The 576,716-nt window shown below is 42.9% G+C and overlaps 7 protein-coding genes and 2 long non-coding RNA genes across 52 annotated transcripts in view; 6 read left to right on the forward strand and 3 right to left on the reverse strand.

The window, feature by feature from the left end:
- The window catches only part of LOC110530398 (pre-B-cell leukemia transcription factor 1), a 65,268-nt gene extending 41,804 nt beyond the window's left edge, over positions 1-23,464 (forward strand). Inside the window, exons 3-9 of one of the 3 annotated variants that reach the window (XM_036986017.2) lie at positions 14,162-14,415; positions 15,637-15,827; positions 16,107-16,242; positions 16,536-16,695; positions 17,892-18,004; positions 18,954-19,043; positions 21,049-23,464. In XM_036986017.2, the coding sequence (XP_036841912.2) occupies positions 14,162-14,415; positions 15,637-15,827; positions 16,107-16,242; positions 16,536-16,695; positions 17,892-18,004; positions 18,954-19,043; positions 21,049-21,141 (1,037 nt within the window). In that variant the 3' untranslated portion in view covers positions 21,142-23,464. Of the gene's footprint in view, positions 1-14,161; positions 14,416-15,636; positions 15,828-16,106; positions 16,243-16,535; positions 16,696-17,891; positions 18,026-18,953; positions 19,044-21,048 lie in introns of all 3 variants that reach the window. The other 2 variants (XM_036986016.2, XM_036986018.2) reach the window with 2 other exon arrangements.
- A 10,948-nt stretch (positions 23,465-34,412) lies between these two features.
- LOC110530399 (hypoxanthine-guanine phosphoribosyltransferase) lies at positions 34,413-59,662 on the forward strand. 4 transcript variants are annotated; one of them, XM_021613417.3, is made up of 10 exons: positions 34,413-34,727; positions 34,832-35,031; positions 35,231-35,337; positions 37,501-37,684; positions 37,982-38,047; positions 51,839-51,856; positions 57,903-57,985; positions 58,164-58,210; positions 58,430-58,506; positions 58,887-59,662. In XM_021613417.3, the coding sequence occupies exons 2-10, from the start codon at positions 34,981-34,983 to the stop codon at positions 58,932-58,934; spliced, it is 681 nt and encodes a 226-aa protein (XP_021469092.1). In that variant the 5' UTR covers positions 34,413-34,727; positions 34,832-34,980; the 3' UTR covers positions 58,935-59,662. The 4 variants fall into 4 exon arrangements, 2 of the variants coding, with proteins under 2 accessions (XP_021469092.1, XP_021469093.1); XR_016482564.1 differs by lacking the exon at positions 58,164-58,210; XM_021613418.3 differs by lacking the exon at positions 51,839-51,856.
- On the reverse strand, positions 41,084-55,882 carry LOC149982091 (uncharacterized). The gene is made up of 3 exons (XR_016482566.1): positions 55,749-55,882; positions 55,319-55,380; positions 41,084-41,210 (listed from the first exon to the last, which is right to left on the reverse strand). It is a non-coding gene; the product is annotated as an uncharacterized LOC149982091 (long non-coding RNA).
- A 2,214-nt stretch (positions 59,663-61,876) lies between the features above and the next one.
- Positions 61,877-141,142, forward strand: arhgap21b (Rho GTPase activating protein 21b). 10 transcript variants are annotated; one of them, XR_016482568.1, is made up of 26 exons: positions 61,877-62,427; positions 63,320-63,542; positions 76,652-76,846; positions 79,736-79,757; positions 99,460-99,552; positions 100,129-100,207; positions 100,310-100,364; positions 106,153-107,830; positions 117,345-117,488; positions 120,914-121,016; positions 121,129-121,174; positions 121,645-121,770; positions 121,980-122,285; positions 123,281-123,345; positions 123,491-123,615; positions 123,910-124,052; positions 124,259-124,420; positions 126,326-126,404; positions 128,161-128,234; positions 128,358-128,447; positions 128,554-128,721; positions 128,969-129,080; positions 130,130-130,406; positions 130,527-130,550; positions 133,294-133,325; positions 138,015-141,142. XR_016482568.1 is itself a non-coding variant. In XM_036986019.2 (24 exons), exons 2-24 carry the CDS (start codon positions 63,474-63,476, stop codon positions 139,662-139,664), a joined length of 5,616 nt encoding a protein of 1,871 aa, XP_036841914.2. In that variant the 5' UTR covers positions 61,877-62,427; positions 63,320-63,473; the 3' UTR covers positions 139,665-141,142. The 10 variants fall into 10 exon arrangements, 7 of the variants coding, with proteins under 7 accessions (XP_036841914.2, XP_036841917.2, XP_036841916.2 ...); XR_016482567.1 differs by having other exon boundaries at positions 130,130-130,550; positions 138,018-141,142; XM_036986019.2 differs by lacking the exons at positions 130,130-130,406; positions 130,527-130,550.
- Positions 141,143-141,325: 183 nt separating this feature from the next.
- Positions 141,326-310,470, reverse strand: LOC110530968 (A-type potassium channel modulatory protein DPP6). Of its 3 annotated transcripts, XM_090182396.1 has the most exons (27): positions 310,244-310,470; positions 310,037-310,116; positions 181,676-181,790; positions 180,059-180,157; positions 173,703-173,797; positions 173,519-173,593; positions 173,356-173,408; positions 169,685-169,766; positions 167,636-167,756; positions 160,061-160,215; positions 159,692-159,789; positions 153,916-154,042; positions 153,756-153,794; positions 153,477-153,584; positions 150,778-150,869; positions 150,548-150,595; positions 149,714-149,826; positions 148,744-148,791; positions 148,450-148,548; positions 146,252-146,321; positions 145,875-146,069; positions 145,592-145,646; positions 143,527-143,626; positions 143,338-143,396; positions 143,168-143,240; positions 142,896-142,969; positions 141,326-142,785 (listed from the first exon to the last, which is right to left on the reverse strand). In XM_090182396.1, exons 2-27 carry the CDS (start codon positions 310,091-310,093, stop codon positions 142,636-142,638), a joined length of 2,400 nt encoding a protein of 799 aa, XP_090038522.1. In that variant the 5' UTR covers positions 310,094-310,116; positions 310,244-310,470; the 3' UTR covers positions 141,326-142,635. The 3 variants fall into 3 exon arrangements, with proteins under 3 accessions (XP_090038522.1, XP_090038521.1, XP_036841922.2); XM_090182395.1 differs by lacking the exons at positions 310,037-310,116; positions 310,244-310,470 and adding an exon at positions 288,532-288,734; XM_036986027.2 differs by lacking the exons at positions 310,037-310,116; positions 310,244-310,470 and adding an exon at positions 262,112-263,105.
- On the forward strand, positions 251,212-252,482 carry LOC149982092 (uncharacterized). The gene is made up of 2 exons (XR_016482570.1): positions 251,212-251,263; positions 252,061-252,482. It is a non-coding gene; the product is annotated as an uncharacterized LOC149982092 (long non-coding RNA).
- Positions 310,471-375,699: 65,229 nt separating the features above from the next.
- Positions 375,700-514,974, forward strand: LOC110530401 (histone-lysine N-methyltransferase 2C). 7 transcript variants are annotated; one of them, XM_036986029.2, is made up of 60 exons: positions 375,700-376,706; positions 385,258-385,449; positions 392,725-392,822; positions 417,029-417,188; positions 420,309-420,545; positions 423,787-424,015; positions 436,194-436,356; positions 437,112-437,283; positions 437,695-437,809; positions 439,278-439,453; positions 439,581-439,993; positions 465,472-465,558; positions 465,838-466,610; positions 468,377-468,511; positions 470,044-470,160; positions 470,620-470,724; positions 470,860-470,964; positions 471,364-471,545; positions 471,850-472,014; positions 473,221-473,327; positions 473,442-473,516; positions 473,931-474,143; positions 474,695-474,817; positions 475,263-475,388; positions 475,610-475,740; positions 477,561-477,774; positions 477,926-478,018; positions 478,290-478,337; positions 479,344-479,490; positions 479,638-479,670; positions 479,814-479,930; positions 480,175-480,325; positions 482,006-482,253; positions 482,412-482,485; positions 482,885-483,127; positions 483,384-485,360; positions 485,605-485,915; positions 486,064-487,673; positions 487,846-488,024; positions 488,137-488,200; positions 488,418-488,650; positions 488,943-490,880; positions 491,422-491,625; positions 495,511-495,675; positions 496,010-496,139; positions 496,910-497,057; positions 498,603-498,778; positions 505,203-505,342; positions 505,646-505,973; positions 507,430-507,569; positions 508,342-508,473; positions 509,726-510,268; positions 510,403-511,006; positions 511,272-511,408; positions 511,604-511,746; positions 511,903-512,077; positions 512,229-512,345; positions 512,493-512,566; positions 512,914-513,022; positions 513,115-514,974. In XM_036986029.2, the coding sequence occupies exons 2-60, from the start codon at positions 385,259-385,261 to the stop codon at positions 513,205-513,207; spliced, it is 15,636 nt and encodes a 5,211-aa protein (XP_036841924.2). In that variant the 5' UTR covers positions 375,700-376,706; position 385,258; the 3' UTR covers positions 513,208-514,974. The 7 variants fall into 7 exon arrangements, with proteins under 7 accessions (XP_036841924.2, XP_036841925.2, XP_090038523.1 ...); XM_036986030.2 differs by having other exon boundaries at positions 496,013-496,139; XM_090182397.1 differs by having other exon boundaries at positions 495,514-495,675.
- Positions 514,975-515,701: 727 nt separating this feature from the next.
- Positions 515,702-553,977, forward strand: LOC110530403 (5'-AMP-activated protein kinase subunit gamma-2). Of its 22 annotated transcripts, none has more exons than XR_016482573.1 (17): positions 515,742-516,040; positions 517,876-517,954; positions 526,460-526,739; positions 542,177-542,403; positions 544,418-544,478; positions 545,267-545,373; positions 545,793-545,874; positions 546,512-546,570; positions 546,685-546,730; positions 546,805-546,859; positions 546,986-547,112; positions 550,011-550,176; positions 550,290-550,327; positions 550,445-550,591; positions 550,993-551,086; positions 551,882-551,978; positions 552,460-553,977. XR_016482573.1 is itself a non-coding variant. In XM_090182403.1 (17 exons), exons 3-17 carry the CDS (start codon positions 523,878-523,880, stop codon positions 551,911-551,913), a joined length of 1,524 nt encoding a protein of 507 aa, XP_090038529.1. In that variant the 5' UTR covers positions 515,841-516,040; positions 517,876-517,947; positions 523,759-523,877; the 3' UTR covers positions 551,914-553,977. The 22 variants fall into 22 exon arrangements, 11 of the variants coding, with proteins under 11 accessions (XP_090038528.1, XP_021469099.2, XP_021469100.2 ...); XR_005052936.2 differs by having other exon boundaries at positions 515,745-516,040; positions 517,876-517,947; positions 550,993-551,190; XR_002474523.3 differs by having other exon boundaries at positions 515,745-516,040; positions 517,876-517,947.
- A 3,422-nt stretch (positions 553,978-557,399) lies between these two features.
- LOC110530404 (apoptosis regulator Bcl-2) overlaps positions 557,400-576,716 on the reverse strand; it is a 57,398-nt gene continuing 38,081 nt past the window's right edge. The window contains exon 2 of the mRNA XM_021613428.3: positions 557,400-561,153. Coding sequence (XP_021469103.2) covers positions 561,019-561,153 — 135 coding nt within the window. The 3' untranslated portion in view covers positions 557,400-561,018. The remainder of the gene's footprint in view (positions 561,154-576,716) is intronic.

Genomic DNA, 576,716 nt, shown 5'->3' on the forward strand with positions numbered 1-576,716 from the left:
CATTGTTTTTGATATGACCCAGATGCAAACACAGGAAGTGGATAGTACAGTTCTCAATAATGTATTATAGCACGGGGCAAAGGGCAGATCGAGGACAGGCAGAGGTTTGTAATCAGATCAGAGTCATGCAGGTACAGGATGACAGGCAGGCTCGGGGTCAGGGCAGGCAAAATGGTCAGAACCGGGAAAACTAGGAAACAAACACTTGAGAAACAGGAAAATGGGAAAGCACGCTGGTAAGAACCTGACAAGAAAAGATGAACTGGCAACAGACAAACAGAGAACACAGGTATAAATGCTCAGGGGATAATGTTGAAGATGGGTGACACCTGGAGGAGGGTGGAGACAAGCACAAAGACAGGTGAAACCGATCAGGGTGTGACATGCATATCGTATCGGCACCCTAAGTACCGTGATAATATCGTATCGTGAGGTCCCTGGCAATTCCCAGCCCTACCCACAACATCAGCCTATACTGTACATTATCCAGCATACATACCGTATATCAATAACATCACAGTCTCATTCCTGGTAGGAGAGTGAGGATGAGAATAAGTTACTGCATCAGCAAAGTGCATTTTCATTCAGATGCATTATTCCAGAGAGGGTGAGGGAGAGAGAGCGAAGGAAAGAGCGAGAGGAGAGAGAGGGAGAGATACAGCCCGACTGTGACAACTCTCCCTCTCCGCAGGTGTGGGAATCAAACGGGAGCTAAAAATAAGCCTGGCAGCTGGGAGTTATTCACAGTGACGGGAGGGGGAGGAGAGGGGTTGTGGTGGGGAATCAGGGGGTCCAGCTGGGGAGGCAGGTGTGTACGGGCTGACCGACAGAATACACCTTATATCCCACTGTGACTTAAAGACATCTTCACTCGGATTCTGATATGTAGTTGGTGGTCTTTCTGTAGCCTTGACCTAGCCTGGTCCCAAATCTATTTTGTGCTGTCTTGTCAATTCCTATGGTTATTGTCACACCAAGACAGCAGATCTGAGTCTGGGCTAATGTTGACTAGGGCTGTTTTTATCGAACACAACATACATGTATTGTGAAACATGAAGTCGTATGAGTGACTTCTGATGAAGATCATCAAAGGTTAGTGATTCATTTTATCTCTATTTCTGCTTTTTTGTGACTCCTCTCTTTGGCTGGAAAATGGCTGTATGTTTTTTATCCTCAGATAATTGCAATGTATGCTTTCGCTGTAAAGCCTTTTTGAAATTGGACACTGTGGTTGGATTAACAACAAGTTTATCTTTAAAATGGTGTATAATACTTGTATGTTTGAGGTTTTTAATTATGAGATTTCTGTTTTTTTTATTGGGCACCTTGCAATTTCACTGGCTGTTGTCGAGGTGGGACGCTAGCCCACATATCCCAGAGAAGTTAAGCACATTGCTCAATGAAAATAAACCATGGGGAAAAGCGTCCTCCATTTGCTATTTAAGTGCATAGATGACATGTATTTTTTCCGTCTGCCCCTGTTAGGTGCATGATAATGGTCCATTCTACATCAAAATCAAGAATAGCATGATGGGTGAAAATATTACCCTATCACTTGTGAATTATATATTATCACTTGTGAATGATGCCCAGCAATAGAAACAATGCCTTTTTTGCGTAAAACAGTTTTTGTGATGCTTGTATTGGTTGTATTCATTTGGGATCTGTAGCATCCCACAACAGTCCCAGACTATGTTTGGAATATTTATTTATCGCACAGAATAGAATAGGTTAACCTTTGTACTATGGGGGAGAGTAGATTGACATAGCCTAGTGCTTTCGCTGTTCGTTAGGCTTACTCATCTTGTTGGCTGACGAAAAGTAAATATGGACAGTTCTTCCAATATCTTCAATGTGCACCTCGGAATTGGATAAGGACGCAGAATGTGTCTGTCTTCACTTGTAGCCTGTGAGAAAGACCCTATCACCTGATGGAGAGCCATGTGAGTGAAAAGGTGATTCGGAGCGCTCAGCACTTAGGGAGAAGGGAACAACGGCCACTGGCTGCAAAAGGCATGGAGATACCACCGTGAAATTTTAGGCATTATCAAGTGCTTGTCGAATTGTGAATGAGTGACTGATGTAGTGTGTACAGCCTGGGGAAAAGGCAAAGCAGAAGTCATGCCTTTTAAGAAACTTTTTTCAATTCATCATTAGAGTTGCATCTTGCAGGCTTACAATGTATTAAAAATCAAAACACATAGCCCAACGTTTGTAGAACAACTAAATAATAACTCTAAATTAAGCATATAGAAATACCTATTGCTTTGTTAACCGCTCAACACAGAATAGTATGTGCTCAAATCGTTTGGAGAAAATATTCTTTCTACTTTATTCAGCTTTGTTCAAATGTATTCTTCCTACTCTAAAATGATGCCATGGAATCAAATCTTGTCTGCTAAATGAACTAGTGTAGCCCACAGCCATTTGCCATGGCCAGATCAGGACCAACATAAGAACAACTCAGAGTATGCTATTCTGTTCTTCTGAAATAGACTACATTTTCTTCATTTCATGTTTCTTTAGACCTGTCTAAAATAAATAATACATTTATTGTGAAGGTGTAGGCTATATTACATGGATTTATTAGACTTTTTAAAATGTAGATGTTCCAAAGGTCTGCATCAGTGTGTGGAAGCCAGAAGATGCTAAATGTGTTTATGTTAATTAACGGTAAATTACCGTGAGACCGACAGTTATTTGCTTGACAATCACCGGCTGACGAAATGTTGTGACCGCCACAGCCCTAGTATTGACCTGTCTATAATATGTTCTATTAACAGAGTTATCACCCTCTTGGGGTTAGAGCGTTGGGGCCGTAACGAAAGTTGCTGGGTCAAATCCCCAAGCTGACAAGGTAAAAATCTGTCAATCTTCCCCTGAACAAGGCAGTTAACCCACTGTTCCCTGGTAGGCTGTCATTGTAAATAAGCATTTTTCTTTTTCATTTTTCTTAACTGACTTGCCTAGTTAAATAAAGATTAAATATATACTGTATATATATTTAAATATACAGGACCAGGTCCCCTCTATTTGTGTGATGTTCAGGCATGACAGTCCCTTGTCTGCATGGTGTTGCTAGTACTCCTTTTTGGTGATTGCCCCAGGGCCAGCAGTACTGTAGATTGGAGACTTGACCCTTCCCTGACAGTTAAAGAAAAATATTTAGACTATGTTTTTCAAAAGGGATGACTTGGCAATTGGCTTTTGGTGCAAAAATGCAGTTTTCTTTCATCTCATCGACTTGATCTGTCTCTCATGCAAATGACATTTAATATCTCTGTTTTGCATTAGAACTTTTCGCTCCCGTTAGCCTGTACCCTCGCCATGGCTGGAGGCTAATCCCATGACCCTACTGCCAAACACACACACACACTGATGATTGACAGCAGGGGCTCCCTATGACCCACTATTCTTGCATCAATTCAACCCCCCAACGGCCTGTGGCTATGATTAATGACTATCTGGGTCTGCTACATTGGCGGTAGTTTTGGGCAGGGTGTGGGGTGTGTGAGGGGCCTGTGCCAGTGCCACTGTCTGCTAGGCATGGCCATAGATTGCCTGTCATATCCAGTATCTTCCTCTCCAGTCCTATAGGGACCTCCCCCCTCTCCCTCTCCCTCTCCCTCTCCCTCTCCCTCTCCCTCTCCCTCTCCCTCTCCCTCTCCCTCGCCCTCTCTGGATGATGATCCATGCAGCTAATTACTGTGATTAGGCTGATTGCTAATCCTTTCTATTGAAGGCAATAGTGGTTGACTAATGAGAAGAAGAAACTTTGCGATTGAAGTCTGAACGAAGGGTCAGGGGGTAGTGCGCTCTTAGTCAAAGCTCAAATGTAATAATTTCACAGCGTTGTGTCATATTTCTGCTTTATATTATGTAAGCGGACTAAAATTAGGGTTAGGATGTAAAATAGACAGTCAACACTCTGAAGGAAGGAGATTATTGGACGTTATTAAATACTTGTTTCTTTTCTCCTGGTTAAATATTGGCCCTGTCCAAGCTGACCCCTTGTAATACAGTGTGATGGCTCACATTGTTTTCCTCCTGTGACTGCCAAGAGCAGAGTAAGAGTTAGCAGCAGCAGGACTCAGCCGCAAGAACAGTTACCCTCCTGGGGATCTCAGGCAGCTAGTGACAGCCTCTAAACAAATCTCACTCTCCAGACGGACTTCAGCCTTGATGGCATTGGAGCCTCCCTGATAAATGCAATGAGGCCATATTTACACCCAGAGCAGCTATAGCTCTCAAGATTTACAATATTAATGGTCCTCACCCTCTATCACTCTATACTCTGTAGTGTTCAGTCAGAGAACAGACAGTCATGGTATCACATGTACAGTACATACATTCATTGAGGATCCTTTCCTCTTTTTCTTTGCTTTCTGTGGATCTGCTAAATTCTTGTTACCAACCAGCTATACTGTAAAATAACATTAAACAACAACAGTGTGTGGGAAAATCAGTGTTCTTCCATCCCCTTAATATCTCATATTTATATATATATATATATATAAGAGAGAGAGAGAGAGAGAGAGAGAGAGACCACCACCACCACAGGCAATAGTGTGGTTGTTTACGAGTGGCCATATGGTGGATGTCCTCTGCCTGGTAGCTGCAGGGAGACTTTCCCCTGGAGATGAGATGATTCTGAAAATATATCTATTTCCCACCAACCCATCCTCACCTGTTCCTTGTTCCAGGACCCTTATCTCCCTCACAGAGGGAGACAGCAGAGGAAACTCAGGAACGTCCCAGGTAGGCCTAACCAAACGCTGTCAGATGGAGTCAGTGTCTCCCCCAACTCAAAAATAAATCCGCCCGCCCTGGCTTGTACAGCCTCGTTCCTTGCCTGCCTCCAGATGTGGCTTAATTTACTGCGACTCGGGCTAATTACTGTAATTAAGGATTAATTACTGTTAATTACCTTCGCATAAACTCATCACCAGTCAAAGAGTGGAGCCTTATGAAATGTGCCATGCACACGAACACATACCACGGGCCCCAGAAGGAGCATGTTGTTGGCTTCTCGTTGGATGCCTGATTGGTGTGTTGCTGAGAGGCCTTGTGTAGAGCCACAGTAAAGGGCAGGACTCCAGCTACTCATGGACAGTCACCTCTGAGCTCCATACGGTCCTACTTCTAACTATCCATCGCTTCCCCAACTCCTGGATCACTGGGTCTGTCTCTGGCATCTGCTGTCATTTGCTGCATGACTTGCAGGCTAACAAGTCTTTGCCGAAAGTTAGGAAAACCATTCAGTGCATATTGATAAGGCCTTGAGTTTTTTGTGACCTCACCAAGAAAAAAACTCATGGCCCTACTTATGACTAATTCTGACTACCCACCCATATTTTGGGGGTAATCTAATGGGGGAACCCTAAAACAATCAGGTGTGCTCCCGAGTCTAAGGCACTGCTTCTCAGTGCTAGAGGCTTCCCAACAGACCCTGGTTCAATTCCCGGCTGTATCACAACCGGCCGTGATTGGGAGTCCAATAGGGCGGCGCACAATTGGCCCAGCGTCGTCTGGGGTAGGCCGTCATTGTAAATAAGAGTTTGTTCTTAACTGACTTGCCTAGGTAAATAAAGGTTCAATAAAAAATAAAAATTCCCATTTCCTTGCAGACAGTAAGTCAGTCAGTGTGTCGTGTCGGTTATAATTAGTTAAAGCTAGGATAGGTAGATGGTAGACGCCAGAGGCAGCTATTTTAATGAGCGTACCCCCCACTGATTCCCCCCTTAGGAATGGAGATTAAGTCACAAGCAGCCGGTCCCTATGGTACACCAGTGACACACACACACAGAATTAACAACATTTTTAAAAGGGACTCATCCTGTCAATGTTATTTGATTGATCATCTAGAATTGGGAGGAATGTTGATAATTAAATGTGATTTAAATCTCTATGGTCTTCCTCAGATGAATAAGTCCTAGGCCCTATAGTATATGTGTCACATACACCATGTAACAGAACACATCAAATATATGACATTTCAACACAGGTCAACACAAACAGATAGTAAGATAACAGGTCACTGTAGTAATTCACCAGCTCGGTGACTCACTACACTCAAGAGCACAACTTGTTTCATCTCTCTTAGATGAGAGACCATTAGTAAACTAAGCATTATTCACTTGTTTTTAATAGACCAGCAAAGCTACCAGTCACTGTGTTGCTGTGTTGTACTCTATGTTGTCAGCTTACATAGGGTACATGATACTTCATATAGAGGCCTTTGTCTCTCTCATAGTCGACTGACTACACAGCTCCCTGCTCAGGAACACTCGTGACTGATCAAGAATGAGATATTCAGCCACCATGATTTCCACTGCCGCCCCGGGCAGATTAAAACTGCATGGGCCAAGCATGGGATTAATTAGATCAAGACGATATATATTTGAAGACACCTTAAGAATGGACCGATGATTGCTGGGGGGCTAATGTATTGCCTATTTTAAATAATGAATAATTTTAATGAAGGGGCCTTTAGAATGCTTGGTGGGGGTGGGGGGGTGTTCTGAATGGTCTTTCCTCCTCTGGCGGGAGGGAAGCGTTGGCTGCTGCTGCCTCGTTATCGGGACCGGCCCCTCAGGCCTCAGCCTGGCCTGCGTAAGCCTCAGATGACCACCATAATTACTGTTATTATGAGTAGCTGGAGGGGGAACTTGTCCTGAAAAACACCCACTAAGCTGAGTGCCCTACGTGGACTGTGTCTTGCCCTGCCATGCTCCCTTTACCCTGCCTTGCCTTTCTTCGCCTGGCCTGTCTCATGAGGAACCACTGGTCGCAGAGGGGGGTGAGAGGGTAAAGGAAGGAATGAAGGGGGAAGAGAGGGAGAAGGAACGGCCACCAATCCGCCTAATGTGACGCCTGTCAGCTCGTCTCTTACCAGCTGTCACCTCCCAAATGCACTGGGGTTCATTATTTTAATTGACACCTCACTTTCCTATTCTATTTAAATTTTTCGCATTTCCTCTATCTCTCCATCCATCCATCCCTCCCAATCTTCCTTCTTCCTCCTCTCTTTCTTGTTCCCTTCTTTTTCATTGTCCTTGTCGTCGTCTGCCCGGGCCTCTGTCAGCTGCTATAACACTCTGGGTTCTGCCCACTTTTGAACATGACACTGGAGATGGCAGATAAAGCATAAAGCAAGTGTTTTAGAGGGTCTTTATGGCTTTACCCTTGTGTACCGGAGTTGTTCTAGTCCCCATTATCTGATGATAGAGTGGACATTTTGGGCCATGGAGACTTTCCTGTGAACACAGTGAGGAGTAAACCTTTCTAAGGACAAAACTGCTTTGTGATTTTTTTAAAGGAACAGAACATGCTTGTTGACTGACTTTAATAGGTACTGTGCCACCGATGTCGGTAGACACCCATGCATTTAGTAACTATTGCTGAGCATCAGTAGCTTACGCGTCTATCAGACGAACCACATTGAAATGAATAGAATTCAGTGTTTCTATGCTAACAGAGTATTCATACCATGCTGCCATCACATGCAGAGCAGTGGATTATGTTGATGGCTTGAACAATGAATCCTTAAGGACCAGGGAAGTCAGTTGACACTTTGTTTTAGTTGTGATACTCGTCATGTCCATTGTAAATCATCACACTGCTTCCTCAGGATTCCGGATTGTTGTTTTTTCTGTCCCAGAATGCTGTGTGGCAGGGATGAATGGTGGTGATGTTCGATTATCATGTGTCTGTCACTACCATTCCCGCTGACTGGCCTGTGGCAGGCCCACACACACACTCACACTCACACACACACTCACACACACACACTCACACACACACACATACACACACACACACACACACACACACACACACACACACACACACACACACACACACACACACACACACACACACACACACACACACACACACACACACACACACACACACACACACACACACACACAGGGTTTGTGATAGGCCCACACAGACAGGCACTGCGCGCCTGCGTCAGGAACACGGCTGATTTATGAACTGCTGAAACCCTGGATGACGTGTGCCCACAGAATCAATACAGACTGTGCTTATAGGCCTGGCCTGACGCTGTGACGTGGTCCAGAGATATGCACACACACACACACACACACAAACAGATACACACACGCAGACATACACACACACCCACAGAAACACACACACGCACACACAGCACTGCGGAGGAGTGTATTGCTTTACTGTATCGACATGAAATGGATCCGATCCAGCATTGGTTGCTAGCTGCCAGTCAAAGGCGAGGAGGGTAAACTTTCATCATGGCTGTCAGGGACATCAGTGCTGCCTTGTTTGGCCGTTCATCTTCCTAATTGTGACAGAATACTTCAACATCATTAATTAAACATGCTTTCATTTGAAAGCGCTCACTGGGAGCCAGGGCTGGAGGCTGAGAGAGAGGGGAAAAGTCTGCCAATGTGCAGAGAAGGCTGTTTTGTGTATGGGCATTTTCTCTGTGTGTGTGTTTGTGTGGTTGGCTATGTGGTAGGTTTGTGTTTGTGTACATACTAGTGCTTTGCAAACATCTTGCAGCCCAGTAAGACAGAAAGGTATGACTATGAGCCATCATTTAAACAAACAATAATCTTAATTCAGAACATTAAATTATTTCAGTTATTTCATCAGATGGACGGTTACTTCACCATTTTTATTTTTCATATTGCTGCTCTGTGGGGGAAAGAGAGAGGTTGAATTAAACATGAGTACAGAGGGAGGGAGAGGGGGATTGGGAGTCCTCTCACTGTTCAATTAAAGTCTGTCTGTAACGGTCAAGATGAAATGATCGCAGTCTTTTTATAGAGACACACTGCTAGTCTAAGAATACTGGCCTGAGGGACCTATCAATGAAAACAGTAGGACCAATGGGAAACAGAAGGAGACATTCTAACAATAGTACAGTATATTAAAGGGGCAATCTGGGATTGGTACATCAATTTTTGGACATTTAAATGATTATATAAAGCCATTGTTTCTTGAAGAATCCGCCTCCTATTGCCAGATGATTATGATGTAGTGTTTTAGGGTGGCAGAGTTCACTCTATGATGCTGGACTGGTGTTGAGGACTTTCATCTAATTCATGGCCATTACTGAACAGGAATAAGTCAATCTGATGGCTATGGTTAGAGTAATTATGCCACAGCACAGTGAATTGTATCATTATCTTTATTCATTGTATTTATTTAATCAATTTCATGCTTTTAGTGTTGCACTGGAGGATACTGTGAAGGAATAAATCACCGTTTGCCTCATTAGGTTTCCTCTCCAGTTGGAGGTGGTCTACATGTTGTTGTCAGAAAAACCTCACAGTGTTCTAGTTTTCCTACTCTGCAAGAAATAGCAAGGCAATATTTGATATGTTGCTCTCTATCTCGTCTCAGTCTTTTAGATTCAGAGTGGACAATTAGGTTAGAGACAGTGACATTGACTGAGAGATTGTTGTTTGGTCGGTTGGGAGGGTTCTACAGCTGATGAACGAGAGATTAGTTAGGAGATGACTGACTGAGGTGAAATAGCTTTAGGGCTTTTTAAGTTTGAAGGAACGCAAGCAGGAGAAATATTGCAAGTGGACAGTAGTCAACACCCACAACGCATGCAAGCAAACACACCCACACACATACACACGCATACACACGCACGCACACACGCACGTACACACACACACACACGCACGCACACACACACACACACACACACACACACACACACACACACACACACACACACACACACACACACACACACACACACACACACACACACACACACACACACACACACACACACACACTCTCCTTTCTGAAACCCTGACCTTTCCAGTCTTCTGATAACCATTGACATTTTCCGTTTTCCCTCCTGAGTCTGCATGCTCAGATGGTGAAGCTGATCGGGTGTGGATGGGGGGGGTAGAGGCTTCATGGGAGAGACAGGTTTTCCGTGAGGGCTTGGGAATCCATCTTGACCCCACTCTCACTTGAGAGGTCAGCAGGCAGACAGCATATCTCTGTGGACATAGCCACAGACAAAAGCATAGAGCAACATACAGTAACATGGGCCAGACAGACAGTGTACTCCAGCACATCTCTCTCAGCAAGCCACCTCTTTCATTTACTGTCATTCTGTCGAATTGTCACTCTTAGCAATTGTAAATACGGTATGTTTAAAGGTAGTGATTTACCCCTTATAGTAGGTATGCATATATATTAATTGATGCAGACATGTACTATGTCCAGGCAGTGTAGTGTATGCTGCCAGTCTGTGTAAAGATGGTGGATGAAATGAACAGGCAGTGTAGTGGTGGATGTACTATGTCCAGGCAGTGTAGTGTATGCTGCCAGTCTGTGTAAAGATGGTGGATGAAATGAACAGGCTACACCTGGTTGTTTTTACCACCTCTGAGAGGAGACAGATAGCTCTGCTCCTTTACTTAGGGAGCCTTCTAGTGGCAGACAGAGGAAGAGCAGTGTGGTCCATGTTCACACACCACTCACAGTCCTGCTAGTACCATAGTGAAACACAGTCCTGCTGGTACCATGGTGAAACACAGTCCTGCTAGTACCATAGTGAAACACAGTCCTGCTAGTACCATAGTGAAACACAGTCCTGCTAGTACCATAGTGAAACACAGTCCTGCTAGTACCATAGTGAAACACAGTCCTGCTAGTACCATAGTGAAACACAGTCCTGCTAGTACCATAGTGAAACACAGTCATGTTGGTACCATAGTGCAACACAGTCCTGTTGGTACCATAGTGCAACACAGTCCTGTTGGTACCATAGTGCAACACAGCCCTGCTGGTACCATAGTGAAACACAGCCCTGTTGGTACCATAGTGAAACACAATCCTGTTGGTACCATAGTGAAACACAGCCCTGCTAGTACCATAGTGAAACACAGCCCTGCTGGTACCATGGTGAAACACAGCCCTGCTAGTACCATAGTGAAACACAGCCCTGCTGGTACCATAGTAAAACACAGTCCTGCTGGTACCATAGTGAAACACAGCCCTGCTGGTACCATAATGAAACACAGCCCTGCTGGTACCATAGTGAAACACAATCATGTTGGTACCATAGTGAAACACAGCCCTGCTAGTACCATAGTGAAACACAGCCCTGCTGGTACCATAGTGAAACACAGCCCTGCTAGTACCATAGTGAAACACAGCCCTGCTGGTACCATAGTGAAACACAGCCCTGCTGGTACCATAGTGAAACACAGCCCTGCTGGTACCATAGTGAAACACAGTCCTGCTGGTACCATAGTGAAACACAGCCCTGCTAGTACCATAGTGAAACCCAGCCCTGCTGGTACCATAGTGAAACACAGCCCTGCTGGTACCATAGTGAAACAGAGCCCTGCTGGTACCATAGTGATACAGAGCCCTGCTGGTACCATAGTGAAACAGAGCCCTGCTGGTACCATAGTGAAAAAGAGCCCTGCTGGTACCATAGTGAAATAGAGCCTTGCTGGTACCATAGTGAAACAGAGCCCTGCTGGTACCATAGTGAAACAGAGCCCTGCTGGTACCATACTGAAACACAGCCCTGCTGGTACCATAGTGAAACAGAGCCCTGCTGGTACCATACTGAAACACAGCCCTGCTGGTACCATACTGAAACACAGCCCTGCTGGTACCATAGTGAAACACAGCCCTGCTGGTACCATAGTGAAACACAGCCCTGCTGGTACCATAGTGAAACAGAGCCCTGCTAGTACCATAGTGAAACACAGCCCTGTTGGTACCATAGTGAAACACAGTCCTGCTGGTACCATAGTGAAACACAGCCCTGCTAGTACCATAGTGAAACACAGCCCTGCTGGTACCATAGTGAAACAGAGCCCTGCTGGTACCATAGTGAAACACAGCCCTGCTGGTACCATAGTGAAACACAGCCCTGTTGGTACCATAGTGAAACACAGCCCTGCTGGTACCATAGTGAAACACAGCCCTGCTAGTACCATAGTGAAACACAGCCCTGCTGGTACCATAGTGAAACAGAGCCCTGCTGGTACCATAGTGAAACACAGCCCTGCTGGTACCATAGTGAAACACAGCTCTGCTGGTACCATAGTGAAACACAGCCCTGCTGGTACCATAGTGAAACACAGCTCTGCTGGTACCATAGTGAAACACAGCTCTGCTGGTACCATAGTGAAACACAGCCCTGCTGGTACCATAGTGAAACACAGTCCTGCTGGTACCATAGTGAAACACAGCCCTGCTGGTACCATAGTGAAACACAGCCCTGTTGGTACCATAGTGAAACACAGCCCTGCTGGTACCATAGTGAAACACAGCCCTGCTGGTACCATAGTGAAACACAGTCCTGCTGGTACCATAGTGAAACACAGCCCTGCTGGTACCATAGTGAAACACAGCCCTGCTGGTACCATAGTGAAACACAGCTCTGCTGGTACCATAGTGAAACACAGCTCTGCTGGTACCATAGTGAAACACAGCCCTGCTGGTACCATAGTGAAACACAGTCCTGCTGGTACCATAGTGAAACACAGCCCTGCTGGTACCATAGTGAAACACAGCCCTGTTGGTACCATAGTGAAACACAGCCCTGCTGGTACCATAGTGAAACACAGCCCTGCTGGTACCATAGTGAAACACAGCTCTGTTGGTACCATAGTGAAACACAGCCCTGCTGGTACCATAGTGAAACACAATCCAAAATATACAGTGTTGTCCTCACTAGATCACACTATTGGCTGAAAGGGGCTGTAGTGGACATGTTTCTCTCTCAAAGATGCTCCACTTCACCGTTTGTCAGACATGATAGACATGATTTCACTGTGGAGCACACACGACAGGAGGTTGGTATCACCTTAATTGGGGAGGAAGGGCTCGTGTTAATGGTCAGAGTGGAATCAGTGGAACGGTATCAAATGCCATTCCATTTACTCTATTCAAGCCATTATTATGAGCCGTCCTCCCCTCAGCAGCCTCCACTGATACGCACACCATTTAACTGTATATACCACAGGAGGAACAGATGAAGGAATGTTATCTTCAAACAACCTTTGGTGTTTGTGTTTGTAGATGGGTGTGTGGATTTGTATGTGTGTCTGGGTAAGCGTGTATCTGTGAATGTACGGGGGTGACAGGTGTTGCTTATATGTTCCTCTGAGTGCATATACCATGGAACATCATTTTGCACTCTGTGGTGCTGGCTGATGTTGGTGTGTGGCATGTCACAGCCACCTCTCCAGTGGAGCAGCGGGCGAGGGGGGAGGTAGCAGAGAGCTAAGTGCCTATGGGGGTGTGGCCACCACTCCTATCACTGAGACTGGACACCCCAAACTGTGTGACCAGGACCAGAAGTGGGCCGGTAGCCTAAATAGGACTGACAGCTACCTTGTTAGCACCCTTTCAGCAGCCGTTAGGGGAGTCTTTCAATTTTGCTGCTTGTTTGCTAACTGTTATTCAAAATCTACCGTAGCATTGATTTAGTAAGTTAGAAACGATGGTTGTGGTGTGACAGTAACCCATAAATAAGACTATACCGGCATAGCTTGTCTGGTGTTAATAAATCAGTTTTGTTCCTTATCACTGAGATGATCCACATTGATATTAGACATCATTTTATTGCTCTTCAGCTGGAGTAGATCATTATTGTACCATTTTTCCCCCGGTAAGGTTGTGATGATAGTATTAGTTTGCCTGACCAGGAAGATTATTATATTTTTATGAAAATGTGTTATTGTTTTAGCCACTAAGTAAACATCATAATCTGCTCTTCAGGAGTGCAAAGAAAAATGAACTCTCTTGGAAGTCTGTGTTAATTATTTCCCTGAAATGATATTCAAAATCAATGAGATGATAGTTTTATTATCGTGGGTGCTGCCAGGCTCAGTAAGATCCAGGTTTTTATGGCACAGACGTGGGCTATTAAAGAGACGGTCATATTTCAGATGGAACAGGTTGAAGACTGTAGAAAGAAGAAAGTACAGTGGTAGACTGCAGTCACTTCACTTCTCATCCAAATAGTATTTGTTTTATCACAGCGCTGTCCACTAATGTTAACTTTGCCTCTTTCCTTTGCAGTGCCACTGCTAACAATCAGATGTTGTGCTAGCGTCAGTATCAGTAGTTTGTTACTAACTGTTATTTTTCTTCTCTATTGTCTCTACAGTGCTCAGTATCCGTGGTTCCCAGGAGGAGGAGCCTCCAGATGCCCAACTCATGCGATTGGACAACATGCTTCTGGCGGAAGGTGTGTCCGGACCGGAGAAAGGGGGCGGGTCTGCGGTGGCGGCGGCTGCAGCAGCAGCTGCAGCAGGAGGAGGAGTGGGCTCAGACACCAACTCGGCAGAACACTCAGACTACCGGGCCAAGCTGACTCAGATCCGCGGGATCTACCACACAGAACTGGAGAAGTATGAACAGGTGAGGACAGACCACGCCCCCCATAACCGCTCTCTCCCTTCCCATAAACCCCTTCGGCTCTAAGAAGACCCTCACAACTCCTCTCACTTCGTATAGGCAACCCCTCTCTCCCTTAAATCCTGTCTGCTCTGAGTTCTGCCATCTCTCTACATACTGACGACCAAGCCACTTGTAACTGTCCTCTCTCCGCTCCAATAGACAACCCCACCGCCGTCTCACTACACTCACACTACACACACGTTTTGTTATACGCAGATAATTCTTCTCAAATCAAACCCCCCAAAGCACCTCCTGAGTAACCACGCTTTCAGAAATCACTTTTCAGCTGGCAAACATTTTATCAGTCACACACTCATCCTTCGCCAAAGAGAGCATCCTGTCATATATATTACCGCCTGTCATCATCTCAAGCAGACTCGTCATCACTACCTGTCACAGTGTTACTTATGCACCTGAGTATACCCATGTCACCACTATGTGTACTACTGATACAGTGTGTAAGGGCGGAACGGCTGTTGCACTGAACTGTGTCTCGTTTCAACTGACGCGACCCCGGTGCTGACAGTCAACAGACTCCCCTGTCCCCAAACACAGCAGACACTTCCCAGTGACTGATTCTGACAGAGAGAGAGAGAGAGAGAACGAGAGAGACACAGTGAAAAGACAGAGAGAGAAGTGAAGAGAGAGAAACAGAACGATAGTTCAAACCTGGTGAACAGGAAAGAAAGCCTCCTGTCATTTTAGACATCTTCATTTTTTTCTTAACTGTTGAAGAAAAGTCTCCTCAATATACAAAGAAAGTCTCAGCTTAGTTGTATAACTAATCCACTACTTTTGTGTCTGCCACAAACAACACTGCAATACGTGTATTACTACTACTACTCTTTAGTACTTGTAGTACAACTACTAGATTTCGTCATTGTCGAATGAGAACCTATTTTCTCCAAAACAGAAACTTTTCAGGAAATGGAAAAAACAGATTTCTTCCCCCATTAACGAACATACAATTATGAAGCTATTTTGAATCGATTTTCTATAGTCTCAAAATCTTCAATATTATAATCATTCAAATTGACAAAAGTGTTGTTTTCCAACAGCGACATACTACTACTTATGAAACTAACATTACTTACAATGCTTGCAGTGTCTTACTTCTCTGCTGTGTTCAAGTCAGTGAGATTGCTATCTGCCTCATATGAGTGCGCCTGTCTGTCTCTTTAGGCATGTAATGAGTTTACCACCCATGTGATGAACCTGCTGAGGGAGCAGAGCCGCACACGGCCCATCTCGCCCAAAGAGATAGAACGCATGGTGGGGATCATCCACCGCAAGTTCAGCTCCATTCAGATGCAGCTCAAACAGAGCACCTGCGAGGCCGTCATGATCCTACGCTCACGCTTCCTCGATGCCAGGTCTGTGTGTGTGTGTGTGTGTGTGTGTGTGTGTGTGTGTGTGTGTGTGTGTGTGTGTGTGTGTGTGTGTGTGTGTGTGTGTGTGTGTGTGCGTGCGTGCGTGCGTGCGCGTGTGTGTGTGTGTGTCTTTCTCTAACTTATTGTTATGAAAACAGGCAAAACCTTTGTTATGATGCAGTTACATTATTATTATACCTCTCTCTCTCTCTCTCTCTCTCTCTCTCTCTCTCTCTCTCTCTCTCTCTGTCTCCCTCTCTCTGCCTCTCTCTCTCTCTGCAGACGAAAGAGGAGGAACTTCAACAAGCAGGCAACAGAGATCCTAAATGAGTATTTCTACTCCCACTTGTCCAACCCCTATCCCAGTGAAGAGGCCAAGGAAGAGCTGGCCAAGAAGTGCTCCATCACAATGTCACAGGTATGTGCCGCCAGTCGCAAGCCTCGTATCCATCCTGTGTGTGATGAAGCAAACTCTAATCTTCTGTTGTGCGTGTACATGTATGGAAAACACAGTATGGCTCCTATCATGCCACAGGAAGTCAGCTAGCATGGGGTCATACAGCTCCAATGTTTAATTCTGCATTCTGTAATGGAATAGGCTGTCTTATGATAGCATGTGATAGCTTTCTCAAACAATTGTTTCAACAAAACAAAAGGCGATTTACTATAGACATTTCTTCTCACATAATTTGTACTTTAAATGTTTCACAGGTATCGAACTGGTTTGGAAACAAGAGAATCCGATACAAGAAAAACATTGGCAAGTTCCAAGAGGAAGCAAACATGTACGCCGCGAAGACCGCCGTCAGTGCAACCAGTGTATCAGCCCATGGCAGCCAGGCCAACTCCCCCTCCACCCCCAACTCTGCAGGTCAGTATCAATACCAGCCAGCCAGAGTGGATGTGACCAGTATGGTACCAAGTCAGTACTGTTAATGTTAGTTTGCCTGCGTACCCCCAATTCAACATGAGCACAGATCATCATTATCAAGAGCTGAAGCATTATATATGTTACATTGGGAGGGATCCACATTACAGTAGTATGGACAAATCAATTCAGAAATACAATATTTTTGGGCAGAAAGGTGTAGAGCACTGTCATCTCAACCCTGGGCCCCAACTCAAGAATACAGTTGCTGTCTCTGTTCCTTTTGACTAACAAAATGCTGTCTGTACCCCCCCCTCCCCCTTTTCTGAACTAACCCAATAACTTCTGGCCCAGTGGTACGGTCCGTCTCTCTCTCTCTCTCTCTCTCTCTCTCTCTCTCTCTCTCTCTCTCTCTCTCTCTGGGGTTTGTCTGGTTAACACACCATTTCGGACTCAGTCTTGGTTAGAGAAATAGTTCATCCATCCTGTGACTTGTCTGGTTGACCTCTTGTGTGTCATTAAGCTATTGACGGGGCGCTCCAGCCTAGTCCTTTGTCATCATGGTGACCCTTCAGCTGTATTGGATTATGGCCTTGTCTTGTGTTTTTTTTCTGCCTTCAAATCAAGTTAGGCTGCGTTCTCTTTTAACATCTGTGGAGTTTGGCTCCATTAAAAGGACAAAGAGGATTCTTTCAGTCTTCCTGTCGATCAATTAGCACTTCCTTAATGATCCAACCAGTCCGGTAGCAAGGAACTTAAACAACAAGACAATCCATCTATTCTGTTTCAGTTTCATCCCGGTTTTAACCCCTAACCTTATTCTTAGTAATATGATTGGCATCTCCAATTACCACAGGAGTAACAGTTGGTGTAATGTTGATCAATAGTACAGTATAGTTTTCTAAGAATACCCCGTAACCAGATTTTTCAATTACATTTCCATAGGTACATACAGTATAGTAGACGGTGGCTGGTCACTGATGTGGTTCTCTGTTCACTACACCATATTTTGCTTTCAACCCTCTCCTACTAACCCAACTGACTGCACTTTTTCTGCTGCATGATCGTGTTAACCCCTCTTTCCTTTTCTTCTCTTCTCTCCCTTCCTCCCTTCCCCCTCTATCTCTTCCTCCCTTACCCCTCTCTCTTCCTCCCTTCCCCCTCTCTCTCTTTCTCTCTTTCACTCTCTGGCCTCCCAGGTTCTGCTGGCTCTTTTAACATGTCAAACTCCGGAGACTTGTTTATGAGTGTGCAGGCTCTGAATGGGGACTCATACCAGGGGGCCGGGGTTGGGGCCAATGTTCAGTTCCAGGTAGGACCCTCGCAGAGACTAGTACGTTATCTACGTAATCCAGACATTAGTACACTAGTTGTCATGTAGATAGATACCTAGCTAGCAGTCATACACTAGTAGCCTACTAGTGGCCTGTTGAAGACAGTCATTAAGCACATTAAACTACAAGGTTTCATTGAAATCTGAATCCCAATCTCTTGACCTAGTCCGTGAGACAGAGGTCATTTGTGATTTTAGCCGTACACTGATATGGCGGCCATTATCAGGCTCATGAATGAATAGACGACTGCAGACAGATTTGGAAACAATACAAGACTCGTCAACACTGCTGACAACAGTTGTCATAGCCACTGGTGTACAACAGTCCTCTGACCTTGCCCTGTTGGACAACGATGACTAGCACAGAGTTTTTTTTTAGTTTTGTGATTGGGAGAAAGTCTCATTCACCATAGGTTGGAAGAGGACTGAAGAGTCAGCACCTGCTTCGTCTCTCCATCCATCCCGTCTTTATTTTTAAATCAACTCTCCAAATGCTTGAGGTGTTTCATGAATATGCATAGTATTAACCCCTGGGGTGGACAAGAGATCTCCTGGGTTGACCTTGTCAGGAGGTCATTTGGCTGCACACTCATTCCGAGCCACTGAGGAGAGGAATTTTGAGTCGTAGAAGCAATTTGATTTGTTTAATTTTCATTCCTTTTTGAATTGTAATAGGATATTCATATGCGTTCCCTTGTGATGATATTTGTGGTTGTTTGTCGTTGTTCTGTTGTGATATCTATTGTGTTGAACCTGTTTTACAGGCCAAATCATTCTAAACTGTTGCTGTGGTAACCTTTCCCAGTGCATGATACCCTTTTGCTATCAGACTGACCTTTCTTATGCATGAAGGTCTTTTTCATCTAGAGCTTTTGTCTGTCTGACCCGCCCTTTTCTCTACGTGTGTCTGTGTGTGCGTTCGTTCCAGGTGGATACTCTTCGCCATGTTATCAGCCAGACAGGAGGATACAGTGACAGCATCGCCGCCAGTCAGATGTACAGTCCACAGGGCATCAACGTAAGAACACCACCAAACAACAACTTTCTTTAATTTCATCACAATATTGCCTAGTCTTACTTTGGTCTCTTTGAAAGAAAAATAACTATTTCTATACTATACTTCTATAGCTATTCTTCTTTTGTTCCAATGCAATGTGTTCATACATTTAACCAACAATTCCATAGAAAGCTGCCTTTATTAGGGTTTCAGTTTTTCCCCTTGCCCAATTATTTGGAAGCCAATGTGTGTGGGATGCCACTTAGTTAGCAGTGGCCTGTTGGTGGCTGGGCTGTTGTCCAGGCGACAGCCCTTGTGTACTGGTAATGCCCCGGGCGCCAGGTGAAGAGGCAGGAGTCAGACGGAACGAGAGGCGGCCGGCCAGGCGTACGGACACGCTCAGAGCCTGCCTGTCTGGGGACATTAGTGTTAGCGAGGCACCTGCAGCCGACAGGAACAAGGCCACAGGTGACACCCTGCCTGTCCAACACTCAGCTCACGTGGCACCAGATGAAAAGAAACACAGACCTAATTTCTTCCCCATTCCAAGAGCCCCCCCAAAAATAATCGCCCCAGAGTACAAGCTTCAGTCAAATCTATCTACCACCCTAAAAAAGAATGCCATGTTCTGATGGGGTTTTGGCAGGGCAAGGCTGGGAACACTGGAGGGTGTGTGTGTAGTGTTAAGATCTACTGTGACAGGCTGTGTTGTAGAGAGGGGAATCAATAAGGCAGTCACAGCAGGGTGAGAGGGGGTCTGGGCCAGCAGTCTGAGTGCATCGGTCGCGTCATTCGTCCAACAACCACAATGACACTGACAGCAGCGAGCCCTGTAATGTCCAACCCAAGATGCTAAAAAAGGAAGTGATGGTGGACTGAAGACGTTCTACTGAGCTTCCTCAGTAAACTATGCTGTAACTAAGCTACGTGAGGGCTGATGAAAATGTGCATTGTTAAGATCACTGTCTGTTATTCAGTGGATACATAGTAGGTGGTTTCTGTGAGGCAGCCTTTGACAAACCAATACGGGCATTCACATTTGCAGCACATCAGTCGTCAACACCTAACTGTGTGTAGATATTATGACCCTCTGCCCCCATACCTCAAAATCTGAGCCGAATCCAAATGAACTTTTTATGCAATTATGTTTTCAAACTATGTATTCAAATATCAAAATATGATGTCCTTGTAAGACACTTCATTTATATTGTAGAATCATATTATTATTTTGATGTTTAGACTTTTCTATAGAAGCTTTTTATCTTGGATGGATCTTTTATTGTGCAGCTAAACAATTTCCACTCAATCTGAGGTTTCTAATGACTGAGCTGAGGCAGTGAGCAGCCTTCACATGCCGGAGCTCTAACAGTAATTACGGCTGTGAAATAGGCGAAAGGTGTCACCAAAGCTGAAGATTTTAAAAGTGTTTTTTGCCCTCCTCGGTTCTAAATGTGATGAAAGACTTGCTCTATGTGAAATAACAGGGTTTGAAAATAAGAGGGTGCCAAAGCCCATCTCCAACAGCTTTCACTGATGGCATGGAAATTGCTATTAATGTCCCAAATGCTCTTTAAATCGACCTATCTTCCCGGGATTGGAAATTGCCTCCTATTTTACGCACCCATTCTATTTTCATCCCAATAGCCGATGTGATAATCTGCTATAATTGATTCTCCCATCAACCATCTTGTAGGTTTTGTGTGTGAGAGGTCTGTGCGTTCTCAATAACATTCTCTATTGTCTCTACATGAGGCCATTTTGAGACAGATGGGAGATGAAGTCTTGATAGAGGAATTGTACTATAGTGTATTTTGAAGATGCGCAATCCGGCTGAGTGCAAAAGGGTACATTTCAGTTAAAGAGTTTCATGTTAGCTACCGATGCAGCTAAGAAAATATACATATGTGTTGTTATTTCCGTATCTTTTAGGACATTTGACCTGAGGCATACAACAAATTGTCTCACAATTGAATCTCTAGATTGAAAAATATATATTTTTGAAGGACTTTTGTCTTTGACTCCACAGACAAACGGTGGCTGGCAGGATGCTCCGACCCCCTCGTCAGTGAACTCGCTCACAGAAGGACCCGGAAGTGTTCACTCGGATACCTCCAACTGATTATTTTATCCTCCACACCTTCCATTCCCACAACCCATCGATGAACTGGCAGAGCCAATCACAGTATTAAACATAGAGGCATACTACCCAGTGTCCTGTAGATTTCAGGGGTGCATAACTAAAACAACCTTTCCTAAGCTACAGTACTATGGGACATTTGAGATACATACAGTAATAGGAATGTCAGAACAAAAATCTAAACAATGCAAAAAGGATGAATACAAATGTTTGTTCAGATTTCACAGGATATTTAGAGGGCTCCGGTTGCTTACTCACCTGTGATGGTTTCACTCATATTGATGATATTCAGTGATAAGATCAATTCAGACAACCCAATCTGTGTACTTCAATTTAAATGCCTCATTCTACCTCTCGGCAACTAAAAAGTAAAACAAATCATATGAAAGAACATTCATTTGTTTTCTGACTAAAACATGAACTTTGTCATTGTATGAAAGAAGCACTTCGTCATGCTTTTGTTTTGTGGTCCCTCACCCATTCTATGGTACGACATTTAGGCTTTTACTGTTGCTCCCTTGTTTACAGTGTGTGCTTTAGAAACGGTGTTCGCTTTCCCCTCTCCCACAGAGAAATAACCAAGACGACTTAGAACTTGATTTACTACATCTTTTTCTATTCGTTTCTCCATAGAAGACTTGTTGGGAAAGCAGGTCAGCCTAGTGAACTCTGAGGACCCTTCACCCTGACTAGCAGGTCTTCAATCTGGGTGGAAGGCGTTAGAAAAGTAAAACACGCTGGTATGAGAATGCACATTGGCTGATCTAAGGGCTTTAATGGAAATTGAGTAGACAATTTAATATACATTGTAGATGTGTGTCTTCCTGGTTTATAAACTTATGCCCCACGACCCCTTTGATATCTTATCAGAATGTGGGAGCGCTGTGGGCCCACAAGCACTCACAGGGCTCTGTTCCAATATCCATACTAGTGTACCACTTAGAATGCATGCCCAATACATGCTTTATTCGAAGTATGCTAGTGTCGATATTGGAACAGGGGAACAGAGTGTGTGCTATTGATTGTCTGAGGGCCTGTGAACAAGAGGAGCGCCCTCCTTTTTAACAACCACCTCATTGAGTATCCATATGTCTCATCAGAGGTAATCGTGTGAAGTTACAGTTATGTCGTGTAAAAAATAAATCATAAATACAATAAACACCTGTCATCAAAAACCCATACGAGCTTGATTCACATTAGTCACCTAATGTTACTGTTAACCAAAACCTTTATACTTATTGATCTATTGTTGACATTTTATGTGTACTTTCAAGAGGTCCTAACCCATCTAGCTATATTCACTCATGTACTTACATGTTGGATTTTTTTACTGTACCTTTTGCTAATTTTCCCAATTCTGGTGGAGGATGATAACCAACTGAACAATGCTGCCTAATTGAAAAACAATGTTGTTGATACAGTCCAATTCAGAAGAAACCATTTCTGTTGAAAAATCTTTCAAGGATCTGTGTAGTAACTGAGTTTGTTTTTACGTACATTGCATCAGAATCCAGTTAAACAGGGAAGTCGTTACGTTAATAGGATTTAAAACATAAATCTGCGGATGCAGGTAACACCAGGACTGAACTTACAGTAGCCATGATGCACAGGTCATGCATGAGATGCTTTGTACTCCATGATTATGTTGAACAGACACAATGTTTTCAAGTCAGTGTTCAATACTGTTCAATGCTGTTCAATACTGTTCAATGCTGTTCAATACTGTTCAATGCTGTTCAATACTGTTCAATGCCCTCTCATACAATGGAACTGTACTGTTCTTTAAACCCAGAGTTGATTTCTGTTTCTCTTTCCAGGCATTTTTGGGGCAGTTTAATATGTATTACAGTATATGACAGCATTCTTTCTTCCACTGTATTAAGAACCAAAAACCTACATTATAATGTCACCTGTATCCTTGCTTTTCACTTCTTCAACTGACTTTTATGAATCCTCAGAATTCATAAGCATATTGAATGTTGATGTGCTGAAAGGTCTAATGTCCATAGCAAAACTAGAGGTGGGAAAATTCTTTCAGACAAACAAAGATGATATTTGGACATTTGATATACTGTATAATACTTGTCCTTTTGTTGTGTGGACTATATAGTTATTCTTTAGTATTTGGTTATTTACTTTTTATGGTATGCTATTGTATGTCATGGTTCCCATATTCTTGTCAATTAGCTCTCTCATGATGTGATTATGTGAACATTGCCACATTGTACTTGACTTGCTTTGTTGAACAATAATTTATGCAGTTTCAACATTAAACTTATTATACTATGTAATACACCAAGACAAATCAGTGGCATTTTATTATTGAACATTTGAGTGAGAAAACAAGAATAATACACTGTTGGTTGCCAGTTGGCAAAATTGTATATATTTTAACATGTGATATAGATTGAATGCACATATTGTAAATTCAGCTAAACAAACAATGTAAGTTCAAGTTTTTAAAAAAAGCTCACTTTTCATTTCCCCTCTAATTCATTGTTTTGTTGTGCCGAAGTAGAAGTATTCATAATTTATTCATTTTGAATAACTCTCAATAAAACTGTCTGTAACTCCCCTATGAAATACAAGTGAATCTCAACTACTTGATAGTCTGTACAGGGGCCCTGAGCTCAACAACCCATTTGCTCCACATCCAGATTTAAAAATATGCTTGTTTGCCAATAAATGCAATATGATAATGACGCATATAAAATAGCTTTTTAGTTTTGATAGCTGAAAAAAGAGGTTCAGGATTCAGTCATTTGTAAAAAATAAAATAAAATGTTTCCTTTGTTGCATGTAATGTGTTCTTTAATAAAATACTGCAGTGTTTTTTAACCATTTGTCATACATTTACATATTTTTTCCGATAGTAGTCTGGTTCACTTGGTCTTGTAAAAGTCATAACAGGAGACAGGTATACTGATAACAAAACCATATTTGTATTCTATTTATAACATTCTATCTGATATGTACAGTCAGACATAGGCATGGTCCTGGAACGACCAGTCCACCTGGCCGTGCTGCTGCTCCAGTTTCAACTGTTCTGCCTGCGGTTATGGAACCCTGACCTGTTCACCGGATGTGCTACCTGTCCCAGACCTGCTGTTTTCGACTCTCTAGAGACAGCAGGAGCGGTAGAGATACTCTGAATGATCGGCTATGAAAAGCCAACTGACATTTCCTCCTGAGGTGCTGACCTGTTGCACCCTCGACAACCACTGTGATTATTATTATTTGACCCTGCTGGTCATCTGTGAACATTTGAACATCTTGGCCATGTTCTGTTATAATCTCCACCCGGCACAGCCAGAAGAGGACTGGCCACCCCTCATAGCCTGGTTCCTCTCTAGGTTTCTTCCTAGGTTCTGGCCTTTCTAGGGAGTTTTTCCTAGCCACCGGTGCTTCTACACCTGCATTGCTTGCTGTTTGGGGTTTTAGGCTGGGTTTCTGTACAGCACGTTGTGACATCAGCTGATGTAAGAAGGGCTTTATAAATACATTTGATTGATTAATTGAAACACGTACAGGTAACTAACTGCCTGCTTAAAGGAGTCACCGACAGAAAGTGTCTTAATAGGGCATTGGTCCACCGCGTGCTCCCAGAACAGCTTCAATGCTCCTTGGCATAGGTTTTACAACTGTCTGGAACTCTATTGGAGGGATGCGACACCATTCTGCAACGAGAAATTCCATTATGTGATGTTTTGTTGAGGGTGGTGGAAAGTGCTATCTCAGGCACCGCTCCAGAATCTGCCATAAGTGTTCACACACACCCTTAATTAAAAAAAACCTAAGGTCGATGTCTGCAGAAATCCAGTTAGCATCATAAAATAATCTCCATATCGGTCTCCTCGCAAAATCGTCGGTAGCGTCTATGGAATGATGAGACTCTCATGATGGTGTTCTCCGTTTTGCTCAAAGACCTCCACAAGTGTCAGGAGACTTGTCTGAATTCGGTACAGCCGATCTGTCAACTTCTGTCTGTACCGTTCTAACAGTTTGGGTTACACACTAATATGAGCCTCTCACGGACATGTACAGTACAAGTCAAAAGTTTGGACACACTTGTTTTTTTATTTTTTTATTTCACCTTTATTTAACCAGGTAGGCTAGTTCAGAACAAGTTCTCATTTACAACTGTGACCTGGCCAAGATAATGCAAAGCAGTGCGACACAAACAACAACACAGAGTTACACATGGAATAAACAAACATACAATCAGTAAAACAATAGAAAAAGTCTATATACAGTGTGTGCAAATAAGGTAGGATAAGGGAGATAAGGCAATAAATAGGCCATAGTGGCGAAATAATTACAATATAGCAATTAAACACTGGAATGGTAGGATGTGCAGAAGATGAATGTGCAAGTAGAGATACTGGGGTGCAAAGGAGCAACATAAATAAATAAATAAATAAATACAGTATGGTGATGAGGTAGATTGGATGGGCTATTTACAGATGAGCTATGTACAGGTGCAGTGATCTGTGAGCTGCTCTGACAGCTGGTGCTTAAAGCTAGTGAGGGAGATATGAGTCTCCAGCTTCAGTGATTTTTGTAGTTTGTTCCAGTCATTGGCAGCAGAGAACTGAAAGGAAAGGCGGCCAAAGGAGGAATTGGCTTTAGGCGTAACCAGTGAAATATACCTGCTGGAGCGCGTGCTATAGGTGGGTTCTGCTATGGTGACCAGTAAGCTGAGATAAGGCGGGGCTATCTAGCAGAGACTTATAGATGACCTTGAGCCAGTGGGTTTGGCGATGAATATGAAGCGAGGGCTAGCCAACGAGAGCATACAGGTCGCAGTGGTGGGTAGTATATGGGGCTTTGGTGACGAAACTGATGGCACTGTGATAGACTGCATCCAATTTGCTGAGTAGAGTGTTGGAGGCTATTTTGTAAATGACATCGCCGAAGTCAAGGATCGGTAGGATAGTCAGTTTTACGAGGATGTGTTTGGCAGCATGAGCGAAGGATGGTTTTATGCAAAATAGGAAGCCGATTCTAGATTTAATTTTGGATTGGAGATGCTTAATGTGAGTCTGGGAGGAGAGTTTACAGTCTAACCAGACACCTAGGTATTTGTAGTTGTCCACATATTCTAAGTCAGAACCGTCCAAAGTAGTGATGCTGGATGGGCGGGCAGGTGTGGGCAGCGATCGGTTGAAGAGCATGCATTTAGTTTTACTTGCATTTAAGAGCAGTTAGAGGCCACGGAAGGAGAGTTGGAGGTTAGTTACTACAGTGTCCAATGTAGTATACAGAGTATACAGAGAAGAGAGTCGGCCCGAGAATTGAACCCTGTGGCACCCCCATAGAGACTGCCAGAGGTCCGGACAACATGCCCTCCAATTTGACACACTGAACTCTGTCTGAGAAATAGTTGGTGAGCCAGGCGAGGCAGTCATTTGAGGAACCAAGGCTGTTAAGTCTGCCGATAAGAATGTGGTGATTGACAGAGTTGAAAGCCTTGGCCAGGTCGATGAATACAGTTGCACAGTATTGTCTCTTATCGATGGCGGTTATGATATCTTGGCTTGGGAATGTTGCTGTGGGGGGTGAAGGGCTGTTGACTGGGGTAGGGGTAGCCAGGTGGAAAGCATGGCCAGCCGTAAAAAAATGCTTATTGAAATCCTCAATCATCGTGGATTTATCGGCGGTGACATTGTGTCCTAGCCTCAGTGCAGTGGGCAGCTGAGACGAGGTGCTCTTATTCTCAATGGACTTTACAGTGTCCCAGAACATTGTGTAATTTGTGCTACAGGATTCAAATTTCTGTTTGAAAAAGCTAACCTTTGCTTTCCTATCTTCCTGTGTATATTGGTTCCTAACTTCCCTGAAAAGTTGCGTATCGCGGGGGCTATTCGATACTAATGCAGTATGCCACAGGATGTTTTTGTGCTGGTCAAGGGCAGTCAGGTCTGGAGTGAACCACGGGCTATATCTGTTCCTGGTTCTAGATTTTTTACATTTAAGATAGTGAGGAAAGCACTTTTAAAGAATAATCAGGCATCCTCTACTGACACACCTACTCTACACCTACTCATTCAAGGGTTTTTCTTAATTTTTTACTAATTTCTACATTGTAGAATAATATTGAAGACATCAAAACTATGAAATAACACATATGGAATCATGTAGTAACCAAAAAAGTGTTAAACAAATCAAAATATATTTTATATTTGAGATTCTTCAAAGTAGCCACCCTTTGCTTTGATGACAGCTTTGCACACTCTTGGCATTCTCTCAACTAGCTTCACCTAGAATGCTTTTCCAACAGTCTTGAAGGAATTCCACATATGCTGAGCACTTGTTGCCTGACTTTCCTTCCCTCTGCGGTCCAAATCGTCCCAAACTATCTCAATTGAGTTGAGGTCGGGTGATTGTGAAGGCCAGGTCATCTGATGCAGCACTCCACCACTCTCCTTCTTGGTCAAATAGCCTTTACACAGCCTGGAGGTGTGTTGGGTCATTGTCCTGTTGAAAAACAAATGATTCTCCCACTAAGTGCAAACCAGATGGGAGGGCGTATCGCTGCAAAATGCTGTGGTAGCCATGCTGGTTCAGTGTGCCTTGAATTCTAAATAAATGACTGACAGTGTCACAAGCAAAGCACCCCCACACCATCACACCTCCTCCTCCATGCTTCACGGTGGGAACTACACATGCAGGGATCATCCGTTCACCTGCTCCGTGTCTCACAAAGACATGGGGGTTGGAACCAAAAGTCTCAAATTTGGACTCATTAGCCCAAAGGACAGATTTCCACCGGTCTAATGTCCATTGCTCGTGTTTCTCGGCCCAAGCAATTCTCTTCTTCTTATTGGTGTCCTTTAGTAGTGGTTTATTTGCAACAATTCAACAATGAAGGCCTGATTCACACCTGATTCATTCTTCTCTGAACAGTTGATGTTCAGATGTGTCTGTTACTTGAACTCTGTGAAGCATTTATTTGGGCTGCAATCTGAGGTGCACTTAACTGTAATGAAATGATCTTCTGGTAATGATGGACTGTCATTTCTCTTTGCTTATTTGAGCTGTTCTTGCCATAATATGGATTTGTTCTTTTACCAAATAGGGCTTGTATACCACCTCTACCTTGTCACAACACAACTGATTGGGTCAAACACATTAAGAAGGAAAGAAATTGCACAAATGATCTTAACAAGGCACACCTTGTTACATGCATTCCATGTGACTACCTCATGAAGCTGGTTGAGGCAATGCCAAGAGTGTACAATGCTGTCATCAAGGCAAAGGGTGGCTACTTTGAAGAATCTTTGGTTACTACACGTGTGCTATTTCATAGTTTTGATTTCTTCACTATTATTCTACAATGTAGATAGAAGAAAAACCCTTGAATGAATAGGTGTGTCCAAACTTTGACTGGTAATGTGCATGCCCACAGGCCTCACAAGACTCATCTGAAGGACCCCCGGTACCAGTTGACATTTTTTTAGGGAAGTACAGTGCATTCGGGAAAGTATTCAGACCCCTTGACTTTTTCCCTATTTTGTTACGTTACGGCCTTATTCTAAAATGTATTAAATACTCCAGAGTAGCGCAGCGGTCTAAGGCACTGCGTTGCAGTGCTAGCTGTTTCACTAGCGATCCTGGTTCGAGTCCAGGCTGTCGCAACCGACACAATTGGCCCAGTGTCGTCCGGGTTAGGGGAGGGTTTGGCCGGCAGGGATGTCCTTGTCCTATCGTGCTCTAGCGACTTCTGTGTCGGGCCAGGCGCATGCATGCTGACACGGTCGCCAGGTGTACAGTGTTTCCTCTGACACATTGATGTGGCTGGCTTCTGGGTTAAGCGAGCATTGTGTCAAGATGCAGTGCAGCTTGAATGTGTTGTGTTTCGGAGGATGCACGGCTCTCGACCTTCGCCTGTCCCGAGTCTGTACGGGAGTTGCAGCGATGAGAAAAGACTGTCACTGCCAATTGGATACAACGAAATTGGGGAGAAAAATGGGTAAAAGTAAGAAAAATAATAATGGAAAAAAATTATTACATTTTTTAAAAATCCTCATCAATCTACACACAATGCCACATAATGACAAAGTGAAAACAGGTTTTAGAAATGTTTGCAAATGTATTACAAATAAGAAACTGAAATACCTTATTTACTGTACATAAGTATTCAAACACTTGCTATTAGACTCGAAATTGAGATCAAGTGCATCCTGTTTCCATTGATCATCCTTGAGATGATTCTACAACTTGGTTGGAGTCCACCTGTGGTAAATTCAATTAATTGGACATGATTTGGAAAGGCACACACCTGTCAATATAAGGTCCCACAGTTAACAGTGCATGTCAAAGCAAAAACTAAGCCATGAGGTCAAAGGAATTTCCTGTAGGGCTCCGAGACAGGATTGTGTCAAGGCACAGATCTGGGGAAGGGTACCAAAACATTTCTGCAACATTGTGGCTGTAATCGCTGCCAAAGGTGCTTCAGCAAAGTATTGAGTAAAGGGTCTGAATGCCTATGTAAATGTTTCCTTTTTTTAAAATAAATTACAAAAGAATTCTACAAACCTGTTTTTGCTTTGTCATCAAGGGGTATTATGTGTCAATTGATGAGGTCGAATAAAAAACATGATTCAATGTGGAGGTGCTGACTAATGGCAAATAAACTATAAACTATAAACATAAAGAGAGCCGCACACTCCATATATAAACTCCCAGTAATTTATTGGGTAAATCACCAACGTTTCGGCATCACTGTGCCTTCTTCAGGGTGAAAAACAACAATTTAATTAATTTTAGAATAAGGCTGTAACGTAACAAAATGTGGAATAAGTCAAGAGGTCTGAATAGCTTCCGAATGCACTGTATATGATCATAGGAGTCACATCTGAGAAGGAGAGCATTGTGAAGGGTTTGGGCTCTCACAGTTTATATGCTAAAATACCCTTTAGTTATGGAAATGTTGAATCCTGGAGTGTTTGGTTACACTTCACATGAAGCACATTCAATTTCAGTGTCTTCCAAGAGCTTTTGTGTCAATAAAATCCCCACAACGTTTAGACAAACCAATGGTCCCCCTTTACCACATGTTATCTGACATTTCCACAGCTCTTTCAGTAGAAATAAACAGGGCCACGGTACAAAGTGTCTAGCCAGATGTGCTCTTCAGAGAGCATCCCTGGTAAGGTCTGGTATGGCCTTCTTCACACAGAGGGAAGAAGGCCATTGCCATCCAAAGCAGTGATATTTCACATAGTTTATCTGAATTGGATGATATTGGACATATTGAAAAATACAATAAAAAACCATGGCTATGGATATGTCTGTGCTATGCATACCACTACTATGGTGTGGTGGTTTAAAGATTGTGAGGAGTTTCTTCTCTCCACAGGGTTGATTGGATAAGGACTGGCAGATGGAGGACTGCAACATCTCACAAGTTATGTCTAATACTGTATGTAGGTCCTCCAAGAACCCAATCACCTCCTCTTATTGTCTAGTACCTTGAAATGAGATCTGAATGAAACAGGCAGCGGAGCCGGATTGGCCATGTCGTTGTTGGGTTTCACCCTATACTACCAACAACGACATTGACATTATTTGGCTGGACAGTGGCATGTCTGGCAGAATTACTTTCACAACTGCTACATATTCATAATTACCTAAATATAGTGTGTGATGGTGGGGGAGAAAGGGATATTGGGCAGAGAGGGCTGTAGAATAGATGGACACTAGGCTTGACTGCTGAGCGATGGTGAAATGCCAGCACTGGACTGCCCACCGGCCCCAGGGCTGCGAGGAAACAAAACCCTTTCTCTCAGAGCAGAGACAACATCAAAACAATTTGACCACACATACTTGATCAGTGTCCAAACCTTGATCCCTCTCAGCTCAGGCTAAATTAGAATGCTGAAAACTAAAGGAGAGCATTGCACGTCACTTGATGTTCATACTATGGTATACGGTTTGTGACATGATCAAAGTCTGATGTCCATTCCACAGAACCATACTTGACAGCTTGTTGACACTTCCAAATGTTTAATGTACCACAAGAACCTTATCATTTAATTCAGGACATTCAATGACAATGGCCTGCAATGAACGTCAAAACTCATTATTTCCATATTTAAGAACTGAACTCACATGGACAAATCAAATCAAATGTTATTTGTCACATGCATCAGAAACAACAGGTGTAGACTAGCAGTGAAATGCTTACTTACGGGTCATTTTCCAACAATGCAGAGTTAAAGACAATAATAATACAAATAAAAATAGAAATAGTGACACGAGGAATAAATACACAGTGAATAACGAATAACAATAAAGAGTAAAAATAACATGTATATACTGTATACAGGGAGTACCAGTACCGAGTTGATGTACAGGGGTATGGGGTAATTGAGGTAGCTATGTAAATATACTGTAGGTAGGGGTAAAGTGACTAGGCAACAGGATAGATAATAGACTGAGCTGTAGCAGCGGTGTATGTGGAGCCGTAGCAGCAGCGTACATGTGTGAGTGTGTGTGTGACATCAGTATGCGTGTGTGCTCATATTGTGTGTGGGTGAAAGCCAGTAGTCCGGTTAGCCATTTGATTAACTATTTAGCAGACTTGTTTAACAGTCTTATGGCTTGGGGTAGAAGCTGTTCAGGGTCCTGTTGGTTCCAGACTTCCAGGTGCACTGGTACCGCTTAAAATGAAGTAGCAGAGAGAACAGCCTATGGCTTGGGTGGCTGGAGACTTTGACGATTTTTTGGGCCTTCCTCTGACATCGCCTGGTATAGTGGTCCTGGAAGGCAAGCCTGGTCTCATAGACTAGACGTAACATAGTAGATGTAAATCCGGGACATTCAAAAGAGTATGTGTTACACTTGGTATGGTTACATAAAACAGATGGTTACTTAAGGAAAAAAATGTAAGTAGAGTGTGTGGTCGGGCATATAACGGGAATGTCTAGCAACCCAAATGTCTAGCAACCCTCTCATCAAGGACAACTTTAGCATTTTAATAATTAGCAAATACTTAGCATGTTAGCTAACCCTAACATGTTAGCTAACTACTTATTACTAATTTTTAGCTACTTTGCAACTACTTAGCATGTTCAGCTAACCCTTTCCCTAACGTTAACCCTTTTAACTAACCCTAACCCTAGCCTGAACCCTTTAACCTAACTCATAAACTTAACCCTAAACTCTAGCCTAGCTAACATTAGCCACCTAGCTAGAATTCCTAACACATCATACGTTTTTGTACACATTTGTAACATATTGTACGTTTGGCAAATGTGTTACATATTGTACATTTTTCAAATTCGTAACATGTAATCCAAATTGTAATTTGTAAAATATCATACGAAATGAGTGATGGATATTCACAAATTAATACATACCATAAAAACATAACATAGGCTAAATAGAGTCTCTCAGATTATCCTACAGAATAATGCGAAATGCTCTGAGACCAGGTTGGGATGGCAGGGAGCTCGGCCCCAGTGAAGTACTAGGCCCTACTCACCACCCTCTGTAGTGCCTTGCGGTTGGGTGCCTTGCAGTTGCCGTACCAAACAGTGATGCAGCCAATCAAGATGCTCTCAAATCTTTTCAGCCTTCTGAGGTGGAAGAGGTGCTGTCGTGCCCTCTTCACAGCTGTGTGGATGTGTATGGACCATGTTACTTCCTTAGTAATGTGGACCCGGAGGAACTTGAAGCTCTCGACTACAGATCTTTGAATTATTTTTAGAAACCCTGGGTTAGTGTTAAACTACCATTCCTTAGAGGTGACACATCAAACTGGCTGATCAAAATCAAATGTTTCTCTCTGTTGACATCTGGCTCTCCAGCTGTTATTACACCCTTGTTTAATAATTACAGCTGCTGTGGATGTGGATGGGCCCGCTCTGTGAAGCATGGCGAAAGAGGGTGGCCCAGACACCTTCTCCAACCATCTTAAACAACCCCCAGCAGCCACCACTAATGTGGAGCGACAGAGCTATTCCACAACAGACCTCCTGGTGTAAAACAAAATAAACAAAAAGGATCCTGTCTGGTTTTATAAAATGGGAGAGGAGAGGGGTCTCGGATTCTTGGCCATGACCTCTCAGAGGAAGTTGGGATATACAAAAAACAAATTTCCAATTCACACATGAATATAATATGCACGTGTATGTGTGTGAAATAGGACAAATATAAGCATCCACCTTATTACATTAACTTATATGGTTAAATGTTTCAGTGGAACATTAGTGTTTGGTACATGTGTGGGGCCAGTGGACCTCTGAGCAGAGGCCAGCTCTGCAGTGTGGTGTGTGTCTGTGTGTGGGGAGTGGCCCTTAATCTTTTAACAGACGGCCCTCTTGTGGTGAATGGATATACTACATGGATGTACTCACCACCACATCAGTAGCTCTATGCAAAAACAAATTCATACCGCAAGATGGCAACGTTAATCCATTTCCCTCAGTATAATGAGAAAAATTCACATGGGAGTTTAGACTGATTTTGAAGGTTGAAATACGAGCAATTAGATGGACTATGTATACATGATTTAAATAAATGTTTTACTTTTGTGATCTTTTAAAAGTGTATCCATGCACGTATTTACCTATGACTTTCTCTAACGCTTGGATAGGGGTTTCATCCATTATAAGGTGTTTCATGCATTGCCTGGAAACCAGGAATTAGAATTTTACATTGGGCAGCTTGAATCAGGAAGGTTTCCTGTCATGACATCTACAAGCCAGAAAGTTCAATACGATTTTATTTTAACGTACTTTACCATGCAGCTGTTCATTTTGGCGGTAGGAATGTAAGACAATATATCCAAAGGAGAGTATAATTACATCAGCTTTTGAAAGCACTGGTAGTGCATTCAGAAATACAGTTGAAGTCGGAAGTTAACATACACTTAGTCATTAAAACTAATTTGTGTGTGCTGGGATGTAAGGGAAAAGGGTGTATTCTTATTCATCAGGATGCCTACACCTCTGCTGTTGCTACATTAAGTGGCAGCATAGGCCTCTCCAACCCAGCTCCTCTTTAAATATTCCATTTCAATTTTTTTGCCCACCCAAGCCAAGCTGGTCAACCTCCCATCCTTGCCCACCCAAGCCAATCGTGTCAAAACCTCCCGTCTTTTCCCGCCCCCCCTTTTTCGACACATTTACACCCATCCTTACATCAATTTACTAGTCCATTTTCCTTCATTCACATACAACATATTCATTCTCTACCGCCCTCCTACACATATTCACTCTCCCTCACAGTCCCATTCATTTGCAGTCACACACACCTCCCTCCATAGAACAGTTGACATACACGCTATATTTCCCCCTTTGTATTGTCTTTGTCAGAAATTGTGAAAAACTTATTTTAAATGTATTTGGCCACGGTGTATGTAAACTTCTGCCTTCCACTGTGTATCACTACGTGCGCGAGCTCGATGCATGCATCTCTTGCATGTATTTATTTTTTTTATCTTAGAAGCATGCTTCAGGGGAGCACTACCAGCATCTTGTAAAGTTGACAATAATATTGTTTGGGGATATTGTCTCACATTCCTACCGCCAAAAGGACCAACTGTATAGACAAACTGTAAAGTAAGTTAAAATATAATTGTATTCAACATTCTGGCATGTAGAGGTCGTGAGAGGAAACGTTCCTGATTCAAAAGCAAATTTCAATTCAACTTTGTGTTTCCAAGCAATTTCACGCATTGCTTGTTAAGGCGAGAAGAGGACATTCTTTCACAGTGGCGCTCCTCCTCCCTCGTGATTCGACACTCCGCCACGATCTTCGACTGACTTGTGAGTACTGCGGCTCTGAAAACGAGTTCGGGTTCAAGAAAACAACATGGCAGACGATTTGACCATTCAAACTGGTGGAAAAGACGGAGGAATTGTGGTAATTACAATGAAATTGGTTGGGAAAGTGATAGCCTACCGAACTGATGTGATAGAGGTCGACATAAAATGAGTGCATGATGTGTAAACCTCATGTGCAACAAAGTATCTAAAGTTGTAGTCTACTGTGTTCTTGCATGCATTGAACTTAAACAGTATATAAATAATATTTGTAATGAATACTATATTTTCCCTCCTAGATCAACGATGACTGGCCAGGTTACAGTTTAGAGCTTTTTAACTATCCAAAACACTATTCTGGAGATCTAGAGTGTGTTTACATCCCACATGGTGTCATCATGGACAGGTAAACTATATAGCATGAATGCAGTAACGTTAGGCCTATATACGAATTCACTTGCATATTTCTTTCTGTGTGATCACTGACATTGGGAAACTACAAGACTATCAGTCGCCCACTCCTCAGTAGTTAAACGGAACAAGGCACAAGGAAGGGCAGTAATTAAAATCCATTATCAGGATGTTATCAGAGTGTGTGAGAATGTAAAGCCAATAGCCTACCTACAGCATATAGAGATGGAGGTTAGTCACTTGAATGTCTGTGACTATCATAATCACTTAAAATCCTTTCCTGCAGTCAAATGACCAAATCGCCCTCTAGTGGTCTCATGGGTGGAAGGTTATTCATATTACCCACAGAAAAAAGTGTTCCTATGTCATACGGTTTTATTATATTTCAGTCTTTTGAGATGTATATAAAGTGTAATATTGGGATACAAACTCAAAATGGAATACATTTAAATTATATCTGACATGGTACAGGTGTCTTCTTTTTTTAAAGTCTTTAACCATGTGTATATTTCTGTTTTAAAGTACATTTGTTTAAGACTACCAAGAAACACTCTGTCCCTGATTTAGCCCACTGCAGTAAAAGGTTAAAAGACCTTCGCTCTGAAAAAGAAAAAAGCCAAATGGGCCAATTGTGCACTGCCTCGCTCGTCTCCCGGTCACGGCCGGCTGTGACACCACCTGGGATCAAACCCGGGTCTGTAGTGCCGCCTCCAGCACTGCGATGTAGTGCCTTAAACCACTGCGACACCCGGGAGGCCAGAGATTCCGTTTTTAGTTCAAATGATTTGTTTGCAGTATGTGAACTATAAGCTAAGACAGCTTTATAAGCTGTTTATTCACTTGTGGGGTTTGAAGACGTGTGAGAAGACAACATATTTGGTGAGAATTACAGCAGGGTATAAAATCGATTCTAGCTCTTAAAGGGGCAGTAGCCTAAATTGGGTGTACAGTTTTCCATTCCAGAATTATTTAATCTATAGTTATTCTTATGCTATTTATTCTGTTACTATTGACATGTAAACATTATTGGTATCTTCTCATCTTTTAACTAAATGGAATCTATTCGCTTCCAAAATGTAAGTAGGTGTATATAAAGCTTTCTCATAACTCCGTACTGATGGAATGGCTTGGCCGGCACTTTGTAAAAACCCAGAGTGCATTGAGTGAATGTTGGAAAAGGTTACTTTATGAACCTAGCAATGTGAATGCAAAGAGGACTTGGATCACAAAATAGGTGAACTGAACTGGCAAAAGAGCTGAGTCCTCATTCAAAGGCAAGGGCAGTGTGAAGACATAGAGAACGTAGTTATTTAGCTTTTTTCTACCCCGGAGTTCACTTTAAAGAGGACTGAGATTGGTTATTTTAAAGAGAACTAAATGTAAAAACACCCTTATAAGCTGACCAAACTGCCCACATTGCAAAATAAATGTACACATACATGTTATTCAATAATTTCATACAAACTGTTTCAGCGTGTCAACGGGCGTGTGCGTAGCCAGTCACTAAAATAAACTATTCTAAAATAGAACTAGGTTCTATAAGTAGAGCACACATGATTTTGTGACTTAAAATGGGTCAAAATTCTACAAAGATCCAGCAAAAAAAAGGACCATATGCATCTCCGGTAAAATAGCAATCCTATTTTTTACTCCCAAATTAGCAAGCAACCGCAGCAAGCAAGCTAAATGTCAATGAAAGGTTTCACGTGTGTTTCGACCTGACCCCAAATGAATATAGTTGGTTCATAGTAGGTTTTGGTTATTTTAACCTGCGTGTCATGAACGCGCTTGGTGGGGATAGACAAAGTCAAAATGCGGACGCACTTACCGAGGCTGTTTAGTCAGCATGTGAGTCACACAATTTTACATCTAACTAAGATGTTTGGTAAAGTATTTCTTAAGTGAAAAAATGTGCAAGTCTCGTTGAATGACAACAAACACATTATTGAAAAATCCTAACCGTATTTCCCACTCCTACTATGAGTTGTACTGTTGACTTCGGCTACCGAACTACCGACTTTTAAAATGTGCTCGAAGAGCAGGATAAAAAGCTGCCAACCATCAAAATGAACAAAAACGTCACAGAATTGCCATAACTGTTTTTACTGGAAAGCATGTGACATGCTTTACTCCTTTCCTTCACATACTTGTGTTTCAGGACAGAACGGCTTGCCCGTAACATAATGGGTGACCTGGGCGACCATGACATTGTGGTGCTATGTGTTCTGAAAGCCGGGTACCAGTTCTGTGCTGACTTGGTGGAGAGGATCAAAGCACTGAGTCGTAACTCAGACCACACTCTACCCATGAGTGTCAACTTCATCCGCCTCAAGAGTTATGTGGTAAGGACCTACATAACACTTTTTTTTAGTGCTGGACAAGTGGAAAATTCCTCCATGATCCAATCCAATCCAAGACCCTGTGAAATCAGATACATTTTTCTTGAGGTAAAATTGTCACAGCTTGAATTGTAGTGTTTCTTTCTCCGGTCCTTGTATGCCTGGTATGGGCTTCAGTCATGGCTGTTGTCATTTACAGCTGGCATTAATATACTTTTTATGTTATGACAGTATTATTAATGTTCTATATTACTGTAAGCTTTTACACCAAACTTGACCAAATCTTTCACTTTCTTGTAGAATGATCAGTCCACAGAGGATCTCCACATCGTTGGAGCAGAAGACCTCTCTTTCCTGACTGGAAAGGTAAGTAGCCCTGCTGTACACAAGAAATATAACATAAATAAATACTATTTCAAATATACTACTGTTCAAAAGTTTGGCATACTTAGAAATGTCCGTGTTTTTTAAAGAAAAGCAACTTTTTTGTCCATTAAAATGACATCAAATTGACCAGAAATACAGTGTAGACATTGTTAATATTGCAAATTACAATTGTAGCTGGAAACGGATGATTTTTAATGGAATATCTACATAGGTGTACACAGGCCCATTATCAGCAACCATCATTCCTATTTTCCAATGGCACATTGTGTTAGCTAATCCAAGTTTATAATTTTAAAAGGCTACTTGATCATTAGAAAACCCTTTTGCAATTATGATAGCACAGCTGAAAACTGTTGTTCTGATTAAAAAAGCAATAAAACTGGCCTTTAGACTAGTTGAGTATCTGGAGCATCAGCATTTGTGGGTTCAATTACAGGCACAAAATGGCCAGAAACAAATAACTTTCTTCTGAAACTCATCAGTCTATTCATGTCCTAAGAAATGAAGGCTATTCAATGCAAGAAATTGCCAAGAAACTGAAGATCTGGTACAACGCTATGTACAACTCCCTTCACAGAACAGCGCAAACTGGCTCTAACCAGAATAGAAAGAGGAGTGGGAGGCCCTGGTGCACAACTGAGCAAGAGGACAAGTAAATTAGAGTGTCTAGTTTGAGAAACAGAGTCCTCAACTGGCAGCTTCATTAAATAGTACCCGCAAACACCAGTCTCAACAGTGGAGAGGTGACTCTGGGATGCTGGCCTTCTAGACAGAGTTGCACTGTTGCAAAGAAAAATACATATCTCAGACCTGCCAATAAAAAGAAAAGGCTATGATGGGAAAAAGAACACAGACACAGGACAGAGGATGATTGGAAAAAAGTATTATGGACAGACGAATCGAAGGTTGAGGTGTTTGGATCAAAAAGAAGAACATTTGTGAGACTGAAGAAAATGAAAAGATGCTGGAAGAGTACTTGACGCTATCTGTCAAGCATGGTGGAGGCAATCTGGGGTGCTTTGGTGGTGGTAAAGTGGGAGATTTGTTGTGGGAGCAGCTTGACCGTAAGCCGTATGGTACGTAAGAAGTGCCCATCAAACCAATCCAACTGCTGAGAGATGGGGTGAAATCTCTTCAGATTACCTCAACAAATTAACAACTAGAATGCCAAAGGTCTGCAAGGCTGCAAATGGAGGTATCTGTGATGAAAGCAAAGTTTGAAGGACACAATTATTATTTCAATTAAAAATAATGTTTATAACCTTGTCAACGTTTTGACTATATTTCCTATTCATCTTGCTACTTATTTAATATATATTTTCATGGAAAACAAGAACATTTCTAAGTGACCCCAAACTTTTCAACGGTAGTGTATGTATATAAACTCATCATAAATAGAAACGTCCTCGCACTGTCAACTGCGTTTATTTTCAACAAACTTAACATGTGTAAATATTTGTATGAACATAACAAGATTCAACAACTGAGACATAAACTGAACAAGTTCCACAGACATGGGACTAACAGAAATTGAATAATGTGTCCCTGAACAACCTGGGGAACAAAACCAAAAGTAACAGTCAGTATCTGGTGTGGCCACCAGCTGCATTAAGTACTGTAGTGCATCTCCTCCTCATGGACTGCACCAGATTTGCCAGTTCTTGCTGTGAGATGTTACCCAATTTTTCCACCAAGGCACCTGCAAGTTCCCGGACAGGATTGGCCCTAGCCTTCACCCTCTGATCCAACAGGTCCCAGATGTGCTCAATGGAATTGAGATCCGGGCTCTTTGCTGGCTATGGCAGAATACTGACATTCCTGTCAGGAATGCAGTATGGCTGGTGGCATTGTCATGCTGGAGGGTGATGTCAGGATGAGTTTGCAGGAAGGGTACCACATGAGGGAGGAGGATATCTTCCCTGTAATGCACAGTGTTGAGATTTCCTGCAATGACAACAAGCTCAGTCCAATGATGCTGTGACACACCGCCCCAGACCATGACCCACCCTCCACCTCCAAATCGATCCCGCTCCAGAGTAAAAGCCTCGGTGTAACATTCATTCCTTCGTCAATAAACACAAATCCGACCATCACCCCTGTTGAGCCAAACCGCAACTTGTCAGTGAAGATAACTCTTTGCCAGTCCTGTCTGGTCCAGTGACGATGGGTTTGTGCCTATCTTACAACAGGCCTACAAGCCCTCAGTCCAGCCTCTCTCAGCCTATTGCGGACAGTCTGAGCACTGATGGAGGGATTGTGCATTCCTGGTGTAACCCGGGCAGTTGGTGCCATCCTGTACCTGTCCCGTAGGTGTGATGTTCAGATGTACCGATCCTGTGCAGGTGTTGTTACACGTGGTCTGTCACTGCGAGGACGGTCAGCTGTCCGTCCTGTCTCCCTGTAGCGCTGTCTTACAGGAGAGGACAATCTCTGCCATGGCTTGCGGGGCTATCAGGATGAGGGTAGACCATTTGCTCTCACCCTCTCCAGAGTATGGGGGGGGGATCAGGCCCACTGGAGGGAAAGTGTACAGAAGCACGTATAGCCACTTGTGGGTCAGCGGGTCCACACTTAGAGGAGCGTTGTGATCTCTCATCGCGAAGAACAAGCGTTAAGATCGACGGAAGCCCTGCCATAACGCCACTACACCACCTCGACAACTTCGGGATGAATTTGCCACTCCCCGGATTGTGGGTTCCACCGCGACAGTAAATCCTCAACTGGGTTTAGTATGCCTGGCACATCAAATCAAATCAAATTTATTTATATAGCCCTTCGTACATCAGCTGATATCTCAAATTGCTGTACAGAAACTCAGCCTAAAACCCCAAACAGCAAGCAATGCAGGTGTAGAATCACGGTGGCTAGGAAAAACTCCCTAGAAAGGCCAAAACCTAGGAAGAAACCTAGAGAGGAACCAGGCTATGTGGGGTGGCCAGTCCTCTTCTGGCTGTGCCGGGTGGAGATTACAACAGAACATGGCCAAGATGTTCAAATGTTCATAAATGACCAGCATGGTCAAATAATAATAATCACAGGCAGAATAGTTGAAACTGGAGCAGCAGCACAGCCAGGTGGACTGAGGACAGCAAAGGAGTCATCATGTCAGGTAGTCCTGGGACATGGTCCTAGGGCTCAGGTCCTCCGAGAGAGAGAAAGAAAGAGAGAAAGAGAGAATTAGAGAGAGCATACTTAAATTCACACAGGACACCGGATTGGACAGGAGAAGTACTCCAGATATAACAAACTGACCCTAGCCCCTCGACACATAAACTACTGCAGCATAAATACTGGAGGCTGAGACAGGAGGGGTCAGGAGACACTGTGGCCCTATCCGAGGACACCCCCGGACAGGGCCAAACAGGAAGGATATAACCCCAAGCACAGCCCCCACACCACTAGAGGGATATCTTCAACCACCAACTTACCATCCTGAGACAAGGCTGAGTATAGCCCACAAAGATCTCCGCCACGGCACAACCCAAGGGGGGGCGCCAACACAGACAGGAAGATCACATCAGTGACTCAACCCACTACATGAGCACGCCCATGTAATGCTTTGTAGGTTAGCAGTAAAACCTTGAAATCAGCCCTTGCCTTGACAGGAAGCCAGTGTAGGGAGGCTAGCACTAGAGTAATATGATCAATGTCTTTTGTTCTAGTCAGGATTCTAGCAGCCGTATTTAGCACTAACTGAAGTTTATTTAGTGCTTTATCCGGGTAGCCGGAAAGTAGAGCATTGCAGTAGTCTAACCTAGAAGTGACAAAAGCGTGGATGAATTTTTCTGCATCATTTTTGGACAGAAAGTTTCTGATTTTTGCAATGTTACGTAGATGGAAAAAAGCTGTCCTTGAAACAGTCTTGATATGTTCTTCAAAAGAGAGATCAGGGTCCAGAGTAACGCCGAGGTCCTTCACAGTTTTATTTGAGACAACTGTACAACCATTAAGATTAATTGTCAGATTCAACAGAAGATCTCTTTGTTTCTTGGGACCTAGAACAAGCATCTCTGTTTTGTCCGAGTTTAAAAGTATAAAGTTTGCAGCCATCCACTTCCTTATGTCTGAAACACATGCTTCTAGCGAGGGCAATTTTGGGACTTCACCATGTTTCATTTGCTCTGAGAGACAACAGATCTTCTCTGCTCTATAGCAAGATCTCTCTCGCCAGAGAGTGTTGTTGATTAGACCGCATTCTTCCTTGGCTGTTGATATAAGCCACCATAGACTTATTGTCTGACCTGACCAGGACATGTTGGCCCTGTAGGAATGGACGGAAGTGCCTGAGGGCTAGAAACACAGTGTAGAGCTCGAGAACGTTGATATGGGCTGTACTAATAGATTATGACCATATGCCGTTCACTGTACACCCTTCGCCTTTCTCCCGTAGAGTGCTAAGGCGGCTTCGGCACACTTTGTGAATGTCCATGGGGCAAGGGAACAGACCGTCTGATAAAGTGAGATATTCGTAGGCTATGCCCTCGAAGCCGAACCTTAGATATCTCCTGTGTGCAGGATAAACTCAAATGTGGAAATAAGCATCCCTAAGTTCTACTGTGGTGAACCACTCATCAGAGTTGAATCAAACAGCATACCATGCGTTAGCATTCGAAATCTGTAGACTCTCAGATGCTTGTTGAGGTGCCATAAATCCAGAATGGATAATGGCTGAAGAAGCCCCGGTGAGCTTCCTCCTTTGGTACCACGTGTACGGCTCCCTTGGTCAACAGAGACTGAATCTCGTCTCTGAGGACTCGGATCGCTTCCCTGTGTGCAGTGAACTGCACTGTTACCATGAAACGCGGGGGACCCCTGCAATTTGTAGTCTGCACACTTGGTCTACTGGATGTAAGACCCATGGGGAGACTGCACATGCGCACCACTGCTCTCTGTGAGGGGCAAAGGAACCCGCCTGTCCCCTGGGGGCAACACTGCATGTGGGCAACCTGTCCCATGGAAGGGACCGGGGCCTGCCGGGCCTGGTGGCCCAGACAAGGACGCCTTCGAGACTTGGGGAACATTGGTGTTGACCTGCCCCAACAAGGAGATGAGAATGTGTCTTATGGTGTAGGGCTCCTGTGCTACACTTCTGCCGTGTGTAAATGAGCTTGTGTGTCCCGAGGAGACTCTGTTTGTCGAGGCCAGAGGAGCTCTGCCAGCTTTTCGAGCCCCGGCCTTGCGCTAGGTGTGCCGCTTCTTCCCATTCCCTCCGGGTGGAGCCGAGGGGGTCTCCGCTGCTCATTGCTTGGAGTGACACCTGTGCCCTGAGGCAGCGCGTTGCTGATGAGCGGACTATGTTTGTCCCTGGGTCGGCGTGGCCGGAGAAAGCTGCTGAGGCTTCTTAGGGATCCTTCTGTTCTGGGAGGGAGGCCTCATGGTTTCGACCTGGGAGAACGTGGGCTTAGGGGCTTGTTTCCGTGGTAACTTGAACCTGGTCTGTATCTCCGATATGGCTGGTCCAAACAGTCTGGTGGAATTGATCTGTACACTCAGGATCTTTCCCTTCTCCCTCTGACACCCTTGCGTTGTTCAGCTAGAGGACTTTCTGGCCAAAGGTCAGACCCTCCCAGAAGCGTCAGCGGTACACTTGAGGGTCCGGGTGGTATGGTCGGCAAGGTGACTTAGCTCCATTAGCTTGGAAGGTGGGGGAGGCGTAGGATACTCAACATCAAGTTAGGTGGCAGCGGGTCTGATTGCCTCGAAGATGTGGAGGTCAGTTATTGACTCCTGGCCCACCTCTTCAGTCAGTCTGGCTAGGTAGCACAAACTGAGCAGAGGGGAGAAATTCTTCAGGGGCGTAATCCATCTCCTGGTCAGAGAGGGCGCTGCCTGATGCGGCTAGAGACATGCCCTCGTCCGCACTTCTGGATTTCGTCGGAATCAAGGTCCACGCCCTGGGAAAGGTGGGGGTTCTCCGAATCATCCTGAAGCAGGAGATGCCTGAGTAGCTTCTCCTTCCTCTGAGAATTTGTTATCAACAGAGTCATCCTCGAGCAAGGACGAGGCCTGGGCAATACTTTCTATGTACTTCGCTCTACGTCTAAGGACACCGGAGCCCAGCTGAGCGCAATGCACAGAACTAGCGAGGTCAATGAGGGATGCGGATGGGAATCCATTCCGGATATGCAATGACCACAATTGCCATGGCAAGCTTTGCTAGGCTTGCGCTGCTTTTTCTCCTCCTTCCCTGACAACTTGGCCGATAAGCCTGTTGATATCTCGTTTCGACCGGACGAACAGATCAAATGGAATTGCCGGGGGGCTAGCTAGCCACGCGCTACCACTACAACGTGAAGTTGGGAGAGACACGGGGTAATTTGAGCTTGAGCCGGGTAAGTAGAAACAGAAATCTATATTTACCAGGGTGGTGGGAAATAAATCCTGTCTTTATACTTTTGGTGTATTGAAAGTAGTGCCAACAGTGATGCTAGCTAATTATCTGGCTATCTTCACCTGAGTGATGATAGCCAGCTAGCCGAGCCGTTGCGTGCGATACCAAGTGCCAACTCGGTGTGTAAACCAAGTAACTTGAGGTAGAACAAACGGCTGGGGTTATCTTTCACAGGGGAATGTAAAAAGTATGGTGCTTCAATGGTGGGGTAACACACTGAATAAATAGCACCGCACATTCCTAGCTAAACAACCTAAATGGGATTTTAGCCCAGAGGTTGCTAGCTAAAACACCAGTGGTGCCGTTAGCCCACTAACTAGTCAAGACATTCAAAAGTTCAGCTAGCTAACTCCGAACGGTGGGAACTGACTGAGAGCTAGAGACCCTGGGTAGAATGTGTGGGAACCTGCTATTAGCGGGATGCTAAAGCAGTGGAGCTAGCTAGCTTACAACGGCAATTGTGTGTAGGCAACAGGTGTACTGTAGCTAGCCAACAACTGAGGTAACTTCACTTGGTAAAGCAGAATTCCTGAAAATAGAAAATAAGCCACTCAACGCTCCGTGGTGGGGTGGTAACCGACACCGAAAGGAACAGTTAAGTTCAGAGCTAGGTTTCTGGAGAAAGCTGCTTAACGAGTTAGTAACCAAATAGACTTGTGAAGAGGCGGAGAATGAGGAAACCAGAGCAGTGCAGGGTGTTATATAGACACGGGGCATACACCCACAAAGCTCTGATTGGCCTGTTAGGCGTGATTGAATAAGGCTTCAACCAATGACCCACAAAAGAAGACGTGTCCCATAGTGAGATGTCGATACTGAGTCGACTGAAATAGAACCTTTATTAGCAGATATATTTATGAGCCAATACCGGTACTGATTTAAAAAAAACTAAAATGTGTCTTGAAAGCAGTGGATATGATCATGATCATGTGTTTCTCAGTAGTAGTTGTTGTTAATCTGAACTGGGTGAGATTTGGGCAGTGTCTCTCAGCAACCACAATGGGGCAGTCTTCCCCATGTCTCTTCTCAGAAGAAGTGTCACAGAAGCTTTGGAGCTCAAATCAACGGCTGTGGTTAGTAATGGCCTTGATCAGAGCTATGACCACATTTTTCCTTTTCTGCCAAGACTAGAATTTATCACTATTTCTGTCACTGCTGCGACCAATAGTCCTGCTACTTATATAGATTATATTAGCAGCATGCTGTACATTTTGTTTAAATATCTGCTGATGTCATACTAGAAATGTCACTATTGCTCATTGTCTCTGAAGAACAAGACAATGGCTTAGTCTAATCTGTTTGTGTGCATACAGCCATTAATGGGATCAAAGGTCAGCGAGGGAGATGCTGCTGGCATATAAATCAAAACACACACACACACACACACACACAAGCTGTACACACACTGGTACACCCTGTAGTGAGGCGTGGCCCGGATGTCAGTGTGTAGGAACATGCTGAACCACTGAATTATGGGGTGGTGAGTTTAACTCATTGCTCTATTGCTTTTCTTCACAGAGAATATTTGGACTGTGTGAAATATTTTAGATTAAGTAATTGCGGCCTAGGGAAAGTTGCCACTTTTTATTAATGATGTACTGTAGACACTAGCTAGAGATTATGCTAATTGATCATTAATGTTATTATGTCACACCTTCCAGTTTGTATCCATGTAGTTAACACTGTCTGGATTGAGGATTAAGGTTAATAATTCTTTACTGTCTGGAAGGAATTAATGACACTACTGAGCCCCAGACAGACAAAGCATCAACTCAGCATGGCTTCATTTCTGCTTGACTGCATCCTTTGTTTCACGTGAAATGACAGCACTACTACTGTATGTAGCTAAGTTTGTTTTCACACATCATGTTTGGGATGTCTTCTCTTGAGAATGCCTTGGTTCATATTAAGCAGATAAGCAAGGCATCCTTTAGACATGCCTTGTGTAATCACTAATATCATGTAGTAAGTCACACTGCTAGCATTAATAATCAGGAGGAGTATGATCATGCCCCTGGATGACGGGGTAGGAAGCCGTTGTTTTGCCCAGATGCCAATATTTTGTCCCCAACATGTGGTGTCTGGTATTGGCTGGCTGTCCCTTCCTGAGTGGGTCAACAGTGTGAAGCATGCCTCTGATTTTAATTTTGCAATATCAGGAATGTTCTGTTCTTCTGTAACTGGAAAACAAGTCTTTTAATCATAATGAATCACTTTGTCTACAGGGAAAACACCAATTGAGTAGCTAGTATTATGAAGCCATTAGTCACTTGTATGTTACTGACTTCACAATATCTTTGTGTGAGCATAGGGGCAAGTCCAGAGTTATGGTAAAATCTCCCACAGTTACTTATACGACCACATTTTCCCCGAACTGTTAAATATCTGCTCCACATTACGATTCAAAGATGTTTGCAGAAAGAATGGGGTGTCAGCTTTGACATGACTCCTTGAGTTTAAAAACAAATATTTTGGTTATTGAACTAGAGTAGATGAAGTGGGTCTGGGCGAGACCAAATCTGAAACAATCATAGACGTCTATGTTTCACAAATTTGGACATCACAGTAAAGTTCGGTAGAGTACAGGAAGGTAGATATGTACAGTACAATAAAGTACATTATACTGTATTCTACTCTACTGTTCTGTACTATCCAAACTTGTGAAACATAGACATCTATGATTGGTTCAGACTTATGAGGCGCATTCGCGTACCGAAGGGACGCATAGGGTGTGAGTAGCTCCGTTCTGTACCGACAGAACTGATTATATGTAGAAACCAGACAGAGTTTAAATTAATCCTCTAATGGGGCCTCACAAGTGGCTCAGCGGTCTAAGGACTACACTACAGCCTCGTGTTCGATCCCAGGCTGTGTCACAGCCCGCCATGACCGGGAGTCCCATGAAGCGGCGCCCAATTGGCCTAGTGTCATCCGGGTTAGGGGAGGGTTTGGCCGGCCAGGATTCCCTTGCTTTCCTTGTCTCATCGTGCTCCTGCGACTCCTTGTGGCGAGCCGGGCTCCTACAAGCTGACAACGGTAGTCAGTTGGACGGTGTTTCCTCCGACACATTGGTGCGGCTGGCTTCCGGGTTAAGTGTGTCAAAAAGCGGAGCGGTTTGGCAGGGTCGTATTTTGGAGGGTTAAGTGTGTCAAAAAGTGGAGCGGTTTGGCAGGGTCGTATTTTGGAGGGTTAAGTGTGTCAAAAAGCGGGGCGGTTTAGCAGGGTCGTATTTTGGAGGGTTAAGTGTGTCAAAAAGCGGGGCGATTTGGCAGGGTCGTATTTTGGAGGACGCAGGGCTCTCGACCTTTGCCTCTGTCGAGTCCGCAGGGGAGTTGCAGTGATGAGACAAGATTGTAAATATCAATTGGATACCACGAAATTGGGGAGAAAAAAGGGGTAAAAATAAATAAATCCTTAAGCCTCTAAAATCAATAGATAAATATATCCCCAAGCAACTGGGAGAGAGTGAGTGGTCAGTTGTGTACAACAGCGAACCAATCAGTTGGTAACGCAACGCAGTGACACAAACGCAACAAGCCATGGCTTCCCCCAGAGGAAAAGGAGCAACAAACGAGAGTAATGAACAACTAAAGGGTATCCAGGAAAACATAGCTAAATTGCTCTCAATGCCCACCAAAACAAATGAACTGAAAATAGAATGAAATGAAAGTAGATTCACTTGAAAAGAAAGTAGAGGCTATCGTGTCAGATACGCACAAACAAGGTGTGCGCATGAATGAACAAGACAACAAAACGTTATTTTTTGGAAACACTGTTTCAAACTTTAGAAGATGAATTGGACCGGCAAGAAAATAGAATGAGATGAAACATGAGAATATTGTCCTGACTGGAAGATGAGGAATAAGGAGACCTTTCCAGCTACGTGGTCAAACTGATATCAGAAGAACTTCACGTGAGTATATCACCAGAAGATCTGGAAAAAATGCCATAGGAGCGGCATGAAACAGAAGAACGTTAAATACCCTTGCATGGTAATCTTCAAGCCATGCAACTTTCAGACCAAAATCAACATTTGAAGGGTTAAGGGGGAAGGAGATCAAAATCCACAGCCAGTCCATTCAATTCATCCAGGACATGTCTGCTAGGCTGAGAAAAAAATGCAAGAAATACATTCTGATCAGACAGTCACTAGAAGGAAAGGGATCAAATCTCAGCTTCCCGACAGTGCTGTGGATATGGAAGGGAACTCAAAGGATGGATTTCACAAGCACTGATAAAGCCCTAAACAAGCTGCAAGAAACGTTTCCAATTGAAGGAGTAGAGCCCCTTGCACTGAGGAGAGGATGAAGAGGAAGAAAATCGATAAGCACACTAGGCTACATACAGTGATGCCTAAGACCAGCTTATCGTAAATTGAGACAATATTCTTTCCCCCTCCCCCAATACAATCTATACTCTACTTTCCCCAAGTAACTATTCTTCTCTATGAAGTAACCGTAGAAGTAGCCAATGCTAATGGGCTACATAAACACTGAAAAGACAATACAAAGGGGGAAATATAGCATGTATGTCAACTGTTCTATGGAGGGAGGTGTGTGTGACTGCAAATGAATGGGACTGTGAGGGAGAGTGAATATGTGTAGGAGGGCGGTAGAGAATGAATATGTTGTATGTGAATGAAGGAAAATGGACTAGTAAATTGATGTAAGGATGGGTGTAAATGTGTCGAAAAAGGGGGGGCGGGAAAAGATGGGAGGTTTTGACACGTTTTGCTTGGGTGGGCAAGGATGGGAGGTTGACCAGCTTGGCTTGGGTGGGCAAAAAAATTGAAATGGAATATTTAAAGAGGAGCTGGGTTGGAGAGGCCTATGCTGCCACTTAATGTAATAACAGCAGAGGTGTAGGCATCCTGATGTAGACACCCTTTTCCCTTACATCCCAGCACACGGACCAAGGAGGAAGTTTTTCTAATTTTGAATTGTATTTTACATGGGGAAAAATACACAAAAGTGGTGTTTTTACAGTTGAAGTCGGAAGTTTACATACACCTTAGCCAAATACATTTAAACTCAGTTTTTCACAATTGCTGGAATGTAATCCTAGTAAAAATTCCCTGTTTTAGGTCAGTTAGGATCACCACTTTATTTTAAGGATTTGAAATGTCAGAATAATAGTCGAGAGAATGATTTATTTCAGCTTTTATTTCTTTCATCACATTTCCAATGGGTCATACGTTTACATACACTCAATTAGTATTTGGTAGCATTGCCGTTAAATTGTTTAACATGGGTCAAACGTTTTGGATAGCCTACCACAAGCTTCCCAGAATAAGTTGGGTGAATTTTGGCCCATTCCTCCTGACAGAGCTGGTGTAACTGAGTCAGGTTTGAAAGCCTCCTTGCTCACACACGATTTTTCAGTTCTGCCCACAAATTTTCTATAGGATTGAGGTCAGGGCTTTGTGATGGCCACTCCAACACCTTGACTTTGTTGTCCTTAAGCCATTTTGCCACAACTTTGGAAGTATGCTTGGAGTCATTGTCCATTTGGAAGACCCATTTGCGACCAAGCTTTAACTGGTGTCTTAAGATGTTGCTTCAATGTATCCACATAATTTTCCTGCCTCATGATTTGCCACATCTTAAATTTAAGCCTACTAGAGAGTGTGTGCCGTCAGGCCTGGAGGGAAGCTAAAGTCATTCCACTAACCAAGAAGAGTAAAGCCCCATTTACTGGCTCAAATAGCCGACCAATCAGCCTCTTACCAACCCTTAGTAAACGTATGAAAAAAATGGTGTTTGACCAGATACAATACTATTTCACAGTAAACAAATTGACAACAGAATTTCAGCATGGTTATATGAAAGGACACTCAGCAAGCACAGCACTTACACAAATTACTGATGATTGGCTGAGAGAAATGAATGATAAAATGTCTGTGGGAGCTGTCTTGTTAGACTTCAGTGCAGCTTTTGACATTATCGATCAAAGTCTGCTGCTGGAAATGTGTTATGGCTTTACACTCCCTGCTATAATGTGGATAAAGAGTTACTTGTCTAACAGAACACTGAAGGTGTTCTTTAATAGAAGCCTCTCAAATATAATCCAGTTCGAATCAGGAATTCCCCAGGGTAGCTGTTTGCTTTTTCCCATTTTTACTAATGGCATGCCACTAACTTTGGGTAAAGCCATGCTGATGATGCAACACTATACAGGTCAGCTACTACAGCGACTGAAATGACTGCAACACTCAACACTCAACTCAACAAAGAGCTGCAGTTAGTTTCAGAGTGGGTGGCAAGGAATAAATTAGCCCTAAATATTTATAAAACTAAAAGCATTGTATGTGGAACAAAACACTCACTAAACCCTAAACCTAAACTAAATCTTGTAATAAATAATGTGGTCAATTTAGTAAATTGAGATGACTAAACTGCTTGGAGTGACCCTGGATTGTAAACTGTCATGGTCAAAACATATTGATGCAGTAGTCGCTAAAATGGGGAGAAGTGTGTCCATAATAAAGTGCTGCTCTGCCTTCTTAACAACACTATCAACAAGGCAGGCCCTAGTTTTGTCGCACCTAGACTACTGTTCAGTAGTGTGGTCAGGTGCCACAAAAAATAACTTAGAAAAATTGCAATTGGCTCAGAACAGGGTAGCACGGCTGGACCTTGGATGTACACAGAGCTAATATTATATTAATATATTAATAATATTAATAATATTAATACCTCTCCTGGCTCAAAGTGGAGGAGAGATTGACTTCATCGCTACTTTTATTTATGAGAGGTATTGAGATGTTGAATGCACCAAACTGTCTGTATAAACTACTGGCACACAGCTCGGACACCCATGCATACCCCACAAGACATGCCACAAGAGGTCTCTTCACAGTCCCTAAGTCCAGAATAGACTATGGGAGGCACACAGTACTACATAGACTACATGGAATTCTATTCCACATCAAGTAACTCATGCCAGCAGTAAAATTAGATTTAAAAACAGATTTATGGAACAGCAGGGACTGTGAAGCAACACAAACAATGGCACAGAGACATGCATACACACACAATGACACGCACTATACGTACACATGGATTTAGTACTGCAGATATGTGGTAGTGGTGGAGTAGGGGCCTGAGGGCACACAGTGTGTTGTGAAATCTGTGAATGTATTGTAATGTTTTAAAAATGGTATAAACTGACTTAATTTAGCTGGACTCCAGGAAGAGTAGCTGCTGCTTTGGGATCCATAATAAATACAAATACAAATGTTGTCTTGGGATGCATGCGCATCCACAAGTACAGTGAAATGCCTTTCTTGCAAACTAAAAGATTGGTAGATAAGTCGTTATGTATTCCTACCCATGCATAACTGCTTCCTTTCTCTTTTTTCTATGACATGCTCACAAAAGAACGTCCTAATCGTAGAGGTGAGTCAACATGCTTTTCCCCCCCTTCCTCTTCTCTATTTAAGTCTGAGTGCATCCATCAAATACTCCATCACTTTCTCCATATGTTTATCCAGGCCATGGGGGAGCAGAGGACATTGCCTCATGGCTTTCATTCTCTGTATGTAGGTCTAGGTTCTACCAGACCAGGGTCATATTCATTGGGCACCAAACTGAAGAAAACAGACAAACAGGGAAGGACTATACAAACTTATCCAATAAGAAACGCTTGTTTTCGTTATAAGTTGAAAAACATTATGGTGTGCTCTAATGAATACGACCCTGAATTGGACATAGTAAAAACTTTTTTAATTGACTATCTCTGTCCATTAGGGAAGTTTGATTGTCCCTTCTCAGAATTGATTCAAGAAACTTTCCTCTCAGCAGCACAGTAATTGGGAGCCTATTATAGGGACCTCTACTTTGGGAAGGATTCTCTTTGAAATGACTGAAAGCATTACTGTCATACAATGAGTGCTTACATTAAGCAGAGATCTTTAGAACTAGCATATGAATACAGCTGTGTTCATTAGTAGTCTATACAGAAACATGGATAAAATGTACAGAATCAAAGTAAATTGCATTTATAATGGGGGAGGGGCAGTAATTGGAAGTTGGGTATGCGGTCTATCAAAATAAGCCCTCATCAAGTCCATACCCCTTCCATTTTCAATTACCCTCTTTATAGTTTGTGCAGCCCTGTTCTTTGTATTACAGAGTAGGTCTTCATATTAAAAGGACATAGTCTCTAATTTCTAGTTTCATCCTCATTATTATTATAGGGAAATGTGTTCTATGTCATCCCCCTTACAATCTCCCACCTACACACACCAGTCCTGGGTTAAGCTACTATTTCAGTTATTTCAACTTTACTTTTCAATACATTGCAAAACAAGTATTCAAATAAGCTTTATTTGAAAAAAACAAGTAGTTTCATATTTTAATTTGGGAGAATCTCTTAGACAATTGGTTAAAGTTATGTATACTAACCTTTAGGTATAAAATAGTAAAGAATGGCTACTTCTCAGAAAGTATTAATCTGTCGAGGAGCAAAACAAGGCTGTCTGCTATCGCTATATCTATTTATTATGGCCATCGAAATGTTAGCTATTAACGTCAGATCCAACAATAATATGAAGGGGCTAGAAATCCAGGGCTTAAACACAAACTTGTCATTGTATGCTGAGGATTCATGTTTTCTTTTAAATCCACATTTTGGATCAATCCACAATTTGGATCCCTCCACAGCCTCAGAGGATCTAGATAATTTTTCTTACCTCTGGGTTACAATGAAATTATGATAAGTATTACGTATTACGTAATTACGTATTGGATCACAAAAAAATACATATTTTATACATATACATATACATATACATATTATTGCCATTCTTTAAGCAAGCCATAGAAAGTTGCTTGATATTTCAGTTTAATTGACTTGGAAAAGACTGAACAAATATTACAACAAATTGTAAATTAGATCATAAATAGGACTGGTGGTGTTACTGTAGTTGGGAAGAGATTTTCGATGTACCGATTCCATGGCACATGGTTTATGAACTGATACACAAAATTACGCCGGATTCAAAACTGGTTTTAAATGTAAAATGACTAAATACAATTTTTGCAACAAATAGAATGTTATATGGAGGATACAACCATACCAGCTCTGCAGATTTTGCTGCGAAGTGACAATCATTAGATCACTTGTTTTGGTACTGCCCATGCAGTGGGGCAAAAAAGTATTTAGTCAGCCACCAATTGTGCAAGTTCTCCCACTTAAAAAGATGAGAGAGGGCTGAAATTTTCATCATAGGTTTTGGTTACCCTTTCCCAGATCTGTGCCGTGACACAGTCGTGTCTCGGAGCTCTCCGGACATTTCCTTTGACCTCATGGCTTGGTTTTTGCTCTGACATGCACTGTCAACTGTTGGACCTTATATAGACAGGTGTCTGCCCTTTTCAAATAATGTCCAATCAATTGAATTTACCACAGGTGGACACCAAGTTGTAGAAACATCTCAAGTATGATCAATGGAAACAGGATGCACCTGAGCTCAATTTCGAGTCTCATAGCAATGGGTCTGAATACTTATGTAAATAAGGTATCTGTTTTTTATTTTATATAAAAATAAAAAATAAATTATATAAACCAGTTTTCGCTTTGTCAATATGGGGTATTGTGTGTAGATTGATGAGGGAAAAAATAATTGAATCCATTTTAGCATAAGGCTGTAGCGGAACAAAATGTGGAAAAGGGGAACTTGTCTGAATACTTTCCGCATGCGCACGGTAGCTTGTTTTTGGTCACAGGTTTAGGAATGGCTGAAGAATTACAACATTTACCTTGAGCTAACTGCAAATATCACTGCTGAGTGATATGAAAAGTCTATAAAAAGTCATAGTTAATTGATCGAATAGTATAATAATACTCTTAGGAAAACATTTTATCTTTAATTTACAATCTGTAGAAACGTTTTGAATAGAAAGGTTCAGAACTTTTGTGAAACATCACAGCACACTTGAACTATATATGGTAATAGAAGAAATCAAAACTGAAGGTGTTCAGAGATGAGGGAGGGGCTGAAGGGAAATGTAGGGTGCGAACAAAAAACAAGATGACTAATGTAAAATATAGTGTGTCCGTAAAATGTATATAGTATATATAAGGTGGAAGTAGAAGCCTAAGTATTGTTGTCCATTTAGTTTACTCCAATTAGGGGGAGGGATGATGTGGTTAAGGAAAATAATAAAAGTTGTGTAAAAGTTGTAGGACACCTACTCATTCAAGGGTTTTTCTTTATTTGTAATATTTTCTACATTGTAGAATAATAGTGAAGATATCAAAACTATGAAATAACACATATGGAATCATGTAGTAACAAAAAGGTGTTAAACAAATCAAAATATATTTTATATTTTAGTTTCTTCAAATAGCCACTCTTTGCCTTGATGACAGCTTTGCACACTCTTGGCATTCTCTTAACCATCTTCACCTGGAATGCTTTTCCAACAGTGTTGAAGGAGTTCTCACATATGCTGAGCACTTGTTGCCTGCTTTTCCTTCACTCTGCGGTTCAACTCATCACAAACCATCTCAATTGGGTTGAGGTCGGGTGATTGTGGAGGCCAGGTCATCTGTTAACCTTTCTGATCTCCCCATCCCGGATCCGGGATCGTGAATACAGACTCAAGCTCATTACCATAACGCAACGTTAACTATTCATGAAAATCGCAAATGAAATGAAATAAATATGCTAGCTCTCAAGCTTAGCCTTTTTGTTAACAACACTGTCATCTCAGATTTTCAAAATATGCTTCTCAACCATTGCAAAACAAGCATTTGTGTAACAGTATTGATGGCTAACGTAGCATTTAGCATTAGCATTCAGCTGGCAACATTTACACAAAAAAACAGAAAAGCATTCAAATAAAATCATTTACCTTTGAAGAACTTCAGATGTTTTCAATGAGGAGACTCTCAGATAGCAAATGTTCAGTTTTTCCTGAAAGATTATTTGTTTAGGACAAATCGCTCCGTTTTCTGCGTCACGTTTAGCTATGAAAAAACCCCTGTATCCAGGATTGTGTAAATCTATCAGCAAGCTCATTAGCATAACACAACGTTAACTATTTATGAAAATCGCAAATGAAATGAAATAAATATGCCATCTCTCAAGCTTAGCCTTTTGTAAACAACACTGTCATCTCAGATTTTCAAAATATGCTTCTCAACCATAGGAAAACAATCATTTGTGTAAAAGTAGCTAGCTAGCGTTAGCATTTCGCGTTAGCATTTAGCGTTAGCATTAGCGTTAGCATCCAGCACGCAACATTAACAAAAACATAAAAGCCTTCAAATAAAATCATTTACCTTTGAAGAACTTCTGATGTTTTCAATGAGGATACTCTCAGTTAGATAGCAGATGCTCAGTTTTTCCAAAAAGATTCCTTGTGTATTAGAAATAGCTCCGTTTTATACATCACATTTGGCTACCAAAAAAAATCCGAAAATTCAGTCCTCAAAACGCGAACTTTTTTCCAAATTAACTCCATAATATCGACTGAAAACATGGCAAACGTTGTTTAGAATCAATCATCAAGGTGTTTTTCACATATCTCTTCATTAATACATCGTTCTTGGACACATGCTTTCTCCCCTGAATCAAATGGTAAAGTAGAAGCAGCTGGCAATTGCGCACCGAATTCGACGCAGGACACCAGGCGGACACTTGGAAAATGTAGTCTCTTATGGTCAATCTTCCAATGATATGCCTACAAATACGTCACAATGCTGCTAAGACCTTGGGCGAACGACAGAAAGTGTAGGCTCATTCGTTGCGCAATCACAGCCATATAAGGAGAGAATGGAAAACAGAGCTTCAGAAATTCTGCTAATTCCTGGGTGATGCATCATCTTGGTTTCGCCTGTAGAATGAGTTCTGGGGCACTTACAGACAAAATCTTTGCAGATTCTGAAACTTCAGAGTGTTTTCTTTCCAAAACTGTCAAGAATATGCATAGTCGAGCATCTTTTCGTGACAAAATATCGCGCTTAAAACGGGAACGTTTTTTATCCAAAAATGAAATAGCGCCCCTAGAGCTCTAACAGGTTGAGTACTCCATCACTCTCTTTCTTGGTCAAATAGCCCTTACACAGCCTGGAGGTGTGTTGGGTCATTGTCCTGTTGGAAAACAAATGATAGTCCCACTAAGCACAAACCAGCTGGGATGGTGTATCGCTGCAGAATGCTGTGGTAGCCATGCTGGTTAAGTGTGCCTTAATTCTAAATTAATCACAGACAGTGTCACCAGCAAAGCACCCCCACACCATAACACCACCTCTTCCATGCTTTACGGTGGGAAATACACATGCAGAGATGATCCGTTCACCCACACGTCTCACAAAGACACGGTGATTGGAACCAAAAATCGCGAATTTGCGACTCCAAACCAAAGGACAGATTTCCAAGGGTGGCTGTATGAATCTCAAATCTCAAATATATTTGGGGTTTTTTTCACACTTTTTTGATTACTACATGATTCCATATGTGTTATTTCATAGTTTTGATTTCTTCTATATCTTATATATATTCGACAATGTAGACTATAGTAATAAATAAATAAAAACCATTGAATGAGTAGGTGTTCTAAAACTTTTGATGGTAGTGCATATATTTAACAGAAAATATATGGGGGGTTGAAAATGATGCAGACATTTATATTGATAGAAGCCACAATCTATCTGCAATATTAAGATTGATCTACCCCTAAAAAATATTTGGAAGGTATTGGAAGGTGTAAGAAACATGGTGTAAGAAACAATTGGAAGGTATTTGGAAATACACAAATACATTGACTCAAATACAAGGGAGTGGTTTTGAAAATAGTATTCTAAATAAGTATTTGAAAATACTTTCAAATACAATTTGGGCGACTATTTGGTTTTTAGAAAATAACATGAAATTCTGAAATAAAAGTAAGTGTTTTGGGTTGTTTATTTGAACCTAGATCAGACATGCACACACACACACACAGAACAATGAAGAAGGGTGGCTATGTGTCAGATTATGAATAGAGGGACCACACAATAGAGCAGTTATCAGCTGACATAAACAAAGTCAGACAACAAGACATCAGAGTGGATCCGTGCCACAACTCTGGGAACCATAACAGCCTACCCCTCCACCCCAAACCGATGACTGAAACCACCAGTTTCACTAGATGTGTTCCCGGGTGAGATGGGTTTCAGTCTAACCCTGGGTCACACTTTGGTTGTCCTCCATTTCACTGTGAGCTCAGACTGCTCAGTGGGAGCGGGGCTACACACTCAGTGTACACACACACTCTTGCACGCATGCACACACACACACACACACACACATGGATTTTTTAAAGCACTCTTATTTGTTTTGTTAGTGTGAAATACCAGTGAGCTCTCAGCTTGGTGTATATTTGACTTTGAGTGTTGACAGCTAGTCACATAGTCCTGCTGCTACAGTTTTTTTGTGTTTGTTGTCCTCCGCAGGCAATTGTAGACACAGGCAAGACAATGAAGACTCTCCTAAAACACGTGGAGGCCTTCAGGCCCAAGATGATCAAAGTAGCAGGGTGAGTCCTGTTATAAAACCACTAACACCACAACAGACCAGGTGACCTTCGCTTAGTCACTCAATTCCATCTTTCCAGTCTAGACAGAAGAAATGAGCAGAGTGTCAGTGTGCTACAGGTAGGGATATTGGGGATGTTACATGCTTGTGTTGCGTGTGCCTCCTGTGTTCTGTTTCAGTTTGCTGGTGAAGAGAGTGCCAAACAGTTCAGGATGTCTCCCAGATTGTATGTAGCAGTTCTATCCATTTTGCTTTTATGTTTTCATTATTATATGTTATATGTCCATGTAAGAATGATTTACTTGTCTTATATTACCTGTAACATGACCAGTTACAGGGAATAGCTCAGTTTTAAATGGTCTGTTCACAAACAGAGTGTTTGTTTGTTGTGTTTTGGGAACATTGCTGCAGTGCTAATCCTTCTGCCACATCTCTTCCATTTCAGATGTTGGTTTTGAGATACCCAATCGTTTTGTAGTTGGATATGCCTTGGACTACAATGAGTATTTCAGAGACCTCAATGTAAGTTTTTCTTCATTCAAAACTGATTTTAATTTCACTGATGTACTTCACTGGGTCCTCATTCACCGCCCTGATTGGCTGATGGGATGTCTAGAGCACAACCCTCTTACCCAGATGAACAGTCTATTATAATCAGATCGCATTCTGACTTCATCATGTGGGCCAAAAGTTCCATCCCACCTGAAAAGGCTGAAATTCCAGAATTTTGTTTTAAACAGCTCTTACAGAAAAGGGGCATTATCATAATTTTCACAATTTCAGAGTGTTATTTCGACCTCAAAGTGTGGAAATATCATCATAAAAAAACAGGAATCTATTTTTAACTGCACTGCTCCTTTAAAGCGCAGTGATATTTGTCATATGACTTCCTTTTCCCTCAGCATATCTGTGTGATCAGTGAAAGCGGGAAGCTGAAATACAAGGTCTAAGAAGTGATGTTTATAGGATTCTGCAGAGGAAATGTTTCCACAAGAAGCTTGGACACTTACCATGAGAGGCCATGCAGTAACAACGGTTATCAAACCCAAAGACCCTCACTCTCGCTCTTTGCTGGTTGACACACCTCAGGGCCTACCCATAGACCATTGGACTCGTTGCATAATAATTAGAACCTCCATAGTTATTTTTATAACAAAGCTGTGAACCTGTGATGTACTGTTACAATGTTCATGAAACCTGTCTGTGTTGATGAAAAATATATAATGAACAGACATTGCTATGTAGAATTTGTAGCCATCAATGTTTCAGTTTAGTGACATTTGTTTATCTCAACTTACTGCTACTGTATTTTGTGGGACACATTTGGCCCATGTAAAGGTGGGCACCGTCCGGTAGATTGAATAAAAAAAATACAATAATAATTATAATGTTTTATCGTCACATACATCGGATAGGGGCAGAGAAAGGTGTTGTTTTACAGGGTCAGCCATAGTACTGCGCCCCTGGTGCAAATTAGGGTTAAGTTCCTTGCTGAAGGGCACATTGACCGATGCCATTTGTTCTTATGAATTCCTACTGTCCTTTTAATTCAAATTCAGCTGCTTTTCTGATAAAAGGGAATTGCACTGTATTGTGAGTAGAATGTATTTCAGCCTCCATTGGTCATCTCATTAATTATTGAATAAATGTAAATGAACCTATGCTGTATAACAGGGTATGAGACATTGCAATGAGGTTTGTTCTTTCTGCATAGTAAATAGTGTCTTTTTGCTTTTGATACTTTACTGTAGAGGTTCTCACAAGATAGAAACCCACTGTACACGTCTCTCCCTGAGGCCTAGTTTTTATTTTATTTTTTACATTAAGTTCTGAAGTCTTACTTTATTCAACCAAAATGATCTTGTGATGAGCATTAATGTAGTATACCATAGTCATGGCATATTTAATATCCCTGAGATACTATTACATGACAACACAACTCTAAAATTGTTGTCCTCATTTTCTGTTCCTGGACAAACAAGGAGTCATTCTACAGTGAGTATAGCAAACATTAGGAACACCTTCCTAATATTGAGTTGCATGGACTACAATGTGTCAAAAGTGTTCTACAGGGATGCTGGCCCATGTTGACTTCAATGCATTACAAACCAGTGTGCCTGGCACCTACCATTCCCCATTCAAAGGCCCTTATATTTTTCCTCCCCTTCATCTTCACTGATAGACTGAGGTGAAAGCTTCAATCTCATGAAAAGAGCAGGGGTTCTTTATTTTTTTCGCCCAATTTCAATTATGATCTTGTCTCATCGCTGCAACTCCCCAACGGGCTTGGGAGAGGCAAAGGTCGAGTCATGCGTCCTCCGAAACATGACCCGCCAAATCACGTTTCTTAACACCCATCCACTTAACCTGGAAGCCAGCTGCACCAATGTGTCGGAGGAAATAACTTTCAACTGACGACCAGAGTCAGCCTGCAGGAGCCCGGCCCGCCACAAGGAGTCACTAGAGTACGTTGAGCCAAGTAAAGTCCTCCCGCCCAAACCCTCAACTAACCTGGACGACGCTGGGCCAATTGTGAGCCGCCCTATGGGACTCCCGGTTACAGCCAGTTGTGACACAGCCTGGGATCAAACCCAGGTCTGTAGTGACGCCTCAAGCACTGCGCCACTCGGGAGGCCCAGAGCAGGTGTTCTTAATGTTTTGTATACTCAGTGTATTTTCCCAGTTCTTTGGTCATAAGTACCTGGCCCTCCTGGAAGCCTTTTAGAGTTCTGGTTTCTCACCTTGTAGTGGTGAAGTGGGTCAAAGAGACATCTTTACAAGATTTGAACTTTGAACTCACCTCAGTATACTTTGACCAGGTAAATGCACTGAAAAACTAGGTTAGTGACAGAAAGACTAAATACCCAAAGGACCAAAAGTGAGCAAGTTGTGTGTGAACTGCGGGGCCCTTTGTATACACCTGACACATGATTCCACTGTGTTTGAGAAGCAAGACAAGCATCGTTATAAAAACAAAAAGGTTTGGTCTGTTTACCTGTTAGTGAACTAACTCTTATTGTATTCGATAAGGGATGGCCTCTCCATATAAAACTGAGCCATCTGAGATTACTCTAGGCCTACCTCTTCCAGATGTTTATTATTTTGATTATATCATGTTTCTTACACCTCTAAAATACAGCCGACATGCACTGTGTATTCACTATTTAGCTATATAAGAATGCTTTCTAACCACCCCTGCCCCTGGCAGAACAGTTGGAAGTAGAACTCACAGCCGTTGGAAGTAGAACTGGCCAGGGCAACATTATGAAAGTCCCCTGGCCAGGATGACCTCCTTGACAAAGGTCACCAATCCCAGGAACAGGTGGCCCCTTCTGTTGGGAGGAATGAATGGGACATTTGTCTTGGCCCTGAAAACACAGCAGTTTTTAGTCCCTCCTTTCTGGTTTATGTGTGTACGTGTGTGCAAGTGTGTGAGTATGCGTAAAATGTAACAAACCACAACACAGACCATGTCATTTGAATTCCACACTGATCTAACCAAACAGATCGAAGTATTAAATGTTAAACTAGCGCCAATGTCAAATTACCAAAAAAAAAAGCAAAACAGCAAAACCTTAACCTAAAATGCTGTAATTCCAGTATAATTCAGTCGGCGAGCCCAGCCAGTGTATGCCAGATTTTACTGTGGAGGAAAACCAGAGGGTCATGATGATTGTGTTGATGATTATGGTGTGTAGGGGGAACTGTGCATGCCTCTCTCATTCGCTCTCTTTCTCTCATACAGTGGGAATACACATTCCACGCCACTGCCATACACATGCCAAACCCTTCTCACCCCACTTTGAACCAGCCACCATGTGACTCTTGTAATCTAGCCAAGCAGTTGCTGTTGTTGTATGGGTGTTTGTGTGTGATAGAGAGAGATTCCGACAGACACAGGGTGGCTCACAGTTGAGTAGTTTGACCAGCATTGATGTCTGATACAAGCAGCACAAACTGGGAAGTTGTCTTGAGGTTTTATAAAAACATTTAAAATCAAACTTTTCAAAGTGATCATGTTGCAACAGGCAGATTTCAGAACTATTTTATCCCCGTTATTTTTTATTTTCTGAAAGTCCAAAAAGTTTCTGCCTCATTGGAATAACAAAAACACAACCTTTGTGGACGAGTTTCTCTTGCGACTTTGTAATGAGTTATACGATTGGTCAAGTTTGAAAGCGGAAGTTACTACATTGATTGTGATTGGCGCTGGCGAAAGGAGGATGATCTTTGGGATTCGGGAACGGTGGAAGCAACTTCCAACTTCCAGCAGCCGCGTGTGTCTCCCTGGAGTTGGGCTGGGATACTTTGCAAACAACTGTGTATTTCGTGAGGATATTGAAATATGATCGAAACACATACAGGACCAAAATATTTTTGTAATTTTTTTTATTGGAAATAAATACGTTCCAACACAGTATGTAACGTCGCTTTTCACAACAGGTAGGTTGTCCCATTATTAGCACGCTAGCTAGTAGTTAACCTCAAATTGCATCGATAGGCAGTTTTTTATTATTATTATCACCAACGACAAGCTACTGAAGAATAGCTAGCTAAACAGGTTCCACATAAGGTTGGAAAGTTTCTTAGTTACATTACAAAGTTACACTTACGAGAACCCTGGTGTATCGTGTCATGTAATTTTAACGTTCACTCACCCCACAACGAAGTTGTTTGTTGAAGAAAACTTCGTTTGATTTAGTATTGATCAGAGCCAGCTAACGTTAGCAGGTTAGCTGCTTCAAGTTAGCCGGACACTGTTTGAGGGCAGGAGGAACATCGGCGTGCCTGTCTTTTGTTTGCCACTTGACATATTTTATACTTGATCTGATTAGAAAATAAGTTCACAGTTAGCAAGTTGACCAGTGAAATACGTTAGTTAGCCAGCTAGTAAATCTATTTTCGTTCTCGTTCCATTATTAACCGAATACGAGAACAAACTACTACTTTTGTATAAATTCTGTAAAAACCTGGTTGCATCGAAGCTAGAGATCAACAGGGTGGCGCGTTTTGCCTCACTCCGCTAGCGAGTCTCATCGATCGCCTTCTCCTGCCCACTTGTTGCTTCTGGTAGTAACGTTAATCATTCATACGGTAGTTTTGCTGAAAGTTAATACTGATACTTGATACTTCAAACATTAGCTTGCTATCATGTTCACATGTTTATCAATGTTGTGATCATATAATAAAAAAACTATTGATAAAAACAGTTGGTGCCCCCTAAAATGGGATTATACAGTAATGACATAGCTAAACAAAACAAGTGTATTTTGTGTTTTCATACAGCAGTAACTAGCTAACGCAATTCGTTGAAATAATCTTGTTTCACATTCAGCTCAACCATTTGGACCAAAGACTAGATAAAGGATGGCTGTGTGAACTGTAGAGACAAACTCTACTTGGAGGACTCTACTGCTGTCTATTTGGTGGGATCTATAGCTTTCGATGTGGACACTAAATGATTGTCACCTCTTGTGTGAAGTGAAGTGATGGCGTCACATTGGAAAGGTCCATGCGATGAAGAGGACGAGGGACTGACCAGATCCTCTTTGTGCGAGGTACATAAGCCCCACACACATTCATGCTCTAAATTCCAACAGCTTACCCCCTCCCCACACACACACACATTAAAGGTTGTTTTTGGGTGACCCTAAACTCTTGTCATGGAAATTGGGGTCCTGGAGATTATTCATTAGATGTAAGCTCTGTGCCCTCTAAAACACAAACCATTTGCAAATCTGTTTCTTGGTGTTATCTCTTTGAGGACAATACACCAATCCATAATATGTGTTGTGAATTGCATGCCATTTTTATTTGGAGTTTGTATTGACCCTCAATTGGGAAATCAATAGAAAAGGCTGGGAGAATTGTTTCTGGCAGATTTTCTGTCCATGTTGGACACATTGTTGCGAAGGCTTTTCTAAACTGTCTGAGAATATGCCTACCTCATCCGCCCATACAGTGGGCCTCATATTTTAACATTAATCTCCAGGTGTTCATGTCACATCCGCTCTTTTATTATCTCTCTGGTCTGTTCCTCATCAATGTTTTTCCTTGGCCAATCCCCCCCACACTTTCCCCCCTCTAGTTCTCTACAATCCTATATTCTCCAATTCTCCTCATCATGTCCCACTCTCGCTGTCATCTAGTCTCCCTCTGTTTCTTATTCTCTCCCATTCACAACTCTTTCTTCAGATTTTCATTATATTTTGACTTGAATTGGCCCCATTCACTAGCATGAGAGCAGTATTATAGCATACCTGTATTGTTGTGTGTGATTAGGCAACAACCTTTACACTCACTCCTTCCTGTTTGGTGTGGGAGACTTTCCTGAAAGGTTTGACACTTTAGCACAGCTGCTTCTAGTTGTTGTTATTGCACCCCTCTGCGTTGTTTGGCCCTGGGAAGTGAGAAGGCCCTCCATTGGTGCTTGGTAATAAATGTAGAGGGCACTCATTGCTGGTGATGCCAAGGGTGTTTTTCTGAGACCTTTCACTCAGAACAAATGATCATCAAAGCACAAAGATAGTTGAAGCTAAAAGTGAGCCTGCCCATCCATCCTCTGTTCCTTACTGTACATAGGGGTGTGACGGTCATGGAATTTTGGATGACGGTAATTGGCGAGCCGAAGTTGTTTGTAAAAATGTTTGCCCACATTTTCTCCTCCCCTCCTGACTGCATGTGCTGCCATAGAAATATAATGAAATAATTATATGTCTATGTGTGCTGCTGCTGCACCTTGCGTTCACCTTTCTGTGTGCTCGTTTGCTACAACACCTTGCTTGTTTCAGCAAGGAGCAACAACGTTTCATCCCATTAAGAGTCCATGTTATCACAGAAACTCACTCAACAAATGCACAGCCGTACTGTCTTCAGTTAGCTGTTCGTTCCAAGCGATAGATATCTATCTATATATATATATATTTTTTTACAGTTGTGACAGTTATTTTATTGTCATGATAGTCTGCATCATAACCATCGGTTTATACGGTAATTGTGCCTGCCTTTTAATTGTAGTAATTGGAAAGGTCAACATTTTGTTTCATGGGCTGTTACTTCTGAAGTAGACTCAGACACCTCAAGTTTCATCCTCAATAGTTTGACTGTTCTCCTTTTTAGTTTGAGGTCTCCTTTTACACTGTAGGTTGTCTGTCATCTGAATGAAGACCTTTGTCTAAACGTCTTCAGCCCACGCTCCTTTCGAGTGGAAGGTCACCTATTTATAGGATCTGCAGAATTCGGGACACATCATTGGCATGGCCCCTTCCCCTTTAATCTAATATTCAACCCTCCACTTCAGCCTTTTCCTCTCTCTGTTGAGTAGAATCTGAGGGAGAGTGGGGTTAAAATGGGTAAAACCAATAGAACAGTGAAAAGCTATAGGTTAGTTAATCATACATAAACTATTCCCACATTATAATTACACATGAATGCCTTAATAGTTTCAGTTTAGGTAGAAAATCCACAGCTGAAGTCTTCTAGACTTTCAATATTACGCAAACTGTTTTCGAAATGTTATCATTGAATCTTTGTAAAGATTTGTATCCCTGTAATCAGACTACCTCTCAGTCCCACACTAGGTTACTAATTAATGTGCTTTTTTGGAGCTGGAAACCCCCTGGAGGGTGTCTACAGGACTTACTGGAAAGGATGACAGGAAGTTGACAGGCTTTGATTCATTGATTTAAGAACAAACTCCTGAGTGTGTTACAGTGCCTTCAGAAATTATTCTTACCCCTTTACCTTTTCCACGTTTGTTGTGTTACATCCTGAATTTAAAATAGATTCAATTGAGATTTTGTGTCACTGTCCTACATATAATATCTCATAATGTCAGAGTGAACTTGTTTTCAGAAATGTTTACTAATTCATTAATGAAATTAAATGCTGAAATGTCTCAAGGCAATAAGTATTCCACTCCTTTGTTATGGCAAGCCTAAAATATGTTCAGGACTAAAAATTATCTTAACAAGTCACATAGGTTGCATGGACTCTGTGTGCAATATAGTGTTTAACATGATTTTAGAATTACTACCTCATCTCTGTACCACACACAAACAATTATCTGTAAGGTCCCTCAGTTGAGCAGTGCATTTCAACCACAAAGACCAGGGAGATTTTCCAATGCCTCACAAAGGAGGACACCTATTGGTAGATGGGTAAAATAATAAAGAAGACATCGAATATCCCTTTTAAGCATGGTAAAGTTATTAATTACACTTTGGATGGTGTATCAATACACCCAGTCACTACAAAGATACAGACGTCCTTCCTAACTCTGTTGCTGGAGAGGAAGGAAGCCGCTCAGGGATTTGACCGTGAGGCCAATGTTGATTTTAAAATAATTAGAGATTAATGGCTGTGATAGGGGATAACTGAGGATGGATCAACAACATAAATGAAAGACGCATGTACAGAATAAATAGTATTCTAAAACATGCATTCTTTTTGCAATAAGGCACGAAGTAAAACTGCTGAAAATTGTGGCAAAGAAATGAACTTTATGTCCTGAATACAAAGCGTTATGTTTGGGGCAAATACAACACATCACTGAGGACCACTCTTCATATTTTCAAGCATAGCGGAGGGGTGCATCATGTTATGGGTATGCTTGTCATTGGCATGGACTAGGGAGTTTTTTAATACACAAAGAAATGGAATAGAGCTAAGCACCGGCAAAGTCCTAGAGGAAAACTTGGTTCAGTCTTCTTTCTAACAGACACTGGGAGACATTCACTTTTCAGCAGGACAATAACCTAAAATACAAGGCCAAATATGCACTGGAGATGCTTACCAAGATGATATTGAATGTTCCTGAGTGGTCTAGTTACAGTTTTGACTTTAAATTGGCTTAAATCTATGGCAAGACGGATCAACAACCAACTTGAGGGCTTAAAGATCCAATCCAGGTGTGCAAAGCTCGTTGGAGATATACCCAGAAAGGTAATCGCAGCCAAAGGTGATTCTAACATGTATTGACTCAGGGGTGTGAATACTTATGTAAATTAGTTTTCTGTATTTAGTTTAATACATTTTCTAAGAATTCTAAAATATGTTTTCACTTTCTCATTATGGGGTGTTGTGTGTAGATTTAATTGAATCCAGTTTGAGTTCAGGCTGTAACACAACAATGTGGAATAAGTCGAGGGGGTATGAATATCTTCTGAAGGAACTGTTTTGATTTTTTTCCTCTGTGGCGGTACAGTGCTTTAACCTCAGGTCAGGCTCACTTTATCTCATAGAGGACGCCCGAGTCTTACTACAGCTTGATGACACATCCCTGACTTTCAATTGACGGAAACATATTTTTCATGATTGGCAGCACTACTACAAGCCTACTACAATATACGTAGCCCCTTTTTCTTATAGGCCTAGAAAAAATGTGACTTTGCTTGACATTGTCAAAAAGAAGCGAGTGGGCGGAAAACAAGCCGGTTCCCCAGTCACAGTCAAAGTAGGTTCTGCTCTTCACAAGCACTTCTTCCAGGGCATATAATTCACTTTCTGATCCACCAGCCAACTTTTTTTTCCCGGCTAAAATTTCACCAACAATACACAAAAAAACGAATGAGCGTTCTTTTAATGTTTCTAAAACAATAAATGTATCACTAGTAATAAGTAATGTGGTATTTAATAAAAAAAATTGTGACCTGTGTCTTTTAAAATATCACAGAGGAGACCCAGAGGAAATCACTTGTCATGTTTGTTCCTGTGAAGTCTGTTTAATCTATTATATAGAAATCTATTTTTATCAAGTTGCCCCTCACAGATATTTGAGAGAAAACCGTTGTGTAGCTAAAACAAAAGAGACATAGTATAGTGATGCATCCAGTCTAGCTATTCTCCATGGTAAGTAGTGTGTCATTATTGAATGGGATGTTTTTCTCTGAGGAGCCCTGACCATTAAAGGCTCTACTAGGCATATCCTCCTCTCCTGTGATCTGTACCTCATTAAAGCCCATGGCTTAACTAGTTTAGCAGCCATTTACAGAGCATCATATGGCTGTCTGATGGATAACGGAAGGGAAAATTGATCTTCAATTGGATAGAGGGTGGCTCTTACTTCCTGTAGCCTTTGGGTTGTCTGTTACATTCAGTCTCTGGTAAATATAGGGTTAGCTTAGGCTATCTTTTTTCCCCTTCTCCATTCCACTTTAAGGCTGGACACTGAGAAATGTGTAAATTTTAACACTGTAAAGTCTATATTGCATAATTAACCCCGCCTTTTTAGATGGCACTCCTAATCAACAAGTCAGTCAGACTACTATTTCAATGAACTGAATGAGTTCATTGATGGTGGCTGTAAAACCTAATATGTTTCTATTAGACTCCCATCACATTACAAAGCCAGATGGCCAGTGTAATGTCTCAAGAGTGAGGAGTTTGGGTGTGCATGTTTACTCTACTGCTGGTTGTGTATATATTTTTTGAAGGCTTAATACTTCTGCATGGCGTAAAACAATTGTTTTGACATTGTCTATTTGCGCCAGCCAACCTTTGTTCAATCTATTTCAGCACTGCGATAGTGGAGAGCACTGTGCAGTGGGCACGCCCAGCCCTCATTAAGAGATGTGACACCTGTGTGGAGAGAAATGTTTTTCAGGAGCAGACCTGCAGGGTGAACAAATGCCATTTTCATTTGTTTATTGTTCCCATTCCCCTTTCCCTGAAGTTTAGGGAATTGTAAAACAATAGGGCACAAAACCTGAACTGCAAGTACTGCTTCGGGACATTCTGATTATACACCACAACCTTCAGCCAGGAAGTGGAAGCATGACTGGCTCACAGAAGATCTGAAGGGGCTGCCGTTCCCATGCTTGGAACAACCACTCACTCATAGTTAAGGCAAGAGGGGCTTGGCTGAGAAGTCACGCCAAGCTCAACCCCAATTGTCCCAGAAGTGTTCCTTCCTCTAGGCTGTCAAATATCTCATGTTCCTTTCAAACGATCTTTCGGCACATGTGGTAGGTCCTAATCATCTTAAAAGGCCAGAAATTACAGAATAGGGCAACTCCCTTCTGCACCAAGATTACAGGTACTGTAAAATTGTATTACATATTAGGCTACATAACACGTACAAGGTATGTGGGTAACTAATGATACTCAAGCTAGTTAGCGCCAGCATTGCTAGACTGAAACATCCCAGGCAAACTCACACCAGAGGCCCTCTGCAGCATCATCTCAGGCTTTTCACAGTGAAGTGCTTGGTTTAGACTGGATGTGGTGTAGAATTTGGCAGCCCACAGAGAGATTTCCTTTTTCACACTGAGGTCTGATGTATTTAGGCCTGATGTCTTGTGGTCTGTGCAGTGTGTCATGGTGTGATATCATCGGAGTCTCTAAACATAGGGGCCATGCGTCAGTGTTTTCTCATACTTGTGAAAGACTAACGAGATAATTGCCTTCATCCCTTCTTTGTTTGAAGAAAAAAAATACTTGGAGAACAGTCGTTGTCCAGGCTTAGCTTAGTACCAAAGTGTGTGTGTGTGTGTTGTAGTTTTTGTGGCATGGAGGGATGGGCCACAGCCTCAACCTTAAAAATGACCATAACCACTCCGTCGCATGTTACCTAATATGCCAGTACATGTATGCCAGAGGCATTGTTGGATAACGATGCCAGATAATGTTTTAAACCACATTATGGCTGTCTCCAACTAAAAAATAAAATATCATATTAAAAAAGTAATCTGTTCTTTAGACCAATCGATTGGTCTACATTTTTAATGGTGTCTTCTTCCATATGTTGACACATTCTATTTGTTTTAATCAAATCAACTATATTCGCTGAACTTGTCTGATGCTTTAAGCAAACTGTTTGATTAAATAAATAAGACACACAAATGACTAGAGGAAGTCCGACCGGCAATTGATTTGATTCTGCAGGGCCGGGATCAGACTTTGCCCTGTGTTAAAAAAATCAAAAAGACAGCAGTGTCTCTCTCTCTCTCCTCCCTGCTGCAGCGACCGCCACAGAACATCAGTGTTTATCGCGTTGTCCGTGTTGCGGAAGCTGCAACATAATTACAGCCGTCTCTGACTGAAAAGTTATGTTACCGAAATCCCTCATTTGTTTAGGAAAAACATTCCCTAGCTCTCTTTACGTGACACAAGTATGCATCGCATACACGTGACCAAATACCTATTCTCACAGGACTAGTATTACTAGAGAACATTGGTTATGGACTCCAGAATGTCCGTTATTCCAGAGGACGATTCGGGCAGGATTCGTTTTTTCCTAAACTGCCTCCTGTAAATCTTTTTTTTTTTTTTCAAGAAATTGACAGTTACGATGTAAGCCTGGAGGTTTTTATTCTAGGCATGAAGATGTAGTAAGTATTTTAGCATGTCCAGGTGGTAGGGCCACACACAACTCGAGCTTGGTTCCCAAGTTTATGAACCATACCAAACCATCTTTGGTATATTGTCGCCATAATATTTGAATTGAGGAAGTGTGATATTAATCGTTAGGATATTTTAGCAGTCCGCAGTAGACATCCTAAATGCCCCTCAGCTTTCAGATGTGAGCTAAACAGTGCAATTTCACTTGAGACGAGTTTTAAAGCTTTGGATGAGAAAGTGAACTTATCCTTTCTGAACGTTTAGGTTAGTTGTATGCTGGTGCTTTGTGAGCTATTAACAGCAAGGTTTGCTTTAAATAAATTTTTCTGATGCATTTGGCAATATTCAATTCATACGCACAAAAGCATTCACTGTGAAAGATGATAGGCTACATGTAGGCCATTCATATATAGCTTAAATGCAGAATTTATTTCAATCTATCAAATCAGTTATTGTTTTCTTGTGTAAACCGCTAGCAACACCTGTCAAACTCAGACATTACTTTCAAAACATAGGGATGTCGATTTGCACGGGACTCATATTATCAGAGGACCTTGGAGTTCACCAAAAAACAGGTTATTCTGTCTGGAATTGTTACTCTTCTGTCATGTAAAAATGACTGCCATGGCAGATCCAGACAGGACTAAAATGAGATGTAGTGTTTTGTGCTCTTGCACAACATTTCATTACCCGATCTCCCCCAGTAAAACAAATCCTTTCAGAATAGTGAACTATAAGGCCTGACCTATCGCATATCAATAAATTGGTTATAACTAACTCTAAACACTGTAACGTGATAGAAAAATGGATGCAGAGAACATGACAAATAAACTAGAAATGGGGGAAAGTTTACTGGTGGCTCATGAGGTAAATGGAAAGTCAGATGTGTGGAATAAATTTGACTAGTTGTGGAAAATACTGGAGATCAAGAAAAATAATGTAAGGAGAAGGCTCTGCTTGCATATTATGTGTGCCAAACAGATGCTGTATAGAATACAATCCCATTTTTCTGACCGTTTGGAACAATGTAAACACAAAATAAATTATAAGTGTAGCAGGTTCTGTAACGTTTTTGTTGAGCCTTTATTACAGCAAAGACTAAAAACAGTTGCCTTCATTCGTGAATGCAATTTCCGAAATGGAACGTTTTATTTGTTTAAGCTAATTATTCAAGGCTCGCTTTATTTGACATTAAACCTAAAATGCTTGATTGCATTTCAAATCATGAATGACTCGTATGCTGTGTGATGACTTGAAGGAATGAGTGATGGATTGATACAGTAGCCTAAAAAGTATTGAAATGTAGACCTCAGTAAGTTACGGTATTAGCATTTCGCCTCACTCGCATTAACATCTGCTAACCGCGTGTGTGTGTGACTAGTAAAATTTGATTTATTAAGACCAAACAGAATGCGGTCTTAGGCCTACAGCTCAATGGTGGTTATACAAGGCTGCTATAATAAGCCTACGAATGATAATGACATGACTTATAATAACAAAGATTAAAAAAAACGGAGCATTTACTATTAATATTATATCTTTTTTGGACAGTTTGGAACAGCTTAAACAACACTACATACATTATAAATAGTACCAGACATGTTGTTCTAATGAAGAAAAAAGTGTAAGTCCTAAACCACATTCAAAGTCATGTTATGTCTCATGTTGTCCTTAAACATTTACTTATGTAACCTAAGAGTCATGTTTTCCCCTATATGCTCGACAGCACATTCAGTAAGTGGTGACCATGGCACAGGCTAGGAATCCATTGAGGTCCTAAGCTCCAAAAGACTGATGTATGACTTCTGATGCTCTGATCTGCTCTCTTTTCCACAGTCTGATATGAAATGAACTAGATCTTTATTAAGTTCAGTCAGTGCTTCACACACCCTGTTCCCACTGCCACACCCAATGCAAACTCTAGACTCTGCCATTCTGGTAGTGATTCATACACTGAAAGGCATGTGTGATTATTTGTGTGTTTCTCTGTAATGTGCTTGTATTTTGTAGTTGCTGTGTGATACATGAAGTTAGTGTTTGCACTGAACTGATAGTAACCCATGTTCTCATTTTGTCTCAATAGCCAGAGGCAATAGATGCATCACATTTTATTCATCCTCCCCATTTAGGTTTCCATTGTAACCATCAAACTTGCCCCAGTCAGAATCCGTGTTTAACTGGAGAGGCAGTGCCTCTGTTTGGTTGTCTAGTCCTGCTGCTTTCAGCATGCAACTGGCACATTGACTCAGCTGAGAGGGAGGAAGGCGAGAGCCGGTCGGACTATCAGGGAATGTTTGCATGTCATTTATTGGCTGGGGGTCGGTCACAACAGCGTTAACTATGTGAGGGGCAATGACAGCCCTGCTAGGCATGCGTCTGTTTCTCAGGACTGAATAGCGGACAGCCAACAACCCCCAGCCATCCTCTCTCCACAACTGAGGACTGGAGATGTCTGGAATGAGATCCACGGCTAAATTAGATCCGGTGAACTAGGGTTGGCATGCCCGAGGGATCGGAAGGCATTTGAGGCCTGCACAGTCCTTCTCCAGTGACTTTCACCTCATTTATCACCTGATTTTTACAGGGCCCTCCATAATTACTGGCTACCTGTGATGCTTATCTGATGTTACATAACAGCACAACATACAGGGCCCTCCATAATTACTGGCTACCTATGGTGCTTATCTGATGTTACATAACAGCACAACATACAGGGCCCTCCATAATTACTGGCTACCTATGGTGCTTATCTGGTGTTACATAACAGCACAACATACAGTGCCACCTGTAATTGTTGGGACAGTGAGGTATTTTTGTTCTTCTTTTGGCTCTGAAATCGATGACCGAGGTTGAAGTGCTGACTGTCAGCTTTAATTTGAGGGTATTTTCATCCATATCAGGTGAATCGTTTAGACATGACAGCACATTTTGTACATAGTCTTCCCATTTTAGGGGACCAAAAGTATTGAGACAAATTCACTAAAGTGGCTGATTTTAATAGGAATACAGATGAAAATCTGTTTCCCTTTCATTTGGGACTTTTTATTGTACTGATAAACACATTTTTTATTTTTAAGTGCGTGCTCTCTCTAACCAGTAATGATGTCATTCACGAGTCAAGATGGTGGCAGCCCAGTCAGTTCCCTGAGGCAATAGATCATATTTGGTAGAGATGTGAGAGACCATTTAAAAAAAAAAGTGAACTAATACAGTTTTGGTGGCAACCTGCTTTGAAAACCGTATATTTAGCATTAGCACAAAGTACTAGGGTAGTGAATTGATGATACCTTCAGCTGTAAGCTAGCAAGAAAAATTAGCCTACAAAGCTGGAAGCTACCGGTATCATCTTGCATCGTAAAGTGTTCTAGCCTGTAAGGAAATTGTTTTGCGAACAGTAATAAGTTTAAACATTTCTACATGCCGTGTGGCATTCTTCAAGTGTGTTAATCTTCTGTGCATCGTGAGTGGGGAGCTAACATGATGTAGCCCAGACTTCCAGTGCAGGCCACGTGCTTTTGTGCTGTAAGGGGGGCATCCGCTGTGCTGATACAGTTGAGCCGTGCGGCACATTTGACAGAACTACCGAAAGTAACACATTCTAGTACCAAACGGGTTTTCATGTTCTAGTATTTCCGGCAGTGGCGTAAAACTACTTTACAGTACTAATAAGTCGTTTTGGGGGGTATCTGTACTTTACTATTTATGTTTTTAACTTTTACTACACTACATTCCTAAAGAAAATAATGTACTTTTTACTCCATACATTTTCCCGTACACCTAAAAGTACTAATTACATGATAACAGGAAAATGGTCCAATTCACACACTTATCAAGAGAACATCCCTGGTCATCCCTACTGCCTCTGATCTGGCGGACTCACTAAACACAAATGCTTTGTTTGTAAATTATGTCTGTGTTGGAATGTGCCCCTGGCTATCCGCCAATTTAAAAAATAATAATAACCTTTTGTGCCGTTTGATTAATATAAGGAATTTGAAATGGTTTATACTTTTACTCAAGTAGAATTTTACTGGGTGACTTTTACTTGAGTCATTTTCTATTAAGGTATCTTTACCTTTACTCAAGTATGACAATTGAGTACTTTTTCCACTACTGATTTTCAGTATACCATGCAACACTACATTAGACTAACTCCTTGAATACCCCATTCCTTGAAGTTTGCTGTTGTCTAAAAAACACAATTTTGCTCAAACTGTATTGTTTTACCATTTTAGTGTGTGTATTTTACTGTGTTTATACTCCGGATATCACTTTTCAACAGTAAAAGTCATTTAAAAAAAATTGCTGGTGGAAGTCGACGTACTGTTGTCATTCATAAACTCTTCAGCTGTCTGATTCAAAGATGGCTTTTTACTGAATAGCATACATATTTTTACAGGTAGGTGCGGATCAGCATAGTTGGGCCTAACTTACAGAAAGACCTGCATACTACATAGCCTAATTATTCTGAAACATTCCATGGATTTGAGTGTAGGAAAAACACCTACACACAAACGGGGAAGTCGTGCTGGAGCCAGGGAACAACAGTTACAGCTGGGGAAGACACGCAGTCAGAAACCTGTTTGGCCAGTTAACTTCCCACCCAACCAAACTGACTCGGGTGTCACACAGCTGCACCTGCAGCTCGGTTTCACAGCAGCCATTCTGCCATTGGCTCGTACTCCCATGATAAGGTTGAGCCCCCCGATGTCTTTTGTACCTCTGCTCTGTTCAACATGTGTTTTGTTGACCACAGAGCTGGAAAAGATCCCAAAGGGTTCTGTTGTTCCGTTGACATAGCCTACGTGTTTAGCCCCAGTAGATCTAATTCAACTGATTTTACCAACAGAAAGATGTAGCAAAATACCAGTCTCAACATGGTAGAACCCTTGAGGCTGTTGATTTGCATAACTTATAAGCTGTTAAACTAAAAGTTGTTAAATGTAACGAACGTTCTTCCTGTATAATGTTTTGCTGACTGAGTGTTTAGAAATCAGAGGGTTTGAATGTTTGTGAAAAGTAAACTGTCTCCCGCTTTGCTTCTGCAATGTGTTTTGAGTCCATCAAATGTATTGCTTTGATCCACAAAACAACCATGAAATGAATGTCCTAATCAAAATGACCTGTGTTTTTTTTTTTTTTCTGTGGATATGATGTTGTCATGTCAGAGCGGAGGCAGTTTGCTGAAATATATACATTTAGCCATTGAATTTGTTGGCCCAGGTTGGCTTTGGTTAGCATGTAGCTGAATCCATTTTCTGACATCTACTACACAGGGTTTGTGTGAATGCAAGCTCATCACATTCCTCTTATTGTGGGTGAAGCGCAGGGCCAGGAGGAGGGACGTTAAGGGGGTCGGAGGGGGTGTGTGTAGTTTTTGGTGAGTGCTGTGCTGGAGAGGGTTGCAAAATTCAGGGAAATTTCAATACATTCCCTTGTTTCCCAAAAATCCTGGTTGGAGTATTCTGGATTTTCTGCTTCCCTTCTGATTCCGGGAATCCTACAACTGGAATTTCGGGAAAACCCAGGGAATTTATTAAAAGTTCCCATAATTTTGCAACCCTTGTGCTGCATGAGGCCAGGGAGAGGGGGAGGTTTGAGGTTGAGTCAGAGAGCAAGCAAAGCAGGCAGGGATTGACTGTTTGAACAGTGAGTTTCCTGAAAGTTGTTCTTTGACTGGAAATTTGAGCTTGGGGACTAGGAGGGAGAGGATGGGAGCTGCACCACAAAGGTGTGAGGCTATAAATAACCACTAAACACAGGGGTGGGTGTTTGAGACCCCAGGCTCTGCCCTACTCTACAGTAACACTGGAAATGTGACACCAGCACTATGGCACGATGACTCTGTTACAATTACTCACTTAGATGAGCTAGCACAGATGAGGTAGCTGTAACTCCTTGGTCGAAGTACTGGAGGCGTTTCTGTGAATTTCCTCTAGATCCCATGTTTTTGTTGACCTAGCTAGTCTAGACACATGATGTCAATTTAACTTTGTTATTATTACTGTTGTTTATGAACCATTATTCAGCAGGATACGGAACATAGACAAGACACTGAGTCGTTGCCAGACTCGTGATTTATTTTCCCCGAAGGAATAAATGTATTTATACAGCATGTGTCGATTTTAGTCTCTGCATTAACTTGGTACTACTTTCATGCAATCCTTACCTTTCTCAGTGAAATATGAGTAGCTTAACGCTGAACCACCTGCAGTAGATCTTATTTCAGTCTGTCATACAGTTGTGTTCAGTATAATAATAGCATCTCTCTCCCTGTCTCCCGCCTGCCTTTCCTTGCTCCCCTCTCTCTTTCTCCTTCTCCCACCAGAATAACGTGCCAGAGTGGCGTGTGCAGGGTGATTCCCCTGCAGGCCTGTTCAACCTGCAGGGAGAGGAGGAACCCTTCTCGTGGCCAGGGCCTAAGACACTCCGTCTTCGACGCACCTCTCAAGGCTTTGGCTTCACTCTGCGCCACTTCATTGTCTACCCACCCGAGTCAGCCGTGCACCCGTACCCCTTCCCGGTAAGCACCACATTCAGGGTTGCATGAATATCCCAAAGCCCTTCCATTTAGTTTATTGAATTTTGCTGTAGCATTTTGTATGATGTCATTAGCTAGGTTTCCATCCACTTGGCAATCAGATTTTCATGTGCATAATGAAAAATCTGCATAAAATCAATATGTGCATTTTCCCACCTTACGTGTTTCTATCAAATTGACCTGTTGCGGCTCAAAGGCTGTGCTTGATGACCTAGTGCACATGAAACCAACTTTTGCTGTTAAATTCCCATGTACCAAATAAAAAATAAATAATACAAGTTTAAATGTGTTTCCATCACATTTTCAAATGTGCGTTATATTGAGAATGTGCCCACTCTGGTCTTGGCTAGAGGTCAACAGATTAATCGGAATGGCCGATTTAATTAGGGCCGATTTCAGGTTTTCATAACAATCGTAAATCGGTATTTTTGGACACCGATTTGGCCGAATTTATTATTATTTATTTTTTTACACCTTTATTTAAATATGCAAGTCAGTTAAGAACACATTCTTATTTTCAATGACGGTCTAGGAACGGTGGGTTAACTGCCTTGTTCAGGGGCAGAACGACAGATTTTTACCTTGACAGCTCGGCGATTCAATCTTGCATCCTTACGGTCAACTAGTCCAGCGCTCTAACCACCTGCTTTACATTGCACTCCACGAGGAGCCTGCCTGTTACGCAAATGCAGTAAGAAGCCAAGGTAAGTTGCCAGCTAGCATTAAACTTATCTTATAAAAAACAATCAATCAATCAATCATAATCACTAGTTATACATGGTTGATGATATTACTAGTTTATCTAGCGTGTCCTGCGTTGCATATAATCGATGCGGTGCGCATTCGTGAAAAAGGACTGTCGTTGCTCCAACGTGTACCTAACCATAAACATCAATGCCTTTCTCAAAATCAATACACAAGTATATATTTTTAAACCTGCATATTTAGTTAGTATTGCCTGCTAACATAAATTTATTTTAACTAGGGAAAATGTGTCACTTCTCTTGCAACAGAGTCAAGGTATATGCAGCAGTTTGGGCCGCCTGGCTTATTGCGAACTGTGTGAAGACTATTTCTTCCTAACAAAGACAGCAAACTTCGCCAAACGGGGGATTATTTAACAAAAGCGCATTTACGAAAAAAGCACAATCGTTGCACGACTGTACCTAACCATAACCATCAATGCCTTTCTTAAAATCAATACACAAGTATATATTTTTAAACCTGCATATTTAGCTAAAAGAAATCCAGGTTAGCAAACAATATTAACCAGGTGAAATTGTGTCACTTCTCTTGCGTTCATTGCACGCAGAGTCAGGATAAATGCAACAGCTTGGGCCGCCTGGCTCGTTGCGAACTAATTTGCCAGAATTTTATGTAATTATGACATAACATTGAAGGCTGTGCAATGTAACAGGACTATTTAGACTTATTGATGCCACCCGTTAGATAAAATACGGAACGGTTCCGTATTTCACTGAAAGAATAAACGTTTTGTTTATTATGATGTTCCTAGTTCGAGCCCAGGTAGGAGTGAGGAGAGGGACGGAAGCTATACTGTTACACTGGCAAGAACATCCAATAGTCAAAGGTATATGAAATACAAATCGTATAGAGAGAAATAGTCCTAGAATTCCTATAATAACTACAACCTAAAACTTCTTACCTGGGAATATTGAAGACTCATGTTAAAAGGAAAATTCAGCTTTCATATGTTCTCATTTTCTGAGCAAGGAACTTAAATGTTAGCTTTCTTACATGGCACATATTGCACTTTTACTTTCTTCTCCAACACTTTGTTGTTGCATTATTTAAACCCAAATTTAACATGTTTCATTATTAATTTGAGGCTAAATTGATTTCATTGATGTATTATATTAAGTTCAAATAAGTGTTCAATCAGTATTGTTGTAATTGTCATTATTACAAATACATTTTAAAAAGTCGGCCGATTTAATCTGTATTTTTGGTCCTCCAATAATCAGTATCGGCGTTGAAAAATCATACTCGGTCGACCTCTAGTCTTGGCACATGCTCTCTAGCCAACAGCTCGCAGATACAGTGTGGATAGGATATCCCTCAAACTCAGCTCGGGACCTCGAAGCTAGTTCCACTGCATATTTCTCATTGTTTCCCTTTAATCAGGGACTGATTTAGACCTGAACACCAGGTGTGTGTACAGTTAACTATCAGGTAGAAAAGAAAACAAGCAGGCTCCGGACCTCTTAGGGTAAGAGTTGAATACCCCTTACCCCACATGAGATTATTATGGACAAAATAGCGAGATTATTTAGATTTGTCAAAAGGCAGACAGGCATCAATCGTCTTGTAACCAGAATGAGATCCTCAATATTTATAGGAAAGGAGTATCAGGCTCATCACCGTGCACTTTCACCACCCTGTGAAGTTCATAATTGATTTAATCTGTGGCCTAATAATCGGCATGCTTTCCCGAGCCGTAGTGGGAGGACCACACAACATGTCATCGCGTGACTCCAAGTTTACTTCGATATGATGATTTTTATATCAATATTTGTGCATTAAGGCATTTCCATTGTCATTTCTTGCATAATATATTTTACAGACACAAGATCCCACCTTGTCTTGCATATTTTGTTTAGTCAACATTTGTCAAGTTTACTGACAAATTAGCTGTTTCCATCAGGCCTGTCGTGACACTTTATAACCAACATGTATTTTATCACGTAAAAAGGTTGGATGGAAACATGGTTAATGTGGAAGAAGTTGCAACAAAAGAGAGTGTAATTCCCCAACCAGAATTTCCATTGAGTAAAACGAATGAATCCCTCTAAGCAACTTTATGACCCATCATTGCTGGTGGCAAATAACATTTATCTTGTCTTTTTACAGGAGGAAGAGCATGGCCGCAGAGGTAAGCTGAATGACTCTACCTTGCACACTGTTCCTTCCTCCTCTTTCTGTCCTTCAGTACTGCATCGTCAATCTGCCTCCCACTTTGTATGATTTTTCCATCTGTTGACGTAGCTCTTTTACTTCCTTGTTATGCACATGGAACAGGGTAGCTGTTGTGTTAAGGTGACCTTTGTAGAGGCCTGACTGAAACGGTTTGGCCAGCATCACCACCTGTTACTGTCCTCAACTGACCTTTATCCAACTGCACTTTGTTGTCACCGCACAACAAAAAGTTGCCCAAAGCCCTTGTTTTTAGGTTTGTGCATTTTTCCTGTATGTTTGTAGGTATGTGCACTTGTGCATTGGTGTTTTTGTTACTTTTAGGAAAATAGTCCTGTTGAAAAAAAATGTGTAACCCCTAATCCATTTCACCACACATCAGTTACCCAAGTTTTTTTTTGTGTGTGTGGCAGCATGCAAGTGTTTGTTTTTATAGCACACTACTTCTGTAAAAATAAAGCTCGCCATCTCAAATGCTCAAATGTTTTGCATGTTTTTATCCAATCATGTCCACACTGAGGAATCAGTTTGGCCTGTGGTTTGCTGTTCCACTGTGTCTCCTCCTCTAAACACTGCTGTGGTAGTAGGAGTGTGTTTTAGATCTCCTCGTGGATTGTTTGTGTGTTTGGTAACACTTTACTTGACACCCAGCGTCGTAACACATTGTGACACGGTCTTAATCATGTCATGTCTTAACAGCTGACATAACTTGTCATAATATGGTCAGAACCAATGTTCCCTCTAAGCTGGGGGCGCGCAGTAGACCCTCACAGCTCTCCCAGGACTGCCATACAGAAATATCAGCCTACGGAGCGAAGGACGAGATTGAACTTCACTCAACTTTCTAGAGCAGTGTTTTTTTTAACCGTTTCATGTGTCTGAAGTAGGGATGCACGCTATATCGGTGAACATATCGGAATCAGCCGATATTAGCTAAATATGGCAACATCGGTATCGGCCCAATGTCTAGTTTAACACCGATGTGCAAAACCGGTGTCAAAGCTGACGTACATATCTATATAATGTAGGTACATGACGTAATGACGCCACGTAAAATGTTGCGCTACACGTGCAACACAGCATTCCTAACCTAGCCCACAATGTCTGCTGTGTGGATTGAGCAGTCAACAAGTCAAGCAGTCATTTGAGAGACTAAGAAGATTTCAGCTAGACAACTTCAAGGCGAAATCCATTAACTCCAAGATAATGGAATTCATTGTCCTTGACAATCAACCGTTCTCTGTCGTGGGGGATGTTGGCTTTCGCGACTGGTCGAGCACTGGTACACACTACCGGGTGTGCTATTTTTCAGATATTGCCCTACCGGTATTAACTTCAAGACATAATATGGAACGCTGATATGGTCTTTGCCTGTCTCAAAAGATGCACATCAAATAACACTATTTGACGCGTTAAATAAGCTTTTAATTTGACACGTCAAATAACACAGTTCTCTTATAAAAATGTTGTGTGTTCTGAATTTGCACATGCAAGCCAAGCACCACCACTACTATCAGTAGCACTGTCAAACCTGTGCAAAAAAGTCTGAACCCCACGAACGATGTGTTTACAATGCCGCGTTCGTAAGAAAGCATTATTTGTTCAACCACAACTTCTGGGGTAGCTAGCTAGCATCAATACAATCAGCCTGAAAACAATGATCAGAAGCAACTGAAATCATTTTCATTATTCTTAGCAATGATTTAGGAGTCCTTGTGAGTAAGTATTGTTGTTCGCCTATTGAAATTTAATTATTCATGAGAATAAATAGCTAGCCAGCTACTTAACTCTGTTGCCCAAAGCTAACCTTATAAGCAGCCAGCTAGCTTCATCTGGCTAGTGAGGCTCGACCGCACTGGGTTATGTGATGTGAAGCTAGCCACAATAAGGATTAGGCACAATTGTGGAATTTGCGGTTTGCCTTCAAAATAAAAGTACCCCTTTGAAAGTGATGCAGAAGGTTACAATTGGTGGAATCATGCCACATTTAAACTAGATAATGTTAAACAAGGTTGGAATGTGAAGCAACGAAATGGGGTATCAATCTACTCGGTGACACACAGAACACAACTGTGAAGAGTTTACGCAAATATTAGCGTTGTAGCTCTTATTGCAGGACTGTGACTTTGTGAAATCACCTCCCCAGTCAGCCTGTTGTGTGTATTAACATTCATATTGCACTGTACAGCTTTACCTAAGGATTGGGGATCAATGAATTGGGGTATCAGTCTACTCAATACCCAATATATTTTTTCACAACATCCTCCTCAAGAGTTATCATACTCCAAGACATCCAAGCAGTATTGTTTTTCCTCAAGAATAGTGTTCAATACACATAGGTTGACAATAAATGTGGCTCAATTCAGTTGTTTCAGAGTCCCGCAATAAGAGTTACGATGCTAATGTTCTCTGGGTTTCACTGAGTAGACTGATACCCCATGTCATTGATCTACAATCCATAGGTAAGGCTGTACAGTGAAATAAGTATACCCACAATGCAGTTCTAAAGTATAATACACCCAGTGTGATTTCAACAGGTTTTTGTCAAATTAACAAATTGCCTTTTGTTGAATTTTATATAACATTCCAACCTCGTTTAGCATGATCTATTCATTTATGGAATAATTTTCTCTACCATTTGTATTAGTTTGCGTCACTGTCATTGACATGCTTTTATTTTGAAGGCTAACCACAAAGTCCACTATTGTGGCTAATTCTTATTGTGGTTAGCTTCACATAGATGAGTCCGACCACAATTAATCAAATAAGAACTGTCTTGTAAATTAGGGTCATTTTAGATGACGCATAGCTATATAGTTAGCTGGCTAACAACTATAGCTACTGAAAAAGATTGTCGTTTTGGGGGAAGAACATTGTTTGCATCCATGGGCTAGCTAGCTTTTTTTTATGTCCAGCTCTGTAGGTGCGTGAGAACTTTACCAGCATCATAGCATACGTATCGATGAATCGTTGTGACATGAAATACGAGTGATTGGTCTCACTAATGTGTAATAACTACGTAAAAAATGTATGAACGCGTTATATTATTTTGTGATGTGCCGTCATATTCAGGTTCTGATTGGTCAACAAGCTTATTTGGCATGTCAAATAGTGTTATTTGAGACATCTTTTTTGACACGCAAAGACCCAAACGGCGTTCCATAGAAATCCTGGTTGAGGATGAAACGACTTAACAAATGAACAACAAGATAGCACAGCAAGTAAGTGAAAGAAAATAGGTTTTACTGGTAATTGGGGACATATGTAAATGCAAACAAAATCACTTTTTTTTTTGTTTGTGTGTGTGTGTAACCTTTTTTAACTAGGCAAGTCAGTTAAAAACAAATTCTTATTTACAATGACTACCCAGGCCAAACCCGGTCGACACTGGGCCAATTGTGGGCCGCCCTATGGGACTCCCAATCATGGCCGGATGTGATACAGCCTGTATTCGACCAGGGACCGTAGTGACGCCTCTTGCACTGAGATGAGGTGCCTTAGACTGCTGCTAGTGTGTGTGTGTGTGTGTGTGTGTGTGTGTTAACTATTTAACTGTACTTTAATGCTTAAAAGGCCACAATTTTTTTTTTTGTTATATCAGGTATCAGGTTTTTTTTTTGGCAAGGGAAATATTGGTATCGGCCACATGTCACATCCGTTGCATTACTAGTTTGAAGGCACAAACTCTGTCATTCCACCATACCCAGAGAGCAAATCAAGTGCACAATAGGCCTACCGCTGGCCAATCGAATGGCTCGGGTGACAGTGTCTGCAGTAACATAGCAGGCATAACAGAAAGCTTCAGCGAAGTTGATATTGAGAAACGGTCAATGAATATGGCAGAGAGATGCTGTTTTTATGAGTGAGTTCATGTTTATTCTACACTTTTTCCACCCAGCGCTACAACCAAGCACTGAATGAGTAGGAAAGTATATCTATAGGCTTGTGTTATTGATAGCGGCTTGGGTCTTTTTTAATATTGAGGAATATTTCACTTTCTCTGTTCATAGGAGTAACAAATAGGCAGAAATAATGTGGTGCGACATGAGTTTCGCCATCAGTTGGAAAACTATCCCTTTTTTGACAGTGTCAGCGTACCCTCAGTCTGCTGCTCACTCCCTCCACTGAGACTGACCATCAGATGCAGACACCATCAGCCCAGTAAAATATAAAGCTTTTAAATGATTTTAAATGCTCACTCATCCGTGCCTCACAATTAATACACCAACGGATCTATTATCAGGTGTGATCAAATAGCCAACCTCAATTATTATTTTTTTTTACAAAAACAAACTATGCAACAGATTTTGTTATATATAGGCAGAACGCATCGGAGTAGGATTCTATTCCATTGACACGCACTACTGTACTCTACACAGACCGGTGCAGCATAAACAAACAGAGCGTCAGTAGGCCTATATGTAAATAGACTATTGCCATATATGGATCTGTGCCATTTACTTGGACCTGGACTGTGTTTACAGCAGGAGATGCGTTTGTTTTGAGATCAAAGTGAGAGCTGCATGTAGCCACGTGTACACATATTTGTTCATATCCTTTGCTACTTGGTGAGTTATTAGCCCAGTTATAGATCATTTGTAGTCTGGGGAGTGATTGCTTCCTTCAAGAGCACAACATATCCATCCTTGAAAAGCAAGTCAGGTAAAGAGCTTTTTTTTTGTCTTAAAGGGGTAATGTTGTAGTTTTAAGGCAAGCTTGAATAAGCTAAATAGCCAATAGGCATACTTTTCCCATTCTCTGTAATAAAGTTATGGGAATAATAATGCATTTTCTATTTTGTGAAGTGGTTTCTGGCATCAAACAACTTTTTCAGTCACCTCCTTGTCTGAAGGACAAGTGGATAACCAGGTTAATGTCAAGCTCTGCATGTCATTTAAAAAGAATGGATGCTACTGTGATATAACAGCTATTTCCATGTTAAAATGTTATGGGAGGCATTTTCTCCATAGTTTTTGATGGTAGGCCACTCTGATAGGCCTACATTATGATCACATGGCCACAGTAGCCTACTTGGCCACTGTTAACACTAAATTTAAAGCGGCCACAGCCTCGGTGTTCGCTGTAAACGCCCGCTGTAAGTTGCACAGAATTATCACAACGTTCAAGTTTACACTCAGCAGATCTGCAATGTTCTCGGTGCTGAATTAGTTTTGAGGGAACATTGGTCATGACCATATATTTACACCTATTATTGGTACATACAGTATATACAAAAGTATGTGGACATCACTTCAAATTAGTGGAATCGGCTATTTCAGCCTCATCCGTTGCTGACGGGTGTATAAAATCGAGCACACAGCCATTCAATCTCCGTAGACAAACATTGTCAGTAGAATGGCCTTACTGAAGAGCTCAGTGACTTTCAAAGTGGCACCGTCATAGGATGCCACCTTTCCAACCAGTCAGTTTGTCAAATTTCTGCCTTGCTAGATGCTCTTGTCAAATCACATTTTATTGGTCACATACACATGATTAGCAGATGTTATTGCGGGTGTAGCGAAATGCTTTGTGGCTGAACGGAAGCAAGTCCCCCCAGCAATGTTCCAACGTCTAGTCAAAAGCCTTCCCAGAAGAGTGGAGGTTGTTATAGCAGCAGAAGGGGTGACCAACTTCATATTAATGCCCATGATTTTGGAATGAGGTGTTCGACGAGCAGGTCCCCACATACTTTTGATCATCTAGTGTATAGTATGTTATTTTATGGCTAGTTATGATGCCTGCATAAGTGTCAACTCACATTTATTCAAATGTTTTTTTTCCCCCTGCCAAGAAGTTATTTCGTTTTGAAAGTTTGTTTCTTAAGTCCTTTTGTTGTTGTAATTAATTATAATGATTTTTTTTTTCTTCATATTTTAAATAACTTAAATACACTTTGATACTATCATGAAGCATTATGACCCTCCTCAGTACCTGACAAAGAAAATGCACTCTGACACTCAAGAAGCATTAGACTGTTATAATCATAGGCCCGTCACATACAGTGCCTTCGGAAAGTATTCAGACCCCTTGACTTTTTCCACATTTTGTTAGGTTATAGCCTTATTCTAACATGTGTTAAATTGTGTTTTCCCCTCATCAATCTACCCACAATACCCCTTAATGACAAAGCAAAAAACAGTTTTTTAGAAATGTCAGCTAATTTAAATTTTAAATAAACTGAAATCACATTTACCTAAGTATTCAGACCCTTTACTCAGTACTTTGTTGAAGCACCTTTGGCAGCGATTACAGCCTAGAGTCTTCTTGGGTATGATGCCACAAGCTTGGCACACTTGTATTTGTGGAGGTTCTCCCATTCTTCTCTGCAGATCCTCTCAAACTCTGTCAGGTTGGATGTGGAGCGTCGGTGCACAGCTATTTTCAGGTTTCTCCAGAGATGTTCAATCAGGTTCAAGTCTGGCTGGGCCGCTCAAGGACATTCAGAGACTTGTCCCGAAGCCACTCCTGCGTTGACTTGGCTGTGTGCTTAGGGTCATTGTCCTGTTGGAAGGTGAACCTTCGCCCCAGTCTGAGGTCCTGAGTGCTCTTTAGCAGGTTTTCATCAAGGATCTCTCGGTACTTTGCTCTGTTCATCTTTGCCCCGATCCTGGCTAGTCTCCCAGTTCCTGCCCCTGAAAACATCCCCACAGCATGATGCTCCCCCGACCTGGCACCACTGTAGAGATGGTGACAGGTTTCCTCCAGACTTTACGTTTGGCATTCAGGCCAAGGAGTTTAATCTTGGTTTCACCAGACCAGATAATCTTGTTTCTCAAGGTCTGAGAGGCTTTAGGTGCCTTTTGGCCAACTCCAAGCGGGCTGTCATGTGCGTTTTACTGAGGAGTGGCTTCCATCTGGCCACTCTACCATAAAGACCTGATTTGGTGCAGTGCTGCAGCTATGGTTGTCCTTCTGGAATGTTCTCCCATCTCCAATGAGGAACTCTGGAGCCCTGTCAATATACCATCAGGTTCTAGGTCACCTCCCTGACCAAGGCCTTTCTCCCCCGATTGCTCAGTTTTGGCCGGGAGGCCAGCTCTAGGAAGAGCGGTTCCAAACTTCTTCCATTTAAGAATGATGGAGGCCTTCTTGGGGACCTTCAATGCTGCAGACATTCTTTGGTACCTTTCCCCAGATCTATGCCTTGACACAATCCTGTCTCTGAGCTCTACAGGCAATTCCTTCGACCTCGTGGCTTGTTTTTTGCTCTGCCATGCACTGTCAACTGTGGGACCTTAAAATAGACAGGTGTTTGCCTTTCCAAATCATGTCCAATCAATTGAATTTACCACAGGTGGACTCCAAGTTGTAGAAACATCTCTATGATGATCAATGGAAACAGGATGCACCTTATTTCGAGTCTCATAGCAAAGGGTCTGAAGACTTATGTAACATAAGGTCTTTCTGTGTTTTTTATTTTTAAATTAGCAAACATGTCTAAAACCTTGTCATTCTGGGGTGTTGTGTATAGATTGCGGATTTCTTTAATCCATTTTAGAGTAAGTCTGTAACATAACAAAATGTGGAAAATGTCTAGGGGTCTGAGTCCTCTTCGAAGGCACTGTACATGCCCTTATGTCAGTCATCAGTCATAGAGGTTGCTTTGCTCCTGAAATCTGCTCCTGCGTTCATCCCAGTCATCAACATTTTGGTAGGTGCATATCTGACGTCAATTTGTGCGCAATTACAATGATTTAATATTGTCAATTTTTTTTAATTGTACTAAACGTAAACATACTGTTGACAAGTAGGAATGTGGAATGTTTTGTCTTGTGTGGTAGGTTTTGTACACTTTGATTAGTCTTATGTAGGTTTCATGATCAGTTTTCATAACCTGCCTAATTATAGGTCACAACAGGTTCAAATGTGTCAAGACGGTGTTATGACATGGTTATGACCGTGTCTTAACATGTTATGATGCTGGGTGTAAAGTGTTACCGTGCAGAGGAAGGGGAGGAGACAGGTTAAAGAAGGATTTTTAAGCAATTGAGACATGGATTTACTATGTGTGCCATTCAGAGAGTGAATAGGCAAGACAAAAGATGTAAGTCCCTTTGAACAGGCGAGTAGTAATTGTCAGGCGCACCGGTTTGTGTCAAGGACTGCAGCACTGCTGGGTTTTTCGCACTCAAGTTTCCCTCGTATATCAAGAATGGTCCACCACCCAAAGAACATCCAGACTGCTTCCCACAGTTTTGTCAAGTTTTGGCGTTAAAATGGGCCAGCATCCCTGTGAAATGCTGTCGACTGCTTGTATAGTCCATGCTCCTACACATTGAGGCTGTTTTGAGGACAAAGGGGGTGAAACTCAATATTAGCTAGTTGTTCTTAGTGTTTTGAACACACGTACGTACAATCCTGTTCAGAAATATTAAAGTAACTTTTTATCTATGTGCATATAGACTAAGGTTATTATTATTTATTTTTTCAGTGGAAATATCTTGAAATAAATTAGAAACACACACACTGCTCTTGCTAGTATCACTTATTTACATTAAAGCTTTTGTATCGGCCTCTTGGTCTTCCTCAAAAGCTCTGTGGAAATATGCTAGGATTTCTTTCGACTTAAGACATTCAGCAAAGAAATATGGAGGAATGTCTAAATTCTCCTCTGAAGGATTGGATGATGTAGGAAGATATTTTCTGTCTGAACATACTGTAATGGAGAAATACAATGAGCTCTTTGACAGCCACTAGGATTATCCAGAGAGGGAGACCATAACTTCCATGACTGGGTCTCATGCGTCTGGCCCTCAATAAGGGCAGGGGGAAATATGAAGAAATCCCGGCCTTGCGTTTTGTAATGCTAGACCCTGGAAAGACTGACTGAGGACAGGCATGGGGACCTATTGGCTTGCCCTGCTGTGACCCAGAGTAGTGAACACGGCCTAAAATGAACACCGCCCACTAGCCAAATGTGGGTAGATTTGGCATTGGCAGGTAAAGATGTCCATTTCACCAGCCACATTGGTGGGTGGTCAGGGCTCCACAGTGCGAGCATTTCAATCGCATTTGTGAATAAAAATAGTCAAATATGATCACATGTATAGTAAAATAAATGCTGCAGTAGCTGTTTCAAAGTATTTCTGCCATTTTGTTTCATTGCTGGTAAATTGAATCGCACTGTCAAAGAACTATGAATCCTATATTGCCTGTTCCACCTCGTACTGCAACACTGCCTGGCTGGGGGTTGTGTGCATGTGAAGAGCTGCGCACAGGCATACAAGTTGGTATAATTTACTTGAAACCGAAGTGAGACTTTGTCCTTGTGTTTTGGCTATTTACATTGTTTTGTTTACAAGCTAGGTTGTTTTTCTATGTTTGAGTTTCAACTGCTAGAGAAGACTGCTTCTACTAGTCAGACTCAATCTCACAGACGCATGCATGACTCGAGTCATGTTACCATGGTAACCTCCAGCCCTTAAAGGGGCAGGTGAAAATTTCTCATCTGTGATATTTTGGTTAAAACACTCATGTCACAAAAACAATTAAACAATATACCACATTACTTCTTACGAGTAATACATTTGTTTTAGAAACATTACAAAGCATACTCGGCTGTTTTCTTTTTTTTTTTGTGTGTAATTTAAAACATATTTTGGCTAGCAGTGTTTTCCTCTGGAAACTTTTCCCACACAGCTAACAAATGTATCTGTGGGGGGGGTTCTGGAGTCCTCTCCCTAAACAAAATATGTTTAAGTACTAAAAGGCTTGGTTCTAGTGACTTTTTAAAAGGAAAAAACTCAAACCATCTAAAATATAATTTCCACCCCCAGAAATGAGCTCAATAACCTATTGGTAAAATTATTATAGTATGCAGGATGCAATTTAAGGTTGAGTGCTGCAACGATCTAAAGAAACACATCGACTGATCAGTAAAAGTTATCTTGACAAAGTTAACAGGAACATTTAACTGAACATGAATTAGAGCCCACTTAATTCATGTTCATCACAAAAGGAAGGCTTGGAAATCTCTGTTCTGACAAAAACCTAGTTCTGACATTGTTTACAGCCTTTGTCAGAGCAATTTATTCTTCTGGGCTTTTGGAAAAAGATTTCCAACGCCCTCCTGTAATTGAGCTCCTTATTAACGGGAGGGCCGTTGATGGAGAGCCACATGCAGTCGGCTAGATGCTCTCCCTGCAGTCTGTTCCTCAAGTCTGTTTTGACCTGCAATAACAGAAGGACTAATAAGAGAAGGGAGAGGGACAAAGGATCTACTTTCCGTTTAAATGATTTTAAATCTAAATCAAATCAAATTTATTTCTATAGCCCTTCGTACATCAGCTGATATCTCAAAGTGCTGTACAGAAACCCAGCCTAAAACCTCAAACAGCAAGCAATGCAGGTGTAGAAGCACGGTGGCTAGGAAAAACTCCCTAGAAAGGCCAAAACCTAGGAAGAAACCTAGAGAGGAACCAGGCTATTGTGGGGTGTCCAGTCGTCTTCTGGCTGTGCCGGGTGTAGATTATAACAGAACATGGCCAAGATGTTAAAATGTTCATAAATGACCAGCATGGTCCAATAATAATAAGGCAGAACAGTTGAAACTGGAGCAGCAGCACGGCCAGGTGGACTGGGGACAGCAAGGAGTCATCATGTCAGGTAGTCCTGAGGCATGGTCCTAGGGCTCAGGTCCTCCGAGAGAGAAAGAGAGAATTAGAGAGAGCACACTTAAATTCACACAGGACACCGAATAGGACAGGAGAAGTACTCCAGATATAACAAACTGACCCTAGCCCCCCCGACACAAACTACTGCAGCATAAATACTGGAGGCTGAGACAGGAGGTGTCAGGAGACACTGTGGCCCCATCTGAGGACACCCCCGGACAGGGCCAAACAGGAAGGATATAACCCCACCCACTTTGCCAGAACACAGCCCCCACACCACTAGAGGGATATCTTCAACCACCAACCTACCATCCTGAGACAAGGCCGAGTATAGCCCACAAAGATCTTTGTCTTCTCCTCCTTGATGTTGAATGCCCCCAGACCCACTGGGCCATCGAGGTCCTGGTGGAGTTGGCTCAGAAATTACCCCAGGGGCTGAGAATCACCAGAATGTTTTTAATGGTGTGGAGTGATTTGTCACAGGGACCTACAACACAATAGTTGTTTTGTTTGAAGTTATGAAGTGTCAGTAGTTCTTAAATATTTCATTGCTAAGTGCTGTCCTGTGACTCTGTTAAACTGACACATTTGCACATGTTTGAACATGAAGATAATGTACCTGCTCTTTTATGGCCTGGAAGTTGACATCCTCCTTTTGCAATAGGTTTGAAAGCCGCGTCAGGTGGGGCAGCACATCCGCCTGCAGGTAAATTGCTGCCACAAATCTGTAGAGTTGGGAAAAGTGTTTCACTCCACAACGATACATCAATTGACAATACAAAACAGGTTTTAAAAGCCACATTGCGGACCATTCAAATAGTCTTGAGACACTGAAAGCAGTAATCGCAACATAGTACATTATTTAATTTGGAGTCCACTATAATCTATAATACATGTAGTCTTACCTTTACGTGGCACAGGAAGCATAGCGGCCCTAGGTAAGAAAGATGAGCAGAGTAGCCAAGTGAAGAAATGTGATGCATAATCTCACCTTTATTTTTAATTACCCAAGGCCCAGGGTTGCTGAAGCAGCTTTCAAAACTTCTGTCTTGTTACTGCTTTTGGCTAAGTTACTATGGAGCTGCTGCAGGTGCTCCTTGAAAGTGTCCATATTAGCCTCCCGGGTGGGGCAGTGATTACTGTACTGCAGCGCCAGCTGTTCCACCAGAGACCCTGGGTTCGCGCCCAGGCTCTGTCGCAACCGGCCGCGACGGGGAGGTCCGTGCAGTGCCTCCTTGATGGCTGCAAAGATGGTGTCTGCCTTGCCATCAGGGACTGACACCAGGTCCAGGAACTGGTTGTAAAGGTGTCTCTCTTGGTCCATGTATCTGGAAAACATACAAAAATCCATACACAATTTCATTATTACTCATGATACACAATTTTGTTATTACTCATGGATGCAGTGACTGTAGAATATCAATATTAAAAATAAATTATACCTGACATGTAAATCCAGCTGCTTATTAGTTGCCACGTCTGTAGTTTCATCAGCCAATGACTACAGATGACAATGACTACAGATGGCATGTCGGATAGGCTCCTCCACAACTTGAGTCAGAATCTTCAACATTACCTCCACTATTATGTGTGACCTACAGTTTGTGTTCTTGCCAATGTGAAATAAGTCTGGTGACATTTAAATATCAAGTGAAGAAAATATGAACAAAAACACAGAATTATTGAGCACTGATTCATCTTGAGCTTTGTGAAATGGTCACAACCCAGCAATTCAGCAAGGTCCAGCAGTTGTGGGAAGTTTGTATGATGGGCCTGCTCCCACTTTGTTAGATGGTACAGACATTTCAAACCCGGCCTCGTACTCAAGCTCTGTAATTGGCTTGAACGCGACCATGACTGAAGAGCCTGTGAACAGCAACAGGCATAATGCGTTATTATTGAGCCTCGGTTAGTGCACAGTCTGAGACATCTTTTACATTAGAAGACATTTTGAGAAATGGAAGAAGTCTTTACCTTTTTGCCAGCATTGCATGAGCCCTCATACTTTCCAGGTGGTGCTCTGTCCCTGGGTGCCGGTTAATGTAGTCCAGCCGATGACTCTGGGGCCCCTATTTCAATAAAAGGGCGCTTTGGCAGACCCCTCTTAGCAGCCTGCCTATGTCGACGGCACAGACGGCAGAACATTCCTTGATGGGATGTAAAGTGTATATTAGTGGAATTACTGGTGTCTGGGGCAATATCTATTACAGATAGCAAGCGTTACAACAATACACATAATGCTGTAGACTAGTACAGAGTAAATATGCACAAACATTTCTAGCCCTTAGCCTAATTAACGGAAATTTGACTAACCATGTGGCATATTCTATAGCCACGGCTTCAGTCTGTCTGTTAAACCACTTTTGGCCCCATCTGGATTGCTGGTGGTGCGCCCTTGGCCTTGCTCCTCTCTCCTCCTCTCCTTTAATCTTCTCCTATTTTTTTTATCCTCTCTGCTCTCCTCTGCTCCACTCTCCCTCAGGCATCCCTACCTCACTCCCGGGATTCTGCCTCTTTTCTGTCCAGTAAAGCAAGCCATACACTTGTAATAAAAATGATAGCTGAAGCTTTTAAAGAGTTAACTAACTAAAACAAGTGTAATTTAGTTTGGGCTGATTTGACGTTAGCAATCTAAGTTAACATCACCTGACACTCTTGTCCCTGCTCCCCCTTTCTCTTTCGCTGCTCTGGCTGGAAATATTTCAATAAACTCAAACTTCTATAAATAAATCAAAGTCGAAGACTGATAAATATAGCCATCTTGCTTGCACTTGCTAGACTAGTAACGTTAGTTAGCCATGTTTCTATCAACAACATAGTTGTGGATATTGGATAGCTAATTGCCGTTACAATTGTGGCAGCAATATTATAGATCTAAATGACATTAGTAGAGTTTTTAGGTTATAGCTAGCTAATGTAGTTAAGTAGTTGGTTAGCTAACGTTAATCAAGCAAACAAACTGATGTACCTTTCTTGCAGTTTCTCATGCAGGTGCACTCTGAAGTGATTGAAGTGAATTGTGTTTCGCGCTGCAGTGTCTGTCTGTATCGAGCACTGGTCACAGGCGCACTGTGTTTTTTGAGTTGCAGGCTGCCTGCCACAGCTCACAGAGCTAAATAACCTTCAGAACGGTGTTGAACCCAGACAGATCATCTATTTACCAATAAAAGCAAATGTGATTTACAGAACTTTTTTTGAAACTATGTTTGGTAGAAATGAGATGTTTTCTTTTTGTGTGGCGCCAATGATTCTGCCGTGGTGCAGCGCCACACGTAAATGAACGCAGAGGAAACTCTGTTGGTAGTTTTTAAATCTACCTGCCACAGTGGCTGGTGGACTTTAAAAGTACATTTTATGCCCTGGTAGTGAAAACAACCTGAGATACTCACAAACTGGCTTGGCTGTGCTACCACTCAGGGGGTGCAATTTCACAATTGGAATGTGATACATCTCCAGCACATCTAAAACCAAAGTTGCGCCCCTGCTACCACTACAGGTTAGCTATAAACAATGTTACTGCATTAAAAATCATGTAGCTCAGAGAGGGAGAGGGGCAGATCTTAAATCGCTACTTTCAGTTTTGCATTCGTCTGTGTGCTCGTTTCTGATGTCACGTAGGTTACGTCTTCAATCTCTGTCATATTACAGTATAATGTATAGGTGGCATATAATATTCCCAGATATGTGAATGTGTGGTGTGACTGTCTATGGAGACTAGTTTGCTGACTCTGGGTTATCCCAGGACTGGCATTGTGAATGAGAGGGAATCTCTTTGTTTACCATGTGGAGGCTGAAACAGGGCGCGTTCGGCATTGTAGCCGAATTTAAAGGCGAGTCGAGACTGACTAGCCTTGCATCATAAATAACTACTCTATATTATTTGTAGTTCAGTCACTCACAATTTACCCATGATACATTGCGATTTTGATGCTCTCAAACACAGCCAAAGCCTTCATGAACATGCCTACTGCTGTGAACCCGGTGTTGCATCATTGGAGTCTCCCTCCCCTGACTGACTGGTGGATAACACATGTCTCTGGTGCACCCTCTACTGGCTATTCCATTTCATTTGTCTTAATGCATTCCATGATTCCCTGCTGGGAACAACTTGAGATTGTTCTAATAAAAAACTGTATGAAGAGGAAATGAAATGAAAAGGACTGGGGTCAAGATGATTTACAAATGATTTACACTGTCTGGGACTGACTGAGCTCATGTTAGTGTTGGAAATAGTCTCATCAGCAGTCACTGAGTTACTGCTAGTATCAAATCACTTTATACTTTTATTATCAAGCAGTAGGGTTGTTATGGTATGCTGTGGTTCTACCACTTGCCACAAGAGGGAGCCTGGTAACACTGTTGTTGTTGGGAGGTGAGGCTCCTGTTGCGTCATACATAACACATTCATATGTGATTGTGAGCAACAATAGGTTGTGTTTGTTTTAACACGCTGTCCAGGTGATGGTGGTGCAGGTATAGCATGCATAGCCTTGTCTTGCATAGCTCTTCTAAGAAAGGTTCAGTGGCTCAACTCTAAGGTGAGGAAAATCAGATATGTGAACCTGTTATAACTGTTTACAGATGTGTCCCTCTCAATCTGTCAAACACCCACAGGGAGAAGGAGAGAGCAGTGAGTGGGTGCTCCGTGGCGTATCAAACACCCACTCCCATCTTTTTCAATCACTTTTTTCTCTCTCTCGTTCTCCCTATCAATCTCTTGCTTCTCTCAATCGCTATCAAACACAAAACCTGTATGGCAAATGATGTTGCTGCCACCGTCAGTGCTTACCAATGATACTTCATGCTTACCATTTGAGTATGGTTACATGCACACAATAATACGATTATTGTGAATAGTCAGATTAATATAATAGTTCCCTTAAAGTGTTTACATGCTTTGCAAGAATAACGATTTCCCTAATAATTTTGTTTACATAGCCTTAGGGCTGTCCCCGACAAAAACAAAATATTGGTCGACCAAGAGTCATCTGTTCTTTTAGACCAATCGATTAGTCCAAATTGATTAAAACACATAGGATATACAGACACGTCCTATGTGTTTTAATAAAATCAACTTTATGCACTGAGCTTGCCTGATGCTTTAAGCTCACTGTTTGATGAAATAATTAAGACACACAAATGACAAGAGGGAGTCCAAACGTAATTGATTTGATTGTACCTGGCAGGGCTCAGACTTGCTGCGCTGTTTTTAAAAAAGAAAATGGCAGCGAGTGGCGGTGTGACTAGCACCTGTTGTCTCGCTCTCCTCCCTGCTGCCGTGACCACCACAGAACATCAACAGTGTTTATCGCGCTGTCCGTGTTGCTGAAGCTGCATCATAATTACAGGCATTTCTGACTGAAAAGTTGTTACCGAAGTACCTCATTAGTTTAGGAATAACATTCCCTATTCCCTGAAATACAGCATATCATACTCGCATCAATAAATTGGTTATAACAAACTCTGGACACCATAACAGGAAAATGGATGCAGAGGGTGTGACAAACTAAAAACTGAGGAATCTTTACTGGTTGCTCAGGAGGTAAAGAGAAAGTCCAATGTGTGAAATCAGTTTGACTAGTTGTGAAAAATACGGGAGCTCAAGAAAGTTGCTTCCATCTGGCCACTACCATGAAAGCCTGATTTGGGGGAGTCCTGCAAAGATGGTTGTCCTTGTGGAAGGTTCTCTCATCTCCACAGGACCTCTGGAGATCTGTCAGAATGACCATCAGGTTCAAAGGGTCTGAATACTTTCCGAATGAGCTGTAGATAAGTGTGCCTTTCCAAATAATGTCCAATCAATTGAATTTACCACAGGTGGACTCCAATCAGGTTGTAGAAACATCTTAAGGATGATCAATGGAAACAAGATGCACCTGAGCTCAATTTAATTTGCAAATATTTCTAAAAACCCTGTTTTCACTTTGTCCTTTATGGGGTATTGTGTGTAGATTGATGAGGGGAATAAAACATTTAAAACATTTTAGAATAAGGCTGTAAATAACAAAATGTGGGAAAAGGGAAGGGGTCTATATACTTTCCGAATGCACTAAATAGTATTTAAATCTAGGCTTAAGTTAAGGTAGTAAGACTAAACAGGATACGCTCTTAGACTTACAGCTCGAAGGCAGCTATACTAAGACTACAAATGATAATGACATGACTTATTATAATGATGATCGTAATAATGAGATCACGAAAAAGGAAGGTTATTATCATATGATTTTTCAGAAAATCTGGAACAGTGTAAACAACACTAAATAAATGATACATAATACCAGAGAGGCTGTTCTAACAAAGTTTTTCAAAAGTGTGAAGCCTTTTATTACAGCGTAGCAAAGATTGAAAACAGCCAAATGTGTGAACATGTAGTTGCATGTGGCTTGGTGCTCACGGAATCAGTAGGCTGTTAAACAAACCGGCAACAGAAGCAGGACATGCCGTATTTCTGTAGATATACAGTATATGGATTATTCATAAAGCCATTCCCATTAAGCAGTTAGGCTATTGATTATAGACCTAATAAAATGAGTTTCTTAGACAATTAAGTCAAGGGCTGTTTTCTCGTCTCCTAACTCCACCGCTGCCATATTGTTCTCAACACCAATATGCTGGTTAACTTTGCTATTATTCACATAGCAACATGGTCTAGGAAAAGGTGCCAATTCAGCAGCGCCCTGATGTTTCATAACCGCGGACAGCGACCACTATCGCGGGATAAATAATATTGTTATTATTTTATTGTTATAAAATATTATTTTTATTATGGTTGCACCTGTTCCTATGTAATATAACCATTTTCAGTAGCGAATGTATTTTTTTAATGTGTTTTTATTGAATATTATAACATACAATCTACTTGCAGTGAAGCCGCTCAACATTTCCATCACATTAGTCATCTAACAGACTCCCATCCAGAGAGACACACAGAAGCAACCAGGGTCAACGTCTTGCCCCCCCCCCCCCACACACACACACACACGGTCGAAAACAGGGACCTGAACCAGAGAATTATCACCCCCCGACTAAGCTCCCAACCGCCAGGCCACCAGCCCTCCAAGAGCACCCCCCCCCCCCCCACAATTCCCCAAGAGCTGCCCCTCAACCATCTGACACCGCCCCCCAAGCCCCCGCCCCCCAAATGCACCAACAAAATTAAAAAGAGAAAGAAAGGAAAACCGAAAACATCAATGCAAAAAAAAATAAAGACAACAAAAGTCATAACAGCAAGGCCAACTGAATATGTTTGAGTGCATGTATGGCACTATTTATGTGTGTGTGTCTGGGTATGTACACGTGTGTGCATTTGAATGAGTGTATGTGTGTATGCATGTGTAGAAACACCTGTGTGGTATCGGCCTCAGGCAAACGGGTGTTAGCTGTAACAACACTGTCCCTCGGTGTCATTCAAACTTACGTTTGTTTTGTTTTAGCACGTCTTAGTCATGGCCTGTGCCACCCCTACGGCCTCCACGATGGATTAGTCCACTCAGAAAGCCGCAAATCAGCCTGGTGTTTTGTAGGCTACACCATGACATTTTTTGTTGTTGTTGTTGTTGTTTCTGGTCAACTAAAGAAATATCGGTCGACCAACAGCCGATCGACCAAATAATCGACCAGTCGACAATTTATTTCACCTTTATTTAACCAGGTAGGCTAGTTGAGAACAAGTTCTCATTTACAACTGCAACCTGGCAGTTGTACTAAATGGGGTCAGCCCTACGTGACCACTAATGAAATCAGGCTACATGATGGGACTTTGATAAATGCAGAAATTCGGCTATAAATGTTTTATCACAGTGACCATGTTATCTTTATGGAGCATATTTGATTCTGAGTTCGGACATAAAGTTTGTATGTGAAATATTGTCAGTTTTTCCAAACTCATGCTAGCACATGCACATATCAGATCTATAACTCTAAGACGTTTACATGTCCTAATAATTTTTTTTAAACACTCAGAAAACCAGGTGTTTTAATCGGCGTATGTTTACTTCGAGTATGACTGTACGTCGATTTAAGATAAAGAGAGTAGTGTGTTTACATGACTAATGCCGTACTCTGCCTACTGCCATAACCAGTTTAATATCAAATGTACTCACTGAGACTTCCACATAAGATACAACATTCCTATTCAATAATAATTCACCAACTTACACAGTGATAAGTAGTTGGACAGAGCTTTGTGTCTAGTGAGCCTGGAGCTGTGTTTGTTTATTGGGAAGGAGTGGGAGTTGTGCAGCTGAGCTCACTCTCTGTCTGCTCCTCCCTCCCTCTTACTCCCTCACTCTCCTTTGCTTTCCTCTCCTATGCAGCTGCTAGGAGACGGGGTAAGAATGAGCAAACAGGTTCTCCAACTAAACTCAGATGTATTCATTTCCCTTCCCCAAATCCCCACCAGCTCACCCACCATATTAGGAGGCTTTCTTCCGTTGAATTCCTTCATTATCATTCTCATTTAGTCTTGTTGTATGAGGAACAGCCAATGTGACACACAGAGAAACCAAACCACTCTGTTATTCTGCTGTTACTGCTTTAATTCACATGCTTCTGAATGTTGTGACAGTTCCTCCTTATCTATTGCTCTATATATCACTTTCTCTGTCTCATCCTGTTGCTCTTGCTCACACTCACTCTTTCTCCCCTTAGTAAATGTCTACAATTTAGGGTTGTGTCTGGTAGCTGTTCATGGGGTGTCTTGTTAGGCTGGCTGCTTTGAGTGCGTCTCAGTCTGGGTGGTGTTTAACTGAGAGTTGTGGGTGGGTGGTGCATTCTAGTTTGGGTCCTCTGCTCTTAGTGTATTGTAGGTCTGCTGAGGTCAACAATGTGTCTTTCTAAAGGGAAATTAATCTGACTACTACCCTTCTAGACACTTCATGGTAACATCCTATTGTACCTAATCTGGGCAGATACGTAGTATGACTGGGATTATTCATTTAATGACTACTGTGTCACTGTTATGAGCAGATCTGGTATGTCACCACCATGTGACCTCCAGAGGAATGTGTTTAATGGTTGCTGATGATGACACTTTGTCTTTGTTGTCAGGGAGACAACGGAACAGGCTGGAGCCAATGGACACCATCTTTGTGAAGCAAGTGAAGGAGGGAGGTCCTGCCAACGAAGCTGGACTCTGCACAGGTAACTGATTAACGGCAACGCACTGAAATTGTACCTTCCTATGTTCTCTGGTTTCTGTCTTTATCATTGCTAGGTGACGTCATAGAAGTAATTATATTATAGAATCAATATATTAAAGCAATTTTGTGATTTTCCCCTACAATAAAGCAGGACTACAATACTTATGGTGCACTATTGGACATAGTGTTGGTCCAATCCCATAGATCTGAAAATTATGATTTCAGTCCACCCTATGCTGGGCAGTTTGCTCAGAGATTCTCAGTAGTTTGCTCAGAGATCCTCAGTAGTCTTCTCAGATTTGTTCATTCGTTTTCTGTTTGTGAAGTTGTTAGTAGAGGCAGACAGCTCAGCTTCCTCAGGCACTGAATTATAGTAAACACACATCAGATGACTGATCAGTTTCCTTTCCTCATTCCCCTCTGACTGTCAGCCTAGTTGGGAAGCTGCCTCTTACTAAGGGACTACTACCCTACAACAACCTCTCTTCAAAGACACACATAGACCTGCCATTAATGCTGTGTCACTCACATATTACCAGGATAACTTCTAACCCTCTCTCCTTCTAATTGTCAACAGGAGACAGGATAGTAAAGGTGAATGGAGCGAGTATCATTGGGAAAACCTACTCTCAGGTCATAGCCTTGATCCAAAACAGGTGAGGGCTCAAAATAAAAATACCTTTATTGTTCTCAGTGACTGATTTCCCGCTTGTCTTTTGTTATTGTTTACCTTTTATGTCTTTGTGTTTCTATTACAGTGATGCCTTTCTTGAACTCTGTGTTATGCCAAAAGATGAAGACATACTGCAGCTGGTAAGTTTGTAAAGATCATTACTGCAGTGATTTAGTCTCTTCCTATATTTAGCCACTGTAAAACAGAAGTTCTTCTGTCTGCGTCTCTTTCCACTTCTAAATCATCAACTCAGTCGCTATTATTGTGATCAAGCATTAGATCAGTGAAGCAGTTCTAGTTTCTCTGTGAAGGGTGTATGTGGGGAGACTAGTCCTGCTCCAGAGGGGACGGGCAGTACCCTAATGAACCCCCCCCCCCCCCTTCAGAGTGCTCTATCTGGGCCTCATAACCAGGCCACCACAGCCTGTCCTCTCCACTGACTGCTGCTGGAGCTCCAAGTGCTGCTAATGCTTCTCTGCTGCAGGGCTGACCTCATTCTGGGAGCTGGAAGGGTCACTTTGAGACATAAACACTCTCACACACTTCATAAACTCACACACTTCATAAACTCACACACACTTAATAAACAAACAAACACACCACACAAACACACACGCAGAAACTCTTAAGTCTCGACTTTTGACATGGAGAAGAGTTGCATGTCAGTAGGTCTGAGGCAAGATGATTTTTTTCTACTCAGGGGAGAAATGATTTAGAATCTAGGCAGCTGGGTACTGGCATAAATGCATATGTAAACTAAAGCATGCTACAGACTCCCTGCTGGTTTCTGTTTCTCGCCCACTATGTTCTTACGCAACAGGGATCAGCATCAGACATGCTCTCCAGAGCATGTGACAGGCAGTACTCCAGGTTTGCGCCTTCACAGCCAATCACCCACAGCCAAGAGTTGATCCTTACCTTTTGGAAAAATGTTGTGCACAAATGTTTTTCCTCTTGCAAATAATCACGTTGTATGAAAGCATTTTCAGACATTCGTCTTCTGGCTGATCAACACATTTTGCCATGGGGCTGAGAGAAAATTAGCAGTTTAATTTCCTGTAATAAAAAAAAAAAAAGAATAGCAATAATTGTTTTATTGCAGCGGACTTGATTTAGTAGAGGCGGTGCAACGCTGCTAAATGCATATAGGGGAAACACTGGCACTCGTAAAGTATTGACTATCTCTAAACCTTTGAGTCTCGCATGGGTGAGATCAAAATAATAAGTCAAATATAGAACATTTTGGAGAAAGGAAAGAATGCCGTTCCTTACTAATTGTGTACTCCACACGCACTAATAAAAGTTGTTCATCTTAATGCATACCATCTCTCTTAGTACAGTTCTATTCAGAGAGGTTGGCTGTGTCAACACAGGTTCCACCCTTTTGCACCACACTAGCTGACCTGTCACACCTAGCCTGTTGTCAACTGTAGCACAAACTGTCCCCATCAGCTTAATGACTCCAACTCCCTATTGTCTAACAGCTGAGCCTATTAACACTGTGTTGGAATGTTTACCTTACCAAAGGCTCTGTGGCCACTCATTGACACGTGCTCCCCGTCGCACAGAATAGCTAGAGAGAGGTTACAAAGGAATTGGCCATGGAGGCATTGCTGCGTGAAATCGGTGTCCGGTATAAATAGTTGAGTAGAGAGGCTAAGAGGTTCAGCTTGCCTTCTGCAGACATTTCATTTTAGATTAGCACAGGGGGCAGGCAGAGATGGGCAGATGTCAAATGGAGCTCAATTGATGCCGGAATAGCAGGGAAATTTAGGTTGTAGGATGCATTCTCAAATTTGCACATCTGAAACGGAGAAAAACAACATCTACTGAGATTGTGGGAGTTTAGTGCTCTTGGCAGCCAGTTCATTCTCTTCACCTCCCTCCCTCCATCTCTCTCCGTCTCTCTCTCCTCCCACAGACTAGTCTTGCATGTCTCTGTACTGTAGCAGTGAATTGAGTGCGGTTGAAGGAAGCCCACATGACGTTACCTTCTCAGAAAGTAACGTGCCTGTGCCTCCACTCTCATCATTAACTTTTCATGCACAATAGCTACTGGCAACTAGAGGTGCCTGATTAGCATTCTGCTGCAGGTTCAGTAGGAAGGTAAACTCAGTTCGCTGTGCTGCTACATATCTGTGTGTAATGAGTATATGTTTATAAGTAACAGAAAGAGGAGTACTCGCACAGTAGTATTGTCATTTAAATAAACACTGTGGAATCATCTTATTAAGAGCCTTCATTGTCTCCCTTACTCCTCAAGTCTCACTGTTGGCTTGCCACAGGTGACACCATTTAGGAATGAGGGTGGGTTGGATCATACACTGGGTAACAGTCCTATTAAGATATTTCACAGAAGCCTGAATTAAAACAAAGCAAGCTTCAGTACCTGAGCCCCTCAAGCTGGCATACATCATCATAGAAGAGTAGAGCCTGTAAACATCCATCTATTCCCTCTGCTTCCTCTCCCTACCCTCTTTCCTTCTCTCCCTTCTTATTGGCTCAGCCACCTCCCCCTCTCCCTTCTCTTTTCCCATCCCCCACTTCTCTACTCTCTCCCTCTCTCCTCCCCTTCACTGGGCTGTGTTGCACATCTGTTGCTTTAGCTAGCGGCCGCTGGTCCACAGTGCTAGGATAGCGGGGCGTATGAAAAGGCTAGCCACTGCTGAGGCAGAGTGTCACGCTACTGATGCAGCTGTGCCTGGGTTGGAGGATTAACATCGCGGCTCGCTGGGTGGCTGACATTATTAACTAGAGGAGGAGGAGAGAGACTCCAGTACACACACAGAAAACCAGCTACAGCGGAACACGTCAACAGCAGTAAAATCAGTGGCTTAGCAAGATAGAGACGCTGAGTGAGGGAGTGGGATGGAAGATCATCAAACCAGCTGTAGTCAGCTGACAGCCCCTTAGTTGTGAACAGGTTGATGCTGCTGAGAAGGAGGGAGAGCAGAAGAGGATGGGAAGCAGGATCATCTGAGCTGAATGTAGAATCAAGCAGCTGCTTCCGTCATGTGAGCGATACCAGATAGAGTGGATGGAGAGTGTGAGTGATACCAGATAGAGTGGAGGCAGGGATGGAGAGTGTGAGCGATACCAGATAGAGTGGATGGAGAGTGTGAGCGATACCAGATAGAGTGGAGGCAGGGATGGAGAGTGTGAGCGATACCAGATAGAGTGGAGGCAGGGATGGAGAGTGTGAGCGATACCAGATAGAGTGGATGGAGAGTGTGAGCGATACCAGAGAGTGGAGGCAGGGATGGAGAGTGTGAGCGATACCAGATAGAGTGGAGGCAGGGATGGAGAGTGTGAGCGATACCAGATAGAGTGCAGGCAGGGATAGAGAGTGTGAGCGATACCAGATAGAGTGGATGCAGGGATGGAGAGTGTGAGCGATACCAGATAGAGTGGAGGCAGGGATAGAGAGTGTGAGCGATAACAGATAGAGTGGAGGCAGGGATAGAGAGTGTGAGCGATACCAGATAGAGTGGATGCAGGGATGGAGAGTGTGAGCGATACCAGATAGAGTGGAGGCAGGGATGGAGAGTGTGAGCGATACCAGATAGAGTGGAGGCAGGGATAGAGAGTGTGAGCGATACCAGATAGAGTGGAGGCAGGGATAGAGAGTGTGAGCGATACCAGGCAGCAACTCATCCAGTAAGTGCAGTAACCTGGCTGCTGCAGTCGGCTGGAGGGAGCAACAGCGAGATGGAGAGCTCGGTGTTGTCGGAGGCAGCAGGCTACCTCTGCTCCTGCCACCTACACCTCGCCCAGGTCAGACTGGAACACACAGCTGGCATCGCTAATATGACAGTCCTGCCACGGCCAACGTCCGTTCCCCGTTTTCGCTTTCCCTCGATGTGACTGCAGCTCTGATGGATTTTTAGTGCTTTGACTCCAGGGCCCCGGCATCAGTGATCAAGACTACCACTGTTCTCTTTTCTTTTTTATAGTGTGTGTGTGTGATTTGCTGCTAGCCGTTTCCCTATTCTTCTTCTCCTCTCACTGCTCTCGTTTTCTCCTGCTGTAACGGTAGCCTTTTTCACGGAGACCACTGATCTGGTAAGCTAGCTGCAGCAGGGATGATGACAACCACTTGACCACACATGTTGATGTTGTGCTCCCCCTGTCTAATTTTCTCTTTGTAATGCATGTTGTCATGTTTTTGTTTGAGAATGGGTTGAGGTAATGTACTGTAATGTTCTCACTTAGCTGCTTTGCTAGTTAGTAGTGTCATTCATTCGATTGCCATGTTAGTAGGCTAATTCCAGGCTACTTCTGAAATGGAAAGCTATTCCCTATTTAGTGCACTAGTTTTGGTCCGCATATAGGGAATAGGTTTCTATGGCTTTGGTCAAAGTAGTGCACTACATAGGGAATAGGGTGCCATTTCAGACGCAGACATTGATAAAGGCCCTTGACCCGTGAACTCTCCACTAGTGCCCTATTGGTGAAGGGAGGGTCTAGTGATTGCCTGTAAAACACTGATTGTGGATACAGTTGAGGCTTACGTAACAATCGTAATACAATGCCAGGTGCTGGGGTTTAAAGTCCACCTGATTCTGATGTGTCACTTTTTGGGCTTGCTAGTTGCAAGACAAACAGAGAAAAGTAATATGGAAAGGCATTTGACAAATGGACGAAGGCTGCACAGCCAGCTATACGGAATCTACCATTGATGGAATCTATGTGTGTGATCATCGTTGTCTGCTGGCGTTTCGCTGGAAGGAGTGTTGAGGTATCATTGCTGGAGTGTTGACAATCTGCCTGGGAGTATGATAACGGAGGTTAAGTTTAGCGCTGTGAGGACAGTTGTGGGTTCTGGGCGTCTTCCGCCCCCCTCTATCTCTGTGAGTCTCAGGTCTCGCTCTAACAGTGCCAGTGCTGTCAGCCAGAAGGTGGGTAAACCAAACAGATAGGCTACCTTCCTGTATATCACTGTTTGGTCTTGCATTCCAGTCTTGTCTCTTTCCTTCTTTCTTCCAACACATCTGTTGCTTCTTGTCCACTCTATTCAATCACAGATCACCTGACTAGCTATGCCTGCTGGCTGGCTGGCTACTCAGTAGTGTTTCTGTTTGCTCTTTCATATCTTGTATAACAGAAATCAGTGGGGGGAAAAAGTTCCCGAAAAACATTTCCATCATTGGATCATTTGCTCATGTTGCGGCAGCACAGCATGCTCTCGTTGCATAGTGAACAGTTAGCTAGTTCTCTGGCTACTGTTATCTAAATATGGAGAGAGCAGATGAACAGTACCCAGAGAACTAGCTATCGAAATATGAAGAGAGCAGATGAACACCAGTGACTCTCCTGACCTGCTAACCGCCTTCGCACTCACACTACAACATTCAGCTCCCTGCCTGCCTACCCACACACACAGCAGCTATCATTAGTAAATGTTCACTGCTCCAGTTCTTTACCAGATGTATTAGAAATGCAATGTTGAATATTACACACATTGCTGATTCCATTTAGCTCCCTACCCCATTTTGCTCCTGTTCGCCCTATATTTTCAGATCTGAAGAGTCTAGTCTAGATAGATCGAGGCAGTGTAGAGTAGCGCTTCCACCATATTGCTTCCACCCTACAAATCTGCCAACTTTGAAGGGTTAGGGCCAAGGGGAAGGGTTAGGGCCAAGGGGAAGGGTTAGGGCCAAGGGGAAGGGTTAGGGCCAAGGGGAAGGGTTAGGGCCAAGGGGAAGGGTTAGGGCCAAGGGGAAGGGTTAGGGCCAAGGGGAAGGGTTAGGGCCAAGGGGAAGGGTTAGGGCCAAGGGGAAGGGTTAGGGCCAATGGGAAGGGTTAGGGCCAAGGGGAAGGGTTAGGGCCAAGGGGAAGGGTTAGGGCCAAGGGAAGAAGCGGTAGGGAGTGAATTGGGACCAGTGGACACTGTTATTGTATCTTACCCTCTCATCTTTCTCTCGCCAGGCCTATTCCCAGGATGCGTACCTCCGAAGTCGCAGTACCTACAGTGGAAACGCCCGTCACATCCCCGAGCCGCCCCCCATATGTTACCCTCGTGTAGACTGTAAGCCCCCAGGGATGGCCCAGGCTACAGAGACCCCCTCCCCAGTTGGAGTGGGGTTACAGGGAGCATGCCGGGGGGCAACACCACCAGCCACGGGGTACCGCATGGAGATTCCCGTGCCCCCCTCCCCTCCTCATCCTGCACACCCGTACCCCAAATCCCAGACCGCGGCGTGCATGCGCAACGACAGCGTGAGGACTGTGGTAGTTCCTCCAGAGCTGGGCCGTATAGGACCAGCCCACAGAATAGACTATAGCCTGGTTGGGTCCCCTGACCCTGGCCTCATCAGAGTGCGTCCTGGGTCTGTGTCCCACTACCCCCTGCCACGGAAAACAGACGTCTACCCCTCTGGGGCGAGCCTCCTCAATTACAGTGCCCCGCTACACCAGTACTCCCCCAACCCTGTCTCTCACCAAAACATAGACTGGCGGACGTACCAGACCTACAGGGAGTACATCGATAACAAGAGTATACACGCCTATGGCAGCCGGACCATCCAGGAGAGACTAGAATGCCTGCGAGCCGCCAGCCAGAACACCTTCAACTCCTCCCACCACATCCCCCGGGGCGGCTGGGGCCCCAACCCTAAGGGTCTCCGGCGCAGGAGCACCTCCCACGATCGCGCCTACCATGGACCTCCGCCCCCCTTCCCCCACATGCCCCCCCGCAGCTCTTCCCAGGACCGTATGAGTATGGCGGAGCGGGGGGTCCACCCCAGGAACTGGCCTCCTCGTAGTGTGTCCCAGGATGGGTTAACACACAAGGCCCGGGCTCGCTCCTCTGACTGTGACTATGTGGACTCTGTGGAGCTGGGCCGGCCCATGGTGGATAGACGGGGCTACGCTAGCAGGCCGGACCAGGGTACACGCCCCAGCAGGCAGAGCCTCTCCAAACAGGCTGTCCATCACCGACCCCCTGCAGGGTATGGAAGGGACAGCCTCCGGGGAACGCCAATACCCAACCCTACCCGATATGCTAAAGGACAAGAGCAGCTCCAGAACCAGCCTCACGGCGTTCCTAATATGACCCAAGACAGACCCTCTCACCTGGGGAATATTATCAGCTTGGAGCCCTCCCCAACCGACCAAAGAGCTGGGGTCAAAGATGTGAACCATGTGAGCCAGAGCAGGGGGCGGGCGGAGACCATGCAGCCAGCAGGGGAGGTGCAAGGGAGAGAGGTGGCAGCGGTGGTGGGCCATAGGTCCTTGTCCTTAACCGCCTCCCATCAGAGACCACAGAGGCTTGGGATTCTCAAAACCTCCCACCACCACCCACCTCGCACAGAGCCCCAGGCCCAGGTGAACGGTCGCGGCCCTTCGGCCTCAGAATTGGGCGTAGTCCTCAGGGAAAAGCCTCCTGGGTCGGTGAAGAACCCCAGCCCCCTGCGCCACCCTTCCTACATCCTGGCGGTGAACGAGGAGGACGGTTCGGAGCCAGCAGCGGACTCGGTGTGCTGGCTGCCCAACGATGCGCGGCGGGAGATGCACATGCGGCGGCTGAGCAAGAAGCAGGAGAAGGACCAGACCTCATGCTCCTCCAGCAACCAGGAAGAGTCCCTCGACTCAATCCCCTTTATCGGTAAGAGGCCGAACACTAACTTCACAGTTGCGTCCAAAATTGCTTCCTATTCTCTATTTGGTACACCACTATACTTCAAAAGTAGTACATTTTTATAGGGAATAGAGTACCATTTGGGAAATGACTCTATCCATTTCATCAGTACGAGAGCTCTAACATCATAGCACTGTGCAGTCTCCATGGCACCAGAAGCACCAGGCATGTAAGGCAGGGAAAAGAGTAGACTAGGGGGCCAGTAGCAGCAGCAGTTCGTCAGTACAGATAAGAATGGGAGGGGAAATTGCTGGGGAGAAATGACAAATCATTAGATTTAGAAACATGGTTTTATAGTGTTTTTTACATTTCATACTGGGCCCATGTTTACCACCTGATCAATCCTTGACTAGATGTACAGTATGTTGTTAAGAAGCTTTGGTGGCAGGCAGTGAGTGTACAGGGTTTTTTCTGCCATTGAAATCCTTTGGCAGGCCACCTAAGAGTTTTTTTTTCTCTCTCTTAGTTCGCCGAAGTCCAAACTATGTAATAAAAAAAACTGTTGCATATACCCTGACTCTGCGTGCAATGAACGCAAGAGAAGTGACACAATTTCACTTGGTTAATATTGCCTGCTAACCTGGATTTCTTTTAGCTAAATATGCAGGTTTAAAAATATATACTTGTGTATTGATTTTAAGAAAGGCATTGATGTTTATGGTTAAGTACACATTGGAGCAACGACAGTCGTTGATTGATTGTTTTTTATAAGATAAGTTTAATGCTAGCTAGCAACTTCCCTTGGCTTACTGCATTCGCATAACAGGCAGTCTCCTTGTGGAGTGCAACGAGAGAGAGGCAGGTTGTTATTGCGTTGGACTAATTAACTTTACGGTTGCAAGATTGGATCCCCCGAGCTGACAAGGTAAAAATCTGTCGTTCTGCCTCGTTCCTAGGCCGTCATTGAAAATAAGAATGTGTTCTTAACTGACTTGCCTAGTTAAATAAAGATTAAATAAAGGAGTAAAAAATAAAAAAATAAATATAAAAAGAATCAACAAAATCGGCGCCCAAAAATACAGATTTCCGATTGTTATGAAAACTTTAAATCGGCCCTAATTAATCGGCCATTCCGATTAATCGGTATTCTAGGACCTCTAGTTGTTACACGTGGTCTGCCACTGTGAGGACGACCAGCTGTCCGTCCTGTCTCCCTGTAGCGCTGTCTTAGGCGTCTCGCAGTACGGACATTGCAGTTTTTTGCCCTGGCCACATCTGCAGTCCTCATGCCTCCTTGCAGCATGCCTAAGGCACGTTCACGCAGATGAGCATGGACCCTGGGCATCTTTCTTTTGCAGTGTTTTTCAGAGTCAATAAAAAGGCCTCTTTAGTGTCCTAAGTTTTCACAACTGTGACCTTAATTGCCTACCGTCTGTAAGCTGTTAGTGTCTTAACGTCCGTTCCACAGGTGCATGTTCATTAATTGTTTATGGTTAATTGAACAAGCATGGCAAACTGTGTTTAAACCCTTTACAATGGTTCTTACGAATTATCTTTGAAAGATAGGGTCCTGAAAAAGGGACTTTTTTTGTTTGTTGCTGATCTTATATACAGTACCAGTCAAACGTTTTTACTTTTTTCTACATTGTAGAACAATGGTTCTGTTGGGTCATTGTCCTGTTGGAAAACAAATGATAGTCCCACTAGGCACAAACCAGATGGAATGGCTGTGCTGGTTAAGTGTGCCTTGATTTCTAAATACATCACTGACAGTGTCACCAGCAAAGCACCCCCACACCATCACACCTCTTTCTCCATACTGTTACCAGATGTAAAGTATGTAGAAAAGGTAACAGACCTATGTATTTTAAAATATACAGTGGGGCAAAAAAGTATTTAGTCAGCCTCCAATTGTGCAAGTTCTCCCACTTAAAAAGATGAGAGAGGCCTGTAATTTTCATCATAGGTACACTTCAACTATGACAGACAAAACAAGAAAAAAAATCCAGAAAATCACATTGTAGGATTTTTTATGAATTTATTTGCAAATTATGGTGGAAAATAAGTATTTGGTCAATAACAAAAGTTTATCTCAATACTTTGTTATATACCCTTTGTTGGCAATGACAGAGGTCAAACGTTTTCTGTAAGTCTTCACAAGGTTTTCACACACTGTTGCTGGTATTTTGGCCCATTCCTCCATGCAGATCTCCTCTAGAGCAGTGATGTTTTGGGGCTGTTGTTGGGCAACACAGACTTTCAACTCCCTCCAAAGATTTTCTATGGGGTTGAGATCTGGAGACTGGCTAGGCCACTCCGGGACCTTGAAATGCTTCGTTGCCCAGGCGGTGTGTTTGGGATCATTGTCATGCTGAAAGACCCAGCCACGTTTCATCTTCAATGCCCTTGCTGATGGTAGGCTTTGTTACTTTGGTCCCAACTCTCTGCAGGTCATTCACTAGGTCCCCCCGTGTGGTTCTGGGATTTTTGCTCACCGTTCTTGTGATTATTTTGACCCCACGGGGTGAGATCTTGCGTGGAGCCCCTGATCGAGGGAGTTTATCAGTGGTCTTGTATGTCTTCCATTTCCTAATAATTGCTCCCACAGTTTATTTCTTCAAACCAAGCTGCTTACCTATTGCAGATTCAGTCTTCCCAGCCTGGTGCAGGTCTACAATTTTGTTTCTGGTGTCCTTTGACAGCTCTTTGGTCTTGGCCATAGTGGAGTTTGGAGTGTGACTGTTTGAGGTTGTGGACAGGTGTCTTTTATACTGATAACAAGTTCAAACAGGTAACGAGTAACGAATGGAGGTAACGAGTGGAGGACAGAGGAGCTTCTTAAAGAAGTTGTTACAGGTCTGCGAGAGCCAGAACTCTTGCTTGTTTGTAGGTGACCAAATACTTATTTTCCACCATAATTTGCAAATAAATTCATCAAAAATCCTACAATGTGATTTTCTGGATTTTTTTTCTCATTTTGTCTGTCATAGTTGAAGTGTACCTATGATGAAAATTACAGGCCTCTCTCATCTTTTTAAGTGAGAGAACTTGCACAATTGGTGGCTGACTAAATACTTTTTTGCCCCGCTGTATATATAATCTTTGAGATCTAACAATCCCCAAAATAAAAGCTAGGCAGTCAGGGAGAGTTTACCCTTCACTAAGCCCCTTTCCAGATTTTCGTGCAACCAATCGCAGCGCTCCAATGGATAGCAACTCTCATCGAGTCCAACATCTCAGACAAGCTCACATTTGAAACGCATGAAAGCAGGGGGTGCAGTGGGAAAAACAGATTTTTATTTAAAACATTTTGTTTAAATGGCTAAATACTTTAAAAGTGCACCAGGGGTACTTGCTACTGTGATTGTTGAAATGCAGAGCCTTATGATGGAGTATTGTTTTTAACCCAAAATGTTACATTGTTTGCTAGCGCAGCTGTTTAGCTAGCTCTGTCTCATTGACCACCAAACGTTGCTAATGCTAGTTAACCACTTAATATAACTTGTTTTCTCTCATCTGCTGTCAAAATCAGGATACGATTGAGAGCACTAGTTAGCTCCAAAAGTGGTTATAGCTTTGACTGCATGTTGATTGTTAATTCAGAGCTATTCAGGGGCCAGCTACACTACAAACATCATTTTACCGGGTTCCTGTGAAGGAATTGTAGTGGCAGTCCACCACAATATAACCAATAGTTTCCTGATTAGCAAGGGGTAGTCTGTTTTAATGTCATTGTGTATTAGGAACACAGTTTTAGATCATTGTGAAGGGATCTCGCCAGTGGTTGAATGTGGAATTGGGCTTCCTGGGAAAATTTTGTCCAAGGTTGCAATAGTAACCTTAGCAAATGGTCAATGGAATTAAAAAAAACAAACATTGTATTTAGCAGTATAGATTTTGTTATTATGTATGAGCAAAAGAACATGGCAAAATTCATAGAATTGCAGGAAATTAGATTTAAAACTGCAACATGCGGTCTACACCACCAAGATGGGGGGGGCCTCTAAACATTTTTCTCTCCCCCTGCCACGCCCACAACCTAATCTATGATGTTGATGGTGATATGAACACTTGTCCTCATAAGAAGTGCTCTAAATGTCACTCTGGATAAAGCCAGTGTCTAAAATTATTTTTTGCATTTGTGCATTTTCCTTTTATCTCCTCTTCATTTTGCTGATAAAGCTTTCAGCATTTTTAGCATTTCATAAACAGCTGAATTTGACAACTTTTCCTTAAAGGGACAGTGGGATGAACATGTAGCCTGTTTTGACTATCCAGTCATTACACTGAGCTCACAACCTGCAATATTCAAGTTGTTTTGTTTCAGGAGTCAGTCATACTTGTTTTTCTTCAATCTTGTGGACAGCTAAGACATGGATGTATTATTACTGATTTGAAAAGTTGGGTCAGGGTGTACTCTAGCTAAAATACATCATATTTTACTGGGCCACTCAGTAAGTGCGATCAGTAAGGTAGGACACGCCTGTTTGCTGATCCACTTACAGTGTTCTGGAAGGACGCTGAAGAACATTGTGCATTCTACAGGTGTGTGTTCTCTGGAACTGGGTCACAGTGAGGCAGCAGAGATGAGGCATGGTGATTTTTAGTATGGCCCATGGGACAGAAGTTAGCTAGAGTTTGGTCGTAGAGCCAGCCAAGCCTGTTGTATTGTACCACTGGGATACGGGGGCAGCAACTACCACTAAGCAATTCATCATCAGACATTCAGATCTAATTTGCGCTTCAAATCACATTTTATTTGTTACATGCGCCGAATACAACCGAATACAAATTGAGTAGACCTTACCGTGAAATGCTTACTTACAAGCCCTTAACCATCAATGTAGTTTATGAAAAACAAGAGTAAATATTTACTAAATAAACTAAAGTAAAAAATAAAATAACAATAATAAGGCTATATACAGGGTTACTGGTACCGAGTCAATGTGCAGGGGTACAGGTTAGTTGAGGTAATATGTACATGTAGGTGGAGTTAAATTGACTATGCATAGATAATAAACAGAGTAGCAGCAGCATTCATACAGTCATTCCTATTGATGGCACAGAGGATTATTAGCAATAGTGTGTTTTAAATATGTGATATTTACAGTAAATCAACTCTGTCATGGTTTATACCGGGACTTGTTTTACTGAGGCCTGTGTGTGTCAGTCATGATGAACCCGTATGTAGCCTGGGCTTATTGTGTTAGCGTGATGTACGCTGAGGCTTGTCATATCTCATTTAGGTGTTGGTTGAGGTGCTGCTCAGCTGACAGGAGTCTTTAAGGCGTCTGCATGTTTCCCACCCGAAACAGTTCGGTAGAGTTTGTGCGTATATTATTTTTCGGCTGTTCGGGCATACCATTTTTTTTCTGGAGGCAAGCTAAAGTTATGAGCCGAAGTCTAGGCCCCTTCAGTGATTGGTCAACAGTAGGGATTCTTCAATAAAATATTTGTCATTCAACGAGGGACGACTCGTTTTGATGCAAATTATTTTGAGAAATACTGCACCAAACATCTTAATTTGATGTAAAATCTCTTGCAAAAACTTCAAAATGTATGACAGAGTTCTTCTTGATTTATCTTAGATTAATTCTGACTATTTTGATAAAGTGTATACTGGCTACAGCTTCTCAAAATGGACAAATAGTACTATTGTGCTTTTTCAAGCGACAATCTTTTTTTTTGTTGCCTAAAATGAGCTACCCAAATCTAACTGCCTGTAGCTCAGAACCTGAAGAAAGGATATGCATATTTGAACATAAAAATGTATTTTACCAAACAAAACTATGCTACATTTTATCTCTGGGACCCTCAGGATGACAAACACAGAGCAAGATTACTGAATGGAAGTACATTATTTAATAGACGATTTGCCTATTAGAGACAATATAATTTTATCATTCACATTTCTTGTGAACGCCCCTCCACACAGCACTTATGACCCCATCATCTCTGTTATACCAGCCTGCCTTACTGGTGATGAAGACCTTAATTTAACCAGTTAGAAATGTATTTTTGTGTCATCCAGCATGTAGCGGTTACATATCTACCTGTCATGGTACTTCCATACTGCTACTGCTGGTAGTAGAACAGGCAGGGCCAAGCCAGGTGCAGACAAAGCAGACAGTGAGGATGATGGGGCAGCCACAGCACCACAACTCTGGGCCTGGTGCCCGTGATGTGATTCAGAGAACAGAGGTCTGATTGAGCCGCTCTAACCAGCCCTCTGGCTCCCATCAATGAGCCATTTGAAAGACCAGCAGGCCACTGTCTGTACGGTTGGAGCCCTCCTCGTCATGTGAGGTCAGATTCCATTCCAGTGGCCCAGAGTGGCAAAGCCGGTCGCTCACTAGTCTTCTTTAGCCAAGGCTCTGGTCAAGGTTACATTCTTTACCCTCTTGGATCTAACAGCTGACAGTCTCAGTCTGGGTTTTATTGGGATTTAAAACATGTGGGGTGTTATTAGAATAAGGTCATCCATCTTCCATTGAATTTTAGTTTAAAGAGTTCAAATGTGGATTTAACTTCGACTGTCTCAACTAATATTGTTATGAGGGTCTTCAAATGTGATCCCTCGTTGAGGATTTATCTTGCAATGTTCACCTTTGAGCTTTGCATGGAACTCCAGGACTTTTATGGGAGTACAACCACTGCCAGAGAATCTGGAATGTTGTTTCCATCCCAGAGTGAGGAGGTCTGGTACTGGGTCAGTCTGATTCTGACCAGGCCAGGTGCGGTGACGGTCCTCTCCCAGCATGCTGCTGGTGGACAGGCTGGGGTCCTGGGCTTGGCTGGGCCAGTGGGCCTGGTGCAGGGCTGGCCAGAAGTGTGAGCTTCGCTATCTGACGCTGGAGGAACCAGACGGCGTGTTGAGTTCCACAGACGGGAAGGGGGCCGTGTGTAACCTAGAAGAAGTACAGTTTCTTGTATGCAGTTATTTTCCATCTCAAAAGGTTGAGTGGGTGGTGTATATACCTCCTTTGTATGCTCTTTGATGTAGACACCATCAATGGGGTTGTTGTACATTTGGCCCATGTTGTTGTCTAGCTGTATTTAATTTAACACTAGATCTAAAGATATCAGGGGGTGTTTGTCTCTACAGAGAGGGTGAAACTGCCTATGGGGTAGGCCTATATTGGTGACAGATACCTATGGGGGTAGGCCTATAATAGTGACAGATGCCTATGGGGTAGGCCTATATTAGTGACATATGCCTATGGGGTAGGCCTATAATATTGACAGATGCCTATGGAGTAGGCCTATAATAGTGACAGATGCCTATGGGGGTAGGCCTATATTGGTGACATATGCCTATGGGGTAGGCCTATAATAGTGACAGATGCCTATGGGGGTAGGCCTATATTAGTGACATATGCCTATGGGGTAGGCCTATAATAGTGACAGATGCTTATGGGGTAGGTCTATATTGGTGACAGATACCTATGGGGTAGGCCTTTATTAGTGACAGATGCCTAATAGGTTAGGCCTTTATTAGTGACAGATGCCTAATAGGTTAGGCCTATATTAGTGACAGATGCCTAATAGGTTAGGCCTATATTAGTGACAGATGCCTAATAGGTTAGGCCTATATTAATGACAGATGCCTATAGTTTAGGCCTATATTAGTGACAGATGCCTATAGTTTAGGCCTATATTAGTGACAGATGCCTATATTAGTGACAGATGCCTATAGTTTAGGCCTATATTAGTGACAGATGCCTATATTAGTGACAGATGCCTATAGTTTAGGCCTATATTAGTGACAGATGCCTATAGTTTAGGCCTATATTAGTGACAGATGCCTATATTAGTGACAGATGCCTATAGTTTAGGCCTATATTAGTGACAGATGCCTATATTAGTGACAGATGCCTATATTAGTGACAGATGCCTATGGGGTAGGCCTATATTAGTGACAGATGCCTATATTAGTGACAGATGCCTATAGTTTAGGCCTATATTAGTGACAGATGCCTATATTAGTGACAGATGCCTATATTAGTGACAGATGCCTATGGGGTAGGCCTATATTAGTGACAGATGCCTATATTAGTGACAGATGCCTATATTAGTGACAGATGCCTATAGTTTAGGCCTATATTAGTGACAGATGCCTATATTAGTGACAGATGCCTATATTAGTGACAGATGCCTATGGGGTAGGCCTATATTAGTGACAGATGCCTATATTAGTGACAGATGCCTATGGGGTAGGCCTATATTAGTGACAGATGCCTATATTAGTGACAGATGCCTATGGGGTAGGCCTATATTAGTGACAGATGCCTATATTAGTGACAGATGCCTATGGGGTAGGCCTATATTAGTGACAGATGCCTATATTAGTGACAGATGCCTATAGTTTAGGCCTATATTAGTGACAGATGCCTATAGTTTAGGCCTATATTAGTGACAGATGCCTATATTAGTGACAGATGCCTATGGGGTAGGCCTATATTAGTGACAGATGCCTATAGTTTAGGCCTATATTAGTGACAGATGCCTATAGTTTAGGCCTATATTAGTGACAGATGCCTATATTAGTGACAGATGCCTATGGGGTAGGCCTATATTAGTGACAGATGCCTATATTAGTGACAGATGCCTATAGTTTAGGCCTATATTAGTGACAGATGCCTATAGTTTAGGCCTATATTAGTGACAGATGCCTATATTAGTGACAGATGCCTATGGGGTAGGCCTATATTAGTGACAGATGCCTATATTAGTGACAGATGCCTATAGTTTAGGCCTATATTAGTGACAGATGCCTATATTAGTGACAGATGCCTATGGGGTAGGCCTATATTAGTGACAGATGCCTATATTAGTGACAGATGCCTATAGTTTAGGCCTATATTAGTGACAGATGCCTATAGTTTAGGCCTATATTAGTGACAGATGCCTATATTAGTGACAGATGCCTATGGGGTAGGCCTATATTAGTGACAGATGCCTATAGTTTAGGCCTATATTAGTGACAGATGCCTATAGTTTAGGCCTATATTAGTGACAGATGCCTATGGGGTTACATTGCCGCTGCTCCTTTACAACCCTTCTCCTTGGCCCTGGTTGAGGTGAGAGATGGGTGCAGCCTGGGAGGCTGGAAAGAAGAAACTGGGGCAGTGGCTTTTAAATTTAGCTCCACATGCCCCACGGCTGCAGGTAGAGAGCAGCTTTGTACTCTGAGCTGTTTTGGGCTTGGAGCACCAGGGGTGGGCGTAGTCGGAGATGCTGCACTACTCAGCAGTTAAGTTTCACACTTAAAAAAAAAAGAAAGGGGGATATGTCAGAGAGGGGAAGAGAGCCGGAGAGATCCTCATTTCTAGCAGCCGTGTTGTTGGTGTAGTGCCATGCAAGGGTTACATTGGGACTCTTCTTAATGCTGCAGTGGTCTACTTGCTGAAGATGCAAAACTGAAATATCTCAGGAAGCTGAATATTTTTTTTTAATCCATTATGATGAGGAAGTTCATGGGGTTGTCCATGATGATGTTTGTCCATCATGTAATACCGAAGTGTGTGTTGTGTGATTGCAGACGAGCCGGCTAGCCCTAGTGTTGACCATGAGGCCACGTCCATTCCTGCTTCCGCCGTGATATCTGGCGTTCCAGCCGTACTCCCCCTGAACCCAAGCTCCTCCCCATGCCCTTTCATTCGGCGACAGATGTCACATGACCAAGGTAAGAGGCACTCTGGGGGTGGGGCTCCTGGTTGTCATAGTTATGGTGCAGATACAGGTCTGTCTGTTGCTGTGTTGTTAATGCCGTTGTCTGTTTCAGTCATTAGTGGCATCTGAAACATGGTACCCTATTCCGTATGTAGTGCACTAATGTTAACCACATCCCCATGGGCAAAAGTACTGCACTATATAGGAAATACTACCGTTCCGTTTCAGCCACCTCCAATGTGTTGTTTTCTGAGAATGCATGACATTGACCCAGTTCTTTGTACAGGCTTGAAAGCAGCGAGGATGTCACCTTCATCAGTGCTGAATCACTTGGAAGTAAAATTTGCAGTTTGACATTGCTTAGAAATCCCATTCACTTTGGGCTGTGCATTTCAACACAATTCTGTCCTGAAAAAACTTTTGACCGGTCATGCTTATCGGTCTGTAGGTTAATTTGCATAATGTTTGTGGAATTAAATGGCCCTGTGTGTTTTTGTTAGTCTTTGTGCATTTTATTTATCCCACGCACAGCTTACAGAGCCTAGTTTGAGGAGTGGAATAGCCTACCACCTGTCAGACAGGATACAGAGACTAGTTTGAGGAGAGGAATAGCCTACCACCTGTCAGACAGCTTACAGAGACTAGTTTGAGGAGAGGAATAGTCTACCACCTGTCAGACAGCTTACAGAGACTAGTTTGAGGAGAGGAATAGCCTACCACCTGTCAGTCAGCTTACAGAGACTAGTTTGAGGAGCGGAATAGCCTACCACCTGTCAGACAGCTTACAGAGACTAGTTTGAGGAGAGGAATAGCCTACCACCTGTCAGACAGGATACAGAGCCTAGTTTGAGGAGCGGAATAGCCTACCACCTGTCAGACAGGATACAGAGACTAGTTTGAGGAGAGGAATAGCCTACCACCTGTCAGACAGCTTACAGAGACTAGTTTGAGGAGAGGAATAGTCTACCACCTGTCAGACAGGATAAGGAGACTAGTTTGAGGAGAGGAATAGCCTACCACCTGTCAGACAGGATACAGAGACTAGTTTGAGGAGAGGAATAGCCTACCACCTGTCAGACAGCTTACAGAGACTAGTTTGAGGAGAGGAATAGTCTACCACCTGTCAGACAGCTTACAGAGACTAGTTTGAGGAGAGGAATAGCCTACCACCTGTCAGACAGGATACAGAGACTAGTTTGAGGAGAGGAATAGCCTACCACCTGTCAGACAGCTTACAGAGACTAGTTTGAGGAGCGGAATAGCCTACCACCTGTCAGACAGCTTACAGAGACTAGTTTGAGGAGAGGAATAGCCTACCACCTGTCAAACAGGATACAGAGACTAGTTTGAGGAGCGGAATAGCCTACCACCTGTCAGACAGGATACAGAGCCTAGTTTGAGGAGAGGAATAGCCTACCACCTGTCAGACAGGATACAGAGACTAGTTTGAGGAGAGGAATAGCCTACCACCTGTCAGACAGCTTACAGAGACTAGTTTGAGGAGAGGAAAAGTCTACCACCTGTCAGACAGCTTACAGAGACTAGTTTGAGGAGAGGAATAGCCTACCACCTGTCAGACAGGATACAGAGCCTAGTTTGAGGAGCGGAATAGCCTACCACCTGTCAGACAGGATACAGAGCCTAGTTTGAGGAGCGGAATAGCCTACCACCTGTCAGACAGGATACAGAGACTAGTTTGAGGAGCGGAATAGCCTACCACCTGTCAGACAGGATACAGAGCCTAGTTTGAGGAGAGGAAAAGTCTACCACCTGTCAGACAGCTTACAGAGCCTAGTTTGAGGAGCGGAATAGCCTACCACCTGTCAGACAGCTTACAGAGCCTAGTTTGAGGAGCGGAATAGCCTACCACCTGTCAGACAGCTTACAGAGCCTAGTTTGAGGAGAGGAATAGCCTACCACCTGTCAGACAGCTTACAGAGCCTAGTTTGAGGAGAGGAATAGCCTACCACCTGTCAGACAGGATACAGAGCCTAGTTTGAGGAGAGGAAAAGTCTACCACCTGTCAGACAGCTTACAGAGCCTAGTTTGAGGAGCGGAATAGCCTACCACCTGTCAGACAGCTTACAGAGCCTAGTTTGAGGAGCGGAATAGCCTACCACCTGTCAGACAGGATACAGAGCCTAGTTTGAGGAGCGGAATAGCCTACCACCTGTCAGACAGGATACAGAGCCTAGTTTGAGGAGCGGAATAGCCTACCACCTGTCAGACAGGATACAGAGCCTAGTTTGAGGAGCGGAATAGCCTACCACCTGTCAGACAGCACCAGAGTAGCTCCTCAAGGCTACTGGAGTGAAGCCTGCTTTTGGAAGCTCAGTCACTGCACAACATGTAACATCTCTATATGCGATCGCATGGTACACTTTGGTGGCCACAATTAAAAAGCTATTTTTATTTCCCAATCTCAACTTGTAAAGTGTGTCTCCCATTCGCCATTAGGAGGCATAAACTATAGCCTGCCTACTGTCAGTGGTCACCACCACTTTGCAATGTGAGCTTGAGGCAGTAGACCTGTTTGAAACCTGATCGTTTTACTTCAAAAAATGAGGCATATCTTACCTTGTTCAAAGTAGCCTAGTGAAAATCCATCCATAGAGACGTGGAGGCAATTATTTAATAAAGTCTTCCTCTAGCCATTAACCAGCATTTCTCTCCTGTTCTATTGGTTTTCATATCAACTTTCTTTCATTGTCCAGAAAGCCAAAGGCACAGTCCTAGTCATATAGCAACCCATCATGGTAGTTACTCTTTCTAAGTTTCTAACAGCGATGTTCATCCCTGTCACGTGTGGAACTGCTCACATTAGGTCTGCTGTTTACAACGGTGTTTTCCGCTAATTGTATTTGGGTAAATGTTTGAAAATGATGTTTTATCTGCTTAATTACAGGAGTTGCATGTTCAATAACAGGCTATTGTTGCATGTTTTCATTAAGCTCATAATGAAAAATGTCCTGTCCTTGTATGCATGCATAGTATCAGAGAGGAAGAGTCAACGCGAGAAGTTTCACTCTCGACAAAATCTGTCCAAAGTAAGCCCAATGAGTTTCAATGGACTTATTTTGGGCCTAAGCTTGTCGACTGCCTTCCCGCCGACACCTCCCATTGTTAGGGCGGAAACATACACATCTCGTCATTATATACAGATATCTGATAGTATTTTCTGTTGGTCAAGTCATTTTACCATTGGGGATTTTTTTTACTCTTTGTTGACTGGTTAATGAGGGTCAGTTAGTCGGCAGAAAAATGGGCCGAATTTGAATCTCTAGTCCTGTGATATTGAGCTCTAATACCACCACTGACCCTCACCAATAACACCCAGCTGGAACATCACTCTGCCCTGACTCCTTAAAACACTTATGTACCCCTGTTGCCATGACACAGCCCTTCACACTGTCGTTGTATACATCTTCCGTTCTCAAGAGTCTCTCAGAAATGCTATCCTGGAGTCTGATGCTTCGACCAAACAAGAGCGGTCCAAATCCTGTGACGAGGGTCTGGATAACTACAGAGAGGAAGGCAGAGGGTAAGTCCCTTTTGAAATTTGGTCTGATTTCTCATGATACACTTTTCCAATGGTTCTCTGTTCATCCTCCTAATATCTGCCATTTTGTCCCCCTCCTTCTCTCGGTCTCCAGCCGGTCCAACAGTAAACACATGCCTGGACTGAGAGGCCTAAGAAAGGTGAGGACACGGATCTATCCAGGGTTAATTAACCACAACATGTCGGCTGTGTTTATAACAACTGTAAAGGGTTATAACAGCTCTATAAAGGTTTATCGATGACATGTTGGCTGTGTTTATAATGTCTGTTAAATTGCTAGGGACTATTATGATTAAGGTCTTCTGCTTTTCCCCACATTGAGTGCCCAACGGCGTGACTAGCTGCTACTTTTATTAAATTAGTTTTTAATTCAGTCTTTCTACTCTCCCTGTGCCTTTGAAATGTTTTCTAATCACATTGACAGGATGTGTTGTGTGGTTTTTGGCTCATCTTGATTTCCTCAGCCATAATGAACTCGCCTGTCTGTGATTTTCCTGCGGTAGTCAGGCTTTGATGCTCCCGAGACTCCTGGGGATTGACGCTCTTTAAGAGTACAGGCTCGCTGTTTCTGCTGATACTCCTATTGGTGTGTGTGTGTGTGTGTGTGTAGGCGCTGGATGGACACAAGTCGTCTGATGACTCTGGTTCCAGAAGGGACTCCTCTTCAGATATCTTCAGTGACTCTTCTAAAGAAGGCTGGCTCAACTTCAGGCAGCTCAACACTGAGAAGAGCAAGGTATGTGTTTTTATATTGTCAAATCATGTGGCGGTCTACTGTGCTGGTCTGGTTACAATCCACCATAGATGCTGGAAAGGACCATGTGAAACAAAAATATCCACAATAGTGTGAAAAAGAAAACATGCACGCCCACCCCCACAATGCAAACAATTTTGATCTTCACACAGAGCCTTATCTCGTTTCTTTCTCTCCCCAACTCTCTGTAGCGTGTAAGTGGGGGTTCGAGGTCGTGGAAGCAGATGTACGCTGTGCTGCGAGGCCACGCCCTCACGCTCTACAAGGACAAGAAGGACGGCGTCTCTCACGCCTCCTCCCACTCCCAGTCCGACGACGACCCACAGCCAATCAGCATCAAGGCCTGCCTGATTGACATCTCCTACAGCGACACAAAACGCAAGAACGTGCTGCGGCTGACCACGTCCCACTGCGGGTACCTGTTCCAGGCGGAGGGCAGGGATGACATGCTGTCCTGGATCAGAGTCATCCAGGAGAATAGTAATCTGGATGATGAGGTGGGTTCTTCTGGGAAAGATGCTACGCTCTAATCGACTGCATTACTAATCTAATCATAATCACATGATGTCATTGTAGTGCATTTCAGTTCTTTGGTGACCAATCTTAGATTGAATCATTCTTTGCTGAGCACATGTTTTTATCCAAAGTGACTTGCATACAGTAGCTAGCATGTATACCAAGATTCAGGTGCCCAGGTCATAACCTTACCTCAAGGCAGTTGTTTGAAATGCCTGTGTCCTTTTTTTGAAGCAGTCACTTGTGAGTAGCCTGCATTTGCACTTCTTGGATCTCATTTACACCAGTCATTGTCACTGTCCTTGGTCACTAGAAGAAACAATAGATTTTGGACAGGGAGACTAAACCATCTTCGTTCACTGCTCCTCCCCTTGGGTTAACTGCTATGAAGAGTTTGTCCGGGTGCCTTGGTGTTCCTGTTCTGTGGGTAGACTGACTACTGCTGCCTTAAAGTAACAATGTCAAACCATTTTAACACTAGGGACAGTTTCCCTAACATAGATTAAGTCTATTCCTGAAAAAGCATTGAACATGTATTTTAATCCAGAATTATGCTTAAAACTGTCTGGGGAAACTACCCCTCGACTACTAATGCTTACTGTATGCATGATATCACTAGGCTACAGAAAATACAAAAACATCCCCTGCTGGACTCTAACAAGAATGTTTTACTGTTGCTGTTCTATCACCTCGTCTGTTGGCCTGTGAAATGAGCTAACAGTTCACTTGCTTGTTCAGCGGTTTGCCCCTTCTCAGTTAGCCTTCCTTGGGTCTTTGTCTGTGGTCTCATTCTCCCACAGAGTCTCACTACTGGGGACCAGCCCATTACTTCTAAATAGCACAAACAGGATTCAGTGTGGTAAACTACTAAATCATGTTAACTTTAAACTCTCTGCACAAACGGTAGATCAGTGATTAACCCTTTTAGGTTTGATTCTTTACATGGACTGACTTTGTTGTCTGTGATGTGTTTCAGAGTGCTGGTATAACCAGCCAGGACCTGATCAGCAGAAAGATCAGAGAGTACAACACCATGATGAGGTATGCAGCCTGACACACGCCCTCTTTATTTCACCCACAATGAAATGTCCCTTTAGACACACTCCTATGCACAAGCCATTCAAGTCACACATAGTATTATTGAATGTACTAGAATATCATATTTGTGTCTCTGTGTTGGATCCAGTGCCCCCAGCACCAAGACTGAGCCTTCCCCCAAAACCTCCCGGCAGTCCCTCAGTATCAGACACACCTTCCTGGGGGGGAAGGGAGAAGGCAAGAGCCCACACTCACCCAAAACAGGAGAGAGGGGTAAGATTACAAAAGAGGGCTTAAAGCCAGTGATTACATTTACCACCAGTAGACATGCTGTGTCCTTTACAAACAGCTGAAAAGGAGTGCATAGTGCCGAAGGTATAGCTGTTCTACACAGTAAAGGTGCACAGTAAATATGGTAGGCCTTCATGTGGAAATATGTTATTGAAAATGTTTATCTTTGGCCGCCTGCAGAAGCAGCTGTTGACCCTCCAGTAGCTAGTGTGGTTTGAGTGTGTACCTTTAGTGTGGATTAGCTCTGACACGGCTGCTTTGTGTGTGTTCTGTCAGATGACTCCAGTCCTCCACGGGATAAGGCTGCCTGGAGGAGGGGCATCCCCGGGATCATGAGGAAGCCCTTTGAGAAGAAGGCCACAGCTGGGGTCACCTTTGGGGTGCGCCTCGATGACTGCCCATCTGCACAGACCAACAGGGTAAGTGAGAGAGTGTGTGTGTGTTCACATGTGAGAAAGACATGGTGGAAATGATGTTGAATGAATTGAGCATGTGTTTTGTTCCCCTTTGATGGTCTTACATTTGCGAGGTTTAAGTTCTATGTTATGTTTATGAAAGTGGTATCTATTTATTTGTTTCTTGATTCATCCAATATGTATAATGCTAAAGGCTTAATGCCGTGTAGTTTGTTCCCCTCATCGTGGAGGTGTGCTGTAAGCTGGTAGAGGAGAGGGGGCTGGAGTACACTGGGATCTACAGAGTACCAGGGAACAACGCTGCCATCTCCAGCATGCAGGAGGAGCTGGACAATAAAGGACTGATGAGTGACATCGACATCCAAGAAGATGTGAGTGACACACACAGACACACACCAACCTCTCCTTGTTCCAGTCTGTAATCCCCACATGTTTTAAGCTAACAACCATCATTCCTATTCCCAAGAACTCTAATGCGTCATGCCACAATGACTACCACCCTGTAGCGCTCACATCTGTAATCATGAAGTGCTTTGAGAAGCTGTTTATGGCACACATTAACTCCACCATCCCAGCCACCCTAGACCCACTCCAATTTGCATACCACCCCAACAGATCCATAGATGACGCAATCTCAATTGCTCTCCACACTGCCATAACCCACCTAGATAAGAGGAATACCTATGTGAGAATGCTGCTCATTGACTACAGCTCAACGTTCAACACTATTGTCCCACCCAAGTTCGTCACCAAGCTTAGGACTCTGGGTCTGAACACCTCCATCTGCAACTGGATCCTGGACCTCCTGACGGGCTGACCCCAGGTGGTGAGGGTAGGCAACGTCATCTCCGCCGCGCTGACCCTCAACACAGGGGCCCCACAGGGATGTGTGCTTAGTCCCCTCCTGTACTCTCCGTTTACCCACGACTGAGTGGCCAAGCACGACTTCAACACACTCAAGTTTGCTGACAACGCAACGGTGGTAGGCCTGATCACCGACGACGATGAGGCAGACTACAGGGAGGAGGTCAGTGCCCTGGCAGTGTGGTCCCAGAACAACAACCTCTCCCTCAACGTCAGTAAGACCAAGGAGCTGATGGTGGTCTACAGGAAACGTCATGGGGGGGGGGCGATCATGCCCACATTGACAGGACTGTAGTGGAGCAGGTCGAGAGCTTCAAGTTCCTCGGTGTACAAATCACTAAAGTCTTAAAATGGTCCAAACACACATGCACAGACGGGAAGAAGCCGCGACAGCTCCTCCTCCCTCCCAGGACGTTGAAAAGGTTTGGCATTGGTCCTCAAATCCTCAAAGTTCTACAGCTCTACCGTTGAGAGCATTTTGACTGGCTGCATCACTGCCTGGTCTTGCAATCGCGCCGCCATCGATCGCATGGCTCTACAGAGGCTGGTGCGGACAGCCCAGCACATCACTGGGGCCGAGCTCCCTGCCATCCAGGACCTCTGTATCAGGCGGTGTGAAAGGAAGGCCCGGAAAATTGACTCCAACCACCGAAGCCATAGACTATTCTCTCTGCTTCCGCATGGCAAGCGGTACCAGTGCATCAAGTCTGGTACCAACAGGCTCTTGAATATTTTCTATCCCCAAGCAATAAGACTGTTAAATAGCTAACAGAATAGCTACACGGACTATCTGAGTCTACCTTGTATCTTTATTGACCTTTATTTTTGCACTGTCTCTATGCACACTCACAGGGCCCTACACACATACACACACACACACACACACACACACACACACACACACACACACACACACACACACACACACACACACACACACACACACACAGACACACACACACACAATTCAATCTGCTCATAGACACGTAATATTACATATTACAGTACATTTATACTGACTCTACACATACAAACACACCCACTCACATACAAGCTGCTGCGACTCTGTTTCTTATATCCTGTTGCCAAGTCACCTTACCCCTATACATATCTACCTCCATCACTCCAATATCCCTGCACATTGTAAATATGCTATTGGAACTGACCCTGTATATAGTATGCTTGCTTGCTTACTTACTGTGTTCTTCATGCTTCTTATTTTTTGCTCTGTGTTACTGTTTTCTTTAAGTATTACATTCTTATTGATTTATTGCATTGTTGGGTTTTGAGTTTGCAAGAAAGGCACTTGTCTGTACTTGTGCATGTGACATTAAAACTTGAAACATACATATATATCTCCCATACCTCACAAGAACTCCTTTAATGGTTTTCTCACTTGTTTTCCTTGACAGAAATGGAGGGACCTAAATGTGATCAGTAGTTTACTGAAATCCTTCTTCCGGAAACTTCCAGAACCCCTTTTTACAAATGGTGAGATACTGAACACATACAGTGCCTTGCGAAAGTATTCGGCCCCCTTGAACTTTGCGACCTTTTGCCACATTTCAGGCTTCAAACATAAAGATATAAAACTGTATTTTTTTGTGAAGAATCAACAACAAGTGGGACACAATCATGAAGTGAAACAACATTTATTGGATATTTCAAACTTTTTTAACAAATCAAAAACTGAAAAATTGGGCATGCAAAATTATTCAGCCCCTTTACTTTCAGTGCAGCAAACTCTCTCCAGAAGTTCAGTGAGGATCTCTGAATGATCCAATGTTGACCTAAATGACTAAGGAGGATAAATACAATCCACCTGTGTGTAATCAAGTCTCCGTATAAATGCACCTGCACTGTGATAGTCTCAGAGGTCCGTTAAAAGCGCAGAGAGCATCATGAAGAACAAGGAACACACCAGGCAGGTCCGAGATACTTTTGTGAAGAAGTTTAAAGCCGCATTTGGATACAAAAAGATTTCCCAAGCTTTAAACATCCCAAGGAGCACTGTGCAAGCGATAATATTGAAATGGAAGGAGTATCAGACCACTGCAAATCTACCAAGACCTGGCCGTCCCTCTAAACTTTCAGCTCATACAAGGAGAAGACTGATCAGAGATGCAGCCAAGAGGCCCATGATCACTCTGGATGAACTGCAGAGATCTACAGCTGAGGTGGGAGACTCTGTCCATAGGACAACAATCAGTCGTATATTGCACAAATCTGGCCTTTATGGAAGAGTGGCAAGAAGAAAGCCATTTCTTAAAGATATCCATAAAAAGTGTCTTTTAAAGTTTGCCACAAGCCACCTGGGAGACACACCAAACATGTGGAAGAAGGTGCTCTGGTCAGATGAAACCAAAATTGAACTTTTTGGCAACAATGCAAAACGTTATGTTTGGCGTAAAAGCAACACAGCTGAACACACCATCCCCACTGTCAAACATGGTGGTGGCAGCATCATGGTTTGGGCCTGCTTTTCTTCAGCAGGGACAGGGAAGATGGTTAAAATTGATGGGAAGATGGATGGAGCCAAATACAGGACCATTCTGGAAGAAAACCTGATGGAGTCTGCAAAAGACCTGAGACTGGGACGGAGATTTGTCTTCCAACAAGACAATGATCCAAAACATAAAGCAAAATCTACAATGGAATGGTTCAAAAATAAACATATCCAGGTGTTAGAATGGCCAAGTCAAAGTCCAGACCTGAATCCAATCGAGAATCTGTGGAAAGAACTGAAAACTGCTGTTCACAAATACTCTCCATCCAACCTCACTGAGCTCGAGCTGTTTTGCAAGGAGGAATGGGAAAAAATTCAGTCTCTCGATGTGCAAAACTGATAGAGACATACCCCAAGCGACTTACAGCTGTAATCGCAGCAAAAGGTGGCGCTACAAAGTATTAACTTAAGGGGGCTGAATAATATTGCACGCCCAATTTTTCAGTTTTTGATTTGTTAAAAAAGTTTGAAATATCCAATAAATGTCGTTCCACTTCATGATTGTGTCCCGCTTGTTGTTGATTCTTCACAAACAAATACAGTTTTATATCTTTATGTTTGAAGCCTGAAATGTGGCAAAAGGTCGCAAAGTTCAAGGGGGCCGAATACTTTCGCAAGGCACTGTAGTAAATGCATGCATATAAAGGAAAGACAATTGGTTAAGAAAGCATTGTTAATTAATCATATTTATTTAGTCATGGTTGTTAAAGGAACTAAGTGGTCCTTGTATTCTATTTACAGAAAAATATGCAGATTTTATTGAAGCCAATCGAACAGAAGACGCAGTGGAGAGGTTGAAAGAGCTCAAGAGGCTGGTAAGTTACAGTTCATTCTATGAGGGTTTTATAGATCTATAGGAATAAGAGCGTCATGTAGTCTAGTGGTAGGTTTTAATTGTTGCATTCAAGCATTGAAGGTTGGTTCTCTTCTCTTCGCAGATCCTTGAATTGCCTGAGCATCACTATGAAACCCTCAAATTTCTCTCTGGACACCTTAAGTTGGTCTCTGAAAACTGTGAGAAAAATAAGGTATGTCCGTGTGAGGGATAAAATGTTTTTTAAATGGAGCCTTTTAATAGAGAGGCCTTGTGTATGGACTTGACTGAATGCCACTCACGTCTCCCCCTCCCCCCAGATGGAGCCTCGTAACCTGGCCATCGTGTTTGGTCCGACTCTGGTCAGGACCTCAGAGGACAACATGACCAATATGGTCAACCACATGCCAGACCAGTGCAAGATAGTGGAGAACCTCATTCAGCAGTTTGACTGGTTCTTCACTGAGGAGGGGGACGATGACCCTGTTGTACGTAGCATCTCTCTCGCCATCTCGCTACTGCGTTCTCACCCCGCCCACACACCTATCTAAACACACTCGGTCATGCTACTCTCAGCTGGTAATAACACACAATGTTCAGTGTGTGATGTAGTGGATGTTTGTTAATCTTGCTGGTTGGCTAAAGTGTTGTATGAGGTGAACATTTTTCTCTCTGCATCCCTCGTTGACTTCTTTCCTCTACGTTCCTCTCCCTCATTGGATCTCACTCCTGCAGACCTCAGTGGAACAGGAGAGTACAGTGCAGTCTCAGCCTGTGCCAAACATCGACCACCTGCTGTCCAACATCGGCCGGACCACAACAACCACCTCAGCTGCGGAAGTCTCAGGTAACTCACCTTTTTTTCATTGTTACCACGCCTGGCGTGGCTCTAATGCAACACTCCTGTGACCGTTTTACCAGTATACTAATGAGCCTCAGAAAAAGGGACACACGCATTTCCTGGGTATGTTCAGAATGTACCTGTTAGTCCTAAAATAAGAGGCTTCTTGTTTGCTTTCCATCAGATGATCTAAAGCTAAGCAAGTCTACTGAAAAGTCTCGTGCTTTTGTAAAGGCAAGCTATTTTAGCAATTCTTCAATGGAAGGATTTTCGGTTATCCAATTGGAAATTGCTGAAAAGAATTTGCAAATGTTGTTACGGTCTGTTTCGTTGTCATTCTTTTTTCATTTGCCCAAGACGATGAATTGTCTTTTACGTTAGATCATTTTCCCAGTTCTCTCTTTTTGCTTTTTTATGTTTATTTTTTCCTTTGCTCATGTCATCTCTCCCTGTGCTTTGCTCATGTCATCTCTCCCTGTGCTTTGCTCATGTCATCTCTCCCTGTGCTTTGCTCATGTCATCTCTCCCTGTGCTTTGCTCATGTCATCTCTCCCTGTGCTTTGCTCATGTCATCTCTCCCTGTGCTTTGCTCATGTCATCTCTCCCTGTGCTTTGCTCATGTCATCTCTCCCTGTGCTTTGCTCATGTCATCTCTCCCTGTGCTTTGCTCATGTCATCTCTCCCTGTGCTTTGCTCATGTCATCTCTCCCTGTGCTTTGCTCATGTCATCTCTCCCTGTGCTTTGCTCATGTCATCTCTCCCTGTGCTTTGCTCATGTCATCTCTCCCTGTGCTTTGCTCATGTCATCTCTCCCTGTGCTTTGCTCATGTCATCTCTCCCTGTGCTTTGCTCATGTCATCTCTCCCTGTGCTTTGCTCATGTCATCTCTCCCTGTGCTTTGCTCTTTATGTTGAGATGAAGACTCCTTTTCTTTCAGTTCTTTTCTTCCCCTCCCATATAAACCCGGCATGTTCTTTCCCCCAAAACAACAAACAAACAAAACAACAGAGTGGAAGTATTAACCCTTCTGACCCCTACCCTTGGTTTGTGTGTAGTGTGTTTTTTTCTCCCCTGTACCTGTCCAGCACTCACACATTGACCCAATCTGACACCGGCCAAGTGGGTGGCGTCTTTCACTCGCTGATGTCACTGGTGGACTCTGTAATGTCAGTGGTGGACAGCTGGGACTGTAGGAAGAAGGACGATGAGTGTTGTCCCCAGTATAGCTGCCTAGTCTGCAGAAACCCTCAGCTCTGTTAACTTGGGGGGAAACATGAAGGAGCGGAGAAAAACAGAAAGAAAGAGACGTCGATGTTTTGTCATTTCCTGTTGGTGTGCACGTTTTTCACATTTCTCTAAAATGAAAATACCTTATAACCTAATGGGTACATACAGAGCAGTGCCTGCAGTAGTTTCTTCTGAAAGCCTGTCTGCTGTCTCTTGTCTCTAAAGCTGATCGCGAGGACAAGTAGCATGGTACGGTCACGGTTTCACTACCGCCTGCTCATGTGGCATTACTGTCATGGTGTCTGGGGGGGGTTGTAGTGGTGGGGGGCTGAGCTGGCTGTTCTCTAACACACTCAAAAGACATCTAGGAGAGATCAGAACATAGTTACACACACACACACATTGACTAGGGAGGTTAGAAGGATGCGGGTGAGATAGTAAGTAAAGTTGCTCTGGTTGCTTTTGTCCCTCTCTGCCCTCCTGTCACATTTGACTCTCAATCATACATTTGAGATGGACATCATAGGGTGAATCTCGAAGGTATTGTACTATTTATTGCGTGCAGTCTACTCAAAACGTTAGATGGAAGCAAGGACAGCATTGGGGGAGACGGTCTGAGGAGATCTTTCCTTGCTTCCCTCTGATGTTATGTGAAAGAGGTGAGGAGATGATTCAAGGAATCAGGAAAAGACTTCTGAGATTCACCCCTAGTCTTCTCAATGAACCACTTTTTTTCTCAGCATCAGAAACACCAACTACAGCCGAACACTGGCACCTAGCTCCTCCCTCACTGCTACGTACTTCTACCACAACACACCGACCATCCACGTCTATCAAACACCCACCTTTCCCATCAGAATCCTTGTGTAGCACACTGATATACACAACAGATTTGGGGTCAGTTCCACCTATATTCCAAATGATTACGGTAAATAGCATTTCCTATATGGAGATATTCCATGTCCAATACAGCTGACAAGAATTTAAATGGAATTGACCCCAACTCGGACACACACAACTCGGAAATCAAGCAAACACACTTAAAGGAAAATTCCGTTGTTTCATTAGTATATTATTGTTGATATAGTCCCAAACTGTTTTGCATGTCAGCGATCAAGTTTTGAAGATATAGAATTTTCTAAATATAGAAATAGAGCCGTTATGATGCATTTTTCATCATACAGTGCATTCAGAAAGTATTCAGACCTTTTGACTTTTCCCACATTTTGTTACGTGACAGCCTTATTCTAAAATGGATTACGTTGTTGTTGAGGGAAAAAACAACAATCTACACACAATACCCCATAATGACAAAAGCAAAAAACAGGTTTTTATCAAAATAAATATGGAAATGTTACATTTACATAAGTATTCAGACCCTTTACTCGGTACTGTGTTGAAGCACCTTTGGCAGCGATTACAGTCTGGAGTCTTCTTGGGTATGATGCTACAAGCTTGGCACACCTGTATCTGGGGAGTTTCTCCCATTCTTCTCTGCAGATCCTCTCAAGCTTTGTCAGGTTGGATGGGGAGCGTTGCTGCACAGCTATTTTCAGATCTCTCTAGAGATGTTCAAGTCTGGGCTCTGGCTGGGCCACTCAAGGACATTCAGAGACTTGTCCGGAAGCCACTCCTGCGTTGTCTTGGCTGTGTGTTTCGGGTAGTTCTCTTGGAAGGTGAACCATCACACCAGTCTCAGAACCTGCCTCAGAACCTGCCAGGTTTTTCTCCAGACCTGAAGCTTGGCATTCAGGCCAAAAAGTTAAATCTTGGTTTCATCAGACCAGAGAATCTTGTTTCTCATGGTCTGAGAGTCTTTAAGTGCCTTTTGGCAGACTCCAAGCGGGCTTTCATGTGCCTTTTACTGAGGAGTGGCTTCCGTCTGGCCACTCTACCATAACGCCCTGATTTGGTGGAGTGCTGCAAAGATGGTCGTCTTTCTGGAGGGTTCTCCCATCTCCACAGAGGAACTCTGGAGTCTGAGTGACCTCCCTGACTAAGGCCCTTCTCCCCCGATTGCTCAGTTTGACCGGGTGGCCAGCTCTCGGAAGCGTCTTGGTGGTTCCAAATTTCATCCATTTAAGAATGAAGGAGGCCACTGTGTGTAGATTGAGGATTGTGTTAATCAACTTGAGAATAAGGCTGTAACTTAACATGCACTGTATGATTCTGTGTTTTGCATCATATGTATCATACTGGCTGTATGATGCATCAAATACCAGCAGATGGTTTTTGCATGGAGTTTTCCTTTAAGCCGTACCCCCCCCCCCCCCCCACACCCCACCCAACACACACTATTCTGGCTTGATAGTTGCAATATTTATGTAGGGAATGATTTCTTTGATAAGGTTTTTGTACGGACCCTGTTTTGTAGTGTTTTTGGTTGTCAATCATATTCAATTGACCTAACCCAGAATGTTCACGAGTGCTACAGGGATTATAGAATAGAGTTCGAGACATATTGCACAACCTGCCCATTTTAACGTGGCTAGCCTGCATGGGTGGAACAACTACAACACACAGAGACGTGTTGTCATCCCTTCCTATGTGATTGATGTCTCTGAGATGAGAACAAATGCCCTATTGCTGGTGGCTGACTGTGTATTGTAATCGTTTGTGACTGATGTAATCTGTGGTCCGTGATGTGTTGATGTACCCTTTGGGTACGTCCTGTTATGAGCATGAGCTGCTTCCTGTCCTAGTGCACACTGCCGGGTTTCATCTTGTTCCTGTCATCCCTCCATTCCTGGCCACCTCCTCTCTTCCTCCTCTCTCATGGACAGTGCCTTTCTTCTGTTTCCTTCCTTCATCTCTGTGAGCTACAAATCCCCTCTGTTGAATCTCCTGCCCCCTCACAGTGCAGGTTTCTGTCGGTCTCTTCACTCTACCCTGTGATCTGCCTACAGTCTGTCCTCTCTCCCTGACTTGATAATTGTGTTCAGCAGATTGTAAATGCTTTAAAGATGGTTTCTCATGCCTTCTCCTCTCCCAGATTCAGCATGCAGTGACTCCTCCAAATCAAAGGTAAGTGGCACCAAGTTTTCTGTCCGTCTTTTACCTCCTATTTTCTCTTTTTTGTTGCCATTTAGCAGATGGTCTTATCCAGATTGATTAGCAATTGACCATTCAGTTTCAGAGCAGAATTTGAATTTATGTAACCAGGTAGGCCAGTTGAGAACAAGTTGTCATTTACAACTGCGAGCTGGCAAAGATAAAGCAAAGCAGTGCAACAAAAACAACAACAGAGTTACACATAAACAAACGGACAGTCAATAACACAATAGAAAAATCTATGTACAGTGTGTACAAATGTAAAAGAGTAGGGAGGTAAGGCAATAAATAGGCCATAGAGGTGAAATAATTACAATTTAGCATTAACACTGGAGTGATAGATGTGCAAGTCGAGATACTGGGGTGCAAAAGAGCAAGAGGATAAATAACAATATGGAGATGAGGTATTTGGATGTGCACAGGTACAGTGATTGGTAAGCTGCTCTGACAGCTGATGCTTAAAGTTAGAGAGGGAGATATAAGACTCCAGCTTCAGTGATTTTTGCTATTTGTTCCAGTCATTGGCAGCAGAGAACTGGAAGGAAAGGTGGCCAAATGGGGAGTTGGCTTTGGGAATGACCAGTGAAATATACCTGCTGGAGCACGTGCTACGGGTGGGTGTTGCTATGGTGACCAGTGAGCTGAGATAAGGCGGGGCTTTACCTATAAAATACTTGTAGATGACCTGGAGCCAGTGGGTATGGCGACGAATATGTAGTGAGGGCCAGCAAACGAGAGCATAGACGTCGCAGTGGTGGGTAGTATATGGGGCTTTGGTGACAAAACGGATGGCACTGTGATAGACTACATCCAGTTTGCTGAGTAGAGTGTTGGAGGCTATTTTGTAAATTACATCGCCGAAGTCAAGGATCTGTAGGATAGTCAATTTTACGAGGGTATGTTTGGCAGCATGAGTGAAGGAGGCTTTGTTGCGAAATAGGAAGCCGATTCTAGATTTAATTTTGTATTGGAGATGCTTAAAACCTCTCTGGGATATGTGGGACGGTAGCGTCCCACTTGGCCAAAAGCCAGGGAAAATGCAGAGTGCCAAATTCAAATAAATTCCTATAAAAATCAAACTTTCATGAAATCACACATGTAAGATACCAAATTAAAGCTACACGTGTTGTGAATCCAGCCAACATGTCAGATTTCAAAAAGGCTTTTCGGCGAAAGCAAACGATGCTATTATCTCCGTAAACAAAAGAGAGAAAATATATATCAACCCTGCAGGCGCGACACAAAACGCAGAAATAAAAATATAAATCATGCCTTACCTTTGACGATCTTCTTCTGTTGGCACTCCAAAATGTCCCATAAACATCACAAATGTATCATATATCCAAAATGTGGAGCTTGTTTGGAGCTTATTTGGAGCTTTTGATCCAGAAAAACACTGGTTCCAACTTGCGCAACGTGACTACAAAATATCTCAAGTAAATAATCAATGAAATTGAAGACGGGATGATCTGTGTTCAATACAGGAAGAAAACAAACTGACGCTAGCTTTCTAGTCATGCGCCTCTATCAAACAGTACACATGAAGTGACCCTCGTTTTGAACAGGGCTACTTCTTCATTACACAAAGGAAAAACCTCAACAATTTTTAAAGACTGGTGACATCCAGTGGAAGCGGTAGGAACTGCAAGAAGGTCCCTTAGAAATCTGGATTCCCAATGAAAACCCATTGAAAAGAGACTGACTTAAAAACAAATCTGAATGGTTTGTCCTCTGGGTTTTGCCTGCAACATAAGTTCTGTTATACTCACAGACATGATTCAAACAGTTTTAAAAAGTTCAGAGTGTTTTCTATCCAAATACTAATAATATGCATATCTTACCTTCTGGGGATGAGTAGCAGGCAGTTGAATTTGGGCATGCTTTTCATCCAAAATTCCAAATGCTGCCCCCTATCCTAGAGAAGTTCATGTGAGTCTGGGAGGAGAGTTTACACTCGAACAAGACACATAGGTATTTGTAGTTGTCCACATATTCTAAGTCAGAACTGCCCAGAGTAGTGATGCCACCCGGACAGGTGGGTGCGGGCAACAATCGGTTGAAGAGCATGCATTTAGTTTTACTAGCATTTAAAAGCAGTTGGAGGCCACTGAAGGAGTGTTGTATGGCATTGAAGCTCATTTGGAGGTTTGATAAGTGTCCAAAGAAGGGCCAGTTGTATACAGAATGGTGTCGTCTGCATAGAGGTGGCTCAGAGAATCACCAGCAGCAATATCATGATATATATCATTGATATATACAGAGAAGAGAGTAGGCCTGAGAATTTAACCCTGTGGCACCCCCATAGAGACTGCCAGAGGTCCGGACAACATGCCCTCCAATTTGACACACTGAACTCTGAGAAGTAGCTGGTGAACCAGACGAGGCAGTCCTTTGAGAAACCAAGGCTATCGAGTCTGCCGATAAGAATACAGTGATTGACGGAGTCGAAAGCCTAGGCCAGGTCGATGAAGACGGCTGAAAGAGAGGTTGAACAGGCTAGTAATGGAGGTTGCAACAGTTTGGGCTGATCATTTTAGAAAGATAAGGTCCAGATTGTCTAGTCCAGCTGATTTGTAGTGATCCAGATCTTGCAGCTCTTTCAGAACATCAGCTGTCTGGATTTGGGGGGGGGTAGGCAAGTTGCTGCAGGGGGGGCTGAGCTGGGGTAGGAGTAGCCAGGTGGAAAGCATGGCCAGCTGTAGAAAAATGCTTATCGAAATGATCGATTATCGAAGATTTATCGGTGGTGACAGTGTTTCCGAGCCTCCGTTCAGTGGGCAGCTGGGAGGAAGTGCTCTTATTCTCCATGGACTTTAGTGTCCCAAAACTGTTTGGTATTAGTGCTGCAGAATGCAAATTTCTGTTTGAAAACGCTGGCATTAGCTTTCCTAACTGACTATTGGTTCCTGACTTCCCTGAAAAGTTGCATATTGCGGGGGCTATTCGATGCTAACGCAGAACTCCACAGGATGTTTTTGTGCTGGTCAAGTCTGGGGTGAACCAAGGACTATATCTGTTCTTAGTTCCACATTTATTGAATGGGGCATGTTTATTTAAGATGCGAGGAAAGCACTTTTAAAGAGCAACCAGGCATCCTCAACTGATGGGATGAGATCAATATCCTTCCAGAATACCCAGACCAGGTCGATTAGAAAGGCCTGCTCGCTGAAGTGTTTAAGGGAGCGTTTGACAGTGATGATGGGGTGGTCGTTTGACCACGGACCCATCGCGCACGCAGGCAATGAGGCAGTGATCGCTGAGATCCTGGTTGAAGACAGCAGAGGTGTATTTAGAGGGCAAGTTGGTCAGGATGATATCTAAGAGGGAGCCCATGGTTACCTATTTAGGGTTGTACCTGGTAGGTTCCTTAATAATTTGTGTGAGATTGAGGGTATCTATCTTAGATTGTTGGATGGCCGGGATGTTAACCTGTTATGGCTGCAATCCTCCTATCGGGATAAGTGTCATCATCAACACCCGCTGAATAGCATAGCGCTACATACAATAAATATTACAATACATTTTTTGTATTCATGAAATCACAAGTGCAATATAGGAAAACACAGTTTAGCCTTTTGTTAATCCACCTGTCTTGTCAGATTTTGAAATTATGCTTTACAGCGAAAGCAATCCAAGCGTTTGTGTAAGTTTATCGATCGCATGACAAAACATTAAGTACACTTAGCATCAGGTAGCTTGGTCACGAAAATCAGAAAAGCAATCAAATTAATCGTTTACCTTTGATCTTCGTATGTTTTCACTCACGAGACTCCCTGTTACACAACAAATTTGTTGTTTGCCGCGTTATGTTCAGAAATCCACAGGAAAGAGCGGTCACGACAACGCAGACGAAAATTCCAAATAGTTTCCATTATGTCCACAGAAACATGTCAAACGTTTTTTAAAATCAATCCTCAGGTTGTTTTTAAAATATATAATCGATAATATATCAACCGCAAATGTCTTTCACAGTAGGAGAGGGGAAAACAATGGCTGTCCAAAATCTGTTGAGCAAGCAAAACTCATGTGACCACTTGACGCGATGTTATCGTTCTGGCTCATTTTTCAAAATAAAAGCCTGAAACTATGTCTGAAGACTGACACCTTGAGGAAGCGATAGGAAAAGGAATCTGGTTCATATCCCTTTAAATGGAGAAAAGGGAGGCTATGGAACATGGAGTTTTTCAAAATAGAAGCCACTTCCTGCTTTGATTTTCCTCAGGGTTTCGCCTGCAATATCAGTTATGTTATTCTCACAGACAATATTTTGACAGTTTTGGAAACTTTAGAGTGTTTTCTATCCAATACTAATAATAATATGCATATATTAGCAACTGAGACCGAGGAGCTGGCCGTTTACAATGGGCACCTTTTCATCCAAGCTACTCAATACTGCCCCTGCAGCCATATGAAGTTAAGCATATCCCAGTTTAGGTCACCTAACAGTATGAATATCCCAGTTTAGGTGACCTAACAGTACGAACTCTGAAGATAGATGGGGGGCAACCAATTCACATATGGTGCCCAGGGCACAGCTGGGGGCTGAAGGGGGTCTATAACAAGCGGCAACAGTGAGAGACTTGTTTCTGGAAAGGTGGATTTTTTTAGAAGTAGACATTAGTGATTGGTGTGTGTGACTGACGTCCTGGTGTTTTGTCCCAGCAGGGCTTGTGGGGCTCTGGGAAGGACCAGTGTAGCAGGGAGATGCTTCGCTCCTCCTTCTTTGTCAGCCGCAAGCGTAAGAAGCCCAAGGACAAGGCTCAGCCCAGCAGCTCTGACGACGACCTGGACGCCGTGTTTGCTAAGAAGGAGCAGCCAGAACAACAGAGCATGAGCCACCAGGACCTCCACCCAACCTGGTCCCCAGACAGCCAGACGGATGTGGAGAGGGAGGCCAGCGAGAGAGGGGAACAGCCAGGGGACAGGGTCCAAACCAACGGGAAAGAGTCCCGTTCAGACGGCCTCATGTCTCAGCCCTCTCCATCCCCCTCTCCCAAACACACCCCATCCCCCTGCCTCCATACCTCCTCCACACGCTCGCCCTACACCTCCCAGTCCCCCCGTCTCGGCCACCGCAGGCAGGTGGCCCACCAGTCATCTCTGTCGGACCCACCCTCCAACTACGATGAGGTCTCAGACCTGGGCACCATGAACAGCACCAGCTCTCAGGCATCTGTGACGGGACCCAGGGTGAGGCATGGCAGGACAGGGGCCCTGGGACCAGAAACTGGGGCCAGTGGCCTGGGGGCCGAGGTCAGCTCCATCACCTCAGATTACTCCACCACCTCCTCCATGACCTTCCTCACCGGGGCCGAGCTGAGCACGCTCTGTCCAGAGGTACACTCGGTGGCCGAGAGCAGGGGAGGAGATGACGCTGATGATGAGCGTAGTGAGCTGATTAGTGAGGGCCGGCCCATGGAGACGGACAGCGAGAGCGACCTATCGGTATTTATTGGGAGCGTGAAGGAGACCCGGCCGGGGAAAGATTTCTGCCAATCAGACGTGCCGGATGCGCCCAGGCCCCTCCCCTCCCACAGACTCATCGAGTGTGATACTCTCTCCAGGAAGAAATCTGCTGAGCGTCAGAAGACTGACAGCGATTCCTCTTTGGACGGAGGGCAGAGCGACAAGGATTCCAATAGGCTGTCTCGCTTTCTGGGGGTGGTTAAGGGGCGTTCCACCAGCAGCCTTAGCTCCTCCTCCCGCAGCGAGTCAGAGAAGGGGATTGAGCCTGCATGGCGTCTCAAGATCACAGACCGGCTGAAGTTCCGTCTGCGGACGTCTGTAGACGACATGTTCGGGGTGGGTACCCAGCAGAGCCGCTCTCCAGAGGGACGCAGGGACAAGAAGAAGAACATCAGACGCAGACACACCATGGGAGGCCAGAGGGACTTTGCTGAGCTGTCTGTGATGGAGGACTGGCAGGGGGGGATGGGCGGGGGCTCGCGGGCAGAGCTCTCGGCCGTGGACCGGCTGAAGCCCAAGTGTTCTTCCCAGGACTTCTCCATCCGGGAGTGGATTGCCCGCGAGCGCCACCGCACCTCCAACCCCGAGGTAAGCCTGGACTTCTCTGAACACCAGGGGGCACTGCTCCTCCTACGCAACCCCGACCCCCAGAACCCCAACCACCAGGACCAGGAGGCCCCGTCGTCGTCCCTCTCAGAAGCCCTCTCACCACGCCCAACTCCAGCTGAGCTGCTGAACGGAGATACAGGTCCCCAGAGTAAAAGCCTGAATCTGTCGGCCACCGCACACCCACACAAACTCTCTGGTGCTCAGGTGGTCCAGTCTCGCTTCTACCAGTACCTGTGAGAGGTGGTGTCTGTCTGTGAGATGTGTATGTGTTTGAGAGTCTGTGAGTGGATGTGAGTGATGTTTGTAAATGACCAGTGAGCATGTACAGGTACTGTGAAGTGACGTTAGTGTTTACTCAGTCTTTTTGGTGGTGTGTGTTTGTACGCTTAAAGTAATAAGGGTTACTGCACAGGGGTGGTTTATCTGACTGACACAACAAGGCATGGAACAAAACATTCAATTCATGTTGATACATTTTCTCCTTTTTCATGACAAATGACAGACTTTGGGATGGGCGTTGGGGTAGAGATATCCTCACAGAAATCCCTGTTATGCTGAAGATTGCGACTCGAGGGCCTCTTGCTCATGGATGAACTGATGAGTCAGAAAGTTGATTGGTGTAAGGAAGTGTAAACATGGCTGGTGTTTCAAGTTAAAGATTGTGAAAAGGTTGGTAAGTGACTTGTAGGCTACAGTAGTGAAAAAAATAGATTTTTTTTTAAAGTATTGCAGATGAACTATATTTGTTGTATGAGGGTCTCGGTTGGTTAAAAGTGAGTCCTTCAGTAACCAAATTTTAAGAATGTATGACGTGCTTGCTGTAATACTGACTAAAGCTTTAGTTGCTTGTTCACATTTTAAATTGTACAGATTCCACTCCCTTTCTCTCTACTTGAAGTGTGTTTTTATTTTCGGGATAGCCTGTGTTTTGGACTGCCATATGTGCTCTGTGACCGCTGTCGAGTGACCTCTTCCAAGGTGCATTGTGACAAGACTCTGGACTAACGGCGTCATGAAAATACAAAAAAAACTGTTTTTATTCCACCCTGTTAAGAAAAAAGCAGTGAACTACTTCACTCTAATTCAATATGCTGTGTGCTTGTGGTTTCATGCTTTGGTAAATTAAGGGCATCAGATGGGGGGGGGGGGGGGTCAAAAGGGAGAAAAATATGAATAATCAAATCAGAAATCATGTTTCTTTCGCAATAGGAAGTGCCTCATAATGAAATGTAAAGGGTGCCAAATCGTCTTTGTTGAGATGCATAAAGATTTTACTGTGAATGACATTATCGTGGACTCACACTGTCATTCTACAGGTTCTATCTTAAACAGAGGAACGCCGAGCTTCCATTTCCTAGGCATTCCACTTTGGTCTTCACCTTTTTTATACTTTTGTTTTTTCATTTTGGATTAGCAGAACTTGAATTTAAAATATTTCTGTATAAAGTACCATAAATGCCATGTTTTAGCTGCCTTTGTTTCATTTCCATCAAATTTCCAAGTAAAAAGTACAGTATTGAGATGTTGCTGATGGTAGGCTGGGTGTTAGATTACAGACTGGTGATAGTTCTCTGGGGAGCGATGAGAGATTCCTCCCTGCATGTGAAAAGGCTTCATTGAGCTGCTGGACCGTTTGTATCAGTATGGCATGTTCTCTCTGAGTGGAGGGACATGGGCTCCTAAACACTGGAAATAAATCTTATCAATGGCTACAAGCATATGGCTGGTGTTTTTACAATCTACTGCACTACCTTCCCTGGTTAGTTCCTACTAAACAGTATTATTCTATAACTATCATGCCCTAATGTCTACCTCAACATCCGTTATGGTAAACTTCCTTCTTTAGCTGGGCAGTGTCCAATGAAAACAAAGCCACCAAGAACAAAATGTACAAGTAAATTTGAAAATGCTTTATGTACAAGTCACACACACACACAGATCTAGTTAGACTTTTCAACATTTTGTAAAACAGCTGACAACTTTCACTGACTACTAACTGAAGTGAGGTCATGGGGACAGTGTCAAGCCACTGAACACTTCATTTAAATGAGCTGATAGAGAACCAAACATTAACTCACCAACAAAAAAAACATTCTAAAACCTACACTGAATATGCCTCATGAACCTTTTGATGTAGTTACAACAGCCAGAACTGCCATGTTTGTGTCTATTATACAAGAATAATAGTACACTTTTATAATGGGAGTTATAAAATCGCAGTACATTTTCAACCATATGGACTAGTCTGAGCAATGATTCAACTCAAGTAAATTATGTCCAAATCTTTCTTAGATGAAAAATTAAATGTTACAAAAGTGTTATAGTCCTTGACATGAATATGTTTACCCCCAGTAGTAAGGCACAGTGACTAAGCGCTCGACTCAATCAGTAGCACTGAAGAACCTGCACTACAAATTTTAAAGCAATGTTACCTTTACATTTCAATTGCGCTATAGCACAGATCTTCAGCGCTACGGATTGAATTGTGCCCTTCCATAACACTAGAGCAACCACTCCAAATGTATTACTTTAACTTTGGGATCATAACATTGTACCCTCAGTCATTTGGAAAGGAAATCATGGGCCGATGTGACCACCATACATTAACTCAAAGCCACATTACTTACTGAAGGACATATTGAACATTACAAACAGCAATTAAGAGAAATACATTGTTCTGTGTGCTGCTGTTTTAACATCAGAATCATGGACACAAACTCTGCTGGAGTCAACCGGTAGCTCTTCCATGTTTACTGCAATGAAAATGACCCTTGATGTTCGTTGCCCACTATAGATTTACTTGTGTGTGGTGGGAGAGGAAATGCAGTCAGACAAGTTGGAGTGGTGGTTCACTACTTTAGCTGTCCACAAGGGGGGTTACTAGAGGGCTCTTCAATTACCAGATTATTTGTTCACTGCTAACCAAAAGTGATGAAGAATAAAGAGTGAGGTGTGAGGTCCTTGGTACATGCAGGTACTGTGCTCTAAAGAGGAGCCCAAATTATACAGAGGGTGGAGTAGGTTGGCCTGCTCATAGATCTGGCGTGCCAATGCCAACACTAAATGAGCATTGTCACAGCTGACCATCAGAGTTGGCAAGACAGCACAAACCGATCTGGGCCAAGATAGGGGTGGGGGTAATGAGTTGAGAAGGATTTGTTGCATATTGTGCTGTGGTAGCTGGAGTGTTAACCACGTGTCAGCTGGTTTAAACATCTCCCTCATCCTCCTTGTCCTTCTTCTCCTCGCTTGGTAAGTCCGGCAGTCGGAAACACTCCTCAAAGAAGTTAACTAGTGATTGGCTCAGGTGTTGCTGTGTGCCATCGCTATGCAGGAAGTGTCCCTCATCTGGGTAGATCTACAGTACAGAGACATTACAAAATAAAAGGCACGTAGGTAGGTAATAATATTTGACACACTGCTCATAATGCCTTCATAACAATGTCCTAAACATATTGTCAAGCTTACCTGTAGAGAGTAATTTGCCTTCTCATTGATTAAATGGTTGATGAATTTTGCAGAGTGCTGGAAATGGACTTTCTCTTTAGGGAAGGAGAGAGAGTAACATGACATGTAAGATGTGTATATTCAGTCACAGTACTTCAACATTCAGCCTCAGAGTTAATCAGTTAATAAGACTACTTTGACAGTAACTTAGCCAATGCCCAAATAGCAGTTGGCAAGACAGCACAAACCGATAGATCTAGGAAAGGCTAACTTATCGATAGTAATGACTGTACCATCAGCAGTTGGATGGATGATCATGTACTTCCTGTCCATTAGGTGAGCTGCCCGGTGTGCTAAACTTGCCACCTGAAGGAAAGAGGACAGCGAACGGCAGCATGAAATACAGATGATTTAACACCTTGTCTGACTAGCGGATAAAGTGTACAAAGTGATGGATCTTTACCGAGTATACTCGAGAGTCTGTCTTTGGTGATCCAAGGTATCTCTCTGAAAATGCTGAAGCTGGTGTATAAAGAAGGAACACACAATAGCATGTTATAAGGCACTGTTCAAACTAAAATGCATTGTTTGTGGTGAGAAATTATTCATGCAGCAAGAAATGATGCTGCAAAAGCAAATCATTACGTTATACCATATAACTTGAAATCTGTGATGGGCGAGACGGCTGCTCCACATTTAAGCAGGGAGTCTTCAGAACTTAAAAGCAGGGTGGCTAAATATCCTCCATAAACCTATATAAACAGATAAGGTACAGTTAGTGAGGGACACTTAATAGTATCGTGTTCCTTGAACAAACAGTGTAGAAATACATTGTTGAAATATCAAGGCTCGAGCCTTCACATACACCACTCCAAAGACAAACTGCATACAAATTCTAACTTTCTATAGACAAATGAGGACTGAGTTCCAAACTGAAACCTGATTGAAATATTTGTTGTTGCTGGGCCGTAGTGTGTAGTTGCTCTCGTAGTTATGAATCCCAAATGGGACCCTATTCCTTTTATAGTGCAGCATAGAGCAGAAGCTCACCACATATCTAAACTCAGCAAAAAAAGAAACCCTCTCACTGTCAACTGTGTTTACTTTCAGCAAACGTAACATGTGTAAATATTTGTATGAACTTAAGATTCAACAAATGAGACATACATTGAACAAGATCCACAGACATGTGACTAACAGTAATGGAATAATGTGTCCCTAAACAAAGGGGGGGTCAAAATCAAAAGTAACAGTCAGTATCTGGTGTGGCCACCAGCTGCATTAAGTACTGCAGTGCCTCTCCTCCTCATGGACTGCACCAGATTTGCCAGTTCTTGCTGTGAGATGTTACCCCACTCTTCCACCAAGGTACCTGCAAGTTCCTGGACATTTCTGGGGGGAATGGCCCTAGCCCTCACCCTCCGATCCAACAGGTCCCAGATGTGCTCAATGGGATTGAGATCCAGGCTCTTCGCTGGCCATGGCAGAACACTGACATTTTTGTCTTGCAGGAAATCACGCACAGAACGAGCAGTATGGCTGGTGGCATTGTCATGCTGGAGGGTCATGTCAGGATGAGTCTGCAGGAAGTGTACCACATGAGGGAGGAGGATGTCTTCCCTGTAACGCACAGCGTTGAGATTGCCTGCAATGACAACAATCTCAGTCCAATGATGCTGTGACACACCGCCCCAGACCATGACAGACCCTCCACCTCCAAATCCCGCTCCAGAGTACAGGCCTCGGTGTAACGCTCATTCCATCGACGATAAACGCGAATCCGACCATCACCCCTGGTGAGACAAACCGCGTCAGTGAAGAGCACTCTTTGCCAGTCCTGTCTGATCCACAACTGTGGGTTTGTGCCCATAGGCGACGCTGTTTTCGGTGATGTCTGGTGGGGACCTGCCTTACAACAGGCCTACAAGCCCTCAGACCAGCCTCTCTCAGCCTATTGCGGTCAGTCTGAGCACTGATGGCGGGAATGTGCGTTCCTGGTGTAACTCGGGAAGTTGTTGTTGCAATCCTGTATCTGTCCCGCAGGTGTGATGTTCAGATGTACCGATCCTGTGCAGGTGTTGTTACACGTGGTCTGCCACTGCGCGGACGATCAGCTGTCTGTCTGTCTCCCTGTAGCGCTGTCTTAGGCGTCTCAAAGTACGGACATTGCAATTTATTGCCCTGGCCACATCTGCAGTCCTCATGCCTCCTTGCAGCATGCCTAAGGCACGATCACGCAGATGAGCAGGGACCCTGGGCATCTTTTCAGAGTCAGTAGAAAGGCCTCTTTAGTGTCGTAAGTTTCCATAAATGTGACCTTAATTGCCTACCGTCTGTCTGTAAGCGGTTAGTGTCTTAACGACCGTTCCACAGGTGCATGTTCATTAATTGTTTATGGTTCATTGAACAAGCATGGAAAACAGTGTTTAAACACTTTACAATGAAGATCTGTGAAGTTATTTGGATTTTTACGAATTATCTTTGAAAGACAGGGTCCTGAAAAAGGGACAATTCTTCTTTTTGCTGAGTTTAGATATGTGGGAGTGAGCTTCTGCTCTATGTTCCAAACAGAGTAAAACCCTCGCCTACTCTTTCTTCAGCTCAGATACTGTACTTGAATTGACAAGAAGAGGAGTAAAGGGAACTTTTTTTTCTTTTTTTTTACATGGTTTGAATAAGTAGCTAGCTTCTTTTCTTCAAGCATTGATTCTCCCTACCTTTCCATATACTCCAATTCGACTTTTGTCGATGTACATTTCTTTCGATATCAGTCTAGAATAAAGAAGAATAAACAATCAATGCTTTGTTGGTGTTAGATTTCAACAACCCAGTAACGTACTATTATGAAAAATCAGTTTTTCCCACTGTAGTTAAACTGTACCTGCAAATAGCAACTGTAAGATGTGTTAACATGGTGTTAGCATATAAAGAGGGAGCAATTATTTGAATTCTCAAAGAAGATTATACTGTGTCCAGGTGTGTCTCTCCCTCCGTTCCCACCTGAGGGCCTCCATCTGGTCCCTCTCCTCGATCACGCCCAGTTTCCTCCTGATGCGGTGGAGGAGGTTGGTGCCCTGGAACCCGGACCCGTGGCCGTCAAAGCGGATCACAATGGTGCTATAACTGCTCACCAGCACCGTGGCCCAGTCCACACGGAACTGCTCTGTCACCATCTGTCCGCCAGGCGTTCCGTCCCTGGGGGAAACAGGACAGGCGGAATCAATGATCCATTATAGCGCTCTGTGATGGTCCAATGTCAAAACAGAATATGCTATAATTATAATATAATCTCTACTGGGGATTGTATGATATTTTTTATCTAGATTAACATAGTAACTGTATTGTGTGTGTGCGGGGTTAGTTGTTGCCATACTTACACTAGTAGCAGGAGGGGGTAGTGAGCTGTGTCTATGAAACCAGCTGGCTTCAGAATCTGCATCGTCAGAGCTGCAAGAAACAAGACTAAATCAAATGTGGTTCTTCTTAAATGATCATATCAAATCTCATAACTAATGCCATTGTTAGAGTGCAGCCCAGTAGTGCATATCAGCATTTATGAAGACATACAAAGGGTGAGTCTAATCTTGAATGCTGTGTCATGACTGTCCTGTGAGGATACAAATAGGTCAGATCAGCTTGGCAATGGATGACTTCAACCAGGCCCTCTCTCACCGACAGAGAGGGGAGAAGGTAACTGGTGGGGGTTGACACCTCATGCCCGGTTTTAAATTGGAGGAGATCCAGGGTCTCCCTCTCCAAATTCACCAAGGAATGTGCTTTGTCTCCAGAGATGTTTTCCCGCCGAAACTCAAACACATTCTAAAGCGAATACTAGAACATTATTTGTAACATAGAATGTGGGGAATTGTCAGAGGCGATCTAAAGAATAATAATGTCATATGGGTTGTTATTTTGTGATGTAATTAAAAATGTTAAAAAGGAAATACTGTAACTTAAACTATATATACACTACATGTACAAAGTCTACATCCTTAACGTTGTGTATGAAATATGAAAAATTATGAAATTATTTTTGTTAAGATAAGAATGGGATTTTAGGAGCCATTAGAGATCATTTGTTTCCTATAAACTTTGCACAGTAAGTAGCCACGCCTAAGTGAGGTCAGAGCGCGTGTCAGCCTGACGGAACCACCCCTTTCGACCAGAGTGCATAAAGGACTGGTAAAGAAATTAACTTTCAGACCAGAGAGGCGTGTAGCTGCAGCTCACATCCAAAGTGGTTCGAACTCTGAATATCAACATAAGGTAGAGGTGAGAAGCTCACCTCCCGGACAATCATTGGTAAGGCTGATTAGCTGTCCTAAGTAAAGTATCTAGAAAAGTGAATTTAAGTGGGACCATTCTCCTACTCTTCTCAAATCACTGTAGTATGCTACTCTCACCCCCCAATGGGAACCATCGACAGGCTGGCTAGCCTATCTTCAAAGAGGCAGTTTCAGGAGCGATTGGAAGGTTTGTGTGATTACTGTGAGAGTACAGTGGCAAGAAAATGTATGTGGACTCTTTGGAATTACCTGGATTTCTGCATACATTGGTCATAAAATTTGATCTGATCTTCATCTAAGTCCCAACAATAGACAAACACAGTCTGCTTAAACTAATAACACACAAACAATTAGACGTTTTCATGTCTTTATTGAACACTGTGTTAACATTCAGAGCGCAGGGTGGAAAAAGTATGTGAACCCTTGGATTTATAACTGGTTGACCCGCCTTTGGCAGCAGTAACCTAAAACAAAATGTTTTCTGTAGTTGTGGATCAGAGCTGCACAACGGTCAGGAGGAATTTTGGACAATTCCTCTTTACAAAACTGTTTCAGTTCAGCAATATTCTTGGGATGTCTGGTGTGAACCGCTCTCAAGGTCATGCCACAGCATCTCAAATCGGGTTTAGTTCAGGACTCTAACTGGGCCACTCCAGAAGGCGTATTTTCTTCCATTCTTTTGTTGATTTATACTTCTGTGTTTTGGGTTGTTGTCCTGTTGCATCACCCAACTTCTGTTGAGCTTCCATTGGCGGACAGAGAGTCCTGCAAACTGTGTTGATAAACTTGGGAATTCATTTTTCCGTCGATGATAGCAAGCTTTCCAGGCACTGAGGCAGCAAAGCAGCCCCAAACCAGAATGCTTCCTCCACCATACTTTACAGTTGGGATGAGGTTTTGATGTTAGTGTGCTGTGCCTTTTTTCTCCACACAGTGTTGTGTTTTCCTTCCAAACAACTCAACTTTTGTTTAATCTGTCCACAGAATATTTTGCCAGTAGCTCTGTGGAACATCCAGGTGCTCTTTCGCGAACTTCAGACGTGCAGCAATGTTTTCTTTTGGACAGCAGTGGCTTCTTCCGTGGTGTCCTACCATGAATATCATTCTTGTTTAGTGTTTTACATATCGTAGACTCGTCAACAGAGATGTTAGCATGTTCCAGAGATTTCTGTAAGTCTTTAGCTGACACTCTAGGATTCTTCTTAACCTCATTGAGCATTCTTTTCATTTAGATGAAAAGGGCATTGTCTAGCTTCCTATGCATAGTTGCACCATGGAGGGATACCTACTGTAATCGTCTATGGTGATGGTCTCGTACTCCACTTTGGGCATCTGCATGCTGTGGTACGTGTTATTCACTCCCTCGTTAGTCTCCAGGTCCAGGACCTCTGCAGTGACATGGAAGAAACAGTCTCATTGTTCACTTACAGTATAGTCTGAGTGGCAGCTTCATGAAGCATCAAACACATTTTTCCCATTGAATTTTCTGTGATGTGATATTAAAGACACTATACTGAATAAAATGCCCCTCTGCTTCAGTGCCCTTTATGGTACAGGCCAGGGCCAGGCTTCATAGCACTCACTCTGTCTGTCTTTTGTGCTGTAGATGGCAACACTGGGTACATCGGGGCCTGGATGGGTATACATGGTGGTTGGGTGGGGGGCAGAGAAAGAGAGAGAGAGGTGGAGGTTATTATAGGAATAAACACTTGAAGGTTCATATAAATGGCCTCTAATGGAAAAGCCAACAAAATACACATTTCACTGTATTTAAAAAACAGCGATTGTAAAAAAAATGCCTCTCACTCTCTTTCCATCTTTAGTAATGCAAGTCTAGAAATAACCCTTCTCAGCCAGCCATGTGTCATTACTGAGAAGCCACTGTCTGTCTGTAGCACCCTGGGGAGCAGCTGAATGAATACCTGGGTGTTATTATTACTCCTAACAGACCAGGGCTGCTCTCCACTCACAAGATCGAATTAATGAAAAGGTTGTTGCCCTTTTTCCTCTCCAAAGCGGACCCTCTAAACAAATCAGCTGCCATGACAACTGCACCGGTAGGAGAGAACGATGATTAACGTTCTCAGAGAGAATGAGAACACAAACATAAAAAAGGCCATGCAGCGCTGAGCCCGTCCTCATCTGTCCCTCCCTGGGCCCTGCTCTCATTTCAGACAGAACCTGTCTGACACACAGGAAGCATAGGCAGGACATACTATGCCAACTACTGTATGTTTGATAGAGCAGGAACACTATAGGATGCAGACTGGCAGTTCACATTGAGCTACATCTGATTGGCAAGTAGAAACAGTGGTTAGTGGTGTACTGCAGTCAGATTCAATACAACCTTTTGCCATAGCATTGAACATTAATTCAATTTAATATTTTGACTCAGATGTTTTATTTATTTTATATATTTGACACTAAACACCCCACTAAAACCTCAGCAGCATAGCCAAAGACTTTTTATTTATGTATCACAAAAATCTACTGATTCAGGAAAGTACAACATATACTGCTTAGTGTTCAGGATTCAAGGTCAGGAGCACTCACCTTTACAGTTAAGCAGGAAGTACTGAATGTTGTGGCTGAAGGAGCCCTCCACATAGCCACACTTGAACTCACATGACAGACAGCGGCGGTTGAACGGGCCTTTAGTGTCCGCACTGATATAGGATAGATACAGTAAACCACGCTATTAGCATTATCTGGAGTATTTCTGCTGTCTTATCTGGTGTCCTATGTGAATTTAAGTTCTCTCTCTCCCTCCCTCCCTCCTTGAGCCCTGGGACCATGCCTCAGGACTACCTGGACTGATGACTCCTTGCTGTCCCCAGTCCACCTGCTGCTGCTCCAGTTTCAACTCTTCTGCCTGCGGCTGTCCTGTTCACCGGACATGCTACCTTGTCCCGGACCTGCTGTTTTCGACTCCCTCTCTCTACCTCACCTGCTGTCTCTAACTCTGAATGATCGGCTATGAAAAGCCAACTGACATTTACTCCTGAGGTACTGACCTGTTGCACCCTCTACAACCACTGTGATTATTATTATTTGACCCTGCTGGTCATCTATGAACATCTTGGCCATGTACTGTTATAATCACCACCAGCACAGCCAGAAGAGGACTGGACACCCCTCAGAGCCTGGTTCTAGGTTTCTTTCTAGGTTTCTTCCTAGGTTCCTGCCTTTCCAGGGAGTTTTTCCTAGCAACCGTGCTTCTAGATCGGCATTGCTTGCTGTTTGGGGTTTTATGTTGGGTTTCTGTATAGCACTTTGTGACATCGGCTGATGTAAAAAGGGCTTTATAAATACATTTGATTGATTATACCCTGTTAGATAAAAACAATTACATAGTGATCTCTCACAGAATAAACCCTCTAACTCTACCTGTAGAGGTGTCGTCGTTTTGGATCATCCTCTGTGCTCAAAAAGTATCTGTAAAACATTGTGATGAAAATCAGTTTGGAGTTCGATGACTATTACCTGAACAAGAGAAGGTAAGTCAAGTTCCCATGGTAACATTTGATCAACTATAAGTGATAACAAATTATATGTATTTAGAATCATAGTGGTACTATTTGGTCACGTTACTGTAATGTATGGGTGGAGAGACTTACATGAGCTGCTTGTCTTGGCTGTAAGCTAGTATCTGAGTAACGTCCCAGTCTCCTGATGTCAGGGACTGCAGCGTGTCTGTGCTGGTGTTGGGCTGGAATGGAACAATACATGTCAACATGACAACTACAGGTTAAAGAACAGTTGGCTACAGTTGGCTCTGGCAAACAAACAGCAGAGACCTGAGGACACCATCCAACCTGGAACTGAAACAGACCAGATACAACTTCAATAATCACTGAGGTGTCGAAGCCTTTGAGCCCAACAAATGGCAGGAATCTCGCAGGCTACCCCACCCAAATCCAGAGGCTTTTGAAGCCCTCTCCCACTGTTCAGAGACCACCCACTGGCATTTTCCACAAGAAATCTGCCTCCAGAAATAAAAGCTTCTCCCAAGTGTGTGTAATACCTACTCCTGTTGCCTGCTGCTGGGGTTCCACCTGGCGATCTGTTCACCGCCTTCCCTGTCTTGTCTCTCCCTGTCTGGTACAGGTACCCCCACCACACTCCCCCCTCTCTCCCGAGCTTTCGTTCACCTCCAGCACACAGGCACCGTTGGGGAGACTGACTGAACTTACAATGGCTAGCCCCAAGTCATTATGTATTTTTTATTGTGCATTGTACTATTTGCCTCATGACTCCTGTATGCTTTGTTGACTATGAGCTTTCTTGTTTACCCAACCATGCTACATACTATGTTTGTTCCCACACTCAGGACTGACACTATTGGTTACACAGACTTTTGGCCTCCTTATAACCACCTCTCGCTGGCTTTGTATTCATGTTACCTGATGAAATTGCTGTACAATATGATCTTGTTGCCATCTAATGCACATTAAAATGTTATTAATCAACACTGCAGAGCTCTCCCTGTCCTCTGCCGTGCCTTGATTGTATTACTGTTGATGATATCGGGAAATGTGCATGTTCACCCTGGCCCATCTACTATTGCTAGCTCCAATTCTGACTTGTGCTCTGATATCTGCTTCACTGATTTCTGCTCTCGTAAAAGCCTGGGTTTTCTTCACTTCAACACTAGAAGCTTATTACCTAAAATGGATCAATTGAAAGTGTGGATTCACAGTTCCAATCCAGATGTGTTGGTCATTACTGAGATGTGGTTAAGGTAGACTGTTTTGAATACTGATGGTAACTCTTCTGGCTATAACCTTTTTTGACAAGACAGATCTTCCAAAGGTGGGGGAGTGGCAATCTTTACCAACGATCACCTTTAGTGCTCGGTTGTCTCCACCAAACAAATTGATTTGCTGGCTTTAAGCAATTAACTTTCTAATAGCTCTTTGTTGACTGTCGCTGGGTGTTATCGTTCTCCATCAGCACCGGCCTGTACCCTACCTGCCCTTAGCTCTTTCCTGGCCCCTTACACTAAGTCAGAATTTTTCCTGCTAGGTGACCTAAACTGGGACATGTTTAAACCACCTGACCAAGTCCTAAAGCAACGGGACTCCCTAAATCTTTCTCAGATTATTACCAATCCCACAAGGTATGACTCCAAACACCCAGAAAAGGCTACTTTCCTCGATGTTATCCTCACAAATAATCCTGATAGGTATCAGTCTGGTGTTTTCAGTCTGGTGTTTTCTGTAATGACCTTAGTGATCACTGTTTTACAGCCTGTGTTCGTAATGGCTGCTCAGTGAAATTACATATCCTGATTTGACGCTCGGCAAAAAAACTTTAATGAGCAAACCTTCCTTCATGATTTGGCCTCTGTAAATTGGTACAGAATCAGCTTGATCCCTCTGTCGAAGACGCTTGGACCTTCTTTTTTTTATTTTCAGTGGTATTGTTAACAAACAAGGCCCCATAAAGAAAACGAGAATTAAAAACAAGTTCAGCCCCTGGTTCAACCGTGATCTTGCATCTGTGTTCTTTTGCCCATCTTAATATTTTATTTTTATTTACCAGTCTGAGATACAGCTTTTTCTTTGCAACTCTGCCGAGAAGACCAGCATCATGGAGTCGCAACTTCACTGTTGACGGTGAGACGGGTGTTTTGAGGGTACTATTTAATGAAGCTGCCAGTTGAGGACTTGTGAGGTGTCTGTTTCTCAAACTAGACACTCTAATGTACTTATCCTCTTGCTCAGTTTCTATTCTGGTTAGAGCCAGTTTGCACTGTTCTGTGAAGGGAGTAGTACCCAGCATTGTACAAAATCTTCAGTTTCTTGGCAATGTCTCACAATGAATAGCCTTCATTTCTCAGAACAAGAATAGACTGACGAGTTTCAGAAGAAAGGTCTTTGTTTCTAGCCATTTTGAGCCTGTAATCGAACCCACAAATGCTGATGCTCTAGATACTCAACTACTTTAAAGAAGGACAGTTTTATTGCTTCTTTAAATCAGAACAACAGTTTTCAGCTGCTAACATAATTGTGAAAGGGTTTTCTAATGATCAATTAGCCTTTTAAAATTATAAACTTGGATTAGCTAACACAATGTGCCATTGGAACACAGCAGTGATGGTTGCTGATAATGGGCCTCTGTACGCCTATGTAGATATTCCATAAAAAATCTGCCGTTTCCAGCTACAATAGTCATTTACAACATTTCTGATCAATTTTATGTTATTTGGACAAGAACTTAGCTATTCTTTCAAAAACAAGGACATTTCTAAGTGACCCCAAACATTTGAATGGTAGTGGACATAACTCCAGGAAGGAGGACAGTGTTGTTCTACCTGGGAGGTTGACATGGAGATATGGAAGAACTTGCCCCTCCCACCCTGAGGTATAGCTCTGGTAAAGAAGAACTTGTATCCATCATGGGAGAAGAGTGGCGCTTCGTTCTACAGTAGGGAGAGAAAGGAGGAGTGAGTCTGAGTACATGAGACAACTAAATCGGTAAAATGCACTTCTGTCCCTTCTTCTGTAAGTGTTGACTGTAATGTATGGGTTGTTTTTTTGTGTGTTGTGAGTGATAAATGTTATAAAATGCTTTTACTGTTCATATCACTTACCTGTTTGTGTAGCCAGCTATCACTTTCATCCTCATGTTTCTGGAAAAGTATGAGATAGCAAGTAAGGGCTAGGGCCAGTGTAAGAGGGTGGCAATGTGTGCATGCATGCATGTTTGTGTGTGTTCTTGTGTGTGTGTGTGTGTGAGAGAGAGAGTTCCACCTTAGTGCAGACTCCTGTGGTGGCCTCACACAGTGTCAATATGGAGTTGTTCTGGGCTCTGTTCAACCAGTTGACTGCCAGCTTGGTAGTGGTGGCCCACATAACCATTGTGATGTAATATTCCATTCTACAAAAAGAACACAATGGGATGAGTTACAAGTTTAGGTAAATTCATTTCCTATCGTTTCAGAATTGCCATGGTTAATGCGGTATACATTATGATGCAAGCTTATTCCATGATGAATATGGCCAAATTTAGCCAGCAGGTGATTTTATATGCCCCCACCAAGTAAAAAAAAAATGTTTATACACATGTATACATATACTCCATGCATACACATACACACACACATATACAGTGCCTTGCGAAAGTATTCGGCCCCCTTGAACTTTGCGACCTTTTGCCACATTTCAGGCTTCAAACATAAAGATATAAAACTGTATTTTTTTTGTGAAGAATCAACAACAAGTGGGACACAATCATGAAGTGGAACGACATTTATTGGATATTTCAAACTTTTTTAACAAATCAAAAACTGAAAAATTGGGCGTGCAAAATTATTCAGCCCCCTTAAGTTAATACTTTGTAGCGCCACCTTTTGCTGCGATTACAGCTGTAAGTCGCTTGGGGTATGTCTCTATCAGTTTTGCACATCGAGAGACTCAGTGAGGTTGGATGGAGAGCATTTGTGAACAGCAATTTTCAGTTCTTTCCACAGATTCTCGATTGGATTCAGGTCTGGACTTTGACTTGGCCATTCTAACACCTGGATATGTTTATTTTTGAACCATTCCATTGTAGATTTTGCTTCATGTTTTGGATCATTGTCTTGTTGGAAGACAAATCTCCGTCCCAGTCTCAGGTCTTTTGCAGACTCCATCAGGTTTTCTTCCAGAATGGTCTTGTATTTGGCTCCATCCATCTTCCCATCAATTTTAACCATCTTCCCTGTCCCTGCTGAAGAAAAGCAGGCCCAAACCATGATGCTGCCACCACCATGTTTGACAGTGGGCATGGTGTGTTCAGGGTGATGAGCTGTGTTGCTTTTACGTCAAACATAACGTTTTGCATTGTTGCCAAAAAGTTCAATTTTGGTTTCATCTGACCAGAGCACCTTCTTCCACATGTTTGGTGTGTCTCCCAGGTGGCTTGTGCCAAACTTTAAACAACACTTTTTATGGATATCTTTAAGAAATGGCTTTCTTCTTGCCACTCTTCCATAAAGGCCAGATTTGTGCAATATACGACTGATTGTTGTCCTATGGACAGAGTCTCCCACCTCAGCTGTAGATCTCTGCAGTTCATCCAGAGTGATCATGGGCCTCTTGGCTGCATCTCTGATCAGTCTTCTCCTTGTTTGAGCGGAAAGTTTAGAGGGACGGCCAGGTCTTGGTAGATTTGCAGTGGTCTGATACTCCTTCCATTTCAATATTATCGCTTGCACAGTGCTCCTTGGGATGTTTAAAGCTTGGGAAATCTTTTTGTATCCAAATCCGGCTTTAAACTTCTTCACAACAGTATCTCGGACCTGCCTGGTGTGTTCCTTGTTCTTCATGATGCTCTGCGCTTTTGACGGACCTCTGAGACTATCACAGTGCAGGTGCATTCATACGGAGACTTGATTACACACAGGTGGATTGTATTTATCATCATTAGTCATTTAGGTCAACATTGGATCATTCAGAGATCCTCACTGAACTTCTGGAGAGAGTTTGCTGCACTGAAAGTAAAGGGGCTGAATAATTTTGCACGCCCAATTTTTCAGTTTTTGATTTGTTAAAAAAGTTTGAAATATCCAATAAATGTCGTTCCACTTCATGATTGTGTCCCACTTGTTGATTCTTCACAAAAAAATACAGTTTTATATCTTTATGTTTGAAGCCTGAAATGTGGCAAAAGGTCGCAAAGTTCAAGGGGGCCGAATACTTTCGCAAGGCACTGTATATATAGACACACATAAATACACATATATACACATACAGTGGGGCAAAAAAGTATTTAGTCAGCTACCAATTGTGCAAGTTCTCCCACTTAAAAAGGTGAGAGGCCTGTAATTTTCATCATAGGTACACTTCAACTATGACAGACAAAATGAGAAAAAAACCTGCACCAGGCTGGGAAGACGGAATCTGCAATAGGTAAGCAGCTTGGTTTGAAGAAATCAACTGTGGGAGCAATTATTAGGAAATGGAAGACATACAAGACCACTGATAATCTCCCTCGATCTGGGGCTCCACGCAAGATCTCACCCCGTGGGGTCAAAATGATCACAAGAACGGTGAGCAAAAATCCCAGAACCACACGGAGGAACTAGTGAATGACCTGCAGAGAGCTGGGACCAAAGTAACAAAGTCTACCATCAGTAACACACTACGCCGCCAGGGACTCAAATCCTGCAGTGCCAGACGTGTCCCCCTGCTTAAGCCAGTACATGTCCAGGCCCGTCTGAAGTTTGCTAGAGAGCATTTGGATGATCCAGAAGAATATTGGGAGAATGTCATATGGTCAGATAAAACCAAAATATAACTTTTTGGTAAAAACTCAACTCGTCGTGTTTGGAGGACAAAGAATGCTGAGTTGCATCCAAAGAACACCATACCTACTGTGAAGCGTGTTTTTCTGCAAAGGGACCAGGACGACTGATCCGTGTAAAGGAAAGAATGAATGGGGCCATGTATCGTGAGATTTTGAGTGAAAACGTCCTTCCATCAGCAAGGGCATTGAAGATGAAACGTGACTGGGTCTTTCAGGGCAACGAAGGAGTGGCTTCGTAAGAAGCATTTCAAGGTCCTGGAGTGGCCTAGCCAGTCGCCAGATCTCAACCCCATAGAAAATCTTTGGAGGGAGTTCAAAGTCCGTGTTGCCCAGCAACAGCCCCAAAACATCACTGCTCTAGAGGAGATCTGCATGGAGGAATGCGCCAAAATACCAGCAACAGTGTGTGAAAACCTTGTGAAGACTTACAGAAAACGTTTGACATCTGTCATTGCCAACAAAGGGTATATAACAAAGTATTGAGATACACTTTTGTTATTGACCAAATACTTATTTTCCACCATAATTTGCAAATAAATTCATAAAAAATCCTACAATGTGATTTTCTGGATTTCTTTTCTCATTTTGTCTGTCATAGTTGAAGTGTACCTATGATGAAAATTACAGGCCTCTCTCATATTTTTAAGTGGGAGAACTTGCACAATTGGTGGCTGACTAAATACTTTTTTGCCCCAGTTTATATAGACACACATACTCATTTAAAAACAAGAATCTTTATCTTTACTATTTTCTACTATGAAATAACACTTATGGAATCATGTAGTAGCCAAAAAAGTGTTAAATCAAAATAGATTTTTATATTTGTGATTCTTCAAAGTAGCCACCCTTTGACTTGTTGACAGCTTTGCACACTCTTGGCAATCTCTCTTTCCATCACTCTGCAGTCCAACTCATTCCGAACCATCTCAACTGGGTTGAGGTTGGGTGATTGTGGAGGCCAGGTCACCTTCTTATTTTTTTATTTAACCTTTATTTAACCAGGCAAGTCAGTTAAAATAACAAATTCTTACTTACAATGACAGCCTAGGAACAGTGGGTTAACTGCCTTGTTCAGGGGCAGAACAACAGATTTTTACCTTGTCAGCTCAGGGATTCGATCCACCAACCTTTCGGTTACTGGCCCAACGCTCTAACCACTAGGTTACCTGCTGCCCCATCTGATGCAGCACACCATCACTCTTCTTGGTCAAATAGCACAACACCCTGGAGGTGTGTTTTGGGTCATTGTCCTGTTGAAAAACAAATGATAGTCCCACTAAGCGCAAACCAGATGCGATGGCGTATTGCTGCAGAATGTTGTGGTAGCCATGCTGGTTAGGTGTGCATTGAATTCTAAATAAATCAGACACTGTCACCAGCAAAGCACCCCCACACCTCGTCCTGCATGCTTCACGGTGGGAACCACACATGCGGAGATCATTCGTTCATCTACTGGAAACAAAAATTGCAAATTTGGACTCATCAGACCAAAGGACAGATTTCAAACGGTCTAATGTCCATTGCTCATGTTTCTTGGCCCAAGCAAGTCTCTTCTTATTATTGGTGTCCATTATGTGTCTGATACGTGAACTCTATGAAGCATTTATTTGTGCTGCAATTTGAGGTGCAGTTAACTCTAATGAATTTATCCTCTGCAGCAGAGGTAACTCTGGGTCTTCCTTTCCTGTGGCGGTCCTCATGAGAGCAAGTTTCATCATTGCGCTTGATGGTTTTTGCATCTGCACTTGAAGAAACTTTCAAAGTTCTTGAAATTTTCCTGATTGACTGACCTTCATGTCTTACAGTAATAATGGACTGTCGTTTCTCTTTGATTATTTGAGCTGTTCTTGCCATAATACGGACTTGGTATTTTACCAAATAGGGCTATCTTCTGTATACCTGTCACGTTCGTTGTATGGATGAGACCAAGGCGCAGCGTGAGATGAATACATCTTCTTATTTAATGAAACAAAGGACACTTAAACAAACTTACAAAACAACAAAACGAATATGACGCTACATATGATAAGTGCAGACACAGGCAACTAACACATAGACAATAACCCACGAAATACCCAAGGAATATGGCTGCCTAAATATGGTTCCCAATCAGAGACAATGATAAACAGCTGCCTCTAATTGAGAACCAATCTAGGCAACCATAGACATACATAAAACCTAGATTAGTGAACACCCATAGACATACAAAACCCCTAGACAGGTACAAAAACAACGATAAACAGCTGCCTCTAATTGAGAACCAATCTAGGAAACCATAGACATACATAAAAACCTAGATTAGTGAACACCCATAGACATACAAAACCCCTAGACAGGTACAAAAACAACGATAAACAGCTGCCTCTAATTGAGAACCAATCTAGGCAACCATAGACAAACATAAAACCTAGACTAGTGAACACCCATAGACATACAACACCCCTAGACAGGGGCAAAAACACATACATCACCCATGTCACACCCTGACCTAACCAAAATAATAAAGAAAACAAAGAATACTAAGGTCAGGGCGTGACAATACCACTCCTACCTTGTCACAACACAACTAATTGACTCAAACGCATTAAGGGAAGAGAAGAAATTTCACAAATTAACTTTTAACAAGGTACACCTGTTAATTGAAATGAGAGGATGAGAGAATGCCAAGAATGTGCCAAGGGTGGCTACTTTGAAGAATCTCAAATATAAAATTGATTTTGATTTGTTTAACACTTTTTGGGTTACTACATGATTCCATATGTGTTATTTTATAGTTTTGATGTCTTCACTATTATTCTACAATGTAGAAAATAGTAAAATAAAAAAGAAAGAAAAACCCTTGAATGAGTAAGTGTGTCCAAACTTTTGACTGGTACTGTGTGTATATATAGTTGGATATAAAAGACTGTAAAAACACCAGGAAATCATCTCCAAGTGATTTTAATTTTGGAAATGTGTTCCAAAGTATTCCCACGCATAATAGAGAGATACTGTATATGTGATCGTATAAAAATGTAAGCAAGATTTGAAATGATTATGTTTTAGTCAAAAGTTATTTCTGTGCTTCTTGCGGTCAATTTGCAATCTACAAATGATTTGTAATTTTGTTCCGGCTCCTGACCATGCGCTAAAGAAAATAATTGTCCCGCGGCTGAATCTAGTTGATGATCCCTGCCCTATGGGACAATAAAGATTATCTTGAACCGTGCAACTGTGTCATTCAGTCAGTGAGACACTTACCCTATCCTGGGGTCGTCAGGTTTCTTCATCTCCACCGTGTGAAGGGGGCCGTTCAAACTCACTACAGACAGGTGTACTACAGGGTTCTCCTCCCCAGCCTGCAGGGGAAAAGACAGGTCAGAAATCATATAATTCAGTGGGTTATACGGTATCTATATGGATCCTTTTTGTCTGTGTGAAGTCAACTGTCAGATCCACACAACTCTGTAGAAGAGTTTATCCCTTTTCTGTTCTGACCTGGGTTTGAACCAGAGACGATCTGCACAACAACAATTGGTACTCATTCAATACCACTCACCCAAAAATGTCAGGGCAGTGTAGGGCAAAGAGGACAGAGAATATAGACAAGAGGCTGTCTCTGGGATTTACCTTGGGGTAATGGTACTCCAGCCCTATTGGATACGGGGCGCCAGTGAAAATAGGGACCTCCATCTTGGGCACCAGGGTGTCGTTGATGGTGGCGTAGGACAGTCTGAGACCATCTGGAGACCACCAATGGGCTATGTGGGTCTGAAGGATCTCCTCTGAAACAACAAATCCCATAAACAATGAACTACTGTATCACACTGTATAAAAAATATGGTGATAAATAACATCCATTCATCTTCAAGGCAGGCTTTAAGACTATAAGGTTTCCAAGATTAATAATAAAGCTAATAGTCTGTTGTTTACTGATACGATGTACACTGAACAAAAAGTTCAAAGTTTCAAAGATTTTAGTTACAGTTCATATAAGGAAATCAGTCAATTGAAATGGATTCATTAGGCCCTAATCTATGGATTTCACATGACTGGGAATATAGATATGCATCTGTAGGTCACAGAATACCTTTAAAAAAAGGTAGGGGTGTGGATCGGAAAACCAGTCAATATCTGGTGTGACTACCATTCACCTCATGCAGCGCGACACATCTCCTTACATAGAGTTGATCAGGCTGTTGAATGTGGCCTGTGGAATGTTGTCCCACTCCTCTTCAATGGCTGTGCAAAGTTGCTGGATATTGGCGGGAACTGGAACACACTGTCGTACACTGTCGTACACGTCAACACAGAGCATCCCAAATGTGCTGAATGGGTGACATGTCTGGTGAGTATGCAGGCCATGGAAGAACTGGGACATTTTCAGATTCCAGGAATTGTGTACAGATCCTTGTGACATGGGGCCGTGCATTGGGCCTCAGGTTCTCATCACGGTATCTCTGTGCATTCAAATTGCCATCGTTGGTCCCCCCCTAAAATGCAATTGTGTTTGTTGTCCGTAGCTTATGCCTGCCCATACCATAACCCCACCACCACCATGGTGCACTCTGTTCACATCAGCAAACCACTTGCCCACACAACGCCATCTGCCCGGTACAGTTGAAACCGGGACTCATCGGTGAAGAGCACACTTCTCCAGTATGCCAGTGGCCATCAAAGGTGAGCATTTTACCACCGAAGTTAGTTACGACGTCGAACTTCAGTTACGACGTCAAGACCCTGGTGAGACCCTGGTGAGGACATGTTAGATAAATATGCTTTTTGTGCGTATGGAACATTTCTGGGATCTTTTATTTCACCTCATGAAACATGAGAACAACACTTTACATGTTGCATTTATATTTTTGCTCAGTATATACAGTTGAAGTCGGATGTTTACATACACTTAGGTTGGAGTCATTAAAACTCGTCTTTCAACCACTCCACAATCTTCTTGTTAACAAACTATAGTTTTGGCAAGTCGGTTAGAACATCTACTTTGTGTATGACACAAGTCATTTTTCCAACAATTGTTTAAAGACCGAAGAACAACATTTCAACCATGAAGCACAGGGGTGGCAGCATCATGTTGTGGGGGTGCTTTGCTGCAGGAGGGACTGGTACACTTCACAAAATAGATGACATCATGTGGAAGGAAAAGTATGTGGATATATTGAAGCAACATCTCAAGACATCAGTCAGGAAGTTAAAGCTTGGTCGCAAATGGGTCTTCCAAATGGACAATGACCCCAAGCATACATCCAAAGTTGTAGCAAAATGGCTTAAGGACAACAAAGTCAAGGTATTGGAGTGGCCATCACAAAGCCCTGACCTCAATCCTATAAAACATTTGTGGGCAGAACTGAAAAAGCCTGTGCGAGCAAGGAGGCCTACTAACCTGATTCAGTTACACCAGCTCTGTCAGGGGGAATGGGCCAAAATTCACCCAACTTATTGTGGGAAGCTTGTGGAAGGCTACCCTAAACGTTTGACCCAAGTTAAACAATTTAAAGGCAATGCTACCAAATACTAATTAAGTGTATGGAAACTTCTGACCCACTGGGAATGTGATGAAAGAAATACAAGCTGAAATAAATTATTCTCTCTACTGTTATTCTGATATTTCAAATTCTTAAAATAAAGTAGTGATCCTAACTGACCTAATACAGGTAATTTGTACTAGGATTAAATATCAGGAATTGTGAAAAACTGAGTTTAAATGTATTTGGCTAAGATATGATATGTACATTTCCGACTTCAACTGTATGTCGTCATATCCCAAAGTCACTTCATTAGCTGTGTGTGCTGATAAAGGTTATTTCCACCACACAACACAGTAAACAGATGCTGATGGAGCAGATGTGTTGTGGCCTGTCTCTGATTTATGGCACCCATTTACTGTACTGTCACTGGAGTGGAGGTCCATTACTCATAGCTATTGATGAAATATGTTGCAGGGTTACCGACAGAGATACAGAGGGATGTAGAATGTCAGATTATGTTCTGGGTCAATTTATTTCTTTATCATCCATCAGGTGTGGAGGGTGCATGTCAGAAGGTCATTTGAAAACAGAGGTAAAGAAAAGGACAAGATAAGTAATTAAATTAATGGAGTAATTTGCCCAGTCAAATATAATCCACAAAAGCCCACCAGGTGGAAGCACAGACCTTCCAGGAAAGCTTCCTATCAAAGGAATCGTACAAACAGCAGCCTTTCCCTGAGACAAACACAATATGACTCAACTTCGGTTGACAGAGGATGAGGATGGTCTATGAAGGACGACGAAGACCAGCATACAGAGATTGTGTGGGAGAGCGGTGTACGATGATTTGACAAACATGTTGACTCGTCGTTCCCCTCTCTAGGGATGAGATATGGATAATTAAATAACTAAATGAATGCTCTCAAGGACAATGTTCAACGCAATCTTCAGTACAGTATGACAGCATATATCCAACATAATCTATTGATGCATAGCAAAATACCATCTGTATGAGGAGTCGAAGCAGGGTATAGGTGATCTGAAAGAGCTGTGCTCTCTGCTGACCCACTGATAATCAATGGGAGAAGATATTGCTGAAACTGGCCTGGCATTTCAGAGTTTTGGTGAAGGAGTTCCGAGTTCAGTGGGTCTGGTTACTTACTGTATTATATCAGTCTCAGTGTGGTCATGGTGACAGCATGAGGACCATGACCCAGATCTCCACAGCCCTCAAGGAGACACAGATGGTCTACTAGAAAAATGTCTATATGTTTTCTTCCACTTTGAAAATGTGGAGCACCAAAAAATAAGATGTTTTTCATTGAAATACAGCCTATATTGGGCCTATATGAATTCGAGCTACTTTTGAAGCACATTTTGTGCCCTAGAAACTAATAAGTAAACTGTAAAGACATTAGTTTATTATAAAAGCTAAAGTGTTATATGAATACCTGTCATTGTGTGTGTAGGCACTGTATATACTGAATGTGAAAATACAGTATTATGCTTACTATGCACAGTAGCCTAATGCCCATCAAAGGAAGTGTTGCTTCGATCCAGTGCACATATCTCCACATCACCAATCAATAACACACTTCCTATTCCAATACATAACCCCATAGACAGACAGACAGCTTCTCATTTCCTGTCGCGACACGTCTGGGGTGATAAATCGGCACTGGGGTGTTGAAAAGAGATCCACGCCCTGCGCTGTCAGTTTTGTGTGACACTCTCTCTGCTCTGACACTCTCTCTGCTCTGACACGCTCTCTGCTCTGACACTCTCTCTGCTCTGACACTCTCTCTGCTCTGACACTCTCTCTGCTCTGACACTCTCTCTGCTCTGACACTCTCTCTGCTCTGACACTCTCTCTGCTCTGACACTCTCTCTGCTCTGACACTCTCTCTGCTCTGACACTCTCTCTGCTCTGACACTCTCTGCTCTGCATGACAATCACTCCTGTCCTGCATGGCTGGAAGATAAACCTGTCTCATTACTATACTACACCACACTCACACCAATCATTCTGCTCTGGTAAGACAGGGAGAGGGACACACACTCACACGCACACACCAGTCTGATGATGTTGCTCTGAGATTTTATTTTACTTGATTTATTTCATCTTTATTTTAGCAGGGAGTCCCATTGAGACCAATGCCTCTTTGTCAAGGTAGCACTGCATGAACACAATTTATCAAATGTACAACATTCAAACATAAATCAGGTTCTGCAGTTCAAGAGTCACTGTATAACACCTAGTGGCGTACAAATATTATGCAACTACACTACATGCATACAAAAGTATGTGGACACCTGCTCGTCGAACATCTCATTCCAAAGGTTGGCTCTGTGCAGGCCAGTCAAGTTTCCACACCGATCGACAAACCATTTCTGTATGGACCTCGCTTTGTGCACGGTTGCATTGTCAAGCTGAAACAGGAAAGGGCCTTCCCCAAACTGTTAAAACAAAGCTGGAAGCACAGAATCATCTAGAATGTCAATGTATGCTGTAGTGTTAAGATTTCCCTTCACTGGAACTAAGGGGCCTAGCCCGAACCAGACCATTATTCCTCCTGCACCAAACTTTACAGTTGGCCCTATGCATCTAGAGATGAATTTGGTGCAAAAAGTGCAAATCAATCCCAGAACAACAGCAAAGGACCTTGTGAAGATGCTGGAGGAAACAGGTACAAGTATCTACATCCACAGTAAAACGAGTCCTACATCGACATAACCTGAAAGGCCGCTCAGCAAGGAAGAAGCCACTGCTCCAAAACCACCATAAGAAAGCCAGACTATGGTTTTCAACTGCACATGGGGACAAAGCTTGTACTTTTTGGAGAAATGTCCTCTGGTCTGATGAAACAAAAATAGAACTGGTCATAATGACCATCGTTATGTTTGGAGGAAAAAGGGGGAGGCTTGCAAGCCGAAGAACATCATCCCAACCGTGAAGCACGGGGTTGGCAGCATCATGTTGTGGGGGTGCTTTGCTGCAGGAGGGACTGGTGCACTTCAAAAAATAGATGGCTACATGAGGAAGGAAAATGATGTGGATATATTGAAGCAACATTTCAAGACATCAGTCAGGAAGTTAAAGCTTGGTTGCAAATGGGTCTTCCAAATGGACAATGACCCAAAGCATACTTCCAAAGTTGTGGCAAAATGGCTTAAGGACAACAAAGTTAAGGTATTGGAGAGGCCATCACAAAGCCCTGACCTCAATTCCATAGAAAATGTGTGGTGGGTAGAACTGAAAAAGCCTGTGCGAGCAAGGAGGCCTACAAACCTGACTCAGTTACACCAGCTTTGTCAGGAGGAATGGGCCAAAATTAACCCAATTTATTGTGGGAAGCTTATTGAAGGCTACCCGAAACATTTGACCAAAGTTAAACAATTTGAAGGCAATGCTACCAAATGTGTCAACTTCTGACCCACTGGGAATGTGATGAAATAAATAAAAGCTTAAATAAATAATTCTCTCTGCTATTATTCTGACATTTCACATTCTTAAAATGAGGTGGTGATGCTAACTGACCTAAAACAGGGCATTTTTACTGGGATTAAATGTTAGGAATGGGGGGTCAAAACCAAAAGTAACAGTCAGTATCTGGTGTGGCCACCAACTGCATTAAGTATTGCAGTGCATCTCCTCCTCATAGACTGCACCAGATTTGAGATCCGGGCTCTTCCCTGGCCATGGCACAGAATGAGCAGTATAGCTCGTGGCATTGTCATGCTGCAGGGTCATGTCAGGATGAGCCTGCAGGAAGGGTACTACATGAGGGAGGAGGATGTCCTCCCTGTAATGCACAGCGTCGAGATTGCCTGCAATGACAACAAGCTCAGTCCAATGATGCTGTGACCCAGACCATGACGGACCCTCCACCTCCAAATCGATCCCGCTCCAGAGTACAGGCCTCGTGTAACGCTCATTCCTCCGATGGTCGGATTCGCGTTTACCATCACCATCGGTGAGACAAAACCGCGACTTGTCAGTGACTGCACTTTTTGCCAGTCCTGTCTGGTCCAGCAATGTTGGGTTTGTGCCCATAGGCAATTTTGTTGCCGGTGATGCCTGGTGAGGACCAGTCTTACAACAGGTCTACAAGCCCTCAGTCCAGCCTCTCTTAGCCTATTGCGGACAGTCTGAGCCCTGATGGAGGGATTGTGCGTTCCTGGTGTAACTGAGTCAGTAGAAAGTCCTCTTCAGTGTCCTACGTTTTCAGAACTGTGACCTTATTAATTGCCTACTGTGTGTAGCTGTAACCTTAATTGCCTAACGTCTTAACGACCGTTCCACAGGTGCATGTTCCTTAATTGTTTATGGTTCATTGAACAAGCATGGGAAACAGTGTTTAAACCCTTTACAATGAAGATCTTTGAAGTTATTTGGATTATTTATGAATTATCTTTAAAAGACAGGGTCCTGGGTCTTTTTTTGCTGATTTTACATTTAGCTAACATTAGATAGTTAATCCAGAGATTCTTATTTTGCCTCGATTTGGTAGTCTCGTCCAGATCATCATGGCATTTGTAGTTATTTATGATAGCCACATTGCCAGCTAATTAGCATTTCATTTTTAGGGGGTAAATACAGGCGAATATAATGATAAAAGTCACATTGTCCTCGAGATATTTACAAAGTGAATGGTGAAAAAATGATTGGAACCATTTCCCTGTTTGAGCTTTATGTTTTATGGGTATTATGGCTCATAATGTGGTACTCTATGGGCCTACATAGTGATAGAGTGACCTTAGGGTAAACAAGTGTGTTATAATGATTTTATAATCCTCTCAAAAACTGATTTGGGATCAAGAATGCCCTGTGGTTGAACTGCAGCGACTAGCAGAGAGAGGAGGTACTACCTTCACCTTAAACCTAAGCCTGCTGTTATGAAACTCAGTCAAAACACTATAAAACCTACACATCCCATCCAGTAATGAAGTTATATAACGGGTTACATCGAAAGTTTTAAAACCATCAGCAAGCCAACAAAACAAATCAAAATGGGGGAAAATGTTAAAGAAATGAATGAAAAAAGGAATACAGTAGGTAGATCTATAGAAAGCTCACATACAATATTGAGCAGGAAATATTTAATATCACATTACAAATGGAGGCAGAGTAGTGTAGATGACAGCCAGCTGCAGATTGCAGCGATGCAGACATGAATTAATGAATACTGCCTAAACACAGAGACAAGCTAGGGGAGCTCTGGGGACAAAGATAGTGAAATGCAACCAGATGTTTGTCTTTAAAAGGAAATAATTTACAAACACAACCCATAGATAGCCTGCTGTCTTGGAGGAGAGGGAAAAACTAATCTTAAAAACAGCAGGTAGTTTAGCAGTTATGAGCTTTGGGCCAGAAAGCAAAAGGTCACTGGTTTGAATCTCGGAGCTGACTAGGTGAAAATGTGTCGATGCGCCCTTGAGCAAGGCACTTAACCCTAATTGCTCCTGTAAATCGCACTGGATTAGAGCGTCTCCTAAATGACTAAAATGGAAACAAAATGGCCTCTATTCTTTGTTATGATTGTATTATTCCTTATCCTTGTTTGAAACATTGTACAGCATAGATGGAGGGGTTTCTTTGTGATTCCATGCCCTGTGTTTCAATACCGCTGCAATACTGGGGTGTAACTAACAAGCGTTCTCTATCCAGCTAGTATTTGTAGTTCTGTATGCAGTAGTGATGATGTATTTGTAGTTCTCCTACCCTCATACAGCCAGTCACTCAGGCCGTTGAAGATGACTCCCTCCTTCCCTGTGGACACCAGGCGAATGGTCCTGCTCTCCACCGTTGCTCTGTAGTAGATGTTGTTCTCAAAGATAAAGATCTGGGTAAAAAAGGGACATGACGCTGGAGTGAATACTGCATCGTACCATTACATTTCAGAGATTTTGCTTTTGCTTCTTGCCAGGCTTTCAAATGCGTTCTTTTCAGCTTTACACTATGGCTGCCTTATAATTACTACAGTAGATAAAACATAATTACTACCTTATAATAATAAAACTGTATAACCCTTAATGAATTACTAGATAAAGAAAAAAGACTGACACTCCTTCTGGGCAATTTTCATCACAGTGGGACATTCACTCAGTACTAAAAACACCCATCCATCCTTCAGCCTGGAGACATTTCCACTCACACAAATAGACACGTCAACCCAATCTGGACTGAGTGACAAAACATGCCTTAAAGCATTGAATACAGCAGATATAAAAGGAAGCAGATTTCATTAGAGGTCATATTCCACTCCATCTACAAATAGAGTAGTAAGCAAAACACCCCTCTGCTTCGAATTAAGGTACTGTAGCTGTCTGAATCACTGAAGGGGCACACACACACACATCCATGCACACACATACACCTACAAACACACAACCATGCACACACACACACATTCTGGGTGATTGAGAACTGGTTCAGACAGGGGTGGGGAGGTTGTGGGGAGTGGGGAGGTTGGCATTACTGTGTTAAGCTGCTGATGCTATGTTGGACTGCTGGTGTATGCCCACTGTGCCCATGGTACCATAGTGAGTAGTAGGGATTAAGAAGACTACTGCTGGGGAGTGGATTGACAGACTACTGCTGTCAATCCACTCTCCTCTCCTGTCCTTCAGCTTCACCCTGTGTCAGTGGGAGGGGGTTATATCTGAGCTGTGTCCGTCAGACAAACTCTCAAACATTGATTTACTCTCTTCATTTTCTATACCCTTTGTACATGGGGCTTGGCTGTGTGTGTGTGTGTGTGTGTGTGTGTGTGTGTGTGTGTGTGTGTGTGTGTGTGTGTGTGTGTGTGTGTGTGTGTGTGAGTGATGTGGAACCAGGGGACAGAGAAGCATCCTGCTGTGATCATTAAGCCATGGGAAATTACTCTACATGACAGAGGAATCAGCACCACTGGATCCAAACACACGTTTCATATGCAATGTCATATAATGGACAATCTGACAATTGTGACAGGTTTTAATATGCAAAATCATTACGTCCAGAAATGGGAGAAGAATAACTATCTGGTATTATCAGGTGAGAGTAAACACATCGGCTCAGACAGTTCACCCATACAGCTCTAGCTCTTCATTAACCAAACACGCAGATAAACATCAAAACAAAAATAAACCAATCAGGTACTATATTACCATATGCAAATGTAGCCGCTTTCTCACTTGGCAGACGACGAAATCTCACATTGTAGTAGCTTCAAATATTAATATTTTCTCCCTCTAAATGTGTCTGTAGCCTAATGTAGACAAATGATATGATAAGAGCAATTACAAAACCTACAGATTTGCAATAAAAGGTGGAGAAACACAAGGGAATACAGCCCATTAATGTTGTTCTGTAATTAGTCCTGTCTAAAGTGCTGTGTGTTATGAGGTGAATGAGGAAGTGTGTATTAATGAGGGAAAACAACAAAGATATTGTAGCTGTGAGAGACACTGCTCTTTTTAAAAGACCTCTCTCCTTTCCCACAAAAACAACAATGTTGTTGTTTTAACCATAGTAACAGCATTTTGACATCACATCCAAAGTGGTGCTGTGGAGAAAGGGAAAGCATAGAGGGGCTTATCATGGTGTCTGTCAACTCTCTCCCTTTGTCATACCTTCAAAATGCTGGAACAACATTTTTTTCAAGTTCAAGGCTGGAGCATATCGGTAATTGAGGTGTGTGTGTGTGTGTGTGTGAGCGCGTTTGTGTGCATGTGTGTTTTTTTTTCAGTGAGACAGTGAGGGTGTAGACATGTGTGTGGGGTCTCTTACCAGCTGTTGGCCCTTAGGTCCCCATCCAGCATACTGCAGCGGGGCATTCCGTACCTCAGGAGGATTCAGACTCCATGTCTCCCTGTGGAGATAAAACACACACTCTGTCATGGTGTCTGAGTGTGTATGTGTTTCAGGGTGTGTGCCTCAGACTGTGCACAAAAATACATGGAATCTTCCAGTGAGTTATCTAGGTTGCTTCTGTAATGGTAAAATCAATCATCCAAAGCTAAATTTAGCACTAGAAAAGTTTCCTTAACTTTAATACTAAGTATAAATATGGAACAAAAAGCAGGCCAGACAGAGTGTGTGACAATACAACCCAGCAAACCAGGAATATTCCCAAAACAATTAAGTTCAAGTTAGGCTTTTTTTAAATTTAATATTAGGATGATAACATCCCAAAAACATTCGGAGAACATTTTTGATCAAATATATTTATTTAACAAAAATGTTTTAGATGAAATATCATTGGAAGGTTCTAACATTCACTAAAATGTAACAACCACCACAGAAACTTTCCCCAAAAGTTTGTTTGAAAAAATTGACTGATGTCCTATAAAAGGTTCCCAGAATGTTTCATTATGGTGTGGGAAACAGTCTGGTGGGAACATCACAAAATATATGTTCCCAAAACATAAAAACTGTCCAGTTGTGCAGATGATTCTACAATGTTTCTTTTAGGGTGCAAAAAACTATCACCTGATGTTGCAAGAAGGTTCCCAGAACACTGTTCTGTTCTTAACAAGGTTCCCAGAATGTTTCATTAGGTTGTGTTAACATTGTTAGGACATGACAAGATATACAGTTGACGTCGGAAGTTTACATACACCTTAGCCAAATACATTTAAACTCAGATTTCACAACAGTCAATTTAGTGTATGTTAACTTCTGACTCACTGGAATTGTGATACAGTGAGTTATAAGTGAAATATTCTGTCTTTAAACAATTGTTGGAAAAATGACTAGTATCATGCACAAAGTAGATGTCCTAACAAACTTGCCAAAACTATAGTTTGTTAACAAGAAATGTGTGGGGTGGTTGAAAAACTAGTTTTAGTGACTCCAACCTAGGTGTATGTAAACTTCTGACTTCAACTGTAACTAACTCAGGGAAAAATTGGTAACTGGGTTGTTCACCATTACTTTACTCATCCTCTTTATATAAAGTACCAGTCAAAAGTTTGGACACACCTACTCATTCAAGGGTTTTCTTTATTTTTACTATTATCTACATTGTAGAATAATAGTGAAGACATCAAAACTATGAAATATCACATGGAATCATGTAGTAACCAACAAAGTGTTAAAAAAAAATCTAAATTTATTTTATATTTGAGATTCTTCAAAATAGCCACCCTTTGCCTTGATTACAAGTTTTCACTCTTGGAATTCTCTCAAACAGCTTCATGAGGTAGTCACCTGGAATGCATTTCAATTAACAGGTGTGCCTTGTTAAAAGTTGATTTGTGGAATTTCTTTCCTTCTTAATGCGTCTGAGCCAATCAGTTATGTTGTGACAAGGTAAGATGGGTATACAGAAGATAGCCCCAGCTCAAATAAGCATAGAGAAATGACAGCCCATCATTAGTAGAATACATGAAGGTCAGTCAATCCGGAAAATTTCTAGAACTTTGAACGTTTCTTCAAGTGCAGTCGCAAAAACTATCAAGCACTATGATGAAGCTGGCTCTCACGAGGACCGCCACAGGAAAGGAAGACCCAGAGTTACCACTGCTGCAGAGGATAAGTTCATTAGAGTTGACTGCATCTCAGATTCCAGCCCAAATAAATAAGAGTTCAACATCAGCTGTTCAGAGGAGACTGCGTGAATCAGGCCTTCATGGTCAAATTGCTGCAAAGAAACCACTACTAAAGGACACCAATAAGAAGAAGAGACATTAGACCGGTGGAAATCTGTCCTTTGGACTAATGGGTCCAAATTTGAGATTTTTGGTTCCAACCGTCGTCTCTTTGTGAGATGCAGAGGAGGTGATCGAATGATCTCTGCATGTGTGGTTCCCACCATTAAGCATAGAGGAGGAGGTGTGATGGTGTGCTTTGGTGGTGACACTGTCTGTGATTAAACTAGACTTAACCAGCATGGCTACCACAGCATTCTGCAGCGATTCGCCATCCCATCTGGTTTGCACTTTGTGGGACAAGCATTTGTTTTTCAACAGGACAATGACCCAACACACCTCCAGGCTGTGTAAGGGCTATTTGATCAAGAAAGAGAGTGATGGAGTGCTGCATCAGATGACCTGTCTTCCACAATCATCCGACCTCAACCCAATTGAGATGGTTTGGGATGAGTTGGACTGCAGAGTGAAGGAAAAGCAGCCAACAAGTGCTCAGCATATGTGGGAACTCCTTCCACTGTTGGAAAAGCATTTCCGGTGAAGCTGGTTGAGAGAATGCCCAAGTGTGTGCATAGCTGTCATCAAAGCAAATGGTGTCTAATTTGAAGAATCAAAAATATAAAATTATTTAGATTTTAGATAGAACACTATGTTGTTTACTACAAGATTCCATGTGTTATTTCATAGTTTTGATGTCTTAACTACTATTCTACAATGTAGAAAATAGTAAAAATAAAGAAAAACTAAGTAGGTGTGTCCAAACTTTTGACTGGAACTGTACATTTCATACTTTTCCTCCTCCGTACTGGTCCCCCGTGGGAATCGAACCCACAACCCTGGAGTTGCAAGAGCTACAAACTGAGCCACACAGGACTGATTATGTGCTGATTCTCACAATGTCTCTATTAGCTTGCAAAAAAACATTTGCCTAATGTTCTTTAAAAGTTCCTAAAACATTTATTTAGGTTGTTGGAACTTTGTGGGGATATGACAGGAGATGGTTCCCATAACACTAAAACTGTCCAGTTGTGCTGACCTTCAAAACAATCCTTTGATATTGCAAGAATGTTGACAGAACAGCCTTTGAGTTCTTTAAAGGCTCCCAGAACATTTAATTAAGTCGTGGGAACAGTGTGGTTACATCACAAGAGATAGGTTCCATGTTGGCTGGATGTCCTTTCAGTGGTGGACCATCCTTGATACACACTGGAAACTGTTGAGCAAGAAAAATCCAGTAGTGTTTTGGGGCATATTTTGTCTGTACGCAACATTTATAAATGAGGCCCCAGGTGAGTGTTTTTGGTACCCTAAAATAAACATTGGTTGATTCATCCCCACAACTGGACAGTTTTTGTGTTTTGGGAACAGATTAAATATGTTTTAGGAATGTTCTTGCACCATCTGGCATATGTTTTATGCACACACTCTATAATCATCACCACGACTAGGCAGTTTTTGTGTTAAGAGAACATTTGCCGTGACCTAACAAATGTTCTGGGAACTCAATTTTGGTTTGCTGGGAAGAGACTTTTACATTGGCTGATATTGGGGATGGGGTTTTAACTTCATCCACCAGTTGGCAGCACAACCAACCAGGTGCACAGATGTGACCACCGACACTAAGCACTTATGTAGCAGAAGGTCAAGCTGTCCCCGAAAACATTCAACAGTTTCCTGTTTCATCTAATACTTAGACTCTCATCATTTTTGAAAGAAAGAAAGAAAGAAAGAAAGAAAGAAAGAAAGAAAGAAAGAAAGAAAGAAAGAAAGAAAGAAAGAAAGGAGAGAAACAGAGACAGACAGACTTACGGGGTGATGAGACTACAGATGATGTAGAAGGCCATGTAGGAGTGCTGGTAGACCTGCAGAGACAAACACAACTTCAGCATCCAGCATTCAACCTCGCATGGCAGAAGCAACCCATAAACTCTGCATCTGACACAAAATAAGAAGTGTGGTCCTTTCTACTTACTGGAGCCACGTTGTAGGCCAACAACACATGTTCCAGGTCTGGAGATATGTGGTACTTGGTGGCTTTGAACATTTCCTGGATAACAAAGAAACATGTTTGAGGCATATTTATTACAAAAGGTCATCATACATTTTTCAATACCATATCACCTACATGTTCGGGAATAAAATTAGCTAATACTCACAAACTTCCTGTTCTCCACCAAAATGACCCTCTCCTGTGTTTCGATGTTGAGTTTGACCACGTCCCCTTCTCGTGTTCGATACAGCAGTACATTGTCTGGAAATAATAAACAGCATAGAAGAGAGAGCATTACATTGTGGAATACGCATCCAGCTGTTTCAAACAGTACTTACAGTGCTGGATCAGGCATTCTAACCTCCGGCCATAGTGGGGCCATGAGGGGCCAGCCTTCCACACCAGACTGAGAGCAGATATCTTTTAGGGGGGCACCAAGGTACAACTGGAGCAGGCCTTGCTGGCATCCTGTTACCTCTGCAGCATATACAGGAGCTGTAAGGTGTGGATACATACAGTGTGATCCCACTGGGCACAGACGTCAATTCAACGTCTATTCCAGGTTGGTTTAACGTATTTTCATTAATATGACGTGGAAACAATGTTGATTCAACCAGTGTCTGCCGAGTGGGATGGTCCAAGTGGTAGACCATTTTCACATTATTGTGCCGACCCAAAACATATTAAGCTGGCTCAGGTATTTGGTTCCTATGGTGGATGCATAAAAAGGCATGGACAGTACAGCTTGGCTTGGTTCCACTCAGCTCTGCTCCACTCAGCTCTGCTCAGTAGTGTGACACTGGTAGTGTTGTCCTCTAGACCAGAACCGATTCCTCAGTCTCACTGTGTCCTGTTCGGATAAACCCCTCTACCAAGAGAAGTGCAGAGAAAAGGTTCTTGCTGCTCTCTCCAATGTTTGAACCCTTCAAATAAAGGTTGATTGAATAGCCATCTCATCTCCCTTACTTACTATTTGCCACAGCAATAGCAGTAATACTGGAAGGACTTCATATTGCTAGACATAATGGAGATTATTTGGATTTTGTGGTAGTGTGTTTTTCTACTAAATTAACTTCAAGTTTGTTTGCTTTTGTATTCTGTTTTGAAAACCTTTTCCTGCTCTAGTCCAAATGTTTTCTCAGTCATGACAGTTCTGCTCACAAAACGATCAAAATGGATGCATTAGGAATAATGGAAAGTGTATGAGTATCCTCGGTGGCAGGTAGACTAGTGGTTAGAGCATTGGGCCAGTAACCGAAAGGTTGCTAGATCAAATCCCTGAGCTGACAAGGTAAAAAAATCTGTTGTTCTCCCCCTGAACAAGGTAGTTAACCCACTGTTCCCCAGTAGGCTGTCATTGTAAATAAAAATGTGTTCTTACCAGACTTGCCTAGTTAAAAAAAATGCTGAAGGCCTGACATCTTTAACAAAAGCCATTCATTAAATTGCTTTAATCAATGAAAATGAATGAGAGCAGAGTACAGTACACAGTGTCCCTATAAGACCACAGACAGAGTGAAGGCAAAGTGACTGAGTCTCCTTCCTGTTTCTGTGTCTTAAAGGCAGGGCTCGAAATTAACAATGTCCCGTTGTCCTGAGGACAAAATATGTCTGGAGAGTCTTCAAAACAGACTCTGGGACAGTTCTGTGACAATAGATCCAAAATTCATACAACCACTGCACATCAAAAACATTTAAAAAGCAATGAGGCTGATGCAACAGATCAGAATGTTTAGCTTAAAATGATGATAAACTATTATTTCTTCACATTATAAACGCAGCAATGTGCACACAGCAGTAAGCTATGCGCGAATATTTTTTTTAAATGTAGCAGGAACACAATGTTCTAAAAAGTGCATCACACATGCGAGCGGTTTCACGTGACAGATGAAAATATCCATGCGAAATGTTGAAAGAGGGGAGATCTACAGATGCAACAACTAGCATGGGTTGCTAATATGTCTAAGATTGTGTCTGGCTGCTGGACAATAAAAGAAAGCTGGTTTCAATGGCATAAGGAAGTGTTTATCAAATAATTCCCTAAAAATGTCTATGGTCTGATATTGGCTAGGCTACTTGAATCATGCCCCATGACCTACAGGTTTTAAATGCTGACTGCCTCCACTAAGATTGCAAGCTGGGTGATACTTGGTGCAAAACAGATACGGGTCTTTCTCTCCGGTCTTGTAATTGCTGAATGAAACATTCCTCAAGTAGGCCTTCTCCAACAGAATCGAGCCTTTAGATGTTAATGTTAATTATCCTACATTATATTTGTCAAACATGACTGGAGATTGTCCTATATTAATGTAAATAAAAAGTCTCATTCAAGTTTGACTACATTTTCTGGCACCTCCCTCGTGTCAAAATTGATGTGGACACATCACCTAAGCTACACTGAGATGTATGCTAATTTTATATGTACAGGTAACTGCAAAAATAATGGACAATTCAACATAAAGGATCTTAATAGTATCTTGGCACAAGGCGAGACCCAGATGCAGACACAGGAGGCAGATGGTCGCAGTCATTATGTTTATTAATCCAAAGGAGTAGGCAAGAGTAAGGTCATGGACAGGCAAAAAGGTCAAGACCAGAGTCCAGGAAGTACAGAGTGGCAGACAGGCTCGTGGTCAAGGCAGGCAGAGTGGACTTTGTACCCGCCTGCCTGACCAGAAACGGGCAAGAATCAAAACCAGGAGCACTAAAAGAAGGCGAATGCAAAAAGCAGGAGAACGGGGAAACCGCTGGTTGACTTGGAGACATACAAGACGAACTGGCACAGAGTGACAGGAAACACAGGGATAAATACACTGGGAAAATCAGCGACACCTGGAGGGGGTGGAGACAATCACAAGGACAGGTGAAACAGATCAGGGCGTGACAAATAGGGCATTGGGCCACCAAGAGATGCCAGAACAGAATTTGGCATAGATTCTACAAGTGTCTGGAACTCCATTCTACTGGAGGAATGTGACACAACACCATTCTTCCACGAGAAATTCCATAATTGTTTTTTTGTTGATGGTGGTGGAAAACGCAGACTGTGGCGCCGCTCCAGAATCTCCCATAACTGTTAAATTGGGTCGAGATCTGGTGACTGAGAGACACACACACGCTTTAAACTCCCTATGCTCCTTTGAAACCCCTCTTTTAAAGTCACTGAGAACTCTTCTTCTAGCCATGGTAGCGAAAATAATGGACAACTGGGGATTTTTATACATGACCCTAAGCATGATGGGATGTTAAATTGCTTAATTAACTCAGGAAACACACCTGTGTGGAAGCACCTGCTTTCAATATACTTTGTATACCTCAAGTGTTTCTATTATTTTGTCAGTTACCTGTACATTCATGTAAAATAAATGTGAATATTATTCCAACGTTGGCCATTTTAGAGGCAAATTATTTCATGTGAATTTCTGGCTCAGTTGACAGACCCATTTATCCATTTCAGTAGTAGACCTACTTTTATTAGCGTTTTAAATCACTGTGAATGACCTACAGTTGAAGTCGGAAGTTTACATACACCGTCGCCAAATACATTTAAACTCAGTTTTTCACCATTCCTGACATTTAATCCTAGTAAAATTATCTGTTTTAGGTCAATTAGGATCACCACTTTATTTTAAGAATGTGAAATTGTTTAACTTGAGTCAAATGTTTTGGGTAGCCTTCCACAAGCTTCCCACAATAAGTTGGGTGAATTTTGGCCCATTGCTCCTGACAGAGCTGGTGTAACTGAGTTAGGTTTGTAGGCCTCCTTGCTTGCACAGGCTTTTTCAGTTCTGCCCACACATTTTCTATAGGGTTTTGTGATGGCCACTCCAATACCTGGACTTTGTTGTCCTTAAGCCATTTTGCCACAACTTTGGAAGTATGCTTGGGTCATTGTCCATTTGGAAGACCCATTTGCCACCAAGACCCATTTGCGACCATTCCTGACTGATGTCTTGAGATGTTGCTTCAATACAACCACATAATTTTACGTCCTCATTATGCCATCTATTTTGTGAAGTGCACCAGTCTCTCCAGCAGCAAAGCACCCCCACAACATGATGCTGCCACCCCCGTGCTTCACGTTTGGGATGGTGTTATTTTGCTTGCAAGCCTCCCCCTTTTTCCTCCAAACATAACGATGGTCATTATGGCCAAACAGTTCTATTTTTGTTTCATCAGACCAGAGGACATTTCTCCAAAAAGTACGATATTTGTCCCCATGTGCAGTAGCAAACCGTAGTCTGGCTTTTTTTAATGTCGGTTTTGGAGAAGTGGCTTCTTCCTTGCTGAGCGGCCCTTCAGGTTATGTCAATATAGAACTCGATTTACTGTGGATATAGATACTTTTGTACCCGTTTCCTCCAGCATCTTCACAAGGTCCTTTGCTGTTGTTCTGGGATTGATTTGCACTTCTCACACCAAAGAACGCGTCTCCTTCCTGAGCGGTATGACGGCTGCGTGGTCCCATGGTGTTTATACTTGCGTACTATTGTTTGTACAGATGAACGTGGTACCTTCAGGAGTTTGGAAATTGTTCCCAAGGATGAACCAGACTTGTGGAGGACTACAATTGTTTTTCTGAGGTCTTGGCTGATTTCCTTTGATTTTCCCATGATGTCAAGCAAAGAGGAACTGAGTTTGAAGGTAGGCCTTGAAATACATCCACAGGTACACCTCCAATTGCCTCAAATTATGTCAATTAGCCTATCAGAAACTTCTAAAGCCATTACATAATTTTCTCAACTTTTCCAAGCTGTTTAAAGGCACAGTCAACTTAGTGTATTTAAACTTCTGACTCACTGGAATTGTGATACAGTGAATTATAAGTGAAATAATCTGTCTGTAAACAATTGTTGGAAAAATGTATTGTGTCATGCACAAAGTAGACGTCCTAACCAACTTCCCAAAACTATAGTTTGTTAATAAGAAATTTGTGTAGCGGTAGAAAAACATGTTTTAATGACTCCAACCTAAGTGTATGTAAACTTCCGACTTCAACTGTAGGTCCTACAGTAAACCTATGTTGGCATATCAAAACATATAAAAAATAAACAAAGTATTTTAGCATTTAGGATGGTTCATCTTCAGTTTGGAACGGTTGAAATTGCACTTCGGGACAATTCTGGGACGGTGATTTAAAAAGTTGGTCTTAAGCCCTGCTCAAAGGAGAGGTTCAAAGAGACCGGGGACAAGCGGTGGTCAAAGAGCAACGCTTAATCAATTATGCATCACTCTGAATGAAACCAACGCACCACATATTGATGAGGACTACAAGGTTGCACGATCCTACGCATTATCACTGCTCATCAGAACCAAATGTTGAGCTGATTGCATTAACTTAACTTTGACACGGAGGAATGTCAGACAATGAATCACTAAGATTTTATCGGAGAAGAATGAGAGAGAACATTCCAATGTTGCGTTAGAAAAATACACACTTTGAAGTGTGTGTGTATTTCTGCTGGTGAGGTTAATTATCATGGTCCATTTGATGAGGGAAAAGCCCTTTAGCCTGCTGTTTAACTTCTCTGCAGACACCATTTCCCTGCATTGTCCTTTGACTGTCTTTTACACAAAACACTGGACATCAGCATGTTGCCAAAGTCATGGCAGGGCCGACTGGGCCAAAATATTTTCAATTCAGTTTAAATTCTCTTCCGAGATATCAGACTGAGTGAGTAATTATATTATATTGTGAAAATGTTACTTTCTGGAGAAGAAGATAAGCTATGTTACTGCTGCATACAGTGGATAAAGTTGTATATAAATCAGTATGTAAAAGTATGTGGAAATAAAATAAATTCTGGCACTACTTTTGTGCTTAATGGAGAGTCAATGAAAAAACAAAGTAGTTTGAGTCTCTAACACTAGAGGGCGAGCAGTAGCTTGATCCAACATTCATGTGTTCTGCAGCTTGCTTTCCACATTACGTTGTCAAGGTTAAAAAAGGTCATATCAGACCAGCCTTACATCTGTTTAATTTGGGCCTGTCCTGTACATGCTCTGCATACATTATAGCTACAATACTGTATGGTGCATAACGGCATAAACGGGCACATTTCAAGGTTTCACTGGATTACATGGCTCTGTCTCTCTGTAGGCTGTCTGTCTCTGTTGTGTTGGAATAACCATGAGACTATAACCATGTAATCCTTGAGGGCTTGATAATAAGCATTCACAGTAAACACATTGGCTGAGTGATCCATTATGCCTTTAAATCAGGATTTGGGTTTCTATGATTATGTTTAAATTCAATAGGCAATGGAAGTGCTAGTTAGGTTTCAATATGTTTTATGTGTGGTCCTCTTGTTTGATAGTAATGGCTGTCTAATGGGAAAAGTAATACGGCTTGGAATGCATACGGAGATAGAGTCATTGCCTTAGCGACCGCCGTCTACAATATGTAAATGTGGTGCTCTAATAATGTCAACTGACACGTAACAGTTCCTGGTTGGTGGGTGCTGTGTTAGCTTCAGTTTCTATTGGCAGATGAAAGGGCAGGGCGTAGCTATAACAACTCACCACTGAGCCATGTAGCGTCGGGGTCGTGCACGTGAAGATCTCCTCCGAAGACGTCCTCAATGGTGACTTTCTTCTTGAGGGCAAGGCTATCATCTGCAACTGCCAGTGGAATATATCAACAAAACAAAAGTGGAATAAGTCATAGAATTAATCAGGTACAAGAATATGATACTGTTATGTTTCAATTCTCTTTCACATAAAAAAAGGGACCTGGCCACCTTTGTTACCTTGTGACTGTCACTTTTCCTGCAAAAAGTTGCAGGGGGTCATAAAAATAGGGTAGGAGACATCTGTCAGAGTCTGACTATTATGCACTGTCTCTGGAGATAGTAGGACTGTAATTCCCATATCACAGGCACAGCGATTAAGGAAATGTTACAAAGAAGAAAGCGACACTTGAGACACTCCATTGATCCGCCAGCATCAACTCACAACAGCATGGCCAGTTTTTCCAGGCAGCCGTAACTCCCTCTAGCTGCACTGGGTAAACAGCTGAGACCGGTCAAGGTAGACAGCAGCGCTAGAGGGTTGAGTTACATAGAGACTGTGTGTGTGTGTGTGTGTGTGTGTGTGTGTGTGTATGTGTGTATGTATGTGTGTGTATGTGTGTGTGTGTGCCCCTTCAACCCCATATGGGAGCTTTACATATTTATCTTCTACATTCACCTGTCAGTTTATTCAGGAAAATACATTAGAGTACCATCAGTAAGAGATTCTAGAAGGGATGTATGTGATGCATGTATGTAGAGTACCATCAGTAAGAGATTCTAGAAGGGATGTATGTGATGTATGTGTGTAGAGTACCATCAGTAAGAGATTCTAGAAGGGATTTATGTGATGTATGTATGTCAGTGCCAGTAAGTAGCTTTTGCAGAGAATTGAGAGAACTAAAAATAACACATTTAAAAATGTAACTACATATATACATAACCTGTGCAAGTCTCTGAATTTGCAAATTATCTTCATCTGCTGGTAAAATACCATTGAGAGGGATTCCCAACATGAGGCAAACAGCACCTCTGATGCACTGACAATTGTAAAAATGACTAGAGCTATTACTGCATAATAATCTTCATTAAACAAGACTGAATGACATTTTACATTAAAGCCCCATTACCTAGTGAGAGGATGACCTCACTTCGTCCTTCTGAAAAACCAATATGCAATCTCCAAGCTGACACATCTCAACATCTCTACTCCTGTCTGTCTTTGAATGAATGGGTTTAGGAAATTAAATTACCTACTGGGCTGTCTGCTAGCAAGGCCAATTGCAATCTCTAACTAGAAGTTTTCTTTTGGTGGCCTGACTCAGGTACTTATGTACTGTAGGATCTTAATTTGACCAGTTTCTCACAGCAGGACAATAATCCAGCAGCAACAGGAAATGTGAATTATTATGTGGATTATAATGAATGGAAATATTTGTGGGGATTGATACATCTTTAGTTAGGCAAATCAAGTCAGACATTTTAAAGTGGAAATTACAAACTTAGAAGCCTTTTTTTTAACCTTGTCTACACCACAAATGAGCATTTTCTGCTATGCAGTGTAATAGGTGTTAATAAATGTAATGTAATAAGTGTAATGTAGTGTGATGCAGCATTGTGTGTTACATACTTGGGGTGAGCAGGATGACAGAGGTGACGATCAGAGACAAGATGATGCAGATGACCAGCAGGGCGATGACTATCCCCTTCCAGTTCCTCTGTGGAGGGGCACTGCCCACCAGGTCCTGCAACACAAACACACACAAAAGTTAATAGAGGTCAATGGGGGAGAATGAAGGGGAGGCGATGAGTACGGTTACATACACACAATACAGTGATTATTGTGGATAATCAGATTAACATAGTTCTATTAAAACGTTGACATGCTTTGCAAGAATAACGATTTCCCTAATAATCCCATTTACATGGACACATCTGAAATCAGGCTACCTGATGGCACTAAATACAGACCCGTTTACATGGACACATCTGAAATCAGGCTACCTAATGGCACTAAATACAGACCCGTTTGCATGGACACATCTGAAATCAGGCTACCTAATGGCACTAAATACAGACCCGTTTACATGGACACATCTGAAATCAGGCTACCTAATGGCACTAAATACAGACCCGTTTGCATGGACACATCTGAAATCAGGCTACCTAATGGCACTAAATACAGACCCGTTTACATGGATACACATCTGAAATCAGGCTACCTGATGGCACTAAATACAGACCCGTTTACATGGATACACATCTGAAATCAGGCTACCTGATGGCACTAAATACAGACCCGTTTACATGGATACACATCTGAAATCAGGCTACCTGATGGCACTAAATACAGACCCGTTTACATGGACACATCTGAAATCAGGCTACCTGATGGCACTAAATACAGACCCGTTTACATGGATACACATCTGAAATCAGGCTACCTGATGGCACTAAATACAGACCCGTTTACATGGATACACATCTGAAATCAGGCTACCTAATGGCACTAAATACAGACCCGTTTACATGGATACACATCTGAAATCAGGCTACCTGATGGCACTAAATACAGACCCGTTTACATGGATACACATCTGAAATCAGGCTACCTAATGGCACTAAATACAGACCCGTTTACATGGATACACATCTGAAATCAGGCTACCTGATGGCACTAAATACAGACCCGTTTACATGGATACACATCTGAAATCAGGCTACCTAATGGCACTAAATACAGACCCGTTTACATGGATACACATCTGAAATCAGGCTACCTGATGGCACTAAATACAGACCCGTTTACATGGATACACATCTGAAATCAGGCTACCTGATGGCACTAAATACAGACCCGTTTACATGGATACACATCTGAAATCAGGCTACCTAATGGCACTAAATACAGACCCGTTTACATGGATACACATCTGAAATCAGGCTACCTAATGGCACTAAATACAGACCCGTTTACATGGATACACATCTGAAATCAGGCTACCTGATGGCACTAAATACAGACCCGTTTACATGGATACACATCTGAAATCAGGCTACCTGATGGCACTAAATACAGACCCGTTTACATGGATACACATCTGAAATCAGGCTACCTGATGGCACTAAATACAGACCCGTTTACATGGATACACATCTGAAATCAGGCTACCTGATGGCACTAAATACAGACCCGTTTACATGGATACACATCTGAAATCAGGCTACCTAATGGCACTAAATACAGACCCGTTTACATGGATACACATCTGAAATCAGGCTACCTGATGGCACTAAATACAGACCCGTTTACATGGATACACATCTGAAATCAGGCTACCTGATGGCACTAAATACAGACCCGTTTACATGGATACACATCTGAAATCAGGCTACCTAATGGCACTAAATACAGACCCGTTTACATGGATACACATCTGAAATCAGGCTACCTGATGGCACTAAATACAGACCCGTTTACATGGATACACATCTGAAATCAGGCTACCTGATGGCACTAAATACAGACCCGTTTACATGGACACATCTGAAATCAGGCTACCTGATGGCACTAAATACAGAACAGTTTACATGGATACACATCTGAAATCAGGCTACCTGATGGCACTAAATACAGAACATTGCCAATCAAAATAAATGTTCTACCACAGCGAACATATTATTTTTGGGAAGCATATTTGATTTTTAATTTGTATAAAGTTTGTATGTGAAAACTACTTCTAAGACGCATCCATTCAGTCGTTCCGAACTCACTTCACTCACGATAAAGAGGGAGGCTCGCTCGGCTGGTGCTTGCACATGCGCAGATCATATACGATTAAGGTGTTTACATGTCCTAATAATTCTAAAGATTGCTCAGAAAACAAGTTGTTTTAATCTGCGTATGTTTACTTCGATGTTGACCTTACACCGATTAAGGTAAGCAGAGTAAGGTGTTTACATGACTATTGCATAATCTGCCTACTGCCATAATTAGTTTAATGTCAAATTATTACTGTGCATGTAAATGTACTCACTGACTGCGTTTGTGCTACTACTGTAACACTCCTGTGATAGGCTCCTAGCCACACAGCTGTTGAAAGAACCTAGAGGGAATCTAAGTTACAGAATAAGCTCTGATGGGGGAATTGACAGGAAAAACCAGGAATACGCTGAAGACAGTTCCTTATGTTAAAATGTGCTGCGTTGGGAGATCCAGAACACCTGAGCATATCCCCAGAGTCTTTCACACCTTTACACCGTTCCCTTCCCTTCCCACTCTTTCTGTAGGACAGATCACAATCCTGCAGCTTCTACAGTCATTCTACCTCCTCTAGTATTGTATTACAGTACTCCATGGTCCTAGTGCTCAGGATGAGTCTCTTTGCAGCCTCTTTGCCTGGGTTGAGTGGCGTATGTACTATGTGCTCTTGCTCCATGCAGAACGAGAGAGAAATGATGAGCCTCTCCTGTCCTTTCCTCAGAGACTAACAAATGGTAGACAGTCTATCAACCCTAATACTATACACACATACAATCAATTGCACATGACATACAAAACCTAACTATATCCCTATGGAGGTGCAGTGGCTGTATTGGTTACCCGATAAGACTGACAATCGAATGTAAACTGAGGCAGATAATTCACTGCACACCATCTCAGTTCAGAGTGTAGAGGGATGAGTGTCCTATAGGTGAATCAGGGTTAAGACTTTGCTCTATCTGTTGGTATCCCAGGCTGATTCTAGCCTGGTTCCAGTCTAGACTACTTCCAGAGGCATGACAACCGACAACACTTAAGAGGTCTGGAAGTAGGCTAAACTGATTAATGCAAAGATCTCTGTATGGTGTCTCCTCATTAGGGTCTATGTCCCTCTCCCCTCCACTGAGCTCTGAGCAGTGGCTGGAGCACAGCATGTCACTGTGGGCACATAGAGATCAGGCTTAATTGGCAACAAGGTAATCAACAGCTCTGCATTAATATGGATCAGTGTTGCTCTATATCTTTCTGTTGAGGGCGTGGTGCGTGGTAGTGGTGCGTAGTACGTGGTGGTGGTGCATGGTGGTGGTGGTGCGTGGTGACTCATGCGTGTGTGTGTGTCAACACCAGTAGGTGCATATATTATTGCAATAGAGGCATCTCCCTCATATTAAACTGATAATGAGATAAGGGTCTGAGATAGAGGAAATGAATATTCCTGTGTTATCACCTCCTAATGGAAAAACCCCAACACTGTGGGTTCATCGGGAAATCACTGTCTGCTGCCCTCTGACCTCCACAAGGAATAAACCATTTTAGTCTATTGAAAGACCAAATTTCAGAGAAAACAAGCACTCATTAAGATCAGGTGAAGCGAATTAGTGTGCGCGGCCAACTCACCTGAACACACTTAACAGGACAGCGGATAGAGAGAGTTTTGTTGATGCTGAGAACGGAATGTATATGTTTGTAAATAACAATCTTAGAACATTCTCAGAATGTTGAAGTTTTAATGAAACATGTTCTTCATGTTCTGAGAACGGAATGTATGGTTTTTTTTCTTCTTTATTACTTTCCCCTAACCATTCTACCCTAATTGGAGTAAACTAATGGACAACAATACTTCTACTTCCAGCTTATACATTTTACATTAGTTATCTTTTTTAGGTTCACCCTTCACCTACCCATCCATCTCTGAAAACCATCCAGTTTGTATTTCTACTTGCCATATATTTTTAAAATGTGCTGAACCTTTCTTTTCTGATAGTTTCTACAGATTATAAATAAAGATGAGAATTTTTACTAAGACCATTATTATATAATTGATCGATTAACTCGTTTTGGGTAAATGTGATTTTTTTTATCCATTCCTGAACCTGTGACCAAAAACAAGCTACATATGGCAGTACCAAAACAAGTCATCTAATGACTCGGTCTCTTTGAAGCAAAATTTGTAGAGATGGGGTGTTTGTATCCCCCTTATACAGTGGGGCAAAAAAGTATTTAGTCAGTCACCAATTGTGCAAGTTCTCCCACTTAAAAAGATGAGAGAGGCCTGTAATTTTCATCATAGGTACACTTTAACTATGACAGACAAAATGAGGAAAACAAATCCAGAAAATCACATTGTAGGATTTTTAATGAATTTATTTGCAAATGATGGTGGAAAATAAGTATTTGGTAACCTACAAACAAGCAAGATTTCTGGCTCTCACGGACCTGTAACTTCATCTTTAAGATGCTCCTCTGTCCTCCACTTGTTACCTGTATTAATGGCACCTGTTTGAACTTGTTATCAGTATAAAAGACACCTGTCCACAACCTCCACAAAACTTGAGTGTTTTCTATCCAAATCGACTAATTATATGCATATCCTACCTTCCTAGCTTCATATCCTAGCTTCTATCCTAGTTTACTTTGGGCACACATTTAATCCGGACATGAAAATACTGCCCCCTATCCCGAAGAGGTTTTAAGAGGGATAGGCTCTTTAAGAAGAGCTCTCCAATAGTTGTACCAAAACATTCAAAGGCCATTTTCTCAAAAGTGAGGTTACAAGTTTGTCAACTTTCAAAGCAGAATTACTTTCTCATTGTTCCTCAACTGTAGTGTATGATATACCATTTTCTAGTTTTGAGCCTCTACTTTAATCCAATGTAAAGAACACAATTTCAAATGTTGCTACATATGACTGAATCGAGCGGGTCGGTCACATATAAGGTCCCACAGCTGACAGTGCATGTCAGATCAAAAACCAAGCCATGATGTCGAAGGAATTGTCCGTAGAGCTCTGAGACAGGATTGTGTCGAGGCACAGATCTGGAGAAGGGTACCAAAGAATGTCTGCAGCATTGAAGGTCCCCAAGAACACAGTGGCCTCCATTATTCTTAAATGGAAGAAGTTTGAAACCACCAAGACTCTTCCTAGAGCTGGCCACCCGGCCAAACTGAGCAATCGGGGGAGAAGGGCCTTGGTCAGGGAGATGACCAAGAACACGATGGTCATTCTGACAGAGCTCCCAAGTTCCTCTGTGTAGATGGGAGAACCTTCCAGAAGGACAACCATCTCTGCAGCTCTCCACCAATCAGGGCATTATGGTAGAGTGACAGAAGCTACTCTTCAGTTAAAGGCACATAGCAGCCCGCTTGGAGTTTGCCAAAAGGCACCTAAAGGACACTCAGACCATGAGAAACAAGATTATCTGGTCTGATGAAACCAAGATTGAACTCTTTGGCCTGAATGCCAAGTGTCACGTCTGGAGGAAACCAGGCACCGCTCATCACCTGGCCAATACCATCCCTACAGTGAAGCATGGTGGTGACAGCATCATGCTGTGGGGATGTTTTTCAGCGGCAAGAACTGGGAAACTAGATTGAGGGAAATATGAACAGAGCAAAGTAGAGAGACATCCTTGATGAAAACCAGCTCCTGAGTACTCAGGACCTCAGGGCGAAGGTTCACCTTCCAACAGGACAACAACCCTAAGCACACAGCCAAGACAGCGCAGGAGTGGCTTTGGGACAAGTTCTGGAGAGACCTGAAAATAGCTATGCAGCGATGCTCCCCATCCAATCTGACAGAGCTTGAGAGGATCTGCAGAGAAGAATGGGAGAAACTCGCCAAATATACTGTAGGTGTGCCAAGCTTCAATAAAGTACTGAGTAAAGGGTCTGAATACTTGTGTAAAAGTGATATTTCAGTTTGAAATGTTTTATACATTTTCAAAAATGTCTAAAAAACTGTTTTTTCTTTGTCATAATTGGGTATTGTGTGTAGATAGGGGGGAAACGATTCAGTCTATTTTAGAATAAGGCTGTATGGAGAGAAACAAAATGGTGCAGTTTGAGGCCTTGTGCCCCGCGTAACTCAGTTGGTCGAGCATGGCGCTTGGAGCGGCAGGGTTATGGGTTTGATTCCCACAGGGTACCAGTATGATAATATATGCAGTCACTACTGTAAGTCGCTGTGGATAAGAGAGTCTGCTAAATGACTAAAATGTAAAGGAAATGTGGTGGAGAGTGAGATGTGGGTCTGGGCAGGTGTGATGTAGTTGTATGTTTGTATGTGTATGTTTGTATTGTCAAAAAAAATACAAAATAATCTTACAAAAAAATTAAAAAAGGAAAAATGAAAGCTTGCAACAACCATGTGATTATTCATTATGAGTAGGAATTATTTTATTTATTTTGTTTCCATTGTTCATTGTAACCACAATGTCACAAATAATTGAACACACCCACACACACACACACACACACACACACACACGAGCAGATTATTAAAGACATTTTCAACCTGTTAAAAAGACAATCAGAAAGAAAGTTGGTACTTATTTATTTTGATCCAAAGCCATGAATGAGTGAATCACTCAGCTTTATGCTGACAAATATAGTTTTATGCTATATGATAGCCTACTAAATAGGCTAAGCCTAACTAATATATTAAAGTGCCTAAATAAACTAAAACATTTCATAAATAAAATAAATAAATTAAGTAGCTCAGGTCTTGAAAACATGGTCAACCTTTTTCCGCTTCCTATCCTCGCTGGACTCTTTCATTCAGTTACTTCTTCACATCAGCAAAGAAGGACTCTGTGTTTCAGAAATTCACTTTATATAGAGGGGCAATCAAGCCAGTTTGCTATTTAGAATTCTTTCTTTCTGTTTTTAGAGGGAGAGAAACCAAAAGCCCACCGTGCCTGGTAACAGGGTTGCAGCTGGCTTCTCTCTGAAACCACAAATCCATCTGTAGGTGACGCCACACAATTACCAGGTGGATAGTAGGCCTCTTGAAGCGATAGAGGAAATCAACAAGATCCACAAGTATTCTTTCACAATAACTAGTCTTACTGTATGTTATCTGCAGTTTTGAGCTGCACTGTCCCACTCCATGGTGGATAACACCCACTCTTCGTTTATGTAATGGGCTTCAAGGCACAAGTATCCAAATTTTCGAAAATTGTCAGTCCACATGTCAAGTGTAATTGCACATTCTATTTACCCAAGCTCTCTCAACTACGGGACCACCCACCAGCTATTTTTTTGTTGTTGCCTGATGCAGGACTCTAGTGCCAGAGGAGAGAGATTCTCGGACTGATACATTCACATCTTAATTTATTTACAAAAGGATAGTCTAATAGGTGTGAAAAATCCCCCAATTTGTACCACAGTTTAGACTACTGATAGATCAGCGTTCTAACTCCCACTTGTGACAGTGTTGCACAATGAAAGAATGGCGTAATTTACCACCATCTACAACAAACTGCTGCAGCATGAGCTCAAAACTTTAAATTGAGAAACCACTGTATACTATCCCTAACATCAGTACCTCGTAGCAACGGATGTGGGATGCATACACGCACACACCCTACCCCCACAAACACCTCTACCCCTCACACACACACACACACACACACACACACACACACACACACACACACACACACACACACACACACACACACACACACACACACACACACACACACGTCCCCCATTGACCCTTCTTCCCAGGTACCTCTGTGCAGTCAAATTTGACTTGTCACTTAAAACTGTCACAAATTTGTACTGATGCACAATTGAAAGCATCCTGTCGGGTTGTATCACCACCTGGTATGGCAACTGCACCGCCTGCAACAGCAAGGCTCTCCAGAGGATGGTGCGGTCTGCCCAACGCATTACCGGGGCCAAACTACAGCTTCTATCTCAAGGCCATCAGACTGTTAAAACAGCCATCACTAGCACATTAGAGGCTGCTGCCTATAGGCATAGACTAGGAATCCCTGGCCACTTTAAGGAATGGAACACTAGTCACTTTAAAAATGTTTACATATCTGGCATTACTCATCTCATGTGTATATACTGTTTTCTATACTATTCTAATGTATCTTATTCAGTTCCGCTCTGACATCACTTGTCCATATGTAAACTTCCTCTCACTGTCAACTGCGTTTACTTACAGCAAACTTAACGTGTAAATATGTGTATGAACATAACAAGATTCAACAACGGAGACAAACTGAACAAGATCCACAGACATGTGACTAACAGAAATGGAATAGTGTGTCCCTGAACAAAGCGAGGGGTCAAAATCAAAAGTAACAGTCAGTATCTGGTGTGGCCACCAGCTGCATTAAGTAAGACAGTGCATCGCCCCCTCATGGACTGCACCAGATTTGCCAGTTCTTGCTGTGAGATGTTACCCCACTCTTCCACCAAGGCACCTGCAAGTTCCCGGACATTTCTGGGGGGGAATGGCCCTAGCCCTCACCCTCCGATCCAACAGGTCCCAGATGTGCTCAATGGGATTGAGATCCGGGCTCTTCGCTGGCCATGGCAGAACACTGACATTCCTGTCTTGCAGGAAATCATGCACAGAACGAGCAGTATGGCTAGTGGCTTTGTCATGCTGGAGGGACATGTCAGGATGAGCCTGCAGGAAGGGTACCACATGAGGGAGGAAGATATCTTCCCTGTAACGCACAGCGTTGAGATTGCCTGCAATGCCAAGAAGCTCAGTCCAATGATGCTTTGACACACCGCCCCAGACCATGGCGAACCCTCCACCTCCAAATCGATCCCGCTCCAGAGTATCACACTTGGTGAGACAAAACCGCGACTTGTCAGTGAAGAGCACCTTTTGGCAGTCCTGTCTGGTCCAGCGACGGTGGGTTTGTGCCCATAGGCGACGTTGTTGCCGGTGATGTCTGGTGAGGACCTGCCTTACAACAGGCCTACAAGCCCCCCTCTCTCAGCCTCTTGTGGAGAGTCTGAGCACTGATGGAATTATTGTGCATTCCTGGTGTAACTCGGGCAGTTGTTGTTGCCATCCTGTACCTGTCCCGCCACTGCAAGGACGATCGGCTGTCCATCCTGTCTCCCTGTAGCACTGTCTTCGGCGTCTCACAGTAGGTACATTGCAACATCTGGCCACATCTGCAGTCCTCATGCCTCCTTGCAGCATGTCTAAGGCACGTTCCCGCAGATGAGCAGGGACCCTGGCCATCTTTCTTTTGGTGTTTTTCAGAGTCAGTAGAAAGGCCTCTTTGGTGTCCTAAGTTTTCATAACTGAGACCTTAATTGTTTAAGCCCTTTACAATGTTTAAACCCTTTACAATGAAGATCTGTGAAGTTATTTAGATTTTTATCAATTATCTTTGAAAGACAGGGTCCTGAAAAAGGGACGTTTCTTTTTTTGCTGCGTTTATATAGTCTTAATTAATTCCTACTTAGATTTGTGTGTATTTGGTATATTTTTATTTTACCTTTATTTAACTAGGCGAGTCAGTTAAGAACAAATTCTTATTTTCAATGACAGCAGTTTTATATCTTTATGTTTGAAGCCTGAAATGTGGCAAAAGGTTGCAAAGTTCAAAGGGGCCGAATACTTTCGCAAGGCACTGTAGGTCATCTGTGTCTGGTTCTCAATGTTTTCCGTGGTTGGCTACTCTCCGACATGTTTTGGCGTTGACTGCATTGGTAGTATTTGTCAATAAACTTCTCTAGCCTTGTTGTTTTGAGTTGTTATCCAGCTTGGATATTATTGCCCAGGAGTGAGTGAGCTGATCAGCGTTGGCATAATGTGCTACTATTTAGTTGGTTTTGGGGACATCGTATCCTACGTTTTCTTCACAAGGCATTCAGCACTGCCATCTTCAGTTCGCCATTAATGTTTTTAAATAATCTTCTCTGAACGTTACAAAAGTTATCTTAACGCTCTCGTAAACATTTTGAAAACACGTTATGCTGAAGTACTGAAATTTCCACAGAAGAACATTGTTTCTTAATATTCTTGGGACAATTTGGTAACATGAATTTAAATAGAACCATGAGGAAACATTATGCTGAAGTTCTTCCCACAGAAGAACGTTGTTTGTCAACATTCTCTGAAATATTTGAGAACATTCCCATTGTTAAACCAGTTGGAGAACGATCCTAAAACAATACCAAAATTAAATTAAAATTAAATGTAACCATGTTTGAACTTTTAGGAAACGTTCTGATAAAGCAATGAAATAGGTACCAAGAAAATAATGTTTTTTTGTCAAGTTCCTTAAATGTGCTGAGAATGATCCAAAGCCAAGCAACTATCCTGCATCATTCCCAGAAGGTTGTATGCAAAATAACCATAGGACAACCACACTCTCACCAAGCTCTAAGAAACATTTGGTTCTCAGAATGTTATGTGCTAGCTGGGGAGTCTTCTCCTCCTTTCCAGTCTATTCCTTCGCTTTATGTTATCAACATGCTCACAGTAGGGCTGTTCAACATGGGTTTGGGGCGGGATGCTCACAGTAGGGCTGTTCAACATGGGTTTGGGGCGGGATGCTCACAGTAGGGCTGTTCAACATAGGTTTGGGGCGGGATGCTCACAGTAGGGCTGTTCAACATAGGTTTGGGGCGGGATGCTCACAGTAGGGCTGTTCAACATGGGTTTGGGGCGGGCCTGTATGAGCCTTTGAGAAGTAAACAAAGTAAGTTGCAAGTATTTCAGAAACATCCCTACACCTTACTTCCTAATGAAAATACACAGTTATATTTATACAAGTTGCCAACACTACATCACCTTAGAACAGAGACTATTTATATCTCTTTTGTTTGTTTGTGTGTTTCTCAGTTCCTGTAGCAACTTGTGTGTCGGCCAAAAGTTCCTTAGTTCATCGTTTCACCAACACCTGCCAGCTGCTGGTGTTATCTGAACCACCCACCTGGTTACTGCTAGCTACTGTCAGTCCCCTCCATATCTCATCCTCTAGCAACAATAGAACAAACGCTGCTGTGACAATAGGTGAATTTAGGCCCATTGCCTCCACATAAAACATACCAGGTTGTTTGTGTTTGTAGCCTGCAGACACACAGTACCTGTACTGAATATAAAGGACCAAATGATTTGTGTTCATACTCCTTCATGCACTGAAAGAGTCAAATTGGATGGAAAAACATAAATGAATAATATATGCCATTTAGCAGTCACTTTTATCCAAAGTGACTTACAGTCAATTGTGCATACATTTTTCATATGGGAAGCCCCAGCATTAATCAAAGCCACAATCCTTGGCATTGCGAGCCCTATGCTCAACCAACCGAGACACACAGTACCACACAGAACCACAAGCACTTTGCCATTCATAAACATGCACTCTAATCAACATAAATTCACTAAATTAGTTTGTACAATATTCTTCTATTGTTGTTTACCATCTCAACAAAGAGAATAATTCTGAGCTAACAAAGACTGAAAATACTCTACTGAAGTTTTTTTTAAATTATGTACCAACCAACAACCCTCCCCACGGAATAATAGAGGCAGACAAAACTCAGATGTTATTTTTGTCCTATCTGCCAACAAACAAGCCATACTGATGTAGGATCTTAAATTTGAGCCAATTTGCTACAACAGGAATATAATACTGCAGCAACAGGACATTTGAATTATTATGTAGATTATAATTAATTGACATTTTTGTAGAGGTTGATACATTTTTCATTAGGGCAAATGTCGAAATTAAAGTGGAAATTAAAAACTTTAGAAGCCTTTTTAAAACTCAAACACACTAAACGTTTGCATTTCCTGCTCTACAGGAACATTCTCAGCAACACAAGAGTGATCAAATTAAGATCTGTTTGCTCCAGCTCTACATTACACAGACATCTGCACAAACATCTGCACAAACATCTGCACAAACATCTGCACAAACATCGGCACAAACATCGGCACAAACATCTGCACAAACATCGGCACAAACATCTGCACAAACATCGGCACAAACATCTGTACAAACATCTGTACAAACTCCAACTTTGGCTTTTCTCCAGAAGGTAGACTCATCCACCCTCACCAAAAGGGGTCATGAGCCCACAAAGAGTCAAGAATACTTTCTCTGAACACAAGACGAAGTGCAGAACTCTTGAGAGCGCTTACTTGGGCATGGGAAGGGAAGTATCATGAATGCAGCTGTCCTCGTGTGTTAGCCTGTGTGAAAATCAAGCCAGCATGCACCGAGTTTGATAACAATAAGAGGCTCCATAAATAAATGAGGACCAGAGCCATTTTCACCTCCGCTGTTCTCATCAGACAAACACCACACCAAAACAAAGCCCCTGTAGTGCATCTCTCCCTCTCTCTCTAGTTCTCTCCTAGCTCTCCCCCAAATGACTAAACAAAAAGAGTAGGAAACCACCAAGAGAAAATAACCAATTCTGTCTTTCCATTTGTCGTTTTATGCATTCTATTTTCAGGTGTGGACTGTAAAAGTTAGCCATCCACCTAGTCCCTGCACCTCTACATGAGTGGCTTTACTTCTCAAAATGTCTCTCTCTGTCTCTCAGTCTCTCTCTCCATCTCTACCCCTCTCTGCTGTGTAGTGTAAAATGGATGTTCCACAGGAACCAGGTGAGTCTTGGAAGTCAGGGGGGCAGAAGCAGAGTGGGGGTACTGTATCTCTGACAGGTGGATAGGGAACAGATACATATGGGGTTGAAGAAAATTATTGGAGAGTGGAGAGACTTGAAGTCATGGTTCTGAAACACAGGCGTAAACACTTGAACAGGTGACCATGCAGTTCCAGACAGGTTAGTCTGGTAATCTTCTGACACCTGTCACATGATCTATCACTCAACTATCACATTGCCATAGCGATGGCCTGAGAGGGGTCAAGCCCTTCCCTGTGAGTGGGGGTAAACTTCTCCCCTGAAACGCCATCATCAATAAGTCACGGGCGTTAACTAGTGAGATTAAGAATGCATGCCAGCCCAGCAGGGCATTGAGTTTACATATCAAATCAAATGTTATTGGTCACATGCTTGTATACCACAGGTGTAGACTAACAGTGAAATGCTTACTTACGGGTCCTTTTCCAACAATGCAGAGAGAAAGCTAGGGCATCTGTCTGAGGCTATTCAGTGTGCCACCGGCACCGTCCGCTGCTCCATTCGGAAAAACTTGAACGCTTCTGTCCTCCTGCAGTCAATCAAGGTCTGAATAGGGCCAATTAAGTCTATTGTCTGAGGACAATGGGCACCAACTGCTCTTTGAATCAAATACCTGCTGTGGACATTATGATAAAGAGGTCAATTCTGATTGGAGCGTATAATATTTATGTTGAAAGATGGGTAGGCCTACAAATCAAGGTGTACCCTTTCCATACAATATAGAGTACTGTACTCAGCCAAAGAAAAACATGTTTGATAACTTCAAAAAAGTGAAGGTACACATAGCCTAAACTCCAGAAATTCAGAAATCCTCACAACTTATTAGTGTTGATCAGTTGAGCGGAGTTCACTGAAATGACTCATACAAGTGTCCTTTCACTGTGTTGAAATACAATGGTGAAATACACAAGAATAAAACAAGTGCATTGTGTTGTCCTCTTTTAGAATCCAGACAAAATCGATTAAATTATTTATACCTCAGCCTTTGCTCCTGTCTGTGATTTATTGTTTTCTCTATCAGAAAGAAAGGAGGACCAAGGCACTCCATTTGTATAGCATGTTCAATGGAACAAGACGTTATAACTCTGATACGTTTCGGCTGCATGGCATTCGTCAGTGAGTACAAAGACACATGGAGAGTGCCTTGGTCCTCCATTCTTTTTGATGACCAATTTACCCCTTTCACAAAAGCGCATCTTCTATCGACAAAGACCTAGTATTGTTTACCCTAGCAGCGCTTCCCTTCTTTTTTTCTATTTCATATCCATGTTCTCTCATGAGCTACACCTAGAGAACGTTCTGTTTTGCTACAGTGAACACTGTGGTAACCTCCTAAAATACCTTGCCATGGACAAATGGTGAGATCACTAACAATTCATACATGTAGACTAAGAATCCATCACTGACAATGTCACACAGAAAAGTAATCAGAAACCAAACAAATACAAAAAGACAGAAATTAGTCCTTCGCTTCCTTCTTTTGAGTGAGTGTGTGTGTTTGTGTGTGCCTGTGTGTGTGTGTGCGTGCCTGTGCGCATGCGTACATGCGTGCGTGTGTGTGTCAGTGTGTGCCTGCATGCGTGCCTTCCTACCTCCTCTTCAGTTACCATCAGTAAATTGATATCTGACATTGAGCACAAAGGGACAGACTGTGTACTGTTTATAAGACTAACTGCAGGAGGTCTTTCAGCATGTGTTATTGACAGGAAAGTGAACCCAACCTCAATGCAATAAAGTTCATCTCTATCTGTCCACAGCTGTGCCACCAAGGACCATGCACTGACTGCAATAACTATAACACAAACATCAATCTCTTATTTGTCACTTCTCAACAACTGAACAACTGAAAAACACTTCCTGAACACACAGAAACAGTTTTAATCATGAGTCTTTTCGGAAATGCATTATTTTCAGAGCAGTTCAAGAAGCAGAAACGCTCAAGGCGACAAGACGAAAGAGAAAGTTTATGTATATTCAACTGTTTGAATGAATTTCCAATTGCAGAACTCAACACCCCAGAGAAAGCCCCTGATACAATTATCTATATTATGATTTAAATCTTTTTTTACCTTTATTTAACCAGGCAAGTCAATTAAGAACATACTGTTATTTACAATGAAGGCCTCCTGTGGAGACGGGGGCTGAACACCCCCCCAAAAAACCCAATGAAAGACAAGACGAACAACAGATAGAAAACACTGGCAACAGCACAAATACAACAGCAAACAAACAGTGGATGTCTGTGTGTGTGCGTGCAAGCATGTGTGTGGTATGTGTGAAGTAAAACACGTTCAGTTGTGTAAAGTACTTAATAAAAAATACTTTGAAGTGCTACTTAAGTCGTTTTTTTACGGTATCTGTACTTTACTTTACTATTTATATTTTTGACTATTTTTACTTCACTACATTCCTATAGAAAATAAATTTAAAAAAATTCAAATACTGTATATTTTTAATCTCACTTTCCACCTACGATCTAAATATACTTTCCTGCAACCCGCCTCACCCAATGTGGTACGGATCTGCTATTTTTAGACGTTATAACTGGAACCTCCATCAGAAGCTAGCCAGCTAACTAGCTACTAGCTACTAGTCACTGTTAGCCACAGCTGGCGGTCTTCACCTTTAGCGGTCTTCACCTTTAGCTCGGACACCAGCCAGCTTTAGCTCGGTCAATACCTGCCAGTCTGCACAGCGCGATATCAACCCAGAGCACATCGGACTGCTTTTCTCCACCACATCGCCGGATTCCTGCCGCAAGCTCTGGGCCAGCTCAGCTCAGGCTCTAGCCTCGAGCTAGGTCAACAGGCTTTTCCGTTGAGATGTCGCCGTAGACCCATCTGCTATCCCCGGCCCGCTAGCTTTCTGAATGCCGTGCCTCCCACTCGCTAGCATAGTAGCGACTAACAAACAGCTCCCTGACTCACCTATTGCTGCTCATTGGACCCTACGATCACTCACATGCCTCTCTCTAATGTCAATATGCTTTGTCTTCTGCTGTTTCAGTTATTTATTGTTTTATTTCACTGTAGAGACCCTAGTCCAGCTCAACATGCCTTAGATAGCCCTTTTGTCACACACCCCACACATGGGTAGACCTCACCTGGCTTAACTGGTGTCTCCAGAGATACAAGCTCTCTCCGTCACTCAATGCCGAATTTTACCCCCACTGTATTCACATCCTTTCATACCCTTGTCTGTACATTTTGCCCTGAATACCCTATACTACCATGCCCAGAATTCAGCTCCTTTAATTTTCTGTTCCCAACGCACTAGACGACCAATTCTTATAGCCTTCCTCCGTACCCTTATCCTACTCCTCCTCTGGTGATGTAGAGGTTAACCCAGGTCCTGTAGCCCTCAGCTTTACACCTACCTACACTTCTGTAAACATAAAAGCCTTGGTTTCATGCATGTTAACATCAGAAGCCTCCTCCCTACAATTGTTTTATTCACTGCTATAGCACACTCTGCCAACCCTGATGTCCTAGCCATTTCTGAATCCTGGCTTAGGAAGACCACCAAAAACCCTGACATTTCCATCCCTAACTATAACATTTTCTGACAAGATAGAACTGCCAAAGGGGGAGAAGTTGAAATCTACTGCATACTATCCAGGTCTGTGCCCAAAAAGTTTGAGCTTCTACTTTTAAAAATCCACCTATCCAGGAATAAGTCTTTCACTGCTGCTGCTTGAAATAGACCCCCTTCAGCCCCCAGCTGTGCCCTTGACACCATATGTGAATTGATTGCCCCCCATCTAGGTGACCTAAACTGGGATATGCTTAGCACCCCGGCCGTCCTACAATCTAAGCTAGACGCCCTCAATCTCACACAAATTATCAAGGAACCTACCAGGTACAAACTTAAATCCGTAAACATGGGCACCCTCATAGATATCATCCTGACCAACTTGCCCTCTAAATACACCTCTGTATTTCAACCAGGATCTCAGCGATCACTGCCTCATTGCCTGCATCCGTAATGGGCCCGCGTCTGTAATGACCACTGTCAAACGCTCCCTAAAACACTATAGCGAGCAGGCCTTCCTAATTGACATGGCCCGGGTATCCTGGAAGGATCCCATCAGTAGAGGATGCCTGGTTGTTCTTTCAAAGTGCTTTCCTCAACATCTTAAATATGTATGCCCCATTCAAAAAATGTAGAACTAAGAACAGATATAGTCCTTGGTTCACTCCAGACTTGACTGCCCTTGACCAGCACAAAAACATCCTGTGGCATACTGCATTAGCATCGAATTGCCCCCGCGATATGCAACTTTTCAGGGAAATCAGGAACTAATATACAGTCAGTTAGGAAAGCTAAGCCTAGCTTTGCAAACAGAAATTTGCATCCTGCAGCACTAATCCGAAAAAGTTTTGGGACACCGTAAAGTCCATGGAGAATAAGAGCACCTCTTCCCAGCTGCTTACTGCGCTGAGGCTAGGAAACACTGTCATCACCGATAAATCTACGATAATCGATCATTTCAATAACCATTTTTCTACGGCTGGCCATGCTTTCCACCTGGCTACCCCTACCCCGGCCAACAGCTCTGCACCCACCGCAGCAACTTGCCCAACTTGTTCAATCTCTCTTTCGTATCGTATGAGATTCCCATAGATTGGAAAGCTGCCGCGGTCATCCACATCTTCAAAGGGGGAGACACTCTAGACCCAAACTGTTATAGACCAATATCCATCCTGCCCTGCTTTTCCAGCCTTCGAAGTTAACAAACAGATCACCGACCATTTCGAATCCCACCATTTCTCCACTCTGCAATCTGGTTTCCGAGCTGGTCATGGGTGCACCTCAGCCACACTCAAGGTCCTAAACTATATCATAACTGCCACCTCCAAACAAGTTTCAATGCCATGCAACTCTCCTTCCGTGGCCTCCAACTGCTCTTAAATGCTAGTAAAACTAAATGCATGCTATTCAACCGATTGCTGCCCGCACCTGGCCGCCCGCCCTCCTGCCTAGCATCACAACGTTGGACGGTTCTGACAGAATATGTGGACAACTACAAATAGCTAGGTGTCTGGTTAGACTGTAAACTTCCAGACTCACATTTAGCATCTCCAATCCAAAATGAAATCTAGGATCGGCTTCCTATTTCGCAACAAAGCCATCTTCACGCATGCTGCCAAACATACCCTTGTAAAACTGACTATCCAACCGATCCTTGACTTCGGCGATGTCATTTACAAAATAGCCTCCAACACTCTACTCAGCCAATTGGATGCAGTCTATCACAGTGCCATCCGTTTTGTCACCAAAGCCCCATATACTACCCACCACTGCGACCTGTATGCTCTCGTTGGCTGGGCCTCGCTTCATATTCGTCACCAAACCCACACTGCGGGTCATCTATAAGTCTTTGCTAGGTAAAGCCCCGCCTTATCTCAGCTCACTGGTCACCATAGCTACACCCACCCATAGCACACGCTCCAGCAGGTTATTTCACTGGTCATCCCCAAAGCCAACACACCCTCCTTTGACCTCCTTTACCTCCAGTTCTCTGCTGCCAATGACTGGAACGAATTGCAAAAATCACTGAAGCTGGAGTCTTATCTCCCTCTCTAACTTTAAGCATCAGCTGTCTGAGCAGCTTACCGATCACTGTACCTGTACACAGCCCGTCTGTAAATAGCACAACAAACTACCTCATCCCCATATTGTAATTTATTTTTTTGCTCTTTTTAACCCCAGTATCTCTAATTGCGTATCATCATCATCATCTGCACATCTATCACTCCAGTGTTTAATTGCTAAAATGTCATTATTTCACCACTATGACCTATTTATTGCCTTACCCTCCCTAATCTTACTACATTTGCACAGACTGTACATAGATTTTTCTATTGTGTTACTGACTGTACGTTTGCTTATCCCATGTGTAACTCTGTGTAACTCTGTGTTGTTGTCTCACTGCTTTGTTCTATCTTGGCCAGGTCGCAGTTGTAAACGAGAACTTGTTCTTAACTGGCCTACCTGGTTAAATAAAGGTGAAATAAAATAAAATAAAATATTTTTTTAAATTTACTTTTTACTCCATACATTTTCCCTGACACCCAAAAGTATGGGTGGTTAGCAGGACAGGAAAGTTGGCAAATTCACGCACTTACAGTGGCTTGCGAAAGTATTCACCCACCTTGGCATTTCCCCTATTTTGTTGCCTTACAACCTGGAAATAAAATAGATTTTTGTGTTGGGGGGGGGGGGGGGGGGTATCATTTGTATCACAACATGCCTACCACTTTCAAGACACTAAATATTTTTTAAGACCAAGAAATAAAACAAAAAAAACAGAAAACTTGAGCATGCATAACTATTCACCCTCCCAAAGTCAATACTTTGCAGCAATTACAGCTGCAAGTCTCTTGGGGTATGTCTCTATAAGCTTGGCATATCTAGCCACTGGGATTTTTGCCCATTCTTCAAGGCAAAACTGCTCCAGCTCCTACAAGTTGGATGGGTTCGCTGGTATACAGCAATCTTTAAGTCATACCACAGATTCTCAATTGGATCGAGGTCTGGGCTTTGACTAGACCATTCCAAGACATTTAAATGTTTCCCCTTAAACCACTCGAGGGTTTCTTTAGCAGTATGTTTTGGGTCATTGTCCTGCTGGAAGGTGAACCTCTGTCCCAGTCTCAAATCTCTGGAAGACTGAAACAGGTTTCCCTCAAGAATTTCCCTGTATTTAGGGCCATCCATCATTCCTTCAATTCTGACCAGTTTCCCAGTCCCTGCCGATGAAACACATCCCCACAGCCTGATGCTGCCACCACCATGCTTCACTGTGGGGATGGTGTTCTCGGGGTGATGAGAGATGCTGGGTTTGCGCCAGACATAGCATTTTCCTTGATGGCCAAAAAGCTACATTTTAGTCTCATCTGGCCAGAGTACCTTCTTCCATATGTTTGGGGAGTCTCCCACATGCCTAATGGCGAACACCAAAAGTGTTTGCTTATTTTTTTCTTTAAGCAATGGCTTTTTTCTGGCCACTCTTCCATAAAGCACAGCTCTGTGGAGTGTACTTAAAGTGGTTCAATTGACAGATACTCCAATCTCCGCTATGGAGCTTTACAGCTCCTTCAGGGTTATCTTTGGTCTCTTTGTTGCCTCTCTGATTAATGCCCTCCTTGCCTGGTCCGTGAGTTTTGGTTGGCAGCCCTCTCTTGGCAGGTTTGTTGTGGTGCCACATTCTTTCCATTTTATGATTATGGATTTAATGGTGCTCCGTGGGATGTTCAAAGTTTTTGATATTTTTTTATAACCCAACCCTGATCTGTACTTCTCCACAACTTTGTCCCTGACCTGTTTGGAGAGCTCCTTGGTCTTCATGGTACCGCTTGTTGGTGATGCCCCTTGCTTAGCGGTGTTGCAGACTCTGGGCCCTTTCAGAACAGGTGTATAAATACTGAGATCATGCGACACTTAGTTAAATAATGTCTACCTGTGTGCAATCTAAATATGTGACCTCTGAAGGTAATTGGTTGCACCAGATCTTATTTAGGGGCTTCATTGCAAAGGGGGTGAATACATATGCACGCACCACTTTTCTTATTTTTCTATTTTTCATTTCACTTCACCAATTTGGACTATTTTGTGTATGTCCATTACATAAAATCCAAATAAAAATCCATTTACATTACAGGTTGTAATGCAACAAAATAGGTTAAAATGCCAAGGGGGATGAACACTTTTGCAAGGCATTCTATCAAAAGAACATCCCTATTCATCCCTACTACCTCTGATCTGGCAGACTCACTACACTTTATGTCTGAGTGTTGGCGTGTGACCCTGGCTATCCGTCAATAAAAACAAAACAAGAAAATGGTGCCTTCTGGTTTGCTTAATATAAGGAATTTGAACTGATTTTTACTTTGATACTTAAGTATATTTTAGCAATTACATTTACTCTTTGATTTACTTTTGATAATTATATTTAAAACCAAATACTTTTAATCAAGTAGTATTTTACTGGGTGACTTTCATTTTTACTTGAGTCATTTTCTATCAAGGTACTTTTTCCACCACTGAACATGATTTCTTACATAAGGCAATGCAAACCAATAACATTTGGTGACAAATAGAAACAACTACATGCCCAAACAACCTGTTAATCTATTTGTCCCTTGAACTTTGAACACCAGGTTCTAGAGTTTTGGGTTGGCTTGGAGGGAATTCTGGGGGCTGAATAATGAAATGACCTTATCTGTGCTCTGTAAACATTTCTGGGACTGTTAGCACAACACAAGGTTGAGATCTGAACTTGAATGTGTTTTGAGCTAGAACAGAGGATAGACAAAATGGCAGTTTTCCTAAAATGGCCTTATAAATAAGAATCTAACAGTGCTTGAGCCTGCGTGTTGCTAGTAATGTCCACCAGAGAGCACTATAGAGATCACAATGGAGAGTTAGACATCTCTGATTGGTGACAAAACGAAGGACTGTAAGATACAGAGTCAAGAGCCTTCAGTGTAGAATTTGAAACAAATTCCCAGATATTTGGATGTTTTGACTTTCTCTATTGAATGTCCTTCCAAGGTAATTAAATGGTTTTCAGAGTGTTTAATATTGGAAAATACCATGCATTTTGTTTTAGAGGAATTCCGAACAAGATTAAATCATACAAATTCTGTTAAACGACATTAAAAGCTGTTTGATTCTTTTCAAAAAGTTGAAGTCAAACTGCTACCAGCTGAATAGAGAACAGTGTCATCTACATGAAAATAATCTGTCTCAATAGTCTCCCATAGAGAATAAATAGAAGGGGACCTAAAATGTATCCTTGAGGCACACCCGAGCACAACTCTACAATGTCCGACATACAACCACCTGCCTTAACACACTGGGTTCAATATGACAGGTAGTTCACAAACCACTCTAGAGCATGAACAGTAATCTGAATACACTCCAATCTCTACACCAAGACAGTACCGGCCACAGTGTAGAACGCCTTTGGCAAGTCTATGAATACAGATATAAAATGCAGTTTCTTATCCAAAGCAGAGTGAATATCATTCAAAACCTTCAAAGTTGTTGTGACAGTTCTGCGGCTAAACCTGAAATCTGATTGCATACCACTCACAATATTATTTTCCTGAAGGTAGACCTTAAGCTGCTTATTGACTAGGGACTTCAATACCTTTGCCAGAACAGACTATTTAGATATGGGCCAATAGTTATTCAATAGAGTGGGATCGCCTCCTTTCAAATGAGGTAGGACAAATGCTGATTTCCACAACTTAGAGATTTAATTACATTCTAGGGTGAGGTTAAAGATGCATGTTAAGGGGGGGGCAACGTTTGCTCAGAGGTAACTATGTGATACACAGCTTGGCTGTTTGGGCATAACTGAAAGTGTATTGATTTGCTGAATGAACTTTCTAAAAGCTTATTGCTATGTAGACAGAGAGGAATCTACCATGCTCTCTATGGAATGTATAATAATCAAGATCAATAAATTAATCCTCTGGGTAATTCATCTTTGCAAATGTGTAGGACGCAACACACTTCTCAATGAGTGTTGGGGGATAATGATGTTATAAGGCATCACCTTGATGTACTTGAGAAGAGGTAACAATGAACACGTTTTGGAGGGCACACACATTATAGTCTTATCAGATAATAAAAGGTAAAGCTTTAGAAAGAGAAATCTTGCGGCTTAAAAGTGAGGCCAATGGTAACACCCCTGAGTGCCAATGGTAACACCACTGAGTTCCACTGGTAACACCACTGAGTTCCACTGGTAACACCACTGAGTGCCACTGGTAACACCACTGAGTGCCACTGGTAACAGCACTGAGTGCCACTGGTAACACCACTGAGTGCCACTGGTAACACCACTGAGTGCCACTGGTAACAGCACTGAGTGCCACTGGTAACACCACTGAGTGCCACTGGTAACACCACTGAGTGCCACTGGTAACACCACTGAGTGCCACTGGTAACACCACTGAGTGCCACTGGTAACACCACTGAGTGCCACTGATAACACCACTGAGTACCACTGATAACACCACTGAGTGCCACTGGTAACACCACTGAGTGCCACTGGTAACACCACTGAGTGCCACTGATAACACCACTGAGTGCCACTGATAACACCACTGAGTACCACTGATAACACCACTGAGTACCACTGATAACACCACTGAGTACCACTGATAACACCAGAATGTCGTCTCAAGAACTTCAACTGGACTAAAAGGTATTTTAAATCATCTAAATAGTCAGACAGGGCCAGTGAATTGTAAAGAATAAGGAGAAGACTGACATTTGGGCTTTTCTTCTGAGCAACACTAGGCTACACTACGCCAAACATTAGGAACATCTTCCTAACATTGAGTTGCACCACCCCTTTTGGCCTCAGAACAGACTCAATTTGTCAGGGCATGGACTCTAAAAGGTGTTGAAAGTGTTCCACAGAGATGATGGCCCATGTTGACTCCAATGCTTCCCACAGTTGTGTCAAGTTGGCTGGATGTCCTTTGGGTGGTGGACTATTCTTGATACACACAGGAAACTGTTGAGCATGAAAAAAAAACAGCAGAGCTGCAGTTCTGGACACAAACCGGTACATGTGACACCTACTAACATACCCTGTTCAAAGGCACTTAAATATTGTCTTGCCCATTCACCCTCTGAATGGCACGCATACACAATCCATGTCTCAATTGTCTCATGGAATAAAAATCTTTCTTTAACCTGTCTCCTACCCTTCAGCCACACTGATTGAAGTGGATTTAACAAGAGACATCAATTAAAGGATCATTTTTGGAGCAGACCTTTAATTGTTTGGGACCAAACATGAATATATCTTCTATCTACTACACATTTTAATGTGATTGAAAATCTAAGATGACAATAATGACCTTTGTGAAGAGAAAGATGAGTGACTCTTCAAAGTGTACTGGAAACCTTAAATCTGGAATCCACATTAGAGGAAACAGTACTACGGTTGGCCCAGTACATTTGTTATTGTTTTGTTTATGAAACGGGAGGAACATTCAACAATGTGTAAAAAAAGACATATTCAGCTGTTCTATTGCGCATGCAATGATGTGCAATGATTTCAATGGAACAAATAATATTGTTTGAAGTCATTTCTTTGTTGAAATATCGCAAACGGACGTGGCAGTTTCACCATTACTGACTCCAGCTTTAAGGGGAGGCAGCAGCGCTACATTGTATCTTCAGGGGTAACTTCACCTCTCTAACTTCATATACTATTATTTTTCAAATGAAAGCCCCTGTGAAAATTGTCAGACAAAACAATCAAAACAGATTGATATATGGCAGGAAGTTGATAATCAAAAGCTTAGGAGTGTATGGGACAGAACTTGAGGGTACAATTAATGAACAGTAAACCTGAGGAGTGGTTCTGAGCCACTTTAGGGCAACATAAGGGCGCAGCTGGATTATAATCAGGTTCTAAAAAGGACACCTTACTATAAATCATTATTTTGTTAGGTTACAAGCTTAGTCTAAAATGGATTAAATTGTTTCCCCCCCCCCCATCAATCTACACACAATACCCCATAATGACAAACAAAAACAGGGTTGTCAATTTTTTTCTCTCTAATTTATTACAAATTAAAAACTGAAATATCACATTTACATAAGTATTCAGACACTTTACTTAGTACTTTGTACTTTGTTGAAGCACCTTTGGCAGCGATTACAGCCTCGAGTCTTCTTGGGTACGATGCTACAAGCTTGGCACACCTGTATTTTGGGAGTTTCTCCCATTCTTCTCTTCAGATCCTCTCAAGCTCTGTCAGGTTGGATGGGAAGTGTCACTGCACAGCTATTTTCAGCTCTCTCCAGAGATGTTCGATCGGGTTCAAGTCTAGGCTTTGGCTGGGCCACTCAAGGACATTCAGAGACTTGTCCCAAAGCCACTGCTGCGTTGTCTTGACTGTGTGCTTAGGGTCGTTATCCTGTTGAAAGGTGAACCTTCGCCCCAGTCTGAGGTCCTGAGCACTCTGGATCAGGTTTTCATCAAGGATCTCTCTGTACTTTAATCCGTTCATCTTTCCCTCAATCCTGACTAGTCTCTGCCGCTGAAAAACATCTCCAGAGGATGCTGCTGTCACCATCATGCTTCACCGTAGGGATGGTGCCAGGTTTCCTCCAGACGTGATGCTTAGCATTCAGGCCAAAGAGTTCAATCTTGAATTCATCAGACCAGATAATCTTGTTTCTCATGGTCTGAGAGTCATTTAGGTGACTTTTGGAAAACTCCAAGCGGGCTGTCATGTGCCTTTTACTGAGAAGTGGCTTCCGTCTGGCCACTCTACCACAAAGGCCTGATTGGTGGAGTGCTGCAGAGATGTTTGTCCCTCTGGAAGGTTCTTCCATCTCCACAGAGGAACTCTGGAGCTCTGTCAGAGTGACCATCGTGTTCTTGGTCACCTCCCTGACCAAGGCCCTCCTCCCACGATTGCTCAGTTTGGCCGGGCAGTCAGCTCTAGGAAGAGTCTTGGTGGTTCTAAACTTCTTCCATTTAAGAATGATGGAGGCCACTGTGTTTCTAAATACCTGTTTTTGCTTTGTCATTATGGGATATTGTGTTTATATTGATGGTGATTGATGTATTTCTTATCCATTTTAGAATAAGGCTGTAACATAACAAAACGTGGGAAAAGTCAATGGGTCTGAAGACTTTCCGAATGCACTGTATTGAGAAGGTTATCCTTGCCCAGCCACCTGCACAGGCCAACAGACAGAAGGCACAGACAGGAAGCTATCATATTTTGGCTAAAGGTTAGCTAACTTCACCATAGAAGTCTGGCATAGACCAGGATGATGCCAAATTGTAAAAATGATTTCTGCGACACAACACAATAATTACCAATATTTGCATCCAAAAACAAGAGAGGGAGTTGTTTGAAGACAAGGTAGCATGGTTTCAGAGGAGATTGAGTGAGTGGGAGGTATAAATACGCTCTATGCCTCTGCATCTGCAAAGGTATGATGAGATGAGAATAGCAACTGTATGTTTGGCAGTAGAAAGGGCTAAGACACTGCACACACACATTTATCTGTGTGTGTGTGTGTGTGTTCATTCTCTGATATGATTTCAGAAACAAAAATGCACCTAGCACCAGTGTTAACTAGCTAGCTACTATTTAGGATTCATGGGAATATTGGCGGTTAGCTGTGCAGCACAGAGCTGATATGGCTAGCCAGTGAAGAATTGAGATGTGTCTCTAGTCTATCACCCTTACCCTATCCACTGCCTTTAAATGATTCAAATGTAAAGTACCATCCAGATTTCAGACCTTACAGAGTTTGAAGAAGTTACGAGAGAAAGAACAGAAAAGGACAGCAATGTTATCTAGTTGAACAAAGAGACATCTATGGAGTTCGATAACAAAGAGCTGCAGACAGTTTTAGAATGGGTGGCAAGTAATAAGCTAGTCCTAAATATAATCAACAGCGAAAAGCATTGTATTTGGGACAAATCATTTGCTAACCCTGAAACCTCAAGTAAATCTTGTAATGAATAATCTGGCAATCGAGGAGCTAGAGTAGACTAAACTGCTTGGTGTAACCCTAGATTGTAAACTGACATGGTCAAAACATATTGATGCAAAGGAAGCTAAGATGGGGAGAGGTCTGTCTGTGATAAAGCACTGCTCTGAAGTCCTACAGGCCCTTGTTTGATCACACTTGACCATATAACTGGGTAGTAGTCCAAGTGCCACTAAGGACATAGGGAAATTACAGTTGTCCCAGAACTGAGCAGCACCGCTGGCCTTTAATACTGGCTCAAAGTAGAGCGATTGACTGCATCACTACTTGTCTTTGTGAGAGGTATTGACATGTTGAATGCACCGAACTGTCTGTTCAAACAGCTAACACACAGCTCAGACACCCATACATACCCCACAAGACATGCCACAAGCGGTCTCTTCACAGTTCCTATATCCAGAACAGATGCTGGAAAACGCATACAGCCATACTACATACAGCCATGATCACATGAAACTCTCTTCCACATCAAGTAACTCAAGTGAGCAGTAAAATCAAATTTAAAAAACATAAAACCTCAAGGTAGAACACGGATACACACACACACACACACACGCACTCTCTCCACACACACACACACAGCAATATTGTAGTATTGTAGTTTAATACAGTAATAATGTTTTGTATGATATATTGTTTTATTTATTATGTAGGCTGTTGTGTTTTTATGTAATTGTTTTAGTCCTGCCTTGGCAGCAGCTAATGAGGATCCTAATAAATACTAAATAGCCTATTATTTATTTGTAAAGTCTAATCCTTTTTAAGCTTGCTGAATATTCCAGTTGAGAATGCAAATAGCCAGCAAGCCTGGAGTATTCATTACAACAGGAGAAAACTATCACCCTGACAACAGACTTTGACCTTTCTCTTGAGTCTTGATAACCGGAATGTTCAGCGAGTGTTGGGCACAACCTCTGAAGAGATAGATACAGTACATCTGGAGACTCCCCACACTGGCTGATCTTTGAAGGATCCAGCACAAATCGAAAGACTATTAGCAAGATGTTCCTTTGACTTCCAATTTCATTCCGGCAGCTACAGAGAAAGAGTTTGTGTCAAGCACTTATTTAGTTCAGGTATTATTTCACCTCTGGTTAAGTCTATGATACAGAAACACACAATAATATTGAAAAGAAGTTAAATTAACACTATCTGATGGGAAATTGGGGACGTATGTACTGTAGACTAATCTCCAGACAGACAGACAGAATTTCATCCCTTCATCAATCAAACACTCATACTGAAATGTGATTGTGTTCATGAGATTTTCTGCTGAACCTACTCAGCACACATGTTGATCCCATCCAGGAACATATTATCAGTGCCGACACATTACGAAAAATATCCATTCAAAAACTACCCAGAGGTCTTAAAACCTAAATCAGAATCACTGCTAGCTAGCCAGAGCCGTCTGCACGGTCTTCACCTGAACAAATAGGCAAAATCACAGGCTTCGTAATGCACTTGGGGGGGGTGTTGCTTACTAGTGCATATGCGTCACACACATTTTTTTCTAGCAGCCCAGGTGGGAAAATGGAAGAAACAAATAAATGTATATTGCATTGCCATCTACAAGGGCTGTATATTACATTTTAATTAGAAGAATTTAACCAAATTTAACTTGCAAGACGGTCTTTATGGTCAGAGAGCGATTGCCATGGGTCTTGAAGCATTTTCACACTGATATCCTGTTGTCTATAAGCAACAAATCAAGGATGGTTCTTTATTGATCTTGACAAGTATACAATATACAGGATGCTCACTCATATTTTCGACATTAAAAACCCATCAAATATTCAAACAGAAGTTCCAAAGTTTTGCCTATATGCACAATGACTCCGCCATGAGCCACGGCCCTTACTCACCCACCACCAACAAAAACCCTCAAGTTATACATAAATATCTCATTTGTCTACAATGGTCCATGCAAATGTTAACTGATGAGGATGTTGCATGTCTTAAAAGTGAACATTGACATCAATGACCAGCAACATATTAACATCAGGTTGGGTAAGATTGTGTTTCTTTTTTGTCCTTTTTTTTTTTTACAGAAATTAGAAAAGCTTCAGTAATTATTCTCATGGCATTGTATACAACTCAACATGCAGACTACTGTGAGAAAAGAGAAAAACATGTATGCACTCACTACTGTAAGTTGCTGTGGATAAGAGAATCTGCTAAATGACTCAAATGTAAACTGTAAAGACAGACGAAAGCTTGAATAGCTCCCGATGTCTGCATGATAAGATATTAGCTAATGTTAGGTGAAATAAATACATCTATTAAGCTATAAAATGAGAAAAGGATCAGACCCAGCCCTCACTGTCAGCAAACATCTGTAGATTATCCTGACCATGTCTTGAATAAACGGTGCAGTTTCTTAAAATGTATTTTAAATAGTTTATTAACATATTTGTCTACGATTTATGAATAACCAATACACTAGTAAAACATTCCATACCTGCTCTTCTTGCTTTTGAGTCGCATTTGGCTCCTTGGGAGTAGTCATGATAACTAACTACACAGCGTAGAGATCACAGCTGTCAAGTCCTGAACAGACAGGTGCGGAGTGCTGCGAACCGTACCGTGCTTTACATTTCAATGCAGAGAGAGAGCGAGAGAGAGAGAGAGAAAAGAGAGAGAGAGAAAAGAGAGAGAGAGAGCGCTCAACTTCACACCAATCCCCGAGATGTCACACGGACGGACGCCTTTTCTTGTTTTGACAAGGACTATAATTTGGTAAAGCAATCATCGCTGCAGCTGACTGCATATGGCACTGGCAGTTGCTTCAGCACAGAGAAAGTGACATTTGGTGGGTGGTCGAGCAATTCAGCTTTCTCCATTATTATTGTTATTATTATCACCATCATCATCACATCTGATGTTCAACCAGTTCTCTGACCACTTCTGCACCAGTGTTGCTGCAGATGACTGTTGAAACTTGACCCCAAAAAGTGTAATAAAAATGCATTTAGAATATCCTCCTACAGTAATTATATGGTAGATCAAACGTGAAGGTAAAAGTGAAATAGTTAGGCTATAAAAATAAAGTGTTGTCAGTCAGATTTCTTAGGTCATGTTTTGCTGATCTTTTATTTTACTTTATGAATAATTAAATATTTTGCACGGAACTAAAGATTAATCTACACTGCAACTACACAAGGTGTTCTCCAACTGAGGCAACTATGCAAATAGGGTTGGAATAGAAAGCAAGAATTACAAACATGCATAAAAATATAAAAAATTATACTACACACCCACAAAACTTAGAAACACCATCAATGCACTTTCTTAAAAAAAAGTTATACATTTGTCTGTCTTAAAACCTCTCATTTAGTTTCTGTAACACAATTAAGCCCAACTAATTAGACAATCCTTACATTTTGATCACATTGACATTGTTAATTAATGTTGGCACTGTTCCTACCCCTCTCCTGATTTTCTCCCTCCTAACGCTTACAGGTCTTGCTCAAGGCTAATTCATGTTGAACCACGTTTTGCCCTCTATATTGTCCTGGAGTCCCTGTGCCTCCGCGGTACCCATGGGAGTACACGGTTCTGTCCTTCAACCACAGAGCCTAATTTTAGAAGTCTGCCAATCCAGCTCTCTCCTCCTCCCCACTACACAATGAGCTGTGAGGACTGAGGAGCCTTCCGCTCTGAGACCTGATGTGTCTACCTATTCAGCTCACTTTGAGCAGCCGGCACCCAAGCCCTATTGCCAGCAATGGCGCGCATGGACACACGCACACATAGAAACACGGGTCTGCATTGCTGGGGAAGGTGATTCAAGTTTCAAGAATGAGAATGTGAGTTCTTACATGATCTTGGTTATTAGGGTTTATGCTTTTCAGGTTCTCCTCTATTCATTACTGGAAAAACTTGAAAGCGTCTCTGCACACTTCTAGTCAGATCCACATTTATTTTAATAGTAGCTACTGTAAGCTTTCAGCTTGCTCTGATGAAGGTCGACTGACGAAAGCTTAGATATTATTAAAATAAATTAGGATGTGACTGGAAGTGTGCAGAGACTTTTTCCTGTTTCTCCAGCACCTTCAATAATGGGTTTTGGGTGTGCGGTAGATTTAGCCTATTATCCTCATTTAAAGTTTCTCCAGTTCCTCATGCAATCATTACAACTATAGATTATGAGCCACTGGTGCTGCATAATTTGGTAAGCAGCAAGTTCATAAGATTGGAGCTCTTGACTTTTCCTCACTTTATAAACTAACAATGATGTAGTCCAATGGTCTGGTAAATAACATTGTGTGCTGATTTAATTGATAACCATATACTCTATCTGCAGGTTGAGGGAGCACATATCCTCACCTCGTGAGAGAGATGCTGAAGGTAAGCGCAGCGGACACCTCAATTACAGTCTCAAAAACGTCACCCTAGGCAGCAGAAAACTTTGATAATGAAAATATTCCGGTGTGTCCTCTTCAGACAAACAGCTCTCCCAAAAAATAACGAGGCAGACATGACAGAACGTCACGACTCGAAACAACATTTTGCATGCAAAACCTTTGCAGTGGTTTGAGTTAAGGTAGTTGATGCAAACTAGCCACTTGCGAAATGCAATCATTAAAAATAACCTCTGTGAGGTCTCCATCTTGCTAGCTACTATTTTTATTTTTAAGCAGATAAGGACACAAGCATTGACATAGTCTCTCTATGCGTAAAGAGTTTGTCCTTGAAACCAGACCCTAGTCACTGTTGCCTAGCAACAAAGAGATAACAGCAAACATACAGGTAATTTAGTCTAGTTAATATGGCCTCCAGTGGGGTTACTGCTGCATTCTGATTGGCCAAGATATATTTTTGCGATTCTGACCATTGACCAAGGTATTCTTGATGATGATTCAATGATCTGGTGGTCCCTTTGTTGAAGCCCCCATTCAGAGGAAGGCCAGAGAGTAATTGACTCACAGTGATAGGTCTAACAAATGGGGGTTCGTTTTGGGGACCATTATCATTTCTCCTTGTTATTTATGCAGTTAGTTAGTTATGCAGACAAAGACCATGGGTCTCTAAAAATAGAGGAGCCTTGAATGGATTACACCTCTCAAATCAATCAATAAACACCTGTTTACTCTTCAAGACCACAGAGAAAAAACATAATAATTGTAATGATGTTTGTACTAATTAGTAAGCAGTGTAGGCATCTCCTCCCATATGCATACATGGCAATATAATTTAATTAGTATAATTTATATATGAAATACTCACAATAAACACCCACAATGAATACCATTCTACAGAGCATTCATCTACAGTAAATCGAGTCTCTGAAAAGAAAGTGTGGCCATGCAGCCCCTTAAGAAGTGATGTTACATAATACTACTCCCACATGTAGTATAAATAGTTCCCATTCCTTCCCATCAGACACTCTGTTTTTACTGGGGCTGCCTGCATCTCAAGCACTCTGTAAACTCCATAGAGATACCTTATCTCTATGCCAGTATACACCTTGTTCAAAAGGAGATCTTACAGATGTAGGTAGGATCTCAATGTGATCCTCCTTGCGACAGCAGGACATAATCCTGCACCAACAGGAAATGTGAATTATTATATGGATTATAATAAAATTGACATTTTTTGTAGGGATTGATCCATTTTTCATAAAGGAAAATCAAGTCTGAAATTTCAAATGTGGAAATTACAAACTTCAGAAGACCTTTTAAACCTCAAATACACTACAAGTTAAACATATCTGGCATTGCAGGAAAGTTCTCCTTTAAAAGGGTGATCATATTAAGGCCAGGCACGTCAGGCTAAAATTATTGCTCGGCATCTACTTATCAATTTTAGGATTTATTGGTATTTTGGTCCATTAATATTAGTATTTTGAAAAGTAAAAAAGTTAATGAAAATATATATTAATGCATCCTGAGCTCTCCTTTAACCTCTCATATTGCATTGCACTAGAGGATAAGTTCCCTCGGCTTAGACCTGTGTAGTTTGACGGCCCTCCATTGTTACATGGCCTCCCACTTATCTTTATCTTTCTTGTTTCTTTTAACTTTTACACCCTTAATCTGGCATATGTAGCCCATTTCTGTGTTATCTGCATCTTAAAGGCAGTCAACATTTCATGAATTGTAACCTCTTAACATGGAAATACATTCATAATTTCAAAGCTCACACTATATGTGGTAACTTACTTTGAAGAGATGGTGATTGGGTCTAAATGGATGTTTGGCAGTCTAAATTCAGTGTACTTGTCTTTAACTGCCATTTTCCCGAAAGTCAAACTCGTTTCACACACCAGCTATTTTTTTCTCAGCCTCAGAAGCATATTTATCCACAATCTGCTATGTACAAATCTGGTCCTGGAGTGTCTTAACAAAATTCAATATTTAGGCTGATTCTAAAAATCTGCCAGAAAAAAATGGATTTGTGTGATATGAAAATAGGCACATTTTTAATGATATCACATAATTTACCAATATTTGTACATTGTCTCATATAGAGGAGATGTCTAGAGGAATATCTGTAGGCTGTGTGTGGGTATGTGATACCTCCACTTATAAACAGGAACCAGTGATGAGCAGCAGTTTTCAGAACCAACTGTGGACAGCTCCATTGACAGATTTCAGCACCACATGAGATGGACAGCTTCCCTGGCAGATTTCAGCACCACATGAGACAGAGAGCAAATGGACAGACATTCACATTTAATTGGAGAAATCTAACAATGGTGGTTCAGTGGAGTATTTTGTAGCCGTTTGAGCATGCATACACACTGACTGTCTGAAGCAACATTTTAGATGATTTATTTATATTCATTTTTCCTCTCCGTCCAAGGACACAAACACAATAGTGGTCTTAGCACTAGAACCTTCCCTTTGTGTTGACCATCATGTCAGTCAATGATCCGTCAGTCCACAGTGCTGCCCCAGCCTGTATGCTAGCTCCCTCCAGTGATCACCAAGGGAAGCCACACCCCTGTATGTTGGTCAACACCATTTACTTCAACAACCCTATGACAACTCAATGTACATTGTTAAGATACTGTACATTACCACTCAGTCATTACCCAGGCAGTTTTTGCTATTGGATGTAGAAACTAAAGACACACTATAGTAATATCCCATAAATAGGAGGATTATAGAGTCTAGACTGGTGTTACAGTTCAAATGGTATATGTCTTATACAATCCAGGTTGCAGACAACAACCACTTTGAACCAACTATGTCCAAAAACACTATGCAATTTCTGTGGCTAAAACAATGTTAAGAGCTATCTCTCAGGAAAGATTAGACCTATTGGCCTGTATGTTAATGGTGTGTGTACATTGGTGCATGTGTGTACTCATTCTCATGGCCAAAATAATCGCTGCATAAAGAACTCGCCAACTCACTGCACATCTTCAGTCCACTCATGTAACACACTGTGTGCCTTCAAGCTCTACCCATATTAGACTCCTTGGATCAATGAGGTAGTTGTGAGGGGTCTCAAGGTTCCCATACTGTGGCTACAGGAAGGAACAACGTGTTCCCAGGGTAACCACAAGACCAAGCCAGCTGTCCGACCAATCCAGCCAGAGTCCATAGCCTGTCATGCCCCCTTTGCCCTCTGGCATCACTCCAGTTGGCCGTCGCTGACCGCCCCCGACCGACCTTCCCTGACTGTTTGGCTTTTCACACCATGCACTTACACTTTCCAATTGGCAGCACACAACACCTGCCTAAGCTGCCTCTCTGTTCCAATTTACCATAGCACTGAGCAACCCTCCATCCCATCCACAGTGCTTCTGTTCTACACCTTGGCAGAGGCTGTAAAGTCAGAGAGAAGGTTAAACTAGCAAGATTGGGGAGTAGCGGCATAGTTTGTCACAGTTCATCTGTATTCTAAAAGGTTGTCCATTCAGTTCTGTAAAAACATGTGGTTCCATCTGTCATGTATTAATGATAGAGAGAGAGAAGTTTGGAAAAGAGTCTGAATAAGGTCGTTTTTCATCGCCCAGTCATTACAGAGGGGTAATTAACAAGTCTAGGGCTCCTTCATCAACCTCATTATCTCCCTTTTACCATGAGGGGCGTTTCACAGGGAAATCATTAATTTGCCATGAGTGTCTGTCTCTTATACACACACACACTCATATACATGTGCACGCACACACAGTGAGCACAGAGACAGGCACACACACACACACACACACACACACACACACACACACACACACACACACACACACACACAGCAGTGTTAATATCCAATGGTCATCTTAATAAGGAGACTTTCATTGCTATCATTAACCTTTTGGCTACTTTCATGGCTTTTTGTACGGTAGGCTTATATGAGTTTGATGTCAGAGTCCCTTCAGTTACAAAGGAACTTTTCAAAGTGTGCGTGTGTTCAGTTGTGGAGTGAAAAGTGTTTGTCTGATGATTGCAGCTTTACACTGTAAACAGTGGTGTCTGCTTACCCCTGTGTGGTCTCTAGTCCCATGGTAAATCAACACAGGCTTGGAGCCAGTCAGCATCATGTTTACTTATGTTATGACTGCACTGGTGTCTTCTTCGTCTCATGCTTCTCTCATATCCTCATATCTAGTGTGGGGAAAACCAGGAGTAGACAGATGTTGTGCCATCTCTTCCATCTCTGTGATGAATATTTAATCAAAGTAACTTTTGTGGAATAGTTTAGTGACAAACAAAAATTACCCAAAATGACCTCTTAGCAACTTGTCTTCAGGCAGACTATTAACCAAAACAGTTAAATCATATCGAAGGCAACAAAACTCTTAAAAACTCATGACAAATCATGACAGAAGAAACAGCAGTACATCACTGAGACTTTTATGTTGAGTGTGTTAAAGACATGAATAGGTTCTCCAAATAACAAGAACAAGTATTTCGGAAGCTAAATACCAAGAATTCCTGTTCAGCAGTGTGAAACGTCACAAAACGATCAGATAGAAATGTATTGTGTAGAACAGATAAGTTTGTCTTTCAGGTAGAATAGACATTGTGTCAGCTCTATTCCTTACATTTCTACCTGCAACATTGATACATTGAAATCTGTATCCACAGGTTAACAGTTTGCAAAATATCTGCAACGTTCACCTGAATAAATCCACCCCTGATCCACACCCTCTTCATCATGACTCATGAATATGCTGTTATGGTGACATAAAACAGATTTATGAGCCTCATCAACTTTATTCATCCTCATTAACTGCTTACAAAAGAGTCAAACAAAAAAGTCAAAGGACCTTTAAAATCAAAGCTATTTATTGGCAAGTAGTTACCATGGTAATCTAGCATGGCGTGAGCACAAGAACAGCGATAAAATATGAATTAATAGTAACAGGGGGCTTTGCAGAAGCAGGTCAAGGACTTAATACATTATCTACAGCAGGAAAAAAAAAACATAGCACGCCAAATCTGACAATGACCATAGGAGTTGGCAAGCCTGCACAAACAAATCTCGGATCAGGCTGGAAGAATGTACAGAACTTCAGGAATAAGATGAAATAATAAGACTCAAGGAGGAGAATGTTGTTGATCAATCTAAAGATACAATTTAACAGACCCTGGTTCGTGCCATGTGAAAGGGGAAAGGAAGCTAAATATATCCTGGGGCAGAGTCAAAGGCATGACGAGGAATACATCCATACAAAATGTCCTCAGTAATTACTGTTCAAGGAGAGGAAGGAAGAAGGATAACCACAGAAACAAACGTAGGATATGCATGGAATAAAGGAGAATCCGGTGTAGGCCAATTCAACTGTGTAGACTAAGAATGATATTTATATCAGATTTAATCCTTTAAAAATAATCATTATCTAACTGTGTGTTACGTTTTGAAAGCCTCTCTCACTGTCATCCTCCGTTCTCTCAATTGGTAATACAGTTCCTCTTCTCTACAGACCAAACTAAAACACATGTCCCAGAGTGGTGGGTCACATGTTTTTTTTTTTAACTCCTGGAAAAACTCCTGGCCTTGGGGATGATGAAAACCCTGTCAAACTGCATCAACCTGGTACTTGTTCATACGAATTACATTTTAAAGAAGGATTAGGGGGGCTTCCTATATTCCTGTGCAGACTCCCATACAACCAGATGTTCCAGTTCAGGGGAAATGGAAAGAGAGCCTGTGACGCACGCAACTTCCGCTTTTGGATGTTAACCTGGTGACACTTGGTTGAACAGTGCAGAGGAGAACCTCTGACTGTTTTTTTCCTTCTCGTCAAGACCAGTATGTAGGGGATCTAGTGTAGTTTAAGGCGCTTATTTTACACCTGCTACATGAGGTTACCTGTACACAGACACAGAGAAAGCAACATGATTGGACAATAAAACTCACAGGGCTGAGCTTGCTTTATGCAGGATTGCCTCATGTAGTCCTGCCCAATTAAACATTTACTCACAGTCTATGTCATCTATTGTGTTTATTGATTTTGAATTGAAAAAGTCTATGTAACCTAGTCAGCCCAAGTTTGAATATAAACCAAATGATCCCATTCACATTTTCTCACAAACAAATGGGCTATAAATATACAACCTTACCGCTTAGTTTACCATGGCCAGCCCAGAGGAACAGGGTGCATAGTTGGCTAGACAATGCAGCTGCTGTTGTTAGTAGCCTACAGTTGATCAGACAGATCATTTCCATGGAATACAGCATGTCAGATCGCTAATGTTGAGGTGTATACTGTAAGCTGCTACATTTATATAAGAGTTTTTGTGTCTGTTGTGCAGGGGCGTAGTACTATAACTAATCTCATGTTATTTGACACATTTTGCCATGAGGCAGAGAGAAAATTTTGCTATTTTAGAGCTCAGGGATTCTTGAAAGACAGGACAATTACATTTTTTCAACAAATATTTGTCTTAATAGTAACAAAATTTGAAATACATATTTTGATAGAACAAAGATTGAGGTATGACACGATCTAAAGGAAAAACTTCTTAATTTATGTAAACTCTGTCAGACACCATGCAAGCCATTTCATTTTTACAATTATTGTCCAAGAAGTGTTTAAAGGCCTGTTTAATTCTAACAGCTTTAAAAAATATATAATACAAATCTCCAAACCTCTTTTTGTTTTGTTTTATAGCACTACTAAATGCTCCAGGGCTTAATTCACATTTTGCCATGTTTTACTAGATTTACAACATAAAGCAACATTCGTAAAGCAAACATTATCCCTTAGACGTAGCAATCTTTACTAACGACATGTTACTGACATGACACTGAGTAAAGCCAGTGTGTATGTATGCGGATGACACTATATACACATCAGCTACTGTACAACAGCGACTGAAATGACTGCAACACTTAAAGAGCTGCAGTTAGTTTCAGAGTGGGTGGCAAGGAATAAATTAGTCCTAAATATTTATAAAAACCTAAAAGCATTGTATTTTGCACAAATCATTCACTAAACCCTAAACCTCAACTAAATCTTGTAAGAAATAATGTGGAAATTGAGCAAGATGAGGTGACTAAACTGTTTGGAATAACCATTGACCAACTGTCATGGTCAAAACTTATTGATACAACAGCAGCTAAGACGGGGAGAAGTCTGTCCATAATAAAGCGCTGCTCTACCTTCTTAACAGCACTATCAACAAGGCAGGCCCTAGTTTTGTCGCACCTCGACTAGTGTTCATTCGTGTGGTCAGGTGCCACAAAAAGGGACTTAATGCAATTGGCTCAGCACAGGGCAGCACGGCTGGCCTTTGGATGAACACAGAGAGCTAACATTAATAATACGCATGTCAATCTTTCCTGACTCAAAGTGGAGGAGACATTGACTTCATCACTACATGTATTTATGAGAGGTATCTGTTTTTTGTTTTTAATAAATGTGCAAAAATGTATACAAACCTGTCTTTGCTTGTCATTATGGGGTTTTGTGTGTAGATTGATGGGGGGGGGGGGGGGGGGGGGGGCAATTTTATCAATTTTAGAATAAGGCTGTAAAATAACTCATGTGGAAAAAGTATCTGTGTCTGAATACTTTCCGAATGCACCGTATATGCAAATTAGATGTGTCGTACTGCATGAGGAAAATGGTGGCCACTCTAGACACTGACTACTTAACCTTTTTTTAAAGGTATCTGTGACCAACAGATGCATATCTATATTCCCAGTCATGTGAAATCCATAGATTAGGGACTAATGAATTTATTTCAATTGGCTGATTTCCTTATCTGAACTGTAACTCAGTAAAACCTTTGGAATTGTTCCATATTGCATTTATATTTTTGTTCAGTGTACTTCAATTGTTAAAGCATGTTGCAGAACAGTGATTAAAATCGTTTTTCAGAATATTGACCAAACAATATTGACTCCACTCAGTCACTGACAAGCCAGTGGTGGAGTTGACAACAGATACCACAAAACAGACATATTTTTGTTTATTTTTTACAAATAAAAGTTCAATTCAAACATTTGTCAAATATGGAAAATTATTCATTTGAAAATCCCCAATAAAAAACAAAAAGTTACCCTGCTTGCTAAATAAATACCGAAGGAAATTGGATAGCGCGGTTTGTGTGTTGTGCCTGGCCCACACAACCTGTGATTTCAGTGAATCTGATTGGTCAAAACAAGCAAAGAGCCTGCAGCAGCACTCCGATGTGAAGGACAGAGAAATTGTGCACCAGTTGACAAATCTTGAGGCAAATCGGTCTAAAAAACAGCACTTTGTCCCTTTTAATTTGAACCAAACTTGTCCATTATTATACACTTTACATTACTACTAACTCATCGGATGCTTCGCTGTAAGTGTGCTTTATTTGGGGTATAGCAACCTGTCCTTTCTAAGCCTACCGGTATTTAGCATAACACTATTCAAATAAAAACTATTTGTTCTATTGGTAAACATCGGGGAAAGGTTTTCTGAATACTGCTTTTCTTTTCAAGCTGAGAAGAGTTATTTGGACCACATATTTCCCAATGTCAGACTCCTTTTATGTTAGCTTCTCTATACAGAACCTAGCTGTGAATTTCAGCAATTAGGCCTTCTGTTTTGTTACAACAGTAAATTCCCAGCTCCTATTACCTTGAATGGAAAAAATCATTTTTCATTACTTTGCAACTTGTTCCTGGAATGTGCAGCAAAATTTGTTTACATTTCATCATTTATTTGATGTGCAATGAAAGATAGAGAAGTGTACCAAAACTAATTTGTTGTAAAGCCCTATTTCTTCAAAGTTAGAATGCAACAACAAACACCTCAAAAGGTTTGACTGGGGGCAAAGGATAGATCACACTGATAAATGTCTGAACCATCTGAGACAGTGAATAGCAAGTCATAACACCCATTCTTCAACTAATATACTAACAATCTTGGCAATACATGAAGATAATACAAAAAAACAGTCCAACAATATGTTCCCAAATACATAAATATAAATCTACAAAGCTCTATACAGCAGTCAAATCAAAATCTAGCAACATCAGAGTTTTCAAAGTAATTCATTCACACCAAGGAAATATTCATACGTAGAGAGGCCAAACATACCTTTCATACTCTTTCCACTTTGGATAACTTGCGAGTTTTCATTCCGAGTGTTAGGAAGGGATGTTAGTATGAGCCAGACATATGGACTGGCTGAGTTAAGCTGATTCAAGATCTGTCCATAGTGGAGACACACCTTACCCCATCATGGTGAGAGCCATCATACACTCAGTGATTCAGCATAAAATCCCCACACCTCACACTAACGAACTGAGTTTGTGTGCATAAGTGTGTATGTGTGCACACTTAGTCTAGCTTAGCTCAGCTAGACACAGAGACACTGCCCTCCTTTCTCAAGTGTGTTGAGCTAGCCGGCAGTGGCTAGAATGTGACACACCCTATCAAACTAAAGCAGGCCGGGTCAGTACACAGGGTGACTCTTCAGTATCAGATAGAACTAACTGTCTGACAGTTACGGATGGCCGCACACACACACTCTCTCTCTCTCTCTCTCGCTGACACACACACCGCAGCGCTGCTAAAACACAACACTATGGGAGTCTATGGGAACAAGCCAGCCAGCCCAGCAGTCATGCAGGCTCTCAGCATCATCTCCTTCACAACAATCAGCACTAAGCCACTTACCAGGGCCATTATCTCCCTCTCCCCATTCAGTCCAGATCAGCAATAACCGTCCCCACCACACAGCAGCCACATTACAGCTGCTCTATACCCTCCATGGGCTGGGCTGTTTATTATTTCTGCTTACGTGCCCCTCTCCCTTCAGCTCCCAGGGGGAATTCACTTGTACTTCACACTTATAGGACAGAGTCGTCTCTCTCATTCACCGTTTATGAATACAATTAAATAATGGTCCAAATCAGAGTGTAGGTAGGCTCAGTGGTGTCTGTTTGGGTCTGAATGTGTTTAATAGAAATGAATTGGTATTGTCAGTAATTGTTGTAAAATGCACAGTGTAACAGGAACACTGGTCTTTCTCCATCACCATGGTGTTTTATGTTCAGTTCCAGATGGATTACCAATACAACACTGGTCTTTCTCCATCCCCATGGTGTTTTATGTTCAGTTCTAGATGGATTACCAATACAACACTGGTCTATCGCCATCACCATGGTGTTTTATGTTCAGTTCCAGATGGATTACCAATACAACACTGGTCTTTCTCCATCCCCATGGTGTTTTATGTTCAGTTCCAGATGGATTACCAATACAACACTGGTCTATCTCCATCACCATGGTGTTTTATGTTCAGTTCCAGATGGATTACCAATACAACACTGGTCTTTCTCCATCCCCATGGTGTTTTATGTTCAGTTCTAGATGGATTACCAATACAACACTGGTCTTTCTCCATCCCCATGGTGTTTTATGTTCAGTTCCAGATGGATTACCAATACAACACTGGTCTTTCTCCATCACCATGGTGTTTTATGTTCAATTCCAGAACGATTACCAATACAACACTGGGATTTCTATTAGTGTGAATATTATAATTTTATACTCTGAAACATGTTCTGGTATATTTCATTCTTTATGAGTGTAGCATTTTGTGAAGTAAGGATTCATCCACACGTTATAGTCTCTCGAGACAGACGGGTTGCCTCCTACAGTGTACCAATGCTCCAGTTTCCACGTTTGTAGAAGTTCCGGCGTAAATTGGGACAGAGCGGACGTGTCGGAAATGGGACGCAACGTCACCGATGACGTCACTGGTTTATGACAGTCATAAATACCTCTTCCCCCCCTTTTTCCTCTCTCTACCCTACTGAGGTTACATTTGCAAAACCCTTGGATAACAGAGATTCTGGGAACATCAGAAGGTGGGGGGAAATGAACTATATTCTAGTAATCCGACCTATTGAACATATGCGGTGGTACTTAATGAATATGATGTCAGTTCGGTTGTCATCTGAGACATTCTCATCAATGATAAGATGACATAAAGTCTACAGTGGAAAGTCTACACATCAGAGTTATTGGATTCACATGGAATTGTTGTTCAATTTAAATGTTTGAATATGAAATTATTTGTGATGAGATTAATTGTGATTTTAGCTTCTAAAATGTGAGATGTGAGTTTTCATAAGATAGGGCTGCTCACTCAGTGGCCCACCCACGTGAAGAGACAGAGGTTGTAAACTATGAAACACACCCCTTTTCTCCCTTCCTATATATAGAACTTCCTGTTCCGGGGATGTAGGACGACGGTCCTATGTCAGAATGGTTCAGATAATAACTACAGAACGAAGCCAAAATCAGCGTGAGCTTTGGTTGCAAATGGTATGAACTTTGAACTCTTATTCACTACAGAAGTGATACCTCCTAGCCGTTGAGTTAGCAACCGCAGCTGCAAACGCAGGTTAGGAAGGAACAGATAGAGTATCCTGTCTACCACACAACGACGTTACTACAATGTATCCAATTGACCAACAGAGACATTCTTCAAAGGACTCGGTTTGGCAACACGGCCTTCCATCTACCACCAACCTACTGAAGCGCGGCTCAGAGTAAATATTTATTGCATTTTCCTTTTCCAAATGGGCGGTAATTTAGAATGCATAACATACTGTATTTACGATAGCCCAGCTTCTTCCCTTTGTTCCTCAGTCATCCCACTCCTTCACTCAACCCAGCCCCTTTTCTTTTGTGTAACAAGCTGTCATATCTGTTCCACCCACTAAGGACGTTTTCCTTTATGACGTAATTTGTAATCAAGTTATGATTTAATTATGTGTATGTGTAATTCTGTGTGATTAGTTAGGTATTTAGTAAATAAATAATTAAACCCAATTTTGTATTACTGATTCAAATTGTTAGCCAGGGTTCGTGCAGATAACTAAGAATTTACAACTTTCAGATGAGACTGAATTAAGGTGATGATTGATATTGACTGCTATTGATGTAAAATACTACTAGGTCTTTAAGAGTTTATTCGGAAGATAACAGCTCTATAAATATTATTTTGTGGTGCCCGACTCTCTAGTTAATTACATTTACATGATTAGCTCAATCAGGTGATATTAATTACAGAGAAATGATTTTATAGAATAGCATGTCATATCACTTCATCCGGCATAGCGAAAGACACGACACTATGAACGCGACCCAGTCATTCGTTCTGAATGTTCAATTGCCATACTGGCTGGCAACGTTCTTATCCCTTGCATGCTAGGTAGACAACTCCGGTAACTTACAGTCACGTCAAAAAGTGTAGCCAGAATAACAGCAAAGTAACTGTTTTCTAGTTAGATTTATTTGGATACATCCATAACAATGAGCTAATGATGTGCGATTTTGCCTGGCATAGAAAATGTACTCGTCAGGACACTGTTCAGACAAAAGATAGACAATCCACGACATTCGTTTGAGTTGATTTTTATAAATGAAACCATACATAATCTGTTATCCACCACAGCTGAGATAGCCAAAACTACTTATTGTATGTCCCATTTATCTGTGCATTCCCCTGGACGGTGCATTGGTTGAAATATCTGTCGGAGTCTGTGCTACTACTTCTGCTGCCTTGCTTCAGCCTTTTGGGTGTTGATGATGCTTCAGTGTTTCTCTTTGTTTTCGGCAAGGATGTTGCTCCAGTGTTTTCTGTCTGTCAGTGAGGGACGCCAGTAGCGAACCTTTGCGTCGTAATCTCCCTCACTTCTAGACCAGTATTGGCCAGTTTCTGGACTGTCGTGGACCTGATGCTGTGATGTGTGTATGTAGTTGTTCCCGATGCCCTGTAGATCTTGGGTAGAAGTGCCAGATAGTTCACTCCCATCGGCTCTGATGTGTATCAGATCGAGTCCCCGATACACTCTCCTCTCCTTGGGTGGAGATAAAAATGCAAGGGCGTTCTCTGGGCATTTCGATAGATATTTCTCCAGTGATGCCACCGGGCATAGTGGGTTCCCTGGCTGCTCGAACATTGTCACGACTTCTACAGAAGTCGGTTCCTCTCCTTGTTCGGGTGGTGTTCGGCGGTCGACGTCACCGGTCTTCTAGCCATCATCGATCTATTTTTCATGTTCCATTTGTTTTGTCTGGTTGTCGCACTCACCTGGTTTCAATTACATGTTATATAAGTTCCCTCTGTTTCCCCCATGTCCTTGTCGGGAATTGTTTATGTTAAGTATGTGTGCTTCATTGTACTGGTGCGTTACGGGTTTTTGTGCCCATGTGTTTTGATATTTTTGTATGCCGGTAGTTATGTTCATTAAACGGCTCCGGCTATTTACCACGTTCTGATATCCTGCGTTTGACTTCCATACCACCAGTTACGCAGCCTTGACAAACATGAATCTCCTCTTGGACTCCCTGCCCCTCTCCCCTGGGTCCAGATGATCTCCTGCGTTTGACTTCCATACCACCAGTTACGCAGCCTTGACAAACATGAATTTCCTCTTGGACTCCCTGCCCCTCTCCCTTGGGTCCAGATGATCTCCTGCGTTTGACTTCCATACCACCAGTTACGCAGCCTTGACAAACATGAATCTCCTCTTGGACTCCCTGCCCCTCTCCCTTGGGTCCAGATGATTCCTTGAGGCCTCGTTATATGCGAGAGTGGCGTATCTGAGTGAGAGAATGCGTTGTTATAACATTGTTTTCCAGTAGCCTAATTACGAGTGCAACTTAGAAATAACACAAACAGGCTATGAACAACATACCTTAGACCGTTCTCGGCTGTTTTTACAAGGAATGAGGTGGGCTTTAGTTTTCTGTTCCTCTCTTTTCCTCTTTGACCCAGATGTAACTGGAGGTTGAACCACACTTTCTGGACCAGACCCCTTGTTGTACCGGGATTCAGAGCCTGGGAGTTTTAGAGCTGGGCCATGTCCTTATCGGTGATGGGAGGGTGGCTGTTTGTGATATATCTTTTCCTTGCCTTCTTAGCTGTTTGATTTGCCCAGAAATCGTAAATTCTGTGTCCTTCATAAGGCAACAGCTGTGACCGATGGGTGGGTCATTTAGAAACTGGTTGAGCCCACTCCGGAGTGCCAGGTAGTTACTTATGCTGTACTGTTCCCACTTCCCATTTGGTACATTTCCATAAAACTGTCAGAGAAGGATGTTATACTCTTCCTTAGTGACAGTTTTGAAGTCAACAACTTTTTTATTCTCTGCTAGCCAGCCCTCGAAGCACCGCACAGTCCAGTTTGTATTTTTAACTGCGTTTTCGTCATTGCGGCTTTTCTTTAGGTCATTCAATGCAGTATCCCCCAAATCTGTATGCCTGGGTACTCTTTCTCCCATTCATCCATAATCATGCCGTCGAAAAGATCAAAAGAAATGTTCCACTCATCCATTTTAGTTTTCGCAACAAGTATCGATTTAGCCAGTCAACTGAACAAAAAGTTGTGTATGTTGCTATGACAACCAGCTCAATGTGCTGTCTGTCTCATTCGGACACATTCACTTTATATGGGACAGCTGGAGATCGAATTTGAATATTGAAACAATGTTACAAACGTTGAAGAGACAAACTGCAAGGTTTATACAAATCTCCACTGTTGAAAACCAAGTGCTAGGAAATAATGTCTAGATGCTTTTTATAGTGGAGATCAAGTTTATAAATTGTCTGGCAGGATTTATGAGAGTGGATTGCGCAGTGAAATGGAACAGTGGAAATAGGCATCTCAACGTCATAGATTTAGCTGGTGGTAACTTGTGGCATAGACACCGGCTGGAATGCTTAAAAAAAAAATATATATATATATATATATATATATCAGCATTCAGGATTAGACCCACCCTTTGTATAAAGTGCAGATAAATTCATGAAATGTATCATTTGACACAATATCTTATCACAGCAGTGGCAACCATGGTTGGCCAAATCCCTGACCAAAATGGCTGACATTTATTCCATCATAAGAATATACATTTTTCCATTAGTATTCAAATTCCTAATTCTATGGTATTCAACGCTTACCCTACGAGGTCCAGAGGCTGATGGTTTTCTGTTCTACCTGATACTTAATTGCACCCACCTGGTGTCCCATGTCTAAATAATACTGTGATTAGAGGGGAACAATTTAAAAAAGCAGTGGAACTGGCTTCGAGGTCCAGAGTTGAGTTTGAGGGGTCTAGACAGTATTTTGGCCCAAGCACAGTTGCATTTCTCACACACTAACTTGCCAGTTTTGTCACAAGCCAGTTGGACACATCAGCGGAACCAAACAGGTAGAACAATGCCATCTGTTCTCATGCTATCAACAAAGACATCCTGTATTGAAATAGACCATAGTTCAGTATGAGTGCAGACTGGGGATATTTAGATTAACTCATCCAGCAATAGAGTTATTATATTCCCATGATTTGACAAACAATCTGGGGAGCAGGATGAACATCAATCATGTCAGATCTGTTCTCTGTCTCTGTGGGGCTCACTCAGAGGGGTTGCTGGTTTTCCAGAATGGGAAATCACGATTCTGAGTTTCATCTCTCCCCACCACCCCTACTCTTTTAAAATGAGGCAATCATTATCTACTCTAGGGATCATTATCTAGATTCAGCCACGGGACAATATTTTCTTGAGCGGATGGTCAGGGGCTGGATCATACAAATAATTTGTAGAGTACAAGAAGCCCAAACAGATATAACGTTTGACAAAATTAACATTTCAAACCTTGCTTTCATTTCTATACAATCACGTGTGTCTGTATTATTCGTGGGAATACCTGGAAACAGATTTCCAAAACTACAATCACTTGGAGCTGATTTCACAGTCTACGTCCAACAATGTAAAAAAAAGATTTGCTCTGAAAACTTGGGAGCCAAATAAAACCACCCACGGGCCGCCAGTTGGGGAACCATGATCTACTTTATATCTCTCTCTTATATCTCTCTCAGCTAGTTCCATGTGAGTCTCAGACAGAACATCAAGAGACCAGCGGTACAGCCACTAGACTCCCTGAACAGGGAAAGGCAATCTGCTCTGCTGTCCTGAAAGTTGTGTGGTCTATGCATCCATGAAGCTTGAAGCTCTACTGCTGCTGCCTGGGAGGAGGAACAGGGGCTGAAGTGAAAACAGAGCAACTGCCAGGACAATGTAGGGTGGCGCGAAAAAGTATTTAGTCAGCCAATTGTGCAAGTTCTCCCACTTAAAAAGAAGAGAGGCCTGTAATTTTCATCATAGGTACACTTCAACTATGACAGACAAAATGAGGGGGAAAAAAATCAGAAAATCACATTGTAGGATTTTTTATGAATTTATTTGCAAATTATGGTGGAAAATAAGTATTTGGTATTTTGATTATTTCTGGCTCTCACAGACCTGAAACGTCTCTGTCCTCCACTCCACTGTATTAATGGCACCTGTTTGAACTTGTTATCAGTATAAAAGACACCTGTCCACGACCTCAAACAGTCACACTCCAAACGACACTATGGCCAAGACCAAAGAGCTGTCAAAGGACACCAGAAACAAAATTGTAGACCTGCACCAGGCTGGGAAGACTGAATCTGCAATAGGTAAGCAGCTTGGTTTGAAGAAATCAACTGTGGGAGCAATTATTTGGAAATGGAAGACATACAAGACCACTGATAATCTCCCTCGATCTGGGGCTCCACGCAAGATCTCACCCCGTGGGGTCAAAATGATCACAAGAACGGTGAGCAAAAATCCCAGAACCACACGGAGGAACTAGTGAATGACCTGCAGAGAGCTGGGACCAAAGTAACAAAGCCTACCATCAGTAACACACTACGCCGCCAGGGACTCAAATCCTGCAGTGCCAGACGTGTCCCCCTGCTTAAGCCAGTACATGTCCAGGCCCGTCTGAAGTTTGCTAGAGAGCATTTGGATGATCTAGAAGAAGATTGGGAGAATGTCATATGGTCAGATGAAACCAAAACATAACTTTTTGGTAAAAACTCAACTCGTCGTGTTTGGAGGACAAAGAATGCTGAGTTGCATCCAAAGAACACCATACCTACTGTGAAGCATGGGGGTGGAAACATCATGCTTTGGGGCTGTTTTTCTGCAAAGAGACCAGGACGACTGATCCGTGTAAAGGAAAGAATGAATGGGGCCATGTATCATGAGATTTTGAGTGAAAACCTCCTTCCATCAGCAAGGGCATTGAAGATGAAACGTGGCTGGGTCTTCAAGCATGACAATGATCCCAAACGCACCGCCCGGGCAACAAAGGAGTGGCTTCGTAAGAAGCATTTCAAGGTCCTGGAGTGGCCTAGCCAGTCTCCAGATCTCAACCCCCTAGAACATCTTTGGAGGGAGTTGAAAGTCTGTGTTGCCCAGCAACAGCCCCAAAACATCACTGCTCTAGAGGAGATCTGCATGGAGGAATGGGCCAAAATACCAGCAACTTTGTGTGAAAACCTTGTGAAGACTTACAGAAAACATTTGACATCTGTCATTGCCAACAAAGGTGTCACACCCTGGTCAAAGTATTTTGTGTTTATCTTTATTTATTTGGTCAGGCCAGGGTGTGGCATGGGTTTTTGTATGTGGTGTGTATGTGTGGGGATTGTAGCTAGTGGGGTGTTCTAGCTAAGTCTATGGCTGTCTGAAGTAGTTCTCAATCAGAGGCAGGTGTTTATCGTTGTCTCTGATTGGGAACCATATTTAGGCAGCCATATTCTTTGAGTTTGTCGTGGGTGATTGTCCTTAGTGTCCTGACAAGTATAGGCTGTTTCGGGTTTTGTTAAGTTTATTGTTTTGGTAGTGTTTGTGTTTAGTGTGTTAATTCATTAAACATGGATTGCAATAGACACGCCGCATTTTGGTCCGACTCTCCTTCTCACGAAGAAAACCGTTACAGAATCACCCACCACAAAGGGACCAAGCAGCGTGTCAACAGGCAAGAACAGCCCAAAGTGGAGTACAGTATGGACTATACTTCTTGGGAGGAGATGGGCGGTCGACCCAGGGAGAGTGCCGGAGCCCGCCTGGGATTCGCTGGAGCAGTGCGCGGAAGGATATAGGAGAATGGAGTTTGCGAAGCAAGCAAGGCGGCGCGGACGGAGGCCCCATAGTCAGCCCCAAAAATGTCTTGGGGGGGGGGCTCAGGGAGAGTGTGGCAGAGTCAGGAGCCAGACCTGAGCCAACTCTCCCTGTTTATCGTGAGGAGCCAAGGAGGAGACCAGAGCCGGTGTTGGAGGTGAGCGAAACAGAGACTGTGAAGGAGTTAATGGGGAAATTGGAGGAGAGAGAAATGAGGGAGTTGCTGTGTTGGTGTTTTAAACATGGAATTCGCCCGACGGAGCGTGTCGGGGATTTGATGGCACCTGGGTCAGCGCTCCATACTCGTCCTGAGGTGCGTGTTAGTCGGCTGGTTAAGATGGTGCCAGTCTCACGTACCAGGCCTCCTGTGCACCTCCCTAGCCTTGCACGTCCTGTGCCAGCACCGCTCTCAAGATCTCCAGTACGCCTTCACGGTCTAACCCATCCTGTGCCACCTCCACACCCCAGCCCTCCGGTAGCAGCTCCCCGCACCAGGCTTCCTGTGCGTGTTCTCGGCCCAGTACCACCAGTGCCAGCACCACGCATCAGGCCTACAGTGCGCCTCGCCTGTCCAGCGCTGTCGGAGCCCTCCTCCTCTCCAGCGCTGTCGGAGTCTCCCGCCTGTTTAGCGCTGTTAGAGCCTTCCTTCTCTACAGCGCTGCCGGAGTCTCCCGCCTGTTCAGAACTGCCAGTTAGCATAGAGCTGCCAGTTAGCATAGAGCTGCCAGTTAGCATAGAGCTGCCAGTCTGCAAGGAGCTGCCAGTCTGCAAGGAGCTGCCAGTCTGCATAGAGCTGCCAGTCTGCAAGGAGCTGCCAGTCTGCAAGGAGCCGCCAGAGCTGCCTGTCTGCAGGATGCCGCCAAAGCTGCCAGTCTGCAAGGAGCCGCCAGAGCTGCCAGTCTGCAAGGAGCCGCCAGAGCTGCCAGTTAGCATGGAGCAGCCAGGGCCGCCAGTCAGCATGGAGCAGCCAGGGCCGCCAGTCAGCATGGAGCAGCCAGGGCCGCCAGTCAGCATGGAGCAGCCAGGGCCGCCAGTCAGCATGGAGCAGCCAGGGCCGCCAGTCAGCATGGAGCAGCCAGGGCCGCCAGTCAGCATGGAGCAGCCAGGGCCGCCAGTCAGCATGGAGCAGCCAGTCAGCATGGAGCAGCCAGTCAGCATGGAGCAGCCAGAGCAGCCAGTCAGCATGGAGCAGCCAGAGCTGCCAGTCAGCATGGAGCAGCCAGTCAGCATGGAGCAGCCAGAGCTGCCAGTCATCATGGAGCAGCCAGTCAGCATGGAGCAGCCAGAGCTGCCAGTCGACCAGACTCTTCCAGATCTGCCAGTCGACCAGACTCTTCCAGATCTGCCAGTCGACCAGACTCTTCCAGATCTGCCAGTCGACCAGACTCTTCCAGATCTGCCAGTCGACCAGACTCTTCCAGATCTGCCAGTCGACCAGACTCTCCCAGATCTGCCAGTCGACCAGACTCTCCCAGATCTGCCAGTCGACCAGACTCTCCCAGATCTGCCAGTCGACCAGACTCTCCCAGATCTGCCAGTCGACCAGACTCTCCCAGATCTGCCAGTCGACCAGACTCTTCCAGATCTGCCAGTCGACCAGACTCTTCCAGATCTGCCAGTCGACCAGACTCTTCCAGATCTGCCAGTCGACCAGACTCTTCCAGATCTGCCAGTCGACCAGACTCTTCCAGATCTGCCAGTCGACCAGACTCTTCCAGATCTGCCAGTCGACCAGACTCTTCCAGATCTGCCAGTCGACCAGACTCTTCAAGATCTGCCAGTCGACCAGACTCTTCCAGATCTGCCAGTCAGCCAGGATCTGCCAGTCAGCCAGGATCTGCCGAAACCACCAGCCAGCCAGGTAGATTCATCAACCTGCCTGAGCTTCCTCTCACTCCTGAGCTTCCTCTCACTCCTGAGCTTCCCCTCAGTCCCGAGCTGCCTCAGTCCCGAGCTGCCCCTCAGTCCCGAGCTGCTCCTCAGTCCAGTGGGGTTCTGGGTGAGGACTACTAGGCCATGGTCGGCGGCGAGGGTGGACTATCCAGGGACGCGAGGAGAAGGGACTAAGACATTGATTGAGTGGGGTCCACGTCCCGCGCCGGAGCCGCCACCATGGACAGACGCCCACCCGGACCCTCCCTATTGTTTTGAGGTGCGTTCGGGAGTCCGCACCTTAGGGGGGGGGTTCTGTCACACCCTGGTCAAAGTATTTTGTGTTTATCTTTATTTATTTGGTCAGGCCAGGGTGTGGCATGGGTTTTTGTATGTGGTGTGTATGTGTGGGGATTGTAGCTAGTGGGGTGTTCTAGCTAAGTCTATGGCTGTCTGAAGTGGTTCTCAATCAGAGGCAGGTGTTTATCGTTGTCTCTGATTGGGAACCATATTTAGGCAGCCATATTCTTTGAGTTTGTCGTGGGTGATTGTCCTTAGTGTCCTGATGTCATTGTTCTGTGTTAGGATACACAAGTATAGGCTGTTTCGGGTTTTGTTAAGTTTATTGTTTTGGTAGTGTTTGTGTTTAGTGTGTTAATTCATTAAACATGGATTGCAATAGACACGCCGCATTTTGGTCCGACTCTCCTTCTCACGAAGAAAACCGTTACAAAAGGGTATATAACAAAGTATTGACAAACTTTTGTTATTGACCAAATACTTATTTTCCAATATAATTTGCAAATAAATTCATAAAAAAATCCTACAATGTGATTTTCTGGATTTTTTTTCTCATTTTGTCTGTCATAGTTGAAGTGTACCAATGATGAAAATTACAGGCCTCTCATCTTTTTAAGTGGGAGAACTTGCACAATTGGTGGCTGACTAAATACTTTTTTGCCCCACTGTATATATTTATTTACAAAATTCAAACCACAGTGCAGTGACCACAACTACCACTAACAGATCCCGAATCATATAAATAAACCAAATACCTAATTCAACAGCACTAACGTTAGTAGGAGGACCTATGCATCTTTATATGATTTGCCACTGATATAAATCACTCTGCACGTCATCGTTGTTAACAGTTGGCTTCACTGCTCTGATAGCATATCTAGAACCAGACTACAAGATGCCATGTTGAAAAAGTGTGATGGCCTAGATGGAGAAATTGTACAATGATTGCTCTGCATGTACAAAGCGCGAACTCTAAAATACCATACCTGGCAATAACAACAGATTGTTGGATGTCTATGAACATGTTGTCATACATAACTGCAATGAGCCATCACACTGTAGAGAAGTGGGACATGAAGTCCCATGTACTGCCAACTGAGAACATGGAGGAAAGGATCCTAAAACAGCATTAACTACGATCGTTGGTGAGTGTGTGGGGGACAGCAGTAAGATGGGCGCTGTCTGATAAGTAGCCAGGACTGAGGAAGATTGAACTGCACTGCCACCTAGCGGTCATACGCAGGATTATATCTGAACTGTGCATCCACGTAATTTTATGATTTTTTCTTATCGTTTAAACTATTTAAAAAATGCAGTTTAAACATAAAGAGCAATTGTACATTTGTCACATCCCTAATAATTAGGCAGCTAACCTACAGTAAGGTCTGTCCAAGCATTCTGAGTTTAACCAACAGATGGAGACAGAGTCAAATCTGATTCAAGGCCTATATTGTGCGGGTATACAACCATTTCCCCTTTATATGGTAGTATATATTAGAGGTCGACCGATTATGATATTTCAACGCCGATACCAATTATTGGAGGACGAAAAAAGCCGATACCGATTAAACAGCCAATTTTTTAAAAATGTATTTGTAATAATGACATTTACAACAATACTGAATGAACACTTAACTTAATATAATACATCAATAAAATCAATTTTAGTCTCAAGTAAATAATGAAACATGTTCAATTTGGTTTAAATAATGCAAAAACAAAGTGCTGGAGAAGAAAGTAAAAGTGCAATATGTGCTATGTAAGAAAGCGAACGTTTCAGTTCCTTGCTCAGAACATGAGAATATATGAAAGCTGGTGGTTCCTTTTAACACGAGTCTTCAATATTCCCAGGTAAAAAGTTTCAAGTTGTAGTTATTATAGGAATTATAGGACTATTTCCCTCTATACCATTTGTATTTCATTAACCTTTGACTATTGGATGTTCTTATAGGCACTTTAGTATTGCCAGTGTAACAGTATAGCTTCTGTCCCTCTCCTCACTCCTCCCTGGGCTCGAACCAGCAACACAACGACAACTGCCACCCTCGAAGCAGCGTTACCCATGCAGAGCAAGGGGAACAACTACAAGAAGGCTCATAGCGAGTGATGTTTGAAATGCTATTAGCGCGCGCTAACTAGCTAGCCATTTCACTTCGGTTACACCAGCCATATCTCGGGAGTTGATAGGTTTGAAGTCATAAACAGCGCAATGCTTGACGCACATCGAAGAGCTGCTGGCAAAATGCACGAAAGTGCTGTTTGAATGAATGTTTACGCGCCTGCTTCTGCCTACCACCGCTCAGTCAGATACTTAGATACTTGTATGCTCAGTCAGATTATATGCACGCTAGATAATATCTAGAAATATCATCAACCATGTGTAGTTAACTAGTGATTATGATTGATTGTTTTTTATAAGATAAGTTTAATGCTAGCTAGCAATTTACCTTGGCTCTCCTTGTGGAGTGCAACGAGAGAGAGGCAGGTCGTTATTGCGTTGGACTAGTTAACTGTAAGGTTGCAAGATTGGATCCCCCGAGCTGACAAGGTGAAAATCTGTCGTTCTGCCCCCGAACGAGGCAGTTAACCCACCGTTCCTAGGCCGTCATTGAAAATAAGAATGTGTTCTTAACTGACTTGCCTAGTTAAATAAAGGGTATAAAAAAATAGTATGGATTCTAGAGTAGTTCCAGTTTCTCTTCCCTGTAAGGCTTTAATGCAGACAAAAATACTTTTTTTGGATGCAACCTGAATATTTCCCTCATGTCTAATTTATCAGCAAGGTACAGAGGAGACGAATGGTGAGAAGACAGGAGCAAAGAGAGGAGAGAGAGCTCTTCCTTCTGCCTTGTAGGCTCACACACAGTCTTTCAACCGACTGTGAGTAACCTGCAGTGCCACAGAGTCTAAACACAGTTACTTATGAGAGTGAGTCAAATGAGCAAATATGTCCCGAAAAAGACATACAGAGAATGTGTGCAGTAGTGTGCTGTATTATATGCCATTTTATTTAAATAAAGTGTGCAACATATCATCAGGAACTATATTTCCTTGATGAACATTGAGCACATTGTTTAATTGATGCAGTAGGCGACCTGTGCCAGTATTGATGTAGCCCTCTCTGCCCTCGGTGGGTGTGTAGTCCCGGAGCTGTGGTGCTATCATGGCAGGGTCGATAAGAGAACTTGCCGGTGTGACACACAGGATTACTGCTGCCTACCTGCTCTCATCTAAGAAAAAACCCAGGCTTCGTCCCAAATAGCACACTATTCCCTATTTAGCTCATTACTTTTGACCAGGACCCATAGGGATCTGGTCAAAAGTAGGGTACTATATAAGGAAAAGGGTGCCATTTGGGACGAAGCCCCTGGCTGGACCTGTCTTGTCTCCCTGGGTCTGTCCCTAATGGCAGCAATTTGGGACTCAGACCCAAATATATTGGAAAAGAGAAGCAGTTAACATTATGGTCCCTGCTGTATAAAAACTGTGCTGTCCCACATTTAATTAATTTGCGATACATTTAACTTGGCAGTTGACATTTGGCAATTTTGTGTTTGTCAGGTGGCTTGTTTCAGGTCAGGCTGGTCTGCCTCTCCCAGTGGCAGTAGAAATCTCAATGAGCACAGAGGCAGGAATTTGGGTCTCTTTTACATTCTTGTTATTTATGGAGAGGTGCTTTTTAGGTGATGGATTAATGTGGTCATTCTTTGCCTTACTCCTTCATGTGTTACTAGCTATAACACTACCTCTTCCTTTCTGTATTTCTATCAGCTGACCTGCTCCATGCCTCCTTACCCATCTTGCCAGTGTGTCTAGCTACCTTTCTCCAAGTTGGTTGATGATATTGGCTGGAACATGAGAGCCTCTAGTTGCCATGTTTATGTATTGCAAGGAATGGAGAGGCAACCGCTTTAGCTGCAATGCCTTTGTACCTCTAGGTCATCCCTAAGAAATTATCCCCTTGACACAAAGCATGTGCATAAAATCACAGTTTACCACCTTTCAAACAATGCTGTACATCATTGCTTTCAAAGCAACAAAATAAAAGAAACAATTGGCTATGTGAACATGCAAACTGTACTGCAAAGTTTGCATTTGACATTTTTCTGAGTCTGAAAGAAGGCACAATAAACATCAGGATAATGATTAGATAACATAATAAGCATTAAAGTGTAAATATTAGGGATGTGTATATCTAGATACATGGGCTCCAATACAATATATACAATTAGTTTGAAACGATTCAGTTTTATTAGTTGCAAGCTAAGCTTTTGCCAATAATACTTCCTCTAAAAGAAGACATCTCCCAGACAACTGGACTGTCATCCATGTCTAAACTTCCAGAAACTAAACAGGGTTTCAGTTCAAGAGGACAGGAAATGGGAACAGGCAGGAGATGTAAATAAAGAGAGATATATTTAGCCAAAGACCTGCACTGTCTGACACATGCAGAGAGAGAGAGAGAGAGAGATAGAAGAATGAGAGAAAAGGAGCGAGAGAGAGTTTCTAAAAGTGACAGAGAGGTTTAAGATCCCTGGTGATGTATACAAAAAGGTGGAGTGAGTCTGCTCCTGTGGGAGATGCAGATGCCGGGGGTGAACGTGTGCTTCGGGGGGAGTTACTGTACTGCCACAGAAAAGAGAAAAGAGTCAGACTAGTCCAGTGCTGACAAAAGAACATATTCTATCAACCACTATGAATATTTAAATCAGATAACGGTCAAACTCTTACTTCAGCTAACAGTCCGAATTTCAGTTACAATTCAATGCAATTCACCACAAAGCAAAACAAAATATTGCTTCCCTTATAAGATGAAAAAGCACATACTCAGGTTATCGACAGATTACAGTAACTAGAAAGGTGACCGAATTTCAGTGCAAACAGGCAATTCACCAAAAAGGCAAACAGAATCAACATTCACCAACGACTATCAGTTGCCAGAATACTATCCTCAACAAGCAATTATTGACCATGTCCTAATGCAAACACTAACAGCAGTATAGTGAAGACAAGTCTGTTTACCAGTAGAGTGATAACAGACGCAGGAAGGCAGCACTATCCTTTGTCCGAAATATGTTTAATTGTCGTGACAATGGCATAGGTGTTGGCAAGACAGCACAGACAGATCTGGGACTCTGGCTAAGGCAGCGCCACTATGCGGGGTCCATGTTGATGTGCTGTTGACAGACAAGCCCATAAAGGAGTGTGTCGATAGATGGCATGGTGTCGACAGACAGACAGACCTTTGAGAGGCTGGGGCATGGCAGAGCAGAGGGGGTGGATGGCCTGTTGAGAGGAGAGGCCTCACGGGTCGGGCAGCAGGACCAGGAAACAGGTTGATAGATACTCAGTGACAGACATACAGGGTGTCCAGATTAACAGAGCCTTTAGGACTAGGAGGTGAAAGGGCTTTGTATTTTTATGCTGCCTCCAGAAAACACAGAATAGGCCCAGTTTGGGCTTTCATCTAGACCTGTTTGTCAAAGGAGAAGAAAGCCAACTGCCATTGTAGGCCGAAGCATACAATGACAGACGTGACATCCGCCATCATGGTTTAAGTGAGTGGCCTGCTGCTGGTAGGGGCATGTGCATGCTGCGTCATCTCCAGATGGCAATCAAACGGCAGCAAGCAAGCAACGTGTGAGAAGAGATTATGCTTCACCCTCTCCACCTTTGAAACCATGGCAACGCAGAGCAGGAGGTCCTGGCTGAGGAAGAAGCTGTGGTGTGGTGAGGAGGAGATGGCCTTGGTGGCCGCATATATTATATTAGCATAGAATAGATTTACTACATGTAGTCAGTCTACTTCTATGGGTGGCAGGCTGCTATAATATATTGCATGTTCTTTCTAACAAGAAGCACGGCCTGGATGGATATACATTATACACACAAAAGTATGTGGACACCCTTTCAAATTGGTGGATTTGGTTATTTCAGCCACAAATGTTGATGACAGGTGTATAAAATTGAGCACATGCAATCTCCATAGACAAGCATAGGCAGTAGAATGGCCTTACTGAAGAGCTCAGGTGACTTTCAATGTGGCACCGTCATAAGATGCCATCTTTCCAACAAGTCAGTTCCTCAGATTTCTGCCTTGCTAGAGCTGCCCCGGTCAACTGTAAGTGCTGTTATTGTGAAGTGGAAACGTCTAGGAGCAACAACGGCTCAGCCGGAAAGTGGTAGGCCACACAAGCTCACAGAACTGGACCACCGAGTGCTGAAGCACGTAACAAAAAAAAAATTGGGGCCTATTCTTGGTTGCAGCACTCACTACAGAGTTCCAAACTGCCTCTGGAAGCAACGTCAGCACAATAACTGTTCGTTGGGAGCTTCATGAAATTGCCGAGCAGCCGCACACAAGCCAAAGATCACCATGCACAATGCCGGAGTGGTGTAAAGAGCGCCGGCATTGGACTGCCAGGAGAACACTACCTGCCCCAATGCATAGTGCCAACTGTAAAGGTTGGTGGAGGACAAATAATGGTCTGGAGCTGTTTTTCATGGTTCGGGCTAGGCCCCTTAGTTCCAGTGAAGGGAAATCTTAACGCTACAGCATACAATGACATTCTAGACGATTCTGTGGCAACAGTTTGTGGAAGGCCCTTTCCTGTTTCAGCATGACAATACACAAAGTGAGGTCCATACAGAAATAGTTTGTCGAGATCGGTGTGGAAGAACTTGACTGACCTGCACAGAGCCCTGACCCCGACCCCAACCCCATCGAACACCTTTGGGATGAATTGTAAATGGGACTGCAAGCCAGGCTTAATCTCCCAACATCAGTGCCCGACCACACTAATGCTCGTGGCTGAATGGAAGCAAGTCCCCACAGCAATATTCCAACATCTAGAGGAAAGCCTTCCCAGAAGAGGCGAGGCTTTTATAGCAAAGGGTGGGCCAACTCCATATGAATGATTTTGGAATGAGATGTTTGACAAGCAAGTGTCCACATACCTTTGGTCATGTAGTGTACCAGAGACATACACTGAGTGTACAAAACATTATGAACACCTGCTCTTTCCGTGACATAAATTGACCACGTGAATCCAGGTGAACGCTAGGAGCCCTTATTGATGTCACTTGTTAAATCAACTTCAATCAGTGTAGATGAAGGGGAAGAGACAGGTTAAAAAAGGATTTTGAAGCCTTCAGACAATTGAGACATGGATGGTGTGTGTGTGCCATTCAGAGGGTGAATGGGCAAGACAAAATATTTAAGTGCCTTTGGGGGGGGGTATTGTAGTAGGTGCCAGGTGTAGGGCTTCACAGTCACAAATTTTCATCAGCCGGTGATTGTCAAGCAAATAACTGCCGGTCTCACGGTAATTTACCGTTAATTAACATAAACACATTTAGCATCTTCTGGCTTACACACACTGATTTGGTATTTGGAGATTTTATTAGGATCCCCATTAACTGTTGCAAAAGCAGCAGCTACTCTTCCTGGTGTCCACACAAAAAATAATACAGAATGACATAATACAGAACATCAATAGACAAGAACAGGTCAAAGACAGAACTACATACATTTTTTAAAGGCACAAGTAGCCTACATATCAATGCATACACACAAACTATCTAGGTCAAATAGGGGAGAGGCGTTGGGTCGTGAGGTGTTGCTTTATCTGTTTTTTGAAACCAGGTTTTCTGTTTATTTGAGCAATATGAGACGGAAAGAAGTTCCATGCAATTAGGGCTCTATATAATAAATACTATACGCTTTCTTGAATTAGTTTTGGATTTGGGGACTGTGAAAAGACCATTGGTGGCAGTTCTAAGATAAGAGTGTGTGTCAGAGCTGTGTGTAAATTGACTATGGAAACTATTTGGGATTTTCAACACATTAACGTTTCTTATAAAAAAGAAGTGATGCAGTCAGTCTCTCCTCAACTCTTAGCCAAGAGAGACTGGCATGCATAGTATTTTTATCAGCCCTCTGATTACAATTAAGAGCTAAATGTGCCGCTCCATTTTGGGGCAGCTGCAGCTTAACTAGATCTTTCCTTGCAGCACTCGACCATACGACTGGACAATAATCAAGATTAGACAACACTAGAACCTGCAGAACTTACTTTTTGGAGTGTGGTGTCAAAAAAGCAGAGCATCTCTTTATTACGGCCAGACATCTCCCCATCTTTACAACCATTGAATCTATATGTTTTGACCATGACAGTTTACAATATAAAGTAACGCCAAGTAATTTGGTCAACAGCCACACCATTCATTACCAGATTCAGCTGAGGTCTAGAACTTAAGTTCTCTCAGTTTTAGAGATGTTGAGAACCAGTTTATTACTGGCCACCCATTACAAAACAGACTGCAACTCTTTGTTAAGGGTTTCAGTGACTTCATTAGCTGTGATTGCTGATGCGTATATGGTTTAATCATCAGCAAACATGGACACACATGCTTCGTTAATTGCTAGTGGCAGGTCATTGGTAAAAATAGAAAGGAGTAGAGGGCCTGGACAGTTGCCCTGCGGAACACCACACTTGACATGTTTGAAATTAAAGAAGCTTCCATTAAAGAAAACTATTTGAGTTCTATTAGATAGATACAGTTAAAGTCGGAGGTTTACCTTAGCCAAATACATTTAAACTCAGTTTTTCACAATTCCTGGCATTTAATCCCAGCAAATATTCCCTGTCATGGGTCAATTGGGATCACCACTTTATTTTAAGAATGTGAAATGTCAGAATAATAGTAGAGAGAATAATTTATTTCAGCTTTTATTTCTTTCATCACATTCCCAGTGGGTCAGAAGTTTACATACACTCAATTAGTATTTGGTAGCATTGCCTTTAAATTGTTTAACTTGGGTCAAATGTTTCGGGTAGCCTTCCACAAGCTTCCCACAATAAGTTGGGTATATTTTGGCCCATTCCTCCTGACAGCGTTGGTGTAACTGAGTCAGGCTTGTAGGCCTCCTTGCTCGCACACGCCATTTCAGTTCTGCCCACACATTTTCTATAGGATTGAGGTCAGGGCTTTGTGATGGCCACTCCAATACCTTGACTTTGTTGTCCTTAAGCCATTTTGCCACAACTTTGGAAGTGTGCTTGGGGTCGTTGTCCATTTGGAAGACCCATTTGTGACCAAGCTTTAACTTCCTGACTGATGTCTTGAGATGTTGCTTCAATATATCCATGTAATTTTACGTCCTCATGATGCCATCTATTTTGTGAAGTGCAGCAGTCCCTCCTGCAGCAAAAAAAAACCCACAACATGATGCTACCACCCCCGTGCTTCACGGTTGGGATGGTGTTCTTTGGCTTGCAAGCCTCCCCCTTTTTCCTCCAAACATAACGATGGTCATTATGGCCAAACAGTTCTATTTTTTGTTTCATCAGACCAGAGGACATCTCTCCAAAAAGTACAATCTTTGTCCCCATGTGCAGTTGCGAAACGTAGTCTGGCCTTTTTTAATGGCGGTTTTGGAACAGTGGCTTCTTCCTTGCTGAGCGGCCTTTCAGGTTATGTCGATATAGGACTCGTTTTACTGTGGATATAGATACTTTTGTGCCCGTTTCCTCCAGCATCTTCACAAGGTCCTTTGCTGTTGTTCTGTGATTGATTTGCACTTTTCGCACCAAAGTACATTCATCTCTAGGAGACAGAACGTGTCTCCTTCCTGAGCGGAATGACGGCTGCATGGTCCCATGGTGTTTATACTTGCGTACTATTGTTTGTACAGATGAAAGTGGTACCTTCAGGCATTTGGAAATTGCTCCCAAGGATGAACCAGACTTATGGAGGTCTAGAATCTTTTTTCTGAGGTCTAGCTGATTTCTTTTAGATGTTTCCATGATGTCAAGCAAAGAGGCGTTTTCAACCACTCCACACATTTCTTGCTAACAAACTATAGTTTTGGCAAGTCGGTTAGGACATCTGCATGACAAGTAATTTTTCCAACAATTATTTCACTTATAATTCACTGTATCACATTTCCAGTGGGTCAGAAGTGTACATACACTAAGTTGACTGTGCCTTTTAAACAGCTTGGAAAATTTGAAGTTTGAAGGTAGGCCTTGAAATACATTCACAGGTACACCTCCAATTAACTCAAATGATGTCAATCAGAAGCTTCTAAAGCCATAACATAATCCAAAACTGTTTAAAAGGCACAGTCAACTTAGTGTATGTAAACTTCTGACCCAATGGAATTGTGATACAGTGAATTATAAGTGAAATAATCTGTCTGTAAACAATTGCTGGAAAAATTACTACAAAGTAGATGTCCTAACCGACTTGCCAAATCTATAGTTTGTTAGCAAGAAATGTGTGGAGTGGTTGAAAACTAGTTTTAATGACTCCAACCTAAGTGTATGTAAACTTCCGACTTCAACTGTAGCTCTGAATCCACGATATCGCAGAGGTTGAAAAGCCATAACACATACGTTTTTTCAACAACAGGTTATGGTCAATAATATCAGTACAGCACCGACAATCTTCTTTTTATCCATTTCTATCAACCAATCATCAGTCATGTGTCAGCGCAGTACATGTTGAGTGCCCTTCTCTATAAGTGTGCTGAAAGTCTGTTCTTAATTTGTTTACAGAGAAATGGCATTGTAATTGGAGATGTGGAGATTCTGCAATTCCATCAACAACCATGTTGTTCCGCCTTGATTGTCCCTCAAGATAGTCTGATTTATCTGTCATTGTTATCATTGATTCACACACAGAACTGACCTGTCCTCTCGCAATGACTTACAGATTGCTGCCATCTTGCCATTCTCCTGTTTCAACTCATTGAGCAGACCCTGGGAGAACTGCAAACTGTTCTTCAGGTCGTGGACCTCTCTGGTCAGGTCGTCCATTCTTTTATTAGTAGAATCCACAAGTATTTGGACAAAACACTTGAAGATATTTTCTTGTTGTTGTAACAACTGCTTGTAGGTCTATTTTTGTATGTTTAAAAGATCCTTCATGTGTGATAGAGAGACACCATTGTCTTCAATGGTACTCCCGCCGGCTTTGGTCTTCGTCATGGTAGCTAGCAACGTGTTACTCCTCGCAGTTCCAGACAGGGCAGGTCACGGGGAAGATTAAAAACAACAAACAGCAGGGATCTAGACATCCACAAACATGGGACAATCCGCGGTCCCAGCGACAATTGCTAACTTGAATGCAAACTGCATTCAAGAAAAGCATAGCATGATATGCTAGCATGATATGCAGCTAGCTAAAAATATTTTTTTAAATATGGCTCTCTGTCACGTGATCGGGTCTTTCTCACAGGCTATTAATTAAATCAGACACATCGTGGACACAACTGTGCGCACGTCCTTATCCAATTCCGGCACGCATATTGAAGATATTGGAAGAACTGTCTACATTTACTTTTCATCAGCCATCAAGATGAGTAGGCCTAACAAACAGCAAAAGCACTAGCCTACAGTGGGCTCCAAAATTACTGGCACCCCTAACTGGCAGACCCTGCACAAACAATGCTTAAACAAATATAAACAATATAATTATAGAGATAAACTCAAAATACCAACATGTGAGAAATACTGTACTTTATTAATGTTTCAATAGAACCAACCAAAATAATGTATTAATTGAATTAAAAATCAATGTCCTCCAAATCAAGTTTTCACAATTAAATGGCACCCTTAAAGATGTACCAAAATTAAACCACAAATTAAATTTCACTTTTACCCCATTTTCATGGTATCCAATTGTTTAGTAGCTACTATCTTGTCTCATCGCTACGGGCTCGGGAGAGACGAAGATTGAAAGTCATGCATCCTCCGATACACAACCCAACCAAGCCGCACTGCTTCTTAACACAGCGCGCATCCAACCCGGAAGCCAGCCGAACCCAGAGTCTCTGGTGGCACAGCTGGCACTGCAGTACAGCGCCCTTAACCACTGCGCCACCCGGGAGGCCCACTTATTTAAGTTTATCTAAGTCTGCAGGAACAATATTGAGCCATTACATCACTTCCTGTTTCACTAGGGTATAACAATTAGGTAACACACATGCAATATCCCTCTATCATCCAACTCCATGAAGAAAACAAAATAACTAGCAGTTCAAAAGAGACAGATGGTCATAGACCTTCATAAATCTGGTAGTGGCTACAAGAAGATCCACAAACAATTTAATATACCACTGAGCACTGTCAGGGCAATTTTTAGAAAATTCAAAAGATATGGAACAGTTGAGAACCTCACGGGTAGAGGACGCAAATGCATTTTGCCCCACAGGATAGGGAGGAGGATGGTGAGAGAAGCAACAAAATCCCCAATAATCACTGTGAAAGAATTGCAGGCCTTAGTGGCGCCACCTCCACATCCACAGGCTCTTTGGAAGGGTTGCCAGAAGAAAGTCCTTTCTGACCCCAAGACACAGACCCAAGCACTTAGAGTTTGCCAAGCGTAATTTAAATTATGACTGGAAGAAAGTGCTCTGGTCAGATGAGACCAAAATTGAATGTTTTGGTCAGATACAGGATCAGCATGTTTGGCGTCGAAACAGATGCTTACAAGGAGAGGCACCTCATACCCACGGTGAAATATGGAGAGGGTTCAGTGATGTTCTGGGGCTGTTTTAATTCCAGAGGTCCAGGGGCACTGGTTAAGATTGATGTCATAATGAATTCTACCAAGTATCAGGCAATTTTTTTCTGACAATCTGGTTACCTCTGCCAGAAGGCTGGGACTTGGCCGTATGTGGACTTTCCAACAAGACAATGACCCAAAACATACCTCAAGATCCACACAGAAATAGTTCTGTGACAACAAAATCAATGTTCTGCCATGGCCATCTGTTGCCGGACCTCAATCCAATCTAAAACCTGTGGGCTGAGTGGAAGAGGGCAGTTGATAAGCGCAAACCCAAGAATGTGAAGGATCTTGAAAGGATCTGCATAGAGGAATGGTCCAAAATCCCTACAAATGTGTTCCTTAACCTTGTCAAACATTACAGGAAAAGACTCCATGCTGTTTTCCTTGCCAGAGGTGGTTGCACTAAGTACTAAATGAGAAGTGCCAATAATTACAAAACCTTGATTTTGGTTACATGTATTTTGTATTAAATATTTGAATGATTTTGGTTGGTTCCATTGAAACATTAATAAAGTACACTGTTTCTCACCTGTTGGTATTTTGAGTTTCTCTCTATAATTATATTGTTACATTTTTTAAAAGTATTGTTTGTGCATTGCCAGTCAGGCGGGAGACTCCGGTGCCAGTAATTTTGGAGTCCACTGTATGTCAATCTACTATCCCCCATAGTACAAGTTGACCTATTCTATGCGAGAAATTGTCACGGTCGTCCTCCTCTTCATCTGAAGAGGAGAGGCGAAAAGGATCAGAGGACCAATATGCGGCGTGGTAAGTGTCCATGGTAAATCTTTAATAAAGAAAGTACTGAACACTGCATACAAAACAATAAACAAATAACAACCGTGAAGCTACAAATTAGACCTGTGCTGACACAAGCCACTAACATAGACAATCACCCACAAACAAACAGTGCAACCCAGGCTACCTAAGTATGATTCTCAATCAGAGACAACTAATGACACCTACCTCTGATTGAGAACCATACTAGGCCGAAACATAGAAATGCCCCAAAACATAGAAAAACAAACATAGACTGCCCACCCAACTCACGCCCTGACCATACTAAATAAATACAAAACAAAGGAAATAAAGGTCAGAACGTGACAGAAATAAATATTCCAAACAGTCTGGGACATTTGTGATATGCGATAGATCCCAAATTAAAACAACCACTAGCATAAAAAAAATACATTTTTACGCAATGAGGCTGATGCCACAGATCAGAACATTTAGCTTAAAATGTTGATAAACTATTAGGCTATTCCTTCACATTATAAGCACAGCAATGCTCACACGGCAGTAGGCTATAAGTGGAATTGTTTCATAATATATATTTGTGAAATCTGCTCAGTTTAGAAATGGACTATTATCATGCACCTGTCTCAAAACAGGGGCAGGGGAAAAATCTACACTGCTCAAAAAAATAAAGGGAACACTAAAATAACACATCCTAGATCTGAATGAATGAAATATTCTTATTAAATACTTTTTTCTTTACATACTTGAATGTGCTGACAACAAAATCACACAAAAATTATCAATGTAAATCAAATGTATCAACACATGGAGGTCTGAATTTGGAGTCACACTCAAAATTAAAGTGGAAAACCACACTACAGGCTGATCCAACTTTTATGTAATGTCCTTAAAACAAGTCAAAATGAGGCTCAGTAGTGTGTGTGGCCTCCACATGCCTGTATGACCTCCCTACAATGCCTGGGCATGCTCCTGATGAGGTGGCAGATGGTCTCCTGAGGGATCTCCTCCCAGACCTGGACTAAAGCATCTGCCAACTCCTGGACAGTCTTTGGATGGAGCGAGACATGATGTCTCAGATGTGCTCAATTGGATTCAGGTCTAGGGAACGGGCGGGCCAGTCCATAGCATCAATGCCTTCCTCTTGCAGGAACTGCTGACACACTCCAGCCACATGAGGTCTAGCATTGTCTTTCATTAGGAGGAACCCAGGGCCAACCACACCAGCATATGGTCTCACAAGGGGTCTGAGGATCTCATCTCGGTACCTAATGGCAGTCAGGCTACCTCTGGTGAGCACATGGAGGGCTGTGCGGCCCCCCAAAGAAATGCCACCCCACACCATGACTGACCCACCGCCAAACCGGTCATGCTGGAGGATGTTGCAGGCAGCAGAACGTTCTTCACGGCGTCTCCAAGCTGTCACGTCTGTCACATGTGCTCAGTGTGAACCTGCTTTCATCTGTGAAGAGCACAGGGCGCCAGTGGCGAATTTGCCAATCTTGGTGTTCTCTGGCAAATGCCAAACGTCCTGCACGGTGTTGGGCTGTAAGCACAACCTCCACCTGTGGACGTCGGGCCCTCATACCACCCTCATGGAGTCTGTTTCTGACCGTTTGAGCAGACACATGCACATTTGTGGCCTGCTGGAGGTCATTTTGCAGGGCTCTGGCAGTGCTCCTCCTGCTCCTCCTTACACAAAGGCGGAGGTAGCGGTCCTGCTGCTGGATTGTTGCCCTCCTACGGCCTCCTCCATGTACTGGCCTGTCTCCTGGTAGTGCCTCCATGCTCTGGACACTACGCTGACAGACACAGCAAACCTTCTTGCCACAGCTCGCATTGATGTTCCATCCTGGATGAGCTGCACTACCTGAGCCACTTGTGTGGGTTGTAGACTCCGTCTCATGCTACCACTAGAGTGAAAGCACCGCCAGCATTCATAAGTGACCAAAACATCAGCCAGGAAGCATAGGAACTGAGAAGTGGTCTGTGGTCCCCGCCTGCAGAACCACTCCTTTATTGGGGTTGTCTTGCTAAATGCCTAGAATTTCCACCTGTTGTCTATTCCATTTGCACAACGTTCTTAATATTAGGAAAGTTGGAGAAATATATATAGTAAGCCTAGCCTAAAGAAAGTTGATAGGATCCTCTTCTTTTTAATAGATGCCATCACTCTGTTTTCTCACGCAATTGCATAGCCTATAGAAATGTTACGGAACATGAGCTGATGGGCTCTCATGAAGTGTTTGATTAGATTTTCGATTATATTTGCATTGATGTCAGAGTGTTTGAGGGACAATAGAGTGCTGAGTACCAGGTAGTTAGCAAGTTTGGTAGGCTACTAATGACCATCAGCTGCATCAGAGCTTGGATAAGCCTAATTAGCATTTGACTGCCTTCAAGACTCGTGACCGCCGGTGTGACGGTAATACGGTCACCTTAACACCCCTAGCAGATTTGTGTCAAGAACTGCAACAATGCTGTGTTTTTTAAGCTCAACAGTGTCCTGTAATTATCAAGAATGATCCACCACTCAAAGGACAAAGGACATCCAGACAACTTCACACTACTGTGGGAAGCATTGGAGTCAACATTGGCCAGCATCCCAGCATCCCTGGCCAGCATCCCTGTGGAACGCATCCATGGCCCGACGAATTGTGAATATGAGGGCAAAAGGGAGAGGGGGGGGGGTACAGGTGAAGTCGGAAGTTTACATACACTTAGGTTAGAGTCATTAAAACTCGTTTTCAACCACTCCACAAATTTCTTGTTAACAAACCATAGTTTTGGCAAGTTGTTTAGGACATCTACTTTGTGCATGACACAAGTAATTTTTCCAACAATTGTTTACATACAGATTATTTCACTTATAATTCACTGTATCACAATTCCAGTGGGTCAGAAGTTTACATACACTAAGTTGACTGTGCCTTTAAACAGCTTGGAAAAGTTGAGAAAATTATGTAATGGCTTTAGAAGCTTCTGATAGGCTAATTGACATCATTTGAGTCAATAGGAGGTGTACCTGTGGATGTATTTCAAGGCCTACCTTCAAACTCAGTGCCTCTTTGCTTGACATCAAGGGAAAATTTAAAGAAACTAGCCAAGACCACAGAAAAAAATTCTAGACCTCCACAAGTCTGGTTCATCCTTGGGAGAAAATTTCCAAATACCTGAAGGTACCACGTTCATCTGTACAAACAATAGTACACAAGTATAAACACCATGGGACCACGCAGCCGTCATACCGCTCAGGAAGGAGACGCGTTCTGTCTCCTAGAGATGAACGTACTTTGGTGTGAAAAGTACAAATCAATCCCAGAACAACAGCAAAGGACCTCGTGAAGATGCTGGAGGAAACAAAAGTACAAAAAATGATCTATATCCACAGTAAAACGACTCCTATATCGACATAACCTGAAAGGCCACTCAGCAAGGAAGAAGCCACTGCTACAAAACAGCAATAAAAAAGTCAGACTACGTTTTGCAACTGCACATGGGGACAAAGATCGTACTTTTTGTAGAAATGTCCTCTGGTCTGATGAAACAAAAATAGAACTGTTTGGCCATAATGACCATCATCATATTTGGAGGAAAATGGGGAGGCTTGCAAGCCGAAGAACACCATCCCAACCACAGGGGTGGTAGCATCATGTTGTGGGGGTGCTTTGCTGCAGGAGGGACTAGTGCCATTCACAAAATGGATTGCAACATGAGGGGGGGAAATTACGTGGATATATTGAAGCAACATCTGAAGACATCAGTCAGTCCAAATGGACAATGACCCCAAGCACACTTTCAAATTTGTGGCAAAATAGCTTAAGGACAACAATGTCAAGGTATTGGAGTGGCCATCACAAAGCTCTGACAATTTGTGGGCAGAACTGAAAAAGTGTGTGCGAGCAAGGAGGCCTACAAACCTGACTCAGTTACACCAGCTCTGTCAGGAGCCAAAATTCACCTAACATATTGTGGGAAGCTTGTGGAAGGCTACCTGAAACATTTCACCCAAGTTAAACAATTTCAAAGGCAATGCTACCAAATACTAATTGAGTGTATGTAAATTTCTGACCCACTGGGAATGTGATGAAAGAAATACAAATTTAAATAAATAATTTTCTCTACCATTATTCTGACATTTTACATTCTTAAAATAAGTGGTGATCCTAACTGACCGAAGACAGGGAATTTTTACTAGGATTAAATGTCAGGATTTGTGAAAAACTGAGTTTAAATGTAATTGGCTAAGTTGTATGTTAACTTCCGACTTCAACTGTATACAGATGAAAGGAGCTATGGGAGGATAGGCTCATCGTAATGGCTGGAATGGAATTAATGGAACGGAGTCAAAATGTGGTTTCCATATCTTTGATATGTTTGATACCGTTGCATTTATTCCATTCCAGTTATTACAACGTTTTCCAGCTAATTTCCATGGAGCTGAGAGAAATGTTTCAGTGTGAAAGCTAATTTGCTACGGATCTACGCATTTTGCCATGGCTAATTCTGTGTTCTTAAGCTCAAACATTACAACAAAACCAATGGAGGTCCCAATCTGGGCATGTACCCTACATTTTCCTGTCAGTAATCCATATATGCCAGAAATACTCCTATATGCAGTGTTTGTCATTCAGGCGTGTTTCCTGAAAGCTTTACTTTACTTTATTTCCCTCGACAACACAGACTCAAGCCACTCCTATAATAGTAAAGTGCTTCCTTTGACAAATGTCATTTGTTCAAGAAAAACTCACCCCTATTTGGTTTAGCTGATCCTGCAGAACCTGAATATATCCAAACTGTGTCCCTCCTAACACAAGAGTGATGCCTGGGATCTGGGCCAAGCTTGATTCAGGGCTGACTGCACGAATCTAGAGTGTGTCCTTAAAGTAGCTTCTATCCAGACCAAAATGTTCAGCTGGCTGGACTGGCAAGGGTGGGTCCTCAGAGCAGAACAGACCAGCAGAAGTGTATTCTATTCTCTGACTAACAGGCAGATGGAGCTGGGTCATTCTCATGAAACCATTAAAATACCATGGCAGTAGTGATTTTAAATATAAAACATGTAATTTAATAATGTAACAAAATATCCTAATAATGTTCTCTACCAGAGTAAAATGAAGATATTTCAGAAAAAAAAAAAAAAAAATCTAATAGATGTTTTTAAATGACAGAACAATTATTAACTGAATATTCATGTATAATAATAATGAAAAAATATGAAGTGTCCATGACCGATGTTCTCATCCTACGCAACATTTTTGAAGGACTGTTTACACACACACAGAGAATTTTAAATAAAGTTTGATTTTGAATGACGCAACACATTTGCCAGTACCATCAAGATGGCTACCAGGTAAGCAGATCTCTTTATATTTATCCAGTTAAGTTAAACATTCGCTTGTCAGACTGCGTACACGACAGTATCATTACTGATACAGGTAGTTTTCCACATTTAGAAAATATACTTCATTAATGTCTAAATATGTACATTGAGAAAACATTTTGCTTTGTCATCATGTCTTCTCTATTGTTAGCAAAACATTCCTCATCCTTCGCAACACCATTCTCACTTACCCCTGCAATTTAAGGTCAGTTGCGGTAGAGAGAACTGTTTCGGTAATGAGAATTTAATCATACAGACAATATTTTTAAATATAATGAACTATTAATTGAAATATTATTTACTAACTGTTGATATTTTGCTTTATGTCCTGTTAAATTACAGACAGTCAGCAAGTGACAAAAATAAAGCTTTAGCGAAGGCTAGGCTGACAAAGTTCAGAGAAAAAGTTTACACCAACCCAGAACTGCTGAAAGAGTAGAGAAGGAAGGACAGATAGAGGTTAGGGGTTGGAGAGGTTGCAGCAAGCGTAATTAGCATATATAGTCTATAGGAAGCCTATGCCCCATACAGCATCTATAGGAAGTCAATACCCTACAGTGCCCTCTGCTGTACAGTTCCTACTGGTCCAACCAATCTCTGAAACACACACAAGCATACACACACACACACACACACACACACACACACACACACACGGTCAGTAAGCCATTCAGTGTCTACTATAGGATGACGTGTCCATAACAGTAAGATTTTTCCCATGTTTTGAGACATGCTCATTTCATGTCATGCATCCTTCCCATTTCCAGATATCAAAAATGAAAGCAAAATTGTAAAATCAAGAAAACTCAAGATCTGACAAAGAAGCAACATGAAAAGAAAGAACAGTGGCGGGAAAACTCAAAAAGGTATTACAGAAGAAACAGCTAAAAGCTGTATTGGACATGACATCATCAAGCCAGGAAGATGATACACTTCAACATGTCCAAGAAGCAAAATGAAGAAGTTATTCAAAATCTTCAAGAAGACACAGCCTCCCCAAGAGAACAGCCATTCTCACCTCAGCAGGTAAATATCCCTGCCATCAACTCAGCTCCTAAAAGAAGATAGACATCTCTACAGACATCTCTACAGACACCAGGACCAATGAAGACATCTCTACAGACACCAGGACCAATGAAGACATCTACCCCAAAGGAATCACCCAAAAAGAGGAACAGAAGAAAGAAAACATTATCAAAATTGAGGTCAAAGTTGCGCTACACAGAAGAGAAGCTGCTGGAGAGAACCAAAAGAGAAAAGCTTCCTAAGGCTGTGCTGAATGGCACAGCCAAGTGGATCAGGTCAGACTTTCTATTGTGATGAATTACCCATTATAGGTGAGCATTAAATGTGTCAGTGCACAATAGTAATTACCAACATAATTGCCACAAAAGTAGCAACAATTAGTCTAATTGAATGTTATCTTATTGTCAGTTAAAATAAGTGTTCAAGAATTCACACAGCACACCATACTCTCCAGTGCCCCACATCAATGAAATCCAAGCTTAACAATGACCTAGTGTATCAGGTGATTCGATTAAAATCAAATACAAGAAACTCAAAATTAAGTAAACATGTATGAATCAAATCGACAACTCTCTGTCATGAGACACCAAGGTATCCTGCACAGTTCACACTCATGTGTCACCTTTCATTGTCAGGGGAGGAAGAGCTCAACAGTAGGTGGTGTTTGAGTTCCTCTGTTGGCTGGCTGGGGACCCGGGAAAAGTCAATATGGCTCCTGCTCACAAAGGGAACCTGCTCCACAGGTCACTATCCTTTAAATGTCGGCATATTTTAGACTACAGCCAGCCCGCGATGATTAATTAAAGTCACTTTTTTGGATTTCAGCCCCGGCTGCCATTAGCAGTAGAGGGTAATGAGAGAGAAATAACTCTGGTTGATATCCCAGGGGACTCTATAATACTGTACCACAGAATCCGGTTACTGCTGTTAATATACTGTACATAAGTTAGTTGGTGAGCATTACAGTGTCGAGGACACCAATAATCAGGGGTGCAACTTTCACTTATCCCCCCCAATGTTATTATTGGAATGTGATACAAAACGAGACATAGGTGTGCTTTAGGACAATGAGGATGCCTTCAAGCGGTCAGAAAGGCTGTTTGGAGTGTTTATGCAACTGGACAAAAAACACATAATAATCTTTTTGTTTTATGTTCCCCCCAATTCTAAAGCCAAAGTTGCGCCCCTGCCAATCATAATTACATTACAATGTAAAAAACTGCATTCCAAATTTAATATGCTGCAAGTCAGGAAGATTTTCCTCTCAGAAAAGAAACGTGAATTCCCACTGAGGTCAAGAAAACAAAATTTCAACCTAGGAACCGTGAAACTCCTCAACTCATGAGGCAAAAGGTAATTTCATGCTCCAGTACTCCTAAGGGGACATCAGGAGGACTGAAAGTGAGCTGAAGGTGAGCTGTGCACTCCTAAATATGTTACAGGAAACAGCAATCTGAGAATGGTTCCTCTGTTTTTTTAGTTACACATTGGAAATAACCCCTGGAAATAACCCTAGTAAAAAAAATACACCTATCCTTAACCATGTTAAGTGCAATAAAATCCTGAAATTTAAAGATATATGAACCGGACCCTATTACTATTACTTATAGCACATGTGGCAGTAGGACATTGGGGAATATGACACAGTCTAACAATGTCATTACACAGAGTAATTAACACCTATGTGTGGTGTTGTGTTGTGTGGTGTGGTGATGTGTCATTTTGTGTGATGTGTTGTGCTGTGTAGTTCTGTGCTGTGTCCTTTGGTGTTGTGTTTCTTTCAGTGTCAACAGTATCAGTGACAGAGGCAGTGTGTTCACTCCCTCCCTGCTTGTCATCACAATACACATCAATAATGCAGAGGAGACATCCTCCTCATGCTGACAGCTTCACTATCTCTGGAGAGAGAAAAGAGACTAGATGGACACTCAGGTGGAGCTCAAATGACAATGTGTAAACACTGATGTCAAATACGTGCCTTCATAATGCAGAGCATAAAGTGTTCAGAAACTATAGTGAAAATGAACTAAATGTTTGCATTTAAATTAAGCAGTTGTCATTGGGCATGATACTAATGCTGAATTCCCTTCCTTATGCTGGCTACAGCTAGATCTACTCTGCAGCAGCTTAGCTGGAAGAGTCACTTTAGGCGGCCAATTCTTCACAGGATCCAAGTTTCTTTTTCAAGCCTGAGACATAGGCTATACTGCTCATTGTCATTCTAGAAGTCAGCACATTTTGAGCTTAGGGATTCGAGCAACACCGGTTTCAAAAGGACAAACTAAAACAAACTGTATGAGCATAGGTCTACTAAAGAATGCCTTAGCAAAAGCAGGGAATGTGATCTGTGTGAAATTTCATCACCATGGACAATAAAAAGGTGTGAGCCTTGTCGCAAAAGTGGCCTTGAAGAATTATTATGGCTAAACCACAAAGCAAGACATCAGAATTGTCTTCAACATATCCAATATATGGGCTACAGCGCATAATCATCTATTGGACCTCCACATGTAAGTCCTTGCATAACAAGAACCCATGAAAACTTGCCAACTTCGATTAGATCATTAGATTGCAAAAGAAGGCCAAATCACTGAATGTATTACATTGGGTTTTCATTTGCCTCTAAACTACAAATAGAATGTTTAACTGTAATTAGTTTCAAGCAGGGACAGTTTCAGGCATAAGTGACATAGCAGTCGCTTAGGACCCCTGGTCGCTAGAGGGCCCCAGACACCCCCCAAAAAACTAAGGTGGTGTCTCTACTTGTCATTGAGAGTAAGAATAGTAGAATACACCAGGTGCAATTTCAAAATGTTATTGTGCATAAGCAGTTTTATTCTTGTTATGTCAGTCGCTGACAGTCACCTAATTAGCCATGTCAGCTAAGATTTTTTAAATTGGTAGTAAGTCAAGCCAGCTATCTAATCATGGCCCAGGGGCCCTGACCTACAGGGGGCTCCCATTGATCCCAGGGGGCTCCCCAGTCATTCTCAATCAGCTATCATATTAACATGGCATAAGTCACAGAGGTAGAATTGCATGACATATGCTGTAAAACTGAAGAAAAAATTGAAACTTGCTTTAAAAAAAAGGTCCAATGCAACAGTTTTTATATCAATATCAAATCATTTCTGATTAACAATTAAGTACCTTACTGTGATTATCTCCAAAGAAAATTATCTTCGATTAAAGTCAAAGCCGTGTATATACCCCCCAAGCAGATACCTCGACGGCCCTGAAAGAACTTCAAAGGACTCTATGTAAACTGGAAACCATATATCCTGAGGCTGCATTTATTGTAGCTGGAGATTTTAACAAAGCTAATTTGAGAACAAGGCCACCTACAGTTGAAGTTGGAAGTTTACATACACCTTAACCAAATACATTTAAACTCAGTTTTTCACAATTCCTGACATTTAATCTGAGTAAAGATTCCCTGTTTTATGTCAGTAAGGATTACCACTTTATTTTAAGAATGTGAAATGTCAGAATAATAGTAGAGAATGATTTATTTAAGCTTTTATTTCTTTCATCACATTCCCAGTGGGTCAGAAGATTAAATGCACTCAATTAGTATTTGGTAGCATTGCCTTTAAATTGTTTAACTTCGGTCAAAACGTTTCAGGTAGCCTTCCACAAGCTCCCACAATAAGTTGGGTGAATTTTGGCCCATTCCTCCTGAATGAGCTGGTGTAACTGAGTCAGGTTTGTAGGCCTCCTTGCTCGTACACGCTTTTTCAGTTCCGCACACAAATTTTCTATAGGATTGAAGTCAGGGCTTTGTGATGGCCACTCCAATACCTTGACTTTGTTGTCCTTAAGCCATTTTGCCACATATTTGGAAGTTTGGAAGACCCATTTGCGACCAAGCTTTAACTTCTTGACTGATGTCTTGAGATGTTGCGTCAATTTATCCACATAATTTTCCTTCCTCATGTTGCCATCAATTTTGTGAAGTGAAGCAGTCCCTCCTGCAGCAAAGCACCCCCACAACATGATGCTGCCACCCCCGTGCTTCACGGTTGGGATGGTATTCTTCGGCTTGCATGCCTCCCCATTTTCCTCCAAACATAAAGATGCTCATTATGGCCAAACCGTTCTATTTTTGTTACATCAGACCAGAAGACATTTCTCCAAAAAGTACGATCTTTGTCCCCATGTGCAGTAGCAACACTTAATCTGGCTTTTTTAATGGCCGTTTTGGAGCAGTGGCTTCTTTCTTGCTGAGCGGCATTTAAGGTTATGTCGATATAGGACTCGTTTTACAGTGGATATACAGTGCCTTGCGAAAGTATTCGGCCCCCTTGAACTTTGATACCTTTTGCCACATTTAAGGCTTCAAACATAAAGATATAAAACTGTATTTTTTTGTGAAGAATCAACGACAAGTGGGACACAATCATGAAGTGGAACGACATTTATTGGATATTTCAAAGTTTTTTAACAAATCAAAAACTGAAAAATTGGGCGTGCAAAATTATTCAGCCCCTTTACTTTCAGTGCAGCAAACTCTCTCCAGAAGTTCAGTGAGGATCTCTGAATGATCCAATGTTGACCTAAATGACTAATGATGATAAATACAATCCACCTGTGTGTAATCAAGTCTCCGTATAAATGCACCTGCACTGTGATAGTCTCAGAGGTCCGTTAAAAGCGCAGAGAGCATCATGAAGAACAAGGAACACACCAGGCAGGTCCGATATACTGTTGTGAAGAAGTTTAAAGCCGGATTTGGATACAAAAAGATTTCCCAAGCTTTAAACATCCCAAGGAGCACTGTGCAAGCGATAATATTGAAATGGAAGGAGCATCAGACCACTGCAAATCTACCAAGACCTGGCCGTCCCTCTAAACTTTCAGCTCATACAAGGAGAAGACTGATCAGAGATGCAGCCAAGAGGCCCATGATCACTCTGGATGAACTGCAGAGATCTACAGCTGAGGTGGGAGACTCTGTCCATAGGACAACAATCAGTCGTATATTGCACAAATCTGGCCTTTCTGGAAGAGTGGCAAGAAGAAAGCCATTTCTTAAAGATATCCATAAAAAGTGTTGTTTAAAGTTTGCCACAAGCCACCTGGGAGACACACCAAACATGTGGAAGAAGGTGCTCTGGTCAGATGAAACCAAAATTGAACTTTTTGGCAACAATGCAAAACGTTATGTTTGGCGTAAAAGCAACACAGCTCATCACCCCATCCCCACTGTCAAACATGGTGGTGGCAGCATCATGGTTTGGGCCTGCTTTTCCTCAGGAGGGACAGGGAAGATGGTTAAAATTGATGGGAAGATGGATGGAGCCAAATACAGGACCATTCTGGAAGAAAACCTGATGGAGTCGATGGAGTCAAAAGACCTGAGACTGGGACGGAGATTTGTCTTCCAACAAGACAATGATCCAAAACATAAAGCAAAATCTACAATGGAATGGTTCAAAAATAAACATATCCAGGTGTTAGAATGGCCAAGTCAAAGTCCAGACCTGAATCCAATCGAGAATCTGTGGAAAGAACTGAAAACTGCTGTTCACAAATGCTCTCCATCCAACCTCACTGAGCTCGAGCTGTTTTGCAAGGAGGAATGGGAAAAAATGTCAGTCTCTCGATGTGCAAAACTGATAGAGACATACCCCAAGCGACTTACAGCTGTAATCGCAGCAAAAGGTGGCGCTACAAAGTATTAACTTAAGGGGGCTGAATAATTTTGCAAGCCCAATTTTTAAGTTTTTGATTTGTTAAAAAAGTTTGAAATATCCAATAAATGTCGTTCCACTTCATGATTGTGTCCCACTTGTTGTTGATTCTTCACAAAAAAATACAGTTTTATATCTTTATGTTTGAAGCCTGAAATGTGGCAAAAGGTCGCAAAGTTCAAGGGGGCCGAAAACTTTCGCAAGGCACTGTAGATACTTTTGTACCAGTTTCCTCCAGCATCTTCACAAGGTCCTTTGCTGTTGTTCTGGGATTGATATGCACTTTACGCACCAAAGTACATTCATCTCTAGGAGACAGAACGCGTCTCCATCCTGAGCGGTATGACGGCTGCGTGGTCCCATGGTGTTTATACTTGTGTACTATTGTTTGTGCAGATGAACGTGGTACCTTCAGGTATTTGGAAATTACTCTCAAGGATGAACCAGACTTGTGGAGGTCTACAAATTTTTTTCTGAGGTCTTGGCTGATATCTTTTAGATTTTCCATGATGTCAAGCAAAGAGGCACTGAGTTTGAAGGTAGGCCTTGAAATACATTCACAGGTACACCTCTAATTGACTCAAATGATGTCAATCAGAAGCTTCTAAAGCCATGACATCATTTTCGGGAACTTTCCAAGCTGTTTAAAGGCACAGTCAATTTAGTGTATGTACACTTCTGACCCACTGGAACTGTGATGCAGTGAATTATAAGTGATGTCCTAACCGACTTGTCAAAACTATAGTTTGTTAACAAGAAATTTGTGGTGTGGTTGAAAAACGAGTTTTAACGACTCCAACCTAAGGTTGTGTAAACTTCCGACTTCAACTGTAAATTCTACCAGCACATTGACTGCAGTACCCGCTCAAGCAAAACACTGGACCACTGCTACTCTAACAAGGGCCTCCCCTGCCCTCCCTTTGGTAAATCTGACCACAACTCCATCTTGCTCGTACCGTCCTGAAGGCATAACCTCAAACAGGATGTTCCAGTGACTAGAACCATTCAACGCTGGTCTGTCCAATCAGAATCTACGCTTCAAAATTATTTTGATCAAGTAGACTGGAACATTTTCCCAGAAGCCTCAGACAATAACATTGATTTATATGCTAACTCTGTGAGTGAGTTTATTAGGAAGTGCATTGGAGAAGTTATACCCACTGTGACTATTAAATCCTACCCCAACCAGAAACTGTGGATAGATGACGGTATTCACACAAAACTGAAAGGGGCGAAACATCGCATTCAACCATGAAATGAGGTCAGGGATTATGGCTGAATATAAACAGTGTAGTTATTCCCTCAGCAAGGCAATCAAACAAGCTAAATGTCGGTACAGGGAGAAAAATAGAGTCGCAATTCAACGGCCCAGACACGAGACGTATGTGGCAGGGTCTACAGGCAATTATGGACTACGAAAAGAAAACCAGCCACATTGTGGACACCGATGTCTTGCTTCCAGACAAGCTAAACACCTTCTTTGCCCACGTTGAGGATAATACAGTGGCACCGACGCGGCACGCTACCAAGGACTGTGCCTCCCCCCTCCGTCTCCGTGGCAGACGCGAGTGAGACTCTTAAACGTGTTAATCCTCACAAGCCTGCTGGCCCAGTCGGCATCCCTAGCCGCGTCCTCAGAGCATGCGCAGACCAGCTGGCGTGTTTACGGACATATTCAATCACTCCCTATTCCAGTCTGCTGTCCCCACATGCCCCACATGCTTCAAGTTGGCCACCATTGTTCCTGTACCAAAGAATGCAAAGATAACTGAACTAAATGACTATCGCCGCATAGCACACACTTCTGTCATCATGAAGTGCTTTGAGAGACAAGTCAAGGATCATATCACCTCCACCTTACCTACCTCCCTAGACCCACACCAGTTTGCATACTGCCCCAACAGGTCCACAGACAATGCAATTGCCATCTCACTGCCCTATCCCATATGGAGAAAATGAATACCTATGTTAGAATGCTGTTCATTGACTACACCTCAGCATTCAACACCATAGTACCCTCCAAGCTCATCATTAAGCTCAAGGCCGTGGGTCTCAACCCCGCCCTGTGCAATTGGGTCCTGGACTTTTACGTGCCGCCCCCAGGTGGTGAAGGTAGGAAACAATATATCCACTTCACTGATCCTCAACACTGGGGCCCCACAAGGGTGCATGCTCAGCCCTCTCCTGTACTCCCTTTTCACTCACGAATGCGTGGCCATAAAACGTCTCCAACTCAATCATCAAGTTTGCAGACTACACAACAGTAGTGGGCTTGATTACCAACAACGACGAGACAGCCTACAGGGAGGAGTTGAGGGCACTCGGCGTGTGGTGTCAGGAAAAACAACCTCTCACTCAACGTCAAGAAAATAAAGGAGATGATCGTGGACTTCAGGAAACAGCAGAAGGAGCACCCCCCTATCCACATCGACGGGACAGTAGTGGAGAAGGTGGAAAGTTAAGTTCCTCTGTGTACACATCAGGGACAAACTGAAATGGTCCACCCACACAGACAGTGTGGTGAAGAAGCCGCAACAGTGCCTCTTCAACCTCTTTTCACCTAAAACCTAAAACACTCACAAACTTTTACAGATGCACAAATCAGGAGCATACTGTCGGGCTGTATCGCCGCCTGGTACGACAACTTTACCGCCCTCCAGCGCAAGGCTCTCCAGAGGGTGGTGAGGTCTGCACAAAGCATCACCAGGAGCAAACTACCTTCCCTCCAGAACACCTACAGAAACCGATGTCACAGGAAGGCCAAAAAGATCATCAAGGACAACAACCACCCAAGCTACTGCCTTTTCACCCCGCTATCATCCAGAAGGCGAGGTCAGTACAGGTGCATCAAAGCTGGGAGCAAGAGACTGAAAAACAGCTTCTATCAAGGCCATCAGACTGTTAAACAACCATCACTAAGAGAGGGTGCTGCAAACATACAGACCCAAATCACTGGCCACTTTAATAAATGGGTTCAATAAAAGGTATCACTATAATTTTAAGTAATGCCACTATAATAATGTTTACATATCCAACATTACTCATCTCTTATGTACATACTGTATTTCATACCATCTATTGCATTTTGCCTACGCCGCACGGCCATCGCCCATTCATATATTCATCCATATATTCATATAGTTTCCATTCCATCCCTTTACATTTACACTGTCGGAAACTAGAAGCACAAGCATTTCGCTACACTCGCATTAAACATCTGCCAACCATGTGTATATGTGACAAATAAAAATGTATTTTGTTTTACATTTAAATGGTAAAAGAGAAACAAAAATAGCTTCTTAGCAAAGAGCAATTTCTCAAGCAAGAATTTTGCTAGGACTGTCTGGGAGTGGCCTAAATAGGAAAGAAAAAAAATAGAAAGAGTTTTAGAACTTTTTCTTATTGCTCTATGTTTAATAACTAATGTATGGCATCCAAACAAAACAGGCTGACATTTCAGGCAGTCTTTTCAAACAGCTCTTAGCTAAAAGGGCATTACCATAATGTTCACAATATTATTCCAACCTTAGTGTGGAAATGCAGTACCAGTCAAAAGTTGACACACCTACTCATTCAAGGGTTTTTCTTTATCTTTACTATTTTATACATTGTAGATCATGTAGTAACCAAAAAAGTGTTAAACAAATCTAAATAGATTTTATATTTGAGATTCTTCAAAGTAGCCACCCTTTTCTACTTTTAAGCAGTTATAGTTGGCAAGCATCACAACATAGAAAGTGACACAGCCTATTCAGACACTACACAAGGCCAACCATCCAGACACAATACGTTTCTTGAATAGCAACCACGCCTTGACTGGTGGAGCGTCTAACGCTCTGAATTCATAGCCTACTGATCTGAGAATCACGGGGTAACACATGCTGTTTCAGTTGCAAAACCATTTAGGCAAGAGTGAACCAAGAACATAATTGCAGCAGCATGATAGTTTAGGTCTAGAGTAAAATTATTGGGCAAACAATAGAAAGCAGATAGGGGCTATACAGGTGATCTGTTAAAGTTGTCAACGATTATCAGATGAAGGTTTGAGTGATCAAATCCATAGGCCTACACCAATAGTTTAATTGTTTAGAGGTCTTACACGCTCGTCCTCGTTCGCATTTTTCTTTCGGTGGGGAACATGGGGTCTGCCGTCGGCCACGGGCTGCGGGGTCTTCCGTGTGTTGTTCTCCTCGTCCGCTACCTGTCCGCCGAGTAGGTGGCTGGCCTCAGGTGGGTGTGGGAAAGAATTCTTCGTATTGATCTTACCGGCGAATCTCTGATACAGCGAAGCCATAAGTACAGTCAAAACCACTACAGCATGTCAAAGCAAGAGAAACCTCTCGTATACGGAGACGAGTGTAGGCTACTGCTTATTTTCAGTGGCTTTGGAGAGATCCGACAGCGGGTGGCCAATTTATCCTCTGGAATAAAGCGGAGATGGTTCCAAAGAGAACAGGTAAATTATCCCGATAAAATAACTAGTAAAAACTGAAAACGTTTTCCTGGTTGAATTATAAAACAAACATAGCCTAACAAGCAAGTCCTCTGATCGATTGGATGTGTTTTGTCCTAAGGGAGCGGTGAGCAAGGCTACAGTAGGACGTTAATAATCTGTGTCTGTATTCAGAGCACGCTGGTTCCCCTCTTCAGTTCGTTGATGCCTTCTCACGGCGCGATAGCAGCCCGTCTCTGTGGGTATCCAATCTGATATTCAATACAGTCTCAGAAAATGTAACCCAATCAAAATAACTAAAAAGGCTGCTAGACTTTCAACAGCTGTTTGGCGGCAAGAAAGACCCGGTGTGTGTGTATGTGTGAAGGACGCCGAGAACCAGTGGCGCCTCGGTGGACGCGTTCTGCATGAGAAGTGAAGTAAACGGACTATGCACAACCTATCATCTCAACAACACACCGCAGACTATAGCATACTGTACATAATGCACATTCATGTGGGGCAGAGAATATTTCCTTTAATCCAATATTGCATTAGTCAATAAATAGTCCCGTCTCAAATGTGCTAATAGGCTACAAGCAGTCATGTAATCTGTATAAATATTTTCGTTATTCCGTTCATTCCAGTCCCAATAACTGTTAATCCAGGACGGAGCTCGAGTGCCTCTCTGTGGCTCAATGAGAAACGACACTCATTCAGCAGAGGACGATGTTTATGACAGTTATAGTTTATAGTCTACATTGTATTTTATTCAACTTGTCTGAGATTCTTCTCCACATTTGACTCTAGAAGGCCTTGGCTATCTCTAACACGAATTTAACACATTCCTCTTGAATCCAGATACAAAAAGCATGTATTAATCACTTGAATCACCTGACGTTCTCTGGGAATGCGATGAGTGCGATTCAGTACCATGGATAGCGCCATAAACAGCACCCTGGACGCAGGTTGAGATTAATATGTTACTAGATTAAAAAATGTCAAATCAAAAATTAGCTTTTTGGTATTAATTTAAGGTTAGGCATAAGGATAGGAGTGCGATTGAGGTTAGGTTTAAAATCTGATTTTATTACCGTGGCTAGGCTATTTAATGACCACTCTGTAGAGCTGTCTCCAAGACAAGATTCATCCATCAACTGTGAACCCGTTCAGTGAGCTTATATCATAAAAATTACAGTGTGTAGCTAATTATTGTGACTCAGAAGCACAGCGAGACCAGCTAGTCTTCACCATCATATACCTTTCCTCACCTGCCCTAGTGGCCTTTTAGTAGTCAGCATTGTAACCTATGAGGATGGAGTTGTGAGGGATTCAAAGAAAACTCAGGCATGTCGGTGCATGCTGTTAAATGTATAATGTATTGGGGTGTTTGTGACACAGGCGGCTACTGAAGGGAGAACGACTCATAATAATGACAGGAACGGCGCAAATGAATTGGCATCAAACACCTGCGTTTGATTTATTTGATACCATTCCACTGATTCTGCTCCAGTCATTACCAGGAGCCCGTTCTCCCTAGTTAAGGTGCCACCAACCTCCTGTGGTATGTGACCATGGTCAGTGGGGACAGGCAAATGTGGAGGGCTGAGAGTCTCCTCAGTCAGTTTCAGTGTCAAAGCACCCTGGCAGGCCTCCTCCCTGTGACAGCTCAGACCTCCATACTGGTGTTATGGTGGATTTCTGAGAAATGGGTCATCTACTGCACACACAAGTACAACTTCAAAGCAGCACCACTCACTATGATACCAAATAGACCATGCCGCAGACGCCATCAAGCGTTAATGTCATTTGACTAATAGGCTAGGACAGAAATCTATTGAAGTGGATTAAAACTATCCTCCTGATTCATTTCACAACTGTCTCATCTGCACAGAGACTAGAGTAATCACATGCTCCATCCTAATTAGAAATGACAGTTGGGAAAATATTGTAGATTCCAAAGTTAACAATGAGTGCGTTTCAATTAATTTTCCTTTTTCCATTGCGAGTCATTTTCATATCATTCCCCAGAGCCGCTGGAGGCTCATTGATTCATGAATTGAATTAAAAATGCATCCCTCCCTCTTCACTACAAAAAAACTTTTCCATTCCAAAACCAAGGGCCTAGAACACGTGTCAAACTTATTCCATGGAGGGCAGAGTGTCTGTGGAATTTCGCTCCTCCGTTGTACTTGATTGATCAATAAGGTCACTGATTAGTTAGGAACTCCCCTCACCTGGGTGTGTAGGTCTTAATTGGACACAAATTTAATGGAAATAATGAATATCAGCTTACACTTGGCCCTCCATGGAATTAATTTGATACCCATGGCCTAGAATATAAGGGTCATTGGTTGGAAAGGGTCATTTTCATCCATAAATGTTTATAAAATGTCATAGGTAAAAGTACTTTGGTTGGTAAACATTCAATTTTTGCTACAATATTCAGTGTACTACTCTCTAAAACGACTCTCTAAAACGAGAATATTCAGGTTTCTACTCTCTAAAACAATGGGTTGAATTGAGATATTCACTATGAATACAAAAATGTGGTCACCCCTTCAAATTGGTGGATTCGGCTATTTCAGCCAAACCTTTTGCTGACAGGTGTATACAACTGAGCACACAGCCATGCAATCTCCATAGACAATCATTGGCAGTAGAATGGCCTTACTGAAGAGCTCAGTGACTTTCAAAGTGGCACCGTCATAGTATGCCACCTTTCCAACAAGTCAGTTCTTCAAATTTCTGCCCTGCTAGAGCTGTTATTGTGAAGTGAAAACGTCTAGGAGCAACAACAGCTAAGCCGCGAAGTGGTAGGCCACACAAGATCACAGAACGGGGCCGCCGAGTGCTGAAGTGCATAGCGCGTAAAACCGCCTGTCCTCGGTTGCGACACTCACTACCGAGTTCCAAACTGCCTCTGGAAGCAACATAAGCACAATAACTGTTTATTGGGAGCTTCACGAGATGGGTTTCCATGGCTGAGCAGCCGCACACAAGCCTAAGATTACCATAAACAATGCCAAGCATTGGCTGGAGTGGTATAAATCTCGCTGACACTGATGAATCATGCTTTACCATTTGGCAGTCCGATAGACAAATCTGGGTTTGGTGGATGGAAGGAGAAAGCTACCTGCCCCAATGCATAGTACCACATTTAAAGGTTGGTGGAGGAGGAATAATGGTCTGGAGCTGTTTTTCATGGATCGGGTTAGGCCCCTTAATTTTTTGGGGTGGATGGAAGGCATATAACACAAACGTAGAGCAACCCAAAAGGTTGCGATTTCAAATCTCATTACAGAAAACGTTCACGTTAGCTAACCCTTCCTCTAACCTTAACCCTTTTAGCTAACCCGTCGCCTAACCTTAACCCTTTTAGCTAACCCGTCGCCTAACCCTAACCTTAATGCTTTAACTCCTAAACTTAACCCTAACCCGTAGCCTAGCTAATGTTACTGTAGGTAACTTTCTCTTGCCACTTTACCTTCACCCATTGTGTTGCACCATTGGAGTTGGTGATACTAGTTCAAATTAGAGGCCAAGTTATTCTACTTCTTACTGTAAACAACTTAATCAAGCCTAAAAATATACAAAACTGTCACATTAATAAAGGTAGTTGTGTCTTGAGTTACTTGAACTAGCATTGAAATTTGAGCAGTGAGGTTAATTTCTCCCCCCCTTGTCTCCACTTGTTCCAGTTTGAAAGACATCCCACCGTGACACCCTGCAGATATAAATAACTTGGTGTGAACCTCCCTACACCAGGATGATCACCATTTGCCAGGATATTATTCAGGAGTGTATATCACAATTTTAGACAAAGGTCAAAAAAGTACCCAATTCCAAATGTCATTGCCTCAGTAAAAGTATTTATACCTTAATAGGAAGTTACTCAAGTAAAAGTGAAAGTCACCCAGTAAAATACTACTTGAGTAGTACCTGACTTTTTGCCGAAGTCGATGCCTCTCCTTGTTCGGGCTGTGCTCGGCGGTCGACGTCACCGGTCTTCTAGCCATCATTCTTCCTTGCCTCCTATACACACGACTCTGACAGAATCTCTGACCCAACATGAAGTCAGCAGGAGAAGGTACCCCGGCCATGGAGGTGGAGGAGCGCGTCATTGAACATACGGAGATGATTTACAATCTGAGCGCCGCCATGGATCGCGGTGTCCAGTATATAGACCGCTGGGTGACACAGGAAGTTTTTCCAGCGCCTCCACCAGCACAGTCGGGGTCTCCCCTGAGCGCCCCTATCCTGCCTGAACCCAGCAGGATCCATCTATCCATGCCACAGGTGTACGGCGGAGATGCTGCCGGCTGCCAGGGTTTCCTCCTCAAACTAAGCCTGTATCTGGCCACGGTCCACCCAGCTCCATCGGACCGTGAGAGGAGTTACGCCCTCCTCTCGTGCCTCACCGGGAAAGCCCTGGAGTGGGCCAGCGCTGTGTATGGAGATGGAAATGCGGCGTTGGACCATTTTGAGGAGTTCACCCACCGTTTCCGGGCAGTATTCAACAACCCACCCGAGGGCAGAGCGCGGGTGAGCTCCTCTACCATCTGAGGCAGGAGACTAGGAGCACCCAGGAGTTTGCTCTGGAGTTTAGGACCCTGGCTGCCGGCGCTGGATGGAGCGACAGGGCCCTGATCGACCATTACGCTGTAGTCTACGCGAGGATGTCCGTCGGGAGCTGGCCTGCAGACACCACCCTCACCTTCGACCAGCTGGTGGACCTGTCCATCCGGCTGGACAACATGCTGGCTACTCGTGGACGTCTAGATCGGGGTCTGGTTGTTCCATCCTCCCGCACCCTCTCTCCTGTACCCATGGAGTTGGGAGGGACGGTGCGCAGGGAGACCGGAGGGGGTTCCCGCTCGTGCACCATATGTGGTCGCAGAGGACACACTTCTGGTCGGTGCTGGGTTGGTTCCTCTGGGAATCGAGGCAGCAGGCAGGGCACTCTGGCGTCACCCTAGATGAGTAGGCACCATTCTCATCCAGAGCCCTCTGTTGCACATATGTTTGTCTCTGTCACTTTTCCTGAACTTTCCCCGCGTTCCCAGCATAAGGCGCTAGTAAATTCAGGCGCTGCTGGGAATTTCATTAATAAAGTGTTAGCTCATAGTTTAGGGATCCCCATTGTTCCTGTGGATGTGCCTATCCCTGTTCACGCCTAAGATAGTCAACCATTAGGGTCAGGGTTTATCAGGGAGGACACCGCTCCTTTGAGTATGGTGACGCAGGGGGGGGGGGGGGGGGGGGGGTCACAAGGAAAATATTCTGCGTATTCTGTGGTGCTGGGCCTACCCTGGTTAGCTTGTCATAACCCCACTGTTTCTTGGCCAGAGAGGGCTCTCACGGGGTGATCGCAAGAGTGCTCAGGTAGGTGTTTAGGGGTTTCCGTTGGTGCTACTACGATGGAAAGTCCAGAACAGGTCTCCACCGTGCGCATCCCCCCCAGAATATGCCGATTTGGTAATTGAGAACGTGACTCCATTACCACCCCATCAACGGGGGGATTGTGCGATAAATCTCCTGGTAGACGCTGCACTTCCCAGGAGTTACGTGTATCCCCTGTCGCAAGCGGAGACAGTGGCTATGGAGACATGTCTCTGAATCCCTGCGTCAGGGGTACATTCGGCCCTCCATTTCATCCGTCTCCTCGAGTTTCTTTTTTGTGAAGAAGAAGGATGGAGGTTTGCACCGTGCATTGATTATCGAGGTCTCAATAAAATCATAGTGAAATCACACTTATCGCTGCGGCGATTGAGTCAATGCACGGGGCGCGTTTTTTCACTAAACTGGATCTCAGGAGTGCGTACAACCTGGTGCGTATCTGGAAGGGAGACGAGTGGAAGACGGCATTTAGTACCACCTCAGGGCATTATGAGTACCTCGTCATGCCGTATGGGTTGATGAATGCTCCATCAGTCTTCCAATCTTTTGTAGATGAGAATTTCAGAGACCTGGTAGTGGTGTGTATTGATGACATTCTGATATACTCCGCTGCACACGCACCGAGCTTGTGTCCCTGGTGCGCAGAGTGCTTGGTCGCCTGTTGGAGCATGACCCGTACGTCAAGGCTGAGAAATGCTTGTTCTTCCAACAGTCTGTCTCCTTCCTAGGGCATCGGATTTCCACGTCAGGAGTGGACATGGAGAGTGACAGCATTGCAGCCATGCGTAATTGGCCGACTCCCACCACGGTAAAGGAGGTGCAGTGATTCTTAGGGTTTGCCAACTACTACCGGAGGTTTATCCTGAGTTTTGGTCAGGTTGCTGCTCCCATTACCTCAATGCTAAAGGGGGGCCTGGTGCGCTTGCAGTGGTCAGCTGAGGCGAACAGGGCTTTTAGGCACCTGAAGGCTCTGTTTACCTCGGTTCCTGTGTTGGCTCATCCGGATCCCTCTTTGCCGTTCATAGTGGAGGTGGACGCATCCGAAGCTGGGATAGGAGCGGTGCTCTCTCAGCGCTCGGGTGCGCCACTGAAGCTCCGCCCCTGTGCCTTCTTTTCGAAGAAGCTCAGCCCCGCGGAGCGAAACTATGATGTGGGGGACCGGGAGCTGCTGGCTGTCGTCAAGGCTTTGAAAGCGTGGAGACATTGGCTTGAGGGGGCTAAACACCCTTTTCTCATCTGGACTGACCATCGCAATCTGGAGTACATCCGGGAAGCGAGGAGACCGAATCCCCGCCAGGCAAGGTGGGCCATGTTTTTCACCCGTTTTGTGTTTACCCTCTCTTACAGACCAGGCTCCCAGAACGTGAAGGCAGATGCACTGTCCCGGCTGTATGACACAGAGGAGCTGTACATGGATCCCACTCCCATACTCCCAGCCTCTTGTTTGGTGGCGCCGGTAGTGTGGGAGCTGGACGCGGACATTGAGCGGGCGTCACGTGCACAGCCCTCTCCACCTCAGTGTCCAGCTGGGCGTCTGTACGTTCCGTTTGCTGTCCGCGACCGACTGATCTATTGGGCCCACACGTCACCCTCTGGTCATCCTGGGATAGGTCGGACGGTGCGCTGTCTTGATGGGAGGTACTGGTGGCCCACTTTAGCTAAGGACGTGAGGGTGTATTGTACCGTTCCACAACGGCCGTGGTCGCACCTGTCGGTGGATTTCCTAACCGATCTTCCACCTTCACAGGGTAACTCCACGATCCTGGTCGTTGTGGATCGTTTTTCTAAGTCCTGTCGTCTCCTCCCTTTGCCCGGTCTCCCTACGGCCTTACAGACTGCGGAGGCCCTGTTTCCACACGTCTTCCGGCACTATGGGGTGCCTGAGGATATAGTTTCTGATCGGGGTCCCCAGTTCACGTCAAGGATCTGGAAGGCGTTCATGGAACGTCTGGGGGTTTTCTCAGGTTTTCACCCCAAGAGTAATGGGCAGGTGGAAGAATCCCAAATATAAAATATATTTTGATTTGTTTAACACATTTTTGGTTACTACATGATTCCATATGTGTTATTTCATAGTGTTGATGTCTTCACTATTATTCTAAAATGTAGAAAATAGTAAAAAAAAATAAAGAAAAACCCAGGAATGAATAGGTGTGTCAAAACTTTTGACTGGTACTGTATACTTAAGTATCAAAAGTAAAACTAAAAAGTATAAATAATTTCAAATTCCTTATATTAAGCCAAGCAAACAGTACCATTTTCTTGTTTTGAAAATGTACGGATAGCCAGGGGCACACTCAGACATCCTTTACATACGATGCATGTGTTTATTGAGTCCGCCAGATCAGAAACAGTAGGGATGACCAAGTGTTCTCTGAATAAGTGCGTGAATTTGACTATTTTCCTGTCCTGCTAAGCATTCAAAATGTAATGAGTACTTTTGGGTGTCAAGAAAAATGTTTTGAGTAAAAAGTTCATTATTTTCTTTAGGAATGTAGTGAAGTAAAAGTAAAAGTTGTCAAAAATATAAATAGTAAAGTAAAGTACAGATACCCCCAAAAACTTCTTAAATAGTACTTTAAATAATTTTTACTTAAGTAGTTTACACCACTGATGTTAGATTCACCCATGTTTTTGATTATCATGCAGGTTTGTCTGGACATTGTAACTTTTGAAGCTCATTGTAAATACATATGTGATTTCTGTCTCAGGGGATTGCACTGTGTGCAAGTGTTCAATTTAGACCACAATTAGTTTAATTAGGTGTTAGTGAAGGGCTGGAACAACAACCTGTAAACTACTGTCGGTGTATAAAAAACCCTGTGGCTGTCATATCAAAATGTGCCTTCATGTAATGAACACGCTTATGAATGTTGGAGGTTAATCTCCTTGATCGGTCCCTCACTTGGGAATTGCTAGAATGGCGCTGAAGGGAATAGCAGACGTATTCCTGACCAATTGTGCTATATTGTGTGTGTTTCGTTTTTGCGCTGATCTTAACTTTTTTTTGTAAATATTGTTTCCGCCAAGTCCAAAAAGAGCTTCTGGACATCAGAACACTGATCATTAAAAGAAAGAGGCGACATTATAGAGGCTGGCATGCGGGCTACTCCCGTGCTTCACAGTTGGGATGGTGTTCTTCGGCTTGCAAGCCTCCCCCTTTTTCCTTCAAACATAAGGATGGTCATTATGGCCAAACTGTTCTATTTTTGTTTCATCAGACCAGAGGACATTTCTACAAAAAGTACGATCTTTGTCCCCATGTGCAATGCAAACCGTAGTCTGGCCTTTTTTATTGTGGTTTTTGAGCAGTGGCTTCTTCCGTGCTGAGCGGCCTTTCAGGTTATGTCAATATAGGACTCATTTTACTGTGGATATAGATACTTTTGTACCCATTTCCTCCAGCATCTTCACAAGGTCCTTTGCTGTTGTTCTGGGACTGATTTGCACTTTTTGCACCAAAGTACGTTCATCTATAGGAGACAGAATGCGTCTCCTTCCTGAGCGGTATGACGGCTGCGTGGTCCCCTGGTGTATATACCTGCATACTATTGTTTGTACAGATGAACGCGGTACCTTCAGGCATTTGGAAATTGCTCTCAAGGATGAACCAGACTTGTGGAAGTCTACAATATTTTTTCTGAGGTCTTGGCTGATTTCTTTTAATTTTTCCATGATGTCAAGCAAAAAGGCACTGAGTTTGAAGGTAGGCCTTGAAATACATCCACAGGTACACTTCCTATTGACACAAATTATGTCAATTAGCCTATCAGAAGCTTCTAAAGCCATGACATCATTTTCTGTAATTTTCCAGGCTGTTTAAAGGCACAGTCAACTTAGTGTATGTAAACTTCTGACCCACTGGAATTGTGATACCGTGAATTATAAGTGAAATAATCTGTCTGTAAACAATTGTTGGAAAAATTACTTGTTGTCATGCACAAAGTAGATATCCTAACCAACTTGTGGTTGAAAAATGAGTTTTAATGACTCCAACCTAAGTGTATGTAAACTTCCGACATCGCACCAGCGGTGTTAGGATGAAACAGTTAGAGATCACCAAGCACAACATAGCTTCAGCGTGAAACTTAGCTAGAAAGATGTTTTGGCATCGAGTAATTGTCTCTGGCCCCCTCCCAGTTAGGGAGAGTGAGGAGCTCTACAGCAGACTTGTTCAACTCAATCACTGTTTGAAAACTGTTTACTGCTCCTCCCAAAAGATTTAATTTGTAGATAATTGGCCCTCTTCCTGGGACCAAGCCTGGCATGTTGAGGAGTGACGGACTCCATCCTAGCTGGAGGGGTGCTCTCATCTTATCTATCAACATAGACAGGGCTCTAACTCCACAAAGAGATAGGGTGCAGGCTAAGCAGCAGGCTGTTAGCCAGTCTGCCAGATTAGTGTAGTCTGCCCCTAGCAGTCAGTGTAGTCAGCTCAGTTTTCCACATAGAGAACATGTCTGTGTCTAGATCTAGGTCTCGCAAAACTAAACATGGCGGTGTTCGCCTTAGCAATCTCATTGGAATTAAGTATTCTTCCATTCCTGTCACATCTCGAAAACAAGACTACTAAAATGGTAGTTCCCTCACTTCCCAGGCAGTAATAGTCAATGAACAAATCACTGATCATAAACTCCAACGGACAGAAACATGGCTTAAATCTGATGAATTTACTGCGTTTAATGATGCCTCTCCTCCAGGTTACACTAGTGATCATATCCCCTGCGCATCCTGCAAAGATGGAGGTGTTGCTAACATTTACGACAGGAAATGTCAATTTACGAAAGACTGCATTTTTGTCTTTTGAGGTTCTAGTCATGAAATCTATGCAGCCTGCTCAATCACTTTTTATAGCTACTTAAAAAAAAACAATTTTTATGAAAATCAAATACAGAAATATTCTACTTACATAAGTATTCACACCCGAGTCAATATAATAACTTTTGGCAGCGATTACAGCTGTGAGTCTTTCTGGGTAAGGCTCTAAGAGCTTTGCACACCTGGAATGGACAATACTTGCACATTATTATTTAAAACAATCTTCAAGCTCTGTCAAGTTGGTTGTTAATCATTGCTAGACAGACATTGTTAAGTCTTGCCATAGATTTTCAAGCCCATTTAAGTCAAAATTGTAACTAGGCCACTCAGGAACATTCAATGTAATCTTCATAATCAACTCCAGTGTATATTGGGTCTTGTGTTTTAAGTTTTTGTCCTGCTGAAAGGTGTCTTTTGGAAAGCAGACTGAATTAGGTTTTCCTCTCGGATTTTGCCTGGGATTAGCTCTATTTCGTTTATTTTTATCCTGAAAATCTCCCTAATCCTTGACGCTGACCAGCATACCAATAACATGATGAAGCCACGACCATGCTTGAAAATATGAAGAGTGGCACTCAGTGAAGTGTTGTATTTGCCCCAAGCATAACGCTTTGTAGTCAGGACATAAGGTTAATTTCTTTGCCACATTTTTGGCAGTTTTACTTTAGTTCCTTATTGCAAACAGGATGCATGTTTTGGAATATTTTTTATTCTGTACAGGCTTACTTCTTTTCACTTTGTAGTTACTCCACAATACTAACCTAAATGACAATGTTGTTTATCCATCCTCAGTTATCTTCTATCACAACCATTAAACTCTAACTGTTTTAATGTCACCATTGGCCTCATGGTGAAATGGTGAGCAGTTTCCTTCTTCTCTGGTAACTAAGTTAGGAAGGACAACTGTATCTTTGTAGTGACTGGGTGTATTGGTACACCACCCAAAGTGTAATTAACAAATTCACCATGCTCAAAGGGACATATTCAGCAGTGATGAATTTGTAAATTTCTTTGACAAAAAGATAATGATAATTAGAAAACAAATTACGTACTCCTCTTTGAATATCCGTATTTCTCCAAAACTTTGTTTTCCTGAGTCTTCAAAAAACTGCCAGGACCTCGTTTCAATGGAGACACACATTTTTTTTATCCTGTATCGCTTGACACATTCATGAAAATCGTCATGGCCTCTAAAACTTCAGCTGTTTACTGGACCCTATTCCAACTAAACTATTGAAAGAGCTACTTCCTGTGCTTGGCCCTCCTACAGTATGTATAACATAATAAACATCTCCCTACCCTCCAGATGTGTACAAAACTCACTAAATGTGGCAGTAATAAAGCCCCTCTTGAAAAAGCCCCACAGCCCCCAAAAAAACTATTAGCCTACATCGAATCTCCCATTCCTCTCAAAAAGGTATATCACCCACTACAGTTGAGGAACAATGGGAAAGTAATTCTGCTTTGAAAGTTGATAAACTTGTAAACTTCTTTGTTTGCACCCATTCAGCATCGTTCACACCCTCTTAAGCTTTAACCCCACCCATCTCTTTAAGGGTTGAGCTGAGCGTTCTGTCCTTACAACAGCAGTCAAGCACCCAAGCTAACTGGCAAACGTTGGCTAGCTTGCTAGCTACTGCCAGACACAAATGAGAGAACAGCTCACTGACCATTTTACTCACCCTAGTGGAGCTGGTTAAGCTGCTTTTCTGTTATCCAAAGCATTGGTGATGGCAACTGTGCTGCTGGCAACAATGAACTTTTTTTGCCAACGTTTACTGACACCGGCCATATGTTGAATATGGCCGGTGTCAGTAAACGTTGGCAAAAAAGTAGTGATGAGCATTTGTAAATTGCAACTCTAGCTAGCTAGCTAAACAATGAAACATAATCCCAACTCATGACGTTACTACCCTGCATGAATCTGCAGGTAGCTAACCAACCAGGTTCAATATTAGCTAGATAATATTAGGCTATAACTAGAAAAGCAAATGGCTCTGAGATAATAATATTACTACACAGATCATACACATAACATTAGCTAGCGAGCTAGCCAGCTAACATTAGCTAGCTAGCCAACAGTACACTTTAACTTGAAATGAAAACAACTTTCTGACAACAAAATTAGAAATGTGTAATATATGAACATGTAGCTAGCTAGACTCTCTTACCCGTACATATGGACGGACGCTTCTCACTCTCTGTCACGGATGCCATGGTTGCCCTTAGTTTGAAGATGTAATCCGGAGACGGGTGTTCTCCATCTCCTTAGCTATCATACACTAATTCCATTGTTACAAAAGTCAGTCCTCCAGAAAGTGGAGAGCAATACTTATGCAGTTCCACTACGCGATATACAATTTTTTAAAGCCACGTTAGATAGGATTACCTACACATACTGACATAAGTGTGCTATATGGCAGACCAATCTGAACTCATCTCTCGGCATGTCCAGCAGCTTTTTCTATGGCTAAACCAACTAGACTCATAATTTAACATTTGTATTTATATTTACAAATTTGCATACAAGTTTGTTATTAAGGCACATGAAAGTTCACATGTTCCAAAAGGCATTTCTGCCAGAAAAAAAGCATTTTGATTTTTTTTTTAAATGTTTACGTTCAAATGGCTCTCCTGTGAAGTAGTGACGTGCGACATACACCTAGTTTCCTGAAATGAGTCACATATCCTGCTGCTACTCTGTTTATTATCTATGCTGATTGCTTAGTCACTTTTACCCCTACCTACATGTACATACAGTATTACCTCTACCTCGTAACCCTGCACATTGACTCAGTACCAGTACATATAGACTTGATACTGTTATTTTATTGTGTTACCAATTTCCTTTTTTATTGAGCACATTTCTCTTCCTTTTAACTCTGCATTGAGGGTAGAGTTGAAATCTACTGCAGAGATAGTATGACAGAACTCTGCAGGCTATCCGGGTCTGTGCCCAAACAATTTGAGCTTCCACTTTTAAAAATCCACCTTTCCAGAAACAAGTCTCTCACCGTTGCCACTTGTTATAGACCCCCTTCAGCCCCTAGCTGTGCCCTGGACATATGTGAATTGATTTCCCCCCATTTATCTTCAGAGTTTGTACTGTTTGGTGACCTAAACTGGGACATGCTTAACACCCCGGCCATCCTACAATTTTAGCTAGATGCCCTTAATCTCACACAAATTATCAAGGAACCTACCAGGTACAACCCTAAATCCACAACCATGGGCAACCTCTTAGATATCATCCTGACCAACTTAACCTCTAAATACACTTCTGCTGTCTTCAACCAGAATCTCAGCGATCACTGCCTCATTGCCTGCGTACGTAATGGGTCCACGGTCAAACGACCACCTCTTATCACTGTCAAACGCTCCCTAAAACACTTCAGCGAGCAGGAATTTCTAATCGACCTGGCCCGGGTATCCTGGAAGGATATTGACCTCATCCCATCAGTAGAAGATGCCTGGCTGCTCTTTAAAAGTGCTTTCCTCACCATCTTAAATAAGCATGCCCAATTCAAAAAATAATAATAAACTAAGAACAGATATAGCCCTTGGTTCACCCCAGACTTGACTGCCCTTGACCAGCACAAAAACATCCTGTGGCGTTCTGCATTAGCATCGAATTGCCCCCGTGATATGCAACTTTTCAGGGAAGTCAGGAACCAATATACACAGTCAGTTAAGAAAGCTAAGGCTAGCTATTGCAAACAGAAATTTGCATCCTGTAGCACTAATTTCAAAAAGTTTTGGGACACTGAAGTCCATGGAGAATAAGAACACCTCCCAGTTGCCCACTGCACTGAGGATAGGAAACACTGTCATCACCGATAAATCTACAATAATAGATCATTTCAATAAGAATTTTTCTATGGCTGGCCATGCTTTCCACCTGGCTACCCCTACCCTGGCCAACATCTCAGCATCCCCTGCAGCAACCATGGCCTCCAACTGGTAAAGCCCCGCCTTATCTCAGCTCACCATAGCAACACCCACCCGTATCACGCACTCCAGGAGGTATATTTCACTGGTCATCCCCAAAGCCAACACTTTCTTTGGCCGCCTTTCCTTCCAGTTCTCTATTGCCAATTACTGGAAAGAATTGCAAAAATCACTGAAGCTGGAGTCTTATATCTCCCTCTCTAACTTTAAGCATCAGCTGTCAGAGCAGCTTACCGATCACTGTACCTGTACACAGCCAATCTGTAAATAGCACACCCAACTACTTCATCCCCATATTGTTACTTTGCCTCTTGCTCTTTTGCACCCCAGTATCTCTACTTGCACATTATCATCTGCACATCTATCACTCCAGTGTTAATGCTAAATTGTAATTATTTCACCTCTATGGCCTATTTATTGCCTGTACATAGATTTTTCTATTGTGTTATTGACTGTACGTTTGTTTGTGTAACTCTGTGTTGTTGTTTTTGTTGCACTGCTTTGCTTTATCTTGGCCAGGTCGCAGTTGTAAATGAGAACTTGTTCTCAACTGGCCTACATAGTTAAATAAAGGTGAAATTTTAAAAAAAGAGTTGGGAAAGGGCTCCAGTAAGCATTTTGCGATGAAGTCTACACCTGTTGTATTCGGCGCATGTGACAAATACAATTAGACTTCTTTGGTACAATAGACTGTGTTTAAAGGACTCATGCATAGGGTTTTTGCAGGACCGTATTACCTCCACACCGGAGTCATGAAGGCAGTCAAATTCCATGTGACCGTTTAGGTCACTGTAATTTCTCCAAGCTCTGATGCTGCTCATGGTCATTAGTTAATTGACCAATCTTGCCAACTGCCTGGTACTCAGCACTCTATTGGTCCTCTAATCACTCTGACATCAATGAAAATGTAATCGAAAAGTCGAATCAATCACTTAAATGAGCGCCCATGAGCTCATGTTGCCCAACATTTCTATAGGCAATGCAATTGCACGAGAAAACAGAGTGATGGCCTATACTAAATAGAGGATCTCTTCAGCTTTCTATAGGCTAGGCCTAATATATTTATTTCTCATCTTTCCTAATATTAAGCACATTGCGTATCTTTACAACAGGAGTATGTATAGCCTACCTGGCTGGCATGAAAATGAATCACGGGAAAGATCGTTCTCCATCCGCTATTTATTTGCATAGATGACATGTACAGTCGTGGCCAAAAGTTTTGAGAATGACACAAATATTAATTTCCACAAAGTTTGCTGCTTCAGTGTCTTTAGATATTTTTGTCAGATGTTACTATGAAATACTGAAGTATAATTACAAGCAATTCATAAGTGTCAAAGGCTTTGACAATTATATGAAGTTGATGCAAAGAGTAAATATTTGCAGTGTTGATCCCTTCTTTTTCAAGACCTCTGCAATCCACCCTGGCATGCTGTCAATTAACTTCTGGGCCACATCCTGACTGATGGCAGCCCATTCTTGCCTAATCAATGCTTGGAGTTTGTCAGAATTTGTGGGGTTTTGTTTGTCCACCGGCCTCTTGAGGATTGACCACAAGTTCTCAATGGGATTAAGGTCTGGTGAGTTCTGGCCATGGACCCAGAATATCGATGTTTTGTTCCCCGAGCCACTTGTTAGTCATCAGAATGTCCTGGGATGGTTGGGAGAAGTTGCTCTCAGAGGATGTGTTGGTACCATTCTTTACTCATGGCTGTGTTCTTAGGCAAAATTGTGAGTGAGCCCACTCCCTTGGCTGAGAAGCAACCCCACACATGAATGCTCTCAGGATGCTTTACTGATGACATGACACAGGACTGATGGTAGCGCTCACCTCTTCTTCTCCGGACAAGATTTTTTCCAGATGCCCCAAACAATCGGAAAGGGGATTCATCAGAGAAAATTATTTTACCCCAGTCCTCAGCAGTCCAATCCCTGTACCTTTTGCAGAATATCAGTCTGTCACTGATGTTTTTCCTGGAGAGAAGTGGCTTCTTTGCTGCCCTTCTTGACACCAGGCCATCCTCCAAAAGTCTTCACCTCACTGTGCATGCTAATGCACTCACACCTGCCTGATTCCATTCCTGAGCAAGCTCTGTACTGGTGGTGCCCCGATCCCGCAGCTGAATCAACTTTAGGAGACGGTCCTGATGCTTGCTGGAATTTCTTGGGCACCCTGAAGCCTTCTTCACAACAATTGAACCGCTCTCCTTGAAGTTCTTGATGATTCGATAAATGGTTGATTTAGGTGCAATCTTAATGGCAGCAATATCCTTGCCTGTGAAGCCCTTTTCCTGCAAAGTAATGATGACGGCATGTGTTTCCTTGCAGGTAACCATGGTTGACAGAGGAAGAACAAAGATTCCAAGCACCACTCTCCTTTTGAAGCTTCCAGTCTGTTATTCAAACTCAATCAGCATGACAGAGTGATCTCCAGCCTTGTCCTCATCAACACTCACACCTGTGTTAAATAAATAAAATAAAATAAATAAAAAAAAGAGAGAATCACTGACATGATGTCAGCTGGTCCTTTTATGGCAGGGCTGAAATGCAGTGGAAATGTTTTTTGGGGATTCGCATGGCAAAGAGGGATTTTGCAATTAATTGCAATTCATCTGATCACTCTTCATAACATTCTGGAGTTTATGCAAATTGCCATTGTGAAAATTAATATTTGTGTCATTCTCAAAACTTTTGGCCAGGACTATATTTTCTACCGCTGCCCCTGTTTCGAGACCGGTGCAAGATAATGGTCCATTCTAAATCAAAACAATTTTCACATATTTAGTATACATAAAGACAAGATTAAATCAAGAATAGTCTGATGGGTGACAATATTAGCCTTTCACTTGTGAACGATGCCCAACATAGAGTTTTTTTGGCAACTTTTTCTAATCATAGTCGCACACCTCATGTAGCCTAGGCCTATATGTTTGATAAGGTTTGTATCACAACTAAATTGGCCCAAAAATGTCTTAAAATAAAGGGGATTAATGTGCTTAACAAGGGGTTTAGTGCCTAACTGGCATACATAAACAGCATGAGTTTCAAGTTTGGAGAAGATCATTTTAACCATAAAAATGCACCTTAATAATAAAAGCATTACATGCATAAATCCCAATTGTGGTCACGTTTGATAAATTGTAGCATTCCTGCTTATAGCCTTCTGTCATGTGCGCATTGCTGCGCCTATAATGTGAAGAAAAAGCTGAATAGTTTATCAACATTGTAAGCTAAAAGTTGTTGTGCCAGCTACATTGTGTAAAAAAAATATTTTGGGTGGTTGTATTAATTTGGGATCTATTGCATCCCACAACTGTCCCAGATAATGTTTGGAATATTTATTTCTCACACAGAATAGGTTGACTTTTGTACTATAGGGGATAGTAGATTGACATAGGCTAGTGCTTTTGCTGTTCATTAGGCCTACTCATCTTGTTGGCTGATGAAAAGTAAATGTGAAAAGTTCTTCCAATATCTTCAATATGCACCTCTCAAAATTGGATCACCCGATCATGTGATACCACCCTCCATCCCACTGCTGGCTTGCTTCTGAAGCTAAGCAGGGTTGGTCCTGGTCGTTCCCTAGATGGGAGACCAGATGCTGCTGGAAGTGTTGTTGGAGTGCCAGTAGGAGGCACCCTTTCCTCTGGTCTATAAAAACATTATCCCAATGCCCCAGGGCAGTGATTGGGAAGATTGCCCAGCGTAGGGTGCCGTCTTTCGGATGGGACGTTAAACGGATGTCCTGACTCTCTGTGGTCACTAAAGATCCCATGGTAAGAGTAGGGTGTTAACCCCGGTGTCCTGGCAAAATGTGCAATCTGGCACTCATACCATCACGGTCACCTAATCATCCCCAGCTTACAATTGGCTCAATCATCCCCCTCCTCTTTCCTGTCCCTATTCCCCAGGTCGTTACTGTAAATGAGAATGTGTTCTCAGTCAACTTACCTCGTAAAATAAAACATGAATAAATGCAGAGCACTCAGGGAGAAGGGCACAACAAAAGCATAGATTTTTTTAGGGTGCATTACGGCCACGAAGGGGATGCCACCGGGAAATTCAAGGCATTATCAAGTGCTTGTCAAATTGTGAATGAGACAAAAATGAAGTGTACAGCCTGCGCAAAAAAACAAAGCAGAGCTCATGCCTTTCAAGTAATTTTTCAAATCATCATTAGTCGCATCATGAAGCCTTAAAATGTATTTAAAATCAAAACATCTCGCCCAACGTTTGTAGAACAACTAATGTTACATTAATAACTCTAAATGAAGGATATAGGAACACTTATTTCTTTGTTAACCGCTCAACACATAACAGCCTCGTGCACACAAAGCACACACTTTGTTCAATTGTATTCTTCATACTATAAAATAATTCCAAGGAATTCTAAGCAAATATTGTCTGCAAAACGAACTAGTGCAGCCCACAGCCATAAGGAATAGCCACCCCAGGACCTAACATAAGGACAACTGAGAGTATGTTATTCTATACTGAAAGACAACATTTTCTTTATATCATTTTTCTTTAGACCCGTCTAAAATAAATAATGGATTTATTGTGAATGTGTAGGCTATATTACATGGATTTATTAGACTTTTTAAAATGTAGATTATACAAAGGTCTGCATCAGTGGCTTGTGTGGAAACCAGGAGATGCTAAATGTGTTTATGTTAATTAATGGTAAATTACCGTGAGACCGACAGTTACAGTGGGGCAAAAAAGTATTTAGTCAGCCACCAATTGTGCAAGTTCTCCCACTTAAAAAGATGAGAGGCCTGTAATTTTCATCATAGGTACACTTCAACTATGACAGACAAAATGAGAGAAAAGAAATCCAGAAAATCACATTGTAGGATTTTTTATGCATTTATTTGCAAATTATGATGGAAAATAAGTATTTGGTCACCTACAAACAAGCAAGATTTATGGCTCTCACAGACCTGTAACTTCTTCTTTAAGAAGGCTCCTCTGTCCTCCACCTGTATTAATGGCACCTGTTTGAACTTGTTATCAGTATAAAAGACACCTGTCCACAACCTCAAATAGTCACACTCCAAACTCCACTATGGCCAAGACCAAAGAGCTGTCAAAGGACACCAGAAACAAAATTGTAGACCTGCACCAGGCTGGGAAGACTGAATCTGCAATAGATAAGCAGCTTGGTTTGAAGAAATCAACTGTGGGAGCAATTATTAGGAAATGGAAGACATACAAGACCACTGAATCTCCCTCGATCTGGGGCTCCACGCAAGACCTCACCCCGTGGGGTCAAAATGATCACAAGAACGGTGAGCAAAAATCACAGAACCACACGGGGGGACCTAGTGAATGACCTGTAGAGAGCTGGGACCAAAGTAACAAAGCCTACCATCAGTAACACACTACGCCACCAGGGACTCAAATCCTGCAGTGCCAGACGTGTCCCCCTGCTTAAGCCAGTACATGTCCAGGCCCGTCTGAAGTTTGCTAGAGAGCATTTGGATGATCCAGAAGATTGGGAGAATGTCATATGGTCAGATGAAACCAAAATATAACTTTTTGGTAAAAACTCAACTCGTCGTGTTTGGAGGACAAAGAATGCTGAGTTGCATCCAAAGAACACCATACCTACTGTGAAGCATGGGGGTGGAAACATCATGCTTTGGGGCTGTTTATCTGCAAAGGGACCAGGACGACTGATCCGGGTAAAGGAAAGAATGAATGGGGCCATGTATCGTGAGATTTTGAGTGAAAACCTCCTTCCATCAGCAAGGGCATTGAAGATAAAACGTGGCTGGGTCTTTCAGCATGACAATGATCCCAAACACACCGCCCGGGCAACAAAGGAGTGGCTTCGTAAGAAGCATGTCAAGGTCCTGGAGTGGCCTAGCCAGTCTCCAGAGCTCAACCCCATAGAACATTTTTGGAGGGAGTTGAAAGTCTGTGTTGCCCAGCAACAGCCCCAAAACATCACTGCTTTAGAGGAGATCTGCATGGAGGAATGGGCCAAAATACCAGCAAGTGTGTGAAAACATTGTGAAGACTTACAGAAAACGTTTGACCTCTGTCATTGCCAACAAAGGGTATATAACAAAGTATTGAGAAACTTTTGTTATTAACCAAATACGTATTTTCCACCATAATTTGCAAATAAATTAATACAAAAATCTGACTAAATACTTTTTTGCCCCACTTTATTTGCTTGACAATCACTGGCCGACAAAAATTTGTGACCGCCACAGATACAGGAAAAACAATATATATATATTTTTACATTTATTAAAAATGACAAGTGTTGATGTCTCCACATGTTTCTGGTTTAGAGGCTTGGGCATCTGGTGACTGTAGTTCATCTGTATAATCCCCTGCAAGGAGAGAAAGGAATCAATAATATCATAATGCTCTATTCATTTCACTAAATATATACATACAATGCATTTGGTATACGAAGTATTCAAACCCCTTGACTTTTGCCACATATTGTTACGTTACAGCCCTATTCTAAAATTGATTTAATTGTTTTTTCCCTCGTCAATCTACACACAATACCCCATAATGACAAAGCAAAAACAGGGTTGTAGAAAAATGTACATAGGTATTCAGACCCTTTACTCAATTCTTCGTTAACGCACCTTTAGCAGCGATTACAGTCTTGAGTCTTCTTGGGTATGACGCTACAAGCTTGGCACACCTGTATTTGGGGAGTTTCTTCCATTCTTCTATGTAGATCCTCTCAAGCTCGGTCTGGTTGGAAGGGGGGGGGGGGGGCTTCACTGCACAGCTATTTTCAGTTCTCTCCAGAGATAATCGAGCGGGTCCGGTCTCTGGCTGGGCCACTCAAGGACATTCAGAGACTTGTCCCGAAACGCAATGATGCTGCCACCGCTCTGGGCTATGCCAGGGGCCGCCAGTGCCGCCCGTCTGCCAGGGGCCGCCAGTGCCGCCCGTCTACCAGGTGCCGCCAGTCAGCCAGGGGCCGCCAGAGCCGCCAGTCAGCCAGGGGCCGCCAGTGCCGCCAGTCAGCCAGGGGCCGCCAGTGCCGCCAGTCAGCCAGACTCTTCCAGATCTGCCAGTCAACCAGACTCTTCCAGATCTGCCAGTCAACCAGACCCTTCCAGATCTGCCAGTCAACCAGACCCTTCCAGATCTGCCAGTCAACCAGACCCTTCCAGATCTGCCAGTCAACCAGACCCTTCCAGATCTGCCAGTCAACCAGACCCTTCCAGATCTGCCAGTCAACCAGACTCTTCCAGATCTGCCAGTCAACCAGACTCTTCCAGATCTGCCAGTCAGCCAGGGGCCGCCAGTCAGCCAGGAGCAGCCGCCCCTCTGTCCCGAGCAGCCGCCCCTCTGTCCCGAGCAGCCGCCCCTCTGTCCCGAGCAGCCGCCCCTCTGTCCCGAGCAGCCGGCCCTCTGTCCCGAGCAGCCGCCCCTCTGGACAGAGCTGCCGCCCCTCTGGACAGAGCTGCCGCCCCTCTGGACAGAGCTGCCGCCCCTCTGGACAGAGCTGCCGCCCCTCTGGACAGAGCTGCCGCCCCTCTGGACAGAGCTGCCGCCCCTCTGGACAGAGCTGCCGCCCCTCTGGACAGAGCTGCCGCCCCTCTGTCCATTGAGAAGAGTTGCCATGGTGAGGAGGCCACGGAAGAGGACAAGGTGGGGGACTAGGACTACGGTGAAGTGGGGGCCACGTCCAGCACCAGAGCCGCCACCGCGGACAGATGCCCACCCAGACCCTCCCCTATAGGTTCTGGTTTCCACCTTGGGGGGGGGGGGGGTACTGTCACACCCTGACCATAGTTTGCTTTGTATGTTTCTATGTTTTGGTTGGTCAGGGTGTGAGCTGGGTGGGCATTCTGTGTTACATGTCTAGTTCTATGTTTGGCCTGATATGGTTCTCAATCAGAGGCAGGTGTTCGTCATTGTCTCTGATTGGGAACCGTATTTAGGTAGCCTGTTTGGTGTTGGGTTTTGTGGGTGATTGTCCTTAGTGTCCTTTTTCTGTCATGTGTATGTGCACCAGTATTAGGCTGTTTCGGTTTTCGTTACGTTTATTGTTTGTAGTTTTGTATTGGATTCGTGTTGCTTCAGTTTCATTAAACATGGATCGTAATAGCCACGCCGCATTTTGGTCCGACTCTTTCCCATACAGAAAACCGTGACAGGGGCCGAATACTTTCGCAAGGCACTGTACATGCAACCCATCACGTGCACGACAGAAGCACGTGTCAAACAAAAAAGGAATATCTGCAATTCTGGTATGTGCATGGTGATTTAAAATAATATACAATTTTGTTCGATTTTAATTACAAACAAAAAATATAAATCTTAAACTTCAAAGGCTTGCGAGTTGTAACGGGTTTTAAATGGATTTCCATCAGCATTACAACCATAAAAATTATAGAATCTATTAGACCAGAACTGTCGCTTGCTTGCTTGAAGGTTGACAACACATGCCTTCCTCACTGTGTATCAAAATGTAATTATACCTCACTGAAGGCCAAACGTAATAGGATTCTGGAAGCGGAATACGTTCGTTATCATTCAATTATACTTCAACACTCCATTACAACACTTTTCATTTCAGCCTGTTGTAACGTTGGTGAATGCAATTACAATCTGTTGCAAGTCAAAGCACTATAACTGCTGTGACATGTTCTATCAAGAAAAACTGTCTCCACAGATCACTGGAGCTGGTTAAATTAGTTGAACTTACAATTCAATGCTAATTCCCTTCTTATTCATGTATTTACAACCAACTGAAACCTAATGCATGTAGTACAACCAAGAGAGACCAATCTATGTAGTATATTGCAAGTGAGACTGTCCACAACTGTAGATGTTTCTACAGTCCATGTCCGTGATAACTTGCCAGTAAAAATAAACCTGTCTCAGTTTACACAGTGTGTGCAAATCAATATTAATGTGAAAATGCATAGCCTATTGCTCTCTGAAAGGATTGACACCAGTCCTGAAATATCTGCCATATAAACTTTAATCGTGCTTCCAAAATAACTGCTCTGAACCATCCAGTACATTCCAGAATGGAAGACACACTGACTTACAGTCCAAATTGAAATGGCAGAAGATAAGGCTGAGGAAATTGACTTTTAATGCAGGATGATGTGGAGCTGACTGAACGGTCTATAGCTACTAGGCTTGACTGCAGTGTGACACCAGATGATGATGAGGAAGAGGCCACATGTAAACTTGTTAGACAGTTAGCTACTGCCAAAACAGTAAGTACACAATAGTCAAACCCTAACTCCAAGACGTACTACCCCATGATACAGAATAGCAAAGATATTCTGAGGCTTTAGGTACAAAATGAAGAGTCTTGTTATAACAAAAAATAATAGAGCACCCACCCATATGCAGAGCTTGTCTCCTGTGATTGGCAGTCAATCACAGGAGACAGCAAAACCCTCATCTTCCACACCCGTTCTGCACCTCACACTGCTCAATTCAGCTGTTGCTTTCGTTGCCTTTCTTTACTGCTTCATTTTGGGAGCCTCTATTTTCCCGCGGTTATCATTAACACCCCCACATGGCTCTACAGCTGTGTGTTCTGACTGAGAGCCTGAGAGGCTTTGAAACAGCACAGATCACCTCAAAGCTGTCAGACTCTGTGGTTTTAACATTGCCATAGTGTATGGTGGTTATATACTGGTGTTGGCTAAGGAGCCATGCATGCCAATGTGTCATAGTCATTCAATTACATAGATTTGATGCTTTTCGCCATTGGAATACCGGGTATAACTTACTTCCTATGTAATGAATTCAATGGTGTGAATCAAAAGACACAACCTATAGATAATCCGTAGTATATCATTCAGAGTGATTATGCACTGTCAAAAGCATTTAGTTACGGAAGGGATAATCAACAAGAGGCTATGCATTCTATGGAAAATAATGAATGACGTGGAAGGTGTTTTCCATGACGCGCTAGCAAAAGCAGTTGAAACAGAGAACATGTAAGAATGAATTATAGCCATTGAATTCTACCGTGCAAATATACAGTGCTCTACTTAAGTGATAATGCCCGAGAAGCGGGTGTTAGGAGGATATTGGCACGGGTGTTGTTAGACCCGAGACGAAGTCGAGGTCCGGCAAACCATGCCAATATATCCTCCAAACACCGGCTTCGAGGGCATTATCACTTTTATCCAGCGGATTACCTACATATTCAAATAATGATTGACATATTTTCATTAAAAATGTTATTTTGATGAATTTATTCATAGTATGTCATCTTTCCACAAGCTATAGTCCCAAAACAAATCTAGAGTTGCTACCCAAGCCGTCTGGTCGTTCATTCCATCGGTTCGGTTGCTAGAGACACAACCCAGTCGTTCAGTCTTTTTGTTCTGTATCTATGGACGCGACCCAGTCTTTCGTTCTAAAAAGTTCCATTGCCATACTGGCTGGCAACGTTCTTATCCCTTGCTTGCTAGCTAGCTAACTACGGCGAACTTGCAGCCAGAATAACAGCAAGTCGCTGCAATTGCATAAGCTGTTTTCTAGTGACATTAATTTGGATACATCCATAATATGGCGCGATCTCACCTGGCATCGAAAACTTGCTCACTCGTCAGGACACTGTTGTTCAGAGGAGCTAGCCAACAACACAGCTAACACGATCACCTCAAACTGAAGCTGGAAAGACTGCAAACTTGCTGCACTTAATTTTGGTTCTTTGTATATATCCATACAATTGATGCCAGCTGATTCATGATTTCGACTGGCTGAGAAATGCTGCCTGCCTGTCTCATCCCGACACGTTCATTACTATGATATGTTGAATATTGAAACAATGTTGCAAAATGTCGGAGAGACAGCAAGGTTTAAACAAATCTCCGCTGTTGAAAACTAAATGTTAGACTTAAAGAAGTGTGAAATAATGTCTAGATGCTTTTTATAGTGGTGATCAAGTTTATAAATTGCTTGGCTGGGCTGATGAGACAGTAGATTGAGCAGTCAGATGGAACAGGGTAAATAGGGTAAATAGGCAGAGTAAATAGGCATTTTAACATCATAGATGGTAACTTGTAGAATAGGTGGTAACTTGTAGAATAGACACCGTCTGGAATGCGCTTGTTAAGGCAAATAATGCACACTCTAGAATGCCCTTCAAGCCAATCAGAAACAAGTATTCATGGTATGAAGTACTATACATCATCCTTACCCCACTTGGGGCAAGAGTCAAATCAGGTGTTATTGGGTTAAGGAAGAAGATAGAAATCAGATATGTTGGTGATGTTCAACCTCATCCTCTGTGTGAAGTGTTCATTCAGTTCAGCCAGAGTTTCTGTTTGCAACAAGTTGATCCACAAACAAATGTCTCACCCTATACTCCAAGACAGATTTGAAACATGATCTACTTTAAACATAGAATAAAAAAAATCTAAATCCAAAAAGCCCTCACATTCTCTAAAATACTTATTCTATTCACCCACAAGTCTCAAGATAACATTATTTTCCTCAGTGCATACTTGACATGGAATGCTTAGCTCTCGGCGGCAGGTATCCTAGCAGTTTAGAGCTTTGAGCATCCCCGAGCAAGTTGGAAAAATCTGCCATTCTGCCCTTGAGCAAGTCAGTTAACCCCCAACAACAACTCCTCTCTGGGCGCCAATGAACATTCCGGTTGAATGCATTAAATTGTGCAACTGACTAGGTTATCCCCTTTTCCTTTCCTCACAATTTGCTCTATGCATTAGTAGAAACCAAAACGTCACTGAGAAAATATTATTTTACACTTAACATATTTATTCAAAGGCAAATCAGAAATTAAATGATCCAGCAGCACATGCCCATCAAGAGCGTCGGAAATAATGTCTGTCCCTTGCGGTCCTGTTGCTCTTACAGAAACGTGGCAGTCAGCAATAAGAGTCCCCGATAGACAGACAATGTCCCAGGCAGCATCACAAGGCCATGCTTACCTTTCTGGAGGAGCTGGTGGTGTCTATCTTCAGCTGGCCAGTGGCTATGAGAACAGACATGGTGACTGTGGAGCGTTGTGTCTTTCACTCTCACGCAGTCTCACGACGTCTGGCTTCAAAGTCCCAGACACACCTTCTCCTCTGAAGTTAGGGTGAAGGCAGGGGTGTTGGGGGAAGCGCTTCAGGAGGGGGGAGTGTGGCCTGGGGGTCCAGCAGCCTGGCTAGAATGACTCTCCAAGCGGAGAGAATGAATCACACACAAGCACACACACACACACACACACACCAGTGTCGCTCCTACAAGGAGGAGTGGAATTCCTCTGCAACAGACTCTCAGTCACTCCAATCTGTGCCCCTATAAGCCACCCCCTTACTCTAAGGACTTTCCCAGAAGAGTGGGGGAGAGGTTCAATGGAATGAGGAAACTAACACACATGCTCACAAACACAAGTTGATATGCAATAACGCCGATTACCCATCAGTCGGAATAGTGCATGGCATGCATTTGTTTGGATGTGTGAGCCCTGCGTGAACATGCAGGCATGCACATACTGCACATGCACCCAGTTGAGTGAGTGTGTACGTTACCAAGAAATTGATTAATTCAGTCAGCTCCCTGGTTAGACTGTATTTAAGCACAAGTCATATTTATTCTTCCCCCCTCCCCTACTCCAATCCACCCAACCTAAAAGGACAGAAGCCTGGCATCATACAACATTGTTAGTTTATTTACATAGTAGTTTGTGTATTGAATCCATCCTGGGGCTGAGACTGAATAACCAATTTACCCTCCAAACCCAAAGACAATCTGCATGCTGCACTATAGGAGTTATGCAGGGAGGAGATACGGAGGGTGAATGAAATGGGAATGGCTTTTGGGAGATTAGGATTCATTAAAATACGTCTTCAATGAAAGAGAAAGCCAAACAGTGCTGCTGCCTGCTTCCCAAACTAATCTAATTTACTCAGTAGAATATGACCAAGAGAGAGAGAAGAAACAATACTTAGCACAGAGAGCATGTATAACATGGCATGAATACCTAATTCATTAAAAAGTGTGTGTGTTTATGCCCAAGACCACTTAATCGTAGTCATATATCCACACTAAATATCTTCCATGCAGTCAGAACTTGACAATTACTGTTATTGATATTTGCTGCGCTGTGCTTGCATATCAGATCAGACGTTGCTAGGTTGTGAACATTCAGGGCACGTGAAAATCAAATGTCTACAATGGATACTGCGTTGTCATCAGAGCTAGCTTTCCAGTTACACCTGTGTCTTTCAGCTTCCGTTTTATGGAGCTTGGGTCCTAATCCAAATACACAACATTCATTCAAACCATCATAAAAAATTGCCTTGCCAAATAGTCAGTGAAACGACAAATGAAAAGGAAGAGAAGCTCAAGTTCTTATTTCATGGATGAGGGTTTTATTTTGTCCCAAGAGAGGCAGTAACTGGTTTGGGGTTTCACTCCCTCTCATAAATACTGATAAATTAAAATCAGCTAAAAAGTTATTTTCCACTGCATTTTGATGTGTTTAAATAGGCAGTTCTCCGCCAAAGGTTATCGCTCCTGTGCTGCCAATCAGGCCCAAACCGCCTGTCTTTCAGTTACATACTGACAAGCTCATTTTTAACAAGCTTCTGGGGAATGCAATTATTGATAAAACAGTGAGGTGGTCAAAGGCTGATAATGAGAGGCAATTCTCACAGAACTCAAGACAAGGATAGAAGAATCAGAACACGAATTAAATGGTGGAATCTCTCACGCTAGTGCTAAACAATGCTATTACAGCAACATTTTATCTAAAGAGAAAATGTTGTTCTTAGCAAGCTGATTTCCTACTCTGAAATTTCTCCTGGGCCCTTTAAACTCACTCCTAATTGAGCATCTCCTAAATTCCTTTATGTCAGATTTACAGCTGTGAAATACCTCTGATCACAAACACAGTATAGTAAGTAAGTCATTGTAATTGCAATGAAAAAAGGTCACTGCTGTTATTGCAGCAGTTATTGCAATGAAGCGGAGAGGTGTTATTCTCACACTGACAGATGGTAAATGTTTCTTTGAAATTTGTCATTTAGACACAAACACAATATGCTATAATTTCCCCTTCGCTTTTCCCACTTCCCATCTGTCATGTTTTTGCTGATCTTGCAAATCTCTCTGCGCCTCCACTCAACCCTTTAGCGTCTAAGCTAACACATGCAATTGTTTTAACATGGTCATGCCAAGGATCATTTAGCTATTTGATTTTGAATTTTAAAAAAAGGTACAAAACATTTTTTTTAATGAAATATTGAATTTGGCATTACTTCTATTAGCCCATAGAAACGCAATGAATAACAGATTCACTATATTGAACAAGAGAAATTCAAAATGAAGTTTGTTCTGAAGTGTCTGTCCTATATCTGAGATAAGGAAAAAGGAAACTATTTTTTTTTAGGGGGGGTGGGGGACATGTATTTAACCCCTTATTTTAGACACTAAACTATCTCCATATATACTTATACATTTTTTAAAACTGGTACCGCTGACCTTCAGACAAGTCTTGTGTGGGTTGTGGGTATCCTAGAACAAAAAAACGATATGTGTGTGTGAGTGAGAGACTTACCTTTCCAGATTAGTGTGTAGCCCAAACTGTTTGGATGCTACAGACAGAAGAAGTTGGCAGAAAAGGCTGTACCAAATTCAGACCAGTCCCGTGACGCTTGTGGGGGTCATAGAGCAAAAACTGAGAACTAGTGTTTTCCCCCCCGACAAAAAAAAATGTAACTTGCTCAACCGAGAGTAGTCCTGTTCTTTCGACCAATCGATTGGTTGAAATGTTTAAACATATTTTTACATATAGACAGACACATAAAATCTACATACAGTATGTACTGAGCTTGCCTGATGCTTTAAGCACACTGTTTGATTAAATAATTAAGACACACAAATGACACAAGAAAGAGCCCAATGGTCACACTGTGTTAAAAAAAATTATACCCAGTGCCTGTGTGACTGGCGCACGTTGTCTCGCTCTCCTCTCTACTGCAGCGAAAAGGCACCACAACACAGCAAATGTTTATTACGCTGGTCGTGCTGAAGCTGCAACATCAATGCAGCCATTTAGTTACTCGTTTCTGACTGAAAAGTTTTGTTACCGAAATCCATAATTTGTTTAGGAAAAACATTCCCTATTCCCTCAACCCTTGCTCTTATGTGAAACATGTAAGCGACCAATAGAGCCTGACCTATTAGTCTAACATAATCACATCAATAAATTGTTAATAACAATCTCAGAGAACAGTAACACGTGACAGAAAAATTGATACGATGGACGTGAAAAAGAAACTCGAAATGGGTGAATGTTTACTGGTTGCTCAGGAGGGAAACAAGAAGTCAGAAGTGTGAAAGACATTTTTTAATTTTTTAACTAGGCAAGTCAGTTAAGAACAAATTCTTATTTTCAATGACAGCCTAACTGCCTGTTCAGGGGCAGAACGACAGATTTGTACCTTGCAACCTTCCGGTTACTAGTCCAACGCTCTAACCACTAGGCTACCCTGCGGAAACTACTGGAGATCAAGAAAATGGATGGTTATGGAGCAAGCGTTGCGTGAGTATCGTGTTCCTAACAGTTAGATTGCAATATTATACTGTTTTCTGACCATTTGGAACAGACTAAATAAACAACACTAAATAAATAACTACCAGAGAGTCTGTTCTAATGAAAGAAATATGATATATAAAGCCTTTATTACAGCAGACTAAAAACAGTTGCATGCATTCGTGTATTGCAGTTTATTTACTGTTTTGGCTAATTATTCAAATCTCCCTTTGTTATTTAATTTAAAAACTAAAATGCTTGATTGCATTTCAAAGTATGAATGTCTTGTATGCTGTGTGATGGCATGAATGAATGAATGAATGATTGATTGATTGATTGACAGAGTAGCCTATATATTGAAATATAGGCCAAAGTAAGTTACAGTATTAAGACTAAGCAAGACGCGCTCTTGGGCCTACAACTCGATGGTGGTAATACAAATCTACTATACAAATGATAACGACATAATGATAACGACATCATAATAATAATAGTGATAACAATAGATCAAGAGCGCGCCATGTTTCTCATCAAAAGAAGATGATGGCGCCGACAGACACGGCAGCTCTCATTCCAGCTCCTAAGCAACTTTGCAGTACTTTGTGTGTTATTTCTTACAAAAAACGTTCTGGGCTAATAATGTGTTATTACATACAGCCAGAAATAACTTTTGGATATCAGAGCGGCGGTAACTCACCAGCATTACAACTTTCCCGAATTGCATCCTTTGTTCGTACCCCCCAGGGCAATTGAACTTAACCCAGAGGCTGCCTTAAGACGTTGCCGGCGGAGAAGAGATATTCAGAGTGCACTTCTAGTCTGACTCAGGAGGCAGGCACAACATCCACAGCTTCTGAGTATATTACTCGCTAATGTTCATTCTCTGGACAATAAAGTAGATGAGCTCAGGGCGAGAATATGCTTCCAGAGAGAAAATCAGGGATGGTAACATACTTTGTTTTACAGAATCATGGCTCTCTTGGGATATACTGTCTCCGTCCATACAGCCAGCTGGGTTCTCAGTTCATCATGCAGACAGGAATAAAGAACTCTCCAGTAAGAAGAAAGGCAGGGGTGTATGTTTCATAAATAACTATTCATGGTGTGATAGTGGTAACATACAGAAACTTGAGTCCTTTTGTTCACTCAACCTAGAATACCTCACAATAAAATGCCGACCGTATTACCTCCCGAGAGAATTCTCTTCGGTTATAGTCACTGCCGTGTGTATTCCCCCTCTAGCCGATACCACAACAGCCCTCAAGGAACTACACTGGACTTTATGCAAACTGGAAACCACATATCCTGAGGCCGCATTTATTGTAACTGGGGATTTTAACACAGCAAATTTGAGGAAAACACTACCAAAGTTCTATCAACACATTGACTGTGGTACTCACTTAGGAAAAACATTAGATCACTGCTACTTTTTGAGATGCCTACAAGGCCATTCCCGCCCTCCCTTAGGAGCAAAATGGAGTCGTGATCTGATTTGCCTCCCTTCCTAAAAGGCAGAAACTCAAAAAGGAAGTACCCATGCTAAGGTCTATTCAAAGCTGGTCTGACCAATCAGAATCCATGCTTAAACATTGTTTTGATCACGTGGACTGGGATATGTTCTGGGTAGCCTCAAAGAATAACATTGATGCTTACATGGACATGGTGAGTGAGTTTATAAGGAAGTGTATAGTGGATGTTGTTCCCACAGTGTCTATTAAAACCTACCCAAACCAGAAATTGTGAATAGATGGCAGCATTCGTGCAAAACTGAAAGATCGAACCACCGCATTTAACCATTTAACCATGGTGACAGGGAATATGGTTGAATACAAACAGTGTAATTATTCCCTCCGTAAGGCAATCAAACAGGCAAAACATCAGTACAGAGACAAAGTGGAGTCACAATTCAACGGCTCAGACACGAGACGTATGTGGCAGTGTCTATAGACAATCATGGATTACAAAAGGAAAAAACAGCCACGTTGCGGATACCAATGTCGTGCTCTCAGACAAGCTAAACACCTTTTTCACCTGTTTAGAGGATAACACAGTGCCACCGACTCGGCCCGCTCCCAAGGACTTTGGGCTTTCGTTCTCCGTGGCCAACGTGAGTAAGACATTTAAGTGTGTTAACCCTCGCAAAGCTGTCGGCCCAGACGGCATCACTAGCCGCGTCCTCAGAGCATGTGCAGACCAGCTGACTGGAGTGTTTACAGGCATATTCAAATTCTCCCTATCCCAGTCTGCTCTCCCCACTTGCTTCAAGATGTCCACCATTGTTCCTGTCCCCAAGAAAGCAAAAGGGAACTGAACTAAATTACTATTGCCCCGTAGTACTCACTTCTGTCATCATGAAGTACTTTGAGAGGCTAGTTAAGGATCATGTCACCTCCACCTTACATGACACCCTAGACACACTCCAATTTGCTTACCGCCCAAATAAGTCCACAGATGATGCAATCGCCATCGCACTGCCCTAACACATCTGGACAAGAGGAAACCAACCGTATGTAAGAATGCTGTTCATCGACTACAGCTCAGCATTTAACACCATAGTACCCTCCAAACTCGTTATTAAGCTCGTGACCCTGGGTCTCGACCCACACCCTGTACAACTGGGTCCTAGACTTTTTGACGGGACGCCCTCAGGTGGTGAGGGTAGGAAACAACATCTCCACCCCGCGGATCCTCAACACTGGGCCCCCACAAGGGTGCGTTCTCAACCCTCTCCTGTACTCCCTGTTCACCCATGACTGCGTGGCCATGCACGCTTCCAACTCAATCATCAAGTTTGCAGACGACACTACAGTGGTAGGCTTGATTACCAACAACGACGAGATGGCCTACAGGGAGGAGGCGAGGGCCCTCGGTGTGTTGTCAGGAAAATAACCTCACACTCAAAGTCAACAAAACAAAGGAGATGATTGTGGACTTCAGGAAACAGCAGAGGGAGCACCCCCTATCAACGGGACAGTAGTGGAGAAGGTGGAGAGTTTTTTAAGTTCCTAGGCGTACACATCACAGACAAACTGAAATGGTCCAACCACACAGACAGCGTGGTGAAGAAGGCGCAACAGCGCCTCTTCAACCTCAGGAGGCTGAGGAAATGTGGCTTGTCACCAAAAACACGCAAGCTTTTACAGATACAGGATGCTCTCGATTGTGTCCGGCTTTATCACCGCCTGGTACGGCAACTGCTACGCCCACAACCATAAGGCTCTCCAGAGGGTAGTGAGGTCTGCAAAACGCATCACCGGGGCAAACTACCTGCCCTCCAGGACACCTACACCACCCAATGTCACAGGAAGGCCAAAAATATATTTTCATTTGTTTAACACTTTTTTGGTTACTACATGATTCCATTTGTGTTATTTCATAGTTTTGGATGTCTTCACTATTATTCTACAATGTACAAAATAGTGAAAATTATAAAAAACCCTTGAATGAGCAGGTGTGTCCAAACTATTGACTGGTACTTTATATGGATGATTTATAAAGCCAGGCACATTAAACAGTTAGGCTATGGATTTTTGACCTAATTAAGTTAGCGTTTCCTCTCTCCTCACTCTTCTTAGACAGTTAGATTAAGGCAAGGGCAGATTCCTCGTCTCTGCTGCTGCTCCCTCTGCCACATTTGTCTCAATCCCAATATGATGGTTAACTTTGCTATTATGCACATAGCATCATAGGGAAAGGCGGCAATTCTACGGCGTACTAAAGATGTTTCAGAACCTCGGACAGTGACCGTATCCAATGCGGGAGAAAGCACATTTGTTATAAAATAAAATTAGATTTATTAGAGTTGCACCATTATTTTTATATAATATAAACATATACAATTTCTTAAGAGTGATGGGCTGTACTATCTCCATGGCCTCTGCAATGGATTAGTCCACCGAGACAGGCGCGAATCAGATAGGTGTCTTGTGCACAATGAATAAAATGAATAAATTGCAACTGCTCGACTAAAGAAATCTCGGTCGACCAACAGCCTATCGACCAAACAATCGACCAGTCGACTAAATGGGGTCAGCCCTACGGAGAACGCGATCATGTTCATAAGAGTCTCATCTTTGCACATCTGAGACGCAGGCCATGAAAATAAACAGATCTAAAAAATAAATAAAAAAGGAGCTTAAACAGACTGATTTTGTATTATTACATTAATTAGATGTCCACATGGCCATAGAAATTGTAGGAGAAGGTTTAAGAGGCTAAATTAGTGTTTGAATAATGGGAGACGATGCCCGGAGCATAGAACGATAAACACTTAGGGACAGTATTAACTCAAGAACCCCACCGCGTTGCTAATGCTAGTGGATTCACCTCACGCCTCTAATGAGGGATGGACAGAAAGAAGCAGTGAGAGGCTAGCTCTGCTCATTACAGAAAAGCAGTGTTGTGCCAGGGAAATAGTAATGAAGTCATCATGAAAAAGGTACAATAAATCAATTAATAAATCAAAAATGATCCTAAGATCCTTTCTGGTAAACACTAAACAAGGCATATAAACATGTACTGTATAGGAGCTGTAACAAAATACACTTATTATCCCGTATTGCAGTTTTCCCTCCATTTTCCAGCATCTCATTAATGTTTTACATATTAATCACCGCTATAAAACAGGCACACTCTAGGATGCCAGCTTGGGCCAAGGCTTGTGTGAAATATGAATATACTAATGAAGAAAACAGAGGAAAGAATGGAGAATGAGGATATCCAGAGAGAAACTGTGTGTGTGTCTCAGACTAACATCATTGCATCCCCCTCATGAGAAAGACCTGGCCCTGTACTCGACCTTGAGTCAAACAATTGGCTCTGTTCCTGACTATTTTCCATCCAGAGGCCAGCAACACATCCTTAACCTTCACCTGAATATTTCCCTGGGAATATGAAGGAATTATGCCTCTGTATGCTCCTCAGTTAGGGCCAGTCTCATGAGAGCTGGGAAATGGCCACTCTTGCTAAGATATTGATAGTCGGACAGGCTTTTATTTATAGCAATAACCATACTGCAAATAACTTACTGTGTCTTAGATGTACAGCACATGACAAGATCATGATAATAAAAATATTGACAACAACATTGTTTGTTACAAATCAAGCAAGATCACTATGACATGTTCTTTTACAGGCAACAGTGTGAATGTCGTAGGACAAGAGGTTCCCTAAAGGCCAGAGAAGAGGTGATTATGACCAGGATGTGGGAATGGGAACTGCTTTAAGAACTTTACGGTGGCCCTAATGGCCCAGGCCACAAAACCTGGACAGCTTTCATAAATATGGTCCATGGCTAGAGAGGAAGCCATCCATGTAGCGCCGCCAATCCTCAGTGCAGCACTTGTAAATGACAGACATTGAATGTTGTGGTCCTCTTTGGAATATTTTTAAGGAGACCACAATGCTCTCGTGTGAATTCATTATTTTTAACAATGCTCTATTGGCTCCTGATATGAAAATGTGCAACATTGTGTGTGTGTGTGTGTGTGTGCATTGTACACAGTTTATATGGGCTATTACTTAGCTGTGGGTAAGCAGTAAGATGTTTTCAGTCTGGCTGTTCAAAGTCATTCAAGTTCAGTTGATGAATACAGAAACCTATTACAAAGGCTTTTTACCAGCTAACTCTCAGAGGACCACATATTCTGTCTGCATACAAATGAATGTGAGTGAGTCTGTGGCTCCAAATTGCACTCTTAAAAATCACAATGGAATCTTTCATTTACACCAAAAAAAAAACTGTCAAAAAGCTGTGAGAAAGGTTAACTAAAACTTTGGCATAAACAGGGCCTTGCGGTTGAAACTAACAGTATCATCTGTTTGGAAAGGGATGTGCCATAATTTGGTACATTTATTTATGACCTAGTCAATGTGCTTGAATTACATACTGTTTACACACTTGAGCAATAACACAATTGTATATAATTTAACACAGATCTCTATAATTCTGAATATTACGCTGTGACTTATAAAACAGTTTTCTACCAGAATAATACAACAATAAAGTTGTAAAACTCCTGCCTCACTCCCTGCTACTTTCAGACAGCAGCACTCTGGCAATGCAAATCAAAGTTTAGACCCAGTCCAGAGCCAACTACTTGCCTCCAACGTGTCAGACAGAGCAAGCAACACCGGAAGAAGAGCTAAAACTACAGTATATATATATATATATATATATATATCTGACAGGGATCCACACTGAGGGAGGCTATGAAATATTCCCTGCTCCATTGGCAAAGGGGCAAATTAATTTCAGTTATTCTATCGAGGCAGCCTGTGCCTGAATAGACTTAAATGATGCCGTCTTACCTTTCCAGCAGATTTATTTGATGAGGTAGGCCTGTTAAGGGAGGGGCCACATCAGGCATTAATATAACAAATGCTGACGATTCAGCAGGTCCTTTGCCAGTTTGAGGCATGGGCCAATTGAAAGACAAAGTACAGAAGAAAACTGTAGTTTGTCTGACATAAAAACAAGGGAACCTGAGAGTGTGCTCTGGGAGTTAAGAAACACTGAAAACGTGCCACAATTAACATGAGCATTGTGCTCCCTGAAGAAAGGTCAGAGAAGAGCTACAGTTGCAATAGGTAATGCCAAGAGCCTTCCATTAACAATCCTAATGGAAGTTAAAAAATCCTGATACAACTTCAGATTTTGCAAGCATTTGTAAAATGTCAACAGTCAATGTCAACTGTCATACTGAAATACAAGGAGCAATGTTCCATTAACAATTTGCTCGGGTCATAAAGTAAGCACACACACTAAATGCCTATTCATCCATGGATCCATCCAACTTTAATAGGTGATTGGCTGAGGAAGAAGGGTATGGAAATGAGTAAAATTACTAAAATAGCAGAAACTGACAAATGCCTTGCTTTTTTGTACAAGTCTCATAGGACAGAGAATGATTTACTTCAGATAGTTCCTCTTCACTTTACAATCCATATGATTTACATACAGTGCCTTGCGAAAGTATTCGGCCCCCTTGAACTTTGCAACCTTTTGCCACATTTCAGGCTTCAAACATAAAGATATAAACTGTATTTTTTTGTGAAGAATCAACAACAAGTGGGACACAATCATGAAGTGGAACGACATTTATTGGATATTTCAAACTTTTTTAACAAATCAAAAACTGAAAAATTGGGCGTGCAAAATTATTCAGCCCCTTTTACTTTCAGTGCAGCAAACTCTCTCCAGAAGTTCAGTGAGGATCTCTGAATGATCCAATGTTGACCTAAATGACTAATGATGATAAATACAATCCACCTGTGTGTAATCAAGTCTCCGTATAAATGCACCTGCACTGTGATAGTCTCAGAGGTCCGTTAAAAGCGCAGCGAGCATCATGAAGAACAAGGAACACACCAGGCAGGTCCGAGATACTGTTGTGAAGAAGTTTAAAGCCGGATTTGGATACAAAAAGATTTCCCAAGCTTTAAACATCCCAAGGAGCACTGTGCAAGCGATAATATTGAAATGGAAGGAGTATCAGACCACTGCAAATCTACCAAGACCTGGCCGTCCCTCTAAACTTTCAGCTCATACAAGGAGAAGACTGATCAGAGATGCAGCCAAGAGGCCCATGATCACTCTGGATGAACTGCAGAGATATACAGCTGAGGTGGGAGACTCTGTCCATAGGACAACAATCAGTCGTATATGGCACAAATCTGGCCTTTATGGAAGAGTGGCAAGAAGAAAGCCATTTCTTAAAGATATCCATAAAAAGTGTTGTTTAAAGTTTGCCACACTCCACCTGGGAGACACACCAAACATGTGGAAGAAGGTGCTCTGGTCAGATGAAACCAAAATTGAACTTTTTGGCAACAATGCAAAACGTTATGTTTGGCGTAAAAGCAACACAGCTCATCACTCTGAACACACCATTCCCACTGTCAAACATGGTGGGGGCAGCATCATGGTTTGGGCCTGCATTTTCTTCAGCAGGGACAGGGAAGATGGTTAAAATTGATGGGAAGATGGATGGAGCCAAATACAGGACCATTCTGGAAGAAAACCTGATGGAGTCTGCAAAAGACCTGAGACTGGGACGGAGATTTGTCTTCCAACAAGACAATGATCCAAAACATAAAGCAAAATCTACAATGGAATGGTTCAAAAATAAACATATCCAGGTGTTAGAATGGCCAAGTCAAAGTCCAGACCTGAATCCAATCGAGAATCTGTGGAAAGAACTGAAAATTGCTGTTCACAAATGCTCTCCATCCAACCTCACTGAGCTCTAGCTGTTTTGCAAGGAGGAATGGGAAAAAATGTGAGTCTCTGGCGACTTACAGCTGTAATCGCAGCAAATACAGCAAGTATTAACTTAAGGGGGCTGAATAATTTTGCACGCCCAATCTTTCCGTTTTTGATTTGTTAAAAAAAGTTTGAAATATCCAATAAATGTCGTTCCACTTCATGTTTGTGTCCCACTTGTTGTTGATTCTTCACAAAAAAATACAGTTTTATATCTTTGTTTGAAGCCTGAAATGTGGCAAAAGGTCGCAAAGTTCAAGGGGGCCGAATACTTTCTCAAGGCACTGTACCTGTGTTGTAATCTCAGTCACTGTCATGGCTGCAATGACTCACATCAAAGAGGGAGAGAGAGAGAGAAAGGGAGGTGGGGGGAGACAGAGGAAGAACGCGAGAGAGGACCAACCAACAGAAGCTTGTCTTTATGTCACTAGATACACAAGGCCATCCAATTACCTTTTTTCACCTCTACAAATCAATGTATAAACTCCATTTTACTTTGACTGTCATTGGTAAAGCTGTATCCTTTCATTATACATCCCAGGCAATTTTCATTAAATGGTGAAAGTGAGCACTCACAGCTGGCTTATAACAGCAGGGACTTAATGAACCTTATTGAAGAGAAATCGGCATTAACTCTGAAATTACAAAGACTATTCTCAGAGGAGACAGACTGTCTTGGATACCCACAACCACACTTATTAATTTATTTTCTATCCAAATTAGTCTTGAGATTATGCTAGAATTATTTATCCTAACTTCTATCTGTGACTATGTAGAATAATACACTGGGTGTCTTTATAAAGTTAAGAAAGAGTTACGTTTCTCTAACCTAAAAATGTGCTACTCTGTGTATCATGTTTGCCATCCTACAGAAAAACAAGTTACTAAATAGATGTAATCTACCGGTGCCTCTCAATGAACAGATTATACAACCTGAGAAAGTAGTCTAAAGGCTGAAAATGAAAAAGATAACAATGAGCATGTAGTGAAAACACCTGACAACAACCAGAACGGGTTAGAGGTGACAGTTAACACCAGAGGTCAGTACCATATCCCTCCAGCAGAGGGCAATCTCACTAGCATTATTGGAACCTATGCCATGCCATTGCTGCTATACCATTTGAATGATAATTGTCATCACGTCACTTTGACTCATTATGTTGGTTGTGATATTGATGCATTAGTGAATTAATTGAAATCATGAATGAAGACACCACAGAACAGATATAATACTAGCATTATTGCCAGTGTATCACAATAGTGGTTGATCAATTACAACAAATGTGCCAAACCAAGGTAATGACCAACGTAAAGATAGAGGTGGAAGTAATACTACTTTTCACAGTAATACTTCTTTCAGTAGTTGAACTGACAAGGCTGCATGCAGTGATCTTCCTAATCTGGCTGCATGCATGTACAGTATGTTTCTGTCATAAAACTGTCAACACATAATCTGAAGACATTTGTTGGGAGGTCATTTTTATTTTTATTTGTTTATTTCACCTTTACTTAACCAGGTAGGCGAGTTGAGAACAAGTTCTCATTTTTAACTGGACCTGGCCAAGATAAAACAAAGCAGTGTGACACAAATAACAACACAGAGTTACACATGGAATAAACAAACGTACAGTCAATAAAACAATAGAAAATAATCGATATACAGTGTTTGCAAATGAGGTAGGATAAGGGAGGGAAGACAATAAATAGGCTGTAGTGGCGAAGTAATTACAATTTAGCAATTAAACACTGGAGTGATAGATGTGCAGAAGATGAGTGTGCAAGTAGAGATACTGGGGTGCAAAGGAGCAAAATAAAATAAATAAATAACAGTATGGGGATGAGGTAGTTGGATGGGCTTTTTTCAGATGGGCTATGTACAGGTGCAGTGAGCTGCTCTGACAGCTGATGCTTAAAGTAAGTGAGGGAGATATGAGTCTCCAGCTTCAGTGATTTTTGCAATTCGTTCCAGTCATTGGCAGCAGAGAACTGGAAGGAAAGGCGGCCAAAGGAGGAATAGGCTTTGGGGGTGACCAGTGAAATATACCTGCTGGGGCGCGTGCTACGGGTGAGTGCTGCTATGGTGACCAGTGAGCTGAGATAAGATGGGGCTTTACCTAGCAAAGACTTATAGATGACCTGGAGCCAGTGGGTTTGAAAACGAATATGAAGCGAGGGCCAGCCAACGAGAGCATACAGGTCACAGTGGTGGGTAGCATATGGGGCTTTGGTGACTAAATGTATGGCACTGTGATAGACTGCATCCAATTTGCTGAGTAAAGTGTTGGAGGCTATTTTGTAAATGACATCACCGAAGTCAAGGATCGGTAGGATAGTCAGTTTTACGAGGGTATGTTTGGCAGCATGAGTGAAGGACGCTTTGATGCGAAATGGGAAGCCAATTCTAGATTTATTTTTGGATTGGAGATGGTTAATGTGAGTCTGAAAGGAGAGTTGAGTCTAACCAGACACCTAGGTATTTGTAATTGTCCACATATTCTAAAAGTCAGAATCGTCCAGAGTAGATGCTGGACGGGCGGGCAGGTGTGGGCAGCGATCGGTTGAAGAGCATGCATTTAGTTTTACTTGCATTTAAGAGCAGTTGGAGGCCATTGAAGGAGAGTTGTATGGCATTGAAGCTCGTCCGGAGGTTAGTTAACACAGTGTCCAAAGAATGGCCAGTAGTATACAGAATGGTGTCGTCTGCGTAGAGGTGGATCAGAGAATCCCCAGCAACAAGAGCGACATCATTGATGTACACAGAGAAAAGATTCGGCCTGAGAATTGAACCCTGTGGCATCCCCATAGAGACTGCCAGAGGTCCGGACAACAGGCCCTCTGATTTGACACACTGAACTCTGTCTGATAAGTAGTTGGTGAACCAGGCGAGGCAGTCATTTGAGAAACAAAGGCTGTTGAGTCTGCCGATAAGAATGTGGTGATTGACAGAGTTGAAAGCCTTGGCCAGGTCGATGAATACAGCTGCACAGTATTGTCTTTTATCGATGGCGGTTATGATATCGTTAAGGACCTTGAGCGTGGCTGAGGTGCACCCATGACCAGCTCGGAAACCAGATTGCATAGTGGAGAAGGTACGGTGGGATTCGAAATAGTCAGTGATCTGTTTGTTAACTTGGCTTTCGAAGACCTTAGAAAGGCAGGGTAGGATAGATATACTGTAGGTCTGTAACAGTTTGGGTCTAGAGTGTCTCCCCCTTTAAAGAGGGGGGTGACTGCGGCCGCTTTCCAATCTTTGGGGATCTCAGACAATATGAAAGAGAGGTTGAACAGGCTAGTAATAGGGGTTGCAACAATTGCAGCAGATAATTTTAGAAAGAGAGGGTCCAGATTGCAATGCCCTCTAGAGGTAGTCAAATCAAATTTTATTGGTCACACACACACACGGTTAGCAGATGTTAATGCGAGTGTAGCGAAATACTTGTGCTTCGAGTACTGGCAGTGCAGTAATATCTAACAATTCCTCAACAACTACCTAATACACACAAATCTAAACGGGATTAATGAGAATATGTACATATAAATATATGGATGAGTGGCAGAGATGGTCTAAAATACAGTATACACACATATGATATCAGTAATGTAAGATATGTAAACATTATTAAAGTGGCATTATTTAAAGTGGCATTATTTAAAGTGACTAGTGATCCATTTATTAAGTGGCCAGTGACTTTGGTCTCAATATAGGAAGCAGCCTTTCTGAGTTAGTGATTGCTGTTTAGCAGTCTGATGGCATTGAGATAGAAGCTGCTTTTCAGTCTCCCGGTCCCAGTTTTGATGCACCTGTACTGACCTCGCCTTCTGGATGGTAGCGGTGTGAACAGGCCTCTTGAGAGCCTTGAGGTTGAGGGCAATGCAGTTGCCGTTCCAGGCGGTGATACAGCCCGACAGGATGCTCTCGATTGTGAATCTGTAAAAATTTGTCAGGGTTTTGAGTGACAAGACAAATTTCTTCAGTCTCCTGAGGTTGAAGAAGCACCTTCTTCACCACACTATCTGTGTGGGTGGATCATTTCAGTTTGTCTGTGATGTGTACACCGAATAACTTAACTTTCCACCTTCTCCACTGCTGTCCCTTCGATGTGGATGGGGGGTGCTTCCTCTACTGTTTCCTGAAGTCTACGATCATCTCCTTCGTTTTGTTGACGTTGAGTGAGAGGTTATTTTCCTGACACCACACGCCGAGTGCCCTCACCTCCTCCCTGTAGGCGGTCTCGTCGTTGTTGGTAATCAAGCCCACTACTGTTGTGTTGTCTGCAAACTTGATTGAGTTGGAGGAGTGCATGGCCACGCAGTCATGGGGGAACAGGGAGTACAGGAGGGGGCTGAGCACGCACTCTTGTAGGGCCCCAGTGTTGAGGGTCAGCGAAGTGGAGATGTTGGGGGGGCGGCCCGTCAAAAAGTCCAGTACCCAATTGCACAAGGCGGGGTTGAGACCCAGGGCTTCCAGCTTGATGATGAGCTTGAGGGGTACTATGGTGTTGAATGCTGAGCTGTAGTCAATGACTACAGCATTCTTACATAGGTATTCCTCTTGTCCAGATGGAATAGGGCATTGTCCAGTGTGATATCGATTGCATTGTCTATGGACCTGTATGCAAACTGAAGTGGGTCTAAGATGGCCGGTAAGGTGGAGGTGATATGATCCTTGACTAGTATCTCAAAGCACTTCATGATGACAGAAGTGAGTGCTACAGGCGGTAGTCATTTAGTTCAATTATCGTTGCCTTCTTGGGTACAGGAACAATGGTGGCCATCTTGAAGCATGAGGGGACAGCAGACTGGGATAGGGAGCGATTGAATATGTCCGTAAACACACCAGCCAGCTGGTCTGCGCATGCTCTGAGGATGCGGCTAGGGATGCCGTCTGGGCCAGTAGCCTTGCGAGGGTTAACACTTTTAAAATGTTTTACTCACGTCGGCAAGGAGAATGGGAGGGGGGTGCACTCCTTGTTAGCGGGCTGCGACGGTGGCACTGTATTATCCTCAAAGCAGGCAAAGATGGTGTTTAGTTTGTCTGGAGGCGCGACGTCGGTGTCCGTGGTGTGCCTGGTTTTTTTTGTAGTCCCGTGATTTCCTGTAGACCCTGCCGCATACGTCTTGTGTCTGAGCCATTGAATTGCGACTCAACTTTGTCCCTGTACCGGCATTTCGCTTGTTTAATTGCCTTTCGGAAGGAATTACTACACTGTTTAATTTCAGCCATATTCACAGACCTCTTCCATGGTAGAATGCGGTGGTCCGCGCTTTCAGTTCTGTGCGAATGCTGCCACCCATCCACGGTTTCTGGTTAGGCTAGGTTTTAATAGTCACAGTGGGTACAACATCTACAATGCACTTCCATATAAACTCACTCACCGAGTCAGTAGATAGATCGATGTTGTTCTCTGAGGCTGACCGGAACATATCTCAGTCCACGTGATCAAAACAATCATGAAGCGTGGATTCCAATTGGTCAGACCAGTGTTAAAATGGTTCTAGTCACTGGTACATCCAGCAAGATGGCGTCGTCGTCAGATATGCCGAAGGGAGGGCGGGGAAGGCCTTTGTATGCATCGCGGAGGTAATGCATACAAAGTAACATATTGTAGGTTGAATATTTAATTTTGCACAGTTTGTCCAGACTATGAGATTAATCAAAATGATGTACTCCAATCTCAATTAATGTGTTTTATTGATATTTCTCCCAGGAAATGAACTGCCAGTTCAACAGTTTCCCAAATAAATGTGGACAGTAGCATTATCTCTTGGGAATCAAAGCAAAGCTTTCACCTCTGTTTTCAGCAAGAGGACAGACTGTATGGTCCTCTGGGGATATCTTCAGAAAATGACCTTAATTGATCCATATTGTGCACTTGTTCACTACTGCATTGGATTGGTGTAGGAATGTGCTAGAGGGAATTTCCTTTCAAATCCATGAAGGGAAGTGAACAAGTACACAGAAAGGAGAAGGAACAGATTATTGAGACGCAACCATAGTAAATCAAAACAACCAGAGATGGAAGACTACAGTTCAGGTGCAGTACAGATCTGCACAAGTGATGCCATGCCACAAAACACAAGGACCAATGATACCTGTATTATGGAAACTGATATTACCCCTTCAAATCGTTTTAAGTGGGGATTAAATGGCAATATTTGTATGTTTCTCATAGATACAGAAACATTTTCCCCCATAAACTTTATGTTCAAATCATCCTAAAGTGTCTAAAATGTATTGCGTAGCTCAATAATTTATGATAATTTGGATATTGGGGATATAATTTTGGGGATATTGAAAAAAAAGTTAGCATTTGAAGGTCGTGCCAAGTAAACAAAAGCAAAGCATGGATTTCTGTCTTACGTTGTCCATAGATTGCTTACAGTGTAAGTAAATCAAGATGTCATTTAGTGGTAATTTGGGTTAATTATCCCAACACTAGGCAGTTCAGTCACCTCATTATCCAGCAAATACACACCAGCACCTTGGACAGCTACCAGTCAGTTGTTCAGTGAGATTAGCTTTAGTGTTTCTAAAATTTGAGTAATGTAGCAGATGGGGATCTGTGAAACTCACTCCTCAGCCTGAAGTGTCTCCACTTGCGCTGCCATGTTGGCGTGAGTGGGTAAGACACTTTAGGAGGGCGGTCACGTGTGTTTGTGAGGCAGAGTTTGGGTTCAAGCCTTGGTATGAGCCGAATCAAGGGGAAGCTGCACTCGCTAAGGGACAGATTGAAATGTACTGGCTGGTCCAACTCAAGGTGTCATAAAAAAAATGCACTCCCCTTCCCAACATTACAAATAGTTTCACATGATCTTTTCCTTGTACTGTAAAATAAATGTAATATCCTCCCCCCTCATCGAATTAACTCAAAATAATGTTTTCAACCAAAAATAACTGTAGCAACCCTGTGTTTATAAAACATGGATATCGACTTCAGCATGCTTTTGTGGCACAGTTGATGCCACGCGCTGCTCCGGTCCGGAAGGTTGAGGGTTTTCCGACCACCACAGATGAGCTCACTCTCTCTGCCTGTTTCATTACACCACAATCAGTCGGCTGCAGACAATGATCAACTAAGGGGAAATCAGATTTTCAACATTTTGATGCCATATTTATAATTGTATAAAATATATGCAATTCATTTCCCACCAACAGGTTTCTGTGCCACCTCACCACACAACCAATAAAAAAAAGCATACCGACCTCGGGCACTACCATGGTTTGCATTTTCAACACCACAATAAATAGACTATGTCAATTTCAACAAACAGAAAATACATCCCTCCCTACCTGGTTGGCTTACCCAGTATTGAAGGGTTGGCTTGACAATCTCAGAATGTCAAACTTTTTAGTGTTTTGTAACCAATCACTCTTTCTGTTCATGAATTGGCCGCTGCACAATATGGATTGATTGATTTTACTTGTCAGTTAAAAAAATAAATATACACACAAAGTCGGGGACTTAGTTCCATTTTGATCCCCTATTTTCTACATAAATACAATTACATAGACACATCACAGATATAGAGACAGAAAAATGCTTAACCTACAGATGAGTATGAGGAGGGAGTTTAAGTTCAATTCTTACACGCTTGTTTGGCTGGTAACTTATCGTTTAGATGTTTGGGGCTGCTGGTGAACCATGATGTGCAGGCATAATCAAAGTGACACTGGACTAGTGCACTTGACAAAGTCTTTAGGGGGAATAGCTAGGTTTCCATCCAATTAGCGACAGATTTTCATGTGAATATTCTAAAATCTTCATAAAAACAATATGCCATTTCAGAGTTTCCTTTAGGAAAATTTGGCACCGGACAACATGACAGGGAGGATTTTAATTTACCGGACATTTGAGAAATTGTACGGACATACATATGCATTCAGATCCGACCTTGGTCTGCCTGTCCCATCAATAAACAATGGATGTTGGCCAAATGAGCCACATTTACATGTCCTTAAAACAAAAAAATTAGAAAAACACTATCCCTTGTGTTTCGATGTGTAGCATATGCAGAACTTTATAGCCTATCTTTTTTAGGCTACTTTCCTAAAATAATAATTATCCACCTCACGGTTCAGCTGTCAGAGATTTAAGCACTAAATGTATCAGGGCATTGCAAGCAAAGGCTTAGGTGTCCACTGTATGATATATATATATATATATATATATATATATAAGCATATGTGTAACCCTAGAGAGAAAGAAATAGATGTACAGAAGGAGGCTAATTCGTACATTTTCTATCAGAATATTTTGAATAATGATAAGCATTATATTGCTACATTATAGGAGTAACTCTGGTAGGCCTGGTCTTCCTAACTTCAAGTTAAACTGTCAGAGTTAGTTGGAGCGCCGGGTGCACTACCTTCATATCATAGGCCTGCAGTAGATAAAGCTTAAGAATACCCACACCATACCTTCACAAACGTTTCTAAACTTTATTAAGGTAATATCAAAAGTCAGTCAAGCCATTGTTTATAGGGAAAATGTTAGCAGAAGTGTGAATGTAAGCCAGGGAAAAACCGCACTACCCTCCCCTGTGCCCAATAAAAATAACACAACCATCCCCAAAGCAAAAAAAAAGTTTGACTCCCCTATTTTGGACAACCCCTCCCCCCAGTGAATGTTGATCTGTCTAAGCAAGCAGCGTGACGTCCTTTAAACTAAGAGCAATTAACCTGGTTATTTTATTTATTAGCTATATTAAATAACCGAGGAAAAGTTGTGGCATGTATTCCCTGGGCTCACTGCTGAAAACCAGGGGTGCAACTTTCACTGGGGATGGGACATGTCATCCCCCCACATTCTGAAATTGCATTTTTAAGTCCCCCCCAGCTGTATCATTGGAATGTGATACAAAACGAGGCCATGGTGTGCTTTATCCAACTGTATAAAAACAAGAATTATGTTCCCCCCAACTCTAAAACCTAAGTTGTACCCGGGGTGAAAACACAGTGTTTGAAGTTCAGCAGGGAAAGGCTAACAAGAACAATGCCATCCCCTGGGTAGCATAATGGGCTTCACTTGACATCAAAGAACTGCCAATCAACCACTAATGAACTTGGTGGTGCACGGTTTGTTCCAGTTGGCATCTCTTTAGCGCTGGAATACAACACAAGGCTCGCTATTGTTTGTTTTTTTAGGGGGGTTGCAGTCACCACTTTCTGGCACAATAAAATAAAACAAAATAGCCATAATGGGCACGGCTGCGCGGGCATCGGTCTGATCGGACCATGTTAAATTGTTGAATTGAAAAACTGTGAATGAAAACATCACCTGAACAGACCAACACGGGTCTCCTTGTCTCGAATCATGTTTTTCGGTGTGGGCGAGCTGCCAGACTGCTACGGTGTCGCCCAATGGGGCGAAAACGGATTTTAATTTACAGCAGCAACAGCGAATCTTTCTTGGGCGCACATAGTGTGGAAAGTAGACTATTCAGCACAACTAAAAGGAATTGGGAACATATAATTGATATGAACCTACTCCTTGCTGTCTAAATAGATGGTATGTTTTAATCAAATACAAAACAGTGGCACCTGGTAAGGCTACTCTGTACCTTTTGTATACGAAAAGGAGAAGACCTTTGAGGTGGATGAATTTCACGCACTCATTTTACGCAAAGGTTTGATAGCATTGCCTACCTTCTCTCCCTTAGTGGAGCCCCTTCGGTAGTTGCCTGCACCTGCTGAGGAGTTCATGTTTTGTTCGATTGGTAGGCTACCTGAAAAACAGAGCTATATGCAGAGCTATACAGCTGTTTCGTTCATAAACTACGTTCATCTCAACATGGCCACTCGAAAATGAAAACACACAGTGCGAGTAGAAAAGTGTGCACGAGGCAAACTAACCAGAATCAGTTGTCGCGCCAAATTTAGCAGAATCAATCGTTCCCTCGAATTTCCTCTTCAGTGTGGTATCATTAAGTGATGTTAATCAAACGTGTAGTTGGCCTAGTTATTTATTATGTTAGAGTAAATAAAAATATTCTTAACTTTGTAGTCCACGTTTCACAAACTGCTCATTCAGTAGCATTCAGTCCACACTGGTCTTTGGCGCTCGAGCCTTCGAAGCCAGTGATCTCCGGGGGGAAAAAGCGCACGTGTCTCCAAAGGCTGCGTGTGAATCACTTGCAAAGTGTGTTTGTTTTTCCAGAATGGTTATTGCAAGGCTTTTAAAAAAAAGTGTTGCTCCACCACTGCAGCTAAAAGGTACGGCTCCTCCACTCTCAGGAAGCTACACAGGTAAACATGTCAACGAGTTTGTTTAGTGTTGCCTCAAGCACACTCATGGAATGGCGCAATACATACTGCAAAATACTTATGTCTATCTAGACTGAGCAAAAATATAAACCCGACATACAACAATTTCAAAATTTTACTGAGTTACAGTTCATATAAGGAAATCAGTCAATTTAAATTAATTAATTAGGGCCAAATCAATGGATTTCACATGACTGGGAATATAGATATGCATCTGTTGGTCACAGATACCTTATAAAAGGTAGGGGTGTGGATCAGAAAACCAGTCACTATCTTGTGTGTTCACCATTTGCCTCATGCAGCACCACACGTCTTACATAGAGTTGATCAGGCTGTTTATTGTTGAATGTTGTCCCACTCCTCTTCAATGGTTGTGTGAAGTTTCTGGATATTGGCGGGAACTGGAACACCCTGTCATACATGTCTGAGTATACAGGCCATGGAAGAACTGGGACATTTTCAGCTTCCAGGAATTGTGTACCGTGGTAGAAATTCTATAGGAAGAGAGACTGCAGATTCTTTCAAACAACTTCATTATAAGAATAGCAAAAATTAAGCAATCAACAACCCCTCAAATGGTTCATGATTGAAAAGCTCAACGAACAGAGCTGTCCCTCTCCTTTTATAGAAAGTACATTGTTTTATCTTTGTGACAGTTAGCAGATGTGCAGAAACTGGCCCTGGGACAGAGTTGTAAAAAGTAATTTAGCTCGTCTGTGTAGATCAAGATAGCTGATATTGCCACCATTCTCTGTTCCTCCCTGCACTTCCCAATTAGCTAAATTCTTGTCGAGCGTGAACACGGAAGGTCACAAACTGCGGTCACACCCAAGTGGCTCATTAATCTGTACGCTCAGATTTATGACTAAGTCACATGACAAGTTTGTATCAGTAAAAATACTAGCATATAATAATGGACAATTTAAGTAAAAAACAGCCTAGTATGACTAATTAAACAGTATAGTATGTAATGAATATCAATTTCCTCCACAGTACAGATCCTTGAGACATTGTGCATTATTATGCTGAAACATGAGGTGATGGCGGCGGATGAATGGCACGACAATGGGCCTCAAGATCTCATCACGGTGTCTCTGTGCATTCAAATTGCCATCGAAAAATGCAATTGTTCTTGTTACCATAACCCCACCGCCACCATGGGGCACTCTGTTCACAACGTTGACATGAGAAAACCGTTCGCCTACATGATGCCATACACGCTGTCTAAGTTCTGCCCAGTACAGTTGAAACCAGGATTCATCTGTGAAAAGGGCACTTCTCCAGAATGCCAGTGGCCATAGAAGGTGAGCATTTTCCCACTGAAGTCCGTTACGACGCCGAACTGCAGTCCGGTCAAGAGCCTGGTGAGGACGACGAGCATGCAACTGAGCTTCCCTGAGACCGTTTCTGACAATTTGTGAAGAAATTCTTCGGGTTGTGCAAACCCACAGTTTCATCAGCTGTCCGGGTGGCTGTTCTCAGACGATCCCACAGGTGAAGAAGCCGAAGGTTGAGGTCCTTGGCTGGCGTGTTTACATGTGGTCTGCGGTTGTGAGGCCGGTTGGACGCACCGGCAAAATTGAGGTGGCTTATGGAATAGAAATATACATTAAATTCTCTGGCAACAGTTCTGGTGGACATTCCTGCAGTCAGCATGCCAATTACACACTCCTTCAAAACTTGGGACATCTGTGGCATTATGTTGTGTGAAAAAACTGCACATTTTAGAGTGGCCTTTTATTGTCCCCAGCACAGGGTGCACCTGTGTATTGATCATGCTGTTTAATCAGCTTCTTGATATGCCACACCTGTCAGGTGGATGGACTATCTTGGTAGAGGAGAAACGTTTCTGGGATCTTTTATTTCAGCTCATGAAACATGGGACCAACACTTTACTGTTGCGTTTATATTTTTGTTCAGTGTAAGTACCACCTCTGTTTGCATATCTGGCTGTTTTGGATAACTTAGAGTCTGGAAATCTAGCCTACAAAGGGTTCACGTCGAGAGACAATTTACAGGATAAAGGCAATTAGCATGAGAGCAGGGGAGATTAAAGTGTAACTTTTCCTGTTGGAAGTAAATATAACTTTTCCTGTTATAAGAAGGTAAAGTGTGACATAGGAGTGTCACAGCAGGGGGTTAAGTGGTGAGACAAGCTGACTTCTAAACTTCCATAGGCTACTGTAGCTAATTTGGTTGGTGCAACCTATTAAGGAGGTTGCATGGAAAAGCTAGAGACCAGTGTGCATAGACCAAGTAATGAGGAGGACATGGCAGAGCACGGCTCACTCTGCGCCCCTTGTAAATTAATATGCTATTGGATTACAGGAGATAAAGTAGACTACATTTGTAATAAAAGGAAACTGGACACCATTGTTGTACCAATATAGTTACTAAGTAGTTACAACAAATACATAATTGTCTTCCTCTGTCTCCATATAAAAAATAAGTTAAATCAGGTTTGACACTAGGCTGTGCAGCCAGTGACTCCACCAAGCCACCAATTACAGATCAGCACCTTGGACAGCAACCAGCCAGGCGGGAGCTACAGTAGAAACAGTACACTGTGGTGGTGATAATAGAGGAAACAGATTGAGAGCCATAGGAGGTTGAACTTCAGATGTCTTACACTGCTGTTCAGTAACAGTTGGAAGACTAATTTTAGGGACACCATAACTAAGACTTAAAACCAGGCTACATTTTAGATGGGCAAGATAAAAGAAAAGAGGTCATGTACGCAGTATATACAAATATTCTTGGATGTCATTGCAACCCACACAGTCAGTGTTACTGCTCCCTGTCCTGCTGTGTGAATATGTTACTTAAGTAACTTGTCTTTATGTCTGTGTTACTTAAGTAACTTATCAGTAAAATGCTTTACTGTTTATACAGTGAAGTGTTTGAGTGGGCTTGAGGAGAGCAAATGGAACTTCTACACCTGTGAACAGTTCTTGAAAATAATAGAATATGGCAAAGTGTCCGTTTTGGTTTTTAAAGATACAGTGATTGACTGTTCCTCACCACATAGTGTTTAGCTGTGCTAGAACGAAACAGAACAAGAGTGCGATCAGTGTCCTAATTTAGTTTGTTTAACAGTCAAGTATCTTATTACACCACTGTTTCCATTAGGGGGAACTGTGACAATTATAGCGTTAACCCAGAGGTGTACTTCATGTGATATTAATGTGTCTCCACTACTGGTGCACACCGACTGATCATGTATACAGGGTTTTTGTAGTTTTCATATGTATCGATTGACCAGTATTAGAAAGTATCAGTGTTTCAAGGTTTCTGTTGTCCCTGTCGGGAAGAAAGCAGACGAGTTCTACAACCTCGGAAGCATATTCTCAGATGTTGTTTCCGCTATGATCAGTATACTCTGTATATAACGATGCTGACTGTGTGTTTCAAAAGATGTAGTATAGTTTATAGAAAGATATGGATATGGAGTATGGATAAAACTGATGATGGTTGACATTTTCAGGTCTTGCAACACTTTGATTTACGAGAACATTTATTTCATGACCGTGCATACAATTAGTCTTATATTTTTGTTACTACAGCTGTAACAAATCCAATTCCATTCTCAGTGAGGTCTTTCAGAGTCTCATTTTCTTCATTCGAATATCAATAAAGCTGAGCACAGGGGCTACAGAATGTAATCGCTCAGGGGGCCACAACTAATCTAAAAGACTTCTGGTTATAAGAAATGTGCACTTTGGGGACTGATATAAGAATTCAAACACCAAGCTCCAAGCCCATGAGTAGTAATGACCCAAATGACAGTGAAATCTAAGTCTACAATCAACTTCAGAGGCTATGGTTAACCTCTAACCAATACCTCTATCTAACCTCGACTGTGCGCCTGAAGAGGTGATCTAAGGAGTGAGGTGAACAACATTGCTACTGCTCTCAGTTTCTCTTTCTGTCCTTCCTTTGGTTCAAGCATATGTACAGTTCAGTGTGCCTCGTGGTGAAGAGTAGAGAGGAAGGAGGAAGTAGTGTATTAAATGTAACATGTTGACTCACTGAAAGCCTATCTCAACAATTAATGCATAATCCCACACTATCACATTGATACTCAAGAGAATTCAATTGATGAAAGTGTAATTTCCTGTTGGGTCATCCTTATACAAAGCAGAGAGGGAACAGTAATTATATTCAAGTACTGCATGTTCCTCAGTGGAGAATCAACAACATGCACACCTGCATCAGTTTACAGGGGCAGGTTTCGTTGTGGGTGTCCGACAGCTCTGATTAAGGACAGAACCGCCACAGTGACTTCCTGCAATATCATCTTCCTTCTATGCAGCCAGGCACACAGCTCACATTAACCACTCCTCTGAAGTCTTTGCAGTAATTAGAATTGAACCCACATGTCAACATAGACAGCTGAGAGGTGGGATTGACATGGAAATGCACTGTCTACTACTTACTGCAGAGTACAGTACCCAAAATGTAAAACTCCTTTTTTTTCAAATCAAATTGTATTGGTCACATGCAGATGTTAATGCGAGTGTAGCGAAATGCTACACTCACATTAAAATATCTAACAAGTAATCTAACAATTCCCCAAAAACTACCTAATACACACACAAATCGAAAGGAGCGAATGAGAATATGTACATGTAAGTATATTTTTATTTTATTTTACCAGGCAAGTCAGTTAAATGCAAATTAATTACTTAAAAATCATACAATGTGATTTTCTAGATTCCGTCTCTCACAGTTCAAGTGTACCTATGGTAAAAATTACAGACCTCTACATGCTTTGTAAGTAGAAAAACCTGCAAAATCGGCAGTGTATCAAATACAGTGCCTTGCAAAAGTATTCGGCCCCCTTGAACTTTGCGACCTTTTGCCACATTTCAGGCTTCAAACATAAAGATATAAAACTGTATTTTTTTGTGAAGAATCAACAACAAGTGGGACACAATCATGAAGTGGAACGACATTTATTGGATATTTCAAACTTTTTTAACAAATCAAAAACTGAAAAATTGGGCGAGCAAAATTATTCAGCCCCTTTACTTTCAGTGCAGCAAACTCTCTCCAGAAGTTCAGTGAGGATCTCTGAATGATCCAATGTTGACCTAAATTACTAATGATGATAAATACAATCCACCTGTGTGTAATCAAGTCTCCGTATAAATGCACCTGCACTGTGATAGTCTCAGAGGTCCGTTAAAAGCGCAGAGAGCATTATGAAGAACAAGGAACACACCAGGCAGGTCCGAGATACTGTTGTGAAGAAGTTTAAAGCCGGATTTGGATACAAAAATATTTCCCAAGCTTTAAACATCCCAAGGAGCACTGTGCAAGCGATAATATTGAAATGGAAGGAGTATCAGACCACTGCAAATCTACCAAGACCTGGCCGTCCCTCTAAACTTTCAGCTCATACAAGGAGAAGACTGATCAGAGATGCAGCCAAGAGGCCCATAATCACTCTGGATGAACAGCAGAGATCTACAGCTGAGGTGGGAGACTCTGTCCATAGGACAACAATCAGTCGTATATTGCACAAATCTGGCCTTTATGGAAGAGTGGCAAGAAGAAAGCCATTTCTTAAAGATATCCATAAAAAGTGTTGTTTAAAGTTTGCCACACTCCACCTGGGAGACACACCAAACATGTGGAAGAAGGTGCTCTGGTCAGATGAAACCAAAATTGAACTTTTTGGCAACAATGCAAAATGTTATGTTTGGCGTAAAAGCAACACAGCTGAACACACCATCCCCACTGTCAAACATGGTGGTGGCAGCATCATGGTTTGGGCCTGCTTTTCTTCAGTAGGGACAGGGAAGATGGTTAAAATTGATGGGAAGATGGATGGAGCCAAATACAGGACCATTCTGGAAGAAAACCTGATGGAGTCTGCAAAAGACCTGAGACTGGGACGGAGATTTGTCTTCCAACAAGACAATGATCCAAAACATAAAGCAAAATCTACAATGGAATGGTTCAAAAATAAACATATCCAGGTGTTGGAATGGCCAAGTCAAAGTCCAGACCTGAATCCAATCGAGAATCTGTGGAAAGAACTGAAAACTGCTGTTCACAAATGCTCTCCATCCAACCTCACTGAGCTCGAGCTGTTTTGCAAGGAGGAATGGGAAAACATTTCAGTCTCTCGATGTGCAAAACTGATAGAGACATACCCCAAGCGACTTACAGCTGTAATCGCAGCAAAAGGTGGCGCTACAAAGTATTAACTTAAGGGGGCTGAATCATTTTGCACGCCCAATTTTTCAGTTTTTGATTTGTTAAAAAAGTTTGAAATATCCAATAAATGTTGTTCCACTTCATGATTGTGTCCCACTTGTTGTTGATTCTTCACAAAAAAATACAGTTTTATATCTTTATGTTTGAAGCCTGAAATGTGGCAAAAGGTCGCAAAGTTCAAGGGGGCCGAATACTTTCGCAAGGCACTGTACTTGTTCTCCCCATTGTAGAAGCTGTTTTTCAGTCTCTCGGTCCCAGCTTTGATGCACCTGTACTGACCTCGCCTTCTGGATGGTAGCGGTGTGAACAGGCAGTGGCTCGGGTGGTTGATGTCCTTGATGATCTTTTTGGCCTTCCTGTGACATTGGGTGCTGAAGATGCCATGTAGGGCAGGTAGTTTGCCCCCAGTAATGCGTTGTGCAAACCGCACCACCCTCTAGAGAGCCTGGCAGTTGCCGTACCAGGCTGTGATACAGCCCAACAGGATGCTCTCGATTTCTGTATCTGTAAAAGTTTGTCAGGGTTTTGGGTGACAAGCCTCTGCACTGTATGGTCTGGGAATGTCATAGGCCATGTGTCAAACCCATTCCACGGAGGGCCAAGTGTCTGTGGGTTTTCTCTCCTCTATTGTACTTGATTGATGAATTAAGGGCACTAATTAGTAAAATACTCCCCTCACCTGGTTGTCTAGGTCTTAATTCAAAGGAAAAAACAAAAACCTGCAGACACCCCTGTCATAAGTAGATTTTGTGAAAGAACATTAGCTACAATATATACCAGCCAATGTCATACTCCCAGCCATCCTACAATCTAAACTTGATGCCCTCAATCTCACACAAATGATCAATGAACCTACCAGGTACCTCCCCAAAGCCTTAAACACGGGCACCCTCATAGATATCATCCTAACCAACTTCCCCTCTAAATACACCTCTGCTGTCTTCAACCAAGATCTCAGCGATCACTGCCTCATTGCCTGCATCCGTAATGGGTCAGCGGTCAAACGACCTCCTCTCATCACTGTAAAACGCTCCCTGAAACACTTCAGCGAGCAGGCCTTTCTAATCGACCTGGCTGGGGTATCCTGGAAGGATATTGACCTAATCCCGTCAGTAGAGGATGCCTGGATATTTTTTTTAAATGCCTTCCTAACCATCTTAAATAAACATGCCCCATTCAAGAAATTTAGAACCAGGAACAGATATAGCCCTTGGTTCTCCCCAGACCTGACTGCCCTTAACCAACACAAAAACATCCTATGGCGTTCTGCATTAGCATCGAACAGTGATATGCAGCTGTTCAGGGAAGCTAGAAACCATTATACACAGGCAGTTAGAAAAGCCAAGGCTAGCTTTTTCAAGCAGAAATTTGCTTCTTGCAACACTAACTCAAAAAAGTTCTGGGACACTGTACAGTCCATGGAGAATAAGAACACCTCCTCCCAGCTGCCCACTGCACTGAAGATAGGAAACACTGTCACCACTGATAAATCCACCATAATTGAGAATTTCAATAAGCATTTTTCTACGGCTGGCCATGCTTTCCACCTGGCTACTCCTACCCCTGTCAACAGCACTGCACCCCCAACAGCAACTCGCCCAAGCCTTCCCCATTTCTCCTTCTCCCAAATCCATTCAGCTGATGTTCTGAAAGAGCTGCAAAATCTGGACACCTACAAATCAGCCGGGCTAGACAATCTGGACCCTTTCTTTCTAAAATTATCTGCCGAAATTGTTGCCACCCCTATTACTAGCCTGTTCAACCTCTCTTTCGTGTCGTCTGAGATTCCCAAAGATTGGAAAGCAGCTGCGGTCATCCCCCTCTTCAAAGGGGGGGACACTCTTGACCCAAACTGCTACAGACCTATATCTATCCTACCATGCCTTTCTAAGGTCTTCGAAAGCCAAGTCAACAAACAGATTACCGACCATTTCGAATCTCACCATACCTTCTCTGCTATGCAATCTGGTTTCAGAGCTGGTCATGGGTGCACCTCAGCCACGCTCAAGGTCCTAAACGATATCTTAACCGCCATCGATAAGAAACATTACTGTGCAGCCGTATTCATTAATCTGGCCAAGGCTTTCGACTCTGTCAATCACCACATCCTCATCGGCAGACTCAACAGCCTTGGTTTCTCAAATGATTGCCTCGCCTGGTTCACCAACTACTTCTCTGATAGAGTTCAGTGTGTCAAATCGGAGGGTCTGTTGTCCGGACCTCTTGCAGTCTCTATGGGGGTGCCACAGGGTTCAATTCTTGGACCGACTCTCTTCTCTGTATACATCAATGAGGTCGCTCTTGCTGCTGGTGAGTCTCTGATCCACCTCTACGCAGACGACACCATTCTGTATACTTCCGGCCCTTCTTTGGACACTGTGTTAACAACCCTCCAGGCAAGCTTCAATGCCATACAACTCTCCTTCCGTGGCCTCCAATTGCTCTTAAATACAAGTAAAACTGAATGCATGCTCTTCAACCGATCGCTACCTGCACCTACCCGCCTGTCCAACATCACTACTCTGGACGGCTCTGACTTAGAATACGTGGACAACTACAAATACTTAGGTGTCTGGTTAGACTGTAAACTCTCCTTCCAGACCCATATCAAACATCTCCAATCCAAAGTTAAATCTAGAATTGGCTTCCTATTTCGCAACAAAGCATCCTTCACTCATGCTGCCAAACATACCCTTGTAAAACTGACCATCCTACCAATCCTCAACTTTGGCGATGTCATTTACAAAATAGCCTCAACAAATTGGATGCAGTCTATCACAGTGCAATCCGTTTTGTCACCAAAGCCCCATATACTACCCACCATTGTGACCTGTACACTCTCGTTGGCTGGCCCTCGCTTCATACTCGTCGCCAAACCCACTGGCTCCATGTCATCTACAAGACCCTGCTAGGTAAAGTCCCCCCTTATCTCAGCTCGCTGGTCACCATAGCATCTCCCACCTGTAGCACACGCTCCAGCAGGTATATCTCTCTAGTCACCCCCAAAACCAATTCTTTCTTTGGCCGCCTCTCTTTCCAGTTCTGTGCTGCCAATGACTGGAACGAACTACAAAAATCTATGAAACTGGAAACACTTATCTCCCTCACTAGCTTTAAGCACCAACTGTCAGAGCAGCTCACAGATTACTGCACCTGTACATAGCCCACCTATAATTTAGCCCAAACAACTACCTCTTTCCCAACTGTATTTAATTAATTTATTTATTTTGCTCCTTTGCACCCCATTATTTTTATTTCTACTTTGCACATTCTTCCATTGCAAAACTACCATTCCAGTGTTTTACTTGCTATATTGTATTTACCTTGCCACCATGGCCTTTTTTGCCTTTACCTCCCTTCTCACCTCATTTGCTCACATTGTATATAGACTTGTTTATACTGTATTATTGACTGTATGTTTGTTTTACTCCATGTGTAACTCTGTGTCGTTGTATCTGTCGAACTGCTTTGCTTTATCTTGGCCAGGTCGCAATTGTAAATGAGAACTTGTTCTCAACTTGCCTACCTGGTTAAATAAAGGTAAAATAAATAAATAAATAAATAAAAAATACTCGATAAGCGGACCTTGGTTTTGATCCAGACCCAGAACCTGGTCCATACAGTCCCCAAAAAACTCAAACAAACAATTCTCAGTAGGGTTTGAACAAACTGCTGTTGGGAGTTGTAATAGTAGAAAGCACAAGGTGCAATTTCGAAATTTGGTAGTGTATGGGCAGTTTTCCTCTTGTTACTTACTGTATGTCATTCACTGACAGACCTTAGAGACCTACATATAACCTGTCAGAAATGTCCTAAACAGCTATTTAAATATGGTAGATTACTTACCCAGAGGCCGCAACCCCCAAAATCAAGCCCCCATAGATGAATTAAAATATATATATATTTCATCTTTATTTAACCAGGTAGGCCAGTTGAGAACAAGTTGTCATTTACAACTGCGACCTGGCCAGGATAAAGCAAAGCAGTGCGACAAAAACAACAACACACAGTTACACATAAACAAACGTACAGTCAATAACACAAATATTTACAGATGGGCTGTGTACAGCTGCAGCGGCCGGTAAGCCACTCTGACAGCTTGACGCTTAAAGTTAGAGAGGGATATATGTCTCCAACTTCAGTGATTTTTGAAATTTGTTCCAGTCATTGGCAGCAGAGAACTTGAAGGAAAGGCGGCCAAAGGAGGTGTTGGCTTTGGAGATAACCAGTGAAATATACCTGTTGGAGCGCGTGCTACGGGTGAGTGTTGCTATGGTGACCAGTGAGCTGAGATAAGGCGGCGCTTTACCAGTGGGTTTGGTGACGAATATGTAGCGAGGACCAGCCAACGAGAGCATACAGGTCGCAGTGGTGGGTAGTATTTGGGGCTTTGGTGACAAAACCAAAACCTTGTTGAGACGTTCAAGCTTCATATGGACACACATAAGACATGGAAAAATGTGCAGAATTGCAGGAAATTTGCATTAAAACTGCTAAATGTTCTCTCCGCCCCATGGCAAAATATGTAGAATTGCAGGAATTTTGCTTTAAAACAGGAACATTTTCTGTCCACCAACAAGAGTGGTGTGAACCTTTTAAACAGTTTGGGGTGGCATAGGTCCCGGGGTGGGTGTTTGTTACTACGCAATAAATTACAATATCCATCCGGACCACCTAGGAAATGTGTGTGACTGGACCTTACTTACAGCAGTGACTACACATCTGTTCTGTTCTGCATATAACTTGCTTGCTGCTCCTGAGGGACGGACAACTTGGGGATCGTTTGTGTAATCTGATTGTATAATCAACCATCAATTCTGTCCTCCATGAGAAAAAGTTTGTTTGTGCTTCAACACACACGCACACACGCACACACACACACGCACACGCACACGCATACACACGCACACAATTTGCATTGTCCCCACCCCCATTTTTACACCGTTACTATTCTCTGTTTATTATCTATACATAGTCACTTTGCCTCTACCTACATGTACATATTACCTCAATTACCTCAACTAACCGGTGCCCCCGCACATTGACTCTTTACCGGAACCCCCTGTATATAGCCTCGCTACTGTTATTTTATTGTTGCTCTTTTTTATTTTCTTATAACTGCATTGTTGGTTAAGGGCTTGTAAGTAAGCATTTCACTGTAAGATCTACTACACCTGCTATATTCGGCGCATGTGACAAATAAAATGTGCTCTGATTTGACTATCACATTATAATGCCTTTAGGGGATATTAGAGATGCCCAATTGCATGCATCCAGCATGACCGTCTGTTTTGTGACACATCATAACTTGCTTGTATCATGATATTCAGTACAGTTACTGTCTGTTTGCCTATGCGGCTAACATAAATCACATGTCGTGTAATATGTCAGTAACATCCAAAGTCCCATTGTCATTGCTGTATTAGAGTGATAAATCACCCCATTAAGGGGGACAGTTGATGTCACATTGCACAATGCCACAAGGAATATGGCCTTTTCACAATTCCATCCTCCTCGCGTCCTCTCTCCTCATCTCCTTCTCAAAACCCATTGGATGTGAAAGGCTAGAGCCCCCCCCCCCCCCCCCTCTAACCTTCTCCTCCAATGGGTTTTGAGAAGGAGAGAGGACGCAAGGAGGATCAATTGAGAAAAGGCCTATGTGTTTTTCCTTCAGAGGGGGACAGTTGATGCAGTTGCACAATGCCAGTAGGAATGTGTTGCTCCATATTAAGCCTCACATGAGCACACAATTCAGTAACTGCTGCTGTCTTTGTGTCATCTCTGTTATGTTTTTATTGTAATCTTCTCTCTCAAAATGAAAAATTAATTGAAGAATAAGCCCAGAGAAAGATTTGAATTTGGACATTAGAACACGAAAGATTTGAATAGTCTCAAATTGCATTTTTTTGTTCTGATGAGCTAGACAAGCATCAAATAATTATGACTAGTATGAATGAATACATAACATGTTGGGAATAGATGTCAGGGCTTGGTGAAAATGTTTTCATGTTAGATGTGTGTTGCACAGATACTAAAGCGCCACCATATATTACAGTACTTAAAGCACTGTCCGTGACTACTGTCCGTGACTACTGGGAATATGGGATACATTTCACTCTCTAAGATCAAATCTGAGCTCTTGTAAGGATACTCCACTGACAGCCTCACCAGATCAGTCCCTGGACCTCAACTTTCATTCATCACCATGACAGCACAGTAAGCCATGTGCTTTTCTATGGTAGGATTGGATTGTGAAAAGCGATTCACATTGCTCATGTTGGCAGAAATACAGTACACAGATGTTTGTGGGTTACAGTATGCACACACATATACACATTTAAAATGCCCCCTTAAATATTACTCATCAAAGCCCTTTGTCTCTGTGTTTTGTCTGACAGTTCATTTATCACTAAGAATAGGGAGACTCCTTGTATTTCATTGTACAGTTGGATACTACATTTAATTACAGTAACCATTGTGGAGTCTTTCAGTTTGGGACAATGGTGATTTATTTAACAAAAGCTTCAGTATTTTGGGTGCAGTCATTTATCCCACTTAAGTGTTTATATTTATGTGGAGACAGCAATATATGTACTCAGGTAGTAGCACATTTTCTGTATAGACTGTTTTGAATCGTCAGCAGAACAGAATTATGCATGATGCTACAGTATTGTAAATTATAGTAAATATTTTTTATCAATGGTTCAAATTCAGTTGGAAATGAACTGGAAAGCAGAAAAACTTCACCTGGCTGTCCTAGTTGTCAGGTGCTCTGCTTTACTGCTTGTTTACCATTCTATTCTGGGGTAGACAGCTGATGTGTCTGAGCTATGGAAATTGCCTTCTGTACCAGTGGGGTTCTCAATTTTACCATTTCAAAAGGCCCTGCAGGCAAAAGGAAAACTGTTTTCACTATTTCTCTCTCTCTCTCTCTCTAATCTTGTCAGCTGCACATGGGTTGGGACTTGGGACAAAATAAACAAGACAACTGACACTCACTTTTGACATCACTATCAATCCTCAAGACCTTCAGACATCTATGGCATGGCAGTCTTGTGTCTATCTCCTCACCTGCCTCATCAAATTTGGAAAAGATCTTTAAGGTGCAAGTAGAAATTCAGGCTTTCATGGACCTGGGTGGCATGACTTATTTATCAGGTTCACACTCCTGGTTTGGAGATAGTTTTCATTGGATCACAGGCTCCCTCTCCTGTCAGAGATCCCTTTAAAAAATACATGAGAGGGGGCCTCCCGGATGGCGCAGTGGTTAAGGTACTGCAGCGCCAGCTGCGCCATCAGAGTCCCTGGGTTCGCGCCCAGGCTCTGTCGTAACCGGCCGCGACCGGGAGGTCCGTGGGGCGACGCACAATTGGCCTAGCGTCACCCGGGTTAGGGAGGGCTTGGTCGGTAGGGGTGTCCTTGTCTCATCGCGCACCAGCGACTCCTGTGGCGGGCTGGGCGCAGTGTACGCTAACCAAGGTGGCCAGGTGCACGGTGCGGCTGGCTTCCGGGTTGGATGTGCGCTGTGTTAAGAAGCAGTGCGGCTTGGTTGGGTTGTGTATCGGAGGACGCATGACTTTCAACCTTCGTCTCTCCCGAGCCCGTACGGGAGTTGTAGCGATGAGACAAGATAGTAGCTACTACAACAATTGGATACCACGAAATTAAAAAAACGCATGACTTTCAACCTTCGACTGCTGGTGAAGCAAGTTGACTTTCTAGTAAATCCCTTTAGATGAGATTATAGGAATTCTCTCAATAAAAAAGGGACAGATCTAGGATGGAATCAGTCTTATACATGGGCCAAACTATGGGTAAGCAGAACAACAGTAGTGATATCATCACCTCCATCTGTGATGAGTAGTTGCCTGGTGAAGTCTATGCCTTACCTAATGTGTGAACCTAAGGGGGGGATCAGAGATCACAAATGTGGACCAGCTCAGGAGGGGTATCGGACTGGAGGAGGATATTGCGTCTGCAGTGGAAGACAGGCAGCTCTGGAGGACCCACTTTTTATCCCATAACAGACGACCAAATCAGCACCTGTACACAGAATCAGATATCGTAAATGTAATTCAATGGTTGCATGCATATTAAGAAGTTCTCTAACTTCCATCTTACTGAAAGGGACCAACTTACAGTAAAGTTGGCATACAGACAACCTACATTCTGCTTCCCTGTGACTGTCACCCTAGTGGTGTGTTTCACTTCCTATGCTCACATAATGAATTATTCAACAGCTCGTCTCTTCACACTCCCTCTACCCCAGTGTAGTGATTTAGAAAAGGATTCATTGCATTGGACTCTGTACACTGGCCTACATTTCCAAAGGGTTTTGGTCGTTTCAAATAAAAGCTTTTAATGATTAACAGGGAAAGGCAAAGTTAAATAGGTGGAGATTTATATATTAGCTAATGCTCTCAACGTCCGGCAGTCTGTCAACTTTAAACTTTTACAGTACAGTAATTACAGTACAATAAAATAAGGTGTTCTCGCTCCTATAAGTCGCCAGTCATGAACACTTCCCTTATACACTTCCCGTACAGGTTGGCTACATTCAAAGTCCAACTGGATGTGTCTGACCAGTCCTATACGCTCTGACAGTGTTGTTTCGGTTGAGATAGCAGCTCATGCTAATTATCTATGTCCATGTGAACCCAGGGTGCAGGATTCCATATGTTTGTGTGTGTGCTGTGGTGGCTGTCGCTGTACAGTCTTTTCTATCTCCAAACACACTTCATCTTGCGTCCTTGGGGAGAGTTGATAGAGATCTGGACCTAAGATGCTGTGATCTGTGTGTGTAGCAGCAGATTGCATGAGGTGGGAGGTTGTCATTCCCTCTGATCCTGCATCACAGATTGTAACCTTAGAACCATATCTAATCCCAGATTGGCCCCAATGCGCCGTTCATAATGTAGAATGACAAGTTGTTTGCAACTGGGGGTCTGGATATGGACACGATAAAGGAGTTCAATACACAATATGCAGGCGTTTTGAATATAACTGACGTGGGTGGTTCAAATCAGAATTTCTGTGATACCAAACCAGGACACTCATTTTACCGCAGGATAATCCCTTTGTTATGTATGTTACATGACATACCCACATGCTCTTCGTTGCACAAGTCACAAAAAGCTGGGCTTCGAGCTACAAAAAGCCCAGGCATGACAACATATTGTCTGACTTTATGTAACCATAAAATGTTCTCTTGTAAAAATCTCTTAAAGTAAAACCACTTACCCTGACTGCACATCTTAAAATAACTTAGTGAAACTAATGCTGTGTGAACAATTAGAGTGCTCAAATGCAAAGCCTAATCTTTTTAAAGCTGCTGTTACAACTCTCAGAGGACGCCTTGCAGGGAATGTTTCTTGACTGGCCAACCATAAAACACTTTAGTGTTTAATTACATTAGGGCTCCCCTGAGACCCTCTTGTTTGACTGAGAGTTAAAATGGTCCTATGAACCCACAACCGCCACATAACGCTGGCCATATTTTACAGAGCATGATTTGGAGAAAGCAGAGCACTGCCGTTACATAGGCGAAGTGACTGAACACTTAACCTTGTTTGGCTGTGCTTCAAAGTGTGGCCATGTTGGCTACTGTGGTAGCCATTCTGCTTCTGCTGCGCCGGTTCTGTTCAGCACAAGAAATACAAATTATTACACTGTCAAAGTATCGTTCAAACTGTATGTACAGTGCATTCTGAAAGTATTCAGACCCCCAAATTACAGCCTTATTCTAAAATGGATTAAATAAACAAAGAATCTCAATCTACACAAACCATAATGACAAAGCGAAACCAGGTTTTTAGAAGTGTTTGCAAATGTATTAAAAGTCAAAAACAGAAATACCTTATTTACATAGGTGTTCAGACCCTTTGCTATGAGACTGAAATTGAGCTCAGGTGCATCCTGTTTCCATCATCCTTGAGATGTTTCAACAACTTCATTGGAGTCCAACGGTGTTAAATTCAATTGATTGGACATGATTTGGAAAAGGCACACACCTGTCTATATAAAGGTCCCATAGTTGACAGTGCATGTCAGAGCAAATACCAAGCCAAGAGCTTGAAGGAATTGTCCGTAGAGTTCTGAGACAGGATTGTGTTGAGGCACAGATCTGGGGAAGGGTACCAAAACATTTCGGCAGCATTGAAGGTCCCCAAGAACACAGTGGTCTCCATCATTCTTAAATTGAAGAAGTTTGGAACCACCTAACCTCTTCCTAGAGCTTGCCTTTATGTTAGAGTGGCCAGACGGAAGCCATTACTCAGTAAAAGGCACATGACAGCCCCCTTGTAGTTTGTCAAAACGCACCTAAAGGACTGTCAGACAATGATAAACAAGATTCTATGGTCTGATGAAACAAAGATTGAACTCTTTGACCTGAATGCTAAGTGTCACGTGTGGAGGAAACCTGGCAGCATCCCTACAGTGAAGCATGGTGGTGGCAGCATCATGCTGTGGGGTTTTTCAGCGGCAGGGACTGGGAGACTAGTCAGGATTGAGGGAAAGATGAACGGAGCAAAGTACAGAAAGATCCTTGATAAAAAAAAATGCTCCAGAGTGCTCAGGACCTCATACTGGGGCAAAGGTTCACCTTTCAACAGGACAACGACCCTAAGCACACAGGCAAGACAATGCAGGAGTGGCTTCGTGACAAGTCTCTGAATGTCCTTGAGTGGGCCAGCCAGAGCCCGGACTTGAACCCGATCTAACATCTCTGGACATAACGGAAAATAGCTGTGTAGTGATGCTCCCCTTTCAAGCTGACAGAACTTCAGAGGATCTGCAGAGAAGAATGGGAGAAACTCCCCAAATACAGTTGTTCCAAGCTTCTAGCGTCATACTCAAGAAGACTCGAGGCTGTAATCACTGCCTAAGGTGCCTCAACAAAGTACAGAGTGTCTGAATACTTAAGTAAATGTGATATCATTTTTTTTATTTGTAAAAATTTGCAACAATTTAAAAAAAACTGTTTTTGCTTTGTCATTATGGGGTATTGTGTGTAGATTGATGAGGGGGTAAACTATTTAGTCCATTATAGAATAAGGCAGTAAATAATGTGGAAAAAGTCAAGGGGTCTGAATATTTTCCAAATGCACTGTAGATTGGTGAATTAGATTGGAGAATTTGTGTTAGATCATAGCTCTCCACTAAGAGCCATGTGTGCTATTTTTACTTCCCAAACTTACCTCCATATGAACAAACATTCACCACATTCTCTATGGCTGGTGGCATGGTAGCTGTGCAATAAACAGAGGAAAGTCTTGAGTGTAACACACAGCCTTACAAATAATCACATCCAAAACAATTCAAACAATTCCATTCCACACAGAAATGATAACATGAATAAAGCCTGAGAGCCTTTTCCATGAATAATAATAATAATGTCTCATAGTTATAAACAAACTGTCATAGATGTTTATGCACTGGGTTGTATTACTGTTACGACTTCCGCCGAAGTTGGTCCCTCTCCTTGTTCGGGCGGCGTTCGGGCGGTCGAAGTCACCGACCTTCTAGCCATCGCTGATCCTCTTTTCATTTTCCTTTGGTTTTGTCTTGTCTTGTATCACACCTGGTTCCAATCCCATTCATTACATGTTGTGTATTTAACTCTCTGTTCCCCCTCATTGTCCTTGTCAGTGATTGTTTGTTTGTAAGCTATGTGTAAGTTATGTTCTGGTGTGCCACGGGTTTTGTTCCCACTTGTATTATTTTGTATATTTTGGTTTTCGGAGTTTTTGAGCACTTATTAAACTGCTCCGTTTATACCAAGTTCGATCTCCTGCGCCTGACTTCCCTGCCACCAGCACACACCCTTACAATTACTATGATTAGTTCATTTCCATTTGGACATGAAATGACCCTGAACCCCGCATACAATTTAAAGGAAGTGTTGACATTTAGACAAATTGAAAACAGTCAACGCTGATGTGTTTTGTAATCTTACAGCTACTGTCTTCACAGGTTGACAACCATCAGTCGAGGCTAATCCCACTGCAAGGACATGCTGATGCTTTTTTTTTATTTTAGAGAATGTACAAATATTTCATGTTTCTGCTCTAGTTTTCACCTGCTCTGGGTGTTGGTTTGGCTGACACTATTTTAGTTACAAGTATCTTGGGAGTCCATTTCCAGGTATTCTCTGACAACTGCTCAATGCTGGGAAATACTCCAGCCATACTCCAGTCTCCCAAGTCTCTCTATTGGGAAATATTGGGATATTTCAAATATTATCTATGGTTGGCTGCTTGGTATGGAGGTAATTTACAATTCTTTATAGGCTTATAATAAATGTTTTTTTCATTGGTTTGATGCAGCAAAATGAACTTCATTGGCTTTGAATGGCAATGAAGATGTCTAGACAGTGTTGTTGTAATATCTGAATAATAATAATGAACTCCATATCAAGCAGCCAACTGTCTGGGAGACTGAGGACTCTTATCATCAATCCATGATGATAGTGTTCAGACAGCATTTTATTATCTCTTTAACACAGATAATGTCAAATCTATTAGCAATTAATCTTCAAAAGCTTTATTGACAAATGCTATCCTAAGCCATTAACGCATGAGAGACAACAGACAAAGTTTCAACCAATTATAACAGCACAACACATTAGACAAACACACTTTATATTTGACTTTGTTGGCCTTTGCGTTATATGTCAAGTAACTTTCAATTGGAATTAGGGGACACACTACAAAACTTTGTTCCAACTTCAGGTAAAGGAAACCTGTGTGTATTGTGCATTGCATACTGTACTGACATCTACACAAAGTCATATATAAAGTCCAATTCACCATGACACTTTTGTGAAAAGTAATGAAATAGACCTTTGAGGAGAAATATGTCAATAACAGAGGTATTCAACCGGGGGTCTGCAGCCCCCTGATTATTTGCATTAATATCGCTAGCAAACACACAGAATAAACACATTTTGGAATTATATACCTACAGTAGAAAATAGGATAATATTTTATTGTTAACGATGTCAACTTTATTTCTTAACTCCTAATATTGAGCAAATGTCACACGTGCTCCCTCTCCGGCCTCTAGGTCACCAGGCTGCTCATTATGGTGCACACCTGTCACCATCGTTACGCGCACCTGTGTGTCATCAGACTCACCTGAACTCCATCAGCTCCCTGATTACCTTCCCTATATATGTCACTCTCTTTGGTTCCTTCCCCAGGCGTTATTGTTTCTGTTCCAATGTTTAGTCTGTGTGTTGTTCGTATTTATTTCACCTTTATTTGACCAGGTAGGCCAGTTGAGAACAAGTTCTCATTTACAACTGCGACCTGACCAACATAAAGGAAAGCAGTGCGACAAAAACAACAACACAGAGTTACACATGGGATAAACAAATGTACAGTCAATAACACAATAGAAAAATCTGTATACGGTGTGTGCAAATGAAGTAAGGAGGTAAGGTAATAAATAGGCCAATAGTGGCGAAGTAATTACAATGTAGCAATTTACACTGGAGTGATATGTGCAGATGAGGATGTGCAAGTAGAAATACTGGTGTGCAAAAGAGCAGAAAAATGAAAAATATGGGGATGAGGTAGGTAGTTGGTTGGATGGGCTATTTACAGATGAGCTGTGTACAGCTGCAGCGATCGGTAAGCTGCTCTGACAGTTGACGCTTAAAGTTAGTAAGGGAGATATGTCTCCAACTTCAGTGATTTTTGCAATTAGTTCCAGTCATTGGCAGCAGAGAACTGGAAGGAAAGGCAGCCAAAGGAAGTGTTGGCTTTGGGGATGACCAGTAAAATGCATTTAGTTTTACTTGCATTTAAGAGCAGTTGGAGGCCACGGAAGGAGTGTTGTATGGCGTTGAAGCTCTTTTGGAGGTTTGTTAACGCAGTGTCCAAAGAAGGGCCAGATGTATACAGAATGTTTCTTGTTTTGTTTTATATTGCATTTATTTATTTATTAAAACACTCACTCCCTGAACTTGCTTACCGACTCTCAGCGCACATCATTACAGCAAATTACACTCATTGGAGCCAATTACACTCACGCACTTGCGAATAGGCTACCAGTGCAGCAAGAGGCTGCTGGTAAGTTTTCTTGATTTGGACATACATTTTTTTGCTAATACATGGCAAACCTTTGTTTAAGGCCCAATGCAGTCAAAAATGTGATTTTTCCATTATTTTAAAAATATTTCTACACCGAGGTTAGAATAATATTGTGAATATTATGATAATGCCCTTTTAGTGTAAGAGCTGTTTGAAAAGACTGCCTGTTTTGACCTGCTTGGTGACATCAGTAGATGTCATAGATCATAGATCAATAATAAAGAGTTCTTAACCTCTCTGCAAATAACAGATTGTTTTCAGTTTCCCCCTCTCCACTCAGGCCACTCCCAGACAGTCCTAGCAAAATTCTTGCTTGAGAAATTGCACTTTGCTAAGAATATATGTCTGTTCTTCACAATTTTAATGTAAAACAATCACAGTAAGGTACTTAATTGTTACCCAGAAATGGCATCCACTATGGACCCAATTTGAGGTACTGGGTCAATGGTCTCAATCAGCAGGGAACCCCTATCCTCATTACTGATGAAGTCAGCTTGGGGAACCAGTGGGGGACTCAGAAATATCGTGTTGGGCTTTTTGTCTGAGTGCTATAGAGCAGGGGGATGGTTGATGGACTGAAGATGATCATTGGAGTGGCCTTGGCCATGAAAAGAAAGAAATGGCATGGTACAAAGTTTGATGAAATGTCCCTCATAAAACACTCACAAGCTCATGAGTATACTTTTCAGCACCAAACTGTACGGAGACATACTGTACATTTATAAATGGACATTCTAATTTATTATTTTGTCAATAGTTTGAAATAGCCTTCCTATTTTTTTCCTTAGAATGAGTGATGACTGCTGTGTTGACTGTATCGGATGTACAACCCTCTGTCAGATGACTGAATGAAACATTTATGGACAGATACTAAGAGGGAACTGGGTGGATTTATATATCATAGATTCGATTTGTTTTCATTCCACAAAGTTTGCAGGGTTAGACACAATGTCACACAATGTCATTGGAGTTTGAATTTACTGTGATGTTTTGCTGCACTTCTCACACATGTCAAATGCATTCAAATCAGTGTTTCTGGTTTATTGTGGTGCTGTGTTTGTCCATACTATAATCTCTCGTGGACAGATGCACTGAAAATAAATGGTGGTATCATCTGTCGACAGACTGTTGGATGGGACAACTAACAAGGAACTTTGTACCTAAGCAGATTTTTCTTCAGCGATCATTTGGACATTCAGTTCACGCTGCCTGTTCCGTGGGTAAACGAATGCTCCTACCACTGTCTATCCCAAGCATCTTTGACCTGTGTTTTGGCTTACTGCCCCTCATACTGCTTGTATCCACAGTTCTAACTTGGAGGTTGGTGATCTCCCATCCGTTTAGTAAAGTGCAGCCAAGTTCTCCGCCTCTCTGTTTATCGTACTGGTGCATGTGTGATCAAGCCTGTATTGCTTGTGTGTGCTTGCCATTTCACTGGCAGAGCTTGTTTTCAGGATGAGGGGTGTGGGTTGTGTTTGTGAACTCATTTTAGCTCACAAGCTTGTAGCACAGCTAATACTAGATAGAAAAACACAGCAAAGCTCAATGTGGAAGAGGAATACATATCAAGCACTACACTCCATGAACTACTCAATCAACAAAAACAGTTCTATAAAGATCTAATAGATCTGCAGGAAAATAACTAAGTTCTTCCTGTAACTCTTTATGGATTCTACCAACAAAAGGGTTGATGATCTGTTTAAGGCTGTAATGGAATTTAAACACAGTTTGGAATTTACGCAGTCAGAGGAGGAGGAGCTAAAGGGCGCGAATGTCACCAGGCAAATCGCATTTAAGACCATGTCTGAGGATTTGGCGCTCTTTCAAAGGAGACTACCTCAAAACCAATCAAGGAGCAATAACATTGTAATCGATGGAATTGAGGACGTAAAGGATGTGAAAATTGGCATGAAACAGAAGTCAAGGCCAAGAAACTCCTGGCAGATCAACTCAAACTGGACCCTAAACTCATCGAAAGGAGGAGTGCATAGGAATGGTACTTTCTTCCCCGATGGATGGCCCAGATCTATAGTGGTGAAACTGCTCAGGTTCAAAGACAAGGAGGAGATTCTCAGGAGAGCCAAGTGCCTGAAGGGAACCAAAATCTTCATCAATTAAGACTTCTCCGAAAAGGTACGCCTCAGAAGAAAGGGACTGCTGCCACGACTGCTGCCACGATTGAGGAACGGAAGAAAGGCAACATCACATACCTGAAGTATGGTCATCTGGTCGTTCACCACCCCTCTCGTAGGCCTATGGCAAGTGACTCCGCTATAGTCAACTGAGTTGGCCCACACTGTCACGCTGTCTGTTTCACCTGTCTTTGTGCTCGTGTCCACCCCCCTCCAGGTGTCGCCCATCTTCCCCATTATCCCCTGTGTATTTATACCTGTGTTCTGTTTGTCTGTTACCAGTTCATTTTGTTCGTAAGAACCTACCATCATTTTGTTTCCCTGTTCCTTGCGCCTATTTTCGTGTTTCCCGGTTCTGACCGTTTCTGCTTGCCGTGAGCCTGCCTGTCGTCCTGTACCTTTGCCCAACTACTCTGGATTACCGACCTCTGCCTGACCTGACCCGACCCTGCGCCCGCCTGCTGTCCTGTACCTTACACCCTCTTTGGATTATTGACCCCTGCCTGACCTGACCCTGACCCTGACCCCGCCTGCTTACACCCTCTCTGGATTATTGACCCCTGCCTGCCTTGACCTGTCATTTGCCTGCCCCTGTATAAGAAACAATGTCTGCACCTGGGTCATACCTTAAAATGTGATACAAACACACATTTATTCTACTTTGTCCATGTGTTTCACCTAACCTCATGACCAAAAACACACATTGCTCTAAATGTCATAACCTTCTAAAGTCTTCACTGTTATGTGGACTGTGTCAATGTACATTCCATCGAAAGTGCACCCCATTGATTAAACTAACACAAATGTATGGTTGTATTGGACATGTGAGGCAACACTTGTTTCCGTTCCACAATCTGGATGAATGAGACTGTGTATCTACCTTAGTATGGGAGGACATCAATCCTGATAACATGGTCTTTAACCCATAAGATATTAATGAAGAGAACAATAAATATAAGGATTGTGTTGGGTCAATTCAATCCTTTCATTTGAACATTCGCAGTCTTCCTTAAAATCACAACCACCTTGTTCATTATCTGTCTTCTCTCAATCATTCATTTTTCCCTTGCTGCCCTTACAGAAACATGGTTGACTGAAGAGACTATCATGCTTTATGACATGTCTCCTTATAATGCTATTCACCACTGTACAACATCAAGAGCGGGAGGAGGAATGTCCATTTATGTTGAATTTATGTTGAATCTCTTTTCATAGAAATTCACTCCTGCAGAGTACGCCCTGACCTTCCGGACAGTAGCAGCACCCAGCGGATGGAATGCGCCGGCGCTCCGCACCCTACCGCACCCTATTCAGAAGAGGACAAAGAGGTTTAGACAGAGTTGGCATGCAGAGACGATACCCTCTCCTTGGACGCACTCATCGCAATGGCCATCCATCTGGAAAACCTTCTTGGGGAGCGTCGGCACCCCCCATCGCCTCTCACCCTCCTTCGTTGACCGAGTCAGCCTGAACTCATGGAGGTAGGGGCTGCACGCCTCTCCGCGGTTAAGCGACGTCGTCGGAGACAGCTGGGGCTCTGTCCCTATTGCGGTCAGGAGGGGCACCAGCTTCAACGGTGTCTGGTACGCTCCAACCCAGGGTCCACGAGAGCAGAGGGACGGCCCTGTGATTATCCTTCTCCTGGGTTAGGTGTGAGTATTCCATCATCATAATTTCCCCCCAAACCCTTTTTAGTATCGATTTAACTAGCTGGCTGTCCCTCATGTATTGTTTCTACAGCTGTAGTGGACTCCGGTGATGCTGGGAACTTTATTGACCAGGCCCTTGCCTCCTCCCTGAACATCACCTCATACCCACGCTCCTCTTCGTTTCCGGTTCAAGCGCTGGATAATTGACCAATGGGATATGGGACTATCACACACATTCCAGCACCACTCACCCTCACTGTGGAGTCCAACCATCAAGAAAGCCTTCCTTTCCTCCTCATCAGTGCACCCATACACAAGATCATCCTCTGCCTCCCATGGCTCCAACGCCATAACCCCACCATCTCATGGTCGAGGATGACAATCACGGACTGGGCACCCGAATGCCGGAGGACCTGCTTTCCCTTCCCTTGTGGTTCCATGTCGTTTGAGAGTCCTGTGGTTGCCCTTCAGCCCAACATCCCAGAGGTATACCAAGACCTGCGGGAGGTTTTCTCCAAGACCCGCATCACCTGTCTCCATCCTCATCACCACTGGAACTGTGCCTGCTTGCAGGCTCTGCGCCTCCACAAAGCCGAGTACAGCTGTCGTCGCTGGACATCCAGGTATCACCCGCACTATTCAATCCATCTCTGGAAAGTATTGGTGGCCCACCTTGGAGCAGGATGTCACCCGCACTATTCAATCCATCTCTGGAAAGTATTGGTGGCCCACCTTGGAGCAGGATGTCACTCGCTACGCCAACTCTTGTTTCGTATGTTCCCAAACTAAATCTCCCTGGCACGCTCCAGCAGGGAAACTCCTTCCCCTTCCAGTGCCTCAGTGTCCCTGGTCTCATCTGTCCATTGATTTTGTCACTGATCTCCCCTCCTCTGATGGTTTCAACACCATGTTGGTGGTTGTGGACAGATTCTCTAAATACTGCCATTTTATCCCTCTCTCTGGTCTCCCTACCACTCTCCAGGTCGCTGAGGCATTGTTGCAGCAGGTCTTCTGGCATTATGGCCTTCCGGAGGACATTGTCTCTGACCGTGGCCCCCCAATTCACATCACAGGTATGGAAAGCCTTCATGGAGAAGCTGGGGATCACGGTCAGCCTCAGTTCCGGGTACCAGACTCAGTCTAACGGGCAGATGGAGAGGATGAACCAGGAACTGGGGAGGTTCCTGAGGAGTCACTGCCAGGACAGCAATTCGACCATGAAGGCCTGATTCACGTAGTCTCTTCTGAACAGTTGACGTTGAGATGCGTCTGTTACTTGAACTCTGTGAAGCATTTATTTGGGCTGCAAATGAACTTATCCTCTGCAGCAGAGGTAACTCTGGGACTTCCTTTCTTGTGGCGGTCCTCATGAGAACCAGTTTCATCATAGCGCTTGATGAATTTTGTGACTGCAATTAAAGAAACTTTCAAAGTTCTTGACATTTTTCGGATTTACTGACCTTCATGACTTAAAGTAAGGATGGACTGTCATTTATCTTTACTTATTTGAGCGGTTCTTGCCATAATATGGACTTGGTCTTTTACCAAATAGGGCTTTCTTCTGTATACCATCCCTACCTTGTCACAACACAACTGATTGATTCAAACGCGTTATGAAAGAAATTCCACAAATTCACTTTTAACAAGGCACACCTGTTAATTGAAATGCATTCCAGGTGATTATTTCATGAAGCTGGTTGAGAGAATGCCAAGAGTGTGCAAAGCTGTCATCAAGGCAAAGGTTGGCTACTTCGAAGAATCTCAAATATAAACTTAAATGGGGCAACCCATTTATGTTGATTATGTTGCGCAATGGAAGCTGTTTTCTGTTGGTGGTGAGCAAACTTGTCCAACAAAAATATAAGATATATTTGCTGTCTTAAGGGGGTTTCATGTTTTAGTTTTAGTTTTTCCATTTTTGTTTTGAGGTTGGACGTAGGTTGGACGTAGGCTGCACCAATTGGTGTCACCTCATAGCACGTAGGCTGCACCAATTGGTGTCACCTCATTAGTCACTATATTTATTTGGCGCTCATGGTGGGTGTCTTTTAGGTTTCAGTTTCAGTTTCAGTTTCAGTGAACACCCCCATGAGTGTCTTTCAGAACCCCTCCTCTTTCGTTTTGGTTGTTGTCAATGACTCTTTGTTAGTTCCGCCTTCTGTTCGAGAAACGTTATCTGGTTTCTTCCTGGGGGTACGTAACAATGGGAGTACTGTTGCTTCACACATTGAATGCGTGTGCTTACTGTGACCATCATCCTGATACTAGGTAGCGACTTCCCACGCTGTTGCTGGACAGTAGTGCTTGTCAAGTGGGAGCAATGGGCACTGTGTCCCAGTGTTGTTGCTGTTCATGCCATCCGCATTGAGTAGACTGTATGTGCATGTATCAAGGTGACATCTAGATGGTATATCAATGTTAGTTTTTTCTTGTGTAGGCTGCTATCCTACTTGAAATAAAATCATGGGAGGGGAAAAAAATTGGCACATTAGCTATCGCCAGCGACACGACTATGATACCCTGTAGGTCTCAGGTCAGCATGCATGTCCATACAAGACCATTGCACTAGCCGCCGGCTTATCGGCTCATCGTGCAGCCCAATCAGCCATGGAAAACAGTCTTAAATTGCAATAAATCTGTCCAATTAGCTGATTCGCTTTCTATACATCCACTCCTTTCGACACACCCACTTGCCGGTTGCAGCTACCCATAGTTGAAACAATACCCCTCAGCCATACTCCAACCATTCTCTACATTACTCAAAAGGTCAAGCTGTTCATTTTGGGGGACATACAACATTCTGAAACAAAACAGGCAAAGATCTGAGTCTTGTTGTTGGTTTTCTAACACAAAATGTTTCTGAATAATTAGCCCACAGACTTCCAAAAGGTTAAAGATTCTTTCATCTCCCCTGTTATATGACCTAACTTTAGTTGACTGAGGGATATGCAAATCTTTGAAAACATGACTACATTGATGAAAGGAGACAAGTAAACGATACAAAATGTATTCACAACAATTGGTATCTGGTGCTGTGAACTCAAACACTTCCATGTGGATATACAGTACCCCTTCAAATGCATCTTGACGTCAAATACAAAGTGATCAAAGCATCAAAGATACAATGTGAAATCCATATACTAAACTAATAACTGTCTCAATGTTAATTTTCAAGGGCTTGTAATTTGCTTTGTTGTCATTGGACCTCCTGCTCTGCTTAGTGGGATGAAATGAAAGACCCCTGTGCCATGTTATTCATTGCTATTTAATTGCCTATTTACCACTGACTTTCATATCAACTACTCCCATTATCCAGAGACAGTTAAAACCTGTTGTGAATAATGAGTTCTCGAACATCAGGTGAGCCACACAGAGGACGATACCTACTGTATGTTCTATCTAATTCTGTAGTGCCATACTTAAGCTTCAGTTAACTATGCTACAGTAGCTTCCAACAGGATCCGATGTCACCCCAATTCCATCTAAAATGCTTGAAAGACATGTCATGTCAAACACAGAAGAGGGACCTCTGCCAAAGCTGCCTGGCTGTCACACCCTCTGGTGTCGGCTTCATTCGAAGCCACAAACCTGCAAGTGACAGAGTATCACCTTCTGTGCTGTGTCTCACCCTAGTGCCCCCACACTACAGGGTTGATGAGTACTTGAGCCTCCAGCAGGAGGCACAGAACATGACTTACAAAAAAAAAAAAACCTGGGTAATTGAAACATGTTTTATTCATTTTTTCTTTAAACAATAATGTTGTAACAAGGTTGTGCTGTATGTAGGATGTGTGAGTCCTTCTCTGCCATCAATGAAGGACCAACATAACATAATAGGGCCCATTGCTACTGCAAGGACACCGGTGGTTTGAGGCACTACAGTGGATAGTATAACAAAAACATAACATTGAATGTAATCATGTAGAATAACCTCTAACCCCACTTGGACTAGTTTGATATGTCTTAATATTCACCCAGACCTTGGGCATATGCAAAACCCACACAGGCACCTGGCCTTGGCTTGATAGAACTCCACAATTGATTTAATTTTAGATGACTCAAGCTGTTCAGCAGCACTGTAGGTGTCCTGGAGGGGTACAACTCATCTGTAGGAGTACTTCATGGACATCTGAGAGCTCTTGGCATAGTGAGTGAGCAAGAGAGACAGATATTATTGAGTCCTCCAGGGTGAGGTATCAGGGCCAGGGGAGTCTACTGGACTTAGCTCTCAAATCCTCTGGCCGGGGAAGAGTGTGAAGTAACACCAGGTGGAGGAGTGGGAGTATTAGCAGACGGGAGAAGAAGAAGGGCAGCTTTGGCTTGAACAGAGCCAAGAAGCAATCATATCAAGAGTCATCCCATTTAAATTGAGATGTCAAAGGGGAGATGGAGAGGTCTGGAGAAGTGCACTCACCTCGTATCATCAACATGTCTATTTTGACAGACAAAATAATGTTTTTCACATTCAGGCAACAGATTGTGTTTACCCTGTCTCGTTACCGAAAAACTCTGCCCCCTCCTGCTGCTCTGTTTATGTGAATGCGAATAAAACATCTATTTTTTAATGTCTGCAGTATCATTGACCATTTCATCTTATTGCTGCAAAATTCTGTTGTTTCACAACACTCAAATGAATGTCACTTAGCGAAGCAGTAGGGAGAGCGTGGGCTGTGTTAGTGGAACAATTTAACTACTGAGTATCGACCCCAAGGTTGTTTTCATGTCCTGTTCCTGTATGAGTGTGCATGCGATTAAGTGTTTTAGTGATTTGCGACATGGACCATGTTGTGATTTGGACCATGTTGTGCTTATCTGTGAATGAATGATGGCTGGCTCTGCTATGATGAGCTCATTTGAGTGTGCCTAGCAGTGTTACATAATTACGGAGACATGCGCCGATGGCTAATCAGTCAATCATTCACCTGGAATCGGCACTGTCTGGTCGCGTACCAAGTGCCTCTTTGTCCCAGACACTACATGAAAGACGCCCATAGAATCACTAACCTGGCAAAGTTTCAATGTTTCCCATGCAGTTTGGATGGAAGTGGATCCAAAGTCTGGTGATTTCTATCAAAGCAAGCTGTGATAATGGTGTTAGGAATATAGTCATCTCCACTTAGACGCGTGGCATTGTGGAGCACTGTTGATGCAGAAAGGCAGACCGGACTTTACAGACAATAACTGTATTTCTGTGTTTTCCCAAATCATAAGGTGACAGGTTGTCTGGAGAAGAGAAATCAATGCATCACTAAATGTCTCATCACCAAACCCTTTCTATTCACATATCAATCTGACCATGTCCTACATATTAACATTACCCCAAGCAAAGAAAAACATATTTCTGATTCTTTCTGCATGAACTTGATCATTAGACCCTAGCCTTATGCCTCATTCAATCAGCACCACATGTCATCCTGATTACCCTGCTTGCTTGGACATGCACGATACATATATCAATATTCTTGATTTTAGCTACAGTATCATGGATGTCTGATTGGTTTCATCACACACCTCTCGGTCACACAGCTCTTAAGATACATTTCCCCATGATTATAAATAGCTTCTAATTAGCTCCAGCCATGGGCAACAGAGTTGTTCATCAAACAGGGACCATGGTGCTCTGAAGCCCTTTTTACACTGCAGATTTATGGAGAAATCAGGAGGACTCAATTTGAAAATCACTTTCTTTTTTTAAACGATGGAATTCATTTTCCCATTTTTTATCAGTTCTGAAATAATTCTGCTGTGGTGGAATCAATTTCCTTTGTGGATTCTGTGAACTATAAAAATAGTAACTTCAGTATTTAACCTCACCTCACTTTTCAAGTTCCGTTACATAAGTGTGGTAACAGTTGGTAAATAAAATCTATGAACAACAGCTACTTTCGGAACATTTCCAACTCGGTGTAACCATTTGTAAATGGACGTAACACGTTTGAATATAATATATAAAATGAATAACCTTCCTCTGGTTGGCTGAATCAGATCCCTCAATCTACACTCATTATCTGTACATGGGCCAGATTGATTGGTTCCTCCATTTTACACAACACCTATTGGTCAGTAACATAAAAGAGAACTACTACCTAATTAGACCTAATGGTCTATCAATAGCTTAATGAAGTGCTTTCATATCTGTCCACCATGCATGAGCACGTCTCATATCTGATTTCCCTGTGACCTACAAAAAGCCACGCGGTTGGTAATCTCTTCCTTCTCCCAGAGGAAGACTTGCCTCCAAGCATTTCTTTGGGTAAATGCTCATTCAATTTCACATTTGAGAAAGAATGAGGTGAAAGGGGGAAGGAGACACAGACAGACAGGCAGACAGAGAGATAGAGAGAGACTCATTCTAGATCATTGTGATGTTTAAATGACAACGAGAGACTGTATAGTAAGTACATGCATATAGACTGTAGGTTGGCATTGGTGTATTTTATGGCAAGCCGGGTCAATCTGTTCTCACACATCTGACAGGACATAATGGAGCCCAAGGGCTCCAACAGAACTACTAATAGATAGCCTCTTGATTACAAAGAAAATCCTATAATTTGAGGGAGGTAAATAATGTTTAGTCAGTATTTAGATGGTTTTGTACACCACACTGGCTTTACTATTGCAACATTTATTTGTAAACATATTGGTTTGCTCAACATCCCATTGACTTACAGTTGAAGCAACAGAGGATTCTTTTAACAGGGACAAACAGTTTATACTTCACTCACATCAAAAACATGAACAAACACCGCCATGCACCCCTCAAAGACATGTTGCACCTATCATTTCCTAATGATAAAAACGCCTACACTGCCAGGGAGAGCTCTCAATCAACAGCTTCAAAGAGTTTTTGAAGATATTTATTTGGAATATACAGGTATTCGGCCAAAATAAAGAAAATACTTGAGAGTAAATGAGGGATACCAAGTATATTTAATGCAGGTGTTTCCATACAGTGGTGTTTCCTGAGTTAATTGAGCAATTGACATCCCATCATGCTTAGGGTCATGAATAAAAATGCTCAGTTGCCCATTATTTTGGCTACCGTAGCTAGAAGAAGAGATCTGTGACTTTGAAAGAGGGTTTTCAAAGGAAGGGTGCCTGCCTGCCTGCCTGCCTCAATCACCAGATCTAAACCCAAATGAACACTTATGGGAAATTGTGGAGCGGCGCCTGAGACAGCGTTTTCCATCACCATCAACAAAACACCAAATTATGGAAGTTCTCATGGAAGAATGGTGTTGCATTCCTCCAATAGAGTTCCAAACACTTGTAAAATCTATGTCAAAGCACATTGACATTGTTCTGGTGGCTCGGTGGCCACCAGAACAACCCTTTATGTTGGGGTTTCCTATATTTTGGCAAGTAACTGTATATGTTTTACATTCTGCATCTGGATTCCCAACAGTCATATGAACACATCTTCCTCTTTCAGTCTGTTCACCCCCACCATAGGCTCTGGCCAATTCCATGGTAACAGAATCATACTGAGATTGTGATTTTTCACTTTATAATGTATGCCAAACAAAAACCATTAATTTCAAAACTTAAGAAACCATACAACTCTACTTTGCTTACCTGGCAAGACAGTAGCTCCAGTAGTTATTGGGCGCGATCCGCTGCCCAGGCGTTACTGACGCATGCCAGATCTTACAACTCCTGGATAGGTATTTTAAGTATCAGCTAACCACATCATATGTTATAGCAATCTGTCAGACGATGACAGTTGATGATGTGGCATGCAACCATTGGTTGATGCATTCAACGTCTGAGCAGGGGAACGCGACTATTACCTCATCAAAAACTAAAGTTATACCACACATGGATTTCAATACCTTAACCATAAAACATTTTATGAAAAAGGCTTGATTGATTAGGAACCCATTTATTGACAAATTAACCAATAACAATCCATTAATAAAATCAATCAACACACACCTTCTGCAGTAAGAAATATTTTACTTATTCCTACATATAACTACTGGAAAGAGAAATAACTTCCGGCACCGACAGAGATCGCCGCCTCGCTTCGCGTTCCTAGGAAACTAATACTGTACATTATGTTTAATTGTTTCTATTTCTCCTCCTCCCTCCTATGGTGATGATATGGCTTCACAATGCCTCACCAGTAGTTGTATTTCATGTCCTGCAAATAAGTCACGTCAACACAAAGGCACTAAACTCAATGGGACACCAAACAATTGGACAGATTGCCTGCCTGTCAGTGTTTGCCAGAGCGGTCAAGTCTGCTCAATGGATGGATTTCAAATCCCTTTTGTGTGTCTGTCCTTTCTGAGGTTTTTAATGCCTTTGAAAAGTATAGTCCTCAGATTTCATTATAACAAGTATTGATTCCCAACACCTCACAGGACCATCACCACCTCTCCCTCCTGGCCCTCTCTGGGCTGCCTTGCTAATCACTGCATGACTAAAGCTGAAGCAGAAACAGATAAGACGTCATGAGGGATATTCAGCACTGTGATATGGAAAGAGAGACGCAGGGAAGATTATTTTGGAGCTATTAACAGACTGTGAGCAGTGAATAAACATCCTGCTCTTGCTATTGCCACAGGGTGAGCAGTGAGCATCATTCCCAGGAGCTGTCACATATACGAACACTGAATAAACAATCATTGACTACTAAGTATCTGTTTTCTATGGAGTGGCATACAATGTTTGTACATCCCAATAGCGTTTAAAGCAGTGAAGTGCAGGAAACAATTTTTTTTATTTATTTCACCTTTATTTAACCAGGTAGGCTAGTTGAGAACAAGTTCTCATTTACAACTGCGACCTGACAAATATAAAGCAAAGCAGTGCGACACAAACAATAACACAGAGTTACACATGGAATAAACAAGAGTTCAGTCAATAACACAATATCATTTATTTTTTGTCTATATACAGTGTGTGCAAATGCCCGTGAGGAGGTAAAGCAATAAATAGGCCATCGTAGCGAGGTAATTACAATTTTGCAGATTAACACTGGAGCGATAGATGAGCAGATGGTGATGTGCAAATAGAAATGCTGGTGTGCAAATGAGCAGAAAAGTAAATAAAAACAATATGGGGATGAGTTAGGTAGGTTGGGTGGGCTATTTACAGATGGACTATGTACAGCTGCAGCGATCGGTTAGCTGCTCAGATAGTTGATGTTTAAAGTTAGTGAGGGAAATATAAGTCTCCAGCTTCAGCGATTTTTGCAAATTGTTCCAGTCATTGGCAGCAGAGAACTGGAAGGAAAGGAGGCCAAAGGAGGTGTTGGCTTTGGGGATGACCAGTGAGATATACCTGCTGGAGCGCGTGCTACGGGTGGGTGTTGTTATCGTGACCAGTGAGCTGAGATAAGGCGGAATATTCAATAATCTCATAGGAAGACGGATTTTTAACATGTTTGTGTCAGTGTTTAGTGATTACTTGCATTAACTGATGCATTAAAGGGTCATTTACACTGGCCCTTTGCTGCCAAATTAACAAGGCAGTGGGCTGAGTGTCCTCTCTTGTGCAAACGGACAAGTAATCCTGTTAAAATGATTCACCTTTAAATAGTATTGCCAGCTTTGTGAAATTAGATAGTTACACTGGACATTAAGTTTACACTGAAAAACAGCCCGAGGTTTATGGCATCAGTAACCGGAAATGCCTCCTGTTGTTGGACGATAATCCTACAGGACAAGCTGCACCAGGTGATAACGTTGTGATGGTTTTGACAAAAGACAGGACCTTGTGTGTATACAGTAACAGGGGGACATGGTTCTGAACCACAAAACCAGTGACCTGGTCTCCCTACAGAGAGGGATAAAGTCCACTATCAATGGTTTTACCCTGCATGGTCTTCAGCCTGATAGAAATAATCAGGGATGGAGCTCACTCAATTTTGTACATGGTGTCATACTGCCCCCTACCTCAAACAGAGGTCATACAAGCAGGAAAAAATGTGTTGTATGTACAGAAGAGAATAACATAGGGGAGCACAGTACTTATATATCACTGATCTGAACTGTCAGTTTTGTTCAAATTAGTATTATTACAATGTCATTACCTACTAAGGTGTTGCAAAATCAGACACAGCAGTCATCTGTTTTAGAGATATGATCTCTGTTTTGTGCAATCTACTGCACATAAAAATAAAATACAAAATCTAAGACAGCAGTTGTTCATGACTGCAGACCTCTTGTCAAACTGATACATCCTGATAACTAGTTATATTCATGAATCATAGAAGTTTTAGATTGAACCTTTCTGTATATACTCTATAGCAGTGGTTCCCAACCAGGGTACTAGGACCCCTTGGGGTACTTGGTTTATTCATAAGGGGTACTTGAGAAGCCTCATGAGATCATAGGCCTACTAGTAAAATGTGGCGGTACCTCTCGGGTACTCCAGGCAGAGCTAAATTTAGTTGGTTGGTACAGTAACCAAAAAAGGTTGGGAAACACCACTGCTCTATAGGACTGAGACTACACGTGTACAACCACATGGTGGCAATATTGATCAATTTATCAAGCCCTGTTCTGTACAGGCGATATGTTTCAACCTGAGGTTCAGCAGTAAATACATCTGAATCCCTTCAGGTCGAAGCGCTTCTCACCCGTAATGTTTGCACAGCGGTGACGAACACGGGATATTCTTCTTCTTCTTCTGTGGATTTTATATGGTGGTTGGCAACCAACTTTAAGGTGTATTACCACCACCAACTGGACTGGATTGTGGACCAGAGACACGGAAGGTCTAAATCCTACCCAATATTCTCATTTCCCTAAGGAAACAAAATACATAATTAAATACTAAATCCCCGGTTTTTATCAACCCCTTGGCTGCTGATTACCGATTGACAATTCCAACATTAGCATGTTTAAGATTCTGCTTGGTGATAACATCCACCTCCTCATTCCCTCTACTCCCACATCACAAATACGCCTATCTGTCTCAACCTATACAAGCACTGCAAAACCTCATACAATACATCCTGTCTGCTCAGAGACACAAAATAATTTAAGCTCATCAGCGCTGCACAGGAGTCAGAGCAGATGACAACCCTGCCAGGCCTCACCTCCTCCACCCACTCTAGGGCCAAGAGTATGGCCAGCAACTTCATTGTGTAAACAGATAAATTATCCATTGCTCTTTTTGTCTCTGCCACCTTCAACTCAGGAACACTAAAAGCTGCACCTCTCCTCCCTTGTCCTTAGATCCATCTGTGAATATATTCAAGAAAGCATGGTTAGCTATTGTGTTCTTAAATATTCACTTATAACGGAATCTACTCCTTCCTCAACAGCTCTTACCCTCTCAAGCAACATAGATCTATCACTGTCGGAGGGAGCAACCAAGGTGGTATAGCAGGAAGAACCACAGAGGGGCTAAACTCCCCTCCAAAGAACCCCATCTCTCTCCCCCTGCCATTGCCTATCCACCCAAAACTTTATTCAGATTTTGCACTCAGGTGGAGTACCTTTTTTATAGGATTTGTAACCTTACGTCCTTGTAGATTTACCCAATATGTCATGGCTAGCTGTTGTTTACTTAACTTTAACGGCATCTCTCCCAACTCTACCTGCATCACTGCCACCGGGGAGTTGCTGAGGGCTCCACAACACATTCTTAGGACTTGGGCCTGGATTACATCTAGCTTTTTTAAAGATGTTAAAGATGCTGCTGCTGATCCATATGATACACTTCCATAATCAGTGATGACCTTAACGGCGCTATAAATAGCATTTTCAACGCCATTCTATCTGCCCCCCACTCCATTCCTGACAGGCAGCGCATCACATTCAATATTTTATTTCCTTTGACAAATACTGTTAATATGCTCCGCCAATGTTATTCGAGTGTCAAACCAGACCCCCAGGAACTTAAACACTCCCAACCTCCCCAGATTCCTTCCATACAACTTCAAGTATATTTCTTCCCCAACCTTCCTTCTAGAAAAAAACACAGTCTGTGTTTTCTCGACTGAAAACTTGAAGCCCACCTGAGGGACCACTGCTCAACTTCACTGATCACTTCTTGAACTCTCCTGGCTGTATGGGTAGTTGCGTGTAGTCATGGACGCCAAGGGAAGCCTCCCCCCAAAAATGACCAAGATTTTTTTTACATTATAAAATCTTTTGCCAATTTTCCTTCATTTCGCAAGAGGCTGAATGTACCTCACAGGAGAAAGCATCCGAGCGAGCAAAACAGTATCCCTCTGTCTCTACCAGTGGTGTAAAGTACTTAAGTAAAAATACTTTAAAGTACTGCTTAAGTCGTTTTTGGAGGTATCTGTACTTTACTTTACTATTTATATTTTTGACAACTTTTACTTTACTACATTCCTAAAGAAAATTATGTACTTTTTACTCCATATATTTTCCTTGACACCCAAAAGTACTCGTTACATTTTGAATGCTTATCAGGACAGAAAAATTGTAAAATCCACGCACTTACCAAGAGAACATCCCTGGTCAGCCCAACTGCCTCTGATCTGGCAGACTCCCTAAACAAACATGCTTTGTTTCTAAATTATGTATGAGTGTTGGAGTGTGCCCCTGGCTATCCATAAATAAATAAATAATATAAGGAATCTGAAATGATTTATACTTTTACTTTCAATACTTAAGTATACATAAACCAAATATGTTTTGACTTTTACTCAAGTAGTATTTTACTGGGTGACTTACACTTTTACACATATTTATTGCAAAGTGAAACTTAAAGAAAAAACAATAAATCAATAATCAAACAACTAAAAGTGACTACATGGTGCACATGCACAAACACAAAACAATATCCCACAAACACAGGTGGGAGAAATATCTACTTAAATATGATCTCCAATTAGAGACAACGATTACCAGCTGCCTCTAATTGGGAATCATAAAACATAGAAAATATAAACTAGAACACAACATAGACATTTTAAACTAGAATACCCCCTAGTCACACCCTGACCTACTACACCATAGAGAAACAAGGGCTGATGTCACAGATAATGTCATCCGCAAACATTGACCTCCCAATATCAGGTCCCACTCGGGAGAATACATCTTGAATCATAATGGAGAACAACAAAGGACTAATGACACTTCCATGCGGAGTACCATTATCTAGCTCATAGCTGTCTGACATAGAGCTTATCACCCTCACATCTATTGATCGCCCAAAAATAAAATATTTTATACAATTAATAACACTTCCTTCAACCCCCATGATATCCAGCTTGATAAGCAGGCCTTCCTTCCACATCATATCATAGGCCTTCTCTACATTGAAGAAAACAGCTACCACCACCTACTTACAGTGCCTTGCGAAAGTATTCGGCCCCCTTGAACTTTGCGACCTTTTGCCACATTTCAGGCTTCAAACATAAAGATATAAAACTGTATTTTTTTGTGAAGAATCAACAACAAGTGGGACACAATCATGAAGTGGAACGACATTTATTGGATATTTCAAACTTTTTTAACAAATCAAAAACTGAAAAATTGGGCGTGCAAAATTATTCAGCCCCCTTAAGTTAACACTTTGTAGCGCCACCTTTTGCTGCGATTACAGCTGTAAGTCGCTTGGGGTATGTCTCTATCAGTTTTGCACATCGAGAGACTGAAATTTTTTCCCATTCCTCCATGCAAAACAGCTCGAGCTCAGTGAGGTTGGATGGAGAGCATTTGTGAACAGCAGTTTTCAGTTCTTTCCACAGATTCTCGATTGGATTCAGGTCTGGACTTTGACTTGGCCATTCTAACACCTGGATATGTTTATTTTTGAACCATTCCATTGTAGATTTTGCTTTATGTTTTGGATCATTGTCTTGTTGGAAGACAAATCTCCGTCCCAGTCTCAGGTCTTTTGCAGACTCCATCAGGTTTTCTTCCAGAATGGTCCTGTATTTGGCTCCATCCATCTTCCCATCAATTTTAACCATCTTCCCTGTCCCTGCTGAAGAAAAGCAAGCCCAAACCATGATGCTGCCACCACCATGTTTGACAGTGGGGATGGTGTGTTCAGCTGTGTTGCTTTTACGCCAAACATAACGTTTTGCATTGTTGCCAAAAAGTTCAATTTTGGTTTCATCTGACCAGAGCACCTTCTTCCACATGTTTGGTGTGTCTCCCAGGTGGCTTGTGGCAAACTTTAAACAACACTTTTTATGGATATCTTTAAGAAATGGCTTTCTTCTTGCCACTCTTCCATAAAGGCCAGATTTGTGCAAACCACTGATTGTGGTCCTATGGACAGAGTCTCCCACCTCAGCTGTAGATCTCTGCAGTTCATCCAGAGTGATCATGGGCCTCTTGGCTGCATCTCTGATCAGTCTTCTCTCCTTGTATGAGCTGAAAGTTTAGAGGGACGGCCAGGTCTTGGTAGATTTGCAGTGGTCTGATACTCCTTCCATTTCAATATTATCGCTTGCACAGTGCTCCTTGGGATGTTTAAAGCTTGGGAAATCTTTTTGTATCCAAGTCCGGCTTTAAACTTCTTCACAACAGTATCTCAGACCTGCCTGGTGTGTTCCTTGTTCTTCATGATGCTCTCTGCGCTTTTGACGGACCTCTGAGACTATCACAGTGCAGGTGCATTTATATGGAGACTTGATTACATACAGGTGGATTGTATTTATCATCATTAGTCATTTAGGTCAACATTGGATCATTCAGAGATCCTCACTGAACTTCTGGAGAGAGTTTGCTGCACTGAAAGTAAAGGGGCTGAATAATTTTGCACGCCCAATTTTTCAGTTTTTGATTTGTTAAAAAAGTTTGAAATATCCAATAAATGTCGTTCCACTTCATGATTGTGTCCCACTTGTTGTTGATTCTTCACAAAAAAATACAGTTTTATATCTTTATGTTTGAAGCCTGAAATGTGGCAAAAGGTCGCAAAGTTCAAGGGGGCCGAATACTTTCGCAAGGCACTGTATTTGCCTGTGCCTTCCGTATGACTCACTCGAGGCACAGTACAGGATTCATCATTGCCCTGCCTTTCCTGAATCCACTTTGATCTGGTGACATTAGTCCTATACTCGCCAGAAAGTAAGTCAGCCTTTCCGTTATCATCCTTTCCTTAAGTTTACATACATGAGATGTCAACTAGTAGGGTCTTTCCCTGGTTTCTGTATCGGCACCACTACAGCCTGCTTCCAACATCCAGGCATGTTCCCTTCCTGCCACACTTTATTGTAAAGGCCCAATACTTTCCCCATTGCAGTGTGACTGAGATGAGCTATCATGATATAAAACATATCATCCTTCCCAGGAGATGTTACCCCAGCTTTAGCTAATGCTCTCTTCATCTCAGCCAACATAAAAGTGGCATTCAATGCATCCTCCACCCTCTCTCTCTGATCCAGGACTCCTGGATGTTTTCCTCTGACCCTCTCTCTCCCACGCTGCCCCTCTTCTGTCAGATTATTTGAGCTGTGCAACTTCACAAATGCATGGGCTAACAACAGCCTTCTCCATATCTCTCACTGCAACAATCTCCCCACTTTTCAGCACAGGGAGATCCTAATCTTGTCTGACCCTACTCATCCTCTTAATCATCCCCCACACCTCTCCCACAGAACCGGCGCCAACACTCCCTCTTAGCTGTCCTAATGATCCTCCTTACTATGGCTTGTGCTTGTTTACTGAATCAGGTGCTGGTAATTCTGGAACCTTTTCAACATTTTGAAGGCCCTGTTGCTACTCTTCACAGCTTCTCTACACTCTTCAGTCCACCAGGGAACTGTGTTGCTCTTTTCCCCCCTGTACCCATAGGAATCACCTTGTGGCCCCTTCTATTGCTCTTCTTACTCCATTATTCACTGTTTCTATATCTGAATTGAGATCAACCTAAGACAGCTCCTGTTCACTCAACTCCTGAAACTGACCCCTCTCCACAAATATCCATCTCCTCAATCCATTTCCTACTGAATCTTCCACCCTCGTTCCTACAGTACACATGATAGGATAGTGATCACTATCCTCTGTAGATTCCTCCAAAACCTCCCAACTGCATCTGCCTGCCATTGAACTTCAGATCAGAGTAAGCTTTAGAGCAGATTAATTTCCAGTTACTGGGTCAAATCCTGGTTCCCCTCCTGTTATTAAGACTCACAAGCCATTTATCATCAAGTACTTCCTCCAACAGTTGTCCGTAACCCTACCCAGAGCGTACAATGAGCATTAAAATCCCCACACTACATTATCTGTCTCCTATCTTGACCTTCTACATTCCCGAGGGCCAGCAACTCTAGTCTCTTACACGGGTTGTAAAAGATCACTAATACCATATTCCCCCCTCCCAACCACACCTCTACCACTACATTCTCCTGTTCAACTCCCTCTCCCACCAACCCTCCTCCCCTGCCACCCTATCGCTACGGACTGCAACTTAACCTTAACCTTAACCGTATTAAATCTAGAGTAGGTTTACGCCATGGCTAGTAATTCCTCAAGAAACTGTTTGAACTTTTCCCCATTAGCTATCAAACTTCTGGCATTGAAGGATTAATACATGATTCCTGGCTTAACTGATTCTCAATCTTATCAAATCAAATTGTATTGGTCACATACACATATTTAGCAGATGTTATTGTGGGTGTAGTGAAATGCAGTAGTATCTAACAATTCACAACAATGCACACAAAAGTAAAAGAATAGGACGAGCAATGTCTGAGTGGCATTGACTAAAATACAGTAGAGTACAGTATATACATATGAAATGAGTAAAACAGTATGTAAACATTATTAAAGTGACTAGTATTCAATTTAAAGTAGCCAGTGATTCCACGTCTATGTACATAGAGCAGCAGCCTCTAAGGTGCAGGGTTGAGTAACCGGGTGGTAGCCGGCTAGTGATGGCTATTTAACAGTCTGATGGCCTTGAGATAATAGCTGTTTTTCAGTCTCTCGGTCCCACGCCTTCTGGATAATTGTGGGGTGAACAGGCCGTGGCTCGGGTGGTTGATGTCCTTGATAATCTTCTTGGCCTTCCTGTGACATTCAGTGTTGTAGGTTTCCTGGAGGGAAGGCAGTGTGCCCCCGGTGATGCGAGGACCCAGCTAAGGATACCGTGCTTGCGGGTGGTGCAGTTTCCGTACCAGGCAGTGATACAGCCCAACAGGATGCTCTTAACTGTACATCTGTAAAAGTTTGTGAGGGTCTTAGAGGCCAAGACAAATTTCTTAAGCCTCCTGAGGTTGAAGAGTCATTTTTGCACCTTGTTCACCACACTATCTGTGTGGACCATTTCAAATTGTCATTGATGTGTACGCCACGGAACTTGAAGCTTTTCACCTTCTCCACTGCGGTCCCATTGATGTGGATAGGGGCATGCTCTCTCTGTTGTCTCCTGAAGTCCCCGATCAGCTCCTTTGTTTTGTTGACGTTGAGGGAGAGGTTATTTTCCGGGCACCACTACGCCAGGGCGCTCACCTCCTCCCTGTAGGCTGTCTCGTCATTGTCGGTAATCAAGCCTACTACTGTTGTGTTGTCTGCAAATCTGATGATTGAGTTGGAGGTGTGCATGGCCACGCAGTCATTGGTGATTAGGGAGCACAGGTGGGGGATGACCACACACCCTTGTGGGGCCCCTGTGTTGAGGATCAGCATAGTGGAGGTGTTATTTCCTCCCTTCACCACCTGGGAGTGGCCCGTCAGGAAGTCCAGGACCCAGTTGCACAGGGCGGAGTTCAGACCTTGGGCCCTGAGCTTTATGATGAGCTTGGAGGGCACTATGGTGTTGAAGGCTGAGCTATAGTCAATGAACAGCATTCTTACATAGGTATTCCTCTTGTCCAGATGGGATTGTGCATTGCAATGGCGATTGCGTCAGCTGTTGATCTAGTGGGGAGGTATACAGATTGAAGTGGGTCTAGGGTGTCAGGTAAGGTGGAGATTATATAATCCTTAACTAGCCTCTCAAAGCACTTCATGATGACAGAAAGCGGGCAAAGAAAGTGTTTAGCTTGTCTGGGAGCAACACGTGGCTGGTATTCCCTTTTGTAATCCGTGATTGTCTGTATACCCTGCCACATATGTCTCGTGTCTGAGCCGTTGAATTGCAACTCCACTTTGTCTCTGATTTTAGTAACGTTTTGCCTGTTTGATTGCCTTACAGAGGGAGTAATTACACTGTTTGTATTCAACCATATTCTCAGTCACCTTGCCGTGGTTAAATGTGGTGGTTCGCTCTTTCAGTTTTGCACGAATGCTGCCATCTATCTATGGTTTTTGGTTTGGGTAGGTTTCATATTGGGAACAACCTCCCCTATATACTGAACTCAGTCACTGTGTCTGTGTATACGTCAATGTTATTCTCAGATCCGGAACATATCCAAGTACTCGTGATCAAAACTATCTTGAAGCATGGATTCTGATTGGTCAGACCAGCATTGAATAGACTTTAGCACCGGTGCTTCCTGTTTGAGTTTCTGCCTATATGAAGGGAGGAGCAGAATGGAGTCGTGATCTGATTTGCCGAGGGGGAGGGCAGGGGAGGGCCTTGTAGCCATCCATAAGGGAGAGTAACAACGTTCAAGAGTTGTTGTAGCGCAAGTACTACAGGCAATTGTTGATAGAACTTCGGTAGCATTTTCCTCTAATTAGCTTTGTTAAAATCCCCAGCTACAATAAATGTAGTTTCCAGTCTGTGAATCACGCTTCATCATCTATCTGGCAGTCCGGTGGACTAATCTGGGTTTTGGCGGATGCCAGAAGAACGCTTTCTGCCCCAATGCATAGTGCCAACTGTAATGGTTGGTGGAAGAGGACTAATGGTCTGGGGCTGGTGTTCATGGTTCGGGCTAGGCCCCTTCGTTCCAGTGAAGGGACATCTTAACGCTACAACATATAATGACATTCTAGACGATTCTGCGCTTCCAACTTTGGGGCAACAGTTTGGGGAAGGCCCTTTCCTTTTTCAGCATGACAATGCCCCTGTACCAAAGCGAGGTCCAAACAGAAATTATTTGTCGAAATCCACCAAAGAACTTGACTGGCCTGCACAGAGCCCTGAACTCAACCCCAGTGAACACCTTTGGGATGAATTTGAACACCGACTGCGTGCGAGGCCTAATCGCCCAACATCAGTGCCCGACCTCACTAATGCTCTTGTGGCTGAATAGAAGTAAGTCCCCCCAGCAATGTTCCAACATCTAGTGGAAAGCCTTCCCAGAAAAGTGGAGGCTGTTATAGCAGCAAAGGGGTGACCAACTCCATATTAATGCCCATGATTTTGGAATAAGATGTTAAACGAGCAGGTGTCCACATACACTACGACCATAAAGTATCTCCTAGTCTGACCATTATTTCTGTTCCAGCTAGCTAATATACATAATGTTAGTAGAACATTTCACCACTAGACACTATTTTGGGTGTTTTCCCAGGCTCCCTACATATTTCTGATTGATGCGGGGGTGTTTCAGACATAATTATACACTATAGCTGTATTTTTTATTTATTTTTAGAGCCAGGAGAGTTCAACAAATTACATCATTTGTGGATTGAGCCTGCTGTCTGATCTAAAAAATAAAAAAATGATGTCTAAAAATGAGCGAGTAGATATGGTTGTAGATATGGTTGTTTTTATTCAATGGAGCCATTGGACTTGTCTCAACGATGTTCCTATCTGGCAGGACATTGTAGGATATATAGGTTGACTCATTTTCCCTGGTTTTGTAAAGACTACAGCCTGACGTGAGCCCTATTTCATTGTTCCCTCCAACGAAGACAGGCTTTTCAAACCGGGGGCATTACTAGTTTACAGGTTCATGGGAGCTATGTTACCATGCACTGTCTATCCGAGATTGCTAAATAATTAGCTACAATGGCTGCTTCTGATGATTAGTCTTTCTGAGAAAAGCTGGACGACTAAACATTTGTTTAATGTTCTTTTGCATAGGAACATACAGCCCTATTTATTTCAGCTGGAATTCACTGAAGAGGTGTTGAGAGCGCAAGAAAAAGACCAGTAATTAGCGTCGGCAGGAGGGCAAAAGACAAACCAATACGTTTTTTTGCTGTCGGTAGCTAGCTAGCAATATAACCTCTCATTTTACACGAGGCAGTGTTGTTCAGTAAAGTACAATTTAGTGATTGATTCGGTTTAACGAGACTTGCTAGTACCACTGCAAGCCAAGACAGCCAAGTTTAGCTAGCGAGCTTTGTTTGCTATACCTAAAATATATTTCAGTCTAATGTTATAGCTAGATAGCTAACTAGCTCATTAGGAGCAAAACTGGATAAATTCTTTGATGATGATGACAAAGAGTAAAGGATTGACTTTAGCTTTATAACTCATTAGTCTTACAGTAACTATACTTGTGTGTTGGAGCTGTCTAGCTAATGCTACACCATGCTGCTACAGTAGGAATAAAGACAGTACACAACGATTGCCTATTAATGTCTAATAGCGTTTTGTATTTCTCTCACACGCTTGGATACAAAGAAGTTGAGGACTCTCAAGAGGAGATGTGAAAGTTCCCATAACAACAATCTCCCCTCGTATCAAAGTGACAACGAACTTCTCACTTTACCACCCAAATACCCCATATGCAAGTATTCCCTTTATGGAACTGTAGTATTTATTATAGTCATGAGTAGTATATTTTTATTGTACAGTATAAATGTCATATATTGCCATAACTGTCCCTGCATACTGCTGTGCAAACTCATGTTGGTCTCCAGAGCAAATAAACTTTGTCTTGAATACAAGCCGCGTCTACACATAATAGACATAATTTTCCTTCCTCGTGATGCCATCTATTTTGTGAAGTGCACCAGTCCCTCCTGCAGCAAATCACCCCCACAACATGATGCTGCCACCCCCGTGCTTCATGGTTGGGATGGTGTTCTTCGGCTTGCAAGCCTCCCCCTTTTTCCTCCAAACAGAATGATGGTCATTATGGCAAAACAGTTCTAGGACATTTCTCCAAAAAGTACGATCTTTATCCCCATGTGCAGTTGCAAACAGTAGTCTGGCTTTTTTTTATGGCGGTTCTGGAGCAGTGGCTTCTTCTTTGCTGAGTGGCCTTTCAGGTTGATGTCGATATAGGATTAGTTTTACTGTGGATATAGATACCTTTGTACCTGTTTCCTCAAGCATCTTCACAAGGTCATTTGCTGTTGTTCTGGGATTGATTTGCACTTTTCACACCAATTTTGTTTCTGAGGTCTTGGCTGATTTATTTAGATTTTCCCATGATGTCAAGCAAAGAGACACTGAGTTTGAAGGTAGGCCTTGAAATACATCCACAGGTACACCGCCAATTCACTCAAATTATGTCAATTAGCCTATCAGAAGCTTCTAAAGCCATGACATCATTTTCTGCAATTTTCCAAGCTGTTTAAAGGCACACTAAGTTGACTGTATGTACATTTCTGACCCACTGGAATTGTGATACAGTGAAATAATCTGTCTGTAGACAATTGTTGGAAAGATTACTTGTGTCATGCACACAGTAGATGTCCTAACCGACTTGCCAAAACTATAGTTTGTTAACAAGAAATGTGTGTAGTGGTTGAAAAACGAGTTTTAATGACTCCAACCTAAGTGTATATAAACTTCCGACTTCAACTGTACAAGAGTTAGCAATATCTATACCACAATTCAAACTATGTATTCTACATTATACTATAACATCAGTCTAACTTAATATGGATGTTGTATATTGTGTTGGTTGAATGTTCCAGGCAGGTTCCCAAATGTTCTTTAGCTGGTGAACTTATTCTTGTGTTGGGTAATGGCAGCTGGTTTAGAAGATGTTGGCACTGAGGCGATGTTGGCAGGAATGTTAGGTTTGGGGAGCTGTGACTCTGGTTCCTTGTAGACAACCGTCTGGTCCTTTCTGCACTCCACAGCCAGGCGGACAAGCCTCTCCCTGAAGTGGTGGGTTCTGGGCTTGTACCCTTTCTTTACCACCCACTGCATCAACCTCTTGCAGAAGATTTGTTGGTACAGCAAGTCTTCTGTAAAGACATGAAGACTGATCATGAGGATGTGTAGCCATACAAGAAACCATGGTCATCTGTAAACAAAAAAGGATACAGTAGACTGTTATGTGTTTTGTTACACTCAGAGTCAATCATGGGGCATTGAAATGGGCTGTTAACAAAGATGTGAAAAGTTTTGTCGTGTATAAGCACCGGCAGTTACAAATGTAATTATGGTTCTACGAATACCTGGAAGACCGTCAGTACATTAAAAGTATGGATTATATCCCTCGCGCTCCGCGCAGGTCGAGTAATAATAACAACTAAGTCACGCTGGTGACGTGACAGAGTGGGAATGTAACCTTAGTTACATTCGTAACTTCCGTTCTACTTCATACCTTTCAGGCCGTCAGTACGGTTGAAAGTATGGATGACTCATACCAACAAGGTCACGAGGAATAGCACTACTAACCTCTGATAAATGCACCAGTGCCACTGTAAAAATGGAAGAGCCCATGGTGTGGCAGGATGCGACGTTAACTTTGTCATTCCTTGAGAACATGCAAGGCGACGACCAAGTAGAAGCTGCACATATCTTATTCAGGGGGACGCCTCTCAGCAAAGCCTCTCAGGATGTGGCAACACTTCTGGATGAGTGACATATCACACCTTCTGGGACAAAGAGCCCTACACCCCAGTAGGCCTGATTGATGACATCTACAACCCAGTGTGAAAGCAAGACCTTTTGACTTCCCACCAAGGGAAAGAAAGAGCTGGTCTGACTTCCTGTAGTGCTTCAAGGCTTGCATATAGTGTTTTAGGGAATGGACTGAACACAGGAGATTTTCTCGCTCCTATTCTTAATTATGGAAAGGAGGGGGGCAGTAGGCCGCCAGCTCGATGGCTCGATTGATGTGAAGGGGTGATAAAATCTTAGGAAAAAAGTCTGGATAGGTGTGACCTTATGGCCCTATGTTGTCCGCTTTCTATCGTAGGCAGACCGGGCACATAGAGAGCGTGTGGAGCTCACTCACACATTTCGTTGTCCAACTTCTCCGTATGCTCGAAAGGAGGTCCCATGATGCTGCGCGGACGGTCCTGGGGGGATGCAGCCACCTTGTAAGAAATGGTAGTGGGCTCCTGCCGTTTTTCCATCGATGCGTAAATGGTTAGCCTATATGGCTGGGGCATTCCCCTTCAAGGTAGAGGCAGAGCGACCTGAGTCCAGTAGTTTCTGAAGGAAGCTCAGTGTAACAGGTACAGAGCAGGACACAGGTTCCTCCCCCCTGGTAGAGCACCATTCGGTAAACAGCTTCCAGCGACCAGCATACATCATCCTGGTCGACGGGGCTCTGGCATTCTGTAACGGATCGCAGGATCGAAGCCGATCAGTAGAGGGTCGGCTCTTCAGAGGCCACGCCCATAGCTATAGTTGGTCTGGGCTGTGATGCCATATCCTGCCGTCCAACTGTGAGAACAGGTCCTGTCTGCGAGGGAGTTGCCATGGCTCCAGAAGAGGGTTGGAAACCAGGGTCTCTCTGGCTGTCTGGGGGCTACAAGCAGTAGCCTGTGCTGAGCCTGAGAGACCATGTGCAGCGTTGCTAAGTACAGAGGGGTTGGAGGGAAAGTATACAGTAGGCCCTCTGGCCATGTGTGAGATAAGGCGTTCACGCCCAGGGAGAACCAGAGGGAGCAGTTGGATGTTTGCTCTGAGGCGAACAGGCGAACGTATGCTGTTCCGAACCGCTGCCATATCATCTTCACTACTTGTGGATGAAGTCTCTATTCCCCCGGGGGTGGTATCTGTTGCATTCAACTTGCCTGGGAGATTAATGGCTCGTAGAGAGGCCAGATGTGGTAGGGCCCATATCAAGAGTTGTTGGGCCACATGTAGACACTGTACAGACCTCGTTTCGATTTGATGGTTGATGTGGAACACTGTCGATGTATTGTCTGGTGTATTGTCCAGCAGAAAGTGATTCAGGGCTAGGTAAACTGTCTGAAGTTTGAGCATGTTGATGTGCTCTTTCCTCTCAGCGAGGGCACCACTCTCCCCGTACAGACCTGTGTTGCTACACTGCTCCCTAGCCTGTTAGAGACGCGTCAGTCATCACTAGTTCTTGCCTCGCGGGAATTGATCAGAGAGGGACACCTGTAATCAGGTAGGTGCTCTCCCTCTATGGCCGCAGAGTAGATTAGCACGCACTTGTCACCTGTATTTTGGGGTCCAAGCGGAGGTTGTTGAACCACACTTGTAGTGGCCTTAAAGAAAGCAGGCCGAATGGTGCCGCCGCGGAGGCCGCTGTGAGCATGCCCAAACATAGTCTTATTTATACGAAACACACACAAATGGCCATTGTTTGGTAAGCCAAGCTGACAACATACAGTGGCAGCTAGGTGGAGTTGGTAAACAAACTGACGACACACAGTGGTAGCGAGGTTGAGTTGGTAAACTAGCTAACTAGCTTGTAGCATGCTAGTAATACCAGGGGAGATGGAATACCAGGAGGAGGCAATCCGAATCTCACGTTTTGTAGCTCACTAGGCTAATAACCTTCCTAGGACATGGTCATCTGACTAGTTTGCGTTTCAAATAGTGGAAGGACGACTAGTGCCCAATGGCTTCGATATCGAGCACAGCAGTGGAGGATATCTTGACAAGGTTAGCACCGGAGAACGGTGGCCAAAACACGCTAGCTGGTGGGCTAAGTCAGCACAAGACAAGGAAGCCCGATATCCTAACATAAAAGGGATAGGTAGGGGAGAGCTGTCACACAGATTTGGAGGACGAATTTGGCACTCTGACGCACAGGTCACAGGCTGTTGGACAGACTGACTGTACACACAACTCACACATAGTTTAGCTTACCCTACTGGGACCTGGGAAGATGCAATCTGAAAAATAAGAGCCGCGTTGCAGTCAACTTCCGCAATACGGCTAAGCCAACTTTGAGTGAAGAAATAAGATAGTACGGTTTTATATGAACTGCAGGCACGTCCTCCCACGCTGTCACGTCACCATCGTGACTTTGTTGTTATTATTACTCGACCTGCGAGGAGTGCGAGGGATGTAATCCATACTTTCAACTGTACTGACGGACTAAGAGGTATGAAGTAGAACTACAGTTTTGATGTTGAGTAGACAAGCACTGCCAACAACAGAGTGAATAGGCTAGAAGAGTATACTAACAGCACCACTCCCCCGTGCCAAAGAATTGATTGCAAGGGTGACAAGTTTGAGCAGCACATGGCTTGTAGACCATTTATTGTATTAGTGATTTTGTTTTCAAGAGTGTATTGCTGAAATTGGTGCTAATGCCACAGCAGAAGTTGATGGGATTGGACTCTAAATAGAACACATAGTCATGTTAGCCTCTGCAGTAGTTAGTTAGCTAGCTGGCTAATGGTTAGATATGTTCCAGTAAGCTGTAGCTAACATAACCTACCAACACTAAAGTTAGCTTGCAAAGTTACAAATCACTTCGCCAGATAGCAGCTGGCTAAATACACTGCTCAAAAAAATTAAGGGAACACTAAAATAACACATCCTAGATCTGAATGAATGAAATATTCTTATTAAATACTTTTTTCTTTACATAGTTGAATGTGCTGACAACAAAATCACACAAAAATTGTCAATGGAAATCAAATTTATCAACCCATAGAGGTCTGGATTTGGAGTCACACTCAAAATTAAAGTGGAAAACCACACTACAGGCTGATCCAACGTTGATGTAATGTCCTTAAAACAAGTCAAAATGTGGCTCAGTAGTGTGTGTGGCCTCCACATCCCTGTATGACCTCCCTACAATGCCTGGGCATGCTCCTGATGAGGTGGCGGATGATCTCCTGAGGGATCTCCTCCCAGACCTGGACTAAAGCATCCGCCAACTCCTGGACAGTCTGTGGTGCAACGTGGCATTGGTGGATGGAGCGAGACATGTTGTCCCAGATGTGCTCAATGGGATTCAGGTCTGGGGAACGGGCGGGCTAGTCCATAGCAACAATGCCTTACTCTTGCAGGAACTGCTGACACACTCTAGCCACATGAGGTCTAGCATTGTCTTGCATTAGGAGGAACCCAGGGCCAACCGTACCAGCATATGGTCTCACAAGGGGTCTGAGGATCTCATCTCGGTACCTAATGGCAGTCAGGCTACCTCTGGCGAGCACATGGAGGAAAGAAAGAGAAAAAAAGAAATGCCACCCCACACCATGACTGACCCACCCCCAAACCGGTCATGCTGGAGGATGTTGCAGGCAGCAGAAAGTTCTCCACGGCGTCTCCAGACTCTGTCACGTCTGTCACGTGCTCAGTGTGAACCTGCTTTCATCTGTGAAGAGCACAGGGCGCCAGTGGCAAATTTGCCAATCTTGGTGTTCTCTGGCAAATGCCAAACGTCCTGCATGGTGTTGGGCTGTAAGCACAACCCCCACCTGTGGACGTCGGGCCCTCATACCACCCTCATGGAGCCTGTTTCTGACTGTTTGAGCAGACACATGCACATTTGTGGCCTGCTGGAGGTCATTTTGCAGGGCTCTGGCAGTGCTCCTCCTGCTCCTCCTTGCACAAAGGCGGAGGTAGCGGTCCTGCTGCTGGGTTGTTGCCCTCCTACGGCCTCCTCCATGTCTCCTGATGTACTGGCCTGTCTCCTGGTATTGCCTCCATGCTCTGGACTCTGACAGACACAGCAAACCTTCTTGCCACAGCTCGCATTGATGTGCCATCCTCGTTGAGCTGCACTACCTGAGTCACTTGTGTGGGTTGTAGACTCCGTCTCATGCTACCACTAGAGTGAAAGCACTGCCAGCATTCAAAAGTGACCAAAACATCAGCCAGGAAGCATAGGAACTGAGAAGTGCGTTCTCGGAGAGGTAGGGTTGATCTGAGTGTTCTGACCCTAACAACAGCAGTCAAGCACCCAAGCTAACTGGATAACGTTGGCTAGCTTGCTAGCTACTTCCAGACACAAATGAGAGAACAGCTCACTCTGACCATTTTACTTGCCATAGCAGAGCTGGTCAGACTGTTTTTAAGTTTTCCAGATCATTGGTGACTGCAACTGTGCTGCTGCCAACCATTTTGTTACGCTATTATGCCAACATTTACTGAAACCGGCCACATTCAACGGATGTTGAACGTTCTTACATTTTTTTGTTATTCTGCGCTCTGGCACACTCAGACGAGAGTAGATAGCGAATTTACCAGCTACGTCTATGTCGCAGTGACGTCAGAAACATTCTATTGAAAAAGTTACTTGCATAGTGGAGTCTTTTGTTTAGACATGTAGCTAGCTAGCTCAACGATGAACCATTATCCCAACTCATAAGGTTACTACCCTGCATGAATCTGCAGGTAGCTAACCAACCAGGTTCAATGTTAGATAGCTAACATTAGGCAATGCAATGCAAATGGCTCTGAAATACGAATAATATTACACAGATCATACACATAACATTAGCTAGCTAGCCAGGTAACATTAGCTTGCTAAGTAACAGTACACATTAACTTGAAATTTAAACAACTTTCTGACAAAATTAGAAACGTGATTTCTGAAAATGGAGCTAGCTAGACTCTCTTACCCGTACACATGGATGGACGCTTCTCCCTCTCTGTCACGGGTGCCATGGTTGCCCTTAGTTTGAAGATGTAATCCGGATGTGTTTTATACAACAGCATGTGTTCTCTTTTCGACTCCATCTGCATATTTGCAATCAAAAGCCAGAATTCTCTCCATCTCCTGAGCTATCATTCTCCACTGATTTCAGAACTTGGTCCTCCAGAAAGTGGAGAGCAACACTTATGCAGTTCTACTACGTGATATCTTTTTTTTTTTAAAGCTGTGTTAGAAAGCATTACCTACACATACTGACCAGCTCATATTATAGACAGAAACGTGCTACATGGCAGACCAATCCGAACTCATCTCTCGGCATGTCCAGCCCACTCATTATCTCAGCCAGTCATGGCTAGCGGGAAGGCTAGCTGGAAGGTTGCTCCCTTTTTCCATGGCTAAACCAACTAGGCTCGTAATTTAACAATTGTATTTGTATTTACAGATGGCATGCAAGTATGTTATTAAGTCATATGAAAGTTCACATGTTCCAGAAGGCATTTCTGCCAAAAAAACACATTTTTATTTAAAACCAAGTTTACATTCAAATCGGGCTCCTGTGAAGTAGTGACGCTGGACATATGCATAGTTTCCTGAAATGAGTCACAAATAACTAGCTAGCACTTTAGCTAGGTAACTTTAGCTATGTATTTTCTGCTGCGCTGATGTTGGCGGATGCCTTCCTCTTTGAAGTGAAGGGGAAAATCAATGGAACAGAATACATTTTCAACGTTCGACAACACCATCAGTTTCAAAATCCCAGAAATGCTGGCTATAAACACAGACATTTCGATATTTCTCCATATCAACTGGATCCACCTCCAACGGGGCGGTACTACATCCTGAAATTGCTATGAATTCTGGATGTTGTGGTTTGCTTACAACCAGGAAATGTAAATGGCCTGTTTCTACCGGTGAGATGCAGAAACACTTGTATTTGCTTGTAGTGAGGAAATAATTGTATGACACATATGATATGTTAATAACATATGAATGGACAAATATAGTGAAACAGAGCAGCGGTGAAATGTCCCTTTAAGCGTAGCGCAGAGAACTTTCGACCAACCTTTACTTGGCAATGCTTCCTTAATTCCAGACATGGAAGACAACAAGTCTTCTAAACTTCAATATCTAGCTACAGGGGGTTATTTTAAATTGAGAAAATGGTCCGTTATTAAATTAAATAAATGTTTTGCTCCATGAAGTAATCCAACAATGGGTACGCCGCCATCGTGTCTATTTCCTGTCTCGATTAATGAGTGAAGATTTGAAATAGACATGAACGGACCCTTTTCTAAATTGGAACCCCCTGCAACTAGACATGGAAGATTAGAAGACGTGTTGTCTTCCATGTCAGGAATAGAGGAAGTATCACCAAGTAAAGCTTGGTTTGAAAATCCTCTGTTCTACACTTATCATTAGCTACCTAATAACGCCTATCAGCCAGCTGGAACAGTAATAATGGTCTGACTAGGTGATATTTTAAATAGCTACCCCATCTGATGATCTCCAGATACATTAAATAATCTGCAAACCACAGAATGGTACAATTTTATGAAATATCATTTGGATGTTATCAAACTTCAATAAACAAACATTGATGATAAAGTAATGCCGTGTTCACACGTTAGTCGGAACTAGGAAACTAAGGTTTTTTGACTTGCTAACTGGTTGTAGTTATACACGTGTTGCCTTCAAACAGTTAGCAATTCGAAAAATGTTCTAACTAGGATGTAAACACTGCATAAATATACCTTGTGAGCATTTTGGACCACACCTGAATAGTGCTGAGCAATTAGTGCTTTTTAAGGTCGGTTCAGTTTTGGTTAGATTATTAAAACATGAACTACACCATGCATTATGTGGTTTGAATGCTGTAACGACACAGAATAAAACAATGAATACAAGTCTCATTATGGTAGTGACTGCCCATTACTGCTTACCACTTATTAACCATAATTTATTCACATTACTTTAATAAAATATTTCAGTTGTTGTGTTTTAATTATTATTTTTTTGATTACTTTATTATTTAATTCCAAGTCATCATCTCATCTCTATAGAGCTGCTGCCTAACCTGTCTGACAAAATCACTGTTTTGTAGTTCTACAACGTTAATAAGGCATAATTTTCTGACTGCTGAATACCAACTATCAATCACTCAGATGCTGAGTTTTCAGGGAGATACCTCCAGAAGCAACAGCTGCTCTCTATATCATTTTACGATCCCACACTCTTCCACAGCAGCATAAAATAAAAAATATACCGGACAATAGATGCGCACTAGATTATGGTTATTGTAGTAATTGTAATTACCACGTTACATGCGTTAACTATGTAGAATATTGGTATTTTGGAAACTACAACTCCATACTACATCGCACAGTTCAGACTGGATCTGATATATCTCTCGAGAAACTGTGAAATGTGCGCATTGAGCTCACAGAAAAAAACGAAACACCCTTACAAAAAAAGATTGCCGTTTTGAAACTGCAGAAAAAGTGCAGTAACTGCTGTCGAGTCTGGTGTTTTGGACGCAGTAATTGCAGAATAACTGCAGTGTATTGCAGATTAACTGCAGTTGAACTACAGTTACACTGCAAAATTACTGCAGTAAAAAAACTGTTATTTTGGATGCAGTATTTGCAGTATTTGCAGTTATACAGCACTCTGACTGCAATTTTTTTAGCAAGGGCAAATGGAATTCAAATAATTTAACCAACATTGGTCAATTAGTTGTTTAAAAACGGAAAAATAACCCACATTTCAGGTAATCACTCATCACTACACCCCTAATAATTGTTCAAACAGTATGGTCCCAAAACTGTTGAGGCCATACTTGTGAACATAAGAAAGCATTTAAAGGTAAATGGGTTCTCACACACAAAATGCAAATCAGAATAGCTTTAATTTACTTGACATACTGTAAATTGAGAAATTTTGTGACTACACTTAACAAAATTAAATCGAAATTATATTACCAAACAAAGATAAATGACATAAACACAATAGAAAAATACTTTAAATGATATCATGTGCAGAAAATCCAGTTCATCTCCATCGTTCATTGAAGTTCATGGGTGATTTCACACTCTACATTCTAGCTTCCTGGTCTTACAGGAAGCTAGAATGACGATGTATGCGGATGATTTCACACTCTACATGACAGATTTCACACTCTACATGACAGCACCCAAAGTCACTATCAGAATGGGTGACTCATAATAAACTGGTCTAAAATACATCTAAAACTAAAAGCATTGCAGTTGGTTCAAAACATTCTCTAAGACCTAAACCTCAACTGGAGTTGTACATAAAGGGTGTGACCATTGAGCAAGTTGAGGAAGCTAAACTCCTAGGTATAACATTGGATGGTCAGTTATCATGGTCTAGTCATATTGACAAAGTTGTTGTGAAGATGGGGAGGGGTACAGTGCCTTCAGAAAGTATTCACACCCCATAACTTTTTCCACATTTTGTTGTGTTACAAAGTGGGATTAAAATGGATTTAATTATCATTTCTTGTCAACGATCTACACAAAATACTCTGCAATGTCAAAGTGAGAATATATATTTTTTTATTTAAGGGAAAATAAAACACTATCTTGATTAGATAAGTATTCAACCCCCTGAGTCAATACATGTTAGAATCACCTTTGGCAGCAATTACAGCTGATTCTTTCTGGCTGAGTCTCTAGAGCTTTGCACACCTGGATTGTATAATATTTTCCCATTATTCTTTAAAAAAAATCTAGTTCTGTCAAGTTGGTTGTTGATCATTGCTAGACAGCCATTTTGAAGTCTGCCATAGATTTTCAAGCTGATTTAAGTCAACTAGGAAGAGTGGTACTCAGTGATGGGTTGTGTTGGATTTGCCCCAAACATAACGCTTTGTATTCAGGACAAAAAATATATTTCTTTGCCACATTTCTTGCAATATTACTTTAGAGCCTTATTGAAAACAAGATTAATGTTTTTTTATTAAATACAGGCTTCCTTCTTTTCACTCTGCCATTTAGGTTAATATTGTGGAGTAACTTCAATGTTGTTGATCCATCCTCAGTTATCTCCTATCACAGCCATTAATCTCTGTAACTGATTTAAAATCACCATTGGCCTCATGGTGAAATCTGAGTTAGGAACGGCACCTGTATCTTTGTAGTGACTGGGTGTATTGATCATCCAATGTGAAATTAATAACTGCACCATGTCAAAGGGATATCCAATACCTTTACTTTTTTGTCCTTAAGCCATTTTGCCACAACTTTGGAAGTATGCTTGGGGCCATTGTCCATTTGGAAGACCCATTTGCGACCAAGCTTTAACTTCCTGACTGATGTCTTGACATGTTGCTTCAATAAATCCACATAATTTTCCTACCTCATGATGCCATCTATTTTGTGAAGTGCACCAGTCCCCCCTGCAGCAAAGCACTCTCACAACATGATGCTGCCACCCTCGTGCTTCACGGTTGGGATGGTGTTCTTCGGCTTGCAAGCCTCCCCCTTTTTCCTCCAAACATAACAATGGTCATTATGGCCTACAGTTCTATTTTTGTTTCATCAGTCCAGAGAACATTTCTTCAAAAAGTACGATCTTTGTCTCCATGTGCAGTTGCAAACCGTAGTCTGTCTTTTTCGTGACGGTTCTGGAGCAGTGGCTTCTTCCTTGCTGAGCGGCCATTCAGGTTATGTTGATACATGACTCGTTTTACTGTGGATATAGATGCTTTTGTATCTGTTTCCTCCAGCATCTTCACAATCTGTTGGTGTTGTTCTGGGATTGATTTGCACTTGTCGCACCAAAGTACGTTCATCTCTAGGAGACAGAATGAGTCTCCTTCCTGAACGGTATGATGGCTGCGTGGTCCCATGGTGTTTATTCTTGCGTACCATTGTTTGTACAGATGAACACGGTACCTTCAGGCGTTTGGAAATTGCTCCCAAGGATGAACTAGACTTGTGGAGGTCTCCAATTGGTAGATTTCTTTTGATTTTCCCATGATGTCAAGTGAAGTGGCACTGAGTTGAAGGTAGGCCTTGAAATACATCCACAGGTACACCTCCAATTGACTACAATGATGTCAATTAGCATATCAGAAGCTTCTAAAGCCATGACATAATTTTCTGGTATTTTCCAAGCTTTTTAAAGGCACAGTCAACTTAGTGTATGTTAACTTCTGACCCACTGGAATTGTGATAGAGTGAATTATGAAGTGAATTGAAACAATCTGTCTGTAAACAAATGTTGGAGAAATTACTTGTGTCATGCAAAAAGTAGATGCCCTAACCGACTTGCCAAAACTATAATTTGTTAACAAGAAATTCGTGGAGTGGTTGAAAAACTAGTTTTAATGACTCCAACCTAAGTGTATGTAAACTTCCAACTTCAACTGTACCAATATGTGCCATTCTTTGTGAACCATTGGAAGACCTCACTGGACTTTGTGGTTGAATCTGTGCTTGAAATGTACAGCTCGACTGAAGGACCTTACAGATACATGTCCAGTGCCTTGCGAAAGTATTCGGCCCCCTTGAACTTTGCGACCTTTTGCCACATTTCAGGCTTCAAACATAAAGATATAAAACTGTATTTTTTTTGTGAAGAATCAACAACAAGTGGGACACAATCATGAAGTGGAACGACATTTATTGGATATTTCAAACTTTTTTAACAAATCAAAAACTGAAAAATTGGGCGTGCAAAATTATTCAGCCCCCTTAAGTTAATACTTTGTAGCGCCACCTTTTGCTGCGATTACAGCTGTAAGTCGCTTGGGGTATGTTTCTATCAGTTTTGCACATCGAGAGACTGAAATTCTTTCCCATTCCTCCTTGCAAAACAGCTCGAGCTCAGTGAGGTTGGATGGAGAGCATTTGTGAACAGCAGTTTTCAGTTCTTTCCACAGATTCTCGATTGGATTCAGGTCTGGACTTTGACTTGGCCATTCTAACACCTGGACATGTTTATTTTTGAACCATTCCATTGTAGATTTTGCTTTATGTTTTGGATCATTGTCTTGTTGGAAGACAAATCTCCGTCCCAGTCTCAGGTCTTTTGCAGACTCCATCAGGTTTTCTTCCAGAATGGTCCTGTATTTGGCTCCATTCATCTTCCCATCAATTTTAACCATCTTCCCTGTCCCTGCTGAAGAAAAGCAGGCCCAAACCATGATGCTGCCACCACCATGTTTGACAGTGGGGATGGTGTGTTCAGCTGTGTTGCTTTTACGCCAAACATAACGTTTTGCATTGTTGCCAAAAAGTTCAATTTTGGTTTCATCTGACCAGAGCACCTTCTTCCACATGTTTGGTGTGTCTCCCAGGTGGCTTGTGGCAAACTTTAAACAACACTTTTTATGGATATCTTTAAGAAATGGCTTTCTTCTTGCCACTCTTCCATAAAGGCCAGATTTGTGCAATATACAACTGATTGTTGTCCTATGGACAGAGTCTCCCACCTCAGCTGTAGATCTCTGCAGTTTATCCAGAGTGATCATGGGCCTCTTGGCTGCATCTCTGATCAGTCTTCTCCTTGTTTGAGCTGAAAGTTTAGAGGGACGGCCAGGTCTTGGTAGATTTGCAGTGGTCTGATACTCCTTCCATTTCAATATTATCGCTTGCACAGTGCTCCTTGGGATGTTTAAAGCTTGGGAAATCTTTTTGTATCCAAATCCGGCTTTAAACTTCTTCACAACAGTATCTCGGACCTGCCTGGTGTGTTCCTTGTTCTTCATGATGCTCTCTGCGCTTTTAACGGACCTCTGAGACTATCACAGTGCAGGTGCATTTATATGGAGACTTGATTACACACAGGTGGATTGTAGTTATCATCATTAGTCATTTAGGTCAACATTGGATCATTCAGAGATCCTCACTGAACTTCTGGAGAGAGTTTGCTGCACTGAAAGTAAAGGGGCTGAATAATTTTGCACGCCCAATTTTTCAGTTTTTGATTTGTTAAAAAAGTTTGAAATATCCAATAAATGTCGTTCCACTTCATGATTGTGTCCCACTTGTTGTTGATTCTTCACAAAATAATACAGTTTTATATCTTTATGTTTGAAGCCTGAAATGTGGCAAAAGGTCGCAAAGTTCAAGGGGGCCGAATACTTTCGCAAGGCACTGTATATACTGTACTCGATACCATCTATTGCATCTTGCCTATGCCGCTCTGTACCATCACTCATTCATATATCTTTATGTACATATTCTTTATCCCTTTACACGTGTGTATAAGGTAGTAGTTTTGGAATTGTTAGTTAGATTACTCATTGGTTATTAATTCATTGTCGGAACTAGAAGCACAAGCATTTCGCTACACTCGCATTTTAACATCTGCTAACCATGTGTATGTGACAAATAATTTTGATTTGATTTGCGTCATTTAAGCTTGTTTTTCAACCACTCCACAAATTTCTTGTTAACAAACTAAAGTTTTGGCAAGTTGGTTAAGACATCTACTTTGTGCATGACAAGTAATTTTTCCAACAATTGTTTACAGACAGATCATTTCACATATAATTCACTGTATCACAATTCCAGTGGGTCAGAAGTTTACATACACTAAGTTGACTGTGCCTTTAAACAGATTGGAAAAGTCCAGAAAAGTATGTCATGGCTTTAGAAGCTTCTGATAGGCTAATTGACATCATTTGAGTAAATTGGAGGTGTACCTATGGATGTATTTCAAGGCCTACCTTCAAACTCAGTGCCTCTTTGCTTGACATGGGAAAATCTAAAGAAATCAGCCAATACTTCAGAAAATAAATTGTAGACCTCCACAAGTCTGGTTCATCCTTGGGAGCAATTTTTAAACGCATGAAGGTACCACGTTCATCTGTAAAAACAATAGTACGCAAGTATAAACACCATGGGACCACGCAGCCGTCATACTACTCAGGAAGGAGACACGTTCTGTCTCCTAGAGCTGAACGTACTTTGGTGCAAAAAGTGCAAATCAATCCCAGAACAGCAGCAAAAGACCTTGTGAAGATGCTGGAGGAAACAGGTACAAAAGTATCTATATCCACAGTAAAACGAGTCATTATCGACATAACATGAAAGGCCACTCAGCAAGGAAGAAGCCACTGCTCCAGAACCGCCATGAAAAAGCCAGACTACGGCTTGCAACTGCACATTGGGGACAAAGATTATACTTTTTGGAGAAATGTCCTCTGGTCTGATGCAACAAAAATATAACTGTTTTGCCATAATGACCTTCATTATGTTTGGAGGAAAAAGGGGGATGCTTGCAAGACGAAGAACACCATCCCAACCGTGAAGCACGGGGGTGGCAGCATTCTGTTGTTGGGGTGCTTTGCTGCAGGAGTGCTGGTGCCATTCACAAAATAGATGACATCAGGAGGAAGGAAAATTATGTGGATATATTGAAGCGACATCTTAAGACATCAGTCAAGAAGTTAAAGTTTGGTCGCAAATGGGTCTTCCAAATGGACAATGACCCCAAGCATACTTCCAAAGTTGTGTCAAAATGGCTTAAAGACAACAAAGTCAAGGTATTGGAGTGGCCATCACAAAGCCCTGACCTCAATCCCATAGAAAATGTATAGGGAGAACTGAAAAAGCGTGCGTGAGTAAGGAGGCCTACAAACCTGACTCAGTTACACCAGCTCCGTCAGGAGGAATGGGCCAAAATTCAACCAACTCATTGTGGGAAGCTTTTGGAAGGCTACCCTAAATGTTTCACCCAAGTCAAACAATTTAAAGACAATGCTACCAAATACTAATTGAGTGTATGTGAACGTCTGACCCACTGGGAATGTGATGAAAGAAATAAAAGCTGAAATGAATAATTATCTTTAAAAAAAGTTGTGATCCTAACTGACCGAAGACAGGGAATTTTACCCCCATGCTTCACAGTAGGTATGGTGTTCTTTGGATGCAACTCAGCATTCTTTGTCCTCCAAACACGGCGAGTTGAGTTTTTACCAAAAAGTTATATTTTGGTTTCATCTGACCATATGACATTCTCCCAATCTTCTTCTGGATCATCCAACTGCTCTCTAGCAAACTTCAGACGGGCCTGGACATGTACTGGCTTAAGCAGGGGAACACGTCTGGCACTGCAGGATTTGAGTCCCTGGTGGCGTAGTGTGTTACTGATGGTAGGCTTTGTTACTTTGGTCCCAGCTCTCTGCAGGTCATTCACTAGGTCCCCCCGTGTGGTTCTGGGATTTTTGCTCATCCTTCTTGTGATCATTTTGACCACAAGGGGTGAGATCTTGCGTGGAGCCCCAGATCGAGGGAGATTATCAGTGGTCTTGTATGTCTGCCCATTTCCTAATAACTGCTCCCACAGTTGATTTCTTCAAACCAAGCTGCTTACCAATTGCAGATTCAGTCTTCCCAGCCTGGTGCAGGTCTACAATTTTGTTTCTGGTGTCCTTTGACAGCTCTTTTGTCTGGCCATAGTGGCGTTTGGAGTGTGACTGTTTGAGGTTGTGGACAGGTGTCTTTTATACTGATAACAAGTTCAAACAGGTGCCATTAATACAGGTAACGAGTGGAGGACAGAGGAGCCTCTTAAAGAAGAAGTTACAGGTCTGTGAGAGCCAGAAATCTTTCTTGTTTGTAGGTGACCAAATACTTATTTTCCACCATAAATTGCAAATAAATTCATAAATAATCCTACAATGTGATTTTCTGGATTTTTTTCCTCATTTTGTCTGTCATAGTTGAAGTGTACATATGATGAAAATTACAGGCCTCATCTTTTTAAGTGGGAGAATGTGCACAATTGGTGGCTGACTAAATCCTTTTTTTGCCCCACTGTAAGTATGTATGTATGTATGTGTGTATGTATGTATGTATGGTCCAAACACACCAAGAGAGTCGTGAAGAGGGCACGACAAAACCTATTCCCACTCAGGAAACTAAAAAGATTTGGCATTGGTCCTGAGATCCTCAAAAGGTTCTACAGCTGCAACATCGAGAGCATGGTTACATCAATGCCTGGTACGGCAATTGCTCGGCCTCCGACCGCAAGGCACTTCAGAGGGTAGTGCGTACGGCCCAGTACATCACTGGGGCTAATCTGCCTGCCATCCAGGACCTCGACACCAGGCGGTGTCAGAGGAAGGCCATAAAAATTGTCAAATACCCCAGCCACCCCAGTCATAGACTGTTCTCTCTACTACCACATGGCAACCGGTACCAGAGTGCCAAGTCAAGGACAAAAAGGCTTCTCAACAGTTTTTACCCCTAAGCCATAAGACTCCTGAACAGGTAACCAAATGGTTACCCGGACTATTTGCATTGTGTGCTTCCCCCCCAACCCCTCTTTTACGCTGCTGCTGCTCTCTGTTTATCTTACATGCATAGTCAATTTAAATATACATTCATGTACATACTACCTAAATTGGCCCGACCAACCAGTGCTCCCGCACATTGGCTAACCGGGCAATCTGCATTGTGTTCCACCACCCGCCAACCCCTCTTTTTACGCTTCTGCTACTCTCTGTTCATCATATATGCATAGTCACTTTAACGATACCTACATGTACATACTACCTAAATAAGCCTGACTAACCGGTGTCTGTATATAGCCTTGCTACTCTTTTTTCAAATGTCTTTTTACTGTTGTTTTATTTCTTTACTTACTTACCCACCTACACACACACACACACACACACACACACACACACACACACACCTTTTTTCCCCCGCACCATTGGTTAGAGCCTGTAAGTAAGCATTTCACTGTAAGGTTTACACCTGTTGTATTCGGAGCACGTGACAAATAAACTTTGATTTGATGTCTAGACACTAAGGCAAAAGTATGGACACACCTATTCATTCAAGGGTCTTTCTTTATTTCTACATTGTAGAATAAAAGTGAAGACAACACAACCGTGAAATAACACATTTGGAATCATGTAGTAACCAAAGAAGTGTTAAACAAATCTAAATATATATTATATTGAGCTTTCTTAAAGTAATCACCCTTTGCCTTGATGACAGCATTGCACACTCTTGGCATTCTCTCAACCAGCTTCACCTGGAATGCTTTTCCAACAGTCTTGAAGTAGTTCCCACATATGCTGAGCACTTGTTGGCTGCTTTTCCTTCACTCTACGGTCCAACTCATCTCAAACCATCTCAATTGGGTTGAGGCCGAGTGATTGTGGAGGCCTGGTCTTCTGATGCAGCACTGCATCACTCTCCTTCTTGGTCAAATAGCACTTACACAGCCTGGAGGTGTGTCATTGTCCTCTTGAAATTCAAATTATAGTCCTACTAAGCGCAAACCTTTTTGGATGGCGTATCGCTGCAGAATGCTGTGGTGGCCATGCTGGTTAAGTGTGCTTTGAATGATATATAAATCACAGACAGTGTCACCAGCAAAGCACCCCCACACCATCATGCCTCCTCCTCCATGCTTCACGGTGGCAACCACATATGCGGAGATCATCCGTTCACCTACTCTGCGTCTCACAAAGACACGGCGGTTGGAACCAAAAATGTATTCTTATTGGTGTCCTATCGTAGTGGTTCCTTTGCAGCAATTCGACCAGGAAGGCCTGATTCACACAGTCTCCTCTGAACAGTTGATGTTGAAATGTGTCTGTTACTTGAACTCTGTGAAGCATTTATTTGGGCTGCAATTTCTGAGGCTGGTAACTCCAATGAACTTATCCTCTGCCGCAGAGGTAACTCTGGGTCTTCCTTTCCTGTGGCGGTCCTCATGAGAGCCAGTTTCATCCTAGCACTTGATGTTTTTTGCGAGTGCATTTGAAGAAACTTTCAAAGTTCTTGAAATTTTCCAGAAGTAATGATGGACTGTCATTTCTCTTTGCTTATTTGAGCTGATCTTGCCATAATATGGACTTGGTCTTTTACTAAATAGGGCTATATCCTGTATACCACCTCTACCTTGTCACAACATCACTGATTGGCTCAACCGCATTAATAAGGAAAGAAATTCCACAATTAACTTTTAAGAAGACACACCTGTTAATTGAAATGCATTCCAGGTGACTACCTCATGAAGCTGGTTGAGAGAATTCCAAGAGTGTGCAAAGCTGTCATCAAGGCAAAGGGTGGCTACTTTGAATAATCTCAAATATAAAATATATTTTGATTTGTTGAACACGTTTTTGGTTACTACATGATTCCATATGTGTTATTTCATAGTTTTGATGTCTTCACTACCATTCTACAATGTAGAAAATAGTAAAAATAAAGAAAAACCCTTGAATGAGTAGGTTTGTCCAAATTTTTGACTGGTACTGTATGTCAAATCAGGTAATGCCAAATTCCAGTCTGAAGGAAGTGAATTACTTTCCCTCAGTCAAACCACAATAGTGTTTGTCATTTTGGCAGTGAAGATCGGATTTTGTATAAACCCTGGATGATTGACAGAGGGGCAGTATTGAAGCAACCCCGCAGCCATCTTGGTAAAAAAAGGATTTTGGAAGCTATAGAAATGCATTTATTAATGTCTACATCCGTTTTTGACAAGTTTAATATATTACAGACAATGCTTACTACTCAATGCTTACTTTTAAATTATATTATGTGAGCTAAACATAACATAAAAAAAAAAATACAACACTTCCTTAAAGTATATATTTTTATTGAGTACTAATGTCCTCACTACAACAACATGCTTAAATACAAGTAATTTTGTCATTGAACCATTTAATTGAAATACCGTAGAATTCCATTAATTCCTATTGAGGACTGCTTTTCTGAGGAGTGCCAATATAGCCGATCTGTGGCTTCGAAGGCCAATGGATAGCATCTGCAATCCAGGGTTTATATATATATATTTATAATTTTTACATTTAATCTTATTTAAGTATGCAAGCCAGTTAAGAACAAATTCTTATTTACAATGACGGCCTACACCGATGCTTGGCCAATTGTGTGCCGACCTTTTTATTTTATCTTTATTTAACTAGGCAAGTCAGTTAAGAACAAATTCTTATTTTCAATGACGGCCTAGGAACAGTGGGTTAACTGCCTGTTCAGGGGCAGAACGACAGTTGTACCTTGTCAGCTCGGGGGTTTGAACTTGCAACCTTCCGGTTACTAGTCCAACGCTCTAACCACTAGGCTAGCCTGCCGACCTATGGGACTCCCAATCATGGCCGGATTTGAACGAGGGTGTCTGTAGTGATGCCTCTAGAGATGCAGTGCCTTAGACCGCTGCGCCACTCGGGAGTCATTGGTATCTGCCCTCATTGGCTAGAATGGTCCCACCTGATTTTGCCTCCTCCCAACTGCCTTCTATTTAAAAGAAAAAGAAGGGAAAAAAGTATTTTCATTGTTAGAGCAGACACTTGACTAGAGTATCTTGTCAATTGAATGCATACTCTGTGGTATAGGCTACTAGAACTATCAAAGACGGTTTAGAAACTCTGTGGTACTTTGGTATAAAAACAATGCCCACTGCAGTCCGTTCCATCGAGATTCACCAGAGTGCCACCTTTTAGAAGTGTCCGATACACTTTCCGTGTTTATTAAAAATGCCATATTCCTCCGCGGGGTCAGGGAGTATAGTTTTTTATATGGATGTTGCATTTAATTGAGGGCGGTTTAAGATTCATAATACAACTGAAAATGTTAAAATCATATTGGTAACCATTACCTCTCCAAGTGTATCTCTTCGATATATGTAGCAATATGTTGGACCTATATTTTTCGGAGTCCACTAGGAGGTTATTCGGTGTCGCTTTAAACGTGGCCACTGTAAAGAGAGTCACCACGATATAACTTATATATTTTTTTTACATTAAAGATAGAAGTAGTCATTTAGCCACCGTCCGTATTTTTATTATAGTGTAGAAAAAAAAATGTTTTTATGTTTTGCTAAACTCTTAGGTTAGTCTTTCCGGCTTGTCAGCTCGCTCTACTCTGTGGCGGCTGAAGAAAAAAAGAACCAGTTGGCAAGCGAAGCGAACGCTCGGAGCCAGCAGCAAACTAGCCATTTCATCGTTTATTTTTGTCGTAAGCATTGGCTTACTTGTGAAGATTGTTTCGTTTTATCCTAAAGACTGTTTGGAGTTTGTCTGCCTTGGATTACGGATATTACACATTTTCCCTGTATTAAACATTAACTGTGCTAGCTAGCTAAACATTTTATTTGTGCGACGACAGCTGTCATTTGGAGAAGGAAAAGTGATCCGTCATGCGTGTGCAATGAAGCTGATTTCTACTGGATTTACATTTTAACATCCTTCAAATGGGCGACGTTAACGTTCAATATTTGAGAACTGCGGTGGTATTGCCTTAGTAACTAGTGTGGCCACCTAGCTTGCTACTTATACTTATCGTTGGACAGAAGACAGCTAGTTAGCTGGCTATATCATTCATTCAGCCTCAAATACACTAACTACAAAGTGATATAACTATAGCAATATCGCTTACAATTTTGGACATGAAGAAAATAACCTACTATTCATAGGGTTGAAAGGTAAGTTGTCATATCTACCTTGGTATTTCATCATGTACTCGGTAGCTAGCAACGTTATTTTCCGGCTTTGCAGCGGTCTGTGCTCGAAGGTTTTTGTCGCCGCCTTGTTTGGTCCGAACGTCCAACACAACGTTCGACATTACAGCAGCGAATCAGCCAAACTATCAGTATTTTCTGCTTGAAAATTAATTATTAGACACGTGAATACTTCAGCTGTGGCTAAAATACAAGGCCAACGTGTCCTTTGGACCACCTATGCTGTTGCTTCTGAACATAGTGTAATGTTATGTAGTTATCTAACTAGGTAACGTTGGCTAACCTCGTACCTGTGAACTACTAGCTAAGTTAACGTTAGCTAGCTATAGTTGTCCAGCTAGATAACGTTGGCTAGCAACAGTTATGATCTCGGTATGCATTTATTTTATTAGTGGTCTCATACCAAAGAAAATGCTAACGTTAGTTATCGAAATTTAGCAACCTAACTAGCTAACTTTGAGTAGCTAACTAGCAGGCTAGTTGATTTGCTAGCCAAAACCTTTGATGCACATGCTAGCTTGGTACTGTAGTTAGCTAGCTAACTTAGTAGGCAGCTGTGGAATCGTGAGTGACTTGACTTTGAAGTTGAGCATATTATAAAAACCCAAGCCAGCCAGCCTATATGTCAACTAAGCAATATGTTGATGTTTACCAACGTTAACTGGGTCATTGAAATGTGCGTTTAGTTAGCTATTTAGCTACGCTAGTCGTTTAGCTAGCTGGCTAGTGGCATCCCATTTGTCATATATTTATGCATTTATCAGTTGATGTCCCCGTGTGTCACATTGTATCCCACCAATTGGGATATCACCAGTCTTACTAGTATGCACATCCTTCTCCTCATTTGCAATGTCATGTAATAGCCAAACAAAGACTACAAAGCACCTAGCTAGTATTGCTAGCTAGATTTGGCTGACTTGAGCATGCAGTTGCTTTGTGCTCTAGTGTAACAAAGGTAGCCCACTTGTCTTGGGGTCCCAATTCTGCCCGCTGCCTTATGAAACAAAAGTACTTTAATACTAATATAGTATTTGTGTTACAAATGAATGAAACATTGATTAACTTTCAATTACATATGTTTACTACAATTGGTCACCACACTTTTGATTCCACTTTTTAGCCTGTCATGGATCCACTTCACCATCCACCTTTTGGCCATTCACTTGTGCCTTTCGTAATTGTGGTTGTTGGCTAAGTAGGGCTATAGTTTGCATGGGGACCAGATGGGTGGATTTATAAATCCACCAACCTCTGGGACATTATTGTTTGTGTCTGAAGATGGTCCTCTCTTCTTAGGGACTCTACAAGTCAGAATGTTGAATAAAATTACATGAACTTACACTGCCGGTTGTCTGTGTGGTCGGTCCTTTTTCGGGTTGAAGTTTTGATCTGAAGTAGTGCATTCAGATCTGTCATGCAGCATGCGCACACGATGTAAATACATGCATGCGACACAAGCATACTGGCCAAGCTTGTGCAAGTGGTTACATGGTTGTGTGGATGCTTCAGGTGATAGAAATGTGTACTTTTATTCAACATTCTGGCATGTAGAGAACCTTAGAGGAATGTTTCCAGAATCAAACACTATTGTCCCAGACATTGGTGGATTTAGAATTTCACCCATCTGGTCCCCAGGCAAGGCTATAGTGAACATTCGTCTTTCCAGAATTCATATATGTCATTGATGTGTTCTCAATGTTTACATGTTCAAGCTGGCTGTCAAGCCTATTGCTCTGTAACCAGGCAGGGGCACAGAATGTATCAGCCTACTTGATTGTGTAACACAAAGACCACATTAACGGCCGCTTTGATTGCGTTGTAAGAATGGTAGCTAGACGGTAGGTAATTAGCTTACCAAAAACCATCCGGTCGGGTTCACATTGCGCAGCAGCCTAAACAATTTCGGACAACCCCAAGCTCACTGAATTGCTGTAGTGAATTGCTGTTGGCTACACTACATCTAGTCCTAGCACGATCTTCTCACACAATAAAGACCGTGTTGGACAACAACAGAGGGCAAATATAGGTTCACAGTCTTGGAAAAGGCTCATCTCGCACAGGTAGTTAATTAAAATCTTAAATTTAGTGTGAGGTCCCCCGGATGATGCAGAGCAGGATACAGTGCAGTGGAGGGATGGATCCGGTAAAGTAGGCTAGTTCCAGGAAGAGACCGTGTCTCATTGGCAGCTTGATTTCCTGGTCGTTCCATGTTATTTCAGCAAGCCGTGATACCCACCGTCTGATTGTTCTGAAATCATTTCTGTAGTTAAACAAGATAATTATAGTACGCATGAATTAAAATGGACAATTTCGGTTCAATTAATAATTTAATATATTAATCCTAACATCCAATTTTGACCATATCTTTTTCTAACATAAGACATGAGGAATCCAAAGAAATTGTCAAACTACCCACGGAAACCCCACATCCCATACCAACAACGAGTATATATAAGTTCTTTATTTCAGACAACTAGTTCAGAGTATTGTTTTTTCATCCTCTAATCATGTATTCTCAGTGGATTTGGTGATGTTTTTTTCCACATGTTCAGAGAAATTAGTAATTTAAGTACATTTTTTCCTTCATCCTGATATTACCAGGTTCTGACCACTAGATGGTGCTGTTCCTGCTATTTGGTGATAACATATATATATATATATATATATATATAACTGCTCAAAAAAATAAAGGGAACACTTAACACAATATAACTCCAAGTCAATCACACTTCTGTGAAATCAAACTGTCCACTTAGGAAGCAACAGTGATTGACAATACATTTCACATGCTGTTGTGGAAATGGAATAGACAACAGGTGGAACTTATAGGCAATTAGCAAGACACCCCCAATAAAGGAGTGGTTCTGCAGGTGGGGACCACCGACCACTTCTCAGTTCCTATGCTTCCTGGCTGATGTTTTGGTCACTTTTGAATGCTGGCGGTGCTTTCACTCTAGTGGTAGCATGAGACTGAGTCTACAACCCACACAAGTGGCTCAGGTAGTGCAGCTCATCCAGGATGGCACATCAATGCGAGCTGTGGCAAGAAGGTTTGCTGTGTCTGTCAGCGTGGTGTCCAGAGCATGGAGGCGCTACCAGGAGACAGGCCAGTACATCAGGAGACGTGGGGGAGGCTGTAGGAGGGCAACAACCCAGCAGCAGGACCGCTACCTCCGCCTTTGTGCAAGGAGGAGCACTGCCAGAGCCCTGCAAAATGACCTCCAGCAGGCCACAAATGTGCATGTGTCTGCTCAAACGGTCAGAAACAGACTCCGTGAGGGTGGTATGAGGGCCCGACGTCCACAGGTGGGGGTTGTGCTTACAGCCCAATACCGTGCAGGACGTTTGGCATTTGCCAGAGAACACCAAGATTGGCAAATTCGCCACTGGCGCCCTGTGCTCTTCACAGATGAAAGCAGGTTCACACTGAGCACATGTGACAGAGTCTGGAGACGCCGTGGAGAACGTTCTGCTGCCTGCAACATCCTCCAGCATGACCATTTTGGCGGTGGGTCAGTCATGGTGTGGGGTGGTATTTCTTTGGGGGGCCGCACAGCCCTCCATGTGCTCGCCAGAGGTAGCCTGACTGCCATTAGGTACCGAGATGAGATCCTCAGACCCCTTGTGAGACCATATGCTGGTGCGGTTGGCCCTGGGTTCCTCCTAATGCAAGACAATGCTAGACCTCATGTGGCTGGAGTGTGTCAGCAGTTCCTGCAAGAGGAAGGCATTGTTGCTATGGACTGGCCCGCCCGTTCCCCAGACCTGAATCCAATTGAGCACATCTGGGACATCATGTCTCGCTCCATCCACCAACGCCACGTTGCACTACAGACTGTCCAGGAGTTGGCGGATGCTTTAGTCCAGGTCTGGGAAGAGATCCCTCAGGAGACCATCCGCCACCTCATCAGGAGCATGCCCAGGCGTTGTAGGGAGGTCATACAGGCACGTGGAGGCCACACACACTACTGAGCCTCATTTTGACTTGTTTTAAGGACATTACATCAAAGTTGGATCAGCCTGTAGTGTGGTTTTCCACTTTAATTTTAAGTGTGACTCCAAATCCAGACCTCCATCGGTTGATAAATTTGATTTCCATTGATCATTTTTGTGTGATTTTGTTGTCAGCACATTCAACTATGTAAAGAAAAATGTAATAAGAATATTTAATTCATTCAGATCTAGGATGTGTTATTTTAGTGTTCCCTTTATTTTTTGGAGCAGTGTATATATAGTGCCAGTCAAAAGTTTGGACACACCTACTCATTCCAGGGTTTTTCTTTATTTGGACTATTTTCTACATTGTAGATTTAATAGTGAAGACATACAATCTATGAAATAACACATATAGAATCAGAAACCAATAAAGTGTTAAACAAATCAAAATATATTTTCTATTTGAGATTCTTCAAAGTAGCCACCCTTTGCATTAGTGACAGCTTTGCACACTCTTGGCATTTTCAGCCAGTCACCACATGAGTCACCTGGAATGCGTTTCAATTAACAGGTGTGCCTTGTTATCAGCTCATAAGTGAAGCGAAACGACAGTCCATCATTACTTTAAGACATGAAGGTCAGTCAATCAGGAAAATTTCAAGAACATCAAGCGCTGTTTTGAATCTGGCTGTCATGAGGACCGCCACAGAAAAGGAAGACCCAGAGTTACCTCTGCTGCAGCGGATAAGTTCATTGGAGTTAACTGCACCTCAGATTGCAGCCCAAATAAATGCTTCACAGAGTTTAAGTATCAGACACATGAAGGACACCAATATGAAGAAGAGACTTGCTTGGGCCAAGAAACATGAACAATGGACATTAGACCAGTGGAAATCTGACCTTTGGTCTGAGTCCAAATTTCAGATTTTTGGTTCCAACAGCTGTGTCTTGTGAAATGCAGAGTAGGTGAACGGATGATCTCTGCATGTGTTGTTCCCAATGTGAAACATGGAGGAGGTGGTGTGGGGGTGTTTTGCTGGTGCCACTGTCAATGGTTTAATTAGAATTCAAGGCACACTTAACCAGCATGGCTACCACACCATTCTGCAGCGATACGCCATCCCATCTGGTTTGCGCTTCCTGGGACTTTCATTTGTTTTTCAACAGGACAATGACCCAACACACCTCCAAAGGTTATTTGACCAAGAAGGAGAGTGATGGAGTGCTGCATCGGATGACCTGGCCTCCACAATCACCCGACCTCAACCCAATTGAGATGGTTTGGGATGTGTTGGACTGTAGAGTGAAGGAAAAGCAGCCAACAAGTGCTCAGCATATGTGGGAACTCCTTCAAGACTGTTGGAAAAGCATTTCAGGTGAAGCTGGTTGAGAGAATGCCAAGAGTGTGCAATGGTGTCATCAAGGGAAAGGGTGGCAACTTTGAAGAATCTAAAATATATTTGTATTTGTTTAACATATTTTTGGTTACAACATGATTTCATATGGGTTATTTCATAGTTTTTATATCTCCACTATTATTCTACAATGTATAAAATAGTAAAAATAAAAAACCCTTGAATGAGTAGGTGTGTCCAAACTTTTGACGGGTACTGTATATTCATACACACACACACACTACATGACCAAAATTATGTGGACACGTGCTGGTCGAATATCTCATTCCAAAATCATGTGCATTAATATGGAGTTGGTCCCCCCCCTTTGCTGCTATAACAGCCTCCACTCTTCTGAGAAGGCTTTCCACTGGATGTTGGAACATTGCTGCAGGGACTTGCTTCCACTCAGCCACGAGCATTAGTGAGGTCAGGCACTAATGTTGGGCAATTAGGCCTGGCTCGTAGTCAGCGTTCCAATTCATCCCAAAGGTGTTCGATGGTCAGGGCTCCGTGCAGGCCAGTCAAGTTCTTCCACACCTATATCGACAAACCATTTCTGTATGAACCTTGCTTTGTGCACAGGGACATTGTCATGCTTGAACAGGAAAGGGCCTTCCCCAAACTGTTGCCACAAAGTTGGAAGCACAGAATCGTCTAGAATGTCATTGTATGCTGTAGTGTTAAGATATCCCTTCGCTGGAACTAAGGGGCCTAGCCCGAACCATAACAAACAGCCCCAGTCCATTATTCCTCCTCCACCAAACTTTACATTTGGCACTATGCAAACCCAGATTCGTCTGTCGGACTGCCAGATGGTGAAGAGTGATTCATCACTCCAGAGAACTCCTTTCCACTGATCCAGAGTCCATTGGCGGTGAGCTTTACACCACTGCAGCCAAAGCTTGGTGGTGATCTTAGGCTTGTGTGCAGCTGCTCGGCCATGGAAACCCATTTAATGAAGCTCCCGACAAATAGTTATTGTGCTGATGTTGCTTCCAGAGGGAGTTTGGAACTCGGTAGTGAGTGTCGCAACCGAGGACAGACTATTTGTACTTGCTATTTACTCACACCTGGTCCCATTCTGTGAGCCTGTGTGGCCTACCACTTCGAGGCTGAGCCGTTGTTGCTCTTCACTTCACAATAACTGCACTTACAGTTGAACGGGGCAGCTAGGGCACAAATTTGACGACCTGACTTGTTGGATTATGACGGTGCCACGTTGAAAGTCACTGAGCTCTTCAGTAAGACCATTCTACTGCCAATATTTGTCTATGGACATTGCATGGCTGTGTGCTTGATTTATAGAACTGGCAGCAACAAGTGTGGCTGAAATAGCTAAATCCACTAATTTGTAGGGTTGTCCACATACTTTTGTTTAGACCCCCCCATTGTTAAAGAGAGACTTCACCTAAATTACAAAATTACATTGGTCTATTGTTTAACTGGACACTATTTCAAATGCTACCTTATTAGAATTTGTGGCATAAATCCAATGCAATGCAATTGTAGCTGTATTAGCATTTTGGCGCTTCGTATCCAAATAATCTATAAGTAACGTCATTGAGTCTGTTACACAATATATCTTTTGATATTTTAGATTTGGACATTAAGTATGAACATGCTAATATACAGTGGGGCAAAAAAGTATTTAGTCAGCCACCAATTGTGCAAGTTCTCCCACTTAAATAGATGAGAGGCCTGTAATTTTCATTATACAGTGGGGCAAAAAAGTATTTAGCCAGCCACCAATTGTGCAAGTTCTCCCACTTAAAAAGATGAGAGGCCTGTAATTTTCATCATAGGTACACTTCAACTATGACAGACCAAATGAGAGAAAAAAATCCAGAAAATCACATTGTAGGATTTTTTATGAATTTATTTGCAAATTATGGTGGGAAATAAGTATTTGGTCAATAACAAAAGTTTATCTCAATACTTTGTCATTGCCAACAACGGGTATATAACAGAGGTCAAACGTTTTCTGTAAGTCTTCACAAGGTTTTCACACACTGTTGCTGGTATTTTGGCCAATTCCTCCATGCAGATCTCCTCTAGAGCAGTGATGTTTTGGGGCTGTTGCTGGGCAACACGGACTTTCAACTCCCTCCAAAGATTTTCTATGGGGTTGAGATCTGGAGACTCGCTAGGCCACTCTAGGACCTTGAAATGCTTCTTACGAAGCCACTCCTTCGTTGCCCGGGCGGTGTGTTTGGGATCATTTTTTTTCCTCATTTTGTCTGTCATAGTTGAAGTGTACCTATGAGGAAAATTACAGGCCTCTCGTCTTGGCTGACTAAATACTTTTTTGCCCCACTGTATATGAATACTATAAATTAAAATGGCCAATTTGGGTCCAACCAATTAGCTTAATTTCTCTCAACAAAACAATATTGCAGGAATGTTACTAACAGAAACCATTTCAGAACAATCCAGATGGGGGGTGTCAATTGTCTCTTTGTTCTTTTTGAGGTGGAATGACCCCTCAACTGTCTGAGGGGAAAGGTTGTCAGACGTGCCCTTCGAAAGACAGGAATAACATCTTTAACAGACACAGTAAGACTAAAGCTGAGCTGAAAAGTCAATACAAATGACTTTTTTTTGTTCCCAGTGTTTCTCACAATAAAACAAATAGGCCTACTGGTTTACAGTGTCTTGTCATACTGTTAAAATATGATACAGAACAGAACCACAGTGGAGAAAACTAACTAATCCACAGGGAAGTAAACATAGAGCATGCTTATTTCAGTGGTAAGTACAGGAAACTTCAGAGGCTGAAGGAGAGGAAGGCAAGAACACAAGCAAGGCATCGAAGGACGAACGGTCATCCAGACAGAGACAGATCACAGCGTGGTGGTAGGTAGCTCAGGAAAGGACAGAGTAGTTACATCGATAACACTCAAGAATAGGTTGAATGTTTCTTCAGCTGAGAATACCTTTTTTAAGGACACCTAGAAAGGTCAGAGGTACATTTTAGGCATTTCCTCAACAGTAGCATATCTGGAAAAATGGGATCTTTAGGAATTGATTGTGTTCAACATTTCAGGCAATGTGATAAATTGTCCTGAAGGACAGCATGTCTTATTCACATACTGATTCCAAAGTACATCAAGTAACCTATGTATTTAACCAGGCATGATTGTCTACTGATACCACTCTCCCCATCTCTTCCTTCCATTGAGAAGAATGTCATCAGAGGATAAGACTGTGGAGCCCTCTGACCAGGGACCCTCGCTGCCCTCTGTTAGTGCAGGGGCCACGTCCACAGGAAGTCCTGCCCAGACAGACAAGCGCCCCAGGGGCAGACCTCGCAAGGATGCTGCCACCACCATCGTACCCCAGGCTCCACCCACAACTACATCCAAGACCAGGAAGAAGTATGTTGTTTACCCTCCATTTCTTAACAATTGCTATTTATCATAAGACGCCTGTGAATGTAGACTTTCTCTCATGTACAGTAGACATAGACTTGCCTAAGTCATCACAACAGTCTTGTGTGCAGTTAGCCTGCAGTTTGCTTATCTGGTTGGAACTATGAGCTAGTGGCTACTCCGCTGCCTCAAAAGCTTTTAAAACATCACACAGATACTATCCAAAGCATCAGGCAAAGATCTCATTTAGCGGATGCTGTTATCTAGAGCTATTCTGCATGCTGAACAATGGTATAAATCCAGGAAACTTGAGCACACAAGCTTTCCCAGGTTTTATTGTATGCAGCAGTACCAACCGGCCTCCTTCGTCATTTCCATGGCAACGCATAATGCAGCTCAGGGAGCCCTGCTGTGTATTATGATGCCTACAAGGTACCTTACTCTCTGCTCACACACTCCATATACTCAATATCCTAATATGTTGACCCCCAGATGAAATTAGTCAATCAATCTATAATCAAAATGATATGTTGAGCTGAGACCATTCTGGTCTCGGTCACATTAGCTGATAGGTTGTTTGGTGGGAGTGGATAGCATGTCATTGGTCCCATTGTTTTACAGCATGCAAGGGATCAAAGGAATACATAGCCTAGACCTGCTATCTATTGTTTGGTTGTATTTCCCAGAATGAGCTGACCCCTGGGACGGTGGAGGGAAGTATGCATTATTACTAGGACTGTCAAACTATTATAAAATGTGTAATTGAGCTAATAGCAGGATTCGCTGTGATTCATCTCAAATTCTCAATTTGCTCAAATTGAACTGCAATTTAAGATTCTTTACACAAAAACCATTACAAGACTCTGTCTTGATTTTATCCAAAGTAACGGTTAGCAAAATCGGGTAAATTGATAAAGCACACTTTTTTTAACTGCAATGTCAACCTGTTTTGATATTGCATTGTTTTTAGCTGCATAGATGATGTATTTCAAGTTTTCAGTGTATTTTGAACGCTATCAGATAATGCGATTAATCACGCTAAATATTTTAAATTATTACTGATTATGCATCTCAGGCAGCATCCTTAAATGAGGGGGAGGGGCTGCTTTCGGTATATACCCCAGGTTATTTATTACCGGTATGTTGTTTTTGCAAGGACAATAAGATGTGAAGTGTTCATATCAGGAGAATTAACATATTTATTCTAGAGCTAGTGATATTGTATTGTCTTTGCGACATGTATCAACCGGGCACTATTTTGCAGTGGTGGAAGAAGTACTAAATTGTCATACTTGAGTAAAAGTAAAGATACCTTAATAGAAAATGACTCAAGTAAAAGTGAAAATCACCCAGTAAAATACTACTTGAGTAAAAGTCTAAGTATTTGGTTTTAAATATACTTAAGTATCGAAGTAAATGGAATTGCTAAAATATACTGAAATATCAAAAGTAAACGTATTAATAATTTCAAATTCCAGACAACACAGTTTTTCTTGGATTATTTATTTATGGATAGCCAGGGGAACACTCTGACTTTAATTTACAAATGAAGCATTTGTGTTTAGTGAGTCCTCCAGATCAGAGGCAGTAGGGATGACCAGGGATGTCTCTTGATAAGTGTGTGAATTTGACAATTTTCCTGAAAAAATGTAACAAGTACTTTTGAGTGTCAGGAAAAATGTATGGAGTAAAAAGTACATTATTTTCTTTTGGAATGTAGTCAAGTAAAAGTTGGCAAAAATATAAATAGTAAAGTACGAATACCTCAAACTACTTAAGTAGTACTTTAAAGTATTTTTACTTAAGTACTTTAAACCACTGCTATTTTGATGCAAATTACTGTTATAGATACAATAGGCATCCCTTAGAACAGGGGTATTCATCTCTTGGCCTACTTGGTCCAGAGCCTCTTGGTTTTCTGTTCTACCTGATAATTAATTGCAACCACCTAGTGTCCCAGGTCTAAATCAGTCCCTGATTAGAGGGAAGATGAAAAAATGCAGTGGAACTGGCTTCAAGGACCAGAGTTGAGTTTGAGGGCCTTTAGAAGTTAGAAATTGTTTGATTTCGAGACCGGGTTGGTTGTCATCCACCATTTCAGTCCCGAACAGGGAATCCATGCCAGGTTTTCTTGTCAGCTCCCTGATAGCTGGAACTACTTACAGCATTATTTTCACTCCTCTTTTTTTCTCTCTCTCTTGTTGGGGATCATGGAGAGAAGTTGCAGAGGGGATGGGGAGCTGGATGTTACAGTCCTTTAGGGTGTTTTGACATTTAACGCTGCAATATGTATCTTTTTGGACCACCTGACCAAATAAACATATAAATGTGAGTTATAGGTCTGTCATTCTTATTGAAAGCAAGTCTAAGAAGTGGTACATATGTTCTATGTGCGATTTTCTATGCTTCCCGTTCTTAAAGGTGCAATATGCAGAAATGGCTCCGCCATTTCCTGCTTTCAAAAATGTGTATAGTTTGCCTAATTTCAGTTTGCAACAAAACAAGCAGTGCTTTGTGTAGGGAATCATTGTACCATCTAAACCGCTGTGAAATATCTTTTAAATAACCAAACATTTTGTATTTCCAGCTGTTTGAAGCTGGTGTACAAAACAGAAAGTAAAAGATGCAGAAACAAAACTAAACAATGGGAAGCGTGGAAGTAGCGCACATAACTTATCTATTGCTTCTTAGACTTGGTTTCCGATGTATAACTCACACTTCTATTTGAATTTGGTTGGGTCGCCAAAAATGTTACATTTAATTTTCTTTTTTTGCATCTTCTACTTTTGGTTTTGTACACCAGCTGAAAATACTATATTTTGGGGTATTGAAAATATATTTCACAGCAGTTTAGCTGGTACAATGACTCTCTACGCTATACATTGCTTGTTTTGTCACAAACTGAAATGTACATTTTAACAACCACAAAATGGTGGAGCGATTTCTGCATATTGCACCTTTTAAAGAAAAGTCAAAAGAAAAGGCTACACGAGAGCATATGGACACCACTGTAGGCACACCACGCTGGGAATGGTCACAGACAGGGTTATGATGGTATGAAGTTGCGTCTGCTTAGTCTATATGTCAGATACTGTTATGTATCTCCTGCTCATCATATAAAAATACCTTGGTTAATAATTAGGTTGCCCTGGTAATTGTGGAGAAGGTGATATTCATGCCAGTGTAGTGATGTCAGATCAGATGCATCAGCTACTTAATAGAGGGTAACTTTATGGTTTGTGTGTACTACCTATGATCTGAATATGGCTGATATCAGACAGCTGGACTGTCCTTAAACAGACGTATCTCTCTGCTGCAGACGTTGTTGGGCACTAGAGAAGCCCCTTACCGCCTCCCTCCTCCCAGACAGAGAGGAGCTTGAGATGTCTTGGAACAGTGATGCATTTTTAATCCTGGTGTCAGCTACTCTACACCCCGTGCCGTCATCACAGGGATGCTCCTGCCCCTTGGCTTGGAGGTTTTCCCCTTTAACTGTAGGTTAGAACATTATGGATGGAGCTCTCATCACTGTGCTTTATTAGACCTGGGCCTATATTGGGCCTTATTGGCCCCTTGCTTAAATATTTGTGGCCATGACTAGGCCTCGTTTTTGGAAAAAGATCAGGGCTCTCTAGTATCTTCATTAATCATGTATTGATTTGGTATTTTCAGTTAGTGGTTTTTTTTCTTCATTTTTTTCCTGCCCACGCAGAAGCTTGAACTGTGTCTTTTAGGCTTCCATCTTGTTGCTTCTTATCTGGAGTGGGAAGTCATCTGGAGGGAGGAGTTGACTTGGCATCTGTCCCATTGTGATTTCTCTCTCCAGTGGCATCGAAAATTACCCCCCCTCCCACTGCATCCTCCCCACTACCCCCGAGAAACGCTGGCTGCTCTCATTTGGAGTGTTTGCTCTTGAATTTAGCAGGCCCACTGTGCGTGGCGCTGTTTAATTTAATCCATGACAATTATCACCTCGACTCGACATGGTGGCTCTCAGATTGGGTTAAAACAACTCCTACTGGAGGACGCTGACACGGACAGATCTCTCCTCTGCTGTGTGTGTGGTGGGCTTCATTGATGTGTTAACTTTGCTTTCCAGACAGTTGGTTTAAATGAAAAGAGGTAAAGGTGACGTCACCTTGGTTGCAAGTGTCAGAGTTGTGGCTGTAGCAACTGTCTGTGTGTCTTCAACTCTGCCCTAGTGTCACTGACCGCTAGGATGCCATCATTTTCATCAAAAGTGACGTAGCCTAGAAAACAAGTGAGAGGTGAGGAGTGGGAAAGGCTAGATGATGTGAGACATGTAGTAAAGAGAGCCGTGTGGATTTCAGAGCCGCTCAACAGGAGGTCAAGTCAGATCTGAGTCAGGCCAAATTCCATTTATAGCGGTCATACAAGATCAAACAATTCTGACATTTCTGCCCTCTGCTAGGCAGCCTAATGGTTTTAGCCTGACGACATGGGTGTGTATGATTTGGTGACATTCTAGCCTATGTCTGTAGGCCCCTCCATAGACCCCCAAATACTGGTATGGACAATAATAATACAACTGACTGGTTCAAAGATCATTGTCCTCCTTCTGTTTGTACTACTGCAGCTGCAGCCATATGGCATTTCTGCTCATTTACAGCTTGTCGCTGTGTGTAGCACAACCTCTGTCCATATTACACCTCTCATCATCCAGATTGATCATAGGATGTTTGTGTTAAGCATAAGTCTGTAACTTCTGCTTGTCCATAACATAAACCCACCTCCACCAGGGGCCCTCTGTTCACAACGTTCGTTGACATCAGCAAACCGCTCGCTCAACGCCATACACGTGGTCTGAGGGTGTGAGGCCGGTTGGACATACTGCCAAATTCTCTAAAACGACGTTGGGAGGCGGCTTATGTTACAGAAATTAACATGAACTTCTCTGGTGGACATTCCTGCAGTTAGCATGCCAATTGCGCGCTCCCTCAAAACTTGAGACATCTGTGGTATTGTGTTGTGTGACAAAACTGCGAATTTTAGAGTGTCCTTTTAATGTCCCCAGCACAAGATACACCTGTGTAATGATCAGGCTGTTTAATCAGCTTCTTGAAATGCCACACCTGTCAGGTGGATGGATTATCTTGGTAGAGGAGAAAAGCTCACTAACAGGGATGTAAACAAATATGTGCACAACATTTTAGAGAAATAAGATTTTTTAAAGATTTTGTGTGCATATGAACATTTTCTGGGCTCTTATTTGAGCTCATGGGACCAACACTTTACGTGTTGCTTTAACATTTTTGTTCAGTGTATATTGAAGATAATTGAAAGTCGGGAGGGAGAATCGTGCTCCTCCTCCTTGCCCCCTCCCTTTTTCCTCTTGCCCCCTCCCCACACCCCCATGCCCTCCATGGTACCAGCAGCTTGCACCAACACATACCACTCTGCTTTGCCTTGCCCAGCGGCCTGAGTGCCTCCATTAAGAATCAGTGACAGCTGTGACTGTATTTAACTAATTCATGATCAACTCCCACCAGCCTCCTAAGGGAAGCCAACACAATAACTTTTCTATTTTTCTTCATCTCTCTTTTTCTCCCTTTTTCCCCCTCTTTTTCTTGCTCTCTCTTTCTCTCACTCTCTTTCTCTATTCAAAGTGCTTTATTGGCATGGGTGATATATGTTTACATTGCCAAAGCAAATGGAATAGACAATAAACAAGGGAAACATTAGTAAACATTACACTCAAAGGTTTTTAAAAAGAATATAGACATTTGAAATGTTATATTATTGGCTATGTACAGTGTTGAAACAATGTGCAAGTAGTTTAAGTATGAAAGGAAAAATAAACAGATAAATATAGGTTGTATTTACAGTGTTGTTTGTGCTCCTCTGGTTGCCCTTTTCTCATGGCAACGGGCCACACATCTTTCTGCTATTTCGCCTGACCGATATGGGAGTTTAACAATGTTTGATATGTTTTTGAATTCTTTGTGGTCTGTGTGATCTGTGGGAAATATGTGTATTTAATGTGGTCATACATTTGGCAGGATGTTAAGGAGTGTAACTGGCCTCCTGAGTGGTGCAGTGGTCTAAGGCACTGCATCAGTGCTAGCTGTGCCGCTGGAGATCCTGGTTTGAGTCCAGGCTCTGGCGCAGAAGACCCATTGGGAGGTGCACAATTGGCCCAGCGTCGCCCGGGTTAGGGGAGGATTTGGCCGGCAGGGATGTCCTTGTCCCATCATGCTCTAGCGACGCCTGTGGCGGACCAGGTGTACGGTGTTTCTTCTGACACATTGGTGTGGCTGGCTTCCGGGTCAAGCGGGCATTGTGTCAAGAAGCCGTGCGACTTGGTTGGGTTGTGTTTCGGGGAAGTATGGCTCTCGACCTTCGCCTCTCCCGAGTCCGTACGGGAGTTGCAGCGATAAGACAAGACTAACTTCCAAGTGGATACCACAAAATCGGGGAGAAAAGATTTTAAAAACAGCATTCCAATTTGCTCAATTTTTTTGTTGATTCTTTCCACTGTGTCAAGTAGTTGTCTTTTTTTGTTCTCATAATATGGTTGTCCTGGGGGTCTGTTTGTGTTTGTGAACAGAGCCTCAGAACCAGCTCTCTGAGGGGACTCTTCTCTACATTAGGGCTTTGTGGTGGAATGTGTGAACATTACTTCCTTTTAGGTGGTTGTAGAATTTAACCGCTCTTTTCTGGATGTTGATAACTAGTGGGTATAGTCCTCGTTCTGCTCTGCATGCGTTGTTTTGGGGTTTTGCGTTGTACATTAAGTATAATTTAGCAGAGTCTCAATTGGGTGTTTGTCCCATTTTCTGAATCCTTGGTTGGTGAGTGGACCCCAGACCTCACAACCATAGAGGACGATGGGTTCGATAACTGATTGAATTATTTCTAGCCATATCCTAATTGGGATGTTGAGTTTTATTTTCCTTTTGATGGCAGCCTTGTGGAAGTTAGCTTTGGTGTTGATGTTTAGGCTGAGGTAGGTGTCATTCTTTGTAGGTTCTAGGGCAACAGTGTCTAGATAAATATTATATTTGTTGTCTTGGTTACTGGACCTTTTTTGGAACACCGTTATTTTTGTCTTATTGAGATTCACTGTCAGGGCCCAAGTCTATCAGAATCTGTGCAGAAGAGCTAGGTGCTGCTGTAGGCCCTCCTTGGTTGGGGACAGAAGCACCAGATCATCTGCAAACAGTGGACATTTGATTTAGTAGGGTGAGGCCGGTTGCTACAGACTGTTCTAGTGCCCTCACTAATTCATTCTCTCTCTCTCTCTCTCTCTCTCTCTCTCAGGGGGCGTACCAGAGGTAGAGTGGTTGTGGAGGAGGAGGACAGCAGCATGGACGGGACGGAGGCAGCCGCCTCAGGGAGCCCCCCTCAGGACACAACAGGTCAGTCACACCCCCCCCCCCCCCCGTGAGACCTAGGTGGTCACCTTTAGTCCTGTCTATTTTGGTCTTGACTGCACTGGTGAGTGGTATGGAACTCCAGCTGAACTCAGAGCGTACACATCCTGACTGACGAGAGTATACAGATATACAGAGAGTGTTTCTGAAAATGCATACTACCGTGCTCCGAGCATGCAAATTTGGAGCACGGGAGAGTCCCAATCAAAGTATGCGAAATGGCGCACGGCGGGCGCTTCTCAAATATATATTTTGAAGCATTGATGCTTCAACGGTAAGTATGTAAAGAAATATGAAGCAACCACATAAAAAATGACAAAACGTTTATTGAAATCAATGGCAAACATTATTTGAGCGGAAGCGAGAGGATATACAATAACTTTGGAATGAAATGTTGCCTACAATATTTTATCTTGATACGTTAGTAAATACATGCTGTGTTAATGTTACCTGCCTACGTACCATAGATAGCAAGCCCATAATAAGTCAATAGGGCTAACAACTAGTACTGTTAGCTTGCCAGATAGCCGCGAAGAATTGTTAGCTAGCTACCCACGAAGAATTGTTAGCGAGCTACCCACGAAGAATTGTTAGCTAGCTACCCACAAAGAATTGTTAGCTAGCTACCCACGAAGAATTGAGCTATCTTGCATAATATTAGTTTTTGGTCATTTTTGCCTGTTAAAACCTGTTAAGCCTACCCCCTACTTTTTCGAACATTCTGTTAAAAATCGCGCAACATTTCAGCGTCCTGCTACTCATGCCAGGAATATAGTATATGCATATGATTAGTATGTGTGGATAGTAAACACTCACGTTTCTAAAACTGGTTAAATCACGGCTGTGACTATAACAGAGCGTGTGTTTCATCGAAAAGCGCAAGAAAAACTGGTCACTGAAAACTGAAAAAAATATCAATGCGCCACTTGCATGTATTGTCCTACAGCTTCCACACGATGTCGCCAGTCTTGTCAATTTCCTGGGAGTTGTTTCTTGGTCAAACGAAGAAGAGAGACCCCATTCCATCCGGTCTCCGACAGGAAGTTTTGGAAGAGAGATTTCCGAACATGATTTGAAGACGTGGAGCTATTGAATACACATCGCCCCGTGATCAATTTGATAGATTATTAACGTTTACTAATACCTAAAGTTCGATTACAAAAGTATTTCGAAGTGTTTTGTGAAAGTTTATCATCGACTTTTTTTATTTAAAAAAATGACGCAGCGTTTTGAAACTATTTTTTTCTGAATCACACAGTTTCCATAGATGGATATTTTGGGTATATATGGACCGATTTAATCGAAAAAAAGACCCAATAGTGATGTTTATGGGGCATATAGGAGTGCCAAGAAAGAAGCTCGTCAAAGGTAATGAATGTTTTATATTTTATTTCTGCTATTTGTGTAGCGCCGGCTACGCTAATTATTTTGTTTACGTCGCCTTCAGGTATTTCGGGGTGTTGCATGCTACCAGATAATAGCTTCTCATGCTTTCGCTGAAAAGCATTTTCAAAATCTGACTTGTTGGCTAGATTCACAACGAGTGTAGCTTTAATTCAATACCCGGCATGTGTGTTTTAATGAACGTTTGAGTTTTAACGAGTGCTATTAGCATTTAGCGTAGCGCATTTGCATTTCCAGGTGGCTAGATGGGACGCCTGCGTGTCGGGTGGGCTTAAGAGGTTGTTAACCAGTCTGGTTAGCTACATTATTAGGATTCACATACAGCTAGCTGATAGTTATGAAGTGAAACAGTTGCTTCGTGTGTATCTTGTTTCGTCTATATTGCCATTGTTGTCCTGGCTGGAAGACGGTTCAGAGAATGAGTACTGTAAGTCAATAGGGCTAACTGGCTAGCCATGAAGAATGTACAGATCTTCCTTGCATAACATTAGTTTTAGGTCATTTTTGCCTGTTTAATTCTTGATCCTACTTGAGACACAGACGTCTCAAGTAGGCACCTGGAAATGCAAATGCGCTACGCTAAATGCTAAATGTACTCGTTAAAACTCAAACATTCATTAAAATACAAATGCAGGGTATTGAATTAAAGCTACACTCGTTGTGAATCAAGCCAACAAGTCAAATTTTTAAAATGCTTTTCGGCGAAAGCATGAGATGCTATTATCTGATAGCATGCAACACCCCAAAATGCCTGAAGGCGACGTAAACAAAATAATTAGCGTAGCCGGCGCTACACAAAAACGCAGAAATAAAATATAAAACATTCATTACCTTTGACGAGCTTCTTTCTTGGCACTCCTATATGCCCCATAAACATCACTATTGGGTATTTTTTTCGATTAAATCGGTCCATATATACCCAAAATAGCCATCTATGAAAACTGTGTAATTCAGAAAAAAAACATTGTTTCAAAACGCTGCGTCATTTTTTTAAATTAAAAAAGTTGACGATAAACTTTCACAAAACACTTCGAAATACTTTTGTAATCCAACTTTAGGTATTAGTAAACGTTTATAATCTATCAAAATGATCACGGGGCGATGTGTATTCAATAGCTCCACGTCTTGAAATTCATGGTCGGAAAACTTTTCTCCAAAACATCCTGTCGGAGACCGGAAGAAATGGAATCCCTCTCCTTTGTTTCCCCAATAAATAACTCTCAGGAAAATGACGACAATGGCGACATCGTGTGAAAGCTGTAGGAATTGCACCCGTGTCCATATTTAATTTGGTGTCAATTCATGCAAGTGACGCATGGATATTATTTTCAGCTTTCAGTGACCAGTTTTTCTTGCGCTTTTCGATGAAACACACGCTCTGTTATAGTCACAGCCGTGATTTAACCAGTTTTAGAAACTTTGTTTTCTATCCACACATACTAATCATATGCAATACTATATTCCTGGCATGAGTAGCAGGACGCTGAAATGTTGCGCGATTTTTAACAGAATGTTCGAAAAAGGAGGGGGGAGACTGAAGAGGTTCTAGCTGGCTTGCTAGATTATTAGGATTCACATATCTAGCTGATAATTATTAAGTAAAATGTTTACTTTGTGTATTTCTTGATTTGTCTATTGTTGCCATTGTCCTGGCTAGAAGAAGGTTCCGTGAATGGGAAGGTGAAGTGTGAGGTAATACAGTAGGGGGAGTGCGAGTGCTTCTCAAATGTATTGTTTATACGTTCTCTACACTCTCGTCCTCACAAGAATGTACTCAAGAGAACGTGTTCGGAGAATGCACTCGGAGCACGAGAGTGTGGAGCACGGTACTATGCATATTGAGAAACACCCAGAGTCTCGGGGTCTCGGTCTCTGTCTGTCTGTCACTCTGTCACTCTGTCTGTCACTCGGTATTTCTCGGTCTGTCTCTGTCGGTCACTCGGCCTCTGTCTGTCTGTTTCTTTTAGTTTCTGTCGGTCTTTGTCAGTCTCGCTCTCTGTTGTTCTCTGTCTGTTTCTGTTTGTCTCTTGGTCTCTGTTTCTGTTTGTCTCTTGGTCTCTGTCTGTCTCTCGCTCTCTCGCTCTCTGTCGATCTCTCGCTCTCTGTCGATCTCTCGCTCTCTGTCGATCTCTCGCTCTCTGTCGATCTCTCGCTCTCTGTCGATCTCTCGCTCTCTGTCGATCTCTCGCTCTCTGTCGATCTCTCGCTCTCTGTCGATCTCTCGCTCTCTGTCGCTCTCTGTCGCTCTCTCGCTCTCTGTCGCTCTCTCGCTCTCTGTCGCTCTCTGTCGGTCTCTTGGTCTCTGTTTCTGTTTGTCTCTTGGTCTCTGTCAGCCTCTGTCTGTGTCTCGGTCAGTCTCTCGGTCTCTCTGTCTGTTTCTCGGTCTCTCGGTATCGGCCTCTCGGTCTCTGTCTCTCTCTGTCTGTTTCTGTTTGTCTCTTGGCCTCTGTCGGTCTCTCTCTGTCACTCTGTCTCTCTCGGTCTGTCTCTCTCGGTCTGTCTCTCTCGGTCTCTCTCTCTGTCGGTCTGTCTGTCTCCGTCTGTCTGTCTGTCTCGGTCTGTCTGTCTCGGTCGGTCGGTCTCGGTCCATCTCTCGGTCTCTGTTTGTCTGTCTGTCTCTGTCGATCTCTCGGCCTTGGTCTGTTTTTCGGTCTGTCTTTACTTTCTCTCTTGCTTCCTCTCCATGCTCCCTCTCCTCGGTCTCTCTCCCTCTCCTCGGTCTCTCTCCCTCTCCTCGGTCTCTCTCCCTCTCCTCGGTCTCTCCCTCTCCGTCTGTCTGTCTGTCTGTCTGTCTGTTCGTACGTTCTGCACTGGTTTGTTCTTCACTGGTTGCCCTTTCTTGTGTCAACAGGTCACACATCTTGCTGCTGTGATGGCACATTGTTGTATTTCACCTAATAGATATTGGAGTTATTAGTTAGTTTGTTTTCAAATTCTTTGTGGGTCTGTGTAATCTGAGGGAAAAATGTGTCTCTAATATGGTCACACATTTGGCAGGAGGTTAGGAAGTGCAGCTCAGTTTCCACATTTTGTGGGCAGTGTGCACATAGCCTGTCTTCTCTTGAGAGCCAGGTCTGCCTACAGCGGCCTCTCAATAACAAGGCTATGCTCACATAGTCAAAGATTTATTTAATTCTGGGTCAGTCACAGTGGTCAGGCTATCTGCCACTGTGTACTCTCTGTTTAGGGCCAAATAGCATTCCAATTTGCTCAGTTTTTTGTTTAATTCTTTCCAATGTGTCAAGTAATTATCTTTTTTTTTCTCATGATTTAGTTGGGTCTCATGGTTTAGTTTTGTTGCTGTCCTGGGGCTCTGTGGGGTTTGTTTGTGTACAGAGCCCTAGGACCAGCTTGCTTAGGGGACTCTTCTAGGTTAATATCTCAGAAGGTGGTGGCTTTGTCACTCTCTCTCTTACTCTCTCTGTCTCTTACTCTCTCTGTCTCTCTCTGTCTGTCTGTCTCACGCTCTCTCTGTCTGTCTTATGCTCTCTCTGTCTGTCTCACGCTCTCTGTCTGTCTGTCTCTGTCTGTCTTACTCTCGCTCTGTCTGTCTCACGCTCTCTCAGTGTCTGTCTCACGCTCTCTCTGTGTCTGTCTCATACTCTCTCTCTCACGCTCTCTCTGTCTCAATATTGCCAAAGCAACAATGTATACAAAATACATTGTAACAAAATTATAAACGATAGCAAATAATATAAAATGGTAGTAAATAATACAAAATACAAAAATAACAACAATATAGTAGAAATGTAATAAATATGAAAAGCTAAACATGGAAAATGAAACTATACCTATCTTATAACTAAATAACTGTCATCTTCACCATTACATCAGTACTACAGCTACCATCATCATTACCACTACTACTACCACCACCACCATCATTAAACTGCTATCATCACCCTACTACCCATACCACTACTATTTGGAATGATAAACAACAATAATAATATAAATAACAATAATGGTAATAACAACAATAGTAATAACAATAATACTAATAATAAGTAAGTTACTATTAACTATGCAGATGTTATTATCCAGTATCCCTCAAGCTATGGCAGGCAAATCAAATCAATCAAATCAGAGTTTATTTGTCATGTGCGCCGAATACAACAGGTGTAGGTAGACCTTACAGTGAAATGCTTACTTACAGGCTCTAACCAATAGTGCGAAAAAAAAGGTGTGTGTGTAGGTAAGTAAAGAAATAAAACAACAGTAAAAATACATTTGAAAAAAGAGTAGCAAGGCTATATACAGACACCGGTTAGTCAGGCTTATTGAGGTAGTATGTACATGTAGGTATCGTTAAAGTGACTGTGCATATATGATGAACCGAGATTAGCAGAAGTGTAAAAAGAGTGTTTGGTGGGTGGTGGGACACAATGCAGATAGCCCGGTTAGCCAATGTGCGGTAGCACTGGTTGGTCAGGCCAATTGAGGTAGTATGTACATGAATGTATAGTTAAAGTGACTATGCATATAAGATAAACAGAGAGTAGCAGCAGCGTAAAAGAGGGGTTGGGGGGGGCACACAATGCAAATAGTCCGGGTAACCAGGAGTATTAGGCTTGGGGGTAAAAACTGTTGAGAAGCCTTTTTGTCCTAGACTTGCAGCCAAATACATATTTGGCTACAAGAGGAGCCATTGCTCCTTCGCCCATGAGTATTTTTAGTTTTTCCTCTGGGTTTAATAAGTTAACATTTTGAATAAATGTAGTAATTTCTGTGAATAATTCATATCTTGGCGAGGAGTATTTCTCACCTTAAAGTTGGATTTAGGGGGACACTATTTTAATTTTTGGATGAAAAACGTTCCCGTTTTAAACAAGATATTTTGTCACGAAAAGATGCTCGACTATGCATATAATTGACAGCTTTGGAAAGAAGACACCGTTTCCAAAACTGCAAAGATATTGTCTGCGAGTGTCACAGAACTGATGTTACAGGCGAAACCCAGATAAAAATCCAACCAGGAAGTGACGCATTTTTTAAAACCGCCTCATGCCAATGACTCCCTATATGGCTGTGAATGAGCTACGAATGAGCTTACGTTTTCCCCAAGTTGTCTACAGCATTGTGACGTCTTTTTAGGAATTTCCCTTGAAGAATGGCTGTAAGGGACCATATATGGCATGTGGTCACATGGTGTCTCCCGCAGAAAACCTTGCGTAAAATACTGAGGTAGCCATTTTTCCAATCGCTTCTTATGAGAAACCAACTGCCTCGACGGATATATTATCGAATATATTTGTTAAAAACACCTTGAGGATGGATCCTAAACGACGTTTGCCGTGTTTCTGTCGATATTATGGAGCAAATTTTGAAAAAAGTTGTAGCATTTTAGGGTCGATTTTTCAGCCAAGCATGATGAACAAACGGGAGCTATTTCGCCTACAAAAATAATCTTTTTGGAAAAAAGGAACATTTGCTATCTAACTGGGAGTCTCCTGAGTGAAAGCATCTGAAGTTCTTCAAAGGTAAATTATTTAATTTGGTTGCTTTTCTTATTTTTGTGAAAATGTTGCCTGCTGCCAGCAGAGCCTAGCATAGCATTATGCCATGATAAACTTACACAAATGCTTGTCTAGCGTTGGCTGTAACGCATATTTTGAAAATCTGAGATGACAGTGTTGTTAACAAAAGGCTAAGCTTGTGTTTGAATATATTTATTTCACTTCATTTGCGATTTTCATGAATAGGAAACGTTTATAGGGGTATTTATGTCCGTTGCGTTATGCTAATGCGTTTGAGGCTATGATTACGCTCCCGGATACGGGTTTGCTCGTCGCAAAAGGTTAAAGGATAAAGTGCATCTCTGTTTCTACCTCTCCTGTTGTGTGGTGACCACTTACACACTCCTCTTTGAGTAGCCATGTCTTTTTATGTCTACCGGTTTCTATTGCCAAATTGGTGGTCACTCAGCCTGTACTTGGTAAGGATCTGTCTCTGCTTTGTATCTCTGACAGAGTAGAGATAATCAGCCAATTCATATTCTCTGTTTAGGGCCAGATGGCAATTTAGTCGGCTTCTGGATTTTGTATCGTTTTTCCAATGTTGTAAATATGAGTCCTTTGATTGGTTCATGATTGTGTTTATTGGAATTCTTTCTTTTGAAGCAGTGCTGGTGTCAGCTTGGTTGGTTAGGTCCAACACCAGCTGACTGAGAGGGCTCGTTTCTGGGCTCAGCTCTTGTGTTTGAAGTGCTTTAAATTGCAGACTTGAATTTGGACATGAATTTAGATGTAGGCAACATTTTTATGATATTTTCTGTATTTTATTACCACTGGAAAGCGGCCCCATTCTGCCCTACATGCATTAGTTGGTGTATTTCTCTGGACTTTTCCGACAGAATTCTGCATGTAGGGCTTCAATTGGATGTTTGTCCCACATATTAAAGTCCAGTTTATTGAGTGGCCCCCGAACCTCACTTCTGTAAAGAGCTATTGGTAGGATTACACTGTCAAATATTTTGGTCCAAATTCTAATTGGGATGTTGATATTAAAAATGTTCATTTTTATTGCATACAATGCTCTGCAATGCTCTGCAAATTATAATTGTGACAAAGTAAAAGTGTGAACGAAATAACCAGGACAACTGAAATCTACCGTCAAACTCAAGGTTTATTTATAAACACACGGTAATGGGGGGAGCAGGAAAAGGGGCTGAGCTGGACCCAAGGAAAGAAACAATAAGTATGCAAAAACACCCCTAAGCTAGACTAGCCTACTTTAACAACAGCTAACTAACTACCCAAAAATACAGTGGGTGGTCCGCCCAGTTCTAACTAGTGTATTTAACAAAGTTCACCTACGGGTAGTGTATGCCCATGGGCGACTTGTCTTGGTTTCCCCTTTTCCCACCAGCAATCAAATACAAACACCATAACCAAAAACAATACTCACAGGTGATGACAAAGTGCTATGGAGGTGCTCAAACAAAAGGAGAGGTTAAGACACAAAGAGAGAGTGAAACAGAGCGATCTACATACATGGCATTTACAGAGTGATTGAGCTCTAGAGCAAACAAATGATGGGGTTTTTAAACCATGGGGAAGGAACTGTGATAGGGTAGGAAACAGGAGGAGGTGTGTCTTCTGATTGGTGATTGATTGTTGACTGATTGGGGAGTGATGATTTTCACCTGTGAGGGGAGAAGGAGAGAAAACAACACAGCATACACACACACACACACACACACACACACACACACACACATACAGGATACCCACACACACACACACAGGATACCTGTATCTGTAACAGTTGAAAAGATTTGGACTCAAACTGCAGCCTTGTCTCACACCATGATGTTGTGAAAGGAATTGTGTTCTTTGGTTTTTGTTTTATTTTTTGTTGCACACTTGTTTTCTGTGTACATACATTGTATGAAGTCATACACCGTACCACCAAGCCCACTTTGGGGAATTTTGTAGAATAGCCCTTTGTGCCAAATAGAATCAAATTATTTTTTAACGTCAATATAGCAAGCAAAGATTTTGCCCTCTTTTTTTGGGTGGATGTGTTTATTAGTGTGTCTAAGGTGTGTATATATGGTCAGTAGTGCGATGGTTGGGGAGAAAGCCAATTTGACATTTACTTGTCACATTTATTTTCTTGAAGAAAGGTTTGCATTCTTGAATTCAAAATGCCACAGAAAATCTTTCACAAGTTGCTGTTTACCCAAATTCTTCTGTAATTATTGGGGTCTAATTTGTCTCCACTTTTGTGGATAGGGGTGATGAGCGCCTGGTTCCAGACATCAGGGAAGCGGCCAGAAGTTAAACCATGTTGAACAATTTAAGCACAGCATTTTGCAACTCAGGTGTGCTGTTTTTCAGCATTTAATTTCTGATGTTATCTAGACCACAAGCCTTCTTTGATTTTATAGATTTCAGCTTTTCATTTAGTTCTTGTTGGGTTATTGGGTCATTTAATGTATTTTGGTTGTTTTTAATGAATTTCTAATTGGTTTTGTTGTAAGTCTTTTTGTGGGATGTTTTTGTATAGATTATCAAAATAAGTTTTCCAAATTCCTTCAGATTGTATGGCTAATTCTTGTGGCTTTGTCGTGCTCGTTCCACATGTCCCAGAACTGATTTTGGTCAATTGCGTTTTCAATTTCATCAAGTGGTATAATTTGGTATAATTCAATTTCTTGCATTTCAGTGTTTGTTCAAGTATTCATAGTGTAGTTCTGGGTTGTTTTGCTGCTTATGTTTTTCATTTGACATTTGTCTTAGGTGTTTTATAATTGTTTTACATTCGTTATCAAACCATTTTTCAGAAACTTTTTGTTTCTGATGTTGCATTTCTTTGGTTTTCTCAAATTTGCTTTTGATGTTGATTTTTGGAATATGCAATTTGATGTTTTAGTAGCTGAATTGACACCTTTATTGTTTTGGTATTGTGAGTTAATGAAGAACTGTATAGAGTTCATCATTTCATTTGAGTTCAATGTTTCAATGAATCTCTCCGCACTTTTTTGACCCCACCTGTACGGTTGGTTTATGTTGTAGAGTTTATTGTGCTGTTTTGTTTAATGAATATTGCTGGTTAATTTCTTCAGAAACACGTTGATCTGGCTGTGATCTGACAATGGTGTCTGTGGTCTGACAGTGAATGCACTAATGGAGGAGGGGTCAATGTCATTGATGGCATAATCGACTACACTTGTCCCAAGAGCTGAGCAGTAAGTAAACCGACCTAAAGAGCCCCCTCTGATTCTACCATTAAGCATGTACAGGCCTAAGGCTTGACAGAGATGCACTAACTCCTTCCCATTTTTGTTCAGTATTTGGTCAAGACTGTTTCTATTATTTATAATAGGGCTACTGCACAAGGAGGGGTGTCCAAATATGTGGTGGTTACCTCCCGCATCAGTGTAGTCAGGCTCAGAACCTTTTCTTGCATTGAAATCTCCACAAGGAAGCACTTTACCCTGCGCCTGAAATGTAATGATTTCTGTATGGAGATTGTCAAAAAACTGATCATCATAATATGATGAATCTGAAGGGGGATCATAAGCTGCACATATGTATACATCATTGTCACAATAGATTGTACCTTTGTCACGTTTTAGCCAAATGTGATTTAGTACCTTTTTTCATTTCATTCAGTGCTAAGTCCTGCTTATGCCAAATGATGATTCCACCTGAGTCCCGGACCCGTTTAACATTTTTATGTTTGATTGATGGTAGTAACATTTCTCTTTAGCCTGAGGTACACTGAGTATTTGTCTCCATGACACCATGTTTCCAGTAAGATTATGATGTCCTGGCCCTTGATGTTTTTAATCAATTCTGGATTTGTTTTATAACCAAAATGTGAAGAGTATAGGCCCTGGATATTCCAAGAGCTGATAGTTAATGATCTCATTCCTAATAAGTGATATTCACTGGTTTGAGTAAAGTACATTGAAAAAAAAGTAATATATCTATATACACACACATACACCATTACATATAATAATTATTATAATACCAGTGCCAATAAAATAAAGAATAGTTGTAAACAAATTCATAAGAATGGAATAAGATTGCACCAAAAATAAGTACAACGCAATGCAGAGTTGCAAAGAAAAAGCCATATCTCAGACTGGCCAATAAAAATAAAAGTCTAAGATTGGCAAAAAAACACAGACACTGAACAGAGGAACTCTGCCTAGAAGGCCAGCATCCCGGAGTCGCCTCTTCACTGTTGACGTTGAGACTGGTATTTTGTGGATGCCATTTAATGAAGCTGCCAGTTGAGGACTTGAGGGTTCTGTTTCTCAAACTAGACACTCTAATGTACTTGTCCTCTTGTTCAGTTGTGCACCGGGGCCTCCCACTCCTCTTTCTATTCTGGCTAGAGCCAGTTTGCGCTGTTCTGTGAAGGGAGTAGTACATAGCGTTGTACCAGATCTTCAGTTTCTTGTCAATTTCTCACATGGAATAGCCTTCATTTCTCAGAACAAGAATAGACTGACGAGTTTCTAGACATTTTGAGACTTTAATCGAACACCCACAAATGCTGATGCTCCAGATATTCAACTAGTTTCTAAGACAGTTTTATTGCTTCTTTAATCAGAACAGCAGTTTTCAGCTGTGCTAACATAATTACGAAAAGGTTTTCTAATGATCAATTAGTCTTATAAAATGATAAACTTGGATTAGCTAACACAACGTGCCATTGGAAAACAGGAGTGATGGTTGCTGATAATGGGCCTCTGTACGCCTATGTAGATTTTCCATTAAAAATCTGCCGTTTCTTGCTACAATTGTCATTTACAACATCAACAATGTCTACACTGTATTTCTGATCAATGTTATGTTATTTTAATGTACAAGAAATGTGCTTTTCTTTCAAAAACAAGGACATTTCTAAGTGACTCCAAACTTTTGAACGGTAGTGTACGTATGTCCCCATTGCCAGTAAAGCATAATCAAGCCTATTTCTTTTACTTACTTGCTGTGCTGTTTCATTGTTCATTTGTTAAGTCGTTTCATTCTCAACCAGGATTTCTATGGAACGCCGTTTGGGTCTTTGCTATAGAACGCCGTTTGAGTCTCTGCGTGTCAAAAGATATACTATTTAACACTTTTTGACGTGTCAAATAAGCTTGTTGACCAATCAGGACCTGAATACAACATACATTTTTAACGTAATTATTACTAGAGGTCGACCGATTATTATTTTTCAACGCCGATACCGATTATTGGAGGACCAAAAAAGCCGATACTGATTAATCGGCCGATTTTAAGAAATAAAATTAAAAAATCAGAATAAAAAATAAAAAAATCATAATAATAAAATAAATGTTTGTAATAATGACAATTACAACAATACTGAATTAACACTTATTTTAACTTGATATAATACATTAACAAAAATCTATTTAGCCTCAAATAAATAATGAAACGTTCAATTTGGTTTAAATAATGCAAAAACAAAGTGTTGGAGAAGTAAAAGTGTAATATGTGCCATGTAAAAAAGCTAACGTTTAAGTTCCTTGCTCAGAACATGAGAACATATGAAAGTTGGTGGTTCCTTTTAACATGAGTCTTCAATATTCCAAGGTAAGAGGTTTTTAGGTTGTAGTTAATATAGTATTTATAGGACTATTTCTCTCTATACCATTTGTACCTTTGACTATTGGATGTTCTTATAGGCACTATAGTATTGCCAGTGTAACAGTATAGCTTCCGTCCCTCTCCCCACCCCTACCTTGGGCTCGAACCAGGAACACATCGACAATAGCAACGCTCCACAAAAGACGCGGCCCTTGCAGAGCAAGGGGAATAACTACTCCAAGTCTCAGAGCGAGTGACGTTTGAAACGCTATTAGCGCACACCCAGCTAACTAGCTAGCCATTTCACATCGGTTACACCAGCCATTAGGCTGATAGGCTTGAAGTCATAAACAGCGCTGTGCTTGCGAAGAGCTGCTGGCAAAACGCACAAAAGTGCTGTTTGAATTAATGTTTACGAGCCTGCTGTCTACCATCGCTCAGTCAGACTGCTCTATCAAATCATAGACTTAATTATTATAAACACAGAAATACGAGCCTTTGGTCATTAATATGGTTGAATCCGGAAACTATCATTTCGAAAACAAAATGTTTATTCTTTCAGCGAAATAACCGTTCGTAATTTTATTTAACGGGTGGCATCCATAAGTCTAAATATTCCTGCACAACTTTTGCATTGCACAACCTTCAATGTTATGTCATAATTACGTAAAATTCTGGCAAATTAGTTCGCAATGAGCCAGGCTGCCCAAACTGTTGCATATACCCTGACTCTGCATGCAAAGAATGCAAGAGAAATGACACAATTTCACCTGGTTAATATTGTCTACTAACCTGGATTACTTTTAGCTAAATATGCAGGTTTAAAAATATATACAGTGGGGCAAAAAAGTATTTAGTCAGCCACCAATTGTGCAAGTTCTCCCACTTAAAAAGATGAGAGAGGCCTGTCATTTACATCATAGGTACACTTCAACTATGACAGATAAAATGAGAGAAAAAAATCCAGAAAATCACATTGTAGGATTTTTAATGAATTTATTTGTGAAAGTATTCACCCCCTTGGCATTTTTCCTATTTTGTTGCCTTACAACTTGGAATTAAAATACACTGCTCAAAAAAATAAAGGGAACACTTAAACAACACAATGTAACTCCAAGTCAATCACACTTCTGTGAAATCAAACTGTCCACTTAGGAAGCAACACTGATTGACAATAAATTTCACATGTTGTTGTGCAAATGGAATAGGCAACAGGTGGAAATTATAGGCAATTAGCAAGACACCCCCAATAAAGGAGTGGTTCTGCAAGTGGTGACCACAGACCACTTCTCAGTTCCTATGCTTCCTGGCTGATGTTTTGGTCACTTTTGAATGCTGGCGGTGCTTTCACTCTAGTGGTAGCATGATACGGAGTCTACAACCCACACAAGTGGCTTAGGTAGTGCAGCTCATCCAGGATGGCACATCAATGCGAGCTGTGGCAAGAAGGTTTGCTGTGTCTGTCAGCGTGGTGTCCAGAGCATGGAGGCGCTACCAGGAGACAGACCAGTACATCAGGAGACGCGGAGGACACCGTAGGAGGGCAACAACCCAGCAGCAGGACCGCTACCTCCACCTTTGTGCAAGGAGGAGCAGGAGGAGCACTGCCAGAGCCCTGCAAAATGACCTCCAGCAGGCCACAAATGTGCATGTGTCTGCTCAAAAGGTCAGAAACAGACTCCATGAGGGTGGTATGAGGGCCCGACTTCCACAGGTGGGGGTTGTGCTTACAGCCCAACACCGTGCAGGACGTTTGGCATTTCCATTGATCATTTTTGTGTGATTTTGTTGTCAGCACATTCAACTATGTAAAGACACATTTAATAAGAATATTTCATTCATTCAGATCTAGGATGTGTTATTTTAGTGTTCCCTTTATTTTTTGGAGCAGTGTATATATATATATATATAGTGCCAGTCAAAAGTTTGGACACACCTACTTTTTCCAGGGTTTTTCTTTATTTGGACTATTTTCTACATTGTAGATTTAATAGTGAATACATACAATCTATGAAACATTACATATAGAATCAGATAGAAACCAATAAAGTGTTAAACAAATCAAAATATATTTTCTATTTGAGATTCTTCAAAGTAGCCACCCGTTGCATTAATGACAGCTTTGCACACTCTTGGCATTTTCAGCCAGCTTCATGAGGTGACTTTAATTTTGACTCCAAATCCAGACCTCCATGGGTTGATAAATTTGATTTCCATTGATAATTTTGGTGTGATTTTGTTGTCAGCACATTCAAGTATGTAAAGAAAAGTATTTAATAAGAATATTTCATTCAATCAGATCTAGGATGTGTTATTTTAGTGTTCCCTTTATTTTTTTGAGCAGTGTAGATTTTTTGGGGATTTGTATCATGTGATATACACTATGCCTACCACTTTGAAGATGCAACATATTTTTTATTGTGAACAAACATGAAATGAGACAAAAAACAGAACTTGAGCGTGCATAACTATTCACTCCCCCAAAGTCAATACTTTGTAGAGCCACCTTTTGCAGCAATTACATCTGCAAGTCTCTTGAGGTATGTCATTAAGCTTGGCACATCTAGCCACTGGGATTTTTGCCCATTCTTCAAGGCAAAACTGCTCCAGCGCCTTCAAGTTTGATGGGTTCCACTGGTGTACAGCAATCTTTAACTTCTTACGGGCAGGTGGGATGGTAGCGTCCCACCTGGCCAACATCCGTTGAGATTGCAGAGCGCGAAATTCAAAAATACTAAATTCAAATATTTAACATTCTTGAAAATATATATGTTATACATCAAAATGAAGCTTAACTTCTTAAGTCATACCACAGATTCTCAATTGGGTTGAGGTCTGGGCTTTGACTAGGCCATTCCAAGACATTTACATGTCTCGAGTGTTGCTTTAGCAGTATGCTTAGGGTCATTGTCTTTCTGGAAGGTGAACCTCCGTCCCAGTCTGAAATCTCTGGAAGACTGAAACAGGTTTCCCTCAAGAATTTCCCTGTATTTAGCGCCATCCTTCAATTCTGACCAGTTTCCCAGTCCCTGCTGATGAAAAACATCCCCACAGCATGATGCTGCCACCACCATGCTTCACTGTGGGGGTGGTGTTCTCGGGATGATGAGATGTGTTGGGTTTGCGCCAGACATAGCATTTTCCTTGATGGCCAAAAATCTCAATTTTAGTCTCATCTGACCAGAGTACCTCTTCCATATGTTTGGGGAGTCCCCTACATGCCTTTTTGCAAACAACAAACAGCTTTGTTATTTTTTCTTTAAGCAATGGATTTCTGCTGGCCCCTTTTCAGTAAATCCCAGCTCTGTGGAGTGTATGGCTTAAAGTTGTCCTATGGACAGATACCCTAATTGCCGCTGTGGAGCTTTGCAGCTCCTTCAGGGTTATCTTTGGTCTCTTTGTTGCCTCTTAATGCCCTCCTTGCCTGGTCTGTGAGTTTTGGTGGGCGGCCCTCTCTTGGCAGGTTTGTTGTGGTGCCATATTCTTTCAATTTTTTAATAATGGATTTAATGGTGCTCCGTGGGATATTCAAAGTTTCAGATATTTTTTTATAACCCAACCCGGATCTTTTCTTCTCCACAACTTTGTCCCTGACCTGTTTGGAGAGCTCCTTGGTCTACATGGTGCAGCTTGCTTGGTGGTGCCCTTGCTTAGTGGTGTTGCAGACTCTTGGGTCTTTCAGAACAGGTGTGTATATATATATACTGAGATCATGTGACAGACCATGTGACACTTAGATTGCACATAGGTGGACCTTTTTTAAACTAATTATGTGTCATCCTTAATCTTCACCATTACATCAGTACTACAACTACCATCATCATTACTACTACTAGCACCATCACAAAACTGCTATCATTACCATCACCATACTACCCGTACCACTACTATTTGGAATATTAATCACAACAAAAGTAATACCAATAATAGTTACAACAATACTAATAATAATAAGTAAGTTACTGTTTACTATACAGATGTTATTATTCATTCTCCCTCAGGCTATGGCAGACATACATATTTGGCTACAAGAGGAGCCATTGTTCCTTCGCCCATGAGTATTTTTTGTTTTTCCTCTGGATTTAATAAGTTAACATTTTGAATAAATATAGTCATTTTTGTGAATAATTCATATCTTGGCGAGGAGAATTTCTCACATTAAAGGATAAAGTACATCTCTGTTTCTACCTCTCCTGTTGTGTGGTGACCACGTACACACTCCTCTTTGGGTAGCCATGTCTTTTTATGTCGACCGGTTTCTATTGCCAATTGGTGGTCACTCAGCCTGTACTTGGTAAGGATCTGTCTCTGCTTTGTATCTCTGACAGAGTAGAGATAATCAGCCAATTCATATTCTCTGTTTAGGGCCAGATGGCAATTTAGTCGGCTTTGGGATTTTGTTTAGTTTTTACAATGTTGTCAATATGAGTCCTTTGATTGGTTCATGATTGTGTTTATTTGAATTGGTCAGAAGGTATGAGTAATTTTTTTGTGTGTTCAATCATGGTGTTGTTCAAGGTGAATTTATATTTGTGTTTCTGACATCTGGGTTTTGGTCTGGAAACTCCTGATTAAATTTTTTTTGACAACATTGCTCTTGAATATTAAGGTTCTGTTGAAAACCTTATTTGGTTGGTGATAGAAGAACCAAATCATCAGCATATAGCAGGTATGGTTTACCTTTGTGTCAGATAGTGTCAGTCTTGGGGCTGGAGAGTGGTCCAACATGTCTGCTAATTGATTGATATAAATGTTGAAAAGGTTTAGACTCAAACTGCAGCCTTGTCTCACACCTCAACGTTGCAAAAATAATTGTTCTTTAGTTTTTGATTTTTATTGCACACCTGTTTTCTGGGTACATTCATTTTATAAAGTCATACACCTTACCACCAAGCCCACTGAGGAGAATTTTGAAGAATAGATCTTTGTGCCAAATAGAATCAAATGCTTTTTTTAAGTCAATAAAGCAAGCAGAGATTTTGCCCTCTTTTTTTTTGTGGGTGTGTTTATTCATTAGTGTGTCTAAGGTGTGTTCATATATATATATATATATGTATATATATGTTCAGTAGTGTAATGGTTATGGAGAAAGCCTATTTGACCTTTACTTGTAAGACAAATTCTTGAAGGAAGGTTTGGATTCTTGAATTGAAAACGCTACAGAAAACCTTTCCAAAGTTGCTGTTTATGCAAATTCCCCTGTCATTTTTAGGATCTGATTTGAGGAGATGGGGGAGATGAGCCCCTGGTTCCAGACATCAGGAAAGCAGTCAGAAGTTACACTGAACAAAAATGTAAACACAACATGTAAAGTGTTGGTATCATGTTCTGTGAGCTGAAATAAAAGATCCTAGAAATGTTTCATACGCACAAAAAGCTTATTTCTCTCAAATTTTGTGCACAAATATGTTTACATCCCTGTTAGTGAGCATTTCTCCTTCACCAAGAGAATCCATCTCCTGACAGGTGTGGCATATCAAGAAGATGATTAAACAGGTTCACCTTTATTTATTTAACCCTTATTTTACCAGGTAAGTTGACTGAGAACACATTCTCATTTAGAGCAATGACCTGGGGAATAGTTGCAGGGGAGAGGAGGGGGGATGAATGAGCCAATTGGAAGACAATAAAAGGCCACTCTAAAATGTGCAATTTTGTCACACAACACAATGCCACACGTCTCGTGTTTTGAGAGAGCGTGCAATTGACATGCTGACTGCAGGAATGTCCACCAGAGCTTTTGCCAGATAAATTATTAATTTCTCTACCATAAGCCGCCTCCAACGTCATTTTAGAGAATTTAGAATTTAGAGAATCCAGCAACTTCGCACAGCCATTAAAGAGGAGTAGGACAACATTCCACAGGCCACAATCAGCAGTCTGATCAACTCTACGTGAAGGAGATGTGTCACGCTGTTTGAGGCAAATGGTGGTCACACCAGATACTGACTGGTTTTCTGATCCACGCGCATGCATACCTTTATCTTTGACCAACAGATGCATATCCTTATTTCCAGTCATGTGAAATCCCTAGATTAGGGCCTAATGGATTTATTTAAATTTACTGATTTCCTTACATATAATCGTATAATCTTTTGAAATTGTTGCATGCTGCATTTTAGATGCTCATTCAGTGCAGTACCATGTTGAACAATTTAAGCACAGCATTTTGCAACTCAGTTGTGTTGTTTTTCAGCATTTCATATCTCATTTTATTTAGACCACACGCTTTCTTTGGTTTTATAGATTTTAACTTTTCATTTCGTTGTTGTTGGGTTATTGGGTAATCTAATAGATTTTGGTTGTTTTTAATGATTGATTCAAGGATATTCAATATTTCTTGAATTTGTAATTGGTTATGCTGGAAGTCTTTTTGTGGGATGTTTTTGTATAGATTATATTAATTTGTCTTCCAAATTCCTCCATGGCTAATTCTTCTGACTTTGTCATGCTTAAATTGTTCCACATGTCCCAGAACATATTTTTATCAATTAGGTTTTAAATTTCGTCAAGTGTCTTAAAGGTATAATTAAATTTCTTGCATTTTAATGTACAGTCGTGGCCAAAAGTTTTGAGAAATATTAATTTTCACAAAGTCTCCTGCCTCAGTTTGTATGATGGCAATTTGCATATACTCCAGAATGAAGAGTGATCAGATGAATTGCAATTAATTGCAAAGTCCCTCTTTGCCATGCAAATGAACTGAATCCCCCAAAAACATTTCCACCGCATTTCAGCCCTGCCACAAAAGGACCAGCTGTCATATCAGTGATTCTCTCGTTAACACAGGTGTGAGTGTTGACGAGGACAAGGCTGGAGATCACTGTGTCATGCTGACTGAGTTCGAATAACAGACTGGAAGCTTAAAAAACAGGGTGGTGCTTGGAATCACTGTTCTTCCTGTCAACCATGGTTACCTGCAAGGAAATACGTGCCGTCATCATTGCTTTGCACAAAAAGGGCTTCACAGGTAAGGATATTGCTGCCAGTAAGATTGCACCTAAATCAACCATTTATCGGATCATCAAGAACTTCAAGGAGAGCGGTTCAATTGTTGTGAAGAAGGCTTCAGGGCTCCCAAGAAAGTCCAGCAAGCGCCAGGACCATCTCCTAAAGTTGATTCAGCTGCAGGATCGGGGCACCACCAGTACAGAGCTTGCTCAGAAATGGCAGCAGGCAGGTGTGAGTGCATCTGCACGCACAGTGAGGTGAACACTTTTGGAGGATGGCCCGGTGTCAAGAAGGGCAGCAAAGAAGCCACTTCTCTCCAGGAAAAACATCAGGGACAGACTGATATTCTGCAAAAGGTACAGGGATTGGACTGCTGAGGACTGGGGTAAAGTCCTTTTCTCTGATGAATCCCCTTTCCGATTGTTTGGGGCATCCGGAAAAAATCTTGTCCGGAGAAGACAAGGTGAGCGCTACCATTAGTTCTGTGTCATGCCAACAGTAAAGCATCCTGAGACCATTCATGTGTGGGGTTGCTTCTCAGCCAAGGGAGTGGGCTCACTCACAATTTTGCCTAAAAACACAGCCATGAATAAAGAATGGTACCAACACATCCTCCGAGACCAACTTCTTCCAACCATCCAGGAACAGTTTGGTGACAAACAATGCCTTTTCCAGCATGGAGCACCTTGCCATAAGGCAAAAGTGATAACTAAGTGGCTCGGGGAACAAAACATCAATATTTTGGGTCCATGGCCAGGAAACTCACCAGACCTTAATCTCATTGAGAACTTGTGGTCAATCCTCAAGAGGCGGGTGGCCAAACAAAACCCCACAAATTCTGACAAGCTCCAAGCATTGATTATGCAAGAATGGGCTACCATCAGTCAGGATGTGGCCCAGAAGTTAATTGACAGCATGCCAGGGCAGATTGCAGAGGTCTTGAAAAAGAAGGGATCAACACTGCAAATATTGACTCTTTGCATCAACTTCATGTACTTGTCAATATAAGCCTTTAAGACTTATGAAATGCTTGTAATTATACTTCAGTATTCCATAGTAACATCTGACAAAAATATCTAAAGACACTGACACAGCAAACTTTGGAAATTAATATTTGTGTCATTCACAAAACTTTTGACCACGACTGTATGTTTATACTGTTTCAGAGTTTCAAAATAGTCATAGCGTTGCTCTGGGTTGTTTTGCTGCTTATGTTTTCCATTTTACATTTGTCTTAGATGGTTTCTAATTGTTTTACATTCGTTATCAAAAAAAAAACATTTAAACAACGTTTAGATTTTTCTTTCTGATGTTGTATTTCTTTGCTTTTCTCAGATTTGCTTTTGATCCTCTTTTTTTAATATTCAATGGATTTTTCTAGGAGCTGAATTGACATCTTATTTATTGGTGAGTTATTGAAGACCTGTATAGAGTTAATTTAATTTGAGTTTGTTTCATTTAATTTCTCTGCACTGTTTGAAGCCTATCTGTACGATTTGTACATTTTGTTGGGCTGTTTTTTTGAGTGAGTATTGCTGGTAATTTTATTTCTGAAACACTTTGATCTGACAATGGTGTCTGTGGTCTGACAGTGACACTAATGGAGGAGGGGTCCATGTCAGTGATGTCATGCCTCTCTCTCTCTCTCTGCATCCCTCCTGCGCTCTCTCGCTGCCTCTCCCTCGCTCTCTCTATAGTTGGAGGGATTCTGTTCATTTTGCCAATGGCTTTTTGTTCTCAGCTGTGTGTGTGCGTTCGTGCTGGGGGTGAGAGTTGTTATTTTACCTTGCTTTAACAATGGGTATGGATTTTTTTGTTTGAAGTTCCCAATTCTGAATAACAAGTTACACAATCACTCTATTCTGTTATTGCATAAAATGACTGGCCTCTAAAGTTCCATTTTGGCTGTTCTTGCAAGCTGACTCTGCAGTAGCATACTTGCTGCTTTCTCACCAGGTAGTTGGATCAAAATGGAACTTCCCTCACAATGTGTCTTTAAAATAGTCTTGGCCCTTCGTGCGGTGTGTACAACTGAGGTCAAGAACATACAATCTATGAATAAAAGGGTCGACACCGAGGTCATGACAAAACATTAGTACCAATCCTTCCTGTGTCTGTCTGACTCTCCTTTCTTGTAACGTTACCATTTCTTTCAAGCCAATCGCCATAGCAATTGGTTATTCATACATTGCTGACCATCAAACCTGAACACGGAACTCTACACTACCTGTCCAAAGTTTTAGAACACCTACTCATTCAAGGGTTTTTCTTTATTTGTACTATTTTTTTACATTGTAGAATAATAGTGAATACATCAAAGCGATGAAATAACACACATGGAATCATGTATTAACCAAAAAATTGTTAAACAAATCCAAATATATTTTATATTTGAGATTCTTCAATAGCCACCCTTTGCTTTGATGACAGCTTTGACACTCTTGGCTTTCTCTCATCTAGCTTCACCTGTAATGCTTTTCCAACAGGAGTTCCCACATATGCTAAGCACTTGTTGACTGCTTTTCCTTCACTCTGCGGCCCGACTCATCCCAAACCATCTCAATTTGGTTGAGGTCAGGTGATTGTGGAGGCCAGGTCATCTGATGCAGCACTCCATCACTCTCCTTGGTAAAATAGCCATTGCACAGTCTGGAGGTGTGTTGGGTCAATGTCCTGTTGAAAAACAAATGATAGTTCCTCTAAGTCCAAACCAGATTGGATGGCATATCGCTGCAGAATGTTGTGGTAGCCATGCTGGTTAAGTGTGCCTTGAATTCTAAATAAATCACCAACAGTGTCACCAGCAAAGCACCCCCACATCATAACACCACCACCTCCATGCTTTATGGTGGGAACAACATGTGGAGATCATCCGATCACCGACACCGTTGTCTCACAAAAACACGAGCGGTTGCTCCAGACCAAAGGACAGATTTCCTCCTGTCTAATGTCAATTGCTTGTGTTTCTTGGCCCAAGCAAGTCTCTTCTTCTTATTGGTGTCCTTTAGTAGTGGTTTCTTTGCAGAAATTTGACCATGTAGACCTGATTCACACAGTATCCTCTGAACAGTTGATGTTGTGATGTGTCTGTTACTTGAACTCTGTGGAGCATTTATTTAGGCTGCAATTTCTGAGGCTGGTAACTCTATTGAACTTATCCTCTGCAGCAGAGGTAACTCTGGGTCTTCCTTTCCTGTGGCGGTCCTCGTGAGAGCCAGTTTCATCATTGCGCTTGATGGTTTTTGCGACTGCACTTGAAGAAACTTTCTAAGTTCTTCAAAATTTCCTCTGACTGACCTTCATGTCTTAAAGTAAGGATTGACAGTTGTTTGCTTCTTTGAGCTGTTCTTGCCATAATATGGACTTGGTCTTTTACCAAAAAGGGCTTTCTTCTGTATACCAAAAAGGGCTTTCTTCTGTATACCAAAAAGGGCTTTCTTCTGTATACCCCCCTATGTTGTCACAACAACAGATTGGCTCATTTCCTTCTTAAAGAAGGAAATATATTCAACAGATTAACAGATGAACTGTTAATTGAAATGCATTCTAGGTGACTACCTCATGAGCTGGCTGAGAGAATGCCAAGAGTGTCCGAAGCTGTCATCAAGCTATTTTACTCCCTTTTTCTCCCCAATTTCGTGGTATCCAATTGTTAGTAGCTACTATCTTGTCTCATCGCTACAACTCCCGTACGGGCTCGGGAGAGACGAAGGTTGAAAGTCATGCCTTCTCCGATACACAACCCACAGCGTGCATCCAACCTGGAAGCCAGCCGCACCCAGATGGCGCTATGCCAATTGTGCGTCGCCCCACGGACCTCCCGGTCGCGGCCGCTTACGACAGAGCCTGGGCACGAACCCAGAGTCTGGTGGCACAGCTAGCGGTACAGCTAGCAGTACAGCGCCCTTAACCACTGCGCCACCCGGGAGGCCTAAGGGTGGCTATTTCGAAGAATCTCAAATATAAAATATGTTTTGATTTGTTTAACACTTTTTTATGTTGTCAAATATTAAAAAGAAAGAAAAACCCTTGAATGAGTAGGTGATCTAAACCCTTTGACCGCTAGTGTATGTACCTTGGAGAAGACCTTTGACCCTTGGCATTGGGACTAAATAGCTTAATTTAACCCCAAATTGTAGTAACACGCTAGCTAAATGCTCATCAAAATAACAAACCACCAATAGATGGAATGTAACTACCAAAGCAGGCCAACCACAGATCACAAACCCAAACCACTCCGAGGTTACTGGTCAGACATCCAATTATAAGCCAATGTACAAAGTCTCTGTGTAAGATGCTATTCCAGAGGCCAATAGCCACAACAGTGTTTTCAGGTTTATAGTAACACTCTGCTCTGTTTGTCTGATGTGTGTCATTGGTGGTTCTGTCGACGTTGTTTTTGTCATATATGACAGGCAGCCTGCCTCTGGGCTCCCCTTGGGTTTACAGCAATCAGTGCTCTAGCATATGGTCTCCAAATTCCCACCATCCATCTCTTTCTCTAACAAAGTGGGTGTTTATGTTTCTGACCTGGAGTAAACTGCATGGAAGAAAAGTCAAGACCAGTCAACTTTTTCAGTTAGGGTTCATGGCTGTATTCTCAATCACTTTTGGTAGATGGGTGATTACTTCAGGGCATGGTTTGAAATGTCATGTTAACCATTGACACAAATATACATTACTGGTAGGATTATATGGAAACATACTCGTGAGATTCTATGCGTAGATATTCATGTTTTTCTACCCCTAAACCCTGTCCCCTGTGTCTCCATCCACCATCAGATACACCAGCCAAGCAGCCTGTGGAGAGTGTGGAGGTGGGTGCCACTGAAGGACCAGGGGAGGGGGAAGAGAAGCCCTCTTCTCCCCAGGTCCAGAGCCCTCAGACTTGTGAAGCAGCTGAGCTTTCTGGTCCTATCACCAACAGAGGAGTTAAAAGCAGGTCAGTCTGAGAGTTCCATCACAGCAAGTCATGGCTATGAGGGGTGGATCTGTGTTTATGTACGGTGTATATTGATTAATGTGATACACTACATGACCAAAAGTATGTGGACACCTGCTTGTCGAACATCTCATTCCAAAATCATGGGCAATTAGTGCATTCGGAAAGTATTCAGACCCCTTCACTTTTTCCACATTTTGTTACATTCCAGCCTTATTCTTAAATTTATAAAATATTTTTTCCCCCTCATCAATCTACACACAAACCCTTAATGACAAAGCGAAAACAGGTTTTTAGAAATTTTTGCAAGTTTTATTACAAATAAAAAAAAAAGAAATACTGTATTTACATAAGTATTCAGACCCTTTGCTATGAGACTCGGAATTGAGCTCAAGTGCGTCCTGTTTCCATTAATCATCCTTGAGATGTTTCTACAACTTGGTTGGAGTCCACCTGTGGTAAATTCAACTGATTGGACAGGATTTGGAAAGGCACACACCTGTCTATATAAGGTCCCACAGTTGACAGTGCATGTCAGAGCAAAAACCAAGCCATGAGGTTGAAGGAATTGTCCGCAGAGCTCCGAGACGAGAGGATTGTGTCGAGGCACAGAACTGGGGAAGGGTGCCAAAAAAAATCTGCAGCATTGAAGGTCCCCAAGAACACAGTGGCCTCCATCATTCTCAAACTAAAGAGGTTTGGAACCACCAAGACTCTTCCTAGAGCTGGCCGCCCGGGCCAAACAGATTCATCAGGGGAGAATGGCCTTGATCAGGGAGGTGACCAAGAACCCGATAATAGAGCACCAGAGAGATGTAGAGATGGGAGAACCTTCCAGAAGCACAACCATCTCTGCAGCACTCCACCAGTCAGGCCTTTATGTTAGAGTGGCCAGACAGAAGCCACTCCTCATTAAAAGGCATATGACAGCCCGCTTGGAGTTTGCCAAAAGGCACCTATGGACTTTCAGACAATGAGAAACAAAATTCTCTGGTCTGATGAAACCAAGATTGAACTCTTTGGCCTGAATGCCAAGCGTCAAGTCAGGAGGAAACCTAGCACCATCCCTACAGTGAAGCACGGTGGTGGCAGCATCATACTGTGGGAATATTTTTTAGTGGCAGGGACTGGGAGACTAGCAAAGTACAAAAAGAACCTTGATGGAAACCTGCTTCAGTTTTTCTTTTTTGATACATTTTCAAAAATGTAAAAAAAAAGCAGTTTTTGCGTTGTCATTAGGAAAGCAAATCTAATTTTATTGGTCACATATACATATTTAGCAGATATTATTGCTGGTGTAGTGAAATGCTTGTGTTCCTAGCTCCAACAGTGCAGTAGTATCGAACAATTCACAACCACACACATATCTAAAAGTAAAATAATTAAGGGGTGTTGTGTAGATATATTTTTAAAATCCATTTTCGGATAAGGCTGTAACGTAACAAAATGTGGAAAAAGTCAAGGGGCCAGAATACTTACCGAATGCACTGTATATGGAGTTGCTCCCCCCTTTGCTGTTATTACAGCCTCCACTCTTTTGGGAAGAATTTCCACTAGATGTTGGAACATTGCTGCAGGGACTTGCTTCCAATCAGTCACAAGAGCATTAGTGAGGTCGGACAGTGATGTTGGGCAATTAGACCTGGCTCGCAGTCAGTGTTCCAATTAATTCCAAAGGTTTGATGGAGTTGAGGTCAGGGTTCTGTTCAGGCCAGTCAAGTTCTTCCACACCGATCTCGACAAACCATTTCTGTATGTACCTTGCTTTATGCACAGGGGGCGTTGAAAGAGCCAGGAAAGAGCCTTCCCCAAACTGTTGCGACAAAGTTGGAAGCACAGAATTGTCTAGAATGTCATTGTATGCTGTAGCGTTAAGATTTCCCTTCACTGTAACTAAGGAGCCTAACCATGAACACCAGCCCCAGACCATTATTTCTCCTCCACCAAACTTTACAGTTGGCACTATGCATTCGGGCAGGTAGCGTTCTCCTGGCACCCACCAAACCCAGATTTGTCCGTCGAACTACCAGATGGGTGGTGCAGCGTCATTCATCAATCCAGAGAACGTGTTTCACTGCTCCAGTCCAATGGTGGCGAGCTTAACATTGCTCATCCTGATCTTAGGCTTGTGTGCGGCTGCTCGGCCATGGAAACCCATTTCATGAAGCTCCCGGGCAGAAATTTGATCAACTGACTGGTTGGAAGGGTGGCATCCTATGACGGTGCCACGTTTAAAGTCACTGAGCTCTTCAGTAAGGCCATTCTACTGCCAATGTTTGTCTTTGGAGATTGCATGGCTGTGTGCTCGATGTTATACACATGTCATCAACAGCTGTGACGGAGATAGCCGAAGGGGTGTCCACATACTTTTGTGTATATAGTGTATGTATCCATCGTTCTTCATCAGTACACATTCAGTATGTAGACACCACAGCTTGCATGCATATTCTCATTTATGGACAAATACACACATGTACGGGGGCATCTCCGGTGTGTCAGAGCATTGAGTTACCAGCCGGGAGTGGGAACAGGAACATTACCCCCCCCGTCATAGGTGCCACTCTGTTAAAGGTTGTAATCAATCTTTCAGACTGACTGCATTGTCGATGCTGGTGATGGAGGATAGAGGGGCGGGCGGGCGGACCGACCAGTTAAGCAGGCAGTATCTCTCCAGGAATCTTATTAACAAACCCATCTCCTCCCTCAGAAACCAACCTGATAAATATGTACAACCTGCTCTGGTCTGATCTGCCTGGTTTGCTTTACTTTCCTTCACTCCCAGCCTGTCTGCCGCTCCCTCTATGGCGGCTCGAGGTCCTCTGTTTTGGATCCTCGGATGGATGGATGTTACTTAATCTATTGATTTGAGTAGATGTGTATCAAAGGCCCATACTACGTGTAACTTTCAATTCCCACAGATGTTTGTTGTAAGAAAGGAATACTGTTGGGAATTGCAACACAAATATAGACGTGTGTGTGCACCCTTGCTTTGTTCGCGCCTGACTGTGCCATGCCAAACCGAAGAGAAGTAATTCACGGCCAGCCACTGACCATGATGCATGGCTGAATGTCCCACTGGGTATATATAATTAACTGACAGTCCCTCTCTCCCTCTCTCAGTGAGCAGCTCTGTGCCTTCTGTTACTGTGGCGGCCGCAGTCTGCTGGGTCAGGGGGATCTCCAAGTGTTCGACTCCTCGCCTGGACACGAGCGCAATGCGACAGGAGGAGGAGGCCAGGCCAACGACCACAGCAAGGCCAGCAAAGGATACGGCAGAGATGACAGCGGTGTTGACAGAAACACTCAGCCCAGCGATGCAGCCGGAGATGCCAGTTCAGGACAGAGAGGCACACAGAAGTAAGTAGGCCTGGCTGGCTGGATGACACGGCTGTCTGAAAGGGTTTGGCTGGTAAAGCTAGCCTGGTCCGGTCTGGGCGAGCAGGGACGGTAAAATCTGTGATGGCCTCTGTAACCGGTTAATGAGCTGTATGGAACGAGAGCTGGGCTCTCTGCTGCTTTGATGTCACAGGCTGTTTATTTGGCCAGCCTTGCCTGTTCATACAGACGCCTGTCCATACAGACGTCTTACCAATACAGACGCCTGTCCATACAGACGTCTTACCAATACAGACGCCTGTCCATACAAACGTCTTACCAATACAGACGCCTGTCCGATACAGACGCCTGTCCATACAGACGTCTTACCAATACAGACGCCTGTCCATACAGACGTATTACCAATACAGAAGCCTGTCCATACAAACGTCTTACCAATACAGATGCCTGTCCGATACAGACTCCTGTCCATACAAACGTCTTACCAATACAGACGCCTGTCTATACAGACGTCTTACCAATACAGACGCCTGTCCATACAAACGTCTTACCAATACAGACGCCTGTCCGATACAGACTCCTGTCCATACAGACGTATTACCAATACAGACGCCTGTCCATACAGACGTCTTACCAATACAGACGCCTGTCCATACAGACGTCTTACCAATACAGACGCCTGTCCATACAGACGTCTTACCAATACAGACGCCTGTCCATACAAACGTCTTACCAATACAGATGCCTGTCCGATACAGACTCCTGTCCATACAAACGTCTTACCAATACAGACGCCTGTCCATACAGACGTCTTACCAATACAGACGCCTGTCCATACAAACGTCTTACCGATACAGACTCCTGTCCATACAGACGTATTACCAATACAGACGCCTGTCCATACAGACGTCTTACCAATACAGACGCCTGTCCATACAGACGTATTACCAATACAGACGCTTGTCCATACAAACGTCTTACCAATACATACGTCTTACCAATACAAACGCCTGTCCATACAAACGTCTTACCAATACAGACGCCTGTCCATACAGACGTATTACCAATACAGACGCCTGTCCATACAAACGTCTTACCAATACAGACGCCTGTCCGATACAGACTCCTGTCCATACAAATGTCTTACCAATACAAACGCCTGTCCATACAAACGTCTTACCAATACAGACGCCTGTCCATACAAACGTCTTACCGATACAGACGCCTGTCCATACAGACGTCTTACCAATACAGACGCCTGTCCATACAGACGTCTTACCAATACAAACGCCTGTCCATACAAACGTCTTACCAATACAGACGCCTGTCCATACAAACGTCTTACCAATACAGACGCCTGTCCGATACAGACTCCTGTCCATACAAACGTCTTACCAATACAAACGCCTGTCCATACAGACGTATTACCAATACATACGTCTTACCAATACAAACGCCTGTCCATACAAACGTCTTACCAATACAGACGCCTGTCCATACAAACGTCTTACCAATACAGACGCCTGTCCGATACAGACTCCTGTCCGATACAGACCCCTGTCCGATACAGACCCCTGTCCAATACAGACCCCTGTCCGATACAGACTCCTGTCTGATACAGACTCCTGTCCATACGGCCTTGCCTGTCCATACGGCCTTGCCTGTCCATACGGCCTTGCCTGTCCATGCGGCCTTGCCTGTCCATGCGGCCTTGCCAATAAAGACGCCTTACCAATACAGACGCCTGTTCATACAGACTCCTTTCCAATACAGACGCCTGGGCAGGGAGTGAGCAACATGACACAGAAACATCAAAACAAAGGGACACAAAAACAGCAGCAAACAAAGATGTGTGTGCAACATGTCATCATAGTGGATGATTTCAGCTGGCAGCTGAAGTCTAATCTCAGAGTTGATGTCTTGAGTGTCTGATAATGTATTGCATATGCGTGGAGTAAGTGCTTTGTGTACTATTTCATCCTCTCCTGTGTCAGAGGAAGGGTCTGAGTGAGTATATGAATGCTCGTGAACCCCACCTTACCTCTCGCCTCACATTGTGCTAATGTGATCAATTATCTGAGAGGGTTCCAGACATTAACTCTGAACTTTCCAGGGCTAAATTAGCACCCCTTCCCTCGTAAATTAAATCAACAATCCACACGCAGGGCAGAGAGGCCTGTGCATTCACTCTCCTCGCAGGCCTTAATGGATGACCATACTCTGGCTTAGCAGGTCATATTAGCACTCTGCTCTTGAAAGCTAAATTAGCGCCACTCTGCTCCCCCTTGGCAAGCCTTTTCTGCCTGCTGGGGTCCCCAATGGTCCTACTATGCCATGTAGAGTAAGACTAACACGTAAGTGCGTGTGTGCGCGTACTGTGCACTGTGCCAACAAAGGACCCTCCCTGGACGTGTTTCGGACAGCTGTCTAATTTGTTTGTGTTCTTTGGAGCCAATAGTGTCTCTCCCTGGGGTCCCTGTGACGTAATGTGCACAGAGAGCAGAGCGTACATATATACACACACATCCACCGCAACACGCCTGGCAGCGATCCAACGCCAGCCAGGCATTATTGTTGGAGCAGTGTGATTGGTAGTGTCTCTAGGCTAGACTGTGCCACAGAGAGAGAGAGAGGGTGGCAAGAGGACGGAGGGTGAAGAGGAGAAGGACATTTCAAGAAAAGGGATAGAGGATGGAATTGAATGCTAGCCTATTTTGCACAATATGTACGCTCTGGTCAGGAGGGCCATAACAATGAAAAGGCATTATACAGTGAATATCATTATGACTTCTTCATCCTCATCCTAGCCTTCACTCTCTCAGTTTTGGCTGTTTGTGTGTTTACTGTTTACTGAAACCAACTAGTTATTTTAAATGCTAATTCCCTCTTGCCATATTTTCCGCATGCTCGGCAACTCACTAGAGCAAGGACTCTGGGAACCGTTTCCCTTGCAGCAGATTTCATGAGACAGAACAGCCAGCCTCTTGTGTGTCACGACCCGCTTTCACCCCCTCCTCCTCCTCCTCTACTGCTCTCTCCCTTTTCTGCTCTCTAACATTTTTCCTCTCATCCGATCTCTCCTCCTCTTTTCTCTGCCTTATTTCTTCTCATTTATGCTTTGCATCACTTATTTTACTATTTAGTTTTCTATCCCTCTCTTCGTTCCTGCCCAGCTTGCCTCACTTTGCTTTTTCAACTCTTTCTACCTCCGCCTCACCTCCAGTTATTTTAACTCATCTCTCCCTCTTCATCTCTCTTCCAGTGGAGCTGAGAGCCATGGGGAGTTACCCGACCCAGACAAGGCCAGCAGGTTGTGGGATGAGCTGGCTCACGTCGGCCTCCCAGGAGATGTGGACGTCCAGTCTTTCTTTGAGGAGTCGGGGCAGTGCTTGGCGCATCACTGTTGTGCGTTGTGGTCGCAAGGCGTGTGTGAAGGCGAGGGACAATCACTGCTCAACGTGGACATAGCCATCGACTCAGGGAGCACAGAGGTGAGCAGCCCACAGTCCTCTCATGATAAAACGTCTATTAAGTAAATGGGATTATACACTCTATAGAGAATATGATTTAACTGTGTCTATAGATAAGGGTTTCCGTTAGCAAAATGTGACCAGCAGCATTTTAATTGACCGGACATTTGAGAAACTTACCAGACCCATATGTAATGCATTGGCTGTGTAACCTAGTTAGGACGTCCAACCACTTGCTCAGAATGTCAGAAATCAAATTTAGATTGCAAAGGTGTGTGTCCTTCTTACCGAATTTGAAGATGCCAGAATAACTGTCCACATTTACGTTTCCTCAGCCAACAAGATGAGTAATGAACAGCAAAATCACTAGTCTATGTCAATCTACTATCCAGCATAGTAGAAAAGTGTACCTATTCTGTTGGTCAGCTTGTCGTTCTATGTGAGAAAGAAATGGCCTATTCCAAACAAACTCTGGGACATTTGGTATTTGGTATTTTTTAGGATCCCCATTAGCTGTGGCAAAAGCAGCAGACTCTTCCTGGGGTCCACACAAAACATGACACAATACAGAACATTAATAGACATCTCAAGGACAGAACTACATCAATTGGAAACAAGGCATACGTGCCTACATATCAATACATACACACAAACTAGGTCAAATAGTGGAGAGGTGTTGTGCCGTTAGGTGTTGAGCCGTTAGGTATTGTGCCGTTAGGTATTGTGCCGTTAGGTGTTGTGCCGTTAGGTGTTGTGCCGTTAGGTGTTGTGCCGTTAGGTGTCGTGCCGTTAGGTGTCGTGCCGTTAGGTGTTGTGCCGTTAGGTATTGTGCCGTTAGGTGTCGTGCCGTTAGGTGTTGTGCCGTTAGGTGTTGTGCCGTTAGGTGTTGTGCCGTTAGGTGTTAGGTATTGTGCCGTTTGGTGTTGTGCCGTTAGGTGTTGAGCCGTTTGGTTTTGTGCCATTTGGTTTTGTGCCGTTAGGTGTTGTGCCGTTAGGTATTGTGCCCTTAGGTATTGTTCCGTTAGGTGTCGTGCCGTTAGGTGTTGTGCCGTTAGGTGTTGTGCCGTTATGTGTTGTGCCGTTAGGTATTGTGCCGTTAGGTGTTGTGCCGTTAGGTGTTGTGCCGTTAGGTGTTGTGCCGTTAGGTGTTGTGCCGTTAGGTGTTGTGCCGTTAGGTGTTGAGCCGTTCGGTTTTGTGCCGTTTGGTTTTGTGCCGTTAGGTGTTGTGCCGTTAGGTATTGTGCCCTTAGGTATTGTTCCGTTAGGTGTCGTGCCGTTAGGTGTTGTGCCGTTAGGTGTTGTGCCGTTATGTGTTGTGCCGTTAGGTATTGTGCCGTTAGGTGTTGTGCCGTTAGGTGTTGTGCCGTTAGGTGTTGTGCCATTGGGTGTTGTGCCGTTAGGTGTTGAGCCGTTCGGTTTTGTGCCGTTTGGTTTTGTGCCGTTAGGTGTTGTGCCATTAGGTGTTAGGTTTTGTGCCGTTAGGTGTTGAGCCGTTTGGTTTTGTGCCGTTAGGTGTTGTGCCGTTAGGTATTGTGCCGTTAGGTGTTGTGCCATTAGGTGTTAGGTTTTGTGCCGTTAGGTGTTGAGCCGTTTGGTTTTGTGCCGTTTGGTTTTGTGCCGTTAGGTGTCGTGCCGTTAGGTGTTGTGCCGTTAGGTGTTGTGCCGTTTGGTTTTGTGCCGTTAGGTGTTGTGCCGTTAGGTATTGTGCCGTTAGGTGTTGTGCCGTTTGGTTTTGTGCCGTTAGGTGTTGTGCCGTTTGGTTTTGTGCCGTTAGGTGTTGTGCCGTTAGGTATTGTGCCGTTAGGTATTGTGCCGTTAGGTGTTGTGCCGTTAGGTGTTGTGCCGTTAGGTATTGTGCCATTAGGTATTGTGCCGTTAGGTGTTGTGCCGTTAGGTATTGTGCCGTTAGGTATTGTGCCGTTAGGTATTGTGCCGTTAGGTGTTGTGCCGTTGGGTATTGTGCCGTTAGGTGTTGTGCCGTTGTGTCGTTAGGTGTTGTGCCGTTAGGTGTTGTGCCGTTAGGTATTGTGCCGTTAGGTGTTGTGCCGTTAGGTGTTAGGTATTGTGCCGTTAGGTGTTAGGTATTGTGCCGTTAGGTGTTGTGCCGTTAGGTGTTAGGTGTTGTGCCGTTAGGTGTTAGGTATTGTGCCGTTAGGTATTGTGCCGTTAGGTGTTGTGCCGTTAGGTGTTGTGCCGTTAGGTGTTGTGCCGTTAGGTGTTAGGTATTGTGCCGTTAGGTATTGTCGTGCAGTTTGGTGTCGTGCAGTTTGGTGTCGTGCAGTTAGGTGTTGTGCCGTTTGGTGTTGTGTTGTGCCGTTTGGTGTTGTGTTGTGCCGTTTGGTGTTGTGCCGTTTGGTTTTGTGCCGATTGGTGTTGTGCCGTTAGGTATTGTGCCGTTAGGTGTTGTGCCGTTAGGTGTTGTGCCGTTAGGTATTGTGCCGTTAGGTGTTGTGCCGTTAGGTGTTGTGCCGTTGGGTGTTGTGCCGTTAGGTGTTGTGCCGTTAGGTGTTAGGTATTGTGCCGTTAGGTGTTGTGTTGTTAGGTGTTAGGTATTGTGCCGTTAGGTGTTAGGTATTGTGCCGTTAGGTATTGTGCCGTTAGGTATTGTCGTGCAGTTTGGTGTCGTGCAGTTTGGTGTTGTGCCGTTAGGTGTTGTGCCGTTAGGTGTTGTGTTGTGCCGTTTGTTGTTGTGCCGTTTGGTTTTGTACCGTTTGGTTTTGTGCCGTTTGGTTTTGTGCCGATTGGTGTTGTGCCGTTAGGTATTGTGCCGTTAGGTATTGTGCCGATTGGTGTTGTGCCGTTAGGTGTTGAGCCGTTAGGTGTTGTGCCGTTAGGTATTGTGCCGATTGGTGTTGAGCCGTTAGGTGTTGAGCCGTTAGGTGTTGTGCCGTTAGGTATTGTGCCGTTAGGTGTCGTGCCGTTAGGTGTTGTGCCGTTAGGTATTGTGCCGTTAGGTGTTGTGCCGTTAGGTGTTAGGTATTGTGCCGTTAGGTATTGTGCCGTTAGGTGTTGTGCCGTTAGGTATTGCGCCGTTAGGTGTTGTGCCGTTGGGTGTTGTGCCGTTAGGTGTTGTGCCGTTAGGTGTTGTGCCGTTAGGTGTTGTGCCGTTAGGTGTTGAGCCGTTAGGTGTTGAGCCGTTAGGTGTTGTTTTATCTGTTTTTTTTTAGGTTTGCTGTTCAGGTTTGCTGTTCATTTGAGCAATATGAGATGGAATGGAGTTCCATGCAATAATTGCTCTATGTAATACTCTATGTTTCTTGATTGTTTTTGGTTGCCCACTTTGTCAATGAAGTAATCATTAAAATAATTGGCAACATCAAATTGTTTTGTGATAAATAAGCCATCTGATTCGATGGAATTTGTCTTTCTGCCCATCATTTCATTTAAACAACTCAAGTTTTTGTCCCATCAATCTTTATATCATTGATCTTGGCTTCAGAATACAGTTTCTTCTTCTTTTTGTTGAGTTTAGTCACATCTCCTAATTTGCAGTAAGTCAGCCAGTCAGATGCGCAGCCCCTCCTTTTGCCCCATCTCTTTCAACCATTCAGTTTATAAATTCCTCATCAATCCATGGAGCCTTAACTGTCCGTTTCTTAACAGGTGCATGTTTATCAATAATTGGAAGAAGCAATTTCTTAAATTCATCAAGTGCAGCGTCTGGATGCTCCTCATTAATCACATCAGACTAACAAATATTTTAACATCATCCACATAGGAGTCACAGCAAAATCTTATACACTATTTTAGGCCCAGCTGTTGGAACTTTGGCTTTCCTGGATCTAGCCACTATATTGTGATCACTGCATCCAATGGGTACAGATACAGCTTTAGAACAAAGTTCTACAGTATTAGTAAAAATGTGATTGATCTTGTTCCTGTAGTGTTTGTAAACACCCTGGTAGGTTGATTAATAACCTGAACCAGATTACAGGCACTAGGCACTGGTTACAGTAAGAAGCTTCCTCTTGAGCGGACAGCTTGATGAAAACCAGTCAAGATTCCCCATGAAAGTAGACCTCTCTTTTTACATCACATACACTGTCAAGCATTTCGCACATATTGTTTAGATATTGACTGTTATTACTTGGTGGCCTACACTACCGGTCAAAAGTTTTAGAACACATTTCTTTATTTGGACTATTTTCTACTTTGTAGAATAATAGTGAAGACATCAAAACTGTGAAATAACACATGGAATCTTGTAGTAACCAAAAAAGTGTTATATTTTATATTTGAAATTCTTCAAATAGCCAACCTTTGCCTTGATGACAGCTTTGCACACGCTTGGTATTCTCTCAACCAGCTTCACCTGGAATGATTTTCCAACAGTCTTGAACCAGTTCCAACACATGGAACATATATGGCTACATATGAAGCAATTCCCACAATAGGGCTATCTTCTGTATACCCCCCACCTTGTCACAACACAACTGATTGGCTCAAACACATTAAGAAAGAAAGAAATTCCACAAATTAACTTTTAAGAAGGCACACTTGTTAATTGAAATGCATTGCTGGTAACTACCTCATGAAGCTGGTTGAGAGAATGCCAACCGTGTGCAAAGCTGTCAAGGCAAAGGGTGGCTATTTGAAGAATCTTACATATAAATTATATTTAGATTTGTTGAACACTTTTTTTGGGTGCTACATTATTCCATATGTGTTTTTCATAGTTTTGATGTCTTCACTATTATTGTACAATGTAGAATATAGTAAAAAGAAAGAAAAACCCTTGAATGAGTAGGTGTGTCCAAACTTTTGACCGGGGCGGCAAGTAGCCGAGTGGTTTGAGTGTTGGACTAGTAACCGAAAGGTTGCAAGATCGAATCCCCGAGCTGACAAGGTAAAAATCTGTCGTTCTGCCCCTGAACAAGGCAGTTAACCCACTGTTCCTAGGTCGTCATTGAAAATAATAATTTGTTCTTAACTGACTTGCCTAGTTAAATAAAGGTAAAATTAAAAAATAATTAATTAAATATATCAACATCCGAAAAGAAAAGGCTTTAGATGTGCCAAGTGAATCTGCAACCACAACACTTCAATAACACTTGACATAAGATCTTCTCTCAGCATTACAGGGATATGGCTCTGAATATATACAGCAACACCTCCCCCACAAGCATTTCTGTCTCTTCTATAGGTTTTATATCAATGAATGTTATCTGATGCAGCAAGAATGAATTTTATTTCTAAGGATACATATATTAATGTGCACTGGGTAGCTTATCAGAGACAGACATAACACTGAAAAAAGCAGACAAAGCAAGAGAAAGAAATATACATTCAGCAGTCCATTAATAAATTGGTGTGTGTGCGTGCTGCGGGCCTGAAGCTACAAACCCATAGGCTTGGCTCTCATCCCTACCAGGCTTCTGGGAGGGAGGGTGGACAATGAGCCTGTCATAGTGGATGTAAGCAATGTCCCCACGTGCTCTAGCAGCTTTCATGGCTGGGATCAGTTCTTTACTCTTCTGGCGCACAGCTTCAGGATAGTCCTCGTTGAGGAAGATATACAGTTGAAGTCGGAAGTTTACATACACCTTAGCAAAATACATTTAAACTCAGTTTTTCACAATTTCTGACATTTAATCCTAGTAAAAATTCCCTGTCTTAGGTCAGTTAGGATCACCACTTTATTTTAAGAATGTGAAATGTCAGAATAATAGTAGAGAGTATTTTTTATTTGAGCTTTTATTTCTTTCATCATGTTCCCAGTGGGTCAGAAGTTTACATACACTCAATTAGTATTTGGTAGCATTGCCTTTAAATTGTTTAACTTGGGTCAAACGTTTTGGGTAGCCTTCCACAAGCTTCCCACAATAAGTTGGGTGAATTTTGGCCCATTCCTCCTGACAGAGCTGGTGTAACTGAGTCAGGTTTGTAGGCCTCCTTGCTCGCACACACCTTTTCTGTTCTGCCCACAAATTTTCTATAGGATTGAGGTCAGGGCTTTGTGATGGCCACTCCAATACCTTGACTTTTTTGTCCTTAAGCTATTTTGCCACAACACTTTGGAAGTGTGCTGAGGGTCATTGTCCATTTGGAAGACCCATTTGCGCCCAAGCTTTAACTTCCTGACTGATGTCTTGAGATGTCGCTTCAATATATCCACATACATTTTCTGCTTCATGATGCCATCTATTTTGTAAATGGCACGAGCCCTCCTACAGCAAAGCACCCCCACATTCAGAGGTCTGTAACCACCCATTCAGAGGTCTGTAACCACCCATTCAGAGGTCTGTAACCACCCATTCAGAGGTTTGTAACCACCCATTCAGAGGTTTGTAACCACCCATTCAGAGGTCTGTAACCACCCATTCAGAGGTTTGTAACCACCCATTCAGAGGTTTGTAACCACCCATTCAGAGGTTTGTAACCACCCATTCAGAGGTTTGTAACCACCCATTCAGAGGTTTGTAACCACCCATTCAGAGTTCTGTAACCACCCATTCAGAGGTTTGTAACCACCCATTCAGAGGTCTGTAACCACCCATTCAGAGGTCTGTAACCACCCATTCAGAGTTCTGTAACCACCCATTCAGAGTTCTGTGAGCTTTGTTGGTGCTAATGCTACAGTAGACACTGTGGTAAGCCACCATGAATCTATACAGCCTTCACTGTTGGGTGGCCTTTTCCTTTTCACAGCTGAGAGAGGAGAGAGCAGCACTGACAGAGACCATCTTTACCAGCCTTCCTGATCATCTCTCTCTCTCTCGCTCCACCTTCTCACCCCCCTTGTCACCCCCATTAGCAAATCAGCAGCTCCCTTCTCAACTGAATAAAAACATCAGCCCTCCTTGTTTCCTTCATCTGCTCTGGTTAGAAAAGAGTTGAGGAGAGATAACAATATGGTGGAAGTTCATCATTAGGCTGACTTTTACCTGGTCAGTTGGTTCAGGTTAGTGCAGATGAAGGAGAGGAGGCAGGACTGTGTTTGGGGAAGAACTCCTGGGAAAGTCTGAAGAGACCAATACATGTGATATGACACTTTGGGAGAGAAGTGTGAACATCAATGGGCTAATCATGGTGTGACAAATGGAGCAGAATTTAAGTTTTTGATCAAGAAGAACTGAGAGAATGGATGGGTCGTTTCAAGGGAAACGTGTACAGAAAGGGGAACCATAGACTTGCATGAGCAATGTTTTCTGCTACAGAAAATAATTTACTTTAAAACTCTTATGTTTCCCATTGTAGTAGGGTTTTCATATTGTGTCTGTAGGTATGGTAAGGGTCTGGATCTGACTCCCGGTTTAGACCAGGTTACTTAACGCGCTTTGTGCTGATGTAAAATGAATGCATATGATTGATTGACTGGCTGACTGACTCCTCTCTGTCCCCCTCTCTCTAGCACTGTGCATACTGTTAGTCTGACTCCTCTCTGTTCCCCCTCTCTCTAGCACTGTGCATACTGTTAGTCTGACTCCTCTCTGTTCCCCCTCTCTCTAGCACTGTGCATACTGTTAGTCTGACTCCTCTCTGTCCCCCTCTCTCTAGCACTGTGCATACTGTTAGTCTGACTCCTCTCTCTAGCACTGTGCATACTGTTAGTCTGACTCCTCTCTGTCCCCCTCTCTCTAGCACTGTGCATACTGTTAGTCTGACTCCTCTCTGTCCCCCTCTCTCTAGCACTGTGCATACTGTTAGTCTGACTCCTCTCTGTCCCCCCTCTCTCTAGCACTGTGCATACTGTTAGTCTGACTCCTCTCTGTCCCCCCTCTCTCTAGCACTGTGCATACTGTTAGTCTGACTCCTCTCTGTCCCCCCTCTCTCTAGCACTGTGCATACTGTTAGTCTGACTCCTCTCTGTCCCCCCTCTCTCTAGAACTGTGCATACTGTTAGTCTGACTCCTCTCTGTCCCCCCTCTCTCTAGCACTGTGCATACTGTTAGTCTGACTCCTCTCTGTCCCCCTCTCTCTAGCACTGTGCATACTGTTAGTCTGACTCCTCTCTGTCCCCCCTCTCTCTAGAACTGTGCATACTGTTAGTCTGACTCCTCTCTGTCCCCCTCTCTCTAGCACTGTGCATACTGTTAGTCTGACTCCTCTCTGTCCCCCCTCTCTCTAGCGCTGTGCATACTGTTAGTCTGACTCCTCTGTGTCCCCCCTCTCTCTAGAACTGTGCATACTGTTAGTCTGACTCCTCTCTGCCCCCCTCTCTCTAGCACTGTGCATACTGTTAGTCTGACTCCTCTCTGTCCCCCCTCTCTAGCGCTGTGCATACTGTTAGTCTGACTCCTCTCTGTCCCCCCTCTCTCTAGCACTGTGCATACTGTTAGTCTGACTCCTCTCTGTCCCCCTCTCTCTAGCACTGTGCATACTGTTAGTCTGACTCCTCTCTGTCCCCCTCTCTCTAGCACTGTGCATACTGTTAGTCTGACTCCTCTCTGTCCCCCTCTCTCTAGCACTGTGCATACTGTTAGTCTGACTCCTCTCTGTCCCCCCTCTCTAGCACTGTGCATACTGTTAGTCTGACTCCTCTCTGTCCCCCTCTCTCTAGCACTGTGCATACTGTTAGTCTGACTCCTCTCTGTCCCCCCTCTCTCTAGCACTGTGCATACTGTTAGTCTGACTCCTCTCTGTCCCCCCTCTCTCTAGCACTGTGCATACTGTTAGTCTGACTCCTCTCTGTCCCCCTCTCTCTAGCACTGTGCATACTGTTAGTCTGACTCCTCTCTGTTCCCCCTCTCTCTAGCACTGTGCATACTGTTAGTCTGACTCCTCTCTGTTCCCCCTCTCTCTAGCACTGTGCATACTGTTAGTCTGACTCCTCTCTGTCCCCCTCTCTCTAGCACTGTGCATACTGTTAGTCTGACTCCTCTCTCTAGCACTGTGCATACTGTTAGTCTGACTCCTCTCTGTCCCCCTCTCTCTAGCACTGTGCATACTGTTAGTCTGACTCCTCTCTGTCCCCCTCTCTCTAGCACTGTGCATACTGTTAGTCTGACTCCTCTCTGTCCCCCCTCTCTCTAGCACTGTGCATACTGTTAGTCTGACTCCTCTCTGTCCCCCCTCTCTCTAGCACTGTGCATACTGTTAGTCTGACTCCTCTCTGTCCCCCCTCTCTCTAGCACTGTGCATACTGTTAGTCTGACTCCTCTCTGTCCCCCCTCTCTCTAGAACTGTGCATACTGTTAGTCTGACTCCTCTCTGTCCCCCCTCTCTCTAGCACTGTGCATACTGTTAGTCTGACTCCTCTCTGTCCCCCTCTCTCTAGCACTGTGCATACTGTTAGTCTGACTCCTCTCTGTCCCCCCTCTCTCTAGAACTGTGCATACTGTTAGTCTGACTCCTCTCTGTCCCCCTCTCTCTAGCACTGTGCATACTGTTAGTCTGACTCCTCTCTGTCCCCCTCTCTCTAGCACTGTGCATACTGTTAGTCTGACTCCTCTCTGTCCCCCCTCTCTCTAGCGCTGTGCATACTGTTAGTCTGACTCCTCTGTGTCCCCCCTCTCTCTAGAACTGTGCATACTGTTAGTCTGACTCCTCTCTGCCCCCCTCTCTCTAGCACTGTGCATACTGTTAGTCTGACTCCTCTCTGTCCCCCCTCTCTAGCGCTGTGCATACTGTTAGTCTGACTCCTCTCTGTCCCCCCTCTCTCTAGCACTGTGCATACTGTTAGTCTGACTCCTCTCTGTCCCCCTCTCTCTAGCACTGTGCATACTGTTAGTCTGACTCCTCTCTGTCCCCCTCTCTCTAGCACTGTGCATACTGTTAGTCTGACTCCTCTCTGTCCCCCTCTCTCTAGCACTGTGCATACTGTTAGTCTGACTCCTCTCTGTCCCCCCTCTCTAGCACTGTGCATACTGTTAGTCTGACTCCTCTCTGTCCCCCTCTCTCTAGCACTGTGCATACTGTTAGTCTGACTCCTCTCTGTCCCCCCTCTCTCTAGCACTGTGCATACTGTTAGTCTGACTCCTCTCTGTCCCCCCTCTCTCTAGCACTGTGCATACTGTTAGTCTGACTCCTCTCTGTCCCCCTCTCTCTAGCACTGTGCATACTGTTAGTCTGACTCCTCTCTGTCCCCCCTCTCTCTAGCACTGTGCATACTGTTAGTCTGACTCCTCTCTGTCCCCCTCTCTCTAGCACTGTGCATACTGTTAGTCTGACTCCTCTCTGTCCCCCCTCTCTCTAGCACTGTGCATACTGTTAGTCTGACTCCTCTCTGTTCCCCCTCTCTCTAGCACTGTGCATACTGTTAGTCTGACTCCTCTCTGTCCCCCTCTCTCTAGCACTGTGCATACTGTTAGTCTGACTCCTCTCTGTTCCCCCTCTCTCTAGCACTGTGCATACTGTTAGTCTGACTCCTCTCTGTTCCCCCTCTCTCTAGAACTGTGCATACTGTTAGTCTGACTCCTCTCTGTCCCCCCTCTCTCTAGCACTGTGCATACTGTTAGTCTGACTCCTCTCTGTCCCCCCTCTCTCTAGAACTGTGCATACTGTTAGTCTGACTCCTCTCTGTCCCCCCTCTCTCTAGCACTGTGCATACTGTTAGTCTGACTCCTCTCTCTGTCCCCCTCTCTCTAGCACTGTGCATACTGTTAGTCTGACTCCTCTCTGTCCCCCCTCTCTCTAGCACTGTGCATACTGTTAGTCTGACTCCTCTCTGTTCCCCCTCTCTCTAGAACTGTGCATACTGTTAGTCTGACTCCTCTCTGTCCCCCCTCTCTCTAGAACTGTGCATACTGTTAGTCTGACTCCTCTCTGTCCCCCCTCTCTCTAGCACTGTGCATACTGTTAGTCTGACTCCTCTCTCTGTCCCCCTCTCTCTAGCACTGTGCATACTGTTAGTCTGACTCCTCTCTGTCCCCCCTCTCTCTAGCACTGTGCATACTGTTAGTCTGACTCCTCTCTGTTCCCCCTCTCTCTAGAACTGTGCATACTGTTAGTCTGACTCCTCTCTGTCCCCCCTCTCTCTAGCACTGTGCATACTGTTAGTCTGACTCCTCTCTGTCCCCCCTCTCTCTAGCACTGTGCATACTGTTAGTCTGACTCCTCTCTGTCCCACCTCTCTCTAGCACTGTGCATACTGTTAGTCTGACTCCTCTCTCTGTCCCCCCTCTCTCTAGCACTGTGCATACTGTTAGTCTGACTCCTCTCTGTCCCCCCTCTCTCTAGCACTGTGCATACTGTTAGTCTGACTCCTCTCTGTTCCCCCTCTCTCTAGCACTGTGCATACTGTTAGTCTGACTCCTCTCTGTCCCCCTCTCTCTAGCACTGTGCATACTGTTAGTCTGACTCCTCTCTGTCCCCCCTCTCTCTAGCACTGTGCATACTGTTAGTCTGACTCCTCTCTGTTCCCCCTCTCTCTAGCACTGTGCATACTGTTAGTCTGACTCCTCTCTCTGTCCCCCTCTCTCTAGCACTGTGCATACTGTTAGTCTGACTCCTCTCTGTCCCCCCTCTCTCTAGAACTGTGCATACTGTTAGTCTGACTCCTCTCTGTTCCCCCTCTCTCTAGCACTGTGCATACTGTTAGTCTGACTCCTCTCTGTCCCCCCTCTCTCTAGCACTGTGCATACTGTTAGTCTGACTCCTCTCTGTCCCCCCTCTCTCTAGCACTGTGCATACTGTTAGTCTGACTCCTCTCTGTCCCCCCTCTCTCTAGCACTGTGCATACTGTTAGTCTGACTCCTCTCTGTCCCCCCTCTCTCTAGCACTGTGCTTACTGTTAGTCTGACTCCTCTCTCTGTCCCCCTCTCTCTAGCACTGTGCATACTGTTAGTCTGACTCCTCTCTGTCCCCCCTCTCTCTAGCACTGTGCATACTGTTAGTCTGACTCCTCTCTGTCCCCCCTCTCTCTAGCACTGTGCATACTGTTAGTCTGACTCCTCTCTGTCCCCCCTCTCTCTAGCACTGTGCATACTGTTAGTCTGACTCCTCTCTCTGTCCCCCCTCTCTCTAGCACTGTGCATACTCTTAGTCTGACTCCTCTCTGTCCCCCCTCTCTCTAGCACTGTGCATACTGTTAGTCTGACTCCTCTCTGTCCCCCCTCTCTCTAGCACTGTGCATACTGTTAGTCTGACTCCTCTCTGTCCCCCCTCTCTCTAGCACTGTGCATACTGTTAGTCTGACTCCTCTGTGTCCCCCCTCTCTCTAGCACTGTGCATACTGTTAGTCTGACTCCTCTGTGTCCCCCATCTCTCTAGCACTGTGCATACTGTTAGTCTGACTCCTCTGTGTCCCCCCTCTCTCTAGCACTGTGCATACTGTAAACGCCTTGGAGCCTCCATCAAGTGCTGTGCTGAAGGATGTGCTCGACTGTACCATTACCCCTGCGCGGGGGCGGCTGGGACTTTTCAGGATATCAGGAGTCTCTCCCTCCTCTGTTCAGATCACATAGAACTGGCCATCAGCAGATGTGAGTCCAGCAGCACTAGATATACATCTTCAGTTGAAACATTGCTGTCATAAGTAGGACCCAGAGTTTTTCTGGACCAGGATAAACTCTGGGCCCAGACATTAGCTACTCACAATCTCCATTCCCTAACCAAAAACATTCCATCTGAAATGTGTCCCTTTTCTCTTCCCCCCCCCTCTCCTGCTCTCTCACCCCTCTCCTGCTCTCCCCCCTCTCCTGCTCTCTCCCCCCTCTCCTGCTCTCCCCCTCTCCTGCTCTCTCACCCCTCTCATGCTCTCTCACCCCTCTCCTGCTCTCACCCCTCTCCTGCTCTCACCCCTCTCCTGCTCTCTCATCCCTCTCCTGCTCTCTCATCCCTCTCCTGCTCTCTCACCCCTCTCCTGCTCTCTCACCCCTCTCCTGCTCTCACCCCTCTCCTGCTCTCTTATCCCTCTCCTGCTCTCTCATCCCTCTCCTGCTCTCTCACCCCTCTCCTGCTCTCTCATCCCTCTCCTGCTCTCTCATCCCTCTCCTGCTCTCTCACCCCTCTCCTGCTCTCTCCCCCCTCTCCTGCTCTGTCACCCCTCTCCTGCTCTCTCCCCCCTCTCCTGCTCTGTCACCCCTCTCCTGCTCTCCCCCCCTCTCCTGCTCTCCCCCCCTCTCCTGCTCTGTCACCCCTCTCCTGCTCTCCCCCCTCTCCTGCTCTCCCCCCCTCTCCTGCTCTCTCCCCCCTCTCCTGCTCTCTCACCCCTCTCCTGCTCTCCCCCTCCCTCTAGTTCCAGACGACTCTATCTGTGCACTTTGTGACAGCCCCGGGGAGCTCCCTGACCAGCTCTTCTGTACCAGCTGTGGGCAGCACTACCACGGGTCCTGCCTGGACATGGCTGTGACTCCGCTGAGGAGGGCCGGCTGGCAGTGCCCCGAGTGCAAGGTCTGCCAGACTTGCAAGTGAGTCAGCTTTCCACTGCCCCATCCGTCCACCCACATACCTGACCCTGTATTGAGTTGTGTGCGTGTGTGTTGCCGTCATGTGTGTGTTGCCGATTTAGTTTGTGCTACCTCTGGTTTGTGAGTGTGGCACTGTTCTCTAGCCTTTGACCTCAACCAGACCAGTCACTGGTAGCAACTGAGTCTGCGATAAATTGACATCCTCTCTGAAATGTAGATTAGGCTAACACAATGACTCTTTGCCGTGTGATTTCTCAATATACATTAGTCTTGTAGATAAGGGCACAACCATTTTTAACACAACAGGAGCCTATAGACTACAGAGCCAAGACAAGCCATGTTGATGCCGACCATCTGTTATGTCAAAGAATACATCTCATTCATACCTCCTCTCCTTTTCCCTGTGCGTAGGAACCCGGGTGAGGACGATAAGATGTTGGTGTGTGACATGTGTGACAAAGGCTACCACACCTTCTGCCTGCAGCCGGCCATAGACGACATCCCTACCAACGGATGGAGGTGTCAGGTGGGAGATGTAACGGAAGCTGTGTTGTGTGTGCTGTGTTGTAGGTCTATGGAATGACTACATCATATAGATATGTTTGTTCTTCTATGGTATGTGAAGTGGACTAAAGGTTTGTCTTCATTTTCTGTGTCAATTTGTAAGAACGTTGGTTTAAAACTCCCACAGTTCCCATTGAGACATTCAGCTGTCGTCTAGGCTACCCGTGTTGAGAATATGACCTTTTTGGTGGTTGTATCTGTGCTTCCTGTGGTAAGGAAATGACTCACACATGCAGCCCTTTTAAAGGGTACATTTTAGCCTCAGACCCTGTAGCATTTCAGATAATGCGGCAGCCCGTGTGTGTGAACTGGTGAGTGTGTGGACTGGTGGGTGCGTGCGTGTGTGTGTGTACTGGTGTGTGTGTGTGGGTGTGTATGTGTGTTTTGGTGTGTGTGTGTACTGGTGGGAGTGTGTGTGTGTGTGTGTGTGTGTGTGTGTGTGTACTGGTGTGTGTGTACTGGTGTGTGTGTACTGGTGTGTGTGTGTGTACTGGTGTGTGTGTGTGTGTGTGTGTACTGGTGTGTGTGTGTGTGTGTGTGTGTGTACTGGTGTGTGTGTGTGTACTGGTGTGTGTGTACTGGTTTGTTTGTGTGTGTGTACTGGTTTGTTTGTGTGTGTGTGTACTGGTTTGTTTGTGTGTGTGTACTGGTGTGTGTGTGTACTGGTGTGTGTGTGTGTGTGTGTGTGTGTGTGTGTGTGTGTGTGTGTGTGTGTGTACTGGTGTGTGTGTACTGGTGTGTGTGTACTTGTGTGTGTGTACTTGTGTGTGTGTGTGTGTACTTGTGTGTACTTGTGTGTGTGTGTGTGTGTACTGGTGTGTGTGTGTGTGTACTGGTGTGTGTGTGTGTACTGGTGTGGGTGTGTGTGTATGTATTAGTGGGTGTGGGTGTGTACTGGTGGGTGTGTGTGTGTACTGGTGGGTGTGTGTATTGGTGGGTGGGTGTGTGTGTGTGTATTAGTGGGTGTGGGTGTGTACTGGTGGGTGTGCGGTGGGAGAATCAAACCGCATGCGTCGTCATCCCCTGCCTGTGGCCTCTACCCTCTTCCTCTGTTGGGGTAGGTGGCGCACAGTGCCTGTCTCGGCTGCCAATCAGCTGCTGTTGTGGTGGGTTAACATCCTATCAGCTGCAGCGGTGGTGGCGGGTGGGGACCAGACACCTGCCAGGTGGTGGAACATCCTCACACTCACTCAGTTTCTCCTTCTCTCTCTGAGTCAGCAGCACGGCAGGAACACAGTCCACACAACACAAGCAGCAGCCAACCCTCTCCATCTCTCTTCTCTCCCCCACTCTTGAGGCTGCTGCTTCACGCCAAGGCACTTTAGTTCTGACTGAAGCCTCATCTGAACGTCTTGGAGATGAATGAAAACCATATGATTAACAATCATTGCTCTAGTTTCCGTTGTGTTTCTATCTCTTTCCTACTCCAGAACTGCAGAGTGTGTATCCAGTGTGGTACAAGGACGAGCGGTCAGTGGCACCACACAAGCCTGCTGTGTGATAGCTGTGTCCAACATCAGGATCCCGCCCTTACCTGTCCACTATGTGCCTGTATCCTGGACCCTGAGCACCAAAAAGACCTGCTCTCCTGCCACAGCTGTAAAAGGTAGACACACAGAGAGCACGTCCATTGTTCATTCTGTTGTATATCTCCTTATGGAGTTGTTTTAGCCTCGTCTTTTTCTATTGATGTGTGGTGGAGTCCTACATCTTCATCTGTCCTCTGCTTCTAGATGGCTCCACCTGGAGTGCGAGCGCCAGTCGTCAGGCCAAGCAGACATCCAGCCCAGCCAGGGCTATGTGTGTTCAAGCTGCAGGCCTACTGGATCACCACCACAACAGGCCCCACTGCAGGCAGAGGAGGAGGCGGAGGAGATGGACACAGGAGGCCTAGAGCTGAGCCCACAGGCTGCTATTCAGATGCACACAGAATCAGAAGCGGTTGTTCCAACGCACACGGATCTAGAACCTGGAGCTAAGCAACTGTGGTCTCCTTCTCCAATGCACAACGACCCAGAAACGCAATTACAACCCGTTCCAATGCCCACAAATGCAGAACCAGAGCCTGTCCAAGCCACCAACACTGTCTGTGAGAACGCCCTTGAGGATAGCCAGCCACAGCAGGCTACATCAGACCAGCAGCCTGGTAAGTCTATCTTTTGTCTGACTGGGTTATTTGTGTCTACTCACAGAGGCAAACTGTGTATTATGGTTACCAAGGTTAGCCATGTGTTTGTTTTCCTGTATCCCCCTTAAGAGCGGTTTGGCAGGTGGACTCACTAGAGCGTGAGGGATTTGTTTGTCGCATGGCTTGGATTATTACTTTAGGATTGTTGAGAGGTGGTATGAAAGGAGAGAGGTGTGGTTTTCTGAGCATCCACGGTCGAGCAGCAGTATCACTGATTAAGTTATAAGTCCCTTGTTGTGTGTAGATGAAGGCAGTTTGGTCTGGATGAAGACCAGAGGGAAGCGTTGCTCTGTCTGCTCTCTCTCTTATTCTCTGCCATGGCTCACATCAGACTGACAGCCATTCATTATCAGGGGCTTGGTTTCTAAAGGCTTCAATAACCAGATGGGCTTCCATTATCACAAGATTAAAGCCATGAAAGCATTGTCTTTGTAATTATTTTGCTGTGAAAAAGCAGCACTTTGTAGCCTATTCTTCCGTTGGTTCTCCTGAGGAGATGGTTTCTTGTTGCTCTCTGTCCTTGTTTCATAGCATGACCTGGGTGAACAGAACACCTGCCTACTGGTTCGTGTTCAGTAGGGTACACCACACTGTGGCAAAATGTTTTGCAATGGAAAACAAAAATCTGTGCTGTTAATTAGAAGTACAGGTTAGAAATAGAGGTTGACCGATTATGATTTTTCTCTACCTAAATAAAGCCCATACCAATTAATCTGACGATTTTGATATAAATTTGTAATAATGAGAATTACATCAATACTGAATAAACAATGAACCCTTTTATTTGAACTTAACAAAATCTATTTAGTCTCAAATATATAATTAACATGTTCAATTTGGTTTAAATAATGCAAAAACACATTTTTGGGGAAGAAAGTAAAAGTGCAATATGTGCCATGTAAGAAAGCTAACGTTTAAGTTCCTTTAAAAAAAAATATATATATATATATATATATATATATATATATTTTTTTTTTTTTTTTACCCCTTTTTCTCCCAAATTTCGTGGTGTCCAATTGTTGTAGGAGCTACTATCTTGTCTCATCGCTACAACTCCTGTACGGGCTCGGGAGAGACGAAGGTTGAAAGTCATGCGTTCTCCGATACACAACCCAACCTAGCCGCACTGCTTCTTAACACAGCGCGCATCCAACCCGGAAGCCAGCCGCACCAATGTGTCGGAGGAAACACTGTGCACCTGGCAACCTTGGTTAGCGCGCACTGCGCCCGGCCTGCCACAGGAGTCGCTGGTGCGCGATGAGACAAGGGCATCCCTAACGACCAAGCCCTCCCTAACCCGGACGACGCTAGGCCAATTGTGCGTCGCCCCATGGACCTCCCGGTCGCGGCCGGTTACGACAGAGCCTGGGCGCGAACCCAGAGTCTCTGATGGCACATCTGCCATCCGGGAGGCCCGCACGTTTAAGTTCCTTAATCAGAACATGAGGACATATTAAAGCTGGTGGTTCAATATTCCCAGTTCTTGAATATTCCCAGTTAAGAAGTTTTAGTTTGTAGTTGTTATAGGAATTATGACACGTCAACTATTTCTCTCTATACCATTTGTATTTCGTATACCTTTGACTATTGGATTTTCTTATAGACACTTTAGTATTGCCAGCCTAATCTCGGGAGTTGATAGGCTTGAAGTCATAAACTGCGCTTTGGGTCAAGCATTGCTAAGAGCTGCTCGCTAACGCAGTAAAGTGCTTTTTGAATGAATGCTTACGAGCCTGCTGCTGCCTACCACCACTCAGTCAGACTGCTCTGTCAAATATCAAATCATAGACTTAATTATAATAAACACACAGAAATACGAGCCTTAAATCATTAATATGGTCAAATCCGGAAACTATCATTTAGAAAACAAAACGTTTATTCTTTCAGTGAAATACGGAACCGTTCCATATTTTATCTGACGGGTGGCAATCCTAAGTCTAAATATTGCTGTTACATTGCACAACCTTCAATGTTATGTCATAATTATGTACACTTCTGGCAAATTAATTACTGTCTTTGTTAGGAAGAAACACAGTTCGCAATGAGCCAGGCGGCCCAAACTGTTGCATATACCCTGACTTTGCGTGCACTGAACGCAAGAGAAGTGACACAATTTCCCTTGTTAATATTGCCTTCTAACATGCATTTATTTGAACTAAATATGCAGGTTTAAAACAATATACTTCTGTGTATTGATTTTAAGAAAGGCATTGATGTTTATGGTTAGGTACATTTGTGAAGCGAATGTGTTTTTTTCTAGAATGCGCTTTTGTTAAATCATCCCCTGTTTGGCAAAGTTGAATTAGGCTGTGATTCAATGATAAATTAACAGGCACCGCAATGATTATTTGCAATGCTGGACAAGCTAATTAAACTTGTAATATCATCAACCATGTGTAGTTAACTAGGGATTATGTTAAGATTGATTGTTTTCTATAAGATAAGTTTAATGCTAGCTAGCAACTAACCTTGGCTCATTGCAGCCACAAGGTCCTTTTGATGCTGCACTCGCGTAACAGGTGGTCAACCTGCCACGCAGTTTCCTCATGGATTGCAATGTAATCAGCCATAATCAGCGTCCAAAATGTCCGATTACCGATTGTTATGAACTTGAAATCGGCCCTAATTAATCGGCCATGCCGATTAATCGGTCGACCTCTAGTTAGAACCTCCCTATTTCACTCCCTTTTAAGAAATATTCTCTATTGAGCACGCCCCTGGCGCCTATATTCCTCCTCTCTCTGTTATTATACCTTAGCAAGGCTTCTCTTCTCAATAGTTTCCATGGGCAACAGAGCCTATTGCTCACATACGTACTAGTAGCTATGCAGGCTACGTCTCTAGCATGAAAGGAGTGACCCTGAACGCAGTGACCCTGCTCTACAGACCCTAGGAGGGGCAGTACATATCCACTCAGGCCTGTGGGGAAGGCTGCCTGAGGTAGAGTGCTGTAGCAGGTGAATGAGCTGCAGGGTATTACTATGGGACCTAACCTGGATGTCCACCCTCTGTCTAGACTAGACCTGACAAGACACAGGCAGACAGATCAGGAATCTGTGGTGGAGGGAGGGGAGCAGTGCTGATAATGACGGATAACTAGGGCTAGGCAATATGGCCTAAAACTCATATCTTGATGTTTTTTCTCTCCAAACTTCTGGGCGATTCACAATATATATCTTAATTTAAAGAAATATGTTTTCTCTAAATAAGCTTTGTTATACAGTTAAACGTCAAATCCACTGCATTTAAAACAGTCAACAACAATGTAATGAATTCAGAGGTTGTGTAATTATACCAATGCTGAATATATTCCTTCCACAACCATAAGACCCTCTAATAATTACATGATTTTAATCATGATCAAAATAGCTTTTTTTAATCACTGATCTGCCTTTCAGGTCCGTCTATAAAAATGTGCTTTTTGTTACAGATTTAACCAGAACCATGCATAATATGTAGCAGGCATTATAGAAAATGAACACGGGTCTCATAAACCATCTCTCAAGCACAAGCCCACGTGCTAGTTAGTAGCCAGCTAATATTTAAAGTTTAGTTCAATTAGATCTAGGTGTAATTTCACTGTCTCTGAATTCTGCTAACAAGGCAAAACAGTTGAATTGTTATGAATAGACCCTTCTGTCTTTCTCCAACGTTATGATAGCCTGTCCACTTTGTTCAGATGTTGAAATGTAGTGGTCTACCTTATTTCTCAGAATGAGTTGCCAATTCCTTATGTACTTGTTATATGGTTCTTGCAGGTTTATAAAACACACACTAAACAGCTAGTATAGCAATCTTTATTTGACTAAAATGCTGGTAGCCATATGTGGTATCGTATTGTGAGTGCGACAAACTGAGCATTCATTTCCCAGAATGAATGTTCATTCGTTTTAGTAGTGTCTGCTCTGCTCAAAATGTGAGGAGTTGAAACGGTTGGAAAGGTTAACTTCTCTATTACAATAAAGAATGTCTCCCTCCATGTGTTGTGGTGTCCATATGACTTCTGTTGGACCAAACCTCAAATGCAAATAGCGAGTTGAAACCGTTTGTCAGAGAGGAAGAAGTGATCTCTCATCTTTGTTGTTGTGATTGGTAGGGGAGGGGCTTGGGAGAAAGAGGCGAAGCGAGATCTTTCACTCTTGCCAAAATCTGTCCAAAATAAGCCATATGCGCTTAATTTGAAACTAAGCTTGTGGCCTGCTTTTGGGACAACTCCCATTGTTAGGGCAGAGCATCTCGTCATTATATACAGATCTCTGGTGTAAATGGGAACGTGCATAGCACAGAAGGAGCGAACAACACCAAAAAGACAATGTGAGAAGCGGACATAAACGCTCATAAAAACATAAATTGTAATTAATTGAATGAATTCTACATATTGCCCAGCCCTACGGATATCCAGGCAGTAAGACAGTGACGGGTCTATGCTTCGACATTCGTGGCTGTTTAAAACACCCCTGCTCCTTTCTTTACCACACACTCTCGCGTTCACAGACACACAGAAACACAGACAGGAAAGGGAGCGAACAACTTTGAAATCCTATTTGTATGTGTGTGGGCTCCTGTCCTAAGCAGCAGTGGTGTTGTTTTCTTGTGATGCTGCTGTGTGAGCTGCTGGCTGTGATGGGAGGCTGGTGATTAGGCCTGTGTGTTGGGAGGCTGGTGATTAGGCCTGTGTGATGGGAGGCTGGTGATTAGGCCTGTGTGATGGGAGGCTGGTGATTAGGCCTGTGTGATGGGAGGCTGGTGATTAGGCATGTGTGATGGGAGGCTGGTGATTAGGCCTGTGTGATGGGAGGCTGGTGATTAGGCCTGTGTGATGGGAGGCTGGTGATTAGGCCTGTGTGATGGGAGGCTGGTGATTAGGCCTGTGTGATGGGAGGCTGGTGATTAGGCCTGTGTGATGGGAGGCTGGTGATTAGGCCTGTGTGATGGGAGGCTGGTGATTAGGCCTGTGTGATTGGAGGCTGGTGATTAGGCATGTGTGATGGGAGGCTGGTGATTAGGCCTGTGTGATGGGAGGCTGGTGATTAGGCCTGTGTGATGGGAGGCTGGTGATTAGGCCTGTGTGATGGGAAGCTGGTGAATAGGCATGTGTGATGGGAGGCTGGTGATTAGTCCTGTGTGATGGGAGGCTGGTGATTAGTCCTGTGTGATGGGAGGCTGGTGATTAGGCCTGTGTGATGGGAGACTGGTGATTAGGCCTGTGTGATGGGAGACTGGTGATTAGGCCTGTGTGATGGGAGACTGGTGATTAGGCCTGTGTGATGGGAGACTGGTGATTATTCCTGTGTGATGGTAAAGAACTTCTAGGGCACTTGGTCTACCAGCCTTTCATCTCTCTATTGATTGGGGCCTCCCTCGAGGCCAGAGGCTTAACACCAAGGGTTATATCCCTAAACTATACTTGATGCTTTAGCTCTGAAGTCAGGCGTCCTCGATCTGGCCCCTACATCCTCTACTCCACTCACTGCCCCTTCCAGTTTCACACATGTAGAGAGAAACTGTATGGGATCAATATCGTGCCAAATGTATTGTGTGAACACAACATGCATTTTGTATTTGTGTATCATGATCTGTACAAATAAGTACCAATCCACAAATGTAAATCACCAATCCACAAATGTAATTCACCAATCCACAAATGTAAATTACTATCCACAAATGTAAATTACTATCCACAAATGTAAATTACTATCCACAAATGTAAATCACTATCCACAAATGTAAATTACTATCCACAAATGTAAATCACTATCACTATCCACAAATGTAAATCACTATCCACAAATGTAAATTACTATCCACAAATGTAAATCACTATCCACAAATGTAAATCACTATCCACAAATGTAAATTACTATCCACAAATGTAAATTACTATCCACAAATGTAAATCACTATCCACAAATGTAAATCACTATCCACAAATGTAAATCACTATCCACAAATGTAAATTACTATCCACAAATGTAAATTACTATCCACAAATGTAAATCACTATCCACAAATGTAAATTACTATCCACAAATGTAAATCACTATCCACAAATGTAAATTACTATCCACAAATGTAAATTACTATCCACAAATGTAAATCACTATCCACAAATGTAAATTACTATCCACAAATGTAAATCACTATCACTATCCACAAATGTAAATTACTATCCACAAATGTAAATCACTATCCACAAATGTAAATTACTATCCACAAATGTAAATAACTATCCACAAGTGCAATTCCAAATCAAATCAAAGTTTATTTGTCACGTGTGCCGAATACAACACCTTACAGTGAAATGCTGACTTACAGGCTCTAAGTGCAAAAAAGGTATTAGGTGAACAATAGGTAAGTAAAGAAATAAAACAACAGTAAAAAGACAGTGAAAAATAACAGTAGCGAGGCTATATACAGTAGCGAGGCTCTAAAAGTAGCGAGGCTACATACGCTGGTTAGTCAGGCTGATTGAGGTAGTATGTACTTGTAGATATGGTTAAAGTGACTATGCATATATGATGAACAGAGAGTAGCAGTAGCGTAAAAGAGGGGTTGGCGGGTGGTGGGTGGGACACAATGCAGATAGCCCAGTTAGCCAATGTGCGGGAACACTGGTTGGTCGGCCCAATTGCGGTAGTATGTACTGAGGTCGACCGATTATGATTTTTCAAGGCCGATACCGATTATTGGAGGACCAAAAAAGCCTATACAGATTAATCGGCCTATTTTTTAAATTTATTTTTTAAAATGTATTTGTAATAATGACAATTACAACAATACTGAATGAACACTTATTTTAACTTAGTATAATAGATCAATAAAATCAATTTAGCCTCAAGTAAATAATGAAACATGTTCAATTTGGTTTAAATAATGCAAAAACAAAGTGTTGGAGAAGAAAGTAAAAGTGCAATATGTTCCATGTAAAATATGTGCCATGTAAGAAAGCTAACGTTTCAGTTCCTTGCTCAGAACATGAGAACATATGAAAGCTGGTGGTTCCTTTTAACATGAGTCTTCAATATTCCCAGTTAAGAAGTTTTAGGTTGTAGTTATTATAGAAATTATAGGACTATTTCCCTGTATACCATTTGTATTTAATTAACCGTTGACTATTGGATGTTCTTATAGTCACTTTAGTATTGCCAGTGTAATAGTATAGCTTCCGTCCCTCACCTCGCTCCTCCCTGGGCTCGATCCAGCAACACAACGACAACAGCCACCACATCGAAGCAGCGTTACCCATGCAGAGCAAGGAAAACAACCACCCCAAGGCTCAGAGCGAGTATCGCGCGCTAACTAGCCAGCCATTTCACCTCAGTTACACCAACCTCATCTCGGGAGTTGATAGGCTTGAAGTCATAAACAGCGCAATGCTTGACGCACAACGAAGAGCTGCTGGCAAAACGGACGAGAGTGCTGTTTGAATTAATGTTGACGCGCCTGCTTCTGCCTACCACCGCTCAGTCAGATACTTAGATACTTGTATGCTTAGTCAGATTATATGCAACGCAGGACACGCTAGATAATATCTAGTAATATCATCAACCATGTGTAGTTAACTAGTGATTATTATTGATTGTTTTTTATAAGATAAGTTTAATGCTAGCTAGCAACTTACCTTGGCTTACTGCATTTGCGTAACAGGCAGTCAGTCTCCTTGTGGAGTGCAACGAGAGAGAGGCAAGTCGTTATTGCGTTGGACTAGTTAACTGTAAGGTTGCAAGATTGGATTCCCCGAGCTGACAAGGTGAAAATCCGTTGTTCTGCCACTGAACGAGGCAGTTAACCCACCGTTTCTAGGCCGTCATTGAAAATAAGAATGTGTTCTTAACTGACTTGCCAAGTTAAATAAAGATTAAATAAAGGGGGGAACAAAAAAAAAAAATTCAGATTTCCGATTGTTATGAAAACTTGAAATCGGCCCTAATTAATTGGCCATTCCGATTAATCGGTCGACCTCTAGTATGTACATGAATGTATAGTTAATTCACTATCCACAAACATTTTTGTATATTTGTAAATCGATTTATTGCATTAGAATTTAGATATGCACTATCCACAAATGCAATTCACTGTCCACAAACAAACACCCTTTGATTTGCAGGTAATTTCCAAGGGCCTTAAGTAAAGTGACTGCCATAAAGATTTTCACATAGGAGAGATTTGCGCAAACATGACAGATATGGCCTGCAACTCCATATTTAGAAGTGCTTAGGTCACCTGACTTTTGGCAGGGATTTGACGACAAGACATTTTTTTTTGCACGCTTAGAAAGCGATTTGTATTTCTAGAAAAAAAGGTTTGTTCACATAGAAAGCGATTTCTAAAAATCACTGGCAGCCTCTCGTTCGGCCATCTTGATGCCTGCCTTTCAAGGCTGCAGAAAAATATAGTATGGTAACCATAATATGTTAACCATATGTAAAACCATAGTATGCCCAAAGTAAATCATCGAAACCCTAGCCCTAGATTACTCTACATTTGCAACACTATTGCGGTGTACACCCATTCATCGCTCAAATAGTTGAATTAGCTGGCCAGTGTGAGAACTTATTTTCTACGACTACAACTCGCTTTCTACATGTGAGAACTTTTCAAATTTTTCTTGTCGTCAAATCCCTGCCAAAAGTCAGGTGACCTAAGTGCTTCCAAATATGGAGTTGCAGGTTTGCCATATCTGTCATGTTTGCGCATATCTCTCCTATGTGCAAATCTTTATGGCAGTCATTTTACTTAAGGCCCTTGGAAATTACCTGTATATCTAAATTCTAATGCAATAAATCGATTTACAAATACAAATCAAAGGGTGTTTGTTTGTGGATAGTGAATTGCATTTGTGGAAAGTGATTTACTTTTGTGGATAGTAATTAACATTTTTGAATTGGTGATTTACATTTGTGGTTTGGTACTTATTTGTACAGATCATAATACACAAATACAAAATGCATGTCGTGTTCACACAATACATTTGGCATGATATTCATTCCATAAAACTGCATCAACTCTGAACTCTGTCTGTATGCACCATCCATTCAAATGTCATATTGATACCCTGTGGCTCGTGTCGGCAGTTGATGAGGGAATTCAGTCTTATATATTCAGAATGCAGGTATACAGTGCCTTGCAAAATTGTTCCTCCCCCTTGGGGTTTTTCCTATTTTGTTGCATATCAACCTGTAATTTAAATATATTTTTATTTGGATTTCATGTGATGGACAAACCCAAAATCTTCCAAATTGGTGAAGTGAAATGAAAAATAACTTGTTTCAAAAAATTAAAAATAATAAAAACGGAAAAGGGGTTCGTATGTATTCACCCCCTTTGTTATGAAGCCCCTAAATAAGATCTGGTGCAATCAATTACCTTCAGAAGTCACATAATTAGTTAAATAAAGTCCATCTGTGTGCAATCTAAGTGTCACATAATCTGTCACATGATCTCAGTATTTATACACCTGTTCTGAAAGGCCCCAGAGTCTGTACCACCAAGCAAGCGGCACCATGAAGACCAAGGAGCTCTCCAAACAGGTCAGGGACAAAGTTGTGAAGTACAAATCAGGGTTGGGTTATCTGAAACTTTGAACATCCCACGGAGCACCATTAAAAATATTATAATTTTTTTTGAAAGAGTATGGCACAACAACAAACCTGCCAAGAGAGGGCCGCCCACCCAAACTCACGGACAAGTCAAGGAGGGCATTAATCAGAGAGGCAACAAAGAGACCAAAGATAACCCTGAAGGAGCTGCAAAACTCTACAACGGAGATTGGAGTATCTGTCCATAGGATCACTTTAAGCCGTACACGCCACAGAGCTGGACTTTATGGAAGAGTGGCCAGAAAAAAAGACATTGCTTAAGAAAAAAATAAGCAAAAACGTTTGGTTTCACCAAAAGGCATGTGGGAGACTCCCCAAATATATGAAGAAGGTACTCTGGTCAGATGAGACTAAGATTGAGCTTTTTCGCCATCGAGGAAAACGCTATGTCTGGCGCAAACCCAACACCTCTCACCATCCCCACAGTGAAGCATGGTAGTGGCAGCATCATGCTGTGGGAATGTTTTTCATTGGCAGGGACTGGGAAACTGGTCAGAATTGAAGGAATGATGGATGGCGCTAAATACAGGGAAATTCTTGTGGGAAACCTGTTTCAGTCTTCCAGAGATTTGAGACTGGGACGGAGGTTCACCTTCCAGCAGGACAATGACCCTAAGCATACTGCCAGAGCAGCACTCGGGTGGTTTAAGGGGAAACATTTAAATGTCTTGGAATGGCCTAGTCAAAGCCCAGACCTCCATCCAATTGAGAATCGGTGGTATGACTTAAAGTTTTCTGTACACCAGCGGAACCCATCCAACTTGAAGGAGCTGGAGCAGTTTTGCCTTGAAGAATGGGCAAAAATCCCAGTGGCTAGATGTGCCAAGCTTATAGAGACATACCCCAAGAGACTTGCAGCTGTAATTGCTGCAAAAGGTGGCTCTACAAAGTATTGAATTTGGGGGAGTGAATAGTTATGAACGCTCAAGTTTTCAGATTTTTTTGTCTCATTTCTTGTTTATTTCACAATAATAAAGTGGTAGGCATGTGTAAATCAAATGATACAAACCCCCAAAAATCCATTTTAATTCCAGGTTGTAAGGCAACAAAATAGGAAAAATTAATACTTTCACAAGCCACTGTACATTCAGTGCTCCCAAATTCCCTATCAGGCCTAGGCTGTTTGGTGCCGTGTTATGCTAAGTGAATTGTGGCATAGCACAAGGCAAGATTGATTGTGCGATCATGCTGTATTCTGTATTTCTTCCACCCAATATAATGTTAATTAAAGTTATTAAAATGAGCTGTCCAGATCCTCCTCATCCACTAAGACCTAACAGCAGGCTTATCATGACTATAATGATAGACAGCAGAGTTTTCCACAAGCGCCGGCCAATTGCTCATTTTCAGCAGGGTACTTTTCCCACTTAAATTAAGTAGGCTACTTTTCAATTCGCTAGTCAGAGAAGTCTGCCGAGCTCTCTCCCACTAGAATGAACGATATGCATCTTCTAGAGATCTATTGATAGCACAGGCGCCTGTCAATCACAAAGTGAGCGATGACAGGGAAACACTGCTGGTTTTGACATTCTGCTTTCTGTTCCGCCTCTTTGTACCCGGTGTGTGTGTTGTGTGGGCTGTGGTTGCAGTCTAATTTCTTTACACGGAGGGAGAGAATATGAATTTGCACGTCCTATATAATCTGGTAGTGAAGAATCGAAAATAAATTCACTTAGCCTATTGTTTTTCTGGCACATTCATAAAAAAAAAAAATGTGTGTAGAGTCCAACAATCACGTTGTGTCCAGCCAGTGGATCTCGTCAGTCACTGGCCTGAGCATTTTCGCATTCCAGTTCAACATTTACCTGCTCTGTCTTGGTCTACCATTGAAGACTACACTTGTAAATGTCATGCTATTTGTATTTGAGTAATATGATTGGCCGTTCATTCAAGCACAACCACACTCCTACAAGTCCCAATTTATGGAGCACTCGAGCAGTATATGAGGTGATGCCTTCACAACACACGCAAGCCTTCCAGAGCAAAAATTAATAAATAATAACTTACCTAGTTAAATAAAATGTCAAGATCTCTTTTGGAACATTTGTTTTTAAGGAGCAGTGTCCTATTTTCAAATATTCTCATAATGACATACTTTAGAAGAAGAAAAAAATATATGAATACAATGCAATTCTAAAGAAGAGTAATGACTTGCCTTACTAAATTATATTATACTTCTTTTTCATACATACCTAACGAAACATAGCCTATTAATAGCTGAATATATATAGAGAGAGCATGCCAACATATAGGCTCTGCATGACCCCAATGCATTTAAGAACAACACCATGTCTTGGCCAGTAGAAATGCTATTTGGGCAAGTAGATTTTTGGCCAGTAAGAAAAAAAATGTAACATTGGACCCTGGCGTGTTTCATATGCAGCCACCAAACTAGCATTGACCACCTAACCACCCCCATCACCGGCTTCAGTAGAAAATGTATCGGCGACGTTATCCCCACGGTGAGGGTTCACTGCTTCCCCAATCAAAAACCCTGGATTATCACAGAGGTTGGCGCTAAAACTAAAGGACAGGGCTACTGCACACAGAGCTAACGCAGACAACCCTGAGGCTACGGCCGAGGACAGGAATAAGTACAAGAAGTCTCCTCCTCAGAGACATCAAATGAGCAAAAGGACAATATTGGAATAAGGTGAAATCATACTACACAGGCTCTGACGCCCGCCGCATTTGGCAGGGGCTACAGTCTGCCCAACGATGCCTCTCTTCCAGACAAACTCAATGCATTTTATGCACGCTTTGACAACAACGACATCGTGCCTGGTGTGAAACCGTCACCGACCCAGAGGATTGGGTGATCTCGCTCGCCGGGGCAGAAGTGAGAAAGGTCTTTAGTCAGGTCAAAACCTGCAAGGCCGCAGGGCCCAGGGCACATTCAGGGCACATTCTCATAGCATGTACAGAACAGCTGGCAGACATACAGTGGGGCAAAAAAGTATTTAGTCAGCCACCAATTGTGCAAGTTCTCCCACTTAAAAAGATGAGAGAGGCCTGTAATTTTCATCATAGGTACACTTCAACTATGACAGACAAAATGAGAGAATAAAAAATAAAAATAAATGTTTTGCAAATTATGATGGAAAATAAGTATTTGGTCAATAGCAAAAGTTTATCTCAATACTTTGTTATATACCCTTTGTTGGCAATGACAGAGTCTTCACAAGGTTTTCACACACCGTTGCTGGTATTTTGGCCCATTCCTCCATGCAGATCTCTTCTAGAGCAGTGATGTTTTGGGGCTGTTGCTGGGCAACACGGACTTTCAACTCCCTCCAAAGATTTTCTATGGGGTTGAGATCTGGAGACTGGCTAGGCCACTCCAGGACCTTGAAATGCTTCTTACGAAGCCACTCCTTCGTTGCCCGGGCGGTGTGTTTGGGATCATTGTCAAGCTGAAAGACCCAGCCACGTTTCATCTTCAATGCCCTTGCTGATGGAAGGAGGTTTTCACTCAAAATCTTACGATACATGGCCCCATTCATTCTTTCCTTTACACGGATCAGTCGTCCTGGTCCCTTAGCAGAAAAACAGCCCCAAAGCATGATGTTTCCACCCCCATGCTTCACAGTAGGTATGGTGTTCTTTGGATGCAACTCAGCATTCTTTGTCCTCCAAACACGACGAGTTGAGTTTTTACCAAAAAGTTATATTTTGGTTTCATCTGACCATATGACTTTCTCCCAATCTTCTTCTGGATCATCCAAATGCTCTCTTGCAAACTTCAGACGGGCCTGAACATGTACTGGCTTAAGCAGGGGACACATCTGGCACTGCAGGATTTGAGTCCCTGGCGGCGTAGTGTGTTACTGATGGTAGGCTTTGTTACTTTGGTCCCAGCTCTCTGCAGGTCATTCACTAGGTCCCCCCGTGTGGTTCTGGGATTTTTGCTCACCGTTCTTGTAATCATTTTGACCCCACGGGGTGAGATCTTGCATGGAGCCCCAGATCGAGGGAGATTATCAGTGGTCTTGTATGTCTTCCATTTCCTAATAATTGCTCCCACAGTTGATTTCTTCAAACCAAGCTGCTTACCTATTGCAGATTCAGTCTTCCCAGCCTGGTGCAGGTCTACAATTGTGTTTCTGGTGTCCTTTTACAGCTCTTTGGTCTTGGCCATAGTGGAGTTTGGAGTGTGACTGTTTGAGGTTGTGGACAGGTGTCTTTTATACTGATAACAAGTTCAAACAGGTACCATTAATACAGGTAACGAGTGGAGGACAGAGGAGCCTCTTAAAGAAGAAGTTACAGGTCTGTGAGAGCCAGAAATCTTGCTTGTTTGTAGGTGACCAAATACTTATTTTCCACCATAATTTGCAAATAAATTCATTAAAAATCCTACAATGTGATTTTCTGGATTTTTTTTCTCATTTTGTCTGTCATATTTGAAGTGTACCTATGATGAAAATTACAGGCCTCTCTCATCTTTTTAAGTGGGAGAACTTGCACAATTGGTGACTGACTAAATACTTTTTTTGCCCCACTGTATATATGGTAATTTTCAACCTCTCCTTGTCCCAGCCTGTAATACCCACATGTTTTAAGATGACCACCATGATTCCTGGCCCCAAGAACTCTAAGGCTTCATGTCACTTCTGTAATCATGAAGTGCTTTGAGAAGTTGTTAACTCAACCATCCCAGACACCCTAGACCCACTCCACATTAACTCCACCATCCCAGACACCCTAGACCCACTCCAATTTGCATACCACCCCAACAGATCCATAGATAACGCAATCTCAATCACCTCGGCCACACTGACTCGCAACACAGGGGCCCCACTGGGGCGTGTGCTTAGTCCCCTCCTGTACTCCTTGTTCACCCATGACTGCGTGGCCTCGTACGACTCCAACACCATCAGGTTTACCACGAAAGTGGTATGCCTGATCACTGGCAACGATGAGTCAGCTTTCAGGGAGAAGTTCAGTGACCTGGTATTGTGGTGCCAAAACAACAACCTCTCCCTCAATGTCAATAAGACCAAGCAGCTGATGGTGGTATACAGGAATTGGGGGGGCGAGCACGCCCTCATCCACATCGACGGTGCTGCAGTGGAGCAAGTCGAGAGCTTCAAGTTCCTCAGTGTACAATTCACTAAAGTCTTAAAATGGTCCAAACTCCAAACACACATGCACAGACGGGAAGATGCTGCGATAGCTCCTCCTCCCTCCCAGGACGTTGAAAAGGTTTGGCATGGGTCCTCAAATCCTCAAAGTTCTACAGCTCTACCGTTGAGAGCATTTTGACTGGCTGCATCACTGCCTGGTATTGCAATAGCACCACCCTCGATCGCATCGCTCTACAGAGGGTGGTGCGGACAGCCCAGTACATCACTGGGGCCGAGCTCCCTGCCATCCAGAACATCTATAGCAGGTGTGGTGTGGTAGGAAGACCAGTAAAATTGTTATAAACTCCAACCACCCAAGCCATAGACTATTCTCTTTGCTTCTGAAAAAAACAAGTGGTACTGGTACATCAAGTCTGGAACCAACAGCCTCTTGAACAGCTTCTATCCCCAAGCAATAGGTCTCTCTTTATGTAGTTTCTCTCTTGTCGTGATGTGTGTTTTGTCCTATATTTTTATTAAGATTTTTAATCACAGACCGTGTCCCTGCAGGAGGCCTTTTGCCTTTTGGTAGGCCGTCATTGAAAATAATAATTTGTTCTCAACTGACTTGCCTAGTTAAATAAAGGATAAATAAAAAAACGGATAAATAGCACACGGACTGAGTTTACCTGGTATTTTTATTGACCTTTTATTTTTTTTGCACTCTCACAGGGTGCTTCACACACACACACCCTCCATCATCTGCTCAGTTACACATAATATGCACATACATTCATACTGACTACACACGTAAACCCACTCACATACAAGCTGCTGCTACTCTGTTTATCTTGTTGCCTAGTCATCTTACCCCTATACATACTCCATATACACAAAAGTATGTGGACACCCATTCAAATGAGTGAATTTGGCTATTTCAGCCACACCCATTGCTGACAGGTGTATAAAATCAAGCACAGAGCTATGTAATCTCCATAAACGAACATTGGCAGTAGAATGCCCTTACTATAAGGAGGCTCAGTGACTTTCAACGTGGCACGGTCATTGGATTCCACCTTTCCAGCAAGTCAGTTCATAAGATTTCTGCCCTGCTAAATCTGCCCCGGTCAACTGTAAGTGCTGTTATTGTGATGTGGAAACGTCCAGGAGCAACAAAGGTTCAGGCATCGAAGTTGTAGGCCACACAAGCTCACAGAACGGGTTCCAAACTGCCTGGAAGCAACATCAGCTCAAAAACTGTTCGTCAGGAGCTTCATGAAATGGGTTTCTATTGCCGAGCAACCGCACACAAGCCCAATATCACCATGCACAATGCCAAGCGTCGGCTGGAGTTCTGTAAAGCTCGCCTCCATTGGATTCTGGAGCAGTGAAAACACATTCTCTGGAGTAATGAATGACACTTCACCATCTGGCAGTCCGGGTGCTGAATCTGGGTTTGGCAGATGCCAAGAGAACCCTACCTGCCTAAATGCATAGTGCCAACTGTAAAGTTTGGTGGAGGAGGAATAATGGTCTGGGGCAGTTTTTCATGGCTCGGGCTAGGCCCCTTAGTTCCAGTGAAGGTTATTCTTAATGCTACAGCATACAGAGTTATGTCTTACTATCCAGGTCTGTGCCCAAACAATTTAAGCTTCTACTTTTTCAAGTCCACCTTTCCAGAAACAAGTCTCTCACCATTGCCGCTTGCTATAGAACACCTTCTGCCCCCAGCTGTGCCCTGGACACCATTTGTGAATTGATTGCCCCCCATCTATCTTCAGAGCTCGTGCTGGTAGGTGACCTAAACTGGGACATGCTTAAAACCCCGGCCATCCTGCAATCTAAGATTGATGCCCTCAATCTCACACAAATTATCAATGAACCTACCACGTACAACCCCAAATCCGTAACCACGGGCACCCTCCTAGATATCAGCCAAACCAACCTGCCCCCAAATACACCTCTGCTGTCTTCAACCAGGATCTCAGCAATCACTGCCTCATTGCCTGCGTGTGTGATGGGTCTGCGGTCAAACGACCACCCCTCATCTCTGTCAAACGCTCCCTAAAACACTTCAGCGAACAGGCCTTTCTAATTGACCTGGCCCGGGTATCCTGGAAGGATATTGATCTCATTCTGTCAGTAGAGGATGCCTGGTTATTCTTTAAAAGTGCTTTCCTCACCATCTTAAATAAGCATGCCCCATTAAAAAAATGTAGAACCAGGAACAGAAATAGCCCTTGGTTCACTCCAGACCTGACTGCCCTTGACCAGCACAAAAACATCCTGTGGCGTACTGCATTAGCATCGAATAGCCCCCGCGATATGCAACTTTTCAGGGAAGTTAGGAACCAATATACACAGTCAGTTAGGAAAGCTAAGGCTAGCTTTTTCAAACAGACACTGTCCATGGACTTTACAGAGAATAAGAGCACCTCCTCCCAGCTGCCCACTGCACTGAGGCTAGGAAACACAGTCACCACCGATAAATTCACAAAAATCGAGAATTTCAATAAGCATTTTTCTACAGCTGGCCATGCTTTCCACCTGGCTACCCCAACCCCGGTCAACAGCCCTGCACCCTCCACAGCAACTTGCCCAAGCCTCCCCATTTCTCCTTCACCCAAATCCAGATAGTTGATGTTCTGAAAGAGCTGCAAAATCGGAACCCCTACAAATCAGCCGGGCTAGACAATCTGGACCCTCTCTTTCTAAAATTATCCGCCAATGTTGTTGCAACCCCTATTACTAGCCTGTTCAACTTCTTTCGTATATTCTGAGATCCACAAAGATTGGAAAGCTGCCGCGGTCCTACCCCTCTTCAACGGGGAGACACTCTGGACACTAACTGCTACAGACCTGTATCTATCCTACCCTGCCTTTCTAAGGTCTTCGAAAGCCATGTTAACGAACAGATCACCGACCATTTCGAATCCCACCGTACCTTCTCCGCTATGCAATCTGGTTTCCGAGCTGGCCATGGGTGCACCTCAGCCACGCTCAAGGTCCTAAACGATATCATAACCGCCATTGATAAGAGACAATACTGTGCACCTGGCCAAGGCTTTCAACTCTGTCAATCACCACATTCTTATCGGCAGACTCAACAGCCTTGGTTTCTCAAATGACTGCCTCGCCTGGATCACCTAAATCACAACTATTTCTCAGACAGAGTTCAGTGTGTCAAATTGGAGGGCCTGTTGTCCGGACCTCTGGCAGTCTCTATGGGGATGCCACAGGGTTCAATTCTCGGGCCGACTTTTTTCTCTGAAAACATCAATGATATCACTCTTGCTGCTGGTGATTCTCTGATCCACCTCTACGCAGACGACACCATTCTGTATACTTCTGGCCCTTCTTTGGACACTGTGTTAACTAACCTCCGGACGAGCTTCAATGCCATACAACTCTCCTTCCATGGCCTCCAACTGCTCTTACATGCAAATAAAACTAAATGCATGCTCTTCAACCGATCACTGCCCACACCTGCCCGCCTGTCCAGCATCACTACTCTGGACGGTTCTGACTTTTAGAATATATGGACAGTTACAAATACCTATGTGTCTTCTTAGACTAAACTCTCCTTCCAGACTCACATTAAGAATCTCCAATCCAAAAATAAATCTCGAATTGGCTTCCTATTTCGCATCAAAGCGTCCTTCACTCATGCTGCCAAACATACCCTCGTAAAACTGACCATCCTACCGATCCTTGACTCCGGCGATGTCATTTACAAAATAGCCTCCAACACTCTACTCAGCAAATTGGATGCAGTCTATCACAGTGCCATCCGTTTTGTCATCAAAGTCCCATATACTACCCACCACTGCGACCTGTATGCTCTCGTTGGCTGGCCCTCGCTTCATATTGGTTTCCAAACCCACTGGCTCCAGGTCATCTACAAGACCCTGCTAGGTAAAGCCATGCCTTATCTCAGCTCAGTGGTCACCATAGCAGCACCCACCCGTAGCACGCGCTCCAGCAGGTACATTTCACTGGTCACCCCCAAAGCCAATTCCTCCTTTGGCTGCTTTTCCTTACAGTTCTCTGCTGCCAATGACTGGAACAAACTGCAAAAAATCACTGAAGCTGGAGACTCATATCTCCGTCACTAACTTTAAGCACCAGCTGTCAGAGCAGCTCACAGATCACTGCACCTGTACATAGCCCATCTGTAAATAGCCCATCCAACTACCTCATCCCCATACTGTTATTTATTGTATTTATTTTGCTCCTTTGCACCCCAGTATCTCTACTTGCTCACTCACCTTCTGCACATCTATCACTCCAGTGTTTAATTGCTAAATTGTAATTACTTCGCCACTACGTCCTATTTATTGCCTTACCTCCCTAATCTTACCTCATTTGCACACACTGTATATAGACTTTTTCCTATTGTATTATTGACTGTATGTTTGTTTATTCCATGTGTAACTCTGTGTTGTCGTTTGTCTCACTGCTTTGCATTATCTTGGCCAGGTCACTGTTGTAAATGAGAACTTGTTCTCAACTAGCCTACCTGGTTAAGTAAAGGTGAAATTAATATAAAAATAAACAATGACCATTCTGTGCATGCAACTTTGTGGCAACAGTTTGGGGAAGGCTCTTTCCTGTTCCAGCATGGCAATGCACCCGTGCACAAAGCGAGGTCCATACAGAAATGGTATGTCGAGATCGCTGTGGAAGAACTTGTCTGGCCTCCACAGAGCCCTGAATAGTCCCATCGAACACCGTTGGGATGAATTGGAACGCTGACTGTGAGCCCAACATCAGTGCCCAACCTCCCTAATGCTTGTGTGGCTGAATGGAAGCAAGTCCCCGCAGCAATGTTCCAACATTTAATGGAAAGCCTTCCCAGAAGAGTGGAGGCTGTTATAGCAGTAAAGGGGGAACAACTGATTTTTGGACTTAGATGTGCGACGAGCAGGTGTTCACATACGTTTGGTCATGTTGTGTATCTACAGTATCCCCACACATTGTAAATGGGGTATTGGAACTGACCCTCTGTGGTATGATATTGGATCTGACCCTGTATATAGTATGCCTGTTCACTTATTGTGTTCATGTTTCTTATTTCTCGTGGGTTTTTTTGTGTGGTTTTTGTGTGTATTACATTGTTATTGAATTTTGCATGGTTGCGTTTTGAGTTTGCAAGAAAGGATATTTCACTGTACTTGTGCATGTGACATTAAAACTTGAAACTCTGTAACGGAGTGGTGGCGCTTAGGCTATTTACTGTGCTTTGATTGACGAACAGCAAGCTTCACTAGTTTATAGGTGTCGTCGAACTGACTGAATAGTCGATCTCGTGTATCCTTGCCGTTTATAAATTATACAGCGTAGTTCTATGTCCATGGTATCGCATCGGTCATGAGGAAACTACGGGTCTCATTTGCATTTTCAATATGAAGTCCATTAGGACATGCCAGGCATTGACGTGAAAATGATACTTCGGGATTTTGGCAATGAAGCTCCTTATCTACTTCCTCAGAGTCAGATGAACTCATGGATACCATTTTGTCCCTGCATACAGTATTTACGAAGTTAGAGGTAATTTAATTTTGCGAGCCAATGCTAACTAGCGTTAGCGCAATGTCTGGAAGTCTATGGTATCTACTAGCATGCTAGCAGTTACCTGGAAGTCTATGGTATCTGCAAGCAGTTACCTTAGACTTCCAGTCATTGCGCTAACTCTAGTTAGCAGTTGTACTAACACCAGTTAGTAACTTCCTTCAAACTGTACACAGAGACATAAAAATGGTATTCACAAGTTAATCTGATTCTGGGGATGTAGATAACAGGCTTCATTGCTAAAATCCTGAAGCATCTCTTTAAAGTGAGTGACTCATCAGTAGCCTACCGAATCGCATTGTTAAGAGAGCCTTTCATTTGGCTCCCTAATTTTCATACTGGTAGACTGTTTGGTGATTATTTGCAGATAAATTCTGAAAACATTTGATGAAGATGGTGAATCCTCCCCACTGCATGAACAATAGGTGGGGGGACTACTTTTTCTGTTTAGCTGGCTACTCCATGTGCTTGTGGAAAACACTGAGATAGCCTACTGTAAGATCCATGGTGTGAACACAAATTAAACCTGACACGATTTCTTATCTGTGTTAACTAGAGCTGTGTGTGCACCTCTACAATCGCTTTCTTCTACAGGGAGATGAGGAGAATAATGGTTTGGTAGCAATCAGCAGTAAGAGACCATGGGTTCATGATAACAGTAATCAGCAGTAAGGGTTCATGATAACAGTTATCAACAGTAAGGGTTTGATAATGATGACACAACCCCTCGGTGGTGGTTAAGACAAATAGAAGACCATTTAACATGCTCACTCATCTCCAAATTGATTCTCTGGGTGTTTAGTCACAGCTGTAATATGGGCAATTCCATGGTAACGGAATTACGCTGACAGTGAGATTTTTCACTTTAAATTGAATACCAAACAAAAACAATTGATTTCGAAGTTTAACCAACATTTAACCATTTTACAAAAACACATTTAAGAGAAGAACTGTGCAGATACAAACTTTAGTTGATTTCCTACTAAGTTATTTTTTTATTTAACCTTTATTTAACGAGTCAAGTCAGTTAAGAACAAATTCTTATATACTATGACAGCCTACCCCGGCCAAACCCTAACCCGGACGATGCTGGGCCAGTTGTGTGCCGCCCTATGGGACTCTCAGTCATGGCCATGTTGTGATACTGCCTGGATCCGAACCAATTATGTTAGCACAGCTGAAACCTGTTGTCCTGATTAAAGAAGCAATACAACGGGCCTTCTTTAGACTAGTTGAGTATCTTGAGCATCAACATTTGTGGGTTCGATTACAGGCTCAAAGGGCCAGAAACAAAGGCTTTCTTCTGAAACTCGTCAGTCTATTTTTGTTATGAGAAATGAAGGTTATTCCATGCAAGAAAGTGCCGAGAAACTGAAGATCTCATAAAACGCTGTGTACTACTCCTTCACAGAACAGCTCAAACTGTCTCTAACCAGAGTAGAAAGAGGAGTGGGAGGCCCCGGTGTACATCTGAGCAAGAGGACAAGTACATTAGAGTGTCTAGTTTGACAAACAGACCCCTCACAAGTCTTCAACTGGCAGCTCATTAAATGGTACCCTCAATACACCAGTCTCAACATCAAGAGGGAAGACGTAATTTTTGGGATGCTGGCCTTCTAGGTAGTGTTCCTCTGTCCAGTGTCTGTGTTCTTTTGCCCATTTTAGTCTTTTATTTTTATTGGCCAGTCTGAGATATGGCTTTTTCTTTGCAGCATTAACTGACATGTTGTCCACCTAATCAAAGGATAAGATAATGAATCTAGTATAGCATTGAAGTCCACAAGCGAAGGGAAGAAGTGAGCGGAGGAGAGCGCATGGATGTGAGAAGGAATACATCGTATTCTGTGTGTTTACGCGTGATCAGAGGTGTATTCATTCCGCTGATTCTGTTGAAAAATATTTTTTAAACATCCATTTATTACGTCATGTGTCGCTGTCTGTCACCTCAAATTTGTCTCTCGACCTGTGTGCACCTACACTGACCGCCACTGATTTCATGCACATAAAATATGCATCCAACCTGATATGACATTTTATCAGAAAGATGTTGGGTCATTTTCACAGCTTTCTATTTCCTTTCAACCGGAGGAAATTTTACACCAATTTTTTTTCCCAGTTTATCAGTTTTTTGTTATTGCATTTTCTCTCCGGTCCCTAAATGTCTTTGTTCTGCAAAAGAAGCAGAGATGGCGGAACTCAGATTTTCACTTTGTCGGGTGGTTGCGGATGGGTTATTTAGCAATTGTGACTGGTGTGGGGGAACAAACAGCTGACCCGCGCACCACTAACACGTACTGATCTACAGCTTTCTTGGTCCATAAACTTGCAGGAAGATTCTTAAGTAGCTACATTTTAGCAAATGTATTGAAAATGAAATAAAGACGACATTTTCCCCCACAAATCTACACCCTATACCCCATAATTTAGCTGATACAGCCAGCTAGCAACACCACAGGTGAATAGGTTAGTTATTGTAATCTTTGCTAACAGGTCACATAGCTATCTACTTGGCAAGCTAGCTAGCTAACTTATTGCATGCATGTCCGGGCTCATCGACACAAGCCTTATTATTAGTGAATTAAACAAAACTAATATTTGCAACAGGAGTTTGATTTTGGTCACTGTGTTACTGTCCTCTGCATTGTGCAGTGGTCGTGGGTCAGGCGGTGAGTGGCGGCTAGCATAGCAACAGTTTTACTATGTGGTGGGACTACCACCGTCACTTGCCCAGACAGAGATCAATTAACCAAATATAGATGGCGATACAGTGAAACAAAATCACATTAATTGATTATCAGACAAGTCACGGGCTTTTAGTGCCAAAATGCAAAACATTTTGGGACTATATCAACAATGGATTAATTTAACAAATACCAAAAGATAGTTTTGGATGAAATTTTCCGATAAGCTACTTAACATGCTATCAAAATGTGCTAATCAGTTCTGCTCAAACTAGACTAAATATGATCATGAGTACTCACCTCAGCTTAGCTAACATTTTCCCAGCCTAAGAAAAATTGTAGCCAAATGGAGATTCAGTGAAAATAATGTATTTCTTTGACTCAGAGCAGCGTGATGGCATTGTCCCAATCCAAATGGTGCTGAAATGATCAAGTTTCCAACACATGGCTATTGCTTTAAATTGATTATAAAGATTGGATATGACTTTGGGAGTTTTATTAAACAACCATTTGAAACATGCCTTCAATTGCATTAGCCTCATTTATTCCAATATGTTCTTTGTTCAGTTGATCATAACTCGGCCTGAGGTGAGTTTTCCATTCTCCTCACTTTTCTAAGACTAGGGCTGTTTCCTCGACTACGCTGCTGCCAGCCTCTGCTGCCAGCCTCTGATTGCCTTGTTCTCAACACCAGTTTAAATCAATATGCTGTTTTCTAGAAATCAGGATTTTATTTCGGGTTCGTGCTCATTACATTTCTGTGTCGGACCAGGCTTGGGTTCAGGCTTAAGCTCACCGGGGTTGGGTAAGACCAGGCTAGAATTTTCGGGCCTGGCGACAACTCTAGCTCAGAGCCCTGATATGTAGCAGTTTGTCATGGTTATTCCTAGCCCTTCCCCAGCCAGCAATAATGCTCACATGGCCTACGTTTGGACAATAGTAACAACATGGGAAGTTGGGAAAAGTGTTTGTAGTTCATTGTGCCCAGTTGCCATCATGAATTCTCAGGATAGATGTGAGGAGCTACCAGAGAATGTTCAAGAATGCAATGACAAATAATTTTATTGCAACACAGTCCATAGAATACTACGTTGCTTGATTGGGACAAAATTGCTTGCATTGTGTGTGTGCACCACAAGGTCTGTTCTCCACAGTTGACTTGAAGTGTGCGGTAGCTCACCTGAAGTGTTTAATAGCCTGCAGCTCAGGACTGTTAACCTCCGCTAATATTGAGTTAATAAAGTCTTCCTGTCCAGTGTTGGCCTAGATCGGTGTCTTTGCCATGAGAAAATTTGGTATTTTTATGTGACAGATTCATTATTTAGTAATGGATTATTTGGTTACTTTGTGGCAATGGAGGCTGCTGATGGGAGGACGGCTCATATTGATGGCTGGAATGGAGTCAATGGAATGGTATCAACCACATGGAAACCACGTTTGATGTGTTTAATACCATTCCATTGACTCCATTCCAGCCATCATTATGTGCCGTTCTCCCCTCAGTAGCCTCCACTGCTTTGTGGGGGACTTGGCTGGAAATATGCAAGTCTCAGTGGTTCGGTTTAGTGTGTGAGCGAGCGACAGCCACTGTAATCAAAGGCTGCTAGCTAGGTTTGGATTTACAAATCGAAAGCTATGCCACTTTGGCTGTTGGGACTTAGGGTGTGATTTGAAATAATGCACAGTTAAAACTGACTCATTCCATGCCTCCCGAGTGGTGCAGCGGTCTAAGACACTTCATCGCAGTGCTTGAGGCGCCACTTCGGACCCGGATTTGATCCCAAGCTGTGTTACAACCGGCCGTTACCGGGAGTCCCATAGGGCGGCACACAATTGGCCCGGCGTTGTCCGGGTTTGGCCGGGGGGTGGACTACACTTGGCCCATCACGCTCTAGCGACTCTTTGTGGCGGGCCGAGCACCTACAGGCTGACTTCAGTCGTCCATTAAACAGTTTTTCCTCCGTCACATTTGTGTGGCTGGCTCCAGGGTTAAGCTGGTGGGTGTTAAGAATCGCGGTTTGGCGGGTAATGTTTCGGAGGACGCATGACACAACCTTCGCCTCTCCCGAACACGTTGGGGAGTTGCAGCAATGAGACAAGATAGTAATTGGATTGAAATTGGATATCACAAAGTTGGCAGGAAAAGAGGGTTTAATACAAAATGTTTAATAAACTGACTCATTTCACTGCCAATAAGCCTGCTGGGCATCATAATATTTCCACCTGTATTGGCCCCCTCTAATATTTATTTATTTATTTATTTCACTCTCACCTCTCTCTCTCTTTCACCTCTCTCGCGCCTCTCTCTCGCTCTGACTTTGCTCTTTCTCTCTCTGTCACCCACTTTTTCATTTTCATTCCATTAATGTTTAATTATGTCCATATCCTGAGATGAAAATTATGACTCTAATCTTTCCCAGATAATCGGTAGTTATGTAACAGGCTGCGTCTGGCCATATGAACAGTCGATGATGGCGGCATGGCAGCTTGGTTTTTCTCATTCCCTTCTTCTCTCCTAGGTGTGTCGGTGGAAGCTGCTGCTGTTGAGGGGGTGGAGCAAGAGACTGAGGTGTCTGTCAACAAGGACCGGAGCCAATTACATACAGGTAGGTCTCACCATCACCTTAATCCATTACTATAGCCAAATATTAGCTTTACTTTCAATGTATAGTTCTTCCTGTACTTCTATTTCCACTTCCTCACAATAATTGGTAGTCATTTTTGAATAGGCCCTATACCAGCTTAGTTTAGGCAACTTCTGTTGCTTGACATATTGGTGTTACATTAGCCTGTGTTGTGCATCCATTCTGGTTTATCATTGATTGGTTTCCATGATTACATTATATTGACGTGTCCTGTGTTGTGATCTCTGTTTACTTTCTCAGAAATGCAACCAGCAGCAGAGACCCTGATCACTTCAAAAGAGAGTCCTGAGTCTCCCAGGTTGAACAAGCAGGAGCCTGAGCAGCCCATACATCTGCCAACCCAGACTCTAGCAGCGCCAGAGCAGCCACAGGATATGACAACAGGAATGACCAAGTCAGCAAACACAGAACCCTCTTCTGAAAAGAGGGTGGTCAAACCCAGACCCAGCACAGAGGACATTAAGGCCTTGACCCCACCCACCACCACCACCACCACCACCACCACCACCAAAGAACCTAGTACTGCATCCGTAACCATCAAGGAAGAACCCATGGAGGCCTCAGCCTCTGAGCCTTCAGAAGTTGAACAGGTTGAAGGTCCTTCAGGTCTGGAGACTGCAGCGAAGGAGGCTTGGAGGGAGAAACAAATGTCTGGGATTCTGACTGATGGGGTTTCGATGGTGGCCGGCGCCTCGGAAGAGATGGACACCACACCTGAGACTGAGAGCAAGCCTAACCTCTCCCACCTCAGCCCCCCCATCAATGATAAGCCCTACAAGACATCTATGGAAAGACTGGCAGAGATGGCTGCCTCCCCTACCCACTCCTCCCCTAGGAACAGGGGTCCCTCTCCCAGGCAGCCTCCCCAACCTCACCAGCCCCACCCTACCCTGGGGGAAAACGGCAGCAGCTTCTCCTCCACCACCCTCATACCACTCACCCCTAAGATTGGCATGGGCAAGCCAGCCATCTCCAAGAGGAAGTTCTCCCCAGGCAGACCTAGGGTGAAGCAGGTTGGTAGTGCTGGGTGGGTGGTGGGTGTGTTATTCTTAGTATTTCAAGGGTAATCATGCGTTATCCCAAAGCTACAGAATCTCTTTTAGAATCTCTTATTTGCTTATTTATTTAATTACTTGTAATGTATTACTTATTTATGTATTACATAGGCCTGTATTTATTATATTTTCAAAAAGCATGTATAATCCCGGCTTGAAAACCGTAGAGTAATTGTTTTATGCCATTGATCCTCTGTTTGGTCATTGTGTGGGTGAGTGTACATATCTGATGATGAGAGGTGGATAAGCATTCTGAATGCTCTGCCCCAGAGTGGTGACTTGACTCAGGGGTTTGAAATAGGAACAAAACAAGTGTTGCTGCTGCAGAGAACACTTAACCCGGAGAACTTGCCAGTGGTGGCAGTTGAGAACCATTGTGTCTGTTGTATCATCAGCAGAGTTCAAGGCCGTTCTCACCCTTTCCCCTCAGTTTTCACTTGGTCTGTTGGACTCTAAAAGTCACACTGTGCAGAATGAGAATGCTTATAGAGTTGTATTCCTTAGGCCATATGCAAACACCCTCATCAAGACCGTTCACACACTTTACCCCCCATCTACATAATCTACCATACTTTCTCTCACTTTGTCTACACACAGACACACGCACTGCCCCACAGCCCTATAGGAACACACTGCCAACATACATACACAGTAATAGCACACTACTTTTTATAGATCCATAAAGCCTATATACAAGACTGCAGTATAACATCAATAATTAAATTGCACCTGTCCTAGACTAGTGTGCCCTCTCCATGGAAATCCTAGTACATGTCTTGTGCATTCTCCCTTGAATACCTTTCATTAGGGTTTTGTTAAGCACATTCCACTTTCATCAAGCCGCTAGTCAGGGACACTGTATGCGGGTTGGGACAAATCTTATGTGCTTAGAACTGGGATATTAATCACACCCATGGCTATGATATATTATGGATGATTCTGAGACTGACTAGAGTTAAGCTTTGAAACACTGTGTTTTTCTCTCCAGATATATCCTATTTCTTAAATAAACGGTGGGTGTAGACTTAGACTAATTTGTTAGTTCAGGCCTGGAGGATATCTGATGTGGAAATTTGAATACAGTGCAATCTTGTACATTCAGATGTAGTGTCTTCAAGTCTAGCATGCTTCTGTCTTGAGGCATGCTCTGTCAGTCGTGCTGCCTGACGTAACCAGGCGTTGTTTTGTCAAAAAGCCAGTGGTATGAGTGAGGCAGTGACATGGAGTTGCCATGGCGAGAGGATGCTGAGGTCTCTTCCTCCTCCTCCTGCTGCTGTTACACGGTGCCGTTACCTTGGCGAATGCTGCTGTGCTGTGTGAACTCAAGGTTGCTGTGCCGACTAACACAATTCTGCTTAACCCATGCAAATGCTGTCTGAATATCTACCTCCAAACATGCCTCAACTTATATGCATGAGAGATCTCTAGGCATGGCTTCAATATATAAAGCATCATGTGCATCATATCATCCTGGTTTTACACCCCAAATCAGAACAGAGTCATTAACTCTGCTTTTACTTGGGGTGTGTAGAATTTTCCCAGCAAGCTTCTTCAGCCACTAGCCTTTTTTTAAACTCACTGCATCTTTAACATCACTGTCTCTTATGTTTACACCATCGCTGGCTTGGTTTTTAAGTTGCTGCATTTTGTCGCCCTCCTCCTTCCTTCCTTCCCTCTCCCACTCTCTCACCCCCAACCCGACCCCCCCCCTACCTTTACCTTAGGGCGCATGGCATGGGAGCCCCCATAGCAGTGTGAGCTCTCCCTCCTGGTCCCCAGACCAGCCAGAGGGGTGGGACGTCTCAAATACCAGGCAGCTCTCCTCCGGCTGCGGTAGCCCCGGGTGGAGCATCCGAGTGGTAAAGAACCATGGCTCTCTCTCTCTGGAGACCACCAGAACCACCACAGGGCCATGCCACGGCAGCGCCCTGTTTACCACTTAGGCTTTGTGAAGTGCACTGGCAGAGTGATGATTGATGTCACTATCTTAATGATGAACTTTCGTCATTAATCATCCATCATTCACCTATCAATGCGAAAGGCTAATTGGGGAATGGTGGATGTGAGCCTATAGTAGCTTAATTCAACTCCCCCTTAATGGCAGAATACCTCACTTTTATCCGCCAGAGACAATCCCTTTCTAGTCTTTGTACATGTAACGTTAACCCAAAGCATGGTGCTATAGCTTGGCCTACGTTTGCAGCCCAAGGCAGAAGGTTTCATCTGCGTTTGTTTCTTAGTTTGTTTGTTGTTTTGTTTGATTCATACATTTGTGGGTAAGTTTGGGACAGGGTGGAGATGGGGATTTTATTAAGTGGGCTGTGTGGGCCTGCCCAAGTGGATACTGTAATATGTTGCCATGGTGACATTAGCGTCACAAGCTCTAGCTCTAAGTGAGGTGGTAATTGCTGGGTCTTAGCAGGGGTCCAGGGCAGGTTAAATGGCACCATACTGTGTGTCAATCAGGACGTCAGATGGCTGGGGGGCTGGGAGGGACTGGTCTGTAGCTAAATGGGGGATCGGGGGAGAGGTTTGGGTGGTGGGGGAGATTCATGGAAAGTAGACCCCAGTTTGACAGTCGTGATTAGGCCCAACCAGCCACCAGCACCGGAAATGTGTTGACAGCATAATGGAGCTCAAATGGTCAGAATAACATTAGAGGCCCTCTGTCGACAGCCTGGACAGAGAGCCTGGACTCTTTTGTGTTCGAAAGGCTGCCTCGCAGAATGTTGCAGCAGAGAGAGAGGCCTAAGAAAGATCAGAACGTCAACAGGGCTTATTTGATGAAATGGGTTTTGTGTTGTCACCACTGGACAGACTATGCTCTGAACAGTTCTAGAATGTAGAGTAGTCCTAGTTGAATACATTTTCTTCTCTCCTGAATCTGAAATGACTGCTTTTCCCCCAGCATCAATTTATGGTTTATAGCTTGAATGAAGTGCGATTCTAATATTTTTTTAGGTTTGGACTTTTGCAAAACAAACCATTTCTTATCTGTGCGTAGGCTTTGCTTGCACTAGCAACGTTCTACTACCTACCATCCAAGCAAACAACACTGGAGGGGAAATGTCATTACCTCTGTGGAAGTAGACCGAGCTGTTCTTCCTGTTTTACAGTCTTATCTCACTAGATGCCAGCAGCCTCACAGCTCCACAGTGGGCTGCAGGAAAGGTTCTCTATGGCAGACTTTTTAATTAAGCTGACTTCATCGCTCAGGTCTAGCAGGCCAGGACGCACGCGCGTGTTTCTGTGTGAGACCGAGCGCGACCTGTGCAATTGTGTGCGTTTCTCTCCGTGTGCTGTGCGTGAGTATGTGTGTGTGTTTTCTCTTTGTGTGTGTGTTAGTTTAGAAGGAGCACTAAGGTGTGTGTGTGTTTCTCTCTGTCTGCAGGGTCGAGGGTCAGGCTTCCCTGGGAGGAGGCGACCCAGAGGGGCGGGGCTGTCGGGCAGAGGAGGGCGGGGCCGAGCCAGGGGGAAGAACGGCGCCAGTCCCACAGTCAACCCGGGGGTAGGCTATGTAACCAACACCAACCAACCTGATCACTTTAGTTGACACTAATCCATTACAATGAATTGGTAGGCAAAGCACTGTTTTATTTACCCCTTATCCATTAGTGTCCTAGGTTCCCTGGTGTGTATTGTAAACAGACCAGATTATGTTCTAGCTGTAAAGACTGCAACATAAAAACACAATCCTCCCAGTGGGCATGTTACTCAATAGCAAAGGGTATTGACACAGCATTAGTGTCGCAGTCTAATGCTAATCAATAGCGATATCTTGGCATTGTCTTGTGATGCTGTCATCTTCACGTGCTGTGAGACAATCACATGTTAGGACATGCCCTATAATTAAGCCCTATTGAGATGTAGGCTATACCCCTGTATTAATGGTAAGAAATCAGAGGATAACTTTTCTCATACAGGGACACAATCCTCCTCAATCCATACTGTGCTTCATAACATGCAGGTGACCTCCATGGAATCACCATATCAGGTAAAGGAAGAAGAGGAGAATGCCATGCACAACACTGTGGTCATATTCTCCAGCAACGACAGTTTCACATTGAAACAGGTGGGCATGTGTATTCGTACACAATTTATACATTCACTGTACCTTTAACAATTATTCAATTATTCCCTCTTACCTAGTACAGTGGAACTTTGAATCTCTATTACTGTATGTAAACTCCATTTGTTTCCCTCTCAGGACATGTGTGTGGTGTGTGGGAGTTTTGGTCTGGGTGCTGAGGGTCGTCTCCTGGCCTGTGCCCAGTGTGGGCAGTGCTACCACCCATTCTGTGTTGGCATCAAGGTAAGTCCCTTACAGTGGCAGAGCCACTCTGAGGTCTTCATGAAGATTGATACTACATAAGAACAGGAAACATGGGAACTCCAGTTATGATTGGGCTCAGGGTTAATTGTCTACTGATTTCAAATCCTTTGAATTGTGTAGCCAAGATTTTAACCTGGATATGACTGATTCAGTGTGTGCAAGTGTCAACTGGATTAAACGGACCATGTTAACTCTGTAATCAGATGACGCTCGGCTCAAGTTGCTTCTATCCTTCTATCTTAATGCTGCCAATTACTGCAAACAAAACTCTTTAGTGTAGCTCAGCTGGACAGCGATATATCAATGTCCATTACTATAGGACTGTTTTACTGAGACAAGCGCACGCAATGTGGACTTTTGCCAATATCCTCATCCCAGATCACCAAGGTGGTGTTGAATAAAGGCTGGCGCTGTCTGGAGTGTACGGTGTGTGAAGCGTGTGGCCAGGCCACCGACCCGGGCCGTCTGCTGCTGTGTGACGACTGTGACATCAGCTACCACACCTACTGCCTGGACCCTCCGCTGCAGAACGTTCCCAAGGACAGCTGGAAGTGCAAATGGTGTGTAGCTGCCTGCTGCCTCATCTGTGCACCCCCTCAACCTCTTCCTATTATTATAACATGGCTGTGTCCCAAATGGCCCCCTATTCTCTATATAGTATATCATCAATATTCGTAGATGTAAGTGAAAAGTCAAAGTACCAGTAACAAAACTTTATTATTTGCCGTCCCCTCACACAGAAAAACCTTTTCCCCCATGAATGATTGAGTTGTTATTTCTCAATGCCCTGTACAACCACCTGAATGTACTACTCACCTCTTCATTGACACCTGTCCTCACTCCCTCTCCTGTGCCCTCCTGCAGGTGTGTGTCCTGTACCCAGTGTGGTGCCACCTCGCCAGGCCGGAGGTGTGAGTGGCAGAATAATTACACCCAGTGCGCCCCCTGTGCCAGCCTGGCAACGTGCCCCTTCTGTCTCCAGGACTACAGCGAGGGCGAGATTGTGGTGCAGTGCCGCCAATGCGACAGGTGGGCCCCGTGCTCCTCCCCAACCAGCCAAATGTCTTTATTATTATATTATTATAAGATTATTTACATGTTAACCACCATTTCATGTGAAGTGCAGTCTGTCACATCAGAGACTTACAGCCCCTTTATGGTACCCTTAACCCCAACCCCCTTCCTCCCCTGCCCCTTTATGGTACCCTTAACCCCCTTCTCCTCCTGCCCCTTTATGGTACCCTTAACCCCAACCCCCTTCCTCCCCTGCCCCTTTATGGCACCCTTAACCCCAACCCCCTTCCTCCCTTGCCCCTTTATGGTACCCTTAACCCCCTTCTCCTCCTGCCCCTTTATGGTACCCTTAACCCCAACCCCCTTCCTCCCCTGCCCCTTTATGGTACCCTTAAACCCAACCCCCTTCTAGCCCTGCCCGTTTATGGTACCCTTAACCCCAACCCCCTTCCTCCCCTGCCCCTTTATGGTACCCTTAACCCCAACCCCCTTCCGTCCCTGCCCCTTTATGGTACCCTTAACCCCAACCCCCTTCCTCCCCTGCCCCTTTATGGTACCCTTAACCCCCTTCTCCTCCTACCCCTTCATGGTACCCTTAACCCCCTTCTCCTCCTGCCCCTTTATGGTACCCCTAACCCCCTTCTCCTCCTGCCCCTTAATGGTACCCTTAACCCCCTTCTCCTCCTGCCACTTTATGGTACCCTTAACCCCAACCCCCTTCCTTACCTTGCCCCTTTATGGTACCCTTAATCCCAACCCCCTTTTCCTCCTGCCCCTTTATGGTACCCTTAACTCCAACCCCCTTCTCCTCCTGCCCCTTTATGGTTCCCTTAACCCTAACCCCCTTCTCCTCCTGCCCCTTTATGGTACCCTTAACCCCCTTCTCCTCCTGCCATTTTATGGTTCCCTTAACCCCAACCCCCTTCTCCTCCTGCCCCTTTATGGTTCCCTTAACCCCAACCCCCTTCTCCTCCTGCCTCTTTATGGACCATTAACACCCTTCTCCTCCTGCCACTTTATAGTACCCTTAACCCCAACCCCCATCTTACCTTGCCCCTTTATGGTACCCTTAATATCAACCCCCTTGTCCTCCTGCCCCTTTATGGTACCATTAACCCCAACCCCCTTCTCCTCCTGCCCCTTTATGGTACCCTTAACCCCAACCCCGTTGTCCCTCTGTCGTAACCCCAACCTCTTCTCCCTCTTCTTCCTCTCCCATAGATGGATCCATGGTTCCTGCCAGGGTCTCCATTCGGAAGAGGACGTGGAGAAAGCAGCAGACAGCAGCTTTGACTGCACCATGTGCCGTGTCCACAAGACCTCCAAGGGTAAGGACTACTAGCTACAGTATAGCCTTCTGAAACCTTGCTACACTATCTGAGCCTTGCAGGCTGCAGCCAATTAATCATTGGCTTTTGTGTCCCTCTTCACTGCATCAACAGCACTAGTGTCCAAGGCCAGAGACTCCATTGAGCCGGCAGTTATGACGCAAGTTGTCACAAAGGCTAAAGAAATGGGTAAGAAGAACATACGTCTGTCTGCCTTTTGTGTTTTTAGATATTTATTCTAGATATTTCTTGTCGATTGAGAGATATCTTCATCTCAGAGTGGCCTTTTAACTCTTCAACTTAAAGGAAAACTCCACCCAAAAACTATCTTTTGGTATTTGTTTTATTAGTGCATGGTTGACATAGACCCAACATATTTTGCTTGTCAGCAATCAAGTTTTCAAGGTCTGTAACTTTCAATATACAGAAATCATCCCTGTATGATGCAAACACAGCATCATATGATGCAAAGGTTACATATCTTGAAAACGACTTTCAATCAACTTGGACAATCCAGTACATTCATTCATTCCAGTTCATCTAGGGCCATCATACATTACCATAACCGTGTGAGTTGTGTGTGTGTGTGCTTGTGCCTTTCAGACTTGGCGAGGACGTACACTCAGGACGGTGTGTGTCTGACGGAGTCGGGCCGGTGTCAGCTCCAGAGCCTGTCGGCCCCTGCGTCGCGGCGTAGGAAACCCAAGCCCAAGCTGAAGCTGAAGATCATCAACCAGAATAGTGTGGCAGTGCTGCAGGCCCCCCTGGACCTGCTGTCAGAACACTCCCGGGACGAGGACATGGAGGACCACAGAGGTGCCTGACTTTATTGATTTTTTTCACAATCGTTTAATGGATCTTACCCCCAGCTCAGTATACAGCAAAAACAAAACAATAAACAAGGCCCCTTTTACAAAACATATGCAGTTTAGACATTGTCATTGATTGTCTTGAGAATGTAACCAGAGGGGCCTGACTTTAAATACAACAAGCTTGTCAGAAAACACTATGGACCAGTTTCCTGTACACAAATTAACACTAGTCCTGGATTAAGTAGCACCTTTCCTCCGAAATGGCAGTAGTCTTTCACATTCTCAAATTCACATGACTCTTGACAGCAGACGAATAGGTGGTGGGGTAGAGTTGAGGGTGCACTTAATTATGAGGTAAATTCCCAAAATGGAAAATTCCAGAAGTGCAATTAGGTTAATCTCTTGAAGATGACTGGAGTTGAAATTGAATTGACCCTGGGTGCTGTTGCTTGGGGGCAGGGGGGGGGGGGGTGTCTGTTGGTCCAGTCTGCAGACTGCTGGGTACTTCCCCTTGTCTGTCTGCTCATCACCTCTCACTCATTCACTCACTCGCAGAGACGGACCTTTCTCTGGACTGCGAAGGGAAGTCTGACTCGAGCCCGGAGCGAGAGCCAGCAGAAGACAAGTCCAAGGGGGCCGACGACAGCAAGAAGAGGAAGAGGAAGCCGTACCGGCCGGGTAGGGCACCTGATTGGAGGAGACAGCTCCTCTGGAGCGTGAAATGGTGCAGTACGTGCCGCACAGCTAGCCAAGCTCAGGGATGACAAGACAAGGCCTTGGAAGCAAAGAAAGAAAGAGGGCTCATTCCGGGGGTTATAAATGGTGTTTTCTGTAGTCTGGATTAAAGATGTTTCCTTATCTAGTGAAAAGCATTGATCCGTGCTTTATTAAACCACCAAGAAGAAGACCCACGTGTTCGTTTTCCTCCCAACACCAATTTCCAAATTGAACCGAGATCAGTAGCATTCTAATAAAAGTTCCCTATGACAATTTGTATATTTTACTTGCTAAGAACCAGCAATCTTATCTCCCCCAATTTGTTTATAAGCTTTTCACTGAACAGTTGGAGAGTATGGAGTGATTGTTAGTTGTGTTGGTTCATTATTGAACATCTTTTTCTCAGGCATCGGTGGCTTCATGGTGCGCCAGCGGAGCCGTCCAGGTCAGGGCCCAGGCAAGGCCAAACGATCCCTGAGCAGGAAGGATTCCTCTGGCTCTGTTTCTGAACCCCCCACAGGGAAGGAGGAGGGTCAGTTTTCACACAACTCATCTACCCAAGTCCAATGCATCTTCAACTGCTTTTGCCTGAATATCCTATTTCTACCTCTGTTGTACAAATAGAAAAATGACTCCTGTTTTAATCATTGGTGCTCGTGATTTTTGTTTTCTTGTAGAATACATAAACCTAATAAACAGATTCTATATTTTTAAGGACAAGATTCTGATCCAAATGTTCTGCCCCTACTGCAGGCTGGGGAGAGGTGCTGCCTGACACCCCTTTGGAACAGACTCCCCCTGGGCTGGAGGCCCCAGAGAAGATCAAGAAACGCTATAGGAAGAAGAAAACCAAGCTAGAGGAGGCCTTTCCCACCTACCTGCAGGTCAGTCCCACATCTACATTATGACTCCGACATTTGTCTCAGGGTCTTGTTGTTTTTAGAACTGAGGGAATATGTGCAGCCATGATTTCCTTTCATAATTATAACATTACAATCAGGCAACACAGCAATTTGGTAGGCAAAGTGTTTGGAGTAGAGGCTGTCTTGCTGCAAAAAAACATCTTTGGATCCTCCATATGCAGATAAATAATTGTCTGAATAAGCTGCCAATCCAAATGTCAACCATTTTCTGTATTTAAAAATCGAGGCAACCATTCATAGATGCAGTAGCACCCTGACAGCCTGGAACGTCATGTTGCATTTACATAAAAAGTAGTTATCTCACCCAATGGGAGGCCTGAGAATACAGATAATACTTGGCATACTGCCTGGCAACAACTTAAAGATGGACCATTGGAGACGGCAGCCCCGTCTTTGTGCTTTCTTAAAGTACTAGAGAATGCCTACAGGCGTTACCCTGAGTGGGTAGCTTTACATCCTCTACTACTCTTCCTCTCCAAATGACCTCGGTTTGGGTTGGGAATCGATGCATTACGTTTACATAAATGTTTTGTTATTTAGCAGTCTTATTCCGAGCGACTTACAATTAGTGCATTCGTCTTAAGATAGCTAGGTGAGACAACATATCACAAACGTATCAAGAACATTTTTCCTCAAGTATTAATCAGCAAAGTCAGTGCTAGTAGGAAAGGTTAGTGCCATTTGTTGGGGAGTGGGGGTGGTTGGGGAGGGAAGGCGGTTGGGGAGGGAAGGCGTTGGGGGTGCCGTGAGTTCCTCTCTCTCTCTCTCTCTCTCTCTCTCTCTCTCTCTCTCTCTCTCTCTCTCTCTCTCTCTCTCTCTCTCTCTCTCTCCTCTCTCTCTCTCTCCCCAGTCTCTCTCTCTCTCTCCCTCTCTATCTCTCTCTCCCCAGTCTATCTCTCTCTCCCTCACTCTCTATCTCTCTCTCCCCAGTCTATCTCTCTCTCCCTCACTCTCTATTTATCTCTCCCTCCCTCCCTCCCTTCCTCTCTCTCTCTCTCTCTCTCTCTCTCTCTCTCTCTCTCCCCAGTCTCTCTCTCTCTCCCTTCCTCTCTCTCTCTCTCTCTCTCTCTCTCTCTCTCTCTCTCTCTCTCCCCAGTCTCTCTCTCTCTTTCTCTCTCTCTCTCTCTCTCTCTCTCTCTCTCTCTCTCTCTCTCTCTCTCTCTCTCTCTCTCTCTCCCCAGTCTCTCTCTCCCTCACTCTCTATTTATCTCTCTCCCTCCCTTCCTCTCTCGTCTCAAACCCTGAGCTCTATGTCACCTTGTGTTGGCCCGAAACAGATGAGATGTGAGGAGGTGCATTAAGCCATGGGCATCTGTCACTGCTGGTCTGTACTCCACAGCAGGAGGGCCAGGCCCAGAGACCAAGTAAAACCTAAAGGGCCCCGACACCCAACACAAAGGAGGAGCACATTGGATTAATGATTTAAATGGTAAACTAGGCTTTTAATGTCCCAGCACAGTGGTTTGGCTGCAGCAGTCATGTGTCCATCCGCTGGAGAGATACATTGCTGATGGGGAGATAGCTACGTGGATCCATCTACACTGGTAGAGAGAGAGAGAGTCCACTGACACGACTATTGGCAAAAGCAGCAGAAGTGTTTGCCTCAATGCGTCCCCTTGTCAACTTTGTTCTGCATAGCATGTAAAAAAAGAAGAAATACAAACAGAAGGGATGGATCATGTTTCTGTGCCTCTTGATAAAAGGTGGGAGATATGAAAGGTTGTCAGTTATCCTGAAGTATGGTGTGTCTATGGAGAATTGACCCATGCTGTGTTGTCTAGGAGGCGTTCTTCGGTAAGGACCTGCTGGATAAGAGCAAGCAGAGCAGGCAACAGGCGGTGGAGTCTGGCCTAATGGAGGAGGGCCAAGCAAGGACCGGAGCCGGGCCCCAGAGGGACAGGAAGCAACCCACCACCAGCTTCCTGGACCCCTCCTCGTACCCCCTCCTCAGTGTGACCTCGGGCACGTCCAGACCCACCAGACCACCAGGACCTCGTATGTACTACACAGATACACATAGAGACACAGACACAGACACTCACACACACACATGCTCGCACGCTCACACACACACGCTCACACACACACACACTCTTTTCCATTGATCCATGCTGTGGTTCCTGACTGTCTGTCTTCTCATCCACAGAGCCCTCTGAAGAACCTCTAGTGGATTTGTCGGAGGTTCTCAACACGGATGCAGATCTCCTGGGAATGCTGGGGAAACAGACAGGTGACTCTGGTATGTCACTGATCTCTGAGGCTGTCATCGTGGGAGGAGTTTACTGCTAGCCTGGGATGTCTTGCTGTCTGTCTTTTCAAAATGTCACTTTCTCTTGTTACATACTTTTCATAATTATTTTGGACATCTTGTGTTTTGTTTGATCTTTATTTGATGTTGTTTCAGGTGTGTTTTGTGCGTTTTTGTTTGGTTTCAGTTTGGTTTCCTTGCTCTGTCTCCACTCTGTTTTATTCACTCATCTTGTGTCTTGATTTGGGTTCTGTTTCTGTAGGTCTTGATTTTTTCCATTTCCAGGTTGACACCTCACCACCTCCTTTTGGTAAGGACTCCATGGCATTAGTAGCAATAGTACATTCACATTCATTTACCGTTTCTGTGGCAAGTTTTTTAATTAGGCTGACTTCATCGCTCGAGTCTAGGAAGTTGGGACGTGTGAGTGTATGCGTCCGCACATTGGGGTGTGAGAATGCTTCTTTGGGCTCATCTTTACATGCATGCTCTCATGTCAACAATAGCCTTCTCACATATAAAAGGTGTCCCCATCCTTTGTTTGGTTTTTGGTTCAGTTTGTGACATTCAAGGCAAACCGACTTTAGAAACGTGAGAGTGATTCAGATTCTCACTGAAACAATCGGTCAAGGACGGGCTCTCTATTCAAACTCAGAAAATGAACAATTTAGAGGCAAACGATTTAGAGAGAATGAGAGGCCTTGGTGAGTGGCCTTCAATATAGTGATGACACCGAAGGTCTCAGTCTCTCTCGTCCCTGCTCTGTGATTGGTGGAGAATGGCTTAGCAACTCCACTGAGGCCAATATGCTTCCTTTGTTCTTTCTCAGTAAATACTTAAGATTCCCTCAGTATTTATTTGATTAAATAAAAAGTATTGGTAGCTCAGTTTGCAGCAGTCGTTCTGATGTTGATTGATAGATGGATGGATGGTTGTAATGTGTTTTGAGAGGATAGTAGAGATTGTGTTGAGATTCAGAGATTCATCTCAAAGGATAGCCTTCATGAGTAATCCTGCTAAGCTAGCACCGTTATCATCTTAATTTAATTTCCACACAATTCAGATATTCCCCTTATTTTATTCAAATGAGATTCAAAGTTTATCAGCTAGACAAAGTTCTAATTAAAATTGCTGAAGGATACATGTTTTAATCTACATTATATGGAGAATAAACACAGAATCACAGATTGATTGCAGTAATCTTTGAAGTCCGTCTACCTTGCATAGTTGTTAGTGTGTATCTTTGTTAACACGTGTGTTATTCAATGTGTGTTTTGTATGTGTCTGTGTGTGTACATATGTGTGTGTTTCCTCAGCTGGTCTGGACATTGGACCCCTGACAGACAGCTCCCCAGCGCTGTCTCAGTCCGGCCGGAGGCCACTCCGTACGCTCCCAGATGAACATCTGGACGGGATCCTCAGTCCAGAGCTGGAGATGGCTGACGGTCTGGAGATGGCTGACGGTCAGTAAGGGGCCTGGTGGTCAACACCAGGTCTTGTGCTGACATCTGTTTTTCAGAACCCACATAGACACTTCACTTCTTGGTATAGCTCTGATCACTGAGTATCCATTTACTGAGGTAAATAATCTATTTTTCTTCTGGTTTTAGAATCGATTCTCAGCAAACTCTACAAAATACCAGGTTGGTTATTAGTAACCACTATTTTTGTAATCACTCTGTCCGTTCCTCTCCTTCAGAGAACCGGGGTTAAACATAACCGAACGTTAGTATTATCTGTCTCTATCCGTTTTAACTGTGTTGTCTTTGTTGGTGCCCCCCCATAGAGCTGGAGGGGAAGGATGTGGAGGACCTGTTCACTGCCGTCCTGAGCCCCAGCCATCCACCACAGCTGCCTCACCCCCACGGCCCACCTGGAGCCAGCCTGACACACCCACATGCAGGTATGATACCTATATTGATCCTGTAGCAGTTACTGGCAGTCTTTCGCTCTTATCTGAATATTTTATCAGACCTATGTGACCAGCTGGGTCTTCAGTGTACCACAAAACAGCCCACTGAGATAAAGCCTAGGCATTAGCTCTGGGAGCCAATGCAAGTATTCAGGTCTCAGGTGAGGTTGCTTGTCACGTGAGCATGGTTTGCCCAAAGTAATGCATTGATAAAATAATTTGTTTTTCCATACAGGGAATGCCATGTTTCCACGGATGCCAATGATAAACGGGCTGATGGGACCTAACCAACGATTCCCTCTGAATCCGTCCCATCCCGGAGCAGAATCATGTATCCCAGATAACTTCTCCCCCCTACACCGCATGCCTTTCACTGACAATCCAAGGTACTAACTGCAAAACTTACCTTGCTCTGGAAAGCACTCTCTCTATTCACATAATGATCTGACAAACTGTAATGAATGCTATGTCATACATGCCGGATTAGTATTTGAAGGTATCTGCCTAACATTTACATTTTAGTCATTTAGCAGACGCTCTTATCCAGAGCAACTTACAGTTAGTGCATTCATCTTAAGATAGATAGGTGGGACATATCTCAGTCAAAGTAAGTACACAGTATGTAGCATAACTACACGATTCAAACACCTCAAATTGCAAGCATTGCTAGTGACTCAGTTACTGGAGGAAGCTTGTGGTCTACCAAACAATGAAAATGATAACTACATGTTTTTTTGTACAGTACCAGTCAAAAGTGTGGACACACCTACTCATTCAAGGGTTTTTCATTATTTCTACTATTTTTTACATTGTAGAATAATAGTGAAGACATCAAAACAATGAAATAACACACATGGAATCATGTAGTAACCAAAAAAGTGTTAAACAAATCAAAAATAGATTTTATATTCTTCGCCCATTGCCCTGATGACAGCTACTGTATGCACACTCTTGGCATTCCTTCACTCTGCAGTCCAACTCATCACAAACCATCTCAATTGGGTTGAGGTCGGGTGATTGTGGAGGCCAGGTCATCTGATGCAGCACTCCATCACTCTCCTTATTGGTCAAATAGCCCTTACACAGCCTGGAGGTGTGTTTTGGGTCATTGTCCTGTGGAAAAACAAATGATAGTACCAACAAGCACCAACCTGATGGGATGGCATATCGCTGCAGAATGCTGTGGTAGCCATGCTGGTTAAGTGTGCATTGAATTCTAAATAAATCACAGACCGTTTCAGTTCCTCCATGCTTTACGTTGGGAACCACACATGCAGAGACTATCCGTTCATCCACACCGCATCTCACAAAGACACGCCGGATGGAATCAAAAATCGCAAATTTGGGCTCATCAGACCTAAGGACAGATTTCCATTGCTAATGTCCATTGCTCGTGTTTCTTAGCCCAAGCAAGTCTCTTCTTCTTATTGGTGTCCTTTAGTAGTGTCTTCTTATTGTTGTCCTTTAGTAGTGGTTTCTTTGTAGCAATCGACCATGAAGGCCTGATTCATGCAGTCTCCTTTGAACAGTTGATGTTGAGATGTGTCTGTTACTTGAACTCTGTGAAGCATTTATTTGGGGTTTCAAAGTTCTTTAAATTTTCCGCATTGACTGACCTTCATGTCTTAGTTATTATGTACTGTCGTTTCTCTTTGCTTATTTGAGCTGTTCTTGCCGTAATATGGACTTTTACCAAATAGGGCTATCTTCTGTATACCCCTTCAAACGCATTAAGAAGAAAGATATTCCACAAATTCACTTTTAACAAGGTACACCTGTTAATTGAAATTCATTCCGGGTGACTACCTCATGAAGCTAGTTGAGAGAATGCCAAAGCTATCTTCTAGGCAAAGGGTGCCTACTTTGAAGATTCTCAAATATATTTAGTGGAACACTGTTTTGGTTACTTACATGATTCCATATGTACTATTTAATAGTTGTGATGTCTTCACTATTATTCTACAATGTAAAGATTAAAAGAAAAACCCTTGAATGATTTGGTGTGTCCAAACTTTTGACCGGTCCTGTATATTTCTCAAATTCGTGTTCTTGTGTCCTTCCTATAGGGACAGGAAGTTTAATCAGATGGCCAGAGAGGCAGTGGGTTCGTGGCAGGGGGCTCCTGGCCCTGTCCACGGTGGCCCAGGCCCCACCCCTCTTCCTGGTGCTGAGGGGGGCGAGGCGGAGGCCATGTCCAATGCCCAGAGGAGCACACTGAAGTGGGAGAAGGAGGAGACTCTGGGGGAACTAGCCACTGTGGCCCCTGTCCTCTACACCAATGTCAACTTCCCCAGCCTCAAGGATGAGTTCCCAGGTGTGTGTGTCACAGTCACATCTTTGTGCATATCCAGCCATTACCATGACTTCATTTACAATTGAAGATGGTATGAGAATTGAAGATGATATCAGATGTCCTTCTTGAGCTGCAAGCATGTTGTTGGTCTAATATTTAAAATAATATTGTCACTTTAGACTGGTCTACAAGAGTCAAACAGATTGCAAAGCTGTGGAGGAAAGCAAGTTCGCAAGACAGGGCCCCGTATGTGGTAAGATGCCTTTAATTCTGCTTAGATTACATTGTCCCCAGTAGACATCCATTGGAAATGTGAGAATCCCAAATAATTTTGTCTGATCTGGTATTTTTTTATGAGTCAGACTAAAAGTATTAAATCATTTTTTGAAAAAGCCAGCGCTATTTCAAATCCAGCCGTTCACAGATGACCCTATTAACAGAAGAACCACAGTTCTCAGCGTTAACCTCACACAGAACCTGTAATTACGTTCAGGAGAAGTAATTTTATCTGGCAGAAGCCATGTTTTAAGGACAATCTACTGAATAAAACAAACTAGTAATAGTCTCCTATGGTTTCCATGGCACCAACTGAAATGATTCATTCTGTTTGTGTCTGCACGCGTGTGTGTCTGCGACTGATTTTGCTCTGCAGCAAAAAGCGAGGGACAACAGGGCTGCTCTGCGCATCAACAAGGTTCAGATGTCCAACGAGAGTCTGAAGAGGCAGCAATCGCAGCAGCTGCCGCTGTCCCAGCTGTCCCAGCTGCCCCCGGCCTCACTGCAGCCTCCCGACGAGGTGTTTGACCCCAACATACCGCTAGACACAGACTTGCTCTTTAAGGACCCTTTGAAACCCAAAGAGTCAGAGCATGAGCAAGAGTGGAAGTTTAGACAGGTAAGGTTGTATTCAGAGAAGTGAGGTAATAGTGTGTGCAGGCAGGTTAGTATGCTAGTGTGTGTGAGAAGCAACCAGTTCAGATGCAGTTTAGGAAGTCTTCTCCCCCCTCCAAAAAAACCCAAACACAGTAGTTAAATAGTCTCCTTGTTGGTCTTTTGGGATTTAGGGTGCTAAGCAAACATGCATTGCTTGTTCAGGTTACTATTTGAAAGACTAAAACATGTTTTGCCCTTTCATCCTGTTCCTACAACAGCAAATGAGACAGAAAAGCAGGCAGCAAGCTAAGATCGAAGCCACCCAGAAGCTGGAGCAGGTGAAGAATGAGCAGCTGCAGCAGCAGCAACAGCAGTCAGGCAGCCAATCGGAGGGAGACGGTAACAACAGCGGCAACCAGAGTCCTTCCTCCCAGCACGGCAGCAACGGCAGCATGTCCCCCATGCAGCACAGCACCGGGGGGAAAGAGGGCTTCATCCAACGTCAACTCCCAGGGACGCCCACCTCGGGGCCCCCTGAAGATGTGTTCCTGCGGCCCCCTCCTCCCCCTCCTTCAGGGGGGTCCTCTCAGCCCCAGTCCCCCCAGGTGTTCTCCCCTGGCTCATCCAGCTCCAGACCCTCCTCTCCCTGGGACCCCTATGCCAAGATGGTAGGGACCCCCAGACCTCCAACTCTGGGGCCCAGCGCGTGTCGCAGGATGTCCATGGAGTCTGGCAAGTCTCCCACCTCTTTGATGGAGCAACAGGACAGAGGGAGGCTCACGTCTCCGGCTCATGAGGCTTTCGGCTCCCCCACGTCTATTAGTAGGGAGATGGATCCCTATGCCAAGCCCCCTGACACCCCCAGGCCTGTTGCTGGGGACATTGACCCCTTCCTAAAGCCTATGTGCCCCCCCAGAGTCAACCAGGGTCCCCAGGGAAGGCCCCTGATAGGCTCTCCAGTGCGTGGAGACCCTTACTCTAGACCCATGATCCGCCAAGAGGCCTACCAACGGATGGCTCAAAACAGGATGATCTTGTCAGACCCTTACTCCAGACCTCTGTTAGCTCCCATCCCGGGGAGCAACGAGCAGGGTTCAGTCCCTCAGTCTTTGTTCAAGACCCCCATGCCTCCACCCCAGGCCCAGGACCCCTTCAACAGACCAATGCCTCATCCCCCAGACCGGTTCTCTCAGCAGGGAGACCCCTACGCTCAGGCCCCTCTGACCCCTCGAACTCATGATAGCTTCACCAGTCCACCAAGGATGGCCCAGCACCATACCCAGGGCCACCCATTCCCCCAGCCCAGCCCAATGGCACAGTTACCCAACCGAAACCCTTACGCCCATGCTCCCTCTACTCCAAGGCCCGACCACTTCACATATGACCCCTTTGCCCAACCCCCAGGACCCTCATCAGACCCCTATGCTCAAATGCCAGGTACCCCTAGACCTATGAATGACCTTATCAGCCAACTTCCTGGAAACAGACCATTCTTTGAGTCCGGCTATGCTCGACCTCCAGGCACTCCTCGTCCAAACGACAACTACAGCCAATCCTCTGACCCTTATTCCCAGCAGCCCAACACCCCTCGCCCTGGTATGAACCATTTCCACCACCCTCACCCACACCCCCAGCCCCCCGGTCAGAGGATGTCCCCCGGGCACTCCATGGATCCCTACACACAGCAACCTGGTACCCCTCGGCCCCCCAGGTTCTCAAAGTCCCCAGGCAGCCAGAGACTAGCCCCCATGGATCCCTACGCTAGTCAACCTGGAACACCCAGGCCTTTGAGCGGTGACATGTTCTCCCAGACCCCCAGGCCTATGCTAAATGACCCGTATGCCCAGGCTCCAAGCACCCCGCAGCCAGGGATGGGGTCTGACAGGCTGAGCAGACAGCAGGGGCAGAGGCCTGGTCCCATGGGGAACCAGGATCCCTTCTCCCCTCCTCAAAGCGTTAGGCTCCAAGATGCTCCCTTTCCACACCCTGGGTCACAGACACCAAAGCATCACGGTGGGATAGCCGATGAGGGATTTTCTCCATCGCCGTCCAGACGGCCCAACCAGACGTCTATCCATGATCCTTACGAGCAGGCGCCCATGACCCCACGTCCACAGCCAGCAGACAGACCAGATATGAAGGAGCAGCAAGGCCAGGACCCTGGAGGACAGCTGCAAAACCCCTCCCAGATGCCTGGAACCCCCTCTGAGGTTCAGAGTGTTTCTCTGGCCGACAGTGAGGAGAGACTCAAACAGGTAGGACTGATGCTATTTAAACTGCTCTTATCTTCATTTAAAGTATTATCTTCCAGATAAATTTCACCCGTTTCAGTATTCACTTAAATTAACATTTGTATCCCTTGGCAAGCTTGAAGCCACGGTGATTAATAGCTAATACAATTCTATCACTTTTTTTTTTCAATCAAATATTCAGTAGAGTTCTGGCATGAAACATGAATTATCTAGTTGGAGGTCTGACAGCTCGTGTTGTTTTATTTAGCGTCAACGCATCCGAGAGCTGATCCTGAAGCAGCAGCAGCAGAGGAGTGCCATCCGCCAGGAGAACGCTGGTATCATGGCCCCTGGCCCTGGGACACCTCGACCCTGGCCGCACGAGGGCCACGGACAACAGGGCGAGATGTTCAGCCGGCCCCCTCCACCTTACCCTGGGCCGGGCCCCATGAGCGGACCAATGAGGTTCCCTGGATCTGGACCCTTCCCAGGGGACCAGCGAGGCCCTTTCCCTAATGAGGGCCAGTTCCCCATAGGACAATACTCGGGTGATCCTAATATCAGACATCAGGGGCCAAGGTTTGTAACTGATATTACTGTCCTTACAGACTTAATAAATAAGACTTCTTAGTCTACGAAAAAACAGAGTCATTCTAGATTGAATGTTTTGGAGGTAACTCGGCACTGTAATATGTGTTGAAATGTATTTTTTCTTTCAATTGCTCAGGTTTGCATTTCCACCTGGTGGGCCGGGACCTCATGGTAGCCAGGAGTTCTTCCCCAGAGGTCCTCACCCCATGCAGGACATCCACCCGGGGATGAGACGCTCCATGTCTGTAGATATGGCCAAGTCCATGGGGGGCAACCCTATGGGGCTCCCCCAGCATTTCCCTCCTAGTGGTGTGCCAATGCAACAGCACAATATTATGGGCCAGCCTTTCATCGAGCTGAGACACAGAGCCCCTGACAGCAGGCTTCGTCTCCCTTTCGGGTCCTCTGGCATGCAAGGGAACAACATGGATCCCAACCTCCAGCCCCAGAGGCCTCCTGGTTTCATGGGAGGGCTTGAATTCCGGTTGCCTCCAAACCAAGGCCCCAGGATGATGATGGAGTCAATGGGGGACCAGCAGATGAGCCAAGGCCATCTGTCCTCCAACATTGAGAACTTCCACCAGCATCAGCAGGCCCAGATGCAAGGGGGAGCCATGCCAAGGCAAGCCCAGCTAATGAGGTCCATGAGCCAGCCTGCTTCGAACGAGACCCAGGGTATGTCAGCTTCCATGATGATACCTGGGCCTTCTGCTGGGAAGAGTGATGGTCAGGGAGGAGTCTCCATGGCTAACAACAATGACGGAGTGGACGACAAACTGGACACAGACGAATCGGCCGTCAAAGACCTGGAAGATGTTGAGGTGAAAGACCTAGTCGATGCCGATCTGGACAACCTAAATCTGGATCCGGAAGAAGACGGCAAAGACCTAGACCTAGAGACCAATGACCTGCACCTGGACGACTTCCTGACGTCGGGGAAGTTCGACATCATTGCGTACACGGACCCCGACCTGGACGACGTCAAGAAGGACTTGTTCAATGAGGAACTGGACCTTAATGACCCCATGGAAGACCACAGCGACGCCTGTGACTTCCAGAAGGCCTTGTCTGAGAAGAGGAGTTCTAGCTGTGGCGGTGCTGCATCTTCCTTCTCCAATTTGACGTCTGGAATGGGGAAGTCAGATGGAATGGCCGAGAAGACAGCTGATGTGAAACAGGAAGTGAACTGCCGCCAGAGCTCCGCCTCCTCCCTGCCTTTCGAGTATAAGATCAAAATGGAGGACAAAGACAGCCTGTCTCAGATGTCCAATGAGAGGACAGAGCAACAAGCAGACGGAAACACTAACAAGCAATCAGGAGTGCTCTCTGCCTCCACGCCAGTACTCTCTAGCTTACTAATCAAGCAGCAACCAGAGGACTCCACCTGTGACAATCAAGGCAGTGGTAACTCTATGACACAGCCAAACCAAGACACTCAGAACAACTCTGGACTTAGTATGGGATCTCAAACCATGGATCCAACTAACAGGGGAGAAGAAGAAGGAGAATCATCCATGTCTACCTTTGAGATGGACCAGAGTGGGTTGACCCCGGCCCAGCAGGCCCTGTTGGCCCAGACATTGGGCCAGGCGGGGCCAGGGGGGCACAGACCCCTGCTGCTGGAGGAGCAGCCCCTCCTCCTACAGGACCTGCTGGACCAGGAGAGGCAGGAGCAGCAGCAGCAGAGGCAGATGCAGGCCATGATCAGACAACGCTCCTCTAGTGACGCTTTTTTCCCCAACATTGGTAACTAGACATTTTTTGTTTAGGCTAAATGCTTTATGCCAGTTCAAACGAGTTATTCACTTTCACATTGATATGAGTCGTATAAAACAGTATAAATGTCAGTGATATGCATAGAGGAATTTGTGTCTTATGTAATGGGCAAGTTGCTGACCACACTTTTTTTGGTCTGCAGATTTTGACGCCATCACTGACCCTATTATGAAAGCAAAGATGGTCGCTCTGAAAGGCATCAACAAAGTCATGGTTCAAAACAACATGGGGATGACACCAATTGTCATAAACAGGTTTCAACCTGGTCCTGCGGCACCATGTCCTGAAAGCACCCCTGTTCCTCCACAGGCCGTTGGACAGGTAACTGAAACACTTAACCAAGTCAGCTCTCTTAAGTCGTCTTTCATACACAAAGCATACTAGGAAAACACAAATTATAATATCAATTTATTGTTTGTCAATTTCAAACCAGGATGGCAAGCTGACACCCTCAGTGACAAGGCCCAATCCTCCCAATTTTGGACCAGGTTTTGTCAGTAAGTTCACCTCTGTTAACATTCACAATCGTCAGTAAATGTATCCTTTTGATTTATGAGCCATAGTTCAATAATGGTATAAATCTGTAAAAGTAAAACATTCTGTCTCCCCCTCAGATTTTCTTGGCTTTACCAGGCTTAGCCCAAATTGCTTTTGTAATTAAATATTGTTAATTTACATAAGTACTATGAAAACGCACTCTGTCGCTTCCCTCAGACAATGCTCAGAGGACTCAGTACGAGGAGTGGCTCCAGGAGACCCAGCAGCTGCTCCAGATGCAGCAGAAGTTTCTGGAGGAGAAGATCGGCGCCCACAGAAAGTCCAAGAAGGCCCTGTGTGCCAAGCAGAGGACGGCCAAGAAGGCTGGAAGGGAGTTCCCTGAGGAGGACGCAGAGCAGCTCAAACACTTGACGGAGCAGCAGGGTGTAGTGCAGAAACAGCTGGAGCAGGTACGTAATGTCACTTTCTTCATCAGTACTATACCACTGTCTTACCATAACACTAGGCTATGCCCTCAATTCAACCCTCATACTGTACTTGCTTGGAACTAAGTTTTGAGACCAGACCAAAATGTTGACTTTTTTTCCTTCAGTTGACCAAACATCCTTTCAAAGCTCCTTGTAATTGTCCTAATTATGTATTGAATTATGTCAATACAAATGTTGAATTGTTATTGTCTGTCTTGCCAGCTGTTTGTCCATGTTCTTATGTAATATATATTTTCGGTTCTTGTCCTTTTAGATCCGGAAGCAGCAGAAAGAGCATGCTGACCTGATCGAGGAGTATGGTGTGAAGCAGCAGGGTGGCAGTGGCATGCCTCCCACTGTGATGCCAGCAGCAGTGCCAGGAATGCCACCAATACAAGGCGGCCCTGCCGGCATTGTACCGAGTGGGCCTCCAATGAACCACCCATCTATGAACCACATGGTGCAGCAGGTGCCAATCCATCCAGGCCAGCCAAACGCCCCCCCAAAACGAATGCCTGTGCCCAACGCACCAGCAGGCTGGCATCCTGGAGCTCCCATGCCCATGGGTGGACCCAATATGCCCCCTCAGGTTCCCATGGGCAACCTGCCTCAGCAGCCCCCACAGATGCCCCAGCAGATTCCTCCCCAAATGCCCCAGCAGATTCCTCCCCAAATGCCCCAGCAGATGCCTCCCCAAGTGCCCCAGCAGATGCCTCCCCAAGTGCCCCAGCAGATGCCTCCCCAAATGCCCCAGCAGATTCCTCCCCAAATGCCCCAGCAGATGCCTCCCCAAGTGCCCCAGCAGATGCCTCCCCAAATGCCCCAGCAGATGCCTCCCCAAATGCCCCAGCAGATGCCTCCCCAAATGCCCCAGCAGATGCCCATGGAAAACCAGCCTCAGCCTCAACCCGGTGGGGTCAAACCCCCACAGGGCTCCGGTTTGAAGTTTGACGACAACAACCCGTTTAGTGAGGGCTTCCAGGAGAGAGAGCGTCGGGAGAGGCTGAGAGAGCAGCAGGAGAGGCAGAGGGTTCAACTAATGCAGGAAGTAGAACGTCAGCGCGCCCTAAAACAACGCATGGAGATGGAACAGCAAGGCATGCTGGGGCCTGACGGGGGGAACACGGTGCCTCTCTCTCAGATGCCGTTCTTCAATGCTGAGCTGCCCCAGGACTTCATGCAGCAGTTAGGACCGATGTTCCCCCTGCAGCAGCCCATGCAGCCAGGGATGGGCTCTCCTCCCGGGGCCTTCATACAAGGCGGAGACCGGAGGGCCATAATGGGTAATGGGATGATTCCTCAGGACATGGGACCTGGTTTTGGGCCTGATAACATGGTACTACAGGGTAACTTCGCCCAGGGTCCACACAGACCCCGGAGGTTCAGCGGCCCAGGCGTGATGCCACAGATGCCCGGGGAAGGCCCTCCATTTGGGAGCGGCAACTCCACCACGCCCCTGCCTTCCAACTTCCCCGGCTCGGGTCAGTCTCTGATCCAGCTCTACTCCAACATCATCCCGGATGAGAATGGCAAGAAAAAAAGAAACAGGAAGAAGAAGAAAGACCATGATGATGCAGATTCTGTGAAAACGCCGTCCACGCCGCGCTCTGACCTGACTGCCCCTCTGACGCCCTGCCGGTCAGACACATCCTCCACACCCACCAGGAACAACGCCCACCTTTTCGGGGACCAAGACCTTTCCAGGTCCCCCTTACTTGGCTCCTCCACCTCTACCCCCAGCCATAGCCACTCAGAGCTGGAGAGGCAGCTCTCTGGAGGGCTGGGTGGAGGGCTGGGTGGTGTTGGGCAGCCTGTAGGGATGGGTAGCCTCCCATCAGACATCTCCCTTGCCAGGGCCCAAGCTCTGGAGCAGGAGCGCATCCTCAGCAACATTAAGCTGGAGCAGACTGAGAGCACCGAGTGCCACGGACCCAGAGATGGCACCTCCTCGCACATGGGCTCAGGGATGGGCACGGTGAAGGAGGAGGGTGGAGCTGCAGTACAGAGCCCCTCCCACGGCGGGGGAGCAAAAGGGGAATCTGGGAGTAACAACGAGCTCCTCAAACACTTGTTGAAGAACAGGCAGACGCCTCTTAATGGACCAGGGCTTCCCCACCAACGGTCAGACAAGAGCCTGAGGTCTGAGGAAGAGGAGGCGGATGCAGACTGCAAGGCCCTGCTGCTAAGGCAGAGCTCCATGGACAGCAACGGGGTGAGTCGGTCTGGTAGATGAGGCACGGCAGTGGAGGTTGGTGAAGGCTCATTGTAACAGTTGGGATGGAATAAATGGAACGATCCAGTTCCATTAATTACAATAAGTCTATCCTCCGATTTCTCCCTCCACCAGCCTCCATTGAGTCACAGTGACCGCTAGCTTGCTACGTAGGTAGATGAGCAGCCAGTGTGAGTCACAGCCAAGCCAAGCAGGCTCTTAGTCTGGTTCAGTGAATCAGTCCAATGGGTTGCTGCCTGTGACAAACTGTTGTGAGTCATAGTAGGAGGCAGTAGTTTAGGCTGAGTTGTGGTTCATGAAATGGTCTCTCAGATCTTCTCCTGCTAAAAATAATGGTGGTGTTGGTGGAAATACCCAAAAGGCTTGAGAGTTGTGAATTGTAAAAGTTATTAATGAACAGCGTGGTATCATGTCATGTTTTTTTTATATAGATATTTTTGTGATTGCCGATAAACGAGACACTGCTTTCTTACTAGTGTCTCTATGACAATTGACACATTACTCATCTACCTCCTCCCAGGCGTATTCAGACGGACAGCTCTCTGGCCTTCCAGAGTTCCCAGGACCACTGCTCACAGGACAGGATAAGAGGAAAGGCAGGAACAAGAGGAACCCCAAAGGAGGAGAGCGGCCCGCCTCTCGTTACAAGAAGAGGAAGAAAGAAGGGGAGGAGAAGCAACTGGTGCACTCCAGCACTGATACACTAATGACCCAGCTCAAACAGGTAGGGAGTAGACTTAAACATCACATAACACTTATAGGCATAGTCACATTAACCATACCTACACATACATATTACCTCAATTAGCCCAACTAACCGCTGCCTGTATATAGACTCGCTACTGTTATTTTTCACTGTCTTTACTGTTGTTTATTATTTCCATATTTATCTTTTGTTTACTTAATACCTATGTTTTACTTTAAAAATTAAGCATTTCACTGTAAGGTCTACTACACCTGTTGCGTTCGGTGAAACTGAAACAACTGAAAGCTGTTTCAACAACTGAAAGCTGTTGATACTCTACACACACGTCAGAGACTAGACTTCTTCTTATACCAATAGGCCACATTCAGCATGTTACATTTACTCATCTCACATTAAGGGGAGCTAAATGATCCCTTCAGAGATGTTTCCTTCCACAGCTCTGTCTTTAACAGCGCTGTGATGCATCGACCACAGAGCTAGCTAATTACAGATAGGACGGTGCCCCGGGTGTGTGTATGCTGATACCATTACATGCATCATAGCCACATTACTGCTGTGTTAATGGACTAGCAAATGAAGCTGCTAGGTTTGACAGTTATACACCCAGGCATTACTGGTGGTTATTATGGAGAAGAATGGGACATATTATAACCCCCCCCCATGGTGCTCTTCATTGATTAAATCTGTATGCAGCCGCATCACTTCATAAATGGCTTTAGTTAATTGCGATAGAAACTACACAGTTTGATTGCATACCGGTATTCAGTTTGATGGCATGGAGCCATGATATGGTCTCCTGGAGGGCAGGGGGACCAAATAAAAATGATGTAAATTGAAACAAATGGTATCCTACCCTACTGGGTGCTGCTACACCATACTGTCTGCATATCACTGATAAATGAGACATAAATAATATTGTTTTTCTCACCAAACGTTATTATCAAACAGTCAACCAGCTCTTTTATTACAATTTCCGTGCTGTTTTGTTGAAGTTTAAATTACTGTCATTTTGATAAGTAATTGCTGTCTTCGTTTCCTTCCTATGTGGGAAGGATAATTGTAGAAAATGAATTGAATGGGAAATCTAGACTTTCCAAACACGCTTCAATTTGAAATACCCAGTAATCGCTGTAATCAATCAACAAGGATAAATTACCCACAGACTTCCACTAAACACATAGCCGCCACAGCGGAGTTGAAGATGTGAATAATACCCCAGGTATGTTCATTTGACTTGGTGCTATTTGTGTTCATACAGTGAGCTCCAAATTGGGACAGTGACAAAAGTTTTGTTGTTTTGGCTCTGTACTCCTGCATTGGATTTGAAATGTTGCAATGACTGAGGTTAACGTGCAAACTGTCAGGTATAATATGGGGGTAATTTCATCTATATCTTGTGAACCGTTTAGAAATTACAGCACTTTTTGTACATTGTCCCTCCATTTCAGGCGACCAAAATTATTGGGACAAATTCACTTGTGTAATAAAGTAGTCAAAAGTTTAGTATTTGGTCCCATATTCCTAGCACGCAATGATTACATCAATCTTTGGACTCTACACACTTGTTGGATGCATTTTCTATTTGTTTTGGTTGTGTTTTAGTATATTTTGTGCCCAATTTTATTGTAAATAAGAATAGAATATATTTCTAAACACATCTACATTAATGTATATGCTACCAAGATTACGCATACAGTACCAGTCAAAAGTTTGGACACACCTACTCATTCAAGGGTTTTCTTTATCTTTGCTATTTTGTACATTGTAGAATAATAGTGAAGGCATCAAAACTATAAAATAACACATATGGAATCATGTAGTAACCCAAAAAAGTGTTCATCAAATCAAAATATATTTTATATTTTTCATTCTTCAAAGTAGCCACCCTTTGCCTTGATGACAGCTTTGCACACTCTTGGCATTCTCTCAACCAGTTTCACCTATGCTCAGCACTTGTTGGCTGCTTTTCCTTCACTCTGCGGTCCAACTCATCACAAACCATCTCAATTGGGTTGAGGTCAGGTGATTGTGGAGGCCAGGTCATCTGATGCAGCACCCCATCACTCTCCTTCTTGGTAAAATAGCCCTTACACAGCCTGGAGGTGTGTTTTGGGTCATTGTCCTGTTGAAAAACAAATGATAATCCCATAAAGCTCAAACCTGATGGAATTGCGAATTGCTGCAGAATGCTGTGGTACCCGTGCTGGATAAGTGTGCCTTGAATTCTAAATAAATCACAGACCGTGTCACCAGCAAAGCACCATCACACCACCTCCTCCATGCTTCAGAGTGGGAACCACACATGCAGAGATCATCCGTTCACCTACTCTGTGTCTCACAAAGACACGGCGGTTGGAACCAAAAATCTCAGATTTGGACTCATCAAACCAAAGGACAGGTTTCCACCGTTCTAATGTTCATTGCTGTGTGTTTCTTAGCCCAATCAAGTCTCTTCTTCTTATTGGTGTCCTTTAGTAGTGGTTTCTTTGTAGCAATTTGACAATGAAGTCCTGATTCACCAATCTCCTCTGAACAGTTGATGTTGAGATGTGTCTGTTACTTGAACTCTGTGAAGCATTTATTTGTGCTGCAGTTGCTGAAGGCTGGTCATTCTAATGAACTTATCCTCTGCAGCAGAGGTAACTCTGGGTCTTCCTTTCCTGTGGCGGAAGAAACTTCCAAAGTTCTTTACATTTTCCACATTGACTGACCTTCATAATGGACTGTATTTTCTCTTTGCTAATTTGAGCTGTTCTTGACATAATATGGACTTGGTCTTTTACCAAATAGGGCTTTCTTCTGTATACCACCCCTACCTTGTCACAAACTCTTTAAGAAGGAAATACATTCCACAAATGAACTTTTAACAAGGCACACCTGTTAATTGTTATATCATATCAGTAGAAAATAGTAAAGATTCAAGAAAAACCCTGGAATGAGTCTGTGTCCAAACTTTTGACTGGTACTGTAGTCCTGAATTAATTGTGAATAATGATGAGTGTGAAAGTTACAGACAAAAAAATTATATCGTGCCACCCTCCCAAATGCTAACCTCATCTGTTATCGTAATGGTAAAAGGTTAGAATGTCTTGGGGGTGTGATATTTGCGCGTCTAACTTTCTCACTCATCATTATTCACGATTGATTCATTCAGCACTATCCATAATCGTGGTGGCATCCACATTAATATAGATGTGTTTAGCAACATATTCAATTCTTATTTACAATAAACTCCAAAATGACACAATACATTATTTACCATTCATTTCTATTGAGCACAAAATAATCTGAAACTCGACCAGAACAAACAGCAAATGCATCCAACAAGTTTGTAAAGTCAAAAGCTTGATGTAATCTATTGCGTGCTATTGTAGGAATATGGGACCAAATACTAAACTTTAATGCACATAAGTGAATTTGTCCCACTTTTGGTCCCCAAAATGGGGGACTTGTACAAAAAGTACTCTAATTTCGAAAACAGTTCACATGATATGGATTAAAATACCCTCAAATTTAAATTGACAGTCTGCACTTTAACCTCATAATCATTTTATCATTTCAAATCCAAAGTACTGGAGTACAGAGTCAAAACTACAACAAAAATGTTCACTGTCCCAATACTTTTGGAACTCACTCTATATCTGAGGTAATTATGGAAGTTTGCAGGCAGTTTTACACCACCAAGGAACATTCCTCTCACTTCACATATAGTTCTATCATCATTAGCACATTCAACCTCTCGCCTTTCTTCTCCCCTGGCTGTAACTCTTCCCTAGGTCATTACTGGAAATAAGAATGTTGTCATATTCTCTGGTCAAATATTAAAGGGTTAAATAGATAAATAAATATGCGTAACCTCCTCTCTGTTTCTCTCCATCTCCCTTCCTCTCTCTCATCCTACAGCAGTTGTCCCTTCTGCCCCTCATGGAGCCCCTGATAGGGATGAACTTTTCTCACTTTGCCCCCTACGGCAGCGGCCAGCTGAACGGTGAGAACCTCCTGTCTGGGACATTTGGCAGTGGCTCTCTGGACGGAGTCTCTGACTACTACTCCCAGCTCACCTACAAGGTGAGGCCTCACCTCCAACTGGAGTTTATTTTGTTCTTTAAAAAAAAAATCCTACTTATCTCGTATTTTTATTTAAAAAGAGACTTTGAATGAGCTAGGGAGAGATGGAGGGATCCCACACAAACATGTACTGCATACTGTGTGCGCAGAAGGTGCTGGCACTATCCACTAGACCAGCCCCAGGCACAAGACACTTTAATTAAGATGAAGTTGAATGATGCCTTTGGTGCCTTTGAAGCAGTGATTTGTGGTTGCAAGAGACGACTATGATACAATATTATATATCCCCTGTTGTAGTATGTTGACATGTATTCCTTGGCCTGTTTCTTCAAAGCAGAACAATCTGAGCAACCCCCCCACCCCGCCGGCTTCACTCCCTCCGACTCCTCCACCTGTAAACCGACAGAAGATGATCAACGGCTTTGCCACTACAGAGGAGCTAGCCAGCAAAGCTGCTGCAATGGGTGAGCACTGGGGAGGGTTCAGAGGGACCAGGGGTTATTGGTAGATTAGTTCCAGCTTGCTGAATCTCTGAAGCTGTTTTTTTTTACCTCAAAATAATGTATCAAGGCCTCCCGGGTGGCGCACTGGTTAAGGGCGCTGTACTGCAGCGCCAGCTGTGCCATCAGAGTCCCTGGGTTCGCGCCCAGGCTCTGTCGTAACCGGCCGCGACCGGGAGGTCCGTGGGGCGACGCACAATTGGCCTAGCGTCGTCCGGGTTAGAGAGGACTTGGTCGGTAGGGATGTCCTTGTCTCATCGCGCACCAGCGACTCCTGTGGCGGGCCGGGCGCAGTGCGCGCTAACCAAGGTTGCCAGGTGCACGGTGTAGCTTCCGGGTTGGATGCGCGCTGTGTTAAGAAGCAGTGCGGCTGGTCGGGTTGTGTATCGGGTTGACGCATGACTTTCAACCTTCGTCTCTCCCGAGCCCGTACGGGAGTTGTAGCGATGAGACAAGATAGTAGCTACTACAACAATTGGATACCACGAAATTGGGGAGAAAAAGGGGTAAAAAAATAAAATTAAAATAAAAAATAAAAAAATAAAATTAAAATAATGTATCATACACAGCATTCTGAAATGTGTTGAGAAGGTTATGCTGTTTTGAAAGTTCATAACCCTTCCCCAACCCCTATTGAGAAAATGGCCATGAAAGTTTTTGCAACAATTTCCAACTGTAGTCATGCTGTTAGGACCAATCTTAATGTCTCATTCATATGTTCCTCTTCTATGTAGTGTCCAAAAATCTGGTCTCCAAGCCGCTCCACGTCCCATTCAGGACCGAGGAGGACCTGCTGGCCCGAGCCATTGCTCAGGGACCTAAAACTGTGGACGTGCCAGCCTCCCTTCCCACGCCCCCTCACAACAACCAGGAGGAACTCAGGTAAGTAAGGCCTCTGCTCCCCATAACAGGGCAATTAGGAGTATGGTTGCAAATTACAGTAATTTCCCCCAAATTCCCAGGTTTTCCAGAAATCCTGCCCTCAAGATTCCCGGAATCAATAGGGAATTAGCAGAAAATCTGCAATCCTCCTACCAGGGTTTCTGTAAAATCTGGTAATTTCAGCAAAATTACCAGAATTTTGCAATCCTAATTAGGAGGGATGTCTTTGGTTATGCTTTACATCTTAAAGATGCCGTATTACTTTCTAAACCTGTCATTGTGATTACAGTGTATTCTGTAAATACTTGGCCGCACAATCATTTTCCCTACTGGGACAAAGATTCATTTGAATTGCACTTCATAGGCAGTGCAGTGGACACTTTGTATACTAATATTTGTCTAAAAACATGCATTCTGCTTGATCTGGGTACTCGGACGAGGCTGTGACATTTTTGTTGTTGTTTTGGCTGTGTATACAGCACTTTGGATTTGAAATGAGGTTAAAGTGCATATTCCTAGCACGCAATGATTACCTTTTATTTGTATTTCTGTTTTTGAACCTTTATTTAACTAGGCAAGTCAGTTAAGAACAAATTCTTATTTACAATGACAGCCTACCCCGGCCAAACCTTAACCCGGTCGATGCTGAGCCAATTGTGTGCCACCCTATGGGACTCCCAATCACGGCCTGTTGTGATACAGCCTGGAATCAAACCAGGGCCTGTAGTGATGCCTCTAGCACTGAGATGCAGTGCCTTAGACCACTGCGCCACTCATCAAGCTTGTGACTCAACAACATTTGTTGGATGCATTTGTTGTTTGTTTTGGTTGTGTTTTAGATTATTTTGTAGCCAATAGAAATGAATGGTAAATAATGTGTTGTGAGATTTGAGTCACTTTTATTGTAAATAAGAATATAATATGTTTTTAAACACTTATATGAATGTGGATGCTATCATGATTATGGATAGTCCTGAATGAATCTTGAATAATCATGAGTGAGAAAGTTACAGATGCACAAATATCATACCCCCAAGACATGCTAACCTCTCACCATTATAATAACATGGGAGGTTAACATTTTTTGGGGGGGTATGATATTTAAGCCTAATTTATCACTCATTATTCACAATTAATTCAGGATTATCCATAATCATGGTAGCATCCACTGTCCCAATACTTTTGGGGCTCACTGTATATGATTCAAGCTTTCAGACAGACTACACAACAATTTCTACATAATGTTCTTAGCTTTGAGAACTCTGATCGAGACAATTTACAGTTGTGAACGCAATTATATTTGTGTGAAAATAGCCTATTTGTCTAAAAACAGTTATTTTCCTGTATGTACTCAGACTAGGTTGTAGATATACCATACAATCTTTCACAGACTCCAAAACAATCTCAACACAATGTTCTCAGTTTAGGGAAGCCTGGGATATGCAATGTTATTTTTTTGTGAAAAATAGGTTGACCAACATTGTTGTTTTGATACATACTAATGTTATATAATGTTTCTCTCAACCCCCTCCCTCTCTGTCACAGTAACAGGCTTGGACAGGAGCATTGTAAGGACCGGGACACACCAGATAGTTTTGTCCCCTCCTCGTCCCCAGAAAGTGTGGTTGGCGTGGAGATAAGCCGTTACCCAGACCTGTCATTGGTGAAGGAGGAGCCCCTCTCCCCCGTCCTCCCCATGCTCCCCACACCCTGGGGGAAAGGTAAATAAATAAGGTTACACTTTATTTTAACATAATAAACAAAAAGATTGCACACCATTAAATACTGCTCACTAGAATAGGGACTGTGAAATTACTTTATGATCAAATCACATTTTATTTGTCACATGCACAAATACAACAGGTCGACCTTACCGTGAAATGCTTAACTTTTTTTTTTTTTTACCTTTATTTAACTAGGCAAGTCAGTTAAGAACAAATTCTTATTTTCAATGACGGCCTACAGTGGGTTAACTGCCTGTTCAGGGGCAGAACGACAGATTTGTACCTTGTCAGCTCAGGGATTTGAACTAGCAACCTTCCGGTTACTAGTCCAACGCTCTAACCACTAGGCTACCCTTCAGCCCCTGCTGCTCTCTGTGGGACGGTCCCACCTGGCCAAAAGCCAGGGAAAATGCAGAGCGCCAAATTCAAATAAATTACTTTAAAAAAATCAAACTTTCATTAAATCACACATGCAAGATAGCAAATTAAAGCTACACTTGTTGTGAATCCAGCCAACATGTCAGATTTCAAAAAGGCTTTTCGGCGAAAGCAAACGATGCTATTATCTGAGTAAGCATCTCCGTAAACAAAAGAGAGAAAAGCATATTTCAACCCTGCAGGCGCGACACAAAATGCAGAAATAAAAATATAATTCATGCCTTTTGACGAGCTTCTTTTGTTGGCACTCAAATATGTCCCATAAACATCACAAATTGTCCTTTTGTTCGATTAATTCCGTCGATATATATCCAAAATGTCCATTTATTTGGAACGTTTGATCCATAAAAACACAGGTTCCAACTTGCGCAACGTGACTACAAAATATCGCAAAAGTTACCTGTAAACTTTGCCAAAACATTTCAAACTACTTTTTTAATACAACTTTAGGTATTTTTTTACGTAAATAATCAATAAAATTGAAGACGGGATGATCTGTGTTCAATACAGGAGGAAAACAAACTGTAGCTAGCTTTCTGGTCACGCGCCTCTATCAAACAGTATACTTGAAGTTACCCTCGTTCTGAACAGTGCTACTTCTTCATTACACAAAGGAAAAAACTCAACCAATTTCTAAAGGCTGGTGACATCCAGTGGAAGCGGTAGGAACTGCAAGAAGGTCCCTTAGAAATCTGGATTCCCAATGAACACCCATTGAAAAGAGAGTGACCTCAAAAATACATCTGAATGGTTTGTCCTCGGGGTTTCGCCTGCTAAATAAGTTATGTTATACTCACTGAAGTTTATAAACTGTTTGAATCATGTCAGAGTGTTTTCTATTCAAATTTACTTATAATATGCATATCTTCTCTTCTGGGGAGTAGCAGGCAGTTGAATTTGGGCATGCATTTCATCCGGATGTGAAAATACTGACCCCTGTCACCAAGAAGTTAACCAACAATGCAGTTCAAGAAATAGAGTTAAGATAATATATACTAAACAATCTAAACTAAAGAATAACAATAACCAGGCTATATACAGTGGGTACCGAGTCAATGTGTAGGGGTACAGGTTAGTCGAGGTAATTTAGGAGTAAAGTGACTATGCATAGATAATAAACAATAAATAACATAATTTTGTGTTTTACTTGGAAGGGGGAGGGGGGGTTGTCAATGTACATAGTCCGGGTGGCCATTTGATTAATTGTTCAGCAGTCTTATGCTTTGGGGGTAGAAGCTGTTAAGGAGCCTTTTGGACCTAGTCTTGGCGCTCCGTACTGCTTGCGTGCTTGTAGCAGAGAGAACAGTCTATGACTTGGGTGACTGGAGTCTCTAGTTTTTTGGACCTTCCTCTGATGGCAGGAAGCTTGGCCCCAGTGATGTACTGGGCCGTACGCACTACCCTCTGTAGCGCCTTACGGTCAGGATGCTCTCGATGGTGCAGCTGTAGACCTTTGAGGATCTGGGGACCCATGCCAAATCTTTTCAGTCTCCTGAGGGGGAAAAGGCGTTGTCGTGCCCTCTTCTCAACTGTCTTGGTGTGGTTTTCTCCATGATGGTGATGTGGACACCAAGAAACTTCACACTCTCGACCCACTCCACTACCACCCTGTCGATGTGAATGGGGGCGTGTTTGTCCCTCCTTTTCCTGTAGTCCACGATCAGCTCCTTTGTTTTCCTCACGTTGAGGGAGAGGTTGTTGTCCTGGGGACCACACTGACAGGTCTCTGACCTCCACCCTATAGGCTGTCTCATCGTTGTCTGTGATCAGACCGACCACTATTGTGTTGTCAGCAAACTTAATGAGTCGTGCTTGGCCATGCAGTCATGGGTGAACAGGGAGTGCAGGAGGGGACTAAGCACGTACCCCTGAGGGGCCCCCATGTTGGGGATCAGCGTGGAAGATGTATTGTTTGCCTACACTTACCACCTGGGGTGGCCTGTCAGGAAGGATCCAGTTGCAGATGGAGGTGTTTAGTCCCTTAGCTTAGTGATGAGCTTTGTGGGCACTATGGTGTTGAACGCTGAGCAGGTAGTCAATGAACAGCATTCTCACATAGATGTTCATTTTGTCCAGATTGGAAACGGCAGTGTGGAGTGCGATTGAGATTATGTCATCTATGGATCTGTTGGAGTGGTATGCGAATTGGAGTGGGTCTTTGGTTTCCGGGATGATGGTGTTGATGTGAGCCATGACCAGACTTTCAAAGCACTTCATGGCTACCGACGTGAGTGCTACGGAGCGGTAATCATTTAGGCAGGTTATCATCGCTTTCTTGGGCACAGGGACTATGGTGGTCTGCTTGAAACATGTTAGTATTACAGACTCGGTCAAGGAGAGGTTGAAAATGTCAGTGAAGACCCTTGCCAGTTTGTCCGCGCATGCGTGATCACGCTGTCGTCCGGAACAGCTGGTGCTTGTTGCTTGCCTCGAAGCGAGGATAAAAGGCATTTAGCTCGTTTGGTAGGCTCGTGTCACTGGGCAGCTCACGGCTGTGTTTCTCTTGGTAGTCCTTAATAGTTTGCAAGCCCTGCCACAGACGAGCGCCAGAGCCGGTGTAGTAGGTATTGACGCTTTGCCTGTTTGATAACGGCATTTCTTATAAGTGTCCGGATTAGTGTCCCGCTCCTTGAATGCGGCAGCTCTAGCCTTTGGCTCGGTGCGGATGTTGCCTGTAAATCCTTGGCTTCTGGTTGGAATATGGTCACTTTGGGGATGACGTCTTCGATGCACTTTTGGATTGATGCCGGTGGCTCCTCAATGCCATTGGATGAATCCCGGAACATATTCTAGTCCGTGATAGCAAAACTGTCCTGTAGCGCAGCATCCACGTCGTCTGACCACTTCCGTATTGAGCAAGTCACTGATACTTCCTACTTTAGTTTTTGCTTGTAAGCAGGAATCAGGAGGATACAATTATGGTCAGATTTGCCAAATTGAGGGCGAGGGAGAGCTTTGAATGCATCTCTGTGTGTGGAGTAAAGGTGGTCTAGAGTTTTTTTCCCTCTAGTTGCACATGTGACATGCTAGTAGAAATGAGGTAAAACGGATTTAAGTTTGCGTACATTAAAGTCCTCGGCCACTAGTGGCGCCGCTTCTGAATTAGCGTTTTCTTGTTTGCTTATGGCCTTATACAGCTCGTTGAGTGCGTCTTAGTGCCAGCGTCGGTTTGTGGTGGTAAATAGACGGCTACGGAAAAATATAGATTGGAATTCTCTTGGTAGAAAGTATGGTCTACAGCTTATCATTAGGTACTCTACCACAGGTGAGCAATACTTCAAGACTTCCTTAATATTAGACATTGCGCACCAGCTGTTATTGACAGATAGACACACACACCCACCGCTCGTCTTACCAGATGTAGCTGTTCTGTCCTGCCGATGCACGGAAAACCCAGCCTACTGTATATTATCCGTGTCGTCGTTCAGCCACGACTCGGTGAAACATAAGATATTACAGTTTTTAATGTCCAGTTGGTAGGATAGTCTTGAACGGAGATCATCCAGTTTATTCACCAGTGATTGCTTGTTAGCCAATAGAACGGATGGTTGAGGCGGGATACCCCCTATATTTCCGTCTATTCTTCCCGCAAATGACAGGGATTTGGGCCTGGTCTCAGAGAAGCAGTATATCCTTCGCGTCTGTTACGCACGCCTCTATGAAGAGGGAACGCAACTCCCTGCTACAACTAAACTCTCCGTGAAGTGAAAAACGTATGGACCGTAGGTGCGAGTAAGGATGACAACAGGCAGAATGTGGTACCGTTTACAAGGACTTTATTCCTTTACACGGTAATATGGGAAAAAGGGGCTGGACGGAACCAAAGCAAAGAAAGTAAATCTCAAAGCCCCCCCTCTCCTATCTTACCTGCCTACCCACTACTTACCTAATTTAGCACCACCTGGTGCCCTAACCAAAATACAGGGGGTGGTCCGCCCAGGTCTTACCTAGTGTGCCTAGACAGTGAATATACTACGGGTATATGTATGCCCGCGGGCCTCTTGCCTAAACACTCCCAAAGTGCCTTCCCCTTCCCCCCTGGGAACAAAGAAATAGAATATTAAACAATTTCACAAACAAACTAAGAAACAAAGTACATCAAATAAGCTCTACCTGAGCAACAAACTCACAGAACATACCAACTCTCAGCAATGAACTCCCAGCAAAATCAACCTCTAGCAAAATCTCTCTATCACAATCAATCACTCTGCAATGACCTCGCAACAAAAACTCTATCACAAACAATCGCTCTGCAATGACCTCAGCAAAAATCTCTCTCAGTAATCCCTACCTCCAAAATCTCTCTCTCCTGAACAGAACACTGGCTTTTATATAGCTTCAGAATTAATGTAACTGGAGACAGCTGTGTCTTGACGAGGGGGCGGGGTCAGCTCTCCAATTAGCCCTGGAGTTGACCAATCAGCTGCTTGAGGGATTTCAGGAAGCCATTTCCTGAAATAAAACACATGCAAATACACAAACTACAACACATAAACTGGGGAACGTAACAGCGTCGGACTCATTAAAGAAAAATATTTGTCCAGTTTGAGGTGGGTAATTGCTGTTCTGATATCCAGAAGCTCTTTTCGGTCATAGGAGATGGTAGCAGCAACATTATGTACAAAATAAGTTACAAACAATGCGAATAAACACACAAAATAGCACAGTTGGTTTGGAGCCCGTAAAACGGCACCCATCCCCTCCGGGCCATTATGGCAAACTGTAAATGGGTTATAAATGTGGGAGTAATGATTAATAAATGGTTTACTACGGACCGTTAAAATAAGGTGTTATCATGAATTTACCTCTCAAGGGTAAGTGGGACGCTAGCGTCCCATCTGGCCTACATCCAGTGAGATTGCAGAGCGCCAAATTCAAATACAGAAATACTCATTATTTGAGAACATAGCCCAGTTGACAAATCATTACAAACAGTAACCAGCCAAGCAGAAGAGTTACAAAACTCAGAAATAGAGATATAATTAATCCTTTACCTTTGATGATGTTCATATGGTTGCACTCAGAAGACATTAATTTATTCAATAAATGTTCCTTTTGTTCGATAAAGTCTCTTTATATCCAAAAACCTCAGTTTTGTTTGCGCGTTTTCTTCAGTAATCCACAGGCTCAAACGCAGTCAAAACAGGCAGTCAAAACAGGCAGAAGAAAAAATCCAAATTGTATCCGTAAAGTTCAGAGAAACATGTCAAACGATGTTTATATCCAATCCTCAGGTTGTTTTTAGCCTAAATGATCTATAATATTTCAACCGGACAATAACGTCGTCAATATAAAAGGGTAACAAGAAATGCACTCTCTCGGGATTGCGCATGAAAAAGCTCTGTGACACGTCAGGGTCCACTCATTCAGACTGGTCTTACTCCCTCATTTATAAGAATACAAGCCTGAAACCATCTCTAAAGACTGTTGACATCTAGTGGAAGGCATAGGAACTGCAAATTGAGTCCTAAGTCAATGGATTCTGTAATGGCATTGAATAGAAAACTACAAAACCAACAAACAAAACTACTTCCTGAATGGATTTTTCTCAGGGTTTCGCCTGCCAAATCAGTTCTGTTATACTCACAGACACGATTTTAACAGTTTGGGAATCTTTAGAGTGTTTTCTATCCAAATCTACCAGTTATATGCATATCATATCCTCTGGGCCCGAGTAGCAGGCCGTTTAATTTGGGCATGTTTTTCATCCAAAATTCCAAATGTTGCCCCCTACCCTAGAGAAGTTAATATGAATATACACAGCCTTGGTCATTTGTTTAAACTGGTAATACATTATCAACTGTAAACAGAGATGTGCCTTTCTCACTACTATCGGCACATCAACATCAATCAAATGATATTTATAAAGCCCTTTTACACCAACACTGTCACAAACTGCTTTACAATATCAATGAAAGCAGTAAGTATTAATGAATCCTCCTTTAAAAAATTATTCCTAATGTCTCTGTTGCTCTTCCTGTAGGATCAGAGGTTAGGCTGAAGACTGAGCTCAAGACTGAGCCCTATGGGATGTTCTTTGGCTCCCATTTTGGCCCGCCGTCTAACGACACTAAACCAGGCCTGGTGTCTGTAGCCATCACCCTGAGACCAGCGGCTGCTGAGGTGAGTATTTCTGTTCTTTTGGCTTCACTTCCCCCTGCTTTCATAGAAGATCAGCAGGGAGGAAATGGTCTAGGTCCTTTTTTAATGTTTGTTGGTTATTGTTGGTAGCTTATTCCCCTTTTTCCCATAAACATTTCACCTCAGTCATTTCACTACTGGTCGAATATGTAACGATGAAAACATCACCAGGCTTAATTGTAGGAGTTGAAGCCAATTCTTTGCTCTCTCTGTACTGTGCATGTGCCAGTGGCTTGATTGGCAATATCTACAACATACATTTTAATGTTGTGTTTTTCTTCTCAGAACATCACAGGTGTGGTAGCTGCCATCTCAGAACTGCTGTGTGTGAAGATCCCCAGCAGCTATGAGGTGAGCAGCACCCCGGGCCCAGACAGGGGGCCCCTGGCCATGCTCAGCGGCCTGAGGGTGGGCCCCCAAGGAGGCTTGGTGCACCGGCCGGGGGCCCCCATGATGTATCCGGGCCGTGCTGGTGCTGGAGACATGGGGGGCCCTCACGGAGCCCCAGGCCAGCTCATCAGGCCTGGGGGAGGAGGACCACAACAGAGGATGATGATGCAACAGCAGCAGGGACATCCACAGCAGCACATCCGCTTCCATCCCGATGGACCAGGTGAGAGACTGGGCTACATCCCTGCACCTTATCGCCCCCTTATGTCGAAATACAGACATAACAGGGGAGGTGTTTCTGCTCTTGTGTGCTTGTCTTGAAATGAGACACTGCTGAAATTCATGTCCATCCAAACCTGTTTGTTTGTTAGTTTTCCAACTTACTTTTCTGAAATTAATCATGTCTGTCTTCAAGCACGACACCACAGTACCTTTTAGAAATGTGCATGGCAACAGAATATATATAATATATATTTACCTTTATTTAACCAGGAAAAGCCCATTGAGACAGTCGATTTTGCAAGGGAGACCTGGCCAAGAAGGCAGCAGCAATCAATACGACATCAGATTTAAAACATGCACAACAATATAATTCGGCCTACAAGAAACATTTACAATCCTCGTCATTGTTTCCCCCCTCGTTGTCCATTTTCATAATTAGCCCCTTTTAACAATGTTTACAAATGGTCTGTTTCTTCGGCCAGCGAATCATTATCCTTCTGTCAGGGGTCTAAAGGCTGTGTGTGTCTGGCCCACCAGGTAATGATTGGGATACGTATTGATCACACAGCGATACACACAACTAATGAAACTGAGTATTCCTCCTTCCTGTGCCCGACCTCACTCGTACACACACACACCTGCTTATCGCTGCTGTCAAAGTGTCAGACCACAGGCCTAATGAATGTGGTCAGTTAACTTGGACCCATAGACCACAAACAGCCAGATAAATGATTAAGTGGACACCTCATCAGTGGGGTAAAGATATAGGATATTCCTCTCAATTATCTAGTGTTAATTGTCATGGGGTCTTATAACAAGGAGGTTTTTTTATCTTTAAACCGATTTCCTGTTGTTCTAAGACAATTGCATCATGGCCAGCTATGGTCCTCGCAAAACTAGAACCCCAAAAATACCGTGATCTTCACTAAATCTAATCCATAGAAGGGTCCTTAGAAGGAAGGATTGTTGACATATATTTGACATTTGGATCTTAAAGCATAATTGAGAAGTAGTGAATAGTTAGAATATTTGTGACACAATATTTAATCTGTACGTGCTACAAAACAAAAGTTGGTGTCATATGAAGCTTTGCCGCTTTCTCTGTGACATGAGTAGTATTTTGATGCCATTAGCACATTTCTTACATACATTTATGAATATTGAAAAATATAAACATTTTGAAAATGTACCATTTTTGATTTGGCTAATTTGTCAATATATTGTTGAACATAATATACTCTACGGACATATTGAAGTTCCAGGGTGGGACAAGAACTGCCTTTAAAACGTTGTAAAAATCAGGCATTTGAAATGGTTATTTGGTCCAAAACAAGACTGCAGCAGAGCTCCACTCATTTATTTGAAGTAATAAACCTAGCAGCAGTACTGCACTGGCCTGTTATGCATCTACCATAGTTGGAGGAGCTGTGTCACAGAGAGCTGTCTGTGTGTTTCAGGTCCAGCTGCAGTCAGAGGCCCTCATCAGAAGACCCCCGGCAGCCCAGGCTCCAAGCCCCAGTGGTGCTGCCACTGTAAGGTGGTGGTGCTGGGAAATGGAGTCCGCAAGTCCATCAAAGACCTTCCAGTACACAAACAGGTAACGTACCGCCAGAGCTTTCATGTAGTCAATTACTACATGTTTATCAGGCTGAACTCAAAAATTACAAAGACTGTTATCTATAGGTCAACACTTAGCGATACGTTGATATTTTGATCTTGCGGCCCATGTTAGACAGTCGTGTCTATATCTATCTATTAGTCCACATGTTCTGTCAATACAGATTGATCAATTACCTTGTTGTGATGTTGCCCAACCAAGCCATGATCTAAATGGGTTTATTTACTATCTTCTTGGCCAACCAACCAACCCAGTAAAAGCCCTTCTCTCAATCAGTCAGTCAGCCGTGGATTACTGTTTTTAGTCTGTTTCTCCAGGGGGCAGGAGAGTACAGACGGGTCATGACCAGAGGCTCAGACCTCACTTCATATGATGGATTAATCCACATTATGCCTTTGGGGGTGCACACACACACAGACACACACACACACACAGACACACACATACTTCCGTACATGTCCGTACACACACGTACTATAGAGCCTCTAATTATGCTAATCCCCCCCATTGGAGTGAAATCCATATCGGTGCAATTAGTGGTTTAAGCGGTAGCATGCCCTCCAACTGAAGTCTGGGGAGTTCACAAATGGTTAAACCCTGATTCATTTGAATATTGGAGCTGTTTGATTATTGAATAAACCCTTTTAGCATTGATGAAGGTTTCTGAATGGGCATCGATTTGGCCTTTGATATCTCATTGAGCTCCCTCGCTACATCTCCTAACATGCCTGGCTTCCCTCCTCTTCTTCAGGAACAAGAAGGATTGTTGCGTTCTGAGGGGAACTTGGTCTTCTGCAGCCACAGCTGCTTCCTCCTCTACTCTGCTTCCTCCTCCTCCTCCTCTTCCTCCTCGTCGCAGGCCAGAACCACAACAGACTCCAAGGTTTGTCCTACTAAGAATGTCCTACCAATACCTACCAATTCAAATACAGTGGGGCAAAAAAGTATTTAGTCAGCCACCAATTGTGCAAGTTCTCCCACTTAAAAAGATGAGAGAGGCCTGGAATTTTCATCATAGGTACACTTCAACTATGACAGACAAAAGGAGAAAAACAAATCCAGAAAATCACATTGTAGGATTTGTAATGAATTTATTTGCAAATTATGGTGGAAAATAAGTATTTGGTCAATAACAAAAGTTTATCTCAATACTTTGTCATTGCCAACAAAGGGTATATAACAGAGGTCAAACGTTTTCTGTAAGTCTTCACAAGGTTTTCACACACACTTGCTGGTATTTTGGCCCATTCCTCCATGCAGATCTCCTCTAGAGCAGTGATGTTTTGGGGCTGTTGCTGGGTAACACAGACTTTCAACTCCCTCCAAAAATGTTCTATGGGGTTGAGATCTGGAGACTGGCTAGGCCACTCCAGGACCTTGAAATGCTTCTTACGAAGCCACTCCTTCGTTGCCCGGGCAGTGTGTTTGGGATCATTGTCATGCTGAAAGACCCAGCCATGTTTCATCTTCAATGCCCTTGCTGATGGAATGAGGTTTTCACTCAAAATCTCACGATACATGGCCCCATTCATTCTTTCCTTTACACGGATCAGTCGTCCTGGTCCCTTTGCAGAAAAACAGCCCCAAAGCATGATGTTTCCACCCCCATGCTTCACAGTAGGTATGGTGTTCTTTGGATACAACTCAGCATTCTTTGTCCTCCAAACACGACGAGTTGTGTTTTTACCAAAAAGTTATATTTTGGTTTCATCTGACCATATGACATTCTCCCAATCTTCTTCTGGATCATCCAAATGCTCTCTAGCAAACTTCAGACGGGCCTGGACATGTACTGGCTTAAGCAGGGGGACACGTCTGGCACTGCAGGATTTGAGTCCCTGGCGGCGTAGTGTGTTACTGATGGTAGGCTTTGATGATGAAAATTACAGGCCTCTCTCCTCTTTTTAAGTGGGAGAACTTGCACAATTGGTGGCTGACTAAGTACTTTTTTGTCCCACTGTACATGAGGCACTTTGGTGTGCACAAGAATCAAAGGCATGTAAAGGTGTTGAAGATTGCATAATATGTCAAGTCAAAGCTGTGTTGAATCCTTTTCGTGCCTCTTCAAAGCTGTGCCTAGAATGAATGAATGAATTGAAATGTGCAGGTCATCATTACATTATTGTCTTCTGCAGGACACGGTAGCCCTCCTGTCTCCAGACTCGGACCAGAAAGTGAGCCTGTCGAAAGCCCTCCACCAGTACAGCAACAACATGTCCTCTCTGGATGTCCACTGTCTGGCCCAGCTCCAGCTCAAGCAGTCCCCTCCCTCCACCCCACCCATCCCCTTCCCCCCAGCCAGTGACACCCCAAAGACCCCTAAGACAGAGGCCAAGTCAGACACCATCAAAGTGACGGTGAAGCTGAAGGCGCGGGGCCCCAGGGCTCAACAGGAGGGCTGGCACCAGGGGAAGAGACACAAGGGTCTCCATTGGAGGAAGTGGACAGTGCAGGTGGTGGTGCCCAGAGGAAGCTCCCAGCTCCCTGATGAGGACCAGATAGATGAGCTGCTGAGGAAGCTGGGAGCGTCTCTCCGCCCCGGGGCCAGTCTCAGGGACCAGCGCCGCTGCTGCTTCTGTCACCAGCTGGGGGACGGAGTCACCGATGGCCCTGCCCGACTCCTCAGCCTGGACCTGGACGTGTGGGTGCACCTCAACTGTGCCCTCTGGTCCACCGAGGTAGGTAGCCCAGAGGATAGAGAGGTGGACTGCTGGTTTCAGATCATTACTACCATCCACTACAATCATGCCCCTTCTTTTATTAAAGTTCTATTGTGTTGTATATCTATTATTAACGTTGTATTGTTGTATAGGTGTATGAGACGCAGTCAGGCGCTCTGATCAATGTAGAGCTGGCGCTGAGGCGGGGTTCGGCGGTCCGCTGTGCCTTCTGCCAGCAGATGGGCGCCACCAGCGGCTGCCACCGCCTGCGCTGCACCAACATCTACCACTTCACCTGCGCCTTGCAGGCACACTGCATCTTCTTCAAGGACAAGACCATGCTGTGCCACGCCCACCGACCCAGAGGCTCCACCCACGGTGGCTCTGGCCACGTCCTGGAGCACGAGCTGCGCTGCTTCGCTGTGTTCCGCCGTGTCTACATCCAGAGGGACGAGGTGAGGCAGATGGCCAACGCCGTACAGCAGCCCGAGCTGGGCTACACCTTCAGAGTGGGCAGCCTGGTGCTCTATGCCGTGGGTCAGATCACCCCGTCCCAGATGGCCGCCTTCCACTCGGCCACAGCCATCTTCCCCGTGGGCTACGAGGCCTGCCGCATCTACTGGAGCATGCGCCATGGCAACCGTCGCTGCCGCTACCTGTGCTCCGTAGAGGAGAGGGAGGAGCAGCCGGAGTTCAGCATCCGCGTCATTGAGCAGGGATACAAGGACCTGGTCCTCACTGACTCCACCGCCAAAGGTGGGCTGGGATGGATTTGTCTTAGGCCAGGCTTTAGATTAGGCTTGTCTAGTGAAGGTGGGCTAGCTAGATTGGTTTTATGACATGCTTAGTTAGCCTTGTTTTGGCTGTAGCCTCTGCCGTTTATGTATCTGGGTTAGCTTAGACTAGGCTTGTTTCTAGTTCATTTTCCCTTTCAGATTCTCTTTTACGACAATAAATGTGTTCTGTAGGAGTCCCTATAATATATAATCTATGACCCTGCTGTTTCCTGTCTGTCCATCAGGAGTGTGGGATAAGGTCCTGGTTCCGGTGGCTGACAGGAGAACTGAAATAGGAACTTTGAAACTCTTCCCTGTCTATCTGAAAGGAGAGGACCTGTTTGGGCTCACCGTGTCTGCAGTTACCAAGATCACTGAATCGGTTTGTATCTGTTTTTAGTTATATTAAAACAATTTAGATTTAGATTAAATGATCAATGTTGAAATGGCGCTATAGGTGTCTGTAGCTGCCTATTTAGGTAAACGACTCTTAAAATACCCACACCATACTGTATTGTAGACACTGAAGTGAGGAGTGTTCCAGTCTCATTTCCCTATGCTGTTGGTTGTGTTCCAGCTCCCAGGGATAGAGGCCTGTGACAAGTATACCTTCCGTTACGGCCGTAACCCTCTGATGGAGCTGCCCCTGATCTTTAACCCCTCCGGCAGTGCCCGGGCCATGCCCAAAACCAGCTCCCCATCCACCGCCGTTGTCATTAGGTATTGTGGAATTTCCACAACAATTTAATCTGTGGATTGAATGTACTTTGGTTTAGCACAAGTTATCTTTCTATAACAATATGTAGGCTTTGTTTTGTACTGTTTTGTTAATTGTACTGTACCCTCCTCTACACACACACACACACACTCTCTTAGGCCCCAGCCGGTATCCAGCACCACCAATACCTCCTCCAGGTGTCAGAACACAGCCCAGGGGGAGGGAGGTGTACCCCACACCAAGCCTCCCATGGTGCACCACAGGTCATCGCAGTACCGCTGGATGAAAAGTGAGTGGAGGGCCAACGTCTACCTCGCTGCCTCCAAGATCCAGGTGGGTCTACTGGACATGATCTTCTATGTTCAGCTCTGTAGCATTCCCCTTCTAAAGTAGCAGAGTGAATATGACACTGAAGTATGACAGCACGAGAGTAAGGGGACTTACTGTTGGACGTGGACAAACTTTCTGGTTGCTGTGTCCACAGGGCCTGGGTCTATATGCATCCAGGGACATAGAGAAACACACCATGGTGATCGAGTACAACGGAACCGTCCTCCGCAACGAGGTGGCCATCAGGAAGCAAAGGACTTACAAGTCTCAGGTAAAAAAAAACGTTTTAAAAGTATTATTTTTTACTCAAGGCTGTACTAATTACTGTGTTGTGGAGAGGGAAGGCTGAATAATACATGTTTGCTATATTATCTCGTGATGATTCCAGTTGGTCTAAGTGGTTACTTTTTCCCTACAGAATCGTGCCGTGTTCATGTTCCGCATCGACAGTGAACATGTCGTTGATTCCAGTCAGACAGGGGGTCTAGCAAGGTAAGCATATTCTTTACATAAGTCAACGGAAGTAGCCTTACTGCAGGCCGGAACAGCTAATAGGAGCAGGAGGCAGCTTGAAGTACACCCCCTGGACAGGACGCTAGTCTATCATATAGGGCCTTGTTGCATTGTTTACATAGTCACATTCCATCTGATTCACATTCTAATCTTACCTGATTTATTTGTCGCTCAATGTCAGGATGGTGGTGCAGTACTTCATTTACAGGGCTCCGTATGTAGCCTCGAGTCTGATTACACAGAATGCACAATGAACCTCTCATTCAAAAATGTCATAAAACATTCTGTCATTATGTGCAATGCTACGTGTTTGTTTTCTTATACAGGTACATCAACCACTCTTGTACCCCAAACTGTGTCGCTGAGGTGGTAACCTTCGAAAGAGGTTATAAAATCATCATCACCTCCAACCGCAGAATCGAGAAAGGAGAGGAGGTGGGTTATTTTTCCTTCCAATTGAAAATCTCTACATATGCTATGAATGCCGTTTTCATTGTCATCACGGTTTTCTTTTCATTATTTTCCAGCTTTGTTTCGACTACCAGTATGACTGTGTGGACGGGCAACACAAGATCGCCTGTCACTGTGGAACAGCAGACTGCAGGAAATGGATCAACTGAGAAAAACCTCAAATAACGACAACAAACATAAATGCATTCCTTGCCATATTATGCAGATGCCCTGATCTCTGTGTAGAAAGAGAGAGGTGCTTCAGACTTTGTTAGAACGAGCAGAAGGCCTGAGTAAACCCTAAGAGTGACGCGTGAATGGATTCCCATGTTTGGAAGCATAGACTGAAGATGGACAGAAGGAAAGGGTGTGGAAAGAAGAGAGCAGGAAGAAACAACAGCACATAGACATGTGATTCGTGCCATATTACGCGAGAGGATGGGTTTTGATGGAAGGACTGCCAATGAGTGCAGCGTCTGTGTATTAGTGAGATGATATACAGTAGGGCACAGATGAGAATCCACCAGCGAATGAGGCGAGCGCACTGTGCAGGGCGTGGACCCTATTGGTTGTTAAGGGCAGGCCCTTTTGTTTAAAACTTTAAATGTAAAACCATTTGACTAAATGTAGACATCACTGAATGGGGAATGTACAGCAATGACTACCGCGAAGGGAATATTAACTTGCACTAAAAAAAAATTAAAAAGACACACGTACACACAAACTTTAAGATACTTGATTCCATGAGTCAGTTTTATCATAGGTTTCTGTCATGTGATTTGAGTGAAATTCGAGAGGACGTTTTGTATTTATTATTGAATGAATGAATTTTTTTCTCAAAATGATGAGACAGTAAAAAGAAGGTTAAACTGATATTGTTTTCTGAAGATTGAAGAAATTCTGTTACTTGTGTACAAATGTATATAAAGAAAAATATAGGAATAACTGACCAAATACTACCTTAACCTTCTTGATGTTTGGGTGTTTTTTAATTATTATTTTATTTTTTGTCATTGCAGTTTATTTAAGAAGGATGTCATAATATCAGTTTCAGAGTATATATTATGATTATTCTGTACAGAATTTGTAAAATAACCACAATAATTCACAAAGTATTTTTGTTGTATTAAAAGTATGGTATTGTAGCTTAGTGTTTTTGTGATTTACACGTACTTTGACCACTCAAAAAGAAATATTTTTGGTGACTGAGTGTGGAAATGAGTTATTGGTTAATGAATAAAAAATGGTAAAGACATCATTCTGACATCTTTGCTGTTAATCAGGTTTGATTTTATAGAGCTGTGAAAAGGTTTTAAACCACCCAAACACAATTTTAACTTCTTTTTAACCCAAATATGTGTAGGAATATAACCTTGTTTTTTCTGTTTTTTTTTTTACATAGAAATGGTGTACAGACGTCGTATGACATTGCTTACTGCTTCAGGCGTTTGAAATTAAAGTGTACTGAAAAAATAAAATAATGTTTCTTGCAGAGGAAAAGGTCGGGACATTTGGTGGTGCTACATTTTGAAAAGAGATGACATTCTACTTAATCAGAAATGTATGTGATATTGACACATCACAAGCCACATACAGTAGTTAGATGTTTTGCGAGCACAATTTCAACTCGACTGTAAAATATTGGAGACAGTCTTAGAACTTGTAATGTATATGGCATGGTATTTTTTTAACTTTCCGAAGACTCAATTGTATATATTTTCTCAATGAATGGTTGTAACAAAATTGTTTCTTGGATATTTTTCTTCTCTTGTATAAAATGACATCGTCCTACCAGTGTGTTTGTGCTACATTTTTCTTGGTCCTGTAGTCTCAAAATGTTTTTAAAAATGCATTTAGAACTGTACAGAGAAATATGAGGGTTGGAGTTTGGAATTGAATTTAGAAGCATTTACAAAATAAACTATTTTACATCTTAATTATTTTGTTTGTGCCTTCAGAAATCGCACACATCTGCCTGACCCATAGGAAGGACCCCCTTGGAATAGACTAGGCTAGAGTATTGTAAGACACCCACTGGCCAAATATGGCAACTACAGCTCCACCACTTTCATCAACATACACATTTTGTTAATATTACATTCATAATTATTATTTAACAACTGAAGACATCGGTTAAAAAATATAATCTATAAAAGTATGGCCTGTCATTAATTAGGTCCATGTTTAAATGTATAAACGAACTGAAACGAGAGCTGTTGGAGAGAGCAAAAACGTAATCGAGGGCAAAAAATGCATTCTATCAATAAGGGGGGACTCATGCATCATCTATTCTACGTACATGCAACAGATGGACTGACGGAGAAAGAATGGCAGCAAAATATCTGCCTTGAGATCTGCCTTGCTGTTCAAAGAATAGCAGCAAAATATCCAACTGGAGGCTACTTGTTTTGCTCACGTTAACGCACACACTGCATGTAAGAAAGAAAGAACGTGTGTATGTGTTCCATTTCAATCATTGTCCCGTTTCCTATTCCTTTCTGAGTTTGGAGATCTGAAATGGTCAGCCAGTGAAAGTCGTCGTCGTCGTCCCCCACCCCTAACATATCCCTTTGAATAAAATGTGTTGCTGTGCTCTGCTTTATTAATCAATGTTTATATTTGTGGAGGAAATGGAAAAGGTCGGAGTTAGGATCTAGGGAAGGAGTCAAGGAAATAGGAACCAATAATGAAGCCATGCTTTACTGACATATGTTAGTGAAAAGCAGCGCGCTCAGTCTTCTTGATGTGAACACACCCCTTGTCTGTAATGCGTCGGTAGGCTATACTTCCTGGTAAATTAACTAGTTTCTTCTAAAGAACGTTGACTTACAACTTCGTTTTCAGATAAAGACGTATGGTATAATATCACGCAATTTACTCAAACTCGTTAAAAACAAAGAAAACAGGGTAATTCGTCTGAAAATGGGAAGCACCGTGATGGAGTCCAACAAGAAGGATATGAAAACCTCGAAGAAAAAGAGAACACTACGCCTAAATATGCCAGTAAGTTCGTAAATTATAGTCTGTTGTTTGACACCTACAGGTGTTTGTTGACGTGGCATTGTGGAAAGAGTAGCTTGTGTGTGTGATTATCGCAGTGAACTGCATGATCTGTGTTTGTAATGTTGCAAAAAATGTAACTTTCAAGTATGTTCGTGTGTCCGCATTGTTACATCAATCACCCGGGCATCTTTTCCAATTCACAGCGTCTAGACCTCACAGTTGAGGTCATGTTTTTATATATGTATATGTATGTATGTGTTTTTTGTAATGACATCATAATCAAAAACAATATTGTTCCGGTTGCCTTTTTTGACAGATTCTTTTCACAAACCTGAACTTTTTTTTTTTAATCATTTTTTTAAACCTTTTTATTTACCTTTACTCGACAAGTCAGTTAAGAACACATTCTTATTTTCAATGACGGCCTAGGAACTGTGGGTTAACTGCCTGTTCAGGGGCAGAACAACACATTTTTACCTTGTCATCTCAGGGATTCGATCTTGCAACCTTTCGGTTACTAGTCCAAACGCTCAACCACTAGGCTACCTGCCGCCCCAGCATCAAGTCTTCAAAACATGGACTCAACATCAGCCATTCGCTTGATTTTGGGGGTGAAATGTTCATGTCTATTCACATCTAAATTTCAATGCAATATGCCATCATCATTTTCATCATCAATACCACAATCAACATATGATGCATTGAAATCATGTCAAAGACCTGAAGCCCATCCCATACTCAGACTTAAAACTCATCCTGTACTGGTCTAGTTACACAATCCAAATACCACTGAGGTCTAATCAGGGCTTGATTCATTCCTTAAATGCACCAGCATTGTTATTCCGTTACTGTTATTCAGTTATTGTTATAATCAGTTACTGTTTAGAACAATTATTTCCAATCTAGTTGGCTTATGGGCAATAAGTTATTTGATGTTTTTGTGTGAGAATAAAGAGGAAGCTGGGGAAACAGCTGGAAACACACTGCTCTGGTCTACTCTAAACCACTGAGTCATGATGCATTGTGTCCCTGCACTGTAACTAGGGGCAACAAAGAAGCTAGAGAGAAAGTCCTGATTTTATTGGATTTCAGAGTATTATTCTGGTTTCCCCTTGCATCATGTCCTCTCTGCTCAAATGAACCAAGTCACTGATCGCATTGGCATCATATCAGCGTGTTTAACCTGAAACAATGGTGAGCAGTGAGCACTGTGTACAGTCTTGTTAAACCAGGCTAGCATCATTATGGGTTTTCTTTGTTTCCCTAGACAATATCTGATATATTTATACTATGTGCATTATCTAAGCTTGCATTTTCTATATTAAGAAAATGCCCCAACATCTGCAGAGCAAATGGGCCCTAAGTTATTTGAATGACAGTGAATTATTACTGTCGGTGCTGACTGCTGTTACATTCATGTTGCTGCACCTCATTGGTCTTCTTTGGATGGCATCCAATAGATCCCTCCCAGGAGTAATGCATGGATTAAAAATGCCTCTAGATGTGTAGACACATCTGCTTTTCCACGCAACCACATTTGTTTATTGCTATGAATTATTGCCTTTTCTCCTTTTTAAACATGATTGACTTGCAGAACTTGAAAGTTATACAGTAGGTCTATACGGAAAGCTAGGGTAAATGTATTTCCTGGTAATGCCATGCCCCAGTAGTGGTTTAACACGTTTCTCCTCTTTCAGAGCTTAACATGTCTCGCCGGAAGCAGATTGCACCTAAAGCCGGAAATTACATTTTGGTCCAGTCAATCACTCTCTGGATGTAACATCGATAGTCCATTTTTCTTGTCAAAATTGGCTAAAAGCCTTCTCTGTCTGCAGGACGTAAGTGCTTTCGCCTTCCCCATACTGGACGGCAAGTCTGGAGGCTCGGGCAAGGATGGCTATCCAAATGTAAATGGTATTTTCTTCATACTCGTGGTTACACACAATTAAGTTGTTCTTGACCGACAGCATTGCGCTTCTCACCTTTACCCTTAATTTTAAAGGCCCAGTGTGGTCCAAAACATGAGGTTCCTGTGCTTTATATATATTTCCACACTATGATGTTGGAATAATACTGTGAAATTGTGAAATTATCATAATGCCCCTTTAGTGTAAGATTTGTTTGAAATTTCAGCCTGTTTTGGTGGGATGGAGTTCTGGCCTGCCTGTTGACATCAGCAGATGGTAAATTAGTCAATAGACCAATTAAGAAAGAGTTCTAAACCTCTCTGCCAACAACATAGTTTTCCCCTCCATTCAGAACACTTCCAAACAGTGATCAAATTCTTGCTTGAGAAATTGCTCTTTGTTTTTCTTTCTTCAGTTTGTTTTCAATTAATCACAGTAAGGTGTTTAATTGTTACCCAGAAATTATTTGATATTGAAATAAAAACTGCTGCACTGGACTCTATTGAATGGTTTTAAGTTATCTGAGCACTGTGTTTGGACACAGGCAGTGTGATAGACATTGTTCTGGAGCCCTCTGATGGTACTTCTAGTTGGGTGGGTAGACTTCTGATGTCCTGTGGAAATGGATGTCACGATGTCACATGACAGTGGACGAAGTGATCTCTCTGGACTTAATGAAGGTTGCTCTGCTCAGTAGCAGGAGCTCAGCATTCTACTGAGACATGGGTGTTTTAAAATAGTAGAAAGCGTGCTAAGTTTCAAAGACTGGTTATCAGCAATGTAGGGCTATCCCGGCTAATTAAAATCTTGGTCTCCTGAAAGTCGTTTTTTTTCCCGACCAATCTATTGCTCAAAATGTTTAAATGGATTTTCTCCATATATGGACACCCTATGTTTTAATAAAATCTATGCATTGAGCTTGTCTGATCCTTTAAGCTTACAGTTTGATTCCTCGAGGGCACCAGAGATCTAGATAATCAGAAGAAAAAAACTTAACCTGAACCAACTATTCTCTTAACGCTCCTACTGGCTTTTGCAGATTCTGCCATTACTCTCCTGAAGTTGCCGGTAATAGGCTACACGAGGAGTCTGCAACCTTTCTCATGTGGAATGCCAATTTATTTTAATTTCTACCGATCTGTGTGCCAGTTAAGGTTTTGATAAGCACATCTTCGTGAAACTGTTTCATTAAATTTACAATAACGTCTTCATATCTCAATCATTGTCATGTGGTTAATCACATCTCTATCCAGCACCTCAAATGTTCTACTGCTTGAGCTCCTATTCCACTTATAGAATATTAGCTCAAAAGTATTGTAGAGCTCCTGCACCTAAATATAAACAGTACCTTCACCCAAAATGAGTACCAGAACCTATTTCAGTCCAAGTCAAGCACTGATAAGAAGCCTATTTTATGACGTTTCCACTGGATCAGAGCTTGACATTTTTAACTTTCATGCTGAGTGGTTATCAAAAGGGAGACAGCTGGAAAGATCTTTCAAATACTTTGAACTATTGTAATTCTCAATGGATGTAAAAACAGACTTTGTTTGCTTGCTGTTTCAGGTGAAGAAATATAACATTGGGAAGCTCCACAAGTTATTAGTTGTGATGAGTTAAGCCAATCAGATCCCCAAATGGGCACATCCTCAAATGGGCACATCTGTGCGCAGGCCAGGTAGCCTATAGGCCTACTTCTAAACTCAGCAAAAAAAGAAACGTCCTCACTGTCAACGTCCTTATTTTCAGCAAACTTAACATGTGTAAATATTTGTATGAACATAACATTCAACTGAGACATAAACTGAACAAGTTCCACAGTCAGGTGACTAACAGAAATGGAATAATCTGTCCCTGAACAAAGGGGGGTTCAAAAAGTAATAGTCAGTATCTGGTGTGGCCACCAGCTGCAATAAGTACTGCAGTGCATCTCCTCATGGACTGCACTAGATTTGCCAGCTCTTGCTGTGAGATTATACCCCACTCTTCCACCAAGGCACCTGCAATTTCCCGGACATTTCTGGGGGGAATGGCCCTAGCCCTCACCCTCCGATCCAACAGGTCCCTGACGTGCTCAATGGGATTGAGATCCGGGCTCTTCACAACATAGATGGCATCATGAGAAAGGAAAATTATGTGGATATATTGAAGCAACATCTCAAGACCTGAGTCAGGAAGTTAAAGCTTGGTCGAAAATGTGTCTTCCAAATGGAGAATGACCCCAAGCATACTTCCAAAGTTGTGGTAAAATGGCTTAAGGACAACAAAGTCAAGGTATTGGAGTGGCCATCACAAGCACTGACCTCAATCCAATAGACGATTTGTGGGCAGAACTGAAAAAGCGTGTGCGAGCAAGGAGGCCTACAAACCCGACTCAGTTACACCAGCTCTGTCAGTAGGAATGGGCCAAAATTCACCCAACTTATTGTGGGAAGCTTGTGGAAGGCTACCCGAAACATTTGACCCAAGTTAAACAATTTAAAGGCAATGCTAGCAAATACTAAATTAGTGTATGTAAACTTCTGACCCACTGGGAATGTGATGAAAGAAATACATCATTCTCTCTACTATTATTCTGACATTTCACGTTCTTAAAATAAAGTGGAGATCCTAACTGACCTTAGACAGGGAATATTTACTAGGATTAAATGTCAGGAATTGTGAAAAACTGAGTTTAAATGTATTTGGCTAAGGCATTTAGCCAAGACTTCTGAACAGGTAATCAAATGGCTATCCGGACTATTTGCATTGTGACCCCCCCCCCCCCTTTTTATACTGCTGCTACTCTCTGTTTATCATATATGCATAATCACTTTAACCATATCTACATGTGCATAGTACCTCAATCAGCCTGACTAACCAGTGTCTGTATGTAGCCTCACTACTGTATAAAGCCTCGCTACTCTATATAGCCTGTCTTTTTACTGTAGTTTTATTTTTTTACTTACCTATTGTTCACCTAATACTTATTTTTTTGCACTATTGGTTAGAGCCTGTAAGTAAGCATTTCACTGTAAGGTCTACACCTGTTGTATTCGGCGCACGTGACAAACTTTGATCTGATTGTGTAAGTAAGCTTCCGACTTCAACTGTAAGTGTGCCTTGAATTCTAAATAAATGACAGACTGTGTCACCAGCAAAGCACCATCACACCACCACCTCCATGCTTCACTGTGGGAACCACACATGCAGAGATCATCCGTTTACTTACTCGGCGTCTCACAAAGACACAGCGGTTGGAACCAAAAATCGCATTTTGACTCCTCAGACCAAAGGACAGATTTCCACCGGTCTAACGTCCATTGCTTGTGTTTCTTGTCCCAAGCAAGTCTTCTTTTGGTGTCCTTTTAGTAGTGGTTTCTTTGCAGCAATTCGTCCATGAAGGCCTGATTCATGCAATCTCCTCTGAACAGTTGATGTTGAGATGTGTCTGTTACTTGAACTCTGAAGCATGTATTTGGGCTGCAATTTCTGAGGCTGGTAACTCTATTGAACTTATCCTCTGCAGCAGAGGTAACTCTATGTCTTCCTTTCCTGTGGCGGTCCTCATGAGAGCCAGTTTCATCATAGCTCTTGATGGTTTTTGCGACTGAATATTTCTTCAAGTGCAAAGTTCTTAATGTTCTGCATTGAGTGACCTTCATGTCTTAAAGTAATGATGGATTGTCGTTTCTCTTAGCCCTATTTGGCAAGAACAGCTCAAATAAGTAATCTTCTGTATACCCCCCCACCTTGTCACAACACAACTGATTGGCTCAAATGCATTAAAGATTTACAAATGTACTTTTTATCAAGGTACACCTGTTAATTGAAAATGCATTCCAGGTGACTACTTTATGAGCTGGTTGAGAAAATGCCAAGAGTGTGCAAAGCGGTCATCAAGACAGGGTGGCTACTTGGAAGAATCTCAACTATAAAATATGTGTCCAAACTTTTGACTGGTTGTGTGTAAAGTGCATTCAGAAAGTTTTCAGACCCCTTGACTTTCTTCACATTTTGTTACATTACAGCGTTATTCTAAAATGTGTTAAATCACTTTTCTCCCCTCATCAATCTACAGTCAATACCTCCATAATGACAAAGCAAAAACAGGTTATATGTAAGTTTTAGTTGAGCAGTAACACAATCTCGGTTGACCAACAACCTGAAGACCAAACAATCGACCAGTTGTCTAATTGGGGTCGGCCCTACAGAGATGTTTAGACAACTTCTTGGTTGTGCAATCTCTTACTATATGTGTCGTCTTTGGTTTTGAGTTGGTAGCGGTTTTGTTTTGCTTTTTCTCACTTCTATCATGCTTTTCTACAAAGCAAGCTTCTCTTCCTTCTCTGTCTTTAAGTGCCTTCAGTAGTTATTTTCCCAACAACCTCAGTCTTTTTCTCTGAATTATAGGATTTGATTCCTTCTTGATATTTTTTTTTCAATTGTTTGTAGTGAATTAGCGCTTGCAAGAAAGGCATTTCACTTGTGCATGTGACCATTAACTTAACTTGAACCACCGGTCTTTCCTCATGTTTTGAACTAGCTGATAGATTTGTTGATAAAACTCCAATCTGACTAGCTTGCCTAAACGCGTTGTTGTGCAATAAGAACGTTTGTTGGCAAACAGAGAAGTAGGGTGTGTGTGCTGTCTCTCTCAGATCTGTTACAGGATTGGCCAAACATAAATGTCTGTAGAGTAGGGCCAGTCTTAAGCTAATATCATGCTCAAACATTGTGGAAAGGAAATTAGAAGCTCAGGACTGATTTGGTGATATGTTGTACAGTACCAGTATATCTGGACCAATAAGGAATGTTTAGAGATACTTCTCCCAAATGCACTAGGCGTGGTTGTAATTTGCTCTTGGCAATACTTTGAGTTCGTAGCCTGTTTTCTGTCACCTAAACACTTCTCTGCAATATTTTACTGTTTCATCTAAAAACACTGCTAGTGTTTTATCACAACATTTTCGCATTCACTTATTAATATATAGTAGCACAATCCCCAATAGGCTTTAACTTAGTGGGGCAAAAAAGTATTTAGTCAGCCACCAATTGTGCAAGTTCTCCCACTTAAAAAGATGAGAGGCCTGTAATTTTCATCATAGGTACACTTCAACTATGACAGACAAAATGACAAAAAACATCCAGAAAATAACATTGTAGGATTTTTTATGAATTTATTTGCAAATGATGGTGGAAAATAAGTATTTGGTCAATAACAAACGTTTATCTCAATACTTTGTCATTGCCAACAAAGGGTATATAAGAGGTCAAACGTTTTCTGTAAGTCTTCACAATGTTTTCACACACTGTTGCTGGTATTTTGGCCCATTCCTCCATGCAGATCTCCTCTAGAGCAGTGATGTTTTGGGGCTGTTGCTGGGCAACACGGACTTTCAACTCCCTCCAAAGATTTTCTATGGGGTTGAGATCTGGAGACTGGCTAGGCCACTCCAGGACCTTGAAATGCTTCTTACGAAGCCACTCCTTCGTTTCCCGGGCGGTGTGTTTGGGATCATTGTCATGCTGAAAGACCCAGCCATGTTTCATCTTCAATGCCCTTGCTGATGGAAGGAGGTTTTCACTCAAAATCTCACGATACATGGCCCCATTCATTCTTTCCTTTACACGGATCAGTCGTCCTGGTCCCTTTGCAGAAAAACAGCCCCAAAGCATGATGTTTCCACCCCCATGCTTCACAGTAGGTATGGTGTTCTTTGGATGCAACCCAGCATTCTTTGTCCTCCAAACATGTCGAGTTGAGTTTTTACCAAAGAGTTATATTTTGGTTTCATCTGACCATATGACATTCTCCCAATCTTCTTCTAGATCATCCAAATGCTCTCTAGCAAACTTCAGACGGGCCTGGACATGTACTGGCTTAAGCAGGGGGACACGTCTGCTGGCACTGCAGGATTTTGAGTCCCTGGCGGCGTAGTGTGTTACTGATGGTAGGCTTTGTTACTTTGGTCCCAGCTCTCTGCAGGTCATTCACTAGGTCCCCCGGTGTGGTTCTGGGATTTTTGCTCACCGTTCTTGTGATTATTTTGACCCCACGGTGTGAGATCTTGCATGGATCCCCAGATCGAGGGAGATTATCAGTGGTCTTGTATGTCTTCCATTTCCTAATAATTGCTCCCACAGTTGATTTCTTCAAACCAAGCTGCTTACCTATTGCAGATTCAGTCTTCCCAGCCTGGTGCAGGTCTACAATTTTGTTTCTGGTGTCCTTTGACAACTCTTTGGTCTTGGCCATAGTGGAGTTTGGAGTGTGACTGTTTGAGGTTGTGGACAGGTGTCTTTTATACTGATAACAAGTTCAAACAGGTGCCATTAATACAGGTAACGAGTGGAGGACAGAAGAGCCTCTTAAAGAAGAAGTTACAGGTCTGTGAGAGCCAGACATCTTGCTTGTTTGTAGGTGACCAAATACTTATTTTCCACCATAATTTGCAAATAAATTCATTTAAAAATCCTACAATGTGATTTTCTGGATTTTTTTCCCCCTAATTTTGTCTGTCATAGTTGAAGTGTACCTATGATGAAATATTACAGGCCTCATCTTTTGAAGTGGGAGAACTTTCACAATTGGTGGCTGACTAAATACTTTTTTTGCCCCACTGTATAAGTGTATGACATTTTCTAATTTTCAGCCTCCCACTTTTACCCATATATTTTTTTGCAACACAGGTTGTTGCACTGCTTTTTCACTGACCGCCAGGTACGGCTTAAAATTAGGCAGCCTTACTCTGTGTTTCCCCTTCAGACATGTTTGACGGAGCTCCTTCTCAATCTTTAGCACATTTACCCACAACACAAAGCAAGGCTTTAACCTGTTTCCCAGATAGGCAGTCCACTGTAAGCTAGATGGTGTCCTACAGTCATCTGTAATACTATTGAACACAGGGGTTAATGTTCTTGGTCACTGCAACGGAGTTCCATCATATAGGATTTTTTTTAAATACAAAAAATAATTGAAAAGCACTGGAATAGGTAAAACTTTGAAGTTTAATGGGGGCCCCCGAGTGGCGCTTTGACAAGGTTGTCAGGTGTACGCGTTTCCCCCAACACATTGGTGCGGCTGGCTTCCAGGTTAAGTGGGCATTGTGTCAAGAAGCAGTGCGGTTGGTTGTGTTGTGTTTTTCGGAGGACGTTACCCTCTCGACCTTCGCCTCTCCCGAGTTCGTACGGGAGTTGCAACGATGAGACAAGACTAACTACAAATTGGATACCATGAAAAAGGGGTAAAACATTTTTTGCAGTTTAATACATAATAATCCCTAAAAGCATAATGGTCATAACCTCTACCGTGGGAAAAAATAAATAAAAGTAAACTGGTCCCTGCAGACAATCAATCTTAGATCGACTTAAAGGAAAATACCACTCCAACTATATTTTGGTATTTGTTTCATTAGTCCTCTGATGCAACCCTAAAATGTTTTTCGTGTCAGCAATCAGTTTTCAAGTTACAGAACTTTCAAAATATCAGGAAGTGCCACAGTATGATGTTTTTTATTTTGGGTTCAACCCCTGTAAACATCTCTGGACCTGGGTAGTCAGGGCATTGTGAGGAATCCTGTGTCACCCCCAGGTGCTCTGTAATTTGCCATCTGGCCTTATCGACCCCTAAAACCAGCCAATGGTGTTATTGGCTGGATAGAGCTCACAACATGATACTTCCTTGTGATGCTTGGGGAGTAGTGAACTCTAGTTCAACTAGTAATTTAACTACATTTTGCAGTAGCTTCGTGGTAGTTTAACTAAATTCAAATCTAGGTAGTGTTTTCAGTTCACTGCAAAAAAAGTATAGCTAACTACTGGAACTGCACACTACTTTTTTTGCAAAAAAATTTAATATGGGTGAAGTAGGCAATTTCCTTTTTTGGAACCAGACCTGCCTCGTTCCTACTTGAAACTGTTTTTGTGTTCAAAAGGCTAAATTACACATTCTGTTAACTTATGACCCCAAAGTGAACAGTTCTTGCAATTTGTAGTCTTGACATTTTCAGAATTACATATGATAATTTTTCACAAAGTAGTTTAGTGATGAGCTACGTTTCCAAAGTAACTTTAAATAAACTGTTTTTTTCTAATAGTAGCTTAACTTCTTCCAGTGTGAAATAATCGGTAGCTTGGTAAACTTTATTTTCAGAGTAGCTTCCCCAACACTGGGTGGTACTATTGTACGCATGCAGTTCCACGGGGTAATGTGATAGGTCACATGGTTTCATATCTCAGACAAAGAGAAGTGACTTCACCGATGCCGTGGGCATCTCCTACAGACTGTCAAGCCTTATATATTCCACATTATAAATCAAACAAATTGAAATAGTGAGGTGAAACATTTTTATTTTATGCTAATGTGGACTTGTGGTTTCTTTGACTACAGTCCACAAAGCCTCTGTCACAATATTCCCAGGTGTCAATATATCATTCTGCTTAACTGTATAGTGACACATCGTGCATAAACAAACAAGGTATTTGCATGAGTGTATGTCAATTAATTACCTTCCCCTCTCTTCTATCTCAGGGAGAGGTCTGCAGCCACTCTGTCAGCCCAACTAAAGGACTCTTTGTGAGGGGTGGTCCTGCCGGTGTCAGCCAACCCTCCAGTCCCATGGCTGCCCCTGCCCACTCCCAGTCCCGGATCAGCCCTGGCTCATCCAGAACCATTTCCCCCTACCTCTCCACCCACCAGGTCCCCTCACCGCCCAAATCCCCCCTTTGCCTCAGCTTCAGTGGTATATTCCGCTCTTCGCCCAACTCATCATCCAACTCTAGCATCAAGCTCTTTTCTAGGACCAGGAAAGGTAATACAAAGAAATGTATTTCAAAGAGCCGACTGTTTCCTGTATTTGCTGACAAACCTCAAGGCAGGAAGTTATCAGCATTATTGTGGTCTTAGACTTTGATTTTGACAGAATTATCAATGACTGAATTATGTGCAGACACACTGTAATAATATGGAATAAATACCATAGCAAACACAGATGGCTCATCAAAAGAAAATGGCCCTAGACAGTCCTAGCGCATTAGTGCTAAAAAGCCCTGCAAGAGCTGTAGGGGGCAGCAGTCGCCTTCTGGAAAGCAAAAACAATGCAAACCTCACCATCTTATTGCCATGTCCTGAGAGCTCAGTGACCCATTGTGACCAAGACCATTCTGGGTCTTAAGCTTAGAGAGGGCCATACAGTATTATTCAAGGACTGCAGACAGATGTGCTTCCTTCCTTATTTAGACTCTTATCAGTGTCAACAACTTCCTTTTGGGGTTAAAATAAAAAGTGACAACATAGAGGGCTTTGTTTAGCTTATGTTTTCTGACTTTCATGGGTGGCCTCTAAAGCCAGAATGTCATATTGTCTTGCTGGCCTCTGGGATTCATTGAACTAGTCCAAGCACATGTTTTTCTAGCTAATCTCCATAGAATTGTGAATTATTAGGACAAACTTACATTGTGAATGATACTATTGCATGTGACCACCAGAGTTAAGAGTCAACACGCCACCCTGGTAGTAATGTTGATTAGTATTTACTCTTTAAAACATTAGAAAGGCCTTGGACGACAGCTACAGTACTAAAGGAAACTGTAGATTTAATTAAAAAGAATTGAACAGTCATGACTGTTTAAACCAGTGTTATGATTATGACAGTGTTATGTAGCCTTTATGACTTTAGGTTTGAAGTTAACTGTTACCAAAATAATGACTGGTTGGAAGTGATTTGTTAAGTAGTAGAGAGTAGCTTCCTTGTCAAATGGCCAGAGTGCAGAGGTAACCGAAGGACTTAAGCTCTTCAGTCTCAGTACTTGTATAGTTAATGGTCTAATTAAAATCAGTCTGTTGTGCATAGAAATACTTTGGTTAAAACACCTAAAAGGGGAGTCACTTTCCCTGGCTGGTGTTCACCCATTCTTCCCAGTTCCTATGAAGTCTTGTTTGGCAGCATATAACAGAAAATTAAATCTGGGGCCAGGCCTTAGCTTGGGGCAAGCTGTGTTTTCTCCTGAAGATTAATATGGGTCACCAACAGTACTGAAACTCATACAGTGACTGGGGCCACGACTCTTGGAGGTTCATGGTGTATTTAAACTATTGTTGTTATCGAGCATCAGTTGCCACAAGAGTGTGCTATGCCCTGTTAATTTATTGCTCTCTTCCATCCATCACTTTATAAGAAATTGTTTGGGGCTTGGATGTCAAGAATTCTATATTTTCTACAGGGGCTTAAATGCATGGCATCTACTGACTTTTGGGTTTTATAATATAATAAGCTATTTGTACTCTTTCTCCCCCCTCCCCAGCGTAAAAACAATTGAGGTGTCATAGGAGCAGGTCAAAGTTAACACTTGACTGCATCTCCACATTCATGCTCTGCTGAACTGTTTGACTTGTTCGGGCTGATCGGTTGCATAACCATTTTAATGGATCTGGGGTAGTGTAGAAGCCAGTCAGAGTCATAACTAACTGGGTCATCACAGGGTGTGTGGCACCCATCTGATCAGATGACTCCACCGGCGCCAGGCCAAACCAGGGAAAGACCTTGGGGCGTCCCTTCAGTCAGCTGAGGATGGTTGAGGTGATCTGGGGCTGGGATCAGCACTTTTTAAAGGTCAGTCTTCCTGAGTTCGCTACAGTACTGGGACAGTGAACTGACCTAGCTGCCGCTCTGTGAGACAGAATGTTCCACTAGAAGTAGACACAGAGCCTTCACAAAGTATTCACACCCCTTTACTTTTTCCACATGTTGTATTACAGCCTGAAATGAAAATGGATTACGTTTGGGTGTTTGTGTCACTGGCCTACACACACTACCTCATAATGTGAAAGTAGAATTGTTTTTAATTTTTCCTTAACAAATGAATCAAAAATGAAAATCTGGATTGTTTTGAGTCTATTATTCAACCATTTTGCTATGGCAAGCCTAAATAAGTTCAGGAATAAACATTTGCTTAACAGGTCACTTAAGTTGCATGGACTCAATAAAAGTGTTTAACATGATTATTTTGATTGACTACCTCCTCTCTGTACCCTACACATACAAGGTCTTTCTGTCGAGCAGTGAATTTCAAACACAGATTCAACCACAAAGACCAGAGGGCACATATTGGTAGATGGGTAAAAAAAAATCAGACATTGAATATCCCTTTGAGAATGGTGAAGTTGTTAATTACACTTTGGCTGGTGTATCAATACACCCAGTCACTACAGCGATACAGGCGTCCTTCCTAATTCACTTGGAAACTGCTCCAGGATTTCACTAAGGATGGATCAACATTTTAGTTACTCCACAATACTAACTTAATTGACAGAGTGAAAAGGAAGGAAGCCTGAACAGAATACAAATACTCAATCATTTTGTTTGCAACAAGACAAAACAAGTAATACTGCAAAGAATGTGGCAAAGCAAATAACACTTTGTATTCAGAACAAAATTGATGTTTAGGGCACATCCAATACAACACATCACTGAGTACCACACTATATTTTCAAGCATAGTGGTGGCTGCATCATGTTATGGGTATGCTTGTAATTGTGAAAGACTGGGGAGTTTTTCAGATACATTTTTTTTAAAAATGGAATGGAGCTAAGCACAGGCAAAATCCTGAAGGAAAACCTGCTTCAGTCTGCTTTCCACCAGTTATGGGGAGATGAATTCACCTTTCAGCAAGACGACAACCTAAAACTACCAAATCTACGCTGTAGTTGCTTGGAAAAGACTTGGAAAAAGGGTTGTCTAGCAATGATCAACAACTAATTTGAGCGAGCTTAAAGAATAATGTACAAATGTTTCACAATCTAGGTGTGGAAAGCTCTTAGACTTATCCAGAAAGACTCACAGCTGTAATCACTTCCAAAGGTGCTTCTACAAACTATTGTGAGTACTAAAGTAAATGAGATATTTCTGTATTTTAATTTTCAATACATTTGCAAAAATGTCTGTTTTCACCTTGTCATTATGGGGTATTGTGTGTAGATGGGTGAGAAACATCTATTTAAATTGAGGCTGTAAGAACAAAATGTGAAATAAGTCAAGCGGTATGAATACTTTCTGAAGGCACTATTATGACACCTTTTGTTTTTATATAGATCAGGGATGAGCAACTTTGATGGGGGTCACAAATAAAACTGAATTTATCATGAGGGGGGCTGCAGTGCCCCCCTCCCACATTTTAGCAGCCCCCCTTGTGACAGTGAAGGTTTAAAAAAAAACAAAAAAAACGCTGTTTTCAAGTTCAGTCAATTGTGCACATTGTGCCATGGTGTAGAGAAAATGTTGCAGTTTTAAAGCAAGTTTACTGCAATTGTACACGTTTTGCCAAAGGGTGGAGGCAAATGTTTGCTGTGTTTTTTTTAATATGATAGTTGATGATCAATGGGCCCACCCCCGGCCGGTATTTCAACATTGCTTACAACGTTTACATAGCTATACTAACTTGGTGTAAAAATACTTTAAAGTTCTACTTAAGTTGTTTTTTTGGGGGGTATCTGTACTTTACTATTTATTTTACTACTTTTACTTCACTACATTCCTTAAGAAAATATTGTATTTTACTCCATACGTTTCCCTTGATACCCAAAAGTACTTGTTACATTTTGAATGCTTAGCAGGACAGGACAATAGGACAATATTCACTCACTTATCAACCGAACATCCCCGGTCATTCCTACTGCCTCTGATCTGCCGGACTCATTAAACACACACATGCTTTCTGTAAATAAAAAAACAAGAAAACGGTGCCATCTGGTATCTTTACTTTTACTCGAGTATGACAGTTGCATACTTATTCCGCCACTGCTTACCAATCTAAAACAATTTAGCTGACATGGACAAATTGAGTGACTGCTGATGCACAACAACATTTAGAAATAACACCATGTATTCTATTATTGTAACTTGTTATTTTTGTGTGAAATAGATCCGCGGGCCTACAAGAGGGGGGCTTGTAGGATGCCAGTAGCCTTTCCCTGATTTAGATATAGTGTTATGAGTATGTACACGTGAAGACCGAGACAGATGTGAGTGGTGATTTGAATGTGTTCGTTGGAGTTGAGGGGGACGCAGACACTTAGCCAATTACTTTGTGTGTCCCTCCCAGGCTGGCCTCCTTTTATAGGCTGCTGAAATGCGTATTATTTTAGACGCCACCCACAGCTGCACCTGACGCCACTACTAGAGCTCTGCAGAGAGGGGAGCAAAATAGAGCAGAGCAAGAGACAGTCCAACCAAAACAGAGTGAGAGGAGGAGCAGAGTGAAATTCAGCAGAGCGAGTGAGCGAGAGGAAGAGGGCCTGTGTGTGCTGTGTTAAACTGTGCTACGCTGTGCATTATCACTTGGGAGTGTTGGACCTAGTCTCACACAGAATTTCCACACGTCCTATCTTTCTTTCCCTGCTTGTGAGCTGCCATAGACACCAATACCCTGAGAGCTTTCTGGACTCACTGAGACATTTTAATGAATGAGCTTACAGAAATAAGAAAATATCAGAAGAGATCCTTAACTTTCCAAGAAATGCAAGCATGAAGACCAACCATGTCTAAATGACAGATGGCACATCAATGGGAAGGAGAAGAGGCATCTCTTAACCAGAAGAACAGATCTACTCAGGAGAATAAAGAAGACCTTCATCTAAGATAGCCCATTGACTGAAGAGGGCCCTCTAATCCAAAGCACATCCTGCTAGGAAAGGTTCAGCTCTTTCCAGAAGACCAACACAAGGGCATCCAGAGCTGGAAGAGTAGCCTTGCTCATGAGACTTTCAATAAGCTCCTGACTGGTAGGGAAAGACCCTTCTCCGGACATATCTTTAATTTCATTTTGGCACAGATCTTGTAATCTTTAACACATGTAGTTTTATTCTATTTAATAACATGGATCAGACGGAGTAGCTATTTCGTCACACTTTTGGGTAGTGGTGTTCTACAGTTGTGACTCGTCCCGGATGGTCATGGTTCATATTGGGTGTTGAAACCATCGCTTTAACCCGCTGGTGTCCATGAAGAGGTTTGGCAGCCTGAGGAGGAGTAAGAAGCGGAAGGAGCAGGACCTGCTAGCGGCAGGAAGACGCCAGTCAGAGCCACCATGTCTGCCTGGTAATGTCTGGGTTCGCATGATCACACTACTTCAAGTGTCTATAAAAGTGTGTAACTGCATAGTATATGAGGGGCCACAAGCCCTAAGATAGTGCATGTTGAACGGAGAGGAGAAAAAAAACACAAGGAAATCAAGCTGCAGTGGCAGCTGTACAGATAACTCATCCAAAGGCTTTTGACTTCTCAAACAAGGCAGAAAGCCAGTAGTAGTGTGTGGGTAAAATCACCAGCGAAGACTAGCCATGGGGGGAAAAAGGTATATTACAACCTAATGTGTTGTGATAATTGCGTTGTTTGCTCTGTAACCTGTTAGTTCATATATATATATATATATATATCTCGATCACACACTACCTTTCAAAAGTTTGGGTCAATTAGAAATGTCCTTGATTTTGAAAGAAAAGGAAACAAAATGTTGTCCATTTTAAAATAACATCAAATTGATCAGAAATACAGTTTAGACATTGTTAATGACCATTGTTGCTGGAAATGGCTATTTGGGGGGGTTAATGGAATATCTACATAGTGGGCCTCTGTACGCCTATCAGCAACCATCACTCCTGTGTTCCAATGGAACATTGTGTTAGCTAATCCAAGTTTCTCATTTTAAAAGGCTAATTGATTATTAGAAAACCCTTTTGCAATTATGTTAGCACAGCTGAAAACTGTTGTTCTCGTTAAAAAAGCAATAAAACTGACCTTTAGACTAGTTGAGTATCTGGAGCATCAACATTTGTGGGTTTGATTACAGGCTCAAAATGGCCAGAAACAAAATACTTTCTTCTGAAACTCGTCAGTCTGTCCTTGTTCTGAGAAATGAAGGCTATTCCATGTGAGAAATTGCCAAGAAACTGAAGATCTGTTACAACGCTGTGTACTACTCCCTTCACAGAACAGCGCAAACTGTCTCTAACCAGAGTATAAACTTGGATTAGGTAGCACAATGTGCCATTGGAACACAGGAGTGATGGTTGCTGATAATGGGCCTCTGTACGCCTATGTAGATATTCCATAAAAAAAATCTGGGCCTTGCATTGCAGTGCTAGATGTGCCACCAGAGACTCTTGTTTCGCGCCCAGGCTCTGTTGCAGCCGGCCGCGACCGGGAGGTCTGTGGGGCAACACACAATTGGCCTAACGTCGTCCGGGTTAGGGAGGGTTTGGCCGGTAGGGATATCCTTGTCTCATCGCGCACCTGCGACTAATGTGGCGCTGGTGCGCCAGGTGCACGGTGTTTCCCCTGACACATTGATGCGGCTGGCTTCCGGGTTGGATGCACGCTGTGTTAAAGAAGCAGTGCGGCTTGGTTGGGTTGTGTTTCGGAGGACGCATGGCTTTCGACCTTCGTCTCTCCCGAGCCCGTACGGGAGTTGTAGCGATGAGACAAGATAGTAACTACTAACAATACCATGAAATTGGGGAGAAAAGGGGGTAAAATTCAAAATAAAACAAAAATCTGCCATTTCCAGCTACAATAGTCATTTACAACATTAACAATGTCGACACTGTATTTCTGATCAATTTGATGTTATTTTAATGGACAGAAAATGTGCTTATCTTTCAAAAACAAGGACATTTCTAAGTGACCCCAAACTTTTGAACGTGTGTGTGTGTACAGGCCTAAGGTCGAGACAAGAAGACAGTGGCAGAATAAATTTAACCACACCTTTTTGTTTCATTACAAAACCGGAGAGCAACATCTGTCTGGTGAAGTCCACAAAATATATTCATGGTCAAGCAAGTGAATGTTTCCACTAAACAACTATGGATTTAGAACCACAGAGTTACCGCAAGTCACAAAGAAAACAAGTGCCGTTTCCGCTATTCAAGCATTATTTCAACATCATCTAATCGCCTATGCTTAGTCTAATACAGTGAGAACTAAAAGATACCATAAACGATTTAGTCCAAACAACGTAAGCTAAATATGATGCGGCTGTCCCTGGCACTGATGTGTACGCATGCAAGTAGAAAAAAAACGTGTTGACCCGCCCTACTTGTGGAGAGATGGCAATTCCATTATTTTTCTTGTTGCCTAAACACGCTTTTAGTTTTTGTTTCCCTAGGCTACCTAGCTAAAACACTTGCCCGCTAGCCTAACTTCCTTTCATGATCCGCCAGGCCAGCTAATTAACATTAGCATACTACATCTAGCTTCCATCCTCTCAGGCCAGGGGCACAATGTATGAATTTATGGTTGGATCAGAATCACTGTTACAATCATTGGCCAGTACAGAGAATTAAGTAAAACCACAAGTCCAAATCCAGATCTTCAACCATGGCTAATTTAGGTTAGGGATGATTTTGGTTAGCTAGCTAGCTAGCTAGCTGAGGAGGACAACGACACAACGAGATGCAGCAATTCAAGTTTTTTTCTGTCAATTACTTTTGGCTTCTGATGTGATTGGTGTGAAGCCAAATCCAAACTTCCCTTTTTTGGTGCGCCAGGACCATTCACAGCTGAACTCACTCAGTTTAGCTCAACAATGATTGGCTATTATTTTTTACTTTTTTATCAAGAGAGGCCAAATGCTTGCTGGCTTCCCTTGCATTCAATGCCACGAGCAGCAACAATGTCATTCTCTTTTTGACCAGACCGCATCAGATAGATTGACTACACATACTGAGACAGAGGGGCACTGTTTCGTTTGCTTGGATACTTTCTCTGGTGAGATACATTCAGCCTCTTGCAAATTGAAGGACTTTTATAAAACACAGAGACGAAGGACACATTATTTGTATGTTTCTTCTTGGTCAACATTTTTGGGAAGCTTTTCTCACTGTAGCCATCCTGCTTTTCTCACTGTAGCCAGCCTGCTTTTCTCACTAGCCAGCCTACTTTTCTCCGGTAAAATGCCAGATTCACTTTTAAACAAAACAATTGGAAATGTATCTGGCTACATTCTATGATAAAGATTAGAAATATGATGCCCATGCATTTTTTTTCTGAAAAAAATACCTTGCTTTTTCTTTGCAAGGTAATTTAATTGTGTGGCTGCCAGCCAAATAGTGTTGCAGTTCTGTTGTCATCTGATGACCACAATTAAGCTATTTTCTGCAGAACGTGTTGCACTAATGTATTTTCTGTGAAGGAAAACTATAGTTGCACGTCCTTGATCACTCTATTGAAGCAAAAAAAACTTGATATTCAATAAACGTTCCATAAACGTGACCATTGTCAATACATACCTGGACTCTCCTGCTCCAGCTTTCTCCTGTTGTGCTATTTACAAACAAACATGACTGTTTCAACCGTTCTGGGGAACTACGGTAAGCTTCATAATGTCAAATAATGTGACAGGTGAAATGAAGAGCGCAATCTGCTTAATCTCCCAAATATTAAAATGTATTGAAAAAGGTGGATTATTAATCATGGAATATCAGTCGGACTCAGTCAGAATAAATGTTTCTTATCCGAGCAGTTAAATGAATCCTCTACTGATTCAATAGTAGTACAGTATCAACAGCATCCATTTTGTAACTAGTGCAGTAAGGTAGACATCACTCTGACCCCCTGTTTATCTGGACAGTAAAAACAGCATTCATTTTGTAATTAACACAGCACCTACATACAGGGCTGCTGACAGCTGAGGTATTTATGACTGGTGTCCCTCAGGTTTAAGACAGGGGGCTCTCGTTTCAGTCGCATAAAACGCCTAAAGTAGAGAGGATTAGTGTGTTGAGTGAAGCAGTAGCCAGGCAATTGGGAGTGTAACTAAGACTGCAGAAATTGGTGTTTTCTTGGAGCGTTATACATTTGTGAATATGTAGATTTGTAGATTGTAGGAATACAATTTAACAACAAAAATACAGTGAGGATATGAGAAATAGCCTAACGGTTAGAGCGTTGGGCCAGTAACCGAAAGGGCACTAGTTTGACTCCCAGAGCCAACAAGGTGAAAAATTTGATGTGCCCTTGAGCAAGGCAATTAACTGTAATTGTGGAGACCCTGGCCGTGACCCTACTCTGAGTGGGATATGGAAAAAACACATTTCCAATTCACACATCTGTACATGTGAAATAGGACAGATGAAGGCACCCACATTATTATTATTATTATTATTATTATTATTATTATTATTAAATATGGCAATTTCTGGATATATTATTTCTTCTTCAAATGTGAGTATGAAATATACTTCCAGTACTGTATAAAAAACACAACAGTAAACCAACATGTTTTGACTTATTAACTTTAACTATTAACTAAATCAAGATATAGATTGATCTCATTTTTTTTCTGGAATAAATAGAATGGTAATTCATAGTCCTTCAACTTGAACATGGTGATAATCCAACTCTGTTATTCTTTGCCCACATTGGCTAGTCTCGGTGGAATCGTCGCTGCTCTATTTTGGAACGTTAAACTATATGAAAATAGACAGTGGCCCGGCTGGCGGTGGCGCCTCTCCATCCAGAGTCTCAGGGAGAGGGCAGCCTGGTATCAAATGTCAGTCGGTGATGCATCAGGAGACATGATGCTTGAGTCAATACATTGCATTCAGTGCAAAAACATATGTGGCAGACAGACATATACAGATGTATTGCCAGCAGCATACCACCCTGCATCCCACTGCTGGCTTGCTTCTGAAGCTAAGTAGTGTTGGTCCCTGGATGGGAGACCAGATGCTGCTGGAAGTGGTGTTGGAAAGCCAGTAGGAGGCACCCTTTCCTCTGGTCTAAAAAAATATCCCAATGATTGGGGACATTGCCCTGTGTAGGGTGCTGTCTTTTGGATGGGACGTTAAACGGGGTGTCCTGACTCTCTGTGGTCACCAAAGATCTCATGGCATGTATTGTAAGAGTAGGGGTGTTAATTCCGGTGTCCTGGCTAAATTCCTAATCTGGTCTTCATACTATCACGGTCACCTAAACATCCCCAGTTTACAATTGGCCTGTTCACCCCCCCCTCTCCCCTGTAACTATTCCCCAGGTTGTTGCTGTAAATGAGAATATGTTCTCAGTCAACTTACCTGGTAAAATAAGGGTTAAATAAAAAATAATAATAAAATATATAGTTTCTAGAACTGCAGTATATAGTTTCTAGAACTGCAAGACCATTGTGTCCAATTGAGGTCAAACATGCTTTTGGGCCGATTGACTTCAAATTTCATATGCCAGGTCATGACGGTCCCCCGGTCACATGTATAATTTGGGAAGATTCAACCCTCTTAATCGTTCGAAATGGCCCCTACAACCCCCAATTAAGTCAATTATTTTATCACAGGAAATTCAATTACTCTCTTTAAGGGACTCTCTTTAACAATGCCCTGAGTTTCAAGTCTTTGCGTTAAGAATTTACCATTCTACAGAGGATGGAACATGGAAGACAGTGTTTTTGTGTAACTGCAGGGAGAGAGACCATGTTGAGGATGAATTAAGCCACTACCTATTAACACAGGGCATCCTTATAAGGTCACAATGGGGTATGTTAGCTAGCTATATCACAGTCCACTGGGCATCATCAACTGCTTATGTAAGCAGTGTAGGTGATGATTTTCTATGGAAGAAAGGCCTTGTTCTCTGTGGGACCAAGTTTGAACTGTGAAGAGTTCATTTCACATGGTCAGGTGTAGGCTTGCGTTCATCGGGAGCGTCTGCTGAATGTTCTCATACTTGAATTGTATTTCTAGCCTCAACCGTTTTGCCAATGTCACTCAAAAGCACCTTAACTCCGCTTCAAGTGAGGCATACCTTTCTGCCATGTAGTGTTAATAATTGTTAATTGGGTTAGGGTTATGTCAATTTAGATTTCAATCTAAACCTAGATTCAAGTCCTCATCCCGGCTCAACCGGTTCTTAACTGACTTGCATTGTTAAATAAAGGTTCAAACAAATATAATAATATATCTCCCTAACCCTGGCCTTTTCTCAATTAGATTTGCTCACCTGCTTCCTTTCTAATCCGTCCTCTCTAGCCTTCTTTTGGAAAAGGTCAAAGTTAATCGAGGAGTGAACATGGATGGAAATGCACTTCCCCACTCGCATGTCATCAGGCAAATGTCCTTTTATAGGGGTGGATCCCAAAATAAATGTGTAAAGTGATCAAAACAAATTCAGTTAGTTTTGAAAGAGACATTTTAGAGCATATTGATTTTAAACGTGTGCATGTTTTTCTCTGACAAAGCAAAAGCTGATTCAAAGGGTGTGTGGCAGATTTCAAAACTCTGATCCACATGAGCATCCTCGATGAAAGGTGGCTATCAAGGAGGGGAGGGACAAAAAACGTATCCAGAACACTGCAGCCCGCCTGGTTTTCCACCTTCCCAAGTTCTCTTGTCACACCCACTCCTTTGTACACTCGCATCCACTACAAGACCATGGTACTTACCTACGGAATAGCAAGAGGAACTGCCCCTCCCTACCTTCAAGCTATGCTCAAACCCTACTCCCCGAGCACTCCATTCTGCCACCTCAGGTCTCTTGGCCATCCCACTCCTTTGAGAGAGCAGCTCCCACCCAGCCCAGTCCAAGATGTTCTCGGTCCTGGCACCCCAATAGTGGAACCAGCTTCCGCTTGAAGCTAGGACATCCTCTGAAAACATCTGAAACCCTACCTCTACAAATATCATCTTAAATAATCCTCCTCCTCAACTTGGCTGAATCCTAACCTTAACTTTAACCTTAACTTCTTGTTCACATCCCACCTCAACCCTAACCCTATAGCTTGAGTTAGGGCTGAGCCGGTATGTGAACATGAACTTAACCCTGTCTGTCTGTCTGAGAGGTGGAGGTTGAAGAGCGGAGGGGGAATGAGAGAGGGGAGGGGCAGGGAGGGAGTGAGAAATAAGGGAAGGAGGGTGGATGAAGAGTAAGTAGAAAGAGCGATAGGGCGGGAGAGAGGGGATTAGAGAATAGAGAGAACAGCTATCTGTCTGAGTTTATGCCAGTCTTTTCACCAATTTTGCCTTGAATGCAATGTATTGACTTATGCATCAATACCCTTGATGTATATCTATGCCTCCAGTATTCTTGATGAATTTACATTTTGATATGCATTTTTTTGCATTGAATGCAATGTATTAACGTATGCATCATGATGCATATCTTTTTGCAGAAGCATCACAAACTGATGCTTATCAAATGACATCATGTTGCAACGGGTCATCATGCTTGGGATGTTATGGATGGTGGCTTTTGGGAAATCTTACTGGATGCTTGGGGTGTTACAGACAGTGACTTTGAGTGACACTTTGCCATGAACTGCTCCTGATTTTAGCCCCAGTCTGACATGGGAACATTGGAGGAAGGGGTTATGGCCCCAGCTGTCATAATGATGTAAACCCATATGTAACAATAATTATTCATAATTTGATGGGTGCTTCTATTTGTCTTATTTTAGATGCATGTGTGAATTGGAAAACGTGTTGTTTTTTTGCATATCCCCACTCCCGAGACACCCTTGGAAAGTGGCGCCACGGCCATTCTCAATGGCGATTCTAGAGCCATTAGGGTTAAGTGCATTGCTCATGGGCACATCGGCAGATGTTTCACTTTGTTGGCTCTGGGATTCGAACTAGCAACCTTTTCAGTTACTGGCCCAATGCTCTAACAGCTAGTCTAACTGTGTGAAGCCATATAGTGTGCTTTATACTACTTTCAAGAGTAATTTTAAAGCCAGACTGAATTCCTTTAAATCTTCTTTATTTATTTATTTATTTTTAAGTTTGTGAACCACTGCTTTAGACTAGGCTGGGTTTAGACTAGCCTAATGTTGAAGCCAAACTGCATTGAGACACATGCCTTTCTCTTAACACCTAATGGAAAGAACACTGGCCAATATGACTCCGTCACCATCGTGGTTTACCATTGCCCTTTACACACGAAGCTTTTGTGTTTTCCAAAGGTAGTGAGAGTCATTTGAAATGTTGATTTTTAGATGTTAGTTTACCATCTGAGAGGCCCGTCTGTAACGTCCAAGGGCCTGTGCTGGTCAATGGACTAGAGATTGACGAACACTGATATAGATTATTCTAATATCTTCAATATCCCATGTGGTGTATTCCCCCTCCCCTACCTGTGTGTTTGGGTGAGGAGGGCCTCCCTCCCTGCTGTCCCCAGTGTTATATTCTCCTGTGGAATGTGCCACAACAGCTTGGCTAAAATAAGACACCAACACGACTGAGAGGGGGCTGGTATTAGCCAGCTAAATGTCAGATAGTGGGGATGGCTGGACTGTGAAGACATGTTTTTGTTTGACATGACGAATGCCCTTGCACATTTATCCTCTTCATTCAAGTTGACCTTCCTTTAGTTTAGATGGTATATCGGTTTACTATTTACTTTTGATGGGTTGAATGTTACTGGCATTTAGTATTCAGTCCCTTCTTTATTTTACAGTTGTATTTGCATCTATGTAGAGGGAGAAGCCAGTGTGTGCGCTGTGTGATTCGCTCTTAAGTCTCTAAGCAGACATTTAATTTATAACTGTTTGTTTATGTTTGTACTGTGTTATGGAACCGTGGAAGTCGTTGGTTTGCCAGATCAAAGATTTACTCTAACATTTTAGATTTGATTTGTTTATTTCCAAAATGCTTTTTTTATTTATACTAAGATTGAACATGAATATCGCCATTTTCCCTTTCATTATAATGGGGGATCCTGTTTTCTGCTAACAATGCCTGTAGTACCACAGTTGGCCTTGAACTTATGTGGCTTCAATGAGAGGGCAGTCGTTCTCCCCTGGGTTAAACACGTCTGTCATTTAATAACCCATTCCACGATTAGATGTGGGAAAAACACATCTCTTTCATAAGTTCTTTAAACCAAAAAAGCTAATTACCAACATTTCTGAAAAGGGATATATAGCGTTTTGGAATTCAATCAATTAAACTCCATTTGAGTTCAAGTGATCAATAATCACCTCAGCTGTTATGATAGTGTGCCTTTTTATAAGGCATTCATGGCCTGTGCCTATAGGTGATTGTTTGTTAGATTCGTGAGTGGTGGCTTGAATGTCAAAGTGAAGCATTGTTGATAAGTTACTGGAGGTGAGCAGAGCCCATGAGAGTCCCATGGTGGAGTGGATGAAATGTGAACCAGGCTGTACACATCACCCACGTCACTGGAAGTATGGCCTTAGAAATATGTCAGCACAGCAGGGTGGGCCAGGGTGGGTGTTGTATGTCAACCCGCACCCTGTACTGGGTCGTGACTGCTGAGGGGCATGTAAGGGTGTCATGTGACTGAGCGACGGCCTCGACCTGCCATAGACACTGCCAGAGCAGGAGCCTCCCAGCCTCTCGGGCAGCTGTCCAATATAGGATGCCCAGGCTAGATGATATATCACTACTACTACTGTATTATACTGTAGACTAGATATCTGTTCTTTAGGCTGGGCAATGGTGTAGTGGTAGTAGTACATGAAGCTAGATAGGGAGGGAGGATAACTATATTCCACTCTACTGCAAGAATATTAGTTTTCTACACATTCATTTGATTGATTTGTTTGAAATCTGAACCAGGTTTGGATTAATTTTTGAGGTATTTAAAGATGTTCTCTGATACTGTTTGGTTGTCCAACCCGTTCCTGACAACCTACATACGGTACAGCCAAATGAGTCTACTGTATTGTCATAAGACTCACAAGCTTTGCTTACACTGCACTGTGAATATGATCCACTGAAATCAGTTGATTGCTGTGCTTTAGGACAGGACGGGTTGATATTTTCTTGGCAGGTTTCCAGGCCCTGGCAGCGCTTAACCATGCTCTGCTAATGATACATGAGGATACTTAATGATATTGAAATCAATATTCTTCTGAAAAGCTAAATCTATTGGGGACCCACTCCACTATTGCAGTATTATGTGACAAGCACATACTCTATTGCAATGGAATATCCCAATTAGAAAGGCCACTATTTTAAAAATATTTTAGTTTCACCTTTATTTAACCAGTTGAGGCCTGTTGAGAACAAGTTCTCATTTACAACTGCAACCTGGCCAAGATAAAGCAAAGCAGTCCGACACAACACAGTTACACATGGAATAAACAAATGTACAGTCAATAACACAATAGAAATTGAGTTGAGATCACCTGTGAACATAGCAACCGCACTACAGGAGATTTCTAGGGGAACTATGTATGCATGACAGGCCTGTGTGGATCAGTGCTAACTGTCAATCGTTCTCTGGTCCTTGTCTTTCCTCCCCAGTCTCCGGCCTCTCGTCTTCCCCCACCCCACCCAGCACCCCCAGCCTGCACATGCTGTTCCCCCAGGAGGTTCACCAGAGTGCCCCAGAGCGCCTGGAACGCTCCCTCTCATCACCCCCACCAGACACCGGACAGCGCCTCAGCCTGCCATCCTCTGCCAAGCCCCCCATGTCCTCCTCCTCTCCGATACCCTACGCTTTCCCACTGCCCCAAACTACCTCACAGCCAGTGAGTGATACCTCCTTACTTCCTACTACACCAACCTCTTGGTTACTGTGTTTGTTAGTGGCAGTATTGAAGCAATATTTCAGGGTTGCCAAAGAAATGTGGTTTAAGGGGGAAAGCTGATGTGAGTCTCCTCGACATATACAGTGGTAAAATATATAAATGACTAGAATTAAGTGATTGTTTCAGCAAAGACTCTTTGTTCAGCTCTAACGTTCAGCTCAGCAGAGTTCAATACTAGCCTAATCAAGATGTTCAGATAGTCAGTGTTTGAACTGATATGTCTGTTTTGTTCCCCTCTCCTGTTGGACAGAGACCTTGATTTGATTGATGTGGTATCTTGTTAAAACTAATAATTCAAGTAACTGTGTGTCTGTCTATTTGAGCTATAGAATTATATCTACCCTGGCAGTGTAAGTCAATATTTCATCACCATCACCATTTTTGTTGTTGCTTATTACACCCAAGGCATCATGATTACAGCCATAAGTCTCTCCCTCGCTCTCTCGCACTCTTTTGCTCTCTGTCTTGGTCTCTCTCATTTATTTATTTATTTATTTATTTATTTATTTATTTATTTATTTATTTATTTCAAATCCACACACACCAGGCTCTTATCCAAATCAAAGGAATGTCTCTGCTAAATCCAATCTGGAAGCATTTTAATGAAACAGCCCTCCATCTCAGATTTACAGCCCCATGTTTATATACAGCATTCCCTTCCCTGTGGCAGTGCAGCAGCAGTAGAGTGGGATGGGATTCATGCTGATCGCGGGTTAGACAGGCTAGATTTATGACAGTGCAGTAGTGGTTTTGGCTGGAGAATTGCTGTGTCACCATGAGGTATGGGGTGACTGGGGGGTTGGTTAGGTATCCCAGGCGTGAGCTATCAGGGCGGTTTCTTCTACTGCAGTGGGTTGTCAGTGCACTGGTAGGGTCTAATCAAGGGGCTAGGGGAGACTACTAATACAAAAAGATGGTTTTGAATCCTCATATGCTACAAAGAGCACAATATGATTCGGCTCATAGAACGTGCCATGATGATGAAGTGCTTTGTAGCATAGGGAAAGAGGCAAATGAACTGCACACTGACTTATTTTGTTATTGGATCATTTTGCTGCAGTACACAACCTCTGCACCATGTCTTAGTCATTGTGCAGTAGCCTACTTCATCCCTTGCTATTATTATTGTAAATAATTGTCAATGTAAATAACTATGCATTGTGCAAATTGTTGCATTTTAATGTCCTGCAAAACAGTTATGGGCATAGAAAATGACAAGGAATCCTTGGCTTCTCGCTGCTAGGCAACATAAGGGATTTCCTAATATGGTGAAGAGCCTTGGTCGTTCTGCATGGAGGGTGTGTCTCTAGAGCGTGATCATAATAATAAATGAAACCTTAACGATTTCCGTTGTCGTTCACAATACACACAATGCGCAGAAAAATATCTACTTGAGACGATACACTGCTTTTTAAATTAAAGTATTATTTTGTTTATTTATCCGGACATGTTGCACATTGTTTATTTATCCGGACGTGTTGCTCACTCCTCTGTTTTGGTCAGTAGTATGATCCTACTGTAGGCAACGGCTTTATTGACTGCAGCAAAATAGATTTAGGAATGTTCCACTACTACAGTTAAGGGGCGTGTAGTCTAATAATAATGTGCCATTAAAGTTACTGGCAGGCAGAGCTCCCGATATGAATTGCCCACATACAGTAGAAACTTGTACAAGGGCACTTGAATGAGTTGCGTGCAGTGCGTATTGTGCGTATCAGACGGGGCTTGCTTTTCTTTTTGTTGGTTATGCGTAAGGACATTTTAGTCTCAGTCTCTCAAGATGTATGATTTTGTCATGGTGGAACGTGCCAGCAGTTATTGAATCTACATTGTTTTTTCGTCCACACTTTGGCAAACGGCTAGCTGTTGTGCGCCTGCAGCGCGCGACTGCTCTGATATTGGTGTGCCAGATTTGGAGCGCGTTCTTGACCCCCTCTGCCTCTTATTCTTACAGAATTTCTACGGTTTATTCGAAGGCATGCTGGAGAAACTTGACCTAAACGATGATGGTGTTGGTAAGTAAGTGCATTTTACTGCATTAATAACCCACATTTTGATTTAATTTGATTGTGTTGCCTATAGCCTTTTATTTTACGTTTTTGCCATTTTATTTGGATATAGTTCAAGACCAGGCTCAATGGTACCGATTGCTTCTTTGTAAAGTGCTGGTGTGAATTGTAATGTGAATATTAGTTACATTTAAATATATATATGAATATATTTTAGTCATTTAGCAGAAGCTCTGGATGACTTAAAGTAGTGAGTGCATACCTTTTAAAACCCTTTCCTACTGGTCCCTCATGGGAATCAAACCACAACCCTGGCGCTGCAAGCCCATGCTCTACCAACTGAGCCACATGGGACCAGTTACAAGCTATTGAACACCTGTCGCTACATATCAACAAATACTTCATATTTAAGTCCTATTATGCAGAATTTGTTTTGATCATAACCCAATTATTGCCTGATGATAGCGCCATAGCAGCTAAGTAGGGGTGCTGAACCCCCCCCCCCCCCCAAAAAAAAAAAACCTTGCAAAAGTAGTGCCCTGGGCCTTTACTAGTCGGTATTAGTTGACCAATATAGCTATCTGTAGTGTGCCCCGTTGGTGAAAAGCACTCCCATCCTAAAACCTATTCCTGCGGCTATGGATAGCGCAAAGCCTCATGCAGGGGAATCAAACTCAACACACCCAGCCCCAGACGTGACCTCATTGGTTCAGTATACAGTATAATGACTAGTGAAATTATTTGATGTACTGTATACACAGTGTGAATATATATTTTTCTACCCATCTTTCCAGCTGCTGAACCAGACAGAGATATTTACATGCGCTTTATGAAGTCCCACTGCTGCTATGACATCGTTCCCACCAGCTCCAAGCTGGTCGTGTTCGACACTGGCCTACAGGTAAGCCCTGCTCACAAGATGATGTATACGTAACTTTGAGAAGCACTAACTAACTTTGACCTAAGTTTGACAGTATCTGTTTATCTAACAGGGTGTGTCCACTGAGGAACATTCTTATGGGTATTGAAGTGCATCCTTGGTCTAAAGGCATTGGAAATTGCATGGTTAATGTTCCATGAGGAGAGCATTACTATTGACTCATAAAAGGTTAAACAGTAATCATAAGGAAGAACAGAAACACTGATGTTTAGGAGCTCAGCCACCAAATCCATTAACCTCATGGTTCCAGTTTCCTTATATGAAACCCATCAAACCAGAACGCTTTATTGTTTTATTTAGGATTTACACTAAACATTTTACAAGATGTGGAATACCATCAATATATTTTTTTGTTCTCGGATTATGATCCCTTTTCACAGGTGAAGAAGGCGTTCTTTGCCTTAGTGGCCAATGGGGTGCGTGCTGCCCCACTATGGGATTCAGAGAGGCAGTGTTTTGTGGGTAAGGCACACCCTTCGTGTAGTATGATTTTCCCATGATGTTATGCAAAGATGCACTGAGTTTGAAGGTAGACCTTGAAATACATCCACAGGTACACCTCCAGTTGACTCAAATGATGTCAATTAGCCTATCAGAAGCTTCTAAAGCCATGACAACATTTTCTGGAATTTTCCAAGCTGTTTAAAGGCACAGTCAACTTAGTGTATGTAAACTCACTGGAATTGTGATACAGTGAATTATCAGTGAAATAATCTGTCTGTAAACAATTGTTGGAAAAATTACTTGTCATGCACAAAGTAGATGTCCTAACCGACTTGCCAAAACTATAGTTTGTCAACAAGAAATGTGTGGAGTGGTTGAAAAACGAGTTTTAATGACTCCAACATAAGTGTATGTAAACTTCCGAATTCAACTGTACATGCTGGTAGATAACAATTATCTCCAGATTAAGTACAACATTTGTCACGTTTCTTAAATAAAAAATAAAAATAAGATTTGTTGAGATTACTTGTAATAGCCATGGCCAGTGGAGCATGGTTTGTTGGCTAGAGGTCAGTTGGCAACCTAATGCTTTATGACGGCTCTATGACAACTGTTAGTCATTCTATTATCTATAGGCATGCATTTCTCATTTCAGGAATGTTGACAATCACAGACTTCATCATCATACTACACAGATACTACAAGTCACCGTTGGTAAGTTTGAGTGGACGAACCGATTTTAGCAAAATATTTGTTTACCATGAAAATTCCTATGTTGGATTTCTGTAGATTATTCTTTAGATGTCAATATAGTTTTATTGTTTATAGGTGCAAATATATGAGTTGGAAGATCATAAGCTTGAGACATGGAGAGGTATGTAACATTAAATTATGACATTAAATGACATGTACAGAACAGTTAACTCACATTGTTTTGTCTCTCCACAGAAGTATATTTGCAAGAGACATTCAAGCCTTTAGTGAACATATCACCCGAATCAAGGTACGTTCTCATAACATAAAAGGTTATTATACAGGTAAGAGTGTGTGTATCTGTCTTGAATATACGTGGATGTGAAGAAAATTCCACAATTGTCTTTTCATTTGTGTTTTATGTCTGTCTTTGCAGCATATTTGATGCAGTGTATTCCCTCATTAAAAACAAGATCCACCGGCTGCCTGTCATCGACCCTGTGACGGGGAACCCACTTTACATCCTCACACACAAGAGGATCCTCAAGTTCCTACAGCTCTTTGTAAGTCTAAAACCATGGGCTCTATTTTCGGATGGCGTTAAGGCGGCGCTACTGTCAAACGCACGTTAGTTTGTCATTTTGTCATGTGCGCACTGGCGTTTCCCAGCCCTAACGCCAGGTTCGGCAATTTACCTAACATCAGCACACTTCCGCCCAGATGGGAGGGGTGGAAATATTTGAGGCGTTTCCTTAAAAACATGATCCAAAGTGCTAATTTCAGGCAGCACTGATAGGGATATTTAAGACCAATAAAAATCTGGTTTTAGCGGTAACACCGTTAGTTATGGTATGAATTTTGACAGTGGAAACACAGCCTATCCAGCCTTTGATGCACACTGCCCATAGGCGCATGAAACGAGATGTGATTTGGTGACTGTATACTTCCCATTTCGTTTTATTTGATTAAAAACCAATCATAGCCTCCCCTCCAGTCAATGAAGTCTGTTTTGTTTTTGTCCTGCTCAGTGTGTTCAAGTAGGCTAGTCAAGAAGTGTTTGGGTCGTCATGAGACTGCTTGGAAATAAATCTTAAATCACCAAAGCTTTAATCAATATATCAATTTTGAAAGGAGCAAAACAGTGAGCATATCAAGAAGCTGATTAAACAGCATGATCATTACACAGGTGCACCTTGTTCTGGGGACAATAAAAGGCCACTAAAATGTGCAGATTTGTCACACAACACAATGCCACAGATTTCTCAAGTTTTGAGGGAACTGGCAATTGGCATACTGACTGCAGGAATGTCCACCAGCGCTATTGCCAGATATTTGAATGTTCATTTCTCTACCATAAGCTGCCTCCAACCTTGTTTTAGAGAATTTGGCTGTACGTCCAACCGGCCTCACAACCGCAGACCACGTGTATGGCGTCGTGGGCGAGCGGAATGCTGATGTCAACGTTGTGAACAGAGTGCCCCATGGTAGCAGTGGGGTTATGGTATGGGCAGGCATAAGCTACATACAATGAGCACAATTGCATTTTATCATTGGCAATTTGAATGCACAGAGTTACCATGACAACATCCTGAGGCCCATTGTCGTGCCATTCATCCCCTGCCATCACCTCATGTTTCAGCATGATAATACATGGTCCCATGTCGCAAGGATCTGTACACAATTCCTGGAACATGTCTAAGTTCTTCCATAGCTTGCATACTCACCAGACATGTCACCCATTCAGCATGTTTGGGATGCTCTGGATCGACATGCATGACAGCGTGTTCCAGTTCCCGCCAATATTCAGCAACTTTGCACAGCAGTTGATGCACACTGGGACAACATTACACAGGCCACAATCAACAGCCTGATCAACTCTATCTGAAGGAGATGTGTTGAGGCAAATGCATGAGGCAATGATGGTCACACCAGATACTGACTGGTTTTCTGATCCACGCCCATACCTTTTTTTAAGGTATCTGTGACCATCAGATGCATACTTGTATTCACAGTTATGTGTAATCCATAGATTAAGTCCTAATCAATTTATTTCAATTGACTGATTTCCTTATATGAACTGTAATGTTGCATGTCACATTTTTATATTTTTATTCAGTATATATAAAATACTATAAGCAGTATAAAGATGAGTGGACATTCTCCCTTTTATCTGTATATTGGATCTTTGTCCAGCTACTTGTGCACCAGAGGCATGGAATAGTCTACAATCCACGCTTCATCTAGATATGTTAGTGCCACTGAATTCATTTAAAATATTGATGGGAGACTCTGTTATGGAGGAGTGTAAATGCTTGTTTTAGGCTGGACCATGTTGTTTTGTATTGTTGTATGTTTTAATTATATAATGTATTGATTGTTGCTGCCTTCTTGGTCGGGTCCACCTTGAAAAAGAGGCTCTGGGTCTCAACAGGCTTTTCCTGGTTAAATAAAGGTTAAATAAAAAATGTGCTTTTGAAAAGCTTGGATGTGCATAAAAACCCTCCAATTATGGCGTCTGTAAGTGTATTTACACATAGCCGATTTAAAACAAGTTGTTTCATTTTGTTTACAATTTGATTTGAATTATTCACTCTTTTTAGGCCTTATCAATAATTCATTTGATATTGCTTATTGACTACATTTGGCATGTCCATCCTCCGCCATTAGGCAATTTACAGTAGGCCTAGCCCCTATATCAGTGTGAATGTAATTTACAGTAGGCCTAGCCCCTATATCAGTGTGAATGTAATTTACAGTAGGCCTAGCCCCTATATCAGTGTGAATGTAATTTACAGTAGGCCTAGCCCCTATATCAGTGTGAATGTAATTTACAGTAGGCCTAGCCCCTATATCAGTGTGAATGTAATTTACAGTAGGCCTAGCCCCTATATCAGTGTGAATGTAATTTACAGTAGGCCTAGCCCCTATATCAGTGTGAATGTAATTTACAGTAGGCCTAGCCCCTATATCAGTGTGAATGTAATTTACAGTAGGCCTAGCCCCTATATCAGTGTGAATGTAATTTACAGTAGGCCTAGCCCCTATATCAGTGTGAATGTAATTTACAGTAGGCCTAGCCCCTATATCAGTGTGAATGTAATTTACAGTAGGCCTAGCCCCTATATCAGTGTGAATGTAATTTACAGTAGGCCTAGCCCCTATATCAGTGTGAATGTAATTTACAGTAGGCCTAGCCCCTATATCAGTGATATGTTTATATTTCCACATTGAAGCCATGCATTTACTTAGAACAAGGTGGACTGCAGACAGGTTCAAGTTAACATATTTATAATAGATGGGATAGGTCTACATGTTGTTCGTTTGTTTCTGTAAGCTGTTTAACAAACTATAACGCACTAACATTGGAATTGGAGTTGATTCCAAGGCAAAAAAGTGATCCTCTCTTGTGTTCCAGTCATAGATAGATCGATAGGTGTTATATTTTATCTTATGTGTTCCAGGTGCGTGAGATGCCCAAGCCGGCTTTTATGAAGCAGACTCTAGGAGAGCTGGGCATCGGCACCTACAAGAACATAGCCTTCATCCACCCTGACACACCCATCATCAAGGCCCTGCAGATCTTCGTAGAGAGGAGGGTGTCTGCCCTGCCTGTTGTGGACGTATCTGGTACGTGTTACTGTAAAACACTTTGTGACAACTGTTGTTAAAATATACTTTACAGGTACATTTGACTGATTGAGATTCAGCTCAACTCTGGTTATGTTTCAATCTCATCACAGGGAAAGTGGTGGATATTTACTCCAAATTTGATGTCATAGTAAGTTATGATTTTCAAAATACAGCTTGGTAATCCTGTTACTTCCCCCTCAAAAAATATATTGTGTGAATGTTTTCCTTTTAAAAAGCCATGAGTGTCTGTGTATCATGTGAATAGAACCTGGCAGCAGAGAAGACTTATAATAACCTGGATATCACAGTGACCCAGGCTCTGAGGCATCGCTGCCAGTACTTTGAGGGGGTCATGCAATGCCACAAGCTGGATACACTGGAGACCATCGTGGACAAGATTGTCAAAGCAGAGGTGTGTTCAAACACATACATACAACACAACAATAACACGTAAACTCAACAGAGACACAAAATGCTCACTGTCCCTAGGTATCACATCCGGCCGTGATTGAGAGTCCCATAGGGCGGCGCACAATTGTCCCAGCGCCGTCCGGGATTTGGCCGGGGTAGGCCGTCATTGTAAATAAGAATTTGTTCTTAACTGACTTGCATAGTTAAAGGTTAAAAGAAGTGTTTTTAAATAAACAATATATCTCCTTTTCTCTTTCAACTGTGTGTGTCTCTTTGTACGCGTGTTCCTATATATATGTATATATATGTATGTATGTATGTATGTATGTATGTATGTATGCATGTATGCATGTATGTATGTATGTATGTATGTATGTGTGTATGTGTGTATGTGCGTGCCAGGTCCACCGGCTGGTAGTGGTGGATGATCGCTCGGCCATCGAGGGCATCATCTCCCTGTCTGACATCCTGCAGGCCCTGGTGCTCAGCCCAGCAGGTATAGATGCTCAGCATTCCTAACCCCCTCCTAATACGACTCTTGGACCCTGAGCTCCCTCCCCGCTCTGCCCTGTCCTGCCCTGCCTCGCCCTCCTCACACAGGTAGGACACAAACACACACTCAGGCATTTGCTGGTTGGCTCCCACATGCGGATGGCATGGGCTTGATGCCAGGCTGCCTGTGCCCTTGAGCCATCCTGTATGCCAGCTCGTGACAGTTTGGTGTGGGCTTGGCTGTGTGTCTGTGTCCTGACTCAGGACCATGTCCTTTCCTCTCGTGCTACCCTCAGATTCTAATAGAATGTTAATGTCAACGTCTTACTTGACATTATGCTTGGTAGCCTTTCTTTGTTGTCTTGGTTTTTTGTCTATCTGCTTATAGTTTTGAATAATGAAGAAGAATGATGTAACATAAAGAATGTAGAATAATGTAAGATAATGAGTTTGCATGTTTGTTTTTTGGAAGGAAATGCCTTTGCTGGTGCAGTCATAATGCATTTAGAAATTGCATTTTGAATTGGCTGGTGCATCAGTTCCCAGATTTGAAAACTGCAGTGAGCAGACTCATCAACTCCGATGTGAGCGTGAAAGAAACATGAAGCATCTTGCACAACTATCTCCCTGATGCAAATAAGCCTACTATTGTTCATGTTGGACATTAACCTAGTCCTAGATCTGTCGCTATAGCCAACACCTATGGTCATTAGAATGCCAGCACAAACAGATCTGGGACCAGGCTAGTGGTATGTATTATTGTGTCCTTACTTCACATGTCTATTCTTCCCTCCCCTAGATGCCTGCAGAGAGGAGGGCCTCCTGGAGTGAGACGGGGGGCTACTGCTGCTGGAATCACAGAGGCTGTCCTACAATATATAACTTGTATTTTACAGGTAGCTGCCAAGATAAAGGAAACACTTGAGTAAATTAGGGATACAAAGTCTATTGAAAGCAGGTGCTTCTAAACAGGTGTGGTTCCTGAGTTAATTAGGCAGTTGACATCCCATCATGCTTAGGGTCATGTATAAAAATGCACAGTTGCCCATTATTTTCTCACCGTGGCTAAAATAGGAGATCTCAGTGACTTTGAGAGAGTGGTCTCAAAGGAGCATAGGGGGTTTAAAGTGGGTGTGTGTCTCCAGTGACCAGATGTCAACCCAATTGAACACTTATGGGAGATTCTGGAGTGGCGCCTGAGACGGTGCTTTCCACAACCATTAACAAAACACCAAATGATGGAATATCTCTTGGAAAAATCCCTTCTATATAATTCCAGACACTTGAAGTGTGCATTGAAATGCGTTGAAGCTATTCTGGCGGCTCGTGGTGGCCCAATGCCCTATTAATATATTGGTGTTTCCTTTATTTTGACAGTTACCTTTACGTCCAGAGCCCTTCATATTGATGCACTAGACTTTGAAACCAAAGGGCTGGGCTGGATTGGACTGCTACTGGGGGCTAAATGGCTTTAATACTGGAGGACCAGCATCTCTCTGTCTGAATGGAACTGGACTTGATTCACTGTGGGGCTGAGCCAGTCTGAACTGTGGTTATGTATGTATATGAGGGCTATATACGTTTTGGTGTTTGTCTCAGTATCATGCTGCTCTGTCGTGTTAACAGTGCCTAGTCACTGGATAGTTTCAAACCTTCAATGAACAAGTAGATTGACAGATATTGCCAAGGCATCTTACTTGATGATACACACAAGCATGTGTATAAGTTACCCACGGGAAATAATAACCTGTTTGTATCGGTGGAGCTGGAACGTACTGGACCACTAAAAGTGATGGTTGAGTAAATAACGTCTATATTCTATGCTGTCAAACACAGACCATTTAGACAATATAATTGCATTCTTCATTTTAGTATCAAATGTGGCCATATTATAGCATGTTCTATGGTAAGCCACATGTTGCTATAATGAGTTGTTGTCCACACCCCTTTTAGGGGCTATATGCAGTCTCTTTGTCCAATCCTTAGTCACAGTGCCTTTTGCCTATTGCAGGTGTTCATGCTTTATCTGGTTATGATTGAAGGGGTTTTGTTTGTATATGAGTAACATGCTGTGAAGAGAGACAGATATATATATTTTGTATTCATTCTCGATAACACTTGGGTTGAGATTTAGAGCCATTTATTTTGCCCGCTTTATGCACTTGAGCCATGGATCACTTCCATCTACAACATCTATAACATCTATAAAGCAAAATGGTGGATTCTGAACTGCTCTTGACCAGACTCCTGTGCTGTGGCCAGAGAATACACCTCTGACAACTCATCTATATTGTTTCACTGTAAATAAGAACGTTTTCAGGAAATGTGCCAGAGAAAGCTTTATTTTTATGTAACTTTAAAGAAATCATGTTAAAATAACTGCAGTTTTAATATTATTTTTGTAAATATATTGTGGCAAAATGAGCCAATATAAATAAAGATACTTTCTATTCAGAACAAGATGTACATGTGCAAGCATGAGAAACGACACTATAACAGTTGTGAATGTTCTTTACTTTTCTATTTTTCTGCGTGCAGAAAAATAAACGATGACACTGAATGTATTTTTATGTAATGTGTTTATTGAATGTTATTTTTGACTGTAGATTTGCACCACCATATTTAACTGTTTTGCAATCCAAATGAAACGTGTTTGGGTAAATCAATTAGCTTATTATGATAATCCTGAATGAGGCAGGTTGCCTAGTGGTTAGAGCGTTAGGCCAGTAACCGAAAGGTTGCTAGCTTGAATCCCCAAGCTGACAAGGTAAAAATCGGTTGTTCTGCCCCTGAACAAGGCAGTTAATCCACTGTTCCTAGGCGGTCATTGTAAATACGAATTTGTTCATTAATTGACTTGCCCTGTTAAATAAATAAAAATGTAATGGATGTAATATTTTTATGACTGCCATGCACATTAATTATTTACCTTCATACAGTATAACACATGTTTATGCACTTCTCTAATAGACCTTACTTGACAGACATGGCTAAAAGACTTTTGATGATAATCATTATTGCGACATTCGATGTCTGAACACTGCCACCTACTAGTGGTTAAGAGCTGCACTGCAGGCATATCCGCAGCTATTTTAAGATTGGCCATCACGTGGAGTCCTGAGAGTACTCGAATTTAGATAGCAGGTTAAGTAAATTTAGTCTGAGGCTCAGAGCATACCAACAGAAGTTTCTCCCTCTCCTCTTTTGAAGTTCCATGCTAGAAACTATTGGAGTGCTCCTATGACATTAATTGTTTACACATTAGGGAGTTGCTTCTATAATTAGAATATTTCAAGGAAATAAAATGTCATCAAGCCACACACATACCAGTAAACATCTCCCTCCAAAGCTGTTCTACATCAGCTTTCAAGTAAAGGGTAGAGTTCCTCAGAAAACACTATTGACCTTCCCGAGACCATTCCAAGGATTTCTGAACACCAGCCACAAGGTGACAGTCTAATACAAGTGGTATTTGTCACTAGCCACCATGTGATTGTATGATATATAGACAGACTGTGAAGGTTAGTAGAATGTCATTTCATAGCACTCATATGACACCAGATATTCTTCTCCAAATTCACCAACAAAATCATATTTATTTATAGACATGATATATTCCATATATTCACAGGCAAGATAAACAATCAGGAGGCTGTCAGTCTATGTGGGGTAGGAATGGCACTGTAATCTCAATGGATCTGGATCTACTGCAAAGGTAAAAACTAGTATTTTTCTAGATACTCGTCTTGGATCAACAGTGAGGATGAAATATCCCAACACCTTGTAGCCCTAAAGCAGGAGGACTTGTTGGCTTGCTGGCCTCTGTCTGATCTGACTGCTTATCTCTCTCTCTCTCTCTCACACACACACTCACACACTGGACGTTCCCTTGAAAGTGTAAGGGTGATTTAAAATTCTCCTTCTTCGAAGCTTGTCATGTATTTTATATGCATGGAGAGAAGGGCTTGAGAGGGGCTCAAACTCAAATGAACTTCACTCTGTTTCTCTCCTCAGGCATATCTCTCATCGTCTCTCCATCCTATTCCCTCTCTCTCTAGCATTAGTTTTACTGCATCATGACTTTCACTAATTCTGTGAAACAGCACACGTCCCTGGCCTTTGAAGACAAGTGTGATATGAATGAGGAGGAAAGAGGGTGTAAAAACCAGACCTCGGGCATTTGGTTTTTACACGTTGCATTTATCTGCAGTCGGAGAGGGCGAGGGCTGAGAAACTCTGCGTTTCAGGGGGGGCTTTGATGTCTTGTGGGGTGCAGCTGCGGTTCCTCTGCAGAGCTCATTAGAATAGGAGGCTGCGGTTCCTCTGCAGAGCTCATTAGAACAGGAGGCTGCGGTTCCTCTGCAGAGCTCATTAGAATAGGAGGCTGCGGTTCCTCTGCAGACCTCATTAGAACAGGAGGCTGCGGTTCCTCTGCAGAGGTCATTAGAATAGGGGGCTGCGGTTCCTCTGCAGAGCTCATTAGAACAGGAGGCTGCGGTTCCTCTGCAGAGCTCATTAGAATAGGAGGCTGCGGTTCCTCTGCAGAGCTCATTAGAACAGGAGGCTGCGGTTCCTCTGCAGAGGTCATTAGAATAGGAGGCTGCGGTTCCTCTGCAGAGCTCATTAGAATAGGAGGCTGCGGTTCCTCTGCAGAGCTCATTAGAACAGGAGGCTGCGGTTCCTCTGCAGAGCTCATTAGAATAGGAGGCTGCGGTTCCTCTGCAGAGCTCATTAGAATAGGAGGCTGCGGTTCCTCTGCAGAGCTCATTAGAATAGGAGGCTGCGGTTCCTCTGCAGAGCTCATTAGAACAGGAGGCGGTGGTTCCTCTGCAGAGGTCATTAGAATAGGAGGCTGCGGTTCCTCTGCAGAGCTCATTTAGAATAGGAGGCTGCGGTTCCTCTGCAGAGCTCATTAGAACAGGAGGCTGCGGTTCCTCTGCAGAGCTCATTAGAACAGGAGGCTGCGGTTCCTCTGCAGAGCTCATTAGAACAGGAGGCTGCGGTTCCTCTGCAGAGCTCATTAGAACAGGAGGCTGTGGTTCCTCTGCAGAGCTCATTAGAACAGGAGGCTGCGGTTCCTCTGCAGAGCTCATTAGAACAGGAGGCTGTGGTTCCTCTGCAGAGGTCATTAGAATAGGAGGCTGCGGTTCCTCTGCAGAGCTCATTTAGAATAGGAGGCTGCGGTTCCTCTGCAGAGCTCATTAGAACAGGAGGCTGCGGTTCCTCTGCAGAGCTCATTAGAACAGGGGGCTGCGGTTCCTCTGCAGAGGTCATTAGAATAGGAGGCTGCGGTTCCTCTGCAGAGCTCATTAGAATAGGAGGCTGCGGTTCCTCTGCAGAGCTCATTAGAACAGGAGGCTGCGGTTCCTCTGCAGAGGTCATTAGAATAGGAGGCTGCGGTTCCTCTGCAGAGCTCATTAGAATAGGAGGCTGCGGTTCCTCTGCAGAGCTCATTTAGAATAGGAGGCTGTGGTTCCTCTGCAGAGCTCATTAGAACAGGAGGCTGCGGTTCCTCTGCAGAGCTCATTAGAACAGGAGGCTGCGGTTCCTCTGCAGAGCTCATTAGAACAGGAGGCTGCGGTTCCTCTGCAGAGCTCATTAGAACAGGAGGCGGCGGTTCCTCTGCAGAGCTCATTAGAATAGGAGGCTGCGGTTCCTCTGCAGAGCTCATTAGAACAGGAGGCTGCGGTTCCTCTGCAGAGCTCATTAGAATAGGGGGCTGCGGTTCCTCTGCAGAGCTCATTAGAATAGGAGGCTGCGGTTCCTCTGCAGAGCTCATTAGAATAAGAGGCTGCGGTTCCTCTGCAGAGCTCATTAGAATAGGAGGCTGCGGTTCCTCTGCAGAGCTCATTAGAATAAGAGGCTGCGGTTCCTCTGCAGAGCTCATTAGAATAAGAGGCTGCGGGTCTCATACAGCCATGTCAAGCCAGCCACCCGTATGGACTGACTAGAAAGCAGCACACAGCCACACAGATGAGGAAAAGCACTCTGATCACACTTCCCATAAAGGTCTCTCTCGCTCTCTTTCCCTCCCTCTCTTTCTCTTTCCCTTCCACTCCCTCCTCTCTCTCTTTTCCCCTCCCAATCCCTCTCTCTGTCATTCTCTCTATGTAGTAGTGCACAGACAGGGTGGATGACATATTTGAGATCAATATTGGTGTCCATTATTTTTCCATAAACATAATATAACACAACCCCATCTTAAACATGAATGATTTTCTTTTGAGCAGAACATTGGTTCACAAGCTGAATATCACCACCTAAAACAATATCAAACCACATGCTGAAAACACACATCACAAACTGCAAACTCATACTGCAGGAAAGATGTGCTTTATTGGGAACAGCATGATCCCATCTAGCTTATTGTGATACATACATAGCATAAACAATGGTAACACATTTGATTTGACCTCTTAAGTGCCACAGGTTGAGGATTATATTTACAACTCTATAACCATGGTGTGATGTAGGCTCCACCCATTTAAACAGAATCCCAGAAGGGAATATGAGAATGACTCCTCCTCACATACAAACCTTTACACATTTTATTTATGAACAAGTCAGTTAGTGACTTTTTTTTTTATCTTGTGTTTAAACTCCTGAAAAAAATGTCATACTAATTTCTGTTTTCATATGAACATATCACTGGAGGGTTTATCATGAGTAGGGGGATTGACCTCTGTTAAAATAGAAAAGGAATGGTGCCCTTGGTTATGATGATAGAATCTAGCAAGACGTGGAGACTTTTCTGTCACTACATAAGCTTGAGAAGGAATTCATTACTATGTTAACAATTACCACACATACATGTATATCAATCAAGCACCGGTTAACACATGTCCAGATGGATGCATTCGGGTGCTACGGTATCTACTGAAATGTTATGAACAACACCAAGCAGGCTAATATTTACTGTCTCCCAAATAGCATCCTATTCCTGACATAGTGCACTACTTTACTATGGAGTCCTTTGGTCCCTGGTCAAAAGTAGTGCACTATAAAGGGAATAGGTTGCCAGACATTGTCTTTACAACAACCTTTCCTGCAAAATCTCACTCCGACAATATTTAAAAGAAGTGAAAGTGAATTGGCATGTGTTTATCTCTTCATGCTACACAATGTTACTTACAGGTTCACTTTGGTTTACAGCTTTCTATAACAATACTGTATCTATGTGGCAGTTTGAAGCTGTGAGTTAAGTGAAATCAGGACTAATACAGTACAGCAGTGTTAAACCAATATTAACACGTCTTACACAGAAATGTTACTCTACTGTTGATACAATAGCAGCCCCAAATAGTGTATTGTTACAATGTGGTTCCTTGAATAAAACGAAAGATACGATTTCTCAAGACATTTGAGTGTCTCCATGATCTTAACTTTTCATCTCATCTATGATTTAAATATCTGTGTTCTGGTACCTCTCAATAAATACAAATCATAAGTTGGTATGTGTAACATCTAACATAAATATGGGTATACATAGTGAATACTCATTCTATGAAAACTTCAGACGACATGTGTTTTGCGTTGATAAAAGAAGACCGAAACAAAGAGAGAGATTTTTGGTGAGAGAAATCATTGCGATGAGTTAACAACATTTTCTCGACACATACTTATCTACATAAACGTGTGTGTGTGTGTGTGTGTGTGAAAGAGAGAGCAAAATAGTAAATATTATGGATAGTAAGCCTTTCCAAGAAGGTTATGTCATCTCCAACACTAGACAAACACCTAAAGTATTCTGGGAAATGATTGTTTACTCTAAAGAGATGTTGTGATCTGTGCCATTGCAGCGACAGACTCGGAGCAAGGGGGCTCAAATATATCAGTTACTGGGAATACAATGGACGTCACTTCAAAACAATAGAGAGTCTTTGTGTCCAATAGGGATTTTTCTTGTTGGGTATCCCATGTTGGAGTCTGCTACGGTTTGAGAAACTGAGAGAGGTGCACGTTCGGAGGTCCTCCTAGATGTGGGATCAACCATTAGCGTAGGCCGTTGGGGGGTATATGGGGCCTTTTTGTCCCCTAGATCAGAGCCCAGCGGCAGCTGGAGGACATGTTCTGGGAGATTTGGCAGTTTGGTTCAGTCCCCTTTCAGCGGTGGCTTGGTCTGGGTGGGTGAGACCTTGAGTTCTGGTCATACATATGGGCAGAGGGGAGGGGGCAGGAGAGAGAGAGAGAGGGAGAGAGAGAGAGAGAGAGAGAGAGAGAGAGAGAGAGCGAGAGAGAGTAATAAAAAGAGGCAGTGAGAGTACAAGAAATGCATTTCAGAGACATCTGACGGGGAGGGAGTGACGTGAGGCCAAACAGAACCACGCCAGGCCATTCAGGGACACAGTTCTTCCTCCAAGTGAGACATCTTAGAACAGGCTGTAGAGGCGCCTCTAGCAACTGGAGAGGGAGGCTCACTGTCACTGAACCTTTGGAATGAATCCACATCTTATGTTTGACCCTAACACCTTTATCTCTTTTTGTCTGTATCCACATTTCTGCTCATTCTATGACTTTCTCTCCCTCTTTTTGTCTCTCACACATTCTCTTTCTCTGTATCTACCTCTATCCCTCGATCCCCCTCTGATCTCGACTAAGCCAGAAATCCAGCTAGGTGGAATAATATTTTTCACTTTCTGTCAGAAACATTGATCAAACAGGGGTTTGGGCTGCCAAAAGCTCTAACCAACCTGCTGTTCACGCCTTCAATACCTCCCTCTCTCCTCTTTTCAATACCTCCCTCTATCCTCTTTTCAATACCTCCCTCTATCCTCTCTTTAATACCTCCCTTTATCCTCTCTTCAATACCTCCCTTTCTCCTCTTTTCAATACCTCCCTCTATCCTCTCTTCAATACCTCCCTCTATCCTCTCTTTAATACCTCCCTATATTCTCTCTTCAATACCTCCCTCTATTCTCTCTTTAATACCTCCCTCTATCCTCTCTTTAATACCTCCCTCTATTCTCTCTTCAATACCTCCCTCCATTCTCTCTTTAATACCTCCCTCTATTCTCTCTTTAATACCCCCCTCGATCTTTCTCTTATTACATTTCATATGGGTCAAATGCAAAAAAATGTACTCTACTGCATTGTCCTTACATATCTCTCTAAGAGAGGCAGAGCAAGTTGCGTCTGTGGCGCCTAGAAGACGTGTTGTCAGAGCTGGTGTGTGTAACTAACTGTTCTGTGTTCAGAGTTCAGTGATGCTCCTGGTATCCTGGTATATTGCAGTATAGAAGCGGTGGGTGGACAGACACACCGTGCTGGTTAGTAGCGAGCTCCTTCCATTATACATTCAGAGCAGCTGTTGTGTGGAGGAAGTCCTTTGAAGGCGGGTTGAAGGGAGTCCCCATAGCGGAACCTTTTGAAAATACATTTTTGGTTCCAGGTAGAACCCTTTTGGGTTCCATGTAGAATCCTTTCCACAGAGGGTTCTACATGGAACACCAAACAGTTCTACCTGAAACCAAAAAGGGTTCTCCTATGGGGACAGCCGAGGAACCATTTTGGAACCCTTCTTCTAAGAGTGTCTATGCTTTCTTTTGCCTCACCGACACATGCTACACAAGTCTACATGAGCACACAAAGGTTTCATGCTACAACTAGTACTCAAGCAGGCAGAACAAAAACGACACCAACCCTCCCTTCCTCTCGTCTCTTTTCAAGCCAAACTTTTTGTGATTACAGTTAAATGGCACGACTTTCATGACATATTTTCTTCTGTGTGGGCAGTGACTCCGTTTCCTGCTGTTGTTTGATTTGTGTCTGTTTTTTTAAGTGAGGGGTGAGGAATAGGGAGTTTTTTCCGAGAACGGGGAGAGAAGCTTTGAAGACAGGCAGGTTGCGGATCTTGGAGGGGGCCTTTGAAAAGAGAAAGGAGTGAGAGCAGGAGGGAGGGAGGACAAAAAGAAAGAGAGGGGAGGGGGGGGGACTCCTTCACTTCTGTGTAAGGTAAGCTCCGATGGTAAGGCTTGCGGCCCCCAGTGCAGCCAGGCCAAAGACAGTCTTGATGGACGGCCATGAACAGAACACGGAGTCCCTCTGTCTGTCATAGAGCTCAACAAAGGCCTCCTGAAAGATAGACAGTGAGAGAGGCAGAGTTAAAGAGACTGAACAGGATCTTAAGCACTTAGAAATTTGTAACATATTGTACGAATTTGAATTCATAACATATCATACAAAATGAATGCCATTGTACACAATTGTGCACAAAATTCGGGGACCCGTTTTGGCTTGTGAGCACAACTTTCAAAACTACTGGCTGACATTATACAAAACCTTTATAATGCATCTTTAATACAAGCAGTGTGTGTATTCCCATGTTCAAAGCTTGCTGGGGGGTCTCCTTTGGAAGTGCCTGCAGATCTAAATGCCCTTGGCCACCATCCAACTGCTGTGTTATTACATGCATGCAGGAAGCCGGATCCATTTCAAACCAGCGCCCCTCACACCCCTTGTGCCTACCCCTTCATAAACACCACACACGCATGAACCAACGCACACACCACACACACACACACACACACACACACACACACACACACACACACACACACACACACACACACACACACACACACACACACACACACACACACACACACACACACACACACACACACACACACACAAACCCTGGGATACTCATGGAAACAACCCAAGACAAACACTCCACATGAAAACACACACTCTCAAACCCATGTCATGTGATACACTACTTCCTATTGATGTATTGATGGGAGCTACAGTATACTGTATGTCAGGGATCATCAACTAGATTCAGCTGCAGGCCAATTTTTTTCTTGAGCGGAAGGTCGGGGGGCCAGAACATAATTACAAATAATTTGTAGACTGCAAAGGGACCACAAGAAGCCCAAACAGATATAATGTTTGACTCAAACATAATCATTTCAAATCTTGCATACATTTGTAAACGATCACGTGTCTCTCTATTATGTGTTGGAAAACTTGGGAACAGATTTCTTAAATTAAAATCAATTGGAGCTGATTTCCTGGTGTTTTTACAGTCTTTTATGTCCAACAATTAATTAAAAAATTATTAAATTTTTATGCTCAGAAAACCTCAGGGGGCAAATAAAACCACCCGCGGGCCAAATTCGGCCCGCAAGCCACCAGTTGGGGTCATTAATATACACTGCTCAAAAAAATAAAGGGAACACTTAAACAACACAATGTAACTCCAAGTCAATCACACTTCTGTGAAATCAAACTGTCCACTTAGGAAGCAACACTGATTGACAATAAATTTCACATGCTGTTGTGCAAATGGAATAGACAGCAGGTGGAAATGATAGGCAATTAGCAAGACACCCCCAATAAAGGAGTGGTTCTGCAGGTGGTGACCAGACCACTTCTCAGTTCCTATGCTTCCTGGCTGATGTTTTGGTCACTTTGCTGGCGGTGCTTTCACTCTAGTGGTAACATGAGACGGAGTCTACAACCCACACAAGTGGCTCAGGTAGTGCAGCTCATCCAGGATGGCACATCAATGCGAGCAAGAAGTAGCAAGAAGGTTTGCTGTGTCAGCGTAGTGTCCAGAGCATGGAGGCGCTACCAGGAGACAGGCCAGTACATCAGGCGACGTGGAGGAGGCCGTAGGAGGGCAACAACCCAGCAGCAGGACCGCTACCTCCGCCTTTGTGCAAGGAGGAGCAGGAGGAGTACTCCCAGAGCCCTGCAAAATGACCTCCAGCAAGCCACAAATGTGCATGTGTCTGCTCAAACGGTCAGAAACAGGCTCCATGAGGGTGGTATGAGGGCCCGACGTCCACAGGTGGGGGTTGTGCTTACAGCCCAACACCGTGCAGGACATTTGGCATTTGCCAGAGAACACCAAGATTGGCAAATTCGCCACTGGCGACCTGTGCTCTTCACAGATGAAAGCAGCTTCACACTGAGCACATGTGACAGACGTGGAGAACATTCTACTGCCTGCAACATCCTCCAGCATGACCGGTTTGGCGGTGGGTCAGTCATGGTGTGGGGTGGCATTTCTTTGGGGGGCCGCACAGCCCTCCATGTGCTCGCCAGAGGTAGCCTGACTGCCATTAGGTACCGAGATGAGATCCTCAGACCCCTTGTGAGACCATATGCTGGTGCGGTTGGCCCTGGGTTCCTCCTAATGCAAGACAATGCTAGACCTCATGTGGCTGGAGTGTGTCAGCAGTTCCTGCAAGAGGAAGGCATTGATACTATGGACTGGCCCGCCCGTTCCCCAGACCTGAATCCAATTGAGCACATCTGGGACATCATGTCTCGCTCCATCCAACAACGCCACGTTGCACCACAGACTGTCCAGGAGTTGGCGGATGCTTTAGTCCAGGTCTGGGAGGAGATCCCTCAGGAGACCATCCGCCACCTCATCAGGAGCATGCCCAGGCGTTGTAGGAAGGTCATACAGGCACCTGGAGGCCACACACACTACTGAGCCTCATTTTGACATGTTTTAAGGACATGTAGTGTGGTTTTCCACTTTAATTTTGAGTGTGACTCCAAATCCAGACCTCCATGGGTTGATACATTTGATTTCCATTGATAATTCTTGTGTGATTTTGTTGTCAGCACATTTAACTATGTAAAGAAAAAAGTATTTAATAAGAATATTTAATTCATTCAGATCTAGGATGTGTTATTTGATTTTTTCCCTTTATTATGGCAAACACCATATAGCAGCTGTGATTCTCCATATACAGTGAGCACCAAATCTATTGGGACAGTAACAAATGTGTTGTAGTTTTGACTCTGTACTCCAGCACTTTGGATTTGAAATGATGCAATGACTACGAGGTTAAAATGCAGACTGTCAGCTTTAATATGAGGGTATTTTCAATCATATCAGGTGAACTGTTTTGAAAATACTGCACTTCTTGTACATAGTCTCCCCATTTTAGGGGACCGCAAGTATTCATACAAATTCACTTGTAAGTGTATTAAAGTACAGTAGTCAAAAGTGTAGTATTTGGGCCCTTATTCCCAGCATGGAATGATCACATCAAGCTTGTGTCTCTACAAACTTGTTGGATGCATTTGCAGTTTGTTTTGCCACTGTAACTTTCTCACTCATTATTATTCACGATTCATTCAGGACTATCCATAATCATGATAGCATCCACATTCATATAAGTGTTTAAAAACATATTATATTCTTATTTACAATAAAAGTGACTCCAAAATGACACACTACATTATTTGCCATTCATTTCTATTGGGCACAAAATAATCTGAAACACAACCAAGACAAACAGCAAAGTCACAAGCTTGATGTAATCATCATGTGCTAGGAATACGGGACCAAATATTCAACTTTTGACTACTTTAATGCACATATAAGTGAATTTGTCCCAATACTTTTGGTCCCCTAAAATGGGGGGACTATGTACAGAAAGTGTTCACCCGATATGGATGAAAATACCCTCAAATGAAAGCTGACAGTCTGCACTTTGACCTCATAGTCATTGTGTCATGTCAACACGTGTCACTCTCTAAATACTTTAGGAGCTCACTGTAGATGCTTCATGGTCCTACAACAGGCTGTTAAATGTGCAACTGCTTCTCCCTAATCTCAGTGAATACAGCCTTTTATAAAACCACCACATATTGTATGTCCTTTTATTGTACAGTATGATATTCACCCTGGCTCAATGTATTTATGACCCATTTGTTGTATGAGGAAATCAAGACGTCCGTTTATAAGCCTTCAGGCCTTGACAGTGGAAACAGCTGTACAGGAAGCTACAACACAAAGATCCCCCCCAGAAAACCCCATAAATGGTTGCTGTTGATTGTTCTGCATCAAACTGGTCAATGTGGGAAGGAGTGCACCATTGGCTATAAGAGGGGTGTGAGGGTTGAGGGATCAGGACACATGATTGTGTAGCCTTTTCCTCAGAGCTGAAGGAAGCCCCGTTGCTCAAACCCCTGCCCTACAGTAAATCCCTAAACCTAGACTGGTAATACATTGTCGTTACAGCAGTAGCACTAACCCTAACCGAGACTGTCTCAACATTGACAATCATATAAGATAATAAACAATTCATTTGAGATGCAATGGATTATAGGTACAAAACACACACCCATCACCTCAGTAGTGGAGTACTGTTATGACTAGTAACCTGAATTCAATTCTACTTTATTAGTCCCCTGAGGGCCAAGTCTACTTCAGCCTGTCCTGATTAGATCAAGGCTACATTTACCTACATTAATTATGTTATGCACTATTTGTAAAGCAACACAAATATATGTTTGTTTTAAATTTGCCCTTGAGAGAGAAACTGGGGCATCTTCTTTGAAGAGTCACACTGTTAGCAAATATTTCCAGAAAAGCAACGCAAAGCCTCACAGAATGACTAAAAAAGGCAATCTGTTTCAAACGGCTACAGAAAAGTATTTCCTGACTCCCTCCTCTCCCTCTCCTTTCCTGCAGCGTTCCTGGGGCCAGAGGCCATTGACACAGTCAGGAGAAAGATCAGATCAGCAGTGTCTTCATGTTAGGCCCTCTGGTACCGAAACAACCATTCCTCGTCAGACACCATTCACTTAACCAACAGACATGTATCCTATTATTAGCATTGTTATAATTTTTTTTTGTTGTTGTTGCTGAAATTAGTTTAATAGAAAAATATAGAATTAAATGCAAAAATGACCAATTGAAAAGGCATGTACTGTGGGTCATTCAACACACTGAAAATGCTCCCTCTCCCCCTCCCTGATAATACCCACCCACCAACACACACCCTTCCATCCCTCTCCCTTCATCCTATAAGGCAGTTTTCAGGTATTAATTAGGGTACCTCAGTCAGACCTCCTACTGTGAGGAATGTGTTCACAGTAAGGCTCCTCTGGCAAAAATACAGGTTTCCTGATAACCCTCTTTTCCCACCCACCAAAGGAAAAACAGTTTGCTGAGACAACTACACAGACCTGGTACTGGATGCTTCTACCAGCATGACACCTTACTGCCCTTAGTATGATACAGCTACAGTAGGTACATGATTCAATGGCAGAGAGACAATGTGCATCATGTTTGAGCAACCAAAAATGCAATGTCAATGGAATGTGCAGCCTGTCAAAATGATTAAAGTGGAACTAACAGCATTTTCACAACATTAAATCTTATTCAAATCTGTTCTTATACACTCCCAGGAAGAATATGATACATTTTGAAAAATGTTCTGACAAGCCAGTACTTAGATATGGTCATTTTCACATGTTCATACATTCTTACAATGTGTGGGAATGACGTATACTAAGGCATTTGTTGAAATTCTACAGCAATATAGTGTGGGAAAGCGGTCGTGCGTTTAAATAATTCATTAACACTGCAATAAATAAAACCTCATTTAAAAAATCTGTCTCGTCCAGGACCGGTGTCTACGCAGACCGGTGCACCATAGCCAATCAAAGCTCCAGAAGTCCTTTATGCAAACAAGCCATTTGCCACACAGGCCTGCCATCATTCACTTTCAACTGGACTGTGTGGCACAACAACTTTAGAACGCATTAGAACGCATTCGCCATAATCCACAAAATACACCTGAATGGATTTCTGCAAATACAGTGCATTCAGAAAGTACTCAGGCCCCTTCCCCTTTTCCACATTTTGTTACGTTACAGCCTTAAATAAATACAAATCCTCATCAATCTACACACAATACCCCATAATGACAAAGTGAAAACAGGTTTTTCGAAATGTTTGCAAATGTGTTAAAAATACAAAACAGAAATACCTTATTTACGTAAGTATTCAGACCCTTTGTTATGAGACTCGCAATTGAGCTCAGGTGCATCCTGTTTCCATTGATCATCCTTGAGAGGTTTCTACAACTTGGTTAGAGTCCACCTGTGGTAAATTCAATTGATTGGACATGATTTGGAAAGGCACATATATAAGGTCCCACAGTTGACAGTGCATGTCAGAGCAAAAACCAAGCCATGAGGTTGAAGGAATTGTCCATAGAGATCTGAGACAGAATTGTGTCGAGGCACAGATCTGGGGAAGGGTACCAAAACATTTCTGCAGTATTGAAAGTCCCGAAGAACACAGTGGCCTCCATCATTCTTAAATGGAAGATGTTTGGAACCACCAAAACTCTTCCTAGACCTGGCCACAAGGCCAAACAGCAATTGGAGGATAAGGGACTTGGTCAGGGAGGTGACCAAGAACCCGATTGTCCCTCTGACAGAGCTCTAGAGTTCCTCTGTGGACATGGGTAAACCTTCCAGAAGGACAACCATCTCTGCAGCTCTCCTCCAATCAGGCCTTTATGGTAGAGTGGCCAGATGGAAGACACTCCTCAGTAAAAGGCACATGACAGTCCACTTGAAGTTTGTCAAAAGGCACTTCAAGACTCTCAGACCTTGAGAAACAAGATTCTCTGGTCTGATGCAACCAAGATTGAACTCTTTGGCCTGAATGCCAAGCGTCACGTCTGGAGGAAACCTGGCACCATCCCTACGGTGAAGCATGGTGGTGGCAGCATCATGCTGTGGGGATGTTTTTAGCGGCAGGGACTGAGAGACTAGTCAGGATAGAGGGAAAAATGAACGGAGCAAAATACAGAGAGAGATCCTTGATGAAAACCTGCTAAAGAGCACTCAGGACCTCAGACAAGGGTGAAGGTTCACCTTCCAACAGGACAACGAACCGAAGAACATAGCCAAGACAACGCAGCAGTGGCTTCGGGACAAGTCTCTGAATGTCCGTGAGTGGCCCAGCCAAAGCCTAGACTTGAACTTGATCGAACATCTCTGGAGAGACCTGAAAATAGCTGTGCAGCGACACTCCCCATCCAACCTGACAGAGCTTGCGAGGATCTGCAGCGAAGAATGGGAGAAACTCCCCAAATACAGGTGTGCCAAGCTTGTAGCATCATACCAAAGAGGACTCAAGGCTGTAATCACTGCCAAACGTGCTTCAACAAAGTGCTGAGTAAAGGATCTGAATACTTATGCAAATGTATCATCAGTTAATTTTTTTTATATACATAAAATAAATGTTTTGCTTTGTCATTATGGGGTATAGATTGATGAGGGAAAAAACGATTTCATCCATTTTAGAATAAGGCTGTAATGTAACACAATGTGGAATAAGTCTCTGTGTCTGAATACTTTCCGAATACACTGTAAAATGAACAGAATAGCAGCAGCGTATGTGAAGTGTGTGTGTGTGTGTGTGTGTGTGTGTGTGTGCGTGTGTGTGCGTGTGTGTGTGTGTGGGTAGAGTCTAGTGAGTGTGCATAGAGCCAGTGCAAGAGAGTCTAGTGCAAAACAATAAATAATTAAGGGGGTCAATGTACATTTTCCGGCTAGGCATTTGATTAACCGTTCAGTAGTCTTATGGTTTGGGGGTAGAAGGTGTTCAGGTGCCTTTTGGCCACTGACTTGGTGCTCCAGTACCACTTGCCGTGCGCTAGCAGAGAGAACAGTCTATGACTTTGGTGGCTGGAGTCTTTGACAATGTTTAGGTCCTTCCTCTGACACTGCCTGGTATAGAGGTCCTGGATGGCAGGAAGCTTGGCCCCATTGATATACTGGGCCGTACACACTACCCTCTGTAGTGCCTTGCGTTCGGATGCCAGGCAGTTGCCGTACCAAGCCGTTATGCAGCCAGTCAAGATGCTCTCAATGGTGCTGCTGTATAACTTTTTGAGGATCTGAGGGCACATGCCAAATTTCTTCAGCCTCCTGAGGGGAAAGAGGCGTTGTCGTGCCCTCTTCACGACTGTGTTGGTGTATTTGGACCATGATAGGTCCTTTGTGATGTGGATACAGAGGAACTTGAAGCTCTCGACCCGCTCTACCACAGCCCGTTGATGTGAATGGGGGCTTGTTCGGCCCTCCATTTCCTGTAGTCCACGATAAGCTCCTTTGTCTTGAGGGAGAGGTTGTTCTCCTGGCACCACACTACCAGGTCTCTGACCTCCTCCCTATAGGCTGTCTCATCGTCGTCGGTGATCAGGCCTACCACCTTCATGTCGTCGGCAAACTTGATGGTGTTGGAGTCGTGCGCGGCCATGCAGTCGTGGGAAAATAAATTGCCAACTTTCCAACTTTATTTGGAATGGAAAGATCTCAAGAGTCAAATTGAATGTTTTACACATACCTTGTAAAGCTGGGCCGCACAACTGCATTCACTTAAACAACGGACAACAGACTGGCCTTGTGGTTGGAAGAGTAAAAAAAACAACAATAACTGTAATACCCTATGATTTAAAATATATTCACTACTTTGGGTCCAAGGCTTTAAAGAAAAAAAGACAATCCAATGATTTTCAATTAAATTTGTATTTGGGAAAATGTATATAATTCATGAAATGGAAGAAACCCGTGTGGCCAGGCACCCCTTTTTGGAACAACCCCACATTACCTCCAAATCAAATCAAAGTTTATTTGTCACGCCGAATACAACCTTACAGTGAAATGCTTACTTACAGGCTCTAAGTGCAAAAAAGGTATTAGGTGAACAATAGGTAAGTAAAGAAATAAAACAGTTAAAAGATAATACTTTTAAGTCCCGGTTCCAAAGTGGCATCATGAACTTTGAGCATATGTGCTATGATGGCTCTCTACTGTCATCCAATCAATTATAAGAGAAATGTGGGTTATCCAAGACCAATTTCTTTTAAGTTCTTACAACTATAAAATCATATTCAATCGCTTCACCAGAATTTGGATTAACCTGAAGCATCTAGCATTGAAAAAAATGCTGAAAGAAGCTGCAACACCAAATAGGTTGATTTCCAGGTTATATCAATTATATCAAGTTGAATCTCTACCTGATAGCTCAGAATATCAGAACTCAGGAAATGACCCAGATGCAGACAGCTAGAGTCACAGATGTTTATTGACCCAAACAGGGGGCAGGCAAAATGCAGGTCAAAGGCAGGCAGAGGTCTGTAATCCAGGGCAAAGTCCATGCGGTACAGAACAGCAGGCAGGCTTGGGGTCAGGACAGGCAGAGGTCTGTAATCCAGGGCAAAGTCCATGCGGTACAGAACAGCAGGCAGGCTTGGGGTCAGGACAGGCAGAGGTCCGTAATCCAGGGCAAAGTCCATACGGTACAGAACAGCAGGCAGGCTTGCGGTCAGGACAGGCAGAGGTTCGTAAACTTGTCAGGGCAAGGCAGGCAGAATGGTCAGAACCAGGTAAACTAGGAAGCAGAACATGAGAAAGCAGGGAGTTGGGAAAACACGCTGGTAAGACCTGACAAGACAAACTGGCAACAGACAAACAGAGAACACATTTATAAATACACAGTGGATAATGAGGAAGATGGGCGACACCTGGAGGGGGTGGCGACAAGCACAAAGACAGGTGAAACAGATCAGGGTGTGACACAGAACCTATATAGAAAAATGGAAACACATCTCAAGGAAGAAATGTATTGGTCACATATATAGTACCAGTCAAAAGTTTGGACACACCTACTCTATTTGCTTATTTGAGCTGTTGTTGCCATAATTTGGACTTGGTATTTTACCAAATAGGACTATCTTCTGTATACCACCCCTACCTTGTCACAACACAACAGATTGGCTCAAACGCATTAAGGAAAGAAATTCTACAAATGACCTTTTAACAAGGCACACCTTTTAATTGAAATGCATTCCAGGTGACTACCTCATGAAGCTGGTTGAGAGAATGTCAAGAGTGTGCAAGGCTGTCATCAAGGCAAAGGGTGGCTACTTTGAAGAATCTCAAATATAAAATATATTTTATTGTTTACCACTTTTTTGGTTACTACATGATTCCATGTGTTATTTCATAGTTTTGATGTCTTCACTATTATTCTACAATGTAGAAAATAGTCCAAATAAAGAAAAACCCTGGAATGAGAAGGTGTGTCCAAACTTTTGACTGGTACTGTATGTGAAAATGTTAATATTTTCTCCTACAACCTTATCATAATAATCCATACAATTGACTATACTCCTGAAAGAATGCATGTAAGGCACCCAGAAATGTGATATCGCTGTTGGAGATGCAAAAAAACAAAAAGGAACCGTATTACGTATGCTGTGGTCCTTTGACAAACTGACACCATTTTGGGCTAATGTCTGTGCCATCATATCATTGTGTCTAGTCATTTATATCCATCCGTCTCCACAACTGTGTATGTTTTGGAAAAGTAAATATTGGTGACCAAAGAAAGTTTTGTTAACCTACGTGTAATTGCTGCAAAAAAAATTCTAACTATCATTTGAAAAGCATCATGCTCACCTTCAATAACTGTCAAGATGTGCCTAACTGGTGGTATGGAAGTCAAACGCAGGAGATCATCTGGACTCAAGGGAGAGGGGCAGGGAGTCCAAGAGGAGATTCATGTTTGTCAAGGCTGCGTAACTGGTGGTATGGAAGTCAAACGCAGGATATCAACTGGACCCAGGGGAGAGGGGCAGGGAGTCCAAGAGGAGATTCATGTTTGTCAAGGCTGCGTAACTGGTGGTATGGAAGTCAAATGCAGGATATCATCTGGACCCAAGGGAGAGGTGCAGGGAGTCCAAGACGAGATTCATGTTTGTCAAGGCTGCGTAACTGGTGGTATGGAAGTCAAACGCAGGAGATCATCTGGACCCAAGGGAGAGGGGCAGGGAGTCCAAGAGGAGATTCATGTTTGTCAAGGCTGCGTAACTGGTGGTATGGAAGTCAAACGCAGGAGATCATCTGGACCCAAGGGAGAGGGGCAGGGAGTCCAAGAGGAGATTCATGTTTGTCAAGGCTGCGTAACTGGTGGTATGGAAGTCAAACACAGGAGATCATCTGGACCCAAGGGAGAGGGGCAGGGAGTCCAAGAGGAGATTCATGTTTGTCAAGGCTGCATAACTGGTGGTATGGAAGTCAAACGCAGGAGATCATCTGGACCCAAGGGAGAGGGGCAGGGAGTCCAAGAGGAGATTCATGTTTGTCAAGGCTGCGTAACTGGTGGTATGGAAGTCAAACGCAGGATATCAGAACGTGGTAAATAGCCGGAGCCGTTTAATGAACATAACTACCGGCATACAAAAATATCAAAACACATGGGCACAAAACCCCGTAACGCACCAGTACAATGAAGCACACATACTTAACATAAACAATTCCCGACAAGGACATGGGGGAAACAGAGGGAACTTATATAACATGTAATTGAAACCAGGTGAGTGCGACAACCAGACAAAACAAATGGAACATTTAAAATAGATCGATGATGGCTAGAACGCCGCCCAAACAAGGAGAGGAACCGACTTCGGTCGTGACAATGACGAACTGGAGGGCTGAACTATGTAGTTATATTCCATTAGATTCTGAGTTTTTGAAAGTTGGGCAGAGAAGGGACGTGTTTGATAAGGTGTGTTAGTCTTATATTGACCATCTTGAGGATTGTGACATTTCCATGTGAGGGGGATTTGATGTATGTATGTGTATTGAAAGGGGAAGCTACTGTGTATTTTTGTGTGTTCGTGGACAGGCGTGGGCATGTTGTGGCGTGTATCAATTGTGGTAGTTGTGTTGTTTTTGTGTTGTTTCAGTTTATTTCGGTTTCATTCTTGCTTTGTTGTTTGTACTTATATATATTTTTTAAAGAGAGTTATTATATATTCCGGTCCTATACATTGAATGTTTTGTATGCGACAACTGGGTTAACATTCCATTTCGAAAAGCCCAGAAGGGTGATGTGTGTAATAACTTCGGACAGGAAGCACCAGGGGTTGAGGGGCTACAGAGGGTCAGTCAGTCAGGTGGATATCATAAGACCATGGTGTGGTACTGTATCATGCTCTCTAGTTCAGCTCCCAGACACCAGTTAGGATAACATGTGACTACTGTTGAAAAAAACAACAACTAGAGGTTAGTCTCTCTCTCTCCCTGTCCTTCACTCTCCCTCTCTCCTCTCTCTCCCTCCCTCTCACCCTTCTTCCCTCCCCTTTGCCAAATGCAAGGTCCGAGGAGACAGGGAAGTGGCCTTTAGCTTACGCTGAGATAGTGAAATATCATTACGCTATCCACAATAACAAAAACAAGACAAGTAGTTTGCCCTTCACCAAGACCATCTTCTAGTTTCAGTAGGTGATTGGCTGGGGAATCAGTCCAAGGTTACCTTTCTTTCAGCGCTGAAGATCACCAAGAGTGTTTTGTTGATTAACACTTTTTAAAAGGTCAGTAGGAGTCACTCGGGTGCCAAGAATCTAACAAAAATCTATCCCAATCTTATGTCAGGCCCAGTAAATCTTTTTTGCTTTATATTTATGACAACATTCACATTGCCACATAACACATCCCTTGGAGACCCACAGCAGTACTCTCTGGGAAAAAGGAGAGAAACAAAATGAGGGAAAGAGAGGATCACTGGCTTGACACCATGTAGTCACATCTTGGTTACCCCTGTAGCTTGCCACATCTCCTGATGCCATAATATTACGACATTAGTTTTACTTTTCTCACCAGTAGGACTGTCTTCTCTTGACCTCTGGTTTACTTTTCTCACTAGTAGGACTGTCTTCTCCTGACCTCTGGTTTACTTTTCTCACCAGTAGGACTGTCTTCTCTTGACCTCTGGTTTACTATTCTCACCAGTAGGACTGTCTTCTCTTGACCTCTGGTTTACTTTTCTCACTAGTAGGACTGTCTTCTCCTGACCTCTGGTTTACTTTTCTCACCAGTAGGACTATCTTCTCTTGACCTCTGGTTTACTTTTCTCACCAGTAGGACTGTCTTCTCTTTCTTGACCTCTGGTTTGCTTTTCTCACGATGCAGATCTTCAGCATTGTCTCTTGTAGAGTGTCCCTTAGTGTAGCGGGAGTTTAACTATACTGTCCCTAAGAGTGGAACAGGAAATTCCCAAATTCCTCTCCAGTCCTGGGTATCCTGGGTTTCCCCTGTTCGTTAGCGTGAATGGATAACTAGCCCACACTTGCCTTGTGTGTGAAAGAGGAGTAGACAGAGAGACAGGCAGGCAGGCAGGCAGACAGACAGACAGGCAGGCAGGCAGGCAGGCAGGCAGGCAGGCAGACAGGCAGGCAGGCAGGCAGGCAGGCAGGCAGACAGACAGACAGACAGACAGACAGACAGACAGACAGACAGACAGACAGACAGACAGACAGACAGACAGACAGACAGACAGGCAGGCAGACAGACAGACAGACAGACAGACAGACAGACAGACAGACAGACACAGGCAGTTGATTTAAACACCACCAGGCAGCAGGGCCTTTGCCAAAACAGATCAATTATTAAGCCAGTTATCTTTGTTGTTTTACATTTCACTGGCTAATTACGGCCAGCCTGGGAGTTCTCTTCTCCTTATTACGGCCACAGAGAAGGAGGGATGAGAGGAGGAGGAGGATAAAAGATGACATTCATCTAAACGTTGTGTCTTCAGAGCAACATCCACTAAAGCAAGCGTGTCCCAATGATGTGTCTGCTCTACACTACCATAACATACACAAAGGGTATAGCACATACTCTGCAGACAGGACATTAAAGTGTGTTGTCTAACAAGGATCTTGCTGTTTCCCCAAAAGCTCATTAAACATAAAACTCATAGAGAAATAAGTCTGTGAGGGGAAGAGGGTGGGCAGAGAGAAAGAAGGAGGCAGATAAGGGAAAGGCTAAAAGTACAGAAAAACAGAAACTATAAGCTAGCTATTGGGGAGAATCTCTCATTGAGTAAATATTGCTACATTTGTTTATTGATCAAGGAGGAAATCCTGCCTGTATCTATACATATTTATGTTTAAAATGTGCAACTAGGGTTGTTGCAGTGACCATATTACCGCCACACCGGCGGTCACGAGTCATGAAGGCAGTCAAATTACACGTGGCCGTTTAGTCACGGTAATGAGGTTTCTCCAAGCTCTTATGCTGCTGATGGTCATTAGTAGCCCACCAAACTGGCTAACAGCCTGTCACTCAACACTCTATTGTCCCTCTTTGTTAACCACTCAACACAGAATGTGCACACTCCCTCAAATCATTTGGAGAAAATATCCTTTCTATTTTATTCAGCTTTGTTCAATTGTATTTTTCATACTATAAAATAATGCCACAGATTCTAAGCAAATCTTGTCTGCTAAATGAACTAGTGTAGCCCACAGCCATTTGCCATGGCCAGATCAGGACCCAACATGAGAACAACTCAGAGTATGCTATTCTGTTCTTCTGAAATAGACTACATTTTCTTCATTTTCTGCTGTTTAAAATAAATCATGGATTTATTGTGAAGGTGTAGGCTATATTACATGGATTTGTTAGACTTTTTAAAATGTAGATGTTCCAAAGGGTCTGCATCAGTGTGTGGAAGCCAGAAGATGCTAAATGTGTTTATGTTAATTAACGGTCAATTACCGTGAGACCGACAGTTATTGCTTGACAATCACCGGCTGACAAAATCTTGTGACCGCCACAGCCCTACGTGCAACCTAAACAGATGACGTCCAGACATCATCCACACAATCCTGTCCACTCCAGACAAAATAGGTGACAAGACGGCAACCTCGGGTCTGAGGCGACCAGGTCGCTCGGTGTGTTAAGAGTCTCTGGAGTGTCATCCATTGACCTGCTGTCTGCTGGAAAACAGATGACTGAGGAGTTTTCAGACACTCATTACCCAGAAAAAAACGTGGCGTCAGCAGCATAGACTCAGGAGATAAAGCTAGGGACACTGTCTGAGTCCTTGGATAGCATCGGTATTAGGAAACACACAGAAGCAAACTGAAAGCATGGCTGTACAGTCACGAAGAAAATAGAGAAGGGGAGCTATAATCAATCCATCTGGAATGTTCGTTTTGTGGGGGGGTTAAAACAACAACAAGCAATATAACTTTTAATTTATCATACTAAATCAAATCATAGAGAATGAGTATCAAATGGGAAGAAAGGTCACTTAACTGTACGTTGCTACTGTAGAGATGCCTACTTAGCACAAGGACATACTGAAAAACATGTAATGCATTATCATGACAATATGCCTGCTTCCACCTAATGGCAAGTTTCAATGCTTGTCTGACCATGATCATCTTCGATAAAGAGGACATGACTGTATGTATAAATTAAGTAATATCAGCAATCATGCTGGATTGTTTGGCCATATATCTGTGTTTTAGGTAGAGGCTGCACTATTGCTGGGGGAAAATGCCATGGAACAAGTGAACTCTATCCTCTCTCCAAAATAACCTGCAAATGGCCCTGTTGCTTCTGATAAATATTAAAATATGTGTCAGCATCATGGGTGTGTTTACAAAACAGTGAGCTCCCACGGGTCTTCTTCTCCTCTCCTGGAACATGTAACGTGATAGCCCAGTAAATCACCAGAGGCTGTCATGACGGTTCACATTTTGATCATCTCAATTATTCATCTTTTAACACCGCCAGCAGACCACTTTATGCATGTGACAGACGGGAGTAGGGAGTAGGAGTAACTGTAGGCCTGCAGTGTATTTTGGATTTATGTTCCTCAGTGACTGTAAAACAAGAGTGAAATCAGATCCTATTTAGGTGGGTGTATGACACCTTGGCTCTTTCATATCATATACTGTTGACTCTTTGAATTGTAAAAACAACGCTCATATTCTACAAACAACCTTTGTTACCCTTGACTGAACTCCAGTGTAATTTGATTATAGTTGGTCCTGTATTGT

This window comes from Oncorhynchus mykiss, chromosome 8 (assembly GCF_057628025.1).
Source record: "Oncorhynchus mykiss isolate SJ-2025 chromosome 8, ASM5762802v1, whole genome shotgun sequence".
In the NCBI taxonomy this organism is placed as follows: domain Eukaryota; kingdom Metazoa; phylum Chordata; class Actinopteri; order Salmoniformes; family Salmonidae; genus Oncorhynchus; species Oncorhynchus mykiss.

Bases quoted from the DNA above. Each gene is read 5' to 3' on its own strand.
- LOC110530401 (XM_036986029.2), top strand. From the start codon at position 385,259: ATGTCATCAGAGGATAAGACTGTGGAGCCCTCTGACCAGGGACCCTCG. The intron at 417,189-420,308 runs GTCAGTCTGAGA...TCCCTCTCTCAG, and splicing joins AACAGAGGAGTTAAAAGCAG to TGAGCAGCTCTGTGCCTTCT. The intron at 498,779-505,202 runs GTAAATAAATAA...CTCTTCCTGTAG, and splicing joins CCCCACACCCTGGGGGAAAG to GATCAGAGGTTAGGCTGAAG.
- LOC110530399 (XM_021613417.3), top strand. From the start codon at position 34,981: ATGGCAGACGATTTGACCATTCAAACTGGTGGAAAAGACGGAGGAATT. The intron at 35,338-37,500 runs GTAAACTATATA...CTTGTGTTTCAG, and splicing joins CATGGTGTCATCATGGACAG to GACAGAACGGCTTGCCCGTA. The intron at 58,211-58,429 runs GTATGTAGCAGT...CTTCCATTTCAG, and splicing joins TTCAGGATGTCTCCCAGATT to ATGTTGGTTTTGAGATACCC.
- arhgap21b (XM_036986019.2), top strand. From the start codon at position 63,474: ATGGCGTCACATTGGAAAGGTCCATGCGATGAAGAGGACGAGGGACTG. The intron at 99,553-100,128 runs GTAACTGATTAA...AATTGTCAACAG, and splicing joins CGAAGCTGGACTCTGCACAG to GAGACAGGATAGTAAAGGTG. The intron at 128,722-128,968 runs GTACGTAGCATC...TCACTCCTGCAG, and splicing joins AGGGGGACGATGACCCTGTT to ACCTCAGTGGAACAGGAGAG.
- LOC110530403 (XM_021613421.3), top strand. From the start codon at position 515,960: ATGGGAAGCACCGTGATGGAGTCCAACAAGAAGGATATGAAAACCTCG. The intron at 526,740-542,176 runs GTAATACAAAGA...TTTCCTCCCCAG, and splicing joins CTTTTCTAGGACCAGGAAAG to TCTCCGGCCTCTCGTCTTCC. The intron at 547,113-550,010 runs GTAAGTCTAAAA...TATGTGTTCCAG, and splicing joins TCAAGTTCCTACAGCTCTTT to GTGCGTGAGATGCCCAAGCC.
- LOC110530968 (XM_036986027.2), bottom strand. From the start codon at position 262,306: ATGGCTTCGCTGTATCAGAGATTCGCCGGTAAGATCAATACGAAGAAT. The intron at 153,795-153,915 runs GTGGAACTCTCT...ATACTTTTCCAG, and splicing joins CCACAGGAGTCTGCACTAAG to AAACATGAGGATGAAAGTGA. The intron at 149,827-150,547 runs GTAGAGTTAGAG...ATCCTATATCAG, and splicing joins AAACGACGACACCTCTACAG to TGCGGACACTAAAGGCCCGT.